The 470,000-nt window shown below is 48.5% G+C and overlaps 1 protein-coding gene across 7 annotated transcripts; it reads right to left on the minus strand.

Annotated features, from left to right (window-relative positions):
* Nucleotides 1-21,557: 21,557 nt before the first annotated feature.
* Nucleotides 21,558-465,697, minus strand: col11a1a (collagen, type XI, alpha 1a). Of its 7 annotated transcripts, XM_072574911.1 has the most exons (67): nucleotides 465,546-465,697; nucleotides 456,537-456,750; nucleotides 452,605-452,767; nucleotides 423,564-423,692; nucleotides 287,976-288,095; nucleotides 287,353-287,502; nucleotides 287,017-287,115; nucleotides 284,189-284,602; nucleotides 260,629-260,697; nucleotides 260,104-260,145; nucleotides 248,219-248,281; nucleotides 243,431-243,505; nucleotides 238,916-238,999; nucleotides 238,541-238,597; nucleotides 222,041-222,094; nucleotides 211,399-211,452; nucleotides 210,861-210,914; nucleotides 204,992-205,045; nucleotides 202,122-202,175; nucleotides 201,943-201,987; nucleotides 183,331-183,384; nucleotides 182,819-182,863; nucleotides 181,828-181,881; nucleotides 181,122-181,166; nucleotides 180,942-180,995; nucleotides 179,184-179,228; nucleotides 179,018-179,071; nucleotides 178,863-178,907; nucleotides 166,859-166,912; nucleotides 165,926-166,033; nucleotides 165,201-165,254; nucleotides 151,308-151,361; nucleotides 142,800-142,844; nucleotides 141,204-141,257; nucleotides 141,065-141,109; nucleotides 139,941-139,994; nucleotides 139,057-139,110; nucleotides 133,072-133,125; nucleotides 130,617-130,724; nucleotides 119,813-119,902; nucleotides 118,866-118,919; nucleotides 115,985-116,092; nucleotides 110,368-110,475; nucleotides 107,130-107,183; nucleotides 105,963-106,016; nucleotides 103,606-103,713; nucleotides 88,017-88,070; nucleotides 86,684-86,737; nucleotides 86,547-86,600; nucleotides 85,649-85,702; nucleotides 76,283-76,390; nucleotides 75,286-75,339; nucleotides 74,871-74,924; nucleotides 69,813-69,866; nucleotides 54,547-54,600; nucleotides 49,237-49,344; nucleotides 49,083-49,136; nucleotides 48,364-48,417; nucleotides 46,672-46,779; nucleotides 45,436-45,489; nucleotides 44,388-44,423; nucleotides 42,942-42,995; nucleotides 35,247-35,496; nucleotides 33,313-33,425; nucleotides 23,754-23,822; nucleotides 23,328-23,561; nucleotides 21,558-23,216 (listed from the first exon to the last, which is right to left on the minus strand). In XM_072574911.1, exons 2-67 carry the CDS (start codon nucleotides 456,638-456,640, stop codon nucleotides 23,070-23,072), a joined length of 5,361 nt encoding a protein of 1,786 aa, XP_072431012.1. In that variant the 5' UTR covers nucleotides 456,641-456,750; nucleotides 465,546-465,697; the 3' UTR covers nucleotides 21,558-23,069. The 7 variants fall into 7 exon arrangements, with proteins under 7 accessions (XP_072431012.1, XP_072431013.1, XP_072431014.1 ...); XM_072574912.1 differs by lacking the exon at nucleotides 287,976-288,095; XM_072574913.1 differs by lacking the exon at nucleotides 287,353-287,502.
* Nucleotides 465,698-470,000: the final 4,303 nt, after the last annotated feature.

Genomic DNA, 470,000 nt, shown 5'->3' on the forward strand with positions numbered 1-470,000 from the left:
AGCCATAGGAAATGCAGGGCTATAGAGGTGGGGTTGGATTTGGGTGGGATGCTCTTCAGAGGGTCAGCAAAGACTTGATGGGCCAAATGGCCTGTTTCTGCTCTGTAAGGATTCTATTCCATGAAAATAGACCTGAGAGCAGACATCTGGAAAAATGTTTCAGATAATGCTTTGAAGATGACTTAATCGAAGGAGGAATATTTATTTGAGTTAAAATTACAATAAGGATCCAATCCAAGAACATTGACCCAGGAGCCAGGTTAATTGAATATAATTTTAGACCCTGACACAGTGCAATTCACTGTGGAAATGAATTAAGTTTATATGCTGGTTTTGTAAGTTTCTACCCTACTGTTGTTAGATTACTGAATGGACTCACAAACTCTTAATATTTGCCTTAACTCCTAACATCCTAAGTTTTTGTTTTTGCTGCTGTTTACCTATTATTTACTTATCTATGCTACTTAACTCTGTGATCTGCCTGTATTGCTCGCAAGACAAATCTTTTCATAGTGCCTCGATACACGTGACAATAAATTCAATTCAATTCAGTTCAATTCAATTCAATTTCTATTTGTGGGTTCCAGTGAAGATTGGAATACAGATATTGAGCTATTTTCCAGATCCCTGTTAGTTTTTGTTTGGAATGAGGCATTGCACGTGCAGACATCATAGAATTTTCCATTTTTGAGAAGGACATTTGTTGGAAAGTTTAAAACTAAAAATGCCAGTTTGTTTAGATAGAGTCTATTCATTTAGCTATTCAATATAAATGTGTTCACATTAATGGTAAAGATAATGTGATCAGATCTGCCTTGTTTTGATAACGCCATGATGAAATGTTAAGGATTTAGGAGGTATTAAAAAATTCTATAAATATTGTATCATGGGAGGAGACCGAGGATGATTAGATGTAAATACCATGTTTTGTTGTCAGTATGTCACTTACTTTTTGAAATGGAGTTTCATCTTTCCTAAGGGTAGAGTCATTTTAAAACACATTCTTTTATGTCCTTGATTTTTGGAGTGTGAACCAATTAAGGAAGATTATGTGTTAAACCAGGGAGATGGTTCAAACCAATGACTACAATAATAAAAATCACCTTTACTGTAGAACACTGTGGGTTGTGTATAATGTTACATGTCCTTGGAACAGTGAGAGCAAAGTGGAAAGCCCACATGGATGGGTTCCGAACTAAAGGAAACCTACTCGACCACATCATTCTGATTGGCTCCTGACTAAATGGTTACGGCTTGTATGAAACAGTGCAGCAGAGGACTCTGTTTCTCTCCATAAATGCTGGCAGACCTGCTGGGTTTCTCCAGCAATTCCTGTTTTTGTGGCAGCGGAGCCTGAAAAGCTAAAACATCAGGGAATCTCTCTGTCTGCATCTCTCCTCAGAAACAGTTGTAACTCACTCTTCTCTGTGCACTACCTTTTGAAGGAAGACTTAAAATTCTTTTCAAGGCAGTGAAAGGACAAAGTCTTGACAGTAAACAAAAGACAGCATTGGTGTGGAAACAACTCTGGGTCAACAGCAAAGAACCAAAAAGGAATTGACAGACATTGAAAGAAACAATTAATCACCTCCTGTGGTGCAGACTAGTGCTATTAAATTGTGGTTTCTCTGATCTTTCTCCTTTGGCTGTCTCCTGGGACCACACCCCTGTCCCCCATCACGGACAGGTGTATATTCACATGAAGATGGTTTTGCGCATGGACACTTTGTGAAACATCCTTCCATAAAAACATCCAGGGACCATCCAGGGAAGGATAATAAGTCTGAGTGAATGGGATGTCACTGGGTGTACTGACATGGGGTACAGTGTACGTGTGTACAGAGAGCATTTTGGGGCTGTCAGCAGATCCTGTTTTCCTTTTCCTCCATGTCTTGCCTGTCTGTCTGTGAAGGGAGACGTTTAAGAGGTAGAGTTTAAGTTGCAGAGAGTTATAGGTAGAGTTTAAGTTGCAGAGAGTTATAGGTCAGCCATTTATAGGAGGCATCCCAATTTATTTTCATTTGCTCCCATCCTTCCCAAAGATGGAGTATCCTTGGATACTCAGTTCCCAGCCTTGACTTTCTACTAAAACCTCTGTATTGGACATCAAGTTACAGTTTTTGGAATTGCTGTCTTTTAAGTAATGACGCACATTGCAATTTTACCAGGTCCAGTGGTCTGTGCAGCAAATACAAGCAAATGTGAAGTGTTGTAAAATAGAACAACCTGAACTCATAAACACCTGGAGATTAGAATGAGAAATGTACTGTTCCTCTGAAACTAAACATATCCAGTTGATAATCATATTACTGTCACAGACAAATGTTGAATCCATCAATAAACTGTGTGTGCAGTTATGTAGTTATACTTTTACGGTGATAGGTCATGGTATAAAAGGGACAGAAACAACATGGATACAAAATTGGCTGAGAGACAGGAAACAGGCAAATGGTCAAAGGGAATTTGAAGGAAGGAAGAGATCCACTAGGGGTCAGTATTGAGATCGTTGCTTTTTATGATGCATATTAATGATCTGAATCTTGGTGTGCTGGTGACAACAGGAGATGACAGAAAACTGGAGAATTGTGAACTGTGAGGAAGACAATGTGGAACTACAGAAGGACAGAATCGAGTTTGTAGAATGGGCAGATAGATAGAAGGTGAGATGCTGTGTTTTGGTAGAAAGAACATTGAAAGACATTATGAAATAGGGGGTACAATTTTAATGGGAGAATGTTCAGGGGCAGAAGGACTAGCATATATTTGTGGCAGATCAGGTGGAGAGAGCAGTATTCTCAGCTTTATTATAGGTGTACAAGAGCAGGAAGGTGATGTTGAACTTGTATAAGACCATAAGATCATAAGACATAAGGCCATTCGGCCCATCGAGTCCACTCCACCATTCAATCATGGCTGACGTGCATTTCAACTCCACTTACCCACATTCTCCCTGTAGCCCTTAATTCCTTGTGACATCAAGAATTTATCAATCTCTGCCTTGAAGACATTTAGCGTCCCAGCCTCCACTGCACTCTGCGGCAATGAATTCCACAGGCCCACCACTCTCTGGCTGAAGAAATGTCTCCACATTTCTGTTTTGAATTGACCCCCTCTAATTCTAAGGCTGTGTCCACGGGTCCTAGTCTCCTCGCCTAACGGAAACAATTTCCTAGCGTCCACCCTCTCCAAGCCATGTATTATCTTGTAAGTTTCTATTAGATCTCCCCTTAATCTTCTAAACTCCAATGAATACAATCCCAGGATCCTCAGCCGTTCCTCGTATGTTAGACCTACCATTCCAGGGATCATCCGTGTGAATCTCCGCTGGACACGTTCCAGTGCCAGTATGTCCTTCCTGAGGTGTGGGGACCAAAACTGGACACAGTACTCCAAATGGGGCCTAACCAGAGCTTTATAAAGTCTCATTAGCACAACGGTGCTTTTATATTCCAACCCTCTTGAGATAAATGACAACATTGCATTTGCTTTCTTAATCACAGACTCAACCTGCATGTTTACCTTTAGAGAATCCTCGACTAGCACTCCCAGATCCCTTTGTACTTTGGCTTTATGAATTTTCTCACCTTTTAGAAAGTAGTCCATGCTTGTATTCTTTTTTCCAAAGTGCAAGACCTCGCACTTGCTCACGTTAAATTCCATCAGCCATTTCCTGGACCACTCTCCCAAACTGTCTAGATCCTTCTACAGCCTCCCCACTTCCTCAGTACTACCTGCCTGTCCACCTAACTTCGTATCATCGGCAAACTTCGCTAGAATGCCCCCAGTCCCTTCATCCAGATCATTAATATATAACATGAACAGCTGCGGCCCCAACACTGAACCCTGTGGGACACCGCTTGTCACGGGCTGCCATTCTGAAAAAGAACCTTTTATCCCAACTCTCTGCCTTCTGTCAGACAGCCAATCCCCAATCCATACCAGTAGCTCACCTCGAACACCATGGGCCCTCACCTTGCTCAGCAGCCTCCCATGTGGCACCTTATCAAAGGCCTTTTGGAAGTCTAGATAGACCACATCCACTGGGTTTCCCTGGTCTAACCTACTTGTCACCTCTTCAAAGAATACCAACAGGTTTGTCCGGCATGACCTTCCCTTACTGAATCCATGTTGACTTGTTCTAATCTGACTCTGCTCTTCCAAGAATTTAGAAACCTCATCCTTAATGATAGATTCTAAAATTTTACCAACAACCGAGGTTAGGCTAATTGGCCTATAATTTTCCATCTTTTGTCTTGATCCTTTCTTGAACAAGGGGATTACAGCAGCGATCTTCCAATCATCCGGGACTTTCCCTGACTCTAGTGACTTTTGAAAGATCTCAACCAATGCCTCTGCTATTTCCTCAGCCACCTCCCTCAGAACTCTAGGATAAAACCCATCGGGGCCAGGAGATTTATCAATTTTAAGACCTTTTAGCTTTTCTAGCACTTTCTCTTTTGTGATGGCAACCATACTCAACTCAGCCCCCTGACTCCCATTAATTGTTGGGATATTACTCATGTCTTCCACTGTGAAGACTGACACAAAGTACTAATTAAGTTCTCCAGCTATTTCCTTATGTCCCATCACTAGGCCTCCAGCATCAGTTTGAAGTGGCCCAATGTCTACTTTTGTATAAGACACTTGTTAGACCTCAGCTGGAGTATTGTGTCATATGGTGGACATCACATTATAAGAAAGATGTGAACATATTGGAGAGAGTGCGAAAGCAGTTTACAGGAATGGTTCCAGGGACAAAATAAACTTCAGCTAGTAGGAGAGATTGCTCCGAAGTTGGGAATGTTTTCTTTGATTTTGATTTGATTTATTATTGTCACATGTACCAAGATACAGTGAAAAGTATTGTTTTGCATGCTACCCCAACAAATCATACCTTATATAAGTACATCAAGGCAATGGAACAGATTGCAGAATATAGTGTTACAGCTACAGAGAAGGTGCAGAGAAAGATTAACGCTAATATATGAGAGGTCTGTTTATAAATCTGATAATAGTGGAGAAGCAGCTGTTGTTAAATCTGTTGGTACGTGTTTTCAAACATTTGTATGTTTTCCCCAACTGAAAAGGGTATTACTGGGGTGGGAAGGGTCTTTGATTATGTTAGCTACCTTCCCAAGGCAGCGGGTAGTATAGATGGAGGGAAGGAGGGCTAAGAGGAGATTTGGTAGAGGATTTCAAAATCAGGAGCAGACTGGAGAAAGTAGCTTGGGAGAAACTGTCCCCGCTGATAAAACACACAAGAACAAGAGGGCATAGATTTCAAGCAAACAAAGCGAGGGTGATGTGAGAGAAAAACATTTTCTCACAGCGAGTAGTTGGGATCTGGGATGCACTTGCTGAAAATGTGGTGGGGACAAGGTCAATTAAAGCATTCAGGAGAGCATTGAATAGTCATTAGATAGTAAATGGTGTAGAGGAATCTGGGGAAAACAATGCAATTGGCAGCAAGTAATAATGTTTGTTGTGAGAGTTGGTGCAGACACGATGGGCTGAATGGTCTGAATCAGTGCTGTATCACTTCCATGATCCTGGGACACTGCCCAGGTGCCTGTAACAAGTAGCAACAGAGACTAATTTTTATTTGGTAAGTAGATCCTGATTGAATTCTGAAACAAAAGTGAGGGCAGAATAAGGATTTCAGTCGACTTTGCTTTTTTGGATGTAATTTATATTTCTGTTAGTGCCTTTCAAGTTCCTTGTAGACACTCCAAGTGAATTATTAATGTTTGTTAATGTGTTGCTGATTTACATATTGTTTCCCAATGTGTCAAGCCAATACATCACGTTCTCTCAGTATAAGTAGCTCTGCTCTGGGACTGTGAGCTCTGTGTGACTGCACCAGGCAGCAGCTCATTACCATCAACATTACCAGCCACTCCATCAGCCAGCTCCCTCATGCTCCAAGTGACCCCATCAACAAAAGCAGCCTCTGGTGCTGTTTGCAATTTGGGAGGAAATATATTTCAGTCTCTCTGTCACTAGAGGAACATGGCGAGCAGGAATGTTGAGAAATGTTGGAGTCTCCTGGCTATTCTGATGAGGAGCTCAGTGGCAGATTTTGCAGCATCTGCTCATTTTGGTTCCTGACCTCCTTCAAAAGAGGCCAAATATTTCCATATCCTTCAATTCTGTTCCATGAGTCTCTGATTTATTGGAAGCAACAGGGATGGGAGGACATTGACAGGTTGTGTGGAAAGCATAAGGAAATGGGTCTAATTTTTTCAGCTGTTTCACACAGCGTGCTCAGGAAGATAAGCTGAATCTAAGCGGACTGCTCTGTAAACATTGGATCATTCTTTACAAAGCTTCTGTAAACATGGCTGTAATGTCTGCAATTCTCCATCCTCAGGCACCTCCCCCAAGTCCAGGGAAGTCTGAAAGATTGTGGTCAGTGCTCCCACAATTTCCACCCTCCATTCCCTCAAGATCCTTGAATGGATCTCGTCTGGTTCCAGTCAAATTTATCTAATGACTGCTTGTCCAATAGCTCCTCCTTACCAAATATAAACAGTCCCAGTGACTCAGGTTCCCCCTCGTCACCATAGCCTTGGCAGCATTTGCATTGTGGGTAAAGACAGATTCAAAGTAGCTATTTCATACCTTTGCCATGCCCCCTGCCTCCAGATAAATCCCCATTTGATCTCCAATTAGTCCTACTCCTCTTTTCAATATAGGTCTATTATCTATCTGGAGGAGACACTGAAACACCCATTCATGTTGGCTGCTGGTCTGTCTTCACAATCCCTCTTTGTTTCTCTTATTTACTTTTTCACTGGCTCACTAAACTCCTTGACATTCAATGTCATTGCCATCAGTGAATCCCCTACTATCAACATCCTGGGGGTTATCATTGACCAGAAACTCAATTCGACTCACCAGTGGCTACAAGAACAGGTCAGAGGCCAGGAATGCTGCAGTGAGTAACTCACCTCCTGACTGACAAAGCCTGTCCACCATCTACAAGTCCGGAGTGGGATGGAATACTCCCCACTTGCCTGGATGGGGGCAGCTCCAACAGCACTCAAGAAACTTGACACCATCCAGGACAAAGCAGCTCACCTGATTGACACCACATCCACAAACACCCACTCCCTCCACCACCAATGCAGCAGTGTGAACTATTGACAAGACGCACTGTAGATATTCACCAAGGCTCTTTAGACAGAGGGACCTTGGTGTCCATGTACATAGATCCCAGGTGGATAGTGCTGTTAAGAAGGCATACGGAGTGTTAGGTTTCATTGGTAGAGGGATTGAGTTCCGGACCTGCAGTATCATGCTGCAACTATACAAAAAGCTAATGCGGCCATACTCGGAATATTGTGTACAGTTCTGGTCCCCATATTTTGGGAAGGATGTGGAAGCGTTGGAAAAGGTGCAGAGGAGATTTACCAGGATGTTGCCTGGTCTGGAGGGAAGGTCTTATGAGGAAAGGCTGAGGGACTTGGGTCTGTTCTCATTAGAAAGAAGAAGGTTAAGAGGGGATTTAATAGAGACGTACAAGATGATCGGAGGATCAGATAGGGTGGACAGTGAGAGTCTTTTTCCTAGGATGATGACTTCAGCTTGTATGAGAGGCATAACTACAAATTGAGGGGTGATAGATTTAAGACAGATGTCAGAGGCAGGTTCTTTACTCAGAGTGGTAAGGGCGTGGAATGCACTACCTGCTAATGTAGTTAACTCAGCCACATTAGGGAGATTTAAACAATCCTTGGATAAGCTCATGGATGATGATGGAATAGTGTAGAGGGATGAGCTGAGAATAGTTCACAGGTCGGCGCAACATCAAGGGCCGAAGGGCCAGTTCTGCGCTGTATTGTTCTATGTTCTATGTAAATCCATGATGACTTGTATCTAGAAGGACAAAGGCAGCATATATAGTGAAAAACAATAATTGCTTGTTCCCATCCAAGCCACACACCATCCTAACTTGGAAATATTTCACCATACCTTCATTGTCGCTGAGTCAAAATCGTGGAATTCTGACAAGGGCATTGTCAGTCTATCTACAACATTGGACTGCAACAGTATAAGAAAGCAGCTCACCACCATCTGCTCCAGGGCAACTAGGGATAGGCAACAGACGCAGGGCCTACTTGTGAATTAATCAGAAAATGATTAAGTCACATTTCTTTGTTAAACTGGTAGATATTGCTGTAAGAAACTTTCCCAAAATCAATCCAGGAACACTTGTTCTTCTTTACCCCTTCCACATTCTACAATCCTCGTCTAAATCTGGGGAGCATTGCACCTGTCTGACTTCTGTGCTGACCTGGTTTTCTAATCCCATGATTTGGAGATCCCTGGATCACTCTGAGCAATGCAATTGCCCCCTTCTTATTGCTTAGTTCTAACCAAATTGATTCCACCCTGAACCCTCTGAAATATCCTCTTTCTCCAGAATGACAATGATCTTCTTACCAAATGCTGCTGGCCCTCCTTCTTTTGTTCTTTTCCAACCTTTTCTGAACATCTTGTAACCAGGAATATTTAACAGCCAGAACCCTTGAGCTAGATCTATTATTGCCACAACATCATGATCCCACATTGCAGAATGAGGATTTTGATCGCTTCTGAGGCAGATGTTGAGTGTATGTAATACTCAGACCAAGAAATGTTTGGACTCTAAAGAAACCAAGCGATACAAGAGTGGATTTTGTTCAGATCAAATGACATCTCACCAACTGTTTTGCCAGACTGAAAAAAAATAAACTGACAGAGAAGTTGCTGAAAGTTGATTTAATCTTAACAAAAACTTTGTGGCTTAGATCAATTGAGAATAACGACCTCTCCATGGGGTGGGGAAACAGTTCAAAATTGACATGCATCATTGATGCAAGTGAAACTGATCAATCAAAAGCCAGGAAAAATTGTTGAAGCATCTGTTATTAAATTTCCCAATCATTTTTACTGAGCTTTCGTCAGAAAGGATTGGATTGGGAAATCTTTCAAAAGGGGAGGAACCTTCTTGAACTGATGAGGTACTTTCATAGAAATGTAGACATAGGAGACTATTCAGTCCCTCACCCAATCACCCTGCTGTTCCTATTGACGTCCTCCTATTAGTTTAAAACTTTGACCAAGTAACATCAAAGCATTCCAAATTCCAGGCAATAAAAACCCAGCTTGTGTTACCTTCCATGAGGAGGTAATCCTTTGGAGTCCAGAAATTGCCAATATCAGTTCCATTAATTATGTCCGACCTCGGCTCAGGGACTTGGTGCTGGTCCCACTTCCCTCACACCATGTGAACCAGGTCACTCTGAGGCCCAGGCAAATGCTTTGGGTTCAAGCTCCAACATAACAGCTGGTGGAATTTACATTTAAGTCAGAAAGCCTGGGAAACTATCATTGATCAACAATAAAAAACCCAACTAATGTCCTGAGGAAAAAATTGTCCATCTTTACCTGGTCTGACCTACGTGTGGGTCCAGATCCACAACAATGAATTACCCTCTGGGCAAGTGGATGGGCAATAAATGCTGGCCTAGCCAGCATGAACTACAACCCATGGGTTAATGTAAAACATTGTCGTACCTTGTGGGGTTAGTTGACTCAGTTGGCTGGATGGCTGGTTTGTGATGCAGAGTGATGCTAACAAGGCAGGCTCCAGGTGAGGTCACTCTGAAGATCCTGCCTTCTTAGCCTGTCCTCAGGCATGGTGACCCTTAGGTTAAACCACCACCAGTGAACGTTGCTCCCTCGCTCTCCAATGAGAGGGTAGCCCTTTGGAACTATGGTGACTTTGCACCATCCTGTATCCTAGGCTCCTGGGAAGGGTCTGGTATCCACCAGGAACCTTTCCTATTTTCTGGATCTGTTTCTGGTATTTTATTGATGTGTGGCCCAGCTGTTTGATGCTGATGGGTCTTATCCTTCACGTTGCCGTTAGCAATGTTCCATTTACCTCCTTTACCCTCTAAGGTCCAGTATGAGGGAGTGAAACTCTAGAGAGAGAATGCAATGAGGAACTGTCAGAATTCCCTTGTACACTTTAACATTGTCAGCTCCTGGCTGTAACTCTCAAAGGAAGAGGAAAGTTCACAAGTTATCCTCAAAGAAGAAAGGGAGTCATCAGCAAACCTGAGGAGGGATAATCTTTGAGCAAGATACAGCTTCTGGAAAAGTGGAGATTTTCAGATTCCCCACAATGATAAAAGAAACTGCTGATGACATTAAAAAGAGTCATCGATTCTCATGGTTTATACCATTACTGCTGGCATAGATTCTCACTCCAATCCACAGCTTAACCCAATACCTGAGGCTTTACCTGATAATTAATAGAGGAATTTGATCGGGTCGATGTGGAGAAGATTTTTATGGAGGGAGACCAGAGCACCGAACACTAACAAAACAGTTCCCAATAAGTGCCAGCAGGAATCCAGGAGAAACATCTGGGGGTGGTGGTGGGGAGAGAGAACATAGGACTCACTCCCACAGGGAAAGGGGGAGACATGGGGCTCGGTCCCACAGGGAGAAAACATTGTAGATACATTGAGGAAGAAGCAGTATAAACACATGATGGGGACAGGAATGAAAGGGTCTGCTGACAGGGTGAGATGACAAAGGGATGACGGGAGACCTGGGGGGAGCAGAAACCCCAGTGTGGGGCAGAGTACACATGGGCCATTTGCTGTTGTGTTATGGTACGCATTTGGTATGTCAGTGTTTCTTTAAGATCTCACATTCATGACCCGAGGGTATAAAGGTCAGGAGTTAACTTGAGATCTCTTGGAGCATGGCCATCTAATGGAATCATGCTTCTTTTGTCATCAAATGGCCTCATACTAGCCCAGACACTATGTGCCTTGGAATGTAGCATTTGTATTTAGCTGCCAACTCTCATAGGCACCAGTTAGATCCTTCAATACCACCTTGTTCCTGCTCAATATTACAAGGTTAACATGGTTAAAAATCACACAACACCAGGTTATAGTCCAACAGGTTTAATTGGAAGCACACTAGCTTTCGGAGCAATGCTCCTTCATCAGGTGATAATGGAGGGCTCAATCCTAACACAGAATTTATAGCAAAAATTTACAGTGTGATGTAACTGAAATTATACATTGAAAAATTGATTGTCTGTTAAGCCTTTCATCTGTTAGAATACAGTAATAGTTTCACTTCTTTCATGTGTAAATCACAAAACCCTTTTTTTTAAAAGTTGCATTCTCGGGTTAGCTGTTAACAATGGTGATAGCTAGACAATATGTTGAAGGTGTACATCTCTATGACTCTAAAATCACTGTTTATTGTGAAACAATTTTTTAACCAATGGCAAAAAAGAAAATTCAATTTTTACCTTAAAGACTACCACTTTCTAAAGCTTTCTGAGGAAGCAGCAGGATATAAATCAGTTGGAGGCATGGGTAGAAAAATGGCAGATGGATTTAATCTGGACAAATGAGAGGCAACACATTTTGGAAGGTCTCGTACAGGTGAAAATTATACATTGAATGGCAGAACGATTAGGATTACTGATATGCAGAGGGATCTGGGTCACTGAAGGTGGCAGTGCAGGTAAATATAGTAGTAAAAAAGGCCTATGGTATGCTTGCCTTCATTGGAAGGGGCATTAAGTATAAGGGTAGGCAGATTATGCTGCAGATTTATAGAACTTTGGTTAGGCCACACTTGTAATATTGTGTTCAGTTCTGGTCACCACACTACCAGAAGGATGTGGATGCTTTGCAGAGGGTAGAGAAAAGGTTTACCATGATGTTGCTTGGAATGGGGAGTTTTAGGTATGAAGAATAATTGGATAGATTGGGTTTGTTTTCACTGGAACACAAGAGATTGAGGGTGACCTGATAGAAGTTTATAAGATTGTGAATGGCATGGATAGAGTGGATAGTATAAGGCTTTTTTTTCCCAGGGTGGAGGGGTCAATTATTTGGGGATTCAGGCTCAAGGTGTGGGGATGGGGGTGGAGTGGAAAGTTTAAAAGAGATGCGGGAGGCAAGTTTTTCTCTCAATAAGTGGGTGACTGTCTGGAATGTGCTGCCTGAGGGGGTGGTGGAAGCAGACACAACAGCAGCGTTCCAGAAACACCTGGACAAACACATGAATAGGAAGGGAATAGAAGTGAAGACAGCTTTAGTATGGAAGGGCAAATTGTGTTGGCACAGGCTTGGAGGGCTGAAAGGCCAGTTCCTGTGCTGTATTGTTCTTTGTATTCCCCCACACATTGAATCAAACACACAAAAAGATAAGATACAAGAATAATCGGTAGGAAAGGAAGAAATGTTCAGAGATGCACAAAACATAAGAATGGAGGCATTAAGAGCAGGAGTAGGCCATTCAGCCCCTCACACTTGCCTTCCATTCAGCAAGACCACTTACCCCAGGCCTCTTCAAATCCACCAGATCCTCAACCCTCAACTACCCATAATTTAAACATCTGTTTTTATTTGTTTATTTTGTGGGACATGGGTGTCACTGGCTGACCAGCATTTATTGCCCATCCCTAGTTGCCCTTGAGAAGGTGGGAGTGAGCTGCTTTCTTGAACCGCTGCAGTCCATGTGCTGTAGGTTTACCCATAATGTTGTGAGTGAGGGAATTCCAGGAGTTTGACCCAGCGTCACTGAAGGAACAGCGATATATACCCAAGTCAAGATGGTGAGTGGTTTGGAAGGGAACTTGAAGGTTGTGGTGTTCCCATGTATCTGCTGCCCTTGTCCTTCTAGATGGAAGTGGTTGTGCGTTTTGAAGGTGCTGTTTGAGGATCTTTGAATTTCTGCAGTGTTTTTGTAGATAGTACACATTGTTGCTACTGAGCATCAGTGGTGGCAGGAATAAATGCTTATGGATGTGGAGCCAATCAGGTGGGCTGGTATGTCCTGGATGGTGTCAAGCTTCTTGAATGTTGTTGGAGCTGCACCAATCCAGGGCAAGTGGGGAGTACTCCATCACACTCCTGACTTGTCCCTTGTAGATGTAGGACAGGCTTTGGGGAGTCAGGAGGGGAGTTACTTGCCACAATATTCCTAACTTCTGACCTGCTCTTGTAGCCACTGTTTATGTGGTTAGTCCAGTTGAGTTTCTGGTGAATGATAACCAAGATGTTGACAGTGGGGGAATCAGGGATAGTAACACCATTGAATGTCAGGGGGTGGTGGTGAGATTATCTCTTATTGGCAATGGCCACAGCCTGGCATTTGTGTGGCTCAAATCTTACCTGTCACTTGTCAGCCTAAGCCTGGATATTGTCCAGATCTAGTTGTATTTGAACATCGACTGCTTCAGTATCTGCAGAGTTACGAATGGTGCTGAATATTGCACAATCATCGGCAAACATCCCCACTTCTGACCATTATCATGGAGGGAAGGTGATCGATGAAGCAGCTGAAGATGGTTGGACCTAGGACACTCCCCTAAGGGACTCCTGCAGAGATGTCCTGGAGCTGAGATCACTGACCTCCAACAACCACCACTATCTTCCTCTGTGTCAGGTGTGACTCTAACCAGCGGAGAGTTTGCCCCCCGATACCCATTGATTCCAGTATTGCCTGGGCTCCTTGATGCCACACTCGGTGAGATGCAGCCTTGATGTTAAGGGCTGTCCCTCTCCCCTCCCCTCTCAGATTCAGCTCTTTTGTCCATGTTTGACCCAAGGCTGGAATGAGGTCAGGAGCTGAGTGACCCTGGAGGAACCCAAACTGGGTGTCACTGAGCAGGTTATTGCTGAGCAGGTGCTGCTTGATAGCTCTGTTACTGACACCTTCCATCACTTTATTGATGATCACGAGTGACTGATGGGGTAGTAATTGACAATTTTGGATTTGTCCTGCTTTTTATGTACAGGACATACCTGGGCAATTTTCCACATTGTCAGGTAGATGCCGGTGTTGTAACTGTACTGGAACAGCTTGGCTCGGGGAGTGACAAGTTCTGGAGCACAAGCCTTCAGTTCTATTGCTGGAATGTTGTCAGGACCCGTAGCCTTTGCAGTATCCTATGTCTCCAACCATTTTTTGATGCCATGAGGAATGAATTGAATTGGCTAAAGACTGGTGTCTGTGATGCTAGGGCCTACTGGAGGAGGCTGGAATGGATCATCACTCGGCATGTCTAGCTGATGATTGCTGTGAAAGCTTCAGCCTTATCTTTACAATGATTTGCTGGGCTCCTCCATCATTGAGGATGGGGATATTTGCGAAGCCTCCTCCTCCAGTGAGTTGTTTAATTATCCATCACCATTCACGTTTGGATGTGGCAGGACTGCAGAGCTTAGATCTGATCCATTGGTTGTGGGATCGCTTAGCTCTGTCTGTCACTGGCTGTTTATGCTGTTTGGAAGTAATCCTGTTTGGTGGCTTCACCAGGCTGACACCCATCTTCAGGTCTGCCTGATGCTGCTCCTGCATTGCCCATTGAACCAGGGTTGATCCCTTGGCTTGATGGTAATGGGTGAGTGGGAGATATGCCGGGCCATGAGGTTACAGATTGTTCTGGAGTACAGTTCTGCTGCTGTTGATGGCCCACAGTGCCTCATGGATGCCCAGTCTTGAGTACTAGACCTGGTTGAAATCTGTCAACTATAAAGACCATATCCTTGTCTTTTTCAGCATTTTTGATTGTGGACTGAAATAAAATAGGGACTTTACGTTAAAAAAAAAGAGATTGTTGAAGGGATCACTGCACATTTTTGCAGCTGGTTACTGTCACTCATTGTAAGTTCTGCTTACACAGCTGCTTGCTGAAGACAGTCTGGGAGAAGCTTGGTTACAGGCAGTCTGGGAGAAGTTTGGTCAGAGATAGTCTGGGAGACGTTTGGTCAGAGACGGTCAGGGAGAAACTTGGTTACAGACGATCTAGGAGAAGTTTGGTCAGAGACGGTCTGGGAGAAGTTTGGTCAGAGATAGTCTGGGAGAAGTTTGGTCAGAGACAGTCTGGGAGAAGCTTGGTCAGAGACAGTCTGGGAGAAGTTTGGTTACAGACGGTCTGAGGGAAGCTTGGTCAGAGACAGTCTGGGAAAAGTTTGGTTACAGATGGTCTGGGAGAAGTTTGGTCAGAGACAGTCTGGGAGAAGTTTGGTCAGAGACAGCCTGGGGGAAGCTTGGTCAGAGACAGCCTGGGGGAAGCTTGGTCAGAGACAGTCTGGGAGAAGTTTGGTCAGAGACAGCCTGGGAGAAGTTTGGTCAGAGACAGCCTGGGGGAAGCTTGGTCAGAGACAGTCTGGGAGAAGTTTGGTCAGAGACAGTCTGGGAGAAGTTTGGTCAGAGACAGTCTGGGAGAAGTTTGGTTACAGACGGTCTGGGGGAAGCTTGGTCAGAGACAGTCTGGGAGAAGTTTGGTCAGAGACAGTCTGGGAGAAGTTTGGTTATAGAGAGTCTGCCACCATGCTGTGTGTACAAAGCAAGATTCAACAATCAACAAACAGCTTATTGGTGTTTAGAATGATGATCAATTGTCAATAACAGTGGCTTTCTGCTGGCCAGAAATTCATTGACTAGCTACTACGTAGTGAACAGTTTGTGAATGTGAACAATGTGGCCAGAGGCCTTCGGTGCTCTGGAATGGGAGGTGCTGTCTTTCTCTGTCGTAAAATAAAATTATTTTAAGACTGAAGGCTTATTATCCCTTATCATTTGCCGGAAGCTGTGGCTTTTGAGTTGTTCCCTCCCTAAAGCTCATGGATTGCAATAGTTAAAGAAGGCAGCTTCCCACCAATGTCTCCAAGGCAACTAGGCACCAGCAAGAAATATTGGCACAGCCAGCTATGTTCATGTCTTAAGAATGAATAAAAACTCAAAGACCAGTAGCTAAGAGACTTTACAATTTGTGAACCAGTCACTCCGTGCCTCCTGCAAGGAAGAATAGAGGTGTTTGGAGAAGAGAGAATTCAATGAACAGAAAGTCATGATAGGGATTGAATTGAACTGATTGTCACGTGTACTGAGGCACAGTGAAAAGCTTTGTCTTGTGAGCAGGACAGGCAGACAGAGTTAAGTAGCATAGATAAGTATATAATAGGTAAACAGCAGCAAAAACAAAAAGACAGGTACAGGCGAATGTTAAGAGTTTGTAAGTCCATTCAGTATTCTAACAACAGTTGGGTAGAAACTTTTTTGAAACCGGCTGGTGCATGTGTTCTGGCTTCTTTACCTTTTCCCAGATGGTAGAGGTTGTAGAAAAACATTGCTAGGGTGGAATGGATCTTTGGGAATGCTGGCGGCCTTTCCTTGACAGCGGGCCTGGTAGATGGATTCTATAGATGGGAGGTTGGCCTTTGTGATTGTCCGGGCCGAGTTCACCACTCTCTGTAACCATCTCCGATCTTGAATGGTACAGTTGCCGTACCAGGTAGTGATACATCCAGACAGAATGCTCTTGATGGCACACCTATAAAAGTTGGCAAGGGTTTTCACCGTCATGCCAAATTTCCTCAGCTGTTTGAGGAAGAAGAGACGTTGTTTGGCCTTTGTATAACCAGTGCATTCACATGACCACTCCCAAGAGCTTGACACTCTCCACTCGTTCCACCTCTGTGCTGTTAATGTGTAGGGGGGACATGAGGAACATCCTGCAAAAAGTCAATAATGAGTGTCTTGCTTGTGCTGGCATTGAGCGCTTGGTTGTTCAGTGAATTCTATGTTTGACCTTTGAACTGCTTTCAAAACCTTTCCCTTCACCCATTACACCAAAGGTCCTTTAGAGAGAATCTATTAATTTCTTATGAATAGTCATTGATTTTGAAGCAATATTTGTGTTTTTGTTAACTTGTGTCTCAAAAGATAGGTAAGATGAGAATTTTGTTAACTTTGATTAAATCTTGAACTTCCATGATGACTTTAGGATAGCAAAGCTTGATTTCCAATGCACTACCCCAGTGAGGTTTGACAAAACTGGGGGCCCAACCAGGATCAATCTTGAAACTGAGGCAATGAGGATTTTGGGGTAACAATGGAAAATGACACACATGAAGGAAAACACCAGCTTCCGGACTCCATTTAAAACATGGTACTGGAGATAGCAAAGGAAATCCAGTAAGTGGTAGACCATATGACTCTATAATGTAGGAGCAGAAGGAAGTGGGCCATTCAGCCCATCATGTCTGGCCCATAATTCACTAAAATTGTGGCTGGTTCAGTGTCCTACCTTTCTCCCCCATAACCTGGTAATTCTCTTATAGATCCTAAAACTGTCTCTCTCAACCTTGAAAATACTTAATGCCTTAACCTCAATAGTCCAATGATCCACAGATTCGCTCTCCTTGAGAGAAATGAATCCATCTGATTTCTGTTATCAATGTACAACATCTTATTCTGAAATGATGCCCTCTGGTCCTAGACTCTTCCACAAAGTGTTTTCTATGTTCACTCTGGCAAGTGTCCTCAGAATATCCTGTTTTTCAATCAGGTCACCCCTCATTTTTCTAAATTCCAATGAGTACAGATCCAAACTACTCAACTTCTCCTCAAATGACAGATCTAACAACTCAAAACTGGGTATTCATGAGGCACTGTGGGCCATCAACAGCAGCAGAACTGTACTCCAATACAATCTGTAACCTCATGGCCCGGCATATCCCCAATCAACTATTACCATCAAGCCGGGCGATCAACTCTGGTTCAATGGAGAGTGCAGGAGAGTATACCAAGAGCAGTACCAGGCAGACCTGAAGATGAGGTGCCAACCTGGTGAAGCCACCAAACAGGTCTACTTGCCAAACAGCATAAATAACCAGTGATAGACAGAGCCAAGCAATTCTACAACTAATGGAGCAGATCTAATCTCTGCAGTCCTTCCACATCCAGTGGTGAATGGTGGTGGATAATTAAACAACTCACTGCAGGAGGAGGCTCCACAAATATCCCCATCCCCAATGATGGGCAAAAGCGTTAGCCTTATCAATACAAAGATAAGGCTAAAGCATTTGCAAAAGTCTTCAGCCAGAAGTAGATGATCCATCTCGGCCTCCTCCTGTGGTCCACAACATCACAGATACCAGTCTTTAGCTCATTCGATTCACTCCACGTGATATCAAGAAATGGTTGGAGGCACTTGATACTGCGAAGGCTATGGGCCCTGACAACACCCTAGCAATAGTACTGAAGACTTGTGTTCCAAACTTGGTGATCCCCTAGCCAAGCTGTACCATGGCTGTTCATCATGGCTAACCCACCTACAACTGAACATTATGGGCAATTAATTTTTTCTCTGACATGGCTAACACGCTTGCTTGCACAGAGGCAATTGAGCTTGGCTAATCTACCTAACCTGCACATCTTTGGACAGTGAGAGGAAACTATAGCACCCAGAGGAAGCCCATACAGGCACAGGGAGAGTGTGCAAACTCCACACACCCCTGTGCTGTGAGGCAACCGTGCTTACCACCAAGCAGCCCTTCCCACAGTTTGTCTACCATCTACAAGGCGTAAGTCAGAAGTGTACGATTGAGTTTGTTTTTAATAATTAACATGTTTGTCTCAATGAAGTAAGTGGTACATTAAATTAGATTTTGTTTATTTTTTTTTGCAATCAGGGTCACTGGACTCAAAATGTTAACTCTGTTTCTCTCTCCACAAATGCTGCCAGACCTGCTGAGGTTTTCCAGCAATGTTTGTTTCAGATGTCCAACACCCACAGTTCCTTCGTTTCAATTTACTTTGTTTCCTGTCCATCAACCAGTTCTCCAGCCATCACTAACACTACCCACAATCCCATGAACATTAATTTTACACACTAATCTCTTATGTGGGACTTTGTTGAAAGCCTTCTGAAAGACCAAATAAACGGCATCTACAGGCTCTCCCTGATCAGCTACATTCACGAGCTACATTCCTGAAGAATTCCAGTTGATTTGTCAAGCCTGTTTTCCCCATTTAAATCCATTCTGATTGTGTATAACCCTGTCACTGTTTTCCAGGTGCTCTGCTATTAAATCTGTTATAATGAACATAGGGTGACTGGTTTATAATTTTGTCTGTACCTCCCTTTTTAGATAGTGGGGTTACATTAGCTACACTCCAATCTCTAGAACTTTTCCAGAGTATAAAAAATCTTGCAAGATGAACATGAATGCATCCACTATTTCTAGAGCCACTTCCTGAAGTCCTCGGGATGTATGGGCGGCATGGTGGCACAGTGGTTAGCACTGCTGCCTTACAAGCCAGAAACCCGGGTTCAATTCCCACCTCAGGTGACTGACTGTGTGGAGTTTGCACGTTCTCCCCCTGTCTGCGTGGGTTTCCTCCCACAGTCCAAAAATGTGCAGGTCAGGTGAATTGGCCAAGTTAAATTGCCTGTAGTGTTAGGTGAAGCAGAATGGGTCTGGGTGGGTTGCGCTTCGGCGGGTTGGTGTGGACTTGTTGGGCCGATGGGCCTGTTTCCACACTGTAAGAAATCTAATCTAAAGGTTATCAAGCTCTGGGGATTTTTCAGCCTTCATCCCCACCAATTCCCCTAACACTATTTCCCTCATAATACTGGTTTTCCTTCAGTTCCTCCCTGTGTTCCCTGATTACTGTCGTTGCCCTTTTTTGTTTTGCTTGGCCTGTAGTAACTGGCTTCTACCAGTGAGTGAGAGTTCCTCGGACTGCAACACCGGGGTGATCAAGGATAGTTCTTTACCTGTGATCTTTACTCATGAACATTCAAACCCAGGCCAGTGCTCACAGGTACCTCACCATACAAGTATACTTCAGGAGAGTTATAAGTGGCTTTCTTAATTGCTGTCCTTTATCCCTCAATAGGAAATCATAAAATGTGTGTGCAATTTGGGATATAATTCACAGATTATAGAAGATGGTGTACTCTGCTGCTACTGAGTGTCAGTGGTGGAGGAAGTGGATGCTTGTGGATATGGCACCAATCAAGTCAGCTGCTTTGTCCTGAATGGTGTCAAACTTCTTGAGTGTGGTTGGAGCCACACCATCCAAGCAAACGGGGATCTACAAGTCACAATGCAGAAATTCACCAAAGATCCTCAGACAGCACCTTCCAAAATTACATCTACTTCCATCTAGAAGGACAAGGGCAGCAGATACATGGAAAACCACACCCTGCAAATTCCCCTCCAAGCCCCTCACCATCCGATTTGGAAATACATTGCCATTATGTCAGTGCCACCAGATCAAAATCCAGGAACACCCTTCTTCCAGGACATGGACTGTAACCGTTCAAGGAGGCAGAATGGGGAAGCTCTGTTTGAGCAGCTGACAAAGATGGAACACTGTGGGCCTGTTTTGTACACAGCATTTCCCCTGGTTATACTGAGCTGCGATGTCCCTGTCATTGAAGATGCCCCAGTTTATGAATCAGCAGTAGGGGGGGGGCTAAGGTTGGTTGAGTTTGGCCAGGATTTGCAGTCTGTCTGGGCTAATCCCTCTCCCACACTGCTCCAGAGGGGGATGCTATACTCTCTGTGCTTGTGCTGTTTTTGGCAGGACCACAGTCTTTAGCTGACACATATCCAGGGGCGATCACACTGCCCACTCCCTCCACCTGACCCACAGCTGTTTGAGCAAAAGCTTCAAGAGCGTCATTGTCCCATCTATCCGCTCACCCTCCTCTATGACCTATCACTTTCTGTCAGGCTACTGTTTATGGAGGCTTGCTGTGTACTGTCGCTTTGATAGAAAAGATGACAATGATATTTCATACTGGATCGTGGTATGTCATGGGAAGATGCCATAGAAATGCAGGTCTCCCTTTCCACTGGGAGCCTGTGATGTCAGCAATGGGACTGATTCAGGCGCTATACAGACAGGGGAGGAGCAATGGAAAGAATTCAGGAGCAGGCTGTTCAGACATTTTTGAGATGGGACAGTTGGTTTGCGACGCTGAATAATACTGATTGCACTGGTCCAACTCCTGTCTTGGTAAAGGTACTCTGTAGCCCTACCTCCCTCCCCTCCCATCCCCTGAGGAGCAGGGACCCTCAGGATACACTCACTATCAGATGCATCTCTCCCTGTCTCTCTCTCTCTCTCTCTCTGTCCAATGAGCAAGCCATGGAGATGGCAGAAACTTTCATTTTAACAGCTTTACACACCGAGCTGAGAACAAGTGCTGAATCGTGCAATCCAATCGAAAGCTTTGAAAATTATTTTATTTTTATATAAACTTTTTTTAGTAAAATACAGAAAGTGATGTGCTACAGGTGTAGCAATACAACGTAACTGTAAATCTGAAAGCGGTTTGATTTTCTCATCTAACTCAAATCATTCTACAATTAATTTATAAACCAACAGAAGACTGAAAAAGACTATCATGTGTGTTCTTCATAAATCTATATAAATAGGAACCATTTAAGGAGTTACCTGTTTTTGATTGTAGTCTTTGACATTATTGATTTAGTTATAAAGCTGGGACTGTACTGGTGAGAAACCCCTCTCACTGTTAACTTGGAGGAAGTTTGTTGGTTCACTGTAAACTCCTTACGTCAGATTGTTGTGAGGGCTTAGCCCAGGTTCTAAATTTCCCCACAACACCATGCTTCCCCTGAGACTTCTCCGGCTTTAATTCAAACAAATTTCTATCAAGCTCCCAAAAAAAATACTTTTTTAAAAAAGCAGAACTACCAAGGTAGACAAGACTTGACTTTTATTCATGAAATTCTCTTACTATTTTCCAGGTCGATATTTACAAACGTTGCTCTGGAAATGAGAGGAAAGGCAGTATTTCCATTTGAATCTCAAGTGTCACAGATTATTGGATGGAGTCTGAATACCAATCAACTCTGAAGGTTAATAGTTAACCAAACACTTCTTTTCAAGTCTTACATAGATCAGGAAACAAATTCCAAGATGGAAATTGTTAGAGAAGGAATTGCAAAATCCAATGTTAACAAACAATGAATGTGGAATTTTTGGATGTAAGTGGATCGCTACTTACTTGTTGCTTAGCAACGAGTTAGAATCACATGACCTAGACATATTATGGTCTTTGCATGGCCTTTCATGAACAATGAGTTAAATAGTTTGTTTAAGGGAGAGAGCAGCCCAGTCTAGCTTCTCCAGGCAGCACTTAGCTTTAATAAAAGGTGTCTCAAATAGACCTCATGTTCCAACCACTGGAGAACCAATTTCTCTGCTTCAACTAAAGAGTGCCAAGCAAAGCAGAAAGATTGAGTGTTTGGAGGGGAGCACAGCAAGAGGCCAGGAGAATGAGTTCTTAAGCTCAGGTTGTGTAAATCGCTGAGATTCACTGGGGTAGCTCGAACTTATCAAATGTAGATTAGTCAATTCTGCAAGTGTTTTTGACTCCATTTTACATCGTGGACATTTCAGAATCCAATGAAAATGTATAAATATAGCACCATAACACAGTGTCCTGCACCCTTTTGCAGAGTCAGTCTCCACAATTGGGCAAGTCGTTGTAAAAGGAGACATCAGCAGCATCCTAAAAGGAGCTGTCAGTTACAGGAGCAAACAGTTCACTTCATCACCATGGGTGGCCTTTTGAAGGAATTCTTCAATTGGCTCAAAGTTCCAATGATATTCACTTGGCCTCAGCTCAGCTCCCAGTTACATGTTAGAGAGCAGCATCTGTTCACACAAGTACAGTGCAGGAAAGAATACAGCTCATTCACAAGAGGCTAACATTTTATTTTGTTTCTTTTTAATTATTACAGTTTGCTTCTGAGTTTCCAAAAAAAGGTTAAAAATGGCTCTTTGAAAAATGGCAGCTAGAGAGACACATGCAAGTTCTGAGAGTGGAAACAGATAGAAATGGTATTTTACAATAAAATAATTACAGTTCATTAAAATACACCTTCAGACCACCTTGGCAACGTGTGTGAGCACCTTGAGTAGTCAGTTACACAGTTTCTGCCACTCTCTGTTGGCTGATGTTCTCCCTCCAGATTGGACCAAAGCTTTCCCTTTGGCAGCGACACAACTCCACATCATTTACGTTCCTCTAGGATCCCCATAACAGGTTTAAGTCATGTGATTCTGACCCCACAAGGGCATTTAATAATTTCTAGATAATAGTACATACATACACAGTGAGAGAATGTTTACTCCATCCAGGATCAAAACTTGCACGTGTCTTGTAGTGGGTGGGTGCGATGAAGGTTTTGGTTTGTCTCAGTCTCTTAGCCCAGGAAACAAACAGGACCCACCTCAAATCCAAACTTCTGGTTCGTGTTGCCAAAGTCACTCACCAACAAGTCAATGATAGGCACTTGATCCACTTTTGGAGTGTTAATCTCAAGGACAGTCTTTTCTAAACCTTTCCGGAACTGAAAAAACAACAACATAGATATTTACAGCCTCAGCACAGGATAAAATCTGAACTGAACAGAGACTTAAACTTTATACAGTCTTACACAGACCAATCATACAGCACTCACCATACAACCATCTGAGATGGCTTTGATGTACAGATTATTATCATGTGACATCTCCTCATCATTGGAACCCAGGAATCGGAGTGCCTTATCGTAGCTGTCTGAGGCTGCATCGTACCAGGCCACAGAGTTCTGACAGTTATATGTGAGATTCTGCCTTGCAGAGGCACTCAACAGCTTCAGGAATGTCATCTGCACCAAGTTAATCGGCTCACCCTGGGCGTCCACATATGCCAGCTGTGAAAGGAGCACGGAGACAAGAGTTTAAATTATTCTCAGAAATCAGTGGAATTAGGAAATCAACATTTAAAACACACAGCTCTCATTTACTCTGCTTTGTTGCAGTGAATTGTCTTAACTTAAAGCTACAGGTTCAATCAGACAATAAACAAAGAGAATAACAAACAATTTCCAACAAGTAAAACTGACCAGTTTTCCTCTCTTGAACTCACTGAACCAGGAGCCAGGAGTTTCCTTGGGCCAAGGAGAGATTCGAACCTGCAACATAAGGAACAGATGTCTGATTACGTGAACAAAACTCATCGATCCAAGTCAGGAAATTAAACCATGATGTTAGGAGAAAAATTCCAATCTGCGATAGTCACAGAGAAACATAGAACATAGAACATTACGGCTCAGTACAGGCCCATCGGCCTTCGATGTTGCGCCGACCTGTGGAACCAACCTGAAGCTTATCTAACCTACACTATTCCATTCTCATCCATATGTTTATCCAATGACCATTTAAATGTCCTTACAGTTGGCGAGTCTACTACTGTTGCAGTGTGTTCCATACCCCTACTACTTTGAGTAAAGAAACTGCCTCTGACATCTGTCCTATGTCTATCACCCCTCAATTTAAAGCTGTCTCCTTGTGCTAGCCATCATCATCCGATCATATGTAGACAGGACAACAAGAGGTGAGGCCATACTGGATTTGGTTCTGGGTAATGAACCAGGCCAGGTGTTAGAATTGGAGGTAGGTGAGCACTTTGGGGACAGTGACCACACTTCGGTGACTTTTACTCTAGTGATGGAGAGGGATAAGTGTGCATTGCAGGGCAAGAGTTATAGCTGGGGACAGGGAAATTATGATGCGGTGAGGCACGACTTAGGATGCGTGGCTTGGAAAAGTAGGCTTCAAGGCAAGGGCGCAATTGATATGTGGAGATTGTTCAAGGAGCAACTATTGAGTGTCCTTGATAAGTATGTACCTGTCAGGCAGGGAGGAAAGGGTCGTGTGAGGGAGCCGTGGTTTAATAAGGAATTGGAATCCCTTGTTAAAGGGAAGAGGGCGGCCTTTGTAAAGATGAGGTGTGAAGTTTCAATTGGGGCAATTGAGAATTATAAGGTAGCCAGAAAGGATCTGAAGAGAGAGCTAAGAGCAGCAAGGAGGGGACATGTAAAGTCCTTAGTTAGTAGGATTAGGGAAAACCCAAAGGCTTTCTACAGGTATGTCAGGAATAAAAGAATGACCAGGGTAGGAATAGATCCAGTCAAGGATAGTAGTGGGAAGTTGCGTGTGGAGGCTGGAGAGATTGGGAAGACACTGAATAAATAGTTTTCGACAGTATTCACTCAGGAACAGGACATTGTTGCCGACGTGAATACTGAGTCACAATTAATTAGAATGGACGGCTTTGAGGTATGTAGGGAAGAGGAGTTGGAAATTCTGGAAAGGGTGAAAATAGATAAGTCCCCTGGGCCTGATGGCATTTATCCTAGGATTCTCTGGGAAGCAAGGGAGGAGATTGCAGAGGCATTGGCCTTGATTTTTATGTCCTCGTTGTCTACAGGAATAGTGCCAGAAGACTGGAGGATAGCAAATGTGGTTCCCTTGTTCAAGAAGGGGAGTAGGGATAACCCTAGTAACTATAGGCAGGTGAGTCTCACTTCTGTTGTGGGCAAAGTCTTAGAGAGAATTGTAAGGGATAGGATTTATGAACATTTGGATAGGAATAATGTGATCAAGGATAGTCAGCATGGTTTTGTGAAGGGCAGGTCGTGTCTCACAAATCTTATTGAATTCTTTGAGAAGGTGACTAAGGAGGTGGACGAGGGGAAAGCGGTAGATGTGTTGTATATGGATTTTAGTAAGGCATTTGATAAGGTTCCCCATGGTAGGCTACTGCAAAAAATACGGAGGTATGGCATTGAGGGTGAGTTGGAGGTTTGGATTAGGAATTGGCTGGCTGGAAGAAGACAGAGGGTAGTAGTTGATGGCAAAGGTTCATCTTGGAGTGCCGTCACTAGCGGTGTTCCGCAAGGATCTGTTTTGGGACCATTGCTGTTTGTCATTTTTATAAATGACCTGGAGGAAGGGTTAGAAGGTTGGGTGAGCAAGTTTGCGGATGATACGAAAGTCGGAGGAGTTGTAGACAGTGAGGAAGGATGTGGCAGGTTACAGCGGGATATAGAGAAGCTGCAGAGCTGGGCAGAAAGTTGGCAAATGGAGTTCAATGTAGCTAAGTGTGAGGTGATTCACTTTGGTAAGAGTAACAAAAAGATGGGGTACTGCGCTAATGGTCGGATACTTGGTAGTGTGGAAGAGCAGAGGGATCTTGGTGTCCATGTACACAGATCTCTGAAAGTTGCCACCCAGGTAAATAGTGCAGTGAAGAAGGCATATGGTGTACTGGCTTTTATTGGTAGAGGAATTGAGTTCCGGAGTCCTGAGGTCATGTTGCAGTTGTATAAGACTCTGGTGTGGCTGCATCTGGAGTATTGTGTGCAGTTTTGGTCGCCATACTATAGGAAGGATGTGGAGGCACTGGAACGGGTGCAGAGGAGGTTTACCAGGATGTTGCCTGGTATGGTAGGAAGATCATATGAGGAAAGGCTGAGGCACTTGGGGCTGTTTTCATTGGAGAAAAGAAGATTTAGGGGTGACTTGATAGAGGTGTACAAGATGATTCGGGGTTTATATAGGGTTGACCATGAGAACCTTTTTCCACGTATGGAGTCAGCTATTACGAGGGGGCATAGCTTTAAATTAAGGGGTGGTAGGTATAGGACAGATGTTAGGGGTAGGTTCTTTACTCAGCGAGTCGTGAGTTCATGGAATGCCCTGCCAGTAGCAGTGGTGGACTCTCCCTCTTTATGGGCATTTAAACGGGCATTGGATAGGCATTTGGAGGATAGTGGGCTAGTGTAGGTTAGGTGGGCTTGGATTGGCGCAACATCGAGGGCCAAAGGGCCTGTACTGCGCTGTATTTTTCTATGTTCTATGTTTATGTTCTATCTTATTTGTCTCAATTAAGTCACTTCACAATCTTCTTCTCTCTAACTAAAACAGCCTCAAGTCCCTCAGTCTTCCCTCATAAGACCTTCCCTCCATACCAGGCAACATCCTGGTAAATCACCTCTGCACCCTTTCCAAATCTTCCACATCCTTCCAGAACTGTATGCAATGCTCCAAGTGTGGCTGCACTAGAGTTTTGTACAGCTGCAGCAGGACCTCGTGGCTCTGAAACTCAATCCCTCTACCAATAAAAGCTAACACACCGTATGCCTTCTTAACAACCCTATCAATCTGGGTGGCAACTTTCAGGGATCTATGTACATGGACACCGAGATTTCTCTGCTCATCTACACTACCAAGAATCTTAACATTAGCGCAGTACTCTTTATTCCTGTTGCTTCTTCCAAAGTGAATTACCTCACACCTTTCTGCATTAAGCTCCATTTGCCACCTCTCAGCCCAGCTCTGCAGCTTGTCTATGTCCCTCTGTCATCTGCAACATCCTTCACACTATCCACAACTCCACTGACCTTAGTTAATTTGCAAATTCACTAACCCATCCTTCTACATCATCATCTAGATCATATTTTTAAAAATGACAAACAGCAGAGAGACTACAGCTAAGGTAAGACAGTTTGTTTCAAAATTACTTACCTGTAGCGGGCAGCGGTTTTTTTTTTCTCTCTTCACAAAAAGAGCGGGAGCAGCAGAGGAAGTGACGGTAAACAGAGGGGCAGCCGGGAAGGAGAACGGTGAGTATAAATACTCCCCCTTTAATTCACCAACGGTCATTTGAGTGGGAGCAGCGGCCGAGGAAAAACGAACCCGGGAGACTACAGCTAAGGTAAGACAGTTTGTTTCAAAATTACTTACCTGTAGCGGGCAGCGGAAGTGAGGTTGGAGCGCATAGCTGGGCGGGAAGGTAAGTGATTAGTATTTGAGTGGGTGTGTTCTAGACCCCAGGTTATTGACTCAGTGTTCTTGTTTTTGGAGACAGTGTACAGTCATGGCAGCACAAGCGGTGGAATGTTCCTCCTGCAGGATGTTTGAGGTAGGGGTGACCACCGATACTCCTGCCGACTTCGTGTGCAGGAAATGCAGTCAGATCCTGATCCTCACCGAACGAGTTAGGGAACTGGAACTGGAACTGGATGAGCTGAGGATTATTAGAGAGGCTGAGAGGGTGATCGATAGAAGCTACAGGGACATAGTTACGCCAGAGAACAGAGGTAGCTGGGTAACAGTTAGAGGTGGGAAGGGGAAGAAACAGGCAGTGCAGGGTTCCCCTGTAGTCGTTCCCCTAAAAAATAAGTATGCAGCTTTGGAAACTGTTGGGGGGGACAGCCTTGCAGGTGTAAGCTGCAGTGAAGGGGTCTGTGGCTCTGAGATTCAGAAGGGAAAGGGGGAGAAGAAGAGAGCGCTAGTTATAGGGGACTCTCTAGTTAGAGGGACGGACAGGCGGTTCTGTGGACATGGGCGAGACTCTCGGATGGTTTGTTGCCTCCCGGGTGCTAGGGTCCGAGACGTCTCGGACCGTGTCTTCAGAATCCTTAAGGGGGAGGGTGTGCAGCCAGAAGTCGTGGTACACATTGGCACCAACGACATAGGTAGGAAGAGGGGCGGGGAGGTCATTCAAGAGCTCAAGGAGTTAGGCTGGAAGCTAAAAGCTAGGACAGACAGAGTCGTCATCTCTGGGTTGTTGCCGGTGCCACGTGACAGAGAGGCAAAGAATAGGGAGAGAGTGCAGTTGAACACGTGGCTGCAAGGATGGTGTAGGAGGGAGGGCTTCAGATATTTGGACAATTGGACTGCATTCTGGGGAAGGTGGGACCTGTATAAACAGGACGGGTTGCACCTGAACCAGAAGGGCACCAATATCCTGGGGGGTAGGTTTGCTAGCACTCTTCGGGGGGGTTTAAACTAATTTGGCAGGGGGATGGGATCCGGACTTGTAGTCCAGCAAGTAAGCTAGCTGTGTGTCAGGATGTCCAAGACTGTAGGGAGGCTGTGGAGAAGGTAGCACTGACAGGGACTACTTACGGACACAGAGATGGGCTCAAGTGCGTATACTTCAATGCAAGGAGTATCAGAAATAAGGTGGGTGAACTTAAGGCATGGATCGGTACCTGGGACTACGATGTTGTAGCCATCACGGAAACATGGATAGATGAGGGACAGGAATGGCTGTTGGAGGTTCCTGGTTACAGATGTTTCAGTAAGATTAGGGAGGGTGGTAAAAAAGGAGGGGGGGTGGCATTGCTAATTAGAAATGGTATAACGGCTGCAGAAAGGAAGTTTGAGGGAGATCTGCCTCTGGAGGTAGTATGGGCTGAAGTCAGAAATAGGAAAGGTGCAGTCACCTTGTTGGGTGTTTATTATAGGCCCCCCAATAGCAGCAAAGATGTGGAGAAACAGATTGGGAAACAGATTTTGGAAAGGTGCAGAAGCCACAGGGTCGTAGTCATGGGCGACTTCAACTTCCCAAATATTGATTGGAAGCTCTTTAGACCAAGTAGATTGGATGGGGCGGTGTTTGTGCAGTGTGTCCAGGAAGCTTTTCTAACGCAGTATGTAGATTGTCCAACCAGAGGGGAGGCCATATTGGATTTGGTACTCGGTAACGAACCGGGACAAGTGGTGGGCTTGTTAGTGGGTGAACATTTTGGTGATGGCGACCACAATTCTGTCACTTTCACCTTGGTTATGGAGAGGGATAGGTGCACACAACAAGGAAGTTTTTACAATTGGGGGAAGGGAAATTACGATGCTGTAAGACAGGATTTGAGGAGCATACGTTGGGAGCATAGGCTGTCAGGGAAGGATGTGGTGGAAATGTGGGACTTTTTCAAGGAGCAGATACGACGTGTCCTTGATATGTATGTACCGATCAGGCAGGAAAGAAATGGTCGTGTGAGGGAGCCTTGGTTGACGAGGGAGGTTGAATGTCTAGTAAAGAGGAAGAAGGAGGCTTACATAAGGTTGAGGAAACAAGGTTCAGACAGAGCAGTGGAGGGATACAGGATAGCCAGAAGGGACCTGAAGAAAGGGATTAGGAGAGCTAAGAGAGGGCATGAAAAATCCCTGGCGGATAGGATCAAGGATAACCCCAAGGCATTCTATGCGTATGTGAGAAACCTGAGAATGACGAGAACGAGGGTAGGTCCGATCAAGGACAGTGGTGGGAGACTGTGTATTGAGTCGGAAGAGATAGGAGAGGTCTTGAACAAGTACTTCTCTTCAGTATTTACGAACGAGAGGGACTGTATTGTTGAAGAGGAGAGTGTGAAACGGACTGATAAGCTAGAAGAGATATCTGTTAGGAAGGAAGATGTGTTGGACATTTTGAACAACTTGAGGATAGACAAGTCCCCCGGGCCTGACGGGATATATCCTAGGATTATGTGGGAAGCAAGAGAGGAAATTGCAGTACCGTTGGCAATGATCTTCTCGTCTTCACTGGCAACGGGGGTGGTACCAGGGGACTGGAGAGTAGCGAATGTTGTGCCCCTGTTCAAAAAAGGGAATAGGGATAACCCCGGGAATTACAGGCCAGTTAGTCTTACTTCTGTGGTAGGCAAAGTAATGGAAAGGGTACTGAGGGATAGGATTTACGAGTATCTGGAACGGCACTGCTTGATTAGGGACAGCCAGCACGGATTTGTGAAGGGTAGGTCTTGCCTTACAAGTCTTATTGAATTCTTCGAGGAGGTGACCAAGCATGTGGATGAGGGTAGAGCAGTGGATGTAGTGTACATGGATTTTAGTAAGGCATTTGATAAGGTTCCCCATGGTAGGCTTATGCGGAAAGTCAGGAGGCATGGGATAGAGGGAAATTTGGCCAATTGGATAGAAAACTGGCTAACCGGTCGAAGTCAGAGAGTGGTGGTAGATGGTAAATATTCAGCATGGAGTCCAGTTACAAGTGGAGTTCCGCAGGGATCAGTTCTGGGCCCTCTGCTGTTTGTAATTTTTATTAATGACTTAGATGAGGGAGTCGAAGGGTGGGTCAGTAAATTTGCAGATGATACAAAGATAGGTGGAGTTGTGGACAGTGAGGAGGGCTGTTGTCGGCTGCAGAGGGACTTAGATATGATGCAGAGCTGGGCTGAGGAGTGGCAGATGGAGTTCAACCCTGCCAAGTGTGAAGTTGTCCATTTTGGAAGAACAAATAAGAATGCGGAATACAGGGTTAATGGTAGGGTTCTTGGTCAGGTGGAGGAACAGAGGGATCTTGGGGTCTATGTACATAGATCTTTGAAGGTTGCCACTCAGGTGGATAGAGTTTGTAAGAAGGCCTATGGAGTATTATCGTTCATTAGCAGAGGGATTGAATTCAAGAGTCGTGAGGTGATGTTGCAGCTGTACAGGACTTTGGTTAGGCCACATTTGGAGTACTGTGTGCAGTTCTGGTCGCCTCACTTTAGGAAAGATGTGGAAGCTTTGGAGAGGGTGCAGAGAAGATTTACCAGGATGTTGCCTGGAATGGAGAGTAGGTCATACGAGGATAGGTTGAGAGTTCTCGGCCTTTTCTCGTTGGAACGGCGAAGGATGAGGGGTGACTTGATAGAGGTTTATAAGATGATCAGAGGAATAGATAGAGTAGACAGTCAGAAACTTTTTCCCCGGGTACAACAGAGTGTTACAAGGGGACATAAATTTAAGGTGAAGGGTGGAAGGTATAGGGGAGATGTCAGGGGTGGGTTCTTCACCCAGAGAGTGGTGGGGGCATGGAATGCGCTGCCCGTGGGAGTGGTAGAGTCAGATTCATTGGCGACCTTTAAGCGGCATTTGGATAGGTACATGGATGGGTGCTTAATCTAGGATAGAAGTTCGGCACAACATCGTGGGCCGAAGGGCCTGTTCTGTGCTGTATTGTTCTATGTTCTATGTTCTATGTTCTAGCAGTGGCCACAAAACAGATTCTTGTGGCACACCACTAGTAACCGAACTCCAGGATAAACATTTCCCATCAATCACCCCCCTCTGTCTCCTTTCAGCTAGCCAATTTCTGATCCAGACCGCTAAATCACCCTCAATGCCATGCCTCTATTTTGTGCAGTAGCCAATCGTGGGGAACCTTATCAAACACTTTAATGAAATCCATATTCACCACATCAACCACTTTACCCTCATCCACCTGTTTGGTCACCTTCTCAAAGAACTCAATAAGGTTTCTGAGGTATGACCTACCCTTCACAAAACCTTGTTGACTATCCCTAATCAACTTATTCCTCTCTAAATGATTATAAATCCTATCTCTTATAACCCTTTCCAACACTTTACCCACAACCGAAGGAAGGTTCACAGGTCTATAATGACCAGGGTTGTCTCTACTCCCTCTCTTGAACAAGGGGACAACATTTGCTACCCTCCAGTCTTCTCAGCCTCCGCTAATAAAGACAAGAACATTATTTGCAATTCTCTAATTTTCTGGCGCCTTCCTGAGTTCAGAGAAAACTGGAAGATGGTGGTCAGTGTCTTTGCAAATTCTCCCCTCACTTCCCTCAAAATCCTTGGATGTATCTTAGCCAGTACTGGTAGCTTGTCAAGGTTAAGTGCCAACGATCTAACCAAGACATTATTCTCATTAATTTTGATTTCTACTCATGACAGAGTTTTACAAAGATGGATGTAGAGGATTCATTAGCTTTTACTGGGTGAGGGATTGAGTTTCGGAACCATGAGGTTATGCTGCAGCTGTACAAAACTCTGGTGTGGCCGCACTTGGAGTATTGTGTACAGTTCTGGTCACCACACTATAGGAAGGATGTGAAAGCTTTGGAAAGGGTGCAGAGGAGATTTACTCGGATGTTGCCTGGTCTGGAGGGACAGTTTTAAGAAGAAAGACTGAGGGACTTGAGGCTGTTTTCGTTAGAGAGAAGAAGGTTGAGAGGTGACTGATTATCTTATATATCTCAATCTAGAGGGTTAGATAGGGTGGACAGTGAGAGCCTTTTTCCTTGGATGGTGATAGCTATCATGAGGGGACATAGATTTAAATTGAGGAGTGATAGATATGGGACAGATGTCAGAGGTAGCTTCTTTACTCAGAGAGTAGTAGAGGCGTGGAATGCACTACCTGCAACAGTAGTAAACTAGCCAATTTTAAGGGCATTTAAATGGTCATTGGATAAACATATGGATGAGAATGGAATAGTGTAGGTTTGATGGGCTTCAGACTGGTTTCACAGATCGGTGCAACATCGAGGGCCGAAGGGCCTGTACTGAGCTGTAATGTTCTATGTTCTATGTACCTCAGCCACGACCCTGCCCCTGTATGTAAATGTGCCATTTGGTCTATCATCAGCCTGATTCCTCCTTTAGCCTACCTCTTACTGTTTCTATGCCCATTGAAGATTTTGGGATTTCCCTTTTGTTAGCTGCTCCTCTTTTCTCATAATTCTTCGTTTCTCCTATCGGCTTTTTCACACCGACCCTTCCCCCAAACCTTTAATATTCCTGTTGATTCAGAATTGTATTTATTGCCTTGCTGTGATTCAGTGAGTTGTATCGGGTCCTGGGCGTTAATGTGGGCTGAGTTTTAAAGATGGATTAGTGGTGCTGGAAGAGCACAGCAGTTCAGGCAGCATCCAACGAGCAGCGAAATCAACGTTGAAATCACTCTCTGGTTCCATGAAGCTGGGAGTGAGATGAATGGATAGTTCTTTGACAGATCTAGCATGGGTGGGATCGGCTGAATGCCGTGCTCCTGAGCTGATGGTTTGTCTGAAATAATGAAGTACTCACGCCGTCAGATTTCCTGTCGGGATAGATACAGGTCTCGCCTCCACTGGTGAAGTTGCAGTACACCTTGAAGGAATCTCCGTGGCAGCCTTGGTTTGGATCAATCCAATATTCACCTGATGGGGAGCAGAAACAGAAAGACACATCCTTACAGTGTGAGAATGATTCCATCAGCAACAAAATGTAGCAGAACATTCCAGAAACATAAAGCAAGCTCAACATACAGAAAAATATCCAATTTCCAGCAATGAAGCAAGCCATTCAGCCCATCTGCCCCAAGTGTCCCACATTCCCACTTCCACAGGGGTGGGGGAGGAGTGAGTCCTACAATCTCTCTCTAATCTCTTGGTGAAGAATGTTTTCCTGAATTCCTGATTGGAATTATTAGGGATCATCTTACAATTATGGCTTCTAATTTTAAACTCCTCCACATTTCACATCATCCACCCTTTCAATTCAGTTTTTAATTTAAAAGCTCACTCAACTCTCTTGACACGATTCTAAAGAAAACTAATCCCTCTCTTTCAACCTCCCTGATTGAAATCTTTTAGCTTGGTGACCTTTTCGTGAATTTTCCCTGTGTCTTCTCTAGTACCCCTCTGTCCTCTGTCCTTGTGGTTTATAAACATAATCACTGCTCCTTCAGCGTCACTGTGTCAAACTCTTGGAATTCTCTGCCTAAGGGCATTGTGGGTCAATCGATAGCATATGAATTGAATTGTCATTAACGTGAAAGAGAACCCCAAAACCAGCCAGCACTTTGTAAATAGTTAACAGATGGCAAGAGGGGTGGGTGTGTTCTGGGACAAGGAGGATGCTACATAGGGTAGGACTGGAATATTTAATTAGCACGTTGTCTCAGTGTTAATGATGGGGAAGTGCCAGTGTTGGACTGGGGTTAGCAAAGTCAGAAGTCACATGACACTAGGTTATAGTCCAACAGGTTTATTTGAAATCATAAGCTTTCAGAGCATTGCTCCTTCATCAAGTGAAGTAGAGGGAAGTGCTCAGACACAGACTTTATAGGCAGAGAGATAATGGCAAGATAATTCCGGTGATTAAGAGCATCAAAAGATACCACAAATGGTGTGAATGGAGGGTCGACGATAGCTATTCAGCTATTGACACCCTACTCACACCATCTGGGGGCTGTCTCATGATAACCTCCAGTACTGGGGAAAAATCTATCAGGGTCACTCATGGCTGACATGTGGCTCCAAACCCATGGGACTGTGGTTTACTTTTAACCCTACTCCGAATTGGCCCCCTTCTAGGGCAGTGAGGATGTAGAGTAATACTCAAACCCTAGACGTAGGGAAAGAAGAACAAAAAGCAATGAACTATAATCACACTATACAAAACTATTTGGGAGAACTAACTGTTTGGTAGAATCTTACATACCCTCTGGGCAATTAGGGATGTTCAATGCTGCACTGTCCAGTAACACCCACATTCTTTAATTTATTACAAAAAACTGGAAGTTATTTTTGCACTTCAGGATGTCCCTGGAATAACAAACAGTTTTAGATTTGAGCAGGACCCAATAGTGTCTGAGGTCCAGAACATTCTTCCACAAAAATGGGGGTGTGCAAACAGGGGGTCAATCAAGCTTTTAAGACCAAGATGGTGGATTTTTGTTGAGTTAGAAAAATGGAGCCAAGCAGATAGAAATTGTTAAGAGTCATACAGTATAAAAGAGGCCCTTAAACCCATTGAGTCTGTGCTGACCCCTCTCTATAGGCCTTTATAGATGTAGATGAGTCACCATCTAATGGACTGAAGTGTGTGTTTTGTTGAATGGCCTCTCCTTGTCCCTGTGTGTGTTGGAGTAAGATCAGGGGAAGGATCTCCACTTTTCTCTGGGAATGGTGGCACAGGCTCAAAGGGCTGAATGGCCTGTCTGTAATGGTGCTAGATAATGAAGGAGCTCCACTCACCGTCTGGGAAGTCTGGATGAGACAGCTGCAGGTCCTTACAGGTCCGGCCGGGGTTGCTGTGTGTTCCCATTGGATTCTTCATTCGATCAACTTCCATTTTCAAGTTATCAAGGGAGCCAAAGATGTCCTCCATCCCATTGGTGTAATCGAGGATGTTGTCAGCCTCATCAGCCTGGATCCCGTCAGAAGATCTCCGTGTTTTCTTTGGAGTCCGGATTGGCAACGGCTGAATGACCTCACCAGGGGGGCCCTTGAATGATCAGATGGAATAGTGAGACAATCACACCCTTCGAGTGGATCACATCCTCCCCCGAGTGAACCAATCCCAATGCCAGGATTGATGTGCTGCCTGAAGAAGTGGGGGGGGGGGCGCAGATTCAATAACAACTTTTAAAAATGATTCAGGGAAATGCAGGACAGTGGGTTAGTTTATAGGGAAAGAGCAAAGGGGAGTGAGGATTCATTGAAGATACCATTCCAAGGAGCTTGCATAGAGAATGGCCTCTTGCTGTGCAGCATGTTGAGTGTGAGTTAGAATCGCACAGAGCGACTGCCTTGCCTGGTGTTCTCTTCAATGAAGAGGGTGAACCAGCTGTTGACTCTGATCCTGCGTTTTGGATGAACACATTAAACTGACCTTGTGGATGTTATCTGTCCCAGTTACTGTCATTGTGGTCATGTCAGCACTGACAAACAGCAGCATCCCGAGAGCTGAGGGGAGGTGATGGCCCGGTGGTATTATCATGAGACTACTAATGCAGAAACTCAGCTAATGCACTGGGATCTTGGATTAAAGTTTCACCATGGCAGATGGTGGCATTTGAATTCAATAAAAAATGTGGAATTAAGAATCTAATGATGAAACTATTGTCAATTGTCAGAAAAACCCATCTGGGTCACTAATGCCTTCAGGAAAACAAATCTGCCACCCTTACCTGGTCTGGCCTACATGTGACTCCAGACTCACAGCAATATGTTTAACTCTCAACTTCCCTCTGAAATGGCCATTCACTGCAAAGGCTCAAAGAAATGGTACCAGACGGATCAACTGACATTGACCTAGGAACCGGAAAAGACAACGGCAGAAACAGCCCTGTTGACCCTGCACAGTCCCCCTCACTAACATCTGGGGGTTTGTGCCAACACTGAGAGAGCTGTCTCACAGACTAGTCAATTAACAGCCTGACACAGTCATTCTCACAGAATCATACCCTACAGACAATGTCCCAGACCCCACCATCACTATCCCTGGATAAGCCTTGTCCCACTGGCAGAGGTGGTGGCACAACGGGATACAGGGAGGGATGGAGTTGCCCTAGGGGTCCTCAAACCTGACTCTGCACCTCAATAAGTCACATAGCTTCAGATTAAATCTGGACAAGGAAACCTCTTGCTGACTACCATGTACTGTCTTCTCGTGGCTGATGAATTAGTACTCCGTGTTAGAGGGAGTGAGGATGGCAGATGCTGGATATCAGAGTTGAAGAGTGTGGTGCTGGAAAAACACAGCTAGTTAGGCAGCATCTGAGGAGGAGATTCGACAAGAGTCAGGCATAAGCCCTTCCTCAGGAATGTGGCCCTCCATGTTGGACAACACTTGGTTGAAGCCCTGAGGGGGGCAAGGGCACAGAATGTACTTTGGGGAGGGATCCCAATGTCCATCACCAAGAGTGACTCAGCAGCAGCATTACTGATCATGCTGGTTGGGTCCTAAAGGATACCACGGCTAGACTGGGTCAGTGACAGGTGGTGAGTGAACCAACAAGAGGGAAAAAAACAAACTTGACCTCATCTTTACCAATCTGCCATCTGCAGATATATCTGTCCATGACTGTATTGGTAAAAGTGATCACTACACAGTCTTTGTGGAGATGAAGTCCCGTCTTCACATTGAGAATACCCTCCATCGTGTTGTGTGGCACTACCACCATGCTAAACAGGACAGACTTCAAACAGATCGAGCAACTCCAGACTGGGCATCCATGAGGCACTGAGGACCACCAACACAGCAGAACTACTCCAGCACAATCTGTAACCTCATGACCTGGCATATCCCCCACTCAACCATTACCATCGAGCCAAGGGATCAACCCTGGTTCTACTGCTCCTTGGATGCTGCCTGAACTGCTGTGCTTTTCCAGCACCATTCTAATCTAGAACCCTGGTTCAATGGAGAGTGCAGGAGGGCATTCCAGGAACAGCACCAGGCATACCTGAAGATGGGTGTCAACCTGGTGACAACACCAATCAGGACTACTTGCCAAACAGCATAAGCAGCAAGTGATTGACAGAACTAAGTAATCCCACAATCAACAGATCAGACCTAAGCTCTGTAATTATGCCCACATCCAGTCATGAATGGTGGTGGACAATTAAACAACTCATTGGAGGAGGAAGCTCCACAAATATCTCCATCCTGAATGATGGAGGATCCCAGCACATCAGTCTCTTTGTTCAGCAACACTCCCTAGGACCTTACCATTAAGTGTATAAGTCCTGCGAAGATTTGCTTTCCCAAAAAGTAGCACCTTGCATTTATCTAAATTAAACTCCATCTGCCACTCCTCAGCCCATTGGCCCATCTAGTCAAGATCCTGTTGTAATCTGAGGTAACCCTCTTCGCTGTCCACTACACCTCCAATTTTGCTGTCATCTGCAAACTTACTAACTTTACCTCTTATGCTCACATCCAATCATTTACATAAATGATGAAAAGTAGAGGACCCAGCACCGATCCTTGAGGCGCTCCACTGGTCACAAGCTGTTCCAGTACAGTTACAACACTGACATCTACTAGACAATGTGAAAGATTGCCCAGAGGAGAGGGGAGAGTGACAGCCCTTATTAAGGCTGCATTCGACTGAGTGTGGCATCAAGGAGCCCTGGCAAAACTAGGCATCCAGCAGCAAACTCTCTTGTGGTTGGAGTCATACCTAACACATAGGAAGATGGCTGTGATTGTGGAGGGTCAGTCATCTCAGCTCCAGGACATCTCTGCAGGAGTCCCTCAGGGTAGTGTACTAGGCCCAACAATCTTCAGCTGCTTCATCACTGACCTTCCCTCCATCATAAGGTCAGAGGTAGGGATGTTTGCCAGTGATTGCACAGTGTTCAGCACCATCTACAACTCCTCAGATGCGGAAGCAGTCCATGTTCAAATGCAACAAGATCTGGACAATATCCAGGCTTGTGCTGACATGTGGCAAGTAACATTCATGCCACACAAATGCCAGGCTGTGACCATCACCAATAAGAGACAATCCAACCATCATCTTTTAACATTCAATGGTGCTACCACCACTGAATCCCCTATTATTAACATCCTGGGGGTAACCATTGACTAGTAAGTCAATTAGACATACCATGTAAACACAGTGGCTACATGAACAGGTCAGAGACTAGGAATAGTGTGGTAAGTAACTCCCCTCCTCACTCCTTAAACCCTGTCGACTATCTACAAGGCACAATTCAGGAGTGTGATGGGATAGTTGCCATTTACCTGGATGAGTGCAGCTCCAACAACACTCAAGGAGTTTGATATCATCCAAGGCAGAGCAGCTGTTTGATTGGCACCACATCCACATGCAGCCTGTTCCTCCCCCCCCCCCCCCACCCACCCCCCCCAACCCTCAGTAGCAGCGGGTACTATCTACAAAATGCACTGCAGAAATTCACCAATGATCCTCAATCTGCACTTTTTAAACCCATGACCACTTCCAACTAGAAAGTCAAGGGCAGCAGATTCATGGGAACACCACCCCTTGCAAACTTCCCTCCAGCCATTCACCATCCTGACTTGAAAATATATCACTATTCCTTCACTGTCACTGGGACTAATTCCTGGAAATGGCTCCCTAAGGGCATTTCGAGTCAACCTACAGCACATGGTCTGCAGCGGTTCAAGAAAGCAGCTCACACCCACCTTCTCAAGGGGCAACTAGGGCTGGGTAATAAATACTGGCCCAGCCAGTGACACCCACATCCCACATATGAATAAATATAAACCGAGTATCATGCTCACTTCAGACAGCGGTAAAGAGTTACCCAAGTTCCCATGTGCATCAGGACTGCAGCTTGTCTCTGTGAAGGACAGTGGTGAACCAGATGGGTTTTTAATGGCACCATCACAGCTTTACTGAGAGCAGGGCTTTACAAGTTGTTGTATTTCTCAGTCAGCACAGTGCGCAGACCTATCTTCACCCCCCCACACCCACTGTAGGGTGGTTGTCAACTCATCCACCTGAAACCTGGCTTCACTACTGAACATTACGTGGGGTGGTGGGGTGGTGGTGGGGTGGTGGTGGGGTGGTGGTGGGGTGGTGGGGTGGTGGGGCGGTGGGGTGGTGGTGGGGTGGTGGTGGGGTGGTGGGGTGGTGGTGGGGTGGTGGGGTGGTGGTGGGGTGGGGTGGTGGGGGGGTGGGGGGGCGGTGGGGTGGTGGGGTGGTGGGGTGGTGGTGGGGTGGTGGTGGGGTGGTGGGGTGGTGGTGGGGTGGGGTGGTGGGGTGGTGGGGTGGTGGTGGGGTGGTGGTGGGGTGGTGGGGTGGTGGGGTGGTGGTGGGGTGGTGGTGGGGTGGTGGGGTGGTGGGGTGGTGGGGTGGTGGGGTGGTGGTGGGGTGGGGTGGTGGTGGGGTGGTGGGGTGGTGGGGTGGTGGTGGGGTGGTGGTGGGGTGGTGGGGTGGTGGGGTGGTGGTGGGGTGGTGGGGTGGTGGGGTGGTGGTGGGGTGGTGGGGTGGTGGGGTGGTGGGGTGGTGGTGGGGTGGTGGTGGGGTGGTGGGGTGGTGGTGGGGTGGTGGTGGGGTGGTGGGGTGGTGGTGGGGTGGTGGGGTGGTGGGGTGGTGGTGGGGTGGTGGTGGGGTGGTGGGGTGGTGGGGTGGTGGTGGGGTGGTGGTGGGGTGGTGGGGTGGTGGGGTGGTGGGGTGGTGGGGTGGTGGTGGGGTGGGGTGGTGGGGTGGTGGTGGGGTGGTGGGGTGGTGGTGGTGGGGTGGTGGGGTGGTGGGGTGGTGGGGTGGTGGGGTGGTGGGGTGGTGGTGGGGTGGGGTGGTGGTGGGGTGGTGGGGGTGGGGCGGTGGTGGGGTGGTGGGGCGGTGGTGGGGTGGGGTGGTGGTGGTGGGGTAGTGGGGGGGTGGGGGGGGGGGGGGGGGGGGGGGGGGGGGTGGTGGGGGGGGGGGGGGGGGGGGGGTGGGGGGGGGGGGGGGGGGGTGGGGGGGGGGGGGGGGGGGTGGGGGGGTGGGGGGGGGGGTGGTGGGGTGGTGGGGGTGGTGGTGGGGTGGTGGGGTGGTGGTGGGGTGGTGGGGTGGTGGTGGGGTGGTGGGGTGGTGGGGTGTGGTGGGTGGGGTGGTGGTGGGGGTGGTGGGGTGGTGGTGGGGTGGTGGGGTGGTGGTGGGGTGGGGTGGTGGGGTGGTGGGGTGGGGTGGTGGGGTGGTGGGGTGGGGTGGTGGTGGGGTGGGGTGGTGGTGGGGTGGTGGTGGGGTGGTGGTGGGGTGGTGGGGTGGTGGTGGGGTGGTGGGGTGGTGGGGTGGTGGTGGGGTGGTGGTGGGGTGGGGTGGTGGGGGGGTGGTGGTGGGGTGGTGGGGGGGTGGTGGGGTGGGGTGGTGGGGGGGTGGTGGTGGGGGGGGTGGTGGGGTGGTGGGGGGGTGGTGGGGGGGTGGTGGGGTGGGGTGGTGGTGGGGTGGGGCGGTGGGGTGGTGGGGCGGTGGGGTGGTGGTGGGGTGGGGTGGTGGTGGGGCGGTGGGGTGGTGGGGGGGTGGTGGGGTGGTGGTGGGGTGGGGTGGTGGGGTGGTGGTGGGGTGGGGCGGTGGGGGTGGTGGTGGGGGGGTGGTGGGGTGGGGTGGTGGGGGGGTGGTGGGGCAGTGGTGGTGGGGTGGTGGGGTGGTGGGGTGGTGGGGTGGGGTGGTGGGGTGGTGGGGTGGTGGGGTGGTGGTGGGGTGGGGTGGTGGTGGGGTGGTGGGGTGGTGGGGTGGTGGTGGGGTAGTGGGGGGTGGGGTGGTGGTGGGGTGGTGGGGTGGTGGTGGGGTGGGGTGGTGGGATGGTGGGGTGGGGTGGTGGTGGGGTGGTGGTTGGGTGGTGGTGGTGGGGTGGGGTGGTGGGGTGGTGGGGTGGTGGGGTGGGGTGGTGGGGTGGTGGTGGGGTGGTGGTGGGGCGGTGGTGGGGGGGTGGTGGGGCGGTGGTGGGGTGGTGGTGGGGTGGTGGGGTGGTGGGGGGGTGGTGGGGGGGTGGTGGGGCGGTGGTGGGGGGGTGGTGGGGCGGTGGTGGGGTGGTGGTGGGGTGGTGGTGGTGGGGTGGTGGGGCGGGTGGTGTGGCGGTGGTGGGGTGGTGGGGCGGTGGTGGTGGGGTGGTGGGGTGGTGGGGTGGTGGTGGGGTGGGGTGGTGGTGGGGTGGTGGGGTGGTGGGGTGGTGGTGGGGTAGTGGGGGGGTGGGGTGGTGGTGGGGTGGTGGGGTGGTGGTGGGGTGGGGTGGTGGGATGGTGGGGTGGTGGTGGGGTGGTGGTTGGGTGGTGGTGGGGTGGGGTGGTGGGGTGGTGGGGTGGTGGGGTGGGGTGGTGGGGTGGTGGTGGGGTGGTGGTGGGGCGGTGGTGGGGGGGTGGTGGGGCGGTGGTGGGGTGGTGGTGGGGTGGTGGTGGGGTGGTGGGGTGGTGGGGGGGTGGTGGGGCGGTGGTGGGGCGGTGGTGGGGGGGTGGTGGGGCGGTGGTGGGGTGGTGGTGGGGTGGTGGGGTGGTGGGGGGGTGGTGGGGCGGTGGTGGGGTGGTGGGGCGGGTGGTGGGGTGGTGGTGGGGCGGTGGTGGGGCGGTGGTGGGGTGGTGGGGGGGGTGGTGGTGGGGGGGTGGTGGGGTGGTGGGGGGGGGGTGGTGGGGTGGTGGGGGGGTGGTGGGGGGGGTGGGGTGGGGGTGGGGTGGGGGTGGGGTGGTGGTGGGGTGGTGGTGGGGTGGTGGGGGGGTGGTGGTGGGGTGGTGGGGGGGGTGGGGTGGTGGTGGGGTGGTGGGGGGGTGGTGGTGGGGTGGTGGTGGGGTGGTGGGGGGGGGGTGGGGTGGTGGTGGGGTGGGGTGGGGTGGTGGGGCGGTGGTGGGGTGGTGGTGGGGTGGTGGTGGGGTGGTGGGGCGGTGGTGGGGTGGTGGGGGGGGGTGGGGTGGCAGGGGGCAGCCTTGGTCACACCCCTCCTCCCCTGAGCCCTCCATATCCACCAACCTTGAAATACAGCAGTGATGAGGAAGGTGGTAGGGGGGTGTATGTGAACATGATTTCCAGCATATTGTCTTGGCTCTTAATCTGTGATCGATCTAATTCCCATCTCCGGAGGTTTCAAATTTCTGAAGACAAAATGGATATTGCACTTTGGAATTTCTAGGTAAGGATTTTCGAGGCCAGGCTGGGTTGAGAAATTGTGTTAATTTGATATTGATTAAAACATTACAAATCGGTGCTTAGCAAAATGGATGGATTTTCTGGCATTACTCTGTAAACAGTTAGAGGCAGGGACTGAGTTCTGGGCAATTTAAAATTGATCAAATTCTTTCATTACAACAAGGATCACACATTAAACTATTTCATTGATTGTGACAAGCTTTGGGATGGCTTGAGATTCTGACAGGTGCTATAGAAATGCAGGTCCTGTTTTTCACTTTCTGTTGAGTAAGTTCCCGGATCAACATTTCAGCCAATCCCTATCCATCACTGTTTCCCACAGCTGCTCATCACTTACAGGAGGTCCAGGAGGTCCCATCAATCCTGTGTCTCCTTTCTGCCCAGCAGGACCCTGAAAACAAGAAGAAAGACTTAGCAACACAAGACACTGCCCAGGAAACTCTCACTGTCGCTCACACACACTCTCGCCCACACTTTCTCTGGTGCTCATGCTCTCTCTCTCTATCTCTCTCTCTCTCTCACTCACTCATGGCCTTTCTCTCTTTCTTGCTCACACTCACTCTTTCTCTCTGTCTCTGTCTCTCATTCACGCTCACTCTGCCGCTCGTGGTCTTTCTCTCTCGCTCACAGCCTTTGTCTTTGTCTCTCTCTCTTTCTCTCTCTCACACACACACACACACACACACACACTCTCTCTCTCTCTCTGTCTTGCTCACAGTTAACTGCAGACAGATTCACAATCTCAGAAAGACTGTGGACTATTAAAAATGTCAAAGGGACACAGGAATGTAAGTCCCAGTCCCATTATGTGCTGGTCTGGGAATCAGGAGAGCTGGGACAGGGAGGAAACTGAAGCACAGCACAACCAATTGAATGTAGGGTAGTCAGTTTAAACAGTTTGTATTTAGACTGTTGAGTGATTTAACCTTCATCATGGGAGTCCCAGACTGTTAAACGCTGCTGAAATGTCGAGAAGGTCTGTTTATGTGCTGTTATATAAAGGCTTTTAAAATATCTTGATCTTGTAAACGTCAAGACAGACAGACTGGATCTGTTCCGGAGAATTGATTAAACAGTTTCTGCTGGACTGCTTTAATTTACAGGCCATCCGGTGTTGGTTAGAAAAGGACAATAACATTTGTAGCTTCAATCAAGTTCCTTTTTAACATTTCCCTGGGGGATATTAGATCGTTATGAATGTTTGATTATGTTTCAAAAGCTGCAATTATCTCAACAGAAAGTTCTGAGTTCACAGCTTATTGACAAGTTAAAAAAGGCTACTAAAAGATTAGCTGTCTTTGGTGTGGGGCCTGAATGCACATTGTTTGTTTTTACAGCAGATTAACCAGGAGAGAAGATTTAGAACCTATCAAGTCTATACTAATGAGAATGGTATTAGAATGTTAGCAGTATGTTTTGTTCAACTCCTTCACATCTCCAGTGTGTCTCTGGGGGATAAGAGATGAACAGTTATGGAAGTTCTCACAGGTAGGTATGAAGGAGTTTGGGAATTGGTGGGGGTGAGGGTGATATGACTTTAATGGGGACTAAGTTCCAGAGATCCCAGGTGAGGTTATAAGCAGCCAGCTGGATATTCCCTTACCCCGGGGCACACAGCATTTACCGGTAAACTCTAACCCCTATCACACCATTGCCTCTCCAAGGTGAACAGTCCCTCCATTAAATATCAACACCTGAGGCAGATTTTCAGAGTTGAACTAACTATCAGTAGCGAGCATGACTTTGAAAAGAAAAGCAGTGAACAAACTGTTTCATTACTTACTACTGAACCCTTTGATCCCTTTGGACCAAGTGGACCCTACAATAAAACAAAGAGAATTCAGAAACTTCACCTCTGATGGTTCCCCAACTCAGAGCAACACATTCAATTCTTAGTCAATAACAAATTATACAACACATTGCATTTAGCAATGTGTTCCAATTCTGCAGAGAATGTTCTGGAAGCAATGATAAAACACCCTGATTCCCAATGCCAGAATTACTTCAAGTTCTCCAACAGAAAAAGGCTATTTGGCCTACACTGGGGTTTCTGTCCCCACCCAGCCCCTCGTCATCTCAGCCTGACAGCAGACCCTTTGATTCCTTTCCCAGCTCATGTGTTTATCCAGCTTCCCCCTCAATGTGTCCACAATATTCCCTTCCGCACCCTCCCTGGGTTCCACATGTCCCCAGCCCACCCCTGTGGGAGTGAGTCCCACATTCCTCAGTCTCTGGGGGAAGATGTTATTCCTGAATTCCCACTGGGATTTATTAGGGACTGTCTGATATTGATGACCACTCCCCCACAAGTGGAAACATCTTCTCTCTATTTCACCCTCTGTTGCTGTTCATTTCCCAATCAGCTCCCCCTCAGTCGGTCTTTTCTTGACAAAGCTCTACAGACTGCCCAATGGATCCTGGTCGTTAGAACTGCTCCTTCAAATTGAAAGAACTGCGGATGCTGTAAATCAGACACAGAAACACAAGTTGCTGGAAAAGCTCAGCAGGTCTGGCTGCATCTGTGGAGAGAAATCAGAGTTAATGTTTCGAGTCCAGTGACCCTTCCTCAGAGCTGAGCAAGTTCCATGGAAGGTCGGTGGAAGTGAAACATAAGCTTTGATTTCTCTCCACAGATGCTGCCAGACCTGCTGAGCTTTTCCAGCAACTTGTGTTTCTGTGTCTGATTGTTTGCTTATCTCCAGTGCCATATTTCTCAATAGGGGACCATCAGTTCCACCAGGGTCTCTGGGACTGCTCTTCGATCCTCAGTGCTCTCACTCAGTAGCTGGGTTTCTGCAGAATGGTTTCAGTTTGCTCTGTTTCTTACTTACAGGTAAACCGGGGGGTCCAGGGGGGCCGAGGGGTCCAGAGGATCCGGTAATGCCCTGTGGAGAGAGTAGCAGTAACTCTGAGCAACAGAAAAAAGCTTCACTTCAAAACCAAACCTGATAGTTTTCATTCTAAATTTCATAATATTAATTTTTGTTTCTAATTCTCTCTGATGTCTTTCTATATGATGTCTCATATCCCAAGCCACCGCTCCTCACCCACTGAGTGCCATCAGAGGGTCAGTACTGAGGGAGTGCTGCACTGTCAGAGGGTCAGTACTGAGGGAGTGCCGCACTGTCAGAGGGTCAGTACTGAGGGAGTGCCGCACTGTCAGAGGGTCAGTGCTGAGGGAGTGCCGCACTGTCAGAGGGTCAGTGCTGAGGGACAGTGCCACACTGTCAGAGGGTCAGTGCTGAGGGAGTGCCGCACTGTCAGAGGGTCAGTGCTGAGGGAGTGTTGCACTGTCGGGGGCCCGTGCTGAGGGAGTGCAGCACTGTCAGAGGGTCCGTACTGAGGGAGTGCTGCACTGTCAGAGAGTCAGTATTGAGGGAGTGTTGCACTGTCAGAGGGTCAGTACTGAGGGAGTGCCGCACTGTCAGAGGGTCAGTACTGAGGGAGTGCCGCACTGTCAGAGGGTCAGTGCTGAGGGAGTGCCGCACTGTCAGAGGGTCAGTACTGAGGGACAGTGCCACACTGTCAGAGGGTCAGTGCTGAGGGAGTGCCGCACTGTCAGAGGGTCAGTGCTGAGGGAGTGTTGCACTGTCGGGGGCCCGTGCTGAGGGAGTGCAGCACTGTCAGAGGGTCCGTACTGAGGGAGTGCAGCACTGTCAGAGGGTCAATACTGAGGGAGTGCCGCACTGTCAGAAGGTCAGTACTGAGGGAGTGCCGCACTGTCAGAGGGTCTGTACTGAGGGCGTCTATTCTTGACTCCTCTGCTTCTGATCGACTCTCGATTCAGTTACTCAGCAGAATGTCTTTTCAATGACCTTGCAGATCTCTCACTGAATGGGCACGAGCACACTGCTTATTGTGGGATCTTGCTCTGCATTTGTGACCTTCTGTGACCACATTACAGCAGTGTTTCCTTGTCAGTGGAGTGTTTAGACACATGCTGGAGCGATGGATCGATATTATTTAAGAAGGCAGGAGTTTACTTCTGAAACCATAGTCAGGACAGTGTTTGTGTGGGAGACATTATGACTTCTCTGTGAAAGCACAGTTCATTGGGATTCACTTACACTGTCACCTTTCACCCCTGGAGCTCCCTGTGGCCCTGGGAGTCCCCGGTCTCCCTTTTCACCTTGTTCTCCTGGGGGTCCAATCAATCCAATCAAACCTGGGTGACCCTGCAAACGAGGAGAAGTCATTTTAACAACAGAAACTGTTTAAACAGGAACCAACACAGCATATTTCACTCAAAACTGATCCAGTTACCCTCCGGCTGGAGTAGCGGCTGTCGTCAGGGAGCCGTTGCTCAGGAATCCGCACCTCCGTACTCGCGGGTTCGAGTGGCTGTCGGAGGGGAGGGCCGTGGCGGCGAGGGCGACCAGGGTCGGGGACGTGCTGGGTGCCGGGGGCCTGGGCTGGACGCTGCCGCAGGACATAGCGAGCAGGGCAGCGGTAGACGTCCGGTACGTGGCCACCACCATCCGACGCCTTAAAACGGCGGTGCTCGGACCCGACGTAGTGCACCGGTTGGAGGACGCTCAGGTGTGCGGTGGGATCCCGTCCGCGCTCACCCCGGCCCGGACGGAATTTCACATTGGCCCCAAGGTCCCGTACTTCCCGCGGGAGCCTGTGCCCCACAACCTGAGCCGCCTCCGGAATTTTAATTTTGTTGCTTTCAGGGGGTAAAAAGGAAGGCCCTGTATCGACTGCTGCTGCACACCGTCCACCTCTTCTCCCTCATCCACCGTCCGGACACACCTTGGCGTGCCCATTTGTCACCGGGCGGTGGGGATCCCCAGTGGAGGGCTCTCTACGCGGGAGTCCTCCCCCTTTCTCTCGGGGATCTGGGGTGGAGGGTGCTGCACGCAGCAGTCCCCTGTAACCGCAGATTGCGGTGGTTCACGGACTCCCAGCCCAACTGCTTGTTCTGTGGCGCTGTGGAGTCCGTGGACCATGTATATATTGGTTGTGGGCGTTTGCACTCCCTTTTTGATTTTCTCAGAAACCTTCTCCTCTGTTTCTGGCTGCACTTCAGTCCCACGCTCCTGATCTTCGGGCACCCGGTCCGGAGGAGGGAGGGCAGGTCCGAGGACCTCCTCGTGGGTCTGCTCCTGGGCCTGGCCAAACTGGCCATCAACAGGTCCAGGCAGCGGGCCGTGGAGGGGGGTCGTTAGGGCCGACTGCCTGCCCCTCTTCCGCGGTTACGTTAGAACCCGGGTGTCCTTGGAGAAGGAGCACGCGGTGTCCACCGACACCCTGGAGTTGTTCAGGGAGAGGTGGGCGCTGCAGGGAGTGGAGTGCATTATTTCCCCCGCCAACTCTATTTTGATTTAATCCCTACCCTTCCCTTCACTGTTTTGATCACACAGCATTGCCCTTTGATGTGAAGGGCGGTGCTTGTCACTGGCCACTCGGGTGTTTCCTTTCTTCCTGGTAGTGAAAATTGAATAAAGATTCGTACACCTTGTGTCTCTCACTGTGTCACACCTGCACACACACAAAAAAAGAACAGGCGTGTGGACATCCTATTCACTCTGAGAGCTGAATCTTGAGGGAGCTGGACCAGTGTGTGTGTGTGTGTGTGTGTGTGGAAAAAAGACAGAGAGCCAGCGGTTCTGTCCACTCTGAGAGCTGGCTTTGAGGAAGCTGGATCAGTCTTTCCACGTGGAAAACAAAACTGATCCAGTTTTAGCATCATCTCAAACAGAAGATTTCACAGTCACAGGTGACAGCTGGAGTTTAGCAGCTTCCAACTCACTCACCTTCTCACCCTTGTTACCTGGAACCCCCTTCAATCCGGGTAGACCAGGTGGACCCTACAGCAAGAGAGAGAAATAGGACATCAGAATCAGAAACTGAATTACATCATCAGACCATTCTGAGTAAAGGGAGTTTGACTCTATCTCTGTCTCTTCCCTGTCCCTGGAGTGTTTGAGGGAGAACAGTGTAGAGGATGCTTTACCCTGTATCTAACTCTGTGCTAGCCCTCTCCTGGGAGTGTCTTGTTGTGACTGGGTAAATCTGAAATTTTCCATTGTACAAACATTCAGGAGGTCTCAAGTCCTTCTGATTTGGAGATAAAAGTGAAGCAGAGCGAGATGGAGTTTGTCTGAGCTCAAGCTTATGGGGGTGGAATTCTTCTCACTCTGGTGTCTTGAACCAGATTCTCTTTGCCTCAGGAAAGTAGGGTCTACCTTCAGCTGCGTGCCCCAATGTCTGGAGTTGCCTCTCTGACCCTCTCACTCCCATTTAAGATGTTCCTTAAAGCCGCCTCTTTGACCAGGCTTTTGGTCACATGTCCTGATACTTCACTCAAAGACCTGTGGTCAGTTATTGATCTGACTTTGTAAGGCACGTGGATATTCCTTTACAGATAATGTTGTTGTTTATTGTGGAACCTGCTCATTGGGGGAGTTATGTCATTCTGTAACCTTTCTCCAAGAGCTTTAATCATTAGCACCAACATAAACCATTCACTTACAATTGGTCCTGGGGGTCCATCTTGACCAGGTGGTCCAGGGAGACCTTGTTCACCCTGTAAAGCAGATAAATGTCAGTTTTTGTCAAATTATTCCCTGTCATTTCCACAGATGAGCAGAAGCCAATTAAACATTAAAGTCACTGCGATTACTTACAACAGGTCCCGGAATTCCCCGCAACCCCTCGGGGCCTGATTTTCCTGGAGGTCCCTGAGGGCCAACTGGGCCAGTCTTTCCGGGAGGCCCCTCTGCTCCTGGTTCACCCTGAGGCCAAACAAAAACAGTCAATGTTCAGCATTGCAGCCCACTTTATTGTCAATACTTCACACCATTGAGAGGCTTCTATGATCTGACGATTTAAGGGCAATGTATTTTTAACTCCATCACACCTTGCCTTGTGCCTTGTAGATGGTGGACAGGCTTTGGGGAGTCAGAAGGTGAGTTACTCGCTGCAGTATTCCTAGCCACTGACCTGCTCTTGTAACCACTGTGTTTATGTGGTGAGTCCAGCTGAGTTTCTGGTCTCTGGTATATTACTTGTTTAGCTGTTACTCTTGAGTTTACATCACATTAGGTCACTGAACTCTGTAGTTTCCAGTTATGACAACTTTGGTCAAGAGGCCTTAGAGAGGAATGGTCTGATTATTTTCCAAAGGATAGATTGTCCGTTTGGAGAGCCAGGAAAATATCGTCTTCATGGATTTGGTTCCATTGTAAAGAAAAGTAAAGATTTAGCAGTGACCATCAGAAAATGTGAGAAATTTCAAACACCAACTATTCAAAAAGACAGAGAATTTGACAAGAACTCTTTGACACAGCTGGATCGTTCTATTGGTCATGGACTCTGTTATTAGTGGGTCATGTTACGATAGACAGTGAATAAGGTGGAGTGTGTTTTAATATTTAAATTTGAAATTTATTGGGTTTTAGGAGGGTCACTGTTCAAATATTTGCTTTGCATTACAATGGAGATGACAGAATGACAGAATCGTTTCGATACGGCAGACTTGAGGAAACCACCCCCAGACCTCCCCCGCAGTGGGGAGGATGTAGAGGTGCTGGTGTTGGACTGAGATGGGCAAAATCAGAAGTCACACGACACCAGTTTATAGCCTGACAGGTTTATTTGAAATCACAAGCTTTCAGACTGCTTTACCAAGGATTGTGATTGTAAATAAACTTGTTGGACTATAACCTGGTGTCGTGGGATTTCTGATTTTGCCCTCCTGTGGGGGACAGCCTTGGCAACCATCGATCCAAAGTGCCCTGTTCCTCCTGAATTCTCTGTAATCTCCTTATGTCATTCTCCAATCAATTTTCATAGGACAGGCCATTCAGTCTATCTGCTCAGAACTGGGGGTTTTACTCTCCCATCTTGGCTGGTCCCAGCCCCTTGTCACCTTACCCTGTCAGGAGACCCCTCCATTCCTGTCCCCCTCCTGTGTTTATCCAGCATCCCCTGTGGGAGTGAGTCTCACACTTGGCATTTAAATGGTCATTGGATAAACATATGGATGAGAATGGAATAGTGTAGGTTCGATGGACTTCAGATTGGTTTCACAGGTCCATGCAATATTGAGGGCCGAAGGGCCTGTACTGCGCTGGAATGTTCAATGTTTTATTCCCCCCATTGCCTTTTGGGAGTCAATCCCACATTCCCCCCACTCCCTGTGGGAAGAGGCTTCTCCTGAACTCCCGCTGAGATTTATTCGGGATTATTAGGGAACGTCTGATATCGACTGGTCTCCTTCACACGAAGTGCGGATGGGGGTGTAATGTCTTCTCCCTGCCCACCCAGTGAACCCTCTCATCATTTTAAAGAGCTCCCACAGATCTCAGTTAGTTTTATTCTTGTAATGATGTTTGGGAGCTGACTGGAAAAAGTAAATGTGCAGCTCCAGGGGCAGAGTGGGGGAGTGGCATCATCAAATTGCTCAAGTAACTGACTTAATTGATGGGCTGAGTGACCTTTTCCTATCTCTGAATGACCATCTGACAGTACACCAGCCCCTGCCTGTCGAACCAGCCTGGTTCAGTCATATTCAGTCTCCTTATTCTTTGTCGAAATTTGCAGCAACTGTGGATGATTCCTGCTCATTGCAAGGTTCTGTTTGAAACCATCACTGGCTTGGTGACCTGTGTCTGGTTTTTTTAAGGGCAATGCCCTACCCAGCATCTTCTCCTTTAATGCACTGACCAGTTCAGAGTGAGGTCAGTATGGAGGGAGGGAGGGAGCTTGTGACTGTTTCAATATATAGGATTATAGCATCCATCCTCAGCACTGATATCAGACTACAGTGTCACATGGGTTAGTGACCAATCAGCAGCTACTTTCAGAGGTCAGCACAGGTCACATGATCTGCTGTCAATGTCAGCATTCGAAATGAGCAGTAATGACAAATACAATCTTCTCCATTAGCCGGGGTTCAATGTGACCTCTTCATATCAGAAATCTCCACTCATCGTGCCACAGAGACTACACATCATTCACCTCGAATTATTATAACGCAACGTTAAACTGTCATCAACCTTGGAATGGCACCAGAACCCACCCTCTACCAGTCATCACTGAGAGATAACCAGATCAATCTCATTAACTATTGACCATCACCATGAAATAACCAGATTAATCCCATTAATCATCGACAATCGCCAAGAAATAACCGGATCAGTCCCATTAACTACCAACTGTCACCATGAGATAATCATATCAATCCCATTAACTACTGACCATCACCATAAGATAACCACATCAATCCCATTAATCGACCATCACCAAGAAATAACCAGATCAGTCCCATTAACTACAGACCATCACCCTGAGAGATAAGCAGATCAATCCCATTAACTACCAACCATCACCATAAGACAATCAAATCAGTCCCATTAGCTACCAACTGTCACCATGAGATAACCAGATAAATCCCATTAACTACTGAACATCACCATAAGTTAATCAGATCAATCCTATTAACTACCCACTCTCACTGAGACATAACCAGATCATTCCCATTAACTACTGACTGTCGGGTGACCAGAAAATTCCTATTAACTATTGATATTCACTAGGTGATAACCAGATCAGACACATTCTCTCGAATCTGGGAGGCCCTAGCATTACAGATCCCAGCCTCCAGCCAATTCAGTTCACTCCACGTGATATCAAGAAATGGTTGGAGACACTGGATACTGGATAATGACAACATTCCAGCAATAGTACTGAAGACTTGTGCTCCAGAACTTGACACTCCTCTAGCCAAGCTGTTCCATTCCAATTACAACACAAACATCTACCCATCAATGTGGGAAATTTCAGGTATGTGCTGTACACAAAAAAACAGGACAAATCTAACCTGGTTAATGACTGAATCAGTCCATCTCCAAATGCAGCAAGAATTGGACAACGTCCTGGTTTGGGCAAACAAGTAACAAGTAACAGGACAAAAGTGAGGACTGCAGATGCTGGAAACCAGAGTTTAGACCAGAGTGGTGCTGGAAAAACACAGCAGGTCAGGCAGCATCCGAGGAGCAGGAAAATCGATGTTTTGGGCAAAAGGAAATTCGGGACGTTGATTTTCTGGCTCCTTGGATGCTGCCTGATCTACTGTGCTTTTTCAGCACCACTCTGAAGTAACAAGTGACAATCAGGACACACAGGTACCAGGCAATGACCATCTCCAACAAGAGAGAATCTAACCATGGTTCCTTGACATTCAATGGTGTTACCATCACGGAATCCCCCACTAATAACATTCTGGGGTGTTTCCATTGACCAGAAACTGACTTGTACTAGTCATATAAATACTGTGGTTACAAAAGCAAGTCAGAGGCTAGGAATACTGCAGCAAATTGCTCATCACCTGTAAAAAAACATTTTTATTCCTTGAACTATGGACGAAAATATGGAAACAGATACTGCTTTAAATCCATCTATGAAGTTATTTCTGGTTTTAAAACAAGTCATAGTAACTGATTGTGAGTCACATTTACAATGTTGGCTGACTTGAGCAGGAGGAGAGACAATACCAGACATGTTAGCATGGTCAGGTCAGCTTTGCTCAGAGACAGTTTTCCATTTGTTTTATTCTACAAGAACTAATTGTGTTGGCTCAGGAGGGTTAAATATAACCTCTTGATTGGTTCCTAAGCAAGTGGTTTCAGCTTTGTGTCTGGACAATTCAACAGACCCTTCTAGACGAGAGAGAGAGAGAGAGACAGAGACAGGGACAGAGAGCGAGTGAGTGCATCAAATCTCTTTCTTTCCTTCCCAAATGGCGAGTAAACTCTGATGGGCAGCTGTTCTCACTCATCATTTCCTGAGAGAGTAAAGGGGAAACCACCTGAGAGGCTCTGAAAAGGCAAATCCTCACCAGAAGATTGGCGAATCCACAATTTTATGTCATTACAAAAGACCCGAAAGTAATCGGAAGAAAACAGCTCATTGCTGACCGTGACCCAGAGACTGGTGACTGAGCTGGACTTCCTTAACTTCTTTTCTCACCCACAATAATTCAATGTTTTCTCTTTGCGTGTTTTTTTTTGTGTATGTTCAGAAATTTAAAGAAGGAATTGAAGTGAAAAAGTTATAAGTTAGCAATTCATATTTATTTCTTGCCATTAGTAAAAGAACTTGCATTAAAATAAATGATGATGTTCATGTTTATGATTCAAAATCCATTGCACAATTCAGTGGTCTCATCAAAGTGTTCACATTAGTGATGACTCTGGAATTAGTGGGGTTTGTTTTCCTGCACACTCTCTCGGGAGAGTTATGACATCTCCTGACCACCCAAGCCTGCCCACCGTCAACAAGGCACAAGTCAGGAGTGGGATGGAATACTTACCTGGATGGGGGTAGCTCCAACAACACTCAAGAAGATTGACACCATTCAGGACAAAGCAGCCGCTTGATTGGCCCCACATCCACAAACACCCACTCCCTCCCCCACCGACGCTCAGTAGCTGCAGTGTGTACCATCCAGAAGATGCGCTGCAGAAATTTACAGAAATTTGACCCAATGACACTGAAGGCATTGCGATATATTTCTAAGTGAGGATTGTGAGGGGCTTGGAGGGAATCTTGCAGGTGTACCCATGAATCTGCTGCCCTTGTCCTTCCAGATGGAAATGGTTGTGGGTTTGGAAGGTGCTGTCTGAGGATCTTGTAGATGGTACACACTGCTGCTCCTGAGCGTCAGTGTGGAGGGAGTGGCTGCTTGTGGATGTAGTGCCAATCAAGTGGACTGCTTTACCATTGGTGGTGAGCTTCAGTCCTAATGACAATAACAACAGTGATCGTGATGAGATAGTTAAACATTGTGCTTGTTCACTGCACAGCACTAGCTTATTTGACACATTTCCAATGATGATGTTTTTCCTTCTATATTCCTGTTTAAAAAGACGACTCAACATCCTGCTCCAGTGTCAATCAGAGTGACAGTAGCCAATGGGAATGCAATTCTGTACCTTTGCTCCTTTTTCTCCTTGTCTTCCTTCGGCCCCAGCTGCTCCATGTGGTCCCTGTAGAAACAAACAGTTGCTTATATAAAACTCGACAGAAATTGGGAGACAATCCTCCACAGTCTCAATCATCTCTGAGTGGCAAATCAAGTCAACATTGGCTCCTTTCAAAGATTCATTGCTTTTTATTGCAGTATCAGACTTGTCAGAGACACCTTTATTTTTAATAATAACTGCCCTGCAGCAAAACCCTTTTCCACGTCAGATGATAAATTTTCTTCCCCATAAACTCCACAATATCCTGGGAATATCACATTAAAAAAAACCTCCTTTTTATTCTTTCAGGAGGCAAGTCACTTTCTTTTTACTAGAGTTTCACAATCAGAGATTTAATCCAACTTCTGGCTGTGGATCTTCAGCTGCACTGAAATCAAAAGCTGCCCCAGGTAATGTTCTGTCAGGCCAGCCACTCCTCAATCTTTTGAAATTCAAGATTTTTTTCTATTCTATTCCTCTCCTTTTCTCCACACTGTAGAATGAGTCATTCATACCTGACCCAATAATATGCATTTATATAGCACCTACGATACAATAAAATCTCAAAATGTGCTTCAGAGGAGCACAAATAGACAGAATAGTACAAACTGAACACACATGGAGATATAAGGACAGGTGGCCACAAGGACTGACAAAGAGGTTCAGTTTAAGCAGCTTCTGACAGGAAATGGGGTGGAGGGAGGTGGCAAAGAAGGTCTAGGGTGGGGGAATTCCAGAAACAACGCCCAGGGAGCTGAAGGTATGGCTGCCAATGATGGAGAAAATAAAAATCAGGAATATGTAAGAAAACATGTACAGAAAAATAAAGGTTTTACGGCTGGAGGAGGTGACTGAAATAGGGAGGGGGTGTAGGGGCTGGAGGAGATGACAGAGATAGGGAGGGTGTGGACGATGGAGCAGATGACAGAGATAGGGAGGGGTGTAGGGGCTGAAGGAGGTGACAGAGATAGGGAGGGTTGTAGGAGATGGAGGAGGTGACAGACATAGGGAGGGGTGTAGTGTGGTGAAACAGGTTTTGGGGATTTTAATTGAGGTGTTGAAAATGCTAGAGAGTTTGACCAAGTAAATCAGGAGAGTGTGGTTCCAAGGGCAGGAGAGAGAAATGGAGAAATAATCACTAGGAAGCCCCCTGATGGACTAAGCACTGAGGGTGGGGTCAGTGATTGAATTGGATAGCTGTTTCAAGGGGCCAGCCGGTGAACTTTGCACTGAATGGCTTCACTGTGCGAGAAAATCTCCTCATACAGCGATCAAACGAGGAATCATTCTTTCCAAGACTGTATTAGACAGAGAATTTAACAGTTCATTTGATTCATGCTTCAGCTCAGGAGGAGATGTAATCATTATTTATCTCACACACTGCGATTGAAATGGTAAGTACCGAGAAGCAAATCCTAATTGACCAATGGAGACTGGAGAACTCTGACTAAGGAGCAAATTGCTGAGAGAATTACCCTGAGCACAGAGCCCATCAAACATTAAATACCTCTCCCCGAAGGCAGAGAGGATGTGAAATCCATTTCAATGCGCACTACTGAGAAAATGAAATAATTTACACAGAAACAGAACCATCCCTGGATCAGATAACAACCAGGTACAGAATCATTCACCACATGAACTTTTATCATGTCAACATGGAGAATCTGACACAGAACCATAAGGGGATATCTCCCCAGTGACCAAAACGATGGTCAAAGACATGGCTCTGACTCTAATGAAGTGTCTTGATAACATCCTGAACACTTTATTCCCTGGACCCCTCTGCACAACGAGCTCTTTCTCAATGCCTCAAATTAGCTTGATTATAAAATATAATCCAGTGCAAGCATCAGGATACTAAACGCTGTGTCAGACACCCAGACACACACTTCATCTTTTAAAATATTGGTTGGGGAATTAGAACACAATCCTTTTTAAAATTGTGCTACAAAATGCTGACTTCTGTCGGAGGAATCTGAGAGCCAGTAATTGGGTCCTACATACACTGTCCGCATCAGTGAGGAACACTAGCTTCATTTAATCTCTCTCACTGAATATCAGCAGCAGTCTGGAACTGTTACAGCGAGCTGCCACTCAAAGCATTGAAATCAATAACCTATTATAAAGCTTTCTCCAACTGTAAAGATCGAGCATTTTGTACAGGATCAGGAATTACATCGTAATTCTGTGAAGGGTCTGTGAGAAGGACACATATTATTCAAGTTTCTTGTGCAGATGGTGTGATTGACAAACTTGCCACTAAATAAAAAGATATGATTTAACTGCCAGCGTTTTCAAACAGGTAATTTAGCGTAAATTACATTTACCTAAAATACGCATTTACCTGGACATTTTTTGAGCTCAGTGAGATTATATGCAAACAGTGAATGGGGGGTGGGTGGGGAGGGGCTACACACAATTTCCTTTATTCATAGGAGGTGGCTGACCCCAATTTATTGCCCAACCCTAGTTGCCCTTGAATGTATAATTCTATGTGAAGGTTTTGGAAAAGAGGGCCATGTTACTGTAATTTCCCATCTTGCATCCATCAGGACAAATGCAAGAATGTCAAATTCCTAACCATCACAACAATTTATATTAAACAAAAAAGAACAAAGAACTGCAAATGCTGTAAATCAGAAATAAAAACAGAAATTGCTGGAAAGACTCAGCAGGTCCAGCAGCATCTGTGAAGGAAAATACAATTAACATTTCAGATCCAGTGACCCTTCCTCAGAACAATTTATACAACGAGGGAAGGAGGCTGATTGGTTGTGCAGTTGATTCTGATTGGCCGAGATGGGCCCCTGTGTATGGGTCCCACCCATCGTCACAAAGTCCAGTAAATGTTGTGAATGAATTTCAGTGCAAGTGTGATGCGCAAGCTGTCCATCCCAGTGATTGGCTGATTGAATCAGATGTTCCTTGCCTTGTTGGTAATATACAGAACACAGACCATTCTTGACCAACCCTGTAGTAGTAAAATCCAAAAGTCACAAGACACCAGGTTATAATCCAACAGATTTATTTGAAATTATATGCTTTTGGGTAACTGTAGCTTTGTCAGATGAAGCAGCAATGCTCTGAACGTTGGTGATTTCAAATAAACCTGTTGCACTATAACCTGGTGTTGTGTGGCTTCTGACTTTGTCCACACAGTCCAACCAGAATCTCCACATCACAGTAAAACCCAAAACATAAAAAAAAGCCAATTGTCTCATGATGTCTGTGCCATGGGATTGGTAAATGCCTCATGACCCTTTATCTCACCCTGACCCAGAAACCATCCATCATAATCATTAGTGTGCATACCTCAATGGATGTCTAGAACATGGGCATAACAAACATCTTACTTCATCAGAGAGACAAATACAACATCATATGGCAACAGGCATTAACTCTATACATTGCCACCTTCTTGATCAAGTCATTGTCAGACCGAGAGATCTTGTGGATGTTTGCGCCAACTACTCCATTACAGGAGCTGACATCTGCTGGACTAACCACTGCCTAACCCCATTTACTATCTCCATCAATATAGCCCTAACATAGTGCGGCATCAGAAATGCTTTTGAGGGAAATTCAACTTCAATGGACTCTGGGATTCTACGAAGAAAGACATTTTGAGTCGGTATTTTGTAGTCAGTCTGGCAACACTGGATAAGCACAGAACATAGAACATACAGCATTACAGCACAGGCCCTTCGCCAACCTGTGAAATTAATCTGATGCCCATCTAACCCGCACCGTTACATTATTATCCATATATATGTCCAATGACCATTTAAATGCTTTTGGCGAGTCTACTATTGTTGTAGGCAGGCCGTTCCACGCCCCTACTACCTTCTGAGTAAAGAAACTACCTCTGACATCTGTCCTATATCTATCACCCCCTCAATTTAAATCTGTGTCCGCTTGTGTTAGCCTTCTCCATCCGAGGAAAAAGGCTCTCCCTGTCCACCCTGTCTAACCCTCTGATTATCTTATACATTTCGATTAAGTCACCTCTCAACCTTCTTCTCTCTAATGAAAACAGCCTCAAATCCCTCAGCCTTTCCTCATACGACCTTCCCTCCAGACAGGCAACATCCTGGTAAATCTCCTCTGAACCCTTTCCAAAGTTTCCACATCCTTCCTATAAAGCGATGACCTGAACTGTACTCAATACTCCAGGTGCGGCCGCACTAGTGTCCTGTACAGCTGCAGCATGACCTCATGGCTCCAAACGCAATCCCCCTACCAAATGACACCAACATACCATATGCCTTCTTAACAACCCTATCAACCTGGATGGCAACTTGCAGGGATTTATGCAACTGGACACCAAGATCTCTCTGTTCATCTACACTGCCAAGAATTTTACCATTAGCCCAGTACTCTGCATTCCTGTTACTCCTTCCAAAGTGAACTACCTTACACTTTTCAGCATTAAACTCCATTTACCACTTCTCAGCCCAGCACTGCATCTTATCTACGTCCCTCTGTAACCCACAACATCCTTCGGTCCTATTCACAACTCTGCTTGCCTTAGTGTCATCCGCAAATTTACTCACCTATTCTCTACGCCCACATCTAGGTCATTTATAAAAATGACAAACAGCAGTGCCCCCAAAACAGATCCTTGCAGCACACCACTGGTAACTGAGTTCCAGGATGGACATTTCCCATCTGATTTCTGATCCAAACCGCTAAATCACCCTCAATCCCAAATCTCCGTATTTTGTATGATAATCTACTATGTAGAACCTTATCAAATGCCTTACTGAAGGCCATATCCACCACATCAACAACTTTACTTGCATCCACCTGTTTTGTCACCTTCTCAAAGAACTCAACAAGGTTAGTGAGGCACGACATACCCTTCACAAAACTGTGTTAAGTATTCCTAATCAAATTATTCTTTTCCAGATGATTATAAACCCTACTTCTTACAACCTTTTCCAACACTTTACGCACAACTGAAGTAAGGCTCACTGGTCTATAATTCCCAGGGTTGTCTCTACTCCCCTTCTTGAACAAAGGAACAAAATTTGCTATCCTTCAGTCTTCTGACACTATTCCTGTCAACAATGATGACATAAAGATCAAAGCCAAAGGCTCTGCAATCTCCTCCCTGGGCTTCCCAGAGAATCTGAGGATAAATCCCATCTGGCCCAGTGGTCTTATCTATTTTCAGATCTTCTAAAATTGCTAAAACCTCCTCTTTGTCAACCTCAATCCCATCTAATCTAGTAGTCTGTATCTCCATATTCTCACTAACATTACCCTTTTCCAATGTGAATACTGATGAAAAGTATTCATTTAGCACTTCCCCTATGTCCTCAGATTCCACACACAACTTCCCACTACTGCCTTTGATTGGCCCTAACCTTATTTTCGTCATTGTTTTATTCCTGACATACCTATAGAAGGCCTTAGGATTTTCCTTGATCCTATCTGCCAACAACTTCTCATGTCCCCTCCTGGCTCTTCTTAACCCTCTCTTTAAATCTTTTCTGGCTAACTTATAACTCTTATGCCCCCTAAATGAGCCTTCACGCCTCATCCTCACAAAAGCCTTCTTCTTTCTCTTGACAAGAGATTCAACGAATTTAATAAATCATGGCTCCTTCTCTTGACAACTCCCTCCCTGCCTGATAGGTATATACTTATCAAAGACCCGCAGTAGCTGTTCCTTGAATGAGCTCCACATTTCAATTGTGTCCATCCCCTGCAGTTTCCTTCCCCATCCTATGCATCCTAAATCTTGCCTGATCGCATCATAATTGCCTTTCCCCCAGTTATACCTCTTTCCCTGCGGTATATACCTATCCCTGCCCATTGCTATTGTAAACATAACTGAATTGTGGTCACTATCACCACAGTGCTCACCTATCTCCAAATCTAACACCTGGCCGGGTTCATTATCCAGTACCAAATTCAATGTGGCCTTGCCCCTTGTTGACCTGTCTACATACTGTGTCAGGAAACTCTCCTACACACACTGGACAAAAACTGACCCATCTAAACTACTTGAACTATAATATTCCCAGTCAATATTGGGGAAGTTAAAGTCCCCCATAACAACTACCCTGTTACTCTCGCTCCTATCGAGAATCATCTTTGCTATCCTTTCCTCTACACCCCTGGAACAATTTGGAGGCCTATAGAAAACTCCCAAAAGGGTGACCTCTCCTTTCCCTTTTCTAACCTCAGCCCAAGCTACCTCAGTGGATGAGTCCTCAGATGTTCTCTCGGCTGCTGTAATACAACCCTTGATTAACAATGCCACACTTCCCTCCCTCTTTTACCATCTTCTCTGTTCTTATTGAAACATCTAAACCCCGGAACCTGCAGAAACCATTCCTGTTCCTGCTCTACCCATGTCACCGAAATGGCCACAACATCGAAGTCCCAGGTACCATCCCATGCTGCAAATTCACCCACCTTATTCCGGATGCTCCTGGCGTTGAAGTACACACATTTCAAACTAACATCCTGGTTGCTGGTGCCCTCTCACGACCTTGTAAACCTATCCCTGACCTCACTACCCTCAACCTCCTGGACACTGAAACTACAATTCAGGTTCCCATCCCCCTGCTGCATTAGTTTAAACCCCCCCAAAGAGCATTAGCAAATTCCCCCCTCCCCCTGCCCAGGATATTGGAACCCAGGGATTACACCATGTCTGCAGCACCTGGTCTGCCCTTCAATCCATCACTCCTTCATTCAATGGGAGGACAGTTTTGGTCTGTCTGCCAGAAAACCTGAAAACTGGGTTAATGAGAATGACTCGGAGATCCAGGGGCTAAAATGTAATCCGTGCTTGGATTCTTCAGCACGATCAAGTCCATCTTCAACACCAGCATCCAAGAAAATACTCTACTGAGAGTTAAGAATAGAGTAGTGCTCTTCAAGGTCAGAGATCGTGCTCATTGGAAGGAACACCTTAAGAATTTCTTCAACTGAGGCTTAGTTCTTAACTGAGTGCCCTAAGTCAGCACAAGCCAAGCCAGGCATGAGATTGAAAGGTTATTTGACAGCTGAGAACCAATCAGATGGACTCCCTGTGAAAAGGTGGTGGAGACTTACTCTTGGCACAGCCTCACCTCTGTCATCTGGAAGAATGAAAGCGTGGCAGGAGAGGTCAAAGGCACAATAATTGTGACCATCTTCAACAAAACACTTGTGGCAAATTGCTGTAACTACAAAACAATTTTCATACTGTTCTCTGCCCAGTGGCTGAAGACCTCCTCCTGGAGTCACAATGAAGATTTGATGGAACAAGGGGCACAGTGAATATGGTCTTCATGGTAAGACAAGTCAAAGAAAAATGCAGGGAGCAGAAACATGTCATCTTTGACCTCACAAAGGTCTTCGACCCTGTCACTGGGAAGGGATCATGGAACATCCTCCTCAAATTTCACAGCCGACAAATTCTTCAGCATCGTCTGCTGCACAGCAACCTGCAAGCTTGGCTCCTCACTCCTGATCCAATCTGTATGAAAACTGGGGTCACACAAGGCCATGTCATCTATCACTCTTTACCATGTTCCCCACTACAAAATCTTATCCCATTATCCAATCAGCTTCATAGAATATAGAACATAGAAGAATATAGCGCAGTACAGGCCCTTTGGCCCTCGATGTTGCGCCGATCCAAGCCCACCTAACCTACACTAGCCCACTATCCTCCATATACCTATCCAATGCCCGTTTAAATGCCCATAAAGAGGGAGAGTCCACCACTGCTACTGGCAGGGCATTCCATGAACTCACGACTCGCTGAGTAAAGAATCTACCCCTAAAATCTGTCCTATACCTACCACCCCTTAATTTAAAGCTATGCCCCCTCGTAATAGCTGACTCCATACGTGGAAAAAGGTTCTCACTACCAACCCTATCTAAACCCCTAATCATCTTGTACACCTCTATCAAGTCACCCCTAAACCTTCTTTTCTCCAATGAGAACAGCCCCAAGTGCCTCAGCCTTTCCTCATACGATCTTCCTACCATACCAGGCAACATCCTGGTAAACCTCCTCTGCACCCGTTCCAGTGCCTCCACATCCTTCCTATAGTATGGCGACCAAAACTGCACACAATACTCCAGATGCAGCCACACCAGAGTCTTATACAACTGCAACATGACCTCAGGACTCCGGAACTCAATTCCTCTACCAATAAAAGCCAGTACGCCATATGCCTTCTTCACAGCACTATTTACTTGGGTGGCAACACTCAGAGATCTGTGTACATGGACACCAAGATCCCTCTGCTCATCCACATTACCAAGTATCCGACCATTAGCCCAGTACCCCATCTTCCTACTGGATCTTCTCTTTCAGACAGATGGAAATTTGTTCCAGCTGTCTAGAACCAAGACAATTGAAACCTTGGTCACCAAGTTGTAGAAGCTGTTAAGAGTGTACACAGATTCAAGGACCAATCCAACATCACTGTATTCTCAGAGCTCTGTGACACAATGGGACTGAGCTCATCATTTGTCCTATATCAGACAGCTTTGCTGCAGCATGCAGCTATCACGATCCACAAGGAGCTACTGGATAAAGTGGATCAATTCCCAAACATTGGGGTCCTCCAATATCAGTGTCCTCTCTCCAGCAAACATGCCCAGCTTTGAGGTGCTAGTTACCATCCACCAGCCATACTAGAGAACTCACATCATCCATAATCCAACACCAAATCCCTGAAACCAGCTCTTTACCCTGAGCTCCATCACTGCCCCAGGTCATCGGGAAGGGCAGAGAAAACACCTCAGGGCCTTCCTCAAACACAATACACTCCAAACTTTGGAAGGATTGCTGACACAATATCACCCAGACTGGAGGAGAAATATCTCTAAAAGGTACCAACAATTCTGATAGGTCTAGCTGGGAGGCTACAGCAAGGAAGGAGTTTAGAAAAATGGAAACATCCCAAGTCGCCTCCTCAAACACTACCTGACTTCCTCAGCCTCATGTCCCCAACCAGAATCCCGATAACACCCCAGGCCCTCACCCCCAGCCCCCACACCCCCAACTCTACCCGCAACTCCTACCCCCATCCCAACTCCCAACCCCCACCCCCGCCCCCATCCCCACCCCCGCCCCCGCCCCCATCCCCATCCCCAACCCCACCCCCGCCCCCATCCCCATCCCCAACCCCATCCCAACCACATATGGCAGGGTCAGTAGATCCAGCATCAGAATATTCAATAACTGCATGGCCCACAGCCTGGGTCCAAAGGGATCCACTGACAAAGAGATCTAAAAGAACGTAGGAAGGTGCTGGCAACCCAGAAAGAGCTCACCACATGATTCAGCAAATACTGTACCACAGTCTCACGGGCTACATGTCCACATAGAACATAGAAAAGTACAGCACAGAACAGGCCCTTTGGCCCACGATGCTGTGCCAAGCATTAATCCTAATGTAAAATATAATAACTTAACCTACGCACCCCTCAACTCACTGCTATCCATGTGCATGTCCAGCAGTCACTTAAATGTTCCCAATGACTCTGCTTCCACCACCACAGCTGGCAACACATTCCATGCATTCACAACTCTCTGAATAAAGAATCTACCTCTGACGGCTCCTTTATACCTTCCTGCTAATATCTTCAAACTATGACCCCACATACCAGTCAATCCTGCCCTGGGGAAACGTCTCTGGCTATTGACTGTATCCATGCCTCTCCAGAGAGAAAAGTCCGAGCTTATTCAACCTTTCTTCATAAGGCAAGCCCTCCAGTCCAGGCAACATCCTGGTAAACCTTCTCTGCACCCTCTCCAAAGCCTCTGTATCTTTCCTAAAATAGGGCGACCAGAACTGGCTACAATATTCCAAGTGTGGTCTCACCAGGGACTTGTAGATCTGCAGCAAAACATCGCGGCTCTTAAATTCGATCTTCCTGTTTATGAAAGATAAAACACCATATGCTTTCTTAACAACCCTATCCACTTGGGTGGTAACTTTGAGGGATCTATGCACTTGTACACCCAGATCCCTCTGTTCCTCCACACTGCCAAGAATCCTGTCTTTAATCCTACATTCAGCATTTGAGTTTGACCTTCCAAAATGCATCACTTCACATTTATCCAGGTTGAAGTCCATCTGCCATTTCTCAGCCCAGCTCTGCATCCTGTCTATGTCGTGTTGCAGCCTGCAGTAGCCCTCGATACTATCAATGACACCTCCAACCTTTGTGTCATCTGCAAATTTACTAACCCACCCCACAATCTCCTCATCCAAGTCTTTTATAAAAACTCCAAACAGCAGAGGCCCAAGAACAGAGCCCTGCGGGACCCCACTCAACACTGACCTCCAGGCAGAATACTTTTCATCTACAACCACACTCTGCCTTCTGCCAGACAACCAATTCTGAATCCAGACAGCCAAATCTCTCTGTATCCCATACCTCTTGACTTTATGAATGAGCCTACCAGGGTGACCTTATCAAATGCCTTGCTGAAGTCCATATACACCACATCCACTGCTCTACTGTTGTCAACCTGTCTTTACACTTCCTCAAAGAACTCAATAAGATTTGTGAAGCATGACCTGCCCCTCACAAAGCCATGCTGACTGCCTTTAATCACACTATGTTTTTCCAAACAGTCATAAAGCCTATCCCTCAGAATTCTTTCCAAAACCTTGCTGACCACAGATGGAAGACTGACTGGTCTGTAATTACCAGAGATTTCCCTATTCCCCTTCTTGAAAAGAGAAACAACATTCACCTCCTTCCAATTCTCCGGCATGACATGATTGATCATATTAAACAACGGGCTGTTTCAACACCATGCAGAAGGCAAACAATAATCAGTCAGACTGCACATACTAAACCAAACAGCTCCTGTTAGAATGGTTCCACAATTGGATAGCACTTGATAAACAAGCCAGAGGGCGCCAATAGCTGCAACCACATCCAATCTAAGATGATAGTCCAGCTTGTAACATGGCTGATACTCACTAAAAGCAAAATATGTTGATGCAAAAAAATCCATTCCGTGTAAATTGAAAGAAGATGCCTGTATTCTTGCCCCATTTTTGAAATTCCCAGGAGTCTAAGGAGCCTATAGCTTTCCCCAGAAAGCCGTTACTTTCTCCAGCCTAATACATTGACCAATCAGAACCAATCAGCACAACCAATCAGTACCCGTTATGCCCTGTCATATAAATTGTGATGATTTGGAATTTGGCATTCTTGCAGTTGTCCTGATGGGAAGTTACAGAAACATGGGCCTTCATCTCCGTAATCCCCATGTCCTGCATCACCAAATTAATGTGCCTAAATATGGTTCATATCTTCCAATTTGCTACCAAGAAAAGAAAATCATTTTGAAAAATAGTCACAGCTGTAAAATAGAAAGTAAAAGGTGCAAAACTTGACCTACTCTTGGGAAATAAGGCAGGGCAGGTGACTGAGGCGTCAGTGGGGGAGCACTTTGGGGCCAGCGACCATAATTCTATTTGTTTTAAAATAGTGATGGAAAAGGATAGACCAGATTTAAAAGTTGAAGTTCTAAACTGGAGAAAGGCCAATTTTGACGGTATTAGGCAAGAACTTTCGAAAGTTGATTGGGGGCAAATGTTCACAGGTAAAAGGGACAGCTGGAAAATGGGAAGCCTTCAGAAATGAGATCATGTGAGTCCAGAGACAGTATATTTCTGTCAGGGTGCGAGGAATGGCTGGTAGGTGTAGGCAATGCAGAATGACAAAAGAAGTCAAGGGTTTGGTTAAGAAAAATAGACAATAGACAATAGGTGCAGGAGTAGGCCATTCTGCCCTTTGAGCCTGCACCGCCATTCAATATGATCATGGCTGATCATCCTCAAGGGTATACATATGGAAGCATATGTCAGATATGGACAGGGGAGATGGAGTGAATCCTTACAAAAGTAGCAGTATACTTAAGAGGGAAATCAGGAGGGCAAAAAGGGGACATGAGTTAGCTTTGGCAAATAGAGTTAAGGAGAATCCAAAGTGTTTTATAAATATACTAAGGATAAAAGGGTAACTAAGGAGAGAATAGGGCCCCTCTAAGATCAGCAAAGCAGTTTTTATGTGGAGCCGCAGGAGACGGGGGAGACACTAAATGAGTATTTTGCATCAGTATTTACTGTGGAGAAGGACATGGAAGATATAGACTGTAGGGAAATAGATGGTGACATCTTGAAAAATGTCCAGATTACAGAGGAGGAAGTACTGGATGTCATGAAATGCATAAAGATGGATAAATCCCCAGGACCTGATCAGGTGTATCCTAGGACTCTGTGGAAAGCTATTGCTGGGCCCCTTGCTGAGATACTTGTATCATCGATAGTCACAGGTGAGATGCTGGAAGATTGGAGGTTGGCAAACGTGGTACCATTATTTAAGAAAGGTGGTAATGATAAGCCAGGGAACTATAGACCAGTGAGCCTGACCTCGGTGGTGGGCACGCTGTTGGAGGGAATCCTGAGGGACAGGATGTACATGTATTTGGAAAGGCAAGGACTGATTAGGGATCATCAACATGACTTTGTTCATAGGAAATCATGTCTCACAAACTTGATTGAGTTTTTTGAAGAAGTAACAAAGAGGGTTGTTGAGGGCAAAGTGGTAGACGTGATCTATATGGACTTCAGTAAGGTGTTCGTCAAGGTTCCCCATGGGAGACTGATTGGCAAGGTTAGATCTCATGGAATACAGGGAGAACTAGCCATTTGGATACAGAACTGGCTCAAAGGTAGAAGACAGAGGGTGGTGGTGGAGGGTTGTTTTTCAGACTGGAGGCCTGTGACCAGTGGAGTGCCACAAGGATCGGTGCTGGGTCCTCTACATTTTGTCATTTACATAAATGATTTAGATGTGATCATAAGATGTACAGTTAGTAAGTTTGCAGATGACACTAAAATTGGAGGTGTAGTGGACATGGAAAAGGGTTACCTCAGATTACAACAGGATCTTGACCAGATAGGCCAATGGGCTGAGAAGTGGCAGATGGAGTTTAATTCAGATAAATGTGAGGTGCTGCATTTTGGGAAAGCAAATCTTAGCAGGACTTATACACTTAATGGTAAGGTCCTAGGGAGTGTTGCTGAACAAAGAGACCTTGGAGTGCAGGCTCATAGCTTCTTGAAAGTGGAGTCGCAGGTAGATAGGATAGTGAAGAAGGCATTTGATATGCTCTCCTTTATTGGTCAGAGTATTGAGTACAGGAGTTGGGAGGTCCTGTTGCGGCTGTACAGGACATTGGTTAGGCCACTTTTGAAACATTGTGTGCAATTCTGGTCTCCTTCCTATCGAAAAGATGTTGTGAAACTTGAAAGGGTTTAGAAAAGATTTACAAGGATGTTGCCAGGGTTGGAGGGTTAGAGCTACAGGGAGAGGCTGAACAGGCTAGGGCTGTTTTCCCTGGAGCGTCGGAGGCTGAGGGGTGACCTTATAGAGGTTTACAAAATTATGAGGGACATGGATAGGATAAATAGACAAGGTCTTTTCCCTGGGGTGAGGGAGTTCAGAACTAGAGGGCATAGGTTTAGGGTGAGAGGGGAAAGATATAAAAGAGACCTAAGGGGCAACGTTTTCACGCAGACAGTGGTACGTAAATGGAACGAGCTGCCAGAGGATGTGGTGGAGGCTGGTACAATTGCAACAGTTAAGAGGCATTTGGATGGGTAAATGAATAGGAAGGGTTTAGAGGGAAATGGGCCAAGTGCTAGCAAATGGGACTAGATTAGATTGGAATATGTGGTCAGCATGGTTGGGTTGGACCATGCTGTTCCCATGCTGTACATCTGTTTCAATGCTGTACATCTCTATGACTCTATGAGGAAAGGGACAGCAATTTGAGTACGGTGAGGTAACCATATCTCGGGATGGACAGAGGTGACCGACACAGTAATCCAATATTTGCTTCAGGTCATCCCAAAGCATTGTGGCAGTGACTTCATCAAGCTGAGATTGTAAATATAAAACCATCTTCAGGTCTGACGTGGTGAGGTTGGTCCATTCAAGCTCATTAAATTGCTCTGATAAATGGAATTTGCCTGGGACATATTGCAGTCTCAGCGGAGACAAAAACTGAGTATCCAACATGCTGTTGTCAGATTATGCAGGTTAAAAGTAGAAGGTGCTGAAGAATTGCAACTAAAGATTGTTATGAGCTGCATCACTCCAGCGTTTACTCAACGCGAGCAGAATAATTTCAACCTGACTAATCGTTTCAGAATTGAGCTGAAGTTAGGGAGGAAAAGGAAAATGTCAACATGTTCCAGAGGAAAAGATTTCAAATGACCTTCTCGAATATTGAAATGCAATAAAACTCTACTTAATGAACCTTGACCATTCACAAATCAATAACGAGTCCTCTATTCCAAATCCATTAATAAAGGTTGCATTTCAGATGCTGGAGATCAATAAACATTCAACAGACTGAAATAAATGAACACATCATCCAACATCAACACAGATCTGGCTCACACATCGAGAGGCTGTGAACTGAGAATGGACCCAGGTCTGCAGCAGGTCAGCAATTCCCACCCACAGCTTCAATAGCAGCTGCTCCAAATAATTTCCTTCTATTTATTCATGGGATACAGGTGGAACTAGGGAGGAGTGTCAAGGCTGGAGGAGGTGACGGAGATAGGGAGGGGTGTAGGGGCTGGAGGAGGTGACGGAGATAGGGAGGGGTGTAGGGGCTGGAGGAGGTGACGGAGATAGGGAGGGGTGTAGGGGCTGGAGGAGGTGACGGAGATAGGGAGGGGTGTAGGGGCTGGAGGAGGTGACGGAGATAGGGAGGGGTGTAGGGGCTGGAGGGGGTGACGGAGATAGGGAGGGGTGTAGGGGCTGGAGGGGGTTACAGAGATAGGGAAGGGTTGTAAGGGCTGGAGGAGGTGACGGAGATAGGGAGGGGTGTAGGGGCTGGAGGAGGTGACGGAGATAGGGAGGGGTGTAGGGGCTGGAGGAGGTGACGGAGATAGGGAGGGGTGTAGGGGCTGGAGGAGGTGACGGAGATAGGGAAGGGTTGTAAGGGCTGGAGGGGGGTTACAGAGATAGGGAGGGGTGTAGGGGCTGGAGGAGGTTACAGAGATAGGGAGGGATTTAGGAGCTGGAGGAGGTGACAGGGAACATTGTTACAGAGAGAGCCAGTGTAATTGAGCTTGAAGTGATGGGTGATTAGGTCTTTATGTACAATGAGTGGATTGAAACCTGATTGGGGTTCCCCGCCTGCCCACACTCTGAGTAGCAGCAGTGAGCATTCTTACCCGTTTCCCAGGAGGTCCTGGCGGCCCTGCTTCTCCTGATGGTCCGGGAGGTCCCTGAAATACATCAAAAATTCAACTCAGTGACTGACGTACTCTCATAGCAAACTACGATGTGCATCTTCAACGCTTGAATTCACTACTCAGAAATAGGCCATTCACATCTGCCCTGTGTAGGGGATTCTTTTCCAATGTACCCACATTATTCCTCTCCAACCCATCCCTATGGAAGTGAGTCCCAAATTCCCTTCCTTCCCTGTGGGAGTGAGTCCCACATTTCACCCACATCCCTCTCCTGTGAGGGGGAGTCACACATTCCCGATGAGATTTATTCAGGACTCTGTGATGTTGATTGTTTCGAGTTCTTGATTCCCAGAGACATGGAGACTTCTTTTTTGTGTTAGTTTTATCAAGTCTCTGCACAGTTTCTCGACATGTATGAGATCACCTCTCAGGTTTTATCCAATCAGAATAACTGGTGATATAATTGCACTGAAACTAAATTTCTACAATTTCTGCGATAGTGAAGGCTTAATTCATACCCTGACAGTTGTGTGAAAATAACAGCGTTGAATATATTTCCAATTTAATTTAATGGGATGCACCCTTTCTGCTCTCATTCTTAATGCATAGTTTTGTATTTGCTTTAAAACGAAATCTCCAGTTAAAATTAGAACAAAGAACAATACAGCACAGGAACTGGCCCTTCGGCCCTCCAAGCCTGTGCCAACACAATTTGCCCTTCCATACTAAAGCTGTCTTCACTTCTATTCCCTTCATATTCATGTGTTTGTCCAGGTGTTTCTGGAACGCTGCTGTTGTGTCTGCTTCCACCACCCCCTCAGGCAGCACATTCCAGACACTCACCACCCTTCATGTGAAAAACTTCCCCCTTTGCACCTTGATCCTGTGTCCCCTAGTATTTGACCTCTCCACCCTGGGGAAAAGTCTCATTCTATCCATGCCATTCACAATCTTATCAGGTTGCCCCTCAACCTCCTGCGTTCCAGTGAAAACAAAACACATCGAGTTAGATTCCATCTGTCACCCCCTGAGAAAAGGAACAGGAAGTGACTTCACCACAGGAAATAACATCACCAACCCAAAGACACCCAAACGTATAAATAGAAAGCAGGAATTATGTACACTGCTTCATCTGAGGCCCACTGAAGATGTTACCTAGTATGGTGACAAAACGTCTGGAAATGAATCTGACAGCTCAGTGAGCAAATCTACATCCAAAACCTCAGCCTGACCTTCAAATCTTCTCAAAACTCACTAAAACTAACCCAGTCTATCCAACCTTTCTTCATAACTCAACTCCCCATACCACATAACATCATGGTAAACCTTCTCTCTACCCTCTCCAAAGCATCCACATCCTTCTGGTAGTTTGGTGACCAGAACTGTACACAATATTACAAGTGTGGCCTAACTAAAGTTCTATAAAGCTGCAGCAGAATTTGTCTATTCTTATACTTAATGTCCCTTCCAATGAAGGCAAGCATGCCACAGGCCTTTTCCACTCCCTTACCTACCTGCACTGCCACCTTCAGTGATCTATGGATCTGCACACCCAGATCCCTCTGCATATCAATGCTCCTAAGGGTTCTACCTTACACTGTATAATTTCCACCTGTACTTGACCTTCCAAAATGCATCACTTCACATTTTTCTGGATTAAACTTGATCTGCCATTTTTCTGCCAACACCTCCAATTGATCTATATTCTGCTGTTGGAGGCAACACCCCCTCTGACTCCACCAAGGGCATGCAGGTCCTGGGCCTCCTCCACCACCAAATCTAAGCCACCTGACGACTGGAGGAAGAATACCTCATCTTCCGCTTTGGGATCCTTCAACTACACTGCATCAATGTTGACTTTACTGGTTTCTTTATCTCCTCTTTTCCCACCTCATCCCAGATCCAACCCTCCAACTCGGCACCACTCTCTTCAGTCCTACCTGTCCATTTTCCTTCCCACCTATCCACTCAACCCTCCTCTCCGAAGAATCACCATTATTCCCACCTGCATCTACCTATCGCCTTCCCATCTACCTTCCCCAACCCCACCCTCCTATTTATCTCTCAGTTCCCTTCCCCAAACCCCATTCCTGATGAAGGGCTTATGCCCGAAACATCGACTCTCCTGATCCTCAGATGCTGCCCCAATATCAACAATGCACCATCAAATTCAGCAAATCACAGACAGTGTGTCAGACAGTGACTGCTTTCTTCAAAGATCAGTCGATAAACGGTTTGGCATGTGGCAAAGACATCTTCAAAAAACAGGATTACAGCAGCACAGAATGGTCTCTGCTTGGAGGAGGCCATTCTGCCCACCATCTGTCTTCTGGTTCTGCAAGAGTAGTTCACCTAGTGACACTCCATAAGTTTAGTTAAGAAAATTGGCCATTGACCCCATCCAGTCTGAAGTTCCATTCAATGAGATTATGGTTGATCTCCACGAGCCTACCTTCACCCTGTAGTCCTTGACATTCTCCTTTCCAAATAATGATCCAATTCTCTGTCGAGGCTCATGATTGGATATACCTCCACTGCACACTCAGGCAGTTCATTCCAAATACTAATAACTTAAAATGTAACCAATAGTTCCTCCCATTATCATTTCTTTCTCAGCTAACGTCTTTAAAACTGAGAACTCATGATCACAAAGAGTGGGAACAGTTTCTCACGATTAACCCTGTGAAGATCGCTGATGGTTTTGAACATGTCGTCAGGTCGCTTTTCAGCCTTCCTTTCTCCAATAAAAATATTCCTAGCTGAGGAAGATAGGAACAGCAGGAGGCCATTCAGCCCACTGGCCTTGCCATATTACTCTAGATCATGGCTGCTCATCTAATTCAATGCCATTATCTCCCCCATATTCTTTGATGTCAGTGGTATCCAGAAACCTATTGAACTCTGTCCTGAAGCTGCTCAATGACTGAGTTGCACAGCCCTCTGGGGTAGACAATTCCAAAGGTTCCCCCAGTCTCTGAATGACATGATTCCTCCTCATCTCAATAACTTGGCCCTTATCCTGAGACGGTGTCCCTGGTTTTAGGCTCACGAGCCATCCAGGAGAAATATACTCTCCGTCACCCGAGCAAGTCTTGTAAAAACTTCCAAAGTTTCAAAGAATCAATCTTGTATTCTTCAAAACTCTGGGGAATACAGTCACGATGATGACACAAAGATACGTGGAGGGACAGATAGTGCTGATGAAGTGAGGAGGCTGCAGCAGGACTTGGACAGACTGGGAGACTGAGCAAAAAATTGCCAGATGGAATACAATGTGCAAATGTATGAGGTTATGCACTTTGTTACAAAGAATGGAAGTACAGATTATCTTCTTAATGGGGAAAGGTTTTGGAAATATGAAACACAAAGTGACTTAGGGAGTCCTGTTTGAGGATTCTCTTAAGGTCAACATGTAGGTTCCATTGGCAGTTAGGAAGGCAAACGCAATGTTAGCATTAATTTCAACAGGGTTAGGATTCAAGAGCACAGATGCGCTGCTGAGGCTGTATGAGACTCTGGCCAGGCCACATTTGGAATATTGTGAGCAGTCTTAGCCCCATATCTAAGGAAGGATGTGCTGGCATTAGAGGGCATCCAGAGGAGGTTTACAGGAATGATCCCCGGGATGAAAGGCTTGTCATATGAGGAAGGGTTGAGGACTCTGGGTCTGTACTCGATGGAGTTTAGAAGGATGAGGGGGGTGGATCAAGTGGACATGGGGAAGATACTTCCACCAGGAGGAGAGACTAGGACCCGAGGGCACACCCTCAGGGTGAAGGGATGACCCTTTTGAACTGAGGTGAGGAAGGATTTTTTCAGCCAGAGGGTGGGGAATCTGTGGAACTCAATGCCACAGAGGGCTGTGGAAGCCAAGTCACTGAGTGTTATTTAAGTCAGAGATACATAGATTCTTGATTAGTAAGGGGGTCAAGGGTTATAGGTACAGGGCAGGAGAATGGGGTTGAGAAACATATCAGAGCTGAAAATGTGTTGCTGGAAAAGCGCAGCAGGTCAGGAATGAAGAAGGGCTGATGCCCGAAACGTCGATTCTCCTGTTCCTTGGATGCTGCCTGACCTGCTGCGCTTTTCCAGCAACACATTTTCAGCTCTGATCTCCAGCATCTGCAGTCCTCACTTTCTCCTTGAGAAACATATCAGCCATGATCAAACAGTGGGGCAGATTTGGTGGACCGAATGGCTCAATACTGTTCCTATATCTAATGTTTTTATGGTCTGTCATTATGAAACAATCCAAATAACCCCTCATCCCAGAGAGTAATCTGACCAACTCTCTGTGGTAGTTAAATCCTTAGAGAAAGTGGCCAAACCTGTACACAATATTCCAGTTACAGTCCCACCAAGGTATTATACAAGTGCAGCAAGACAACTGCACTCCTGACCTGTTTAATACTAATTGCTGCTTGCTTCCCATTAACAAACCACTATACTACTCCAGACCCACCTGCTCTAATTTCCTCCTGAGTTGTACCTTTATTGAAAGCCTTCTGAAAGTCCAAATTCACCATATTGACTGGCTCACCTTTGTCTATGCTACAAGTAATATCCTCAATAAATATTAGAAGTTTCTCAAACGTTCCTTCCAAAGGTCCATGTTGATCTCTCCACCTTTCAGGCTCACTGCCTGTATTCCTGATGAAGGGCTTTTGCCCAAAATGTCGATTTTCCTGCTCCTCGGATGCTGCCTGACCTTCTGAGCTTTTCCAGCACCACTCTAATCTAGACTCTAGTTTCCAGCATCTGCAGTTCTTGTTTTTACCATGTTGATTCTGCCTAATGTTGCATTATTTGCATAAATGTGCACTAACATTACCTTTATAACATATACACACACACGGACACACAGACACACACACACACACACACACACGGACACGGACACGGACACGGACACGGACACGGACACACACAGACACACACACAGACACACACACAGACACACACACAGACACACACACACAGACACACACACACACAGACACAGACACACACACACACATTATTGTGGAAGGTACTCACAGGTTGTCCTGCCTCTCCATCTTCACCTTTCTCACCAGGAATTCCATCTGTTCCCTGCAATAGATATCACATTTTACTTAATGCATACAAAACATCACAGACGTGTCACTCTCTCTAATTACTTTTCTGAACCAATTTGCATAACATTCCTCTAATATTTAACTAATTCCTGTTACTAAAACCATTACAATGAGCCAGGTGTGATTGGTGTGTTCCTGTACAGTTAGTAAATGTAGGAAGCAATGTGGAGACCACTGCTATAATCAACGTCTGCTCAAAGGCAGTGCACAAACCAAAACTCAATGTTATTCCTTTATTTTGGTTCCATTTCTCCAAAATGATGAAGGTTTCTTTGTGACAGACCATAGTAAGCACCTGGCAGCATGGAGTTGAAAGAGGAAGGACTGGTACTTACTGATGGTCCTGGTTCCCCGGGAGGTCCTGGATCCCCAGGAAAACCAACAGGACCCTAAAGGAGAGAGCATCAACAGAAATGAACATTACTGGGTTATTCAATAACCCCAACCCCACACCATTCACAAGGACCACCCCCATCATCCAACACCACACCCATTAGCCCTCACACTCCCACCACTCCCACCCCATCATTCCCCACACCCTTGACCCCCACGCCATCACCCCCACCCCCATCCCCATCATCCCAAATACACCCACCCTAAACACACCCACCTCATCACACCCCCACACCATCAACACCCACACCCATCACCCCCAAACACACCCACCCCATTAGCCTCCCACATCTATCACCCACACACCATCCCCCCAAACCACTCACTCCACACGTCACCCCCACCATCACTCCCACCCCCACACCATTCACCTCATCCCCATTGCCCCACCAACACCCATCAGCCCCACTCCCCCGAACTACCAGATCATACCCCTACACTCCCCACAGCCCACCCACCTCATCCCAACACCAACCTCCCAGACACCCAAAACCCCACCTCTACACCCCTGAATGACCCACACCCTCAGATTCCTGGCCTTAAACCTCTAACCCCATACTCTACCCCTTAAAAATTCAGTCACGCCATCCCACACCCCCAAGCTCCTGCCCCAACACCAGACCAACCCCCAACGTTTGGACTGTCCATGGGACGCGGGAGGGAATATCTGAGGGAGGTGTTGTGAGTGAGAATGAGAGCAATTGGGGGAATGAGGTGGTGGTGGTGGAGAGGTTTGGAGGATAAGGGGAGTTTGACAGGTGTTTGAATGGAGAAGGGTGAAAAGGATGATGGAGAGTGGGGGAGTGACAGTCTGGATGGGTGAGGGAGTGAGGGTGAGCATGAGGCTTAGGGTTGAGTTTGAGGGGTGAGGAAGGTGTAAAGGGAGTTTAATGGTTTAAAGGGAAAAGACAGGGACACAGAACATAGTGTCTCACTTACCGGGTTGCCTTTTGGCCCATCGTCTCCTGGTGGGCCTTTGGGACCAGCCGGACCAGCTGCCCCTGGGGGCCCCGCTTCCCCCTTGTCACCGATATCACCTTTAGGCCCCTGAAACAGAGACACAAAATGCTGATGAACCCATTGGACACCACTATAGGCACAGCAAGAGGCCATTCAGCTCCTCCATTGAACACCCCCAAAGGCACAGCAAGAGGCCAATACGCCCTTCCAGTTGGGTCTGTCAGGTCCTCAGGTCATGGCTGAACTGCACCAACCTTGTTTTCCACCTTAATCTTTCTCTCTAACTGAGTAAACCCCTCTTCAGAATCTAAATTTTCCAATTCACCCTCCGATGGCTCAAAACTCAGGAGATTACAATCTAGTCGATTCAACCCGGCCTCATCATTTAATCCTTTCTGCCCCGGGATCATTCTGGTGAATCTGATCTGCCTCCTCGAAGGTCAGTCTCCACTTCCTGAGGCATCAGGCCCAGAACTGAACCCAAAACATGTTTTTTTCACTTGTGGGACATTGGCGTATTTCTTGCCCGTCCCTAGTTGCCCCCTTGAGAAGGTGGGGGTGAGCTGCCTTTTTGAACCGCTGCAGTCCGCGTGCTGTGGGTTGACCCACAATGCCCTTAGGAAGGGAATTTCAGGATTTTGTCCCAGCAACAGTGAAGGAATGGCGATATATTTCCAAATAAGGATGGTGAGCAACTTGGAGGGGAACTTGCAAGGGTGGTGTTCCCATGAATCTGCTGCCCTTGTCCTTCCAGATCGAAATGGTCATGGGTTTGAAGGTGCTGTCTGAGGAGCCTTGGTGAATTTCCATTGATTGTGATTCATAAAAACAATATAGATGAGAATGTGGGGGGGATGATAATTAAGTTTGAGGGTGACATAGATTGTCCGGGTGGTTGACAGTGAGGTGGAAGGTGATGCGTTTACAGGAGGTTGGTCAGATGGGAGATGGAGTTTACCCTGATAAATGTGAGGTGATGCACTTTGGCAGAAGTAACAAGAAAAGGAACTACTCAGTGAATGGCAGGACACTAGGAAACTTAACGGAACAGAGGGATGTTGGGGAGCTAATGCACAGATGCCTGAAGGTGGCAGGACAGGGTTAATAGGGGAATTAAGAATGAACATTGGACACTTGCCTTTATCTGTCATGGGTAGATTATAACAGCAGGGAAGTTATGCTGGAGCTGTACCGGATTTTGGTGAGGCTTGGTTCCGACATTACAGGAATGATGTGATTGTACTGGAGGGGGTACAGTGGAGATTCACCAGGATGCTCCCTGGGATGGAGTGTTTCAGTGATGAGGAGAGGCTGGATAAGCTCGGGTTATTTTCTTTGGAGCAGAGAAGGCTGAGGGGGTGACATGATTGAGATTTACATAACTGAAGGGTAGAGATAGAGTAGACATGGGGAATCTGTTTCCCTTGACAGTGAGTTCCAGATAAAAATTTTCCCATTGGACAGACACAGCATGGGTTCATGAAGGGCAGGTCACGTTTAACTAATCTACTGGAATTCTATGAAGACGTTCCAAACAAGGTGGACACTGGGGACCCAGTGGATGTGGTGTATCTAGATTTCTAAAAGGCTTTCGATATGGTCCTGCACTAGAGGCTGCAGCATAAATAAAGATGCAAGGCATTACAGGCAATGTATTAGCATGGATGGGGATTGGTTAACGAACAGGAAGCAATGAGTGGGGATAAATGAGTGCTTTTCTGGTTGGTGATCAATGACTAGTGGTGTGCCTCAGGGATCAATATTGGGATGCAATCATTCACAATTTACATCGATGATTCTCAAAGTTTGCAGCTAACACCAAGATGAGTGGGAGGGCAAAGTGTGCTGAGGACTGTGAAACTTTGCAGAGGAACATAGACAGTTTAAGTGAGTGAGCAAAGGTCTGGCAGATGGAATACGATGTTGATGAATGTGAAGTCATCCATTTCGGTACTTGAATGGTAAAAGGTTGCAGCATGTTGCTATGCAGAGGGACCTGGGTGTTCTTGTGCATGAATCACAGAGTGTCTGTAGGTACAACAGGTAATTAGGAAGGCAAATGGAATTTTGTCCTTCATTGCTAAAGGGGTTGAGTTTAAAAGCAGAGAGGTTATGTTACAGCTGTACAGGGCCCTGGTGAGGCCACACCTGGAGTACTGTAGACAGTTTTGGTCTCCTTACATGAGAAAGGATGTACTGGCACTGGAGGGGGTGTAGAGGAGGTTCACGAGGTTAATTCCGGAGTTGAGGGGATTGTTGTGAGGAGAGACTGAGTAGATTGGGATTATATTCATCGGAATTTAGAAGAATAAGGGGGGATCTTAAAGAAATATAAAATTATGAAGTTAATAGATAAGGTAGAAGTAGAGAGGATGTTTCCACTGGCAGATGAAACTGGGACAAAGAGGGTATAGCCTCAAAATGAAGGGGAGCAGATTTAGGACTGAATTGAGAAGGAACTTCTTAACCCAGAGGGATGTGCATCTGGAATTCCCTGCCCAGGGAAGTAGTTGAGGCTCCCTCAGTAAGTGTTTTTAAAACTAAGATAAATAATGTATTGAACATTGAAGTAATTAAGGGATGCGTTGAGAGGGCAGGTAAATGGAGCTGAGTCCACCAAAAGATCAGCCATGGTCTGACTGAATGGCAGAGCAGACTCGAGGGGCCAGATGGCCTACTCCTACTCCTGGGGTTCTTATGCTCTTATGTTCATATGAATTCAAAAACTAGGGGTCATGGATTCAAGCCACGTGGCAGAAGAATTAGAGGGAACATGATAAAAACATTCTTAGGCAGAGGGTGGTGGAGGGGTGTTTAGATTTCGCTGCCCAAGATGGTGGTATAGGCAGAGATCATAAACTCTTTCATAAAGTATCTGAATTTGCAGCTTAAATACTGTAATCTGCAGGGCTACAGGCAGTGTTGAGAAAGATGGGATTGGAAATGACATCAGAGACAAGATGGGCTGAACGGCTACCTTCTATGCTGTTTCATTTCTGTGGTTCTCTGGCTCCAGATGTACATGGCTGTGTGTGGGGGGGGGCGGCATGGACAAAACAAATAGAAAGCAGTTGTATCCCTTAGTTACAGGGTCAACAACAAGGGGACTTCATTTCAAGTGGAAAGGCAGGTGGTTTGGAGGGGATTTGAGAAAAATCTTTTCACCGTGAGGGTGGGAATCTGGGATATACTGCCTGGGAGGAGAGTTGGGGCAGGAAACCTCACAACCTTTGACAAGGACTTGAATGAGCATTTGAGGTGTCACAACATTCAAGGCCATGGGCCAAGGGCTGGAAATTGGGACTTATGTGGATTTAGAGTAGTTTTTATTGGTACAGACTCAATGGGCTGAAAGGCCTCTTCTGTCATGTATGATTCTGTGACGCTATGATCTCATAGATAGCGCACACTACTGCTACTGAACATCATCAGTAGAGGAAGGGAAGGTGTAGGTGGTGGATTTGGTAAATGTTCTTGAACAAAATTTAAAAACTGCTAGATCAAGTGTTTTGGTGCTGTTAGGAAACTGGGATTGTTCTCCTTAGAGCAGAGAAGGTTCCGGGGGGGTTTAACCGAGGTTTTCAAAACCATGGAGAGAGTTTGATGGAGTAAATCAGGAGAAAGTGTTTCCAGGGGCAGGAGGGTGAGGGAGCAGAGGGAGACAGATTGAAGGGAGTCGGGGAGAAGCCCCAGGGGGAGAGGGGAGGGGGATTGTTTTACACAGTGAGTTGTTGGGGTCTGGAAGGTGCTGCCTGAAAGGGCAGTGGGAGCAGATTCAATCAGAACTTTCACACAGGAACTGGGGGGTGGGGAGGGGTGTGTGTAGATAGTGAGAAAGGAAAGTATTTCCCAGAGCTAGTGGGAACGTGTGGGGGAAGGAGATTAATCAGATAATCTTTAAAGGAGCAAGCAAAGGAACATTGGATTAAAAATTCCATCCTCATGATTGTGGATAGAACAGAAGATGTTCAGTGGACATTGGTGAGGCCACTTTTAGAAACTGCACACAATTCAGGTTGCTGTAAGAAAGATGTTGTGAAACTTGAGAGAATGCAGAAAAGATTGACAAGGATATTGCAGAGACTGGAGGGTTTGAGCTATAGGGAGAGTCTGAATAGGCTCAGGCTGTTTTCCCTGGAATGTCGGAGGCTGTGGGGTGACCTTATAGAGGTTTATAAAATTATGAGTGGCATGGATAGGATAAATAGACAAATTATTTTTCCAAGAGTAAGGGAGTCCAAAACTAGAGAGCATAGGTTTAAGGGGAGAGGATAAAAATTTAAAAAGGACCTGAGGGGTAACTTTATCACGCAGAGAGTGGTACGTGTATGGAAGGAGCTGGCAGAGGAAGTGGTGGAGGCTGGTACAATTGCAACATTTAAAAGGTATCTGGATGGGTATATGAATAGGAAGGGTTTAGAGGGTTATGGACCAATTGCTGGCAAATGGGACTGAGTCAGATTAGGATATCTGGTCTGCATGGATGAGTTGGACCGAATGGTCTCAGCTATATGACTCTACATTAACAAATTGAGACACAGCACTTTACTGATTCATGTCTTTCAACTCTCTCCTCAACAATTTCTCAAGTTTCTCTGTGAGTGTTCCCTCTGTTTTATCCTGGCTCTGTTCCCACTCCTGGGAAGCTAAGGGAAAGAATTGTGGCAAATGGAAGGCTCTGGTAGAGGAGAGATTTATCTGGATCCTGGCTCCTGCTCAATTCTCCAACGCTGAGTACCTCCCAGATCTGGCAGTGACTGTAACTCAACAGCTCTTTGTATCTTAATGCATCATGTTTAAATCATCAGACACATGATGTGGCACAATGGAACAATGTGAAGGGAGTGAGTTAACTCCATGGTGTTGTATTGACTGCGCCGTTATCCACCACAGAACCAACCTGCACAGGAGGAGGCCATCCTGACCATCTTGCCCATGCTGGCTCTCCTCCCTGCTCTTTCCCTCTCAGCCTGCAATGTTTCGATAATCCCTGTTGCAACTGGATACAATCCTCCTGCTGACAGCTAGCAATTGATTTTTAAATTTTTAACAAATTCTTTGTTGTTGTATTGAATTTCTCCATTAATAAAACATAGTGTCCACCGAAATCTTGATAGTATCCATCTCAACTCAGCCACAACCTTCAGACATTTGTGTTTATACATCCCCAGGCCTCTCTGTCCCTGTTCATTTTCCCTCTCCTGATTCTCCCCATTTCATTACTTCACCCCTCTCTGCAGTTTATTAAAACTGCCACAAATCTATCCAGATTGTCAAGATCCATTGCAGAATCATAGAATCCAAGAGTGTCTACAGTGAAGAGAAAGACCATTTGGCCCATTGTGCCTAGCATAGATTCTTTAAATGAGTATCATTCCCTAGTGTCAATCTCCTACCTTCCCCCCCCCCCCCCCACCCCCCCGTTCTCTTGTACGCCATTTCTATCCAGATAACCAGCCAGTGTCCTCCCAAATGTCTCAATTGAACCTACCTCCACCACGTTTCCAGACCTGCATTCCACACTCTCTGTTGAGTGAGAAAGTTTTTTCTCCCATCATCCTCGCTTCTTTTACAGTTCTGTGTCCTCTCATTCTGTTTTCCTTTTGCCAATGGGAACAGCTTCTCCCCATTTACTCCATCAAGCTCACTCATGATTTTGGAAAACTTTCTGAAATCTCCTCTTAGCATTCTTCAATGTATCCTCATAAATAAAGTTTCTCATTCCTAGAACCATTCTTGTGAATCTCTTCTGCATCTCTCTCTAATGCATTCACAACGTTTACACATTGTGGTACCCACAACTGTACTCCAGCCAATGTCTACCAAGCTTCTTGTACAAATCTGACATCGATCCCTAGCCTTTGTACTACGCTGGCATAGAGTCAAAGGGTTTATACATCATGGAAACAGACCCTTCAATTCAACTCGTCCATGCTAACCAGAAATCCTAAACTGACCTAGTCCCATTTGCCAGCACTTGGCCCGTCTCCCTCCAGACCCTTCCTATTCACATACTTATCCAGATGTCCTATTAAATGTTGCAACTGAACCCACCTCCATCACCCCCTACAGCAACTCATTCAATATACACATCACCTTCTGCATAACTAAGTTGCCCCTCAGGTCCCTTTAAAGGAGGTCTTTCCATAACCTACTCTGTCCAGTTTCAGACTCCCCTACCCTGGGAAAAAGACCTTGGCTATTCAACCTGCACCATTATGTCTCATGGCAACACTCCCCAGCGCCCTATTATTATCCGGATACATCCTGCCCTGATTTACCTTTTCAAAATAGAGCGCCGCATATTTATCTAAATTAAACACCATCTGTCACTCCTCAGCCCATTGGTTCACCTTGTCCAGGTCCCACTGTACTCTGAGATAACCTGTCCACTACACCACCTATTTTGGTTTCCTTCTCAGTTTACATTTCTCCCAAGTTTTTGTGTCATCTATAAACTTTGAAACTGTCCCTTGCCTATCAAATGTGGATAAATGTCTGGTTATCCACTTTGGTGGCAAGAACAGGAAGGCAGATTACTACCTCAATGGTATCAAATTAGGTAAAGGGGCTGTTCAGAGAGATCTGGGTGTTCTTGTCCACCAGTCAATGAAGGCAAGCATGCAAGTACAGCAGGTCGTGAAGAAGGCTAATAGCATGCTGGCCGTCATAACAAGAGGAATTGAGTATAGAAGCAAAGAGGTGCTTCTGCAGCTGTACAGGGCCCTGGTGAGACCACACCTGGAGTACTGTGTACAGTTCTGGTCTCCAAATTTGAGGAAAGACATTCTGGCTATTGAGGGAGTGCAGCGTAGGTTCACGAGGTCAATTCCTGGAATGGCGGGATTACCTTACACTGAAAGACTGAAGCGACTGGGCTTGTATACCCTTGAGTTTAGAAGACTGAGAGGGGATCTGATTGAAACGTATAGGATTATGAAAGGATTGGACACTCTGGCAGGAGGAAACATATTTCCGCTGATGGGGGAGTGCTGAACCAGAGGGCACAACTTAAAAATACGGGGTAGACCATTTAGGACAGAGATGAGGAGAAACTACTTCACCCAGAGAGTGGTGGCTGTGTGGAATGCTCTGCCCCAGAGGGCAGTGGAGGCCCAGTCTCTGGATTCATTTAAGAAAGAATTGGATAGAGCTCTTAAAGATAGTGGAGTCAAGGGTTATGGAGATAAGGCTGGAACAGGATACTGATTGGGAATGATCAGCCATGATCATATTGAATGGCGGTGCAGGCTCGAAGGGCTGAATGGCCTACTCCTGCATCTATTGTCTATTGTCTATTGTCTATTGTCTATTGTCAAACTCCAAATCATTAACATACATCAGGAAAAACAAGGGTCCCAATACTAACTCCTGGGGATCCCCTCCACCTACCTTCCTCTCATCCAAAACAATCCATTGATAGTTACTCTCTGTTTCCTATCACTTAGCTAATTTTGTATCCATGTTTGAAAAATATTGGAACCAATTATTGAGGAACTATTAGCAGAACAGTTGGAAAACCATAATCTAACCAAGCAGCATGGCTTCACGAAGGGGAAATTGTGTCTCAACCAGAGGTGGTCAAGGGGAACCTGTAGATGTGATGTATTTGGACTTCCAGAAGGTACACGACAAGATACCTCACCAAAGATTAAGTCATAAGGTAGAAGCTCAAGATAATAGAGACAGTATATTGACATGGATAGAGAACTGACTCATGAGCAGAAAACCAGTGAGTAGCGATAAGGAATTGGTGAGCTATGCCAGTGGGATTCCACAGGACAACTGTTTACAATATATATTTTTAACTTGGAGGAAGGAAATAAATGTATTCCCGCCAAATTTTCAGATGTGCTACAATCGGTGGAAAGGCAGGTTGTGAAAGGGATACATTTCCATAGAGATATTGATAGATTAATTAAGTGGACAGAATTGGCACATGGAATGTAATGTGGGAAAATGCAAAGCTGTTCATTTTGGAAGGGAGAATGAAAAAGCAAGGTGCTATTTAAATGGAGAAAAACTGCAGAAAGTTGTAACACAAAGGAACTTGAGGATACTTGTGCTCAGAAAGCTAGCATCCAAGGACAGCAGGTAATCAGGAAGGCTAATGGAATATTGGTCTCTATTTCAAGGGGGTTGGAAGATAAGAATTGGGCAGTCTTACTGCAACTATACAAGGTGCTGGGGAGGCCGTATCTGGAGCACTGCAAGCAGTTTTAGTCCCCTTGTTTAAGGATTGATATCATTTCATTGGAGGCAGTTCAGAGAAGATTCACTCAGATCCCCCGTATGAAGGGACTGTCTCATGTTGCAATGGCAAACAGGTTGGGATTGTACTCCCTGGAGTGTAGAATGAGAGGTGAGCTCACTGAAACATATCAGATTCTTAAGGGGCTCGACAGGGTCAATGTCGAGAGGCTGTTTACCCTCATGGGAGAGTCTAGGACCAAGAGACATAATCTCAGGTGAAAGGAGCCTGTTAAAGACTGAGAGGAGGAGGAACTTCTTCCCACAGAGGGTTGGGTTTTTGGAAATCCTTACTGCAGCGAGCTGTGGGGGACAGAGTCCTTGTATATATTTAAGGTTGAGATCGAGAGATTCTCGATCAGTCGGGGAATCGATGGTGATAGGGAATGGGGCAGGAAAGTGGACGTGAGGAATGTTGGATCAGCCATGATCCTATTAAATGGCAGAGAAGGTTTGAGAGATTGAATGGCTTCATCCCATTCCTATTCCTGATGGTTTTATGGTTTCAATGTTTCTTTTATCACTCTTATTCTATTTTGTGACAAATGTGTTCAAATCAATGCTGACTCCTAATCTTTTTCCTATCCCAAATAATCGTTTCTAGACTGTTCTTGTTCCCATTCTGCAGACTCTTTTCTGAGTTTTTGCGTGAACTCTGAAAGTGTCCACAGTTTTCCCCAAGGAAAGATCAGTAATATACAGTCAGGATATAGCCCCTGATACTGACCCAAACACTGGAAACAAAGCTCTCTCCTTCCCCAGCCTTCCATCAGAAATCTACACACACCCTCTCATGGTTTGTTGTATCATGGCCAATGGGTTTCTAGCTTAGTGGGTGATTTGCACACCCATTGGACAGAGCAGTGCCTGACCAACTAAAACTGTGTGTCAATGATAATCTGAGCAGCATTACAGCATTGTCATACCTAAATAGAAAGTGGGACATAACACCAGCGCTTTACCAGAGACTCACTGATGTAGCACGGTGACCAAACATCTGAAAACAAACCTGCCAAGTCAGTGAGCAAACTTACAACCTGAACACTCTGTGCTGCAGGCTGAATTCTGCGGTTGTGATTTCTGTGGGTAACTCACCGATCGCCCCCTCTCTCCAGGTGGTCCTGGGTTACCAGCCTCCCCTGTCTCTCCCTGCAAACAGACAAAAAGATCAGTTAACAACATCCTGCATCTGAACCACAGCAAGAGATTGATAGGCATTAGCAGAAAGATGAGAAGGGACTTGAGAAATTGAGAATGCCAATTGGGCATATACTGCAGGAAAGAATTAGTTAGGGACACAGAAACTCTCATCCCATTTAAACAAACATTTGGACATTGACCTGAGGCTGTCAATGGTGGGGGTACAGCTGAGAACTGGCATCCATTTAAATGTCAGCACTAACTCAAAGGGGTGACACTCATCTTCGGTCTCAGAGTCAATGGGAACTTGTTACTAAAATGGTTGGAGTCCTGATGGATGGCAGTGTGAGGCTATAATGGACACGTCCCATTGGCAGGAGATAACAAGAGAGTTGGAATCTCAGGAATAACATCAGGAACAACAGCAGTGAGAGGTTCTGCATCAAGACCAGGTCCCCCCAACAAATCGAGAGAAAAATACAAAATCAATCAATGGAGGGACCCCATTCCCTGCCCGAAGGCCCCCCCATCCTGGCTTCTACTTGTAGGAAACTTCTCCATGACCCTGTCTGTACTTCCAAACACTCCCAAGCAATCCCACACATTTCCACATGGAGTCAGAGTTTATCTAACCAAACTACTCCACCCCAAAAATTTTAGAAGCTGCTCCTTGTTTTGGGATTTGTGACCCTTCAGTCACTCTGGGAGCTTAAGGGGAGAATCTCCGAGGATGAGTGGGATTGAGGGCAGTCAGGGTGTGTTTGTTATTGACACCATTTCCAGTGATGCGCTTGTAAACTCCATGATTTCAGAGCTACCAAAATCCAAGTAATTTTGAAAGACAATCTCTCACCTTCTCACCAACACCACCAGGAGAACCAACACCACCAGATGGTCCTTGAGGCCCCTGAAAAAAAATGAGAGAAATGGAATTAAAGGAGAATGGTTCTGAGGGAGAGAGTGGTTACATTCTATTGGATTTGTACTTACATCAGCTCCACTGGGTCCTTGAGGTCCTCTAGGACCAGGAGGTCCAGGTGGTCCCTGTGTGAACAAGATCAATGGGAATTAATATTCTCAAAACAAGCTTCCAATTCCAAATTTCACTGATTAAACTTTCACCAGCTACTGTTCTGAGCTTGACAGCATTAGATCTTACATCACAAGGTCAATGGTGACATTATAGTCCACAATGAGAATCAACGAGGAGACCAATCGAACACAACGCTTCTGCAGTTACCAAACCAGCTTCTTACTCAAACTAAGGCTCCTCAATGAGAAACACAGGGATCCCAAAGGGTTACACAAATAGAGACATCAGGATAATTGGTGAGATTATCTTTTATTGACGATGGCCATAGCCTGCGATTTATGTGGCATGAATGTTACTTGTCTCCTGCAGAGATGTCCTGGAGCTGAGATCACTGACCTCCAACAACCACCACTATCTTCCTCTGTGTCAGGTGTGAGACTAACCAGCGGAGAGTTTGCTCCCGATACCCATTGATTCCAGTTTTACCCGGGCTCCTTGATGCCACTCTCGGTGAAATGCAGCTTTGATGTTAAAGGCCGTCCCTCTCCCCTCCCCTCTGGAATTCAGCTCATTTGTCCATGTTTGACCCAAGGCTGTAATGAGGTCAGGAGCTGAGTGATCCTGGTGAAACCCAAACTGGGCCTCACTGAGCAGGTTATTGCTGAGCAGGGGCTGCCTGACAGCACTGTAGATGACCCCTTCCATCACGTTACTGATGATTGAGAGTTGACTGATGGGGTGGTAATTGGCCAGGTTGGATTTGTCCAGCTTTTTATGTACAGGACATACCTTGGCAATTTTTCATATTGTTGGGTAGATGCCAGTGTTGTAACAATATCCAGTACCTCCAATCAAATTGGAGTGAATCAAATTGGCTGAAGGCTGGTATCTGTGATGGGACCTACTGGAGGAGGCAGAGATGGAACACCCACTTGGCACTTTTGACTGAAGATTGCTGTGAAAGCTTCAGCCTTATCTTTACAATGATTTGCTGGGCTCCTCCATCATTGAGGATGGGGATATTTGTGGAGCCTCCTCCTCCAGTGAGTTGTTTAATCATCCATCACCATTCACCACTGGATATGGTAAGGCTGGAGAGCTTAGATCCACACAGCTCTGTCTGTCACTGACTGCTTACGCTCTTTGACACATGAGTGGTTTGGTTTGGTGTCTTCACCAGGTTGACACCTTATCTTCAGGTATACCTGGTGCTGCTCCTGGCATTCTCTATTAAACCAGGAGCTTAACTTTGTATTTTCTGAATAACTCTGGTCTCGGTGATTAACTTACCATGGCACCGACGTCCCCAGTCTCACCCTTTTCACCTGGTGGTCCTGGCAGACCCTGTGTTCATTTCAAAACAGAAGAAACAGCTTGTGAATTGTTATGTCAATTATTTTGAAAATGTCTCAGACTCAGACAGAAATGTAATCTTCAAACACAATTGGCTAGACTTTCTTGAGTGTGGCAATCTCACAGTATTTAGCAGGGTCCAAGTACACACCTCCCATTGACACTAGAATAAAGACTTTCTGATCATCCAAAGTCCCGGCTATTGATTTCAGATGAAAGCAGAACAAAGAATATAGAACAAAGAACATGTCAGCATGTTACAGGCCCTTCAGCCCTCAATGTTGCACTTGCCTGTGAAACCATCCAACCTACACTATTCCATTTTCATCCATATGTTTATCCAATGACCATTTGAATGCCCTGAAATGCCTTTTGGGAGTCTACTACCATTGCAGGCAGGGTATTCCATTCTCTTACTACTCTGAGTAAAGGAGGTACCTCTGACATCTGTCCTATATCTATCACCCCTCAATTTAAAGCTATGTCCCCTCATGCTAGCCATCACCATCTGAGGGAAAAGGCTTTCCCTGTCCACCCTATCTAACCCTCTGATTATCTTGTATGGCTCTATTAAGTCACCTGCCAACCTTCTTCTCTCTAACGTAAACAGCCTCAGGTCCCTCAGCCTTTCCTCATAAGACCTTCCCTCCATATCAGGCTACATCCTGGTAAATTCTCTCTGAACCCTTTCCAAAGTTTCCACATCCTTCCTACAATGTGGTGACCAGAACTGTACACAATACTCCAAGTGCGGCCGCACCAGAGTTTTGTACAGCTGCAGCATAACCTCATGGCTCTGAAACTTAATCCCTCTCTCAATAAAAGCTAACACACCATATGTTTCTTAACAACTTTCAGGGCTCTATGCACATGGACACCAAGATCTCTCTGCTCATCTACATGACCAAGAAACGTACCACTAACCCAGTACTCTGTATTCTGTTGCTCCTTCCGAAGTGAATTACCTCACACTTTTCCACATTAAACTCCATTTGCCACCTCTCAGGCCAGCTCTGTAGCTTATCTATGTCCCTCTGTAACTTACAACATCCTTCCGCACTGTCCACAACTGTACTGACCTTCATGTCATCTGCAAATTTACTAAATCATCCTTCTGTGCCCTTATCCATTGATTAAAAATGACCAACAGCAGTGGCTCCAAAACAGATCCTTGTGGTACACCACTAGTAACTGAACTCCAGGATGAATATTTCCCATCAACCACCACCCTCTATCTTCTTTCAGCTAGCCAATGTCTGATCCAAACTGCCAAACCGTCCTCATTCCCATGCCTCTGTATTTTGTGCAATAGCCTACCGTGGGGAACCTTATCAAATGCCTTACTGAAATCCATATACACCACATCAACCACTTTACCCTCATCCACCTGTTTGGTCACCTTCTCAAAGAACTCAATAAGGTTTGTGAGGCACCACCTACCCTTCACAAAACTGTATTGACTATCCCTAATAACTTACTCCTCTCTAGATGCTTACAAGTCCCACATCTTATGTCTTTTCCAACACTTTACCCACATGGAAGGAAGTCTCACTGCTCTATAATTACCAGAGTTGTCTCTACTCCCCTTCTTGAACAAGGAGACAACATTTTCTATCCTTCAGTCTTCTGGCACTATTCCTGTAGACAATGATGTCATAAAGACCAAAGCCAAAGGCTCTACAATCTCCTCCCTGGCTTCTCAGAGTATCCGAGGATAAATCCCATCTGGCCCAGGGGACGCATCTATTTTTACATTTTCCAGAATTGCTAACACCTCCTCCTTGTGAACCTCAATCCCGTCTAGTCTAGTAGCCTGTATCTCAATATTCTCCTTGACAAAAATGTCTTTCTCCAGTGTGAATACTGATGAAAAATATTCATTTAGTGCTTCTCCTATCTCCTCGGATTCCATGCACAACTTCCCAATGCTATCTTTGACTGGCTGGAAGAATGTGGTGCTGGAAAAACACAGCAGGTCAGGTAGCATCTGAGGAGCAGGAAAATCGATGTTTCGGGCATAAGCCCTTCATTAATCATTTGAGGGCCGAAGGGCCTGTATTGCACTGTAATGTTCTATGTTCTAAAGGAGATACTTATTTGGTGAAGATATGTGATTGTTAATGAAGATTAGTGGGAAGCCAGAGGATTGGAAAGTCTTTAAAAACCAGTAGAGGACATTTAAAAAAGTAATAAAGAGGGAAAAAGATGAAATATGAGAATAAATTAGCTGGCAATATAAAAGAAGATTGTGTTTTTCCTTAGATATCGAAAAGCTAAGACAGACACAAGAGTGAACATTGGACCGCTAGGTAATGAGGCTGGAGAAGTAGTAATGGGGAATAAAGAAATGGTGGAGGAACTGGATAGGTACTTGGTAGCAGTTTCCACAGGAAGATACCAGCAGCATAGCAGATCTTCAAGAAAGTGAGGGGCAGAGGTGAGTGTAGTGGTCATCACTAAGGAGAAGGTTCTGGGGAATCTGAAAGGTCTGAAGGTGGATAAATCATCTGGACCAAATGGACTATACCCCAGAGTTCTGAAGGAGATAGTTGAAAAGATTGTAGAGGAATGTGTGATGATCTTTCAGGAATCTCTGGAGCCAGGGAGGACTGGAAAATGGCAATGATTATACCCTTTTTTTGAAGGGAGGGAGGCAGAAGACAGGAAACTATAGGGCAGTTATACTGACTTTGGTCTTTAATAAGATTTTAGAGTCCATTAGTAAGGATGGGATTATGGAGTATTTGAAGTGCATGGTGAAATAGGGCTGAGTCAGCATGGTTTCATTAAGGGGAGGTCATGCCTGACAAATCTGTTAGAATTCTTTGAGGAGGTAATGAGCAAGTTAGACAAAGGAGAGTCAGTGGGTGTGATCTATTTGGATTTCAAGAAGGTGTTTGACAAGGAGCTGCACAGGAAGCTGCTAAATAAGATAAGAGCCCATGGTGTTAGGGGCAACGTACTGGCATGGATAGGATTGGCTGACTGGCAGAAGGCAGAGAGTGGGGATAAAGGGTTTTTTCATGATGACAGCCAGTGACTGGTGAAGTTCTTCAGGGGTCTGTTATGGGACCATAACTGTTCACATTAATGACCTGGACGGAGGAACTGAGGGTGTTGTTGGCGCATTTGCAGATGACACAGATAGGTGGAGGGACGAGTAGTGTTGAGGAAGTGGGGAGGCTGTAGAAGGACTTGAACAGGCTAGGACAGTTAACAATGAAGTGGCAGATTGAATACAATGTGGGGACATGTGAGGTTGTACGTTTTGGTTGGAAGAATAGAAGCAGATTCTGGATTAGTGGTGCTGGAAGAGCACAGCAGTTCAGGCAGCATCCGAGGAGCAGCGAAACCTTGGATGCTGCCTGAACTGTTGTGCTCTTCCAGCATCACTAATCCAGAATCTGGTTTCCAGCATCTGCAATCATTGTTTTTACCTCATAGAATAGAAGCAGAGACTATTTTCTAAATGGGGAAAGGTTTTGGAAATCTGAAGCACAGAGTTACTTGCAAGTCCTGATTCAGGATTCCCTTAACGTTAACATGCAGGTTCAGTTGGCTGTTAGAAAGGTAAATGCAATGTTCGCATTAATTTCAAGAGGTCTAGAATACAAAAACAGGGATGTATTACTGAAACTGTATAAGACTCTGGTCAGACTGCATTTGGAATATTGTGAGCAGTTTTAGACTCTGTATCCGAAGAAGGGTGTGCTGGCATTGGAGAGGCTTCAGAGGGGGGTTTACAGGAATGATCCCGCAGATGAAGGGTTTGTCGTATGAGTGGTGGTTGAGGACTCTGGGTCTGTACTCAATGGAGTTTAGAAGGATGAGGGGATGGGAAATCTGATTGAAACTTAGAGAATACTGAGAGACCTGGATCGAGTGGACATGGGGAAGATGTTTCCACCAGGAGGAGAGACTAGGACCCGAGGGCACAGCCTCAGGGTGAAGGGATGACCCTAAAGAGCTGAGATGAGGAGGATCTTTTTCAGCCAGAGATTAGTGACTCTATGGAACACATTACACAGAGGGCAGTGGAAGCCACAATACTGAATGTATTTAAAACCGAGATGGATAGATATGTGATTAGTAAGAGGATCAAAATTACAGGGAGAAGGCTGGAGAAGAGGATTGAGAAGCACAATAACCATGATCAAATGATAGGACAGAGTCAATGGGCTGAGTGGCTTAATATCTGAACCTATGGCCTTAAGGAGAACAATCCCAGCTTCTCCTGTCTCTTCACATTCACTGAAGTCCCTCATCCCTGCTCCCATTCCCTAGTCAATCCCCTCTAATAACTGAAGGCATAAGAACAGGAGGAGGCCATTCAGCCCTCTGAGTCTGCTCTGCCATGTAATGTTATCACGGTTGATCTTGTGCTGCAATGCCATTTCTCTGTGCACCCTGGACATTTGAGGTATTGCTATAACTGAAGTTGGACAGTGCAGCAAATCCTTTTCCTGCTCCCCTCCTCCACTGATTACATTAATGTTTATATTTCCCCAGAGTGTTACTATGACAAAACAACGGGTTTTTGACTGTATCAGGTTTAAATTAGAAACAATTCAGCCAGCTTTTTAGTCAATAAAATAAAATTGGGCTCATTACAAATAAAACCTAATCCAACAAACACCAAGTTTATTGACAAAAAAATTAGATTTTGCAGGGCAAAGTTATATTCTAACATTCAAATTTAACATAAGGCAATTTGGATAATGGACAAATAATAGTTGAACTACCCATGTAACACTTTAAATAGCAAATATGATCAAAACAGATCCCATGGATGTCTGGGTAGTCCTCCCTGGTGTTAGTGATTCTGTCAACTACCACTTCCTATTAAATTTCATAAGGGATTCCAATTGATCAATTTTGTTAACCCAGTCTCAAAACCCCTCAGGACCACTCTGTCTTGGACCACCTCAATGTTCTGGTGGTTCACTTTCCTTTCCTGGGACAATACTCCTCAGGTTCTTGGAAAATGTCCTCCAACATGGAGTACTCATGGAATGATTCCAACTTTTCATGAACAGCTTACTTCATCAAAGCCAGTGCTCATCTGGATTGGTTCCTTCAGCTTTCATTTGCTTTAGTTGAGCAATGTAACCTATCACAGCTCTCAAGACTTGCTGCTTACAACCTCCTGGAAACTCTTCCTGAGTTCTAACAGTAAGGGATTATCCAACTGTTCTTGACTTCTCACTGTGTCCACAGCTACACAGTCCAGCTGAATGAGTCACTCAACAGGGAGCTTGCTTCTCTATCTAGGGACTGAACTGCATGATTTTTGGCTGATTTGGATATGAATGTTTTGGAGGGTTTTTGGTTATTTGTCTCACTGTATGTTACTAGCTTCACCTCAGTATCTGCAAGACTGTAATAGAGGCTCAACATCCTGCTAGGCGAGAACATCAAAAATATTGAAAAAAGACCTAATGAACTTCCTGAAATATCGAGGATTCAACACAAAAGAAGAATTGAAATCTGGGCCAGGTCAGTCATGATCCTATAGAATGGTGGGGGCGAATGGACAATTCCTGCTCCTAGATCTTATGTTCCACAAACAACTTACCACTCAGCAGGCAGCTATGGAAAAACTGGCCTCCCTTATCCCATGCTAGCTTTAAAAATCTGCCATGCCCCCTGACATTCCAAAGCTACCCTGTTCAGTGATGGGTTGTTGTAGAATGGAGATAGTTGGAGATGGCACTGCAATTCCTGGCAAGGCAAAAGTGAGGACTGCAGATGCTGGAGATCAGAGTCTAGATTAGAGTGGTGCTGGAGAAGCACAACAGGTCAGGCAGCATCCGAGGAGCAGGAAAATCAACGTTTCAGGCAAAAGCCCTTCATCGGGAATGAATTCCTGGCAGGGACCAGGGGATGGTGATCAAGGAGCTGGGGCAGAGAAGAGGGGGAAGTGAACCTACTGAGGGTAATTGGATTGCTCAGATAACAATGCACTGGACAGTATTTGGCCATTTTCTTTTATAAATAGCACTGTTTTGTCCAGTCCTGTACATCACAGTGACACCAGCTCACAGCCACTGGCCATTCACAGTGGATCAATGATTGTGCTGAGAACTTGCTGCAGCCTCAGGAACAAGACGTATCGAGGACCCTGAAACCACTGCCCCTTGTCCAACAATAACCTAATGGTGTCACTGCCTCAGTTTCCCAAAACTGTGGGTGAGAATGAGTCACTCAACCATGTCTGGGGCAGGGAGGGATAACACACAAAAAGAAGAGGCTATTGCATTCAGCTTGGAGTGGTGCTGGAAGTGCAGGTCAGTCAGCATCCGAGGAGCAGGAAAATTGACGTTTTGGGCAGGAGGGTTGATGAAGCTCCTCGGATGCTGCCTGACCTGCTGTGCTTTTCCAGCACCACTCTAATCTTGACTCTGATCTCCAGCATCTGCAGTACCCACTTTCACCTAATGCATTCAGCTTGTTAGAAATTAGCTCAGTGGCGTGTACACTGAACTGCTCTGTGTTCATGTTGTTTAAAATCAGAGTCTCCTGCACACCTCTCCCCTCACTCCCCCTGCCTCCTCCATGTCTAAACCTCAACATTTTCTCCCCCATAGTACACTTGCCATTTCCAACATGATGGAAGGTGACATTGAACACTCCTCAGTCTCGACACTTTAATCAGGTCTGGAACATCCAGATTCCCCAACCCTCAGGACCCCACCCATTCACCTACCTGCTCAAATCCCCCCTCACCCCGCCCCCAGCCCCTGGCACATGGGGTCACCATGCCTAGAGGCAGCTACTCACTGGCACCTCCAACTCCTGATCAGTAGAGAAACCCCTCCACATGACCCCCTTCGCTTCATGTTTGTCCTTATCCCACCCTTTGTTGATACTATTGCCCCCATCACAACTCTCATCATACCACTCTTCCCCTCAGTCCTGAAGAACAACTTGGGGTCCAATCTCCTGCCTGGGGGTAGGGCACCCCCATATTTCTGCCTGGATCCTCTTTCCCCTCAGTTTCTGTGGATGGACTGTTTGGACTGAGTGAAACCCCATGAGTGACCGAACCGGAGAGCCCTGGGGTGGGAGGTGCCCAGAGCACTGACTGATTGTTGTAACTCACACCCCCCGCCCCACCCACACAGACTGCATTAGGACTTCCTTCCCCAAGTCTGGCCCCTCGAGAGCCCCAGGACTGACCGTGACTCACTGACCTGACCGGGAACACTCCGAGTGGTCACCTTACCATGACTATTCCCCTGGCTGGGATTGGAAACTTCCTGGTCACAGCCCCCTGACTGTTGGGTACCTCCCTGGGCCTAGGGGAGGGTGAGAGCCTGGAGACTGGGAGTTGCAGTTACCGACTCAGGGTGTGAGATGCTGGTACATGGAGATGCTCAGAGATTGACTGATTCCGTTCTGTCACACACCTCAGCAGATCCCAACACACTCAGACCCTGAGAAAATAAGGTGACCCAGCACAGCTCTCCATTGACTCACACTCTCCCCACCTTGAAATAGTTTGAGTGGCCTATTCAAAACCTTCCTAAAGTCCTGCACTTTGTTCCCAGGCAATATTGACCGAAACTAATATTCTGGAACAGCCAAATGCAGCATCCTGTGGGAAGTCAGGGTGACTTGAATGGTACAGTGTTCTGGCTCTGACAGAACAGAAATGACAAGAACTTGTCAAAATCTGAAAGAACATATCACCCTCAGCTTTGGATTTATTTACCAGCCAAGTCTCCACTGTCTCAGGGGCAGAGAATTCTCACAGCTTCTTCACTCTTGCCAGGACCTTACCATCTCTCCTATCATGTGGCGAATTGAGGTACACAGCACCTGCTGAGAGCTGGAGATTTATAAATGAGACTAATTCCCTGTCACTCAGGGAATAAATAACCTGACCAAGCTTCAGTGCAGTGAGATTGATACAGACGGACAACAAGTCTCTTGACAGCTACTTCCTGGGAGGGAAACGGAAGGGATTAATCGGTGAGATCATGGGAAGTGGGAAAGTGGAAAAAAATGATGGAAGGAAAGTCTTTGTACCAGAATACTCAAACCAGCACCTCCCAGCAGATTGTGTGAATGGCCTCTCAAGGGGGGTGTGGACATACAGCATTCCCCTAAAGAGGAAAGATTCACATCTCAACAGACAGGAAGTCTAATTAACCTTGTTTACTGACCCAGCAAAATACACAGCACTCTTTACTCCTGACTTCATCTCCAATCTTATTACCAAATGCTTTTCAATTTATTAAAAACGAAAGGAAAACTAATTAAAGATCGATACTAATGAATGCATTGATGAAATGCAGGTTTGTCAGCACTTTGCTCAGAATACATCCAGAGACCAATCACAGGAATGGCTTTGAGAAAGTTTCAAAGTCACTGCCCTGTCCCTCCATCTCCCCCAGAGTGGGGTTGGGGGAGGGGGACGGAATTACCCACAAGCCTGAGTGCTCTTGGGTACCGTGTTAGTGACTGTAGGGCAAGACCTCACCCTCTCTCAGGAAGATGGTGCACCACTCAGGGCTAAAGTGAGGACTGCAGATGCTGGAAACCAGAGTTTAGATCAGAGTGGTGCTGGAAAAGCACAGCAGGTCAGGCCGCATCTGAGGAGCGGGAAAATCTAAGTTTTGGGCAAAAGTCCTTCATCAGGAATAGAGGCTTGAAGCCTCCAATGTGGAGAGATAAATGGGAGGGAGCTGGGGAGAAGGCAGGACAGAGTACAATAGGTGAATGGAGGCGGGGATGGAGGTGATAGGTCAGAAGGGAGGATGGAGCAGATGGGTGGGAAGGGAGATTGACAGGTAGGACAGGTCATGAGGACAGTGCTGAGCTGGGAGGTTGGAACTGGGGTAAGGTGGGGAAAGGGGAAATGAGGAAACTGGTGAAGTCCACATTGATGCCCTGGGGTTGAAGTGTTCCGAGGCGGAAGATAAGGCGTTCTCCTCCAGGTGTCGGGTGGTGAGGTAGCGGCGGTGAAGGAGGCCCAGGACCTCCATGTCCTCGGCAGAGTGGGAGGGGGAAGTTGAAATGTTGGGCCACTGGGCGATGTAGTTGATTGGTGCGGGTGTCCCAGAGATTTTCCCTGAAGTGCTCTGCTAGGAGGTGCCCAGTCTCCCCAATGTACAGGAGACCGCATCGGGAACAACGGATACAATAAATGATATTGGTGGATGTGCAGGTAAAACTTTGATGGATTTGGTAGGCTCCTTTGGGGCCTTGGATGGTGGTGAGGGAGGAGGTGTGGGCACAGGTTTTGCAATTCCAGGGCTATCAGCTGTGATATTCTCTGCCAACTCTCCTTCTTTCTCTACACAAAGTCTGTGGCCTCAGTGAGACAGGATAGATCACTGGTGAGGCTAACTAGAACAGGCATTTGTCTTACAAATCAGCTCATTTATTGTATGATATCATCTGTTTCTTTTTCTGTGAAAGGACTGTTTCCAAACACAAGGTCAGAAGTCACACAACACCAGATTATAGCCCAACAAGTTTATTTGAAGGTGAAGTGCACTTCACCTGATGAAGGATCAGCGCTTCCAAAGCTTGTAATTTCAAATGAACCTATTAGACACTAAGTTGGTGTCATGTGTCTTCTGACCTTGTCCACTCCAGTCCAACACCGGCAGCTCCACATCAAGGCTTCCAAAAACAAGGATTGTGTACAACATTACTGCACTTTATAAAAGCCATGTTCTTGACCCTCATTGTAAGTGCTGTTTACACAGCTGTTGGTTCAAATCATCGGGGAGGTTTGTTACGGGTGAGCTGGAGTCAGGGGCTGTGTATGAAGGGAGCTACTGCTGGCAACAAGCAGCTGATTGGTCTATTAGTTATCCATGACAAAGGCCTTCTGCCTGACAACAGCAATGTGATTGGCTCCCAGGGAGTTAGTGGGTGCGAATGAGGTAATCCTAACCTTGCAGACGTTTGGAAAGGAAGGTGGTGTCATCTCTGCAGTAAAAAACAGTAAAAGTCTGAAGAAAGTCAGTTTATTTGCCCTCACCAGTTGCTGGAAGTTTCTAACCCAATTAGCCAGAGACTTTATAACATTGTAACCAGTTACTCTATAAAAAACTGAAAGTAGCTGGAAATTAGAGATGGAGAAGCAGCAGGTCTTGATGGGCTGAGAGGATTATGTCAGTGAACCCTGTGAACAGCAAACATTGAACTGCTTTCCCAAAAATTTTCCTTCTACGCAAAGCACCTGGCACCTGTCTGCCAGCTTGTTGGTTTCAATCAGAAGCCATTAGAGCTCTGGAAGTGAAGGAGCAGTGTTTCTGTGCTGCAGCAAAAGGTATCCTAACCCCAAAGGCAGCCAGTTCATTTCCTCTTTCCCGTTGCTGTTAGCTGTGACCAATACTGAATATAACAGAAACCTTTATACATGGGTACCAGTCACTCTGTGCCTTCGACAAGCGATGGGGGAAATATCTGGAGAAAGAACATTGAGTAGCAGTGTCTGATCAGCAAAAGGATCATCTCAGCAAACCCTATGGACAAGAACCTTAAACTACCTTCTGCCCATAACACCCTTTTTGTGTCCATCTGTTTGTGTCTTTATAAATGAGTTAGACTTTTATTGAATGGAGTTACATGGTTGACAGTCCATAGTTGTTTATCTGTAGAATCTGCGTACTTGCAATTCGTGATTTCTTTTTAGAACAAAGAACAAAGAAAATTTACAGCACAGGAACAGGACCTTCAGCCCTCCGAGCCGGAGCCAGTCCAAGTCTACCGTCTACACCTATCATCCAATTCCTAAGCATCTGTATCCCTCTGCTCCCCACCTACTCCTGCATCTGTCCAGACGCATCTTTAATGAATCTACCGTGCCTGCCTCTCCCACCTCTGCTGGTAACGCGTTCCAGGCACCTACCACCCTCTGTGTGAAGTACTTGCGTGTATCTCCCTTAAACTTTCCACCTCTCACCTTGAAAGTGTGACCTCTCGTTATTAGATTAGATTAGATTACTTTCAGTGTGGAAACAGGCCCTTCGGCCCAACAAGTCCACACCGCCCCGCCGAAGCGCAACCCACCCATACCCCTACACCTACCCCTTACCTAACACTACGGGGAATTTGCCATGGCCAATTCACCTGACCTGCACATCTTTGGACTGTGGGAGGAAACCGGAGCACCCGGAGGAAACCCACGCAGACACGGGGAGAATGTGCAAACTCTACACAGAGAGTCGCCTGAGGCGGGAATTGAACCCAGGTCTCTGGTGCTGTGAGGCAGCAGTGCTAACCACTGAGCCACCGTGACGCCCATGAATCCTTCTCCCTGGGGAAAAGTCTGACTCATGTATTCTGTTCACCTAAGTGTGAAAAATCAGATATGTTGGGGAATTTTCAGACTTCCTTAAAATCATTAACTTTTGTGATGACTGTAGGAAAATCTGGTTTGATTTCTGGTGTGTTACCCCAGGGGGTAGTACAGATAGCATGGGGGAAACGGTCTATAGTAATTTAGCAGGCACAATTATCTCTGGAGCTATGTACAATCCATCCATTCCCCTCAGGAACTCACTGCAATGCCTCCACTTAAAGGCTGTGTGATACTATTGGATTGGGTGCAGTTCATTCAATTTCAACTGTCATTCCCCCAGAGCCATTTCTGCCCAATGATTTGTCCAATTAGAGGTCATTGCTTAGCCTTGACCACATCCAATAGGATTTCAGACTGGCCTAGGATAGGGAGGGGGTGGACAATGAGGATCTCTGTTCTTCCTAATCAGTCAGTGCAGAACATGAACTCAGAGACAGCAGAAGGCCAATTAACCCATCATGTACATGCCAGATCTTTGAACTGTCCAACTGAACATAGAACCTTACAGTGCAGTACAGGCCCTTCGGCCCTCGATGTTGCGCCGACCTGTCATACCAATCTGAAGCCCATCTAACCTACACTATTCCATGTACGTCCATATGCTTGTCCAATGACGACTTAAATGTACTTAAAGTTGGCAAATCTACTACCGTTGCAGGCAAAGCATTCCATACCCTTACTATTCTCTGAGTAAAGAAACTACCTCTGACATCTGTCCTATATCTACCCCTCAATTTAAAGCTATGCCCCCTTGTGCTCGCTGTCACCATACTTGGAAAAAGGCTCTGCCTGTCCACCCTATCTAACCCTCTGATTATCTTATATGTCTCTATTAAGTCACATCTCAACCTTCTTCTCTCTAATGAAAACAGCCTCAGTTCCCTCAGCCTTTCCTCATAAGACCTTCCCTCCATACCAGGCAACATCCTGGTAAATCTCCTCTGAACTCTTTCCAAAGCTTCCACATCCTTCCTATAATGCAGTGACCAGAACTGGACACAATACTCCAAGTGCAGCCACACCAGAGTTTTGTACAGCTGTAGCATAACCTCATGGCACCGAGACTCAATCTCTCTCTTAATAAAGGCCAAAACACTGTATACCTTCTTAACAACCCTGTCAACCTGGGTGGCAACTTTCAAGGATCTGTGTACTTGGACACCAAGATCTCTCTGCTCATCTACACTACCAAAAATCTTACCATTAGCCCAGTACTTTGCATTCCGGTTACTCTGACCAAAGTCAATCACCTCACACTTGTCCACATTAAACTCCATTTGCCACCTCTCAGCCCAGCTCTGCAGCTTATCTATGTCTCTCTGTAACCTATAACATCCTTCGTCACTATCCACAACTCCACCGACCTTAGTGCTGTCTGCAAATTTACTAACCCACCCTTCTATGCCCTCTTCCAGGTCGTTTATAAAAATGACGAACAGCAGTGGACCCAACACCGACCCTTGCGGTACACTACTGGTAACTGGACTCCAGGATGAACATTTCCCATCAACCACCACCCTCTGTCTTCTTTCAGCAAGCCAATTACTGATCCAAACTGCTATATCTCCCACAATCCCATTCCTCCGTGTTTTGTACAATAGTCTACTGTGGGGAACCTTATCGAACGCCTTGCTGAAATCCATATACACCACATCAACCGGTTTACTCTCATCTACCTGTTTGGTCACCTTCTCAAAGAACTCAATAAGGTTTGTGAGGCACGACCTACCCTTCACAAAACCGTACTGACGATCCCTAATCAAATTATTCTTTTCTAGATAATTATAAATCTTATCTCTTATAACCTCTTCCAACACTTTATCAACAACTGAAGAAAGGCTTACTGGTCTATAATTAATAGGGTTGTCTCTACTCCCCTTCTTGAACAGGGGAACCACATTTGCTATCCTCCAGTCTTCTGGCACTATTCCTGTAGACAATAACGATTTAAAGATCAATGCTAAAAGCTCGACAATCTACTCCCTGGCTTCCTCCCTGCCTGACAGGTACATACTTATCTAGGACAAACAGTAGCTTTTCCTTGAAAAAGCTCCACATTTCTAATGTGCCCATCCCCTGCAGTTTCCTTCCCCATCCTCTGCTTCCTAAATCTTGCCTAATTGCATCATAATTGCCTTTCCCCCAGCCCAGCTGTAACTCTTGCCCAGTGGTATACACCCATCCCTTTCTATCACTAAAGTAAACATAACAGAATTGTGATCGCTGTCACCAAAGTGCTCACCTACTTCCAAGTCTAACACCTGGCCGGGCTCATTACCCAGTACCAAATTGAATGTGGCTTCACCCCTTGTTGGCCTGTCTACATACTGTGTCAGGAAGCCCTCCTGCACACACTGGACAAAAACTGACCCATCTATAGTACTCGTACTATCGTGTTCCCAGTCAATATTTGGATAGCTGAAGTCCCCCATGACAACTACCCTGTCTCTCTCACTCCTATTGAGAATCGTCTTTGCTATCCTTTCCTCTACATCTCTGGAACTATTCGGAGGCCTATAAAAAACTCCCAGCAGGGTGACCTCTCCTTTCCTGTTTCTAACTTCAGCCCATACTACCAACTGATTTAATTTCCCTCCCTTCTCCTTCCCCACAGCCCCCTGTGGTGTTCCTTTCCCTGTATCCCCCTGATTCCCGCGTGAAAGCTATGATTGAATTTGCTCCCATCGCCCTTCCAGATCCGAACAACTCACTGTGTAAAACAATCCCCCTCCCCTCCCCCTCTGGGGCTTTTCCTGATTCCCTTCAATCTGTCTCCCTCTGCTCCCTCACCCTCCTGCCCCTGGAAACACTTCCTCCTGATTGACTCCATCAAACTCTCTCCCAGATTTTGAACACCTCGGTTAAACCCCTGGGTTCTGTTTAATTCCAGGGTACGAAGACAGGACCCTTCAGTTTCCTGGTGCACGTTCAGTGACTGCGTGTAGAGTGAAATTCAAAACACTGACTGCTCCCCAATCAGAAGCTAAACCAAAACCTTGATTTTCTTTTCACGAGGATTGAATTGAGAAGTTGGGTTGTTACACAAAATCTGTCCTGAACTTTGATTAGACTTTACTGAAAGCCCTTGCCCTCCCCTTCTGGACACAATATAGAATTCAACAATTTTAGGGCCTGAGCACCTTCCCCCTGTCCTTCCCCACCTCCCTCCCTCACACACCAGGCTCTGTCAGCACATGGGCTGCTAGCACACACAACCCATTGTCAGCTATTAATAACAATCCCCATTAGCAGCTTCATGCCCCCAGACTGACCTTTATCCACTCCTTTCTCTATCCAACGGTTTTTCTCTCTCTTTGGGTTCTGTCCTCATGCCCACCCCACCCACCCTATCTCCTGCATGTACACCAACATCTTCTGAGCTACCATCAGCTCTGAAGGAGGGTCACCGGCCCCGAAACATTAACTCTGATTTCTCTCTCCACAGATGCTGCCAGACCTGCTGAGATTTTCCAGCAATTTCTGTTTTTGTCTCTCTCAGTCTGTCTGTCTGTCTATCTCTCACTGTATCACTGTCTGTCTCGATCCCTCTTTCTCACACCTTTTTAGTTGCTCGATAAATGCACCTTCTTCATTGGTCTTTGGGTCACGAGACAACATCTCCTGTCTTGTCTTGATATTCAGTTTGATTGAAGACTACTCGAGTGATCCACAAAGGGATTTTAATGAGATTGCAGGCATGGTGTAGAAATTGTTTAGCTCTGATCTTCCAGTTGACATTTGAATTCTCCACCTGATTTTCACACTGACATTTCTGTTCTTGGTCTCCTGCCAAATGCCAGTCTTTATCTTGTTTTCCTGTTTCTATTCAATTCTCTCAGCGATGTCCTTCATTCAGCTAATGAACCTCGGACCAAGGCTTTGTGACTTAGCTCCAACCATAATCACTTCCTTTACTTTGTAGTCCATCACACCTTTGGTATTTAATCTCTCTCACCCTTAAACCAATCCCAGGACATTCTAGGTGTTCGACCTGACCCTCTAGGTTTTCCAAAAGTATAAAATACCAATTAGATTTCCAACCCCTTTTAGTTTGGAAGAAGTGATACCAGACTCAAAACATTAACTATCTCTCTCTCTCTACAGTTGCTGCCAGACCTGCTGTGTTTCTCCAGCATTCTCTGCATGTATTCAGATTATCAGCGCCTCCCTGTGGTTTCAGTTTTATTATTTTTGTAGGATTACCTGAAGACCAATTGGCCCGGGTGGACCAGGGAATCCACGCGGTCCTTCGTCACCTTTCTGTCCGAACATTCCCTGTTGACCTCTGGGACCCGGCTCCCCATCTCCACCCTCGAGAAAAGAACACAAACACAGTTCAGTCTCTGGCTGTAGGATAACAAAAACCAATGGAAAGGAAACATGATGCAAGACAAGTGGATTCTAAACAAAGATTGGGGGGGGGGAGGGAGGGAGGGGAGGCAGGTGTTCAATGAGGGTCATTACTCTTTGGAATTCTCTTGAAAAGGCCCCAAGGCAGAGGGAGTTCAACAATGTTGACATTCACAGTAGACAAGCAGGAGGCTGGGAGAACACAGCAAGGCAGGCAGCATCAGGAAGGAGAGACAGGAGGCTGGAGGATCATTATTAATTTAGGAGTTAGTTACTGCAGTACAGAGGAGCAATTGTTGGAAGGATCTTCAAATGAGGTTTTACAGGTAGAGTTTAGGAACAAAAGGAGGACAGTGACATTGCTGAGAGTGTATTATACAGCCCCCTCCTCCCCATCACCCCTCCCCAAACCCTCAACCCCACCAACATCCAGAGGGCAATAGGGGAGCAGATTATAGAGACAATTTACCGAGCTGCGTAAAAACGATAAACAGGGTAATTATGTCAGAAGATTTAAACATCCCCAATGTTAATTGGGATAGTCATCGTGTAAGGCTTTAGAGGGACAGCTTTCTTGAAATGCGTTCAGGAGAGCTTTTTATATCAGCATGAAGATAGCCCACAAGGGGCGGTGCAGTGCTGAATATCATTCTGGGGAGTGAAGCTGGAGAGGTCTTTGAGGTGACCAGGTGGAAGCAGTTTTGTGATCAAGCGACAGAGAGAAGCGAGAGTGAACATAGGTCCCTTAGGGAATGAAAATGAGGAAACAGTAACAGGGTATAAGGAAATGGCAGAGCAGTTAAATAAATACTTCACGGTGGAAGACACTAATAGCATTCCAAAATTATAAAATATTCGAGGACCAAAAGGAGGAGAGGAAATAAATGCAATAACTCTCCACAGAAAGCATGAGAGAAACTAATGGGACTAAAGTAAGATAAATCCCCTAGCGTTTTTTAATCATTCATTCATGAGATGTGGGGGTCACTGGCTGGCCCACATTTGCTGCCCAACCCTAACTACTCTGGGGAAGGTGGGGGTGAGCTGTTTTCATCTGCTGTGGGTTGACCCACAATGCCTTTAGGGAGGGAATTCTAGGATTTTGATCCAGTGAAGATGAAGGAACGGCGATATATTTCCAAATCAGGATTGTGAGTGGCTTCGAGGGAAACTTGAAGATGATGGTGTTCCTCTGTATCTGTTGCCTTTGTTTTTTAGGTGGAAGTGGTCATGTGTTTGGAAGGTGCTGCCTGAGGATCTTTGGTGGATTCCTGCAGAGCATCTTGTAGATAGTACAGACTGCTGCTACTGAGCGTCAGTGGTGGAGAGAGTGGATATTTGTGGATGCTGAGCCAATCAAATGGCCTGCCTTGTCCTGGATAGTGTCAAGTTTCTTGAGTGGAGCTGCCCCCATCCAGGGCAAGTGGGGAGTATTCCATCACACTCCTGACTTCTGCCGCTGTAGATGGTGGGACAGGCTTTGGGGAGTCAGGAGGTGAGTTCCTGGGAGTGGGGTTGGAGTTGTGATGTCAGGAACAAGGGGAAACCCCTTAAAATCCGATGGGAGTTCTGGTACTCGTCCCCACAGGCAGCTGTGGAGACTTTGGCTGTAGGACATCACCAATTGGCTGTGACTATGTTTATGCACAAATGATGCAATGCCTCATGAGATTTAGTCTTTATTTATTCGGAGGAAGATTCTAACTCAAATCTGCAAATACATTCTCCAACTGTGTAATACTGTCCAAACATCTCGAAGCCCTGAGAAAAGACACCAGGTGGTTTTTGTGTTGGAGAACCTTCTCTTTGTGTTTGCTCCTCAATGGCTGTTCACTAACTCATCGAAACACAAGAAAACCCAACATAAGGTTCTGCTGGTCTTCCTGGTCAGCGAGTTCCTGTTACCGGTTTGTGAAAACTAAGAGGACCATTCGAGCAAAGTTAGGGATCTCCCATAACCAACGGGATGTAAGAACACACTGTAGCGGCTAATCCAGGGAATCCAAGCGATCCAGGGTATGGGAAGAAATGGAAAAGGCATTAGAATTCAATGATGAGCAATGATCATCTGCAATGTCAGAGAAGGCTTGAAGGGCCAAATGGCCTGTTTCTGCTCTGGCTTTGGATGTTTTGATGAATCGCCTCCCATTATTTTGATGAGCCCTGTCCTTGTTATAGAATTACCAGTGACAGCAAGGGTAGTGACTTACTGCTGGTCCAGGCTGTCCAATAGGTCCTTGAAGACCATGAGGTCCAGGAGGTCCCTGAGGAAAGAGACAAAAGGAAAGAGGTGAAGCCAGTACTGGGCTATCGCACAAACCAGGCTCCAAGGTTAAACTGTCAGACAAGGTGACCTGCTTCAAGCCTGCACCGTCATGGAGTGAGTTCCTGAATCAGCCGGTTTTAATAACTCTGGACCAGGTGGGACTTGAACCCAGGCATCCTGGATCAGAGATAGGGACAACATTACTGCACAACAACATTCCCTTGAGGACACTCAGCGCTGACATGAGTAAAGACTACAATGGTAGCTCAGTAAGGCCTGGGAAGATGCTGAGCTGGTTCAGGTGACACAGCGAGAGGCTGAAGGGAATCTTGGGCTTGTCCATTAAGGTTCAGCTCTCACTGGGAGCATCCCAGACAGAGGGAAAGGGTGAAAGCTGTGCCATAGCAACAAGGCCTCACTCTGAAAGAACTCCCAGAAACAGTGAGGACTTCCCCACCAGAGGCTGAGTGCTGAGGGAGTGCCGCACTGTCAGAGGGTCAGTGCTGAGGGAGTGCCGCACTGTCAGAGGGTCAGTACTGAGGGAGTGCCGCACTGTCAGAGGGTCAGTGCTGAGGGAGTGCTGCACTGTCAGAGGGTCAGTGCTGAGGGAGTGCCGCACTGTCAGAGGCTGAGTGCTGAGGGAGTGCCGCACTGTCAGAGGGTCAGTGCTGAGGGAGTGCTGCACTGTCAGAGGGTCAGTGCTGAGGGAGTGTCGCACTGTCAGAGGCTGAGTGCTGAGGGAGTGCCGCACTGTCAGAGGCTGAGTGCTGAGGGAGTGCCGCACTGTCAGAGGGTCAATACTGAGGGAGTGCAGCAATGTCAGAGGGTCAGTGCTGAGGGAGTGCCGCACTGTCAGAGGGTCAGTGCTGAGGGAGTGCCGCACTGTCAGAGGGTCAGTGCTGAGGGAGTGCCGCACTGTCAGAGGCTGAGTGCTGAGGGAGTGCCGCACTGTCAGAGGCTGAGTGCTGAGGGACTGGAGTTTGATACAAACAGGAGTTTTTGAGAAAATGCTGAGTTACTGGAGACTTCTGAATGGAGCCACGTGCTGTAAAGCAGCAGAGAGGGAGGAACCACAGGAATATTTCCATCAGGAATCAGTCGCCTCACTCACCTGCTCCCCTTTTGATCCTTTTGTTCCTTTCTGACCAGGTTCCCCAACCTCACCCTGTGGGAACAAACAATCAAATGAAAGCTTCATAGAACATCAAACAGTACAGGCCCTTCAGCCCTCGATGTTGTGCCGATCCTTTATCCGACTCAAAGATCAAACTAACCTCCACACCCTTCATTGTACTATCATCCATGGGCCTATCCAAGAGTCTCTTAAATGTCCCTAATGTCTCTGACCCTACTCCCACCGCTGGTAGTGCATTCCACTCCCCCCCCCCCCCCAATTCTGTGTAAAGAACCTACCTCTGACATCGCCCCTAAACCTTCCTCCAATCACCTTAAAATGATGCCCCCTCGTAATAGCCCTTTCCACCCTGGGAAAAAGTCCCTGGCTATTCACTTTGTCTATGTCTCTCAACATCTTGTACACCTCGATCATGTCGCCTCTCATCCTTCTTTACCCCAATGAGAAAGCCCTAGCTCCCTCAAACCTTCCTTCATAAGACGCACCCTTCAGTACAGGCAGCATCCTGGGAAATCTCCTCTGCACCCTCTCTAAAGCTACCACATCCTTCCTATAATGAGGCAACCAGAACTGAACACAATATTCCAAGTGTGGTCTAACCAGGACTTTATGGATCTGCAGCATAACCTCGCGGCTCTTAAACTCAATCCCCTGCTCATGAAAGCCAACACACCATCACCTTCTTAACAACCCTATCACCTTGGGTGGCAACTTTGAGGGATCTATGGACATGGACCCTAAGATCCTGCTGTTCCTCCACACTGCCAAGAATCCTGCCTTTGAACTGCATTCAAATTTGACCTTCCAAAATGAATCAATTCACACTTTTCCAGGTTGAACTCTATCTGCCATTTCTCAGCCCAGCTCTGCATCCTGTCAATGTCCCATTGCAGCCTACAACAGCCCTCCACACTATCCACAACTCCACCAACCTTCGGATCATCGGCAAACTTACTAACCCACCCTTCCATTTCCTCATCCAAGTCATTTCCAAAAATCAGAGCACAGAGGTCCCGGAACCAATCCCTGTGGAACACCACTGGTCACTGAGTTCCAGGCTGAATACTTTCCATCTACTACCACCCTCAGTCTTCTATGGACTAGCCAATTCTGTGTCCAGACAGACAGGTTTCCCTGTATCCCATGCCTCCTTACTTTCTGAATGAGCCTACCATGGGGAACCTTTTCAAAGGCCTTGCTAAAATCCATATACACCACACCCACTGCTCTACCTTCATCACTGTGTTTTGTCACATCCTCAAAGCATTCAATAAGGTTTGTGAGGAATGACCTGCCCCTCAAGGCCATGCTGACTATCTCTAACAAACTATGTTTTCCAAGTTATCATAAATCCTGTCTCTCAGAGTCCTCTACAACACCTTGCCCACTATTGACGTAAGGCTGACAGGTCTGTAATTCCCAGGATTATCCTTATTCTTTTTCTTTAACAAGAGAATAACATTTGCCACCCTCCAATGATCTGGCAGACTCCAGTGGACAGTGAGGATGTAAAGATCATCACCAAAAGTGCAGCAATCTCTTCCCTCGCTTCCTGTAGCAACCTTAGATATATCCCGTCTGGCCCAGGGGACTTATCTATCCTTATATTTTTCAAAATTTTTATCATCATCCTGCTTTGGTGCAGTTTCACCAATCCCAACCTCTATTCCCCAAGAGATCAACCCATGGCTCAATACTCCAGAAATTCGGAATTACCAATGACCCCATGGCAATGTCTTTATAAAACTAATCAGGACTGGGAATTCATTACTGGAAGTGGGCTTTGATCCTAAATTTGAAATAAACACCAGGACCAGACACTGGAATAAATCACAATATTGAGAATGATCCAGTGATTGGGAAGAAATCCCAGATCTGGTGGTCTCTCCCTAAATTGGAGAGATCCCCCAAATTGTAAATTTTGCCAGAGAAGAAGAGTAATCGCAGAAATGGGATCAATTGGTCATTTCTGCTGGGATGGGTAACTCACTTTGACTGCACACCGAGTGGATCAGTAAATCTCAGACTGAACCCCTCAACACTCACCATCCCCTCGACCCTCACCCTCACCATCCCCTCGACCCTCGCCGCCCCCTCGACCCTCGCCGCCCCCAGACCCTCACCGCCCCCTCGACCCTCGACCCTGACCATCCCCTTGACCCTCACTGTCCCCTTGACCCTCACCCTCACCACCCCTCCACCCTCACCGTCCCCTCGACCCTCACCGCCCCTCACCCTCACGTTCGCTGTGTCAGGAAATGTCTCCCTCCCACCATCCACCATGTACCCCCTCCGTCCCCAGTTCTGAATCACACACCCACCAGATCCACGTCTCCAGATCATGATCACACCCTGATCCTCTAAACCCCTCCCACTCCCTCCCTTCCCCCGACCCTGTCCAACTCCCCACCCTGATCCACTCTCCTGTCTTAAATCTGATTGGTGATAAACAATGTGGAAACGTTATAATTTGAGGGGGAAAGGGGCGGATAAGAGTGGGGGGCAGGGAGGGGGAGGTGTCTGGGTTTCCTCCTCTCCACGTCCCCCTCCCCCACACCGTCTCCATCCCTCGGGAAATCTCATGGTCACTGTCCCCACAGCCAATGGGCAACAGATGCATGGCCCCTTTGTTTACAGGCTGGTCATTGGGAGGGACAGTGGGGTCAGGGGGACTCCGGGATGGTGGAAGGAAGGTGTTCAGTCCTTGGTGCGAATCTGATTCCCCTGTGGAGGGGCAAAACCTTCCAATAGGAGCCTGGCCATTCAGGAGTGAGGGACAGGCAACACCTCCCCTTCACGGTGGGGGGTCGGTGGGGGGTCGGTGGGGGTGGAGGGGGGGGGGGTAGGGATGGGAAGGAGTTCTGGAACTCTCTATCTAAACAACTTATGAGGTTGGAAGGTGGGATCAGTGAGATATTTTAAAAAAGAGATTAAACATTTTTTTCTGGGATGTTGAGGGATTTGTGGAAAGGTGGGTAAGTGAAGCTCATATCTACATCTGGCCTGGTCGATCCCAAAGACAATAAGGCTCCTTCCTCATCTATAAATTATAGAGCTGGTGTAATGGGCTGAATAACCACCTTTAATCTCTATGAATTGCAAAATGACCTTTAGTAACAAAGCAAGAAGACTCACCATCACCTTGTCAACCATTGGAAAGGCAATAAGTCAGGCATGTGATAGGAGAATAATGGGAGGTGGAATGCTCACTCACCTTGTCACCGTCTTCTCCCGGAGGTCCTTGTGGCCCGGCAGGACCAGGCAAACCAACTGGTCCCTGCACCCCATCACGACCGGCTGGACCCGGGGGTCCTTTCTCCCCCTGGAAGAGGACAGAAAGACGCAAGTGAGACATGGGTAAAGGTTTGAAAATCCATTCATCATGCCTCAATTAACCAGGAAGGGAGGGGCTCAGTCGATCCTGAAGGTATCAGCGGCAGGTTTACAAACAGACAGTTTGAGATTGAAGCAGACTGCATAATTGGATCAGCAGCATTTATACATCTGGGACACCAGGTCTGTGCCACATTGCTGTTTGGCCAATCAGCCTGGTATCAGTGACAGGGCGTCACTGCAGCAAAATACTTTTCTGAAATAAAAACTGAAAACATTAGAAATACCCACAGGCAATGTCATCATGTCCTGTTGAATATTTGCACTTTAAAATGTTGTTATCTCTGACTCTGGCTCTGCAGATTCTATCAGAGTTGCTGAGTATCTTCAACATTTTCTGTTGTTATGAAGCCTACCGCATGACCACAGACACGAGTAACCATCCTTTTGGAAAGGCTGATGTTAATTAGGGAGAGACTGCTTAGATATTGTTAAGATCAATAAGAATAATGTCATTGAAGGAAAAGTGAATATTGATCACTGTGCTGCAGCAGATGTTTGATATCTGGCCTGTCAGATGGTATTTGACATCATGTCAGAACAAGAGACTTATTTAAAAATAAAATGCTTATTGTGTTAAGGAAATAATGGTGGTTATTTTACTTGTGGCCAGGGTCCTCCCAACACCTAGTAAAAATGCTGGGCTGAACCCATTCTGCTGGGCTTCCCTGTAGCTGTTTGATGGGGGTAGAATGTTAGTGGCTTTAGGTGAGACCTCCTCTGCTCCCTGGGGAAATGCTCCACCTCTAAGTAAATGGCCAGCAGCGCCCCTAGGAGCACAGGTCAATGTTGGTACTGCAGCCAGTGATTAACAGGCTATCTCTGACATTGTACTGGAAAGTGAGGTGTATTGCTAAGCCCAGACTGACAGGCATTAACCAGGATTCCATGGGGGTGAGAACCCAAGGTATAGACAGGTCAGAGGGAGGGGAACAGCATGGGGTGGGGGATAAAATGTTGGGAACTATCATTGCAGTGTCACTGATGGGCTGAGTAGACTCACAAAGGAGGTCTATCCCTGTCTGCTCACAGTCAACATGAAAAGTAAAAACTGTTGGAGTTACACTTAAAGCCAGCCTCTGTCCTTTGCAGGAAAGGTTACAGCTGGTGGTGTGGGGGTGGGATTAGTGGTAGTTAAGAGGGCATTGCTTATTAATAGGGTTATTAATTGGCCAATGAAAGGTCTCAACTGGCCAAGAGGTGGAAGGAGGCCCAATGCCTCCTCCTGAATGAAAGATTGTGTTAGTCACTTGGGGGAGATGAAAAGATCAAGGTCCATGGCACTGTGACCAATTAGCTCCCTCTGGTTACCTGCCAACCTGCTCCTCAGGAAAATACATTCGGTAAGAAATCACCCTGGGTGGAGGGTCTGATCCAGGATGTGATTAGTGACAGGAAGCACAGGGAGTGGTGGAAGATGTTCTGAGACCCAGAGGGTACAGCCACACAGAAAAGTGTGGGAGACAGTAACATATAACGTCCACAGTGTAGGGACTGTTTTTTTTTAGAAACTATGGACTACCATATAGAGAATGGTTTTACAAAGCAGGGATTTACCAGGATGGCTGCATAATTTCACAGTAAGGACCTTCATATTTATTGGGAACTCTTTTCTTTGTGGCTGTGTATTCCTGCAATGTGTGGATTATCAGGATGCAAGGAGTTGTCTACGAATCAAGCAGATTGGTTCGCAGGTAACTGAGTAGATTGGAACTAGCAACAAGTTACAGAGACACTGGGACTGAGAAAACGAGAAAGACACTAACGGGTATGCTGTGGTTTTCCCCAGCAGAAGCTGCCTGTTCTTTGCAGTAAAAAAGCTTGAAGAGAATCAGCCACTTCTCCTGCAGCAGTTGCTGAGGACTGATAAATCAGAGACATTTTCCAAGTGAATTAGTTGCTCTCCACTTCTTACAAAAAAAGTGGAAGCTTCCAGAGAAAGACATCTGGCAACACAGAGGCTTAGTGGTTAGCCCCACAGTGGCAGGAACCCAAGTTTGATTTCAGACTCGGGTGACTGTCTGTGCGGAGTTTGTACGTTCTCCCAGTGTCTGCGTGGGTCTTCTCCACATGCTTTAGTTTCCTCCCACAGTCCAAAGATGTGCAGATTAGGAGCATAGGCCATCGTAACTTGGGGGGGGGGGGGGGGGGGGGGGGGGGGTCATGGGGATATGGTAGGGGGCTAGGTCTGAGTGTGAAGCTCTTCGGAGTGTTGGTTCAGACTTGATGGACATTGGCCTGGCTAACCAAAGAATGATTATCTCAACATCGAAACTGTGAAGCAGATATTTAATTGACTAATTGTCTAATTACTTATAATAAATAATTCTTGTTCATTTCAGAAAGGAGCTGAAAATGTGTTGCTGGAAAAGCGCAGCAGGTCAGGCAGCATCCAAGGAGCAGGAGTATCGACGTTTTGGGCATCAGCCCTTCTTCAGGAAACGTCGATTCTCCTGTTCCTTGGATGCTGCCTGACCTGCTGCGCTTTTCCAGCAACACATTTTCAGCTCTGATCTCCAGCATCTGCAGTCCTCACTTTCTCCTCCATTTCAGAAAGGAGCCTGGCTTTCTATTGACATTGGTCTAAAAGTCAGGGAAATGTAGAAACTAGTGTCATTTTAAAAATGTTAACATTTGGTTGGAGTTGAGGAAGAGGGGCTTTGATTTCTGGGGCCCTGCCCATGTGGGTTGTAACAGAAGGTCATGGTAAACACATGGTGGGTTTGAGGCCAGTGTGACTGACGGAGTGGAACGGGCAGAAACATTGCCAGCTGCTACCCCAGTTTGGCAGAAATGGAGGAGTTTGAGATGAAACACTTCAGGATGATCAATATTCAATCACAAGGATGTGTCATTTGTCACGTTTTAAAATATTGTTGAGCAGTAGCGTTCCCAATGTTCATATCTGTGAATCCCAAAAGGTGGCAGATCAAATCTATTAACTAGCCCTCAGCTGAAGCCTCACAGCAGTGCTCTCCCTCAATGGTGTGAAGGCCTGAGGGAAGGTCTACATTACATTTTTCAGGCTGTTATGAGGGATGAGGGAGTTCAGTTCTGAGACGTAGGAAACTTCAAACCCTTCCCCTCACAACAAGCAAGAGTTCAGAGGTAACTTAATAGAGGTTGAGAGTATTTCCTGGATCAGAAATTGGCGAGCTGAAAGGTGGTGGTTGATGGGAAATGTGCATCCTAGGGCTCAGTCACCAGTGGTGTGCCACAAGCATCTGTTTGGGGGTCACTGCTGATTGTCATTTTCATAAATGATCTGGATGTGGGTGTAGAAGGATGGGTTAGTAAATTTGCAGATGACACTAGGGTAGACAGAGTTGTGGATAGTGCCAAAGGATGTTGCAGGTTACAGAGGGACATAGATAAGATGCAGAGCTGGGCTGAGAAGTGGCAAATGGAGTTTAATGCAGAAAAGTGTGAGGTGATTCACTTCGGAAGAAGTAATAGGAATGCAGAGTACTGGGCTAATAGTAAAATTCTTGGCCGTGTGGATGAACAGAGAGATCTCAAGAGTCCAGGTACATAAATCCCTGAAAGTTTCCACCCAGGTTGATGGGGTTATTAAGAAGGCATACAGTATGTTGGTGTTTATTGGTAGGGGGATTGAGTTTTGGAGCCACAAAGTCGTGCTTCAGCTGTACAAGACACTGGTAAGGCCACACTTGGAGTATTGCGTGCAGTTCTGGTCACCGCATTATGGGAAGGATGTGGAAACTTTGAAAAAGGTTCAGAGGAGATTTACTAGGAATGTTACCTGGTATGTAGGGAAGGTCTTACGAGGAAAGGAAGAGGAACTTGAGGCTATTTTTGTTGCAGAAAAGGTTGAGAGGTGACTTAATCGAGATGTATAAGATAATCAGAGGGTTAGATAGTGTGAAAGTGAGGACTGCAGATGCTGGAGATTCGAGTAGAGTGTGTGTTGCTGGAAAAGCACAGCAGGTCAGGCAGCATCCGAGCAGCAGGAGAATCAATGTTTAGGGTGGACAGTGAAAGTCTTTTTGCTTGGATGGTGAAGGCTAACATGAGGAGACAGAGCTTTAAATTGAGGGGTGATAGATTTAGGACAGATGTCAGAGGTAGTTTTTTTTACTCAGAGTAATAGGGGCATGGAACATACTGCCTGCAACAGCAGTAGACTCACTGATGTTAAGGGCATTTAAATGGCCATTGGATAGACATATGGATGAGAATGAAATAGTGTAGGTTCGATGGGCATCAGATTAATTTCAAGGTCAGTGCAACATCGAAGGCTGAAGGGCCTGTGCTGTGCTGTAACGTTCAATGTAAAATGAGGGGTTTTGATCAAGAAACAAAAGTCAATTAGCAGAGGTCATAGTGTCAAAACTATTGACAAATGATGGATGGGAGACAAGATGTCTTTGCATGTGGAGAGCTTTTGACCTGGAAAGCTTAATGCGGGAAGGTTATAGGACCTCATTCTAATGATAATTTTTAATGGGGTTTGTACAGGCCCTGGACAAGACACAAGAATGTGGGAATAATCCTGACTATTCTGTCAAAGAGAGCTGACAGGCTGAAGGATCTCCAGCACAGAATGATTCCTGACAGACATTGATGAAGTACACAGCAGCATCAGGGAACTTGCAGTCTGTGTATGAATATCAGCACGTGTGAGGTGGTGCACATTCGTAGGAAGATCAGGGTCATGAACTCATTGGGAAAGAGTTGGATTGCTGAGGTCCACTCTGAAACCACATTAGTGAGTTTCTGATGAACAGAGTGAGCTGGGAACCAGTCATTAATGAAGATCTTGACCAGGCAATGGTGGGTAAATTACAAACTTGATTAGGTGTAAGATGAACTATTTTAGTAAGAAGAACATGGAAGTAATTCACAGTTTGGAAAGTAAGATTGCAAATGAGCTCAAGGTGTTGAAGTCTCTGGATGATGGGGAGTAGCTGTGCAGACAACTAAGGTCATTAAACATACCAGAGTGAACAGCTGGCGTGCATGTTTGGAGGATCAGAATTTAAATGAACCTGCGCTGAGTTATGCACTCTAGATTCAAGAAAAAGAATGTTAATGCAGAAGGGAAGGTGCAAGACTGATTGAGAAAAGCAAAGAGAGAAGTGATGGGATAGCTGACTCGTTCACTAGAAAATGCGAGGGTTGACCTGAAGGAGAGTTTTGCGATGAGAGAGAGCATGGATTCCACTTGCAGAAAGGAAGGTAGGGAGTGATGAGAATGTGGAACTCACTCGCACTGGGACGGTTCGAGGTGAACAGTGTGGATAATATGAAGAGGAAGCTGGGTAAATACACAAGGTGCAAAGGATGTGGTATTAGGGTGAAGGCAGCTGAGAGGCTCCATGTGGAGCAGAAACCCCAGAACAGGGCGGGTGCAAAGGGCTATAATTGTATGTAACTACAGGCTGATTTTTCAGCCTGTGAAGATGGACAACACTTACAGGAGCTCCCTTCTCTCCAGCAGGACCAAGGCCCCCTTGAGGACCAGGACGGCCAGGAAGACCAATCGGTCCAGCAGATCCAGCAGCTCCTCGCTCGCCAGGAGATCCCTGAAAACAATCATCCAGTCAGTTTCTCAATGATCAGAAACCACATATAGACTGAACATCATTCAAGAGTTACTCAGGAATCCAACTCCAAACACAGCCTTACAACCAATCACATTACAACCCAATCCCAATACAACAACTCATTTCAAAACAACCCTCCAATTCCCAACACCTCCACAAACCTCAAACTGCCCCTCCAACTCCAAGCTCAGCTCCACAAAGCCCAACCTCCCCCATACCCTCACCCCAATGTCCCTAACCCAGTGAACCCCAATCCAACTCACACCACCTTTAGTGGAATCTGTAACGTGCTGCGCCAGAAATGATTTAGATTCTGGGGTGTTTTCTGAGGCTTTCAAATTGATAAAAAGGATTGAGAGATATTGAACAAAGCTGGGGAAACAGTGTTGAGGTACAGATCAGCTATAATCTGAGGGAATGGCAGGACGTTAGATTTGATTAGATTAGGTTAGATTACTTAGTGTGGAAACATGCTGAAGGGATATAATAGACATTCTCTGTTTCAAATTTGCTTCATTCCTCAATTGTCTACTTTAAAACTGTGATTTACACAGTTAATGAGAGCAGGAAAGAAAGAACATTCCACAGTATTCTGCATCTCCCCTTGTACAGGCAAACAAAGAACGTTTCACCTCAGTCCAACAGGGAATAGAATGGAGATTGGGAGGTCAGGATATTAATAATATGCTACTTCAAACGGAGAAAGAGATGACACTGGAACAAGATTGTCCTCACTCTCTGACAGACTATCGTCAACAAAATCTGCTCAGCTCAGACATTCAGCCTGTTGAACAAGCCAAAAGTATCAAAGAACCCAAATAACTCCATCAGAGAAAAAAGTAACTGCATTTAATTGCAGGGTAGCAACAGCACGGGGTTAGATACAGAGTAAAGCTCCCTCTACACTGTCCCCCCATCAAACACTCCCAGGACAGGGACAGCATGGGGCTAGATATAGAGTAAAACTGACACTACACTGTAACCCCCCTCCATCAAACACACCCAGGATAGGGATAGCATGGGGTTTTATTTGTGGGATCTTGCTGTGCCTAGATTAGGGACTGTATTTTCTTCATTGTAACAGTGTCGAGACATTCGGATGAATTTCCTTGTGTTTCGAGTTTTGGGATAGGGGTCCTGCCGAGAAGGCATTTGAGGAATATCGGCCTTTTCCAGAATACAATTCTCTGGATGTGGTTGTGAATGAATCAGAGCATGGCTAATGGATTTTTAAAAACACATCAGTATTCTCCTGTGATAGATTATTGATTTTTCAGCATTTTATAATGCTACATCACCTTCTGAGATATTTGAAGTATATTTGATCTGTTAACAGTTAAACTCCACTTTCATTGAAACTGCTTTGAAATTGCTGTCTTTTGTAATAAGTATTTAAATGTTATGCAAACATATGCAAATCCACAGGGAATATTTGCTTCTGATATGCACTTTTGGAATGAAAGTATTTGTCTTCAAGGGGAGTTTTTTTCTACTTAATCTTTTCATGATTCTGAAGGTCAAGGAATGTAAATTCTCTAGTTTATGCACTGCTTCGATATGCTGAATACTTTTAGATATTCAGGAAAGAACAACCAATTTGCATTTCTGAGATATTTTCATTGTTACCGGCAGCTCTTTACAAGCTGCTGATAGAACCCTTCAAAATCCAGCAAAGGAAACAAAAATCTACATTTCCATAGTGCCTTTAGCAACCTCTGTCTGTAAAAGCATTGGAAAATCCAATCAAATTCTTCTGAAGCATACACGTTGATGTGGTGAGGAACAACAGCCACCAAATGGAGCATCATATGAGGCGTCAAGCAAGGGTATCGTGAAGGGCCAGAAACCCACTCAGGAAGGCTGTACGGCAACTTCTGATATTGTTCCCCTATGCAGCGAAGATGGAGTTAACAGCCCCCAACCAGGGAATGCTGTCACACACACCTGGCTACGTGACTCCCAGATCACTGAAGAGAACCAGCAGGATACAGAGGAAACTGCAAGTTGGACCCTAGTGAATCTGTACCCCTTCATATAGGGCAGGTTGGTGTGGAGCTGATCTCACGTGATCAGTAATCCACTAACATAGGCTAATGTTCTGGGCACATGGGTTCAAATCTCACCAGGGTAAATACTGACATTGAGTACAAAAATCTGAAATAAAATACTTGCCAATTGACGATGATGGAACACTGTTGGGAGTCAGACTCACTAAATGTCGCTTAGGGAAAGAAACTGCCAACCTTACCTGGTCTGACCTACACGAGGCTCCACACCCACAGCAATGTGGTTGACACTTCACTGCCCTCTGAAATGGCCACTCAGCTCAAGGACAATTAGGAATGGACAGCAAATGCTGACCTCCCTGACAACATCCACATCCTGAGAATGATTTAAACAAAATCCCAAGCCCATTTTCATGAATTTGTTCAACATTCACCATAGCTGCATCTTCAATGAAAGTCTCTCAATCTCAGTTTGAAAAGCTCTCATTGGCCTCTGGCTCCCACAGCTCTGTGTCATTGAGTCCTGGATCATCACAGCTCCCTGGGGGAACCATGTCCCTGACGTCAACACCCCACAACACCTTTAATGCTGATGTAAACATGACCTTGTGTGGCTGATTTTACTAACGTGCTTTAGTTCATCAAGATGTTAATTGTCCCCTCACTGACACTGTGAGAACTACACTGTACACCAATCCCCAGAGCCCTCCTATGAAATCCCAATCCCAATCGGGGGAAACACTCACAACGGGGCCGGTCGGACCAATTGGACCCTCGCCTCCTTTCAATCCCGCTGGTCCCTGCAGGTTGAAGCAAAACAACAGAATGTTACTTTAGATTTCATCTGAAAACAAATTGAGAGAGAGAGAGAGAGAGAACATCATTTTATCCAGTAATCGCAAGAATTGTTTATATCCTCCTGTTTAAAATTTTAACACCATAAAGTATCGGAGCAGAAGGTGACCACTCGGCCCACAGGCCTAGAGCTGTACAGCAAAGAAACCGACCCTGCCATCTAACTCATCCATGCCGACCAGATATCCTGAACTAATCTAGTCCCACCTGCCAGCACCTGGCCCCTATCCCTCCAAACCCTTCCTATTCATATACACATCCAGATGCCTTTTAAATGTTGTAATTGTACCAGCATCTGCCACTTCCTCTGGCAGCTCATTTCATACACATACCACCCTCTGTCTGCTCCACTGTCCAATGAGATCATGACTGGACAGATCAGATCATTCTCAACTCCCCTTTCCTTTTCCCCATAAAGCCTTGATTTTCTTCCTGATTAATTATCTGTCTCTCTCAGCCTTGAAAATGACACCACCTCACCAGCCCCCTGTCCAGAACTCTTCAGTATATTCCTTTTAATTTCATAAACTCTTTAACTCTCTGCTCCTGTTCATCCTTTCGGATTGTGCCCTTTATTTAATCTTGCTTATCTCTGCTCTTGCCTCCAAATCTAGTCGCTTTAGATGTCTCTCAACTGGAAACTGTATCTGCTACACGCTCATCATTCCTGCAGCATCTTCACGTTTCTCACTGTTCCTCTCATTATCTCTGTGCTGGAGTCTGTCATGTGTACATTGATATCATAATTAGCATTGGGTCCTGAAGCACAGGAGCACAAGGTGACCATTCAGCCCATTGAGGCTGCTGTACCAGTTATAAACCAGACTGTTGACTTTACCATTGCTCCAGCCAGGCCTCTCTCTCCAGGGAATCCACGAAGACCTGGAGGACCATCTTTTCCAGCAACACCGGTAGGCCCTGGGTCACCCTGTAATGGAAACAGGAAACAATATTAAAGCAACAGATTTTAAAATATGTCAGCTTATAATGCTAGAAATCTGAGGCAAACATACAGCATTTGGAGACAGAATTTAATGTAAGCTAGTTAGAATATGGTCACCTCCTCACTCCAATGTTCTTCAGCTCAGCTTCATCCCCTATACCCCTCCCAATCTCTGTAATGCCCTCCAGCCCCTATACCCCTCCCAATCTCTGTAACGCTTTCCAGCTCCTACACCCCCTCCCAATCTCTGTAACCCCCTCCAGCCCCTACACTCCTCCCTTGTCTGTAACCTCTTCCAGCCCCTTCATCCCTCCCGAGTTAATTTATGAATCATTAAATATCTTTATTCAGAACATGAGATATAGGAGCAGAATTAGATCATTTAGCCCATCAAGTCTTCTCCATCATTCAATCATGGCTGATATGTTTCTCAACCCCATTCTCCTGCCTTCTCCCATGTAATCTTTGATCCCCTTACTAATCAGGAACCTACCTATATCTCTCTGAAATACACTCAGTGACTTGGCTTCCACAGCCCATTGAGGCAATGAGTTCCACAGATTCCCCACCTTCTGCTTGAAGAGATTCATCCTTAGCTCAGTTCTAAAGGTTCATCCCTTCACCCTGAGGCTGTGCCCTCGGGTCCTCGTCTCTCCTCCTTGTGGAGGCATCTTCCCCATGTCCATTCGATCCGGGTCTCAGTATTCTCTAAGTTTCAATCAGATTCCCCACCCCCCTCATCCTTCTAAACTCCATTGAGTACAGACCCAGAGACCTCAACCCCTCCTCATACAACAAGCCCTTCATCCCCGGGATCATTCCTGTCAACCCCCCTCTGGACCCCCTTCCAAGACCAGCCTCATCCTTCCTTCACTACAGGGTCCAAAACTTCTCACAATATTCGAATGCAGTCTGACCAGAGTCTCATATAGCCTCAGCAGAACATAGACATAGAGCATGGATATAGTCCCTTCGGTCCAACTAGTCCATGCCGACTACGTTCCCAAACTAAACTAGTCCCACCTACCTGCAGTTGATTGATAGTTTGTTTGGTTGTCACGTGTACCAAAGTACAGTGAAAAGCTTTGTTTACGAGCAGTACAGGCAGATCATAGTATAGGCTGCTTGGTTCAAATCCCTCCAAATCTTCTCTGTTCATGAACTTAGTGAATTTTTTTTAATGTTGTAATTGTACCTGCATCCATCACTTCCTCTGGCTGTTCATACCACACACAAACCATTTTCTGTGTAAAAAGGTTACATCCCTCGTGTCCTGTTTAAAACTTTCTCCTCTCACCTTTTAAAAAAAAGGCTCTCTAAGGTCACTCCTCAACCTCCTATGTTCCAGTAAAAAAAAGTCACAGCCTATCCAACCTATTTTTATAACTCAAACCCTCCATTCTTGGCAACATCCTGGTAAATTTTTCTGAGCCCTTCCCAGTTTAACAACATCCTTCCTATATCTGGGTGACCAGAGCTGCTCAGTATTCCAGAAGATCCCTCATCAATATTCTATACAACCTCAACAGGACATCCCAACTCCTATACTCAAAGGTCTGAGAAATGAAGGCAAGCGTGCTAAACACCTTCCTAACCCCCCTGTCGACCTGTGATACAAATGTCAAAAGCATTGTGTACTTGAAACCCTCAGTCCCTCTGTTTTACAGCACTACTCAGGGCCCTCCCATCAACTGAATAAATCCTGACATTATTTGTTTTATCAAAATGCAATACCTTGTATTTATCCAAATTAAATTCTACCTGCCACTCCTCACCCAATGGCCCAATTGATCAAGATCTCTTTGTAATTTTAGATACCTTCTTTACTGTCCACTATGTCACATCTCTGCTCTTGTATTCTAGCCCTCTTGAAATGAATGCTAACATTGCATCTGCCTTCCTGATTGCCAACCAAATCTTAAGGAAATCCTGAACTATGATTTCAAAGTCCCTTTATGCTTCAGATTTCCAAAGCCTTTCCCCAGTTAGAAAATAGTCTACACCTCTATTCTTCCGACCAAAATGTATAACCTCACACTTTCCCATATTGTATTCCATCTGTTACTTCTTTGCTGACTCCCTCGGCCTATCCAAGTCCTTCTGCAGTCTCCCTATTTCTTCATTACTAAACATCCCTCCACCTGTCTTTGTGAGATCTGCAAACTTAGAAACAATGCTCTCAGTTCCTTTGTACAGATTGTTAACGTCATCATGTGAATAGTTGTGATCCCAACACGGACCCCTGCGGAACTCCACTAGTCACCAGCTGCCATCCTGAAAGAGACCCCTTTATCCCCACTTCTGCCAGTCAGCCAATCCTCTCTCCATGTCAGTACCTTGTCCCTAACACCATGGACTCTTCCCTTATTTAGCACCTTCTTGAAGTCCAAGTAGATCAGATCCACTGGCTCTCCCTTATCTAACTTGCTCATTACCTCCTCAAAGAATTCAAACAGATTTGTCAGGCATAACTGCCCCTTGATGAAGCTGTGCTCACTCAGCCCTATTTTTCCATGCACTCAGAGTACACTGCAATCTCATCCTTAATACTGGACTCGAAAATCTTACCAATGACTGAGGTCGGCTAACCGCCCAATAATTTCCCATCTCTCCCTTCCTCCCTTCTTAAAACAGCTGTGTCATGCTAGCCATTTTCCAGTTGTCTGGGACACTGCCTGACTCCAGTGAGTCCTAAAAGGTCACTATCAATGCCCCTACAATCTCCTCAGCTATCTCCTTCAGACCCTAGTGTGTAGTTCATCTGGTCCAGGTGATTTATCCACCTTCAAGCTTCCCTTGAACATTTCTCCTTAATGATGACCACTCCACTCTCATCTGCCTCTGATTTTCTGACTCTGAGATCATGGTGCTCCTTTTATTCCTGCCTCTTGTAGTTGATCATGCATTCAGATCCCTCAAACCTATCTCTTGAAATTCCTGAATTGCTCTGCCTCCCAAACTCTCTCCTCATTTAACAATCAATCCCCGAATGACTCAGGATAGGTTCACATTCCACCTCACTCTATTTGCGCTCATCTGCTTCAGGCCAATTTCCCACATTGAATTTGATTTGACAGATTTGTTGTCACATGTACCTAAGTTCAGTGAAAAGTTTAGGTTTGCGAGCAGTACAGGCAGATCATGGTAAGCGAGGACATATAGACCAAAGGGTGAAAATAAAACTCAGAGGCACACAGGTTACATTACATAGGGTGTGCATGAAGCACGATCAACAGGAGCAAGATCAGCATTATCTGAAGTTACAGAGAGTTATTGCTACATAAATGCAGTTTGTGTCCAGGCAACATTTAATAGTTTTATACTGGGGACAGTGTTAACATTCTCACTGTTTTATTTCCTCCAATTGTATCATCAATGGAAAATTGAGCTACTGGGAAAATATTCAGAGAAACTGATTAAATCCTGTCCTGGGGCAATTTGAAAATTTCACTTGTGTTTCAAAAATTTAATAAATTGCACATTCAGTAGAAGTGGCCATGAAACTGCCAGATTGTGGTAAAAAATTGATATTCTCCAACGCCCTTTCACAAAGAAAGCAACTGACCACATGACTCCATTCACATTTTCATCAATTCTTCAGCTCTCAGAGTCCAGCAAGGGGCTGAGCTTTTCACACTGACTGACCGAGCAGATCAGACCCTGCCTCCACCCTCGTGTCAGACAATAACAGACCTCCACCCCCACCTCCACTCCAGGGCAATTCAAGGCAAAGAACAATCATTCAGTGACCCTCAGTGATGTGCACATAAAAACACCATCAGTTCACTCACAATGACTCAGAGCCTGACTCTGACCCTGACCCTGACCCTGACCCTGACCTTATCTGGGCATTCAAGGCAAAGGGCCAAGTGCTGGGAAATGGGATTAGATTGAAGGTCAGGGGTTTCTCAAGTATTGGTGCAGACTCGATGGGCTGAAGGGCCTCTTCTGCATGGTATGATTCGAGCATTCCTACTCAGTGTTTTTGTAATTCGTTCATGAGATTTATGGGTAAACATTGTCCCGGTCCATCAGTGTCCGACCTGAATGATACTGAGGACACAACAGTGAGCTGGCTCTTCAGCTCGATCGGAGTTGCCTGGCTTGGCCATTTCAGAGCAACCCCATTGCTATGGGCCTGGAGTTATGTGTAGTCCAAACCAGGTAAGGATGATTGATCTTCCTCCCTAAGAGACATTAATGAACCAGATGGGTATTTTTCATGACAATCCAATAGTTTTATGGTTGCCATCCTGGGATTGCGTTCAAAACTCCAATCTGATGAATGTAAATTCCACCAGTTACTCTGCTCTTGTCCTGACCTCAAGGCTGCCTGTCCAGTTTGTGGAAATATATCCCTGGAACCTTCTCTGCTTTAAGGAGAACAATTCCAGCTTCTCCAGTCTCTCCACATCCCTGGGAGCTTTCTGCTTCATTGGGTCAGCACCACAGACTGTCGGTGTTGTATTACCAATTACAAAGCAGGACTCCTACGTGAAATGGAACCATCTATAATTTCTTTGATGTTGGTTGTGAGATGGACATTGGCTGGGAGCCCTGGGGAGGGGTGGAGGGTGGGTGTTGGTGGTGAGGGGTTGGTTAGGGGGTGGGTGTTGGTGGCGAGGGGGTGGCGAGGGGGGCTGGTGAGGAGGTGTTGGTGGGTGGTGGGGGTGGGTGGTGAGTGTTGGTGGGTTGTGAGGGGGAGTTGGTGGGTGGGTGGAGGAATTACCTGCTGCATAAAACGTGGTCTCACCTTCGAGGCCCAAAAATCATCGACTATTTGCTGCTGATAACTGTATCCCCCCGATCCTGTGGAGCTACCAACGTTGGATTGGGGGGGTGGGGAGAAGGGTGGAATAGGGGTCAGAAGTCACATGACGCCAGGTTACAGTGCAACAGGTTTATTTGAAATCACAAGCTTTCAGAGCGCTGGCCCTTCACCAGGTGGAGTGAGCTGACAAAGGAGCCGTGCTCCAAGGCTTATGATTTGAAATAAATGGGTTGGAATATAACCTGATGTCACGTGAATCCTGACCTGTAGCCCGTCCCAGTCAGAAGAGACACGTTCCTGGTAAACCTTGACAATATTGCGATTCGATGCGGGGTGGGGATGGGGGGAGAGCCATGGGATTGGGGTTTATGGGGTGAATGAGATTGGTCAACAGACAGAGAGCAGAGAGCGAGAATTCACGGGGCATTTTGAAATTGTCAGGATGTAAGGAGGGGAGTGTGACAGGGATCAGTGCTGGGGCCTCAGCTATTTCCAATCAATATTGATGATTGAAATGAAGAGACTGAGTGTAATGTTATTGATGTTTATTGATGATACCGAGCTGGCTGGAGAGGTAAGCTATACACAGCACACAGAGAGATGAAACACAGATCACAGAACAGGCCCTTCGGCCCACAATGTTGTGCCGAGCATTTATCTTAAATCGAAGATCAAGCTGACCTACACACCCTTCAATTTACTGCCAGCCACATACTCGTCCAGTTGTTGCTTAAAAGTCCCTAATGTCTCTGACTCTACCACCACTGGCAGGGCATTCCACGCACCCACCACTCTGTGTAAAGAAGCTATCTCTGACACCTCCCCTAAACCTTCCTCCAATCACCTTAAAATTGTGATCCCTTATGACAGCCATTTCTGCCCTGGGGAAAAGCCTCTGACTATCTACTCTATCTATGCCTCTATTACCTTGCATACCTCTATAAAGTCACCTTTATAGGTGTGAAAAGCCCTAGCTCATTCAATCTCTCTCTCCAGAAGACCAACCCTCCAATTCAGGCAGCATCCTGGTAAATCCCCTCTGCACCTTCTTTAAAGCATCTACTTCTTTCCCACAATGAGGCGACCAGAACTGGACACAATATTCCAAGTGTGGCCTCACCAGGGACTTGTAGAGCTGCAGCAAAACCTCGCAGCTCTTAAACTCACTCCCCCTGTTAATGAAAGCCAAAACATCATATGCTTTCTTAACAACCCTATCCACTTGGGTGGCAACTTCAAGGGATCTATAGACATTGACCCCAAGATCCCTCTGCTCCTCCACACTGCCAAGAATCTTGTCTTTAACCCTGTACTCAGCATTCAAATTTGACCTTCCAAAATGAATCATTTCACATTTATCCAGGTTGAACTCCATCTGCCATTTCTCAGCATCCTGACAATGTCATGTTGTAGCCTGCAACAGCTCTCGACACTATCTTCAACTTCACTGACCTTTGTGTCATCGGCAAATTTACTAAACCACCCTTTCACTTCTTCATCCAAGTCATTTATAAAAACTACAGAGAGCAGAGGCTCAAGAACAGATCCCTGTGGGATGCCACTAATCACCAACCTCCAGGCGGAATACTTTCCATCCACTACCACTCACTGTCTTCTTTCGGCCAGCCAATTCTGTATCCAGACAGTCACATTTCCCTGTATCCCACACCTCTCAACTTTCTGAATAGGCCTACGGTGGGGAACCTTATCAAATGCCTTACTGAAATCCATATACACCACATCCACTGCCCAACCTTTGTCAACTTGTCTCGCTACATCCTCAAAGAACTCAATAAGGATGGTGAGGTATGACCTGCCCCTCCCAAAGCCATGCTGACTGTCTTTAATCAAACTATGTTTTTCCAAATTGTCATGAATCCTCTCTCTCAGAATCCTTTCCTGTACCTTGCTGACCACAGATGTAAGACTGACTGGTCTGTAATTCCCAACGATTTTCTTGTTCCCTTTCTCAAAAAGAGGAACAACATTCACCTCCCTCCAATCATCCGGTACTACTCCATGGAGAGTACTGATGTAAAGATCATCGCCAGAGGCACAGCAATCTCATTCCTAGCTTCCCGTAGTACCCTTGGATATATCTGGGGACTTCTCTATCTTGATGTTTCCCAGAATTTCCAGCACATCCCCTTAATAGCAATCTGTTCAAGTCTATTAACCTGGTCCATGGTGTTCTCACTATTAATAAGGTCCATCTCTCTAGTGAAAAACTTTAACAAAAAACTCATTCGGGCCTCCCCTATCTTTTCAGACTCCAGGCACAAGTCCCCTCCACAATCCCTGATCGGCCCAACCCAGATCTCGAGAGGTTCAGTAAGTAGTAGGCCATCAGGTGACCACATCAGTTTACCAGGGGGATGTGATATTATAAGGAAAGAAAAGGCAAGTACTTTTGAAAGGGTGAAACTTGTAAAAGCTGACATTGTAAAAGTAGAAGTACATGTGTATTTGTACAAGAAACACAGAAAGGCAGCATGCAGGTAACAGCCACTCCTCAGATACTGAAGCAGTCCATGTTCAAACGCAACAAGATCTGGATAATAACCAGGCTTGGGCTGATAAGTGGCAAGAAACATTTATGCCACAAACAAAAAATGCCAGGCTATGACCATCACCAGTAAGAGAAATCTAACCAACACCCCTTAACATTCAGTAGAATTATCATCACTGAACCCCCTACTATCAACATTCTGGAGATTACCATTGATCAGCAACTCAACTGGACTTACCACATAAACACAGTGGCTACATGAGCAGGTCAGAGTTCCAGAACTCCCGCCGGATTTTAAGGGGTTTCCCCCTTGTTCCTGCCATCACAACCCTACCCGCCCTCCCAGTAACTGATCTCCTGAAACCCAAAGCCTGTCCACCATCTACAAGGCACAAGTCAGGAGTGTGAGGGAATACTCCCCACTTGCCCTGGATGGGTGCAGCTCCAACAACACTCAAGAAGCTCGACACCATCCAGGGACAAAGCAGCCCCTGCTTGATTGACACCACATCCACAAACATCCCCTCCCTCCACCACCGACGCTCAGTAGCAGCAGTGTGTACTATCTACAAGATGCACTGCAGAAATTCATCAATGTTTCTTCAACAGCACCTTCCAACCCAATGACCACTTCCATCTAGAAGTACAAGGGCAGCAGGTACATGGGAACATCATCCATAGGTTCCCCTCCAAGCCATTCACCATCCTGACTTGGAAATATATTGCCATTCCTTCACTGTCACTGGGTCAAAATCCTGGAATTCCCTCCCTAACGGCATTTTGAGTCAATCTACAGCACATGGACTGCAGTGGCTCAAGAAGGAAGCTCACCCCCACCTTCTCAAGGGGCAACTAGGGACAGGCGATAAATGCTGGGCCTAGCCAGTGACAACCTTGTCCTATGAATGAATAAGAAAAAAGGTTGGCCTTTAACCCAAGGGGTCTGGGGGACAGTAACAATTGGCCTGGTGTTTGGGGAGCAGACAGCTGGGATACAGTGGGCTGTAATGAAGGGAGCATGGACCTGCCGTGCAGAAGGGCACTGATGGTCCACCTGATGGCACCCTGGGTCCAGGGGGTTGTCCTGTAACATGGGGCTGAGTAAACTGGGTCAACATTCTCTGAAATTCAGAAGAATTAGGGGGATTGAGGATCTCATTGATACATCCAGGATTCTGATAGGGTTTGATGGGGTGGATATTCAGATTGAACTCCTCCTCTCCATTCTGGGAAATACCACCAAGACAGACAGCGAAATTGGAATTCAATAACAATTGGGAATTTAAAGCTAGTGAAATGGGGACCGTGGAACACTGTCAATCGTCATCAAAACCCATCAGGTTCATTAATGTCCTGTACAGAAGGAAATCTGCTATCCTTACCTGGTCGAGCCAACTTGTGACTCCAGACCCACTGCAATGTAGGTGACTGTTAACGGTCCTCTGGGCAATTAGGGACGGGTGAGACATAGTTGCCTAGCCGGTGATGTCACGTCCTATGAACCAATTTTTTAAAAAGTGACTTTTTGTTTTTGGGAATTGAGAGATATGGGAAGCACATGGGAAAGTGGAGTTGAAGCCTATGATTGGCTATGTTAATACTGGTACAGGAAGTTAAAAGGGATTGGTTAGATTGACAGATCAGTGGCAGATGGAGTTTAGCCCTAATAAATGGGCGATGATCCACATTGGGAAAAGGAACAAGACAAGAGAATACTCTATGAATGGCAGGACACTAGGAAGCTCAGAGGGATCTTGGGGTGTGTGTTCACAGATCCCTGAAGGTGGCAGGACAGGGTAAAAGGATTGTTAAGAAGGTATATGGGATCATTACCTTTATTCGTCAAGGAATTGAATATAAGAGCTGAAAGGTTATATTGGAGCTGTACAGGACTGTGATTAAGTGATAGGCTGGAGTACTGTATGCAGTTCTGGTCCCCACATGATAGGAAGGATGGGATTGTGCTGGAGGGGGGAGCAGTGGAGATTCACCAGGATACTCCCTGGGACGGAGTATTTCAGTGATGAGGAGAGGCTGGATAAGCTCAGGGGGTTTGCTTTGAAGTGGAGAAAGTTGAGGGGGGCCTGATAGAGGTGTGTAAGGTGATGAAGGGCATGGATTGAGAGAAGTTGTTCCCTTTAATTAAAGGGACAATAGTGATATAATTTTAAAGTGAAAGGCAAGAGATTTAGAGGGGATTTGAAGAAAAGATTTTTCACCCAGAGGGTGGTAGGGGTCCGGAATGCACTGCCTGGGAGGAGGGTTGAGGCAAAAAATACCTCAAAACCTTTAACAAGGACTTGGATGAGCAAGTGAAATATCGTAGCATTCAAGGCTATGGGACTATTGCAGGAAAGTGGGATGATTGTAGACAGGACAGTGCTGACTTGATGGGCCGAAGGGCATCGGCTGTGCTGTACGATTAAGGCTAGGTGAAGACCATTTGATCGCTTGAATCTACTCCATTTGTAAAGTTTGCAGTTTGGGTCGACATGAGGCTGTGGGGAAAGTGGGCAGTGGGTAGAATTTTGGAGAATTGGGGGTTGGGTGCTTGGAGCTGATTGGACAGGGATTTGCATGGTTGGAGACTTTTGCAGTTGAGTAGTTTGGGGGGAGTGCGAAATGGGGTTGGGGCAGTTTGGAGTTTGCACAGCTTGAGAGTTTTGGGGCTTTTACATTGTTTAGGATTTCAGGAATTAAACATTGGGGCAAGACATTTTGGGGAATGTATTGTTGGGGGAGTTGCTTGCTTTAGAAGTGGTTGATTTAATTAATCCGGGGGCAGGACAATCTGGAGATTATGTAACCAGAGTGAACGAGTGACGAGATATCAGGGCACGGCACACGACTGGGATTGATCCATCCTTACTGACTGACAAACACCAGAGACCATTGGACCATCAGAAATGGAACAGGAGTAGGCCATTTGGCCCCTCGAGCTTGCTCTCTCATTCAATACTCTCATGACCGATTCGACATTCCTCACGTCCACTTTCCCTCCCCTTTCCCCATAACCTTTAATTTCCCCGACTGACCAAGAATCTCTCTCTCTCATCCTTAAATATACACAAGGCCTCTGTCCCCACAGCTCCCTTTGGAAAGGAATTCCAAAGACTCACAATCCTCTGAGGGAAGAAATTCCTCCTCATCTCAGTCTTGAATTGGTGTCCCTTTATTCTGAGGCAGTGTCCTCTGGGCTGAGACTGTCCCCATGAGGGGGACCATCCTCTCAGCATTGACCATGTCAAGCTCCTTCAGAATCCTCAATGAGGTCACCCCCTCACCCCTCACTCTTCTAAACTCCAGTGGGTAGACTCCCAATCTGTTTGACCCCTCCATACCAGGGATCATGCTAGTGAACCTTCTCTGAACTGCCTCCATTGAAATAGCATCCTTTGTTAAATATCCAGAAGACTCACCTTAGCACCTTCTTTTCCAGCTGCTCCTGGGAGGCCTTGTTCCCCTGGTGGTCCAGGAGGTCCTGGGTGCCCTCGCTCACCTAACGGCCCGGTCTCTCCTGTTGGACCCTAACACCAGCAACAAGAGGACACAGGTCACCATGAAGGGAGCAAGATCGTTCAAAAACTGTCATTAACGTATCATTGGAATACATTAAACAGTGAGATTTCTCTCTGAAACAGAGAAGTCATTCTGAAATTAAAGCCAGAATCGAGTGTGGTGCTGGAAAAGCACAGCAGGTTCAGGCAGTATCTGAGGAGCAGGAACATTGACAAAGGGAGTTCCTGATGAAGGGCTCCGGCCCCGAAACGTCAATTCTCCTGCTCCTCGGATACTGTCTGACCCGCTGTGCTTTTCCAGCACCACACTCTCGACCCTGATCTCTAGCTTCTGTCGTCCTCACTTTCTCCTGAAATTAAAGCCATTCCAAGTTGATTGGCTGAAACTATTAATGATTTCTAATAGAGAGGTCTAATTTCTCTCAGCAGTTCTTTCTAAAGTGAAGGATAAGTTCTCAAATTTTGCACAAGATTTATTGACAAGAATTAACAATCCATTGGAAAACCTCTGAGCAGGATCATATTTTCATGTCACTTCTTGGGATTCTCCCTGGGTCTGATAGAAACCTTTCTCCCTGATTGCAGGAGCAGGAACTTGAACAGAGAGGCTCTGATGGTCAGGAAAAGCTGGACAGGCAGGAGGCTGTTTACTCCTGAACAAAGACAGTGGAGGGTCTGACCTGAGAGAGATAGACAGAAGGTGCTCCACCATTTCCACCACCCTGCCCACCATCTTGCAGAGACCAGACTCAGGGCCATCAATATCAGACAATCCCTAAGAAATCCCAATGCAATCACAAACAAAACAGGAATCTGCAGAGGGTCATTCCACAGTGAGTCTGAACCAAACCCCAGAACAGTGGAGTCCTGTCACCAATGACACTTCTGCATCACCCATACTCCAGTTACCATGGAACCCTGTATTAGTGGGTGATAAACTAACCTCCCCAACCATCCTGAGTTCCATCTTAAACCCCAGTGATCTCAAAGGAAATGGATTCTCATGAAAAGATTGAGTTGTCAATAGGGTAAGGGTGGTGGAGTGGAAGGAGCTAAATTATTCATGAAGAGAGCTATCACAGACCCAATGGGCTGAGTGGCATCCTTCTCTACTGGAGCTGTTCTGCTGGAGCGGCACGTTGGTTCAGCGGTTAGTACTGTTTCCTCACAGCGCCAGGGACCTGGGTTCAATTCCCACATTGGGCAACTGTCTGTGTTGAGTTTGCACATTCTCCCTGTCTCCAGGTGCTCCGGTTTCCTCCCACAATCTAAAGATGTGCAGGTTAGGTGAATTGGCCATGCTAAATTGTCCATAGTGTTAGGTGCATTAGTCGGGGAAATGGGTCTGGGTGGGTTGCTCTTCGGAGGGTTGGTGTGGACTTGTTGGGCTGGAGGGCCTGTTTCCACACTGTAGGGAATCTTATCTAATCTAAAGATTGGACCACTCACTGGGTAGTCACGTGACCCAATGATAATGGAGTCTGTGACCAATCACAATGTTCCATCTCTTAAAGAGCCCAGACAGGAGGTGATGAACCCCACTCCCCACCCAACCTCCATCTCCCAATGGGGGAGAGCTTTGGGAACCATTGATCCAAAGTCCCCTGTTCCTCCTGAACTCGCTATAATCTCCACACGTCACATCTCCAATTACTCAGATCCTGGAGCCCAATATGTGGTGTCCTGAGAGAAATCACTCTCATTTCGATTGGAATGAATTAACATGAACAGCCTCCACTGTCTCCCCCTGGAGTCTACTCCAATGATTACCCACGATCACTCTGGAATATTGATCCCTGGATCACTCTGGAATATTGATCCCTGGATCACACTGGAATATTGATCCCTGGATCACACTGGAATCTGTCCCTTGGAGGTCAAGCTCTGCAGGGTTTCCTGACCTGGACACAGTGAGGCAGCTGGTCAGGGAGGACTTGATCCAATCCCCTTAGAGTCTAAACATAATGACTGGATCAATTCCCAACCGTCGCTGCTCCAAAGCACCCTGCAGAGTAACTCTGAGATTCCATGAGGGATTGGAGACTGGTTGTGGAAACTGCTTGATAACGGAGTGGTCATTGCCCAGACCTCAACTACTGTTGTCCCAGAGTGAGAGTTCTTGGCCCTAAGACCAGACACAAGGAGTCTTCACACTCGGATCAGAGATTAGCCCCATGTCAGCGATGGATTGTTAACTGACACCACTCCCCAGATTATCAACAGAAGACACCTCCCAGAGTTCCATGTTCCAGTTCAGTTTGACAGTTCAATTAATAGTTGACAGGGAGCAGGCTGCTGGACAGTGACACACGCTGACAGCTGCCCCCCTAAAATCCATCAGCGAGACGTATCCTACCTGAGGTCCCACAACACCTCCTGGACCAGGGGGCCCAGTCTTGCCTTGGAAACCCTGAAAAACAAAAATATTATTTTAATATTAGGATACAGTACCAATGGGGACAGATCAGTCCCTGTATATCACTGGGGTACAGTACTAGTGGGGAGATGTCTGTCCGTGTATAACACTGGGGTACAGTACTTGTGGGGATAAGTCTGTCACTGTATAACACTGGGGTACAGTACTGGTGGGGACAGGTCTGTCACTGTATAACACTGGGGTACAGTACTGGTGGGGACAGGTCTGTCACTGTATAACACTGGGGTACAGTACTGGTGCGGGACAGGTCCGTCACTATATAACACTAGGGTCAGTACTGGTGGGGTCAGGTCTGTCACTGTATAACACTGGGGTATGGTGCTGGTGGGGACAGGTCTGTCAGTGTATAACACTGGGGTACAGTACTGGCAGGGATAGGTCTGTCACTGTATAACACTGGGGTACAGTACTGGTGCGGGACAGGTCTGTCACTGTGTAACACTGGGGTACAGTACTGGTGGGGAAGGTCTGTCGCTGTATCACACTGGGGTACAGTACTGGCAGGGATAGGTCTGTCACTGTATAACACTGGGGTACAGTACTGGTGCGGGACAGGTCTGTCACTGTATAACACTGGGGTACAGTACTGGCGGGGACAGGTCTGTCAGTGTATAACACTGGGGTACAGTACTGGCAGGGATAGGTCTGTCACTGTATAACACTGGGGTACAGTACTGGTGCGGGACAGGTCTGTCACTGTATAACACTGGGGTACAGTACTGGTGGGGACAGGTCTGTCACTGTATAACACTGGGGTACAGTACTGGTGGGGACAGGTCTGTCACTGTATAACACTGGGGTACAGTACTGGTGGGGACAGGTCTGTCACTGTATAACACTGGGGTACAGTACTGGCGGGGACAGATCCATCACTGTATAACACTGGGGTACAGTACTGGTGGGGACAGGTCTGTCCCTGTATAACACTGGGGTACAGTACTGGGTGGGGACAGGTCTGTCACTGTATAACACTGGGGTACAGTACTGGGTGGGGACAGGTCTGTCACTGTATAACACTGGGGTACAGTACTGGGTGGGGACAGGTCTGTCACTGTATAACACTGGGGTACAGTACTGGGGTGGGGACAAGTCTGTCGCTGTATAACACTGGGGTACAGTACTGGTGGGGACAGGTCTGTCGCTGTATAACACTGGGATACAGTACTTGTGGGGACAGGTCTGTCGCTGTATAACACTGGGGTACAGTACTGGGGTGGGGACAAGTCTGTCACTGTATAACACTGGGGTACAGTACTGGTGGGGACGGGTCTGTCACTGTATAACACTGGGGTACAGTACTTGTGGGGACAGGTCTGTCAGTGTATAACACTGGGGTACAGTACTGGGGTGGGGACAGGTCTGTCGCTGTATAACACTGGGGTACAGTACTGGTGGGGACAGGTCTGTCAGTGTATAACACTGGGGTACAGTACTGGTGGGGACAGGTCTGTCGCTGTATAACACTGGGGTACAGTACTGGTGGGGACGGGTCTGTCACTGTATAACACTGGGGTACAGTACTGGTGGGGACAGGTCTGTCGCTGTATAACACTGGGGTACAGTACTTGTGGGGACAGGTCTGTCGCTGTATAACACTGGGGTACAGTACTGGTGGGGACGGGTCTGTCACTGTATAACACTGGGGTACAGTACTGGTGGGGACGGGTCTGTCACTGTATAACACTGGGGTACAGTACTGGTGGGGACAGGTCTGTCGCTGTATAACACTGGGGTACAGTACTGGTGGGGACGGGTCTGTCACTGTATAACACTGGGGTACAGTACTGGTGGGGACAGGTCTGTCACTGTATAACACTGGGGTACAGTACTGGTGGGGACAGGTCTGTTGCTGTATAACACTGGGGTACAGTACTGGTGGGGACAGGTCTGTCACTGTATAACACTGGGGTACAGTACTGGCAGGGATAGGTCTGTCACTGTATAACACTGGGGTACAGTACTGGTGGGGACAGGTCTGTTGCTGTATAACACTGGGGTACAGTACTGGTGGGGACAGGTCTGTCAGTGTATAACACTGGGATACAGTACTGGGGGGGACAGGTCTGTCACTGTATAACACTGGGGTACAGTACTGGTGGGGACAGGTCTGTCGCTGTATAACACTGGGGTACAGTACTGGTGGGGACGGGTCTGTCGCTGTATAACACTGGGGTACAGTACTTGTGGGGACAGGTCTGTCAGTGTAAAACGCTGGGTTCATCGAGTCCTACAGCTCACAGAGACAGGCCCTTTGGCTCAAACTGGTCCATGCTGAGCAAAAATGTCCATCCACACTAACCCCATTTCCCTGCACTTGGCCAATATGCTTCTCATCCTTTCCTATCCATGTATTTGTCCAAATGTCTTTTAAATGTTAATGTACCCTCCTCAACCCACTTCCACTGGCAGCTCATTCCATATGCGGACCACCCCCTGTGTAAAAAGGTTGCCCCTCAGGTTCCCTTTTATTCTTTCCCCTCCAACTTTAAACTGATGCCCCGTAGTCCCTGATTCCCCAACTCTGGGAGAAAGACCGAGTGCACACACCCTATCCATCCCTCGCATAATCTTGTACACATGCATAAAATTCCCCCTCAGTCTCCTATTCTCTAAAGAAGTCAGTCCTAGCTTTGTTCAACCTCTCTCTATAACTCAGACCATTGACTCCTTGTAAATTTCTTCTGCTCTCTTTCCTGTTTAATAACATCCTTCCTGTAAGAAGGTGACCAAAACTGAACACAATACTCCAAGTGCTGCCTCACCAATGTCCTGTACAACTGCAACATAACTTTTCAACTTCTATCATCAGTGCCCTGACTGATGAAGGTCAGTGTGCCAAAAGTCTTCTTCACTGCCCTGTCTACCTGGGACTGCACTTTCAGAGAACCATGCACCTGAACTCCAAGGTCTATGACTCGTGATGTCACAAGGAATTAAGGGCTACAGGGAGAATGCAGGCAAGTGGAGGTGAAATGCCCATCAGCCATGATTGAATGGCGGAGTGGACTCGATGGGCCGAATGGCCTTACTTCCACTCCTATGTCTTATGGTCTTAAGGTTCCACTGCACTCCTCAAGGCCCGACCATTCACCATGAAACTCCTGCCTTGATTTGACTTTCCAAAATACAAAACCTCACACTTGTCCATATTAAACTCCATTTACTATTTCTCGGCCCACTCTCCCAGCTGATCAAGGTCCTGCTGTAATTTCTGATTTAGTGATCATAACAAGGTAAATCAGGTGGACCTCATAGAATATGAGTTCCCTGATTGGGGCTGTTAATCTGGTTCAGTTCGGGCTGACAGGAGTGTCAGGGGTTCTGTTTACTCTGCGAGTTGGCTCTGAGGGAATTGGACTGATGTGAAGGACTCTCCACCTGTAAGTAAAGGGGGACTTGGTGACAGAATACCAGTCTCTGGAGTTATTTCTTGGTACAGTTCTGGTAGTGAGCAGAACATATTAAATCAAGAAATTATGTCCATCTTGCAAAAATATTTTTCTTGTTAAATTGAGTTATTCTTTCTTTTGCAGTTAATATTTCAAGAAAAATTCATGCCCCACATTTGACTGCGAGTACGTGTCTACGTGTGTGTGTGCGCGCGTATGTGTATGTGTGTTGGTATATGTGTGCCTGTGTTTGAGAAAGTGTGTGCAAGTGGGGCTGGACAGTGGTTTGCACTGCTGCCTCACAGCACCAGGGTCCCAGGTTCAATTCCACCCTCGGGTGACTGTCTGTGTGGAGTTTGCACATTCTCCCCGTGTCTGTGTGGGTTTCCTCCGGGTGCTCCAGTTTCCTCCCACAGTCCAAAGCTGTGCAGGTTAGGGTGGATTGGCCATAGGAAATGAAGGGTTACAGGGATGGGGTGGGTCTGGGTGGGATACTCTTCTGCGGGTCACTGTGGATTCAGTGGATCAAATGGCCTGCTTCCACACAGTGAGGGACTGTATGATTCTGAGGGAGGGAGGGAGGCTGTATGTGCACATGCACGTTAATCATTTGTCATGTGATTTTTCATTCACCTGACGTCCATTTTCCGGGATCCCATTGTCATGTGTAGGTGTTTCCCACAGAACCCAGAGAGGAACAATCCTCTCCTATTATTCTAACAGACCAACTCTGACAGTGCTCTCATTGTCACTCACTCCTTCGAAATCAGACATGGTCACTATTCAAACCTTACTGTCCTTCTGATATCTGCCTGAAACAAACAACTTACAAAAGATTCTTGACTTTAGTTCTCACACAAACTCTCGGTTTCACTCTCAAAGCCGATCACAACCTGCCTGAAGGCTGGTTGGAAATATCTGTGATGCCTGTCAAGGTAGAATTGCCCGTCAGAAACTTCGATGAGACAAAAATCCAAATTTCACAAAACACTTGCTGCTGCATTGACTCCCTGAGCAGGTGTATCCCATTCTGTAATACCCAATATCCAGCAACCTGAACACAATCTCAAATTACTGTTTAATCTTTCATACTCAGGGCCTTACAGGCCAGTCAATACAACCCAGCCTCGTCACTGATGCCGGGGAGGAAAGGGTTATTCTGGTGAATCTGAACTGCCCCCTCCCAGGCCAGTCTCCTCTTCCTGAGGAGCAGGATACTGACCCTCCAAACATTGGAATTAGGGACTGATGTAGGCCATTCAGTCCCTCAAACCTGCTCCTTTTCTGAATAGGATTGTGGCTCATCTGATTGCAGCCTTGACTCCAGGTTCACACCTATGCTCAGTCACTTTTGACCTTCATTTGTCAATCTACCAACCTCAAAAGTCCACCTAAGAAATATCCAATGGCCCAACCTCCACTACTGCCTTGGGAAAGGACCCATAACTTCTCAGGAAAAAACACTCCTCCTCACCATCTGTCTTCAGTGGGAGACCCTTCATTACTAACCCATGTCCCCTCACTCTAGACCCTGTACAAGGGGAAACATCCTCTCAGTCTCCATCCTGACAAGGTCCCTCGGGATCTGATAGGTTTCAATAAGATCCCTCACATTCTTCATCACCCCATTGGATACAGGTCCAGCCTGTCCCTCCTTCCCTCATTCGATAACCCCCTCACCCCAGGAACCACTCGAGTGAACTTTCTCTCCTAATGTAATGATATCCTTTTATAACTGAGCAATCCAGGAGTGTGCCCAGTGTTCCCGTGGTCTCACCACCATCCAGGACATTGTAAACTGTAAGAAACATCCCCAGTTTTACAATCTGTTCCCCTCAAACATTCCAGTTCTCTTCCTGATCACTCTCTGTCCCTGTTTTCTGACCTTGTTGATGGACCAGGACCCCCAGATCCCTCTGTACTGCAGAGCTGCACAATCCCTCTCCATTTTTATGAAACACTGTTCTCTCTGGAGAAGTCCACAATTTCCCACAATATACTCTATCTGACAAATACTTTCCCACTCACTCAGTTTTTGCTCCTTACAGATCTCCTGATATTCTCTTCAAAACTCACTTTCTTATCTTTTTGCCACAACCTTTTGCAAATTTCAAATTTCAGACCTCCTGTCCTAGTCATTGGTATAAATTATAAAATGTTGAGTCCCGAGCTCTGATTGCTCTCAAACTGAAAGTGACCTATTTATGGTTACTCTCTGTTGCTCACTCAATCCTTGATCCATGTTAATCTGTCACCTACCCTCCACCCACCCAAGATTTCTCATTTTACTTATAACTATTCAAGTAGCACCTTATCAAATGTCTTTGAGAAATGTAAATACATCATTTATTCACAATGTTTGTTCCACCTCAAAGTTCTAATAAATTTATTTAAACATTCTTTCTTAATGCCATGTGGCCCCCAACCACACAGCAGCTTCACTGCCCCCTTTCCCTGTACCAGCGTCTCCAGTAAAAAGCAGGATTCTCGTCCCAGTGACAGGAGTTATACTCACAGTCTCGCCCCTCTGTCCAGGATGTCCTGGTAATCCATCCTTACCAGCGGGTCCCTGCAAACACATGAACGTGTAGAGCTCAGAGAGGCGAGGTGGAGGAATGGTATGAACACAGAGGGATGGCACAAGATAAGAGTTTAAATCCCAGGCTGACATGGGGGCCCATGCCCATTGGCTGCAGAGTCAGACAGAGCCCTGTGTCTCCTTGTTCTGGGATCATTAGATTGAAAGCAGGTGATTAACTGAGACACCAGTAACATCTTCCCCAGATCAAATAGAAAACCCATTGGCTGAGAGCCCCAGCCAATCAGAGCATGCAGCTTCTGCCTGTGCTACACCAGGGGTGAGGGTGGTCAGGGGAGCTGGGGGAAGGGGTGTGATGGTAGTTAACCCTCTGACCTCTCCAAATGTTCAAGATGACCAATGGAGCCAAGCCACAGGAGAGTGAGGCAGAGGTGGAGAATAGGCAAGGGATAGTGAGGGGAGCAGGTGGAGGGTAGGACAGGTGAGGGTGCAGAACCTAGGGGAACGGAAAGGGGATGGGGAGAGCAGGCGAGAGGGGTAAAGTGTCAGTGAGGTTAGCCAGCTCCTGGGGAAAGCAGGGCTCAGTGAGTAACAGATCGCGCTGGTTGTAAGTCCTACCAACTCGATCTGACCATGAAACCTTCAGCTTTCCCTCCCGAGGATACGCAACAAGAATGTGGCTCCAAAGGCAGTGGGATCTTCCTTTATACATTCAGATCAGGTACCAAGGCTCTGATTGGGCCTTGATGCAGTGTTTACTTGGGAAGCTGGAGGTTTGGTTTCTGCATTGGAATGGAATGGAGACCAGGCTGGGGCCAGGCTGCTCAGGAATCCACACAGAAAGGGAACAGTTTACTTACTGGAGGCCCCTTCGGTCCGGCAAATCCAGTGGGACCCTGGGGTCCTGGAGGTCCCTGAGAAAACAAACAGAATAAAGATGAAACATGACAGAGCCTGGGAATGTCTCTTGGAACACAGGTATCCCTCACAGGCTGGAGGGTCCAAACCATGCCCCTGTCAGCTCCAAGCAGCTCACATGGTCCTTATGGCCAGAGCTTGAAGATGGAGCCAACATCGGACTGACCGCCCCTTCTCAGTGACCAGCTCATATTGTCAGATGGTGATTAGACAATGAGCTGTTTCCATCAAACCAGGCCCAACTGACTCAACCTTTCCCCTTTTGGGAAATGTCTCTCAGTCGAGACATCAGCCAAGAGAACCTTCTGGAAGTAAAGGAACTAGAACTGTATCCAGGAGACTATCGGCAACAGTCTCCACTCCCTCGGTCACAATGTTCAGCTCTGAACTCGACTCACATCATCGGCTCTCCCCCTCCTCCAAGCCCCTACAACCCCTCCCTGTCCCTGTAACCTCCACCAGCCCCTACACCCCTCCTCATCTCTGTAACCCCCTCCAGCCCCTACACCCCCTCCCTATCTCTGTAACCCCCTCCAGCCCCTACACCCCCTCCCTATCTCTGTAACCCCCTCCAGCCCCTACACCCCCTCCCTATCTCTGTAACCTCCTCCAGCCCCGACACCCCCTCCCTATCTCTGTAACCTCCTCCAGCCCCGACACCCCCTCACTATCCCTTCTACCTCCTGCTTTATTTTCCTGCAAATGGCTTTGAGGCTGTAATTCCCTCAAGGCTGCTATATAAATGCAAATTGTAGTTGCTGTGAAGATGTTGGATGTGTTCGTCGGAGACAGATCATTCAGTAAATCCCTGAAGCGGTGTTATTTATTGGAGCAGTGCCTGGGTAACAGTGTGTCGAGGTGAACCAGCCAGTGGGAGCTGCTTCATTGTTGATGTTCCTCAGTGAGGAACGGACAGCTGGACAGGGACAGAGAGGACACAGGCTCCCATCAGGTTTCCTGACGGCTGTGAGATCCCTGGGATCCTGTCAGGAAGCAGAACCAGCTCAAAGGACCAGATGATTGACAGGATGGGTGTCCACTTGTCAGTCATGGACACCTCACTTACCCTTTCCCCAGGCCCACCAGGGGGACCGTCACTTCCAGATGTTCCCTAAGGACACACAGAGACAACACACAGTCAATCTCAGCAACGGGTGAAGGGGAGAAATGATTCCATATCCTCAGTGATCCCACTCAGTCTGTACCTTTGCTCCTGGTTTTCCAGTGGGACCTCTTGGACCACGACCTCCACGTGGACCCTGCAAAACATTCACCACAAATCGTGAAAGATTCAGACAGAAATAAATGGGTGAGCTTTTACTGTGGAGGTGGAGGGCTTTCCCAACACACTCTTTAATTGGAGAATAAATAACTTCACAACACACAGCAAACTGGGTAACTCCACCTCACTCCATAATCAGCTTCACAAAAACACAAACTCATTCTCTAATTCCCTCCAGTTCTGAGGAATTTCAGGATTTTCCCGTTAATCAAAGTCACAACAGAACGTTTGTCTGGATATCGGTGGCAGGAGGAACCTGTCGATAAAAAGATGTTTGGTTCTTGCCACTCAATCTTGTTCAGTCCCGAAACAAAAACATCGGAAATAGGTCAATCACTTATAGACAGCTACTGAATTATTCTTCAAGACTTTTATATGTTTAATTCCTCTTTTCCCTTTAGATCTCTTTCATTTCTTTCAGAATCCACTCTCTCTTTCCCTCTCAGGTGCTTTCTGTGCATCTGATTGGATCCTATTTGACCAGTTTTCTTCGTGGTCATTCTGGATTTTGGAGCCATCCTTAATCGTCATTAGTTGAGCAGTCACTCAGGCCGAGGAGCTGGGGAAGCTAGGATTGTTCTCTGTGGAGCAGAGAAAGTTCTGGAGGGGATTAACCAAGGTGTTTAAAATCAGGAAGTAAGATTGATTGAGTAAATTGGGAGTGACTCTGTTTCTGCCCTCCTTCTGCCCAGTTTCTCAGGTTCTCAGTCCTTCTTAAACCCGACGCTTTCCTGCCCATTGTGTGCATCAAACACAAAAAATAGGAGCAAGAGGAGGCCATTCAGCCCTTTGAGCCTGTTCCACCATCCAATATGATCATGGCTGACCATCCAACTCAGTCTCCTAGTCCTGATTTCTTCCCCATGCTCTTTGATCCCTTCATCCATAAGAAGTTTATATAAATCCTTCTGAGGCAGAGAATTCCACAGGCTTCCCACTCGCTGGGTGAAGAGATTCCTCCTTGTCTCAGTCTCCTCATCTCCTCATGGCATACCCTGGTTCTGGAGTCTCTGGTCACTGAGAAAATCTTTCTAGCATCTGTCCTGTCTAGTCCTGTTAGAATTCCAACAGAGATCCCTCTCTGAACTCTTCTCAACTCCAGTGAACACACTCTCTCTTCATCCCATCAGTCCTGCCAGTACAGGAATAGTCTAGGAAACCTTCCCTGCACCCTCTCCTTCCCCGACAGCCTTTAGTAAACTGTCACTCAATTCCCGACAACATCCCCCTTTTCCCCAGAGAACAAAAGGCTGGGCTGCCTAAGTCCAGACCCAGTACGAAGCCTCCAGCAGAAAACAGGTGTTTGTTCAACTCTGTGATCAGTTTGGGATCAAACATCCAAATGAGATCATCCTATGATTCACAGCAGCTTTGAGAATATCAATACCTTCATTAACTGACATTTTACCAAGCTGATTGTAAACATTCAGATCTAGTCAACACAAAGACTGCTGTAGTCCCCAGCCGCCTCAGTAACTGGTAAAGCCAAATCTGAGGGGGCACAGTGACAGATACTTACGGTCGGACCCCTCTGTCCTCTCGGGCCAGATTTACCAGGAACACCCTGTCAATCAAAGAGAAAATATAATTAATTGGAAGTTCATACAGGGAACAGGCAAATAGGATACCCAACGCCAACACAGTGACATAGAGCATCATGTTCAGACGGTCAGTGCTGAGGGAGTGCCGCACTGTCGGAGGGTCAGTGCTGAGGGAGTGCCGCACTGTCAGAGGGTCGGTGCTGAGGGAGTGCCGCACTGTCAGAGGGTCAGTGCTGAGGGAGTGCCGCACTGTCAGAGGATCAGTGCTGAGGGAGTGCCGCACTGTCAGAGGGTCAGTGCTGAGGGAGTGCTGCACTGTCAGAGGTCAGGGCTGAGGGAGTGCTACACTCTCAGAGGGTCAGTACTGAGGGAGTGCTGCACTGTCAGAAGGTCAGTACTGCGGGAGTGACGCACTGTCAGAGGGTCAGTGCTGAGGGAGTGCCGCACTGTCAGAGGGTCAGTGCTGAGGGAGTGCTGCACTGTCAGAAGGTCAGTACTGCGGGAGTGACGCACTGTCAGAGGTCAGGACTGAGGGAGTGCCGCACTGTCAGAGGGTCAGTGCTGAGGGAGTGCCGCACTGTCAGAGGGTCAGTGCTGAGGGAGTGCAGCAGTGACAGTGCTAATAGTGATCACACAGCAGCAGTACCTCTCTGAGTGTGATGAACTGTGTGATGTGTCAGATTGTACAAGGCTTTAGGCCTAGGGCCCTCAATTGGGTCTGGAATAGTCAGGTGGTTATGTCTGACCATTGCAGATACAATGGGCTGAAAGACTCGAGATCTCTGCAGTGATGTTGTGACAGGTGCTGTGGCAATGCAATAAACAATGATTCTGCAGAAATCATGTTATTTCACATAAAGGGAAAGCTTTCTCACCCCGTTTCCCCCCCACCCCCCACTGACAGTCGATGTTTCAGCCTCTGATTGATTGGTGAATTGCCACTGGCCTTTGAACAGTAATGAGCTCACTAACGTTCCCTGAGGTGAGAGGCTGGAATGAGTTCCTTAATTGCTTCAAGGGCTTTCATAAAGTCTCTGGTGATTCTCAACCATCTGAAATGAGGCCAGCCGTCCCACTGGGGGATCAGATTAAAGTCACTGTCAGCTCTTGTTGTCCAATGCTGTCAGGATGAGATGAGCTGTTCTGTAAATTGCAGCGATTGACATGTTCCTTCCATCAGTAAACGGCCTGCCTGTGACCCCCTCCACCCCCTCCATGTATTCACACCATCAACGAGTGACCTGTCCACACCTGCTCCCTCCCAGCTGCTGCCCACATCAATAATTCCAGCTCCGGCATTCCGATTAGATCAGAGCCTGACTCATCCTGCACTCCCTCAACATCTAGTTTAACTCTCTCCTCACCATCTCCTGCTGGGACACAATGGAGCAGCTCTGTTCAACAATATTCTCACGCCGTCTGGCTGGTTCACATCTCGTCATCCCTGTCCCCTCCTCCAGCCCCTACACCCCCTCCCTATCCCTGTCCCCTCCTCCAGCCCCTACACCCCCTCCCTATCCCTGTCCCCTCCTCCAGCCCCTACACCCCCTCCCTGTCTCTGTAACCCCCTCCAGCCCCTACACCCCCTCCCTGTCTCTGTAACCCCCTCCAGCCCCTACACCCCCTCCCTATCTCTGTCACCTCCTCCAGCCCCTACACCCCCTCCCTATCTCTGTAACCCCCTACAGCCCCTACACCCCCTCCCTATCTCTGTCACCCCCTCCAGCCCCTACACCCCCTCCCTGTCTCTGTAACCCCCTCCAGCCCCTACACCCCCTCCCTATCTCTGTAACCCCCTCCAGCCCCTACACCCCCTCCCTATCTCTGTAACCCCCTCCAGCCCCTACACCCCCTCCCTATCCCTGTCCCCTCCTCCAGCCCCTACACCCCCTCCCTATCCCTGTCACCTCCTCCAGCCCCTACACCCCCTCCCTATCTCTGTCACCTCCTCCAGCCCCTACACCCCCTCCCTGTCTCTGTAACCCCCTCCAGCCCCTACACCCCCTCCCTATCTCTGTAACCCCCTCCAGCCCCTACACCCCCTCCCTATCCCTGTCACCTCCTCCAGCCCCTACACCCCCTCCCTATCTCTGTAACCCCCTCCAGCCCCTACACCCCCTCCCTATCTCTGTAACCCCCTCCAGCCCCTACAACCCCTCCCTATCCCTGTAACCTCCTCCAGCCCCTACACCCTCACCCTATCCCTGTCCCCTCCTCCAGCCCCTACACCCCTCTCTATTCCTGTAACCACCTCCAGCCACTACACCCCCTCCCTATCTCTGTAACCCCCTCCCGCCCATACATTCTGTGTGGATCTCTGTCGTGTACACTGTGTGGATCTCTGTCGTGTACACTGTGTCGATCGCTATCGTGTACACTGTGTGGATCTCTGTCGTGTACACTGTGTGGATCTCTGTCGTGAACACTGTGTGGATCTCTGTAGTGAACACTGTGTGGATCGCTGTCGTGTACACTGTGTGGATCTCTGTCGTGTACACTGTGTGGATCTCTGTCGTGTACACTGTGTGGATCTCTGTCGTGTACACTGTGTGGATCTCTGTCGTGTACACTGTGTCGATCTCTGTCGTGTACACTGTGTCGATCTCTGTCGTGTACACTGTGTCGATCTCTGTAGTGAACACTGTGTGGATCTCTGTAGTGAACACTGTGTGGATCTCTGTAGTGAACACTGTGTGGATCTCTGTCGTGTACACTGTGTGGATCTCTGTCGTGTACACTGTGTGGATCTCTGTAGTGAACACTGTGTGGATCTCTGTCGTGAACACTGTGTGGATCTCTGTCGTGTACACTGTGTGGATCTCTGTCGTGTACACTGTGTGGATCTCTGTCGTGTACACTGTGTCGATCTCTGTCGTGTACACTGTGTGGATCTCTGTAGTGAACACTGTGTGGATCTCTGTAGTGAACACTGTGTGGATCTCTGTAGTGAACACTGTGTGGATCTCTGTCGTGTACACTGTGTGGATCTCTGTAGTGAACACTGTGTGGATCTCTGTAGTGAACACTGTGTGGATCTCTGTAGTGAACACTGTGTGGATCTCTGTCGTGTACACTGTGTGGATCTCTGTAGTGAACACTGTGTCGATCTCTGTCGTGTACACTGTGTGGATCTCTGTAGTGAACACTGTGTGGATCTCTGTAGTGAACACTGTGTGGATCTCTGTAGTGAACACTGTGTGGATCTCTGTCGTGTACACTGTGTGGATCTCTGTCGTGAACACTGTGTGGATCTCTGTGGTGTACACTGTGTGGATCGCTGTCGTGTACACTGTGTGGATCTCTGTAGTGCACACTGTGTGGATCTCTGTCGTGCACACTGTGTCGATCTCTGTCGTGTACACTGTGTGGATCTCTGTAGTGAACACTGTGTGGATCTCTGTAGTGAACACTGTGTGGATCTCTGTCGTGAACACTGTGTCGATCTCTGTAGTGAACACTGTGTGGATCTCTGTCGTGTACACTGTGTGGATCTCTGTCGTGTACACTGTGTGGATCTCTGTCGTGTACACTGTGTGGATCTCTGTCGTGTACACTGTGTCGATCGCTGTCGTGTACACTGTGTGGATCTCTGTCGTGTACACTGTGTGGATCTCTGTCGTGTACACTGTGTCGATCTCGGTCGTGTACACTGTGTGGATCTCGGTCGTGTACACTGTGTGGATCTCTGTCGTGTACACTGTGTCGATCTCTGTCGTGTACACTGTGTCGATCTCTGTCGTGTACACTGTGTGGATCTCTGTCGTGTACACTGTGTGGATCTCTGTCGTGTACACTGTGTGGATCTCTGTAGTGAACACTGTGTGGATCTCTGTCGTGTACAATGTGTGGCTGTCTGTCGTGTACACTGTGTGGATCTCTGTAGTGTACACTGTGTCGATCTCTGTCGTGTACACTGTGTCGATCTCTGTCGTGTACACTGTGTGGATCTCTGTCGTGTACACTGTGTGGATCTCTGTCGTGTACACTGTGTCGATCTCTGTCGTGTACACTGTGTGGATCTATGTCGTGTACACTGTGTGGATCTCTGTCGTGAACACTGTGTCGATCTCTGTCGTGTACACTGTGTGGATCTCTGTAGTGAACACTGTGTGGATCTCTGTCGTGTACACTGTGTGGATCTCTGTAGTGAACACTGTGTGGATCTCTGTCGTGTACACTGTGTGGATCTCTGTCGTGTACACTGTGTGGATCTCTGTCGTGTACACTGTGTGGATCTCTGTCGTGCACACTGTGTGGATCTCTGTCATGCACACTGTGTGGATCTCTGTAGTGAACACTGTGTGGATCTCTGTAGTGAACACTGTGTCGATCTCTGTCGTGTACACTGTGTGGATCTCTGTAGTGAACACTGTGTGGATCTCTGTAGTGAACACTGTGTCGATCTCTGTCGTGTACACTGTGTGGATCTCTGTAGTGAACACTGTGTGGATCTCTGTAGTGAACACTGTGTGGATCTCTGTAGTGAACACTGTGTGGATCTCTGTAGTGAACACTGTGTGGATCTCTGTCGTGTACACTGTGTGGATCTCTGTCGTGAACACTGTGTGGATCGCTGTGGTGAACACTGTGTGGATCGCTGTCGTGCACACTGTGTGGATCTCTGTCGTGAACACTGTGTGGATCTCTGTAGTGAACACTGTGTGGATCGCTGTGGTGTACACTGTGTGGATCTCTGTAGTGAACACTGTGTGGATCTCTGTCGTGAACACTGTGTGGATCTCTGTCGTGTACACTGTGTGGATCACTGTCGTGTACACTGTGTGGATCGCTGTGGTGAGCACTGTGTGGATCTCTGTCGTGTACACTGTGTGGATCTCTGTCGTGTACACTGTGTGGATCTCTGTAGTGAACACTGTGTGGATCTCTGTAGTGAACACTGTGTCGATCTCTGTCGTGTACACTGTGTGGATCTCTGTCGTGTACACTGTGTGGATCTCTGTAGTGAACACTGTGTGGATCTCTGTCGTGTACACTGTGTGGATCTCTGTCGTGTACACTGTGTGGATCTCTGTGGTGTACACTGTGTGGATCGCTGTCGTGTACACTGTGTGGATCTCTGTCGTGAACACTGTGTGGATCTCTGTCGTGCACACTGTGTCGATCTCTGTAGTGAACACTGTGTGGATCTCTGTCGTGCACACTGTGTGGATCTCTGTCGTGCACACTGTGTGGATCTCTGTCGTGCACACTGTGTCGATCTCTGTCGTGCACACTGTGTCGATCTCTGTCGTGCACACTGTGTCGATCTCTGTCGTGCACACTGTGTCGATCTCTGTCGTGCACACTGTGTCGATCTCTGTCGTGAACACTGTGTGGATCTCTGTCGTGAACACTGTGTGGATCTCTGTCGTGTACACTGTGTGGATCTCTGTCGTGAACACTGTGTGGGTCGCTGTCGTGTACACTGTGTGGATCTCTGTAGTGAACACTGTGTGGATCTCTGTCGTGTACACTGTGTGGATCTCTGTAGTGAACACTGTGTGGATCGCTGTCGTGTACACTGTGTGGATCTCTGTAGTGAACACTGTGTGGATCTCTGTCGTGTACACTGTGTGGATCTCTGTAGTGAACACTGTGTGGATCTCTGTCGTGTACACTGTGTGGATCTCTGTAGTGAACACTGTGTGGATCTCTGTCGTGTACACTGTGTGGATCTCTGTAGTGAACACTGTGTGGATCTCTGTCGTGTACACTGTGTGGATCGCTGTCGTGTACACTGTGTGGATCTCTGTAGTGAACACTGTGTGGATCTCTGTCGTGTACACTGTGTGGATCTCTGTCGTGTACACTGTGTGGATCTCTGTAGTGAACACTGTGTGGATCTCTGTAGTGAACACTGTGTGGATCTCTGTAGTGAACACTGTGTGGATCTCTGTCGTGTACACTGTGTGGATCTCTGTCGTGTACACTGTGTGGATCGCTGTGGTGAACACTGTGTGGATCTCTGTGGTGGACACTGTGTGGATCTCTGTCGTGTACACTGTGTGGATCGCTGTGGTGAGCACTGTGTGGATCTCTGTCATGTACACTGTGTGGATCTCTGTCGTGTACACTGTGTGGATCTCTGTAGTGAACACTGTGTCGATCTCTGTCGTGTACACTGTGTCGATCTCTGTCGTGTACACTGTGTGGATCTCTGTCGTGTACACTGTGTGGATCTCTGTCGTGTACACTGTGTGGATCTCTGTCGTGTACACTGTGTGGATCTCTGTGGTGTACACTGTGTGGATCGCTGTCGTGTACACTGTGTGGATCTCTGTCGTGAACACTGTGTCGATCTCTGTCGTGCACACTGTGTCGATCTCTGTAGTGAACACTGTGTGGATCTCTGTCGTGCACACTGTGTGGATCTCTGTCGTGCACACTGTGTCGATCTCTGTCGTGCACACTGTGTCGATCTCTGTCGTGCACACTGTGTGGATCTCTGTCGTGTACACTGTGTGGATCTCTGTCGTGTACACTGTGTGGATCTCTGTCGTGTACACTGTGTGGATCTCTGTCGTGAACACTGTGTGGGTCGCTGTCGTGTACACTGTGTGGATCTCTGTAGTGAACACTGTGTGGATCTCTGTCGTGTACACTGTGTGGATCTCTGTAGTGAACACTGTGTGGATCTCTGTCGTGTACACTGTGTGGATCTCTGTAGTGAACACTGTGTGGATCGCTGTCGTGTACACTGTGTGGATCTCTGTAGTGAACACTGTGTGGATCTCTGTCGTGTACACTGTGTGGATCTCTGTAGTGAACACTGTGTGGATCGCTGTCGTGTACACTGTGTGGATCTCTGTAGTGAACACTGTGTGGATCTCTGTCGTGTACACTGTGTGGATCTCTGTAGTGAACACTGTGTGGATCTCTGTCGTGTACACTGTGTGGATCTCTGTAGTGAACACTGTGTGGATCTCTGTCGTGTACACTGTGTGGATCTCTGTAGTGAACACTGTGTGGATCTCTGTCGTGTACACTGTGTGGATCGCTGTCGTGTACACTGTGTGGATCTCTGTAGTGAACACTGTGTGGATCTCTGTCGTGTACACTGTGTGGATCTCTGTCGTGTACACTGTGTGGATCTCTGTAGTGAACACTGTGTGGATCTCTGTAGTGAACACTGTGTGGATCTCTGTAGTGAACACTGTGTGGATCTCTGTCGTGTACACTGTGTGGATCTCTGTCGTGAACACTGTGTGGATCTCTGTCGTGTACACTGTGTGGATCTCTGTCGTGTACAATGTGTGGCTGTCTGTCGTGTACACTGTGTGGATCTCTGTCGTGTACACTGTGTGGCTGTCTGTCGTGTACACTGTGTGGCTGTCTGTCGTGTACACTGTGTGGATCTCTGTCGTGTACACTGTGTGGATCTCTGTCGTGTACACTGTGTGGATCGCTGTCGTGTACACTGTGTGGATCTCTGTCGTGTACACTGTGTGGATCTCTGTCGTGTACACTGTGTGGATCTCTGTCGTGTACACTGTGTGGATCTCTGTCGTGTACACTGTGTGGATCTCTGTAGTGAACACTGTGTGGATCTCTGTAGTGAACACTGTGTGGATCTCTGTAGTGAACACTGTGTGGATCTCTGTGGTGTACACTGTGTGGATCTCTGTGGTGTACACTGTGTGGATCTCTGTCGTGTACACTGTGTGGATCTCTGTAGTGAACACTGTGTGGATCTCTGTCGTGTACACTGTGTGGATCTCTGTAGTGAACACTGTGTGGATCTCTGTCGTGAACACTGTGTGGGTCGCTGTCGTGTACACTGTGTGGATCTCTGTGGTGGACACTGTGTGGATCTCTGTCGTGTACACTGTGTGGATCTCTGTAGTGAACACTGTGTGGATCTCTGTCGTGTACACTGTGTGGATCTCTGTCGTGTACACTGTGTGGATCTCTGTCGTGTACACTGTGTGGATCGCTGTGGTGAACACTGTGTGGATCTCTGTGGTGGACACTGTGTGGATCTCTGTCGTGTACACTGTGTGGATCTCTGTGGTGAACACTGTGTGGATCTCTGTCGTGTACACTGTGTGGATCTCTGTCGTGTACACTGTGTGGATCTCTGTAGTGAACACTGTGTGGATCTCTGTCGTGTACACTATGTGGATCGCTGTGGTGTACACTGTGTGGATCTCTGTCGTGCACACTGTGTCGATCTCTGTAGTGAACACTGTGTGGATCTCTGTAGTGGACACTGTGTCGATCGCTGTAGTGCACACTGTGTGGATCTCTGTCGTGTACACTGTGTCGATCAATGTTGGTGCTTATCGGTTTATGGAATGCTGTGAGACACATGGAGCTGGGATCTGCCACATGGTGCAGAGTCAGAGCAGCCTGGGCTTGAGGCTGGGACAGAATCTTCCTGAGGAATGTTTTACTCTTGACCAACTGGCCAATTACACTGGCAATATGATCGACATCAGTGATTGGCTGATAAATACTGGGATCCATCAATAACACTCTCTCCTTACCCTCGCTCCTTTTTCCCCATTTGAGCCAGGAAATCCTGGGAATCCTGTCGATCCCTGAGGAAAACCAAGAAAACGATGTGAGGACAGAGATGGTGAAGATCAACAGTGGTACAATTAGAAGGAGATCATTGCAGTTTCTGAGTTTCTGGCTCAGAATAACGTTCCCTGACAGACCTGTCCTATCAGCTCACTCACTAGTCAACAACACAAACCTACTCTCCTTTCAAACCATCCAGACCCCAGCCTCAGGGAGGATTGTGTCCGATCCTGGGCCCTGCTCTTTCAGAACAATGTCAGGGTGAGGAGAGGGAGCTGAGGAATGGGATCAGGGATGAGGGACCTTAGTGAATGTGGAGAGACTGGAGAAGCTGGGATTGTTCTCCTTAGAGTAGAGAAGGTTCCGGGAGGTTTAACTGAGGTGTTCAAAACCATGGAGAGAGTTTGATGGAGTAAATCAGGAGAGTGTGTTTCCAGGGGCAGGAGGGTGAGGGAGCAGAGGGAGACAGATTGAAGGGAGTCGGGGAGAAGCCCCAGAGGGGGAGGGGAGGGGGATTGTTTTACACAGTGAGTTGTTGGGATCTGGAAGGTGCTGCCTGAAAGGGCAGTGGGAGCAGATTCCGTACACTTCCCACTGCCTTGGGAAAGCAGCCAACATAATCAAAGATGCCTCACCCTGGTTATATCCTTTTCCACCCTCTTCTGTTGGGCACAAAATACAAAAGTTTGAAAATATGTACCAATAGATTTAAGAATATTTTCTTCTTAGCTGTGTACTTAACAACGTACCTCTCATATATTAGAGTCTATCTTTCTCTGCACCTTCTCTGGAGTATAACACTATATTCTTTATTCTGTTCTGTTATCCTGATGTGTTTATGTAAGGTATGATTTGTCTGGATAGCACACTATACAATATTTTTCACTGTATCTCAGTAAATGTGACAATAATAAATTAACCTAAATCAAATCAGTAATAACTTTCAAAAGGGAATCAGTAAAAAAAAACTGGAAAAAGAACATTGCAAGAGGCTACAGGGTAAGAGGAGAGAGTGTGGCTTTAATTAAATCGATCATTCAGAGAACCAACACAGGATTGATGAGCTGGATGGCCCCTTCCTGTGCTCTACGATTCGCTAACCACAGAGTTTTCATTGATCAATAAACTGGGGCTTTCAATATGTTGTTGGATGGTAATGTGGAAAAGGAACAGTGTGGGGGGAAAGAGAGAAGATGGCTTGCTTTAAGCCAAGTCTTACAGCAGACAGCAGGTGGGCAGAATGGCCTCATGTCACTCTCTGATTCACCCACCAATGTTATTCTGATTTCACAGTGAACAATAAACTCTCTTCCTGACTTCTGCAAACTCTGGCAGTTCTAGTTAACATCTTTCAAAACCAATAAAATGTAAACAAGTTTCAAACATTCCCAGGGAATCATCAGATCATTGGAAATTCACTGCATTTTTAATCAGCAAGGAATTGAATCACTTACCAGACAGTCTGAAAGCCCGATTGCATTTGGAAGATGAGAACATTATTAAATGATAAGTCAAGGGGATAGAACGTACATGGTACAATGTGAAAGATGCAGGAACAGAGACACCTCATGGTTTGAACAGAAAGATCAGAACGGGCTGATTCACAATGTGCCTAACAGGAGGAGTCATTCAACCTCAATAACTCCCCTCAGTTACTCATCTCTCCCCTGCCTTGGCCCTCTCTGTTTCTAGAATGTTCTCCAACCCCACAGCTGTCTGATGTTTCCATGCTCCTCTATTCCAAACCTTTTGTACGCCTTCATTTACAATCACTCAATCTTTGGTGCTTATATGTATAGCTACAAGAGTCCCTGTCAGACACTGTTGAAGATCAACCCCATGTCCAAATATCCTCATGAGACTCAGTGTCAAATGTTGCTGCGACCAAACTGTGTCAGGATATTATTTGGTGTTAAAGGCTGTATAAAAGTTACAGAGTGGATGGTGAGCAAATAGATTGCAGATACACAGCTGTGTGTGCATACCAGCTCCACCCAGAAGGATCCTCATCGATCAGGATCCTCTGTCTGGAGTTGGGGGTGAGAGCTGTTTGAGGGTAAATTCACATTTGACATGTGGGAGTTTCTCAAAGGCTATGGATGACAGTTCAGGACCAGCATGCCCCTGTAAGGATGCAAGATAAAGATGAAAAATGTGTTGCTGGAAAAGCGCAGCAGGTCAGGCAGCGTCCAAGGAGCAGGAAAATCGACGTTTCGGGCATAAGCCCTTCTTCAGGAATGAGGAGGGTGTGCCAAGCAGGCTAAGATAAAAGGTAGGGAGGAGGGACTTGGGGGAGGGGCATTGGAAATACGATAGGTGGAAGGAGGTTAAGGTGAGGGTGATAGGCCGGAGTGGGGGTGGGGGCGGAGAGGTCAGGAAGAAGATTGCAGGTTAGGAAGGCGGTGCTGAGTCCGAGGGTTGGGACTGAGACAAGGTGGGGGGGGGGGGGAAATGAGGAAACTAGAGAAATCTGAGTTCATCCCTTGTGGTTGGAGGGTTCCCAGGCAGAAGATGAGGCGCTCTTCCTCCAATTGTCGTGTTGCTATGGTCTGGCGATGGAGGAGGCCAGGGACCTGCATGTCCTTGGTGGAGTGGGAGGGGGAGTTGAAGTGTTGAGCCACGGGGTGGTTGGGTTGGTTGGTCCGGGTGTCCCAGAGGTGTTCTCTGAAACGTTCCACAAGTAGGCGGCTTGTCTCCCCAGTATAGAGGAGGCCACATCGGGTGCAGAGGATGCAGTAAATGATGTGTGTGGAGGTGCAGGTGAATTTGTGGTGGATATGGAAGGATCCCTTGGGGCCTTGGAGGGAAGTGAGGGGGGAGGTGTGGGCGCAAGTTTTGCATTTCTTGCGGTTGCAGGGGAAGGTGCCTAGAGTGGAGGTTGGGTTGGTGGGGGGTGTGGACCTGACGGATGGCGTTTTTACAGGGGGCAGGGTGGGAGGAAGTGTAATCTAGGTAGCTGTGGGAGTCGGTCGGTTTGTAGTAAATGTCTGTGTTGATTCGGTCGCCCGAGATAGAAATGGAGAGGTCTAGGAAGGGGAAGGAGGAGTCTGAGATGGTCCAGGTGAATTTGAGGTTGGGGTGGAAGGTGTTAGTAAAGTGGATGAACTGTTATGTCCGAAATGTCGATTCTCCTGTTCCTTGGATGCTGCCTGACCTGCTGCACTTTTCCAGCAACACATTTTTCAGCTCTGATCTCCAGCATCTGGAGTCCTCACTTTCTCCTGCAAGATAAAGATGACAAGATTCAGAAACCCTGGATGGTAAGAGACATTGAAAGTTCAGTCAAAAAAGGACAGAAAGTATCTACCAGGTTTAGGAAACTGAAATCAGACAAGTCCCTTGAGGAACATAGAGGAAGCAGGAAGCAGGAAGCAACTGAAGGAATAAAATCAGAAATTGCTGGAGAAACTCAGCAGATCTGGCAGTATCTGTGGAAAAAAGGCAGACTCATAATGAGTCACCAGACTCAAAACACCAACTCTATTTTCTCCCCACAGATGCTGCCAGACCTGCTGAGTTTCTCCAGCAATTTCTGATTTTGTTTCAGATTTGAAGTATTCACAGTTCTTTGTTTTATTTAAGTTTAAAAAAGGAATTAGGAGGGTTAAAAAGGACCATGAAATGTCCTTGGCAAGTGGGATGAAGGAGGATTCCCAAGGCATTTTATTCATATAATTGGAGCAAGAGGACAGCAAGGGAAAGGATTGGTCCACTCAAGGACAAAGGAGGGAATTTGTGTGTGGAGCCAGAGAAAGTGGGTGAGGTCCTTAATGAGTATTTTGCATCAATATTAACTAAGGGGAGGGGGATAGTGATCTTCTAGATTATGTCAATATTAAGAAGTAGGGGGTGTTGGGTGCCTTGAAAAACATTAATATATGTATTTCCCCAGGGCGGGAAGGGATCTATCCTAGGACACTGAAGGAGGCACTGTAGGAGATTGGTGATGTCCTGACGGAGATCTTTGTATCCTCTTTAGCCATGGGTGAGGTCCTAGAAGATTGGAGAATAGCCAATGTTGTTCCTTTGTTTAAGAAGGACAACAGGAATAATCCACAAAATTATAGACAGCTCAGCGTTATGTCAGTGAATGGGAAAATAATTGGAGAAGATTCTCAGGGACAGAACTTACATGCCTTTGGAGAAGAATGGACTTACTCGGGATCGTCAGCACGGCTTTGTGTGGGGTTAGCATGGTTTATTAGGGTTAGTTAGCACAGCTTTGTGTGGGTTAGCATGGTTTATTAGGGTTAGTTACCACGGCTTTGTGTGGGGTTAGCATGGTTTATTAGGGCTAGTTAGCACGGCTTTGTGTGGGGTTAGCATGGTTTATTAGGGTTAGTTAGCACAGCTTTGTGTGGGGTTAGCATGGTTTATTAGGGCTAGTTAGCACGGCTTTGTGTGGGGTTAGCATGGTTTATTAGGGCTAGTTAGCACGGCTTTGTGTGGGGTTAGCATGGTTTATTAAGGTTAGTTAGCACGGCTTTGTGTGGGGTTAGCATGGTTTATTAGGGCTAGTTAGCACGGCTTTGTGTGGGGTTAGCATGGTTTATTAGGGTTAGTTAGCACAGCTTTGTGTGGGGTTAGCATGGTTTATTAGGGCTAGTTAGCACGGCTTTGTGTGGGGTTAGCATGGTTTATTAGGGCTAGTTAGCACGGCTTTGTGTGGGGTTAGCATGGTTTATTAGGGTTAGTCAGCACAGCTTTGTGTGGGGTTAGCATGGTTTATTAGGGTTAGTCAGCACAGCTTTGTGTGGAGGAGGTCTTGCCTCACAAACCTGAGTGAGTTTGTTGAAGAAGTGACGAAGATGATTGGTTGAGGGTAAGGCAGTGGATGTTGCCTACAGTAATTTTACTAAATTATTTGACAAGGTCCCCCATGGTAGGCTGGTCTAGAAGATTTAAAAACCTGGAACTTAGAACATAGAACATTATAGCGCAGTACAGGCCCTTCGGCCCTCAATGCTGCACCGACCTGTGAAATCAATCTGAAGCCCATCAACCGACACTATTCTATTCTCATCCATATGCCTATTCAATGACCATTTAAATGCCCTTAAAGTTGGTGAGTTTACTACTGTTGCAGACGGTGCGTACCACACCCCTAAAGCTCTGAGTAAAGAAACTACCTCTGACATCTGTCCTATATCTGTCACCCTCCAATTTAAAGCTATGTCCCCTTGTGAGAGCCATCACCAACCGAGGAAAAAGGTTCTCCCTGTCCACCCTATCTAACCCTCTGATTATCTTATATGTCTCGATTAAGTCACCTCTCAACCTTCTTCTCTCTAATGAAAACAGCCTCAAGTCCCTCAGACTTTCAACATAATTCCCTCCATACCAGGCAACATCCTGGTAAATCTCCTCTGAACCCTTTCCAAAGCTTCCACATCCTTCTTATAATGCGGTGACCAGAACTGTACACAATACTCCAAGTGTGGTCGTACCAGAGCTTTGTACAGCTGCAGCATGACCTTATAGCTCCGAAACTCAATCCCTATAAATAATAAAAGCTAACACATTGTACGTCTTCTTAACAACCCTATCAACCTGGGTGTCAACTTTCAGGGATCTATGCTCATGGACACAGATCTCTCAGCTCATCCACAGATGAAGAATCTTACCCAACAGCAGGTTATAGTCCAACAGGTTTATTTGGAGGCACTAGCTTTCAAAGTGCTGCTTCTTCATCAGGTGTTTATGGAGCAGAATGATAGGACACAGAATTTATAGCAACAGGATTGCAGTGTCATGGAATGCAATATTAAACAAATTTAGCTTGAGTCTGTCACTCACACCCCCACACAGACCCTCTTTCATACACAAGCTCCATCTCATATTCACACATATACACACCCCGCACTTACACCAACACACACACCCTCTCACACATGTCCCATCACACTCATATACACTTCACCAAAGTTACACACACACATATACACACACACTCTATCATGTGCACTCCCACCCACACACTCACACTCACACTCACTCTGTCACTCCTACATGCATTCACATATAAGCTTATCGGGTGAATTTGTTTTTGCAGAATTACATTTTATTTTGCTCAAAAACTGCATGAATCCATGTAAAACTCTGCAAAACTACACAAAGGGTTTGTCAGTTGGACATCGCATTGGGACACAGACAGACTTCACACTGATTGGTTAAAAAGCTGAGCTGGGTTCGTGGTGCTGGAAAAGCACAGCAGTTCAGGCAGCATCCGAGGAGCAGGAAAAAATATTCCTGATGAAGGGCTTTTGCCCGAAACGTCGATTTTCCTGCTCCTCGGATGCTGCCTGACCTGCTGAGCTTTTCCAGCACCACACTAATCTAGACTCTGGTTTCCAGCATCTGCAGTCCTTGTTTTTACCCAAACGTTGAGCTAACTTGAGAACGTAATGTAAAAGAAGTTCTGGGATTTACATATCAAAGAACAGGAACCAGCAAATCCCATTATAAAAGATGAAAGATTTAATCTGAGATTGTTTACTGTATCACATCTCCATGACACTGGACTCCTTTGGCTATAAATTCTGTGATCATGATCTTAACCTCCACACCCACCTGATGAAGGAGCAGCACTCTGAAAGCTAGTGCTTCCAAATAAACCTTTGGATTATAACCTGGTCATAGAGCCATAGAGATGTACAACATGGAAACAGACCCTTCGGTCCAACCCGTCCATGCCGACCAGATATCCCAACCCGATCTAGTCCCACCTGCCAGCACCCGGCCCATATCCCTCCAAACCCTTCCTATTCATATACCATCCAGATACCTTTTAAATATTGCAATTGTACCAGCCTCCACCACTTCCTCTGGCAGCTCATTCCATACACGTACCACCCTCTGCATGAAAAGTGTCCCCTTAGGTCTCTTTTATATCTTTCTCCTCTCACCCTAAACCTATGTCCTCTAGTTCTGGACTCCCCCAACCCTCAGCCTCCGACGCTCCAGGGAAAACAGCCCCAGCCTGTTCAGCCTCTCCCTATAGCTCAGATCCTCCAACCCTGGCAACATCCTTGTAAATCCTTTCTGAACCCTTTCAAGTTTCGCAACATCCTTCCAATAGGAAGGAGACCAGAACTGCACGCAATATTCCAACAGTGGCCTAACCAATAACATGTACAGATGGAACATGACCTCCCAACTCCTGTACTCAATACTCTGACCAATAAAGGAAAGATTAGCAAATGCCTTCTTCACTATCCTATTCACCTGTGACTCCACTTTCAAGGAGCTATGAACCTGCACTCCAAGGTCTTGTGTGATTTTAACTTTGTCCACCCCAGTCTAACACCAGCACCTCCAAATCAAGAATCTTACCATTAGCCCAATACTTTCTATTCCTGTTACTCCTTCCAAAGTGAATCACCTCACACTTTCCCACATTAAACTCCATTCGCCACCTCTCAGCCCAGCTCTGCAGCTTATCTATATCCCTCTGTAATCTGCAACATCCTTCCACACTGCCCACAACTGTACCAACCTTAGTGTCATCCGCAAATTTACAAACCCATCCTTCTACGCCCTCATCCAGGTCATTTATTAAAAATGACAAACAGCAGTGGCCCCAAAACAGATCCTTACGGTACACTACTGGTAACTGAACTCCAGGATGAACACTTCCCTTTTGTCTTCTTTCAGCTAACCAATTTCTGATCCAAACCGCTAAATCACCCTCAATCTCACGTCTCTGTATTGTGTGCAATAGCCTAACGTGAGGAACCTTTTCAAACGCCTTACTGAAATCCATATACACCACATCAACTGCTCTACCCTCATCCAGCTGTTTGGTCACCTTCTCAAAGAACTCGATGAGGTTTATGAGGCACAACCTACCTTCACAAAACCATGTTGACTATCCTAATCCAATTATTTATCTCTAGATGATTAGAAATCCTATTTCTTACAATCCTTTCCAACACTTTATCCACAACCGAAGTAAGGCTCACTGCTCTATAATTATCAGGGTTGTCTCTACTCCCCTTCTTGAACAAGGGAACCACATTTGCTATCCTCCAATCTTCTGGCACTATTCTTGTAGACAATGACGACATAGAGATCAAAGCCAAAGACTCCAGAATCTCCTCCCTGGCTTCCAAGAGAATCCCAGGATAAATCCCATCCAGCCCAGGGGTCTTAACTATTTTCACAATTTTCAGAATTGCTAACACCTCCTCCTTGTGGACCTCAATCCCATCTAGGTTCTGGATTAGTGGTGCTGGAAGAGCACAGCAGTTCAGGCAGCATCCAAGGACCTCTCCATCTCCATTAATGACGACCGACTTGACACTGACATTTTTTTACAAACCCACTGACTCCCACAGCTACCTGGATTACACCTCTTCTCACCCTACCTCTTGCAAAAATGCCATCCCGTGTTCCCAATTCCTCCGCCTCCACCGGATCTGTTCCCAGGAGGACCAGTTCCACCACAGAACACACCAGATGGCCTCCTTCTTTAGAGACCGCAATTTCCCTTCCCACGTGGTTAAAGATGCCCTCCAACGCATCTCGTCCACATCCCGCACCTCCGCCCTCAGACCCCACCCCTCCAACCGTAACAAGGACAGAACGCCCCTGGTGCTCACCTTCCACCCTACCAACCTTCGCATAAACCAAATCATCGGCCGACATTTCCGCCACCTCCAAAAAGACCCCACCACCAGGGATATATTTCCCTCCCCACCCCTTTCCACCTTCCGCAAAGACCGTTCCCTCCGTGACTACCTGGTCAGGTCCACACCCCCCTACGACCCACCCTCCCATCCTGGCACTTTCCCCTGCCACCGCAGGAACTGTAAAACCTGCGCCCACACCTCCTCCCTCACCTCTATCCAAGGCCCTAAAGGAGCCTTCCACATCCATCAAAGTTTTACCTGCACATCCACTAATATCATTTATTGTATCCGTTGCTCCCGATGCGGTCTCCTCTACATTGGGGAGACTGGGCGCCTCCTTGCAGAGCGCTTTAGGGAACATCTCTGGGACACACGCACCAATCAACCAAACCGCCCCATGGCCCAACATTTCAACTCCCTCTCCCACTCTGCCGAGGACATGGAGGTCCTGGGCCTCCTTCACTGCCGCTCCCTCACCACCAGACGCCTGGAGGAAGAACGCCTCATCTTCTGCCTCGGAACACTTCAACCCCAGGGAATCATTGTGGACTTCAACAGTTTCCTCATTTCCCCTTCCCCCACCTCATCCTAGTTCTAAACTTCCAGCTCAGTAACTGTCCCCATGACTTGTCCTACCTGCCTATCTCCTTTTCCACCTATCCACTCCACCCTCTCCTCCCTGACCTATCACCTTCATCCCCTCCCCCACTCACCCATTATACTCTATGCTACTCTCTCCCCACCCCCACCCTCCTCTAGCTTATCTCTCCACGCTTCAGGCTCACTGCCTTTATTCCTGATGAAGGGCTTTTGCCCGAAACGTCAATTTCGAAGCTCCTTGGATGCTGCCTGAACTGCTGTGCTCTTCCAGCACCACTAATCCACAATCTGGTTTCCAGCATCTGCATTTATTGTTTTTACCTCAATCCCATCTAGTCTAATAGCCTGACTCCACGCACAACTCCCGACTACTGTCCTTGACTGGCCCGAATCTTACCCTCGTCATTCTTTTATTCGTGATATACCTATAGAAAGTGATAGGATTGTCATAAAGTTATAGAAATGTACAGCATTGAAACAGACCCTTCGGTCCAACCCGTCCATGCTGACCAGATATCCCAACCCAATCTAGTCCCTCCTGCCAGCACCCGGCCCATATCCCTCCAAACCCTTCCTATTCATATACCCATCCAAATGCCTCTTAAATTTTGCAATTGTACCAGCCTCCACCACATCCTCTGGCAGCTCATTCCATACACGTACCACCCTCTGTGTGAAAAAGTTGCCCCTTAGGTCTCTTTTATATCTTTCCCCTCTCACCCTAAACCTATGCCCTCTCGTTCTGGACTCCCCCACCCCAGGGAAAAGACCTTGTCTATTTACCCTATTCATGCCTCTCATAATTTTGTAAACCTCTATAAGGTCACCCCTCAGCCTCCGACGCTCCAGGGAAAACAGCCCCAGCCTGTTCAGCCTCTTCCTGTAGCTCAGATCCTCCAACCCTGGCAACATCCTTGTAAATTTTTTCTGAACCCTTTCAAGTTTCACAACATCTTTCCGACCTTAATCCTTGATCCTAGTTGCCTAAAACTTCTCATGTCCCCTCCTGGCTCTTCTTAACACTCTTTCGGTCTTTCCTGGCTAATGTCTAACTCTCAAGTGCCCTAACTGAGCCATCACATCTTATCATTACATAAGCCTCCTCCTTCCTCTTGACAAGAGATTCAACTTCTTTAGTAAACCACGGCTCCCTCGCTCGACCACTCCCTCCCTGACTGACAGGTCCATACTCATCAAGGACACGCTCCACATCAAGGACACGCTCCACATCAAGGACACGCTCCACATCAAGGATAAGCTCCACATTTCTATTGTGCTCATTCCCTGCAGTTTCCTTCCCCATCCTATACATACTAATCTTGCCTAATCGCATCATAATTGCCTTTCCGCCAGTTATAACTCTTGCCCTGCGGTATATACCTATCCCTTTCCCATCATTAAAGTAAAATTAACCGAATTGTGGTCACTATCACTAAAGTGCTCACCTACCACCAAGTCTAACACCTGGCCAGGTTCATTACCCAGTCCCAAATCCAATGTGGCCTTGCCCTTGTTGGCCTGTCTATAGACTGTGTCAGGAAACTCTCCTGCACACACTGGACAAAAACTGACCCATCTAAAGTACTCAAACTATAGCATTCCCAGTCAATACTTGGAAAGTTAAAGACCCCCATAACAACTACCCTGTCACTCTCGCTCCTATCCAGAATTATCTTTGCTATCCTTTCTTCTACATCTCTGGAACTATTCGGAGGCCGATAGAAAACTCCCAAAACAGTGACCTCTCCTTTCCTGTTTCTAACCTCAGCCCATACTACCTCAGTAGACGAGTCCTCAAATGTCCTTTCTGCCACCGTAATACTGTCCTTGACTAACAATGCTGCACCTCCTCCTCTTTTACCACCTTCTCTGATCTTACTAAAGATTAATCACTGTGGATCCATGGTGAGTTGGTAAGTAGAAAGACAGAGGCTAGTCGTGGAGGGGTGTTTTCTGACTGGAGGTCTGTAACCAGTGGTGATCCACAGGGATCAGTGCGGGGACTTCTGTTGTTTGTAATTTATATAAAATATTTGGATGAACATGTCAACTGTCTAATTAGTAAGTTTGCAGAAAGCAGGAAGATTGGTGGAGTTGTGGATAGTGAGGAAGGTTATCAAAGGATACAGCAGGATCTCGATACGTTGGGAAAGTTGGGTGGAGAAATGGCTGGTGGTGTTTAATCCAGACATGTATGAGGTGAAGAATTTTGGGAGGTCAAATACAGGAGGAAAGTATACAGTAAATAGCAGGACTCTGAGGAACATTGATATCCAGAGGGATCTTGGGATGCAAGCCCATAGCTCCCTGAAAGTGGCAACTCAAGAGGATAAGGTGGTAAAGAAGGCATATGACATACTTGCCTTCATTGGTCAGGGCATTGAGTATAAAAGTTGGCAAGTCACATTGTAGCTGTACAAGGCTTTAGTCAGGCCACATTTGGAGTATTGTGTCCAGTTCTGGTTGCCACACTATAGGAAGGATGTGGAGGCTTTGAAGAGGGTGCAAAAGGAGTTTACTGTCTGGATTGAAGGGTATTCTTTATAAACAGAGTTTGGACAAACTTGGATAGTTTTTTTTAGAGTGTCAGAGGCTGAGGGGACAAGCTGACAGAAGTTTATAAAATTCTGGGAGGCATGGATCAGGTGGCTAGTCAGAGTCTCGTAGATAACATTTGTGAAGGTACAGGTAAATTTCTGTCAGATGTGGAAGGCTCCTTTGGGGCTTTGGATGGAGGTGAGGAGTGAGGTATGGGTGCAGGTTATGCTTCCTGCGGTGACAGGGAAAGGTGCTGGGAGTGGGGTGTGGGCTGGTGTTGGGAGCGTGGATCTGACAAGGGAGTCGTGGAGGGAATAGCCTCTTCAGAATGCTGATAGGGTTAGGGAGGGAAATATATCTCTGGTGGTGGGGTCTGTTTGCAGGGGACAGAAGTGGCAGAGGATGGTGCGGTGCATCTGAAGGTTGGTGGGGTAGAAGGTGAGGACAGGGTGGGTTCTGTCCTTATCGCAGTTGGAGGAGTTGGGTTTGAGGGCGGAGGTGTGGGAAGTGGAGGAGATGCGCTGGAGGGCATTGTCAACTACATGGGAAGCAAAATTGTGATTAGATTAGATTAGATTAGATTCCCTACAGTGTGGAAACAGGTTCTTTGGCCCAACAAGTCCACACTGACCCACCGAAGAGTAACTCACCCAGACCCATTTCCCTCTGACTAAAGCACCTAACACTATGGGCAATTTCCCATGGCCAATCCACCTGACCTGCACATCTTTGGACTGTGGGAGGAAACTGGAGCACCCGGAGGAAACCCACACAGACACGGGGAGAATGTGCAAACTCCACACAGTCAGTGACCCGAGGCTGGAATCAAACCCAGATCCCTGGTGCTATGAGGCTGCAGTGCTAACTGATCTTTGAAGAAGGAGGCCATCTGGGATTTTCTATGGTGGAACTGGTCATCCTGGGAACAGATGCAGCGGAGGTGGAATGTTGGGAATAAGGGATGGTATTTTTACAGGAGGCTGGATGGGAGGAGATGTGGTCCAGGTAGCTGTGAGAGTCAGTGGGCTTGTCATAGATGTCTGTGATTAGTTAGTTGCCAGAGATGGCGATGGAGAGGTTCAGGAAGGGGAGGTAGGTGTCCGAGATGGTACAGGTGAATTTGAGGTCAGGGTAGAAGGTCTTTGTGAAGTTGATGAACTGCTCAACCTCCTCCTCGTGGGAGTACGATGTGGCGCAATACAGTCATCAATGTAGCGGAGGAAGGGGTGAGGAATGATGTTGGTGATCAGGAAGATGGACTGGTCCACCTACCTGACAAAGAGACAGGCATAGCTGGGACCCATGTGGGTGCCCATGGCTACCACATGGGATAAATGTGAATTTCACCAGTTTCCTCATTTACCCTCCCTCTAACAATATCCCAGTCTCAAGTCTCCAACTCGGCACCGCCCTCTTGACCTGTCCACCACCTTTCCCACCTATCCGCTCCACCCTCCTCTCTGACCCATCACCTTCCCTCCCACCCCCATCCACCTATCACATTCCCAGCTCCCTCCCCCACAACCCCACCCCCCTCCCATTTATCTCTCAGCCCCTGGTCTACAAGCCTCTATTCCTGATGAAGGGCTTCAGCCTGAAACATCGATTCTCCTGCTCTTCGGATGCTGCCTGACCTGCTGTGCTTTCCCCGCATCACTATCTCTGAATGAGTCCAGACATGAGGTGAAGAAACTCCCCCCTCCACCACTACCACCACAATGCCCCCCAACCCCCCATTCCCCTCTCACTCAGTGGAGCAGAGCTTTGGAACCATCAATCCAAAGTCCCCTGTTCCTCCTGAACTCACTGTAATCTCCACACGTCACATCTCCATTTAATCAGATCCTGGAGCCCAACATGGGATTTCTTGTGAAGAGGACTTTCAGTGTGACTAGGAACAGGCTAGAGGAACACCTTCATCACCTGAAGCTTACACCTTGTGGACTGATCCTCCCACTGGGACAGTGAGTTCATATGAAATACTCCAAGATCAAGACACTATGTGTTTCCATTTGTAACGTCCTTGGAGACAGATCCTGATGTGAGTGAAGATATATAGAAAGCTGGTTTTATGAAGGAGGGTCTTACCTTTGGACCTTGTCTCCCGGGATATCCAGGTAATCCTGGAACGCCGAGTTTTCCCTGGAAAAGAAACACATTACAAGGATAGGACCACATGCCAAAGGCAAGTGACACTGTTAGAATGAGCAATCATTGAACATATCCCACAAACTGAATACAGCCCTCCAATTGGCTGCTGTCTTTCCCAAAGCCATCCTTAGATGGTACTGCAGGATGGGGCCATTCAGCCCCTCAAAACTACCCCAGATGATAACCAAACCAATATTTAAATCCCTCTAATATTCTCATTTCCATTGCCCTTAACTGCCTGACTGCAAAAGTTCATCAATCTCCTTCTTCAACACTTTGATTGGTCCCCAACCTCCTCTTGTTTTCAGGACATGATGTCAAGCCTCAAAAAGTCAATCAAATGAGTTCAGCTTTTGAATGAACAGCCTCCACTGTCTCTCCATAGATTACCCACGATCACACTGGAATATTGATCCCTGGATCACTCTGGAATATTGATCCCTGGATCACACTGGAATATTGATCCCTGGATCACTCTGGAATCTGTCCCTTCAAGCCCAGGCTGTGCAGGGTCTTCCTGAGCTGGACACGGTGAGGCAGCTGGTCAACACTGAGCGACCCAATGGCCACATCAGTTCATGACCTTGTCCTTCTGTAGTGAGACCAAGGGACAGTTTCCACAAATCAGGTCCAATCCCTGTCCTTCCTGCTCTGATACTGACCTTCTCTCCAGCAGATCCTGATGATCCAGCATCTCCTGGAGGCCCAGCACGACCTTTCGGCCCCTCAGGTCCATCCTCACCGCGAGGACCCACCGAGCCAGTTTCACCCTGTGACAGAGAGTAGAACACAATCATTTCTGGGCAGAGATACATTCACTTCTGCCCACCAACTATTCCTATGAATTCATTCAAAACATTTCAAATCAGCCAATAAGAATCTGTGGGATAGAGAATCGTACAGGACAGCAGGAGGCAATTCAGCTTTTTCACTCTGTGATGTTCCTGTTCCGGTATTTCTCCAATTCCTTTTTGAACATTATTTTGAGTCTGTTCCCACCGCCATTTCAGGCAGAATGTTCCAGTTCACAACTCACTGTGTAAAACAATTCCCCTCCCCTCCCCCTCTGGGGCTCTTCCCGATTCCCTTCAATCTGTCTCCCTTTGCTCCCTCACCCTCCCACCCCTTGAAATCTCCTAATGCAGGTTCAAAGGTCACAAGGGGAAAGTTCATTTTCCTGAGGACTTCCCAGGAAATCCCACCTCAGTGCCAGAGTGGAGACTGAGCTAGAGACAGATTCCCATTCCCAATTCCCAATTCCCAGATCATGACGACTGTCAGCTGGATTGTGACTTTCACTTGGAAAGTCACAACATTTCAGTTCCAATCAGTAACAGATCAACTAGGTCTGGAAAGGATCTATTCTAATCGAGGTAATAAATTCAAACACAAAACTGAAGCTGTAGTGAGGTCCATCAGACACTGGGGTTAAATGTAATAACTGAGTGTATAAGGAATAGAGTTGGTTCAATGCCAGTTTTAAGCAGAGAGTGAGACCCAGGCTAGTCCCACTGAGAAACTGTCTGTGCTGTGGCTGGGCCAGAGGAACACAGCACAGAGTGAATACAATGCAAGGCACTGGGAAAGGAGCTTACCCTTTCACCTTTCACACCCATGTCACCTTTAAACCCAGGAAAGCCATCTTCACCCTGAAAAGAGACAGAGAGTGACAAAGATGATTGTAACTACCAGCAAACATTTTCCAATCAGGAGAAAGCAAACATTTCACTTTGACTGAAGGAACTGAGGACACTTAGTGTCAGAAGTTAATTAGCTTGAGAAGCTGTGATATAAAACACAACAAACATTAGCTCAGAAAAATAAAACAGTAGGTGCCTGTGATTAAATCGACTGGGGTCAGAGAGTTATTTACAACACAGGATACCACTCACTCTGGCCTCCCCACTGAGGAACACAGTCACTCTCATTCCTATGCTGCATTCCCAAAACCCTGAGTTTATTTCCCTCAACTTCCTTTTGGAATCATTCATCATTTTCGAGTGTTCCCCTTCCTCCCAGCACCCATGTTGAAATCTGCTTTGAACTGGTATCCCTCAGTGAAATCTCAGTCGGGAGCACACTTGCTGGCTTCTCCAGTCCCTTCTCACTGCAACCATTCTGGTCAATACCCTCTACGAGTGAGTCAGTATCACCTCTCTCTCTGCACATCACCTCGTACCTTCCCCCAGACCACAGGCTCTCACTCCACCACCACTTACTGCTTCTGGCATCACAATCATCACTGGCCATTCCTCCAAGTCTCACATCATTGGCAAATTTTGAAATGTTACTCTGTCGTTCACTTAGGTATACAGGTACAACAGTAATGGCCCCAGCACAGACCCTAGGGGAACACCATTCATCATCTCCAGTCTGAGAAATAGCTATTTACCACAACCAGCAGGATCTCACACTCAGACTGGAGTTTCTCTCTCCTCAGTCCCGCTGAGATTCTCCAGCAATTTGCCTGTTTGTGTCAGATTCCCAGTATCTGCAGGGTTTTGTTTTTATTTGCCACACCTTGCAGCAACAGGATGCCAAGACCTGCTCTCTCTCTCTCGGACATTCAGACCATGGAGGATGTGGACTTCAGTCTCAGTCTCATTCTCCTCCTCCTGTGGTGTGAATATTCCTCGCTTTCTCTTTTTTCCCACCCATACTGGCTCCAGGCCACCAGGCCGACTCCTCCCGAAAGAAACTGACCAAGCTAATTTGGAAAAAAACACATTTATCTGGAGGGTTCCTCCCAGTTTTGGAAATAAGCTGCTAACTGGCCAGATTAAACCAGTTCAATCCCCTCAATACTGAGGCAGGAAACCCATCATTTGAATTGTGTCCAGGATCTCAGAGTGAATGAAATCTGTTCGAACTGGCCAATCTGTGCACAGCAAACACCCACTAGCAGGTACGTGAGAGTGAGCAGATGGTCCTTGTGAATTAAGTAAAGAGGTAACATTTGCTGAGGAACGACACACAGAGATCCCACTGTCCCTCAAAGCCTGGCTGTTGGAGTGTTCACATCGATTATCGGGACAACAGAGGAAACCTGTACCATCCAAAACACAAAATAGTCAACAGCACAGTCTTCACACAAAGGCTTGTGACAATCAGATAAAAATACAACCCTCTATAAGGTCACCCCTCAGCCTCCGATGCTCCAGGGAAAACAGCCCCAGCCTGTTCAGCCTCTCCCTGTAGCTCAGATCCTCCAACCCTGGCAACATCCTTGTAAATCTTTTCCGAACCCTTTCAAGTTTCACAACATCTTTCCGATGGGAAGGAGACCAGAATTGCACGCAATATTCCAACAGTGGCCTAACCAATGTACTGTACAGCCGCAACATGACCTCCCAACTCCTGTACTCAATACTCTGACCAATAAAGGAAAGCATACCAAACACCTGCTTCACCATCCAATCCATCTGTGACTCCACTTTTAAGGAGCCATGAACCTGCACTCCAAGGTCTCTTTGTTCAGCAACACTCCATAGGACCTTACCATTAAGTGTATAAGTCCTGCTAAGATTTGCTTTCCAAAAATGCAGCACCTCACATTTATCAGAATTAAATTCCATCTGCCACTCCCCAGTCCATTGGTCCATCTGGTCAAGATCCTGTTATAATCTGAGGTAACCCTCTTCGCTGTCCACTACACCTCCAATTTTAGTGTCGTCTGTAAACTTACTAACTATATTCTATATTTACATCCAGATCATTTATGTAAATGACAAAAAGTAGAGGGCCCAGCACCGATCCTTGTGGCACTCCACTGGTCACAGGCCTCCAGTCTGAAAAACAACCCTCCACCACCACCCTCTGTCTTCTACCTTTGAGCCAGTTCTGTATCCAAATGGCTAGTTCTCCCTGGATAGGGTTAACAGACAATGGAGTGGGGAGTCCAGAACTAGAGGCCATAGGTTTAGGGTGAGAGGGGAAAAATATAAAAGGGTCCCAAGGGCAACTCTTTCACACAGAGGGTGGTGTGTGTATGGATTGAGCTGCCAGAGGATGTGGTAGAGGCTGGTACAATTACAACATTTAAAAGGCATCTGGATGGGTATATGAATAGGAAGGGTTTGGAGGGATATGGGCCAAGTGCTGGCAAATGGGAATCGATTAATTTGGGATATCTGGTCGGAATGGATGAGTTGGTCCGAAGACTCTGTTTCCGTGCTATACATCTCTATGACTCTGTGACTGGATTAGAGACAGAGAGAAACATCAGCCATGGTCCCTGCTCAGGGTCTCCACCCAGAGGCGGCTACAAGCAAATGTTTATAAATTCAGCTCAAACTGCCTCATGTCATCCGAAACTCAGAGTCTGGCCTCTAGCCCACACCATGTTCTCTTCACCCAGTATCCTGCACTCTGCTCACTGACCCACATTAACACTCGGCTGCACAGGCAGCCTGGTTCAGGTAAAGGTGGGCAGATGTGGAGGTGCCCATGTTGGGCTGGGGTGGTATCCTGTGCATGTTTGACACAGCAGCCCTCCAGCAGCCTGCTCTGAGAGATTTAAGTCATCCTGTTAGACACTCTTTGTGACCATCTATCTGAACTGGGGCTTGAGTTTTTAACTCAGAGATAGGGACACTACCACAGCACCATGACCACAAGATAATAAGATGCAGAAACAGGCCATTCAGCCCATCGAGCCTGGTCTGCTATTCAATAAGTTCACGGCTGATCTGATCATTCTTAACCCCACCCTCCTACCTTTTCAATATAATCCTCGACTCCCTTTCTGATTAAAAATCTGGCTCTTTCAGCCTTGAATTTATTTAATGCCACAGCCTCAACAACCCTCTATGGTAAAGAATTCCACAGATTCCTTCCCATCTGAGAGAAGACATGAGATGGAATTTCTGTCTTAAGTGTGCAACCCTTATTTCTGAGATGATGCCCTCTGCTGTGAAACTTTCCCACAAAAGGGAAAGATCCTTTCCACACTCACCCTGGTAAGTGCCCTATGCATCTTGTATGTTACAATGAGGTCACCTCTCGTTTTTCTAAACACCAATGTGCTCAAGCCCTCCTCCTACAGCACTCTGTGCACACCCGGAGCATCAGGAGAGTGAGCTATCTGCTTCCCTGAAACTTGCTGAATGATGAAGAAAGAAACAGGGAGATTTAAACGCTGGATCTTGTTGTTTATTGGACAGTTGGAGAGAGAAACAGAGTTAACATTTCGAGTCCAGTGACCCTTCAGTGGTGGCGACACTCTGGGACACAGTTAGGAGGGAGGTACTGAACATCTCACATGCCTGTTGTTCTCACTGGACCCAAAACATTGACTCTGCTTTCTCTCCACAGGTGACTGCCAGATCTGCTGAGTTTCACCAGAATTCTCAGTTTTTGCTTGTTTCGGATTTCTAACATCTACAGTTTCTTTTATTTTAGTTTTATTGAAGATATTTGCTTTCACTCCAGGATTTAATTAAACTCCAGCGATGTCAGTCAGACTCATCTCCTAATCACTTGCTTACCCTGAAGAATGGATGTTAATTGTAACAAATGATTCCTCACAGACAGTCAAGAGCTCCACTTTCTCCAGTCCATTTCCTGTTCAGGATCTCACATAATAATACCTGGCAAATAGAATCCCACGTCCATCACCTCCCAAGAGCTAGTCTTTCAGAAATGAAGAACTTTTCTTAATGTTTTCACTTCCTTAACTTCCCCAAATAAAATCTGTCTCCTATTCATAGCAGACAGGAGCAAACAGCACCGAAACATTCTTCAGCAAAACATCACCCAAACAATCAACAGAAAGGAGCTGATTCCTGGAAACTAGGATCAGGAACAAACCATTCAGCCCTTCAAACCTAGCCTACCATTCCTTATGGCCATGGCCAATCGGGATTTCTGCAGTATGGTGATGCCAACATTCCCACACCTGGGTTAGACCCCGGAGCTACATTCACCAGCTGGAGTCAGAGAGTCTCTCTTTCGTAGAGAAACATCCTGCCCCAGGGAATAGCCAGTAAAACTGAGGCAGGCTCCCCTGGCAATTCCAAACCTCTCAGCCCAGTGTTTGGGATCAGGCCGTGGTGTGGGGTGTCAATGGGGAAGCAGAGGATGGACCCATACTGGGGAGGGGAGTGGAAGGGAGGAGAGGGGAGGGGAGAGCCACTGAGTGCTCAGGGACTGCGCTTTGGGCAGGGAGTGAGGAGGCAGGAGGTGGTAACTGGTGGGGTGGTTGGGGTGGAGAGAGCCGCACCTCGAGGGGGCAGGCTATGGACAGGGGCTCCATTCCCATTGGCTGGTTAAGGGCCTTTGACAGGATGAGGGGTTCGATGGACTGTCCTCCCCAACTCCGGGACAATCTCAGAACAACTGAGGCCGGAGGGAGGGAAAATCAATGGTCTGTTTCCTTTTGTAAACAGTGTGGATGTGCAGTGTACAGCACAGCACAAGCTTTTGGTGAGACTGATTGCTGTAAGTGCCCATTTCTCCAGCCTAGCGTTTATAAAGTTTCTCCACTTGACTATGTCTCATCTCATTATCTCATACCAACACAGTCAGCATTGTCTGGGTCAGTCAGAGTTCACATCCAATTCAACCCCTGGACAATCAAACTTCCCAAATCCTCCTGCTCCTCTCACAATCATACACCATCCTGCATTGACCTTAATTCAATAAATTGAATCCTGAGGTATTTCGCTGGAGTGTGAGAAAGCAAACTGTGCATCAAGCCACAGAAATAAATATCAGAAGCATTGACATGCAGCATGTTCAGAGAGTTCACGTTTAAAGAGCTTCTTAAAGGGCTAGGGGGGAGGTTGTAGAAAGTGGGAGGGCAAGAAGTTGTTATGTGTGACTTAACTTTCCCAATATTGACTGGAACGTCCTAAGTGTAGATGATTTGGATGGAGCAGTTTTTGTCAGGTGTGTTCAGGAGCGTTTCCTTACTCAGTATGTCGACAGACCGACGAGGGGAGAGGCCATTTTGGATTTGGTGCTCGGCAACAAGCCAGGACAGATGTCAGATCTCGCGGTGGGAGAACACTTTGGTGAAAGTGATCACAACTGCCTCACATTTACCATAGCCTTGGAGAGGGAAAGGCGCAGTTACCAAGGGAAGATATTCAATTGGGGAAAAGGAAATTATGACGTTATCAGGCAGGAGTTGGGATGTACAGACTGGGACCAATTGTTCCACAGAAAGGGCACAGCAGACATGTGGAGACTGTTTAAGGAGCAGTTGTTGCGAGTGATGCACAAATTTGTTCCTCTGAGGCAGGTAAGAAGGGGTAAGATTAAGGAACCTTGGATGACGAGAACAGAGGAACTTCTTGTCAAAAGGAAGAAGGCAGCTTATGTAAGGTGGAGGAAGCAAGGGTCTAGCACAGCTTTAGAGGATTACAGGCTAGCTAGAAAGGAGCTCAGAAATGGACTGAGGAGAACCAGGAGGGAGCACGAAAAAGGCTTGGCAGGAAGGATTAGGGAGAAACCCAAAGGCATTTTACTCATACGTGAGGAATAAGAGAATGATCAGGGAGAAGGTAGGGCTGATCAGGGATAGCATAGGGAACTTGTGCGTGGAGCCTGAGCAGATAGGGGAAGGCCTAAATGAGTTTTTTGCTTCGGTTTTCAATAAGGAAAGAGACCTTGTTGTGAATGAGAACTTTGAGGAGCTGGGAAACAGGCTTGAACAGATCAAGATTGATGAAGTTGATGTGCTGGAAAGTTTGAAAAAATATTAAGATTGATAAGTCCCCAGGGCCAGACCAGATTTATTCTAGGCTGCTCCGGAAAGTGAGAAAGGAGGTTGCTAAGCCGCTGGCGAAGATCTTTGCTTCCCCACTCTCCACGGGAGTCGTAGCGGAGGATTGAAGGGAGGCGAATGTTGTTCCCCTTTTCAAGAAGGGGATAGGGAACTTTCTGACAATTGTGATAGATATAGGACAGGTGTCAGAGGTAGTTTCTTTACTCAGAGAGTAGTAAGGGTATGGAATGCTTTGCCTGCAACGGTTGTAGATTCACCAACTTTAAGTACAATTAAGTCGTCATTGGACAAGCATATGGACATACATGGAATAGTGTAGGTTAGATGGGCTTCAGATTGGTATGACAGGTCGGCGCAACATCGAGGGCCGAAGGGCCTGTACTGCACTGTAATGTTCTATGTTCTATTACAGTCTTACGTCTGTAGTCAGCAAGGTTTTGGAAAGAATTCTGAGGGATTGAATTTATGACTATTTGGAAAAGCATAGTGTGATTAAAGGCAGTCAGCATGGCTTTGTGAGGGGCAGGTCATGCTTCGCAAGTCTTCTTGAGTTCTTTGAGGAGGTGACAAGACAGGTCAATGAAGGTCAAGCAGTGGATGTCGTGTATATGGACTTCAGTGAGGCATTTGATAAGGTCCGCCTGGTAGGCTCATTCATAAAGTCAGGAGGTATGGGATACAGAGAGATTTGACTGTCTGGATTCAGAATTGGTTGGCTGACAGAAGGCAGAGAATGGTTGTAGATGCAAAGTATTCTGCCTGGAGGTCAGTGTTGAGTGGGGTCCCGCAGGGCTCTGTTCTTGGGCCTCTGCTCTTTGTAGTTTTTATAAATGACTTGGATGAGGAGGTTGAGGGTGGGTTAGTAAATTTGCAGATGACACAAAGGTTGGAGATACCGTTGATAGTATCGCGGGATACTGCAGGCTGCAGCGCGACATAGACAGGATGCAGAGCTGGGCTGAGAAATGGCAGATGGAGTTCAACCTGGATAAATGTGAAGTGATGCATTTTGGAAGGTCGAACTTAAATACTGAATATAGGATTAAACACAGTGAGGGATCTGGGTGTGCAAGTACATAGATCCCTCAAAGTTGCCACCCAAGTGGATAGGGTTGTCCAGAAAGCATATGGTGTTTTGGCTTTCATTAACGTGGGGATCGAGTTTAAGAGCTGTGAGGTTTTGCTACAGCTCTACAAGTCCCTGGTGAGACCCACACTTGGAATATTGTGTCCAGTTCTGGTCGCCCTACTATCAGAAAGATACAGAGGATTTGGAGAGGGTACAAAGATGGTTTACCAGGATGCTGCCTGGATTGGAGGGCTTGTCTTACGAAGAGAGATTGACTGAGCTCGGATTTTTCTCTCTGGAGAGAAGGAGGAAGAGAGGTGATCTGATCGAGGTATACAAGGTAATGAGCTGCATGGAGAGAGTCAATAGCCAGAGACTTTTCCCCAGGGCAGGATTGACTGGTACGAGAAGTCATAGTTTGAAGATATTAGGAGGAAGGTATAAAGGAGACGTTAGAGGTAGGTTCTTTATGCAGAGAGTTGTAAATGCATGGAATGTGTTGCCAGCAGTGGTGGTGGAAGCAGAGTCATTGGGGACATTTAAGCGACTGCTGGACATGCACATGGATAGCAATGAAATTGAGAGTTGTGTAGGTTAGGTTATTTTATTTAAGATTAGGAATAATCCTCGGCACAACTTCGTGGGCCGAAGGGCCTGTACTATGCTGTACTTTTCTATGTTCTATGTTCAAAAGAAGAAAAAATAACACAGCACTTAAACCAGCCCTCTGTCCCTGCACTGACACATTTTGCCCTTCCATACTGAAACTGTCTTCACTTACAGGATCCGTATCCCTCGATTCTCTTCCTGTTCCTGTATCCATTCAGGTGCTTCTTGAACACTGCTATTGTGTTTGCTTCCACTCCCTCCTCTGGCACCGTGTTCCAGGCTCTCACCACCCTTTGTGTGAAAAACCTGACCTCACCACATCTCTTTTAAACTTCCCTCCCCCTCACACCTTGAACCCAAATCCCTGAGTAATTGACCCCTCCACCCTGGGAAAAAGCCTCATGCTGTTCACTATATCCACGACATTCACCCCTCAACCTCCTGCGTTCCAGTGAAAACAAACCCAGTATGTCCAACCTTTCTTCATAACTAAAGTCCCTCATACTAGACAACATCCCAGTAAACCTTTTCGGTCCCCTCCCCAAAACATCTACATCCTTCTGGTAGTGTGGTAGCCAGAACTATACAAAATATTCCGAGTGTGGCCTAATTAAAATTCTATAAACCTGCAGTATAATTTGCCTATCCTTATACTCAATGTCTCATCCAACGAAGGGAAGCATGTCATAAGCTTTTTTACTCCCTTATCTACCTGCCCTGTCACCTGACAGGAGGTTTACCTGTGCACCTGCATACCTACAGCCCTCTGTATGCAATACTCCTGATGGTTCTAATATGATTTCCACCTGTACTTGACCTTCCAAAATGCGTAAGCTGGCAGACACGGGAGAGGGAGAGAGATGGGAGAGAGGAGGAGGAGTGGGACAGAGGGGGACAGAGAGAGGGAGAATGGGTAAAGGAAGGAATTGCAGAGCTTGTAGACCAGACAGCAGAAGCCACGGCCACCAGTGTTGGAGGATTTCATTCCCGAAAAGGTGAGGTCAGAATTTGAGCAGAGAACAGGGTGGGTTATGGGCCTGGAGAAGATTGGAGAGACAGAGGCAATGGAGGGATCTGTAAACAAGAATGAAAACTTTAAAAGTGATGCAGTTCTTGACCGGATCCAATGGAGGTTAGTAAATACAGGTGAGTAAGTCGGTGAGGAATAATCCCTCAGGGACACCAGAGGTAATAGTGCAGGGGGAGGGGCAAGCCAAGGTGAGTGATTCTCTGGCTGTGATCAGGAAGGTGAGGATGGAGCCAGGGAGCACTGTCCTACTGAGCTGAAGGATGATTCCGAGTAACTGCAGCTTCAGAAATCCTGGCTCCCAAACAGATTCATCCAATTGCTGGCAGCCCTGCCTTCAGATACCTGGATCCCGAACTCTGGAATTCCATTGTTAATGCCCTTCGCTCCCCACCCCTCTCTCACTCTGTTCCTCTTTAAAACTCACTTTCTGATTGAAGACACTTCGAGTAACACAGCGTGAAAACAGGTCCTTCAGCCCAACCCATCCATGCGGCTAAGTTTCCTAAACTGAACTCTTCCCATTTGCCAGCATCCGGGCCCATATCCCTCTAAACCTTCCTATTCATATACCGAGGAGCAGGAAAATCGATGTTTTGGGCAAAAGCCCTTCATCAGGGCCTCTATTCCTGATGAAGGGATTTTGCCCGAAACGTCGATTTTCCTGCTCCTCGGATGCTGCCTGAACTGCTGTGCTCTTCCAGCAGCAATCTAATCTGGACTCTGGTTTCCAACATCTGCAGCCCTTGTTTTTAAATGTTGTAATTGTACCACTCTCCATCACTTCCCCTGACAGTTCATTCCATACACACACCACCCTCTGTGTGAAAATGTTACTCCTCAGGTCCCTTTTAAATCTTTCCCTCTAGTTTTGGACTTCTGTAAACCTACCTCATGGACAAAGCTCTCTCATTGGATCTCTCTTTCTGGGGCTGAGCACAATATTTTCTGTTGGAATTGCTCCTGACCCTCACTACACGTCAATGCTTTTAAGGCATTCTGTCACATGGTGTCATGGGAGCTCACAGTGCCAGGGAGCTGGGTTCGATCCCAGCCTTGGGTGACTGTCGACGTGTGGGTGCTCCTGTTTCTTCCTACAGTCCAAAGATGTGCAGGTCAGGTGGACTGGCCATGGAGAATACAGGGATTCAGGGGGGATGGGCTGCTTGTTGGAGGGTCAGCATGGACTCGATGGGCTGAATGACCTACTTTCACACTGTCGGGATTCTATGTTGTGAACAACTGCAAACTGAGTATCACATTTAAGTCAGCCTGAATATTTGGGAATAAGCTAAAATTACTGAATATTTAAACCGATTATTTAAAGGGCCTTCCAAGTCTGAGTCCTTTATAGTTGAATGTTATTGGTAACACATGTTCAAGGTTCCATGGTCCCAGCCTATCACAGCTCATTGTGAAGATGCCTGAAGCTTTTCCTGGAAGGAGATGGATCTGCTTTCAGTAAAACAGAAGCTATTGTAATAATGTTTATACATCTCATGTCACTCTTCAAAACCTCAATAAGCTATTTTTATTCACTCACAGAACATGGGCATCATTGGCTGGGCAGCATTTATTGCCCGTCCCTAGTTGCCCCTTGACAAGGTGGGGCGGGTGAGCTGCCTTCTTGAACCGCTGCAGTCCATGTGCTGTAGGTACACCCACAATGCCCTTAGGGAGGGAATTCCAGGATTTTGATCCAGTGACAGTGAAGGAGCGGCGATATATTTCCATGTCAGGATGGTGAGTGGCTTGGAAGGGAAGTTGCAGGGGGTGGTGTTCCCATGTATCTGCTGCCCTTGTCCTTCTAGATGGAAATGGTCGTGGGTTTGGAAGGTGCTGCCTGAGGGTCTTTGGTGAATTTCTGCAGTACATCTTGTAGATAGTACAGACTGCTGCTACTGAGCGTCAGTGATGGAAGGAGGGGGATGTTTGTGGACGTGGTGCCAATCAAGTGGGGGCTGCTTTGTCCCTGGATGGTGTTGCGTTTGTTGAGTGTTGTTGGAGCTGCCCCCATCCAGGGCAAGTGGGGAGGATTCCCTCAGACTCCTGACTTGTGCCTTGTAGATGGTGGACAGGCTTTGGGGAGTCAGGAGGGGAGTTTCTCACTGCGGTATCCCTAGCCTCTGACCTGCTCTTACAGCCACTGTGTTTATGTGGTGAGTTCAGTTGAGTTTCGAGTCAATGATAACTTCCAGGATGTTGATAGTGGGGGATTCAGTGATGGTAACACCATTGAATATCAAGGGGCTGTGGTTAGATTGTCTCTTATTGGTGATAGTCACAGCCCGGCATTTGTGTGGTGTGAATGTTATTTGCCACTTGTCAGTCTAAGCCTGGACATTGTCCAGATCCTGTTGCATTTGAACATGGAGCTGCTTCAGTGTCTGAGCAGTTGTGAATGGAGCTGAACACTGTGCAATCGTCGGTGAACATTCCCATTTCTGACCTTATGATGGAGGGAAGGTCAGTGATGAAGCAGCTGAAGATGGTTGGGCCTAGGACACTCCCCTGAGGGACTCCTGCAGAGCTGTCCTGGAGCTGAGATTGACCTGGGACATCGCTATGCCCTTCTCACTATTTGCTTTTACCAGCTGCATATTCTCATCGGCAGAGAGGAGCAAGAAGTGATGGAGGGAGGGGCAGGAAGTGATGGAGGGAGGGGCAGGAAGTGATGGAGGGAGGGGCAGGAAGTGATGGAGGGAGGGGCAGGGGAGATGGAGACAGGGGCAGGAAATGATGGAGGGAGGGAGGGGCAGGGGGTAAATGCAGACGAGGAATTGGAAGCAGATGGAGATGATTGTGAACATAGAAGTGCCCTGATCAGGATGAGATCTGCGTCTGCCACACACCAGGAAGTGCGACTCCCTTGCCTACTCCCTCTCCCCAACCCTCCCTCCCTCCCTCTCTCTGTCTGTCCCTTTCTCTCTCTCTCTCTCCCTCCGAGCTGCCTGGCTCCTGTCTCAAGACTGTATGGGAAAGTTCCACATCACGGAAAGTGAGGAATGAGGTGTCAGCCCCTGCTCCTTCAGCTGGGATAGCAGCTAACCTGGCCATTCCGAGGATTCCTATCCCATTCAGCTCCTGTGCCTCAAGTCCACTCTCTGCAGATATACAGCACGAAGAAATAAAATTAAAGGGAAGTGAAGTTGGTAGAATGTTTACCTTTTCTCCCTTTGCTCCTTTGAGACCACGAACTCCATCAGCTCCCTGTTTAAAAATAAAATTAATCTGAGTCAGCTCCGTGAGATCGACCAACTCCCCACTGAGAATCTGGGCAGCTCCATCGTCCTCAAAGACAGACTGGAATTGGGCGTTACCTTAACTCCGCGAGGTCCTGGATATCCAATTGGACCCTGTGGCCCTGTGGAACCCTAAAACATTAATGTAGAAAGTGTATCATGAGCATACAGACTCCATTCGAATGCTGACTAAGCACAAATCAATGTGGGGCTAATGGAGTGGGACTCTGGGTCCCGCTCTTACCTCTGCACCCTTCTCTCCAGCTGGTCCCTCTTTACCAGGGTGGCCCTGAAGACACACACAAATCGAGATCATTCCTTCTCAAAGCAGGTCAGCACATCCCCCTGTTCCAGGCTTCACACAGAACACCGGCTCTCTACGGTTTAAACAGGGAACTCCCTGCTGGGGTTTGACTACTCACAGACAGACAGCCGTCTCTGAGAGGGCGGAGGGAGGGGTCTCACTGAGAGAGGGTCTGTCTGTGAGGGAGGGTCACACTGAGGGAGGGTCACACTGAGGGAGGGTCACACTGAGGGAGGGTCTGTCTGTGAGGGAGGGTCACACTGAGTGAGGGTCCCACTGAGGGAGGGTCACACTGAGGGAGGGTCTGTCTGTGAGGGAGGGTCACACTGAGTGAGGGTCCCACTGAGGGAGGGTCACACTGAGGGAGGGTCCCACTGAGGGAGGGTCTGTCTGTGAGGGAGGGTCACACTGAGGGAGGGTCCCACTGAGGGAGGGTCTGTCTGTGAGGGAGGGTCACACTGAGGGAGGGTCACACTGAGGGAGGGGTCTCACTGAGGGAGGGTCCCACTGAGGGAGGGTCCCACTGAGGGAGGGTCTGTCTGTGAGGGAGGGTCACACTGAGGGAGGGTCACACTGAGGAAGGGGTCACACTGAGGGAGGGGTCTCACTGAGGGAGGGGTCCCACTGAGGGAGGGTCCCACTGAGGGAGGGTCCCACTGAGGGAGGGTCTGTCTGTGAGGGAGGGTCACACTGAGGGAGGGTCACACTGAGGGAGGGGTCACACTGAGGGAGGGGTCTCACTGAGGGAGGGGTCACACTGAGGGGGGGTCACACTGAGGGGGGGTCACACTGAGGGACGGTCATACTGAGGGAGGGTCATACTGAGGGAGGGTCACACTGAGGGAGGGTCTGTCTGTGAGGGAGGGTCACACTGAGTGAGGGTCCCACTGAGGGAGGGTCACACTGAGGGAGGGTCTGTCTGTGAGGGAGGGTCACACTGAGTGAGGGTCCCACTGAGGGAGGGTCACACTGAGGGAGGGTCCCACTGAGGGAGGGTCTGTCTGTGAGGGAGGGTCACACTGAGGGAGGGTCCCACTGAGGGAGGGTCAGTCTGTGAGGGAGGGTCACACTGAGGGAGGGTCACACTGAGGGAGGGGTCTCACTGAGGGAGGGGTCTCACTGAGGGAGGGTCCCACTGAGGGAGGGTCCCACTGAGGGAGGGTCTGTCTGTGAGGGAGGGTCACACTGAGGGAGGGTCACACTGAGGGAGGGGTCACACTGAGGGAGGGGTCTCACTGAGGGAGGGGTCTCACTGAGGGAGGGGTCACACTGAGGGGGGGTCACACTGAGGGGGGGTCACACTGAGGGGGGGTCATACTGAGGGAGGGTCATACTGAGGGAGGGTCCCACTGAGGGAGGGTCTGTCTGTGAGGGAATATCACACTGAGAAAGGAGGCTGTGAGGGAGGGCCTTGTTGAGGGAGGGTCTGTCTGTGAGGGAGGGTCACACTGAGGGAGGGTCACATTGAGGGAGGGTCCCACTGAGGGAGGGTCACACTGAGGGAGGGTCTGTCTGTGAGGGAATATCACACTGAGGAAGGAGGCTGTGAGGGAGGGCCTTGTTGAGGGAGGGTCTGTCTGTGAGGGAGGGTCTTGCTGAAGAGGAGGCTGTGAGGGAGGGTCTTGTTGAGGGAGGGTCTGTCTGTGAGGGAGGGTCTTGCTGAAGAGGAGGCTGTGAGGGAGGAGGCTGGTAACTTACCGGAGGTCCATCAGCTCCTGGGAGGCCTGGTAACCCAGCCTTACCCAGAGGGCCCTGGAAAACAAAAAGCAGAGAGTTTACAGCTTTCAGAGGAACATTGTTGGGGAAGACCAAGACTCGGAGTGTTACGATGTGGGAGAATTCCTGGGAAAATAGCATGAGGCCATGGTTCAGCCTTACCTTGGCTCCTGGAGGCCCAATGGTACCTTGAGGCCCAATCAGACCCTGCGAGAGACAGAGACAGAGACAGAGAAATATTTCCAATCACTTCAGACCGGGGTTTGTTTCAAACAGTCGTTTCAGCTTCTGACAGAGTTCACTCAGATCTGGCACTGACCCAGTTTCAATAAATCTTCACACTTCCAATTTTTAAACAAACAAAAGGAGCCAATGGGGTTGTAGCAGCAGTCAGAACAGAGCAAGTTTTTGGGATTTCAGAGAAACCCGATCCCCTGAACAAGTTGCTGCAGGTGGTCAGCCAGATATTTCAAATTATTTCAATATATTCCTGGTATTCCAAAACTACTGAGATCATCAACCTCTCCTCCCTGACTGACCACTCCTCTACCACCTCCCTACTCCCCTCTGGCCCCTCAACCCCTCTATACACACCCTCCCATCCCACTCCACTCCACCCTTCCCTCTACCTCAACTAACCTCCACCCACACTACACCCTCCCCTCCCCCTCCGTCCCACATCACAATCCTCTAGCCCTCCTTTCCACTCTACCTCCCTAATGCTCTACAGTCACCCTACCTTTGTGTCTACCAGCTATGCCCTCCCCTCCCTCCCTCTCCCCTCTTCTCCCTTCCCTCCCTCCCTCTTCCTCTCCCCTCCCCTCGGTTTCTCCCACTTACGGTGACCTCTCAGCTGCTGCTGACCTACCTGGGGTCCTGGGATTCCCTGCTGACCCGCGGGACCAGGCTCCCCCTGTGGACCCTGGACAGAGAGAGAGAGAGAGAATGTGAGAGTGTGTGAGGTGACGGGGGTGGGGGGGTGGGGGGGTGGGGGGTGGTGGTGGGAGGGGGGGGGGTGGTGGGAGGGGGTGGGGGTTGGGGAGAGAGAGAGGGATGGAGGAGAGAGAAAGTGAGTGCCAGAAATGAAACCACAAGAAAACCTGAACATCGCAAATGTCCAAATCAAGTTGAATCACAATTTCATCAAACACTCACAGAGTAAACACTCACCCCACACGCTCATTTTATCCTACACACACACTCACACACTCAGTCTCTGACTGACACATTTTCATACACCCAGGCACACTCACACACTCAGTCATACTCACTCACACACAGTCACACTTACACACACAGTTACACTCGTTCACAGCCAGTCACATATTCACAGTCACACTCACAATCATAGACAGTTCTAGTCACACTTTCTCACACTCATTCTCAGTCACTCACACACTGTCACACCCTGACAATCACACAGTGATACTCACACTCTCATAATCACACTCAGTCACATTCTCACTCTCTCATGGACACCAAGTCACAGTTATACTCTTCAACACACACTTTCTCACACACCCAGCCACAGTCTCACACTGTCACACTCACACTCACCCAGTCACATTCACACTCTCACACTCACTTGCACGCAATTACTTTCTCACACTCATACCCAGTCACACTCACACCAGATCATATTCACACCCAATCACATTCACCTGAACAAAAGCTCTCACACACATGCTCTCACACAGAGATCTACTCTCATAATATTACACACTATTACTTTCAATACCTGTCTGTCACTCACTCTCTTGCACAAACGTGCACTCTTATACACACGCTCACACACACTCACTCACATAGTGACACACAGATATTGACTAAATTCCTGTCAACTGTTGGATATTCCTCACCATGTTTCCTTTGGAACCTTGAGGCCCATCCAAACCAGTAGGACCCTGAAAAAGGGGAAAATATTAAAAACTATCTTTAAATGAACAAATATTTATTGTGTTCTAGAAACTTCCCCACTCTATTGTTACCGACTCAGAGATTTCTCAAAAGGAATTGTTTGACTTTCAAAGGGAAGGATTGATTATCTTAAATGAATAAGTCCTCCAGCAGAGGCCATTCAGCCCTCCAATCCTGTACAAGCTCCTTGAACAATCTTTCCAGTTAGACTCACCTTCCCATTGGCCTGCAATTCCCCCCATTCCCCCCCCCCAGTTCCTGTGTGAAAGTTCTGGTTGAATCTGCTCCCACCGCCCATTCAGGCAGCACCTTCCAGACCCCAACAACTCACTGTGTAAAACAATCCCCCTCCCCTCTCCCCCTCTGCCCCAGGCACATTAAACTGGTTCATTATGAAAATGTGGAACAAAACAAATGAAAAGAGGAATGTTTGGAAGGAGATGATCGGACGTACGGGTTGTCCAGGGGGTCCTGGAGATCCTCGTGGTCCAAGAAGTCCTCTTGGCCCCTACAGAGAGAGAGAGAGAGAGAGGGAGGATCCCAGTGATTCTCCATTAAGACGATGAGGTTAGACAGCAATTAAAACAGGGTTAGTTTCAGGATGGACCATCATAGCACAGGAGGCCATTCAGCCCACCAAGTCTGTACCTTGCAGTTAGTCCCATTTATAACAACAGAAAAAATAAGGAACTGGCACAGACCATTCAGCCCATCAATCCTGCCTCACCATTCAACACAAGAAACAAAGAACAGTACTGACACATTATGCCTTTCTAAACTAAAAACCCTTTGCCTCTACAAAATCCATATTCCCTACTGATTCATGTATCTCTCAAGATGCCTCTTAAACACTGCTTTTGTATCCATCTCCACCATCTCCTCTGGCAGCACATTCCAGGGACTTTCCACCCTATGTGTAAAAAACCTGCCTCTCACATCTCCTTTCAACTTACTCCCCCTTAAACATATGTCCCTAGTAACTGACATTTCTATCCTGAGAGAAAGACTGACTATCCATTCTATCCATGCCTCCCAATTTTGTAAACGTTTACTGGGTCACCTCTCAGACTCTGATGTTCAAGTGAAAATAACCCAAGTTTGTACAACCTTACCTCAGTGCTAACACCCTCCAAACCAGGCAATATCCTGGTCAACTGTTTTTGTATCTTCTCCAAAGCCTTCACATTCTTCTGGTAGTGCGGCTGCTAGAACATCACATAGTATTCCAAATGTGGTCTGACTAAAGTTCTATTCAGTTGCAATATGACTTTCCAATATGTTTATACCCAATGTCCCAAACATCTTCTTGATGTGGAGGAGCTGGTGTTGGACTGGGGTGGACAAAGTTAAAAATCACACAACACCAGGTTATAGACCAACAGGTTTATTTGGAAGCACTAGCTTTTGGAGCACTCTGAAAGTGTATACTATCAAATAAACCTTTGGACTATAACCTGGTGTTGTATGATTTTTAACCTTATATGTCTTTTTGTCCACCTTATCCACTTATGTTGCCTCTTTCATGGAACTGTGGATCTGTACACCAAGATTTCTCCATATGTTGATACTGCCATTTACTGTACACATCCCTCCTGCATTAAACTTTCCAAAATGCATCACCTCACATTTGTCCTGATTAAACTCCATCAGCCATTTCTTTGCCCAAGTTTTCAGCCATTCTGTATCCTGCTGTATCCTCTAGCAATCCTCCTCACTACCTACAGCCCTTCCACAAACTTTGTGTCATCTGCAAACTTAGTAATCAGGCCACCTACATTCTCCTTCATTTATATATATTACAAACAGGGCTGCTATAGCACTCGTCCCTGCAGAATGTCACTGGTCACAGATCTCCACTCAGAAAAAACACCCTTCCATCGCTCCTGCCTGCCTTCTGTGACTAAATCAGTTCTGTATCTATCTTACAAGCTCACTGCAGATTCAATGTGACTTCACCTTTTGTATCAGCCTACCATGAGGTGCCTTGCTAAAGTCCATATAGATTCCATCCACTGCCCTGCCCTCATCAATCACCTCTGTCACTTGAGTTTGTGAGGCATGATCTTCCCTGCACAAAGTATTTCTGCCTATCACTAAAGACTCAATACTTTTGCAAATGTGAGTAAATTCTGTCCCTATGAATCTTCTCTAATTTCTCTAACACTGACATAAGGCTCACCAGTCTGTAATTTCCCAGATTGCCTGTTTTGCCCTTCTTAAACTCAGGAACAACATTGATTATTCTCTAGAACTCTGAGGCCACTCCTGTGATGAAAGAGGACACAATATTTCATACAAGGCCCCAACAATTTCCTCCCTTGCCTCCCTCAGCATTCTGGGATAGATCCCATCAGGCCCTGGGGGCTCGTCTACCTTAATGCTTTTCAAAATACCCAACACTTCCTCCTGACATACTCCAGAATATCAACATACCCGTCTTTAGACTCACCATCCACCATGTCCCTCTCCTTGGTGAATCCCGATATAAAATATTAATTAAGGACACCACCCACGTCCGCCAGCTGTGTGCAATAAATTCCTTACTTTGTCCTTGAGTGGACCTACACTTTCCCTAGCAACTCTCTGGCTCCTTTTATACATATAAAATGCCTTGGGATTTTCCCCTTCCCCTTTCTCATTCCTTGTTTAAGTTCTTTCCTATTTTCTTTATACTCTTCAAAGGCTCTGTCTGTCTTCAGTTTCCTGAACCTTACCTATGCCTCCTTTGTCTTTTTAACTGAGGTTTCAATCTCTTTTGTCATTCAAGGTTCCTAAATCTTGCCATCCTTATCATCCACTTTCACAGGAACATGCTGGTCCTGAACTCAAACAGCGGGCCTTAAAAAGACTCCCACATGACAGTTATGGATTTATCCTCAAACAGCTGCTCTGCCCAGGACTGTAAGAAACTACAGAAGGTGGTGTGCACAGCTCAGACCATGACCTTCCATCCATGGACTCCATTTACATGGCTCACTACCACAGAAAGGCTTCCAACATCATCAAAGACCTCTCCCACCGCAGGAACGATCTCCCACAGTCTCTTCAATCAGGCAGAAGATACTGAGTCTTGAACACAAGCACCAGCAGGTTCAGGAACAGCCTCTCCCCAGCCATTATTCAACTGATGAATGAATTCTCGCGCCTCAAATAATGTTGACCTTGCCAATGTTGATCTGGCCTTATACACACACACTGTGCAGTGTAACCTGTGTGCCTCTGCCTCGTCTTTTTGATCTGTATGTCCTTGTTTACAATGATCTGCACATACTGCTCATAAACAAAGCTTTTCACTGTACTTCAATACACATGACAATAAACTAATCAATCAATCTACATTCCTCTGTTCCGGCTTAATCTTATCGCAGTTAACCTTTCACCAGTTTTCATTCAAGGACTACTCTTACCCTGATATATAAGTAACTTAAAACTTACAGAATTATGGTCATCGTTCCTGTAATGTATTCCCCAGTGAAACTTCAATCCTCTACCTGGGTTTAACCCCTAGCACCAGATCTAGTAGGGCCCCTTCCCGAATGGACCGTTTTTAAAAAGGTACTCGTGGATGAGAGAGCACCTCTGGCCAAGCCAGTATTTATTGCCCATCCCTAATTGCGCAGAGAGCAGTTTAAGTCAATCGCATTGCTGTGAGTCTGGAGTCATGTAGGCCAGACCAGGTAAGGATGGCAGCTTCCTGCCCTAAAGTACATTTGTGAACCAGATGGGGTTTTCCTGACAATCAGCGATGGATTCATGGTCATCATTAGACTCTTAATTCCAGAATTTTAATTGAATTCAAGATGGACCACAGACTGTGGCAGGATTCGAAACTAGGTTCCCAAAACGTTACCTGGGTCCCTGGATTAACAGGCCACAATAATACCACTAGGGCCAAAACCTCCCCTTGACATATTGTTACAAAACACCATCCTGAACCATACCGAACAAATTCTCCTCCATCCAAGTTTCTGGTGATAAGGGAGTCCCAGGCAATATCAGGGAAATTAAAATTACTCACCATAACAACCCTGTTGTTCCCATATTTTTCCATAATCTGTTCCTCTCTCACCCGCTGGCTGTTGGGAGGCCTGTAGTACAATCCCATCAAAGTGATAGCACCTTCCTATTCCCCTGCTGCACCCATATGGCCTTGCTGGGAGAGCCCTCCAAGGTGTCCTCCCTCAGTACAGCTGGGATATTCTCCCATTCCCCCACCTCCGTTACAGCCCTCTCTATCTCACCTGAAACATCTAAATCCCAGAACGTTAAGCTGCCAGTCTTGTCTCTCTCTCAACCATGTCTCTGTGACGCTGCAACACCAGAGTAATATATATTAATCCAAGCTCTACGTAGTATACTCATCACATTAAAACAAATATACTTCAGCCTGCTGGTGTGCTGTGTTCAGGAACCTCCCCTGTCTGTTCTTCCTCTTAATCGTACTGGCCTGAACCTCGGGCTCTTTCTGGGTCATTTCACTTGCTGACCTACCTCACTGGATCCCACCCCCCTGTCACACTAGTGAAGACCCTCCTGAATGGCACTGATAAACCTCCCTGCCAGGATATTGCCCTCCAGTTTAGGTGCAACCCATCCTCCCTGTTCAGGTTCCATTTGCCCCAGAAAACATTCCAGTGATCCACATACCTGAAAACCTCCCTCCTACACCAGCTCTTTAGCCACATATTTAACTGGCCTATCTTCCTGACCTCACTGGACTTCGCACAGGAAGTAATCCTGAGGTTACAACCCCAGAGATCCTGCTTTTCAACTTCTTACTTAACCCCTTTTACTCCCTTTGCAGGACATCCTCTCTCTTCCTGCCCAGGCTGTTGGTTCCAATGTGGAGCACCAGTAATGTTGCCACTGATCTGGCTGCTGCTGCTATCCCCTGAGAGGCCATTCTCCCCAACAGTATCCAACATGGTATGCCTGTTGGAGAAGGGAATGGTCACAGGGTGCTCCTGCACTGCCTGACCCCACACTTACTCATCTTCCTGGTGGTCACCCAACTCTTCTCTGTATAGAGTGTAATAGATAGATGGGGGTGGGATGGAGGTGATAGGTCAGAGAGGAGGGTGGAGTGGATAGGTGGGAAGGGAGATTGGCAGGTGGGACAGGTCATGGGGACAGTGCTGAGCTGGGAGGTTGGAACTGGGTGAGGTGGGGGGAGGGGAAATGAGGGAACTGTTGAAGTCCACATTGATGCCCTGGGGTTGAAGTGTTCCGAGGCAGAAGATGAGACATTCTTCCTCCAGGCATCTGGTGGTGAGGGAGCGGCGGTGAAGGAGGCCCAGGACCTCCATGTCCTCGGCAGAGTGGGAAGGGGAGTTGAACTGTTGGGCCACGGGGTGCGGTGGTTGATTGGTGCGGGTGTCCCGGAGATGTTCCCTAAAGCGCTCTGCTAGGAGGCGCCCAGTCTCCCCAATGTAGAGGAGACCACATCGGGAGCAACGGATACAATAAGTGATATTAGTGGATGTGCAGGTAAAACTTTGATGGATGTGGAAGGCTCCTTTAGGGCCTTGGATAGAGGTGAGGGAGGAGGTGTGGGCACAGGTTTTACAGTTCCTGCGGTGGCAGGGGAAGGCGCAGGACGGGAGGGGAGGGGCGTGGGCCTGACGAGGGATTCATGGAGAAAGTGGATAGAGGTGGGGAGGGAAATATATCTCTGGTGGTGGGATCTGTTTGTAGGTGGTGGAAATGGCGGAGGATGATGTGATGTATACGGAGGTTGGTGAGGTGGAAGGTGAGGACGGGGGGGGGGGGAGGGTTTCTGTCATTGTTGTGTTGGGAGGGGTGGGGTTCAAGGGCAGAGGTGTGGGAAGTGGATGAGATGTACTGGAGGGCACCATTGACCGCATGGGAGGGGAAGTTGCGGTCTTTGAAGAAGGAGGCTATTTGGTGTGTTCTGTGGTGGAACTGGTCCACCTGGGAGCTATTAATGGAGATGGAGAGGTCCAGGAAAGGGAGGGAGGTATCTGAGATGGTCCAGGTGAATTTACGGTCGGGGTGGAATGTGTTTGTGAAGTTGATGAACTGTTAAACCTTGTGGGAGCACGAGGTGGCACCGATACGGTCATTGATGTAGCGGAGGAAAAGCTGCCAGGTGTAACTGCAGAAGATAGACTGTTCCATGTAACCAACAAAGAGACAGGCAGAGCTGGGGTGACTAACTTGCTGAATGTCCTATCCACCACATTCTCAGCCTCATGGATGCTCCATAGTGAGTCCATCCACAACTCTGGGCACTCCACGTGATAAATCAGGTTCTGCAGCTGAACACACTTCCTGAATATATAGCTACCATGGAGATGGGAAGTGTCCCTAATTTCCGACATATTATAGGAAGAGCATTTCACAGGCCCAACCTCTCCTGCCATTTCAAACCTTACCAACATGGATCAACTTTATCACTGACAGAAAATAAACCAGGAACTGATTATACAACCTTATCCACTCGTCACCAAATGTGGGTCTCTTATTCCCACTGGACGGAGGTGGGTACTGCAGATGCTGAAGATTAGAGTCAGGATCAGAGTGGTGTCGGAAAAGCACAGGTCAGGCAGCATCCGAGAAGCAGGAAAATCGAGGTTTCGGGCAAAAACCCTTTGGGGTTTTTGCCTGAAACATCGATTTTCCTGCTCCTCGGATCCTGCCTGATCTGCTGTGCTTTTCCAGCACCACTCTAATCCTGACTCTCTTACTCCCAGCAGGCTATAGCAACAGCACGTCAGTTGTGAGGAATAGTCACTCAACTCGAGATGTTAACTCTGATTTCTCTCCACAAGATGCTGCCAGACCTGCTGAGCTTTTCCAGCAGCCTTTGTGGTTTTGTTTCTGATTTACAACATCTGCAGTTCTTTCAGTTTTTTCAAAAACTATCACCCTCCCCAGATACAACTCACTCAAACTGGAAACTTGGTTTCTGAATCAAGCCAAGGTCACTTGGAGTCACCTTCAAAGATTTATCCCACTGTTCACCCCCAGGGTCACCCTCACTGACCCCCCCCAACTCCTCAGGTATTTACCCTGCTGTTCACCCCCAGGGTCACCCTCACTGCCCCCCCCCACTCCTCAGGTATTTATCCCACTGTTCACCCCCAGGGTCACCCTCACTGACCCCACCCCTCGGGTTTTTATCCTGCCCTTCGAGCTCCTTCCATCGTTTCACATGATCATGGCTGATCTTATCCTGGTCTCAACTCTACATTTCTACCTGCTCCCCATCGATCTTTATCCTGCTTTTCATAGAAACATATTGATTTCTTTCTTGAATCTGTTGATTGATTCTGCTTCTCCTGCACTCTGTGGTAGTGAGTTCCCCAGATTCACAGGCCTCTGAGAGAACACCCAGATCCCTCTGCACAGATGCACTTTGAACCTGCTTCCCATTCAAAGAATAATTGGTCATCTTTTCTGGCCAAAATGGACAACTTCACAGCTATCCAGATTAAACTCCAGCTGCCAGACTCTGGCCCATTCTCCCAGCCTAGCAATATTGATCTGTAAACTATTTATTTCCTCATCACAGCCAACTTTCCCCCCTACATTAATATCATCCACAAATTTTGCTTTGTTGCACTCTATCCGTGTTTGCAGATCATTAATATAAACTGAATATCTTCAGCCTTCTCCACACAACTGTCCACCTACCTGCTACATGTTTCCCCTCACAACCTGTCAATAGCTCTTCAATGCCTTTTTGAAGTTTTCTCATTGCTGACAGTCTTTGGCTTTGTGTCTTCAGCAGACTCAGCTATATCACCCTTGGACCCTTTATTAGAGTCATTAATAAAGATTATAAATAGCCAAAAATCCTGGTGACACACCAGCCATCACCATCTGCCAACTTTAAAATGCCCACTGAGATCCCCTCTGTGCTCCCTGTCCTGTAACCAATCCCCTATCCATCCAAATATGTTCCCCCCAGCTCCTTGACAGCTCATCTCATTATAATGTCAGTAATTATTCTGTTCCTTTTTACACTCCATTCCCATAGAATCATACAACATATAGAGGAGGCCCTTCAGCCCATCATGTCTGTACTACCAAACATATACTGCTAGTCCTTGGATGTTATGACATTTCAAGTGCACAATACTTCATGTTCATGTTCCAATGGACCTGCACTCCCATATCTCTCTGCTCATCAACTTTTCCCAAGGCTCTTCCATTCATTGTATAATTCGCTCTAGAATTAGTCTTACCTAAATGCATCACCTCACATTTGTCTGGATTGAAATTCATCTGCCACTTCTCCACCCAACTCTCCAGTCTATCTATATTCTCCTGTATTCTCTGACCGTCCCTTATGCTTTCTGCTACTCCACCAATCTTCGTGTCATCTGCAAACTTGCTGATCATACCAACAGTGGCCTCTTCCAGATCATTTATGTATATCACATACAAACTTGGCTCCAGCACTGATCCCTGTGGGACACCACTGGGCACCTTTTCTCCATTTTGAGAAACTCCCTTCATCTACTACTCTCTGTCTCCTGTTGCTCAACCAGTTCTTTATCCACCGAGCTAGAACACCCTGCACACCATGTGACTTCACTTTCTCCATTAGTTTACCATGGGGAACCTTATCAAATGCCTTACTAAAGTCCATGTATACGACATCAACAGCCCTTCCTACATCTATCAACTTGGTCACTTCCTCAAAGAACTCTATTAAGTTGGTAAGGCACGACCTCCCCCGCACAAACCATGTTGCCTATCACTGATAAGCTCATTCCTTTCCAAATATAAATAGATTCCTATCCTTCAGTACCCTCTCCAGCAACTTCCCCACCACTGAAGTCAGTCTCACTGGTCTGTAGTTACCCAAAATATCCCTACTGCCCTTCTTGTACAGGGGGACAACATGAGCAACCCTCCAGTCCTCCGGGACCTCACCTGTGTTTAAGGATGCCACAAAGATATCTGTCAGGGCCCCAGCTATTTCCTCTCTTGCCTTCCTCAGCAACCTGGGATAGATCCCATCCAGTCCTGGGGATTTGTTCACCTTAATAACCTCCAGCCTACCCATGCTCCCACTGCCCTTTCAGGCAGCACCTTCCAGATCCCAACAAATCACTGTGTAAAACAATCCCCCCTCCCCCCTCCCCCCTCCCCCTCTGGGGCTTATCCCAGATTCCCTTCAATCTGTCTCCATCTGTCCCTGGAAACAGTTTTGCCTGATTTACTTGATCAAACTCTCTCCATGATTTTGAACACCTCAGTTAAATGCCCCCAGAACCTTCTCTGCTCTAAGGAGACCAATCCCAGCTTCTCCAGTCTCTCCACATTCACTGAAGTCCCTCATCCCTGATCCCATTCCAGTCAATCACCTCAGCTCCCTCTCCAAGGTGTCCTCTTCCTAAAGAGTGGGGCCCAGGATTCTGAGATCAATCAAAGTTTATAACACAGAAAGAATCCACTTGACCCACTCTCTGCGTGCTGATTGGAAAAAAATAACCCAGCCTGACTTCACCGCCCTGCTCATGGTCAGATGGAATATAACACAGGGCAATGTGAGGTCACACACTTTGGCAGGAAGAGTAGACTATAAAGGGAGAGCACCATTTCCTTGGGGAGATTCAGATATATCTGGCAAACTCTCCCTCACAGTGATACCAGATTCTGAAGGTGATCAGTCAGGTACAGAGGACCCTCAGTTATCAGAAGTTTGGGTTATCCAAAGATGATGTGAATGTCCAGATAGAAACATTACATCAATGAGGTGTTCCAACACTGATCGCGTCGTTTGTTTATAATGATCGAGGAGCGGTGGGGGCGTAGACGGGGGAAGGATGGATGGGATCGCACGGGGGCGGACGTGGGGGGTTGTCCGGGGTGGGGCAGATGTGTCAGGATAGTGGGGTGGATGATGGGTGGAGGTGGATGGGGGTGTGAGGTTGGATGGGGTTCGGGAGGGGGGTTGGATGGGAGAAGCGGGGGTGGACGGGTTGGGGGCTTGTGCACAGTGCTCACTCTGTCAATCCCATTGAACTGATATGGGGTGGGGGCGGATGGAGGCTTCAGCAATGCTGCAGGTCCCTTCCACATGTGTGTGTCTCTGCTCAGAAACAAACCCTGAGACAGAGAGAGGGAGCAAGGCAGGCAGAGTGAGGAAAAAGGGAACTTCAGAAAACTCCGAGCCTCAGCGGAGAGGCATTGAATCAATTAAACAAATACTCAATTATTCAAACAAAATACTGCCTGCCCATCTCATTTGGATAATCGAGGTTCCTCTGTATTCACATGACTTCCATCATACATCCACATTCATAAGCGAGAAGATCATCCCATAATGGACTATTGACCTGTCTTTATCGATAACCTTCTGGGGCCGTGGGAAAGCGTTGTGCAGCTCTCTGTACTTCCAATTCTGCTGTTTTCATTCAGCTGCATGTGTCAGTGACCAGCCTTCACCTCAAGTAATCTGCAGCAAAATGTCTTCACTGCTTGGCATGGGGTAGTGAGATCTCTTCAAAAACTTATTGAGGTCTTTTGAACCTAAGCACTCTCTCAGCATTTCAGCTCTTTTCTCTGTTCCCAGACTACTCCTCCATCCTCTCGGAGATGGCAATTTCACAATTACCCCATTCTACTGCAACTCATTAATCTTGTCTTTCAGACAGGACTTTGGGTCATCTGGGACTCCCTTCAGTAGATGCTGTGTGGGTCTCATACTCTTCCTACTCTGAGATGGGATTTACCAGGAAACCTGTAAAAACAATTTGGTGATCCTCTCTGATTTGTTCAGCAGTCAGTCTCTTAACATCCACTATCCAGAACTCCTGACCATCACCGCACCATTGCACTGGGCTCCCAGCTTGGAATAAGTATTGTGCAACAATATAGCCTCAACTTTACCCTTCAGGGCTTCCTTTTCAGTAGCAAAATATCAATCACCTTTTCACCTGATGGAATTAATCACTAGTATGGTGTAAAGTGATTCATTCAAACCATTGGTTGATATCTCTCTAGCAACTTTCTCTACAGACTTGTTTTGCTTCTATCCACTTGTTTAAAGACAAATGGATTCAGTTTCTTGTTGTTAAAGCATCACTTCCCCAAAGCTTGACATCTTTGTTCTCTTTTCTATGATGTTCTCCACAGTATTTACATCCTGCTCTCTCACCCTGAGCATTCAACTGGCCTTTCTGAAATATTCCTTCCTTTCTCTAATCTATTCCATTTTGGGTTTGAAATATTTCTCAGTATAATGCAAGTCCTTGTCTGTTCCCATATTAATACATTCCAAAAAAATCATCAACAATATCAGAGATTCTCCACATGTCAATTGCTTCCTTCAGAGTACATAGCTTCTCCCTCAGCAGATGTACTCACATAGCAGGATCTCTAAAACCTAAGACATTCCTATCTCAGATAGAATTATCTTTCAGTGCTGGCACATACTGATCAGTAGTCTCCATCTCCCTCGATCTCTGATGTTGAATAAATCCCATAAGTAACAATAAAATGGATTTAAAGTGGTTCTACAAAAACTGCTTAAGTTCCCCTGTTTGCTTTCTAGTAGCTAGTGAGATGTAGGCAGCAAGACAATTTGTGTAACCCTCTCCTCAGCACAGAACACAGGATTACAACTCTAAGGTACATAGACTCTTTCTTAATGAATTGTTGCTTTTTCAGTTTGAGAGTCAAAAAATATCCAATTCTGTCTCTAACCTCCTTTCGCTTCCCCAGTATCAGGGAGTAGAATGTGTACCCAGAATGTGAACGCTGTGGAGTATTGGCATTCCTCACTGTACCCTTCAGTAACTTATTCTCTAATAGATCTGACAACACACATCGCTTCATTTGGACATTTCTTGCTGCATTACTCTGAGACCATGCTTCAAGTAATGAGTGGGAAATGGCCACCACAGACTGCACACTGAGGCACTTCCAGCAGAGGTAGATGCAACAAGAAGACAGCAAGGCAACCTGAACACCAAGAGGACAATTACATTTCAACAGAGACAACATCAAAGTACATAATCCTTACCAACCCTCCTCAATTCCTCATCAAAAAATCTAATCCATTTATTCAGACACAAATATAGTGGCTACAAAAGCGGGACAGAGGTTCGGAATACTACAGTGAGTAATTTAGCTCCAAACTTCCCAAAGCCTATCCATGATATCATTCTAAACTAATCCCATTTGCCTGTACATGGTCTGTATCCATCTACTTGCTGCCTGTTTACCTGTCTGTCTAAATGCCTGTTACATGTTGTTAACCACCTCCTTTGGAAATGCATTCCAGCACCTACCACTCTCTGGATAAAGAAATTGCCTCACACATTTCCTTTAAACTTTCAAAGAGTGCTGGAAAAGCCGGTCAGACAGCAACAGGAAGGGCTTTATGCCAGAAACGTTGATTCTCCTGCTCCTCGGATGCTGCCTGACCAGCTCTGCTTTTCCAGCACCACACTCTTCATTCTCTGATCTCCAGCATCTGCAGTCCTCACTCTGTCCTTTAAACTTTCCCCTTTAACCTTAAATCCAAGCCCCCTAATATTTGACATTTCCACCCTGGGAAAGAGCCTCCGACTAGCAACCCTATCCATGCCTCTCACAATTTATACACTTGCATCAGCTCGCCCCCTCAGTATCTGATGTTACAGTGAAAACAATCCAAGTTTGTACAACGTCTCCTTATCGCTAATACACCCCAGTCCAGGCAACATCCTGGCAAACTTCTTTTGCACCCTCTCCAAAGCTTCCACATTGTTCCTATAGTGTGTTGACCAGAACTGTACACAATACTCCAAAGGGGGCCTGAGTAAAGTCTGAAACAGCTGCAACATGACTTACCAACTTTTATACTCAATGTCCTGATCAATGAAGGCAAGCATTCCAAATGCTTTATTTACCACCATACCCTCTTGCATTGCCATTTGCAGGGAGTGATGGAGTTACATCCCACAATCCCACTGTATATCAATGCTCCCCCCAAGGGTCCTGCCATTTACTATAAACTTTCCTTTTGCATTTGACCACCCAAAAATGCATCACCTCAGACTTGTCCAGATTAAAATCTATTTGCCATTTTGCCAACCAGCTTTCCAACTGATCTATATCCTGCTGTATCCTTCAATAACCTTGCTCACTATCCACAACTCGACCAAGTTTACATCATCTGCAAAATGACTAATCAGATCATGTACGTCCATCAATTATTATTTTCGTATTATAAGCAATAGCATTGATCGCTGTGTAACATGCCTGGTAACAGACCTCCAATCAGAAAAACACCCCATTACAATTACCCTCTGTCATCTATGACCAGGTCAATTTTGTATCCAACTTACCAACTGACCATGGAATCCACGTGGTTCAATCTTCTGAACCAACCTACCATGGGGGACCTTGTCAAACACTTGACTAAAATCCAAGTAGACAACATCCACTGCCTTACCCTCATCAATTATTTTTATCACCACAAGAAAAATCAATTCTGTTTGTGAATGAAGTCCTCCCCGCACACAGCCACGCTAACCCCACACACGGCCGCGCTAACCCCACACACAGCCACGCTAACCCCGCACACACAGCCACGCTAACTCCGCACACGGCCGCGCTAACCCCGCACACACAGCCACGCTAACTCCGCACACAGCCACGCTAACCCCACACACAGCCACGCTAACCCCGCACACACAGCCACGCTAACTCCGCACACGGCCACGCTAACCCCACACACAGCCACGCTAACCCCGCACACACAGCCACGCTAACCCCGCACACACAGCCACGCTAACTCCGCACACACAGCCACGCTAACTCCGCACACACAGCCACGCTAACCCCACACACGGCCACGCTAACCCCACACACAGCCACGCTAACCCCACACACACAGCCACGCTAACCCCACACACACAGCCACGCTAACCCCACACACAGCCACGCTAACCCCACACACACAGCCACGCTAACCCCGCACACAGCCACGCTAACCCCACACACAGCCACGCTAACCCCACACACACAGCCACGCTAACCCCACACACAGCCACGCTAACCCCACACACAGCCACGCTAACCCCACACACAGCCACGCTAACCCCACACACACAGCCACACTAACCCCGCACACACAGCCACGCTAACCCCGCACACAGCACACGCTAACCCCGCACACAGCACACGCTAACCCCACACACACTGCCGCGCTAACCCCACACACACAGCCACGCTAACCCCGCACACACAGCCACGCTAACCCCGCACACAGCCACGCTAACCCCGCACACACAGCCACGCTAACCCCGCACACACTGCCGCGCTAACCCCGCACACAGCCACGCTAACCCCGCACACAGCCGCGCTAACCCCGCACACACAGCCACGCTAACCCCGCACACAGCCATGCTAACCCCACACACAGCCACGCTAACCCCACACACAGCCACGCTAACCCCACACACACAACCACGCTAACCCCGCACACAGCCACGCTAACCCCACACACACAACCACGCTAACCCCGCACACAGCCACGCTAACCCCGCACACACCCACACTAACCCCATACACACAGCCACGCTAACCCCGCACACAGCCACGCTAACCCCGCACACAGCCACGCTAACCCCGCACACACAGCCACGCTAACCCCCCACACAGCCACGCTAACCCCCCACACAGCCACGCTAACCCCCCACACACAGCCACGCTAACCCCACACACACAGACACGCTAACCCCGCACACACCCACACTAACACCATACACACAGCCACGCTAACCCCCCACACAGCCACGCTAACCCCGCACACAGCCAGGCTAACCCCACACACACAACCACGCTAACCCCGCACACAGCCACGCTAACCCCCCACACAGCCAGGCTAACCCCACACACACAACCACGCTAACCCCGCACACAGCCACGCTAACCCCACACACACAACCATGCTAACCCCGCACACAGCCACGCTAACCCCGCACACACCCACACTAACACCATACACACAGCCACGCTAACCCCACACACAGCCACACTAACACCATACACACAGCCACGCTAACCCCACACACAGCCACGCTAACCCCACACACAGCCACGCTAACCCCCCACACAGCCACGCTAACCCCCCACACAGCCAGGCTAACCCCACACACACAGACACGCTAACCCCACACACAGCCACGCTAACCCCGCACACAGCCACGCTAACCCCCCACACAGCCACGCTAACCCCGCACACACAGCCACGCTAACCCCGCACACACAGCCACGCTAACCCCACACACAGCCACGGTAACCCCGCACACACTGCCGCGCTAACCCCGCACACAGCCACGCTAACCCCGCACACAACCGCGGTAACCCCACACACAGCCACGGTAACCCCACACACAGCCACGGTAACCCCACACACAGCCACACTAACCCCACACACACAGCCACACTAACCCCACACACACAGCCACGCTAACCCTGCACACAGCCACGCTAACCCTGCACACAGCCACGCTAACCCCACACACAGCCACGCTAACCCAACACACAGCCACGCTAACCCCACACACAGCCACGCTAACCCCACACACAGCCACGCTAACCCCACACACAGCCACGCTAACCCCACACACACAACCACGCTAACCCCGCACACAGCCACGCTAACCCCACACACACAGACACGCTAACCCCACACACAGCCACGCTAACCCCACACACACAGCCACGCTAACCCCACACACACAGACACGCTAACCCCGCACACAGCCACGCTAACCCCGCACACAGCCACGCTAACCCCGCACACAGCCACGCTAACCCCGCACACAGCCACGCTAACCCCACACACACAGCCACGCTAACCCCGCACACAGCCACGCTAACCCCGCACACAGCCACGCTAACCCCGCACACAGCCACGCTAACCCCACACACACAACCACGCTAACCCCGCACACAGCCACGCTAACCCCGCACACAGCCACGCTAACCCCGCACACAGCCACGCTAACCCCACACACACAGCCACGCTAACCCCACACACAGCCACGCTAACCCCACACACAGCCACGCTAACCCCACACACAGCCACGCTAACCCCACACACAGCCACGCTAACCCCACACACAGCCACGCTAACCCCACACACAGCCACGCTAACCCCACACACAGCCACGCTAACCCCACACACAGCCACGCTAACCCCACACACAGCCACGCTAACCCTGCACACACAGACACGCTAACCCCACACACAGCCACGCTAACCCCGCACACAGCCACGCTAACCCCGCACACAGCCACGCTAACCCCACACACAGCCACGCTAACCCCACACACAGCCACGCTAACCCCACACACAGCCACGCTAACCCCACACACACAGCCACGCTAACCCCGCACACACAGCCACGCTAACCCCGCACACACAGCCACGCTAACCCCGCACACACAGCCACGCTAACCCCACACAAACACGCTAACCCCGCACACACCCACACTAACCCCACACAAAGCCATGTGACTATCCTAATAAGTCTATTCTTCTCTAAATGTGAGTAAAATCCTGTCTGAGAATCTTCTCCAAGAAATTCCCAATCACTGATGTAAGATTCACCAGCCTGTAACTGCCTGGATTATTCCTGTTGTCCTTCTTCATCAAAGAACAACATTGGCTATTCTCTAATCTTCTGGGACCTTGCCTGTGGTTAAAGAGGATTTAAAGATCTCTGTCAAGTCTTCAGCAATCTCCTCTCTTGCCTCCATCAGTTTCCTTGGATGGATACTGTCAGACCCTAGGATTTATCTAAATGTTTTTCAAGAAACCTAACACTTGTGCTTTTTAATATCGACATATCCTAGAATATCAATATACCCCTCACTAACATTACCATCATCCATGTCCCTCCCCTTGGTGAATACTGATATAAAATACTCATTAAGGACCTCACATACTTCCCCCTGGTTTCACACAAAAATTCCCTCCTTTGTTATTGAGTGGACCTATCCTTTCCCTAGTTCCTCCCTTGCTCCTTATGTATATCTATAAAATACCTTGGGAATTCTTAATCCTATTTTCCAAGAACATTTCATGGTCTATTTTAGCTCTCCTAATTCCTTGTTTAAGTTCCTCCCTCAAGGGTCTCGTCTGATTTCATTTTCCAGGATTGTACCTGAAATGTCTAAGGCCTAGAACATTGAGGAACCCTTCCTGCCCTTCTCTCTAACAAGTTTCGGTCATTCCCACATCATCGTAGTCACATGGACCAATCCAGGCTCGAAGATTATCTGCCTTACTTGTTATACTCCTTGCATTAAAATAATTATAGTTCAAACCACAAATCCCACTGTGTTCATTAACCTGGTCCTGCTTGTTCTTCCTATTAGATTCAGGTCAGGCAGCATCTGAGGAGCAGGAGAGTCGACATTTCAGGCATAAGCCCTTCATTAGGAATGTGGCGCAGGGAAGGGGGCTGAGAGATAAATGGGAGGGTGGGGGTGGGGCTGGAGAGGAAGGTTCCTGGGAAGGTGACAGGTAGATGTGGGTGGGGGGTAATTGCAATAGGTTGGTGGGAAGGAAGAGGGACAGGTAGGACATTTCAAGAGGGCAATACCGAGTTGGAGTGCTGAGGGCAGTCTGGGATGAGATGGGGGGAGGGGAGATTTGGAATCGGGTGAACTCAATGAAGATTCCGTGTGGTTAAAGGGTCCCTGGGTTCCTCCTCCAGGCGTCGGGTGGCTTGGATTTGGTGGTGGATGAGGCCCAGGGCTTGCATGTCCTTGGCTGAGTGGGAGAGGCAGTTGAAGTGGTCAGCCACATGGTGGTGGGATTGTTTGGTGCATGTGTCCCAGAGATGTTCCCTGAAACACTCCGCAAGTTGGTGTCCTGTCTCCCCGACCTTGAAAACACATTGAGAGCAATGGACACAGTAGACGAGGTGGATGGATGTGCAGAAAAATCTCAGCTGAGGTCTTGGACCGAGGGGAGGGGGAGGAGGTGCAAACTTACTTAAACCTCTCCCTTGTCCTCAATCACTGCCTACCGCTGACCAACTGCTCTGGTTCCAGTACCACTGCCACACAAATTTAAACTCTCCTGTGTGGCACTAGGGCAATGACTGACCAATTAGAGTCAAGCTGGCTGCTAATTGTCAATCATCATTAATTGGTGCATTTGAAAGGTGAATGCCCCTGTCAACCAATCAGCACTGTCCTCCTATGCAATATAAATGTTAATGTTAATTGAATAAAGATTCGTGCACTTTGTGCCTTTCACTGTGTTTTACACCTGCACACACACACACACCATGGGTGCTGGGGAATAAAAATAAGCACTACCGCACTTAGGCGGTAGTGTGGGGGTTAAGAAAAAAAAAGAAATAGGAAAAAAAGCAAAAAAAAATAACCAAAAGAAAAAAAAAAGAAACAAAAAAAAATGTTAATGTTATCACACAGCATTGCCCTTTGATGTGAAGGGCAGTGCTTGTCACTGGCCACTCCGGTGTTTTCCTATCTTCCTGGTGGTGGAAATTGAATAAAGATCCGTGCACTTTGTGTCCTTCACTGCGTTTTACACCTGCACACACACTAAGCACTAAGAAAAAATAAGCACTACCGCAGTTAGGCGGTAGTGTGGGAGTTAAAAAGGGAAAAAAAAACAGGAGTGTTCCTTTGATGTGAAAGAAGAAAAAAGAGAAAAGAAAAAAAAAGTTGATGTTTCACTTGAATTGGTAGTCTTGCGAGGTATCCTGATGAATTCAAGGCAAAAACTTCAACAAAATCCGTCCCTTTTCTGCAACATTCAAACTCTTACTGTTCTCTTATTCAATTTCCATAATGAGTCTAATTCTAAGTGAATTATGATCACTACCAGGCAACCTTCCTTTGTTTCAACTAAACCAAGAACCGCCCCTTCATTTGCAAACTATGCACCAGCTGAGGCCTACCCAGGGAGTGATGAAATTTTCTTGTAACCTTCTTGCTGTTATTATCTATTTCTAGATTTGTAAACTAGGGATCCTGTGTCTTGTATTTCTGACATTGTTTGCCACATAGAGAGAATTGATTTGTAGAAGATAATTTCAAAATAATAACTTACACCTTCACCAGGTAACCCTCGTGGACCAATCTCTCCATCGTCACCCTGAGGAAAACAAAAGATCAAAGTAGATACTTTGCTGGAGGGTCAGGGACGGTTCGGAGGAGAGAGTAGATCCTATTAGATTCTGAGTGCGGATTCATTTAATGAAGAGAGAAGAAGGAGCTGCACAGACTCACCCGTTCCCCGTCTTCTCCAGGAGGACCAGGGGGACCCATTGCCCCTGTCTCACCCTGTGAACAAACAACAAGAGCTGAGTTACACATTTAATCCATCTCACTTCCTTAAACACTGGGACCTGCCATAGCCCAAACACTGGCAAAAGCTGAAACAATATATTTTACATGAAAGCAGTGTGAAGGAGACATTACCAATGGAATCCCATCAGCTTTTACTGAACAAAATTGTCAGAAAGGAATTGTTGCCTCGTTCCTGAATAACTAACCTCACAAACGCTACTCTGCTGCTTGTCATTGTAGAGTGAAATCACAGACAATCCTACAGGACAGATTGAGGACAGTCAGCCCAACTATCCCATGCTGATTCTTTGAAAGATTAATCCAGCATCGACCACTCCCTGGGCGTTTCCCCCACAGATCTGCAATTCCCTTTGAAAGCTATGATTAAATCTGTTCCCCTTTCAGCAGCACATTCCAGATCCTAACAACTCCCCCTGGTAACCCCCTCTTGGAGCTTTTCCCTTCAATCTGTCTCCATCTGGTCACGGAGCCTCCTGTCCAATTTCTATGGGAGGTACGAGAAGGTAAATTCAAGAAAAGGATCATAGCTTTATTCTTGTGGAAGAAAGTTTAGTATCAAGCCAATCTCACATTGAAACAATTACAGCAGGAAAAGGGTTCCCTTGTATTGCAAAGGAAGGGATTCCAGGATATTGAACCAGGACACTGAAGGAGTGGTGACATATTCCAAGTCAGGGCAGTGAGCGGCTCAGAGGGGATTGTGTAGGGGGTGCTGTTCCCATGTATCTGCTGCCCTTCTCTTGCTGGAGGTTGTGGGTTAGGAAGGTGCTGATTAAGGAGCCTTTCTGAAAGGTGATGTCACTGCAAGCTGTCCCAAATTGGCAAGCCATGTGATTGGTGAGACATAGAGAGGAAAGGGAATGATTGGAGATGTGAGAGAGTGTGTGAGAGAGAGAGAGAGAGACAGACAGACAGAGATAGAGAGACAGATAGAGAGATATATAGAGAGGCAGAGTGAGAGCAACATAGAAAGAGAGAGAGAGAGACAGACAGACAGAGACAAAGATGAATGGGTGGGGGTTGGGGGTGAGAGAGACAGAGACAAAGAGAAAGAGAGAGAGAGAGTGGGACAGACAGAGAGAGAGAAAGAGAGAGTGGAATGGGTGGGGGTTGGAGATGAGAGAGAAACAGAGAGATTTGCCTACCATGGAATACAATGGAGGTTCAGTAGGTTTACACCTGGCAGAGTATGACTGTCCCATTAGAACAGACAGAGGAGACTGGTCCAGAATTCTCAGGAATTTAAAAGATTGAAAGATTATCCGTTCCTGTTCGAGTGACGGGTAAGGCTGGTAATGATAGGAAGGAATCAAATGTTACAACTACTTGGATCAAGTGAATCTTTTGAAACGTGTAAAGAGTGTCAGGGTATCCTTAATAGGGGAATCTGGAGGGCACAAAGGGGATATGAGATAGCCCTGGTAGATAAGGACAAGGAGAATCCAAAGAGTGTGTCCAGGTACATTAAGAGGAAAATAGCAACTGCAGAGAGAGTAGGGCCCCTTAACGATCAATGAGGTTATCTGTGTGTTGAACCTCAGGAAATGGGAGGGATACCAAATGAATAGTTTGCATCTGAAAGACATGGAGTCCAAATAATTCAGCGAAATAAATATTGATGTCTTGGAAACAGTCCACATTACAGGCAAGGAGGTGCTGGGGGTCTTAATAAACATAAACACCGGGACCTGATCATGGTATCCCAGGAGACTGTTGGATGTTAGGAAAGAAATTGTGGTGCCCATAGTAGGAATATTTAAGTAATCTACAGGTAAGGGTGTGTGCCAGAGGACTGGAGAGTGGTTAATGTGCCTTTATTTCAGTAAGACTGTAAGGAGAACCCTGGGAGCTATAAACTGGTGAATCTGACATCGGTGGTGTGTAAGTTATTGAAGGGGATTCTGAGAGATAGGGTTTGTGTGCATTTGGAGAGACAAGGAATGATTAGGGATAGATAATCAGTCTGGCTTTGTGCGCAAGAAATCATGTCTCACAAACGTGATTTGAATTTTTGAGGATGTTAGCAAAATAACTGATAAGGGTAGAGCAGTAGACATGATCTACATTGATGTTAGTTAAGCATTTGACAAGGTTCTGCTTGGTAGTAAAGTTATATCACATGGAATTCAAGGACAGCTTCCAATTGGATACAAAATTGGCTTAATGGCAGGAGTCAAGAGTGGGGTGGAAGGTTGTTTTTCAGACTGGAGGCCTGTGATCAGTGGTGTTCCACAGGGATCAATGCTGGGTCCTCTGTCATTTGTCATTTAGATAAAACAATCTGGATGAGAATTGAGGAGGCATGATTAGTACACTTGTAGATTACACCAAATTGTGGATGGTGAAGAAGGTTATCTAAGATTACAAAGGGATCTTGATCAATTGGGTCAATGGGTTGAGGAGTGGCAGATGGATTTGAATTTGGAAAAATACGAGGTGCTGCATTTTGGTAAAACAAACAAGGGCAGGATTTATACAGTTATTGGTCGGGCCCTGGGGAGTGTTGTGGAACAGAGAGGCCTAGGGGTTCAGCTACGTAATTCTTTGAATGTTGCATCACAGTTAGACTGGGGGTTCAAATTGCAGTCAGTTCAGGAACGATTTACCAGGACTTACTGAGAGTGGAAGGCTTGAGTTATGAGGAGAGTCTGGATGGGCCGGGACCCTTTCAGTAGAGCATAGAAGGTTGAGGAATGACCTTAGAGGTTTATAAAATCATGAGGGACATGGATTGTCAAGGTTAAGGGAGTTGGGTGTGCGGTGCAAGTGCAATGCGATGGAAATCTCACCCTGTTTCCTTTCATTCCTGGGAGGCCTGGCAATCCATCGAAACCACGATCCCCCTGAAAAAAATACAACAACAACTCAAGAACACAACAGGAGCAGAGAATGCGCACGTGTGTGTGTGTGCGCGTGTGTGTGTGTATGCGCGCGCGCGTGTGTGTGTGTGCGTGCGTGTGTGTGCATGTGCGCGTGTGTGCGTGTGCGTGTGTGTGCGTGTCATGATTTGGAAACACCAGTGTTGGACTGGGGTGGACAAAGTTAAAACTCACAACGCCAGGTTATTGTCCAGTAGGTTTATTTCGAAGAACTAGATTTTGGAGCACTACTCCTTCACTGGGTGGTTGTGGAGAATAAGATTGTAAGACACAGAATTTATGGCAAAAGTTTACAGAATGATGTAACTGAAATTATATATTGGGAAAGACCTGGATTGTTGTTAAGTCTCTCATCTTTTAAAATGACCTGTTGGTTTCAGTTCTTTCATATGTAAATCGCAAAACCTTTTTTAAAAGTTACATTCTCAAGTGAACTTTAACAATTGGTATAATGTCGGCCCAAATAATGTATTGAAGGTGTTAGCTTTCCTGTGTGAGACTGTCTGTGCCACAATGTTCAGACTGATTCTAATCTAAAAAATGGATTTACAGAATCTTACATGGATTCATGCAGTTTTTGAGCAAAGTAAAACGTAATTCTGCAAGTACAAATTCACCCCACAAACTTATGTGTATGTCTGCACATAGGTGTGTGTATGGAGTGTCTGGGAGAGTGTGTACGTGTGTGAGTGTAAGGGGGTATAAGTCTGTGAGAGTGTGTGTGTGAGCGTATGAGAGATATGCTCACACATACACTCGCACACACTCACCCTCTTACAGACTTATACCCCTTTACACTCACACTCACACACATACACACATACTCTCATAGACACTCATATGCCCCCACCCCACACACACACGCACACATACACACCCACATATACGTTTGTGGGGTGAATTTGGACTTGCAGAATTACGTTTTACTTTGCTCAAAGATTCTGTAAATCCGGTTTTTAGATTAGAATCAGTCTGAACATTGTGGCACAGACAGCCTCACACAGGAAAGCTAACACCTTCAATACATTATCTGGACCGACATTACACCAATTGTTAAAGTTCACTTGAGAATGTAACTTTTAAAAATAGTTTTGCGGTTTACATACGAAAGAACTGAAACCAACATGGTCTTTTTCAATAAACAATTTCAGTTACATCACACTGTAAACTTTTGTTATAAAGTTTGTGTTTTATAATCTTATTCTCCATAACCACCTGAAGGAGCAGTGCTCCAAAAGTACAACACAGTACAGGCCCTTCGGCCCTCAATGTTGTGCTGACATTTTATCCCACTCTAAGATCAGACTAACCTACATACCCTTCATTGGATTATCTTCCATGTGTCTATTGAAAAGTCTCTTAAATGTCCCTAATGTCCCTGATTCTACTCCCACTGCTGGCAGTGCATTCCACACTCCCTCCCCCCCCTCCCCCCCCCCCCCCCCCCCCCAAACTCTCTGTGTAAGGAACCTACCTCTGACATCTCCCCTAAATCTTCCTCCTATCACCTTAAAATTATGCCCCCTTTCTGTCCTGGGAAAAAGTCTCTGACTATCCACTCTATCGATGCCTCTCATCATTTTGTACACCTCGATCAAGTCACCTCTCATCCTTCTTCACTCCAATGTGAAAACCTTTCTTCATAAGACACACCCTCCAGTCCAGGCAGCATTCTGGTAAATCTCCTCTGCGCTCTCTCTAAAGCTTCCACATCCTTCCTATAATGAGGCGATCAGAACTGGATACAATATTCCAAGTGTGGTCTAACCAGGACTTTATAGAGCTGCAGAAGAACCTCGCAGCTCTTAAACTCAATCCCCCGCTAATGAAAGCCAACATACCATATGTCTTCTTAACAACCCTATCAACCTGGGTGGCAACTTGGAGGGATCTATGAGCATGGATCCCAAGATCCCTCTGTTCCTCCACACTTCCAAGAATCCTGCCTTTAACCCTGTATTCTGCATTCAAATGCGACCTTCCAAAATGAATCACTTCACACTTTTCCAGGTTGAACTCCATCTGCCACTTTTCAGCCCAGCTCTGCATCCTGTCAATGTCCTGTTACGATCGACAACACACTATTCACAACTCAACCAACCTTTATGTCATCAGCAAGCTTACTAACCCACCCTTCCATTTCCTCATCCAAGTCATTCATACAAATCACAAAGAGCAAAGGTCCCAGAACTGATCCCTGCAAAACACCACTGATCACCAAACTCCAGGCTGAATACTTTCCATCTACCACCACCCTCTGTATTCCATGGGCCAGCCAATTCTGTCTCCAGACAAATTTCCCAGTATCCCATGCCTCCTTACTTTCTGAATGAGCCGACCATTGGGAACTTTATCAAACATCTTGCTAAAATCCATGTACACCACATCCACTGCTCTACCTTCATCAGTGTGTTTTGTCACATCCTCAAAGAATTCAATAAGGTTTCTAAGGCATGACCTGCCCCTCACAAAGCCATCTCTAATCAAACTATGGTTTTCCAAGTAATCATAAATCCTGTTTCTCAGAATCTTCTCTATTACCTTGCCCACGACAGATGTAAGACTGACTGGTCTGTGATTCCCAGGATTATCCCTATTCCTTTTCTTAAACAAGAGAATAATATTTGCTATCATCTGGGACTACTCCACTGGACAGTGAGGACACAAAGGGAATCATCAAAGGCTCAGTAATCTCTTCCCTCGCTTCCTATAGTAACCTAGGGCATATCCCACCTGGCCCAGAGGACGTATCTATCCTTATGTTTTTTTCAAAACTTTCAGCACCTCCTCTTTCCTAACATCAACCTGCTCTAGTATATCAGTCAGTTACACGCTGTTCTCAGAAACGTCAAGGTCCCTCTCGATAATGAATACTGAAGCAAAGTATTCATTAAGGACTGCCCCTACCTCCTCTGACTCCAGGCACATGTTCCCTCCGCTATCCCTGATCAGCCCTACCCTCACTCTGGCCATCCTCTTGTTCCTCACATAAGTGTAGAACACCTTGGGGTTGTTCTTAATCCTACCCAGTAAAGCTTTTTCATGTCCCCTTCTAGCTCTCCTAAATCTATTCTTCTGTTCCTTCCTGGTTACCTTGTAACCCTCTAGAGCCCAGTCTGATCCTTGCTTCCTCAACCTTAACTAAGCTTCCTTCTTCCTCTTGACTAGATGTTCCACATCCCTTGTCACCCAAGGTTCCTTCACCCTACCATCCCTTCCTTGCCTCAGTGGGACAAACCTATCCAGCACTCACAGCAAGTGCTCCCAAAACAACCTCCACATTTCTGTCATGCATTTCCCTGAGAATATCTGTTCCCAATTTATGCTCCACAGTACCAACCTAATAGCATTGTACTTCCCCCTCCCCCAATTAAATACTTTCCCATACCATCTGCACCTATCCCTTTCCATGAGTATAGTAAAGGTCAGGGAGTTGTGATCATCATCACCAAAACGCTGTCCCACTGATAGATCTGACACCTGACCTGCTTCGTTGTCAACCATCAAATCCAATATGGCCTCCCCTCTAGTCGGCCTATCTACATATTGAGTCAGGTTCCTTCCTGTACACACCTGACAAAATCTGCTCCATCCAAAGTATTTGTATGAAGAAGGTTCCAATCAATATTAGGCAGCATCCACGTAGCTTTGAAATCGACGTTTCGGGCAAAAGCCCTTCATCAGGAATAAAAGGAATAAAAGCTTTTATTCCTGATGAAGGGCTTTTGCCCGAAACGTCGATTTCGAAGCTACTTGGATGCTGCCTGAACTGCTGTGCTCTTCCAGCACCACTAATCCAGAATCTGGTTTCCAGCATCTGCAGTCATTGTTTTTACCTCAAATCAATATTAGCAAGTTAAAGCCACCCATGACAACAATCCTGTTACTTCTGCACCTTTCCAAAATCTGCCTCCCAATCTGCTCCTCCATGTCTCTGTTGCTATTAAGTGTGTCTGTGCCTGTATGTGTGTGTGTATGTCTGTGTTTCCGTGTGTGTGTGTGTGTGTGTTTATGTGTATGTCTGTGTTTCTGAGTGTGTGTGTGTGTGTGTGTGTGTGTTTATGTGTATGTCTGTGTTTCTGAGTGTGTGTGTGTGTGTGTGTGTGTGTGTGTGTGTTTATGTGTATGTCTGTGTTTCTGTGTGTGTGTGTGTATGTCTGTGTATGTGTGTGTACTGGTGTGAGTGTGTGCGAAAGACAGAGAGTCAGCATTCTGTGTGAGAGAAATTCTGAGCATGTGTGTGAGTGAGACAGTGTGTGTGCACATGTATATGCCTGCGTGTGTGTGGGTGGGTGTGAGAGAGAAAGTATGAGTGTGTATGTCAGAGTGTGTGTGGTATCTGTGAGGGTGAGAATGAGTGTGTACATTTATTCACGTGGGATTGTGTGTGTGGGAGGGCGTGTACTCATGTGAATGAATATGTGTGATTGTGCATGTGTGTGTTTGATTGTGTGTGTGTGACCGTGTGTATGCAAAAGTTTTTGCATGTGTGTATATGAGTGCAAGGGTGAATGTGTGAGAGATATGTGTATTTGTAGGTGGAGGGAGGGAGTGTTTCACAGAGTGACTGAGTGTGAATGTATCAAGGTGTCATCGTTTGAGTGAAGGGGAGAGTGGGCATGAGTTTGTGTTGTGAGTGTTAGACTGTATGTGGATGTCTATATGACTGTAGCTGTTGAAGTGTGAGAGTGCATACTTGCATAAGTGGTTGTGTACATGAACACGTGCAAATGAAAGGTTTTCATGTACTTGTGAACGTTTATGCTGGCTGCATGCGTGTGTGCCCGGGTACTTCACTTCATTGTAAAGGCCATGTAGGGAGTGATGTATAAGGTCAAGAAAAACACAATATTCACCAGAATGAATTTTCAGCTCAAAGCTTTCCTCCCTCACACCCCTACCCTACAGCTCCCACCCCACACCCCCACCCCTCACCCTACACCTCCCACTCTCACCCCTCACCCTACACTTCCCACCCCTCTCCCTACACCTCCCACCCTTTCTGTCACAGCCATCCTTCACCCCTCACCCCCCAAACCTCACCCTCACCCTTCACTCCCATTCCCTCTGCCCTCCTGTCAGAGCCACCCATCTCCACGAGTGACAGTCAGTCCCTGACTGTGGAGGTTAGAACCTGTTCATACGTAACCTTATTACTCTATGATTCTGTTATTGTGTGACTCTGCTATTATATGACTCTATCACTATATTACCTCGGTAAAAACAATGACTGCAGATGCTGGAAACCAGATTCTGGATTAGAGTGTTGCTGGAAAAGCACAGTAGTTCAGACAGCACCTGAGGAGCAGGAAAATTGACGTTTCGGGCAAATTACCTTGTTAATTATATGACCCTGTGGTTGTATGAGCGTGCGATTGTGTGACCCTGTTATTAAATGACCTACATTGATTTCCCACATGGAAATGGCTCGATTTTAAAGTTCTTGTCTGGAATTTTAAATCTCCAGTACTCTGTCCACCTCCAGATATCTGAGATTGCCCTCAGACCCACAACCCTCTGAGATATCCGTCCACCCACCATCTGCAGTGCTCCCCCACTTGAGGCTGCCCCCACATTTTGGGGTTTGCTTCCTGACTCGCCATACCCCTCAAAGCTCCCTCTTTATCCAAGACTCTGGTCACCTGCTTCATGGGACACCATGGGACATTCTGTTTCTTTATAACCTGTGTGATGCTCCAGAGGATGTTTGGATCCATTCAGGACACTATATAAATGTACATTGTTGTTGATGAGCAGAGCTCGGTGATGTGTTAATTACCTTTGCTCCAGGTTCTCCCGGCATTCCCCGGGATCCATCAGCACCAGGACGACCCTGGGAATGACAACAGAACATTGTAAGGAACAGATGGAAAGAAACTGCAGGAAATTAAAATGACATGAGAGGAAGTAGGGGAAAGGAACAGGAAGAGATAGGAAACAGAGATACAGGATTCCTCAATCAGCCCAGCCAGAAAACATGGAGGTCAGGCATGAAGCTGGGAATTTGGGAAAAATCACAGAAAATTGGGATCAATGCATGTGAATTGGGAGCTGGAGTTCAGGGAATAGGGATTGGGGAATAGAGAAGAGATTTTAATAATTAGAGATGGAGAAATGGATAAGGGAATACAAGGGTGGAAAATGAAATTATGAAAATGGAATAATATCTGAGAAAGAGCATCTTCTGTGTTTAATCAAACAAACAGATCAATAATAGACATGGATTTATTGTGTGAGGAGTTTCACATTTCCCTGCCTCCGTGGGATTCCCAAAAGAGAGTTTAAACGAGACCAAGTGCAGTGACGTTCATACTTACCCTCTTGCCTGGCTTTCCAGAAGCACCCAGAAGTCCTTGGATCCCTCTCGGACCCTGCAATCAGAGTATGGACACAGTGAGGGACACCCACCACCCCTGGTCTCCCCCAACTCCCCCAACCCACCAGGGTTACACACAACATTCACTCCATCCGAGACAGAATGACAGCAAAACTCAGAGTGATACAGCACAGGAAGAGGCCATTCTGCCCACTGATACTATATTGGTGCTATGAAGTAACTAGCCAATTAATCAAAGCTCCCACTGCATCCCTGTTGGCCTTTTATTTCCCTTTCCCAGTGTTTCCCCGGTTTCTGTGTGAAAGATCTGATTGAATCTGTTCCCACTGTCCTTTCAGGCAGCACCTTCCAGACCCCAATAACTCACTGTGTAAAACAATCCCCCTCCCCTCCCCCTCTGGGGCTTTTCCTGATTCTCTTCAATCTGTCTCCCTCTGCTCCCTCACCTTCCTGCCCCTGGAAACACATCTCTTAGTTCACTCATTTAAAGAGGGCATCACAATGGGAGGGGAGAAAGTTGGAAAGCTCAAGGAAAGGCTGCCTTTATTGACCTGAAGAGGATACTTGGTTCCTGCGGGAACCTATGAGCTCACCACATTCTTCAATCATCCCAGGACAGGAGAGGGGTAACTGTCACATGAAGGAGTGTTAGCAGAGGCAGTTAGATAAACAGGATGGTGAGTGAAGGTTCAGGAACAATAGTGAGGGAGAGGAGTTTGAGGCACATGAACAAGTTGGAGACAATGAGGGACAGTCAAAACAGATTGAAGCCCAAAAGCTATCAGTTGGTGGAGTGATGTATCAGCCTGGACAGAGGATTGGTTAACAGAAAACAGTCAGACTAGATTGAACACCGTCACCTTAGCAACCAACGGAGGATCAGATGGATCAGTGCTGCGGCCTCAACTATTTCCAATTGTTATTCATGAGGTGGATGGCGGGAGCAAGTGGAAAGATAGACTGGCATTGGGGGAACTAGAGCATGTTCACTCAACTGATCCCGAAGGTGGACAGACTGAGAAGGAGAGGTTGAGTAGGCTGGGCCTAAACTTATTGGAGTTTCGAAGAATGAGAGATGACCTTATTAAAATACACACGATTCTTGGAGAAATTGACAGGAGAGATGCTACAAGATTATTTCTCCTTATAGTTTGAGAGAGCATAACCTCAGAATAAGGAGGTCAGATAAAGATGAGAAGGATTGTCTCTGTCAGTGGGAGTGAATCTGTGGATTTCTTTAGCATCAAGGGCCGTTGTGGCTGAGTCATTAAGGATATTCAAGGCTGAGAGAGAGATTTTTATTTAGTTATGGAAGTGAGGGTTTATGGGGAAAAACCAAGAAAGTAGATTTGAATTTGATCAGATCAGCCATGATTTCATTGATTGGTGGAGCAGGCTGAATGGGCTGAATGGCCTCCTTCTGCTTTTACATCTTTTGATCCTATAGGAGATAAATAGCTGATGGCATAAAGACAGGTAGGAATGGAGGTTGTGAAGGTGTGTACAGTGGAAAACAAATCAGGTGAGTGAGACAAAAAATAATTGAAGCAGCATAATGTGGGAAATGTGAAGTCATCCATTCGACAGAAGAATATAAAAACTGAATCTGATTGAAGTGGAGAGAGAGAGAGAGAGAGAGAGAGAGACTGCAGGAAACTGCAGAACAGAGGGATCTGGGGGTCCCAGGATATGAGTCAGATGTGAGCTGTCCTCAGAGAGATGATTGAGCAGGCTGAACATTTACTCTGCAGAGTTTAGATAAATGAGATTCATTTTACTGAGGATGTTAGAAACCTACTCGACAGGAAACAGGAGATAATCTCAGAGAGGTGTTCAAAACATAGGGAGACAGATAGCACCAGAATAGAGAACAGGAAGTATCACACCTATCCACTCCACCCTCTCCTCCCTGACCTATCACCTTCATCCCCTCCCCCACTCACCCATTGTACTCTATGCTACTCTCTCCCCACCCCCACCCTCCTCTAGCTTATCTCTCCACGCTTCAGGCTCACTGCCTTTATTCCTGATGAAGGGCTTTTTCCCAAAACGTTGATTTCGCTGCTCGTTGGATGCTGCCTGAACTGCTGTGCTCTTCCAGCACCACTAATCCAGAAACAGGAAGTATCAGTCAGAGAAATAGAGCAATGAAGAAAGTCATAAAATCGATATCAGAGAGACGTATATATGTATATGGTTATGGTTTAGGTATATTTTCTTTTTTATCAGATGGTCTACAATGGTATAAGTATATTGGGTTAGATGTACAGCATGTGGTGAATAGCCTGCCCTGTCTCAATGCCTTTTCCCATCTGCCCAGCACCCTCTGTCCCTGCTCCCACTCTGAGCTGTAGCCTTTATTTTATACAGCATCGTCTCTCCATGTCCTTCTGAGCAAAACGCATCATCTCTGTCTTCTTGGCATTGACTCCATCTGTCACATCTTCCTGTTAATAGAGCACACAGTGCCCTGGGCTTTATTTATCGTGGTGCAGAGCCAAGGAGGTGACATTGAAATTGTACAAACACTGACAAAGCCTCCGTTAGAGCACCGCTCCTGGCTTGGGAAGCTACACTGGGAGTGCAGGTCAGATTCACAAACACAGCTGTGTGGATGAGGAATTTCAGTTCCAAAGATAGATCAGAGAAGATGGGATTGTTGTCCTTGGGGTAGAGAAGACTGAGAGGGAGTTCTGACTAAAGTGTTCAAAATCATGAAAGGACTGATCAGAAAAGATTCAAGGTCCCAAACACACCTTCCAGGTGAAGCAGCACTTCCCTGCATTCGCTGCTCCCAATGTGATCTCCTCTACATTGGGGATATGAAGCATAGGCTGGGCGATCGCTTTGCCGAACATCTACATTCTGCCCACAAAAATGACCCTGAGCTTCCAGTTGCCTGCCACTTTAACACCTCCCTGACCAACATCTGTCTCAGGCTTACTGCAGTCCTCCAGTGAAGCTCAGTGTAATTTGGAAAGACAGTGTCTCATTTTTGGCTTGGGAACCCTGCAGCTTCTGGAATTCAACATGGAGTCCAACAACATTAGAGTCTGATTCCATTCTTCCACGTTTTTATCACCACCTCCCCCCACCCCACACGCAGTCCTTTTATAACATTGGTTACTTTTAGCAAAGTCACCTGTTCTGTCCTCCACTTAGCTCTTGTTATCACTTATTCAGCATTGCTTCTGTCCTATCCAACGGGCAATAATTCCCTTGTCTGCCTAGCCCTTTCAAACCTCTCTCTGTCTCCAGGCTCCATCTCAAACAAATATATGGGAACACCACCAAGATCCCCTCCAAGCTCACCATCCTGACTTGGAGATATATCACTGTTCCTTCAATGTCATGAGGTCAAAATCCTGGAATTCCTTCCTAAGGGCATCATGTGTCAACCCACAGCAGGTGGACTACAGCGGTTGAAGCAGACACCACACTATCTCCTTCACAAGGGCAACTAGGGATAGCCAAAAATGCTGGGCAGTCAGCAACACTCACATCCCACAAAATAAATTAATAAATTGAAAACCATGGAATTATTAGCGACAGGCAACATGTGCAAGGAAGGGCGTGTCTCACAAAAGGTGGCTGAGTTTTTTGAGAAAGTGACAAAGATGGTTGATGAGGGCAGGGCTGTAGATGTTGTTCTTTAACAAGTCCCTCAATGCGCTGATATAATTGAAGAGTCACATGGGCTCCACAGTGAGCTGGTCAGATGGATACAGAACTGTCTTAACCATTGAAGATCGACAGTGGGGGTGGAAGATACGTGACCAGTGGTGTTCTGCAGGGATCAATGCTAAGACACCTGTTGTTGGTAAAATGTATAAATTATCTGGAGGAGAATGTTGGGGGTCTGACCAGTAAGTTTGTGGATGATACAAAGATTGGGCGGAGCTGTGGATGGTGAGGAGGATTCCCGGGGATACAGCAGGATATAGATAGACAGAGAAATGGCAGATGGAGTTTAATCCAGACAAATTCAATGTGATGCACTTTGGAAGGTCTATTGCAGTAGGAAGCATACAGTAAATGGCAGAATCATTAGTGGCATCAACATACAGAGGGATCTAAGCATACAACTCCACACTTCCCTGATAGTGGCAACACAAGTGGGTAAGGTGGTCAAGATGATGCATAGTTTAGAAGGATCTTTGGTGAATTTCCACAGTGTATATTGTAGATAGTAGACACTGCTGCTACTGAGTGTCAGTGGTGGAGGGAGGGGATGCTTGTGGACATGGTACCAATCAACGGGTGGTTTTATCCTGGATGGTGTTGAGTTTGTTGAGTGTTGTTGGAGTTGCACCCATCCAGGCAAGTGGAGAGTATTCCATCACACTGCTAACTTGTACCAGATGGTGGACAGGTTTTGGGGAGTCTGGAGGTGAGTTATTTTCTGGAGTATTCACAACCTCTCATTCAATTGGCTAATGGTACAAGGACTATGGGACACAGACTTGAGGTTTTTGTAAGAGACGCGGGAGATAACGTGATATAACATAGGAGCAGAAATAGGCCATTCATCCCATCGAGTCTGTTCCTCGGTGGGATTTAGTGAGATCATGGCTGATCTGATAATCCTCACCTCCACTTTGCTGCCTTTTCCCCAGAGCCCTCGATTCTTTCCTGATTAAAAACCTGCCGTTCTCAACCTTGAATTACTTAATGACCCAGCTTCAATATGAGGAAGACATTTCTCTTGCAGTGAGTAGTAATGACAGAGTAGGCCATTCGGCCCCTTGAGCCTGTTCTGCCATTGAATATGATCACAGCAATAATTCAACACAAAAGCCTGTTACCCCGCCCCACGCACATTTGGTCCCCTTTAGAACCCAACAGCTATATCCAACTCCTTCTTGAAAACATACAGTGTCTCGGCCTCAACCACTTCCAGTGGCAGAGAATTCCACAGGCTCCCCGTTCTCACGGTGAACAAATGTCTCCTCACCTCAGTCCGAAATGGCCTACCCCATACACTGAGACTGTGTCCCCTGGCTCTAGATTACCCAACCAGGGAAACATTCTCCCTGACTCGAGTCTGTACAGACCTGTTAAAATTTTATAATTTTCAATCTGATTCCTTCTCATCTTCTAAACTACAGCAAAAACAGGCCCAGTCGAACCAATCTTGCCTCATGGGATAGTCCAGCCATGCTCAGTATCAGCTGAATGAACTTTCATTGCATTCCCTGAATAGCAAGTAACAGGGCAGAGAATGGAAGGGGCCAGATACTTAACTTCAGGCACAGCAGATAAAGGGACAACTATGAGAATGGGGGTCAGTCAATACAGGACAGAGGGTGTTGTACTTAAATATACACAGTGTACAAAACAAGGTCAATGAGCTCGTGGCACAGACTGTAATTAGCAGGTACGACGCTGTGGGTATCTCAGAGACATGGCTTCCAGGGAATCAGGGATGGGAACAAATATCCAAGGGATACACGTGCTATCGAGAGGACAGACTGATTGGCAGAGGGAGAGGGTTTGCTTTGTTAGTAAGAAATTACATTAAATTGATAGCATGAAGTGATATAGAGTCGGAAAATATAGAAATGTGTGGATAGAGCTGACGAACCGCAAAGGGAAGGTGACCTTGATGGGAGCTGTGTTGAGAGTGTGTTGCTCGAAAAGCGCAGCGGGTCAGGCAGCATCCAAGGAGCAGGAAAACTGACGTTTCAGGCCAGAACCCTTCATCAGGAACATGTACAGGCCTCTGAGCAGCAGTCAGGATGTGGGGCAGAAAATAAATCAGGAAATAGAAAAGACATTTAAGAAAGACACTTTTACAATAATCATGGAGGACTTCAATATTCAGGAGGACTGGGAAAATCAGGTAGGTAGCTGATCTCAAGTAAAGGCATTTGTGGAATGTCCACAGGATGGTTTTTTGAAGCAGCTTGTGTCGAGCCCACGAGGGAACAGGGAATTCTGGATGTGGTGATGTGTAACGAGGGAGACTTGAGAAGGAACCCCTTGGAGACAGTGACCATAAGAGAATCAAACTCACCCTTCAGTTTGAGTGGGAGAAGTTGAAATCAGCTGTAACCATATTACAACTGAGTAAAGGTAACTACAAAGACATGAGCCACTGAGTCAGAGAGATGTACAGCATGGAAACAGGCACTTCAGTTCAATTTGTCCATGCCGACCAGATATCCCAAATTAATCTAGTCCCATTTGCCAGCATTTGGCCCATATCCCTTTAAACCCTTCCTATTCATGTACTATTCCAGATGTTGTATTTGTACCAGCCTCCACCATTCCCTCTGGCAGCTCATTCCATACAAGCACCACCCTCTGTGTGAAAACGTTGCCCCTTAGATCCATTTTAAATCTTTCCCCTCTCACCTTAACCCTCTGCCCTCTAGTTCTGGATTCACTCCGATGAGGGAGGAGCTGGTCAGAGCTGGTTGGATGGGGAGCTCAGCAGGGAAAACAGCGGCACAGCAATGGCAGGAGATGTTGGGGGTAATTTGGGAGGCACAGCAAAAACTCATCCCAAGGAAGAAGAAACATACCAAGGGGAGGATGAGGCAACCATGGCTGATAAGGGAAGGCAGTAACAACATAAAAGCAAATGGAAAGGCATACAATGTGGTGAAGACCCGTGGGAAACCAAAGGATGAGGGAAATGGAAAGAACTGCAGATGCTGTGATCAGGGACAAAAGGGGAATGTGCTGGAAAAGCTCAGCTCTCTCCTGAGGAAGGGTCACTTGACCTGAAACATTAACTCTGATTTCTCTGCACAGATGCTGCCAGACCTGTGGAGCTTTTCCAGCAACTTCTACTTTTCCCAAAGGCTTAGGGAGCCTTTAAAAACCATTAGAGGGTAGCTAAAAAAACAATAAAGGGGAGAAGATGAAATATGAGAATAAGCTAGTAATATAAAAGAAGTCTGTAAGACTTTTTTAATATATCTAAAAGGTAAGAGAGAGGCAGAGCATTGACATTGGACCACTGGAAAATGAGGTTAGAGACAAAGCAATAAGGAACAAAGAAGTTGCAGGGAAACTGAATTAGGTACTTTACATCATTGTGGAAGACACCCGCAGCATACCAGAACTTCAAGAGTGAGGGGGTAGCGGTCAGTGTCGAGGCCATCAGTAAAGAGAAGGTGCTGTGGAAGCCAAAAGGTCTGAAGGAGAGAGCTGAGGAGATTGTAGAGCCATCAGTGGTGATCTTACAGCAATCACTGGAATCAGGCAGAGTCTCAGAGAATTGGAAAATGGTTAACATTATATCCTTATTCAAGAAGGGAGGGAGGCAGGAGACAGGCCAGTTAGCATGACCTCAGTCATTGGTTAGATTTTAGAATCCATTATTAGGGCAGCTTGGTGACTCAGTGGTTAGCACTGCTGCCTCATAGCACCAGAGGACCCAGGTTCTATTCCAGCTGAGGGCAACTTTGTGGAGTTTGCACATTCTCCCTGTGTCTGCATGGGTTTCATCTGGGTGCTTCAGTTTCCTCCCACAGTCCAAAGATGTGCAGGTTAGGTGGATAGGCCATGCTAAATTTCCTGTAGTGTTCAGGATGTGCAGGTTAAGTGGGTTATCTGTGGGAAATGCAGCATTACAGGATAGGTGGATGGGTCTGAATTGGAGGGTCACTGTGGACTAGATGGGCCAAAAGCCCAGCCTCCACACTGTAGGGACTCAAAATGATTTCTATGATTAAGGATAAGATTCACCTGGAAGTGAACAATAAAATAGGGCTGAGTCAGCATGGCTTCATCAAGGGGTGGTCATACCTGACAAACCTGTTAGAATTCTTTGAGGAGGTAACAAGCAGGTTAGATAAAGGAGAGTCAGTGGATTTCCAGAAGGCCTTTGACAAGGTGCCGCACAGGAGGCTGCTGAATAAGATCCCATGGTGTTAGGGGCAAGGTACTGACGGGGAGAGGGGATTGGCTGACTGGCACAAGGCAGAGAGTGGGCAAACAGGAGTCTTTTTCAGGATGGCAGCCAGTGACTAGTGGAGCTGCATTATACATTAATGAGCTGGACGGAGGAACTGAGAACGTGGTTGCTCAGTTTGCGGATGACACAAAGGTAGGTGGAGGGACAGGTAGTGTCAAGGAACTTGGGAGGTTGCAGAAGGACTGGGAGAGTGGGCAAAGAAGTGGCAGATGGAAATACAATGTTGGAAAGTGTAAGGTCGTGCACTTTGGAGGGAAGAATAGAGGCCTGGACCTTTTTATAAATAAGGAAAGGCTTCAGAAATCTGAATCAGAAAGGGACTTGGGAATCTTGATTCAGGATTCCCTTCATGTTAACATGCAGGTTCAGTTGGCAGTTAGGAAGGTAAATGCAATGTTCGCATTAATTTCATGAGGGCGAGAGTACAAGAGCAGGCGACTGACTGTGTGGAGTTTGCACGTTCTCCCCGTGTCTGCGTGGGTTTTCTCCGGGTGCTCCGGTTTCCTCCCACAGTCCAAAGATGTGCAGGTCAGGTGAATTGGCCATGCTAAATTGCCCGTAGTGTTAGGTAAGGGGTAGATGTAGATGTAGGGGTATGGGTGGGTTACGCTTCGGCGGGGCGGTGCGGACTTGTTGGGCCGGAGGGCCTGTTTCCACACTGTAAGTAATCTAATCTAATCTACTGCTGAAACTGTATAAGACTCTGGTCAGACTGCATTTGGAATATTGTGAGCAGTTTTAGACTCTGTATCCGAGGAAAGATGTGCTGGTGTTGGAGGGAGTCCAAAAATGATCCTGGGGATGAAGGGCTTGTCATATGAGGAGTGGTTGAGAACTCTGGGCCTGTACTCGATGGAGTTTAGAAGGATGAGGGAGGATCATTGGGAGAGGGATTGAGTTCCGGAGCCGCAACATCATGCTGCAACTATACAAAATGTTAGTGCAGCCACACTTGGAATATTGTGTACAGTTCTGGTTGCCATATTTCGGGAAGGATGTGGAAGCATTGGAAAAGGTGTACAGGAGGTTTACCAGGATGTTGTCTGGTCTGGAGGGAAGTTCTTATGAGGAAAGGCTGAGAGACTTGGGTCTGTTCTCATTGGAAAGAAGAGGGCGAAGAGGGGGTTTGATAGAGACATCCAAGATGATCAGAGGAATAGTTAGGATAGACAGTGAAAGACTTTTTCCTAGGATGATGATACAAGATGATCAGAGGATTAGATTAGATTCCCTACAGTGTGGAAAGCAGACCCTTCGGCCCAAAAAGTCCACACCGACCCGCCGAAGAGTAACCCACCCGGACCCATTTCCCTCTGACTAACGCACCTAACCTATGGGCAATTTAGCATGGCCAATTCACCTGACCTGCACATCTTTGGACTGTGGGAGGAAACCGGAGCAAACCCACACAGACACAGGGAGAATGAGCAAACTCTACACAGACAATCTGAGGCTGGAATTGAACCTGGGACCCTGGTGCTGTGAGGCAACTGTGCTAACCACAGAGCCACTGTGCCGCGATTAGATAGGGTAGACAGTGAACGTCTTTTTCCTAGGATGATGATGTCAGCATGTATGAGGGGGCATAACTACAAATTGAGGGGTGATAGATTTAAGACAGATGTCAGAGGTCGGTTCTTTACTCAGAGAGTGGTAAGGGCGTGGAATGCACTACCTGCTAATGTAGTCAACTCAGCCACATTAGGGAGATTTAAACAATCCTTGGATAAGCACATGGATGATGATGGGAAAGTGTAGGGGGACGAGCTGAGAATAGTTCACAGGTCAGTGCAACATCGAGGGCCGAAGGACCTGTTCTGCACTGTATTGTTCTCTGTTCTATGTCGTATCTGATTGAAACTTACAGAATACTGAGAGACCTGGATCGAGTAGATATGGGGAAGATGTTTCCACCAGGAGGAGAGACTCGGACCCGAGGGGAAAGCCTCAGGGTGAAGGGATGACCCTAAAGAGCTGAGATGAGGTGGAATTTTTTCAGCCAGAGATTAGTGACTCTATGGAACACATTACATAGAGGGCTGTGGAAACCACATCACTGAATGTATTTAAAACCGAGACGGAGGTAGACAGGTATGTGATAAGTTAGGGGATCAAAGGTTACAGGGAGAAGGCTGGAGAAGAGGATTGAGAAAAACAGCCATAATCAAACAGTGGAGCATTCTTAGAACATAAAACATTATCACACAGTACAGGCCCTTTGGCCCACGATGTTGTGCCCACCTTTTATCCCACTCTATGATCAGACTAACCTCTATACCCTTCATAGTACTACTATCTTCCCTGTGCCTATCCAATCCCATTCCAGTCAATCTCCTGCCCACCCTCTCCAAGACCCAGATATCCTTCTGAAAGAGCAGGGTCTGGTGTATGGGAACCCACTCAGATCCCAAACATTCATTTGTCAAGACTGAGCATAAATTTTAATTCCATGCCTGAAACAATAAAAGTCAGAATCTCAAATACTTCATATAACTGCCACCTTAACATTTATGTAGACCTTCAAACGATTAGTGCAGGATGATCCCAGATCTCTGTGCTCCTTTGGCCTTTTTAAAGATGAACCATTGAGTTTACATTACCTTGTCTCATTCTCTGAGCTAAAACATTCTCAATTGGAAGTTTAAACCATTATTTACATTCAATGTGTGATATTATAAGATACATTGTCATTTACCTGTGGACCTTCTTCACCTTGTTCACCTTTCAGCCCAGGTGATCCAGGAATTCCCTGTAAGACAAGAGGAACAGGATCAATTGGATCGAAACTGCAGAAGCTCACTGCATCAGGGATTAAACCAGCCCCAGTAGCCTCTGGGTGATTCAGAACAGGAAATCCTCACCCCACTCACTCCCCTCCCAGGACAGCAAACAGCATGACAGGATAAATTCAAACACTTCCGGTCCTAATTTAAACTAAAAGAGATTGGTGATGACAAAGTAATCAGGAATCCAGCTGGCTTCATTGATGACCTTCAGGCACCAATCAACAGAATTCCTTTTCAAGGGATTTTCTTGGGATTTTCCCTGAGAGCTGCTTTTGGAGCTCCTTTATCTTTCTAATTAACTTCACTCTTAGATAATTCCGTCACCACAGTAACAATCCCTTCTGGATTTGACTTAATATTTGGACTTGTACAGAACCAGAATGAGAACAATTCCTCAATGTTCCCCATTCTTCACTGAAGCTAAAGCCACAAACTCAAGGAAATCATCAACCTCCCCCATATCACATTGTTTAAATTGCCACGAGGCAATAGGCATTAGTTTGTAATAAATATTTATACAAGATAGCCAACACACCTTTACACTTTAGAACAAAGAACATAGAACAGTACAGCACAGTACAGGCCCTTTGGCCCACGATGTTGTGCCAAGCATTTATTTTAATCTAAGATCAACCTGATCTACACACCCTTCAATGTACAGGCATCCATGGGCTTGTCCAGCAGTCACTCAAATGTATCTAATGTCTCTGACCCTACCACCACCACTGGCAGTGCATTCCACACACCCACCACTCTCTGTGAAAAGACAGCCAATGTCTTTCTACTGAATAACGATGAAGGTAGAGCATTTTGAGCAGGCAGTTAATCCCCTCTTTAGCACATTTCAAATCTCAGTTCCAGATTCAAATTGAACAATTGACACCATTTTTGTTACTTTAGCATCTGCTACAGTTTCTTTCCTGTAATAGCTACTGCAGCCATAATCTAGAGACTCCAGATTCATTTTCAAGGTACTCAGTACCTCAGTGACTCTCAGTTAGAAGAGCATTCCTTTGTTGACAGGTTTAAAACTGTTCTCTCTTTTTCGCAATCCCCCACCCCTTTCCCCAGATCCCCCTCATTTACAGCAGGGAATATCACCCCCAACTCCCCAACATCCTGCACCCATCTGACAGCAATCCCAATAACGTGGTCCTCCAATCAGAGGCTGGTTCTCTCTGATGTTTGCTTTGATAAGCACACTCAGCAGTGAATATGTGCGCAAAAAACATTAGCCGTGATTTAGAGGAACAAAGCAAAGACTGGAAGAGCTCTCTTTCCTGTACGGACTGACCTTGCTCAGATTGGTCACCCACAATCGATAGTTCCTACACTTTTTGCAAATGTTTAGCTGCAGGAGGTCCCACTGTCCCCCTGTGCTCTGACTGCTAAGTTTAAGGGCAGACATCTGTAACCCTTTACACAGTGGGACAATGCAATCCCAAAATGACTACAGGCAGTTAACTCTAAAATAACTGTTGAAAACTGCTAGAGCTCCTGGAGTGTATTAAACTTCAGCAGAAACAATAAGAGTGAGCGTTACATAGAACATAGAACATAGAACATAGAACAATACAGCGCAGTACAGGCCCTTCGGCCCTCGATGTTGCGCCGATCAAAGCCCACCTAACCTACACTAACCCACTATCCTCCATATACCTATCCAATGCCCGCTTAAATACCCATAAAGAGGGAGAGTCCACTACTGCTACTGGCAGGGCATTCCATGATCTTACGACTCGCTGAGTGAAGAACCTACCCCTAACATCAGTCCTATATCTACCCCCCCTTAATTTAAAGCTATGCCCCCTTGTAATAGCTGACTCCATACGCGGAAAAAGGTTCTCACTGTCAAAAAAGGTTCTCACTGTTACAGATGTGTTTAGTAAACAGGTTTCCGTTTTGAATGAGGCAGCAAAAAGGTTTCTTTGTAAAACTCAAGTACAGTACAAACATCAGTCCCTACTCTTCCCACTGTCAAGGAGCAAACATCACTGATGACATACCCAGCTCACTAATCAGACTTTATTAACCTAACTGAACTAAATCTTAAGATGTTATGGGCCTTTGCAACTCTAAGTATGGTATATTCATCACACACACCCCCACCCCAGAGAGCTCCAGTAGAATGTTTCAACATGAATTCCCTTTCACAGATCCATGCTGACTCTGTCTAATGATCATGAACTTATCGAAATTCCTCAGAGTGACACAGTGACTCAGTGGTTAGCACTGACCCAGAGTGACACAGTGACTCAGTGGTTAGCACTGACCCAGAGTGACACAGTGACTCAGTGGTTAGCACTGACCCAGAGTGACACAGTGACTCAGTGGTTAGCACTGACCCAGAGTGACACAGTGACTTAGTGGTTAGCACTGACCCAGAGTGACACAGTGACTCAGTGGTTAGCACTGACCCAGAGTGACACAGTGACAGTGGTTAGCACTGACCCAGAGTGACACAGTGACTTAGTGGTTAGCACTGACCCAGAGTGACACAGTGACTCAGTGGTTAGCACTGACCCAGAGTGACACAGTGACTCAGTGGTTAGCACTGACCCAGAGTGACACAGTGACTTAGTGGTTAGCACTGACCCAGAGTGACACAGTGACTCAGTGGTTAGCACTGACCCAGAGTGACACAGTGACTCAGTGGTTAGCACTGACCCAGAGTGACACAGTGACTCAGTGGTTAGCACTGACCCAGAGTGACACAGTGACAGTGGTTAGCACTGACCCAGAGTGACACAGTGACAGTGGTTAGCACTGACCCAGAGTGACACAGTGACTCAGTGGTTAGCACTGACCCAGAGTGACACAGTGACTCAGTGGTTAGCACTGACCCAGAGTGACACAGTGACAGTGGTTAGCACTGACCCAGAGTGACAAGGTGGCTCAGTGGTTAGCACTGCTGCCTCACAATGCCAGAATCCTGGATTTGGTGGCTGTGTGGACTTTGCACCTTCTCTTTGTGTCCATGTGAGATTCCTCTGGGTTCTCCAATTTCCTCCCACAATCTAAAGATGTGCAGGTTAGATGGATCGGGCATGGGGAATATTGGGGTAGGTCTGGGTGGGCTGCTCTTTGGAGGGTCAGTGTGGACTTGATGGGCTGATTAGCTTGCTTCCACACTGTAGGGATTCTATGAGTCTAGTTGCAAATTCTCAGCCTGTAACATTTTCCTGTAACATGGCTGTGTGAAACTAGCTGGCCTGTAGTTTCCTGCTTTTTGTCTACCTCCCTCTTTGAATAAGGTATTAATTCACTGTCTTCCAATCAAAGTTAGGGTATTTTGAATTTGAATTAGCTTTATTGTCATGTATGCTCAATTTCAGAAAATTAAAAACCAAATGCATCAACTGTATCACTTGCTTCTTCTTTGAAGATCCTTGGATGAGGCCCATCAGAACATGGGCACTTGGCAGCTCCAACAATTTACTCAGTACTACTTCTCTAGGAAGTGTGGGTTTTATTCCTGTGAGTTTAATAGTGACTTGATCCTGATTTTCCATTTATTTTCCAGCTTTGCTGAACTTTGGCTTTTCTCTTTCTTTGCATTCTGAATTTTCACTTCCTTTCTGAACCGTTTCCTATCTGCCTTTCTTATTCATGCCTCATCTTGTCTGTTTTGTGATTATCATTTTTCTTTATTTTCAATTTTGTTGGTTTTGCTTTAGTTCATCAGTGGTTGGAGCAATAATGGCTCAGCCAATGGGAGGAGCAGTACTGGCTCAGCCAATGGGAGGAGCAGTGCTTGCTCAGCCAATGGGAGGGGCTGTACTGGCTCAGCCAATGGGAGTAGCGGTGCTTGCTCAGCCAATGGGAGGAGCAGTACTGGCTCAGCCAATGGGAGGAGCAGTACTGGCTCAGCCAATGAGAGGAGCAGTGCTTGCTCAGCCAATGGGAGGAGCAGTACTGGCTCAGCCAATGGGAGGAGCAGTACTGACTCAGCCAATTTCTGGATTCTATTGATCACCTTTCTCCGTGTGTCCAGTGGCACTTTCTTTAGTCTATCAGTTTTTTCCATTTTATTTTCCTTTGTGCCATTTTCATTCCTTTTCAGATCAGTTACTTTTCAATAAATTGTGGCCTTTGTGATTGTTATGCTGCTTTCCCTAGTATATGGAGAAGAGTAGGCCATTCAGCCCATCCCTCCTCCTCCACATTCTTAGATCATGACATATTTCCACACTAACTCCATGTTCTCCTTGATGAAATTAGTAACTTGATATCTATCAATCTATGTCTTGAACCTGCTCAAAGACTGAGCTTCCACAGTCCCCTGGGTTAGAAAATAGAAAATTCTGTCTTATCTTTGGGTGAAATGGTTGACCCATTTTTCTGAGACCATGTCCCCTGAGTTTAAAATCCAGTCAGGGGAAACATGCTCTCTGAATCTACTTCTTTCTATGAGATCACCTAACTCTTTCTTCTCCAGTCTGGATAATTTTGACCCAGCCTCTCCTGATAGGTGAATTACACCACACCCATATATACATCTGATTAAACTCCATTGCACTCTCTCTATGGTAAATCCTCAGGTAAGGGAATCAGAGTTACCAACAATGCTCCAGTTACAGTCTCACCAGAATTCTGTATAACTGAAGGGAGCCATGTTTGCTTCTGTCCTCAATTCCTCTTAGCATTTAAGGGTACTGCCTGCAGTCTACATTGTTTGCTGCTCCTGCACCCTCCCTTTTTCAGAATCACAGAATTGTTAGAGTGTAGAACAAGGCCAGAAAAATGTGACTTTTTAGTCTTCATATTGAAAATGACCTCACTGCACACCTCACTCAATTTTCTTAAATTTCTCACCACGGTCACATTGTCCATGGTTGGGAAGTTTCTGTTAGGTTCAGTTATTCATTTCTGTGTTTTCAATCCTGTTTCTGCCGCCAATGGACCTACATTTTTCCGTGTAGAGCTTTTTCTTTTTATATACCTACAGAAGCTTTTCCGATCCATCTCTATGCTGTTTTGCATTCACATTCTATTCTCTTTTTTTCAATTTCTTGATTGTTGAGTTCTCTCAATATTCAGGCTGACAACTGTTTATTGATAACTTAATGAGCCACCACTTTTGATGAGCAATAGTTCTCTTCCTTGTCCTGTTTGGGTTTTTTTGTCTTAAAGGAATGTATGTTTTTAGAAAACTAAGCATTAATTCTTTAAATACTAGTCACTGCCTGTATCCTATGAAACCTTTTAATGTACTTTTCCAATCCACCACAGGAAGCGTCCTCCTTATATCTTCATCATTGCTCTTGTTTCGATATGCACAAATGTACCTAAGGCTTATTGTGTTATGATTGTTACTGCCTTGATGTTCCCCTATGTTTGCTTTTCTTATCTGGTCGGGATCCTTTCTCCTGATTAGATGCAGCTGTGCTGTCACATTCTCAGGTTTAAGTGGATAATTGTAGGTTGAACTCTGTACCAAAACATATTACTCTTCCTAGAATATTGTGTGATGCAAAGAGAACTCCTGGATTCTTGCATCACCAACCTCACCTCCAACAAACATCAGGAATTCATAAATTCCTCACTCGAAGATTGAAGCCATGAAGCAGCTGTTTGTGGAATCTCCCTGATTCACCAAAACACACCTCCTGCAACATTCCCTCGTGCACCCTTACCTTCTCTATTCACTCCTCTTCCTGAGAGTTTAATCCTTTCACACAATTGCTGAAATCAGCTCCTTTCTGCTATTGGCTGTTCTGTAGTTTGGCCTTTCCCAGCTGGATTGACCATGCCTGGGATCGTAGAGCTGCTCCTGATAATGAAGGCCTAAAGTGTGAGCTGTTATTCTGTCAGTGATGAGAACATCGAGCCCACCTCCACTCTCCTGTCTTCTCTGATGAGTTCCCAGCTCAGTTTTTCCTGGAATTATGTTTGAGTCCCTCCTGCAGCATCAGCCTGGACTATTGGATGCAGGTGCTGGAGTTTATTTGAGCTGCTATGTCTGTTTCGGTAGTTTTATATGAGCTTTTTCTGTAAACAAGGCCATTGTTATTGTTCTTTCTATACTCATTATACTTTCGGCTTGGAAACTGTATTCCATGATTGTATTGAGTCAGAACAGTGACCCAGGAGGAGAGCCTCTGCCCACCAGGTGCCTTTGTGGAGTGACCCAGTAAGTGTTGCCTCACATCGCCCACACCTCCCCCTCTGATTGCTGTTATTTCCACCGGAGCAGAGGTGATGGTCAAGTTTAGGTACAGGTTTTGTTTGCGGGGGGAGCCCACCCACACCTGAGCTCCCACACATAATCACAAGATGGTGTGATTTAAACATATCCTGGACCTTTAGCCAGTGGCATGTGTATTTCGGTGTATTGGAATTGTTTTTATTATTTGTTCCTGGAATAACAGTATCGCTGGTTGGGCTGGTTTCATTGACCATTTCTGATTGCCCAGAGGACATAGGTCTGGAGAAGGAGAGCATTAGGCAAAATGGGAGGATATTTAATTGGGGAAGAGGAAACTCTGATGCGATTAGACATGAGTTAGGAAGCATGGACTGGGAGCAATTGTTCCATGATAAAGGCACTATAGACATGTGGAGACTGTTTAAGGAACAGTTGTTGCGAGTGATGAATAAATATGTCCCTCTGAGACAGGCAAGAAGGGGTAAGATAAAGGAACCTTGGATGACGAGAGCGGTGGAGCTTCTCGTCAAAAGGAAGAAGATAGCTTACATAAGGTGGAGGAAGCTAGGGTCAAGCTCAGCTCGAGAGGATTACAGGCAGGCGTGGAAGGACCTCAAAAATGGTCTGAGGAGAGCCAGGAGGGGGCACGAGAAAGGCTTGGCAGAACGGATTAGGGATTTTACACTTATGTGAGGAATAAGAGAATGGTCAAAGAAAGAGTAGGGCCGATCAGGGATAGCATAGGGAATTTGTGTGTGGAGTCTGAGGAGGTAGGGGAAGCCCTAAATGAATTTTTTGCTTCTGTCTTTATGAAAGAAACAAACTTTGGAGTGAATGAAACCTTTGGAGAGCGGGTGTGCATGCTGGAATGGATAGAGATAGAGGAAGCTGATGTGCTGAAAATTTTGTCAAACATTAAGATTGACAAATCGCCAGGCCCGGACCAGATTTGTCCTCGGCTGCTTTGGGAAATGAGAAATGCAATTGCTTCGCCACTTGTGAAGATCTTTGCATCCTCGCTCTCCACTGAGTCGTACCTGAGGACTGGAGAGAGGCAAATGTAATTCCTCTCTTCAAGAAAGGAAATAGGGAAATCCCCGGCAATTACAGACCAGTAAGTCTCACGTCTGTCGTCTGCAAGGTGTTAGAAAGGATTCTGAGGGATAGGATTTATGACCATCTGGAAGAGCATGGCTTGATTAAATGCAGTCAAGACGGCTTTGTGAGGGTCAGGTCATGCCTCACAAACCTTATCGAGTTCTTTGAGGATGTGACTAGACAAGTTGATGAGGGTCGAGCGGTGGATGTGGTGTATATGGACTTCAGCAAGGCATTTGATAAGGTTCCCCATGGTAGGCTCATTCAGAAGGTCAGGAGGAATGGGATACAGGGGAATATAGCTGTCTGGATACAGAATTGGCTGGCCAACAGAAGACAGTGAGTGGTAGTAGAAGGAAAATATTCTGCCTGGAAGTCTGTGGTGAGAGGTGTTCCACAGAGCTCTGTCCTTGGGCCTCTACTGTTTCTAATTTTTATTAATGACTTGGATGAGGGGATTGAAGGATGGGTCAGCAAGTTTGCAGATGACACAAAGGTTGGAGGTGTTGTTGATAGTATAGAGGGCTGTTGTAGGCTGCAGCAGGACATTGACAGGATGCAGAGATGGGCTGAGAGGTGGCAGATGGAGTTCAACCTGGATAAATGAGAGGTGATGCATTTTGGAAGGTCAAATTTGAAAGCTGAGTACAGGATTAAGGATAGGATTCTTGGTAGTGTGGAGGAACAGAGGGATCTTGGTGTGCAGGTACATGGACCCCTTAAAATGGCCACTCAAGTGGACAGGGTTGTTAAGAAAGCATATGGTGTTTTGGCTTTCATTAACAGGGGGATTGAGTTTAAGAGTCATGAGATCTTGTTGCAGCTCTATAAAACTTTGGTTAGACCGCATTTGGAATATTGCGTCCAGTTCTGGTTGCCCTATTATAGGGAAGATGTGGGTGCTTTGGAGAGGGTTCAGAGGAGGTTTACCAGGATGCTGCCTGAACTGGAGGGCTTATCTTACGAGGATGTCAGAGGCGGGTTCTTTACACAGAGAGTTGTGAGAGCATGGAATGCGTTGCCAGCAGCAGTTGTGGAAGCAAGGTCAATGGGGACATTTAAGAGAATACTGGACATGCATATGGTCACAGAAATTTGAGGGTGCACACATGAGGGTCAGTGGTCGGCACAACATCGTGGGCTGAAGGGCCTGTTCTGTGCTGTACTCTTCTATGTTCTAGGACAGTTCACAGTCAACACAATTGCTATGGGTCTGAGAGTATTTTCAGAGCCTGTTTTTTTTTAAAAACAGCACCTGTCAGAAAGCAGTTCCTACAATGACAATGGGAATTTGTTTCTATTGGGAGAGTTTTATGATCAGTGAAGAGTGAAGAGTATCAGCTGGCTTTCAGCTCAGAAGGGGCAGGAATTATCTTTAATTTTGCTTGGCAGGAAAACCTATCGTTTAGAAAATGTTTACTTCACAGTTTTGCAAAATCCTGGTAGACATAAGATGTAAGAAACAGTCTTTCTGAAGAAGGAATTAACTGAGAATAATTAGGAAATAGGAAAAAGGGGTTTAGTTGAAAGCTCCAGGCCAAAATAGTTTGGTTAGAACTTTTAAGGGTTTATTTGAAGCTGAAAAGGTCTGACCTCAGTTGTGTGAATAATTAAGGAAGATGCTATCAACATTTCAAGATCAGGAACTGGAAGAAACTGTTGAGTCCAACCTGTGATAGAGGACGATGCCCTCCCTGGGGTTGTTGAACCGTGAAGTGAAGGCCTCAGAAAAGATGGAATTATATTTACTCTGTGCTTTAGAATCTTTCAAATTATGTTTTATAATTGTTCAGTTTAATCTATTTTACCTTTTTTTTGCATAAGGGCCCTGCTTTTTTGTTAAACCAGGATCTGCAGCATTTTATATTTGTGTTTCAGTGAAAGACCATCTCATTAAATCTGATTCATCAAGCCAGGGCTGGGCTTGGTCCTCTATTAGCACCAGGGGTTAAATTAATCATTGCATTAGGCCCGATATTACCGGACTCATACCATGCCAAAGAGCTAGCACTGCCAATTACTGAGCCCGGCACTGCCAAATATTGAGCTCTGGCATTGTCAAATACTGAGCTGTGGTACTACCAATTACTGAGCCTGGTACTGCCAATTACTGAGCCTGGTACTGCCAATTACTGAGCTTGGAGACTGGCAAAAGGCCATCAGTTTGAATTTTGGACAGTTTTACTTTCACCTGGGAATTTGCTAGTGGGGAATTTGCTGGTGCTATTCGGGTGGGTTTAAACTAGCTCAGCAGGGGGATGGGAACTGGAGGTGTAGCTGCAGTGCACAGGAGGATGAGGGTAAGGAGGACAGGGACAGGATTTCATGGTCGCAGGAGTGTGCTGGCAGGCAGCAAACTGGTTTGAAGTGTGTTTACTTCAACGCCAGGAGTATCCAGAATAAGGAACGTCAGCTTGCAGCATGGATAGGTACCTGGGACTTCGATGTTGTGGCCATTTCGGAGACATGGATACAGCAGGGTGAGGAATGGATGTTGTAGGTTCCAGGGTTTAGATCTTTCACTAAGAACAGGCAAGGCGGTAAAAGAGGGGGAGGTGTGGCCTTGTTAGTCAAGGACTAACGTTATAACGGTGGCTGAGAGAACTTTTCACAAGGACTCATCTACTGAGGTGGTATGGGCTGAGGTTAGGAACAGGAGAAGAGAGGTCACACTGCTGGGAGTTTTTTATAGGCCTCCGCAGAGTTCCAGGGAGGTGGAAGAGAGGATTAGCAAAATTATTCTGGAGAGGACTAAAAGGAACAGGGTGGTCATTATGGGGGACTTTAACTTGCTCAACATTGACTGGAAATGCTATAACTCTAGTACGTCGGATGGATCAGTTTTGTCCAATGTTGATAAGTCTCTGGAGCCTGATGGTCTACATCCCAGGGTACTGAAGGAGGTGGCTCGGGAAATCGTGGATGCGTTGGTGATTATTTTCCAGAGTTCGATAGATTCGGGGTTGGTTCCTGAGGATTGGAGGGTGGCTAATGTTATACCACTTTTTAAGAAAGGTGGGAGAGAGAAAACAGGAAATTATAGACCAGTTAGTCTGACCTCAGTGGTGGGAAAGAAGCTGGAGTCTATTATAAAGGATGAAATTACGGCACATCTGGATAGTAGTAACAGGATAGGACAGAGTCAGCATGGATTTATGAAGGGGAAATCATGCTTGACTAATCTTCTGGACTTTTTTGAGAATGTAACTCTGAAGATGGACGAGGGAGATCCAGTGGATGTAGTGTACCTGGACTTTCAGAAAGCTTTTGATAAAGTCCCACACAGGAGGTTAGTGAGTAAAATTAGGGCGCATGGTATTGGGGGCAAAGTACGAGATTGGATTGAAAATTGGTTGGCTGATAGGAAACAAAGAGTAGTGATAAATGGCTCCATTTCAGAATGGCAGGCAGTGACCAGTGGGGTACCGCAGGGATCCGTGCTGGGACCGCAGCTTTTTACAATATATATTAATGATATAGAAGATGGTATCAGCAATAACATTAGCAAACTTGCTGATGATACAAAGTTGGGTGGCAGGGTGAAATGTGATGAGGATGTTAGGAGATTACAGGGTGACCTGGACAAGTTAGGTGAGTGGGCAGATGCATGGCAGATGCAGTTTAATGTGGATAAATGTGTGGTTATCCACTTTGGTGGCAATAACAGGAAGGCAGATTACTACCTCAATGGAATCAAAGGTAAAGGGGTAGTACAGAGAGATCTGGGTGTTCTTGTACACCAGTCAATGAAGGCAAGCATGCAGGTACAGCAGGTAGTGGAGAAGGCTAATAGCATGCTGGCCTTCATAACAAGAGGGATTGAGTATAGAAGCAAACAGGCTCTTTTGCAGCTGTACAGGGCCGTGGTGAGACCATACCTGGAGTACTGTGTGCAGTTCTGGTCTCCAAATTTGAGGAAAGACAATCTGGCTATTGAGGGAGTGCAGCGTAGGTTCACGAGGTCAATTCCTGGAATGACGGGATTACCTTACACTGAAAGACTGAAGTGACTGGGTTTGTATACCCTTGAGTTTAGAAGACTGAGAGGGGATCTGATTGAAACGTATAGGATTATGAAAGGATTGGACACTCTGGCAGGAGGAAACATATTTCCGCTGATGGGGGAGTGCCGAACCAGAGGACAGAGCTTAAAAATACGGGGTAGACCATTTAGGACAGAGATGAGGAGAAACTACTTCACCCAGAGAGTGGTGGCTGTGTGGAATGCTCTGCCCCAGAGGGCAGTGGAGGCCCAGTCTCTGGATTCATTTAAGAAAGAGTTGGATAGAGCTCTTAAAGATAGTGGAGTCAAGGGGTATGGAGATAAGGCTGGAACAGGATACTGATTAGGAATGATCAGCCATGATCATATTGAATGGCGGTGCAGGCTCGAAGGGCAGAATGGCCTACTCCTGCATCTATTGTCTATTGTCTAATGTGTACATGAGGGTTTCCTGACACAGTATGTTGAAGCACCGACAAGAGGGAAGGCCACACTGGATCTGGTGCTTGGTAATAAACCAGGCCAGATGTTTGATTAGTGGTAGGTGAGCATTTTGGCAATAGTGACCATAATTCAGTTATGTTTAGTTTAGCGATGGAAAGGGATAGGTACATGCCACAGGTCAAGAGTTATCAATGGGGCAAGGGCAATTATAATATGATCAGGCAAGAATTAGGATGCATAGAATGGGGTAGCAAAATACAGGGGATGCAGACAATGGAAATGTGGAGCTGGTTTAAGGAACAGATATTGCGTGTCCTTGATAGGTATGTCCCCGTCAGGTAGGGAGGAAGTGATAAGGGAAGGGAACTGTGGTTTACTACAGAAATTGCATCTCTTGTTACGAAGAAGGCGGCTTAGTGTTGATGAGGCAAGATGGTACAGCTGAGGCGATGGAGAGTTACAGATCAGCGAGGGAGGATTTAAAGAGAGAGTTAAGAAGAGCAAAGAGAGGACACAAGCAGTCTTTAGCAAATAGAATAAAGGAGAACCCTACAGCCTTCTATAGGTATGTGAGGAATAAAAGGATGACGAAGGTAGGAATAGGGCCAGTCAAAGACAGAAGTGGGAAGTTGAGTGTGGACCCTGTGGAGATCGGAGAGGTGCTAAACGAACATTTCTCATCGGTGTTTTCTCAGGAAAAGGAGAATATTGTTGAGGAGAAAAATGAGGTACGAGATATTAGACTAGAAAGGATCAAGGTTAGTTATGAACAGGTGTTATCAGTTCTAGAAGGAGTGAAAGTAGACAAGTCCCCTGGGCCAGATGGGATTTATCTGAGGATTCTCTGGGAAGCTAGGGAGGAGATAGCAGAGCTTTTGGCTTTGATATTTGAGTCTACACGTTTGGTACCAGAGGACTGGAGAATTGCAAATGTTGTGCCCTTATTCAAGAAGGGCAGTGGAGATGACCCAGGTAATTATAGACCAGTGAGCCTTACATCTGTTGTAGGAAAGGTTTTGGAAAGGATTATAAGAGAGTAGATTTATAATCATCTGGCAAGCAACAATTTGATTTCAGATAGTCAACATGGTTTCATCAAGGGCAGGTCGTGTCTCACAAACCTCATTGAGTTTTTTGAGAAGGTGACCAAGCATGTAGATGAGGGTAGGGCAGTTGATGAGCTGTATATGGACTTCAGTAAAGCCTTTGATAAGGTTCCACATGGTAGGCTGTTGGAGAAAATGCAGAGGCATGGGATTGAGGGTGATTTAGCAGTTTGGATTAGAAACTGGCTTTCTGAAAGAAGGCAGCAAGTGGTGGTTGATGGAAAATATTCAGCCTGGAGTTCGGTTACTAGTGGTGTGCCACAAGGGTCTGTTTTGGGACCACTGCTGTTTGGCGTTTTTATAAATGACTTAGACACAGGCAAAGGATGGATTAGTAAGTTTGCAGATGAGACTAAAGTTGGTGGAGTAGTGGTCAGTGTGGAAGAATATTACAGGTTGTAGAGGGACTTGGATAAACTGCAGAATTGGGCTGAGAGATGGAAAATGGAGTTCAATGCAGCTAAATGTGAGGTGATGCACTTTGGGAAGAATGACAAGAAGGCAGAATACTGGGACAATGGACAGATTGTTGGTGGTGTGGATGTGCAGAGGGATCTTGGAGTCCATGTACATAGATCCCTGAAAGTTCCACCCAGGTGGATAGTGCTGTTAAAAAGGCATACGGTGTGTTAGGTTTCATTGGTAGAGGGATTGAGTTCTGGAGCCACAATATCATGCTGCAACTATACAAAACGCTAGTACGCTCACATTTGGAATATTGTGTACAGTTCTGGTCGCCATATTTCAGGAAGGATGTGGAAGCATTGGAAAAAGGTGCAGAGGAGATTTACCAGGATGTTGCCTGGTCTGGAGGGAAGGTCTTATGACGAAAGGCTGAGAGACTTAGGTCTGTTCTCATTAGAAAGAAGAAGGTTAAGAGGGGATTTAATAGAGACATCCAAGATGATCAGAGGATTAGATAGCATGGACAGTGAGTCTTTTTCCTAGGATGATGACTTCAGTGTGTACGAGGGGGCAGAACGACAAATTGAGACGTGATAGATTTAAGACAGATGTCAGAGGCAGGTTCTTTACTCAGAGAGTGGTAAGGGTGTGGAATGCACTACCTGCTAATGTAGTTAACTCAGCCACATTAGGGAGATTGAAACAATCCTTGGATAAGCACATGGATGATGATGGGAAAGTGTAGAGGGATGAGCTGAGAATAGTTCACAGGTCGGCGCAACATCGAGGGCCGAAGGGCCTGTTCTGCACTGTATTGTTGTATGTTCTTCTGTTTCTGTTATTTTTCACTTTTCACCTTTGAACAGAGTCAAAGCAGGAACGAGTTTCTCAGGAGAAATTGAGTGGAAATCTGAAGTTCTCTCTACAACAGAAACATGAGACTCCCAGTAACAGAAACACTTCAGACTGAGATTGATGGTTCCATTGGGGAAGAGTATTGACAGCGAAGAGACTCAGGGTATAATCTGATTGAAATCTCAGCACAGACTCAATGGGCTGAGTGTCCAGTGTCCAGTGTCCTCTGGACTGTTCCTGAGGATCATCTTATCCGGAAGAGGATTGGGTGATTTGATTCAGGGCTTAAAAATCGACGTTTCGGGCATAAGCCCTTCTCCTTTGATGCTACCTGACCTGCCGCGCTTTTCCAGCAACACATTTTTCAGCTCTGATCCCCAGTATCTACAGTCCTCACTTTCTCCTGATTTGATTCAGGCATGACCTGTGACATTTGTAAATTAGAAGCACCTCACCTTGCTCTGTCTGAACACAAAAGGGCAATTTTGAAATTTCGGAATGATTTTGCGTGGAATTAGAATGGATGGGATTTGATTCTGCACACACAGAGTGAGCAGGAATTCAGCCCGAGTGCTGTCTGGCAGATTGATTTCATCCATGTGCTCCGATAATTTCCAACTATTTCCTGCTCCCTTGCAGAATACTCTGCAGTCAGCGATGTCTCGATCATATACCAACCGCAAACTGCAATCAAACCCTCACAGGGACAGACACACAATCCACTCAGCTCCATTCTCCAGCCTCGGCCAGGGAGAGGAATGAGACTAAATACCAGCAGCAGCAGGAAATGGGTTCTCCCACGTTACAGTGTCTCGTCTGGTTACCATAAACTTCCAGCCGATTGGAGCAGGGAAGCTACTGTTTCGTAAATAGAAAGAGGTTTGAAGTGAAGCTTTAAATAACCTTTGACCCAGTCCCGGCTGCCTGGACTTGAATAGATACACCATCAAATAGAATGCCAACACAAGTAGCAACTTGCTCACAGCTTCACAACAGCCAGACACAGGCTCAACCCATCAGGGAAATGACAGTGAATTCCTCTTCCTGCAGCATTTACCCAACAAAACAAACTCAGTCAAAATCACTCGTAAGTCACAAGGACCATTCAATTCATTTCTGCACATCTGAGGGAGTGCCACTTTGTCAGAGTGTCATCGGGTCAGTGCTGAGGGAGCGCGCACTGTCAGAGGGTCAGTGCTGAGGGAGCGCACACTGTCAGAGGGTCAGTGCTGAGGGAGTGCTGCGCTGTCAGAGGGTCAGTACTGAGGGAGTGCTGCACTGTCGGAGGGTCAGTGCTGAGGCAGGGCCACACTGGTGGAGGGTCAGTGCTGAGGGAGCGCGCACTGTCAGAGGGTCAGTGCTGAGGGAGTGCCGCACTGTCAGAGGGTCAGTGCTGAGGGAGTGCCGCACTGTCGGAGGGTCAGTGCTGAGGGAGTGCCGCACTGTCGGAGGGACAGTGCTGAGGGAGTGCCGCACTGTCAGAGGGTCAGTGCTGAGGGAGTGCCGCACTGTCAGAGGGTCAGTACTGAGGGAGCGCCGCACTGTCAGAGGGTCAGTGCTGAGGGAGTGCCGCACTGTCAGAGGGTCAGTGCTGAGGGAGTACTGCACTGTCAGAGGGTCAGTGCTGAGGGAGTGCCGCACTGTCACAGATATCAGGCCTGAGAGGAGCAGTTGAAACAAAACCCGCATTTCCTCGGAGGTCAGGGGTAGAATTGTGAAGAGTTCTCTAGAGGCCTGTCCAGTGCTGGACTGTGATCGATTGGGTGATCTGGTTGTCATTATTTTGTTGTTTATTTGGGGCGTTGCATTTCACATGTTCCTGGCCACTGTGCCCCATAATACCAGCCCATGTGGAATTGTTTCATTCTTATCTCTCAGGATAAGCTGACTCCCATTGTCCATCGCATCATTGTGTTCATCACCCCCCAGTGTCCATCCCCTCCCTCTGTCCATCACCTCCCTCTGTCCACCACCTCCCATTGTCCATCCCCTCCCTCTGTCCATCCCCTCCCTCTGTCCATCCCCTCCCTCTGTCCATCCCCTCCATCTGTCCATCCCCTCCCTCTGTCCATCACCCCCCTCTGTCCACCATCCCCCTCTGTCCACCACCCCCCTCTGTCCATCACCCCCCTCTGTCCACCACCCCCCTCTGTCCACACTCCCCTTCCACCCACATCTCCCCTACATTCACTGAGCCATTCCTACAAATCCCTCAATAGTTCCGGTTTCCAACAGGGATCTGGTTGCAGTTCCTGCCCCCGTTCAGACTCTGTCCCGATGACACTGGGAACCAGAGACTGTTGAAACATATCATGTGACAGAGAGAAAATCCAATCAAATCACCACTTACCACAGGACCCGCTCTTCCTGTCAATCCCATTGGCCCAGTTGGACCTCGCATTGCAATCTGGAGAGAACACACAAACATATTAACAATGAGGAGAGTCTGAGGGAGAGACAGGTTCAGAGGATCTGAGGGAGAAAGAGAGCTAGAGAGAGTTTGAGTGAGAGAGAGAGAGAGTTAGAGAGAGAGAGTTAGATCGGGGCTGAGGGAGAGGCTGAGAGTTAGAGAAGGTCTGAGACAGAGCGTGAGAGTTAGACAGGGTCTGAGAGAGAATTGGAGAGATGGAGTGTGTTTTAGATAGAGTGAGAGCATGTAAGAGAAAGGGGAGGAGAAAGGGGAGGAGAGAGAGAGTTTGTTTGCTGTGGTCTGGTGTTGGCTTACCCTGGCCTGCTGTAGAATCGCCTGAGCTTGGGCTTCCTGAGCTGATATCACTGGCCCCTTCTCACCACTCGAACCATAACGGAACTGCACACAACAGAGACACATAATCACCTCAAACTACACGCCATGGTACAAATTAATCACAAGTGCATGTGTAAATTGAGGATTTACTCTGGCCTGAAGGTATTACCTTGGACAGTCACTCTGAGGATAGCACTCATTCTGCATTTCCTGTTAGCCACCATCCATGACCGCTGCATAATCGTTGCCCATAAAACTAACAACCCAGCTGAGAGAAACCACAACAAAAACAATTCACGCTCACACGATAGAGAGACACCACTCCCAGTGATTGCACAGAATGGAGGAAAGAGGCAAAATCTTCCAATTAGGCCCGAACTGAGGCAGCATTTCATCACGAGCAGCAGCGACATGTGTCTGGCTCTCTGTCCTGAAAGCAGTTGCAGGAGCAATGGGAGAGTGAAGGTGGCACAATCGAGTCGGGTCAATGGAGTTTCTTGCTGCAGTTTGAAAAGGAGATGGAGCAAATTCGGGAAAATGGGAAGTGGGCTGGAATTGAGTCACCATCTGATTGATTGGGCTGAATGGTTCCTGGTTCTCTCACCCATTTCACCCTCACAGTGCCAGTCTCAAACCTGCTAGCCCAGTGGTGTCCATCCTGTCTGTGTTTATCCGGAGTGAGAGGATCCTGTGACTCGTTGGGAAGGATCCCTGTCCCAGGGCCTTAAACTCTGGATTCAAGCCCCACTCAGGCACTTGCCAGCTGGGGGTGAGGAAGGAGTGTTGGTAATACAGCCTTACAGGCCCAGTGACCATCTGCAAACCCTTTCGATGACCAAGCTGCAGGCAGTAAGAGTGTTGGGGATTCCTGGTCAGCTAGGCCTGGCTGACAGTTCCAGTCCTCAGGTCCAGGTGACAGGGAAGCAATCTCCTCAAGGGGCCAATCTGTGATGGGAATGGACACAAACATGTGTTTTATCCGACCCTTCCCCACTCTGTGAGAGAAACAGAGTTCTGCAGGTGTAATCTTCTATCGGTGAGAGTCTAACAACAGCACTGGATTATAACCAAGTCCCAATAGAGCCTTTAATGATTTACTCCAATCATTGCTCAGCTTTCTGTATGAAATCTCAGTGTCATGAAGAAGGGTGGGGGGGGGACTGAGGTATTTCCAAACAGTAACAACAGTGAATAAACATGCACAGGGGCGTGGGACTGGATTGATGAATAGCATGGACTCAAAGGGTTGAGTGGCCACTGTCAGTTCACAGATCTTCACAAGCTGTGGTTTCAATTTGAGGTTCAGGATACGGCAGGAACGTTTTTAATTGTTCATTCCATACAAACCATTCCTCTGACTGCGAGGCTTCCAAACGATTATGTAACATCATTGATACAAGACCAAAAGGAAGGCCTGTTGAAGGATGCTGTTCTGGATCCAGCTGGTACTTCCCACAAAGCCATCCTAACCCTCCAGGAACTGACTGAGTCCACCTATCCTTCATCAGTCAGACTTTTACAGTGGCCTCAACAGAATCCTCAAATAATACAGGCCATTCAGGCAATTGTACCCATGCTGGCTCTTTGAAAGAATTATTCCTGACTTCAGTGAAAAGCTTTCTCTTTCCCAGTGTTTCCCTGGTTCCTGTGTGAAAGTTCTGATTGAATCTGCTCCCACTGCCCTTTCAGGCAGCACCTTCCAGACCCCAACAACTCACTGTGTAAAACAATCCCCCTCACGGGCTTTTCCCTATTCCCTTCAGTCAGTGAGCCAGCCTCCTGCCAGGATTTATTAAAACTTGGAGATCTGGGTGCAGTTTGTAAAGGATTAGTTTATAAACAATCAGCCCTACCTTCTCCACATCTGGAATCTAACAGCAGTAACACTGAGGCAGGTTTCAATACTCCTTGGACTGAGATAAAAATGAAACTGTCTCTTCTTCATGAAATACTTTCCAAACTATCTCAGTGTTGTCTGGGAATTTATCCACCGGGCATTCACTCCCCTCCTCCACATCATTGATGTAAGTTGTAAAAGGTTTAGGTCCCAGCACAGAGCCCTGGGGGATTGCATTCACCACATCCTGACAAGCAGCAAAGACCCATCTCTTCATAGTCTCTGTTTTCTGTCAGCTGGCCAGTCTTCTATCCATGGTAATCTGTTACCCCCTACACCATAAGCTTTTATTTTCTGTCATAGCCTTTGATGTAGCACCCTGAATTGTCTCCTAGAAGAGGAGGTAGTGTAGTTGTAATGTCACTGGATGAGCAACACAGAACCCTGGGATAACGTTCTGGGGACATGGATGCAAATCCTACCATAAATGGTGAAATGTGAATTCAATAAAATATCTGGAATGGAAAATTCTGGCCTTACGATGGCCATGAACTTACTGCTGCTTACTGTAAAACCCCTCGGGTTCAGTAATTCCCATTAGGGGAGGAAACTGCTGTCCTTACCTGGTCATACCTGTTTGTGACTCCAGACCAATTGGAATGGGTTTGACTCTTAATTGCCATCTGGGCAATTAGGGATGGGTAATAAATGCTGGATAATAAAACAGATGTTGAGTCAATTTGGAATTTCAAGACTGAATTTGATTACTGTTTAGGGTAATCAGGATCACACAGAAACAAGGTGGGATAGTTAGGGATGACCAAATGCAGCTGAATGGTTTCCCACTTTCTGAAGGGAATCTATAATTCTGTTGATAAAAGCCATGGATCTAGTCTACTTCTTTGAACAGGCTTATTCAGTCCTTCCATCCACAAAGGCTCATGTGTTTGACCTGATGGGTGCAATAGTCTCTGAGAGAGAGGGTGAGGGTGGGGGGAACTGCAGAGACTCTCTGCAGGATGCTCAAACCTTCTGGCTGACCTCAACTCTGGCATCGTGGAGCTTGTGCTGTTTCTAATTTCACTAAAGACCTCATAAGAAGAATCAACAAGCAACTGGATTGAGTTATTCTAAACAATAATCTCTTTGCCACACTCCATTTGCTGAGGCACAAAGATCGCAAGCAAAACAGAAAATGCTGGAAAAACTCAGCAGTTCTGTCAGCATCAGCGAAGAGAAAACAGAGTTAATATTTTAGGTCCCAGTGACCCTTCCTCAGAACTGATAATACTTTAGAAAAGGTGGAATATATGCTGGAGATGGTATATACGCTGAAGGTGATATATATGTTGAAGGTGGTGTATATGCTGAAGATAGTGTATACATTGAAGGTGGTATATATGCTGAAGATGGCATATATGCAGAAAATCATATATATGCTGAAGGTGGTATATATGTTGAAGGCGGTAAAAACAAGGACTGCAGAGCTCTACTCCTGAAGAAGGGCTTTTGCCCGAAACGTCAATTTTCCTGCTCCTCGGATGCTGCCTGACCTGCTGTGCTTTTCCAGCACCACTCTAATCCAGACTCTATATGTTGAAGGTTGTATATATGCTAAAGGTGGTACATATGCTGAAGGTGGTATATACGCTGAAGGTGCTTTATATGTTGAAGGTGATATATATATTGAAGGTAGCATATATGCTGAAGATGGTATATACATTAAAGATGGTATATATGCTGTTCCCTGGCCAATATCTCTGTCTCAGTTGTGCTGCAGTGCTCCAGTGAAGCTCAGTGTAAGCTGGAAGAACAGCATCTCATTTTCCACTTGGGAACTCTACAGCCTTCCGGACTCCATATCATTTTCAAAACGTTTAGGGCCTGAGCACCTTCTCCCATGTTCCTCCCCAAAACCCCACACCCCAGAGCCTGTCATGATAAGGGCTACTATTAGCAGAGCCAACCCACTCCCACTCACTAATGCTCCCTGTTATCAGCTTCTCCTCTCTCTAGTTCACCATTACCAATCCCTTTGTCTGCTGACTCACTGTCCGCGCTCTCTGGGCTCCAAGTCAACCAAGCGTTTATTTCTCTCTGCACCCCCCACCCCCCCCCACCCCAGCCCATCCCCTGTCTTCAGTATAAATACTGAAGTATACTTTATAGATACATCAGTTCTGCAGAAGAGACACTGAACAAAATATTAACTCTATTTCTCTCTCCACAGATGCTGAGTTTCTCCAGCAAATCTGACAGAGTGAGTTTGATGGAGTAAATCAAGAGAAAGTGTTTCCAGGGGCAGGAGGGTGAGGGAGCAGAGGGAGACAGGTTGAAGGGAAAAGCCCAGGGGGAGAGGGGAGGGGGATTGTTTTACACAGTGAGTTGTTGGGGTCTGGAAGGTGCTGCCTGAAAGGGCAGTGGGAGCAGATTCAATCAGAACTTTCACACAGGAACTGGGGGGGGGAATGGAGGGAAGGGTGACCTACTTTGGACAGTTTTTTTTCAAAGATCTAGCATGGGTTTGATGGGCTAAAAGACCTCATTCTGTGCTGTTGGATTTCATAATTCCTCATTGACTTTACAGTTCCACTGAAGCCTGAACAAAATTTAAAATCCAAAATGGCAGCCAGCCAGAGAGAGAGTGTGGAACATACCGGTAACATTAGCATTGTGCCTGGAGGACCAGGCAATCCGTCTGCTCCAGGAAGACCAGCTCGACCAGGCGGACCCTGTGAGAGACAGAGAGACATTTAATCCATTTTTCAGGTGGGTTTAATGTAGCAAGGAACATCAGGGGCTGAGAGTGGGGGAGGGAGGGAATAGCAGAGAATCTCAGCCCTCAGGGAAATGGCTACATAATTTCCAACATTCCTGCATTCCTGTTGAATATGAAAATTCACTTTTCTCTTGCCACGGGGGCTTCACTCTGCGTCTGGTGATCATTCAATCAAACAAAATGACAACTTCTCCCTACCCTAACAGTTCACACACTCCTATCTGTTACTCGGGACAATTAAATCCAGCAGTCTCACGTTTAACATGCCCTCAACTTTATCAGATCACAGACTGAAAAATAAACCACTTACATTCACGCAGCACCCAAATCTACCTCAGGAGCTAACAATACGTTTCACAGTAAACAAAGTCACAAAGTCAGTGACAAAGCAGCTACCATTCACATAGTAAGCCAGAAACATGGAACTGATCTTAGGATCGAGGTACAGTTCCCATCACAGCAGATAGTAGAATGTTAATACAATAAACATAAGCATCTAAAACCCATCAGGTCACTAATGTCATTCAGGGAAGGAAACTGTCAGCCTTACCTGGTTTGGCCTACATGTGACTCCAGACCCACAGCAATGTGGTTTGTTCTGAACTGGTCTCTGAAATGGCTCGAGGAAGGTATATCATTGTATGAAACAAATCATAATTTACTGAAAAGCATTGAATCTGGACGGATCACCTGGCATCGAAACTGAAAAAGACAACAGCAGAAACAGCCCTGTTGGCCCTGCACAGTCCCCCTCACTAACATCTGGGGGTTCGTGCCAACATTGGGAGAGATGTCTCACAGACTAGTCAATTAACAGCCTGACACAGTCATTCTCACGGAATCATACCCTACAGACAATGTCCCAGACCCCACCATCACCATCCCACTGACAGGACGGACCCAGCAGAGGGGGCAGCACAGTGGAGTACAGTCGGGAGGGAGTTGCTCTGGGAGTCCTCACTCCAAACCCCAGGAACCCTCATGGCTCCAGGTTAAACATGGGCATGGAAACCTCCTGCTGATTCCTGCATACCCTCCTCCCTTGGCTGATGAATCAGTACCCTTCCACGTTGAACAACACTTGGAGGAAGCACTGAGGGGGACAAGGACACAGAATATACTCTGGGGGGGGGGGTGGGGGATTTCACTGTCCCATCACCAAGAGTGGATCAGCAGCAGCATTACTGATCGAGCTGGTCAGGTCCTAAAGGACACTGCTGCTAGACTGGGTCTGCAGCAGGTGGTGAAGGAACCAACAAGAGGGAAAAGCATACTCGACCTCATCCTTACCAACCTGCCTGCTGCAGATGCATCTGTCTATGACAATATCCTTCCTGTAACTAAACACAATACTCTAAGTGTGGCCGAACCAAAGTCTCATAATGCAGCAACGTGACATCCTGACTCTTATACTCAGTTCCTTGACCAATAAAGGCAAGTATGCCTACGCCTCCTTTTACCACCCTATCTACTTGCATGGCCAATTTCAGGGAGCTATGTACTTGAACCCCAAGATCCTTCTGTACATCAATGCAGTTCAGAGTCCTGCCAGTAGCTATATACTTTTCATTAACATTTGATCTCCCAAAGTGCAGGCCCGCGCACTTACCCAGATTAAACTCCATCTGCCATTTCTTCTCCCATATCTGCAAATGATCTATATCCCACTGTATCCTTTGACAACCTTCTATACTATACTCAGCTCCATCGATCCTTGTATTGTCTGCAAACTTACTAACTTAGCCACCTATCTTGTCATCTAAGTCATTTATATACATCACAAACAGCAGAGGTCCTAGGACGGATCCCTGCAGAACACAATTAGTCACGGACCTCCAGCCTCAAAAACACCCTTCTACCATGACACTCTGTCTTCTATGATTAGTGGTGCTGGAAGAGCACAGCAATTCAGGCAGCATCCGAGGAGCAGCGAAATCGATGTTTCGGGTAAAAGCCCTTCTCCTTGGATGCTGCCTGAACTGCTGTGCTCTTCCAGCACCACTAATCGAGAATCTGGTTTCCAGCATCTGCAGTCATTGTTGTTACCACTGTGTTCTATATGTAAACCAATTCTGAATTCATGCAGCCAGGTTACCATGGACCCCATGCATCTAAATCTTCTGGATGCGCCAGCATAAGGGACCTTGTTGAAAGCCTCACTAAAATCCATGTAAACAATCCACTGCTCTACCCTCATCGATCACCTTTGTCACCTTCTCGAAAAATTAAATCAAGTTAGTAAGACATGACCTGTCCTGCACAAAGCCGTACTGACTGCCCTAATTAGGCCATGCTTTTCCAAATACATGTCAATCTTATCCCGAAGAATCCTCTCCAATAGCTTCCGACTACCAATGTGAGCCTCAAAAGTCGACAGTTTCCTGGATTATCCCCATTTCCCATTTATTAAACGGAGGAACAACATTAACTACCTGCCATTCCTCTGGGATCTCTCCAGTGGCTGGTGAGGACACAAGGATCTTGGTCAAGGCCCCAGCAATCTCCTCTCAATTTGACAATGTGGAAAATTGCCCCAGTATGTCCAGTACATAAGGAATAGGACAAATCCCATTGTCTCTCGACTTTTAAATTGGGTGCCTGCACATTTCCTCCACTTCACCTGATGAAGGGGCAGCAATCCGAAGGCTTGTAATTTCAAATAAACCTGTTGGATTACAACCTGGAGTCATGTGACTTCGGACTTTGTCCACCCTGGTCCAACACCAGCACCTCCAGGACATCTCTGCAGGAGTTCCTCATGGGAATATCCAAGGCCCAACCATCTTCAGTAGATTCATCAATGACCTTCCCTCCTTCAGAAGGTCAGAACTGGGGATATTCGCCAATGATTCCACAGTGTTCAGCTCCATTGATGACTCCTCAGACACTGAAGAAGTCCATGTTCAAATGCAACAAGATCTGGACCATATCCAGGCTTGGGCTAATAGGTGACATGTAACACTGACACCAAACAAATGCCAGGCTATGACCATCTCCAATAAGCAACAATCTAATTACTGCCCCTTGACATTCAACCGAGTTACCATCATTGAATCCACCACTATCAACGAACCTCGTAATTACCATTGACCAGAAAATCAATTGGACTCACCACACAAACACAGTAACTGCAAAGAAAGTCAGTCAGTACTGAGGGAGTGCAGCACTGTCAGGGGGTCAGTGCTCAGGGAGTGCCGCACTGTCAGAGGGTCAATACTGAGGGAGTGCAGCAATGTCAGAGGGTCAGTGCTGAGGGAGTGCCGCACTGTCAGAGGGTCAGTACTGAGGGAGTGCAGCACTGTCAGGGGGTCAGTGCTCAGGGATGCCGCACTGTCAGAGGGTCAATACTGAGGGAGTGCAGCAATGTCAGAGGGTCAGTGCTGAGGGAGTGTCACACTGTCAGAGGGTCAGTGCTGAGGGAGTGCTGCACTGTCAGAGGGTCAGTGCTGAGGGAGTGCTGCACTGTTTGATGTCCCATCTTTCAATATGTTTTAAATCAGTTATTCCGTTTGCGTTGTGGCATTGATTTAAATCTCTCCAGTTGCTCTATTCTGAATTGCTAGCATTTTTCTGCTGTTTCCTCCCAAATATTTGCCCTTTGCTGTGTGACTATTCACTGCACGTATCTGCCACATTGCAGTAGTCGCCTCCATTCTAACATATTTGACTGGGTGGAAGTTGCCCTTGAGCTCCTGATACAGTGAAATGGGCTTTGGAAATGTAAATTGCCACTTTTTAACAATTTGCAATTCACCAACTGGGAGTGTGCAGCCATTTTGTATCATGGACCAATATTTATTGACCATCAAATAAATGGTCAGATTAGTGTTTGAAGAGATTTATTTGGAGTGGATTGGACAGTGATTTTCTGTGATCGAGCTGGGTATAAAACCCAAGCTCACAGTGAGTTGTTGGAGTGAGAGCACAGCCTGAGTGTTGGAGAGAAGGAATCTGTGATCTGTGAGTCATGTTGACTTACTGGGTTTAACGTGAAAGGAAAGCAAATAATGTTTGACAAACGTTAAATTCTGGGCAATTCTGACAGGCTGGAATGCCATCTGCAAAAGTGCAGCATTCTGCCAGTGAGGAATGTTTCTGACTGTGCATTTTAATAACCTTCAAACATCTGGTTTGTGTGAACGTGGTATGGTAATGTAAGTCAAAGAATTCCTTCTTTTTCTCTCTCTCCCTCAATCAACAGTAAAAGGTTCCTCCAGGGAACCTTGAATAATTTTCTTTTATGTGCATCAACAGCGGTGAGTGTATGTAGTAGGGGCTGACTTTCCACATGACCATCCGAAAGCTTCCCTCTGTCCCAGCTCCTTCGTCTCTATGTGAAGGAGTCACTCCGTTAAAAATCCATCAATGCTGAGGGTCTTTTCAGGCAGCAGGTTTGGATTATTCATCAGCTGTGAGTTTTGAAGAGGTTTTGCTTTCACAAAGGGGTGTTTGCACATTCCACAGTTTCCCGATTTTAAACCCCAAATGTAAATTTATGTCAAACTTCAACCAGACCATTCAGAAAGAAATTCAGTTTTTATTGACATCAACTTTTTCAATCCCTTAAGAAATATTAAGGCTTCAAACTTAGAAAGATCAATTCTAGTCTAACGGTTTCAAGACAGCATTTTCACTTGTTGATGTTTATTTGTGAGTTGTGACTTACCCTCTGACCTGGATCGCCTGAGGGACCTGGAGGGCCAGTCAAACCAGCAGAACCTGGGAGACCCTAAACCAAGGCAAGAAAATCTGATGTAATGCATGACTGTGAAACCTATTAGAGAACTGTGTCTAGTTCAGTCTGTACAGGCGTCAATACTGCCATAAGGGACAGGAACAGGGGAAAATACAACAGCACACATCCATGCCACTGGTCCCAGACTATCCTTCCAAGTCCCACATTTCCCCATCACCACCTACCTCCCTGTGGGAGTGAGTCCTGCATTCCCCCCCTCACCCTGGGGGAGTGAGTCCCAGACTCTCCCCCTCTCTGTGGCAGTGAGTCCCAGACTCTCCCCCTCTCTGTGGGAGTGAGTCCCAGACTCTTCCCCTCTCTGTGGGAGTGAGTCCCAGACTCTTCCCCTCTCTGTGGCAGTGAGTCCCAGACTCTCCCCTTCTCTGTGGGAGTGAGTCCCAGACTCTCCCCCTCTCTGTGGGAGTGAGTCCCAGACTCTCCCCTTCTCTGTGGCAGTGAGTCCCATACTCTTCCCCTCTCTGGGGGAGCGAGTCCCAGACTCTTCCCCTCTCTGTGGGAACGAGTCCCAGACTCTCCCCCTCTCTGTGGCAGTGAGTCCCAGACTCTTCCCTTCTCTGGGGGAGTGAGTCCCAGACTCTTCCCCTCTCTGTGGGAACGAGTCCCAGACTCTCCCCTTCTCTGTGGGAGCGAGTCCCAGACTCTCCCCTTCTCTGTGGGAGCGAGTCCCAGACTCTTCCCCTCTCTGTGGCAGTGAGTCCCACAGTCTCCCCTTCTCTGTGGGAGTGAGTCCCATAGTCTCTCCCTCTCTATCACACCTGTCCACCAACATTCAGTCTCAGCCCATTCCCCATCCCTTAATTGCCTTAGATCAAAACCCTGTTGACGCCAGCCTTAAATCAGTGAGCTGACAGATATTCACTGCCCTCTGGGGGAGAGAATGCTAAAGATTCACAACCTATTGGATAGCAGGCTGGGAGTAGTCATGTTCCACATGGATCAGTGATTGAATCCTGGCTATTCCCAATCTGCCTCCATCACTTTGATGTGAATTTGTTGCAAACACAGATGAGGAGGGAGTGTGAGTTGTGAGGAGGATGTACAAAGACACACAAAGGGGATTTGGAGAAGCTCACTGAGTGAGCGGACATTTAGCAGATGGAACACAATGTGGAGAAATGGGAGGTTCTCAGCCTGACAGGAAAATCAGAAATACAGAGCTTTCCCTAAATAGTGAGAGGCTGGGAAGTGAGGAAGTTCCAAGGCACTCGGATGTCCTTGTTCAGGAATTACTGAAAGGTAGCGTGCAGGGACAGCAAGGAAGGAATGCAACAAATGATGTGTTAGCCTTTATTCCTGGAGAGTTGGTGTATCACAGTAACACTGTCTCACTGTAATTAGTTCAAGGGTTGGTGGAAATATATTTGGAGCATGATGAGCAGAGTTGTGCTCCTCACAGTGCAACTGATTATACAGTGGGGATTGTGGAGTGTGAAGTGAACATACAGTCGGAGTAATTATAGAACAGGGAATAATTATACAGTGGGAATGATTAGACAGTGCCCATAAAATAAACTGCAGGAGTGACACACCAGGTGGGGTTAGCTTCCATAGAATCAAACAACTTCAAACATTCAGTCTGTGTTTCTCTCTCCACAGACACTACCAGCCCTACTGAGTTTCTCCAGCACTTTGTGTTTGTTTCAGATTTCCAACACCCTCAGTGTTTTGTTTTTGCAGGAGATAGTATTTCCAGTCAGGGACAGTGAAGCTGACAGGATGATTGTACCGAGGGGGGAGGTGTACAGATGGGGGTGATTCTGTTGGCTGGTAGGAGCTCAGAGCTGGACAGTCTAATTACTGAAGTTAGGCATCGATGTAGCAAAGGTAAATTTGTATTAATGGAAGATTAGTATTAATGGAAGATTAGTATTAATTGATTAGTATTAATGAATTAGTATTAATGGAAGATTTTCACCATAACACGGACTTGGAGAAATAGACAAGCACTTACAGAAAGGTTATGAATTTCTAAAATACGTTCAGAATAATTTTCTTCAGCAATATGTTGTAGATGTGACAAGTCATATTGGATCCATTTATGATTTAATTTAATCTAGATGTTTGTGAGCATTTGTCAAATAGTGATCATAACATAATCTAGTTTCATTTTGAATTGAAATAAGACAGACTTTAAATGGGATGAGGTTGAGACTGTCCACAAGAAACTGGGAAGCTCTGCTGATTGGGAAAAAAACCAAGGAACAGTGCAGGGTGTTCAAAGAAACATTTAATGTCATCCAGAAGCAGTTTGTAACAATAACAAGAAAAAGATCTACCTCACACAAAAAAACAGCCATAGACATCAGAGCAGGTAAGGGACAGCATAAAGGTAAAAGGGAGCGTTTGTAAAAACATAACTAACAGTCCAGATCCCAAAGAATGTGACAAAGACCAACAAAAGGTGACAAAGCTGCTTATAACAGTGGCTAAAAATTATCATTGAGGGAAACTTGCAATTGACATAAAAGATAATAAGAAGAGATTTGATAACTATTTAAAAGGAAACCAGCTGGTTCAGAGTACACCTGACCCATTGAAGGCTGAGAGTGGGGATATCGTCAGTGACTAGGGGAAAATGGCAGACATGATGAAGAATTATTTTGCTTCAGGATTTACAGCAGGAGATGGAGGAGAGCTTGCTGGAAGTTCCAAAGAAATTACCAGAGGATCAGGGACAGGGTCCAAATAAAACTAGCTGAAGTTTTATCATCAATAACAGGGAAATTAATAGAACTGAAGATTGACATATCCCAGAACCCAATGGTTTCCATCCAGTGATGTTAAAGGGGGTCGGAGAGTACATTGCTGATCCCCAAACTATAATCCTTCCGAGCTCCTCAGATTCAGGAGTTACACCTCTGGATTAGAAACCAGTTGTACCTCTGGACTGGAAATTTGCTCATGTCCCTCCATTCTTTCTGAAGGGTAACAGAGAGAAACCACGGAATTACAGAATAATTCACCTCACATTTGAGGTGGGGAAATTGTTGGAAACTATAATCAAGTTTAGAGAAACTGATCATTTCAAAAGACTTGTGCTTATTAGGGAGAGTCAGCCTGGAATCATGAAGAGCAAGTCATGTCTGATAAATCTCGCAGAGTTTTTTGAAGAGGAACAAAAGTGACAAACAGAGGTAAGTCAATGGATGCTGTTCCTTTTGGCTTCCAGGAGGTTTTTGTTAAAGTCCCACATGAGAAACCGTTAGCTGAGGTAGAATCCCACAAAATTGAGGGTGAATCACTGACATGGGATGGAAATTCAGTGAGTAGCAGGAAACAGAATTGGAATGATGGGTAAGCATTCACATTGGCAGGATGTGACCAGTGATATCCCACAGGGAACTGTGTGGGGCATCAGTTATTCACAATATTCATTAACGACTTGGATAATGGCATTAAAAGTGAAATATCCAAATTTGCTGATGACACAAAATTGGGTAACATTGCAAACAGTGTTGACAACAACATAAAATTACAACAGGCTATTGATAGATTGGATGAATGGACTAAGCTGTGGCAGATGGATTTTAATAAAAACAACTGTGAGGTTATCCACTTCAAACCAAAAGGGTCTTTTTTTAAAAAAGGCATAAAGTTAAATAGAGTGAATGTCCAATAAAATGGGGAGGTGGGGAAGTCAGTCACATAGATCTTTCAGATATCACAAACAGATGTAGAAAGTAGTCAAGAAGGTGAATGGAATGCTGGCCTTCAGACAGAAAGAGCTCCAGTGGAGGGATGCAGATGTACGCTGCAGTTACACAAAACCCTCGCTAGACCCCACTTAGAGTACCAAGTGAGCAGATTGGGGCATTTCATCTTAGGAAGGAAGTTTTGTCCCTGGAGTGAATCAGCACAGATTCACATGGATCTGTGCTGGACTTGAGGGGTTAAATTATGAAGAAAGGTTAGACAAATCAGACCTTTATTCTCTCAAATGTTGAAGTTTAAAGGGTGATTGAGTTGAAGTCTTCAGGATATTAACAGGGGAAGACAGAGTAGATAAAGATAAACTATTTCCACTGGGTGAGGTTTTTCAAAGCAGGGATTTAGTGTGGGCCAAGGATTCAGGAGAGATATTAGGAAGCAGTTCCACACACAAAGAGAGGGAAAAGTTTGGAACTCTCTTCCACAAATAACAGTCGGTGCTAATTCAGTTGTTAAACATAGACAAGTTTTTATGAAGCAAGGGTATTAAGGGATATAGGCCCAAGGCAGGTATGTGGAGTTCAGCTATAGGAAAGATATACTTTTATCGAATGGTGTAGCAGGCTTGAGGGGCTGAATGGCCTACTGCTATTCCTATGTTCCCATTATGGGGATAGATTACACAGGGAAAGGGATAGTACAGTGGGCGGGTAAACAATGGGAGTGATTAGACAGTGGGAGTGATTATGTGAGAGGGGCTTTTAGACAGTGGGGGATTACGTGTGGGAATGATTGTACAGGAAGGATGGTGTTTATACAATGAGGGTGATTATATCGTTGTGGGGGGGAGGGGGAGGGGGCGGAGGTTAAGATTTCTGCCTTTATCTTTGATTATTTAAAAATTGGGGACTGGAATGACAGAACTGGTTTAAACCTGGTGTTTTAAAGGGTTACAGTGAGTTAGCTGGCAGTCACAGTGAGTTATCCTGGAAGAATTGGAGTGTTTGCAGATGAGCTGGAGCCAAGGGCTTCACAGATGGAGCTTTGAGTGGCAACTGGGAGTTTATTGGCCTATGGACTAGTGAGCAGTTATTGATGTTATCAGCGATTAAAACCTTTTACCCACCCACAGCCAATGTGATCAATGGTCAGGTGATTGAATAATGTTACAGAGGATTGTTTTGATCCCTATCAGCTCAGGAAATGTCTCTCTGTTCTCCAAAGTCAAAACCTGAAAAAAAACACAGCTTCTCACTTTTTCAGCAGTTGTACCTGTGACTTTTAATTTGATAAATCAGACAGCAATCAAGCTTTTTTTATCTCTTGCAAACCAGTGGAAGTATCCAAAAAATAGACAACTCAACAGTAATGTCCTCACTTGCGTAAGACCCACACGGGTCACTGCAGCAACCTGTGACCAGGAATCACTGAACTGCCTGTCAGATTCCCTCTGTCCATACCCTATTGTCGTGTCTGTTTGTGTGAGTGTGTGAACATATGTGTGCACGTGTATGTCTACTTTGTTTGCACGTGTGTGTAAGTGAATCTGTGTGAAATTGTCTGTACATGTGATTATGTGTGTGAATGTTTGCACGTGTGTGATGGTGTGTGCACATGTATATATACACATGTGCCAGGGGAGAGTCAGGATTTGAGTTGTAATTTGTAGTGCTGTCAGTCAATAGTTTCTAGCCATTTACTTGTAGGTTGAGTCTAATTATTTATGCTAAATAGTAATTCTGTGTAATCTGGACCATGTTTTCCGTCCACATGGATCTGAAGGGCAAGTACATTGGGGAATTCGATTATTTATTTGAAAATCTTTACTCTGTTTGATTGGAAGTAATGGGGCTTGATTTTCACTGCACTATCCAAATACCATGTCTGGGATGATTCGAAATCGGGGCAATTTACAGCAAGGGGGTTAACTATATAGAGGTGAGGTAATTATATATTGAGGGTATAATTATACAGAGGGAGGGTAATTATAAGATGGGGAGAATTATCCAGAAGAAGATGTTATATCTGTTGGGGAGAGTGCACCCTAAATCAGATTTTGTTATTCATAGAGTTGTACCAAATGTTAGTGTATTGTTTAAGGTCCAGTCAGTTTTCCCATTTCCCTGACTTTCAGACCCAGGTTGACCAGGTTTTTGCACTAAAGCAGAATCACCATTTACTGTGAATAATTAGGCTCTAACTAGAGGTAAACAGATAGCACCTATCAATATACAACACTACACCCCCGACAAACTCCCGCTTACACACAGAGTAAACAGGTTTTCGACAGAAGCAGAGGAACTGAAATGTTAGTTCAGTTTTTGTTTCCCGATCCCAGTGTTGGGATGAACCTTCTAGCCTGTCTCTGCAGGAACATAAACAGCTTGTGAGGACTTGAGGATTTTTAAAAAGTTGTAACAATAGAAGCAAGGTGACAGATCCCGTGGTGGGAGAGCACTTTGGTGACAGTGATCACAGCTGCCTCACACTAACCATAGCCATGGAGAGGGAAAGGAGCAGTTACCATGGGATAATATTTAATTGTGTAAAAAGAAATTATGACGCTAACAAACAGGAGTTGGGAAGCACAGACTGGGAGCAATTGTTCCACAGAAAGGGCACAGCAGACATGTGCAGACTATTTAAGGAGAAGTTGTTGCAAGTGATGCACAAATTTGTTCCTCTGAGACAGGTAAGAAGGGGAACCTTGGATGACGAGAACAGAGGAGCTTCTCGTCAAAAGGAAGAAGGCAGCTTATGTAAGGTGGAGGAAGCAAGGATCTAGCACAGCTTTAGAGGATTACAGGCTTGCTAGAAAGGAGCTCAGAAATGGACTGAGGAGAGCCAGGAGGGGACACGAAAAAGGCTTGGCAAGAAGGATTAGGGAGAACGCAAAGGCATTTTACTCATACATGAGGAATAAGATCAGGGAGAAGGTAGGGCTGGTCAGGGATAGCATAGGGAATTTGTGCGTGGACTCTGAGCAGATAGGGGAAGGCCTAAATGAGTTTTTTGCTTCGGTTTTCATTAAGGAAAGAGACCTTGTTGTGATTGAGAACTTCGAGGAGCTGGGAAACAGGCTTGAACAGATCAAGATTAATGAAGTTGATGTGCTGGAAATTTTGGCAAACACTAAAATTGATAAGTTCCCAGGACCAGACCAGATTTATCCTAGGTTGCTCCGGGAAGCAAGAAAGGAGGTTGCTAAGCCTCTGGCAAAGATTTTTGCTTCCTCACATTCCAGGGGAGCCGTACCAGAGGATTGGAGGGAGGCGAATGTTGTTCGTCTATTCAAGAAGGGGAATAGGGAAATTCCTGGCAATTACAGACCAGTCAGTCTTACGTCTGTAGTCAGCAAGGTTTTGGAAAGAATTCTGAGGGATAGGATTCATGACTATTTGGAAAAGCATAGTGTGATTAAAGGCAGTCAGCATGGCTTTGTGAGGGGCAGGTCATGCCTAACTAATCTTATTGAGTTCTTTGAGGAGGCGGCGAGACAAGTCGATGAAGGTTGAGCCACGGATGTGGTGTATATGGATTTCAGCATGGCATTTGATAGGGTTCCCCATGGTAGGCTCATTCATAAAGTCAGGAAGTATAGGATACAGGGAGATTTGACTATCTGGATTCAGAATTGGCTGGTTTACAGAAGGCAGAGAGTGGTTGTAGGTGGAAAGTATTCTGCCTGGAGGACAGTGTTGAGTGGTGTCCCACAGAGCTCTGTTCTTGGGCCTCTGCTGTTTGTAGTTTTTATAAATGACTTGGATGAGGAGGTTGAGGGTGGGTTAGTAAATTTGCAGATGACACAAAGGTCGGAGGTACCATTGATAGTATAGAGGGCTACTGCAGGCTGCAGCGCGACATAGACAGGATGCAGAGCTGGGCTGAGAAATGGCAGATGGAGTTCAACCTGGATAAACGCAAAGTGATGCATTTTGGAAGGTCGAACTTGAATGCTGAATATAGGATTAAAGACAGGATTCTTGGTAGTGTGGAGGAACAGAGGGATCTTGGTGTTCAAGTACATAGATCCATCAAAGTTGCCACCCAAGTGGATAGGGTTGTTAAGAAAGCATATGGTGTCTTGGTTTTCATTAACAGGGGGATCAAGTTTTAGAGCCGTGAGGTTTTGCTACAGCTCTACAAGTCCCTGGTGAGACCACACATGGAATATTGTGTCCTGTTCTGGTCACCCTTCTATCAGAAAGATACAGAGGCTTTGGAGAGGGTGCAAAGGATGCTGCCTGGACTGGAGGGCTTGCCTTATGAAGAGAGGTTGAATAAGCTTGGACTTTTCTCTCTGGAGAGGAGGAGGAAGAGAGGTGATATGATTGAGGTGTACAAGGTGATGAGAGGAATAGATAGAGTCAATAGCCAGAGACTTTTCCCCAGGGCAGGATTGACTGGTATGAGGGGTCATCGTATTAAGGTGTTAGGGGAAAGGTATAGAGGAGAGGTCAGAGGTAGGTTCTTTACGCAGAGAGCTGTGAATGTGTGGAATGCGTTGCTAGCGGTGGTGGTGAAAGCAGAGTCATTGGGGACATTTAAGTGACTGCTGGACATGCACATGGATAGCAGTGAGTTGAGGGGTGTGTAGGTTACGTTATTATATTTTACATTAGGATTAAACCTCAGCACAACATCATGGGCCAAAGAGCCTGTTCTGTGCTGTACTTTTCTATGTTCTATGTTCTAAACAATCAAAGAGTGTGTTGCTGGAAAAGCACAGCCGGTCAGGCAGCATCCAAGGAGCAGGAGAATCAACGTTTCGGGCTGAAGCCCTTCATCAGGAATGAGGCTTGTGGGCCGGGGGCTGAGAGATAACTGGGAGGGGGACTGGGGCTGGGGGGAAGGCAGCTGGGAATGTGATAGGCAGATGAAGGTGAGGGAAAAGGTCGGAGAGGAGGGTGGAGTGGGTGGGTGGGAAAGGTGATGGGCAGATCAAGAGGGCAGTGCAGAGTTGGTGGTTAAGGTGGGGGTGGGGAGATGAGAAAACTGGTAAAATTGACATTGATCCCGTGTGGACGTGCCTTCCATCCCCGTCACCCCACAGACGTCAGCCACTGCTGATGATACCGCTTCCACAATCACCAAGAACCACCGCCACCAAAACCAACGTGAAGTCCACCTTTCATGTCACTTCCACCCCTGTTGTTACCACCGCCTCAACCACTTCCTCCCCCACCAACATCACTCACCAGAACACCACCAAAGGCATCGTAAACGTCATCACTTCCACCTGTGTGGATGCCACCAAAGGTACCACTTCTGCCCACCCCCCCGACCCACAGGGTGAGCGATATTTCCTTTGGTGATGTCACCCATGATCCTATAACCACACCCACTCCAGTTACAGGCTCCGCCCCACTCCCAGCTCCAGCCCTACCCCAGGGCCTAGCTCCCTGCCCTGCCGAGTTTTCACCATCCCCCCCCAGACCTCCCCCTCATTGAGGATGAACAATCAGTCCTCAGTAAAGGCCTCACCTTCATCCCCCTCTGCTCCCGGATAAATTAATTCAACACACGTTTCAACATAAAACACTTCTTCCACCACCTCCACCTCCACCTCTGGACCCACATTTTCTGTCAGGACTCCTGCACATCCACTGAGGACCCCTTCCCCTTCTCCCACCTCCAACACACCCTGCTCTGCTCTGTTACCCACTCTTAATCTCTTCATTTCTAACTGTCACTGTGACATTGATCACCTCACCTGTCCACCCCCTCCCCCACTCCAATCTCCTTCTCTCACAATGCACAGCCCTCCACTCCCTCTGCTCCAACCCCCGACTCACCATCAAACCCGCAGATAATCGGGGTGGGGGGGGTGGGGGACGGACGGTGCGGTGATGGTGTGGCGCACTGACCTCTACACCGCTGAAGCCAGATGCCAACTCACAGACACCACCTCCTACCGCCCCCTCGACCATAACCTCACCCCCCATCACCAAACCATCATCTCCCAGACCATCCACAACCTCATCACCTCAGGGGATCACCCACCCACAGCCTCCAACCTCATTGTCCGTGAACCCCACACCGCCCGATTTTCCCTCCTTCCTAAGGTTCACAAACCTGACCGGCCCATTGTCAGCCTGCTCCTGTCCCACCGAACTCATCTCTGTTAACCGTCCTGTCCCCCCTTGGTCCAGGAACACCCACCTATGTTTGGGACAGCATCCATGCCCTATACCTCCTCCAGGATTTTCGTATCCCCAGTCCCCAACGTCCCATCTTCCCCATGGACATCCAGTCCCTGTACACATCCATTCATCACAATAAAGGTCTCCAAGCCCTCCGTTTCTTTCTCTCATGCCGTCCCAACCAGTACCCTTCCACCGACACCCTCATCTGCCTGGCTGAACTGGTCTTCACCTTCAACAACTTCTCCTTCCAATCCTCCCACTTCCTCCACACCAAAGGGGTAGCCATAGGCACCCGTATGGGCCCCTGCTATGCCTGCCTCTTCGTCGGCCACCTGGAACAGTCCATCTTCCTCAGCTACACCTGCACCATTCCTCACCTGTTCCTCCGCTACATTGATGACTGCATTGGTGCTACCTTGTGCTCCCACGAGGAGGTTGAGCAGTTCATTAACTTCACCAACACCTTCCACCCCGACCTTAAATTCACCTGGGCTACCTCAGACACCTCCCTCCCCTTTCTCAACCTCTCCATCTCCATCTCTGGTGATAGACTCAACACAGACATCCAGTACAAACCCATGGACTCCCACAGCTACCTGGACTACACTTCCTCCCACCCTGCCTCCTGTAAAAATGCCATCCCGTATTCCCAATCCCTCCACCTCCACCGTATCTGCTCCCAGGAGGACCAGTTCCACCACAGAACACACCAGATGGCCTCTTTCTTTAAAGACTGCAACTTCCCTTCCCACGTGGTCAATGATGCCCTCTCGTACATCTCATCCACTTCCATCACCTCCCAACAGTGGGGGGAGGGGGGGTTACACAGTGGGGGGATGGGGGGGTGGGACTACACTGTGGTTGGACAGGGTTACGCAGTGTGGGGAGGGGTTACAGAGTGGAGTGGGTTTACACAATGGGGTGTGGGATTAGCCAGTGTGGGGTGGAGTTATACTGGGTGGGCAGGTTACACTGTGGGGGTGGGCTTCCACTGTGGGGGTGGGGTTATACCATGGGGGCGGGGTTATACCATGGGGGCGGGGGTATACCATGGGGGCGGGGGTATACCATGGGGGCGGGGGTATTGGAGATGATTGCAGAGCTGAAGTGAATCACATAATTACTGGAAAAACCCTTCAGCCCATCGAATTTGCATTAAATAAACTGTTCTAAATCTGTCCCATTTTCCAGCACTTGGCCCGTAGCCTTGAACTCTATGATATTTGAAAAGCTCATCCAAGTATTTGTTAAAGTTTGTGAGGATTCCTGCCTCAACCCCACCCCCACTCCCCAGGCAGCGCATTCCAGACCCCCCACCAGCCTCTGGGTGAAAAACCTTTTCCATTAATCATCTCTGAACCTCCTGCCTTTACCTCAGAATGATGCTCCCTTGTTATTGACCTTTGACTGAAGGGAACAGCTGCTTTCTATCTACCCTGTCCATGTCCCCCATAACCTTACGCATCTCTATCAGGTCCCCCCTTTACCCTCCTGCGTTCCAACAAAAACACCCCAAGCTTATTGAGCATGATGGGCTTCACCTTCCCCGTCCCTTCAGACTGTCAGTTTCAGATGCCCACAACCTTCCAGTCCCCTCTAACCCTCTCGCTCATTACCTTAAAACTGTGCCCCCGGTTATTGACCTCTCGATGAAGGGAAAGGGTGTAATTTAAAAATAAGGGGGATGCCACTAAAGACCAAGATGAGGAGAAAGTATTTTACTCAGAGAGTTGTGAGTCTTTGGAATTGTCCACCACAGAGAGCTGTTTATGGAAGCAGTTGATCAGTTTCTGATTCCCGGTGGGGGACAGGAATATGGGGATGGGAAGGGGAAAAGTCATTGAAGTGTTCAATTAAGTGTTCCATGTGTTGAATGGAAGGGCAGGCTTGATGAGCTGAACAGACTACTCCTGTTTCCATTTTACAGTGAGGAGTGAATACACAGTGAAGAGTGATTGTACAGTGGAAGGGATTCTATAATGGGATTTGATAAAATCTTACCGGTGCTCCTGCCAATCCAGGGGGTCCTTCTATCAGCATTCCCTGAAACAGATCAAAGACCATCGTTAGCTTGAACTTCCCTCGTCATTGTTTTGAAGAGTTGCTGTTATTCAGACCTCTGTTTCACCCTCTTTTTGTGTCTCCTCTTCAGTGTTTCTCGTTCTCTGCTTCCCTGTCTCCCTCTCTCCTCTTGCCTCCCACCCCCGGTGCCTCCCTCTCTCACTCCAAGTTCCCTCTCTCCTCTCTATCACTCTCTCTCTGACATCCTTGCATTCCCATTGCTCTAAGATCATGGAGTTGTCCTGTTTGGACGATCTGTCCAGCCTGAGGGCTTGTTTTCTTGGGCTTTGTTAAGACTCTGTTTGCTCCAGTTTCTTGTGCAACTATTCGGCCAGGAGAGGCAGCACACATGGCTGCAGGAGAGCCTGTGGTTCAGTCTGACAGAGGGACCCGGTGTTCCAATTGCACTCCCAGCCTCCGATCGTGAGCGACAGCAGTGGGGCAGTGGGTGGGGTTTATACTCACAGGTTCCACCACAGCAGGCTCTCCTTTCTGCCCCTTCTCTCCCAGCAGGCCGAGAGAATTTGTGTTCACCTGCAATTAAAGAAACCACCCTTTAGAGATGTGCTTTAGAGATTCTGATATCAAAAACCCTGCCTCAGTGCTAAACACTCACTGCCTCGCTCACTCATTCACACAGAGAGAGACACAGACCACAGACAGTGAGGCACTGACTCACACACACACACACACACAGACACACACACACACAGAGTGAAATGTGCACAGACACACACACACAAAGTGAGACATACATAGGCACAGATACATAGAGAGAGGAAGACAGACAGACACACAGACACACATACACACACAGACAGAGCGAGTCAGACACAGTCATACACTGACACACACTCTCCCTCTCACATAGAGACACACACAGCCTTCCACTGTTTGGGTAAACAACAGAACAAGCTCCAGTATCAATGGTACATTCTCATTGCATATACACCAGTGAAATAGCTCTGATCGGGGCATTTAATTGGAACTCAAAATAATTTCTCCGAAGAGTTTTGAATCTGATACTTACGTGAAGAAAATTATGGAAAGAGATTGGAAAATAAGAGGCCACTCAGCCCATAATGCCTGTGCTGGCTCAATGAAAACTCGATCGAATTAATCTCACTTGCCTGTTCACTCCCCCAGGCCTGAAATTATTTCCTTTTCAAATCCTTCTCCAAAACCTCTTCACTATCCTCCACCTGGGCTCCCCTTCCCTCACCCATTCTCATCTTCCTGAAGATAGCCAGAGAATGACTCACAACCACTCTTTCTCCCACACTGTGACTCTGGTGTCCCTCAGGGCTAGTCCTTCAGCCTCCGGTATCCCTCACTAACACATCGCCCCTCAGCAACATCATCTGAAAACACTGTTAGAGTTTTTTTTACTCATTCAGGTGTTGAGAAAGTGGGGGTGAGCTGCCTTCTTGAGCAATGCAGTCCAGGAGCTGTGGGTAACACCACAACACCCTTAGGAAGGGCATTCCAGGATTCTGACCCAGCGACACTCCCCTGCTCACACTCACCTACTCACATTCCCCTGCTCACACTCACCTACTCACACTCCCCTGCTCACACTCACCTACTCACATTCCCCTGCTCACACTCGCTTGCTCACTCCAGGAATAAAGGTTTTGAACTGGGGAAGGCGATGTGGGATAAGGCAGGAGCCGGCTAAAGTGAACTGGCAGCGGCTACTTGTAGGAAAATCCACATCAAAGCAGTGGGAGACATTCAATCAGAACATCAGAGATGGGAGCAGGAGTCGGCCGCCTGGCCCTTCGAGCCTACTCCACCACTCAATAAGATCATGGCTGATCTTTTTGTGGTCTCAGCTCCACTTACCCACCCTCTCACCGTATCCCTTAATTACTTCATTGTCCTAAAATCTATCTTTGCTAAAAATGTTCAATGGAATTACCTCATCTGCTTCACTAAGCAGGGAATTCCACAGATTCACAACCCTCCTCAACTCAGCCCTAAATCTGATCCCCCCTTATTTTGAGGCTATGCCCCCAGTCCTAGTTTCACCCACCAGTGAAAACAACCTCCTGCTTCCATCTTATCTGGTCCCTTCATAATGTTTCTATAAGATCCCCCCTCATTCTCTAAATTCCAATGAGTGTAATCACAGTGTACTCAGTCACTCATAGAGTCATAGAGATGTACAGCATGGAAACAGACCCTTCGATCCAACCCGTCCATGCCGACCAGATATCCCAACCCAATCTAGTCCCACCTGCCAACACCCGGCCCATATCCCTCCAAACCCTTCCTATTCATATACCCATCCAAATGCCTCTTAAATGTTGCAATTGTACCAGCCTTCGCCACATCCTCTGGCAGCTCATTCCATACCCATACCACCCTCTGTGAGAAAAAGTTGCCCCTTAGGTCTCTTTTATATCTTTCCCCTCTCACCCTAAACCTATGCCCTCTAGTTCTGAACTCCCCAACCCCAGGGAAAAGACTTTGTCTATTTATCCTATCCATGCCCCTCATGATTTTATAAACCTCTATAAGGTCACCCCTCAGCCCCCAACGCTCCAGGGAAAACAGCCCCAGCCTGTTCAGCCTCTCCCTATAGCTCAGATCCTCCAACCCTGGCAACGTCCTTGTCAATCTTTTCTGAACTCTTTCAAGTTTCACAACATTTTTCCGATAGGAAGGAGACCAGAATTGCACACAATATTCCAACAGTGGCCTAACTCCTCATAAGCCAATCCTCTCAACTCTGGAATCAACCTCCTACACACCCCCTCCAGTGCCAGTACGTGATTTCTCAAGTAAGGAGACCAAAATTGTAACATTACTTCAGGTGTGGCCTCACCAGCACCTCATACAGCTGCAGCAAAACCTTCCTATTTTTAAAATCCATCCTTTCTAACAATGAAGGACAATATTTCATTTGCCGTCTTAATTACCAGTTGCATCTGATAACCAACCTTCTGTGATTCATGAGCAAGGTCACTCAGGTCCCTCTGCACAGCAGCATGCTGCAATCTTTCACCATTTATAGTCCATTTTGCTGTTATTCCTACCAAAATGGATGACTTCACATTTATTAACATTGTACTCCATCTGTCAGACCCTTGTCCACTCACTTAACCTCATTAACTACTCATTTTAACATCATCTGTGAACTTTGACACATTACCTTTGATCCCCGACTCTATATCATCTCTGTAATAGTGAGAGTGCAGGGCCAGTATGTTGGTGAAACAGTGAAGGGTGGAGCCCTGGAGATTGAGGAAAGGTCAGGATTGGATAAGGATTACAGAAGGAAGTTTATGTTGGATAATGAAGGGTACCTGAGAAGAGTCAAGAAAATACAAAGTCACCATAATCCTATCAAACCAGAGGGCTGCTCTGTCACGCTAGAGCTGGTTTAGCCTGAGGGTCACCATGCCTCAGGTAAGGGGAGAGGTTGATAAGGAGAGTCCTTCATGGTTACCTCAGCTGGTGTGGGGATTAAACCCACAGTGTTGACATCACTCTGTATCACAAACCACAGCTAACAGAGCTGGCTCAGAGTGCAGAATGAAAGTACAAGGGGTTACTTAAAAGTGCTCATCCAAATATTTTTTGAAGGTTGTAATGTTTCCAGCCTCCGCTACCTTCCCAGGGTCTTAGATTAGATTAGATTACTTACAGTGTGGAAACAGGCCCTTCGGCCCAACAAGTCCACACCGACTTGCCGAAGCGTAACCCACCCACTCCCGTACATCTACCCCTTACCTAACACTACAGGCAATTTAGCGTGGTCAATTCACCTGACCTGCACATCTTTGGACTGTGGGAGGAAACCAGAGCACCCGGAGGAAACCCACGCAGACACGGGGAGAACGTGCAAACTCCACACAGTCAGTCGCCTGAGGCGGGAATTGAACCTGGATCCCTGGTGCTGTGAGGCAGCAGTGCTAACCACTGTGCCACCGTGCAGCCCACATGACATCGTGCCGCCCACCGCCCAGGCAGTGCATTCCAGATTCCCAGCACCCACTGAGTGGAGAAGATTTTTCCCAAATCCCCTCAAAATCTCCTGCCCCTTACCCTAAAACCTCACCCCTTCATGATTGACCCCTCAACCGAGGGGAGCAGCTGCTCTCTATTCACCCTGTCCATACCCCTCATAATCCTACATACCTCAATCATGTTCCCCCTCAATCTTCTGTGTCTATCTAGCTTCTCCTTATAGCTCAGTCTCTCAATCCCAGCCAACATCCTGATGAACCTCCTCTGTACTCCCTCTAGTGCTGTCACATCCTTCCTGTAGTGAGGTGACCAGAACTGCGCACACAACTCCAGCTTCGGCCTGACCAACGCTTTGTATGTCTCAACATTTCCACCTTGCTCTTACACTCTGTCATAACTGATGAAAGCAAGTGTTCCATACACGCTTTCTTCCTAACGATCCTATTCACATGCCCTGGTTACTTCAGGGACCTGTGAATAATTACCCATGATCCCTGTGTTCCTCTGAGCTACCCAGTGTCCTGCCGTTCATTAAATACTCTCTCATCGTGTTTCTTCTTCCAAAGTGCATCACCTCACATTTATCAGGGTTAAATACTATCTGCCACTGATCTGCCCAGCTACCAACCCATCTATATCTTCCTGTAACCGACAAACATCATCTTCTCTATTAACCCTTCCACCAACCTTGGTATAATCCTCAAACTTGCTTAGCATTCCCCCAATGTTTTCATCTCCAGTACAACCTCAATTATCCGAACGAGATGGGCGGGCAGTATTTTGTTCAGATAACTGATTGTTCAGATAACTGATCTGATCGTAAACAAAGGAAGCATTTATGGGACCTTGAGATCTTGTTTGGATAATCCGAAATTTGGATAATTGATGTTCGGATAACTAAGGTTGTTTTGTATATCATTTCAGTATATAACAAACAATAAGGGTCCCAGTACTGATCCTTGTGGTGCATCACAGGACACCGGCCTCCAGCCTTCTCCCACTACCCTTTGTTTCCGATCTAGCTCACCAACTTTCCCACAATTCCATGGGTTTTAACCTTCTCAGTCAGTCTCCCATGTGGGACCTTGTCAAAAAGTTTGCTAAAATCCCGATGAACAACACCAACTGAACTTCCCTCATCCACACACTTGATCACATTTTCAAAATCTTCTAACAAATCTGTTAGGTATGACCTCTCTCTGACAAAGAGGAAAGTGAGGACTGCAGATGCTGGAGACCAGAGTTGAGAAGGGCTTATGCCCGAAACGTCGATTCTCCTGCTCCTCGGATGCTGCCTGGCCTGCTGTGTTTTTCCAGCACCACATTTTTCAACTCTCTCTGACAAAGCCATGCTGACTCTCCCTAATTAACCTATGCCTTTCCAAGTGGGAATTAATTCACTCCTCCAGAGCTTTCTCCAATAGTTTCCCGAACACTGATGCTAAACCCACTGGCCTATAATTTCCTGGCTCATCCCGACCAGCCTTCTTTAAAACGTGGAACCACCTTTGCCATCCTCCAGTCTGCTGGCACTTCCCCTATGGTCAGAGAGCAATTAAAACTTTGTGTCAGAGTCCCTGTAATATCCTGCCTCATCACCTACAGCAGCCTGGGATGTAATTTAATTGGACCAGGGGATTTGTCCGTTTTTAAGCCCAACAGGGCCTCCAATACCAATGGAGAGCCATTTCCTATCTCAGACTGTGCAGGTTCCTCACAGTCCCTTGTCCTGAATTCCGTACCTGCGTTCTCCTTTTCCAGAGTGAAGACTGAAGAGGAGTATTTATTCAACCCCCTTCCATTATCCTGCAGCTTCACACACAGGTTGCCCCCTTGGGCCCACCTTTTTCCTGGTTAATCTCTTCCCTCAATGGATTTATGAAATATTTTTGGAATTTCCCTAATCCTGCTAAGTAAGTTCTTTCTCGTGTTCCCTTTTTGCCCTTCTAATTACTTTCTGAAGTTCCCTCCTGCACTTCCTGTATTCCTGTCGGACCACAGCTGACTTGCTTCCTTCGGAATTGCTGAAAGCCTTATTCGTCTTCTTTATGAAACCCTGCATTGTCCTCGACGTTCAGGGTCCTGACTGTGTTGATCCGACATCTCCCTCTAAAGGTTATATGTTAGGGCTGTACTCCCCCCCACCTCCTTTTGAATGCCCCCCCTATTTGCTCTGCTGTAGACTCACCCACATGAAGCTGTTCCAATTCTACTGAGGCCAGATCCTGCTTTATTTCATTAAAATCTGCCTTCCTGCTCCCAATCCAAAGCCATCTTTTGTAGGTGAACTTTTTCCTTATCCAAAATAATACTGGTACTGCCCTGGTTCCTGAACTAAAGGGGCACCAATATCCTGGGGAGAAATTTGCTCATGTTCTTTGGGTGGGTTTAAACGAATTCAGCAGGGGGATGGGAACCTAAATTGTAGTTTGAATATATGGGAGCTTGAGAATACTGAAGTCAGAACTAAGGCACCAGCAAGCAGGAGGGTGGTTTGAAGTGTGTCTACTTCAACACCAGGAGCATCCGGAATAAGGTGGGTGAACTTGCAGCGTGGGATGGTACCTGGGACTTCGATGTTGTGGCCATTTCGGAGACATGGATAGATCAGGGACAGGAATGGGTGTTGCAGGTTCCAGGATTTAGATGTTTCAGTAAGAACAGAGAAGATGGCAAAGGAGGGTGAGGTGTGGCATTGTTAGTCAAGGACAGTATTACAGTTGTAGAAAGGATGTTTGGGGGCTCATCAACTGAGGTAGTATGGGCTGAGGTTAGAAACAGGAAAGGAGAGGTCACCCTGTTGGGAGTTTTCTACCAGCCTCCAAATAGTTCCAGAGATGTAGAGGAAAGGATAGCAAAGATAATTTTGGATAGGAGTGAGACTGACAGGTTGGTTGTTATGGGGAACTTTAACTTTCCAAATATTAACTGTGAATACTATAGTTCGAGTACTTTAGATGGGTCAGTTTTTGTCCAGTGTGTGTAGGAGGGTTTCCTGACACAGTATGTAGACAGGCCAACAAGGGGCAAGGCCACATTGGATTTGGTACTGGGTAATAAACCCAGCCAGGTGTTAGACTTGGAGGTAGGTGAGCACTTTGGTGATAGTGACCACAATTCGATTATGTTTACTTTAGTGATGGAAAGGCACACCACAGCAATTCTGACTCAATTAGGCAAGCTTGAGGATGCATAGGATGAGGAAGGAAACTGCAGGGGATGGGCACAATAGAAATGTGGAGCTTATTCAAGGAACAGCTAGTGTTGGTCCATGAGAAGTTTAATTTAGATAAATGTGAGGTGTTGCATTTTGGGAAAGCAAATCTTAGCAGGACTTATACACTTAATGGTAAGATCCTAGAGAGTGTTGCTGAACAAAGAGACCTTGGAGTTCAGGTTCATAGCTCCTTGAAAGTAGAGTCGCAGGTAGATAGGATAGTGAAGAAGGTGTTTGGTATGCTTTTCTTAATTGGTCAGAGTATTGAGTACAGGAGTTGGGAGGTCATGTTGCGGCTGTACAGGAAATTGGTGAGGCCACTTTTGAAATATTGCGTGTAATTCTGGTCTCCTTCCTGTCAGAAGGATGATGTGAAACTTGAAAGGATTCAGAAAAGATTTACAAGGATATTGTCAGGATTGGAGGATTTGAGCTATAGGGAGAGGTCTGTAAGGTATGAATCAGTGAGTATGACTATATCAGACTGGTACTTGACTGGTCAAAGAACCATGGAGTCATAGAGATGTACAGCATGGAAACAGACCCTTCGGTCCAACCCGTCCATGCCGACCAGATATCCCAACCCAATCTAGTCCCACCTGCCAACACCCGGCCCATATCCCTCCAAACCCTTCCTATTCATATACCTATCCAAATGCCTCTTAAATGTTGCGATTGTACCAGCCTCCACCACTTCCTCTGGCAGCTCATTCCATACACGTACCACCCTCTGTGTGAAAAAGTTGTCCCTTCGGTCACTTTTATATCTTTCCCCTCTCACCCTAAACCTATGCCCTCTAGTTCTGGACTCCCCTACTCCAGGGAAAAGACCTTGATATTTATTCTATCCAAGCCCCTCATGATTTTTTTAGGTCACCCCTCAGCTCCCAACACTCCAGAGAATAATGTCACACATCCTGAGAATATATGGCACCTGTCATAGGCTTGACAATTACCCAACCCATTTCCATCCACTTCATCCCATACCATCCACCAAATTACCATCGTGTACATCCACCAAATTACCATCGTGTACATCCACCAAATTACCATCGTGTACATCTATCAAATTACCATCGTGTACATCCACCAAATTACCATCCCGTACCATCAACTGAACGTTGTACCACCAGGAAATGTGAAGAAATTACAGAGAGCCTGAGCCCTTTAGATACCGAAACCATTGGTATCAATTGGAAATGGGTGATCCTCGCCATGGCACTTACACTGGCACAGAGGAGAAGGTCACTGACCTCTCCCTACCTCACTGGGCATTTCTGCAGACACTGAGAGTGAACCCTGGGAGAGAGCGGGGAGTGGGGGGTGAGGGGAGGGTGTGTTGGGGGGGAGGGTGTGAGGGTGTGTTGGGGGGGTTGGGAGGGTGTGTTGGGGGGAGGGGGTGTTGGGAGAGGGGATGTTAGGGGACGGTGTATTGGGGAGGGTGTGTTGGGGGGAGGGAGTGTTGGGGGGAGGTTTGGGGGGAGGGTGTATTGAGGGGAGGGTGTGTTGGGGGAGGGTGTGTTGGGGGAGGGGGTGTTAGGAGGAGGGGATGTTGGGGGAGGGGGAAGGGGTTGTTGGGGGGAAGGGGTGTTGGGGGGAGGGTGTGAAGAGGGGAGGGGGCATTGGGGGAGGGTGTGTTGGGGTGAGGCAGGTGTTGGGGAGGGGGAGGGGGTGTTGGGGGAGGGGATGTTGAGGGGAAGGGGTGTTGGGGGGAGGGTGTGTTGGGGGAGAGGGAAGGGGGTGTTGGGGGGAGGGTGTGTTGGGGGAGGGGAAGGGGGTGTTGGGAGGAGGGTGTGTTGGGGTGGGTGTTGGGGGAGTGGGTGTTGGGGGAGTGGGTGTTGGGGGAGGGGGAAGGGGGTGTTGGGGAGAGGGGGGTGTTGGGGGGGGGTGGAGGTGGAGGTGGGGGTGGGGGTGGGGGTGGGGGTGGGGGTAACCTCACACCAAGCTGATGGAGAATTTGGAAACATGATATGTCAATCAGAGCTGTGTTTTTGGAATGTAGAACATTACAGCGCAGTACAGGCCCTTTGGCCCTCGATGTTGCACCGCCCTGTCATACCAATCTGAAGCCCATCTAACCTACACTATTCCATGTACGTCCATTTGCTTGTCCAATGACGACTTAATTGTACTTAAAGTTGGCGAATCTACTACCGTTGCAGGCAAAGCATTCCATATCCTTACTACTCTCCGAGTAAAGAAACTATCTCTGACATCTGTCCTATATCTATCTCCCCTCAGTTTAAATTTGCCTCTCCTCGTGTTTGCCATCCCCACACTTGTCCACATTAAACTCCATTTGCCACCTCTCAGCCCAGCTCTGCAGCTTATCTATGTCTCTCTGTAACCTATAACATCCTTCGTTACTATCCACCGACCTTAGTGTCGTCAGCAAATTTACTAACCCACCCTTCTATGCCCTCTTCCAGGTCGTTTATAAAAATGACGAACAGCAGTGGACCCAACACCGACCCTTGCGGTACACTACTGGTAACTGGACTCCAGGATGAACATTTCCCATCAACCACCACCCTCTGTCTTCTTTCAGCAAGCCAATTACTGATCCAAACTGCTGTCTCTCCCACAATCCCATTCCTCCGCGTTTTGTACAATAGCCTACAGTGGGGGACCTTATCGAATGCCTTGCTGAAATCCATATACACCACATCAACCGGTTTACTCTCATCTACCTGTTTGGTCACCTTCTCAAAGAACTCAATAAGGTTTGTGAGGCATGACCTACCCTTCACAAAACCATGCTGACTATCCCTAATCAAATTATTATTTTCTAAATGATTATAAATCTTATCTCTTATAACCTTTTCCAACACTTTACCAACAACTGAAGTAAGGCTCACTGGTCTATAATTACCAGGGTTGTCTCTACTCCCCTTCTTGAACAGGGCAACCACATTTGCCATCCTCCAGTCTTCTGGCACTATTCCTGTAGACAATAACGATTTAAAGATCAATGCCAAAGGCTCGACAATCTCCTCCCTGGCTTCCCAGAGGATCCTAGGATAAATCCCATCCGACCCAGGGGACTTATCTATTTTCACACTCTGCAGGATTTCTAATACCTCTTCCTTGTGAACCTCAATCCCACCTAGTCTAGTAGCCTGTATCTCAGTAATCTCCTCGACAACATTGTCATTTTCTAGAGTGAATACTGTCAAAAAATATTCATTTATTGCTTCCCCTACCTCCTCTGACTCCACACACACTTCCCACTACTATCCTTGATTGGCCCTAATCTTACTCTCATCATTCTTTTATTCCTTAAATACCTATAGAAAGCCTTAGGGTTTACACTGATCCTATCCGCCAACAACATCTCATGTCTCTTCCTGGCTCTTCTGAGCTCTCTCTTTCGGTCTTTCCTGGCTACCTTGTAACTATCAAGCGCCCGAACTGAGCCTTCACATCTCATCCTAACATAAGCCTTCTTCTTCCTCTTGACCAGAGATTCCACTTCCTTTGTAAACCACGGCTCCCACGCTCCATAGCTTCCTCCCTGCCTGACAGGTCCAAGAGTGAATCATTTCCCTTAACTTCTGCATCAAAACCTCTCAACAACTTGGAAACTCCATTCAGTCCCTCTCAGTCCTCCTTATATCTCCTTTGTCTCCTCATGCACTGAGCTGACCCCAGTGCATTGTTTTCACTGACATTACTCACTCAACACATGATCGGCTCCAACACGGTCTAGAACCTTCTTTACCTTTCTAACTCAAAAGAAAGATGCAGAATGTTTCCTTCATGTCCCTCCCTTTTCAGTTCCAGTGACAGTGTCTCAGACGTAGAGGATCATGTTTACTGTTACTAATCCCACCCTGGTCACTTCCTTGGTGCTGCTCCTGTGAACGGTTTCCAGGGTGGGACTTTGCTGACCAGGTGCTCCACTGAAGGAACACAAGGCCAGGAAGCAGCAAAGTCCACCCACAGCACCTGCCAGCCAATCCCAGGACAATGGGCACTGCCCCTGGGAGAGATTGACAATCCTGGTACAGCACACTGAAGCAGAAACCATACCATCCAGTACAAAGGGTCAGCGCTGATCAGTACTGTGGGAGGATCAGAGGATCAGTACTGTGGGAGTGCTGCACTGTGAGAGGATCAGTGTTGAGGAAGTGCTGCACTGTCAGAGGGTCAGTACTGAGGGAGTGCCGCACTGTCAGAGGGTCAGTACTGAGGGAGTGCCGCACTGTCAGATGGTCAATGCTGAGGGTGTGCTACACTGTCAGAGGTCAGTGCTGAGGGAGTGCCGCACTGTCAGAGGGTCAGTGCTGAGGGAGTACTGCGCTGTCAGTGGGTCAGTTAATTTTCAGTGACTGTTGCCCTATCTTTGATTTGCTGCTCTAAGGAATATAAAATGTAGCCACCTCCTTCTTATCGATGCTAGATCCAATTGGTGGACACAGCAGCCAATCTCCTGCTTTATTTTGTCCCCTTGTGACTTATATTTCTCTGGTATCAGACATAGATTCATAGTCATAGAAATATACAGCACAGAAGCAGATCCTTCGGTCCAACTCGACAATGCTGACCAGATATCCCAATCTGACCTTGCCAGCACTTGGGCCATATCCCTCTAAACCCCTCCTCTTCATACCCCAACCAGATGCTTTTTAAATGTTGTGATTGTACCAGTCTCCATCATTTGCCCTGGCAGCTCGTTCCATACACGCACCACCATTTGAGTGAAAACGTTATCCCTCATGTCCTTTGTAAATCTTTCCTCTTTCACCTTTCACCTATGACATCTAGTTTTGGACTCCTCCACCCAAGGAAGAAGTCCTTGGCTATTCCCCCTTTCCATGCCCCTCAAGTTTATAAACTTCTGTAGGATAACCCCCTCAACCTCCTGTGCTCCAGGCAAAGAATTCAGCCTCTTCACATGGAGCACGATGCTGGCCTTTAGTGGGTTCCTCTGCATGTCTGCATGCCTTACACGGTTTCCCCCAATGTCTCTTTGTGAAACGTTGCTTCTGATACATTGAGCAGTGCAGAGCACGATCTCAGTGGCTGAGACATTCCTGGGCTCACACAACCTGTGAGTCACATGATGAGGTGAACAGAGTGAACACATGGATTCACGGTGCGCGGTGACTGTGCAATCACTCTCGTTGCTGGATCAGTAATGTCCTTCAGGGAGAGGGGGTCCATCATCCTGACCTGGTCTGAAATAGCCCTGAGTACCAATCAATTCAGGGGCAACTAGGGATGGGTAACAAATGGTGACCTTTCCAGCAATGTCCTCACCCCAGACAGGAATTCTGAAAAAGCACTTGCATATCGTACTGCAATGCACCCTTTGTGTGGCATCAATGGGGTATTCCTCAAGATTGTCCAGAACTGCTTTTCAAAAAGATTTACTAAGTGAAAAGCAATGACCAGTTCCATCAGCCTTTCAGCTAAACTAGCTTCTCAATGAAATCATGTTCCATCTCTGGGCCAACATCTACTGACAGATCAAGTGACTGCATTATCCAACTGATGGTGGGGTGACTCCAGTTCAATCTTGTGTTACCCAGAGGCTGGCTGGAGCATTATCCTGCACGAAAATTGGTCAGAATCTTTGTGGAAATCACTTGAAATAGCAGAGGGTTTTATTGTTAATGCTTTGTTTCCCCCAGTGATAAGGAGCTTGACTGACTGCATTTCTTGACCAGCTACCTGCTGATTTCTGAAGTGAAGGGTTATTCTTTCTTTGAACAATTGAAATTCTGTCAGAATTTCACTGGAGAGTCAATCCATGTTCAGATATTTCTTTCCCATTCTCACTGTGCTCTTTACAGATGTCTGCATCAAAGATCTATTGTAATGTGCATTTCTCTCCCTTATTCTGTGTCAGAATAACTTCTTTTGATTCACTCCTTATTGGTACTTTAGAGAATGCTAATTCTTTTATTTTCTTTTTTAGAAAGAAACAGCTGAGCAGTCCCTGTGTATCTCAGAGTGGCATCACATGCTTCCTTTTTCAACCTTTGCATCGGTTAGGAAGAAAGTGAAGGAATGGGATAGACCGATGACTGTGTACGAGGAAGACAAAGTGTACACAGAACATTTTATTCAGGTGTCACTGACATCTTACTGTTTGTGGGATCCTGCTGTGCACCAATTGGCTGCTACATTTCCAACATGAGAACAGCGTCCTCATTGTGTGAGAAGTATCTGGGAGTGTTTTGTGTCAAGAGTGTGTTGCTGGAAAAGCACAGCTGGTCAGGCAGCATCCGAGGAGCAGGAGAATCGATGTTTCAGGTGAAAGCCCATTCCTGATGAAGGGCTAATGCCTGAAGCATTGATCCTCCTGCTCCTCGGATGCTGCCTGACCAGCTGAGCTTTTCCAGTGCTACATTCTTTGACCTAGGTCTCCACCATCTGCAGTCCTCACTTTCTGCTTGGGAGTGTGTTGGCCTAGAAATGCAAATATTACTTTTCTCTGCAGCAGTTGGGATTCCAGCCCCCATCACCCCCCCCCCCATTGAAGGGGTATTGACCGTGTCAGTGTCACACAGATACTGAGAATGGATTTTAGACCAGAATAGTGAAGTAAATTATAGGGACCATTATATGACACTATGTATTACAGCGAGGCGGAACTGTATATTATGGAGAACTGAGGCTGGATATTATACGTCTGCTCTTTCCCCACTCCTCGTCGTTGTCCACACAGGCGGTTTCACCTGGAACGGGGTGGGGGATAAGAGTTGGACACGTTTCCAAATGGAACACACCCTGAGAGGGTGTTGACCTTCTGACCCTGTCTGTCACCCTGAAGGTACTGGTTACACAGGGCTCCAGAGATAGGAATTGAGCAGATGTGGCTTCTTTGTGGGTTTACAGGATTGGAGCCTGTCACGGAGACAGAATGTTCCAGAACTGCCTGAGCGGGGACTGTACCAGAAGCTTGGGGATGTCTGTGGGTGTGTTTGTGACCAGAGCAAGTTATCCTGTTCAGGACAGACCAAAGACAGCTCCATGTGGGCGCATCAGAATTACTGGGCGGGATATCACACAAGCTGAAAATGTGTTGCTGGAAAAGCGCAGCAGATCAGGCAGCATCCAAGGAACAGGAGAATCGACGTTTTGGGCATCAGCCCTTCTTCAGGAATGAGGAAAGTGTGTCCAGCAGGCTAAGATAAAAGGTAGGGAGGAGAGACTTGGGGGAGGGACATTGGGAATGTGATAGGTGGAAGGAGGTTAAGGTGAGGGTGATAGGCCGGAGAGGGGGTGGGGGGCGGAGAGGTCAGGAAGAAGATTACAGGTTAGGAAGGCGGTGCTGAGTTCGAGGGTTGGGACTGAGGGTTGGGATATCACACAAACCAATGAGATCCTTGCACAGCTTTCACTCAGAGTGTCCCTGCCTTCACCCCCACACCCCCTCCATCCTCCAGCCTGCACCTCAACACTCCCTACACCAGGACCTACTGAATACAGGAGTGACACACAGGGAAACAGGGCGAGGGAACAGAAAGGGGGATTGGGTGGGGGTGAGGGGGCAGCGAGGGGGAAGTGATGGGGTGAGGGGGCAGTAAGGGGCTGAGGGGCAGCGAGAGGAGGGGAGTGGGAGAGCACGATGGGATGAGGGGGAGTGAGGGGGAGTCAGGTGACTGAGGGGCAGTGGGGGTGGGAGTAAGGGGATGAGGGGGAATGAGGGGGGAGCAAGGAGAGTGGGGGAGTGATAAGATAAGGGGGTGCGAGGGGGGAGTGATGGGATGAGGTGGCAGTAGGGGGCTGAGAGACAGTGAGGGCAGGCGAGGGGAGTGGGAGGGAGCGATGGGATAAGGGGAGCGAGGAGTGAGTAGGGCAACTGAAGGGTAGCGAGGTGGGGAGGGAGGGGTTTGTTAGGAGAGTTGGCGGGGGGGAGAGTAAGGCAGTAATAGGACCACAATGGACAACCAAAGGAACAGCCTCTCTTTTTAACTAATGACAGTAAAGGATTGAGATAGAAAGAGGACAAAATGAGAACAGAGTGGAGTGAAGTCGAGTTAAATTAGATCCAGAAAGAGGATAAAACAAAGCTGTCTCCTTTAGGGAGGGAAATCTGCCACCCTTCCCTGGTCTGACCTACCTGTGACTCCAGACCCACAGCGATGTGGTTGACTCTCCATTGCTCTCTAACAAAGGCCTAACAAACCAATCAGTTATATCAATCACTACAAAGTCTCAAAGAAATGGAACCTGACATCGACCTAGGAACTCAAAAAGACAACAGCAGAAACAGCCCTGTTGGCCCTGCACAGTCCCCCTCACTAACATCTGGGGGTTTGTGCCAACATTGGGAGAGATGTCTCACAGACTAGTCAATTAACAGCCTGACATAGTCATTCTCACGGAATCATACCCTACAGACAATGTCCCAGACCCCACCATCACCATCCCACTGACAGGACGGACCCAGCAGAGGGGGCAGCACAGTGGAATACAGTCCATAAGACCATCAGATATAGAGGCATTGGAGGACATTTGGTCCATGGAGTCTACTTTGCCATTTGATCATGGCTGATGTGTTTGTTAACCCCAATCTCCTGCCTAATCCACATAACCCTTGAACCCCTTACTAATCAAGAACTTGTCTTAAACTCACTCAATGACTTGGCCTCCACAGCTCTCTGTGGTAATGAGTTCCACAGATAAACCACCCTCTGTCTGAAGAAATTCCTCCTCATAGAGTCATAGAGCCAATCAGTATGAAAAGAGACCTTTTGGCCCAACTTGTCCATGCTGACCAGGATTCATAAACTGAACTCTTCCTATTTGCCAGCACCCTGCCCATATCCCTCCAAACCCTTCCTATTCATATACCCATTTCAATGCTGTAATTGTACCAGCCTCCACCACTTCCTCTGGCAGCTCATTCCCTACACGTACTACCCTCTGTGTGAAAAAGTTGCTCTTTAGGTCCATTTTAAGTCTTTCCCCTCCCACCCTAAACCTATGCCCTCTAGTTTTGGACTCTGTTACCCTGGAGCAAAGACCTTATCTATTTACCCTATCCATGCCCCTTATGATTTTATGAATTTCTATAAGGTCATCCCTCAGCCTCCGATGCTCCATGGGAAATAGTCCCTGCGTATCCAGTGTCTCCTTATAACTCAGTAACATTGTTGTAAATCTTATCTGCACCCTTTCCATTTAACAGCATCCTCCCTATCGCAGGGCAACCTGAATTTTATACAGTACTCCAAATGTGATTGAAAATGTGTTGCTGGAAAAGCGCAGCAGGTCAGGCAGCATCCAAGGAACAGGAGAATCGACGCTTCGGGCATAAGCCCTTCTTCAGGAATGAGGAAAGTGTGTCCAGCAGGTTAAGATAAAAGGTAGGGAGGAGGGACTTGGGGGAGGGACGTTGGAAATGCAATAGGTGGAAGGAGGTCAAGGTGAGAGTCTTAGGTCGGAGTGGGGGTGGGGTCGGAGAGGTCAGGAAGAAGATTGCAGGTCAAGAAGGCGGTGCTGAGTTCGAGGTGGCAGTTGGCTATGAAGAGATAGAGGGCAGGTAAGAGGCCAGCACGGGGTGTCCAGGTGGATGGGGTGTGTTGGAGGCAGGAGAAAGGGTCGTCAGAGGGTGGGCGAGAATCCTGGTTGAAGAAGTAGGCACGGAGGTGAAGGCGGTGGAAGAATTGTTCGATGTCTCGCCGCGTGTTGAACTCGTTAATCCGAGAGCGTAGGGGAATGAAGGTGAGGCCTCTGCTGAGGACTGATCTTTCATCCTCAGAGAGAGGGAGATCTGGAGGGATGGTGAAAACACAGCAGGGCTGGGAGCTAGGACCTGGTGTGGGGCTGGAGCTGGGAGTCCGCTTCTTCCTTTCCCACCGACCCAACCAGTACCCTTCCACTGACACCCTCCTTCGACTGACTGAACTGGTCCTCACCCTGAACAACTTCTCTTTCCAATCCTCCCACTTCCTCCAAACCAAAGGAGTAGCCATGGGCACCCACATGGGCCCCAGCTATGCCTGCCTCTTTGTAGGATATGTGGAACAGTCCATCTTCCGCAGCTACACTGGCACCACCCCCCACCTTTTCCTCCGCTACATCGATGACTGTATTGGCACTACCTCGTGCTCCCACGAGGAGGTTGAACAGTTCATCCACTTTACCAACACCTTCCACCCTGACCTCAAATTCACCTGGACCGTCTCAGACTCCTCCCTCCCCTTCCTAGACCTCTCCATTTCTATCTTGGACGACCGAATCAACACTGACATTTACTATAAACCGACCGACTCCCACAGCTACCTAGACTACACCTCCTCCCACCCTGCCCCCTGTAAAAACACCATCCCATATTCCCAATTCCTTCGTCTCTGCCACATCTGCTCCCAGGAGGACCAGTTCCAATACCGTACAACCCAGATGGCCTCCTTCTTCAAAGACCGCAACTTCCCCCTAGACATGATCGACGATGCTCTCCACCGCATTTCCTCCACTTCCCGCTCCTCTGCCCTTGAGCCCCGCCCCTCCAATCGCCACCAGGACAGAACCCCACTGGTCCTCACCTACCACCCCACCAACCTCCATGTACATCGTATCATCCATCGTCCTTTCTGCCACCTCCAAACTGACCCCACCACCAGAGACATATTTCCCTCCCCTCCCCTATCAGCGTTCCGAAAAGACCAGCTCTGATCTCCAGCATCTGCAGTCCTCACTTTCTCCTCCAATTAATCAAGATGTCTTTGTGCTCTTAGATAACCTTCTTCACTGTCCACTATCCCACCAATCTTGGTGTCATTTGCAAAACTACTAACTATGCCCCCTAATTCTCATCCAAATTGTTTCTATAAATGATGAACAGCAGTGGGCCCAGCTCCAATCCTTGTGGCCCATCACTGGTCACAGGCCCCCAGTCCGAACAATGATCCTCTATCACCACCCTCTAGGAGCAGGATTCCTGAAGAAGGGCTCATGCCCGAAATGTCAATTCTCCTGTTCCTTGGATGCTGCCTGACCTGCTGCGTTTTTCCAGCAACACATATTTAGCTATCACCACCCTCGGCCTCCTAATGTACAGCCAATTTTATATCCAATTGGCTCGCTGTCCCTGGATCCCATGTGATCTAACCATACTGACCAGTCTACCATGCGGAACCTTGTCAAAGGTCTTGCTAAGGTCCATGTAGGCCCTGTCCACTGCACTGCCCTCATCTATCTTCTTGGTCACCTTTACAAAGAATCGATCAAGTTTGTGAGTCACAATTTCCTACACATGAAGCCATGTTGACTATCCCTAACCAGTCCTTGCCTTTCTAAATGCATGTAGGTGCTGTCTCTCAGAATCCCCTCCAACAACATATCCACCACTGACGTCAGGCTCTCACCAGTCTACAGTTCCCAGGCTTTTCCTTGTAGTCTCCCTTAAATAATGCCACACATTAGCCAGCCTCTGCTCCACCGACACCCCGCCCATGGCTGTCAATGATACAAATATTTCTGATAGTGGCCCCGTTATTTCATCCCGAGCTTCCCACAATGTCCTGGGATGCACTCGATTAGGTCCTGGGGATTTACTGCATTTTAAGAGTCCCAGCATCTCCTTTTGTGTAATGTGGACTCTTTTCAAGGTATCACTATTTCTCTCCCCGAGTTCCCCAGCTTCGATGTCTTTCTGCACATTAAATGCTGATGGGAAATATTCATTTAGATCTCACCCATCTCCTGTAGTTCCACACATAGACAGCCTCATTGACCTTTTAGGGGCCCTATTCTCTCCCTGGCTGCTCTTTTGCCCTTAATATACTTGAAGAATCTCTTTGAATTCTCCTTAACCTTATCCAACAAAGCTATCTCATATCCCCTTTCTTCCCTCCCGATTTCCCTTGTACGTTCACTCCTCCTCCCCCTATACTCCTTGAGCCATTGACTTGATCCCAGCTGCCAATACCTGAGATATACCTCCTTTCTCTTGATCTGAGAGTCAATATCTCTAGGCATCCAGTGTTCCCTACTCCTGCCAGCCCAGCCCTACATTCTAACAGGAACATGCTGTCCCTGGACTCTCATTATCTCTGTTTTGAAAGACTCTCACATGTCAGACATCCCTTTACCTTCCAGCAGTTCCTCCAATCAACGTACGAAATTTCCTGTCTAATACCGCCAACATTGACTGTGACACATTCTAGAACATTAATTTGTGAACCAGGTCTATCCTTTTCCAGCATTATTTTAAAACTAATAGAATTATGATTGCTAGACCCAAAGTGCTCCCCCACTAACCCTTCAGCCTTATTTCCAAAGAAAAGGTCAAGTTTTGCTTTTTCTCTAATAGGGCCATCTATATATCGATGAAGAAAGTTTTCTTGAACAAACTTAAATTCCTCTCCATTTAAACCCTTAACACGATGGCAGTCCCAGCCTATGTTTGAAATGTGAAAATCTCCTGCAATTACAACCCCCCTATTCTTGCAGCTATCTGCAAACTCCCGACATATTCAATTTCCCACTCACTATTGGGGGTGTCTACAGTCCAATCCCACCCATACAGCTTCACTGGACAATCCCTCAGGAATATCCTCTCGAAGTACAGCAGTAATACTTGCCTTAATCAAAAATGCCACTCCCCCTCCTCTCTTGCCTCCCTTTCTATTCTTCCTATAGCATCTAAACCCAGTTTTCCAAAATTCCCAGCCATTCTCTTGTCTGCCTTGTCTATTTAACTTGCTCTCTTTTAATTCTGTGGGAGAAAGTGAGGACTGCAGATGCTGGAGATCAGAGCTGTAAATGTGTTGCTGGAAAAGCGCAACAGGTCAGGCAGCATCCAAGGAGCAGGAGAATCGGCGTTTCGGGCATGAGCCCTTCTTCAGGATTCCCGATTCTCCTGCTCATTGGATGCTGCCTGACCTGCTGTGCTTTTCCAGCAACACATTTTTAGCTCTTTCAATTCTGTACCAGCCTCAATGTTCGCTCTTGCCTCACTACTATTTACGGTCCACCCCCTGTCAGACCATTTTAAATTCTCCCAAGGGGCTCTGGCAAATCTCCTCTCCAGGATATTTGTCCCCCTCCAGGTGCAACCCTGTCCCTCTTGTACAGGTCACCTCTACCCTAGAAGAGATCCAAATGATTCAAAACTCTGAATCCCTGCCTCCTGCACCATCTCAGTTATGGAGTCAAAGAGTCCACAAGACCATAAGACATAGGAGTGGAAGTAAGGCCATTCGGCCCATCGAGTCCACTCTGCCATTCAATCATGGCTGATGGTCATTTCAACTCCACTTACCCACATTCTCCCTGTAGCCCTTAATTCCTTGCGACATCAAGAATTTATCAATCTCTGCCTTGAAGACATTTAGCGTCCCGGCCTCCACTGCACTCCGCGGCAATGAATTCCACAGGCCCACCACTCTCTGGCTGAAGAAATGTCTCCGCATTTCTGTTCTGAATTTACCCCCTCTAATTCTAAGGCTGTGTCCATAGGTCCTAGTCTCCTCGCCTAACGGAAACAATTTCCTAGTGTCCACCCTTTTCCAAGCCATGTATTATCTTGTACGTCTCTATTAAGTCTCCCCTTAATCTTCTAAACTCCAACGAATACAATCCCAGGATCCTCAGCCGTTCCTCATATGTTAGACCTACCATTCCAGGGATCATCCGTGTGAATCTCCGCTGGACACGTTCCAGTGCCAGTATGTCCTTCCTGAGGTGTGGGGACCAAAACTGGACACAGTACTCCAAATGGGGCCTAACCAGAGCTTTATAAAGTCTCAGTAGCACAACGGTGTTTTTATATTCCAACCCCCTTGAGATAAGAGACAACATTGCATTCGCTTTCTTAATCACGGACTCAACCTGCATGTTTACCTTTAGAGAATCCTCGACTAGCACTCCCAGATCCCTTTGTGCTTTGGCTTTATGAATTTTCTCACCGTTTAGAAAGTAGTCCATGCTTGTATTCTTTTTTCCAAAGTGCAAGACCTCGCATTTGTTCACGTTAAATTCCATCAGCCATTTCCTGGACCACTCTCCCAAACTGTCTCTATCCTTCTGCAGCCTCCCCACTTCCTCAGTACTACCTGCCTGTCCACCTAACTTCGTATCATCGGCAAACTTCGCTAGAATGCCCCCAGTCCCTTCATCCAGATCATTAATATATAACATGAACAGCTGTGGCCCCAACACCGAACCCTGCGGGACACCGCTCGTCACCGGCTGCCATTCTGAAAAAGAACCTTTTATCCCAACTCTCTGCCTTCTGTCAGACAGCCAATCCTCAATCCATCCCAGCAGCTCACCTCGAACACCATGGGCCCTCACCTCGAACACCATGGACCCTCACCTCGAACACCATGGACCCTCACCTCGAACACCATGGACCCTCACCTCAAACACCATGGACCCTCACCTCGAACACCATGGACCCTCACCTCGAACACCATGGACCCTCACCTCGAACACCATGGGCCCTCACCTTGCTCAGCAGCCTCCCATGTGGCATAGAGATGTACAGCACAGACTCTTTGGTCCAACTCGTCCATGCCAACCAGATATCCCTAACATAATCTAATCCTATCCTAACCTAATCCAGTCCAATATGCCAGCATTTGGCCAGTTGTCCCTTCACCCTGAGGCTGTACTGTCAGGTCCTAGTGTCTCCTATTAGCAGAAACATCTTCTCCATGTCCATTCTACCCAGGCCTCTCAATATTCTGTTACTTTTAATCAGACCTCCCCTCATCCTTCTAAACTCCATTCAGTGCAGACCCTGCGTTCTCAACCCCTCCTCATACAACAAACCCTTTATCCCCAGACTCATTCTTGTGAACCTCCTCTGGACACCTCTCAAACACCAGCACATTCTTCCTTAGATACAGGGCCCAAAACTGCTCACAATATTCCAAATGCAGTTTGACCAGAGCCTTCTATAGTTTCTCTTGAAATGAATTGCTAATATTGCAATTGCTTTCCTAACTGCCAACTGAAACTATTTGTTCAACTTAAGAGAATTCTGAACTAGGACTCCTAAGTCATTTTGTGTTTCAGATTTCCAAAGCCTTTCCCCATTTAGAAAATAGTCTCTGCTTTTATTCTTCCTAAATATCAAAACCTCATTCTTTCCCACAATGTATTCAATCTGCCACATCTTTGCCCACTCTCCAACCCCATCCAAGTCTTTCTGCAGTCTCCCCGTGTCCTCAACACTACCCATCCCTCCACCCGTCCCTCAACCTGTCTTTGTGTCATCTGCAAATTTAGCAACAAAGTCCTCAGTTCCTTTATCCAAATTGTTTATGTATAACGTGAATAGCTGTGGTCCCAACACTGACCTGATGGAACTCCACTAGTCACCTGCTGCCATCCTGAAAAAGCCTTCTTTATCCTTATTCTCTGCCTTCTGCCAGTCGGCCAATCCTCTATCCATGCCAGTACCATGCCCCTGAAACCACAGGCTCTTTTTTTATTTCACAGTCTCCTGTGCAGCACCTTGTCAAAGGCCTTCTGGAAATCCAAATACAACATGTCCACTTGCTCTCCTTTATGTAACTTGCTCATTATCTCCACAAAGACTTCCTCTTTAGAGTTGGGAGAGAGTTGACCTGTGAGCTCTCAATGTTGGTTCTGGACACCATGACGTCTCATGGCTCCAGGTTAAACATGGGCATGGAAACCTCCTGCTGATTCCTGCATACCCTCCTCCCTTGGCTGATGAATCAGTACCCTTCCATGTTGAATAACACTTAGAGGAAGCACTGAGGGGGACAAGGACGTAAAATGTCCACTGGGTGGGGGATTTCAGTATCACTGATCGAGCTGGTCGGGTCCTAAAGTACATTGCTGCTAGACTGGATCTGCGGCAGCTGGTGAGGGAATCAACAAGAGGGAAAAACATATGTGACCTCCTCCTTACCAATCTGCTGTCTGTAGATGGATCTGTCCATGACAGTATCAGTAAGATGTAACAGACCTCTGAGGAAGGAAACGTCTGATTTTAGTCCAAAATATTCGCCCTCTTACCCTAAGACTCTGACTGACCTTTAAAATTTCACAGCTGCATTATTTATCCTCCACTGGGTTTTCCTCAGCATTCAGCTCTTAGTATCTGGCATAAGCTTCTCGCTATTTTTATATTCTACGTGGTGCTCTCGGACATCCTGGGGCTCTGGATTTTGCCTTCCCAGCCTTCTCTTTGTTGGAACATCTTTGTTCTGAAGCTTCTCTCATATCCCCCTCCACTGCCTGCCACTGCTCTGACACAGATTCACCTTCTAATGGCTGTTGCCCGGCCACTTTTAACAAATCACATTTCTGTTTAATACAATTGGCCTTTTCCAAATTCAAAACCATTACTCCTGTCTGTCTTTGCCTTTCTCCATAACCACACTCAGCCTCAAATTTGGATTTCCCACTGCTCCAGCTTCCACTTGGGCCCAATCCATTCCCAAAGTCTAAACCCCAAACCATTAGAACATTACAGAAAAACCTCCTTACACTGAATCTCCAACTTATCACTTCTGACAATCTGCCAACTCAAAATTGTTAATTTATTCATTCTTTTGGTTTTCTGCCCTCAAACAAATCCTTAATTCCTACTCCTGTGCAGTCCTCTAGTCAATTAACCCCAATCTTCTGTGGAATCTTGTCAGACACATGAGTCATAACCAATTCCACACAGAATTCAGCTGGATAATCAGCCTCTCAGATAAACCCACTTTTGCAGATTTCAATGTAATGTCACCCTCAAAACCTCCAGGCCTGTAGCTGGAACTGTGACTGAGAGCTGGGGAAAATCAGAAAAGAACATTGTCTCCATGTAGCTTTGAAAGTTAAGTTAATTATCAGAAAAAAAAGGCAAAACCATTGAATGTGCAGCAACAAGAGTTGCTGTGGACTTACACTTGTCTCAGCAGGTACCCCAGGACCAAACTCCACCCCAGTAGCTGTGGTCTTTGGGTCTTTATCTTCGTATTCTGTGATTTCATAATAATATTCATCCTCGTAACGCTTGGTGTCATATTCACTGGGGTCGTATTCTTCAACATCATATGCTTTGAATTCCTGGTCATTATCACTGGTCCCTTTGGTGGAAGTAACTTTGGCATTGTGCCCAGTGGGGTCTTGCCCAGTGGGGTCATGCCCAGTGGGGTCATGCTCTTTCTCATCATATTCCTTGTCATCATATTCACCAGGATCGTACATTTTGAAATCATACTCATTGAGGTCCTGTTCATTTTCGTCAGTCACTTGCTTTTCAAAATGATAATCCTCTCCAGTCAGATATTCATCTTTATAGTCTTCTTCAATGTTTGTCTAATTGTTGCCCGAGTGAAGTTCAGAGTGTTTGGGAAATGAGAATGAAATGAGCATTGTGTTAGCAAAGCCGAAGCTGAATTGTTCCATACGCTGCATTGCAAAATAGCCCAAGAGGTGGTGAAGGTCACACCCAGTGGTTCTTGAGTGAATTGGGATAATCATATCCCGAAGGAGAGCTGAATGAATCACTGTGTTTACTGCATCAGGAAGTGGGCTTATTATTTTGAAAAGAACATTTCTATAAAATAGCAAGACTGTATCCAGAAATCAGTTATATAAACTAAAAGCAATTATTCATTATTACAGCTTGAAATGAATAAGGAAATGAAGAGGACATTTCCTCTGACATCGTCACCTCTGGGAAACCTTTGCAAGCAATCGTCAGCATAGAGATAGCGACCGGATCAGAATGTTTAACATGACTTTGCTTTGTTTCATTTCAGTTATTTCGGAAGGTTCAAAGACTTAAAATTTTAAAACTTATCAGATGGAATTTGATAAACTCTCTTGACCACTTGCTGTTGTCCTGTTTAATCACAGGGATTGTAACTACTGACTTTCTGGAATTCTGGGAATCTTCTATAGAACTGGGACAAAGAGTGTTTGGGGACTTACAGAGGAACAGAACTCAAGTTTGAATTTTGATCAGCCGATGGTTTTGTGGATCGGATGAGTTGTGGAGGGGATGGGATGAAGTTTGAGTGGAACAGAAACCCTAGCACAGGACAGATGGGCTGAATGGCCTGATTCTGTGCTGGAAACATTCTGTAACGCTATCAATGAACAGGACAGAGGTGAAACTCCAGAAAAACCTAAAACCATGCAAAAGAATTCCAAAGAACTGTAGATACTGGAAATCAGGAACAAAAGCAAAGATTGCTGGAAAAATTCGAAAGTGAAGAAGGATCACTGGGAGCTGGAACATTAACTGAGATATTGTTTCTAAAACTGTGCAGTTTGATACAATCAAAGCAAATCTCATCTAGATAAGGTCCAGTATGAAGGTGTAACTCAGTACCAGTCCAGGCAGGCTTTGTCAGTATCGTGATGATGCTCACATTTATGGGACTGTTCCTGCTGCAATGATAATGTCAGTGTGAATAGACTGCACCTTCCATTGCTGGGTGAGTCTGTAACAAGGGACATTAGCTTCAAACCAGGCCAGCCAGGGGCCTGTCAGAATGAACTTCCACAGGCAGAAGGGAGGATTGTGGATCTAAAACTTTCTCCCTCATTTCTAGGGTCAAATGAATGTAGAATTTGATGGATTCTGATTTGTTAAAGGCTTTAACAAAGGCAGGGACGGCATAGTGGCTCAATGATTAGCACTGCTGCCTCACGGTGCCAGAGACCTGGGTTCGATTCCAGTCTTGGGTGATAGTCTGTGTGGAGTTTGTACTTCTCCCTGTGTCTGTGTGGGTTTCCTCCCACAGCGCATGGCTAGGTGATTGGTTGCGCTAAATAGCCCATAATATCCAAGGATGTACAGGCTAGGTGGATTAGCCATGGTAAATACAGGATTAAAGGGGCTGAATGGTCTGCTTCCACACTGTGGGGATTCTATGAAAGTGGGAGAGGAGGAGTTTTACTGAAGCTTTGATGGTACTGGCTTGATGGGCCAAAGGACAGCTTCTGTACCGGGCGATTCAGAGGTTCTTTATGTCATGTGGATAAGGTTGAAAACAGGTCAGCCACGGTCAAGTTAAATGCTAGAAAAGGTTCACAGGGCTCAGTTAACTTCCTGTGTTCCAGATGTCTCAACAGGAAATGGTTCAAATCATTCAGACAACAGAGCCCAGCGGAAGATGCACTGAATCAAACAAAGTCAAATCAATGTTCAAAATTCTATCCTGAAGCATTATCTCTGACTTTGATTCACATTTATCGTCCTGTTAAATAGAATCAGCAATTTCTGAAGAAAGCAGAAGCAAAATGAGTGGATTTACCTCAAACAAATTGATCAATTTGTCATTCACCAAATCCAATACAAACTGCATTTTCTCAAAGACTTTGTAAAAATGCTGAAAATTCATGATGTTATTGGCAAAAGAAACTAAAATGCTGAAGAAAGATTCGGGTTGAGAGCAGTTACTTCCAGATGTGCCTCTCACACTGAGTAACTCAACAACTCACAGTACCTCCTCCCGAGAGATACTGGGGCACAGTCCATAACTGCAGACTTTCATTTGGCCACTCACAATCTCCATCGTACTCAGCACAGGGTGAGCTTTATGTCTGAGAGTCTTTCTCTGCACTTTGGAACCCTCACAAGCCTGGACATCAACCTCTCAGCCAGAAAAAGACACTAAGATTAATGTAAACCAGCTAAAGTTGGAAATGGGACAGACTGAGTAAACACAAACCAGGAGTAAAATTCTTTGAAAACCACAACCCTCACAGTTTCCTTTTACCTCGTTCGCTTTCTCTCGAGCTGCTGAGCTGGTCGTTCCTTCATATGTTTCATAGTAATATTCCTCTCCTGTCTCCTCTGGCAGCACATTGTTCACAACCTGAATTCAAACCAAAACAATAAAACAAAACAAGATTTAATTTATAAACCTGTTGAATCAAGTCTCAAACTGGCCAGTTTAGCCAATGAGGGAGGATTAGACATGATTGGGGAATAACAAGGGAGGGTTTTTAGGGAGGTGTGGGGGTGGTTTTAGGGATCATTCAGGTCATCAGAGATCTTCCAATCTTGACTCCTCGGAAGATCTTGATCGGGTTTTTGCTACATTTGGCCCAACCTGAAGTGTTGACGATTGGTGGCTGGAAAGGTGCTGCTTCCTCTTCTGAGTTGTAAAAGTTTTTTTGGAGGTAATCTTTGTCGCTATGTTCTTAGTTATAGTTTGTCCAACATCCTTCTTCAGTTTGATGAATGAAATGGATTTCTTTCTCTGAAAAATGTGGTGAGAGATGGAATGGAAAAAAGCATAAATAATGATGACCCGAAAATGGGGAAACATGAGATTCTCAGGCCAAGGGACTGCTTCCGGAATCCTTCTCGTTTCCAGCTGCTTCCAAAAAAATTGATGATTTGTGAAGGGAGGGAGGGATTGAGGGATGGAAAGAAAGGAAGGAGGGAGGGGTCTGGAGGTGGATGTGAGGGAGGGATAGAGGGAGAAAGAGATTATGGTACACGGTGGTGGTCAGCAGAGAGTGAGGAAAATGTGGATAGGAGTTGGTATGGAGAAAGAGTGAATGACAGCTCTGGAAAGGAGGATAGAGAATGACAGGCAGGATGAGGTACAGTTCAATGACAGGCAGGATGAGGTACAGTTCAATGACAGGCAGGATGAGGTACAGTTGAAGATCGGGTGGACAAAGATAACAGACCATGCTGACATGTAGAGGCTGGGCTCCTCGTTACCTCAGTTGGGAATTCTGTCTGCTCCAATGTTGGGACTTCCTCAGTTGGATGATAGTCAAACTCTATAAAGTCTCCATCACTATAATCATAGTCATATTCGAGTATTTCTTCTGGAGAGTACTGTGTCATGAAGGGAAATGCAATCACAGCTATGTTAGTCGCAATCCAAGGGAGACTTGGCCAAGCAGAAACACACACTGAAGGAAATGAAAAGATGGTCAGATAAACGAGGGAAACATTGACATTGTGCACGATATACAGTGAGTGCTGGCCAATCTGCAGTGAGCTGTACATTGTCCACAGGTGCCAAGATTAACCCTCCTGCATGTTTTCATTCAGTCGCCAATGCTCACAACTTCCAGCGAGCTGTTTCTGACACAGGAGAACTCCAGGACTGGAAGTTCCCATTTGTTTTCTATCTCATGTTTTGGGTCTGCAGTGCTGAGCATTAAAGGGCAGTGAGTTTCTTCATAACCTTTCAAACAAAGTGGGAGAAATACACAAAGCAGTAAATGTTACCTACTGACAGGAAATAGAAAAGGGATTGGGATAACTCTCTGAGAAAACTGGCACAACAGGAGTGGTCTCATGGGGCCATAATATACCGGGACAGAAATTAGGCCATTCAGCCCATTGAGTCTGCTCCACCATTCAATCATGGCTGATCAGTTTCTCAACCTCAATCTCCCACTTTCTCCCCATAGCCCTTGCTCCCTTGATATTCAAGAACCCATCTATCGCTATCTTAAATATACTCAATGACCTGGCCTCCACAGCCTTCAGTGGCAATGAATTCCATTGATTCCCCACTCTCTGGCTGAAGAAGTTTCTCCTTATCTTCGTTCTATAAGGTCTCCCCTTTACTCCAAGGCTGTGTCTCTCCTACCAATGGAAACATCTTCCCAACATCCACTCTGTCCAGGTGGTTCAGTACTCTGTATGTTTCAATTAGATCCCTCCTCATCCTTCTTAACACCATTGAGTATAGATCCAGAGTCTTCAAACATTCCTCATGTGTTAAGCTCTTCACTCCTGGGATTATTCTCGTGAACCTCCTCTGAACATGCTCCAGGGCCAGAACATCCTTCCTGAGATATGGGGCCCAAAACTGCCCACAATACTCCAAACATGGTCTGATCAGAGCCTCAGAAGTACTTTCCTCTTGGGAGGTGAACTCCTCCCAAAGTTCACCTTAGACTTGTGCAGATTAAACACCACCAGCCATTTCTCTACCAACTTTCCCAACGTATCGATATCCTGCTGTATCCTTTGATAACCTTCCTCACTATCCACAACTCCCCCATCTTCCTGCTTTCTGCAAACTTGCTGATCAGATCTCCTATATTTCCATCCAAATATTTTGTTTAAATTACAGACAACAGATGTCCCAGCACTGATCCCTGTGGAACATGCCTGGTAACAGAACTCCAATCAGAAAACACCCCTCTACAACTACCTTTTGTCTTCTTTGACCAAGACAATTTTGTATCCAACCCCTCATAAACTCACCATGGATCCCACGTGATTTAATCTTCTGGACCAACCTACCATGAGGAACCTTGACAAATACTTTAGTAAAGTCCATGTAGACAACTTCCACTGCTCTATTCTCACCAACAAAAACCTCAATCAGGTTTGTGAGACAAGACCTCCCCCTATCCATAATAAGTCCATTCTTTTCTAAAGCTTTAAATTAAGGGGTGGTAGGTATAGGACAGATGTTAGGGGTAGATTCTTTACTCAGCGAGTCGTGAGTTCATGGAATGCCCTGCCAGTAGCAGTAGTGGATTCTCCCTCTTTATGGGCATTTAAACAGGCATTGGATAGGCATATGGAGGTTATTGGGCTAGTGTAGGTTAGGTGGGCTTGGATCGGCGCAACATCGAGGGCCAAAGGGTCTGTACTGCGCTGTATTTTTCTATGTTCTATGTTCTATGTTCAAATGCAACTACATCCTGTCCCAAAGAATCTTTTCCAATAATTACCCTACCGCTGTCATAAGATTCACCAGTCTATAATTTCCTGGATTATTCTTGTTGCCTTTTTGAAACGAAGGAACAACATTGGCTATTCTCCAGTCCTCTGGTACCTTGTCTGTGGCTAAAGAGGACACAAAGATCTGAGCAGTCTCCTGTCTTGTCTCCTTTCAGCATCTTGGGATAGGTCTCATCCGGCTCTAGGGATTTATGTACCTTAATGTGTTCAATAGATCAAACACCTCCTTCTACTTTATATCAACATGCTCTAGAATATTCTTAACCTTACCATCATCCACCTCCTTCTCCTTGGTGAATACTGAAGTGACGTACTCATTAAGAACCTCACCCACTTCCTCTGGGTCCATACACAAATTCTCTCCTTTGTCCTTGAGTGGACCTACTCTTTCCCTAGTTAGCCTCTTGCTCCCAAACATGAAGATCCATCAGTTCACTCAGCCCCATGTTACAGGACAACCCCCTGGACCCAGGGTGCCATCAGGTGGACCATCAGTGCCCTCCTGTACGGCAGGTCCATGCTCCCTTCATTACAGCCCACTGTATCCCAGCCGTCTGCTCCCCAAACACCAGGCCAATTGTTACTGTCCCCCAGACCCCTTGGGTTAAAGGCCAACATGCCATTTACTTAACAAATTACTTGCTGTACCTGCACATTATCTTTCTGTGTCCTTTGTACAAATTCACCCAAATAACACATTCTTGTGGAATGGTTCAAATGCCACATTTTAGCCAATCTGGTGCCAAAGCCCTAAATCTGGAGATCCAGCCCCTTTTCTCAGTGGATCTGGGAAGAGGGTGGGGCCGCATGTTATTCACACAGGGAGAAACCTGTGGGCGGCATGGTAGCACAGTGGTTAGCACTGCTGTCTCACAGCGCCAGAGACCTGGGTTCAATTCCCGCCTCAGGAGTTTGCACATTCTCCCCGTGTCTGCGTGGGTTTCCTCCGGGTGCTCTGGTTTCCTCCCACAGTCCAAAGATGTGCAGGCCAGGTGAATTGGCCATGCTAAATTGCCCGTAGTGTTAGGTGAAGGGGTAAATGTAGAGGAATGGGTCTGGGTGGGTTACGCTTCGGCAGGTCAGTGTGGACTTGTTGGGCCAAAGGGCCTGTTTCCACACTGTAAGAAATCTAATCTAGAACCTGCACACAGTGGGATAATTTAAACAGATTTGTTTTTGCTGGAACAATGCCCACCCCCATATTGTGGAATTAATGACTTTTTAAACAGTCAACATTCATGCTTGTGAAAAGTGGACATGTGTCCTCAGAAGAGAAAGATGTTGTAGCCAGGGATTTCATTTGGGATGGTCAGCTTCTAGAACATGTTAAGATTAATAAGGAGGAGGTACAAGATGTTTTAATGGGCACAGAGGTACATAAATCTCTAGGGCCTGATGGGATATATCCCAGGTTGCTATGGGAGACAAGGAGAGAGATAGCTGGGGCCCTGGCGGAAATATTTAATACTTTGCTGACCACAGGTGAAGTGCCAGATGACTGGAGGATAGATAATGTGGTTCCTTTGTTCAAGACGGGCAGCGGGGCTAGGCCAGGTAATTACAGAGCGATAGTCTGACACCAGTGGGAGGGAAATTATTGGAAACAATTCTGAAAGACACGGTTAATCAATATTTGGAAATGCAGGGGTCGATCAGGGATAGCACGGATTTGTTAGAGGGAGATCCTATCTGACTAATTAAATTGAGGTTTTTGAAAAGGTGACAGAATATATTGGTGAGGATAGTGCAGTTGATGTGGTTTACATGGAGTTCAGTATGGAGAGAGTGGGGACTGCAGACACTGGAGATCAGAGTCAAGAGTGTGGTGCTGGAAAAGCACAGCAGGTCAGACAGCATCCGAGGAGCAGGAGAATCAACGCTTCGGGCATAAGCCCTTCAGCAGGAGTGAGGCTTGCTGATGAAGGGTTTATACTCGAAACGTTGATTCTCCTCGGACTTCAGTAAGTTCAGTTTACATGAACTTTTGACAAGGTCCCACAGGGAACGCTGGTCCAGAGGCAAGTTGGCAAACTGGATCTGTAACTAGTTTAGAAATAGGAGGCAAAGGGTCGTTGGTGGAGGGTGTGTTTGTGATTGGAAGTCTAGGACCAGCGGTGTACCACAGGGATTGGAGCTGAACTCTTGTTGTTTCTGTACATTAACGAGTTGGATGTGAATCTAGACAGTATCAATAGAAAGTTTGCAGGTGACACGAAAATTGGTGGCTGTTGTTGTTGATAGTGAGGAGGATGGTCTCAGGCTACAGTCTGATATTGATCAGCTGGGAAACTGGGCAGAGCAATGGCAGGTGGAACCTCATCCTGATAAGTGTGAGGTGATGCATTAAGGGAGGTCTAGTAAGGGAAGGTTATAGACAATAAATGGTAGGTTTCTAGAGAGTACTTAGGAATAAAGGGACCTTTAATACAAGTCCATAGATCCCTGAGGGTGTCAGCACAGGTAGACAGGATTGGGGGCATGTAATATACTGTAGAAGCAAGGGAGTCCTGTTCTAACTTTATAAAACATTGGTTCAGCCACAGATGGAATACCATATACAGCTCTGATCACCACACTATAGGAAGGATGTGATTGCACTGGAGAGGGAGCAGGGGAGATTCACCAGGATGGTGCCTGGGATGGAAAGTCTCAGTAATGAGGAGAGACTGGATAGGCTGGGGTTGTTTTCCCTGGAGAAGAGGATACTGAGAGGGGACCTGATTGATGGATACACAATTATGGGAGGGATAGACAGAGTAGATTGTGAGAATCCATTCCCCATGGCAGACGTGTCAAAGACCAGAGGGCAAATATTTAAGGTGAGGAGCAAATGGTTTCGAGGGGAGCTGTGGAAAATGTTTTCACCCAGAGAGTGGTTTAAATATGCAGGGTGCTGTCTGAGAGGGTGGGGCTACCTGAGAGGGCGGGGCTGTCTGAGAGGGTGGGGCTGTCTGAGAGGGTGGGGCTACCTGAGAGGGTGGGAGTGTCTGAGAGGGTGGGAGTGTCTGAGAGGGTGGGAGTGTCTGAGAGGGCGGGGCTGTCTGAGAGGGTGGGGCTGTCTGAGAGGGTGGGGCTACCTGAGAGGGCGGGGCTGTCTGAGAGGGTGGGGCTGTCTGAGAGGGTGGGGCTGTCTGAGAGGGTGGGGCTACCTGAGAGGGCGGGGCTGTCTGAGAGGGTGGGGCTGTCTGAGAGGGTGGGGCTACCTGAGAGGGTGGGAGTGTCTGAGAGGGTGGGAGTGTCTGAGAGGGTGGGGCTGTCTGAGAGGGCGGGGCTGTCTGAGAGGGTGGGGCTGTCTGAGAGGGTGGGGCTGTCTGAGAGGGTGGGAGTGTCTGAGAGGGTGGGAGTGTCTGAGAGGGTGGGGCTGTCTGAGAGGGCGGGGCTGTCTGAGAGGCTGGGGCTGCCCGAGAGGGTGGGGCTGCCCGAGAGGGTGGGAGTGTCTGAGAGGGTGGGAGTGTCTGAGAGGGTGGGGCTACCCGAGAGGGTGGGACTGTCTGAGAGGGTGGGGCTACCCAAGAGGGTGGGGCTGTCTGAGAGGGTGGTGCTGCCCAAGAGGGTGGGGCTGCCCGAGAGGCTGGGGCTGCCCGAGAGGGTGGGGCTGTCTAAGGGGTGGGGCTGTCTGAGGGGTGGGGCTGTCTGAGGGGTGGGGCTGTCTGAGGGGGTGGGGCTGTCTGAGGGGGTGGTACTGTCTGAGGGGGTGGTACTGTCTGAGGGGGTGGGGCTGTCTGAGAGGGTGGTGGGGACAGGTTCTCTCACATCATTGTAGAAGCATCTGGATGGGCACTTAAAAGGCCCAGGCATAGTAGGCTATAGACCAAGTGCAAGTAAATGGGATTAGGGTCGTTTGGTGTTTGATGGTCAGCGTAGACGTGGTGGGCTGAAGACCCTGCATCTGTGCTCAATGACTCTATGACAGCGTCTGTAGATTTGTCATTCTGTCAATACATTCCAATCCCCGGAATCTAATTTTTGAAAAACCACAGTCTGCTGTCCCTTTGGGCTGAAAGGATGGTGCTTGCAGTTTCAATTGCTGATAGTTGACCTAAGCCTGAGGCCTACAATTATAGAATGGCAGACCATTCACATTCCTTCACAAACTACAATCATCACAAAGGCAGGGTGGGCTATGTGCTCACTGTTTGATTGACAGCTCTGATATGGGGTTATAAGTATAGACAAATGTTTATTTTTATAGGATTAAGCAATGAAACAATTAAGTAATTTGAATGGGCTTTCATCAGTGAGACATTTTTTATATACTGTGAAGTCTATAAATAAATGATGACTGAGATTTAAATTTGCTTAAATTCAAAACAGGCACATCTGGTCCAGTTGTGGAATGTCATCTCATGTTAGCCACTGTGTGGTGGGTTTTGTAAGTGTGGGACACTGGAGTACAGTGAGTGCTTTGCTTGTTGTTCACAGCTGATGACTTCTGCTGTTTAATATGATCTAGGCAAAAGTGAGGACTGCAGATGCTGGAAACCAGAGTTTAGATCAAAGTGGTGCTGGAAAAGCACAGCAGGTCAGGCAGCATCCAAGGAGCACGTTGATTCTCTTGCTCCTTGGACGTTGACTGACCTGCTGTGCTTTCCCAGCACCATTCTGATGTCTACCCTGTTTAATATGATCTGCCAATCTTTGGGACATTCAGACTACATAGCTAGCATCACACCAGCACTGAAACTCACATACCAGATTACTTGTTTGTATCAGAGGGAAAACATCGTTTTGACTTGGTCCCAGTATGCTGTTCGTGTTAAACACCATTTAAGGTGCTGCTGTATCACAACAGTATGGAACAACTGGCAATAAGGCATGGCAGTGTTATGACTGACGGAATGTCTCTTCAAAACAATACAAAACACTAGTGTGGCCTCACTTGGAATATTATGGACAGTTCTGTTCGCCCCATTACAAAAAGGATGTGGAAGCATTGGAAAAGGTGCAGAGGAGATTTACCAGGATGTTGCCTGCTCTGGAGGGAAGGTCTTATGAGGAAAGGCTGAGAGACTTAGGTCTGTTCTCATTGGAGAGAAGAAGGATAAGGGGGGATTTGATAGAGACATACAAGATGATCAGAGGATTAGATAGGGTAGACAGAGAAAGACTTTTTCCTAGGATGATGATGTCAGTGTGTACGAGGGGCATAACTACAAATTGAGGGGTGATAGATTTAAGATTGATGTCAGAGGCAGGTTCTTTACACAGAGAGTGGTAAGGGCATGGAATGCACTACCTGCTAATGTAGTCAACTCAGCCACATTAGGGAAATTTAAACAATCCTTTGATAAGCTGATGGATGGTGATGGGATAGTGTAGGGGGACGAGCTGAGAATAGTTCACAGGTCAGCGCAACATTGAGGGCCGAAGGGCCTGTTCCGCGCTGTATTGTTGTATGTTCTAAAACAACTGGCACAGATCCAATGACCTCTTTCTGGGCTGCACTATTTCAATGGAATAAAACACAATGGAAGGGTGCTCAACAGAAGTTGAGACAATGAGCACTTAAAATACCATCGTGTATGAGGCTACAAGCCTTGTGCTGAAAAATGGGATGAAAACAAATAGCTAGTTGCTGACCAGCACATATATGAAGGGCCAAAGGGTCTCCATCTGTGCTGTAACATGCCCAACACTGCCTGAGTAAGCTTCTTCTGAGAGAGAACCTCCTGGCCCACAGTTTCACTCCCTGAACCAATTTCTATCACAATTCCCATGAGAATGTATCCTGTTTGTTGGTCAAATCTCAGTGTAAACATACGTTTACAGTGGGAATGCTCATCTACATTTACCTGCAACATGTTAAGATTAGATTAGATTCCCTACAGTATGGAAACAGGCCCTTCGGCCCAACAAGTCCACACTGACCGTCCGAAGAGGGACCCACCCCCTGACCCTATAATTACTCCTGACTAATGCACCTAACACTACGGGCAATTTAGCATGGCCAATTCACCTGACCTGCACATCTTTGGACTGTGGGAGGAAACCCACGCAGACACGTGGAGAATGTGCAAACTCCACACAGACAGTCACCTGAGGCTGGAATCGAACCCAGGTTCCTGGTGCTGTGAGGCTGCACTGTTAACCACTGAGCCACCTTGCCACCCCGATAACATTTCCAGTTGATATATAACAGTTTAAACAGCTCTGTTAGTGACAGAGACGCAGGGGTAGTACAAACCTAGTGGGAACTATGCACCAGACAGTGACTTCATAGCGTTTGGAAGTTTCACTTTGATGGAACGTGTAAGGGGTACATTTTTAAGGTGAGAGAAGAGAGATTTTAAAAAGACAAGAGGGGCAAATGTTTTACACAGAGGGTGGCTCATATGTGGAATTTCAGAGGGAGCAGTGGATGTGGTTGCAATTATAAGGTTGAAAAGACATTTGGATAAGTCCATGAATAGAAATGGTTTGGAGGGGTATGGGACAGGGAGGTGGAACTATTTTAGTTTGGGATTATGGTTGGCACGGACTGGTTGGACCAAAGGATGTGCTTCTGTGCTGAATGACTCTGCGACTAGTGTGAATCCCCACTTCCTCTTCCTCTCCCCCCATCACTTTCTCTCTCTCACTCACTCCCTCTCTCTTTCTCCTTCTCTCTCTCTCTCTCTCTCTCTCTCTCCCCGCATTAGTTCCTGCTGTCTAATTTAGTTGAAAGAAACCATAGTTTTCGATTTTATTCAGTCTGCTTTGTGGACTGTCTTAGCTGGAGAATGAGCCCAGACTTGTTTCGATTCCACCGTCTGGGGAGCTGAGGAGATTTATTTTTTACAGTGACTTGTTGAGATCTGAAGGTGCTGCTTGAGATGGTGGTGGGAGCAGATGCAATCAGAATTTCAAAAGGGAATTGAGGTAATACAGAGAAAGAGAATAATGATTGCAGAGTCATGGGGAAAGGTCAGAGGAGTGCGACTGGCAAAGATCCTTCAAAGGGCCAGAACAAGATGGATGGGATGAATGGCTTCCTGCTGTAATTCCACTTGCAGAGACTAAACATCAGATTTCTGGGAAGTTACTGTTGGAGGACTCCTGTTTAACAGAACATGGCAAAACGCTGAAACATTGGCAACAAATGGAACCTTCATGTGACAGAGGTGAAAGAGTTTCTCTAATCCCTGATTAATTATTTCAGGTAAGGACAGAGAGAGTAAAAACAAGTTAGTGACATCAGACACAACTAGCAAACTCTATTTGCCTGGTTTGTGTTGCCACCAAATTAACCATTTTTAATTTGGTGGGAAAATATAACCAGAAACTGCAGCTCCCAAACGGAGTGTGTTCCTGGAGGCAACAAGAGGTTGAAAAAGATCGAACATTCACCTGAAAGGAAGGTGAGAAAGATACAGCTTCCTGGAGCACGGACACAGTGACGCTCAGAGCAAGTCAGGACACCAGAGGCAAAGAAAATACATCCCAGTAAAGTACAGGTAACTCAGGCTGGAGACATTTATATGAAATCATGGACATTTATATGAAAGCACGGACAGTATATCATCTAATTTGTTTGAGCCAGTATAAGGGGCAATTAGCTGATGTCGGAGGCAATGGGTTAGTTCCGACAGCTGAGTCTTGAAAACAGGTCACTCAACCTGATGTTTTAGAAAGCAAGTAAAAATTCCCTTCACAAAGAATAAATTCACCATGATATCCACCAGAATTAGAATATCCACCATCTCCTACTCTTCCTGTCCTCCTGCTTATTAAACAAGGTCTTCTCGGTTAAAACAGCCGGGTGTAAAAGGCCAACACGGGATTCTCCCACAGGAGGAAACATCTTTTCCACATCCATCTGATCAACAGCCCTGGGATTTTATTGGTTTCAATTAAACTATCGCTCACTCTCCGAAACAAGCCCTATCTGTCCAAGCGTTCCTCAAGAGACTCCCACTCATTCCTGGGATCAATCCGGTAAACCTTCTCTGAACAGACTCCAAATTCCTTCCTTAAGTAAGGAGACCAAAACTGTGCACAATATTCAAGATACGCTCTTGCCAAAGCCACGTAAAACTCAAGCAAAACATTTGCTCATTTCTGTCACAATAAAATATAATATCCCGTTAACCTTGTGAATCACTTGCAGCACCTGGACATCTCCTTCTCACTCAATCCACTGACCCCAGGAAGCAAGTTGCTTCCCTTCCCTGAACAGTTTCAAATTCAGATCCTTTTCCACCTTTGATAAGGAGACCAAGCCTGTACACATTACTCTGGGTCTGATCTTTCCAATCTTGGGACACTTCCAGAAAGAATTCTCTGCTTCAAAACATCGTGCAATAAAGACCTATGTCCCATTCACCTTCCTACTCACCGACTGCACTTCACAAAAGCTCATTGACAGGCTCTGGGTATTTTGTTGGTGAGACCAGTTTCATCAGGGCATCTAAGAGTCAACCACATTGCTCTGGGTCTGGAGTCACATGGAGACCAGACGGAGTTAAGAGCAGCAAGTCTCATTCCTTAAAGGAAGGATGATTAAATGTTTAAGGAACATTAGTGAACCAGATGGGTTTTATAACAATTTATAATCACTAAATGGGCACTATCGAGCTCATGTCTTTTAATTCCAGATTTCTGTCATATTCACATTTCACCTTCTGCCATGGTGATTTTCAAACTCGTGTCTTTAGAACATTAGCCTGGGGTGTTAAACGACTAACCTTGACATTACTCACTAACTTTCTCTGACCCATGAACCAGGGCATCCAAATCCTTTTGCGTGACAGAGTTTCGAGTTCTCTCTCTGGCTGAATCATATGCTGCCTTTCTATTCTTCCTGCCAAAGGTTCACAGTTCCCCACTTACCCAACGTGACTCTACATTAGCAGACAATTTCTGTGGAGAGTGAAACCAAGTTAACACTTTGACTGAAGCTGAAGACAACCTGTTTTCCCTGACTCTGTGTTTCCAGTTGGTTCAGCAATTCTCTATCCACACTAACAGGTCACCGAGACACCAGGAGCTCTAACTCTGGGTCACAACCTCTGCTGGGAACCCAATCAATTATATTTCAGGAATCAGAAAACACTCCACAGCTGCACATCACATCCTCAAAAATATCCAATTAATTTATCAAACATAATTCCTCTTTAACAAAACTGTATTGATGCTGCATGATTGAAAATGTCTTTAATAACGGAGTCCAATGCTTGGCTTTCCAAAAGGACTGAGGATGCTGTAAATTAGAAACAAACAGAAGTTGCTGGAAAAGCTCAGCAGGTCTGGCGGAATCTGCAAAGAGAAATCAGAGTTAATGTTTAGGGTCCTGTGACCCTTCTTTAGAAATACTGGCAGTTCTGAGGAAGGTTCACTTGCCCCAAAACATTAATGTTGATTTCTCTTCACAGATTCTGCAAGACCTGTCAAGCTTTTCCAGCAACTTCTGTTTTTGTTTCTTTCCAATAACCCTGACTGATTTAAATTGCCCCGTTATTCTGAATATTCTGCTATTCCTGAGCTTCTGCTGTGAAGACAAACAGAAGATATGTTTAAACTCTCAGTCACATTCCTGTTTATATTACTCATTCCTCAGTACCATCCTCTAAGGGACCAACACTAACTTCAATTACTCCCCTCCTTTGATACAGTTGCAGATGCTCTCAATGTCTGGTTTATACATTTATACATTTATCGTTAATTTGCTGCTATTTCCCTCCTCATTATGCATTGCAATCTGTTGCAGCTTTCTGAAACTTTTCTAATCCACCGATCTACCGCTAATTTTAACAATATTGCCAGCCTTTTCCTCCAATCTGACATCATACTTTCGAGAACAGAATCGGTCAAAGCATTATTCATTCTGTGCATTGTTAGTGAGCATTAGTGAAAGGCTGAAGATTGGGGAGCAGGAACAGTGTTGATCGTGAGAGAAAACACGAGGAGTGTGAGAAACAGCATGTTAATCATATTCCATTCACACTTTCCACCCATGTTGCCAGCAACAAATCAGCCATAACAAACTGTCTGTACCACACCGACACACCGAGTACACCGCACCGACACACCGAGTACACCGCACCGACACACCGAGTACACCGCACCGACACACCGGGTACACTGCACCGACACACCGAGTACACTGTACCGACACACCGAGTACACCGCACCGACACACCGAGTACACCGCACCGACACACCGAGTACACCGCACCGACACACCGTGTACACCGCACCGACATACCGAGTACACCGCACCGACACACCGTGTACACCGCACCGACACACCGGGTACACCGTACCGACACACCGTGTACACCGCACCGACACACCGGGTACACCGCACCGACACACCGTGTACACCGCACCGACACACCGGGTACACCGTACCGACACACCGTGTACACTGCACCGACACACCGTGTACACCGCACCGACACACCGAGTACACCGCACCGACACACCGAGTACACCACACCGACACACCGAGTACACCGTACCGACACACCGTGTACACCGCACCGACACACCGAGTACACCGTACCGACACACCGAGTACACCATACCGACACACCGTGTACACGGCACCGACACACCGAGTACACTGTACCGACACACCGGGTACACCGCACCAACACACCGAGTACACCGCACACGCCGCACCGACACACCGTGTACACCGCACCGACACACCGAGTACACCGTACCGACACACCGTGTACACGGCACCGACACACCGAGTACACTGTACCGACACACCGAGTACACTGTACCAACACACCGTGTACACGGCACCGACACACCGAGTACACTGTACCGACACACCGAGTACACTGTACCGACACACTGTGTACACTACACCGACGCACCGTGGACACCACACAGACACACCGTGTACACCGCACCGACACACCGAGTACACCGCACCGACACGCCGAGTACACCGCACCGACACGCCGAGTACACAGCACCGACACACCGAGTACACAGCACCGACACACCGGGCACGCCGCACCGACACACACCGCACCGACACACCGCGTACACCGCACCGACACACCGCGTACACCGCACCGACACGCCGGATACACCGCACCAACACGCCGAGTACACAGCACCGACACACCGCGTACACGGCACCGACACACCGAGTACACCGCACCGACACACACCGCACCGACACACCGCGTACACCGCACCGACACACCGAGTACACCGCACCGACACACCGAGTACACCGTACTGACACACCATGTACACGGCACCGACACACCGAGTACACTGTACCGACACACCGAGTACACTGTACCGACACACCGAGTACACTGTACCGACACACCGTGTACACCGCACCGACACGCCGTGTACACCGCACCGACACGCCGTGTACACCGCACCGACACGCCGAGTACACCGCACCGACACGCCGAGTACACCGCACCGACATGCCGAGTACACCGCACCGACACACCGGGTACACAGCACCGACACACCGGGTACACAGCACCGACACACCGGATACACCGCACCGACACACCGAGTACACCGCACCGACACACCGGGTACGCCGCACCGACACACCGCGTACACCGCACTGACACACCGCGTACACCGCACCGACACACCGTGTACACCGCACCTACACACAGTGTACACCGCAATGACACACTGTGTACACAGCACCGACACACGGTATACACAGCACCGACACACCGTGTACACCGCACCGACACGCTGTGTACACCGCACCGACACGCCGAGTACACCGCACCGACACGCCGAGTACACCGCACCGACACGCCGAGTACACAGCACCGACACACCGAGTACACAGCACCAACACACCGCGTACACCGCACCGACACACCGCGTACACCGCACCGACACACCGCGTACACCGCACTGACATACCGTGTACACCGCACCGACACACTGTATTCACCGCACTGACATACCGTGTACACTGCACCGACACACCGTGTACAGCGCACTGACACACCGTGTACAGCGCACTGACACACCGTGTACAGCGCACTGACACACCGTGTACACCATACAGACACACCACGTACACAGCACTGACACACTGTGTACACCACATCGACACACCATGTAAACAGCACCAACACACCATGTACACCGCACCGACAGACCGTGTACACTGTACCGACACACCGTGTACACCGTACCGACACACCATATACACCACACCGACACACCGTGTACACAGCACCGACACACCATATACACCACACCGACACACCGTGTACACAGCACCGACACACTGTGTACACCGCACTGACACACCATGTACACCGCACTGACTCACCGTGTACACCGCACTGACTCACCGTTAACACTGCACCGACACACCGTGTACACTGTATTGACACACCGTGTACACCGCACTGACACACCGTGTACACTGCACTGATTCACCGTGTACACCGCACTGACACACCGTGAACACTGCACCGACACAGTGTGTACACTGCACTGACGCACCGTGTACACTGCACCGACACACCGTGTACACAGCACCGACACACGGTATACACAGCACCGAAACACCGTGTACACTGCACCGACACATCGTGTACACTGCACTGAGCCACTGTGTACACCGCACCGGCACACCGTATACACTGCAATGACACACCGTGTACACCACACTGACATACTGTGCACACAGCACCAACACACCTTGTACACTGCACCGACACACCGTGAACACTGCGCCGACACACTGTGTACACTGCACTGCCACACTGTGTACACTGCACTGACACACCGTGTACACAGCACGTACACACGGTATACACAGCACCGAAACACTGCGTATACCGCAACAAAACACCGTGTACACTGCACCGACACACAGGGTACACAGCACCGACTCACCGTGTACACTGCACTGACACAGAGTGTACACAGCACCGACACACTGTGTACATTGCACCGACACACCGTGTGCACTGTACCGATACACCGTGTAAACAGCATCAACACACCGTGTACACTGCACCGACACACTGTGTACACTGCACCGACACACTGTGTACACTGCACCGACACACCGAGTATGCAGCACCTACACACAGTGTACACAGCACTGACACCATATACACCGCACCGACACACCGTGTACAGCGCACCAACATATTGTGTATGATGCACTGACCCACCGTGTACACAGCACCAACACACAGGGTACACCGCACTGACACACCGTGTACACTGCACTGACACAGTATGTACACTGCACCGAAACACAATGTACACAGCACCGACTCAATGTGTACACTGCACTGACACAGTGTGTACACAGCACCGACACACCGTGTATACTGCACTGACACACCGTGTACACTGCACCGAAACACAATGTACACAGCACCGACACACCGTGTACGCAGCACTGACACCATATACACCGCACCGACACACCGTGTACACTGCAATAACACAGCTTGTACACAGCACGGAAACACCGTGAACACTGCAAAGACACACCGTGCACACCGCACCGACAAACCATTTACACCGCACCGACACACCGTGTACACTGTACTGACACACAGTGTACATCTCACCAACACATCGTGTACACTGCACTGAAACACCATGTACACTGCACCAACACACCGTGTACACTGCACCAACACATGGGTACACCGCACTGACACACCGTGTACACTGCACCAACACACCGTGAACACTGCACCGACACACCGTTTACACTGCACCAACACACTGTGTACACCGCACCAACATACCGTGTACACCACACTGACACAACGTGTACACCATACAGACACACCACATACACAGCACTGACACACTGTCTACACTGCGCCGATACACCGTGTACACTGCACCGACACACTGTGAACACTGCACCGAAACACCGTGTACACTGCAATGACACACTGTGTACACCACACCACCACACCGTGTACACAGCACCGACACACCGTGTACACTGCAGTGGCACACTTTGTACACCACTCCAACACACCGTGAACACAGCACCGACACACCGTGTACACAGCACTGACACACCGCGTACACAACACTGACACACCGTGTGCACAGCACTGACACACCGTGTGCACAGCACCGACACACCGTGAACACAGCACCAACGCATCATGTACACTGCACCAATACACCGTGTACACTGCACTGACACACAGCGTACACAGCATTGACTCACCATGTACGCTGCACTGACACACCGTGTACACTGTACCGACACACCGTGTACACCGCAAGGACACACCGTGTACACCGCACTGACATACCGTGAACACTGTACCGACACACCGTGTACACCGCAAGGACACACCGTGTACACCGCACTGACATACCGTAAACACTGTACCGACACACCGTGTACCCTGCACCGACACAACGTGTACACTGCACCGACACATGTACACTGCACCGACACACTGTGTACACTACACCGACACACCGTGTACACTGCACCGACACACCCGTGTACACAGCACCAACACACCGTGTACACAGCACCGACACACCGTGTACACTGCACCGACACACCGTGTACACTGCACCGACACACCGTGTACCCTGCACCGACACACCGTGAACACTGCACCGACACACCGTGAACACTGCACCGACACACCGTGAACACTGCACCGACACACCGTGTACACAGCACCGACACACCGTGTACCCTGCACCGACACACCGTGTACCCTGCACCGACACACCGTGAACACTGCACTGACACACCGTGTACACTGTACTGACACACCATGTTCACCACACCGACACAGTGTACACAGCACCAACACACCATATACACTGCAATATCACACCGTGTACACAGCACCGACACACGGTATACACTGTAATGACACACCGTGTACACCGCACTGAGCCACCGTGTACACTGCACTGACACACTGTGTCCACTGCACTGACACACCATGTACACTGCACCGACACATCGTGTACACTGCAATGACATACCGAGTACGCAGCACCTACACACCGTGTACACAGCACTGACACCATATACACCGCTCCAACACACCGTGAACACCGCACCAACACACCGTGTACACCGCACTGACATACTGTACACTGCACCGACTCACCGTGTACACTGCACTGACACACTGTGTACACCGCACCGACACATCATGCACACAGCACCGACACACCGTGTACACCGCACCGACACACCGTGAACACTGCACTGACACCATATACACCGCTCCAACACACCGTGAACACCGCACCAACACACCGTGTACACCGCACTGACATACTGTACACTGCACCGACTCACCGTGTACACTGCACTGACACACTGTGTACACCGCACCGACACATCATGCACACTGCACCGACACACCGTGAACACTGCACCGACACACCGTGAACACTGCACCGACACACCGTGAACACTGCACCGACACACCGTGTACACCGCACCAACACACTGTGAGCACTGCACTGACACGGTGTGTACACAGCACCGACACACCGTGTACACCGCACCGACACACGTGTATACAGCACCAACACACAGGGTACACAGCACCGACTCACCGTAAACACTGCCCTGACACAGAGTGTACACAGCACCGACACACCGTGAACACGCCACCGACACAACGTGAACACGCCACCGACACACCGTGTACACTGCACCGACACAACGTGTACACCGCACCAATACACGGTATGCACTGCACTGACACACCGTGTACACTGCACTGACACACCGTGTACACCGCACCGACACACCATGTACACTGCACTGAGCCACCGTGTACACCGCACTGACACACCGTGTACACTGCACCGACACACCGTGTACACAACACCGACACACCATGTACACTGCACCGACCCACTGTGTACACAACACTGACACACCGTGTACGCAGCACCGACACACCGTATACACCACACTGACACACCGTGTACACAGCACCGACACACAGTGTACACCGCACTGAAACACCGTGTACACTACAATGACACACCATGTACACCGCACCGACACACCTTGTACACAGCACTGACACAGCGTGTACACCGCACCGACATACCGTGTACACAACACTGACACGCCGTGTACACCTCACCGACACACCGTGTACACAGCACCAACACACCATGTACACCTCACCGACACACCATGTACACAGCACCGACACACCACGTACACCGCACTGACACACCGTGTACACAGCACCAAAACACCATGTACACCTCACCGACACACCATGTACACAGCACCGACACACCACGTACACTGCACTGACACACCGTGTACACAGCACCAAAACACCATGTACACAGCACCGACACACCATGTACACAGCACTGACACACCGTGTACACCGCACCGACACACCGTGTACACCGCACCGACACACCGTGTACACCGCACCGACACACCGTGTACACCGCACCAACACAATGTGTACACAGCACCGACACACCGTGTACACCGCACCGAAACAATGTGTACACAGCACCGACACATCGTGTACACCGCACCGACACACCGTGTATACCTCACCGACACACCGTGTACCCTGCACCGACACACCATGTACACTGCACCGACACACCGTGTACACTGCACCGACATACTGTGTACACCGCACCGACACAACGTGTACACAGCACCGACAGACAGTGTACATCACACCGACACAACGTGTACACAGCACCGACACATCGCGTACACCGCACCGACACACCGTGTATACCTCACCGACACACCGTGTACACTGCACTGACACACCGTGTACACAGTACCGACACACCATGTACACTGCACCGACACACCGTGTACACTGCACTGATACACTGTGTACACTGCACTGACACACCATGTACAAAGCACCGACCCGTGTACACCGCAGTGACACACCTTTTACATAGCACTGACACACTGTGTACACCGCACTGACACAACGTGTACACTGCACCGACACAACGTGTACACTGCACCGACACAACGTGTACAATGCACCGACACAACTTGTACAATGCACCGACACAACTTGTACAATGCACTGACACAACTTGTACACCGCAACGACACACCGTGTACACCACGGCACACTGTGTACACCACAATGACACACCACGACACACCGTGTACACCGCACCGACACGCCACATACACAGCACTGACACGCCATGTACTCAGCACCGACCCACCGTGCACACAGCACCGAACACCGTGCACACAGCACCGATACACCATGTACACTACACTGACCCACTGTGTACACTGTAATGACACACCGTGTACACCGCACCGACACACCGTGTACACCGCACTGACATACCGTATACGCAGCACTGACACACCATGTACACCGCACCAACACACCATGTACACCTCACCGACACACCATGTACACAGCACCGACACACCACGTACACCGCACTGACACACCGTGTACACAGCACCAAAACACCATGTACACCTCACCGACACACCATGTACACAGCACCGACACACCACGTACACTGCACTGACACACCGTGTACACAGCACCAAAACACCATGTACACAGCACCGACACACCATGTACACCGCACCGACACACCGTGTACACCGCACCGACACACCGTGTACACCGCACCGACACACCGTGTACACCGCACCGACACACCGTGTACACCGCACCAACACAATGTGTACACAGCACCGACACACCGTGTACACCGCACCGAAACAATGTGTACACAGCACCGACACATCGTGTACACCGCACCGACACACCGTGTATACCTCACCGACACACCGTGTACCCTGCACCGACACACCATGTACACTGCACCGACACACCGTGTACACTGCACCGACATACTGTGTACACCGCACCGACACAACGTGTACACAGCACCGACAGACAGTGTACATCACACCGACACAACGTGTACACAGCACCGACACATCGCGTACACCGCACCGACACACCGTGTATACCTCACCGACACACCGTGTACACTGCACTGACACACCGTGTACACAGTACCGACACACCATGTACACTGCACCGACACACCGTGTACACTGCACTGATACACTGTGTACACTGCACTGACACACCATGTACAAAGCACCGACCCGTGTACACCGCAGTGACACACCTTTTACACAGCACTGACACACTGTGTACACCGCACTGACACAACGTGTACACTGCACCGACACAACGTGTACAATGCACCGACACAACTTGTACAATGCACCGACACAACTTGTACAATGCACTGACACAACTTGTACACCGCAACGACACACCGTGTACACCACGGCACACTGTGTACACCACAATGACACACCACGACACACCGTGTACACCGCACCGACACGCCACATACACAGCACTGACACGCCATGTACTCAGCACCGACCCACCGTGCACACAGCACCGAACACCGTGCACACAGCACCGATACACCATGTACACTACACTGACCCACTGTGTACACTGTAATGACACACCGTGTACACCGCACCGACACACCGTGTACACCGCACTGACATACCGTATACGCAGCACTGACACACCATGTACACCGCACCAACACACCATGTACACCGCATTGACACACCGTATTTAAGCGGGCATTGGATAGGTATATGGAGGATAGTGGGTTAGTGTAGGTTAGGTGGGCTTTGATCGGCGCAACATCGAGGGCTGAAGGGCCTGTACTGCGCTGTATTCTTCTATGTTCTATGTTCTATGTTCTATACACAGCACTGACACACCATGTACACTGCACCGACATACAGTATACACTTCACCGACCCACTGTGTACACAACACTGACACACTGTATACACAGCACTGACACACCGTGTACACCGCACCGACACACCGTGTACACAGCACCGACACACAGTGTACACCGTACCGACATACTGTGCACGGAAACACCGTGTACATTGCAAAGACACACTGTGAACACTGCACCGACAATCCATGTACACAGCACTGACACACCAGGTACACTGTACTGACACACCATGTACACCACACCGACACAGTGTACACAGCACCAACACACCATATACACTGCAATATCACACCGTGTACACAGCACCAACACACGGTATACACTGTAATGACACACCGTGTACACCGCACTGAGCCACCGTGTACACTGCACTGACACACTGTGTCCACTGCACTGACACACCATGTACACTGCACCGACACATCGTGTACACTGCAATGACATACCGAGTACGCAGCACCTACACACCGTGTACACAGCACTGACACCATATACACTGCTCCAACACACCGTGAACACCGCACCAACACACCGTGTACACCGCACCGACATACTGTACACTGCACCGACTCACCGTGTACACTGCACTGACACACTGTGTACACCGCACCGACACATCATGCACACAGCACCGACACACCGTGTACACCGCACCGACACACCGTGAACACTGCACCTACACACCGTGAACACTGCACCGACACACCGTGAACACTGCACCGACACACCGTGTACACCGCACCAACACACTGTGAGCACTGCACTGACACGGTGTGTACACAGCACCGACACACCGTGTACACCGCACCGACACACCGTGAACACTGCACCGACACACGTGTATACAGCACCAACACACAGGGTACACAGCACCGACTCACCGTAAACACTGCACTGACACAGATTGTACACAGCACCGACACACCATGTACACTGCACTGACACACCGTGTACACTGCACCGACACACCGTGAACACTACACCGACAGACCATGTACACTGCACTGACACACCATGAACACTGCACCGACAGACCATGTACACTGCACCGACACACCGTGTACACGCCACCGACACACCGTGTACACTGCACCGACACACCGTGAACACGCCACCGACACACCGTGAACACGCCACCGACACACCGTGAACACGCCACCGACACACCGTGTACACTGCACCGACACACCGTGTACACTGCACCGACACACCGTGTACACTGCACCGACACACCGTGTACACTGCACCGACACACCGTGTACACCGCACCAATACACGGTATGCACTGCACTGACACACCGTGTACACCGCACCGACACACCATGTACACTGCACTGACACACCGTGTACACTGCACCGACACACCATGTACACTGCACTGAGCCACCGTGTACACCGCACTGACACACCGTGTACACTGCACCGACACACCGTGTACACAGCACCGACACACCGTGTACACAGCACCGACACACCATGTACACTGCACCGACCCACTGTGTACACAACACTGACACACCGTGTACGCAGCACCGACACACCGTATACACCACACTGACACACCGTGTACACAGCACCGACACACCGTGTACACCGCACTGAAACACCGTGTACACTACAATGACACACCATGTACACCGCACCGACACACCTTGTACACAGCACTGACACAGCGTGTACACCGCACCGACATACCATGTACACTGCACTGACCCAGTGTGTACACAACACTGACACGCCATGTACACCTCACTGACACACCATGACCACAGCACCAACACACCATGTACACCTCACCGACACACCATGTACACAGCACCGACACACCACGTACACTGCACTGACACACCGTGTACACAGCACCAAAACACCATGTACACAGCACCGACACACCATGTACACAGCACTGACACACCATGTACACAGCACCGACACACCGTGTACACCGCACCGACACACCGTGTACACCGCACCAACACAATGTGTACACAGCACCGACACACCGTGTACACCGCACCGAAACAATGTGTACACAGCACCGACACATCGTGTACACCGCACCGACACACCGTGTATACCTCACCGACACACCGTGTACCCTGCACCGACACACCATGTACACTGCACCGACACACCGTGTACACAGCAGCAACACACGGTATACACTGTAATGACACACCGTGTACACCGCACTGAGCCACCGTGTACACTGCACTGACACACTGTGTCCACTGCACTGACACACCATGTACACTGCACCGACACATCGTGTACACTGCAATGACATACCGAGTACGCAGCACCTACACACCGTGTACACAGCACTGACACCATATACACCGCTCCAACACACCGTGAACACCGCACCAACACACCGTGTACACCGCACCGACATACTGTACACTGCACCGACTCACCGTGTACACTGCACTGACACACTGTGTACACCGCACCGACACATCATGCACACAGCACCGACACACCGTGTACACCGCACCGACACACCGTGAACACTGCACCGACACACCGTGTACACCGCACCAACACACTGTGAACACTGCACCGACACACGTGTATACAGCACCAACACACAGGGTACACAGCACCGACTCACCGTAAACACTGCACTGACACAGAGTGTACACAGCACCGACACACCGTGTACACTGCACCAACACACCGTGAACACTACACCGACAGACCATGTACACTGCACTGACACACCATGAACACTGCACCGACAGACCATGTACACTGCACCGACACACCGTGTACACGCCACCGACACACCGTGTACACTGCACCGACACACCGTGAACACGCCACCGACACACCGTGAACACGCCACCGACACACCGTGAACACGCCACCGACACAACGTGTACACTGCACCGACACAACGTGTACAATGCACCGACACAACTTGTACAATGCACCGACACAACTTGTACAATGCACTGACACAACTTGTACACCGCAACGACACACCGTGTACACCACGGCACACTGTGTACACCACAATGACACACCACGACACACCGTGTACACCGCACCGACACGCCACATACACAGCACTGACACGCCATGTACTCAGCACCGACCCACCGTGCACACAGCACCGAACACCGTGCACACAGCACCGATACACCATGTACACTACACTGACCCACTGTGTACACTGTAATGACACACCGTGTACACCGCACCGACACACCGTGTACACCGCACTGACATACCGTATACGCAGCACTGACACACCATGTACACCGCACCAACACACCATGTACACCGCATTGACACACCGTATTTAAGCGGGCATTGGATAGGTATATGGAGGATAGTGGGTTAGTGTAGGTTAGGTGGGCTTTGATCGGCGCAACATCGAGGGCTGAAGGGCCTGTACTGCGCTGTATTCTTCTATGTTCTATGTTCTATGTTCTATGTTCTATACACAGCACTGACACACCATGTACACTGCACCGACATACAGTATACACTTCACCGACCCACTGTGTACACAACACTGACACACTGTATACACAGCACTGACACACCGTGTACACCGCACCGACACACCGTGTACACAGCACCGACACACAGTGTACACCGTACCGACATACTGTGCACGGAAACACCGTGTACATTGCAAAGACACACTGTGAACACTGCACCGACAATCCATGTACACAGCACTGACACACCAGGTACACTGTACTGACACACCATGTACACCACACCGACACAGTGTACACAGCACCAACACACCATATACACTGCAATATCACACCGTGTACACAGCAGCAACACACGGTATACACTGTAATGACACACCGTGTACACCGCACTGAGCCACCGTGTACACTGCACTGACACACTGTGTCCACTGCACTGACACACCATGTACACTGCACCGACACATCGTGTACACTGCAATGACATACCGAGTACGCAGCACCTACACACCGTGTACACAGCACTGACACCATATACACCGCTCCAACACACCGTGAACACCGCACCAACACACCGTGTACACCGCACCGACATACTGTACACTGCACCGACTCACCGTGTACACTGCACTGACACACTGTGTACACCGCACCGACACATCATGCACACAGCACCGACACACCGTGTACACCGCACCGACACACCGTGAACACTGCACCGACACACCGTGTACATCGCACCAACACACTGTGAACACTGCACCGACACACGTGTATACAGCACCAACACACAGGGTACACAGCACCGACTCACCGTAAACACTGCACTGACACAGAGTGTACACAGCACCGACACACCGTGTACACTGCACTGACACACCGTGTACACTGCACCAACACACCGTGAACACTACACCGACAGACCATGTACACTGCACTGACACACCATGAACACTGCACCGACAGACCATGTACACTGCACCGACACACCGTGTACACGCCACCGACACACCGTGTACACTGCACCGACACACCGTGAACACGCCACCGACACACCGTGAACACGCCACCGACACACCGTGTACACTGCACCGACACACCGTGTACACTGCACCGACACACCGTGTACACCGCACCAATACACGGTATGCACTGCACTGACACACCGTGTACACTGCACTGACACACCGTGTACACCGCACCGACACACCATGTACACTGCACTGACACACCGTGTACACTGCACCGACACACCATGTACACTGCACTGAGCCACCGTGTACACCGCACTGACACACCGTGTACACTGCACCGACACACCGTGTACACAGCACCGACACACCGTGTACACAGCACCGACACACCATGTACACTGCACCGACCCACTGTGTACACAACACTGACACACCGTGTACGCAGCACCGACACACCGTATACACCACACTGACACACCGTGTACACAGCACCGACACACAGTGTACACCGCACTGAAACACCGTGTACACTACAATGACACACCATGTACACCGCACCGACACACCTTGTACACAGCACTGACACAGCGTGTACACCGCACCGACATACAGTGTACACTGCACTGACCCACTGTGTACACAACACTGACACGCCGTGTACACCTCACTGACACACCATGACCACAGCACCAACACACCATGTACACCTCACCGACACACCATGTACACAGCACCGACACACCATGTACACAGCACTGACACACCATGTTCACAGCACCGACACACCGTGTACACCGCACCGACACACCGTGTACACCGCACCAACACAATGTGTACACAGCACCGACACACCGTGTACACCGCACCGAAACAATGTGTACACAGCACCGACACATCGTGTACACCTCACCGACACACCGTGTACCCTGCACCGACACACCATGTACACTGCACCGACACACCGTGTACACTGCACCGACACACCGTGTACACTGCACCGACACACCGTGTACACTGCACCGACATACTGTGTACACCGCACCGACACAACGTGTACACAGCACCGACAGACAGTGTACATCACACCGACACAACGTGTACACAGCACCGACACATCGCGTACACCGCACCGACACACCGTGTATACCTCACCGACACACCGTGTACACTGCACTGACACACCGTGTACACAGCACTGACACACTGTGTACACCGCACTGACACAACGTGTACACTGCACTGACACAACGTGTACACTGCACCGACACAACGTGTACAATGCACTGACACAACTTGTACACCGCAACGACACACCGTGTACACCACGGCACACCGTGTACACCACAATGACACACCACGACACACCGTGTACACCGCACCGACACGCCACATACACAGCACTGACACGCCATGTACTCAGCACCGACCCACCGTGCACACAGCACCGAACACCATGCACACAGCACCGATACACCATGTACACTACACTGACCCACTGTGTACACTGTAATGACACACCGTGTACACCGCACCGACACACCGTGTACACCGCACTGACATACCGTGTACACCGCACTGACATACCGTGTACAGTGCACTGACACACCGTATACGCAGCACTGACACACCATGTACACCGCACCAACACACCGTGTACACCGCATTGACGCACCGTATACACTTCACCGACACACTGTGCACGGAAACACCGTGTACATTGCAAAGACACACTGTGAACACTGCACCGACAATCCATGTACACAGCACTGACACACCAGGTACACTGAACCGAATCACCGTGTACACTGCAGCGACACACCGTGTACACCGCACCGACATACTGTGTACACTGCACTGACCCACCATGTTGGTAAAATTCTAGAATCCATCATTAAGGATGAGGTTTCTAAATTCTTGGAAGAGCAGAGTCTGATTAGAACAAGTCAACATCGATTTAGTAAAGGGAGGTCATGCCTGACAAACCTGTTGGAATTCTTTGAAGAGGTGACAAGTAGGTTAGACCAGGGAAACCCAGTGGATGTGGTCTATCTAGACTTTCAAAAGGCCTTTGATAAAGTGCCACACGGGAGGCTGCTGAGCAAGGTGAGGGCCCATGGTGTTCGAGGTGAGGGTCCATGGTGTTCGAGGTGAGGGTCCATGGTGTTCGAGGTGAGGGTCCATGGTGTTCGAGGTGAGGGTCCATGGTGTTCAAGGTGAGGGCCCATGGTGTTCGAGGTGTGCTACTGGGATGGATTGAGGATTGGCTGTCTGACAGAAGGCAGAGAGTTGGGATAAAAGGTTCTTTTTCAGAATGGCAGCCGGTGACGAGCGGTGTCCCGCAGGGTTCGGTGCTGGGGCCACAGCTGTTCGCATTATATATTAATGATTTGGATGAGGGAACCGGGGGCATTCTAGCGAAGTTTGCCGATGATACGAAGTTAGGTAGACAGGCAGGTAGTACTGAGGAAGTGGGGAGGCTACAGAAGGATCTAGACAGGTTGGGAGAGTGGTCCAGGAAATGGCTGATGGAATTTAACGTGAGCAAGTGCGAGGTCTTGCACTTTGGAAAAAAGAATACAAGCATGGACTACTTTCTAAACGGTGAGAAAATTCATAAAGCCAAAGCACAAAGGGATCTGGGAGTGCTAGTCGAGGATTCTCGAAAGGTAAACATGCAGGTTGAGTCCGTGATTAAGAAAGCGAATGCAATGTTGTCAATTATCTCAAGGGGGTTGGAATATAAAAGCAGTGATGTGCTACTGAGACTTTATAAAGCTCTGGTTAGGCCCCATTTGGAGTACTGTGTCCAGTTTTGGTCCCCACACCTCAGGAAGGACATACTGGCACTGGAACGTGTCCAGCGGAGATTCACACGGATGATCCCTGGAATGACAGGTCTAACATATGAGGAACGGCTGAGGATCCTGGGATTGTATTCATTGGAGTTTAGAAGATTAAGGGGAGACTTAATAGAGACGTACAAGATAATACATGGCTTGGAAAAGGGTGGACACTAGGAAATTGTTTCCGTTAGGCGAGGAGACTAGGACCTATGGACACAGCCTTAGAATTAGAGGGGGTAAATTCAGAACAGAAATGCAGAGACATTTCTTCAGCCAGAGAGTGGTGGGCCTGTGGAATTCATTGCCGCAGAGTGCAGTGGAGGCTGGGACGCTAAATGTCTTCAAGGCAGAGATTGATAAATTCTTGATGTTACTAGGAATTAAGGGCTACGGGGAGAATGTGGATAAATGAAATGCCCATCAGCCATGATTGAATGGCGGAGTGGACTCGATGGGCCGAATGGCCTTACTTCCACTCCTATGTCTTATGGTCTTATGGTACACAGCACTGACACACCGTGTACACCGCACCGACACACCGTGTACACAGCATTGACACACCGTGTACCCAGCACTGACACAGCGTGTACACAGCACCGACACACCGTGTACACAGCACTGACACACCGTGTACCCAGCACTGACACAGCGTGTACACCGCACCGACATACTGTGCACGGAAACACCGTGTACATTGCAAAGACATACTGTGAACACTGCACCGACAATCCATGTACACAGCACTGACACACCAGGTACACCGAACCGAATCACCGTGTACACTGCAGCGACACACCGTGTACACCGCACCGACATACTGTGTACACTGCACTGACCCACCATGTACACAGCACTGACACACCGTGTACACCGCACCGACACACCGTGTACACAGCACCGACACAGCGTGTACAATGCACTGACACACCGAGTACACAGCACTGACACACCGTGTACACAGCACTGACACACCGTGTACACAGCACCGACACACCGTGTACACTGCACTGACACTCCGTGTACACTGCACCGACACACCGTGTACACCGCACTGACACACCATGTACACCGCACTGACACACCGAGTACACAGCACCGAAACACCGCACTGACACACCGTGTACACTGTAATGACACACCGTAAACACAGCACTGACGCACCATGTACACCACACCGACATACCGTATACACTGCACCGACCCACTGTGTACACAACACTGACACACCGTATACACAGCACTGACACACCATGTACACTGCACCGACACACCGTGTACACCGCACCGACACACCGTGTACACCACAATGACACACCGTATACACTACAATGACACACCGTGTACACTGTACTGACGCACCGTGTACACCGCACTGACACACCGTGTACACTGTAATGACACACCATGTACACAGTACCAACGCACCATGTACACTGCACTGACACACTGTGTACACTGCACCGACACACCGTGTACACTGCACTGACACTCCGTGTACACTGCAGCGACACACCGTATACACAGCACTGACACACCACGTACACAGCACCGACACACCGTGTACACAGCACTGACACACCACGTACACAGCACCGACCCACCATGTACACAGCACTGACACACCATGCACACAGCACCGAAACACCGTGTACACTGCACCGACACACCGTGTACACCGCACCGACACACCAGGTACATCGCATCGACACACCGTGTACACTGTAATGACACACCATGTACACAGTACCAACACACCATGTAGACAGCACCGACACACCGTGTACACAGCACCGACATACCGTGTACACCGCACTGACACACCGACTTCAAAGCACTGACACACCATGTACACTGCATGGACCCACCATGTACACAGCACCGATACACCATGTATACCGCACCAATAAACGGTATGCACCAAACTGACACAACGTGTACACAGTACCGACACACCGGGTACACAGCACCGACACACCGGGTACACAGCACCGACACACCGGGTACACAGCACCGACACACCGGGTACACAGCACCGACACACCGGGTACACAGCACCGACACACCGGGTACACAGCACTGACACACCGGGTACACTGCAATGACACACCGCGTACACTGCAATGACACACCGCGTACACTGCACTGACGCACTGTGTACATTGCACTGACGCACCGTGTACACTGCACCAGCCCACCGTGTACACAGCTCTGACACACGATGTACACAGCACTGACACACCGTGTACACCACACCGACATACTGTGTACACTGCACCGACACACCGTGTACACCGCACTGACACACCATGTACACTGCACTGACACACCATGTACACTGCACTGACACAGCGTGTATACCGCACTGAGACACCGTGTACAACACACCGACCCACCGTGTACACTGCAGTGACACACCTTTTACACAGCACCGACACACTGTGTACACCGCACCGACACACCGTGTACACTGTAATGACACACCGTGTACACTGCACCGACACACCATGTACACAGCACCGACACACCGTGTACACAGCACCGAAACACCGTGTACACCGCAACAATACACGGTATGCACTGTACCAACACACCTTGTACATCACACCGACACACCGTGTACACAGCACCGACACACCATGTACACAGCACCAACACACCGTGTACACTGCACCAATACACGGTATGCACTGTACCGACACACCTTGTACATCACACCGACACACCGTGTACACAGCACGCACACACCATGTACACTGCACCGACACACCATGTACACAGCACTGACACACCACGTACACAGCACCGACCCACCGTGTACACAGCACTGACACACCACGTACACAGCACCGACCCACCGTGTACACAGGACTGACACACCATGCACACAGCACCGAAACACCATGTACACTGCACCGACACACCATGTACACTGCACTGACACACCATGTACACTGCACCGACACACCGTATACACAGCACTGACACACCACATACACAGCACTGACACACCGTGTACACAGCACTGACACACCACGTACACAGCACCGACCCACCGTGTACACAGCACTGACACACCATGCACACAGCACCGAAACACCGTGTACACTGCACCGACACACCGTGTACACCGCACCAATACACGGTATGCACTGCACTGACACACTGTGTACACTGTACTGACACACCGTGTACACCGCACCGACACACCGGGTACATCGCATCGACACACCGTGTACACTGTAATGACACACCATGTAGACAGCACCGACACACCATGTACACAGCACCGACACACCGTGTACACCGCACCGACATACTGTGTACACTGCACTGACCCACCATGTACACAGCACTGACACACCGTGTACACCGCACCGACACACCAGGTACATCGCATCGACACACCGTGTACACTGTAATGACACACCATGTACACAGTACCGACGCACCATGTAGACAGCACCGACACACCATGTACACAGCACCGACACACCGTGTACACCGCACCGACATACTGTGTACACTGCACTGACCCACCATGTACACAGCACTGACACACCGTGTACACAGCACTGACACACCATGTACACCGCACTGACACACCATGTACATTACAATGACACACCGTGTACACTACAATGACACACCGTGTACACCGCACTGACACACCATGTACACCGCACTGACACACCGAGTACACAGCACTGACACACCATGTACATTACAATGACACACCATGTACACTACAATGACACACCGTGTACACTACAATGACACACCGTGTACACTACAATGACACACCGTGTACACTACAATGACACACCGTGTACACTGCAATGACACACCGTGTACACAGCACCGACACACCGTGTATACCGCACCAAAATACGGTACGCACCACACTGACACACCGTGTACACTGCACCGACACACCGTGTACACCGCACCGACATACTGTGTACGGAAGCACCGTGTACATTGCGAAGACACACTGTGAACACTGCACCGACAATCCATGTACACAGCACTGACACGCCAGGTACACCGAACCGAATCACCGTGTACACTGCAGCGACACAACGTATACACAGCACTGACACACCATGCACACCGCACCGACATACCGTATACACTGCACTGACCCACTGTGTACACAACACTGACACACCATGTACACCGCACCGACATACCGTATACACTGCACTGACCCACTGTGTACACAACACTGACACACAGTGTACACCGCACCAACATTCAGTGTACCCAGCACTGACACAGCGTGTACACCGCACCGACATACTGTGCACGGAAACACCGTGTACATTGCAAAGACACACTGTGAACACTGCACCGACAATCCATGTACACAGCACTGACACACCAGGTACACTGAACCGAATCTCCGTGTACACTGCACCGACATACTGTGTACACTGCACTGACCCACCATGCACACAGCACTGACACACCGTGTACACCGCACCGACACACCGTGTACACTGCACTGACACACCGTGTACACCGCACCGACACACCATGTACACTACAATGACACACCGTATACACTACAATGACACACCATGTACACTGTAATGACACACCATGTACCCAGCACCGACCCACCGTGTACACAGCACCGACCCACCATGTATACCGCACCAATAAACGGTATGCACCACACTGACACACCGTGTACACTGCACCGACACACCGTGTACACCGCACCGACATACTGTGTACGGAAGCACCGTGTACATTGCGAAGACACACTGTGAACACTGCACCGACAATCCATGTACACAGCACTGACACGCCAGGTACACCGAACCGAATCACCGTGTACACTGCAGCGACACACCGTATACACAGCACTGACACACCATGTACACCGCACCGACATACCGTATACACTGCACTGACCCACTGTGTACACAACACTGACACACCATGTACACCGCACCGACATACCGTATACACTGCACTGACCCACTGTGTACACAACACTGACACACAGTGTACACCGCACCAACATTCAGTGTACCCAGCACTGACACAGCGTGTACACCGCACCGACATACTGTGCACGGAAACACCGTGTACATTGCAAAGACACACTGTGAACACTGCACCGACAATCCATGTACACAGCACTGACACACCAGGTACACTGAACCGAATCACCGTGTACACTGCACCGACATACTGTGTACACTGCACTGACCCACCATGCACACAGCACTGACACACCGTGTACACCGCACCGACACACCGTGTACACTGCACTGACACACCGTGTACACCGCACCGACACACCATGTACACTACAATGACACACCGTATACACTACAATGACACACCATGTACACTGTAATGACACACCATGTACCCAGCACCGACCCACCGTGTACACAGCACCGACCCACCATGTATACCGCACCAATAAACGGCATGCACCACACTGACACACCGTGTACACTGTACCGACACACCGTGTACACCGCACCGGCCCACCGCATACACAGCTCTGACAAACCATGTACACAGCACTGACACACCATGTACACCGCACTGAAACACCACGTACACAGCACCAACACACCATGTATACCACATCGACAAACCGTGTACACAGCACCGAAACACTGTGTACACCGAACCAATACACGGTATGCACTGTACCGACACACCTTGTACATCACACCGACACACCGTGTACACTGCACCGACACATCGTGTATACTGCACCGACACACCGTGTACACTGCACTGACACACCGTGTACACTGCACTGACACACCATGTACACAGCACTGACACACCACGTACACAGCACCGACCCACCGTGTACACAGCACTGACACACCACGTACACAGCACCAACACACCGTGTACAGAGCACTGACACACCGTGTACACTGCACTGACACACCATGTACACTGCACCGACACACCGTCTACACAGCACTGACACACCATGTACACAGCACCGACCCACCGTGTACACAGCACTGACACACCACGTACACAGCACCGACCCACCGTGTACACAGCACTGACACACCACGTACACAGCACCGACCCACCGTGTACACAGGACTGACACACCATGCACACAGCACCGAAACACCATGTACACTGCACCGACACACCGGGTACTTCGCATCGACACACCGTGTACACAGTACCAACGCACCATGTAGACAGCACTGACACACCATGTACACAGCACCGACACACCGTGTACACCGCACCAATACACCGTGTACACCGCACCAATACACGGTATGCACTGCACCGACACACCGTGTACACTGCACCGACACACCGTGTACACCGCACCGACACACCGTGTACACCGCACTGACACACCGTGTACAACGCACTGACACACCGTGTACACCGCAGTGACACACCTTTTACACAGCACCGACACACCGTGTACACCGCACTGACACAACTTGTACACTGCATTGACAAACCGTGTACACCATGACACACCGTGTACACCACAATGACACACCGTATACACTACAATGACACACCGTGTACACCGCACCGACACACCGTGTACACTGCACTGACACACTGTTTACACAGCACCGACACACCGTACCGACACACCGTGAACACTGCACTGACACACCGTGTACATAGCACCAACACACGGTGTACACTGCACCGACACACCATGTACACAGCACTAACACTCCACGTACACAGCACTGACACACCGTGTACACTGCACCGACACAATGTGTACACTGCACTGACACAACTTGTACACCGCAATGACACACCGTGTACACCACAATGACACACCACGACACACAGTGTACACCGTACCGACACACCGTGAACACTGCACCAGCGCACCGTGTACACAGCACCGACACACCGTGTACACCGCACCGACACACCGTGTACACCACAATGACACACCGTATACACTACAATGACACACCGTGTACACCGCACCGACACACCGTGTACACTGCACTGACACACTGTTTACACAGCACCGACACACCGCACTGACACACTGTGAACACTGCAATGACACACCGTGTACACTGCACCAACACACCATGTATACCGCACCAATAAACGGTATGCACCACACTGACACAACGTGTACACAGTACCGATACACCGTGTACACAGCACCGACACACCGTGTACACAGCACCGACACACCGTGTACACCGCACGGACGCACCATGTACACCGCACTGATGCACCGTGTACACTGCACTGACATACCGTGTACACCGCACCGACACACCGTGTACACCGCACCGACACACCGTGTACACCGCACCGACACATCGTGTACACCGCACCGACACATCGTGTACACCGCACCGACACACCGCGTACACCGCACCGACACACCGTGTACACTGCACTGATGCACTGTGTACACTGCACTGACATACCGTGTACACCGCACCGACACACCGTGTACACCACAATGACACACCGTATACACTACAATGACACACCGTGTACACCGCACCGACACACCGTGTACACTGTACTGACACACCGTGTACACTGCACCGACACACCGTTTACACCGCACCGACACACCGTGTACACTGCACCGACACACCGTGTACACTGCACCGACACACCGTGTATACCGCACCGACACACCGTGTACACCATGTACACAGCACCAACACACGGTGTAAACTGCACTGACTCACCGTGTACACAGCACCAACACACCATGTACACTGCACTGACACACTACGTACACAGCACCGACCCACCGTGTACACAGCACCGACACACCGTGTACACAGCACCGACACACCGTGTACACAGCACCGACACACCGTGAACACCACACCAATACACAGTATGCACTGCACCGACACACCGTGCACACTGTAATGACACACCGTGTATACAATACCGACGCACCATGTACACAGCACCGACACACTGTGTACACAGCACCGACACACCGTGTATACCGCACCAATAAACAGTATGCACCACACTGACACACCGTGTACACTGCACCGGCACACCGTGTACACTGCACCGACACACCGTGCACACAGCACTGACACACCATGTATACCACATCGACAATCCATGCACACAGCACCGAAACACCGTGCACACAGCACCGACACACCGTGTACACCGCACCAATACACGGTATGCACTGCACTGACACACCGTGTACACTGTACTGACACACCGTGTACACCGCACCGACACACCGGGTACATCGCATCGACACACCGGGTACATCGCATCGACACACCGTGTACACTGTAATGACACACCGTGTACACAGTACCAACGCACCGTGTACACTGCACCGACACACTGTGTACTCTGCACTGACACACCGCGTACACCGCACTGACACACTGTGTACACTGCACCGACACAACGTGTATACTGCACTGACACAACTTGTACACCGCAATGACACACCGTGTACACCACGACACGCAGTGTACACCGTACCGACACACCGTGAACACTGCACCAGCGCACCGTGTACATAGCACCGACCCACCGTGTACACAGCATCGACACACCATGTATACCACATCAACACACCATGCACACTGCACTGACACACCGTGTACACAGCACCGACACACCACACCGAAACACCGCACTGACACACTGTGAACACTGTAATGACACACCGTGTACACTGCACCGACACACCGAGTTCAAAGCACTGACACACCATGTACACTGCATGGACCCACCATGTACACAGCACCAACACACCATGTATACCGCACCAATAAACAGTATGCACCACACTGACACACCGTGTACACTGCACCGGCACACCGTGTGCACCGCACCGACACACCGTGTACACAGCACTGACACACCGTGTACACCACATCGACATACTGTGTACACCGCACCGACACACCGTGTACACCGCACTGACACACCATGTACACCGCACTGACACACCGTGTACACTGCACTGACACACCGTGTACACCGCACCGAAACACCGCACTGACACACTGTGAACACTGCAATGACACATCATGTACACTACAATGACACACTGTGTACACCGCACTGACACACCATGTACACCGCACTGACACACCGTGAACACTGCACCGACCCACCGTGTACACAACATGGACCCACCATGCACACAGCACCGACACACCATGTATACCGCACCAATAAACGGTATGCGCCACACTGACACACCGTGTACACTGCACCGACACACCATGTACACTGCACCGACACACCGTGTACATTGCACTGACACTCCGTGTACACAGCACCAATACACGGTATGCACCGCACTGACACACCGTGTACACTGCACTGACACAGCGTGTATACCGCACTGAGACACCGTGTACAACACACCGACCCACCGTGTACACTGCAGTGACACACCTTTTACACAGCACCGACACACCGTGTACACCGCACCGACACACCGTGTACACTGTAATGACACACCGTGTACACAGTACCGACACACCATGTACACAGCACCGACACACCGTGTACACAGCACCGACACACCGTGTACACAGCACAGACCCACCGTGTACACAGCACCGACACACCATGTATACCACATCAACACACCATGTACACAGCACCGACACACCACACCGAAACACCGCACTGACACACTGTGAACACTACAATGACACACCGTGTACACTGTAATGACACACCGTGTACACTGCACCGACACACCGAGTTCAAAGCACTGACACACCATGTACACTGCATGGACCCACCATGTACACAGTACCGACACACCGGGTACACAGCACCGACACACCGGGTACACAGCACCGACACACCGGGTGCACAGCACTGGTACACTGTGTACACAGCACCAACACACGGTGTACACTGCACTGACTCACCGTGTACACAGCACCGACACACCATGTACACTGCACTGACACACTACGTACACAGCACCGACCCACCGTGTATACAGCACCGAAACACCGTGTACACAGCACGGACACACCATGTACACAGCACCGACACACCGTGTACACCGCACTGACACACCATGTACACCGCACTGACACACCGTGTACACCGCACCGACGCACCGTGTACACCGCACCGACACACCGTGTACACCGCACCGACACACCGTGTACACTGTAATGACACACCGTGTACACTGCACTGACACACCGTGTACACAGCACTGACACACCATGTACACAGCACCAATACACGGTATGCACCGCACTGACACACCATGTACACTGCACTGACACAGCGTGCACACCGCACTGATGCACCGTGTACACTGCACTGACACACCGTGTACACCGTACCGACACACCGTGTACACCGCACCGACACACCGCGTACAGCACACCGACACACAGTGTACACCGCACCAACACACCGTGTACACCGCACCGACACACCATGTACACAGCACTAACACTCCACGTACACAGCACTGACACACCGTGTACACTGCACCGACACAACGTGTACACTACACTGACACAACTTGTACACTGCAATGACACACCGTGTACACCACAATGACACACCACGACACACAGTGTACACCGTACCGACACACCGTGAACACTGCACCAGCACACCGTGTACACAGCACCGACACACCATGTATACCACATCAACACACCATGCACACAGCACCGAAACACCATGTACACAGCACCGATACACCGTGTACACAGCACTGACACACTGTGTACACTGCACTGACACACTGTTTACACAGCACCGACACACCGCACCGAAACACCGCACTGACACACTGTGAACACTGCAATGACACACCGTGTACACTGCACCGACACACCATGTATACCGCACCAATAAACGGTATGCACCACACTGACACAACGTGTACACAGTACCGATACACCATTCACACAGCACCGACACACCGTGTACACAGCACCGACACACCGTGTACACCGCACGGACACACCATGTACACCGCACTGATGCACCGTGTACACTGCACTGACATACCGTGTACACCGCACCGACACACCGTGTACACCGCACCGACACATCGTGTACACCGCACCGACACATCGTGTACACCGCACCGACACACCGCGTACACCGCACCGACACACCGTGTACACTGCACTGATGCACCGTGTACACTGCACTGACATTCCGTGTACACCGCACCGACACACCGTGTACACTGCACCGACACACCGTGTACACCACAATGACACACCGTATACACTACAATGACACACCGTGTACACCGCACTGACACACCGTGTACACTGCACCGACACACCGTTTACACCGCACCGACACACCGTGTACACTGCACCGACACACCGTGTACACTGCACCGACACACCGTGTATACCGCACCGACACACCGTGTACACCGTGTACACAGCACCAACACACGGTGTAAACTGCACTGACTCACCGTGTACACAGCACCAACACACCATGTACACTGCACTGACACACCGTGTACACAGCACCGACACACCGTGAACACCACACCAATACACGGTATGCACTGCACCGACACACCGTGCACACTGTAATGACACACCGTGTATACAATACCGATGCACCATGTACACAGCACCGACACACTGTGTACACAGCACCGACACACCATGTATACCGCACCAATAAACAGTATGCACCACACTGACACACCGTGTACACTGCACCGGCACACCGTGTACACTGCACCGACACACCGTGCACACAGCACTGACACACCATGTATACCACATCGACAATCCATGCGCACAGCAGCGAAACACCGTGTACACTGCACCGACACACCGTGTACACCGCACCAATACACGGTATGCACTGCACTGACACACCGTGTACACTGTACTGACACACCGTGTACACCGCACCGACACACCGGGTACATCGCATCGACACACCGTGTACACAGTACCAACGCACCGTGTACACTGCACCGACACACCGTGTACACCGCACCGACACACCGTGTACACCGCACTGACACACCGTGTACACCACATCGACATACTGTGTACACCGCACCGACACACCGTGTACACCGCACCGACACACCGTGTACACAGCACTGACACACCGTGTACACCACATCGACATACTGTGTACACCGCACCGGCCCACCGTGTACACCGCACTGACACACCATGTACACCGCACTGACACACCGTGTACACCGCACTGACACACCGTGTACACCGCACTGACACACCGTGTACACTGCACTGACACACTGTGTACACCGCACCGACACACTGTGTACACTGCACCGACCCACCGTGTACACAGCACCGACACACCATGTATACCACATCAACACACCATGCACACTGCACTGACACACCGTGTACACAGCACCGACACACCACACCGAAACACCGCACTGACACACTGTGAACACTGTAATGACACACCATGTACACTGCACCGACACACCGAGTTCAAAGCACTGACACACCATGTACACTGCATGGACCCACCATGTACACAGCACCAACACACCATGTATACCGCACCAATAAACAGTATGCACCACACTGACACACCGTGAACACTGCACCGGCACACCGTGTACACCGCACCGACACACCGTGTACACAGCACTGACACACCGTGTACACCACATCGACACACCGTGTACACCGCACCGACACACCGTGTACACCGCACTGACACACCGTGTACACCGCACTGACACACCGTGTACACAGCACTGACACACCGTGTACACCACATCGACACACCGTGTACACCGCACTGACACACCGTGTACACTGCACTGACACACTGTGTACACCGCACCGACACACTGTGTACACTGCACCGACCCACCGTGTACACAACATGGACCCACCATGCACACAGCACCGACACACCATGTATACCGCACCAATAAACGGTATGCCCCACACTGACACACCGTGTACACTGCACCGGCACACCGTGTACACAGTACCGACACACCATGTACACAGCACCGACACACCGTGTACACAGCACCGACACACTGTGTACACCGCACCGACACACCGTGTACACTGCACCGACACACCGTGCACACAGCACTGACACACCGTGTACACCACATCGACATACTGTGTACACCGCACCGACACACCGTGTACACCGCACTGACACACCGTGTACACCGCACTGACACACTGTGTACACCGCACCGACACACTGTGTACACTGCACCGACACACCGTGTACACCGCACCGAAACACCGTACTGACACACTGTGAACACTGCAATGACACATCATGTACACTACAATGACACACTGTGTACACCGCACTGACACACCATGTACACCGCACTGACACACCGTGAACACTGCACCGACCCACCGTGTACACAACGTGGACCCACCATGCACACAGCACCGACACACCATGTATACCGCACCAATAAACGGTATGCGCCACACTGACACACCGTGTACACTGCACCGACACACCGTGTACACTGCACCGACACACCGTGTACATTGCACTGACACACCGTGTACACAGCACCAATACACGGTATGCACCGCACTGACACACCATGTACACTGCACTGACACAGCGTGTATACCGCACTGAGACACCGTGTACAACACACCGACCCACCGTGTACACTGCAGTGACACACCTTTTACACAGCACCGACACACCGTGTACACCGCACCGACACACCGTGTACACTGTAATGACACACCGTGTACACAGTACCGACACACCATGTACACAGCACCGACACACCGTGTACACAGCACCGACACACCGTGTACACAGCACAGACCCACCGTGTACACAGCACCGACACACCATGTATACCACATCAACACACCGTGTACACAGCACCGACACACCACACCGAAACACCGCACTGACACACTGTGAACACTACAATGACACACCGTGTACACTGTAATGACACACCGTGTACACTGCACCGACACACCGAGTTCAAAGCACTGACACACCATGTACACTGCATGGACCCACCATGTACACAGCACTGACACACCATGTATACCGCACCAATAAACGGTATGCACCACACTGACACAACGTGTACACAGTACCGACACACCGGGTACACAGCACTGACACACCGGGTACACAGCACCGACACACCGGGTGCACAGCACCGACACACCGGGTGCACAGCACCGACACACCTTTTATACCGCACTGACATACCGTGTACACTGCAATGACACACCGCGTACACTGCACTGACGCACTGTGTACACTGCACCGACACACCGTGTACACTGTACCGACACACCGGGTACACAGCACCGACGCATCGTGTACACAGCACCGACACACCGTGTACACCGCACTGACACACCGTGTACACTGCACCGAAACACCGCAGTGACACACTGTGAACACTGCAATGACACATCATGTACACTACAATGACACACTGTGTACACCGCACTGACACACCATGTACACAACATGGACCCACCATGCACACAGCACCGACACACCATGTATACCGCACCAATAAACGGTATGCCCCACACTGACACACCGTGTACACTGCACCGACACACCATGTACACTGCACCGACACACCATGTACATTGCACTGACACACCGTGTACACAGCACCAATACACGGTATGCACCGCACTGACACACCATGTACACTGCACTGACACAGCGTGTATACCGCACTGAGACACCGTGTACAACACACCGACCCACCGTGTACACTGCAGTGACACACCTTTTACACAGCACCGACACACCGTGTACACCGCACCGACACACCGTGTACACTGTAATGACACACCGTGTACACAGTACCGACACACCATGTACACAGCACCAATACACGGTATGCACCGCACTGACACACCGTGTACACCGCACCGACACACCGTGTACACCGCACCGACACACCGCGTACACCGCACCGACACACCGTGTACACCGCACCGACACACCGTGTACACCGCACCGAAACACCGCGTACACAGCACTGATGCACAGTGTACACTGCACTGACATACCGTGTACACCGCACCGACACACCGTGAACACTGCACGAACACACCGTGTACACCGCACCGACACACCGTGTACACTGCACCGACACACCGTTTACACCGCACCGACACACCGTGAACACAGCACCGACACACCGTGTACACAGCACCGACACACCGTGTACACTGCACCGACACACCGTGTATACCGCACCGACACACCGTGTACACCGTGTACACAGCACCAACACACGGTGTAAACTGCACTGACTCACCGTGTACACAGCACCAACACACCATGCACACTGCATGGACACACTACGTACACAGCACCGACCCACCGTGTACACAGCACCGACACACCGTGTACACAGCACCAACACACCGTGAACACCACACCAATACACGGTATGCACTGCACCGACACACCGTGCACACTGTAATGACACACCGTGTATACAATACCGACGCACCATGTACACAGCACCGACACACTGTGTACACAGCACCGACACACCATGTATACCGCACCAATAAACAGTATGCACCACACTGACACACCGTGTACACTGCACCGGCACACCGTGCACACAGCACTGACACACCATGTATACCACATCGACAATCCATGCACACAGCACCGAAACACCGTGTACACTGCACCGACACACCGTGTACACCGCACCAATACACGGTATGCACTGCACTGACACACCGTGTACACTGTACTGACACACCGTGTACACCGCACCGACACACCATGTATACCGCACCAATAAACGGTATGCACCACACTGACACAACGTGTACACAGTACCGACACACCTGGTACACAGCACCGACACACCGGGTGCACAGCACCGACACACCGGGTGCACAGCACCGACACACCTTTTATACCGCACTGACTTACCGTGTACACTGCAATGACACACCGCGTACACTGCACTGACGCACTGTGTACACTGCACCGACACACCGTGTACACTGTACCGACATTCCGGGTACACAGCACCGGCCCACCGTGTACACAGCTCTGACACACCGTGTACACAGCACTGACACACCGTGTAGACAGCACCGACGCATCGTGTACACAGCACCGACACACGGTATGCACTGCACTGACACACTGTGTACACCGCACCGACACACTGGGTACATCGCATCGACACACCGTGTACACTGTAATGACACACCGTGTACACAGTACCAACGCACCATGTACACTGCACTGACACACAGTGTACACTGCACCAACACTTCGTTTACACTGCAACGACACAACGTGTACACTGCACTGACACAACTTGTACACCGCAATGACACACCGTGTACACCACGACACACCGTGTACACCACAATGACACACCACGACACACAGTGTACACCGTACTGACACACCGTGAACACTGCACCAGCGCACCGAGTACATAGCACCGACCCACCGTGTACACAGCACCAACACACCATGTATACCACATCCACACCACATGCACACAGCACCGAAACACCATGTACACAGCACCAATACACCGTGTACACAGCACCGACGCATCATGTACACAGCACCGACGCATCGTGTACACTGCACTGACACACCGTGTACACTGCACTGACACACCGTGTACACAGCACTGACATCCCGGCCACACCGCACCGACACACCGTGTACACTGCACCGACCCACCGTGAACACTGCACCGACCCACCATGAACACAGCACCAACACAGCGTGTATACCGCACCAATAAACGGTATGCACCGCACTGACACACCGTGTACACTGCACCGACACACCGTGTACACAGTACTGACACACCATGTACCCAGCACCGACACATCGAGTACACCGCACCAATAAACGGTATGCACCACACTGACACACCGTGTACACTGCACCGACACACCGTGTACACTGTAATGACACACCGTGTACACAGCACCGACACACCGTGTACACTGCACCAATACACGGTATGCACCGCACTGACACACCATGTACACTGCACTGACACAGCGTGTACACTGCACTGACACACCGTGTACACAGCACCGACACACCGTGTATACCGCACCAATAAACGGTATGCGCCACACTGACACACCGTGTACACTGCACCGACACACCGTGTACACTGTAATGACACACCGTGTACACAGCACCGACACACCGTGTACACAGCACCGACACACCGTGTACACAGCACCAATACACGGTATGCACCGCACTGACACACCATGTACACTGCACTGACACAGCATGTACACTGCACTGACACACCGTGTACACCGCACCGAAACACCGCACTGACACACCGTGAACAGTGCAATGACACATCATGTACACTACAATGACACACTGTGTACACTGTACCGACACACCGTGTACACAGCACCGACACACCGTGAACACTGCACCGACCCACTGTGTACACAGCATGGACCGACCATGTACACAGCACCGACACACCGTGTATATCGCACCAATAAACGGTATGCACCACACTGACACACCGTGTACACTGCACCGACACAACGTGTATACTGCACTGACACAACTTGTACACCGCAATGACACACCGTGTACACCACGACACACCGTGTACACCACAATGACACACCACGACACACTGTGTACACCGTACCGACACACCGTGAACACTGCACCAGCGCACCGTGTACATAGCACAGACCCACCGTGTACACAGCACCGACACACCATGTATACCACATCAACACACCGTGTACACAGCACCGACACACCATGTACACAGCACTGACACACCGTGTACACAGCACCGACACACCACACCGAAACACCGCACTGACACACTGTGAACACTACAATGACACACCGTGTACACTGCACCGACACACTGAGTTCAAAGCACTGACACACCATGTACACTGCATGGACCCACCATGTACACAGCACTGACACACCATGTATACCGCACCAATAAACGGTATGCACCACACTGACACAACGTGTACACAGTACCGACACAACGTGTACACAGCACCGACACACCGGGTACACAGCACCGACACACCGGGTGCACAGCACTGACACACCGGGTGCACAGCACCGACACACCTTTTATACCACACTGACATACCGTGTACACTGCAATGACACACCGCGTACACTGCACTGACGCACTGTGTACACTGCACCGACACACCGTGTACACTGTACCGACACACCGGGTACACAGCACCGGCCCACCGGGTACACAGCTCTGACACACCGTGTACACAGCACTGCGCATCGTGTACACAGCACCGACGCATCGTGTACACAGCACCGACACACCGTGTACACCGCACCGACACACCGTGTACACCGCACCGACACACCGTGTACACCACACCGACACACCGTGTACACCACACCGACACACCGTGTACACCGCACTGGTACACTGTGTACACAGCACCAACACACGGTGTACACTGCACTGACTGACCGTGTATACAGCACCGAAACACCGTGTACACAGCACCGACACACCATGTACACAGCACCAACACACGGTATGCACTGCACTGACACACCGTGTACACTGCACTGACACATTGTGTACACCGCACCGACACACCGGGTACATCGCATCGACACACCGTGTACACTGTAATGACACACCGTGTACACAGTACCAACGCACCATGTACACTGCATTGACACACAGTGTACACTGCACCGACACACCGTTTACACTGCACCGACACAACTTGTACACCGCAATGACACACCGTGTACACCACGACACACCGTGTACACCACAATGACACACCACAACACACAGTGTACACCGTACTGACACACCGTGAACACTGCACCAGCGCACCGTGTACATAGCACCGACCCACCGTGTACACAGCACCAACACACCATGTATACCACATCCACACCACATGCACACAGCACCGAAACACCATGTACACAGCACCGATACACCGTGTACACAGCACCGACACACCGCACCGAAACACCGCACTGACACACTGTGAACACTGCAATGACACATCATGTACACTACAATGACACACTGTGGACACTGCACCGACACACCGAGTTCAAAGCACTGACACACCATGTATACCGCACCAATAAACGGTATGCACCACACTGGCACAACGTGTACACAGCACCGACACACCGGGTACACAGCACCGACACACCGTGAACACTGCAATGACACACCACGTACACTGCAATGACACACCGCGTACACTGCAATGACACACCGTGTACACTGCACCGACACACCGTGTACACTGCAATGACACACCGCGTACAACGCACCGACACACCGTGTACACTGCACCGGCCCACCGTGTACACAGCTCTGACACACCATGTACACAGCACTGATACACCGTGTACATAGCACCGACGCATCATGTACACAGCACCGACGCATCGTATACACTGCACTGACACACCGTGTACACTGCACTGACACACCGTGTACACTGCACTGACACACCGTGTACACAGCACTGACATCCCGGCCACACCGCACCGACACACCGTGTACACTGCACCGACCCACCGTGAACACTGCACCGACCCACCATGAACACAGCACCAACACAGCGTGTATACCACACCAATAAACGGTATGCACCGCACTGACACACCGTGTACACTGCACCAACACACCGTGTACACAGTACTGACACACCATGTACCCAGCACCGACACATCGAGTACACCGCACCAATAAACGGTATGCGCCACACTGACACACCGTGTACACTGCACCGACACACCGTGTACACAGCACCGACACACCGTGTACACTGCACCGACACACCGTGTACACTGCACCGACACACCGTGTACACCGCACCGACACACCGTGTACACCGCACTGGTACACTGTGTACACAGCACCAACACACGGTCTACACTGCACTGACTGACCGTGTACACAGCACCGACACACCATGTACACTGCACTGACACACTACGTACACAGCACCGACCCACCGTGTATACAGCACCGAAACACCGTGTACACAGCACTGACACACCATGTACACAGCACCGAAACACCGTGTACACAGCACTGACACACCATGTACACAGCACCGACACACCGTGTACACCGCACCAACACACGGTATGCACTGCACTGACACACCGTGTACACCGCACCGACACACCGGGTACATCGCATCGACACACCGCGTACAGCACATCGACACACCGTGTACACTGTAATGACACACCGTGTACACAGTACCAACGCACCATGTACACTGCACTGACACACTGTGTACACCGCACCGACACACCGGGTACATCGCATCGACACACCGTGTACACTGTAATGACACACCGTGTACACAGTACCAACGCACCATGTACACTGCACTGACACACAGTGTACACTGCACCGACACACCGTTTACACTGCACCGACACAACGTGTACACTGCACTGACACAACTTGTACACCGCAATGACACACCGTGTACACCACGACACACCGTGTACACCACAATGACACACCACAACACACAGTGTACACCGCACCGACACGCCACATACACAGCACCGACACACCGTGTACACTGCACCGACACACCGTGTACACAGCACCAATACACGGTATGCACCGCATTGACACACCATGTACACTGCACTGACACAGCGTGTACACTGCACTGACACACCGTGTACACTGTAATGACACACCGTGTACACAGCACCGACACACCGTGTACACAGCACCGACACACCGTGTACACAGCACCGACACACCGTGTACACAGCACCATTAAACGGTATGCGCCACACTGACACACCGTGTACACTGCACCGACACACCGTGTACACTGTAATGACACACCGTGTACACAGCACCGACACACCGTGTACACTGCACCGACACACCGTGTACACAGCACCAATACACGGTATGCACCGCACTGACACACCATGTACACTGCACTGACACAGCGTGTACACTGCACTGACACACCGTGTACACTGTAATGACACACCGTGTACACAGCACCGACACACCATGTACACAGCACCGACACACCGTGTACACAGCACCGACACACAGTGTACACAGCACCAATACACGGTATGCACCGCACTGACACACCATGTACACTGCACTGACACAGCGTGTACACTGCACTGACACACCGTGTACACCGCACTGAAACACCGCACTGACACACCGTGAACAGTGCAATGACACATCATGTACACTACAATGACACAGTGTACACTGTACCGACACACCGTGTACACAGCACCGACACACCGTGAACACTGCACCGACCCACCGTGTACACAGCATGGACCGACCATGTACACAGCACCGACACACCGTGTATATCGCACCAATAAACGGTATGCGCCACACTGACACACCGTGTACACTGCACCAACACACCGTGTACACTGCACCGACACACCGTGTACACTGCACTGACACACCGTGTACACTGCACTGACACACCGTGTACACAGTACCGACACACTGTGTACACAGCACTGACACACCATATACACAGCACCAATACACGGTATGCACCGCACTGACACACCATGTACACAGCACTGACACACCATATACACAGCACCAATACACGGTATGCACCGCACTGACACAGCGTGTACAACACACCGACCCACCGTGTACACTGCAGTGACACACCGTGTACACCGCACTAATGCACCATGTACACTGCACTGACATCCTGTCAACACCGCACCGACACACCGTGTACACTGCACCGACACACCGTGTACACAGCACCGACACACCGTGTACACAGCACCGACACACCATGTACACAGCACCAATACACAGTATGCACCGCACTGACACACCATGTACACTGCACTGACACAGCGTGTACACCGCACTGAGACACCGTGTACAACACACCGACCCACCGTGTACACCGCACCGACATACCGTGTACACCGCACCGACGCACCATATACACAGCACCGACACACCGTATACACCGCACTGACACACCGTGTACACAGCACCAACACACGGTGTACACTGCACTGACACACTACGTACACAGCACTAACACTCCACGTACACAGCACTGACACACCACGTACACTGCACCGACCCACCATGTACACAGCACCGAAACACCATGTACATAGCACCGACACACCGTGCACACAGCACCGACACACCGTGCACACAGCACCAACACACCGTGTACACCGCACCGACACACCATGTACACAATACCGACGCACCATGTACACAGCACCGACACACCGTGTACACCGCACCAATACACGGTTTGCACCGCACTGACACACTGTGTACACCGCACCGACACACTGGGTACATCGCATTGACACACCATGTACACTGTAATGACACACCATGTACACAGCACCGATACACCGCGTACACTGCACTGACCCACCGTATACACAGCACTGACACACCATGAACACCGCACCGAAATATGGTGTACACTGCACTGACACACCGTGTACACAGCACCAACACACCGTGTACACCGTAATGAAGCACCGTGTACACCGCACTGACACACCGTATACACAGCACTGACACACCGTGTACACAGCACTGACACAGCGTGTACACCGCACCGACACACCGTGTACACTGCACCGACCCACTGTGTACACAACACTGACACACCGTATACACAGCACTGACACACCATGTACATTGTACCGACACACCTTGTACACAGCACTGACACAGCGTGTACACCGCACAGACATACCGTGTACACTGCACCGACCCACTGTGTACACAACACTGACACGCCGTGTACACAGCACGACACACCATGTACACTGTACCGATACACTGTGTACACCGCACCGACACTCAGTGTACCCAGCACTGACACAGCGTGTACACCGCACCGACATACTGTGTACGGAAACACCGTGTACATTGCAAAGACACACTGTGAACACTGCACCGACAATCCATGTACACAGCACTGACACACCAGGTACACCAAACCGAATCACCGTGTACACCGCACCGACATACTGTGTACACTGCACTGACCCACCATGTACACAGCACTGACACACCGTGAACACAGCACCAACACACCGTGTACACCGCACTGACACACTGTGAACACTGCAATTACACATCATGTACACTACAATGGCACACTGTGTACACCGTACCGATACACCGTGAACACTGCACCGACCCACCATGTACACAACACCGACACACCGTGTACACTGCACTGACACAACTTGTACACCGCAATGACACACCGCGTACACCACGACACACCGTGTACACCACAACGACACACAGTGTACACTGTATCAACACACCGTGTACACAGCGCCAACACACCACGTACAGAGCATTAACACTCCAAGTTCACAGCACTGACACGTCATGTACCCAGCACCGACCCACCGTGTACACAGCACCGACACACCATGTATACCACATCAACACACCATGCACACAGCACCGATACACCATGTACACAGCACCGATACACTGTGTACAATGCACAGACCCACTGTGTACACTGTAATGACACGCTGTGTACAAAGCACCGACACACCGTGTACACCGCACTGAAACACCATGTACACCGCACCCAAATGCATTGCACATACAGCATCATGAACACAGGAACAATACCGTACCTGCACACAACTGGAAACACCAAATACACGGGGTGTGGAACACCAACATACTGTACACACAACACCAAACATATGACAGGCACATTGGCAGGACCACAGCACAGACACAGCAGGAACACAGCACAGACACAGCAGGGATACAGCACAGACACAGCAGGAACACAGCACAGACACAGCAGGGATACAGCATAGATACAGCAGGGATACAGCACAGACACAGCAGGAACACAGCACAGACACAGGAGGGATACAGCATAGACACAGCAGGGATACAGCACAGACACAGCAGGAACACAGCACAGACACAGCAGGGATACAGCATAGACACAACAGGGATACAGCATACACACAGCAGGAACACAGCACAGACACAGCAGGGATACAGCACAGACACAGCTGGAACACAGCACAGACACAGCAGGGATACAGCATAGACACAGCAGGGATACAGCACAGACACAGCAGGGATGCAGCATAGATACAGCAGGGATACAGCAAAGACACAGCAGGAACACAGCACAGACACAGGAGGGATACAGCATAGACACAGCAGGGATACAGCATACATACAGCAGGGATACAGCACAGACACAGCAGGGATACAGCACAGACACAGCAGGATCACAGCACAGACACAGCAGGAACACAGCACAGACACAGCAGGGATACAGCACAGACACAGCAGGATCACAGCACAGACACAGCAGGAACACAGCACAGACACAGCAGGGATACAGCATAAACACAGCAGGAACACAGCACAGACACAGCAGGAACACAGCACAGACACAGCAGGAATACAGCACACACACAGCAGGGATACAGCATAGACCCAGCAGGAACACAGCACAGACACCGCAGGAACACAGCACAGACACAGCAGGGATACAGCAATGACACAGCAGGAACACAGCAATGACAGAGCAGGAACACAGCACAGACACAGCAGGCAAACACCACAGACACAGCAGGAACACACCAGGAACATAGCACACACACAGCAGGAACATAGCACTGACACAGCACAGAAACGGCAGGAACACAGCACAGACACAGGAGGAACACAGGACAGACACAGCAGGGATACAGCACAGACACAGCAGGAACACAGCACAGACACAGTAGGAACACAGCGCAGACACAGCAGGGATACAGCACAGACACAGCAGGAACACAGCACAGACACAGCAGGAGCACAGCACAGACACAGCAGGAATACAGCACAGACACAGCAGGAACACAGCACAGACACAGCAGGGATACAGCACAGACACATCAGGGATACAGCACAGACACATCAGGGATACAGCACAGACACAGCAGGAACACAGCACAGACACAGCAGGAGCACAGCACAGACACGGCAGGAACACAGCACAAACACGGCAGGAACACAGCACAGACACAGCAGGGATACAGCACAGACACAGCAGGGATACAGCACAGACACAGCAGGAACACAGCACAGACACAGCAGGAATACAGCACACACACAGCAGGGATACAGCATAAACACAGCAGGAACACAGCACAGAGACAGCAGGAACACAGCACAGACACAGCAGGAACACAGCACAGACACAGCAGGAACACAGCACAGACATCGCAGGGATACAGCACAAACACAGCAGGGATATAGCACAGACACAGCAGGACCACAGCACAGACACAGCAGGAACACAGCAGGAATACAGCACAGACACAGCAGGGATACAGCATAAACACAGCAGGAACACAGCACAGACACAGCAGGAACACAGCTTACTCACGGTAGGAACACAGCACAGACACAGGAGGAACACAGCACAGACACAGCAGGAACACAGTACAGACATCGCAGGGATACAGCACAAACACAGCAGGAACACAGCACAGACACAGCAGGAACACAGCACAGTCACATCAGGGATACAGCATAAACACAGCAGGAATACAGCACAGACACAGCAGGGATACAGCATAAACACAGCAGGAACACAGCACAGACACAGCAGGAACACAGCAGGAACACAGTACAGACATCGCAGGGATACAGCACAAACACAGCAGGGATACAGCACAGACACAGCAGGAACACAGCACAGACACAGCAGGAACACAGCACAGACACAGCAGGAACACAGCACAGACACATCAGGGATACAGCATAAACACAGCAGGAATACAGCACAGACACAGCAGGAGCACAGCAAAGACACAGCAGGAACACAGCACAGACACAGCAGGCAAACAGGACACACACAGCAGGGACACAGTACAGACACAGCAGGAATATAGCACAGACACAGCAGGGATACAGAACTGACACAGCACAAACACGGCAGTAACACAGCACAAACACAGCAGGAACACAGCACAAACACAGCAGGAACACAGCACAAACACAGCAGGAACACAGCTCAGACACGGCAGGAACAAAGCACAGACACGGCAGGAACACAGCTTACTCACGGTAGGAACACAGCACAGACACAGGAGGAACACAGCACAGACACAGCAGGGATACAGCACAGACACAGCAGGGATACAGCGCAGACACAGCAGGAACACAGCACAGACACAGCAGGAATACAGCACAAACACAGCAGGAACACAGCACAAACACAGCAGGATCACAGCACAAACACAGCAGGTTCACAGCGCAGACACAGCAGGGATACAGCGCAGACACAGCAGGGATACAGCGCAGACACAGCAGGAACACAGCACAGATACAGCAGGGATACAGCACAGACACAGCAGGAACACAGCACAGACACAGCAGGAACACAGCACAGACTCTGCAGGGAAATGACACAGACACAGCAGGGATACAACGCAGACACAGCAGGAAAACAGCACAGACACAGCAGGGATACAGCACAGACACAGCAGGAACACAGCACAGACACAGCAGGAACACAGCACAGACACAGCAGGAACACAGCACAGACACAGCAGGGATACAGCACAGACACAGCAGGAACACTGCACAGACACAGCAGGGACACTGCACAGGCACAGCAGAAACACAGCACAGACACAGCAGAAACACAGCACAGACACAGCAGGGATACAGCACAGACACAGCAGGAACACAGCACAGACACAGCAGGAACACAGCACAGACACAGCAGGAATACAGCACAGACACAGCAGGAACACAGCACAGACACAGAGGAACACTGCACAGACTCTGCAGGGAAATGACACAGACCCAGCAGGAACACAGCACAGACAGAGCAGGGATACAGCACAGACGCAGCAGGAACACAGCACAGACACAGCAGGAACACAGGACGGACACAGCAGGAACACAGCACAGACACAGCAGAAATACTGCACAGACACAGCAGCAACACGGGACAGACACAGCAGGAACACAGGACAGACACAGCAGGAATACAGAACTGACACGGCAGGAACACAGCACAAACACAGCAGGAACACAGCACAAACACAGCAGGGATACAGCACTGACACAGCAGGAACACAGCACAGAGACAGCAGGTACACAGCACAGACACAGCAGGAACACAGCACAGACACAGCAGGAATACAGCACAGAGACAGCAGGAACACAGCACAGACACAGCAGGAACACATCACAGACACAGCAGGAACACAGCACAAACACAGCAGGGATACAGCACAGACACAGCAGGGATACAGCACAGACACAGCAGGACCACAGCACAGACACAGCAGGAACACAGCACAACAGGGCAGGGATACAGCACAGACACAGCAGGAACACAGCACAGACACAGCAGGGACACAGCACAGACACAGCAGAAACACAGCAGAAACACAGCACAGACACAGCAGGGATACAGCACAGACACAGCAGGAACACAGCACAGACACAGTAGGAACACAGCACAGACACAGCAGGAATACAGCACAGACACAGCAGGAACACAGCACAGACACAGCAGAAACACAGCACAGACACAGCAGGGGTACAGCACAGACACAGCAGGAACACAGCACAGACACAGCAGGAACACAGCACAGACACAGCAGGGATACAGCACAGACACAGCAGGAATACAGCACAGACACAGCAGGGATACAGAACAGACACAGCAGGGATACAGCACAGACACAGCAGGGATACAGCACAGACACAGCAGGGATACAGCACAGACAGAGCAGGGATACAGCACAGACACAGAGGAACACTGCACAGACACAGAGGAACACTGCACAGACTCTGCAGGGAAATGACACAGACCCAGCAGGAACACAGCACAGACAGAGCAGGGATACAGCACAGACGCAGCAGGAACACAGCACAGACACAGCTGGAACACAGGACGGACACAGCAGGGATACAGCACAGACACAGCAGGAACACAGCAGAGACACAGCAGGAATACAGCACAGACACAGCAGGAACACAGGACAGACACAGCAGGAATATAGCACAGACACAGCAGGGATACAGAACTGACACAGCACAAACACGGCAGGAACACAGCACAAACACAGCAGGGATGCAGCACTGACACAGCAGGAACACAGCACAGAGACAGCAGGTACACAGCACAGACACAGCAGGAACACAGCACAGACACAGCAGGAATACAGCACAGAGACAGCAGGAACACAGCACAGACACAGCTGGAATACATCACAGACACAGCAGGAACACAGCACAAACACAGCAGGAACACAGCACAAACACAGCAGGGATACAGCATAAACACAGCAGGAACACAGCACACACACAGCAGGGATACACCATAAACACAGCAGGAACACAGCAATGACACAGCAGGAACACAGCACAGACACAGCAGGAATACAGCACAGACACAGCAGGGATACAGCACAGACACAGCAGGAATACTGCACAGACACAGCAGGAATATAGCACAGACACAGCAGGGATACAGAACTGACACGGCAGGAACACAGGACAGACACAGCAGGAATATAGCACAGACACAGCAGGGATACAGAACTGACACGGCAGGAACACAGCACAAACACAGCAGGAACACAGCACAAACACAGCAGGGATGCAGCACTGACACAGCAGGAACACAGCACAGAGACAGCAGGTACACAGCACAGACACAGCAGGAACACAGCACAGACACAGCAAGAATACTGCACAGACACAGCAGGGATACAGCACAGACACAGCAGGGATACATCACAGACACAGCAGGAACACAGCACAAACACAGCAGGGATACAGCATAAACACAGCAGGAACACAGCACACACACAGCAGGAATACAGCACAGAGACAGCAGGAACACAGCACAGACACAGCAGGAACACATCACAGACACAGCAGGAACACAGCACAGACACAGCAAGAATACTGCACAGACACAGCAGGGATACAGCACAGACACAGCAGGGATACAGCACAGACACAGCAGGACCACAGCACAGACACAGCAGGAACACAGCACAGACACAGTAGGAACACAGCACAGACACAGCAGGAATACAGCACAGACACAGCAGGAACACAGCACAGACACAGCAGGAACACAGCACAGACACAGCAGGAACACAGCACAGACACAGCAGAAACACAGCACAGACACAGCAGAAACACAGCACAGACACAGCAGGGATACAGCACAGACACAGCAGGAACACAGCACAGACACAGTAGGAACACAGCACAACAGGGCAGGGAGACAGCACAGACACAGCAGGAACACAGCACAGACACAGCAGGGACACAGCACAGACACAGCAGAAACACAGCACAGACACAGCAGAAACACAGCACAGACACAGCAGGGATACAGCACAGACACAGCAGGAACACAGCACAGACACAGTAGGAACACAGCACAAACACAGCAGGGATACAGCACAGACACAGCAGGGATACAGCACAGACACAGCAGGAACACAGCACAGACACAGAGGAACACTGCACAGACTCTGCAGGGAAATGACACAGACCCAGCAGGAACACAGCACAGACAGAGCAGGGATACAGCACGGACGCAGCAGGAACACAGCACAGACACAGCAGGAACACAGGACGGACACAGCAGGGATACAGCACAGACACAGCAGGAACACAGCAGAGACACAGCAGGAATACAGCACAGACACAGCAGGAACACAGGACAGACACAGCAGGAATATAGCACAGACACAGCAGGGATACAGAACTGACACAGCACAAACACGGCAGGAACACAGCACAAACACAGCAGGAACACTGCACAAACACAGCAGGGATGCAGCACTGACACAGCAGGAACACAGCACAGAGACAGCAGGTACACAGCACAGACACAGCAGGAACACAGCACAGACACAGCAGGAATACAGCACAGACACAGCAGGAATACAGCACAGAGACAGCAGGAACACAGCACAGACACAGCAGGAACACATCACAGACACAGCAGGAACACAGCACAAACACAGCAGGGATACAGCATAAACACAGCAGGAACACAGCACACAAACAGCAGGGATACAGCATAAACACAGCAGGAACACAGCAATGACACAGCAGGAACACAGCACAGACACAGCAGGAATACAGCACAGACACAGCAGGGATACAGCACAGACACAGCAGGGATACAGCACAGACACAGCAGGAACACAGCACAGACACAGCAGGAACACAGCACAGACACAGCAGGAATACTGCACAGACACAGCAGGGATACAGCACAGACACAGCAGGACCACAGCACAGACACAGCTGGAACACAGCACAACAGGGCAGGGATACAGCACACACACAGCAGGGATACTGCACAGACATCGCAGGGATACAGCACAGACACAGCAGGAACACATCACAGACACAGCAGGAACACATCACAGACACAGCAGGAATACAGCATAAACACAGCACACACACAGTACACACACAGCAGGAACATAGCACAGACACAGCAGGAACACAGCACAGACACAGCAGGGATACAGCACAGACACAGCAGGGATACAGCACAGACACAGCAGGGATACAACACAGACACATCAGGGATACAGCACAAGCACAGCAGGGATACAACACAGACAAAGCAGGAACATAGCACAGACACAGCAGGAACACAGCACAGACACAGCAGGAACACAGCACAGACACAGCAGGAACACAGTACAGACACAGCAGGAATATAGCACAGACACAACAGGGATACAGAACTGACACAGCACAAACACGGCAGGAACACAGCACAAACACAGCAGGGATACAGCACAGACACAGCAGGGATACAGCACAGACACAGCACAGACACAGCAGGAATACAGCACAAACACAGCAGGAACACAGCACAAACACAGCAGGAACACAGCACAAGCATGGCAGGAACACAGCACAGACACAGCAGGAACACAGCACAGACACAGCAGGGATACAGCGCAGACACAGCAGGAACACAGCTCAGACACAGCAGGGATACAGCACAGATACAGCAGGAACACAGCACAGACACAGCAGGAACACAGCACAGACACAGCAGGAATACAGCACAAACACAGCAGGAACACAGCACAAACACGGCAGGAACACAGCACAGTCACAGCAGGAACACAGCACAGACACAGCAGGGATGCAGCGCAGACACAGCAGGAACACAGCTCAGAAACAGCAGGGATACAGCACAGACTCTGCAGGGAAATGACACAGACCCAGCAGGGATACAACGCAGACACAGCAGGAACACAGCACAGACACAGCAAGGATACAGCACAGACACAACAGGAACACAGCACAGACTCTGCAGGAAAATGGCACAGATCCAGCAGGCATACAGCACAGACGCAGCAGAAACACAGCACAGACTCTGCAGGAAAATGGCACAGATCCAGCAGGCATACAGCACAGACACAACAGGAACACAGCACAGACTCTGCAGGAAAATGGCACAGATCCAGCAGGCATACAGCACAGACGCAGCAGACACACAGCTCAAACACAGCAGGGATACAACATAAACACAGCAGGAACACAGCACACACACAGCAGGTATACAACATAAACACAGCAGGAACACAGCAATGACACAGCAGGAACACAGCACAGACACAGCAGGAATACAGCACAGACACAGCAGGGATACAGCAAAAACACAGCAGGAACACAGCACAGGCACAGCAGGGATACAGCATAAACACAGCAGGAACACAGCAAAGACACAGCAGGGATACAGCATAAACACAGCAGGAACACAGCACAGACACAGCAGGAACACAGCACAGACACAGCAGGAACACAGCACAGACACAGCAGGGATACAGCATAGACACAGCAGGAACACAGCACAGACACAGCAGGGATACAGCATAGACACAGCAGGAACACAGCACAGACACAGAAGGGATACAGCATAGACACAGCAGGAAGACAGCACAGACACAGCAGGGATACAGCATAGACACAGCAGGAACACAGCAATCACACAGTAGGAACACAGCACAGACACAGCAGGGATACAGCATAGACCCAGCAGGAACACAGCACAGACACATCAGGGATACAGCAATGACACAGCAGGGATACAGCAATGACACAGCAGGGATACAGCATGGACACAGCAGGAACCCAGCACAGACACAGCAGGAACACAGCACAGACACCGCAGGAACACAGCACAGACACAGCAGGAACACAGCAATGACACAGCAGGGATACAGCATGGACACAGCAGGAACACAGCACAGACACAGCAGGAACACAGCACAGACACAGCAGGGATACAGCACAGACACATCAGGGATACAGCACAGACACAGCAGGAACACAGCACAGACACAGCAGGAACACAGCACAGACACAGCAGGAGCACAGCACAGACACAGCAGGGATACAGCATAAACACAGCAGGAACACAGCACAGACACAGCATGAACACAGCACAGACACAGCAGGAATACAGCACGCACACAGCAGGGATACAGCATAAACACAGCAGGAACACAGCACAGAGACAGCAGGAACACAGCACAGACACAGCAGGAACACAGCACAGACATCGCAGGGATACAGCACAAACACAGCAGGGATATAGCACAGACACAGCAGGAATACAGCACAGATCCAGCAGGGATACAGCACAGACGCAGCAGAAACACAGCACAAACACAGCAGAAGTACAGCATAAACATAGCAGGAACACAGCACACACAAAGCAGGGATACAGCATAAAAACAGCAGGAACACAGCAATGACACAGCAGGAACACAGCACAGACACAGCAGGAATACAGCACAGACACAGCAGGGATACAGCATAAACACAGCAGGAACACAGCACAGACACAGCAGGATCAAAGCACAGACACAGCAGGAACACAGCACACACACCTTAGGGAAACAGCACAGACACGGCAGGCATACAGCACAGACACAGCAGGAATACAGCACAGACACAGCAGGAACACAGCACAGACACAGCAGGAATACAGGACGCACACAGCAGGAAAACAGCACAAACACAGCAGTAATACAGCACAGACACAGCAGGAACACAGCAGGCATACAGCAAAGACACAGCAGGAACACAGCACAGACACGGCAGAAACACAGCACAGACACAGCAGGGATACAGCACAAACACGGCTGGAACACAGCACAGACACAGCAGGAACACAGCACAGACACGGCAGGAATACAGCACAGACACAGCAGGGATACAGCACAGACACAGCAGGAACACAGCACAGACACGGCAGGAACACAACACAGTCACGGCAGGAACACAGCACAGACACGGCAGGAACACAGCACAGACATGGCAGTAACACAGCACAGACACAGCAGGGATACAGCACAGACACAGCAGGGATACACCACAGTCACATCAGGGATACAGCATAAACACAGCAGGAATACAGCACGGACACAGCAGGAACACAGCATAGACACAGCAGGGATACGCCACAGACACAGCAGGAACACAGCACAAACACAGCAGGAACACAGCACAGTCACATCAGGGATACAGCATAAACACAGCAGGAATACAGCACAGACACAGCAGGAACACTGCACAGACACAGCAGGAACACAGCACAGACACAGCAGGAACACAGCACAGCCACAGCAGGGGTACACCACAGACACAGCAGGGATACAGCACAGACACAGCAGGAACACAGCACAGACACAGCAGGAACACAGCACAGACACAGCAGGAACACAGCATAGACACAGCAGGGATACACCACAGACATAGCAGGAACAAAGCACAGACACAGCAGGAACACAGCATAGACACGGCAGGAACACAGCATAGACACGGCAGGAACACGGCACAGACATGGCAGGAACACAGCACAGACACGGCAGGGATACAGCACAGACACAGAAGGAACACAGCACAGACACAGCAGGGATACAGCACAGACACAGCAGGAACACAGCACTGACACAGCAGGAACACAGCACAGACACAGCAGGGATACAGCACAGACACAGCAGGGATACAGGACAGACACAGCAGGGATACACCACAGACACAGCAGGAACACAGCACAGACACAGCAGGAACACAGCATAGACACAGCAGGGATACACCACAGACACAGCAGGAACACAGCACAGACACAGCAGGAACACAGCACAGTCACATCAGGGATACAGCAGAAGCACAGCAGGAATACAGCACAGACACAGCAGGAACACAGCATAGACATAGCAGGGATACACCACAGACACAGCAGGGATACAGCACAGACACAGCAGGGATACACCACAGACACAGCAGGAACACAGCACAGACACAGCAGGGATACAGCACAGACACAGCAGGGATACACCACAGACACAGCAGGAACACAGCACAGACACAGCAGGGATACACCACAGACACAGCAGGGATACAGCACAGACACAGCAGGAACACAGCACAGACACAGCAGGGATACAGCACAGACACAGCAGGAACACAGCACAGACACAGCAGGCATACAGCACAGACAGAGCAGGAATACAGCACAGCCACAGCAGGGATACACCACAGACACAGCAGGGATACAGCACAGACACAGCAGGAACACAGCACAGACACAGCAGGAACACAGCACAGACACAGCAGGGATACACCACAGACACAGCAGGAACATAGCACAAACACAGCAGGAACACAGCACAGACACAGCAGGAACACAGCACAGACACAGCAGGAACACAGCATAGACACGGCAGGAACACAACACAGACATGGCAGGAACACAGCACAGACACGGCAGGGATACAGCACAGACACAGCAGGAACACAGCACAGACACAGCAGGGATACAGCACAGACACAGCAGGGATACAGCACAGACACAGCAGGAACAGAGCACTGACACAGCAGGAACACAGCACACACACCTTAGGGAAACAGCACAGACACGGCAGGAACACAGCAGGAACACAGCCTACTCACGGTAGGAACACAGCACAGACACAGTAGGAACACAGCACAGACACAGCAGGGATACAGCACAGACACAGCAGGGATACAGCGCAGACACAGCAGGGATACAGCGCAGACACAGCAGGGATACAGCGCAGACACAGCAGGGATACAGCGCAGACACAGCAGGAATACAGCACAGACACAGCAGGAACACAGTACAGACACAGCAGGGATACAGCACAGACACAGCAGGGATACAGCGCAGACACAGCAGGAACACAGCACAGACACAGCAGGGATACAGCACAGACACAGCAGGAACACAGCACAGACACGGCAGGAACACAGCACAGACACAGCAGGAACACAGCACAGACACAGCAGGAATACAGCACAAACACAGCAGGGATACAGTATAGACACAGCTGGAATACAGCATAGACACAGCAGAAACACAGCAGGGATACAGCACAGACACATCAGGAACACAGCATAGACACAGCAGGGATACAGCACAGACACAGCAGGGATACAGCGCAGACACAGCAGGAAAACAGGACAGACACAGCAGGAATACAGCACAGACACAGCAGGAATACAGCACAGACACAGCAGGAACACAGCACAGACACAGCAGGAAAAAAGGACAGACACAGCAGGGATACAGCACAGACACCGCAGGAACACAGCACAGACACGGCAGGAACACAGCACAGACACAGCAGGAACACAGCACAGACACAGCAGGAATACAGCACAGACACCGCAGGGATACAGCACAAACACAGCAGGAAAACAGCACAAACGCAGCAGTAATACAGCACAGACACAGCAGGAACACAGCAGGAGCACAGCAGGAATACAGCACAGGCACAGCAGGGATACAGCGCAGACACAGCAGGAACACAGCACAGACACAGCAGGAACACGACACAGACACAGCAGGAACACAGCACAGACACAGCACAGAAACAACAGGAACACAGCACAGACACAGCAGGAACACAGCACGAACACAGCACAGACACAACAGGGATACAGCACAGACATAGCAGGAACACAGCACAGACACAGCACAGATACAACAGGAACACAGCACAGACACAGCAGGGATACAGCGCAGACACAGCAGGGATACAGCGCAGACACAACAGGGATACAGCACAGACACAGCAGGGATACAGCACAGACACAGCAGGAACACAGCACAGACACAGCAGGAACACAGCACAAACACAACAGGGATACAGCGCAGACACAGCAGGAACACAGCACAGACACAGCAGGAACACAGCACAGACACAGCACAGGCTCTGCAGGTAAACAGCACAGACACAGCAGGAACACAGCACAGACACAGCAGGAACACTACACAGACACAGCAGGAACACAGCACAGACACAGCACAGAAACAACAGGAACACAGCACAGACACAGCAGGAACACAGCACGAACACAGCACAGACACAACAGGGATACAGCACAGACATAGCAGGAACACAGCACAGACACAGCACAGATACAACAGGAACACAGCACAGACACAGCAGGGATACAGCACAGACACAGCAGGAACACAGCACAGACACAGCAGAAATACAGCACAGACACAGCAGGGATACAGCACAGACACAGCAGGAACACAGCACAGACACAGCAGGAACACAGCACAAACACAACAGGGATACAGCGCAGACACAGCAGGAACATAGCACAGACACAGCAGGAACACAGCACAGACACAGCACAGGCTCTGCAGGTAAACAGCACAGACACAGCAGGAACACAGCACAGACACAGCAGGAATACAGCACTGACACAGCAGGAACACAGCACAGTCACATCAGGGGTACAGCATAAACGCAGCAGGAATACAGCACAGACACAGCAGGAACACAGCAAAGACACAGCAGGAACACAGCACAGACACAGTACAGGCTCTGCAGGAAAACAGCACAGTCACAGCAGGAACACAGCACAAACACAGCAGGAACACAGCACAGATACAGCAGGAACACAGCACACACACAGCAGGAACATAGCACTGACACAGCAGGAACACAGCACACACACAGCAGGAACACAGCACACACAGGGCAGGAACACAGCACACACAGGGCAGGAACACAGCACACACAGGGCAGGAACACAGCACACACACGGCAGGAACACAGCACAGGCTCTGCAGGTAAACAGCACAGACACAGCAGGAACACAGCACAGACACAGCAGGAACACAGCACAGACACAGCAGGGATACAGCACAGAAACAGCAGGGATACAGCACAGACACAGCAGGGATATAGCAAAGACACTGTAGGAACACAGCACAGACACAGCAGGAATACAGGACAGACACAGCATAAACACAGCACAGATACAGCAGGAACACAGCACACACACGGCAGGAACACAGCACAGACACAGCAGGAACACAGCGCAGACACAGCAGGGATACAGCGCAGACACAGCAGGGATACAGCGCAGACACAGCAGGAATACAGCACACACACACCAGGGATACAGCACAGACACTGCAGGAACACAGCACAGACATACCAGGGATACAGTACAGACACAGCAGGAACACAGCACAGACACAGCTGGAACACAGGACGGACACAGCAGGGATACAGCACAGACACAGCAGGAACACAGCAGAGACACAGCAGGAATACAGCACAGACACAGCAGGAACACAGGACAGACACAGCAGGAATATAGCACAGACACAGCAGGGATACAGAACTGACACAGCACAAACACGGCAGGAACACAGCACAAACACAGCAGGGATGCAGCACTGACACAGCAGGAACACAGCACAGAGACAGCAGGTACACAGCACAGACACAGCAGGAACACAGCACAGACACAGCAGGAATACAGCACAGAGACAGCAGGAACACAGCACAGACACAGCTGGAATACATCACAGACACAGCAGGAACACAGCACAAACACAGCAGGAACACAGCACAAACACAGCAGGGATACAGCATAAACACAGCAGGAACACAGCACACACACAGCAGGGATACACCATAAACACAGCAGGAACACAGCAATGACACAGCAGGAACACAGCACAGACACAGCAGGAATACAGCACAGACACAGCAGGGATACAGCACAGACACAGCAGGAATACTGCACAGACACAGCAGGAATATAGCACAGACACAGCAGGGATACAGAACTGACACGGCAGGAACACAGGACAGACACAGCAGGAATATAGCACAGACACAGCAGGGATACAGAACTGACACGGCAGGAACACAGCACAAACACAGCAGGAACACAGCACAAACACAGCAGGGATGCAGCACTGACACAGCAGGAACACAGCACAGAGACAGCAGGTACACAGCACAGACACAGCAGGAACACAGCACAGACACAGCAAGAATACTGCACAGACACAGCAGGGATACAGCACAGACACAGCAGGGATACATCACAGACACAGCAGGAACACAGCACAAACACAGCAGGGATACAGCATAAACACAGCAGGAACACAGCACACACACAGCAGGAATACAGCACAGAGACAGCAGGAACACAGCACAGACACAGCAGGAACACATCACAGACACAGCAGGAACACAGCACAGACACAGCAAGAATACTGCACAGACACAGCAGGGATACAGCACAGACACAGCAGGGATACAGCACAGACACAGCAGGACCACAGCACAGACACAGCAGGAACACAGCACAGACACAGTAGGAACACAGCACAGACACAGCAGGAATACAGCACAGACACAGCAGGAACACAGCACAGACACAGCAGGAACACAGCACAGACACAGCAGGAACACAGCACAGACACAGCAGAAACACAGCACAGACACAGCAGAAACACAGCACAGACACAGCAGGGATACAGCACAGACACAGCAGGAACACAGCACAGACACAGTAGGAACACAGCACAACAGGGCAGGGAGACAGCACAGACACAGCAGGAACACAGCACAGACACAGCAGGGACACAGCACAGACACAGCAGAAACACAGCACAGACACAGCAGAAACACAGCACAGACACAGCAGGGATACAGCACAGACACAGCAGGAACACAGCACAGACACAGTAGGAACACAGCACAAACACAGCAGGGATACAGCACAGACACAGCAGGGATACAGCACAGACACAGCAGGAACACAGCACAGACACAGAGGAACACTGCACAGACTCTGCAGGGAAATGACACAGACCCAGCAGGAACACAGCACAGACAGAGCAGGGATACAGCACGGACGCAGCAGGAACACAGCACAGACACAGCAGGAACACAGGACGGACACAGCAGGGATACAGCACAGACACAGCAGGAACACAGCAGAGACACAGCAGGAATACAGCACAGACACAGCAGGAACACAGGACAGACACAGCAGGAATATAGCACAGACACAGCAGGGATACAGAACTGACACAGCACAAACACGGCAGGAACACAGCACAAACACAGCAGGAACACTGCACAAACACAGCAGGGATGCAGCACTGACACAGCAGGAACACAGCACAGAGACAGCAGGTACACAGCACAGACACAGCAGGAACACAGCACAGACACAGCAGGAATACAGCACAGACACAGCAGGAATACAGCACAGAGACAGCAGGAACACAGCACAGACACAGCAGGAACACATCACAGACACAGCAGGAACACAGCACAAACACAGCAGGGATACAGCATAAACACAGCAGGAACACAGCACACAAACAGCAGGGATACAGCATAAACACAGCAGGAACACAGCAATGACACAGCAGGAACACAGCACAGACACAGCAGGAATACAGCACAGACACAGCAGGGATACAGCACAGACACAGCAGGGATACAGCACAGACACAGCAGGAACACAGCACAGACACAGCAGGAACACAGCACAGACACAGCAGGAATACTGCACAGACACAGCAGGGATACAGCACAGACACAGCAGGACCACAGCACAGACACAGCTGGAACACAGCACAACAGGGCAGGGATACAGCACACACACAGCAGGGATACTGCACAGACATCGCAGGGATACAGCACAGACACAGCAGGAACACATCACAGACACAGCAGGAACACATCACAGACACAGCAGGAATACAGCATAAACACAGCACACACACAGTACACACACAGCAGGAACATAGCACAGACACAGCAGGAACACAGCACAGACACAGCAGGGATACAGCACAGACACAGCAGGGATACAGCACAGACACAGCAGGGATACAACACAGACACATCAGGGATACAGCACAAGCACAGCAGGGATACAACACAGACAAAGCAGGAACATAGCACAGACACAGCAGGAACACAGCACAGACACAGCAGGAACACAGCACAGACACAGCAGGAACACAGTACAGACACAGCAGGAATATAGCACAGACACAACAGGGATACAGAACTGACACAGCACAAACACGGCAGGAACACAGCACAAACACAGCAGGGATACAGCACAGACACAGCAGGGATACAGCACAGACACAGCACAGACACAGCAGGAATACAGCACAAACACAGCAGGAACACAGCACAAACACAGCAGGAACACAGCACAAGCATGGCAGGAACACAGCACAGACACAGCAGGAACACAGCACAGACACAGCAGGGATACAGCACAGACACAGCAGGAACACAGCTCAGACACAGCAGGGATACAGCACAGATACAGCAGGAACACAGCACAGACACAGCAGGAACACAGCACAGACACAGCAGGAATACAGCACAAACACAGCAGGAACACAGCACAAACACGGCAGGAACACAGCACAGTCACAGCAGGAACACAGCACAGACACAGCAGGGATGCAGCGCAGACACAGCAGGAACACAGCTCAGAAACAGCAGGGATACAGCACAGACTCTGCAGGGAAATGACACAGACCCAGCAGGGATACAACGCAGACACAGCAGGAACACAGCACAGACACAGCAGGGATACAGCACAGACACAACAGGAACACAGCACAGACTCTGCAGGAAAATGGCACAGATCCAGCAGGCATACAGCACAGACGCAGCAGAAACACAGCACAGACTCTGCAGGAAAATGGCACAGATCCAGCAGGCATACAGCACAGACACAACAGGAACACAGCACAGACTCTGCAGGAAAATGGCACAGATCCAGCAGGCATACAGCACAGACGCAGCAGAAACACAGCTCAAACACAGCAGGGATACAACATAAACACAGCAGGAACACAGCACACACACAGCAGGTATACAACATAAACACAGCAGGAACACAGCAATGACACAGCAGGAACACAGCACAGACACAGCAGGAATACAGCACAGACACAGCAGGGATACAGCAAAAACACAGCAGGAACACAGCACAGGCACAGCAGGGATACAGCATAAACACAGCAGGAACACAGCAAAGACACAGCAGGGATACAGCATAAACACAGCAGGAACACAGCACAGACACAGCAGGAACACAGCACAGACACAGCAGGAACACAGCACAGACACAGCAGGGATACAGCATAGACACAGCAGGAACACAGCACAGACACAGCAGGGATACAGCATAGACACAGCAGGAACACAGCACAGACACAGAAGGGATACAGCATAGACACAGCAGGAAGACAGCACAGACACAGCAGGGATACAGCATAGACACAGCAGGAACACAGCAATCACACAGTAGGAACACAGCACAGACACAGCAGGGATACAGCATAGACCCAGCAGGAACACAGCACAGACACATCAGGGATACAGCAATGACACAGCAGGGATACAGCAATGACACAGCAGGGATACAGCATGGACACAGCAGGAACCCAGCACAGACACAGCAGGAACACAGCACAGACACCGCAGGAACACAGCACAGACACAGCAGGAACACAGCAATGACACAGCAGGGATACAGCATGGACACAGCAGGAACACAGCACAGACACAGCAGGAACACAGCACAGACACAGCAGGGATACAGCACAGACACATCAGGGATACAGCACAGACACAGCAGGAACACAGCACAGACACAGCAGGAACACAGCACAGACACAGCAGGAGCACAGCACAGACACAGCAGGGATACAGCATAAACACAGCAGGAACACAGCACAGACACAGCATGAACACAGCACAGACACAGCAGGAATACAGCACGCACACAGCAGGGATACAGCATAAACACAGCAGGAACACAGCACAGAGACAGCAGGAACACAGCACAGACACAGCAGGAACACAGCACAGACATCGCAGGGATACAGCACAAACACAGCAGGGATATAGCACAGACACAGCAGGAATACAGCACAGATCCAGCAGGGATACAGCACAGACGCAGCAGAAACACAGCACAAACACAGCAGAAGTACAGCATAAACATAGCAGGAACACAGCACACACAAAGCAGGGATACAGCATAAAAACAGCAGGAACACAGCAATGACACAGCAGGAACACAGCACAGACACAGCAGGAATACAGCACAGACACAGCAGGGATACAGCATAAACACAGCAGGAACACAGCACAGACACAGCAGGATCAAAGCACAGACACAGCAGGAACACAGCACACACACCTTAGGGAAACAGCACAGACACGGCAGGCATACAGCACAGACACAGCAGGAATACAGCACAGACACAGCAGGAACACAGCACAGACACAGCAGGAATACAGGACGCACACAGCAGGAAAACAGCACAAACACAGCAGTAATACAGCACAGACACAGCAGGAACACAGCAGGCATACAGCAAAGACACAGCAGGAACACAGCACAGACACGGCAGAAACACAGCACAGACACAGCAGGGATACAGCACAAACACGGCTGGAACACAGCACAGACACAGCAGGAACACAGCACAGACACGGCAGGAATACAGCACAGACACAGCAGGGATACAGCACAGACACAGCAGGAACACAGCACAGACACGGCAGGAACACAACACAGTCACGGCAGGAACACAGCACAGACACGGCAGGAACACAGCACAGACATGGCAGTAACACAGCACAGACACAGCAGGGATACAGCACAGACACAGCAGGGATACACCACAGTCACATCAGGGATACAGCATAAACACAGCAGGAATACAGCACGGACACAGCAGGAACACAGCATAGACACAGCAGGGATACGCCACAGACACAGCAGGAACACAGCACAAACACAGCAGGAACACAGCACAGTCACATCAGGGATACAGCATAAACACAGCAGGAATACAGCACAGACACAGCAGGAACACTGCACAGACACAGCAGGAACACAGCACAGACACAGCAGGAACACAGCACAGCCACAGCAGGGGTACACCACAGACACAGCAGGGATACAGCACAGACACAGCAGGAACACAGCACAGACACAGCAGGAACACAGCACAGACACAGCAGGAACACAGCACAGACACAGCAGGGATACACCACAGACATAGCAGGAACAAAGCACAGACACAGCAGGAACACAGCATAGACACGGCAGGAACACAGCATAGACACGGCAGGAACACGGCACAGACATGGCAGGAACACAGCACAGACACGGCAGGGATACAGCACAGACACAGAAGGAACACAGCACAGACACAGCAGGGATACAGCACAGACACAGCAGGAACACAGCACTGACACAGCAGGAACACAGCACAGACACAGCAGGGATACAGCACAGACACAGCAGGGATACAGGACAGACACAGCAGGGATACACCACAGACACAGCAGGAACACAGCACAGACACAGCAGGAACACAGCATAGACACAGCAGGGATACACCACAGACACAGCAGGAACACAGCACAGACACAGCAGGAACACAGCACAGTCACATCAGGGATACAGCAGAAGCACAGCAGGAATACAGCACAGACACAGCAGGAACACAGCATAGACATAGCAGGGATACACCACAGACACAGCAGGGATACAGCACAGACACAGCAGGGATACACCACAGACACAGCAGGAACACAGCACAGACACAGCAGGGATACAGCACAGACACAGCAGGGATACACCACAGACACAGCAGGAACACAGCACAGACACAGCAGGGATACACCACAGACACAGCAGGGATACAGCACAGACACAGCAGGAACACAGCACAGACACAGCAGGGATACAGCACAGACACAGCAGGAACACAGCACAGACACAGCAGGCATACAGCACAGACAGAGCAGGAATACAGCACAGCCACAGCAGGGATACACCACAGACACAGCAGGGATACAGCACAGACACAGCAGGAACACAGCACAGACACAGCAGGAACACAGCACAGACACAGCAGGGATACACCACAGACACAGCAGGAACATAGCACAAACACAGCAGGAACACAGCACAGACACAGCAGGAACACAGCACAGACACAGCAGGAACACAGCATAGACACGGCAGGAACACAACACAGACATGGCAGGAACACAGCACAGACACGGCAGGGATACAGCACAGACACAGCAGGAACACAGCACAGACACAGCAGGGATACAGCACAGACACAGCAGGGATACAGCACAGACACAGCAGGAACAGAGCACTGACACAGCAGGAACACAGCACACACACCTTAGGGAAACAGCACAGACACGGCAGGAACACAGCAGGAACACAGCCTACTCACGGTAGGAACACAGCACAGACACAGTAGGAACACAGCACAGACACAGCAGGGATACAGCACAGACACAGCAGGGATACAGCGCAGACACAGCAGGGATACAGCGCAGACACAGCAGGGATACAGCGCAGACACAGCAGGGATACAGCGCAGACACAGCAGGAATACAGCACAGACACAGCAGGAACACAGTACAGACACAGCAGGGATACAGCACAGACACAGCAGGGATACAGCGCAGACACAGCAGGAACACAGCACAGACACAGCAGGGATACAGCACAGACACAGCAGGAACACAGCACAGACACGGCAGGAACACAGCACAGACACAGCAGGAACACAGCACAGACACAGCAGGAATACAGCACAAACACAGCAGGGATACAGTATAGACACAGCTGGAATACAGCATAGACACAGCAGAAACACAGCAGGGATACAGCACAGACACATCAGGAACACAGCATAGACACAGCAGGGATACAGCACAGACACAGCAGGGATACAGCGCAGACACAGCAGGAAAACAGGACAGACACAGCAGGAATACAGCACAGACACAGCAGGAATACAGCACAGACACAGCAGGAACACAGCACAGACACAGCAGGAAAAAAGGACAGACACAGCAGGGATACAGCACAGACACCGCAGGAACACAGCACAGACACGGCAGGAACACAGCACAGACACAGCAGGAACACAGCACAGACACAGCAGGAATACAGCACAGACACCGCAGGGATACAGCACAAACACAGCAGGAAAACAGCACAAACGCAGCAGTAATACAGCACAGACACAGCAGGAACACAGCAGGAGCACAGCAGGAATACAGCACAGGCACAGCAGGGATACAGCGCAGACACAGCAGGAACACAGCACAGACACAGCAGGAACACGACACAGACACAGCAGGAACACAGCACAGACACAGCACAGAAACAACAGGAACACAGCACAGACACAGCAGGAACACAGCACGAACACAGCACAGACACAACAGGGATACAGCACAGACATAGCAGGAACACAGCACAGACACAGCACAGATACAACAGGAACACAGCACAGACACAGCAGGGATACAGCGCAGACACAGCAGGGATACAGCGCAGACACAACAGGGATACAGCACAGACACAGCAGGGATACAGCACAGACACAGCAGGAACACAGCACAGACACAGCAGGAACACAGCACAGACACAGCAGGGATACAGCGCAGACACAGCAGGAACACAGCACAGACACAGCAGGAACACAGCACAGACACAGCACAGGCTCTGCAGGTAAACAGCACAGACACAGCAGGAACACAGCACAGACACAGCAGGAACACTACACAGACACAGCAGGAACACAGCACAGACACAGCACAGAAACAACAGGAACACAGCACAGACACAGCAGGAACACAGCACGAACACAGCACAGACACAACAGGGATACAGCACAGACATAGCAGGAACACAGCACAGACACAGCACAGATACAACAGGAACACAGCACAGACACAGCAGGGATACAGCACAGACACAGCAGGAACACAGCACAGACACAGCAGAAATACAGCACAGACACAGCAGGGATACAGCACAGACACAGCAGGAACACAGCACAGACACAGCAGGAACACAGCACAAACACAACAGGGATACAGCGCAGACACAGCAGGAACATAGCACAGACACAGCAGGAACACAGCACAGACACAGCACAGGCTCTGCAGGTAAACAGCACAGACACAGCAGGAACACAGCACAGACACAGCAGGAATACAGCACTGACACAGCAGGAACACAGCACAGTCACATCAGGGGTACAGCATAAACGCAGCAGGAATACAGCACAGACACAGCAGGAACACAGCAAAGACACAGCAGGAACACAGCACAGACACAGTACAGGCTCTGCAGGAAAACAGCACAGTCACAGCAGGAACACAGCACAAACACAGCAGGAACACAGCACAGATACAGCAGGAACACAGCACACACACAGCAGGAACATAGCACTGACACAGCAGGAACACAGCACACACACAGCAGGAACACAGCACACACAGGGCAGGAACACAGCACACACAGGGCAGGAACACAGCACACACAGGGCAGGAACACAGCACACACACGGCAGGAACACAGCACAGGCTCTGCAGGTAAACAGCACAGACACAGCAGGAACACAGCACAGACACAGCAGGAACACAGCACAGACACAGCAGGGATACAGCACAGAAACAGCAGGGATACAGCACAGACACAGCAGGGATATAGCAAAGACACTGTAGGAACACAGCACAGACACAGCAGGAATACAGGACAGACACAGCATAAACACAGCACAGATACAGCAGGAACACAGCACACACACGGCAGGAACACAGCACAGACACAGCAGGAACACAGCGCAGACACAGCAGGGATACAGCGCAGACACAGCAGGGATACAGCGCAGACACAGCAGGAATACAGCACACACACACCAGGGATACAGCACAGACACTGCAGGAACACAGCACAGACATACCAGGGATACAGTACAGACACAGCAGGAACACAGCACAGAAACAGCAGGGATACAGCACAGACACCGCAGGGATACAGCACAGACACAGCAGGAACACAGCACAGACACAGCAGGGATACAGCGCAGACACAGCAGGAACACAGGACAGACACAGCAGGAATACAGCACAGACACAGCAGGAACAGAGCACAGACACAGTAGGAACACAGCACACACACACCAGGGATACAGTACAGACACTGCAGGAACACAGCACACACACAGCAGGAATAAAGCACAGACACAGCAGGAACACAATACACACACATCAGGCACACAGCACAGACACCAGAGGGAAACAGCAGACACAGCAGGAACACTGCACAGACACAGCAGGAATAAAGCACACACCCAGCAGGAACATAGCACTGACACAGCAGGGACACAGCACACACACGGCAGAAACTCAGCACAGACTCCGTAGGGAAACAGTACACACACAGCAGGAACACAGCACAGACACACCAGGAACACAGCACAGACACAGCAGTAATACAGCACAGACACAGCAGGAAAACTGCACAGACACAGCAGGCACAGAGCACAGACACAGCAGGAACACAGTACACACACAGCAGGAACACAGCACAGACACAGCAGGAACACAGCACAGACACAGCAGTAATACAGCACAGACACAGCAGGAAAACTGCACAGACACAGCAGGAACACAGCACAGACACACCAAGAACACTGCACAGACACACCAGGAACACTGCACAGACACAACAGGAACACTGTACAGACACAGCAGGAACACAGCACAGTCACATCAGGGATACAGCGCAGACTCAGCAGGAACACAGTACAGACACAGCAGGAACACAGCACAGATACAGCAGGAACACTGCACACACACAGCAGGAACAGAGCACTGAAAGAGCAGGAACACAGCACACACACCTTAGGGAAACAGCACAGACACGGCAGGAACACAGCAGGAACACAGCATACTCATGGAAGGAACACAGCACAGACACAGTAGGAACACAGCACAGACACAGCAGGAATACAGCACAGACACACCAGGAACACTGCACAGACACAGCAGGAACACTGTACAGACACAGCAGGAACACAGCACAGTCACATCAGGGATACAGCGCAGACTCAGCAGGAACACAGTACAGACACAGCAGGAACACAGCACAGATACAGCAGGAACACAGCACACACACAGCAGGAACAGAGCACTGAAAGAGCAGGAACACAGCACACACACCTTAGGGAAACAGCACAGACACGGCAGGAACACAGCAGGAACACAGCATACTCATGGTAGGAACACAGCACAGACACAGTAGGAATACAGCACAGGCACACCAGGAACACTGCACAGACACAGCAGGAACACTGTACAGACACAGCAGGAACACAGCACAGTCACATCAGGGATACAGCGCAGACTCAGCAGGAACACAGTACAGACACAGCAGGAACACAGCACAGATACAGCAGGAACACTGCACACACACAGCAGGAACAGAGCACTGAAAGAGCAGGAACACAGCACACACACCTTAGGGAAACAGCACAGACACGGCAGGAACACAGCAGGAACACAGCATACTCATGGAAGGAACACAGCACAGACACAGTAGGAACACAGCACAGACACAGCAGGAATACAGCACAGACACACCAGGAACACTGCACAGACACAGCAGGAACACTGTACAGACACAGCAGGAACACAGCACAGTCACATCAGGGATACAGCGCAGACTCAGCAGGAACACAGTACAGACACAGCAGGAACACAGCACAGATACAGCAGGAACACAGCACACACACAGCAGGAACAGAGCACTGAAAGAGCAGGAACACAGCACACACACCTTAGGGAAACAGCACAGACACGGCAGGAACACAGCAGGAACACAGCATACTCATGTTAGGAACACAGCACAGACACAGTAGGAATACAGCACAGGCACACCAGGAACACTGCACAGACACAGCAGGAACACTGTACAGACACAGCAGGGATACAGCACAGTCACATCAGGGATACAGCGCAGACTCAGCAGGAACACAGCACAGACACAGTAGGAACACAGCACAGACACAGCAGGGATACAGCACAGACACAGCAGGGACACAGCACACACACGGCAGAAACTCAGCACAGACTCCGTAGGGAAACAGCACAGACACAGCAGGAACACAGCACAGACTCGGCGGGAACACAGCACAGACTCTGCAGGAACACAGCACAGACTCGGCAGGAACAGAGCACAGACACAGCAGGAACACAGCACAGACACAACAGGAACACAGTACACACACAGCAGGAACACAGCACAGACACAGCAGGAACACAGCACAGACTCTGCAGGAACACAGCACAGACTCGGCAGGAACAGAGCACACACACAGCAGGAACACAGCACACACACAGCAGGAACACAGCACACACAGGGCAGGAACACAGCACACACAGGGCAGGAACACAGCACACACACAGCAGGAACACAGCACAGGCTCTGCAGGTAAACAGCACAGACACAGCAGGAACACAGCACAGACACAGCAGGAACACAGCACAGACACAGCAGGAACACAGCACAGACACAGCAGGGATACAGCACAGAAACAGCAGGGATACAGCACAGACACAGCAGGGATATAGCAAAGACACTGTAGGAACACAGCACAGACACAGCAGGAATACAGGACAGACACAGCATAAACACAGCACAGATACAGCAGGAACACAGCACACACACGGCAGGAACACAGCACACACACGGCAGGAACACAGCACAGACACAGCAGGAACACAGCGCAGACACAGCAGGGATACAGCGCAGACACAGCAGGGATACAGCGCAGACACAGCAGGGATACAGCACACACACACCAGGGATACAGCACAGACACTGCAGGAACACAGCACAGACATACCAGGGATACAGTACAGACACAGCAGGAACACAGCACAGAAACAGCAGGGATACAGCACAGACACCGCAGGGATACAGCACAGACACAGCAGGAACACAGCACAGACACAGCAGGGATACAGCGCAGACACAGCAGGGATACAGCGCAGACACAGCAGGAATACAGCACAGACACAGCAGGAACAGAGCACAGACACAGTAGGAACACAGCACACACACACCAGGGATACAGTACAGACACTGCAGGAACACAGCACACACACAGCAGGAATAAAGCACAGACACAGCAGGAACACAATACACACACATCAGGCACACAGCACAGACACCAGAGGGAAACAGCAGACACAGCAGGAACACTGCACAGACACAGCAGGAATAAAGCACACACCCAGCAGGAACATAGCACTGACACAGCAGGGACACAGCACACACACGGCAGAAACTCAGCACAGACTCCGTAGGGAAACAGTACACACACAGCAGGAACACAGCACAGACACACCAGGAACACAGCACAGACACAGCAGTAATACAGCACAGACACAGCAGGAAAACTGCACAGACACAGCAGGCACAGAGCACAGACACAGCAGGAACACAGTACACACACAGCAGGAACACAGCACAGACACAGCAGGAACACAGCACAGACACAGCAGTAATACAGCACAGACACAGCAGGAAAACTGCACAGACACAGCAGGAACACAGCACAGACACAGCAGGAACACAGCACAGACACAGCAGGAATACAGCACAGACACACCAAGAACACTGCACAGACACACCAGGAACACTGCACAGACACAACAGGAACACTGTACAGACACAGCAGGAACACAGCACAGTCACATCAGGGATACAGCGCAGACTCAGCAGGAACACAGTACAGACACAGCAGGAACACAGCACAGATACAGCAGGAACACAGCACACACACAGCAGGAACAGAGCACTGAAAGAGCAGGAACACAGCACACACACCTTAGGGAAACAGCACAGACACGGCAGGAACACAGCAGGAACACAGCATACTCATGGAAGGAACACAGCACAGACACAGTAGGAACACAGCACAGACACAGCAGGAATACAGCACAGACACACCAGGAACACTGCACAGACACAGCAGGAACACTGTACAGACACAGCAGGAACACAGCACAGTCACATCAGGGATACAGCGCAGACTCAGCAGGAACACAGTACAGACACAGCAGGAACACAGCACAGATAAAGCAGGAACACAGCACACACACAGCAGGAACAGAGCACTGAAAGAGCAGGAACACAGCACACACACCTTAGGGAAACAGCACAGACACGGCAGGAACACAGCAGGAACACAGCATACTCATGGTAGGAACACAGCACAGACACAGTAGGAATACAGCACAGGCACACCAGGAACACTGCACAGACACAGCAGGAACACTGTACAGACACAGCAGGGATACAGCACAGTCACATCAGGGATACAGCGCAGACTCAGCAGGAACACAGCACAGACACAGTAGGAACACAGCACAGACACAGCAGGGATACAGCACAGACACAGCAGGGACACAGCACACACACGGCAGAAACTCAGCACAGACTCCGTAGGGAAACAGCACAGACACAGCAGGAACACAGCACAGACTCGGCGGGAACACAGCACAGACTCTGCAGGAACACAGCACAGACTCGGCAGGAACAGAGCACAGACACAGCAGGAACACAGCACAGACACAACAGGAACACAGTACACACACAGCAGGAACACAGCACAGACACAGCAGGAACACAGCACAGACTCTGCAGGAACACAGCACAGACTCGGCAGGAACAGAGCACAGACACAGCAGGAACACAGCACAGACACAGCAGGAACACAGTACACACACAGCAGGAACACAGCACAGACACAGCAGGAACACAGCACAGACACAGCAGTAATACAGCACAGACACAGCAGGAACACTGCACAGACACAGCAGGAACACTGCACAGACACAGCAGGAACACAGCACAGACACACCAGGAACACAGCACACACACAGCAGGAATACAGCACAGACACACCAGGAACACTGCACAGACACAGCAGGAACACTGCACAGACACGGCAGGAACACAGCATAGACACAGCAGGAACACAGCAGCAACACAGCAGAGACACAGCAGGGATAGAGGACAGACACAGCAGGAATACAGCACAGACACAGCAGGAATACAACACAGACACAGCAGGAACACAGCACAGACACAGCAGGAACACTGCACAGACACAGCAGGAACACTGCACAGACACAGCAGGAACACAGCACAGACTCAGCAGGAACACAGTACAGACACAGCAGGAACAAAGCACTGACACAGCAGGGACACAGCACACACACGGCAGAAACTCAGCACAGACTCCGTAGGGAAACAGCACAGACACAGCAGGAACACAGCACAGACACACCAGGAACACAGCACAGACACTGCAGGGACACAGCACAGACGCGGCAGGAACAGAGCACAGACACAGCAGGAACACAGCACAGACACAGCAGGAACACAGTACACACACAGCAGGAACACAGCACAGACAAATCAGGAACACAGCACACACACAGCAGGAACACAGCACAGACACAGCAGGAACACAGCAAAGACACAGCAGTAATACAGCACAGACACAGCAGGAACACTGCACAGACACAGCAGGAACACAGCACAGACTCGGCGGGAACACAGCACAGACTCTGCAGGAACACAGCACAGACTCGGCAGGAACAGAGCACAGACACAGCAGGAACACAGCACAGACACAGCAGGAACACAGGACACACACAGCAGGAACACAGCACAGACAAATCAGGAACACAGCACACACACAGCAGGAACACAGCACAGACACAGCAGGAACACAGCAAAGACACAGCAGTAATACAGCACAGACACAGCAGGAACACTGCACAGACACAGCAGGAACACTGCACAGACACAGCAGGAACACAGCACAGACACAGCAGGAACACAGCACAGACACAGCAGGAACACAGCACAGACACAGCAGGGATACACCACAGACACAGCAGGAACATAGCACAAACACAGCAGGAACACAGCACAGACACAGCAGGAACACAGCACAGACACAGCAGGAACACAGCATAGACACGGCAGGAACACAACACAGACATGGCAGGAACACAGCACAGACACGGCAGGGATACAGCACAGACACAGCAGGAACACAGCACAGACACAGCAGGGATACAGCACAGACACAGCAGGGATACAGCACAGACACAGCAGGAACAGAGCACTGACACAGCAGGAACACAGCACACACACCTTAGGGAAACAGCACAGACACGGCAGGAACACAGCAGGAACACAGCCTACTCACGGTAGGAACACAGCACAGACACAGTAGGAACACAGCACAGACACAGCAGGGATACAGCACAGACACAGCAGGGATACAGCGCAGACACAGCAGGGATACAGCGCAGACACAGCAGGGATACAGCGCAGACACAGCAGGGATACAGCGCAGACACAGCAGGAATACAGCACAGACACAGCAGGAACACAGTACAGACACAGCAGGGATACAGCACAGACACAGCAGGGATACAGCGCAGACACAGCAGGAACACAGCACAGACACAGCAGGGATACAGCACAGACACAGCAGGAACACAGCACAGACACGGCAGGAACACAGCACAGACACAGCAGGAACACAGCACAGACACAGCAGGAATACAGCACAAACACAGCAGGGATACAGTATAGACACAGCTGGAATACAGCATAGACACAGCAGAAACACAGCAGGGATACAGCACAGACACATCAGGAACACAGCATAGACACAGCAGGGATACAGCACAGACACAGCAGGGATACAGCGCAGACACAGCAGGAAAACAGGACAGACACAGCAGGAATACAGCACAGACACAGCAGGAATACAGCACAGACACAGCAGGAACACAGCACAGACACAGCAGGAAAAAAGGACAGACACAGCAGGGATACAGCACAGACACCGCAGGAACACAGCACAGACACGGCAGGAACACAGCACAGACACAGCAGGAACACAGCACAGACACAGCAGGAATACAGCACAGACACCGCAGGGATACAGCACAAACACAGCAGGAAAACAGCACAAACGCAGCAGTAATACAGCACAGACACAGCAGGAACACAGCAGGAGCACAGCAGGAATACAGCACAGGCACAGCAGGGATACAGCGCAGACACAGCAGGAACACAGCACAGACACAGCAGGAACACTACACAGACACAGCAGGAACACAGCACAGACACAGCACAGAAACAACAGGAACACAGCACAGACACAGCAGGAACACAGCACGAACACAGCACAGACACAACAGGGATACAGCACAGACATAGCAGGAACACAGCACAGACACAGCACAGATACAACAGGAACACAGCACAGACACAGCAGGGATACAGCGCAGACACAGCAGGGATACAGCGCAGACACAACAGGGATACAGCACAGACACAGCAGGGATACAGCACAGACACAGCAGGAACACAGCACAGACACAGCAGGAACACAGCACAAACACAACAGGGATACAGCGCAGACACAGCAGGAACACAGCACAGACACAGCAGGAACACAGCACAGACACAGCACAGGCTCTGCAGGTAAACAGCACAGACACAGCAGGAACACAGCACAGACACAGCAGGAACACTACACAGACACAGCAGGAACACAGCACAGACACAGCACAGAAACAACAGGAACACAGCACAGACACAGCAGGAACACAGCACGAACACAGCACAGACACAACAGGGATACAGCACAGACATAGCAGGAACACAGCACAGACACAGCACAGATACAACAGGAACACAGCACAGACACAGCAGGGATACAGCACAGACACAGCAGGAACACAGCACAGACACAGCAGAAATACAGCACAGACACAGCAGGGATACAGCACAGACACAGCAGGAACACAGCACAGACACAGCAGGAACACAGCACAAACACAACAGGGATACAGCGCAGACACAGCAGGAACATAGCACAGACACAGCAGGAACACAGCACAGACACAGCACAGGCTCTGCAGGTAAACAGCACAGACACAGCAGGAACACAGCACAGACACAGCAGGAATACAGCACTGACACAGCAGGAACACAGCACAGTCACATCAGGGGTACAGCATAAACGCAGCAGGAATACAGCACAGACACAGCAGGAACACAGCAAAGACACAGCAGGAACACAGCACAGACACAGTACAGGCTCTGCAGGAAAACAGCACAGTCACAGCAGGAACACAGCACAAACACAGCAGGAACACAGCACAGATACAGCAGGAACACAGCACACACACAGCAGGAACATAGCACTGACACAGCAGGAACACAGCACACACACAGCAGGAACACAGCACACACAGGGCAGGAACACAGCACACACAGGGCAGGAACACAGCACACACAGGGCAGGAACACAGCACACACACGGCAGGAACACAGCACAGGCTCTGCAGGTAAACAGCACAGACACAGCAGGAACACAGCACAGACACAGCAGGAACACAGCACAGACACAGCAGGGATACAGCACAGAAACAGCAGGGATACAGCACAGACACAGCAGGGATATAGCAAAGACACTGTAGGAACACAGCACAGACACAGCAGGAATACAGGACAGACACAGCATAAACACAGCACAGATACAGCAGGAACACAGCACACACACGGCAGGAACACAGCACAGACACAGCAGGAACACAGCGCAGACACAGCAGGGATACAGCGCAGACACAGCAGGGATACAGCGCAGACACAGCAGGAATACAGCACACACACACCAGGGATACAGCACAGACAATGCAGGAACACAGCACAGACATACCAGGGATACAGTACAGACACAGCAGGAACACAGCACAGAAACAGCAGGGATACAGCACAGACACCGCAGGGATACAGCACAGACACCGCAGGGATACAGCACAGACACAGCAGGAACACAGCACAGACACAGCAGGGATACAGCGCAGACACAGCAGGAACACAGGACAGACACAGCAGGAATACAGCACAGACACAGCAGGAACAGAGCACAGACACAGTAGGAACACAGCACACACACACCAGGGATACAGTACAGACACTGCAGGAACACAGCACACACACAGCAGGAATAAAGCACAGACACAGCAGGAACACAATACACACACATCAGGCACACAGCACAGACACCAGAGGGAAACAGCAGACACAGCAGGAACACTGCACAGACACAGCAGGAATAAAGCACACACCCAGCAGGAACATAGCACTGACACAGCAGGGACACAGCACACACACGGCAGAAACTCAGCACAGACTCCGTAGGGAAACAGTACACACACAGCAGGAACACAGCACAGACACACCAGGAACACAGCACAGACACAGCAGGAACACAGCAAAGACACAGCAGTAATACAGCACAGACACAGCAGGAACACTGCACAGACACAGCAGGAACACTGCACAGACACAGCAGGAACACAGCACAGACACAGCAGGAACACAGCACAGACACAGCAGGAACACAGCACAGACACAGCAGGGATACACCACAGACACAGCAGGAACATAGCACAAACACAGCAGGAACACAGCACAGACACAGCAGGAACACAGCACAGACACAGCAGGAACACAGCATAGACACGGCAGGAACACAACACAGACATGGCAGGAACACAGCACAGACACGGCAGGGATACAGCACAGACACAGCAGGAACACAGCACAGACACAGCAGGGATACAGCACAGACACAGCAGGGATACAGCACAGACACAGCAGGAACAGAGCACTGACACAGCAGGAACACAGCACACACACCTTAGGGAAACAGCACAGACACGGCAGGAACACAGCAGGAACACAGCCTACTCACGGTAGGAACACAGCACAGACACAGTAGGAACACAGCACAGACACAGCAGGGATACAGCACAGACACAGCAGGGATACAGCGCAGACACAGCAGGGATACAGCGCAGACACAGCAGGGATACAGCGCAGACACAGCAGGGATACAGCGCAGACACAGCAGGAATACAGCACAGACACAGCAGGAACACAGTACAGACACAGCAGGGATACAGCACAGACACAGCAGGGATACAGCGCAGACACAGCAGGAACACAGCACAGACACAGCAGGGATACAGCACAGACACGGCAGGAACACAGCACAGACACGGCAGGAACACAGCACAGACACAGCAGGAACACAGCACAGACACAGCAGGAATACAGCACAAACACAGCAGGGATACAGTATAGACACAGCTGGAATACAGCATAGACACAGCAGAAACACAGCAGGGATACAGCACAGACACATCAGGAACACAGCATAGACACAGCAGGGATACAGCACAGACACAGCAGGGATACAGCGCAGACACAGCAGGAAAACAGGACAGACACAGCAGGAATACAGCACAGACACAGCAGGAATACAGCACAGACACAGCAGGAACACAGCACAGACACAGCAGGAAAAAAGGACAGACACAGCAGGGATACAGCACAGACACCGCAGGAACACAGCACAGACACGGCAGGAACACAGCACAGACACAGCAGGAACACAGCACAGACACAGCAGGAATACAGCACAGACACCGCAGGGATACAGCACAAACACAGCAGGAAAACAGCACAAACGCAGCAGTAATACAGCACAGACACAGCAGGAACACAGCAGGAGCACAGCAGGAATACAGCACAGGCACAGCAGGGATACAGCGCAGACACAGCAGGAACACAGCACAGACACAGCAGGAACACTACACAGACACAGCAGGAACACAGCACAGACACAGCACAGAAACAACAGGAACACAGCACAGACACAGCAGGAACACAGCACGAACACAGCACAGACACAACAGGGATACAGCACAGACATAGCAGGAACACAGCACAGACACAGCACAGATACAACAGGAACACAGCACAGACACAGCAGGGATACAGCGCAGACACAGCAGGGATACAGCGCAGACACAACAGGGATACAGCACAGACACAGCAGGGATACAGCACAGACACAGCAGGAACACAGCACAGACACAGCAGGAACACAGCACAAACACAACAGGGATACAGCGCAGACACAGCAGGAACACAGCACAGACACAGCAGGAACACAGCACAGACACAGCACAGGCTCTGCAGGTAAACAGCACAGACACAGCAGGAACACAGCACAGACACAGCAGGAACACTACACAGACACAGCAGGAACACAGCACAGACACAGCACAGAAACAACAGGAACACAGCACAGACACAGCAGGAACACAGCACGAACACAGCACAGACACAACAGGGATACAGCACAGACATAGCAGGAACACAGCACAGACACAGCACAGATACAACAGGAACACAGCACAGACACAGCAGGGATACAGCACAGACACAGCAGGAACACAGCACAGACACAGCAGAAATACAGCACAGACACAGCAGGGATACAGCACAGACACAGCAGGAACACAGCACAGACACAGCAGGAACACAGCACAAACACAACAGGGATACAGCGCAGACACAGCAGGAACATAGCACAGACACAGCAGGAACACAGCACAGACACAGCACAGGCTCTGCAGGTAAACAGCACAGACACAGCAGGAACACAGCACAGACACAGCAGGAATACAGCACTGACACAGCAGGAACACAGCACAGTCACATCAGGGGTACAGCATAAACGCAGCAGGAATACAGCACAGACACAGCAGGAACACAGCAAAGACACAGCAGGAACACAGCACAGACACAGTACAGGCTCTGCAGGAAAACAGCACAGTCACAGCAGGAACACAGCACAAACACAGCAGGAACACAGCACAGATACAGCAGGAACACAGCACACACACAGCAGGAACATAGCACTGACACAGCAGGAACACAGCACACACACAGCAGGAACACAGCACACACAGGGCAGGAACACAGCACACACAGGGCAGGAACACAGCACACACAGGGCAGGAACACAGCACACACACGGCAGGAACACAGCACAGGCTCTGCAGGTAAACAGCACAGACACAGCAGGAACACAGCACAGACACAGCAGGAACACAGCACAGACACAGCAGGGATACAGCACAGAAACAGCAGGGATACAGCACAGACACAGCAGGGATATAGCAAAGACACTGTAGGAACACAGCACAGACACAGCAGGAATACAGGACAGACACAGCATAAACACAGCACAGATACAGCAGGAACACAGCACACACACGGCAGGAACACAGCACAGACACAGCAGGAACACAGCGCAGACACAGCAGGGATACAGCGCAGACACAGCAGGGATACAGCGCAGACACAGCAGGAATACAGCACACACACACCAGGGATACAGCACAGACAATGCAGGAACACAGCACAGACATACCAGGGATACAGTACAGACACAGCAGGAACACAGCACAGAAACAGCAGGGATACAGCACAGACACCGCAGGGATACAGCACAGACACCGCAGGGATACAGCACAGACACAGCAGGAACACAGCACAGACACAGCAGGGATACAGCGCAGACACAGCAGGAACACAGGACAGACACAGCAGGAATACAGCACAGACACAGCAGGAACAGAGCACAGACACAGTAGGAACACAGCACACACACACCAGGGATACAGTACAGACACTGCAGGAACACAGCACACACACAGCAGGAATAAAGCACAGACACAGCAGGAACACAATACACACACATCAGGCACACAGCACAGACACCAGAGGGAAACAGCAGACACAGCAGGAACACTGCACAGACACAGCAGGAATAAAGCACACACCCAGCAGGAACATAGCACTGACACAGCAGGGACACAGCACACACACGGCAGAAACTCAGCACAGACTCCGTAGGGAAACAGTACACACACAGCAGGAACACAGCACAGACACACCAGGAACACAGCACAGACACAGCAGTAATACAGCACAGACACAGCAGGAAAACTGCACAGACACAGCAGGCACAGAGCACAGACACAGCAGGAACACAGTACACACACAGCAGGAACACAGCACAGACACAGCAGGAACACAGCACAGACACAGCAGTAATACAGCACAGACACAGCAGGAAAACTGCACAGACACAGCAGGAACACAGCACAGACACACCAAGAACACTGCACAGACACACCAGGAACACTGCACAGACACAACAGGAACACTGTACAGACACAGCAGGAACACAGCACAGTCACATCAGGGATACAGCGCAGACTCAGCAGGAACACAGTACAGACACAGCAGGAACACAGCACAGATACAGCAGGAACACTGCACACACACAGCAGGAACAGAGCACTGAAAGAGCAGGAACACAGCACACACACCTTAGGGAAACAGCACAGACACGGCAGGAACACAGCAGGAACACAGCATACTCATGGAAGGAACACAGCACAGACACAGTAGGAACACAGCACAGACACAGCAGGAATACAGCACAGACACACCAGGAACACTGCACAGACACAGCAGGAACACTGTACAGACACAGCAGGAACACAGCACAGTCACATCAGGGATACAGCGCAGACTCAGCAGGAACACAGCACAGATACAGCAGGAACACAGCACACACACAGCAGGAACAGAGCACTGAAAGAGCAGGAACACAGCACACACACCTTAGGGAAACAGCACAGACACGGCAGGAACACAGCAGGAACACAGCATACTCATGGTAGGAACACAGCACAGACACAGTAGGAATACAGCACAGGCACACCAGGAACACTGCACAGACACAGCAGGAACACTGTACAGACACAGCAGGAACACAGCACAGTCACATCAGGGATACAGCGCAGACTCAGCAGGAACACAGTACAGACACAGCAGGAACACAGCACAGATACAGCAGGAACACTGCACACACACAGCAGGAACAGAGCACTGAAAGAGCAGGAACACAGCACACACACCTTAGGGAAACAGCACAGACACGGCAGGAACACAGCAGGAACACAGCATACTCATGGAAGGAACACAGCACAGACACAGTAGGAACACAGCACAGACACAGCAGGAATACAGCACAGACACACCAGGAACACTGCACAGACACAGCAGGAACACTGTACAGACACAGCAGGAACACAGCACAGTCACATCAGGGATACAGCGCAGACTCAGCAGGAACACAGTACAGACACAGCAGGAACACAGCACAGATACAGCAGGAACACAGCACACACACAGCAGGAACAGAGCACTGAAAGAGCAGGAACACAGCACACACACCTTAGGGAAACAGCACAGACACGGCAGGAACACAGCAGGAACACAGCATACTCATGTTAGGAACACAGCACAGACACAGTAGGAATACAGCACAGGCACACCAGGAACACTGCACAGACACAGCAGGAACACTGTACAGACACAGCAGGGATACAGCACAGTCACATCAGGGATACAGCGCAGACTCAGCAGGAACACAGCACAGACACAGTAGGAACACAGCACAGACACAGCAGGGATACAGCACAGACACAGCAGGGACACAGCACACACACGGCAGAAACTCAGCACAGACTCCGTAGGGAAACAGCACAGACACAGCAGGAACACAGCACAGACTCGGCGGGAACACAGCACAGACTCTGCAGGAACACAGCACAGACTCGGCAGGAACAGAGCACAGACACAGCAGGAACACAGCACAGACACAACAGGAACACAGTACACACACAGCAGGAACACAGCACAGACACAGCAGGAACACAGCACAGACACAACAGGAACACAGTACACACACAGCAGGAACACAGCACACACACAGCAGGAACACAGCACACACAGGGCAGGAACACAGCACACACAGGGCAGGAACACAGCACACACACGGCAGGAACACAGCACAGGCTCTGCAGGTAAACAGCACAGACACAGCAGGAACACAGCACAGACACAGCAGGAACACAGCACAGACACAGCAGGAACACAGCACAGACACAGCAGGGATACAGCACAGAAACAGCAGGGATACAGCACAGACACAGCAGGGATATAGCAAAGACACTGTAGGAACACAGCACAGACACAGCAGGAATACAGGACAGACACAGCATAAACACAGCACAGATACAGCAGGAACACAGCACACACACGGCAGGAACACAGCACACACACGGCAGGAACACAGCACAGACACAGCAGGAACACAGCGCAGACACAGCAGGGATACAGCGCAGACACAGCAGGGATACAGCGCAGACACAGCAGGGATACAGCACACACACACCAGGGATACAGCACAGACACTGCAGGAACACAGCACAGACATACCAGGGATACAGTACAGACACAGCAGGAACACAGCACAGAAACAGCAGGGATACAGCACAGACACCGCAGGGATACAGCACAGACACAGCAGGAACACAGCACAGACACAGCAGGGATACAGCGCAGACACAGCAGGGATACAGCGCAGACACAGCAGGAATACAGCACAGACACAGCAGGAACAGAGCACAGACACAGTAGGAACACAGCACACACACACCAGGGATACAGTACAGACACTGCAGGAACACAGCACACACACAGCAGGAATAAAGCACAGACACAGCAGGAACACAATACACACACATCAGGCACACAGCACAGACACCAGAGGGAAACAGCAGACACAGCAGGAACACTGCACAGACACAGCAGGAATAAAGCACACACCCAGCAGGAACATAGCACTGACACAGCAGGGACACAGCACACACACGGCAGAAACTCAGCACAGACTCCGTAGGGAAACAGTACACACACAGCAGGAACACAGCACAGACACACCAGGAACACAGCACAGACACAGCAGTAATACAGCACAGACACAGCAGGAAAACTGCACAGACACAGCAGGCACAGAGCACAGACACAGCAGGAACACAGTACACACACAGCAGGAACACAGCACAGACACAGCAGGAACACAGCACAGACACAGCAGTAATACAGCACAGACACAGCAGGAAAACTGCACAGACACAGCAGGAACACAGCACAGACACAGCAGGAACACAGCACAGACACAGCAGGAATACAGCACAGACACACCAAGAACACTGCACAGACACACCAGGAACACTGCACAGACACAACAGGAACACTGTACAGACACAGCAGGAACACAGCACAGTCACATCAGGGATACAGCGCAGACTCAGCAGGAACACAGTACAGACACAGCAGGAACACAGCACAGATACAGCAGGAACACAGCACACACACAGCAGGAACAGAGCACTGAAAGAGCAGGAACACAGCACACACACCTTAGGGAAACAGCACAGACACGGCAGGAACACAGCAGGAACACAGCATACTCATGGAAGGAACACTGCACAGACACAGTAGGAACACAGCACAGACACAGCAGGAATACAGCACAGACACACCAGGAACACTGCACAGACACAGCAGGAACACTGTACAGACACAGCAGGAACACAGCACAGTCACATCAGGGATACAGCGCAGACTCAGCAGGAACACAGTACAGACACAGCAGGAACACAGCACAGATACAGCAGGAACACAGCACACACACAGCAGGAACAGAGCACTGAAAGAGCAGGAACACAGCACACACACCTTAGGGAAACAGCACAGACACGGCAGGAACACAGCAGGAACACAGCATACTCATGGTAGGAACACAGCACAGACACAGTAGGAATACAGCACAGGCACACCAGGAACACTGCACAGACACAGCAGGAACACTGTACAGACACAGCAGGGATACAGCACAGTCACATCAGGGATACAGCGCAGACTCAGCAGGAACACAGCACAGACACAGTAGGAACACAGCACAGACACAGCAGGGATACAGCACAGACACAGCAGGGACACAGCACACACACGGCAGAAACTCAGCACAGACTCCGTAGGGAAACAGCACAGACACAGCAGGAACACAGCACAGACTCGGCGGGAACACAGCACAGACTCTGCAGGAACACAGCACAGACTCGGCAGGAACAGAGCACAGACACAGCAGGAACACAGCACAGACACAACAGGAACACAGTACACACACAGCAGGAACACAGCACAGACACAGCAGGAACACAGCACAGACTCTGCAGGAACACAGCACAGACTCGGCAGGAACAGAGCACAGACACAGCAGGAACACAGCACAGACACAGCAGGAACACAGTACACACACAGCAGGAACACAGCACAGACACAGCAGGAACACAGCACAGACACAGCAGTAATACAGCACAGACACAGCAGGAACACTGCACAGACACAGCAGGAACACTGCACAGACACAGCAGGAACACAGCACAGACACACCAGGAACACAGCACACACACAGCAGGAATACAGCACAGACACACCAGGAACACTGCACAGACACAGCAGGAACACTGCACAGACACGGCAGGAACACAGCATAGACACAGCAGGAACACAGCAGCAACACAGCAGAGACACAGCAGGGATAGAGGACAGACACAGCAGGAATACAGCACAGACACAGCAGGAATACAACACAGACACAGCAGGAACACAGCACAGACACAGCAGGAACACTGCACAGACACAGCAGGAACACTGCACAGACACAGCAGGAACACAGCACAGACTCAGCAGGAACACAGTACAGACACAGCAGGAACAAAGCACTGACACAGCAGGGACACAGCACACACACGGCAGAAACTCAGCACAGACTCCGTAGGGAAACAGCACAGACACAGCAGGAACACAGCACAGACACACCAGGAACACAGCACAGACACTGCAGGGACACAGCACAGACGCGGCAGGAACAGAGCACAGACACAGCAGGAACACAGCACAGACACAGCAGGAACACAGTACACACACAGCAGGAACACAGCACAGACAAATCAGGAACACAGCACACACACAGCAGGAACACAGCACAGACACAGCAGGAACACAGCAAAGACACAGCAGTAATACAGCACAGACACAGCAGGAACACTGCACAGACACAGCAGGAACACAGCACAGACTCGGCGGGAACACAGCACAGACTCTGCAGGAACACAGCACAGACTCGGCAGGAACAGAGCACAGACACAGCAGGAACACAGCACAGACACAGCAGGAACACAGGACACACACAGCAGGAACACAGCACAGACAAATCAGGAACACAGCACACACACAGCAGGAACACAGCACAGACACAGCAGGAACACAGCAAAGACACAGCAGTAATACAGCACAGACACAGCAGGAACACTGCACAGACACAGCAGGAACACAGCACAGACACAGCAGGAACACAGCACAGACACACCAGGAACACAGCACAGACACACCAGGAACACAGCACACACACAGCAGGAATACAGCACAGACACACCAGGAACACTGCACAGACACACAAGGAACACTGCACAGACACAGCAGGAACACTGCACAGACACAGTAGGAACACTGCACAGACACAGTAGGAACACTGCACACGCACGGCAGGAACACAGCAGGAACACAGCATAGACACAGCAGGAATACAGCACAGACACGGCAGGAACACAGCATAGACACAGCAGGAATACAGCACAGACACGGCAGGAACACAGCATAGACACAGCAGGAACACAGCAGCAACACAGCATAGACACAGCAGAGACACAGCAGGGATCGAGGACAGACACAGCAGGAATACAGCACAGACACAGCAGGAATACAACACAGACACAGCAGGAACACAGCATAGACACAGCAGGAACACTGCACAGACACAGCAGGAACACTGCACAGACACAGCAGGAACACTGCACAGACACAGCAGGAACACAGCACAGTCACATCAGTGATACAGCGCAGACTCAGCAGGAACACAGTACAGACACAGCAGGAACACAGCACAGATACAGCAGGAACACAGCACACACACAGCAGGAACACAGCACACACACAGCAGGAACACAGCACACACACCTTAGGGAAACAGCACAGACACGGCAGGAACACAGCATACTCACGGTAGGAACACAGCACAGACACAGTAGGAACACAGCACAGACACAGCAGGGATACAGCGCAGACACAGCAGGGATACAGCGCAGACACAGCAGGAACACAGGACAGACACAGCAGGAATACAGCACAGACACAGCAGGAACACAGCGCAGACACAGCAGGGAAATAGCGCAGACACAGCAGGAACACAGCACAGACACAGCAGGAACACAGCACAGACACAGCACAGACACGGCAGGAACACAGCACAGACACGGCAGGAACACAGCACAGACACAGCAGGAATACAGCACAAACACAGCAGGGATACATTATAGACACAGCTGGAATACAGCATAGACACAGCAGGAACACAGCATAGACACAGCAGGGATACAGCACAGACACAGCAGGGATACAACGCAGACACAGCAGGAATACAGCACAGACACAGCAGGAAAACAGCACAGATACAGCAGGGATACAGAACACACACAGCAGGAAAACAGCACATACACAGCAGTAATACAGCACAGACACAGCAGGAACACCGCACAGACACAGCACAGAAACAACAGGAACACAGCACAGACACAGCAGGAACACAGCACATACACAGCAGTAATACAGCACAGGCACAGCAGGAACACAGCACAGACACAGCACAGAAACAACAGGAACACAGCACAGACACAGCAGGAACACAGCACAGACACAGCAGGGATACAGCACAGACACAGCAGGGACACAGCACAGACACAACAGGGATACAGCACAGACACAGCAGGAACACAGCACAGACACAGCAGGGATACAGCACAGACACAGCAGGGATACAGCACAGACACAGCAGGAACACAGCACAGACACAGCAGGGATACAGCATAGACACAGCAGGAACACAGCACAGACACAGCAGGAACACAGCACAGACATAACAGGGATAGAGCGCAGACACAGCAGGAACACAGCACAGACACAGCAGGAACACAGCACAGACACAGCAGGAACACAGCACAGACACAGCACAAACACAACAGGGATAGAGCGCAGACACAGCAGGAACACAGCAAAGACACAGCAGGAACACAGCACAGACACAGCACAGGCTCTGCAGGTAAACAGCACAGACACAGCAGGAACACAGCACAGACACAGCAGGAATACAGCACTGACACAGCAGGAACACAGCACAGATACAGGAGGAACACAGCACACACACAGCAGGAACATAGCACTGACACAGCAGGAACACAGCACACACACAGCAGGAACACAGCACACACACAGCAGGAACACAGCACAATCTCTGCAGGTAAACAGCACAGACACAGCAGGAACACAGTACAGACACAGCAGGAACACAGCACAGACACAGCAGGGATACAGCACAGACACAGCAGGGATACAACACAGACACATCAGGGATACAGCACAGACACAGCAGGGATACAGCACAGTCACATCAGGGGTACAGCACAGAGTCTGCAGCTAAACAGCACAGACACAGCAGGAACACAGCACAGACACAGCAGGAATACAGCACAGACACAGCAGGAACACAGCACAGACACAGCACAGACTCTGAAGGTAAACAGCACAGGCACAGCAGGAACACAGCACAGACACAGCAGGAACACAGCACAGACACAGCAGGGATACAACACAGACACAGCAGGGATACAGCACAGACACAGCAGGGATACAGCACAGACACAGTAGGAACACAGCACAGACACAGCAGGAACATAGCATAGACACAGCAGGGATACAGCATAGACACTGCAGGAACACAGCACAGACACGGCAGAAATACAGCACAGACACAGCAGGGATACAGAACTCACACAGCACAAACACGGCAGGAACACAGTACAGACACAGCAGAAATACAGCACAGACACAGCAGGGATACAGAACTGACACAGCACAAACACGGCAGGAACACAGTACAGACACAGCAGAAATACAGCACAGACACAGCAGGGATACAGCACAGACACAGCAGGAACACAGCACAGACACAGCAGGAACACAGCACAGACACAGCAGGAACACAGTACAGACACGGCAGGGATACAACACAGACACAGCAGGAACACAGCACAGACACAGCAGGAACACAGCACAGACACGGCAGGGATACAACACAGACACAGCAGGAACACAGCACAGACACAGCAGGAACACAGCACAGACACAACAGGAACACAGCACAGACACAGCAGGAACACAGCACAAACACAGCAGGGATACAGCACAAACACAGCAGGAACACAGCACAAACACAGCAGGAACACAGCACAGACACAGCAGGAACACAGCACAGACACAGCAGGGATACAGCACAGACACAGCAGGGATACAGCACAGACAGAGCAGGGATACAGCACAGACAGAGCAGGAACACAGCACAGACACAGCAGGGATACAGCACAGACACAGCAGGAACACAGCACAGACACAGCAGGGATACAGCACAGACACAGCAGAAACACAGTACAGACACAGCAGAAATACAGCACAGACACAGCAGGGATACAGAACTGACACAACACAAACACAGCAGGAACACAGTACAGACACAGCAGAAATACAGCACAGACACAGCAGGGATACAGAACTGACACAGCACAAACACGGCAGGAACCCAGCACAAACACGACAGGAACACAGCACAGACACAGCAGCAACACTGCACAGACATGGCAGGGATACAACACAGACACTGCAGGGATACAGAACTGACACAGCACAAACACGGCAGGAACACAGCAGGAACACAACACAGACACAGCAGGGATACAGAACTGACACAGCACAAACACGGCAGGAACACAGCACAAACACGAGAGGAACACAGCACAGACACAGCAGAATTACAGCACAGACACAGCAGGAACACAGCACAGACACAGCAGGAACACAGCACAGACACAGCAGGGATACAGCACAGACACAGCAGGAACACAGCACAGACACAGCAGGAACACAGCACAGACACGGCAGGAACACAGAACAGACACAGCAGGAACACAGCACAGACACTGCAGGGACACAGCACAGACACAGCAGAAACACTACACAGACACAGCAGAAACACAGCACAGACACAGCAGGAACACAGCGCAGACACGGCAGGAACACAGCGCAGACACGGCAGGGATACAACACAGACACAGCAGGAACACAGCGCAAACACGGCAGGAACACAGCGCAGACACGGCAGGGATACAACACAGACACAGCTGGAACACAGCACAGATACAGCAGGAACATAGCACAGTCACATCAGGGATAAAGCATAAACACAGCAGGAATACAGCACAGACACAGCAGGAACACAACACTGACACAGCAGGAACACAGCACAGTCACATCAGGGATAAAGCATAAACACAGCAGGAATACAGCACAGACACAGCAGGAACACAACACTGACACAGCAGGAACACAGCACAGACACAGCAGGAACACAGCACAGACACAGCAGGAACACAGCACAGACACAGCAGGAACACAGCACAGACACAGCAGGAACACAGCACAGACACAGCAGGGATACAGCACAGACACGGCAGGAACACAGCACAGACACGGCAGGAACACAGCACAGACACAGCAGGAACACAGCACAGACACTGCAGGGACACAGCACAGACACTGCAGGGACACAGCACAGACACAGCAGAAACACTACACAGACACAGCAGAAACACAGCACAGACACAGCAGGAACACAGCGCAGACACGGCAGGAACACAGCGCAGACACGGCAGAAACACAGCGCAGACACGGCAGGGATACAACACAGACACAGCAGGAACACAGCACAGATACAGCAGGAACACAGCACAGTCACATCAGGGATAAAGCATAAACACAGCAGGAATACAGCACAGACACAGCAGGAACACAACACTGACACAGCAGGAACACAGCACAGACACAGCAGGGATACAGCACAAACACAGCAGGGATACAGCACAAACACAGCAGGGATACAGCACAGACACAGCAGGAACACAGCACAGACACAGCAGGAACACAGCACAGACACAGCAGAACACAGCACAGACACAGCAGGAACACAGCACAGACACATCAGGGATACAGCATAAACACAGCAGGAACACAGCACAGACACAGCTGGAATACAGCAGGAACACAGCACAGACACAGCACAGACTCTGCAGGTAAACAGCACAGACACAGCAGGAACACAGCACTGACACAGCAGGAATACAGCACAGACACAGCAGGAACACAGCACAGACACAGCAGGAACACAGCACAGTCACATCAGGGGTACAGCATAAACACAGCAGGAATACAGCACAGACACAGCAGGAACACAGCACAGACACAGCAGGAACACAGCACAGTCACATCAGGGGTACAGCATAAACACAGCAGGAATACAGCACAGACACAGCAAGAACACAGCACAGACACAGCAGTAACACAGCGCAGACACACCAGGGATACAGCACAAACACAGCAGGGATACTGCACAGACACAGCAGGAACACAGCACTGACACAGCAGGAACACAGCACAAGACACAGCAGGAACACAGCACAGTCACATCAGGGATACAGCATAAACACAGCAGAAATACAGCACAGACACAGCAGGAACACAGCACTGACACAGCAGGAACACAGCACAGTCACAGCAGGAATACAGGACGGACACAGCAGGAAGACAGCACAGACACAGTAGGAACACAGTACAGACACAGCAGAAATACAGCACAGACACAGCAGGAACACAGCACAGACACAGCAGGGATACAGCACAGACACAGCAGGAATACAGGACGGACACAGCAGGAAGACAGCACAGACACAGTAGGAACACAGTACAGACACAGCAGAAATACAGCACAGACATGGCAGGGATACAGAACTGACAGAGCAGGGATACAGAACTGACACAGCACAAACACGGCAGGACCACAGTACAGACACAGCAGAAATACCGCACAGACACAGCAGGAACACAGCACAGACACAGCAGGGATACAGCACAGACACAGCAGGAATACAGGACGGACACAGCAGGAAGACAGCACAGACACAGTAGGAACACAGTACAGACACAGCAGAAATACAGCACAGACATGGCAGGGATACAGAACTGACACAGCAGGGATACAGAACTGACACAGCACAAACATGGCAGGAACACAGTACAGACACAGCAGGAACACAGCACAGACACAGCAGAAATACAGCACAGACACAGCAGGGATACAGAACTGACACAGCACAAACACGGCAGGAACACAGCACAAACACAGCAGGAACACAGCACAGACACAGCAGAATTACAGCACAGACACAGCAGGAACACAGCACAGACACAGCAGGTACACAGCACAAACACAGCAGAAATACAGCACAGACACAGCAGGAACACAGCACAGACACGGCAGGAACACAGCACAGACACGGCAGGAACACAGCACAGACACAGCAGAAACACTACACAGACACAGCAGGAACACAGCACAGACACGGCAGGAACACAGCACAGACACGGCAGGAACACAGCGCAGACACGGCAGGAACACAGCGCAGACACGGCAGGAACACAGCGCAGACACGGCAGGAACACAGCACAGACACAGCGGGAACACAGCACGGAAACAGCCGGAACACAGCAGGAACATAGCACACACACAGCAGGAACACAGCACAAACACAGCAGAAATACAGCACAGACACAGCAGGAACACAGCACAGACACAGCAGGGATACAGCACAGACACAGCAGGAACACAGCACAGGCACAGCAGGGATACAGCACAGACACAGCAGGGATACAGCACAGAAACAGCAGGGATATAGCACAGACACAGCAGGAACACAGCGCAGACACAGCAGGAAAACAGCACAGACACAGCAGGAAAACAGCACAGACACAGCAGGGATACAGCACAGACACAGCAGGAATACAGCACAGACAAAGCAGGAATACAGCACACACACAGCAGGAATACAGCACACACACAGCAGGAACACAGCACACACACAGCAGGAACACAGCACACACACAGCAGGAACACAGCACAGACACAGCGGGAACACAGCACAGACACAGCAGAAACACTACACAGGCACAGCAGGAACACAGCACAGACACAGCAGTAACACAGCGCAGACAAAGCAGGGATACAGCACAAACACAGCAGGAACACAGCACAGTCACATCAGGGATACAGCACAGACACAGCAGGAACACAGCACAGACACAGCAGGAACACAGCACTGACACAGCAGGAACACAGCACAGTCACATCAGGGGTACAGCATAAACACAGCAGGAATACAGCGCAGACACAGCAGGAACACAGCGCAGACACGGCAGGAACACAGCACAGACACAGCAGGGATACAGCACAAACACAGCAGGAACACAGTACAGACATCGTAGGGATACAGCACAAACACAACAGGGATACAGTACAGACACAGCAGAAATACAGCACAGACACAGCAGGGATACAGCACAGACACAGCACAAACACGGCAGGAACACAGCACTGTCACATCAGGGATACAGCATAAACACAGCAGAAACACAGTACAGACACAGCAGAAATACAGCACAGACACAGCAGGGATACAGAACTGACACAGCACAAACACAGCAGGAACACAGTACAGACACAGCAGAAATACAGCACAGACACAGCAGGGATACACAACTGACACAGCTCAAACACAGCAGGAACACAGTACAGACACAGCAGAAATACAGCACAGACACAGCAGGGATACAGAACTGACACAGCACAAACACGGCAGGAATACAGCGCAGACACAGCAGGAACACAGCGCAGACACGGCAGGAACACAGCGCAGACACGGCAGGAACACAGCACAGACACAGCAGGGATACAGCACAAACACAGCAGGAACACAGTACAGACATCGCAGGGATACAGCACAAACACAACAGGGATACAGTACAGACACAGCAGAAATACAGCACAGACACAGCAGGGATACAGCACAGACACAGCACAAACACGGCAGGAACACAGCACTGTCACATCAGGGATACAGCATAAACACAGCAGAAACACAGTACAGACACAGCAGAAATACAGCACAGACACAGCAGGGATACAGAACTGACACAGCACAAACACAGCAGGAACACAGTACAGACACAGCAGAAATACAGCACAGACACAGCAGGGATACACAACTGACACAGCACAAACACAGCAGGAACACAGTACAGACACAGCAGAAATACAGCACAGACACAGCAGGGATACAGAACTGACACAGCACAAACACAGCAGGAACACAGTACAGACACAGCAGAAATACAGCACAGACACAGCAGATATACAGAACTGACACAGCACAAACACGGCAGGAACACAGCACAAACACGGCAGGAACACAGCACAGACACGGCAGGGATACAACACAGACACAGCAGGGATACAGAACTGACACAACACAAACACGGCAGGAACACAGCACAAACACGGCAGAAATACAGCACAGACACAGCAGGTACACAGCACAGACACAGCAGGGATACAGCACAGACACAGCAGGAACACAGCACAGACACAGCAGGAACACAGCACAGACACAGCAGGGATACAGCACAGACACAGCAGGGATAGAGCACAGACACGGCAGGAACACAGCACAGACACGGCAGGTACACAGCACAGACACTGCGGGGACACAGCACAGACACAGCAGAAACACTACACAGACACAGCAGTAACACAGCACAGACACGGCAGGAACACTGCACAAACACGGCAGGAACACAGCACAGACACGGCAGGAACACAGCACAGACACGGCAGGAACACAGCACAGACACGACAGGAACACAGCGCAGACACAGTAGGAACACAGCACAGACACAGCAGGAACACAGCACAGACACAGCAGGAACACAGCACAGACACAGCAGGAACACAGCACAGACACAGCAGGGATACAGCACAAACACAGCAGGGATACAGCACAAACACAGCAGGGATACAGCGCAGACACAGCAGGAACACACCACAGACAAATCAGGGATACAGCAGGAACACAGCACAGACACAGCAGGAATACAGCACAGACACAGCAGGAACACAGCACAGATACAGCAGGAACACAGCACAGACACAGCAGGGATACAGCATAAACACAGCAGGCACACAGCACTGACACAGCACAGACTCTGCAGGAAAACAGCACAGACACAGCAGGGATACAGCATAAACACAGCAGGAACACAGCACAGACACAGCACAGACTCTGCAGGTAAACAGCACAGACACAGCAGGGATACAGCACAGACACAGCAGGGATACAACACAGACACAGCAGGAACACAGCACAGTCACATCAGGGGTACAGCATAAACACAGCAGGAATACAGAACAGACACAGCAGGAACACAGCACAGACACAGCAGGGATACAGCACAGACACAGCAGGGATACAACACAGACACAGCAGGAACACAGCACAGTCACATCAGGGGTACAGCATAAACACAGCAGGAATACAGCACAGACACAGCAGGAACACAGCACAGACTCTGCAGGGATACAGCACAAACACAGCAGGGATACTGCACAGACACAGCAGGAACACAGCACAGACACAGCCCGGACTCAGCAGTAACACAGTGCAGACACAGCAGGGATACAGCACAAACACAGCAGGAACACAGCATAGACACAGCAGGAACACAGCACAGACACAGCAGGAACACAGCACAGACACGGCAGGAACACAGCACAGACACGGCAGGAACACAGCACAGACACGGCAGGGATACAGAACTGACACAGCACAAACACGGCAGGAACACAGCAGGAACACAACACAGACACAGCAGGGATACAGAACTGACACAGCACAAACACGGCAGGAACACGGCAGGGATACAGCACAGACACAGCAGGGATACAGCACAGAAACGGCAGGAACACAGCACAGACACAGCACGAATACAGCACAGACACAGCAGGAACACAGCACAGACACAGCAGGAACACAGCACAGACACAGCAGGGATACAGCACAGGCACAGCAGGAATACAGCACAGGCACAGCAGGGATACAGCACAGACACAGCAGGGATGCAGCACAGAAACGGCAGGAACACAGCACAGACACAGCAGGAACACAGCACGGAAACAGCCGGAACACAGCAGGAACATAGCACACACACAGCAGGAACACAGCACAAACACAGCAGAAATACAGCACAGACACAGCAGGAACACAGCACAGACACAGCAGGGATACAGCACAGACACAGCAGGAACACAGCACAGGCACAGCAGGGATACAGCACAGACACAGCAGGGATACAGCACAGAAACAGCAGGGATACAGCACAGAAACAGCAGGGATACAGCACAGACACAGCAGGGATACAGCACAGACACAGCAGGAACACAGCACAGAAACAGCAGGGATACAGCACAGACACAGCAGGAAAACAACACAGACACAGCAGGGATACAGCACAGACACAGCAGGAACACAGCACACACACAGCAGGAATACAGCACAGACAAAGCAGGAATACAGCACACACACAGCAGGAATACAGCACACACACAGCAGGAACACAGCACACACACAGCAGGAACACAGCACAGACACAGCAGGAACACAGCACAGACACAGCGGGAAAACAGCACAGACACAGCAGGGATACAGCACAGACACAGCAGGAACACAGCACAGACACAGCAGTAACACAGCGCAGACAAAGCAGGGATACAGCACAAACACAGCAGGAACACAGCACAGTCACATCAGGCATACAGCACAGACACAGCAGGAACACAGCACAGACACAGCAGGAACACAGCACTGACACAGCAGGAACACAGCACTGACACAGCAGGAACACAGCACAGTCACATCAGGGGTACAGCATAAACACAGCAGGAATACAGCGCAGACACAGCAGGAACACAGCACAAACACGGCAGGAACACAGCACAGACACAGCACAAACACAGCACAAACACGGCAGGAACACGGCAGGAACACAGCACAGACACAGCAGAATTACAGCACAGACACAGCAGGAACACAGCACAGACACAGCAGGGATACAGAACTGACACAGCACAAACACAGCAGGAACACAGCACAAACACGGCAGGCACACAGCACAGACACAGCAGGAACACAGCACGAGACACAGCAGGAACACAGCACAGACACAGCAGGGATACAGAACTGACACAGCACAAACACGGCAGGAACACAGCACAAACACAGCAGGAACACAGCACAGACACAGCAGGGATACAGCACAAACACAGCAGAAACACAGTACAGACACATAAGAAATACAGCACAGACACAGCAGGGATACAGAACTGACACAGCACAAACACGGCAGGAACACAGCACAAACACGGCAGGAACACAGTACAGACACAGCAGAAACACAGCACAGACACAGCAGGGATACAGAACTGACACAGCACAAACACGGCAGGAAGACAGCACACACACGGCAGGAACACAGCACAGACACAGCAGAATTACAGCACAGACACAGCAGGAACACAGCACAGACACGGCAGGGATACAGAACTGACACAGCACAAACACGGCAGGAACACAGCACAAACACGGCAGGAACACAGCACAGACACAGCAGGAACACAGCACAGACACAGCAGGAACACAGCAGGATCACAGCACAGACACAGCAGGAACACAGCACAGACACAGCAGTAACACAGCACAGACACGGCAGGAACACTGCACAAACACGGCAGGGATACAACACAGACACAGCAGGAACACAGCACAGACACAGCAGAAACACAGCACCCACACACAGCAGGAACACAGCACAGTCACACAGCAGGAACACAGCACAGACACAGCAGGAACACAGCACAGACACAGCAGGAACACAGCACCCACACACAGCAGGAACACAGCACAATCACACAGCAGGAACACAGCACAGACACAGCAGGAACACAGCACAGACACAGCAGGAACACAGCACCCACACACAGCAGGAACACAGCACAGTCACACAGCAGGAACACAGCACAGTCACATCAGGGATACAGCATAAATACAGCAGGAATACAGCACAGACACAGCAGGAACACAGCACACACACAGCAGGAACACAGCACAGACACAGCAGGAACACAGCACAGACACAGGAGGAACACAGCACAGACACAGGAGGAACACAGCACAGACACAGGAGGAACACAGCACAGACACAGCAGGAACACAGTACAGACAATGCAGGGATACAGCACAAACACAACAGGGATACAACACAGACACAGCAGGAACACAGCACAGACACAGGAGGAACACAGCACAGACACAGGAGGAACACAGCACAGACACAGCAGGAACACAGTACAGACAATGCAGGGATACAGCACAAACACAGCAGGAATACAGCACAATCACATCAGGGGTACAGCACAGACTCTGCAGCTAAACAGCACAGACACAGCAGGAACACAGCACAGACACAGCAGGAATACAGCACAGACACAGCAGGAATACAGCACAGACACAGCAGGAACACAGCACAGACACAGCACAGACTCTGAAGGTAAACAGCACAGGCACAGCAGGAACACAGCACAGACACAGCAGGAACACAGCACAGACACAGCAGGGATACAACACAGACACAGCAGGGATACAGCACAGACACAGTAGGAACACAGCACAGACACAGCAGGAACATAGCATAGACACAGCAGGGATACAGCATAGACACTGCAGGAACACAGCACAGACACAGCAGGAATACCAGCACAGACACATTAGGAACACAGCATAGACACAGCAGGAACACAGCACAGACATGGCAGAAATACAGCACAGACACAGCAGGGATACAGAACTGACACAGCACAAACACGGCAGGAACACAGTACAGACACAGCAGAAATACAGCACAGACACAGCAGGGATACAGAACTGACACAGCACAAACACGGCAGGAACACAGCACAAACATGGCAGCAACACAGTACAGACACAGCAGATATACAGCACAGACACAGCAGGGATACAGCACAGACACAGCAGGAACACAGCACAGACACAGCAGGAACACAGCACAGACACAGCAGGGATACAACACAAACACAGCAGGAACACAGTACAGACACGGCAGGGATACAACACAGACGGAGCAGGAACACAGCACAGACACAGCAGGAACACAGCACAGACACGGCAGGGATACAACACAGACACAGCAGGAACACAGCACAGACGCAGCAGGAACACAGCACAGACACAACAGGAACACAGCACACACACAGCAGGAACACAGCACAGACACAGCAGGAATACAGCACAGACACAGCAGGAACACAGCACAGACACAGCAGGGATACAGCACAGACACAGCAGGAACACAGCACAGACACAGCAGGAACACAGCACAGACACAGCAGAAATACAGCACAGACACAGCAGAAATACAGCACAGACACAGCAGGGATACAGCATAGACACAGCAGGAACACAGCATAGACACAGCAGGAACACAGCACAGACACACCAGGGATACAGAACTGACACAGCACAAACACAGCAGGAACACAGTACAGACACAGCAGAAATATAGCACAGACACAGCAGGGATACAGAACTGACACAGCACAAACACGGCAGGAACACAGCACAAACATGGCAGGAACACAGCACAGACACTGCAGGGATACAGCACAGACACAGCAGAAACACTACACAGACACAACAGTAACACAGCACAGACACAGCAGGAACACAGCACAGACACAGCAGGAACACAGCACAGACACAGCAGGGATACAGCACAAACACAGCAGGAACACAGCACAGTCACATCAGGGATACAGCATAAACACAGCAGGAACACAGTACAGACATGGCAGGGATACAACACAGACACAGCAGGAACACAGCACAGACACAGCAGGAACACAGCACAGACACAGCAGGAACACAGCACAGACACGGCAGGAACACAGCACAGACACTGCAGGGATACAGCACACACACAGCAGAAACACTACTCAGACACAGCAGTAACACAGCACAGACACAGCAGGAACACAGCACAGACACAGCAGGAACACAGCACAGACACAGCAGGGATACAGCACAAACACAGCAGGAACACAGTACAGACATGGCAGGGATACAACACAGACACAGCACAGACACAGCAGGAACACAGCACAGACACAGCAGGAACACAGCACAGACACAGCAGGGATACAGCACAAACACAGCAGGAACACAGCACAGACACAGCAGAAATACAGCACAGACACGGCAGGGATACAACACAAACACAGCAGGAACACAGTACAGACACGGCAGGGATACAACACAGACACAGCAGGAACACAGCACAGACACAGCAGGAACACAGCACAGACACAGCAGGAACACAGCACAGACACAGCAGGGATACAGCACCAACACAGCAGGAACACAGCACAGACACAGCAGAAATACAGCACAGACACGGCACGGATACAACACAGACACTGCAGGGATACAGAACTGACACAGCACAAACACGGCAGGAACACAGCACAAAAACAGCAGAAATACAGCACAGACACAGCAGGAACACAGCACAGACACAGCAGAAACACAGCATAGACACAGCAGGGATACAGCACAGACACAGCAGGGATACAGCACAGACACAGCAGGAACACAGCACAGACACGGCAGGAACACAGCACAGACACGGCAGGAACACAGCACAGACACTGCAGGGACACAGCACAGACACAGCAGAAACACGACACAGACACAGCAGAAACACAGCACAGACACAGCAGGAACACAGCGCAGACACGGCAGGAACACAGCGCAGACACGGCAGGAACACAGCGCAGACACGGCAGGGATACAACACAGACACAGCAGGAACACAGCACAGATACAGCAGGAACACAGCACAGTCACATCAGGGATAAAGCATAAACACAGCAGGAATACAGCACAGACACAGCAGGAACACAACACTGACACAGCAGGAACACAACACTGACACAGCAGGAACACAGCACAGACACAGCAGAAATACAGCACAGACACAGCAGGGATACAGCACAGACACAGCAGGAACACAGCACAGTCACATCAGGGATACAGCATAAACACAGCAGAAACACAGTACAGACACAGCAGAAATACAGCACAGACACAGCAGTGATACAGAACTGACACCACACAAACACAGCAGGAACACAGTACAGACACAGCAGAAATACAGCACAGACACAGCAGGGATACAGAACTGACACAGCACAAACACGGCAGGAACACCGCACAAACACGACAGGAACACAGCACAGACACAGCAGCAACACTGCACAGACACGGCAGGGATACAACACAGACACTGCAGGGATACAAAACTGACACAGCACAAACACGGCAGGAACACAGCACAAAAACAGCAGATATACAGCACAGACACAGCAGGAACACAGCACAGACACAGCAGAAACACAGCATAGACACAGCAGGGATACAGCACAGACACAGCAGGGATACAGCACAGACACAGCACAGACACGGCAGGAACACAGCACAGACACGGCAGGAACACAGCACAGACACTGCAGGGACACAGCACAGACACAGCAGAAACACTACACAGACACAGCAGAAACACAGCACAGACACAGCAGGAACACAGCACAGACACAGCAGGAACACAGCGCAGACACGGCAGGAACACAGCGCAGACACGGCAGGAACACAGCACAAAAACAGCAGATATACAGCACAGACACAGCAGGAACACAGCACAGACACAGCAGAAACACAGCATAGACACAGCACGGATACAGCACAGACACAGCAGGGATACAGCACAGACACAGCACAGACACGGCAGGAACACAGCACAGACACGGCAGGAACACAGCACAGACACGGCAGGAACACAGCACAGACACTGCAGGGACACAGCACAGACACAGCAGAAACACTACACAGACACAGCAGGAACACAGCGCAGACACGGCAGGAACACAGCGCAGACACGGCAGTAACACAGCGCAGACACGGCAGTAACACAGCGCAGACACGGCAGTAACACAGCGCAGACACGGCAGTAACACAGCGCAGACACGGCAGGGATACAACACAGACACAGCAGGAACACAGCACAGATACAGCAGGAACACAGCACAGTCACATCAGGGATAAAGCATAAACACAGCAGGAATACAGCACAGACACAGCAGGAACACAACACTGACACAGCAGGAACACAGCACAGACACAGCAGGAACACAGCACAGACACAGCAGGGATACAGCACAAACACAGCAGGGATACAGCACAAACACAGCAGGGATACAGCACAAACACAGCAGGGATACAGTGCAGACACAGCAGGAACACAGCACAGACACATCAGGGATACAGCATAAACACAGCAGGAATACAGCACAGACACAGCAGGAACACAGCACAGACACAGCAGGAACACAGCACAGACACAGCAGAACACAGCACAGACACAGCAGGAACACAGCACAGACACAGCAGGAACACAGCACAGACACATCAGGGATACAGCATAAACACAGCAGGAACACAGCACAGACACAGCAGGAATACAGCAGGAACACAGCACAGACACAGCACAGACTCTGCAGGTAAATAGCACAGACACAGCAGGAACACAGCACAGACACAGCAGGGATACAGCACAGACACAGCAGGGATACAACACAGACACAGCAGGAACACAGCACAGTCACATCAGGGGTACAGCATAAACACAGCAGGAATACAGCACAGACACCGCAGGATCACAGCACAGACACAGCAGGAATACAGCACAGACACAGCAAGAACACAGCACAGACACAGCAGTAACACAGCACAGACACACCAGGGATACAGCACAAACACAGCAGGGATACTGCACAGACACAGCAGGAACACAGCACTGACACAGCAGGAACACAGCACTGACACAGCAGGAACACAGCACAAGACACAGCAGGAACACAGCACAGTCACATCAGGGATACAGCATAAACACAGCAGGAATACAGCACAGACACAGCAGGAACACAGCACTGACACAGCAGGAACACAGCACAGTCACAGCAGGGGTACAGCATAAACACAGGAGGAACACAGTACAGACACAGCAGAAATACAGCACAGACACAGCAGGGATACAGAACTGTCACAGCACAAACACGGCAGGACCACAGTACAGACACAGCAGAATTACAGCACAGACACAGCAGGAACACAGCACAGACACGGCAGGGATACAACACAGACACAGCAGGGATACAGAACTGACACAACACAAACACGGCAGGAACACAGCACAAACACGGCAGAAATACAGCACAGACACAGCAGGGATACAGCACAGACACAGCAGGGATACAGCACAGACACAGCAGGGATACAGCACAGACACAGCAGGAACACAGCACAGACACAGCAGGAACACAGCACAGACACATCAGGGATACAGCACAGACACGGCAGGGATACAGCACAGACACGGCAGGAACACAGCACAGACACGGCAGGAACACTGCACAGACACGGCAGGAACACAGCACAGACACGGCAGGAACACAGCACAGACACGGCAGGAACACAGCGCAGACACGGCAGGAACACAGCGCAGACACAGCAGGAACACAGCACAGACACAGCAGGAACACAGCACAGACACAGCAGGGATACAGCACAAACACAGCAGGGATACAGCACAAACACAGCAGGGATACAGCACAAACACAGCAGGGATACAGCGCAGACACAGCAGGAACACAGCACAGACAAATCAGGGATACAGCAGGAACACAGCACAGACGCAGCAGGAATACAGCACAGACACAGCAGGAACACAGCACAGACACAGCAGGAACACAGCACAGACACAGCAGGAACACAGCACAGACACAGCAGGGATACAGCATAAACACAGCAGGAACACAGCACTGACACAGCACAGACTCTGCAGGTAAACAGCACAGACACAGCAGGAACACAGCACAGACAGAGCAGGAATACGGCCCAGACACAGCAGGAATACAGCAGGAACCCAGCACAGACACAGCACAGACTCTGCAGGTAAACAGCACAGACACAGCAGGGATACAGCACAGACACAGCAGGGATACAACACCGACACAGCAGGAACACAGCACAGTCACATCAGGGGTACAGCATAAACACAGCAGGAATACAGCACAGACACAGCAGGAACACAGCACAGACACAGCAGGAATACAGCACAGACACAGCAGGAACACAGCACAGACTCTGCAGGGATACAGCACAAACACAGCAGGGATACAGCACAAACACAGCAGGGATACTGCACAGACACAGCAGGAACACAGCACAGACACAGCACAGACACAGCAGTAACACAGCACAGACACGGCAGGAACACAGCACAGACACGGCAGGAACACAGCACAGACACAGCAGGGATACAGAACTGACACAGCACAAACACGGCAGGAACACAGCACAAACACGAGAGGAACACAGCACAGACACAGCAGAATTACAGCACAGACACAGCAGGAACACAGCACAGACACGGCAAGGATACAACACAGACACAGCAGGGATACAGAACTGACACAGCACAAACACGGCAGGAACACAGCACAAACACGGCAGGAACACAGCACAAACACAGCAGAGATACAGCACAGACACAGCAGGGATACAGAACTGACACAGCACAAACACGGCAGGAACACAGCACAAACACGGCAGAACACAGCACAAACACAGCAGAGATACAGCACAGACACAGCAGGAACACAGCACAGACACAGCAGGGATACAGCACAGACACAGCAGGAACACAGCACAGGCACAGCAGGGATACAGCACAGACACAGCAGGGATACAGCACAGAAACGGCAGGAACACAGCACAGACACAGCAGGAATACAGCACAGACACAGCAGGAACACAGCACAGACACAGCAGGAACACAGCACAGTCACATCAGGGATACAGCATAAACACAGCAGGAATACAGCCCAGACACAGCAGGAACACAGCACAGACACAGCAGGAACACAGCACAGACACAGCAGGGATACAGCACAGGCAGAGCAGGGATACAGCACAGGCACAGCAGGGATACAGCACAGACACAGCAGGGATACAGCACAGGCACAGCAGGGATACAGCACAGACACAGCACAAACACGGCAGGAACACAGCAGGAACACAACACAGACACAGCAGGGATACAGAACTGACACAGCACAAACACGGCAGGAACACAGCAGGAACACAACACAGACACAGCAGGGATACAGAACTGACACAGCACAAACACGGCAGGAACACAGCACAAACACGAGAGGAACACAGCACAGACACAGCAGAATTACAGCACAGACACAGCAGGAACACAGCACAGACACGGCAAGGATACAACACAGACACAGCAGGGATACAGAACTGACACAGCACAAACACGGCAGGAACACAGCACAAACACGGCAGGAACACAGCACAAACACAGCAGAGATACAGCACAGACACAGCAGGAACACAGCACAGACACAGCAGGGATACAGCACAGACACAGCAGGAACACAGCACAGGCACAGCAGGGATACAGCACAGACACAGCAGGGATACAGCACAGAAACGGCAGGAACACAGCACAGACACAGCAGGAATACAGCACAGACACAGCAGGAACACAGCACAGACACAGCAGGAACACAGCACAGTCACATCAGGGATACAGCATAAACACAGCAGGAATACAGCCCAGACATAGCAGGAACACAGCACAGACACAGCAGGAACACAGCACAGACACAGCAGGAACACAGCACAGGCACAGCAGGGATACAGCACAGACACAGCAGGGATACAGCACAGAAACAGCAGGGATACACCACAGACACAGCAGGAACACAGCAGTGACACAGCAGGAACACAGCAGTCACATCAGGGACACAGCAGGAATACAGCACAGACACAGCAGGAACACAGCACAGACACAGCAGGGATACAGCACAGTCACATCAGGGGTACAGCATAAACACAGCTGGAATACAGCACAGACACAGCAGGTACACAGCACACACACAGCAGGAACACAGCACAGACACAGCAGGGATACAGCACAGACACAGCAGGAACACAGCACAGACACAGCAGGGATACAGCACAGACACAGCAGGAACACAGCACTGACACAGTAGGAACACAGCACAGTCACATCAGGGGTACAGCATAAACACAGCAGGAATACAGCACAGACACAGCAGGTACACAGCACAGACACAGCAGGAATACAGCACAGACACAGCAGGAACACAGCACAGACACAGCAGGGATACAGCACAGACACAGCAGGGATACAGCACAGACACAGCAGGAACACAGCACAGACACAGCAGGGATATAGCATAGACACTGCAGGAACACAGCACAGACACACCAGGGATACAGCACAGACACAGCAGGAATACAGGGCAGACACAGCCTGAACACAGCACAGATACAGCAGGAACACAGCATACACACAGCAGGAACATAGCACTGACACAGCAGGAACACACCACACACACGGCAGGAACACACCACACACACGGCAGGAACACAGCACACACACGGCAGGAACACAGCACACACACGGCAGGAACACAGCACACACACGGCAGGAACACTGCACAGACACGGCAGGAACACAGCACAGACACGGCAGGAACATTGCACAGACACAACAGGAAGACTGCACAGACACAACAGGAACACTGCACAGACAAAACAGGAAGACTGCACAGACACAACAGGAACACTGCACAGACAAAACAGGAACACTGCACAGACACAGCAGGAACACAGCACAGACACAGGAGGAACACAGCACAGACACAGCAGGAACATAGCATAGACACAGCAGGAATACAGCAAACACACAACAGGGATACAGCATAGACAATGCAGGAACACAGCACAGACACAGCAGGAATACAGTACAGACAAGCAGGAATCCAGCACAGACACACCAGGGATACAGTACAGACACCGGAGGAACACAGCACAGGCACAGCAGGAATACAGCACAGACACGGCAGGAATACAGCACAGGCACGGCAGGAATACAGCACAGGCACGGCAGGAACACAGCACAGACACAGCAGGAACACAATACACACACATCAGGCACACAGCACAGACACCCTCGGGAAACAGCAGAAACACTGCACAGACTCAGCAGGAATAAAGCACACACCCAGCAGGAACATAGCACTGACACAGCAGGGACTCAGCACACACAGGGCAGAAACTCAGCACAGACTCCATAGGGAAACAGCACAGACACAGCAGGAACACTATACAGACACAGCAGGAACACAGTACACACACAGCAGGAACACAGCACAGACACAGCAGGAACACAGCACACACACAGCAGGAACACAGCACAGACACAGCAGGAACACAGCAAAGACAAAGCAGGAAAACTGCACAGACACACCAGGAACACTGCACAGACACGGCAGGAACACTGCACACACACGGTAGGAACACAGCACAGGCACAGCAGGAATACAGCACAGACACAGCAGGGATACAGGACACACACAGCAGGAATACAGCACAGACACAGCAGGAATACAGCACAGACACAGCAGGGATACAGCACAGGCACAGCAGGGATACAGCACAGACACAGCAGGGATACAGCACAGACACAGCAGGGATACAGCACAGGCACAGCAGGAATACAGCACAGACACAGCAGGGATACAGCACAGAAACGGCAGGAACACAGCACAGACACAGCAGGAACACAGCTCGGAAACAGCCGGAACACAGCAGGAACATAGCACACACACAGCAGGAACACAGCACAAACACAGCAGAAATACAGCACAGACAAAGCAGGAACACAGCACAGACACAGCAGGGATACAGCACAGACACAGCAGGAACACAGCACAGGCACAGCAGGGATACAGCACAGACACAGCAGGGATACAGCACAGAAACAGCAGGGATACAGCACAGACACAGCAGGAACACAGCAGTGACACAGCAGGAACACAGCACAGTCACATCAGGGACACAGCAGGAATACAGCACAGACACAGCAGGAACACAGCACAGACACAGCAGGGATACAGCACAGACACAGCAGGAACACACCACTGACACAGCAGGAACACAGCACAGTCACATCAGGGGTACAGCATAAACACAGCTGGAATACAGCACAGACACAGCAGGTACACAGCACACACACAGCAGGAATACAGCACAGACACAGCAGGAACACAGCACAGACACAGCAGGAACACAGCACAGACACAGCAGGGATACAGCACAGACACAGCAGGAACACAGCACAGACACAGCAGGGATACAGCACAGACACAGCAGGAACACAGCACTGACACAGTAGGAACACAGCACAGTCACATCAGGGGTACAGCATAAACACAGCAGGAATACAGCACAGACACAGCAGGTACACAGCACAGACACAGCAGGAATACAGCACAGACACAGCAGGAACACAGCACAGACACAGCAGGAACACAGCACAGACACAGCAGGGATACAGCACAGACACAGCAGGAACACAGCACAGACACAGCAGGGATATAGCATAGACACTGCAGGAACACAGCACAGACACACCAGGGATACAGCACAGACACAGCAGGAATACAGGGCAGACACAGCCTGAACACAGCACAGATACAGCAGGAACACAGCATACACACAGCAGGAACATAGCACTGACACAGCAGGAACACACCACACACACGGCAGGAACACTGCACAGACACGGCAGGAACACAGCACAGACACAGCAGGAACATTGCACAGACACAACAGGAAGACTGCACAGACACAACAGGAAGACTGCACAGACACAACAGGAACACTGCACAGACACAACAGGAACACTGCACAGACAAAACAGGAACACTGCACAGACACAGCAGGAACATAGCATAGACACAGCAGGAATACAGCACACACACAACAGGAATACAGTACAGACAAGCAGGAATCCAGCACAGACACACCAGGGATACAGTACAGACACCGCCGGAACACAGCACAGACACAGCAGGAATACAGCACAGACACGGCAGGAATACAGCACAGGCACAACAGGAACACTGCACAGACAAAACAGGAACACTGCACAGACACAGCAGGAACACTGCACAGACAAAACAGGAACACTGCACAGACACAGCAGGAACATAGCATAGACACAGCAGGCATACAGCACACACACAACAGGGATACAGCATAGACAATGCAGGAACACAGCACAGACACAGCAGGAATACAGTACAGACAAGCAGGAATCCAGCACAGACACACCAGGGATACAGTACAGACACCGGAGGAACACAGCACAGGCACAGCAGGAATACAGCACAGACACGGCAGGAATACAGCACAGGCACGGCAGGAATACAGCACAGGCACGGCAGGAACACAGCACAGACACAGCAGGAACACAATACACACACATCAGGCACACAGCACAGACACCCTAGGGAAACAGCAGAAACACTGCACAGACACAGCAGGAATAAAGCACACACCCAGCAGAAACATAGCACTGACACAGCAGGGACTCAGCACACACAGGGCAGAAACTCAGCACAGACTCCATAGGGAAACAGCACAGACACAGCAGGAACACTATACAGACACAGCAGGAACACAGTACACACACAGCAGGAACACAGCACAGACACAGCAGGAACACAGCACAGACACAGCAGGAACACAGCACAGACACATCAGGAACACAGCAAAGACAAAGCAGGAAAACTGCACAGACACACCAGGAACACTGCACAGACACGGCAGGAACACTGCACACACACAGTAGGAACACAGCACAGGCACAGCAGGAATACAGCACAGACACAGCAGGGATACAGCACAGACACAGCAGGAATACAGCACAGACACAGCAGGAATACAGCACAGACACAGCAGGGATACAGGACAGACACAGCAGGAATACAGCACAGGCACAGCAGGGATACAGCACTGACACAGCAGGGATACAACACAGACACGCCAGGAACACAGCACAGACACGGCAGGAACACAGCACAGTCACATCAGGGATACAGCATAAACACAGCAGGAATACAGCACAGACACAGCAGAAAACACTATACAGACACAGCAGGAACACAGCAAAGACACGGCAGGAACACAGCACAGACACGGCAGGAACACAGCACAGACATGGCAGGAACACAGCACAGACACAGCAGGGATACAACACAGACACAGCAGGAACACAGCACAGTCATATCAGGGATACAGCATAAACACAGCAGGAATACAGCACAGACACAGCAGGAACACAGCACAAACACAGCAGGAACACAGCACATACACAGCAGGAACACAGCACATACACAGCAGGAACACAGCACAGACACAGCAGGGATACAGCACAAACACAGCAGGGATACAGCACAAACACAGCAGGGATACAGCGCAGACACAGCAGGAACACACCACTGACACATCAGGGATACAGCATAAACACAGCTGGAAGACAGCACAGACACAGCAGGTACACAGCACACACACAGCAGGAATACAGCACAGACACAGCAGGAACACAGCACAGACACAGCAGGAACACAGCACAGACACAGCAGGGATACAGCACAGACACAGCAGGAACACAGCACAGACACAGCAGGGATACAGCACAGACACAGCAGGAACACAGCACTGACACAGTAGGAACACAGCACAGACACAGCAGGGATACAGCACAGACACAGCAGGGATACAGCACAGACACAGCAGGGATACAGCACAGACACAGCAGGAACACAGCACAGACACAGCAGGGATATAGCATAGACACTGCAGGAACACAGCACAGACACACCAGGGATACAGCACAGACACAGCAGGAATACAGGGCAGACACAGCCTGAACACAGCACAGATACAGCAGGAACACAGCATACACACAGCAGGAACATAGCACTGACACAGCAGGAACACACCACACACACGGCAGGAACACTGCACAGACACGGCAGGAACACAGCACAGACACAGCAGGAACATTGCACAGACACAACAGGAAGACTGCACAGACACAACAGGAAGACTGCACAGACACAACAGGAACACTGCACAGACAAAACAGGAACACTGCACAGACACAGCAGGAACACAGCACAGACACAGGAGGAACACAGCACAGACACAGCAGGAACATAGCATAGACACAGCAGGAATACAGCACACACACAACAGGGATACAGCATAGACAATGCAGGAACACAGCACAGACACAGCAGGAATACAGTACAGACAAGCAGGAATCCAGCACAGACACACCAGGGATACAGTACAGACACCGCAGGAACACAGCACAGACACAGCAGGAATACAGCACAGACACGGCAGGAATACAGCACAGGCACGGCAGGAATACAGCACAGGCACGGCAGGAACACAGCACAGACACAGCAGGAACACAATACACACACATCAGGCACACAGCACAGACACCCTAGGGAAACAGCAGAAACACTGCACAGACACAGCAGGAATAAAGCACACACCCAGCAGAAACACTGCACAGACACAGCAGGAACACAGTACACACACAGCAGGAACACAGCACAGACACAGCAGGAACACAGCACAGACACAGCAGGAACACAGCACACACACAGCAGGAACACAGCACAGACACAGCAGGAACACAGCAAAGACAAAGCAGGAAAACTGCACAGACACACCAGGAACACTGCACAGACACGGCAGGAACACTGCACACACACGGTAGGAACACTGCACACACACGGTAGGAACACAGCACAGGCACAGCAGGAATACAGCACAGACACAGCAGGGATACAGGACAGACACAGCAGGAATACAGCACAGACACAGCAGGAATACAGCACAGACACAGCAGGGATACAGGACAGACACAGCAGGAATACAGCACAGACACAGCAGGGATACAGCACAGACACAGCAGGGATACAACACAGACACACCAGGAACACAGCACAGACACGGCAGGAACACAGCACAGTCACATCAGGGATACAGCATAAACACAGCAGGAATACAGCACAGACACAGCAGAAAACACAATACAGACACAGCAGGAACACAGCAAAGACACGGCAGGAACACAGCACAGACACGGCAGGAACACAGCACAGACACGGCAGGAACACAGCACAGACACAGCAGGAACACAGCACAGACACAGCAGGAACACAGCACAGTCATATCAGGGATACAGCATAAACACAGCAGGAATACAGCACAGACACAGCAGGAACACAGCACAAACACAGCAGGAACACAGCACATACACAGCAGGAACACAGCACATACACAGCAGGAACACAGCACAGACACAGCAGGGATACAGCACAAACACAGCAGGGATACAGCACAAACACAGCAGGGATACAGCGCAGACACAGCAGGAACACAGCACAGACACATCAGGGATACAGCATAAACACAGCAGGAACACAGCACAGACACAGCAGGAATACAGCACAGACACAGCAGGAATACAGCACAGACACAGCAGGAACACAGCACAGACACAGCAGGAACACAGCACATACACAGCAGGAACACAGCACATACACAGCAGGGATACAGCACAAACACAGCAGGGATACAGCACAAACACAGCAGGGATACAGCGCAGACACAGCAGGAACACAGCACAGACACAGCAGGGATACAGCATAAACACAGCAGGAACACAGCACAGACACAGCACAGACTCTGCAGGTAAACAGCACAGACACAGCACGAACACAGCACAGACACATCAGGGATACAGCATAAACACAGCAGAATCACAGCACAGACACAGCAGGAATACAGCAGGAACACAGCACAGACACAGTTCAGACTCTGCAGGTAAACAGCACAGACACAGCAGGAACACAGCACAGACACAGCAGGGATACAGCACAAACACAGCAGGGATAAAGCGCAGACACAGCAGGAACACAGCACAGACACATCAGGGATACAGCATAAACACAGCAGGAACACAGCACAGACACAGCAGGGATACAGCATAAACACAGCAGGAACACAGCACATACACAGCAGGGATACAGCACAAACACAGCAGGGATACAGCACAAACACAGCAGGGATACAGCGCAGACACAGCAGGGACACAGCACAGACACAGCAGGGATACAGCATAAACACAGCAGGAACACAGCACAGACACAGCACAGACTCTGCAGGTAAACAGCACAGACACAGCAGGAACACAGCACAGACACAGCAGGGACACAGCATAAACACAGCAGGATCACAGCACAGACACAGCAGGAATACAGCAGGAACACAGCACAGACACAGTACAGACTCTGCAGGTAAACAGCACAGACACAGCAGGAACACAGCACAGACACATAAGGGATACAGCATAAACACAGTAGGATCACAGCACAGACACAGCAGGAATACAGCAGGAACACAGCACAGACACAGTACAGACTCTGCAGGTAAACAGCACAGACACAGCAGGAACACAGCACAGACACAGCAGGGATACAGCACAGACACAGCAGGGATACAACACAGACACATCAGGGGTACAGCATAAACACAGCAGGAATACAGCACAGACACAGCAGGAACACAGCACAGACACAGCAGGAATACAGCACAGACACAGCAAGAACACAGCACAGACACAGCACAGACACAGCAGTAACACAGCGCAGACACAGCAGGGATACAGCACAAACACAGCAGGAACACAGCACAGACACAGCAGGAACACAGAACAGACACAGCAGGAACACAGCACAGACACAGCAGGGATACAGAACTGACACAGCACAAACACGGCAGGAACACAGCAGACACATCAGGGATACAGCAGGAACACAGCACAGACACAGTACAGACTCTGCAGGTAAACAGCACAGACACAGCAGGAACACAGCACAGACACAGCAGGGATACAGTACAGACACAGCAGAAATACAGCACAAACACAGCAGGGATACAGCATAAACACAGCAGGAATACAGCACAGACACAGCAGGAACACAGCACAGACACAGCAGGGATACAGCACAGACACAGCAGGGATACAGCACAGACACAGCAGGGATACAGCACTGACAAAGTAGGAACACAGCACAGTCACATCAGGGGTACAGCATAAACACAGCAGGAATACAGCATAGACACAGCAGGAACACAACACAGACACAGCAGGAATACAGCACAGACACAGGGATACAGCACAAACACAGCAGAGATACTGCACAGACACAGCAGGAACACAGCACAGACACAGCAGGAACACAGCACAGACACAGCAGGGATACAGAACTGACACCGCACAAACACGGCAGAAACACAGTACAGACACAGCAGGGATACAGCACAAACACAGCAGGAACACAGTACAGACACAGCAGAAATACAGCACAGAACCAGCAGGGATACAGAACTGACACAGCACAAACACGGCAGGAACACAGCACAAACACGACAGGAACACAGCACAGACACAGCAGAATTACAGCAAAGACACAGCAGGAACACAGCACTGACACAGCAGGAACACAGCACAGTCACATCAGGGATACAGCATAAACACAGCAGGAATACAGCACAGACACAGCAGGAACACATCACAGACACAGCAGGGATACAGCACAGACACAGCAGGAATACAGCACAGACACAGCAGGAATACAGCACAGACACAGCAGGAACACAGCACAGACACAGCAGGAACACAGCACAGACACAGTAGGGATACAGCACAGACACAGCAGGAACACAGCACAGACACAGCAGGAACACAGCACAGATACAGCAGGGATACAGCACAGACACAGCAGGGATACAACACAGACACAGCAGGGATACAACACAGACACAGCAGGGATACAGCACAGACACAGCAGGAACACAGCGCAGACACGGCAGGAACACTGCGCAGACACAGCAGGAACACTGCACAGACACAGCAGGAACACTGTACAGACACAGCAGGAACACTGCACAGACACAGGAGGAACACAGCATAGACACAGCAGGAATACAGCACACACACAACAGGGATACAGCATAGACACTGCAGGAACACAGCACAGACACAGCAGGAATACAGTACAGACAAGCAGGAATCCAGCACAGACACACCAGGGATACAGCACAGACACAGTAGGAACACAGCACAGACACGGCAGGAATACAGCACAGGCACGGCAGGGATACAGCACAGACACAGTAGGAACACAGCACAGACACACCAGGGATACAGCACAGACACAGCAGGAATAAAGCACAGGCACGGCAGGAATAAAGCACAGACACAGCAGGGACACAGCACAGACTCGGCAGGAACACAGCACAGACTCGGCAGGAATACAGCACAGACTCAGCAGGAACACAGCACAGACTCGGCGGGAACACAGCACAGACTCGGCAGGAACACAGCACAGACACAGCAGGAACACAGTACACACACAGCAGGAACACAGTACACACACAGCAGGAACACAGTACACACACAGCAGGAACACAGTACACACACAGCACAGACACAGCAGGAACACAGCACACACACTGCAGGAACACAGCAAAGACACAGCAGTAATACAGCACAGACACTGCAGGGATACAGCACAGAGACAGCAGGGATACAGGACAGACACAGCAGAAATACAGCACAGACACAGCAGGGATACAGCACAGACACAGCAGGGATACAGCACAGACACAGCAGGGATACAGCACAGACACAGCAGGAATACAGCACAGACACAGAAGGAACACAGCACACACATGGCAGGAACACAGCAAAGACTCCGTAGGGAAACAGCACAGACACGGCCGAAACACAGCACAGACACAGCAGGAACACAACGCACTCACATCAGGAACATAGCTTAGACACAGCAGAAATACAGCACAGACACACCAGGAACACTGCACAGACACAGCAGGAAACACTATACAGACACAGCAGGAACACAGCACAGACACAGCAGGAACACAGCACAGACACAGCAGAAATACAGCACAGACACACTAGGAACACTGCACAGACACAGCAGAAAACACAATACAGACACAGCAGGAACACAGCACAGACACAGCAGGAACACAGCACAGACACTGCAGGAACACAGCACAGACACTGCAGGAACACAGCACAGACACTGCAGGAACACTGCACAGACGCTGCAGGAACACAGCACAGACACTGCAGGAACACAGCACAGACACTGCAGGAACACAGCATAGACACAGCAGGAACATTGCACACACACGGTAGGAACACAGCACAGACACTGCAGGGATACAGCACAGAGACAGCAGGGATACAGGACAGACACACCAAGAATGCAGCACAGACACAACTGGAAAACTGCATAGACACAGCAGGAACTCAGCACAGACACTGCAGGGATACAGCACAGACACAGCAGGTACACAGTATACGCACAGCAGGAACACAGCACAGACACGGCAGGAACACAGTACAGACACTGCAGGGATACACCACAGACACAGCAGGAACACAGTATACGCACAGCAGGAATACAGCACAGACACGGCAGGAACTCAGCACAGACACTGCAGGGATACACCACAGACACAGCAGGAATACAGCACAGACACAGCAGGAACACAGCACAGACACAGCAGGAATATAGGACAGACACACCAGGAACACAGCACAGACACAGCAGGAATATAGGACACACACAGCAGGAATACAGCAGGAACACAGCACAGACACAGCAGGAACACAGCACACGCACAGCAGGAACACAGCACAGACACAGTAGGAACACAGCACAGACACAGCAGGAACACAGCACAGACACAGCAGGAACACAGCACAGACACAGCAGGAACACAGCACAGACACAGCAGGGATACAGCACAGACACAGCAGGAACACAGCACAGACACACCAGGGATACAGCACAGACACAGCAGGAACACAGCACACACACAGCAGGAACACAGCACAGACACACCAGGGATACAGCACAGACACAGCAGGAACACAGCACAGACACGGCAGGGATACAGGACAGACACAGCAGGAATACAGCACACACACAGCAGGAACACAGCACAGACACAGCACAGACAAAACAGGAACACTGCACAGACACAGCAGGAATACAGCACAGACACAGCAGGAAACAGCACAGACACAGCAGGAACACAGCACAGACACAGCAGGAACACAGCAGGAACACAGCACAGACACCTTCGGGAAACAGCACAGACACGGCAGGAACACAGCACAGACACAGCAGAAATACAGCACAGACACACCAAGAATACACCACAGACACTGCAGGAACACAGCTTAGACACAGCAGAAATACAGCACAGACACACCAGGAACACTGCACAGACACAGCAGAAAACACAATACAGACACAGCAGGAACACAGCACAGACACAGCAGGAACACAGCACAGACACAGCAGGAACACAGCACAGACACTGCAGGAACACAGCAAAGACACACCAAGAATGCAGCACAGACACAGCAGGAACACAGTATACGCACAGCAGGAACACAGCACAGACACGGCAGGGATACAGGACAGACACAGCAGGAATACAGCACAGACACAGCAGGAACACAGCACAGACACAGCACAGACAAAATAGGAACACTGCACAGACACAGCAGGAATAAAGCACAGACACAGCAGGAAACAGCACAGACACAGCAGGAACACAGCACAGACACAGCAGGAACACAGCAGGAACACAGCACAGACACAGCAGGAATACAGGACAGACACAGCAGGAACACAGTACAGACACAGCAGAAATACAGCACAGACACACCAGGAACACTGCACAGACACATTAGGAACACAGCAAAGACACACCAAGAATACACCACAGACACTGCAGGAACACAGCACAGACACAACAGGAACACTGCACAGACACAGCAGGAACACAGCAAAGACACACCAAGAATACACCACAGACACTGCAGGAACACAGCACAGACACAACAGGAACACTGCACAGACACAGCAGGAACACAGCACACGCACGGCAGGAACACAGCACAGTCACGGCAGGAACTCAGCACAGACACAGCAGGGATACAACACAGACACAGCAGGGATACAGGACAGACACCGCAGGAATACAGGACAGACACCGCAGGAGTACAGTACAGACACAGCAGGAACATAGCACCGACACAGAAGGAACACAGCACAGACACAGGAGGAACACAGCACAGACACAGGAGGAACACAGCACAGACACAGCAGAAACACAATACAGACAAAGCAGGAACACAGCACAGACACAGCAGGAACACAGCACAGACACAGCAGGAACACAGCACAGACACAGCAGGAACACAGCACAGACACAGCAGGAACACAGCACAGACACAACAGGAACACAGCACAGACATGGCAAGAACACAGCACAGACACAACAGGAACACAGCACAGACATGGCAGGAACACAGCACAGACACAGCAGAAACACTATACAGACACAGCAGGAACACAGTACACACACAGCAGGAACACAGCACAGACACAGCAGGAATACAGCACAGATACAGCAGGAATACAGCACAGACACAGCAGGAACACAGCACAGACACAGCAGGAACACAGCACAGACACACCAGGAACACAGCACAGACACAGCAGGAACACAGCACAGACACAGCAGGAACACAGCACCAACGCAGTAGGAATACAGCACACACACAGCAGGAACACAGCACAGACACGGCAGGAACACAGCACAGACACAGCAGGAACACAGCACAGACACAGCAGGAACACAGCACACACACAGCAGGAACACAGCACAGACACGGCAGGAACACAGCACAGACACAGCAGGAACACATCACAGACACAGCAGAACACAGTACAGACACAGCAGGGATACAGCACACACCCTCTGACAGTGCGCACTCCCTCAGTACTGACCCTCTGACAGTGCTGCACTCCCTCAGCACTGACCCTCTGACAGTGCAGAACTCCCACAGCACAGACACAGCAGGAACACAGCACCAAAGCAGTAGGAATACAGCACACACACAGCAGGAACACAGCACAGACACGACAGGAACACAGCACAGACACTGCAGGACACAGCACAGACACAGCAGGAATACAGCACAGACACAGCAGGAAAACAGCACAAACACTGCAGGAACACAGCACAGACACAGCAGGAACACAGCACAGACACAGCAGGAAAACAGCACAAATACCGCAGGAACACAGCACCGACACAGTAGGAAAACAGCAAAGACACAGCAGGAACACCGCACACACACACACATCAGGCACACAGCACACACACACATCAGGCACACAGCACAGACACAGTAGGGAAACAGCAGACACAGCAGGAACACAGTACACACACATTAGGAACACAGCACTGACACAGCAGGAACACAGCACACACACGGCAGGAATATAGCACAGACACACCAGGAACACAGCACACACACATTAGGAACACAGCACTGACACGGCAGGAACACAGCACACACACGGCAGGAACACAGCACACACACATTAGGAACACAGCACTGACACAGCAGGAACACAGCATAGACACGGCAGGAACACAGCACAGACACGGCAGGGATACAACACAGACACGGCAGGAACACTGCACAGACACGGCAGGAACACAGCACAGACATGGCAGGAACACAGCACAGAGACGGCAGGATACAGCACAGACACAGCAGGAACACAGCACACGCACGGCAGGACCTCAGCACAGACACAGCGGGAACACAACACAGACATGGCAGGAACACTGCGCAGACACAACAGGAACACTGCACAGACACAACAGGAACACTGCACAGACACAACAGGAACACTGCACAGACACAACAGGAACATTGCACAGACACAGCAGGAACATTGCACAGACACAGCAGGAACACTGCACAGACACAGGAGGAACACAGCACAGACACAGCAGGAACATAGCATAGACACAGCAGGAATACAGCACACACACAACAGGGATACAGCATAGACACTGCAGGAACACAGCACAGACACAGCAGGAATACAGTACAGACAAGCAGGAATCCAGCACAGACACACCAGGGATACAGCACAGACACAGTAGGAACACAGCACAGACACGGCAGGGATACAGCACAGACACAGTAGGAACACCGCGCAGACACACCAGGGATACAGCACAGACACAGTAGGAATACAGCACAGACACGGCAGGAATACAGCACAGGCACACAGGAACACAATACACACACATCAGGCACACAGCACAGACACCGTAGGGAAACAGCAGACACAGCAGGAACACTGCACAGACACAGCAGGAATAAAGCACACACCCAGCAGGAACATAGCACTGACACAGCAGGGACACATCACACACACGGCAGAAACTCAGCACAGACTCCGTAGGGAAACAGCACAGACACAGCAGGAACACAGCACAGACACACCAGGAACACAGCACAGACACAGCAGGAACACAGCACAGACACAGCAGGAACACAGCACACACACAGCAGGAACACAGCACACACACAGCAGGAACACAGCACAGAGACAGCAGGGATACAGGACAGACACAGCAGGAATACAGCACAGACACAGCAGGAAAACTGCACAGACACACCAGGAACACTGCACAGACACAGCAGTAATACAGCACAGACACAGCAGGAAAACTGCACAGACACACCAGGAACACTGCACAGACACAGCAGGAACACTGCACAGACACAGCAGGAACATTGCACACACACGGTAGGAACACAGCACAGACACTGCAGGGATACAGCACAGAGACAGCAGGAATACAGCACAGACACAGCAGGAACACAGCACAGACACAGCAGGAACACAGCACAGACACAGCAGGAACACAGCACAGACATGGCAGGAACACAGCACAGACACAGCAGAAACACTATACAGACACAGCAGGAACACAGTACACACACAGCAGGAACACAGCACAGACACAGCAGGAATACAGCACAGACACAGCAGGAATACAGCACAGACACAGCAGGAGCACAGCACAGACACAGCAGGAACACAGCACAGACACACCAGGAACACAGCACAGACACACCAGGAGCACAGCACAGACACACCAGGGATACAGCACACACCCTCTGACAGTGCTGCACTCCCTCAGCACTGACCCTCTGACAGTGCAGAACTCCCACAGCACAGACACAACAGGAACACAGCACCAACGCAGTAGGAATACAGCACACACACACAGCAGGAGAACACAGCACAGACACGGCGGGAACACAGCACAGACACAGCAGGAATACAGCACAGACACTGCAGGAACACAGCACAGACACTGCAGGAACACAGCACAGACACTGCAGGAACTCAGCACAGACACAGCAGGAAAACAGCACAAATACCGCAGGAACACAGCACCGACACAGTAGGAACACAGCAAAGACACAGCAGGAACACCGCACACACACACACATCAGGCACACAGCACAGACACAGTAGGGAAACAGCAGACACAGCAGGAACACAGCACACACACATTAGGAACACAGCACTGACACAGCAGGAACACAGCACACACACGGCAGGAATATAGCACAGACACACCAGGAACACAGCACACACACATTAGGAACACAGCACAGAAACGGCAGGAACACAGCACAGACACAGCAGGAACACAGCAAAGACACACCAAGAATACACCACAGACACTGCAGGAACACAGCACAGACACAACAGGAACACTGCACAGACACAGCAGGAACACAGCACAGACACAGCAGGAACACTGCACAGACACAGCAGGAACACAGCACACGCACGGCAGGACCTCAGCACAGACACAGCAGGAACACAGCACAGACACCGCAGGAATACAGGACAGACACAGCAGGTATCATAGCACTGACACAGAAGGAACACAGCACAGACACGGCCGAAACACAGCACAGACACAGCAGGAACACAACACACTCACAGCAGGAACACAGCTTAGACACAGCAGAAATACAGCACAGACACACCAGGAACACTGCACAGACACAGCAGAAACACTATACAGACACAGCAGGAACACAGCACAGACACAGCAGGAACACAGCAGGAACACAGCATAGGCACAGCACAGACACAACAGGAACACTGCACAGACACGGCAGGAACACAGCACAGACACGGCAGGAACACAGCATAGACACGGCAGGAACATAGCACAGAAACGGCAGGAACACAGCATAGACACGGCAGGGATACAACACAGACACGGCAGGAACACTGCACAGACATGGCAGGAACACAGCACAGACATGGCAGGAACACAGCACAGAGACGGCAGGATACAGCACAGACACAGCAGGAACACAGCGCATTCAAAGCAGAAACACAGCACACACACGGCAGGAACACAGCACACACACAGCAGGAACACAGCACCAACACAGTAGGAACACAGCACACACACGGCAGGAACAGAGCACACACAAGGCAGGAACACAGCACACACAAGACAGGAACATAGCACTGTCACAGCAGGAATACAGCACAGAAATGGCAGGAACACAGCACATTCACGGCAGAAACACAGCACAGACACGGCAGGAACACAGCACAGACACAGCAGGAACACAGCACAGACACAGTTGGAACACAGCACAGACACAGCAGGAACACTGCACACACACAGCAGGAACACTGCACACACACAGCAGGAACACTGCACACACACAGCAGGAACACAGCATACACACAGCAGGAACACAGCACAGACACCTTCGGGAAACAGCACAGACATGGCAGGAACACAGCACAGAAACCGCAGGAACACAGCACAGACACAGCAGGAACACAGCACCAACGCAGTAGGAATACAGCACACACACAGCAGGAACACAGCACAGACACGGCAGGAACACAGCACAGACACAGCAGGAACACAGCACAGACACAGCAGGAACACAGCACAGACACAGCAGAACACAGCACAGACACAGCAGGGATACAGCACAGACACACCAGGGATACAGCACAGACACACCAGGGATACAGCACAGACACACCAGGGATACAGCACACACCCTCTGACAGTGCGGCACTCCCTCAGTACTGACCCTCTGACAGTGCTGCACTCCCTCAGCACTGACCCTCTGACAGTGCAGAACTCCCACAGCACAGACACAGCAGGAACACAGCACCAAAGCAGTAGGAATACAGCACACACACAGCAGGAACACAGCACAGACACGACAGGAACACAGCACAGACACTGCAGGACACAGCACAGACACAGCAGGAATACAGCACAGACACAGCAGGAAAACAGCACAAACACTGCAGGAACACAGCACAGACACAGCAGGAACACAGCACAGACACAGCAGGAACACAGCACAAATACCGCAGGAACACAGCACCGACACAGTAGGAAAACAGCAAAGACACAGCAGGAACACCGCACACACACACACATCAGGCACACAGCACACACACACATCAGGCACAGAGCACAGACACAGTAGGGAAACAGCAGACACAGCAGGAACACAGTACACACACATTAGGAACACAGCACTGACACAGCAGGAACACAGCACACACATGGCAGGAATATAGCACAGACACACCAGGAACACAGCACACACACATTAGGAACACAGCACTGACACGGCAGGAACACAGCACACACACGGCAGGAACACAGCACACACACATTAGGAACACAGCACTGACACAGCAGGAACACAGCATAGACACGGCAGGAACACAGCACAGACACGGCAGGGATACAACACAGACACGGCAGGAACACTGCACAGACACGGCAGGAACACAGCACAGACATGGCAGGAACACAGCACAGAGACGGCAGGATACAGCACAGACACAGCAGGAACACAGCACACGCACGGCAGGACCTCAGCACAGACACAGCGGGAACACAGCACAGACACGGCAGGAACACTGCGCAGACACAACAGGAACACTGCACAGACACAACAGGAACACTGCACAGACACAACAGGAACACTGCACAGACACAGCAGGAACACTGCACAGACACAGCAGGAACACTGCACAGACACAGGAGGAACACAGCACAGACACAGCAGGAACATAGCATAGACACAGCAGGAATACAGCACACACACAACAGGGATACAGCATAGACACTGCAGGAACACAGCACAGACACAGCAGGAATACAGTACAGACAAGCAGGAATCCAGCACAGACACACCAGGGATACAGCACAGACACAGTAGGAACACAGCACAGACACGGCAGGAATACAGCACAGACACGGCAGGGATACAGCACAGACACAGTAGGAACACCGCGCAGACACACCAGGGATACAGCACAGACACAGTAGGAATACAGCACAGACACGGCAGGAATACAGCACAGGCACACAGGAACACAATACACACACATCAGGCACACAGCACAGACACCGTAGGGAAACAGCAGACACAGCAGGAACACTGCACAGACACAGCAGGAATAAAGCACACACCCAGCAGGAACATAGCACTGACACAGCAGGGACACATCACACACACGGCAGAAACTCAGCACAGACTCCGTAGGGAAACAGCACAGACACAGCAGGAACACAGCACAGACACACCAGGAACACAGCACAGACACAGCAGGAACACAGCACAGACACAGCAGGAACACAGCACACACACAGCAGGAACACAGCACAGACACAGCAGGAACACAGCAAAGACACAGCAGTAATACAGCACAGACACAGCAGGAAAACTGCACAGACACACCAGGAACACTGCACAGACACAGCAGGAACACTGCACAGACACAGCAGGAACACTGCACACACACGGTAGGAACACAGCACAGACACTGCAGGGATACAGCACAGAGACAGCAGGGATACAGGACAGACACAGCAGGAATACAGCACAGACACAGCAGGAACACAGCATAGACACAGCACAGACAAAACAGGAACACTGCACAGACACAGCAGGAACACTGCACACACACGGTAGGAACACAGCACAGACACTGCAGGGATACAGCACAGAGACAGCAGGGATACAGGACAGACACAGCAGGAATACAGCACAGACACAGCAGGAACACAGCATAGACACAGCACAGACAAAACAGGAACACTGCACAGACACAGCAGGAACACAGCACAGACACAGCATAGACACAGCACAGACAAAACAGGAACACTGCACAGACACAGCAGGAACACAGCACAGACACAGCAGGAACACAGCACAGACATGGCAGGAACACAGCACAGACACAGCAGGAATACAGCACAGACACAGCAGGAATACAGCACAGACACAGCAGGAATACAGCACAGACACAGCAGGAACACAGCACACACACAGCAGGAACACAGCACAGACACACCAGGAACACAGCACAGACACACCAGGAACACAGCACAGACACAGCAGAACACAGCACAGACACACCAGGAACACAGCACAGACACACCAGGGATACAGCACAGACACACCAGGGATACAGCACACACCCTCTGACAGTGCGCACTCCCTCAGTACTGACCCTCTGACAGTGCTGCACTCCCTCAGCACTGACCCTCTGACAGTGCAGAACTCCCACAGCACAGACACAACAGGAACACAGCACCAACGCAGTAGGAATACAGCACACACACACAGCAGGAGAACACAGCACAGACACGGCGGGAACACAGCACAGACACAGCAGGAATACAGCACAGACACGGCGGGAACACAGCACTGACACAGCAGGAACACAGCACAGACACGGCGGGAACACAGCACAGACACAGCAGGAATACAGCACAGACACTGCAGGAACACAGCACAGACACAGCAGGAAAACAGCACAAATACCGCAGGAACACAGCACCGACACAGTAGGAACACAGCAAAGACACAGCAGGAACACCGCACACACACACACATCAGGCACACAGCACAGACACAGTAGGGAAACAGCAGACACAGCAGGAACACAGCACACACACATTAGGAACACAGCACTGACACAGCAGGAACACAGCACACACACGGCAGGAATATAGCACAGACACACCAGGAACACAGCACACACACATTAGGAACACAGCACAGAAACGGCAGGAACACAGCACAGACACAGCAGGAACACAGCAAAGACACACCAAGAATACACCACAGACACTGCAGGAACACAGCACAGACACAACAGGAACACTGCACAGACACAGCAGGAACACAGCACAGACACAGCAGGAACACTGCACAGACACAGCAGGAACACAGCACAGACACAACAGGAACACTGCACAGACACAGCAGGAACACAGCACACGCACGGCAGGACCTCAGCACAGACACAGCAGGAACACAGCACAGACACCGCAGGAATACAGGACAGACACAGCAGGTATCATAGCACTGACACAGAAGGAACACAGCACAGACACGGCCGAAACACAGCACAGACACAGCAGGAACACAACACACTCACAGCAGGAACACAGCTTAGACACAGCAGAAATACAGCACAGACACACCAGGAACACTGCACAGACACAGCAGAAACACTATACAGACACAGCAGGAACACAGCACAGACACAGCAGGAACACAGCAGGAACACAGCATAGGCACAGCACAGACACAACAGGAACACTGCACAGACACGGCAGGAACACAGCACAGACACGGCAGGAACACAGCATAGACACGGCAGGAACATAGCACAGAAACGGCAGGAACACAGCATAGACACGGCAGGGATACAACACAGACACGGCAGGAACACTGCACAGACATGGCAGGAACACAGCACAGACATGGCAGGAACACAGCACAGAGACGGCAGGATACAGCACAGACACAGCAGGAACACAGCGCATTCAAAGCAGAAACACAGCACACACACGGCAGGAACACAGCACACACACAGCAGGAACACAGCACCAACACAGTAGGAACACAGCACACACACGGCAGGAACACAGCACACACAAGGCAGGAACACAGCACACACAAGGCAGGAACACAGCACACACAAGGCAGGAACATAGCACTGTCACAGCAGGAATACAGCACAGAAATGGCAGGAACACAGCACATTCACGGCAGAAACACAGCACAGACACGGCAGGAACACAGCACAGACACAGCAGGAACACAGCACAGACACAGTTGGAACACAGCACAGACACAGCAGGAACACTGCACACACACAGCAGGAACACTGCACACACACAGCAGGAACACAGCATACACACAGCAGGAACACAGCACAGACACCTTCGGGAAACAGCACAGACATGGCAGGAACACAGCACAGAAACCGCAGGAACACAGCACAGACACAGCAGAAACACTATACAGACACAGCAGGAACACAGCACAGACACAGCAGTAACACAGCACAGACACAGCAGGAACACAGCACAGTAACCGCAGGAACACAGCACAGACAGAGTAGGAACACAGCATACACTCAGCAGGAACACAGCACAGTCACATCAGCTTTTGGGTGAGTGGTTTTTAGCAGTTTCCCTATTCCTTGTGGGAACACAGTTTAACATCGTTTTTATGACATGCAATTTGTGGCATTTTCTGGAGATTTGAGAGTTTAGTGGAGATCTGTGGATTAGATTTCAGCTGCTGATCAGCACTGAGTGCAAACCAGCAACCTTCTGTATCGTTTACAACGAGACTGCATTTCAGGACAATCAGAACAGTCAGGAAAGAGAGAGGGATAGGCAGGAAGAGAGAAACAAGGAAAGATAGAAAGCAAGTGAGAGACAGAGGGAGAAAGAGACAAGGGGAGGTAGAAAGATGGAGTGGCAGACAGACAGACAGAGCGAAAGACATTGAGAGAAGGGGAGAGACAGATAAAAATGTAGACAGAAAGAATAAAAGACAGAGAACATTCTGAGGCTACATTAGTCCATATAACATTGCAATAAATAGCAGCATCTTATCTGTTATCGCAGCACCATAAACCAGACCATCGAACAGCGACACGGGTTATTGTCCATATAATGAAAGAACAGTCACATGCAGACTAACCCTCGTTCAGACTGGGTAAACCGCATTGCCCAGCTTGCTCCCCCACAGCACGTGGCTGATCTGGGTTACCCAACGACAGTGAGATAGTAACTGACCTGGTTTCTCTCTGGTTCCTGAGCTTGTGGGAGGTTTGGAAGTGGGCTGTTACAGTCAGGACTGTAATAATCACAGTAATCGTAGGCAGCCCGTGGGTCCGGGACAATCAACAACTGCTGGATATCCCCCTGAAACAGAAACAATATCCCATCGGAACATCACAACACACAGAGGGGCCAGAGACACTGGACCATTCACACACAGACGGAGAGACGGGGCAGCATTCATTGAACACCAATCAGAACTTCAGAACAAAGCCCTTTAACAAAATATTAAAGCAGTCAACCTTAACACAGCAAGATCCCAGGACATGACAATGACTGGACAATCAGTTTATGTGAACAGGTGATGGTTTAACACTGAGCAGGAGCCTTGGGTGAAAACGACCTCCCACCTCCTCAAAACATAGACAATGGGAACACTCACCAGGAACACAATAGGCAGAACATTTAGTGACTCATCAGAAATTAGCACTCTGACAGTGCAGCACTCCCTCAGCACGAACCCTCCCACAGCGTGGCACTCCCTCAACACTGACCCTCTGACAGTGCGGCACTCCCTCAGCACTGACCCTCTGACAGTGCAGCACTCCCCCGGTACTGACCCTCTGACAGTGCAGCACTCCCTCAGCACTGACCCTCTGACAGTGCAGCACTCCCTCAGCACTGACCCTCTGACAGTGCGGCACTCCCTCAACACTGACCCTCTGACAGTGCAGCACTCCCTCAGCACTGACCCTCTGACAGTGCGGCACTCCCTCAACACTGACCCTCTGACAGTGCAGCACTCCCTCAGCACTGACCCTCTGACAGTGCAGCACTCCCCCGGTACTGACCCTCTGACAGTGCAGCACTCCCTCAGCACTGACCCTCTGACAGTGCAGCACTCCCTCAGCACTGACCCTCTGACAGTGCGGCACTCCCTCAACACTGACCCTCTGACAGTGCAGCACTCCCTCAGCACTGACCCTCTGACAGTGCGGCACTCCATCAGTACTGACCCTCTGACAGTGCGGCACTCCCTCAGTACTGACCCTCTGACAGTGCGGCACTCCCTCAGTACTGACCCTCTGACAGTGCAGCACTCCCTCAGCACTGACCCTCTGACAGTGCAGCACTCCCTCAGCACTGACCCTCTGACAGTGCAGCACTCCCTCAGTACTGACCCTCTGACAGTGTAGCACTCCCTCAGTACTGACCCTCTGACAGTGCAGCACTCCCTCAGCACTGACCCTCTGACAGTGCGGCACTCCCTCAGTACTGACCCTCTGACAGTGCGGCACTCCCTCAGCACTGACCCTCCGACAGTACGGCACTCCCTCAGCACTGACCCTCTGACAGTGTAACACTCCCTCAGCACTGACCCTCTGACAGTGCGGCACTCCCTCAGCACTGACCCTCCGACAGTACGGCACTCCCTCAGCACTGACCCTCTGACAGTGTAACACTCCCTCAGCACTGACCCTCTGACAGTGTAACACTCCCTCAGCACTGACCCTCTGATAGTGCGGCAATCCCTCAGGGCTGACCCTCTGACAGTGCTGCACACCCTCAGTACTGATCCTCTGACAATGCAACACTCCCTCAGCACTGACCCTCTGACAGTGTAACACTCCCTCAGTACTGACCCTCTGATAGTGCGGCACTCCCTCAGCACTGTCCTTCTGACAGTGCTGCACTCCCTCAGTACTGACCCTCTGTCAGTGTGACACTCCCTCAGTACTGACCCTCTGACAGTGCGGCACTCCCTCAGCACTGTCCTTCTGACAGTGCTGCACTCCCTCAGTACTGACCCTCTGTCAGTGTGACACTCCCTCAGCACTGTCCTTCTGACAGTGCTGCACTCCCTCAGTACTGACCCTCTGTCAGTGTAACACTCCCTCAGTACTGACCCTCTGATAGTGCGGCACTCCCTCAGCACTGTCCTTCTGACAGTGCAGCACTCCCTCAGCACTGACCCTCTGACAGTGCGGCACTCCCTCAGTACTGACCCTCTGACTGTGCAGCACTCCCTCAGCACTGACCCTCTGACAGTGTGGCACCCCCTCAGTACTGACCCTCTGACAGTGTAACACTCCCTCAGCACTGACCCTCTGACAGTGCGGCACTCCCTCAGTACTGACCCTCTGACAGTGCTGCACTCCCTAAGTACTGACCCTCTGATAGTGCAGCACTCCCTCAGTACTGCCCCTTTGTGGTCTGATGAGCTGTTCCAGAGATTGGTGCCAATTGAAAGCTGTGATATGTGTGAGTGTTGTCTTGTATTCCACTCGCTCGTGCCTTCCCTGTCACGGTTACAGCCTCTCATTCCCTGTCTGTGCCAAGCTATGGAGCCTGTGATTGAAAACAGACTCAGAGATAGAGTGGGATGAGGTTTCTGCCGGGAGACAGCAGTGGAGCTGGGGAAACCCTTTCCACACTCATTGTGATCACTGAGTGATGGCAGCAAGTCAACGATTCCAATCCCTCACTTTGACAGTGAACAGATTTCACACTTCATCGTGTCTGGACCCTCACGGCTCATCTGCAGCAGATCAATCATGCAACCACAGACTGGAAGCATATTTCAACCACTCATTCTCCAAAATAGTCAGCTGCTTAGTCACTCGTGGACTACAAATTTCAACCTTTCAGAGCATGCAACTGTTAGATTGAATTTCCAAAAGCTGTTGGAATAAGTTGCTGCTGGAAGCAAATTTGTCAGTGAACCAGCTCCACTGCATGCAGACAAACCAGAGACTAGGTCTGTGAAAATCACCGATCCTGCTTGAAGCCAAATAAATACAGTTAACTCAAAGTGAAAGTGAAATACAAAGAGATATGACATTGTCATGCACACAATCAATACCAAGAAAACTACTGGATGGGTTAATCAGACCATCATCATAGCAGCAGTGTAGGCCATTCATCCCATCAGGTCTGTACTGCTATTCACTGCGATCATGGCTACTTTAATAAGCCTCAACTACACTTTCCCAGCTTTTCCCAACAACCACTGATTCCCTTCCTGATTAAAAATCTGACTCTCTCAGCCTTGAATATACTTAATGATCCAACATCAATAGTCTTCTGTGATAAATAATTCCACAGATTCCCTCCTCCAGAAAAAGAAGAAATTCCTCCTTATCTCTATCTTAGATGAATGACCCCTTACTCTGAGATTGTGCTGTCTGGTTCTCGACTCCCACATGGAGAAACAGCCTTTTTGCATCTCCCCTGTCAAGTCTTCTAAGAATCTTGCATGTTTTAACAGGCCATTTCTCATACTTCTGAATTCTAATAAGAACAGATCCAATTTACTCAACCTCTCCTCATAGGGCAGTCACTCCAGAGCTGTACCATCCCAGTGAACCCTCCCTGGGCTGTCTTTCATGCAATATATCTATTCTTAGATAAGGAGGCCAAGACTGTTCACAGTGTTCCAACTGTAGTCTGACTGGTGTCTTGTATCGTTTTAATAATCCCTCCCTACTTTCATATTCCATTCATTTGGAAATAAAGGCCAATATTCCATTTGCCTTCCCTGTTCCCAGCTAAACATGGACGCTAGCTTTAGGTTGATCTGCATGGACTCCCAAATCCCTCTGTTCTGTAGCTTTCCACAGTCTTTCTCCATTTAAATCATATCCTACTCCTCTATTCTTTTGGACAAAGTGTATCACCTCACATTTCCCTATGTTCTATTCCATCTGATATCTGTTGATGAGCTGCATTCTTATCACGGATGCTACCAGATCTGATCTTTTCCAGCAATTTCTGCTGTTTTGTTGTTGTTAATAGTCTCGATCTTTGTGTACAGAGGATAATTTCAAAGATTCCAGATGGCATTAAACTTGGAAAAATTGTAAACTGTGAGGGGGACAGTGTGGGACTCCAAAGGACCATTGACAATTTGGTGGCGTGGGTGGATAGGGGGCAGATGCAGTTCAATGCAAAGAAATGTGAGGTTTTCTTTTTAGATGAGGTGAGGTGGGTGAGGTGAGGTGGGTGAGGTGGGTGAAGTGGGTGAGGTGGGTGAGGTGGGTGAGGTGGGTGAGGTGAGGTGAGGTGAGGTGGGTGAGGTGGGTGAGGTGAGGTGAGGTGAGGTGAGGTGAGGTGAGGTGAGGTGAGAGTGAGGTGAGGTGAGTGGAGTGAGGTGAGGTGGGTGAGGTGAGGTGAGGTGAGGTGGAGTGAGGTGAGAGTGAGGTGAGGTGGGTGAGGTGGGTGAGGTGAGGTGGAGTGAGGTGAGAGTGAGGTGAGGTGAGGTGAGTGGAGTGAGGTGAGGTGAGAGAGGTGAGGTGAGAGTGAGGTGAGTGGAGTGAGGTGAGGTGAGGTGAGGTGAGGTGAGGTGAGGTGAGGTGAGGTGGGTGAGGTGAGGTGGGTGAGGTGAGGTGAGGTGGGTGAGGTGGGTGAGGTGGGTGAGGTGAGGTGAGGTGAGGTGAGGTGGGTGAGGTGAGTTGGGTGAGGTGGGTGAGGTGAGGTGAGGTGGGTGAGGTGAGGTGAGGTGGGTGAGGTGGGTGAGGTGAGGTGGGTGAGGTGGGTGAGGTGGGTGAGGTGGGTGAGGTGGGTGAGGTGGGTGGAGTGAGGTGAGTGGAGTGAGGTGAGGTGAGGTGAGGTGAGGTGAGGTGAGGTGAGAGTGAGGTGAGGTGAGGTGAGGTGAGGTGAGAGTGAGGTGAGAGTGAGGTGAGAGTGAGGTGAGGTGAGAGTGAGGTGAGGTGAGAGTGAGGTGAGGTGAGGTGAGAGTGAGGTGAGAGTGAGGTGAGGTGAGGTGAGGTGAGAGTGAGGTGAGGTGAGGTGAGGTGAGGTGAGGTGAGTGGAGTGAGGTGAGGTGAGGTGAGGTGAGAGTGAGGTGAGGTGAGGTGAGAGTGAGGTGAGGTGAGTGGAGTGAGGTGAGGTGGGTGAGGTGGGTGAGGTGAGGTGAGGTGAGGCGAGAGTGAGGTGAGGTGAGTGGAGTGAGGTGAGGTGGGTGAGGTGAGGTGAGGCGAGAGTGAGGTGAGGTGAGGTGAGGTGAGGTGAGGTGAGGTGAGGTGAGTGGAGTGAGGTGAGGTGAGGTGGGTGAGGTGAGGTGGGTGAGGTGGGTGAGGTGAGGTGAGGTGAGGTGGGTGAGGTGAGGTGAGGTGAGGTGGGTGAGGTGGGTGAGGTGGGTGAGGTGAGGTGAGGTGAGGTGGGTGAGGTGGGTGAGGTGGGTGAGGTGAGGTGAGGTGAGAGTGAGGTGAGGTGAGGTGGGTGAGGTGGGTGAGGTGGGTGAGGTGGGTGAGGTGAGGTGAGGTGGGTGAGGTGGGTGAGGTGGGTGAGGTGGGTGAGGTGAGGTGAGGTGGGTGAGGTGAGGTGAGGTGAGGTGGGTGAGGTGGGTGAGGTGGGTGAGGTGAGGTGAGGTGGGTGAGGTGGGTGAGGTGGGTGAGGTGAGGTGAGGTGGGTGAGGTGAGGTGAGGTGGGTGAAGTGGGTGAGGTGAGTGAGGTGGGTGAGGTGGGTGAGGTGAGGTGAGGTGAGGTGAGGTGGGTGAGGTGGGTGAGGTGGGTGAGGTGAGGTGAGGTGGGTGAGGTGAGGTGAGGTGAGGTGGGTGAGGTGGGTGAGGTGGGTGAGGTGGGTGAGGTGAGGTGGGTGAGGTGGGTGAGGTGAGGTGAGGTGGGTGAGGTGGGTGAGGTGAGGTGGGTGAGGTGGGTGAGGTGGGGTGAGGTGGGTGAGGTGAGGTGGGTGAGGTGGGTGAGGTGAGGTGAGGTGGGTGAGGTGAGGTGGGTGAGGTGGGTGAGGTGAGGTGAGGTGGGTGAGGTGAGGTGAGGTGGGTGAGGTGAGGTGAGGTGAGGTGAGGTGGGTGAGGTGAGGTGAGGTGGGTGAGGTGAGGTGAGGTGGGTGAAGTGGGTGAGGTGAGTGAGGTGGGTGAGGTGGGTGAGGTGAGGTGAGGTGAGGTGAGGTGAGGTGAGGTGGGTGAGGTGGGTGAGGTGGGTGAGGTGAGGTGAGGTGGGTGAGGTGAGGTGAGGTGAGGTGGGTGAGGTGGGTGAGGTGGGTGAGGTGGGTGAGGTGGGTGAGGTGGGTGAGGTGAGGTGGGTGAGGTGGGTGAGGTGAGGTGAGGTGGGTGAGGTGGGGTGAGGTGGGTGAGGTGGGTGAGGTGAGGTGGGTGAGGTGGGTGAGGTGAGGTGAGGTGGGTGAGGTGAGGTGAGGTGGGTGAGGTGACGTACAGTGATGCACTTTGGTCAGAAGAACATTGAAAGACAAAATAAAACAAGGGGCATAATTCTAGAGAAGGTGTGGGTGAAGCAGAGAGAGCTGGGGGTATATGTGCACAGATCACAGAGAGAGAGAGAGAGAGAGGAGCTAATAAAGCACACACCGTCCTCAGCTTCATTAATAGGGACGCAGAGTACAAGAACAGGAAGGTGATGTTGAACTTGTACAAGACACTTGTTAGACCAGTTATGGGAAAGATGTGAACTCATTGGAGAAAGTGCGTACACAGTTGAGAGGAATGTTTCCTGAGATGAGAAACTGCAGTGATGAGGGGTGAGTGAAAAAGTTGGGACTGTTCCCCAGAAAGAATAAAATTGAGAGGAGATTTGATGGAGGTTTTCAAAATTATGAACGGGTTGGACAGTAGACTTGGAGAAAGTTGTTCCCATTCACAAGACAAACAAGAACAAGAGGGGTACAGATTTAAAACACAAACAAAGCAAACGTAATGTGAGTTAAAACCTTTCACTCAGTGAGTTGTTCAGGATGCACTGCCCAGAAATGTGGTGGGGGTTCAAGAGGGGATAGTAATGGGGTGCAGGGAAATGAGGAAAAGGCAGGAGATTGACACCTGGTGACAGACCCTGTCCAATGGGTTGAATGGTCTCCTTCTTCATCAGAAAAACTCTCTGATTCTCACTCTGTGATTCAGTGACCTGCCAGGTTTTTACCCACTTGCTCTACCTCCCTGCAGATGCTGTCTCATCCTCACCACTTGCCTTCCTACCCATTCTTGTCACATCCACAAAGTACATTCACTTTCCTTCCTATCAATATATCTTACTAATAGCACATATGGTCCCAGCACTGATCCCTGTGGCACTCCACTAGTTACACGTTGCCAGTCTGAGAGCACATCGTTTTTATCCCAACTTTCTGGTATCTATCAGACAATCTTCGATCCATGTCCTACATCACATCCATCATCATGGACTCTTCCCTTATTAAACAGCCCAATATGTAGCACCTTATCAAAAATCTTCTGAAAACTCAAATATATTACATCAACTGCCTCCCCTTTATCGACCCGGTTTATTGCCTCATTAAAGAATTCCAGTAAATTTGTCAGGCATGATTTTCCCATCAAGAAGCTATGATTTGTCCTGTATTTTGTGTTCAGCACATATCTGGACAATTTTCCACATTGTCAGGTAGCTGCCAGTGTTGTAACTGTACTGGAACAGCTTGGGTGGGGGAGCAGCAAGTTCTGGAGCACAAGCCTTCAGTACTATTGCTGGAATGTTCTGGATTAGTGGTGCTGGAAGAGCACAGCAGTTCAGGCAGCATCCAAGTAGCTTCAAAATCAACGTTTCGGGCAAAAGCCCTTCATCAGGAATAAAAGGCTGTTGTCAGGGCCCACAGCCTTTGCAGCATCCAGTGTCTCCAACTGTTTCTTGACATCGCATGGAGTGAAGTGAAATGGCTGGAGACTGGTATCTGTGATATTGGGGACCACTGGAGGAGGCAGGGATGGACCATCAGCTCAGTACTTCTGGCTGAAGATTGCTGTGAAAGCTAGAGACTTATCTTTTGCCCTGATGTGCCGGGCTCCTCCGTCATTGAGGGTGGGGAGCTTTGTGGAGCCTCCTCCTCCAGTGAGTTGTTCAATTGTCCATCACTATTCATTACTGGATGTGCAAGGACTGCAGAATTTAGATCTGATCCGATGGTCGTGGCATCACTTAGCTCGGTCTATCACTGGCTGTTTATGCTGTTTGGTGGCTTCACCAGGTTGGCACCTCATTTTCAGGTATACCTGGTGCTGTTCCTGCACTCTCCATTGAACCAGGGTTGATCCCCAGGCTGATGGTAATGGTTGAGTGGGGGTTATGCCGGGCCGCGAGGTTACAGATTATGCCGCAGTGAATCTTCATTTCGCTACAAATAACGTGTCATTCTAAAGAGCATTTCTTTCTCAATAAGGTCGGGCCAATAGCTCGGGAGAAACCGCTCCCATTATGACAGGATCCAGACCAAGAGATACAGATTTAAATTCACAAAAGAGTAAAGGTGATGGAGAAGAAAGCGATTTTCTGCAGTGAGTGGTCACAGTCTGAAAGACACTGCCCGAGTGTGCAGGGGAGACCAGGTCAACTCACACCTTCAACACAAAATTCAGGATTACTTTTTTAAAAAATCATTCACAGGATGAGGGCATCACTGACCAGGCCAGCATTTATTACCCCATCCCTAACTGCCCAGAGGACAGTTAAGAGTCACCCACATTGCTGGGGGTCTGGAGTCACATGTAGGCCAGCCCAGGTAAGGATGGCAGCTTCCTTCCCTAAAGGACATGAGTGACCCAGATGGGATTTTCCAACAATCAACAATGGATTCATAGCCATAACTAGACTCTTAATTCCAGATTTTTAAAATTGGAATTAAATTCAAAATGATTGAAGCCCTGGTCCCTGGGATATTATCTGGGTCTCTGGATGAATTCCCTCGTGACAATACCACTGTTCAGACAGCCAGCACAGGCACAGTGTGCTGAATGACCCCTTGGTTGGTTCAGTGATGTGTGAGTTCCAGTGAATGATCAGCTGGCAACTACCTGAGTGTTTTTGGACACAGCGTTTCATTTCCAGTTCAGCCTATCACAGTGAGATCCAGCACTGACATATTTAGGGAAAGTGTGCAATTTTACTTTTGAGAAGGTTTCTGATTGCTGGAATGAAACTGGCTGAGGAGCACTGAGAAACTGGGAGAGCTTCCAACAACATGGGAGCCTTGGAACGTTGGATGAGAGAAACGTGTGCTGAGCTCTGAAAACTGATCACTGTTTACTGGGAGCCAAATACAACAGGCAGTCTAAATAATCACTGCATATCAAAACTGTTCCATCATTGTCCCTAACACAGCAACCTCCAACCCATCATCAGCTACAGCTGGACAGAAAGACCAGAAAGACTTGCTTCTTAAACACCAATCAACTTCAGGAATTCTCCAGTGCAGCGGGTTGTGTGTCAGCCACCAGTTTCCATCAAATGCTGCTAGATTGACTTCATTGCACAGTCCTCTGAACCTCCTGCATCATTTCATAAAGAGCTTTCCCTTAAAACACACTGAAATATCCAGCTGTGCTCATTAGATTTTGGATCATCGCTAATTCAGTGCCGAGCTACGGTGCTGTCTCCGAAACGCAATGATTTTAAATGATTCCAATCACCTGGTAGTTATTGATGAGTAGCTTAGGTGATAAATTCAAATCCATTGGGATCTTCCTGTGCAGGTTCACATCCTGTCAACTACATCCATTAATTTATTATTTGAAACACTTCTGAGGGTCTTGTGGTATTGTCCCCATCTCTGGATAATTCAAGGCTCACTCTCTGCAGAGGGGGGAATCTGTTTTAAAAATGGAAGGTGAAGACCTTCAATCTGAAATGAATAGTTGAAGCAATTTGGATCCAAGTCGCACTTCAAACAGGTTAAAGGGTCAACATTGTTGGAGTTGAAAGGTGACAGAACCAGTCAGACATCCAGAACCAAGGGGGATCTAGGCAATGGGATCTGTCAGATCCCCAGATTCCCAGCTCTTTGGAGGTGCACTGCTCTTGAGGCATCATGAACTTGTTGGTCACATGATCATGGATTGTGGATCAGGATTTTGCAAAGTTCAAAGCTTTTCCATTGGGTCCCATCAGAGTGAGCACAGCAACGTGACCTTGCTGTGTTCAGGCAGGAAGAGAGGCAGCAGGCTATAGGCCAGTTCACTTGATGTCTGTCATGGGGAAGGGGTTGGAATCAATCATTGAAGAGATTGTAGCTGGGCACTGAGAGGAACAGGAAGTGTCAGCATGGGTTCATCAAAGGGAAGGCAATGGCCTCGTGGCGTTACAACTGGATTATTAATCCAGAGACGAGAATGTGGTGCTGAAAAAGCAGACGGTTAGGCAGCAACTGAGGAGCAGGAGAATTGACATTTCGGGCACAGGCCCTTCATCAGGAATGAGACCAAGGTAACAACCCCAGGACCCAGGTTCAAATCCTGCAGATGATGGAATTTGCATTCAATTAAAAATCCGGAATTAAGAGACTAATGTTGATGATAAAACCATTGTCAATTGCTGGAAAAACCCATTGGGTCCATTAATGTCCTTCAGGGAAAGAAACTGCCATTCTTACCTGGTCTGGCCAACAAGTGACTGTAGACCCACAGCAATGGGGTTAACTCTTAACTGCCCTCTGGGCAAATTAGGGATGGGTAATTAATGCTGGCATTGCTGATATCACCCACATTCCACAAATAAACTTTAAAAAAATCATGTTTCACTGATTCATAAAAGCCCTTTGAAGTGCATACAAGACAATTTTCTGATTCAGTATGTGGATGTACCTACTAGAGAAGGTGCAAAACTTGACCTACTCTTGGGAAAAAAGGCAGGGCAGGTGACTGAGGTGTCAGTGGGGGAGCACTTTGGGGCCAGCGACCATAATTCTAATCGTTTTAAAATAGTGATGGAAAAGGATAGACCAGATCTAAAAGTTGAAGTTCGAAATTGGAGAAAGGTCAATTTTGACGGTATTAGGCAAGAACTTTCGAAAGCTGATTGGGGGCAAATGTTCATAGGTAAAGGGATGACTGGAAAATGGGAAGCCTTCAGAAATGAGATAACAAGAATCCAGAGAAAGTATATTCCTGTTAGGGTGAAAAGGAAGGCTGGGAGGTATAGGGAATGCTGGATGACTAAAGAAATTGAGGGTTTGGTTAAGAAAGAGGGGAGGGGACAAACTGGATGTTTAAAAAGGAAATTGAAGGGAAAGTTGGAACAAGAGAAGTCAAGAAAAACAACTTGAGTGAAATAGGGGTTCATGGGAAGGGTGAGGGCAGTAACAAATTAAAAATACTATACATAAATGCACGAATCATTAGACATAAGATGGATGAGCTTGAGGCTCTTTTGGAAATTGGCAGATACGATATTGTGGGGATAACTGAGACGTGGCTTCATGGGGACAGGGCCTGGGAAATGAATACGCAAGGCTACACGTGCTATCGTAAGGACAGACTGACGGGCAGAGGTGGTGGGGTGGCCTTGTTGGTAAGGGAGGATATTCAGTCCCTTGCGCAGGGGGACCTAGAGTCAGGGGATGTGGAGTCAGTGTGGATAGAGCTTCGAAACACTAAGGGTAAAAAGACCCTCATGGGAGTCATCTACAGGCCCCCAAACAGTAGTCTGGATGTCGGATGTAAGCTGAATCAGGACCTGAAATTGACCTGTTGCAAAGATGTTACTACAGTTGTTATGGGGGATTTTAACATGCAGGTAGACTGGGAGAATCAGGATGGTATCGGGCCTCAAGAAAGAGACTTTGTGGAGTGCCTCCGAGATGGATTCTTAGAGCAGCTGGTGCTGGAGCCGACCAGGGAGAAGGCAATTCTGGATCTGGTATTGTGTAACGAACCAGAATTGGTCAGAGACCTCGAAGTGAAGGAGCCATTGGGAAGTAGTGACCATAATACAATAAGCTTCAATCTGCAATTTGAGAGGGAGAGGGTACAGTCGGAAGTGACAGTACTTCTGTTGAATAAAGGGAACTATGGAGCTATGAGGGAGGAGCTGGCCAAAGTTCAATGGTGCAATACCTTAGCAGGGATGACAGTGGAGGAACAATGGCGGATATATCTGTGTATAATGCAGAAGATGCAGGATCAGTTCATTCCTCAAAGGAAGAAAGATCCCAGGAGGAGACATGGGCGGCTGTGGCTGATGAGGGAAGTTAAGAAACATATAAAGTTAAAACAGAAAAAGTATAACATAGCAAAGATAAGTGGGAAAACTGAGGACTGGGAAGCTTTTAAAGAACAACAGAGGATTACTAAGAAGGAAAAATGCAGAGGAAAAATGAGGTACGAAGGTAAACTGGTCAAAAATATAAAGGAGGATAGTAAAAGCTTTTTTAGGTATGTGCAAGGCAAAAAAATGGTTGGGACTAAAATTGGGCCCTTGAGGATAGAAACAGGGGAATATATTACGGGGAACAAAGAAATGGCAGAAGAGTTGAAATGGTACTTCAGATCTGTGTTCACTGGGGAAGACACAAGCAATCTCCCTGAGGTAACAGTGGCTGAAGGACCTGAACTGAAGGGAATTTATATTTGCCAGGAATTGGTGTTGGAGAGACTGTTAGGTCTGAAGGTTGATAAGTCCCCGGGGCCTGGTGGTCGACATCCCAGGGTACTGAAGGAGGTGGCTCGGGAAATCGGGGATGCGTTGGTGATAATTTTCCAGAGTTCGATGGATTCAGGATCAGTTCCTGCAGATTGGAGGGTGGCTAATGTTATACCACTTTTTAAGAAAGGTGGGAGAGAGAAAACAGGAAATTATAGACCAGTTAGTCTGACCTCAGTCGTGGGAAAGATGCTGGAGTCTATTATAAAGGATGAAATTACGGCACATCTGGATAGTAGTAACAGGATAGGACAGAGTCAGCATGGATTTATGAAGGGGAAATCATGCTTGACTAATCTTCTTGAATTTTTTGAGGATGTAACTCTGAAGATGGACGAGGGAGATCCAGTAGATGTAGTGTACCTGGACTTTCAGAAAGCTTTTGATAAAGTCCCACACAGGAGGTTAGTGAGTAAAATTAGGGTGCATGGTATTGGGGGAAAAGTACTGACTTGGATTGAAAATTGGTTGGCTGATAGGAAATAAAGAGTAGTGATAAACGGCTCCATTTCGGAATGGCAGGCAGTGACCAGTGGGGTACCGCAGGGATCAGTACTGGGACCGCAGCTTTTTACAATATATGTAAATGATATAGAAGATGGTATCAGCAATAACATTAGCAAATTTGCTGATGATACAAAGCTGGGTGGCAGGTTGAAATGTGATGAGGATGTTAGGAGATTACAGGGTGACCTGGACAAGTTAGGTGAGTGGACAGATGCATGGCAGATGCAGTTTAATGTGAATAAATGTATGGTTATCCACTTTGATGGCAAGAACAGGAAGGCAGATTCCTACCTCAATGGAATCAATTTAGGTAAAGGGGCAGTACAGAGAGTTCACCAGTCAATGAAGGCAAGCATGCAGGTACAGCAGGTCGTGAAGAAGGCTAATAGCATGCTGGCCTTCATAACAAGAGGGATTGAGTATAGAAGTAAAGAGGTTCTTCTGCAGCTGTACAGGGCCCTGGTGAGACCACACCTGGAGTACTGTGTGCAGTTCTGGTCTCCAAATTTGAGGAAAGACATTCTGGCTATTGAGGGAGTGCAGCGTAGGTTCACGAGGTCAATTCCTGGAATGGCGGGACTACCTTACACTGAAAGACTGGAGCAACTGGGCTTGTATACCCTTGAGTTTAGAAGACTGAGAGGGGATCTGATTGAGACATATAAGATTATGAAAGGATTGGGCACTCTGGCAGCAGGAAACATGTTTCCACTGATGGGTGAGTCCCGAACCAGAGGACACAGCTTAAAAATACGGGGTAGACCATTTAGGACAGAGATGAGGAGAAACTTCTTCACCCAGAGAGTGGTGGGTGTGTGGAATGCTCTGCCCCAGAGGGCAGTGGAGGCCCAGTCTCTGGATTCATTTAAGAAAGAGTTGGATAGAGCTCTCAAGGATAGTGGAATCAAGGGTTATGGGGATAAGGCATGAAGTGGATACTGATTAGGAATGATCAGCCATGATCATATTGAATGGCGGTGCAGGCTCGAAGGGCTGAATGGCCTACTCCTGCACCTATTGTCTATTGTCTAAAGAGAAGGAAGCATATGTCAGGTATAGATAGGATAGATCAAGTGAATCCTGAGAAGAGTATAAAGGAAGTAGGAGTATACTTAAGAGAGAAATCAGGAGGGCAAAACGGTGACATGAGATAGTTTTGGCAAATAGAATTAAGGAGAATCCAAAGGGTTTTTACAAATATATTAAGGACAAAAGGGTAACTAGGGAGAGAATAGGGCCCCTCTAAGATCAGCAAGGCGGCCTTTGTGTGGAGCCACAGAAAATGGGGGAGATACTAAATGAATACTTTGCATCAGTATTTACTGTGGAAAAGGATATGGAAGATATAGACTGTAGGGAAATAGATGGTGACATCTTGCAAAATGTCCAGATTACAGAGGAGGAAGTGCTGGATATCTTGAAACAGTTAAAAGTGAATAAATCCCCAGGACCTGATCAGGTGTACCCGAGAACTCTATGGAAAGCTAGAGAAGTGATTGCTGGGCCTGTTGCTGAGATATTTGTATCATTGATAGTCACAGGTGAGGTGCCGGAAGACTGGAGGTTGGCAAACATAGTGCAACTGTTTAAGAAGGGTGGTAAAGACAAGCCAGGGAACTATAGACCGGTGAGCCTGACCTCGGTGGTGGGCAAGTTGTTGGAGGGAATCCTGAGGGACAGGATGTACATGTATTTGGAAAGGCAAGGACTGATTAGGGATAGTCAACATGGCTTTGTGCATGGGAAATCATGTCTCACAAACTTGATTGAGTTCTTTGAAGAAGTAACAAAGAAGATTGATGAGGGCAGAGCAGTAGATGTGATCTATATGGACTTCAGTAAGGCGTTCGACAAGGTTCCCCATGGGAGACTGATTAGCAAGGTTAGATCTCATGGAATACAGGGAGAACTAGCCATTTGGATACAGAACTGGTTCAAAGGTAGAAGACAGAGGGTGGTGGTGGAGGGTTGTTTTTCAGACTGGAGGCCTGTGACCAGTGGAGTGCCACAAGGATCGGTGCTGGATCCTCTACTTTTTGTCATTTACATAAATGATTTGGTTGCGAGCATAAGAGGTACAGTTAGTAAGTTTGCAGATGACACCAAAATTGGAGGTGTAGTAGACAGCGAAGAGGGTTACCTCAGATTACATCAGGATCTGGAACAGATGGGCCAATGGGCTGAGAAGTGGCAGATGGAGTTTAATTCAGATAAATGCGAGGTGCTGCATTTTGGGAAAGTAAGTCTTAGCAGGACTTATACACTTAATGGTAAGGTCCTAGGGAGTGTTGCTGAACAAAGAGACCTTGGAGTGTTGGGTCATAGCTCCTTGAAAGTGGAGTCGCAGGTAGATAGGATAGTGAAGAAGGTGTTTGGTATGCTTTCCTTTATTGGTCAGAGTATTGAGTACAAAGGAGTTGGGAGGTCATGTTGCGGCTGTACAGGACATTGGTTAGGCCACTGTTGGAATATTGTGTGCAATTCTGGTCTCCTTCCTATCGGAAAGCTGTTGTGAAACTTGAAAGAGTTCAGAAAAGACTTACAAGGATGTTGCCAGGGTTGGAGGATTTGAGCTACAGAGAGAGGCTGAACAGGCTGGGACTGTTTTCCCCGGAGTGTCGGAGGCTGAGGGGTGACCTTATAGAGGTTTACAAAATTATGAGGGGCATGGATAGGATAAATAGGCAAAGTCTTTTCCCTGGGGTCGGGGAGTCCAGAACTTGAGGGCATAGTTTTAGGGTGAGAGGGGAAAGATATAAAAGAGACCTCAGGGGAAACCTTTTCACACAGAGGGTGGTGCGTGTATGGAATGAGCTACCAGAGGAAGTGGTGGAGGCTGGTACAATTGCAATATTTAAGAGGCATTTGGATGGGTATATGAATAGGAAGGGTTTGGAGGGGTATGGGCGGGTGTTGGCAGGTGGAACTAGATTGGGTTGGGATATCTGGTTGGCATGGGCCAGTTGGATTGAAGGGTCTGTTTCCATGCTGTACATCTCTCTGACTCTATGAATAAGATGGGCTGTAGAAGAGGGGGAGCCAGTAGATGAACTGTACTTAGATTTCCAGAAGGAATTTGACAAGATGCCACGTTCAAGATTGTTACAGCAAATAAAAGCTCCTGGTGTGGGGGTGACAAACTAAAATGGGTACAGGACTGGCAACCTGGCAGAAAAACGGTGTTTGAAGAAATGGTTTATGTTTCGGATTCTCAGGATGTAATGAGTGGAGGTCCCCAGCGGTCTGTGCTGGGACCTCAATCTTTTACAATTTACATCAATGATCCACTTAGTGATTGTAACAATGTCAGCCAGGTGGACCTCATAGAAAGTGAGTTCCCTGATTGGGTCAGATTAACAGCCCCAATCAGGGAGCCCTGACTGACAGATATAAACAGGAGTGTCAGGGGTTCTGTTCACTCTGAGAGCTCTCTCTGGGAGAGCTGGATCAGTGTTAAGGATTCCCCATGTGGAAATAAAGGGGGACATCGTGACGGGGTATCGGTTTCTGCAGAGTTATTTCTGGGCAAAAAACAGAAAAGCATGCTCCTGAAGATATTCACTTGCAACAGTTGTCTTTGATTGGGGGGGTAAACATTTCTGGTATTGTATCATTATTTGGGAACCAATCTATCCTGCTGTCAAAGACTGGGCCCAGTCTGTGGAAAGAATGTGTTATTTTTTACTGAGCAAATGACATTGGGGCAGAGGAAAAGTAACAAGTAATTCTCCTGGCAGCTTGTGGACCCACAGCTTTTTCAGTTATTAGGAGCCTGAGTTTTCCTGAGACACCAGATACTGAAACTTTTCAAGAGCTGATAGATTTACTTAATGAATATTACGACCCCCAAGGCTCCTCCAAATCTGAGACGCTATCGGTTTTACTCAGCAATTCGAGAACCAGAGGAATCCATATTGAGATTTTTGACGAGGTTAAGATGACTGACAGAAACATGTGACTTTGGTTTCACCCTTAATGAGATTCTGAGAGACTGATATGTGGGATTAATGAGGTAACGATGCGAATGCACCTACTGGCTGAAGCCCAATTGAACTTCAAGCAGGCAGTACAACTGGCTTTATCATTGGACAATGCAGCAAGTGGAGCATAAGTTACAGGGTATTCCGATGGACGAGGACACCTTCACCAGTCCCACAGCTTGAGGAAGGCAATCACACAGCCTCACTCAGGACAAATCCTGAACAGAGGGACTCTCGGTCAGCCCACAGCAAAACCCTAAACTCAGGCCAAACTTTGGCCAAATGGTTAAAATCTTCTTCAGGATCCAGACCAGCAAGCTACAGTAGTTGCTGCCAGTCTGTGGACTCGGGACAACAAAAGAGTCTCACTAGGCCTGAACTGAGTAAAATAACTCACAGGCCGGTATCCAGGGGAGTGCACACCCTGGAAACCACCCCCACCTGGTTTGGAACAGTTACATTGGTTCTCATTTGGATGTTGCTGGGATGTTGCGGTAGCACAGCGGTTAGCACTGCTGCCTCACAGCGTCAGAGACCCAGGTTCAATTCCCACCTCAGACGACTGACTGTGTGGAGTTTGCATGTTCTCCCCGTGTCTGCATGGTTTTCCTCCGGGTGCTCCGGTTTCCTCCCACAGTCCAAAGATGTGCAGGTCAGGTGAATTGGCCATGCTAAATTGCCCGTAGTGTTAGGTAAGGGGTAAATGTAGGGGAATGGGTCTGGGTGGGTTGCTCTTTGGAGGGTCAGTGTGGACTTGTTGGGCCGAAGGGCCTGTTTCCACACTGTAAGTAATCTAAACATCTGGCTATGTGGTCACCTGGCTCAAATAGAGGTCAATGCTGGAGAACCAGTTTTTACTCTGATTCCAACCATTACGTTTATGCAAGATCTGGGCCAGATTGAGGATCTATACCAGGGAACCTTTACAGATTAAGGGGACAACTTTGGTCCAATTTCTTATGAGAAGCAGCTGCTTCAGTTCCCATTGCTTGTAGTAAAAGGTTTGGGCCCAAGGTTGAGGGGAAAATATTAGCTGAGAAAGATTCACCTTGATTAGCTCCACATTTCTCAATTAAAAAATGACTCCTAATTAAATACCTGGAGGTTTTTCAGGAAGGTCTGAGGCTATCAAAGGGTCCAAGACCACTTTGCATGTTGACCAGGAAGCGATTCCACGATTCTGCAAGGCTGGCCCAGGGCCATTTGCCTTACGGGGAAAAGTAGAGGCAGAAATCAGGAGGCTGGAGAGCGAAGGAATCAAACCAATCCAGTTTGCCGAACGGGCTGCACCCGATCATACCGATTGTGAAGCCTGATAGGTCGGTTCACCTTTGAGGGGACCTTAAACAAAGAGGAAACACACCTGGATAAATATCCAATCCCTCAAATGCAAAACTAGCGAGATGGTGGAGGAGGGGAAGGAGTGCAGTCCTTCACGAAGCTGGGCGTGAGCCATGCATACCTGCAGTTACCGTTGGATAAGGATTCTCAGGAGTACACTACAATCCATACCCGTAAGGGTTTAAACTAATCTACGAGACTGCCATGTGGGGTATTGTCAGCCTGTGCTCTGATTCAGCGGATGGTGGAGAACATTTTTCAAGATCTACCTCAGGTCACCATGAGGTGCTAACAACAGGGAAGACCAAGAAGGAGCAGGTACAGAACTGGGACATAGTCCTATGTGTTTCTCCCAGGTGGGTGTACGCCTCAGAAGGGAATACTGTGTCCCCCAGGCACCACAAGTGACTCATTGGGGTACACAGCTGATAAAACTGGGTTACACCCATTGGAAGATAAAGAGAGAGTGATCCAAGGAGCCCTGACTCCCATGTCTGTACTGGAGCGTAAGGTCTTTCCTTTGGGTTGGTGAATTATTACTGAAAGTTCCTAATTAAGCCGGTCTCCATCATCATCTACTCAAGGAAGGATCCGCTTTGGTAATGATCATGTAGCCAAGCCCCAGCTTTCAGGGAAGTGAAGAAACAGCGATCATCCTTGAAGGTGTTGGTGCAATATGGTCCCAAGCGAGGATCTGCTATCGAGATGCGATGTCTCACCAAATGCATCAGGATAGTATTAGCGCTTAGGTGGCCCAATGGAGAGGAACACCCAATAGTGTATGCAGCCAGGACTTTGGCTAGTGCAGGGCGTAAATACACCCAAGTAGAGAAGGAAGGTTTGACAGAGTCTGCAAGTTCTACCAATACCTTCACAAATGTAACTTTGTCATAACAACGATCACAAACCCCTGCAGTGTCTACATGAAGGGGACTAGGCAGTGCCGCCCACAGCTACAGACCAAACTCAGCAAGTGGGGTTTAATTCTAAACTGTCTACAATTACAAGGTGGAACACCAGCCTCCAAGAAGCTAAGAGACCAATGTGGATGTATTGAGCTGCTGCTGATGGTAACGCCACTGGAAGAGTCCATAAAGGTTTTGAATTTTCTGAACACACTTACAATCACAGCTCACAATACCAGACCCTGGATGCAGAAAGATCCAGTCCCAAAGTAGCCAGTGGTGATGGGGACACCAAAGCGCCATCACAACCAGAATTGAAACCTTTTTGGAACCGGAGAGACCAGACCACAGTAGAGCATGGCATATTATTATGGGAGCAAGAGTGATTGTCCTGAGTAAAGGTCGCCACCAGATACTGGCTAAACTCCACCAGGGTCAGCCAGAGGTTTCCAAAATGAAGGTGCTGGTGAGACATTAAGCCTGGTGGGCAGGATTGGATGCAGACAGAGCCATGTTGGTGGGACAGTGCCCAGAGTGCCAACAAGGACAAAAGTTTCCACCTTCAGCTCCCCCACATTTGTGGGAATATGTAGAACATAGAGCAGTACAGTATAGTGCAGGCCCTTTGGCCCTTGATGTTGTGCCAACCTTTTATCGACTATAAGTTTAAACTAAATTACATCCCCTCCATGTGTCTATCCAAGAGCCGTTTGGCTGATAAACCCTGGATTGAGTTACATGTCAACTCTGCAGGTCCTTTCATAGGCTCAATGTTCATAGTCATTATGGACCCCACTCAAAGAGGCTGGATGTACGTAGAATTCATTCACGGACTCCCGAAGTGTTGGTTACAGATAACAGGCCATCGTTTACCAGCACGGAATTCACATATTTTCTAATGTCGAATGGTATTCATCATCTAAGGACAGCTCCATAACATCCATCATCCAATGGTCCGGCAGAAACAGCAATCCAAACTTTGAAGGCAGGCTTGAAGAAACGCCTATAGCTTCACTCGATCCCAAACTGTCCCGGTTCCTGATTGACTTAAGACCAGTCTGTCGTGCAGGGATGGTTCCAGCTTGGATGCTCATGGGGAGAAGACTCTGCACCAGGTTAAACCTGATCTTCTCAGACTTTGGGAGCGTGGGGGAGTGCAGGTGGATGAAACAGGATCAGGAATGCCAGATCCAGGCACAACACTCCACTAAGTGAGAGAGACAGTTTACTTCAGGAGACAAAGTGTTGCACAGGAAGCACAGGAATGGCCCCACCTGGGTAAGAGGCATGGTCACCGCGAGGTCAGGTCTAGTGATGTATAAAGTTTGGGTTAGTGTGATGGTCCTGAACAAACACGTGGACCCATATGGCAGCTGCAAGTTCACAAACAGGGCATGAGCAAAACATGCTCAACTTCTTGACATCCTTCAGACTGTCCCGGAACCGATGGGTTCTCTGTCTCAGTGAAGGATTGGAAATATCTTAGAATCTGAGGTGGACACAATGGCTATCACCGCCTCAAACGCCTTTCCTGACGAAAGAGGAGAATGCATTTCTTGCGAGATGTTCCGGAAACAAGAGGTGAGTTACTGTGTGTTACACGTGACCCATAACAGAGGCGGTGTTGGAGGAACCTGGCTCAGTGCTAAAATGTCCCGGAGGTGCTACAGAGACCGAACCGGCCTATGTCTGCGGACTCAGAGGGGGAGGGATGTAATTATTGTAACATGGTCAACCAGCTGCACCTCATAGAATAGAGTTCCCTGATTGGACCAGATTAACAGTCCCAATCAGGAGCCCTGGCTGACAGATAGAAACAAGAGTGTCAGAAGTTCTGTCACTTTGAGAGCTGGCTCTGAGGGAACTGAATCAGGATCAAGAGCTCTCCACGTGTAAATAAAGGGGAGACTTGGTTCCAGGATACCAGCCTCTGTGCAGTTGTCTCAATGTAGATGAGGGGAGTGAATGCCCGGTGGATAAATTCCCAGACAACACTGAGATAGTTTGGAAAGGGGTCTGCAGATGGACAGAGCTCGGTTGAGAGAGGGGGTAAAGATCTGGAAGATGAACTATAATGTGGGAAATTGTGAAGTTCTTCACTTTGGAAGGAAGATTTTTTAAAAAACCTGAATGTTACTTAACTGGAGAATGACTGTGGAATTCTGAGGTACAGATGGATCAGGGTGTTCGAGTGCCTGAGGCACAGAGCATTCATACGCACACACAGCAAGTGATGATGAAGACTATTGGAACGCTGACATTTAATGGGATGAGGCATAGAATATAAAAGTGCAGATGGTCTGCTTCATTTATACACGGCATTGGTGAGCTCACATCCCGAATACCGTGTACTGTTTTGGACTCTTTATTCAAGATGGGGAGATGCTGCTGTTGGACTGGGGTGGACAAAGTCTGAAGTCACACGTCACCAGGTTATAGTCCGACAGGTTTACTTAAAATCATAAGCTTTTGTCAGCTCTCTGAGGAAGGGTCATTCGACCCGAAACGTTAACTCTGATTTCTCTCCACAGATACTGCCAGACCTGCTGAGCTTTTCCAACCATTTCTGGTTTTTGTCTCCGATTTCCAACGTCCACAGTTCTTTTGATTTGTTTATTTTTATTTTGTCGAATGAATTGGGTTAAAATTAAAATTAGGAGTCACCCCCTTCAGGGCAGAGATGAGATTGTTTTCCCCTCTCAGAGGGTTGAGAGATTTTGGAACTCTCTGCCTCAGAAGGTAGTGGAGGTTGGGTGAGTGAATATTTCCCAGACAGAGGGGGATAGATTCTTGTGATGCAGGGGAGTGGCGGACTATCGGGGGTACACGGACTTATGGGATTGGAAACACAAACAGATCAGCCTCGATCTGGTTTAAAAGTGGAACAGGCCCGAGGGGCTGAATGGTCTCCTCCAGCTCACACATCTGATGGCCTTTCTGGTCCACATTACTGGGCGGAGAATCACCTCTCCAGAGTTATCCTTATTTCTCACAGTAATTAAGTCAATATTTTTAAACTAAATTAGAGTCTTGTACACCCAACCAGCGATTAAGAATAATTTTGTTTTACATTTTAGGATAAAATTGTAGCAGCATGAAATTATTCAAAGCCAGGAGTGAATAATCCAAACAGGGTGACACTGGAATGAGCAGGGCATTGCATCACAGACAGCACAAAACTCTGTTCTAAAATTGGCGAAGATGAATTTACTCCCTGTCCACACATGATATAGAACCACCTCATTGGAGAAAGAAAGCATGTGGGTCAAGGTTTCATTCATTCCCAGCGTTTGCTGAAACAAGAACATCGTGAAGATTACTCACAAGTAGCCAAACTCACTTTGATCAGCCACGTTTTTGGCACCACACCACAGGAGGGGATATTTTGACAAATCGAGGTCAGTCTCAAGAAGCGCCCACAGGTCATAACGAGGTTTCAAGGGGGAAGAGGGTCAGGACAGCAAACCCAGAGGTCAGGAGCAAGGCACTGAAGGGATGGTCACCAATGTTTTAGCCAGGAGAATTGGAGCATTAACAGGGCAGAATGGAAGGAGTACAGAGTCCTTACAGGGAGCAAGGAGAGAAAGGGGACATGGAGGCTGTTATGAGAGTAATGACAGTGAATGAAGACAGAGTGATGGGTGAATGGCACTCTGGGTAGATTGTGCTCGAAAGCTTGCTCACAGTATCCCAGCTTCACCTTCAAGAAATAGGGGATGGACAGACATTGCCACCTATCAGCGATCAGTAAACACCGAGAGCTCGGAACACAAGCTGCGCAAGACAAACATCTCACTGAGAATGGTAGGTTCACAACTTAATACCAACAGGATTTATCAAAGGTCACAGGTGTAACAGTCAGGATCAAGCAGTTTTTCATCAGTCACAACTCAACAAGGTGCTTTAGGAGTTGATAATGTTATTAAATCTGATGTATTCCCTTCAGATAGCAATTGATAGGATCTTATTTTTATCCATTCACAGGATGAGGGTATCACTGGCTAGACCCGCATTTATTACCCATCTCTAATTGCCCAGAGATGAGTTATCCCATCATCACCATAACATTCAACATGTCATTCTGCTCTGAGGAACAACAATGTCGATTCAAAACAATAATCCAGAGACAGCAGCAAATTCAGACAAATTCCAGCTCAGCATTGAGGGAATGCCACACTGTCAGAGGGTCAGTGCTGAGGGAGTGCTGCACTGTCAGAGGGTCAGGACTGAGGGAGTGCTGCACTGTCAGAGGGTCAATGCTGAGGGAGTGCTGCAATGTCGGAGGGTCGGTACTGAGGGAGTGCTGCACTGTCAGAGGGTCAGTGCTGAGGGAGTGCCGCACTGTCAGAAGGTCGGTGCTGACGTAGTGCCGCACTGTCGGAGGGTTGGTACTGAAGGAGTGCCGCACTGTCAGAAGGTCGGTGCTGACGTAGTGCCGCACTGTCGGAGGGTCGGTACTGAAGGAGTGCCGCACTGTCAGAAGGTCGGTGCTGAGGGAGTGCTGCAATGTCGGAGGTGCTGTGTTCCAGCTGAGGTTTTAAAGCCAGATTGTTTTTGCCTTGTCAGTTTAATGCGGACGGTGATTTAATGAGACATGTTGAGGGTGCTTGTGTGTGTACGCGGAGGTTGTGCAGGTGGTGTGTGCTGGTCAATATTTATCCTTCAGTTACTACCATAGGATCTGTCAATCTGCTGGTTATCTGCTTATTGTTTGTGGAATCTTGCTGTCCACCTACTGACTCCTGTGTTTTGTATATCATCAGTATCTACCCTTCAGAAAGCCATGCGATTGGTTCCAAAATGTTTTGGGAGTACGCTGAGGTGGTGATAGGCGCCACTGAAATGCAAGTCTTTCCTTAGCTGCCAAGTGTCTCTCTGGAGACAGTTCCCATTCGGTATAAATCTGTACAAATACTCAGATCACAGTTTGGCAGCTGTCTAACTGGAGGCCACCTTTTTATTCACTGCCAAAAGGCAGCGTGTCTTTTCCCAGCCTGTGATTATTGCTCTCCCAGCTGCTGCTGTTGTTTCCCCCCCAGTCCAACCCCAACCCCCCCCACCCCACCCCCCCACCCTCACCCCCCACCCCCCCACCCCACGTTCCCCCCCACCCCCTGCTAGCCCACCAAGCCCTGGCCCAGGGCAGTTTGCCAATCTCTCATCTGCTGCTTCAATTGCACACTCCCAGCAGCCAGCAGCTCTCCCTATCACTGCAGACCCACTCCAACTCAGTGACGTCAGCTGAGGTTTCCCAGAGCGTTTGGTTGATTGATGTCCAACACTGGGACTGCCTGAACTGGACAGGAGAAACACGGAGACTGATCCTAATGTTTCAGAAAGCAGCTCAGGGCAGCACCTTCTCCTGGTCTCAGATACTGACTCCCAGCTCCCATCAACAGATCAACATGACTCAGGTAAAGAGTTTTCGATGCTCTCGTGAGCTTGGTCAGTCTGACTCATTCGGAATAATCAGCCATGGACAATCATTCACTCTGAATATAGGGATAGGATGAGGCCATTTAGCCCCTCAAAACAACCCCACTCTCTAATTCCATTCTGGTTGATCTGTTTATTAACTCCACATACTAACCCCCCCACCTTCTCTGTTTTTTGTTGATCTATACACACACATTCCATCGGACTGTTAAACACTGCCAGTGACTCCCCAGCACATGCAGTTGCTTGGCGAAGGGAGAGGGAGGTTGCTTTGAGGATCAAACCTAACAGAGTGGAAACTCTCGGGTAATGTCTTTCCCAGTGTTTTTGGCAGAGATCACTATTCACTGGGCACCAAGCCCATTTCCCCTTGGTACAACTCGGACTGAAAATGCAGAATAAAATCAGGACAATGCCAAGATCGGTGAGAAACTCCAACCATCCATCAACTCCCCAACAAATAACAGTGTCCTAGCACAAGGATGTCAAAATAGAACATGATATTTTTAAATGTACAATTCACTCAGTACAGTTGCACACAGGTTCTGTTATGGCACTAGCAATCAGTGGTCTAGACTAATCCAAATTATGGGAATTAAAATCCCAGCTAGAATTAGTGAATTTGACTGCAGGTTTTAGATACCTTCCCTTTGCCAAATCTCAGAGAGTGATCCAGTTAGATTCTTTATCCCCTTCTCTTTCCCCCATCCTCCTGAATATTATTTCTGAATTTCCCTCTTTGTGCTCCCCAGTTCCTGTGTGAAAGTTCTGATTGAATCTGCTCCCACTGCCCTTTCAGGCAGCACCTTCCAGATCCCAACAACTCACTGTGTAAAACAATCCCCCCCCCTCTCTCCCCCTGGGGTTTCTCCCCGACTCCCTTCAATCTGTCTCCCCCTGCTCCCTCACCCTCCTGCCCCTGGAAACACTGTCTCCTGATTGACTCCATCAAAACGATCTATCAGAAAATCAAAAAGCCAAGGGGTCTCAGCACAAGATCAATCCAAAACAGGTCCCGGTACACGGACCAAAGGGAATTCCCAAGAAATATAGGATATTGAAATGTGTTGAGGATCATTTTTTTACACAGAGGCTGGTTTGCGTGTGGAATGAACTTCCTGAGGAAGTGGTGGGTGTGGGTAGAGTTACAACATTTAAAAGGCATTTGGATAATTATGTGAATGGAAAGGTTTGGAGTGATGTGGGGCAGTTGCAGGCAGGTGGACGAGTTTAGTTTGGGATTATGTTTGGCATGGACAGGTTGGAACGAAGGGTCTGCTTCTGTGCTCTATGACACTATAACTCAAACAGAATTTGAGAATCTTCATTGAGGAAAGATTTACAAGGATGTTGCCAGGGTTGGATGATCTGAGCTATAGGGAGAGGCTGACCAGGCTAGGGCTGTTTTCCCTGGAATGTCGGAGGCTGAGGGGTGACCTTATAGAGTTTTATAAAATTATGAGGGGCATGGATAGGGTAAATAGACAAAGTCTTTTCCCTGGGGTCGAGGAGTCCAAAACTATAGAGAATAGGTTTAGGGTGAGAGGGGAAAGATATAAAAGAGACCTAAGGGGCAACCTTTTCACACAGAGGGTGGTGCGTGTATGGAATGAGCTGCCAGAGGATGTGGTGGAGGCTGGTACAATTGCAACATTTAAGAGGCATTTGGATGGGTATGTGAATAGGAAGGGTTTGGAGGGATATGGGCAAAGTGCTGGCAAATGGGACTACATTAGATTAGAATATCTGGTCAGCTTGGATGAGTTGGACTAATGGATCTGTTTCTGTGCTGCACATCTCTGTGACTCTATGACTCTGATTGTATTGCTTGGGATTATTCACCTCAGAACAAAAGAGGCTGAAGGGTGATTCATTTGAGAAGTTTAAAATAATGAGGGACCAGAGAGTGAGGCTGGGAAGGAGCTGTCTCCATTAACACACAGGGGTCAATAGGGAGTTGAGGGATTAATGTTATCACCCAGAGGGTGAAGAGGAGCAGCAGCTCAGTATCTGAGAGGGTGGGAGAGCTAGAAACCTTCAACACATTGAAAAACTGTTAGAGTCATCTCCCAAGATCCTGGGACTGACCGAGCTACAGCCTGAGAGCTGGGAATAGCTCATTCGGTTAAGATGGAGGGTTCAGTACGACGCTCCAGACAGAGCTCCTCTGCTCGCCAGACCCTCTCCCTCTTTCTTTTTTTTACATCTTGCGGCAGTTTTTCATCCCCACCCCAACTTTTAACTTCTTCAAGCTACCTGGAGTGAATGGAGAGCAGAGTCCGCAACCAGCCCGGCATGGGGAGATGGGTCAGGGCTGTAATTCAGGGCAGCAGCAGACCGATCATGGGGCCAGCTGGGGGTACAGGTCCTGGGCGGGGTGGGGAGTCCTGGGGGTGGGGAGTCCTGGGGGAGGGGGGGGATTCCTTGGGGAGAGTCCTGGACAGATGTCAGCGTGTGGAGGCAGTGTGCGCTTGCGTTCTGAAACCCGATGGACACAGACACACGGGAGAAGGACCATAACTTGAGTACTTTAAAGATATTTTTTATTCTCATTCTGGATATATAAACTCAGGATTCCTATGATGGTCTTTTTTTATTATTATTTCTCTATAACAACATTTAACATAACTGGGTGCCCTGAACTTGAGATGGCATCGAGAGGCAACATTACAAACTTTTTACTGTGACAAAAAAGGCTATTCTATTCTATTCTATTCTCATCCAGCACAGACACAGAGGGTAGAATGGCCTCTCTGGGGTGCTATGATGTTTCTATGAGTCTGTCATAAGCCAACAATGTGATTTGACTGGAGCTGTGAAGGTGTACAGAGGTCTTCCAGATACACGAGCAATGTGGTGTCACTCTCACTGAACTAACTGCTCTCTTTCTGACATGTTAATAAAATCTTCAGAATCCACAGATCCCAAACCCCAGCCCTACAGATCCCTATACAATCACCCATCCCAAACCCCAGCCCTATAGATCCCTATACAATCACCCATCCCAAACCCCAGCCCTACAGATCCCTATACAATCACCCATCCCAAACCCCAGCCCTACAGATCCCTATACAATCACCCATCCCAAACCCCAGCCCTACAGATCCCTATACAATCACCCATCCCAAACCCCAGCCCTACAGATCCCTATACAATCACCCATCCCAAACCCCAGCCCTACAGATCCCTATACAATCACCCATCCCAAACCCCAGCCCTACAGATCCCTATACAATCACCCATCCCAAACCCCAGCCCTACAGATCCCTATACAATCACCCATCCCAAACCCCAGCCCTACAGATCCCTATACAATCACCCATCCCAAACCCCAGCCCTATAGATCCCTATACAATCACCCATCCCAAACCCCAGCCCTACAGATCCCTATACAATCACCCATCCCAAACCCCAGCCCTATAGATCCCTATACAATCACCCATCCCAAACCCCAGCCCTACAGATCCCTATACAATCACCCATCCCAAACCCCAGCCCTACAGATCCCTATACAATCACCCATCCCAAACCCCAGCCCTACAGATCCCTATACAATCTATCCCTCTCTCCTTCCCAACACACCTGATTAGACAAACACTCCTCTTCAAGCAGATTTAAAATAACTCAATGATTTGTCGGAGTTTCCTGTCTGACCCTCTGCTTTTTCTCTTTCCCAATTTTGACAAAAACATGAATGAAATTCTGCAAATAGGCTTGGCCAATGAAAGTGAGACACAGAATTAATGAGCTTCCTTTTTGGCAGATAGTTAGTCAATCTGAAAAACAGAGCAATCTTTAGTCTCTCACAGGAACACTAATAAGTCAGAGACCTTTATCAATGTGCACCAGTCACCCTGTTCCTTGTGAAAACTAGTGAAAGTATCTGGAGAAGGAAGATCAAGAAGCAGAATTCTGATCAGTTCAAGAACATCTCAACAAACCCTGTGGACAGGGACCACTGAACTACCCTCCCAGATCTTCCCCCGCCGTTAATACCTTTTCTTTATATTTCCTTCAGGATCTGTCCTTATGTGTCTAAGGGGAAGTTTATAAAAGGAAGTGAGTTTTCACCAACAGTTTGTGATAGTTTACCTGTAGCTAGTGTCTATTTATTGTAATGAACAGGCATTCTTGTTAATTACAGAATCCTGCCCCTGCTTTCTGTCAATCTGGGAAATGGGAATTCTGTGTATATTTCAAAATCTTTCACTTAGTGACAAGTCTGGGAACAGGAGGGTTTGATTTCCAGTGTACTCCCGGAACAGAGTGAGATTCATCACTCAGTCCTCCCTTAAAATGTTTCCTATAACCTCCCTCTTTGACCAATATTTTGGTCACCTGTCGTAAATATCACCTCATGTGACCCCAGGTTTGAGCCTTTAGTGGTCTGTTGGAGCATTCTGGGATGTTTTGATTGGCTAAAGATGCTGTAAATGAAACTTGCTGTGAAGAGACAATGCTCTCAAGCTGATGATTTTTAAAAGCTGTTACCTCATAGACTTCCTCATCCAGGATCCTTGTCCCAAACACCGTGATTCCGTTTGTATCCACGATGGGGTTGTTACTCCTTGGGAGTGGTTGGGAAGTTTTCTTTTTACAGTCTACAATCATTGTCACATTCTTTTTCTGAACACTGATAGCCACGCGATGCCACCTGCAAAACACACAATCTGATGGAAACCTTTCACACATACAGCCTTGGTATCCATTAGCAAGAAACATTGAAAATAGCAGCAGGAGTAGGCCATTCAGCCCCCCAAGCCTGGCCCATCATTCAATATGATCATGGCTGATCATTGAGCTCAACATCCTGATGCCAGCCTCATCCCTATGTCCCTGATCCCGTTAGCCTCAATAGCTGTACCTACCTCCTCCTTGAAAACACCGACATTGCTTTCGTTGGGAGTGAATCCCACAGGCTCTCCTCAGCTCGATTCAGTACAGCCTTAATTAACTCAATCTCCTCAGAGTCTGGGTAAAAACAAGGACTGCAGATGCTGGAAACCAGAGTCTAGATGAGAGTGGTTTGGGAACCATGGATGACAGGTGAAATTGTGAGAATAGCTCAGAGGAAAAAGGAAACATACGTAAAGTCTAGGCGACTGAAGACAGACAAAGCTTTGGAAGAATATCGGGAATGTAGGATCAATCTGAAATGAGGAATTAAGAGGGCAAAGAGGGGTCATGAGATATCCTTAGTGATCGGGATTAATGAAAACCCCAAAGCCTTTCATTCATATATAAGGAGCAAGAGGGTAATGAGGGAAAGGATTGGCCCACTCGAGGACAAAGGAGGAAAGATATGCATTGAGCCAGAGAAAATAAGTGAGATTCTTAATGAGTACTTTGCATCAGTATTCACCAAGGAGAGGGACATGATGGATGTTGAGGTTAGGGATAGATCTTTGATTACTCTAGGTCAAGTCAGCATAAGGAGGGAGGAAGTGTTGGGTATTCTCAAAGGCATTAAGGTAGACAAGTCCCCAGGTCTGAATGGAATCTATCACAGGTTCCTGAGGGAAGCGAGAGAGGGAATAGCTGGGGCTTTAACAGATATCTTTGCAGCATCCTTGAACATGGGAGAGGTCCCAGAGCACTGGAGAATTGCTGATGTTGTCCCCTTGTTTAAGAAAGGTAGCAGGATAATCCAGGTAATTATGGAATAGTGAGTCTGATGTCAGTGGTAGGGAAGCGACTGGAGAAGATACTGAGGGATAGGATATGTACCCATTTGGAAGAAAATAGGCTTTCAGTGATAGGCAGCGTGGTTTTGTACAGGGAAGGTCATGTCTTACAAACCTAATAGCATTCTTTGAAGCGATGACAAAAATAATTGATGAGGGAAGGTCTGTAGATGGTATATCCATGGACTTTAGTAAGGTTCCCCATGTTTGGCTGATGGAGAAAGTGAAGTCGCATGGAGTCCAGGGTGTACTAGCTAGATGGATAGAGAACTGGCTGGGCAGCAGGAGACAGAGAGTCGGAGTGGAAGGAAACTTCTCAAACTGGAGAGCTGTGCCCAGTGGTGTCCCACAGGGATCAGTGTTGGGATCACTGGTGTTTGTGATATACCTAACTGATCTGGAGGAAGGTGTAAGTTGCCTCATTAGTGAGTTTGCAGATAACACTAAGATTGGTGGAGGAGCAGATAGTGAAGGAGACTGTCAGAGAATGCAGCAGAATATAGATAGATTGGAGAGTTGGGCAAAGAAATGGCAGATGGAGTTCAATCCGGACAAATGCGAGGAGATACATTTTGGAAGATGCAATTCCAGAGCGAACTATACAGTAAACGGAAAAGTCCTGGGGAAAATTGATGTACAGAGAGATTTGGGTGTTCAGGTCCATTGTTCCCTGAAGGTGACAACGCAGGTCAGTAGAGTGGTCAAGAAGGCATATGGCATGCTGTCCTTCATCAGACGGGGTGTTGAGTACAAGAGCTGGCAGGTCATCTTACAGCTGTATAGGACCTTGGTTTGGCCACATTTGGAACACTGCATACAGTTCTGGTCACCACATTACCAAAAGGATGTGGATGCTTTGGAGAGGGTGCAGAGGAGGTTCACCAGGATGTTGCCTGGTATGGAGGGCACTAGCTATGAAGAGAGGTTGAGTAGATTTGGATTATTTTTATTAGAGAGGAGGAGGTTGAGGGGGGACCTGATTGAGGCCTGTAAAACCATGAGAGGTATAGACAGGGTGGATAGCAAGAAGCTGTTTTCCAGAGTGGGGGACTCAGTTACTAGGGGTCATGAGTTCAAACAGAGAGGGGAAAGGTTTAGTGGAGATACACGTGGAAAGTTCTTCACGCAGTGGGTGGTGGGGGCCTGGAATGTGTTGCCAGCGGAGGTGGTAGGGGCGGGAATGATAGTATCATTGAAGATGTATCTGGACAGATCCATGAATGGGCAGGGAGTAGAGGGATACAGATCCTTAGGAAATAGGTGACAAGTTTAGATAGAGGATCTGGATTGGTGCAGGCTTGGAGGGCCGAAGGGTCTGTTCCTGTGCTGGAATATTCTTTGTTCTTTGTACCTTTCACACTCACAATGAGCTGTTCTCTACACTGGTAAGACCAAACAGAGACTGAGTGCCCAATGTGATCCTGAGCTTCCATTAGCCCCCTCTTGGCCATTCTTCCCTTCACTGTGCCCAGCAAACCAATATTAGACTGAATGGATGTGAGGGCAGGAATAGGCTGTCATTTTTCTGGCTCTGCTTAGCAACCCTAGCGGAACCTATTTAAATTGTTTTGAAAATCTATATAATGTGAAATACACAATTAATCATTTCACTGGCATGTAATTAAAATCTCATGACATTAGTCGATGGTTGTGAAACTTAAAAGGGTTGGAGGATTTGAACTATCGGGCAAGGCTGAACAGGCTGGGGCTGTTTTCCGTGGACCGTCGGAGGCTGAGGGGTGACCTTATAGAGGTTTATAATATCATGGGGGGCATGGATCGGATAAATAGACAAGGTCTTTTCCCTGGGGTGGGGGAGTCCAGAACTAGAGGGCATAGATTTAGGGTGAGAGGGGAAAGATATAAAAGAGACCTAAGGGGCAACTTTTTCACACAGAGGGTGGTACGTGTGTCGAATGAGCTGCCAGAGGATGTGGTGGAGGCTGGTACAATTGCAACATTTAAGAGGCATTTGGATGGGTATATGAATAGGAAGGGTTTGGAGGGATATGGGCCAAGTGCTGGAAAATGGAACTAGATTAGGTTAGGATATCTAGTTGGCATGGACAAGTTGGACCGATGGGTCTGTTTCTGTGCTGTACATCTCTATGACTCTAAGTTCAACCTGAGTTTTACATGTCACTGACTGACTCAGCCCTCCCTACAGAATCTCAGCCCTCCGTCCGGAATCTCAGCCCTCCGTCCGGAATCTCAAAGGTGAGGTGAATATTGAATATTTTCCGATCAGAAGCTCTACCTTCACTTGGTTCGGAGATTTGTTTTTCTCATTCCTTGTTTTATTGCTTTGCTGGATTAATTTCCATCCTGGCTCTTCCATTTTCTCCCAACTCTCTGGGACACACTCTCTCCAAACCCACTCCCACCATCTGTTCTTTGTAAACGCAGGCCCTGTGACCTTGTCCACCTTCCCCCCATCTCTGGTTGCTATTCCTCCTCAGTTCAGTTTGAAACTCATCCACCTGCCGTATGAACTCTCACTCCTCACACACACTCCCTGACTTGCCGGGCCGTTTTGGTTCTTACTCCTGCACTGGAGACACTGATTTACTTGATCTAACTCACTTCATGATTCTGAACACCTCAATAAAATCCCCGGAATCTTCCCTGCTCTAATCCCAGCTTCTCCAGAAACAACTCTAGTTCCTGTATCTCTGTGAGAGCCCTGGGCCAGGCCAACCTTCGCCAGGCGCAGTGATGCCTCACTCCCGACTTACTCACTTGTTGTCAGCGAGGTTAGTTTTGGTGAAAATCGGGTAATCCTCTGGTGCTGGGCGACCATTCTGATCCTCGTACACAAACACTGGAGACCTGCCGACCTCCATTCCCAGCTGCTGCACACCTTGCTCATTGTAGATGGAGAGAAGGAACGCCTGGGTGTTCCGTTTGGGCTTCAGAGTAACTAAAATGGAGAAATCACGTGGGAACTGTCCACCTGCAGGAGGAAATAATCAGTAAAATGTGAAAAAATCTTGTACATTTTGAGAAGGACTTGCTATAATATAATAGCACAAAGTTTTCCCAATTGTCTATCGCTAAAGTGTAGTCAATATTAAAAAGCAGTGAAGGTGACATCAATTTACACACAGCAAGATCTCGGTGACAATAATCAGCCAAACTGTGTGACAGATCGTAATTCAGGACCAAAGATTCACTCCTGCTTGACAAGAGCATCGGCAATATCACTCAGAGAGGTGAAAGGGTGGTGGGACTGAAACAACACAAGAAAGACAGCGCATCTGACAGTGCAGCACTCCCTCAGCACTGACCCTCCGACAGTGCGGCACTCCCTCAGCACTGACCCTCTGACAGTGCAGCACTCCCTCAGCACTGACCCTCTGACAGTGCGGCACTCCCTCAGCACTGACCCTCTGACAGTGCGGCACTCCCTCAGCACCGACCCTCTGACAGTGCGGTACTCCCTCAGCACTGACCCTCTGACAGTGCGGCACTCCCTCAGCACTGACCCTCTGACAGTGCGGCACTCCCTCAGTACTGACCCTCCGACAGTGCGGCACTCCCTCAGCACTGACCCTCCGACAGTGCGGCACTCCCTCAGCACTGACCCTCCGACAGTGCGGCACTCCCTCAGCACTGACCCTCTGACAGTGCGGCACTCCCTCAGTACTGACCCTCTGACAGTGCGGCACTCCCTCAGTACTGACCCTCTGACAGTGCGGCACTCCCTCAGTACTGACCCTCTGACAGTGCGGCACTCCCTCAGTACTGACTCTCTGACAGTGCGGCACTCCCTCAGTACTGACCCTCTGACAGTGCGGCACTCCCTCAGTACTGACCCTCTGACAGTGCGGCACTCCCTCAGTACTGACCCTCTGACAGTGCGGCACTCCCTCAGTACTGACCCTCTGACAGTGCGGCACTCCCTCAGTACTTCAGAAGATGGAAAGGGACTGTAGATATGTGGGAATGGCACCACCTTCAAGTTCCCCTCCAAGCCACTCCCAATCCTGACTTGGAAATATATCGCTGTTCCTTCACTGTCGCTGGGTAAAAATATTTGAATTCCCTCCCTCAGGGCATTGTGGGTCTAAACACAGCACATTGACTGTAGCGGTTCAGGAAGGCAGCTTACCCCCACCTTCTCAAGGGGCAATTAGGGACAAGCAATAAATGCTGGGCACAGCCAGTGATGTCCATGCCCCATGAGTGAGGAAAAAGATGTTTAGCTTTTGCACTTCATTATTCACTGAGATAAACCTGACCCAGCCTGGATCACTAAGTCACCATAATCATCCAGAGAGCCAGTGCAGGCATGATGGGCCGATTGCCACTTTTGCACTCTGCAGTTCTGAGTTTCTCCCCAACTCTGGCCTGAGCCCCCTCAGGAGGAACTGGGTTCAGGTCTGTGTCCCTCTCCTCAGGAAGGGGAGACTGGCCTTGGGGAGGACAGAGCAGATTCACCAGAATGATCCCGGGGAGGAAAGGGTTAAAGGACGAGGCCGGGCTGTATCGATCGGATTGTAATCCCCTGAGTATCGAAGATTAAAGGGGGATCCCATGGAGGTCTCTCAGATGGTAAAAGGAGTTGATTGGGTTGATGGAGAGAGGAGGGGGGAGAGTCCAGGACAAGGGGCAGGACCTTCCAATCTGAGCCAGACCCTACAGGGGGAGATCAGGAACCATCTCCCCACACGGGGGGATAGTGGGGGTGCATCTGGAATTGTCTCTCTCAGGGAAAGGTGTAGATTCTGGGGATTGTTAGATTCTGGTGCTAAGGCATGTGAATGGAGTTAAAGTGTATATCTGTCTGTGCTTGACTTTAAAATTAGGATAGGTTTGTGGGGCTGAATGTCCTCCTTTGTTTCTAAGTGATGAAACTGATTTAATCCGTTCCTATCCTACCCGTTTCCTGTCCTGTAACCTGGCCATATGTTGTATTCACCCCTTGACAGAATCATCACAATCCTGGAGCTGCTTAAAATCAGGTTTTATAATGTTCACATCAAGGGACAGCCTTGGGAATAATAAATGCTGGAGTTATTAACTTTATCGAGAATCACTTGTGAGCACTTTCAAAACTTTGATTCTCTTGTTCACAAATGTCCCAGCAAGAGCTAGGAGGAGGCCATTCGGCCCCGTTCACTGGCTCCACCATTGAATGTGACTGTGATTGATCTGGAACCCACCCGCCATTTCTCCACATCTTTACTGCCCCCTATCTGGTCAAGATGTTAACAAACACTGATTTTATCATTTAGAGAATGCCACATTTTCACACAGTCTGGGTGAGCCACGCCATTGTTTCTCACACAGAGGGTTTTGGAAATGTGCAGCCTGTCCCTCCCTCAGCTCCACCAGATACTGAGGGGCTGGAGGTGGAGGGAGTCACGATAAAATAATTAAACTGTGATGGTGCTGTCTCAGTCTTCAGGCTTACACCACTGAGGTGGGTGAATGGGATTAAAGTACAGATCAGCCCCAACCCCAGGGAATGCAGAGAAACATTCAAAAGTTGGAGCATTGGGCTCCTCTGGAGGCTTACTCACTGCAACAAATCCTCCTTTGTATTCTTTTAAAGAAACCATTCATCAAGTTAATCAGCCCCAGGTGAGGTACAGCAACAAAAACACAACTGAAACTTCGTAAACTAGAACCTGTAAAACTCAATTCGAGATAACATTATCGGGTGCTGATGTACCTCACAAATCCTCCTTTCTGTGTCGGATTTAACAGCCAGTCTAATTATCCAGAAATCATGAGAGTGTGTTCACAAGAGGTGGCACTTGTCTTGCATAACAAGGTGTAGTGGATTGTATAATTGCAATTGGTACAATCAACATTAACTAGTTCAGCCAAACTATACTATCAAGTGGCAGAGATAATACATATGTCACCAGTGCACCTTCCCCATGAACTCTTTCTGAACCTTTTCCAACATCTCCTCCAAGCTCCACCCATGAGTAACATAACAGGTAAAGCGTACATCGGTTGGTGATTAGATTAGATTCCCTACAGTGTGCAAACAGGCCCTTCGGCCCAACAAGTCCACACCGACCCTCCGAAGAGTAACCCACCCAGACCCATTCCCCTAGACTTACCGCTGACTAATGCATCTAACGCTATGGGCAATTTATGATGGCCAATTCACCTGCACAAATTTGGTCTGTGGGAGGAAACCAGGGCAGCCAGAGGAAACCCACACAGACACAGGGAGAATGTGCAAACTCCCCACAGACAGTCGCCTGAGGCTGGAATCGAACCTGGGACCCTGGTGCTGTGAGGCAGCAATGCTAACCACTGAGCCACCGTGCTGCCATGATAGTTAGTAACTGTCTGTTCTAGGTTACATCCAGACTGAAGGTAAATAGGAGCAATGTTAACCGGCTGCAAGCAAAAAGGCCAATACAAAATCTTTTTAAAAATCAAATTAAGAACTGAGTAAATAAAATCGAGATCCCAGGCCAGGCAATGTGTGGTACTTGCATGGTCTGGAAGCTGCTCAATCCCATTGTGGTTACTTGAAGAACCCAGCTCGGAGCTGATGAGCCAGAGTCAGGGAGGGGGAGATTTACCTGGATACTATATTTCAGGAGGGAGCAACAGCCCTTAGATTTCAGCCCTCAAGTTCAGTGGTAAGGGACAGAGTCATCGAGTCACAGAGTTATACAGAAGCAGACCCTTCGGTCCAACTCATCCATGCTGACCAGATATCCTAAAGTGATCTGATCCCCTTTGTCAGCATTTGGTCCATATCCCTCTGAACCCTCCCGATCAATCTTGCTTTCCGTGCACCTTCTTTGCAGCTGTAACTTTGTGTTCCTCACTCTGTTCAATCACCTGGTGATCTTTGCATGGTTTGATCTGCCTGTACTGCACTGCTCCTAGGTACATGCGACAATAATAAATCAAATCAAATCAAATCAATAGTCACGCACTCATCCAGATCCCTTTTAACTTTGTCTCCTGCTCTGTCGCTTCCCTCCCATCTAAAGTATCGTTGTTTTTGATCTATTTTTTTTAAAAAGTTCCCAAAACAATGTAAGACATAAAAATACTAATTACTGCACCAAGAAAACAATCCGCTCTCACATTGAGAAGGAAACTCAGAGAGAGGAGCAGCTGTAACAGCCACAATCCATTCCCATCCACCCGACTGGATTGAGACAATGGGAAAGGGAGCTAGAGGGATCCAGGAGGTAGTGCTGAAGGAGTCTCAGCCCTTGAAGTTGTGTAACAGGTTTGAGATTCTTACTCTATGTGAGGATGATAGTGCGGTCTGTAGGGAGGATCAGCAAACTGATCACAGCAACTTGGGACAGGGAGCCATTCAAGAGGAGGCAGAAAAGTGAAATGTAGTAATAATGAGGGAGAGTATAGTCAGGGGAATAGACATGGTTCTCTGTGACCAGCACCAGGAGTCCTGAAGGCTGCGTTCCTGATGCCCGGCTTCAGGATATCTCATCAGGGCTGCAGAGAAACCTGGAGAGGGAGGGGATAGATCGAGTTGTTGTTGTCAACATAGATAACAGAACAGATAGAAAAAGGAAAGGTTCTGCTGAGGGAATATGAGCAGCGAGAGGCTAAATTAATAAACAGAACCAAAACACTGATAATCTCTGGATTACTATCTGAGCCTTGAGCTAATTGACACAGGGTCAACAAGATGAAAGAGGTAAACATGTGGCTCTAAGATTGAGGAGGGAGAAACGGGTTTAAATTCAAGGGAGATTGGCACCAGTAATGATGAAGGAGGGACCTGTTCCAATGGGACGGGCTCCACCTGAATCATCTTGGGACCAGCGTCTGGTGAATCATATAACTCAGGCTATAGATAGGGCTTTAAATTAAATAGGGGAGATGGGGTTCAGTTATGTGGAAAATTATGGAAAGTGTTAAAGGGGGTGAGGGTCCAGCAGAGATTTTTAAAGTTTCCAGAACAAGCAATAGGACAGAGAGAATGGAGACGGCCAGGAATTTAACTTTAGGCACAGCAGATAAAGGGACAGCTATGAGAATGGGGGTCAGTCAATACAGGACTGAGGGTGTTGTACTTAAATATACACAGTGTACAAAACAAGGTCAATGAGCTCGTGGCACAGACTGTAATTAGCAGGTACGACGCTGTGGGTATCTCAGAGACATGGCTTCCAGGGAATCAGGGATGGGAACAAATATCCAAGGGATACACGTGCTATCGAGAGGATAGACTGATGGGCAGAGGGAGAGGCAGAGGGAGAGGGGGCTGGGTTCCCTTGTTCATAAGAAATGAAATTAAATCAATAGCAAGAAATGATACAGAGTCAAAAAATACAGAATCTGTGTATGAGACTCCAAAGGGAAAGAGACCCGAATGGGAGCTGGGTCCAGGCCTCTGAGCAGCAGCCTGGATGTGGGGCAGAAAATAAATCAGGAAATAGAAAAGGCATTTAAGAAAGACGATCATGGAGGACTTCAATATTCAGGGAAAATCAGGTTTGCAGTGAATATCAAGAAAAGGAATTTACAGAATGTCTTTGCGTCAGTTTTTTGGAGCAGTCTGTGGTAGAGCCCAAATGGGAACAGGCAATTCTGGATTTGGTGATGTGTAATGAGACAGACTTGACTCAGGAGCTGAAGGGGAAGGAACCCTGAAAGGGCAGTGCCCATAGTATGATGGAATTCAGCCGGCAGTTTCCGAGGGACAAGCTGGAACCAGATGGAATGGTATTACAGTCGAGAAAAGGTAACTGCAAAGACATGAGGGAGGGGCTGGCCAGAGCTGGTTGGGGGGGGAGCCCAGCGGGGACGATGGGGGAAACAGCAATGGCAGGGGTTTCTGGGGACAGTTCAGGAGAGACAGCAGAAACTCATCCCAAGGAAGAAGTAACAGACCAAGGGGAGGATGAGGCGACCATGGCTGATAAGGGAAGGCTGGGACAGCATTAAAGAAAATGGAAAAGTTTACACCATGGTGAAGATCAGTGGGAAGCCAGGGGATTGGGAAGCCAGGGGATTGGGAAGCCAGGGGATTGGGAAGCCAGGGGATTGGGAAGCCTTTAAAAACCAGGAGGCAGTAACTAAAAAAGCAATAGGTGGGGGAGAAGATTAAATATGAGAATAAGCTAACTAGTAATCGAAAAGAAGATTACAAGAGGTTTTTCTTAAATATCTATAAGTTGAGAGAGAGGCAGAGAGCGAACATTGGATCACTGAAGGTCTGATGTTGGTGAAGTAGTAATGGGGAACAAAATAAAATAGTGGAGGAACTGAATAGGTACTTTGCATCAGTTTTCAGAGGAAGACACCATCACCATACTAAAACCTCAAGAGAGTCGGGGGCAGGGGTGAGGGTAGTGGCCATCACCAAGGAGAAGGTGCTGGGGAAGCTGAAAAGTCTGAAGGTGGGTAAATCACCCAGACCAGATGGATTACACCTCAGGGCTCTGAAAGAGAGGGCTGAAGAGATTGGGTAGGTGTTGGAGGTCATCTTTTAGGACTCAGTGGAGTCAGGCAGTGTCCCAGACAACTGGGAAAGGCTAATGTGACACAGCTGTTTAAGAAGGGAGGAAGGGAGAGATGGGAAATTATAGGGCGGTTAGCCTGACCTTGTCATTTTCTCGAGTCCAATATTAAGGATGAGATTGCAGTGTACTTGGAGTGCATGGTAAAATAGGGCTGAGTCAGCACAGCTTCGTCAAGGGATAGTCATGCCTGACAAACCTGTTAGAATTCTTTGAGGAGATAATGAGCATGTTAGACAAAGGGGAGCCAGTGGACGTGATCTATTTGGATTTCCAGAAGGCCTTTGACAAGGTGCGCACTGGAGGCTGCTGAATAAGATCCCATGGTGTTAGGGACAAGGTGCTGGCATGGAGAGAGGGTTGGCTCACTGACAGAACGCAGAGAATGTGGCTAACAGGGTCTTTTCCAGCATGGCAGCTGGTGACTAGAGAAGTTCCGCAGGGGTCAATGTTGGGACCACAACTATTCACATTATACATGAGACCCTTTAGAACAGAGATGAGGAGGAATTTCTTCAGCCAGAGGGTGGTGAACCTGTGGAACTCAGTGTTGCACAGAGGCCAAGTCATTGTGTGTATTTAAGGCAGAGATGGATAGGTATGTGATGAGTAAGTGGTTAAGGGTTATGGGACTAGCACAGGAGAATGGGGTTGGCAAACACATTAGCAATGATTAAATGTTGGAGCAGACTTGATGGGCCGATTGGTCTAATTTTACTCCTGAATCTTATGGTCCAATGGTTTACCATATGTCATCAATATTTATACATTCATTTTTTGATGAAAGGTGCATGAATTACATTATAACCATTTTTGGAGTTTTTTTTAAATTGGGGCAATAGGATATGGACTAGGATTTGGAAAAGGTTATTCCAAAGGTCAGAACATCAGTGTGAAACAGTGACCCAAATTATCAGCTTTGAGACAAATGATTGCAGTCAAAAGACTGGTTGGCAAAGTAATGGGAGCAGTCACTGTCTCTCCAGAGATAGGGAATTACTCAAGTTTCATACCTGTCATGTTGAGAGTGGTTCTTCCCACTTTGATAAGTTATGTTATAACGGATAACTTCCTTCATCCATTAGATTTAATCTGATAGGATAGTGACACTCACCCCTGCTCAAATTTAAAATAAATAAGATGTCCATTAAAATCAACAAACTCTATGAAACTTGAGTTGGTTGTATTTCCATTTTCTCTTCAGAATGCCTCGAGGAACTTTTCTAAAGGAAAGAGGTCCAATCATTTCATACGAGTAAGAATTTGGCTTTTTGCTGCTCTGGAGACATGTCATGCTTCTGTATATTATTTGGAGGTGACCTGCTTGTCTTCCTACTGGCGTATTCTTTCACCATGACTGGCTCTTGCCTGTGCCTGTTCGACAGCAGGTAAAGAGTGGAGCTGGGAAAAGCACAGCATCAGGCAGCATCAGAGGAGAGGGGAATCGACATTTCAGGTTGGAACCCTTTATTGTTCTACAGCATTGTTAGTATCTGCTGTTTGATCAGAATACAATGGTGTATTCATTTGTTGAGTTTCAAATTTAGCATTTAACTTAAAAACAATTCATCAGTGCTCCTTTCTACTTTTACCACATCCTCCCTCTTGCCCCAAGCCTCGTCGTTTGTTTTGCTCTCAATGACTCCTGGAATAATCTTGAAGGTCACTGCCTGTGCCCATTGTGGAGAGCCCATTGTGTTTTCCTTGTGCCTCTTACCAACTCTGATGTGAAAGTTTTCTCAGGAGTGCTGTTTTCACTCTGTTCCTTCGACATTGACTGCTTCAGAAGCATTACCTCAAAGATCAAACAGCCTCATGCTCTATCTATTAGGGGAGCTTTACTCACCTGGGGGTGAAATAGCTGAGAATGAATCTAAGGAATTCAAATTTTAAGAATGTGAGTACAGGTTGTCAGGGTGTGGAGGAGACTGGTCTCCTCTCCCGAGAAGGGTCAACCATGGGAATCTGCCAGTCATGTGAATGTACTGTCTGTGGCAATGTTTCCCAACAGTAGATAGGACACACAAAGGGCAGGCTGCTCCAAGGTCAATGCTTTTCCTAACCCTGGTCAAGAGATGAAATTTCCCACCATCACTCCCTAGCACCTCCTCACATGTTCCAAAAGCATTGCCTTTGACATCCCATAATATCTTGTGTCTGTACGTCTCTACAACATCAAGCTCTCCACTTTGAAATACCTCCACACATGCAGGAGACAGAGTCCCTTCAATCCACAGTCAGACGGCCAGTGAGCCGCTAGGGGACCTACCTGGGAATAACTGCCTGGTTGGAGCACTGAGCTGAGCTTGTTTCGTCACTTTGAATGCCACGTCTGCTCCCTGCGCGTTCCTTCGGTTCTTGCAGAATCCAGGGGTTTTACGAATTCCATTTGGCAAATTGTGAAAGTCTAAAGTTTGGAGGACATCAACAGGACCAGCTGTGAAGAGAGAGAGAGAACACCAGGGGTTTATCAAACACAACGGCAATCATAAAACAACTGGTAAGACTCATATTTCTACCAAACAACCTGAGGACATGACAAATACTTTACAGACAATGAAATGTCACTGCTGTAAAATAGGAAACACAGCAGCCAATTTGTGCACAGCAAGATCCCATTAACAGCAGGTGGTCATGGCCAGTCTGTTTCTGTGATGTCAATTTGAGGGAAAAATTTTAGCCAAGGACATCAAGGACAACTCACCTCCTCGATTTTGGGATTGTATTATGGCATTTACACATCCCAAGAGCACAGTGCTATAGCAGTGAGAAAATAGGGAGCAGTGTGTGATAAATCTGTGACTCTAAGAGGTATATTTTGTCCTGGTTTTTTAAAACAGTTTTCAGGCAGAGGTACCAGAGCCATTAGGGTAAACAAGTTCTGAAGCCTTGGGGTTTTTAACCTAAAGTTAGAACAATAGAAGCAACCTGGATGGGTGTGGCCAGCTCTCACAGTCTAGGATTTCCAGTTATTTTTAATTTCTCGGTTTAACTTTAAACAGTTGCTGTTGTGGGTTTGAAGAAGAGTATGTGATTCTTCCCTTTCTCAATTCTAATCAAAAGCTGCTGGTTCTGTCCCTAAACTGCTAGATTGCATGTAAGATAAAATCTGATTTTCTGAATTTGCCTTTTTATCAAGGCTGTGTTTATGAGATGTTACTATATTGGAACAGTTAATTAGCAATAGCTACTGTATCAATTATTCTGTTAAGTTTTCCAATAGAGTTGTTATTCTAACATCTTCTTTCTTTTGTTGTATTAACTACAGGGTTTAAATAAATTGTATTTTACTTCATGTCAAGTAGTTTGACCAACTCAATTGCATCTGGAACTCAGAACCTTACATTTGCCTTTAAGAAAACATTAGGGTCTTAAAATATTGACAGGGTTTGATTTTGTCCATAACAAGTGGACAGTGATTTTTTTTTCAGATTGTAGGAAAGGTACTATGGTCAGGATGTGGAACACCACACTCTTAGTACACCTCAAAGATCCAGCCTTGCAAATACAGAATATAAATTCCTCATTTATTGATACACTGGAAATAACATAGAACATTACAGCGCAGTACAGGCCCTTCGGCCCTCGATGTTGCGCTGCCCTGTCATACTAATCTGAAGCCCATCCCACCTACACTATTCCATGTACGTCCATATGCCTGTCCAATGACAACTTAATGCACTTAAACTTGGCAAATCTACTACCGTCGCAGGCAAAGCATTCCATATCCTTACTACTCTCTGAGTAAAGAAACTACCTCTGACATCTGTCTTATACCTATCTCCCCTCACTTTAAAGTTGTGTCCCCTCGTGATTGCCATCCTCATACTTGGAAAAAGGCTCTCCCTGTCCACCCTATCTAACCCTCTGATTATCTTCTACGTCTCTATTAAGTCACCTCTCAACCTTCTTCTCTCTTATGAGAACAGCCTCAAGTCCCTCAGCCTTTCCTCGTAAGACATTCCTTCTATAACAGGCAACATCCTAGTAAATCTCCTCTGCACCCTTTCCAAAGCTTCCACAAATAAGAGGAATAATTACCGATTTCAGGAGGACACAGACATGGAAAATGACAGATCCATGCTAGATTTTACTGAGATGTGTATGACGTGACACTTTTTGGGAGGACGATTGGTATACAGTAGGATGATTTTAAATAAGAAGCAAGTCAGAAATGCCGTGGGTACCCTGGACCAAACCATTGAAGATTCTGGGACAAGATCAGTTCCAGCCAATGGGATGGAAGTGGTGCATTGTGGTCAATGTTACCATATTAACATTCTGTAGGCCTCGGCTGTGCTCTGGAGACAAAGACCCAAATGCACCGTTAGCAAATAAATAATTAACAATTAATAATTCTGGAATGTAGGTCTACTCTCAGTCCAGGTGATCATTGATTCACTAACGCTCTTCAGGGAAGGAAATCTTCCATCCTTACCCGGTCTGGCCTACATTTGACTCCAGACTCACAGCGATGGAGTTGACTTTCAAATGCAGTCTGAGTGGTCGAGCAAACCGTTCCATAGAAAATACAGCACAATACAGGCCCTTCGGCCCTCGATATTGCGCCGACCGAAGCCTACCTAACCTACACTAGCCCAATAACCTCCATATGCTTGTCCAATGCCCGCTTAAATGACCATAAAGAGGGAGAGTCCACCACTGCTACTGGCAGGGCATTCCATGAACTCACAACCCGCTGAGTAAAAAAATCTACCCCTAACATCTGTCCTATACCTACCACCCCTTAATTTAAAGCTGTGTCCCCTAGTAACAGCTGACTTCATTAGCGGAATTCCATGAAAGGGCACTTAGGGCTGGGCAACTAACACTGCTCCAGCTACTGACACCCACCTCGCAGGTAAGAACAAAGTGAATTATCTGTGCAATTCCTGAGACAAACTGCCTCATGGTAACACTGCAGATTGCACCAGGAGCTGCTGTCACTCACTGTGACACACACTTCTCTGACCTCGACTGTTCCACTTGTCTCATGGCCAACGTGCACAATCTACACTCATCCAAACTTCCGGCTGACAGTGTTCTAACCCATGCCACATCCTATTCATCTGTCACTCCTCAGCTCACTGACCTCCTCTGATACTCAGGAAAGGTGTTCCAGGAGATTAAATTTCTTCACCGTCTTTACTAGTTCTTCCATGGCCACACCTCCCTTTCCCTCAGTAACTGCACTCAGCTGCAGAGCCCTCGGAGATCTCTGCATCTCTCTGATTATCTCCCGTGTTTCTCAGCACCCTTTCCTTCAGCACTGGCAGCACAGTCCTCAGCTCCAGGCCCAGAGCTCTGGAATTCCCTCCTTAACCCTCTCCACGTCATGCTCTCTCCTCCTTTCAAATGTTCCTCAAAATCTACACCTTTGACCATCGATTCCCCACAGTGTGGAAACAGGCCATTTGGCCCAACAAGTTCCCACTGATCTTCTGATTTGTGTTCTACCCAGACCCTTTCTCTGACCCTATCCCTATAGCATTGCATGTCCTATTGCCAATGCACCTAACCTACACATTCCTGCACACTATAGGTAATTTATCACGGCCCAATCCACCTGCACATCTTTGGAGTGTGGGAGGAAACCGGAGCACCCGGAGGAAACCCACACAAACACAGAGAGAATGTGCAAACTCCCCACAGACAGTCACCCGAGGGATCTAGGGGCTGGAGGGGGTTACACAGAACGGGAGGGATGGGAATCATTTAACACAGGGACTGTGAGGTGAGTCAGATCATAGGTTGAGGGGGTGGGGGAGTTTGGGTTGAAGTATAGATTAAGTGAAATGTGGAAGATTGGTTGGAAGGACATGGGGGGATATTGGAATGTGGAGCCAACAGAGTTTAAATCAGGTATTAACCAGCAATGGGAAGCAGATGAATCATTCTCTTTATTAGTTGTAACATACGAGAGGTCAGTAAATTTAAGTATTTACATTGGCTGTGTGTGTGTGTGTGGGGGGGGGGGGTTTGGCCGGGAAGCGGGTTACTGACCAGGGCAAAGAGCCACTGGCAATAAATCCCAGCCCAGTCATCATCAGGGAAAACTGGGAACATTACTGGATTTGCAACGCTCTGTAACTATCAATGTCAGCCTGTCTCTGAACAGAATGAAAGTGTGTTAAAGAACACTATTAAACATTTCACAAAAATATTTCTGGTCATTCACATTCCAATCTCAGATGATAAAAAGAAAAAACTGCAGATAGAGTCAGAGAGTTCTACAGCTCGGAGTCAGGCCCTTTGGCCCACCCCCCCACCCCCTCACACACACACCCCCCCCCCCACACACCCACACCCCCCCACACACACACACCCCCCCACACATACACACAACCCCCCACACACACCCCCACATACCCCCCCCACACACACACACACACACCCCACACACACCCCCACACACACACCCCCCACACACACACACCCCCCACATACACACACACACCCCCCACACACACACCCCCCACATACACACACACACACCCCCCCCCCACACACACACACACACCCATATACCCCCCCCCACACACACACACACACCCCCACATACCCCCCCCCACACACACACACACCCCCACATACCCCCCCCACACACACACACACACACCCCCACATACCCCCCCCACACACACACACACCCACACACACACAACCCACACCCCACATACACACCCTCCCCACACACCCCGCCCACACACACACACACACACCC

Source organism: Chiloscyllium punctatum, chromosome 7, assembly GCF_047496795.1.
Source record: "Chiloscyllium punctatum isolate Juve2018m chromosome 7, sChiPun1.3, whole genome shotgun sequence".
Taxonomy (NCBI): Eukaryota; Metazoa; Chordata; class Chondrichthyes; order Orectolobiformes; family Hemiscylliidae; genus Chiloscyllium; species Chiloscyllium punctatum.

Coding starts and splice junctions, on each gene's coding strand:
- col11a1a (XM_072574911.1), bottom strand. CDS start 456,640: ATGGAGGTCGGCAGGTCTCCAGTGTTTGTGTACGAGGATCAGAATGGT. Junction 211,453..222,040: donor AAGGTGAAGAAGGTCCACAG/GTAAATGACAAT, acceptor CTCTGATTGCAG/GGTCCGAGAGGGATCCAAGG. Junction 210,915..211,398: donor CTGGAAAGCCAGGCAAGAGG/GTAAGTATGAAC, acceptor TGTCATTCCCAG/GGTCGTCCTGGTGCTGATGG.